Source organism: Doryrhamphus excisus, chromosome 3 (assembly GCF_030265055.1).
Source record: "Doryrhamphus excisus isolate RoL2022-K1 chromosome 3, RoL_Dexc_1.0, whole genome shotgun sequence".
NCBI classification, from domain to species: Eukaryota; Metazoa; Chordata; class Actinopteri; order Syngnathiformes; family Syngnathidae; genus Doryrhamphus; species Doryrhamphus excisus.
This window is the reverse complement of record NC_080468.1, coordinates 14381820-14891987: the sequence shown is the minus strand read 5'-3', so window position 1 is coordinate 14891987 and position 510168 is coordinate 14381820. Positions and strand designations below refer to the sequence as shown.

Genomic DNA, 510168 nt, shown 5'->3' with positions numbered 1-510168 from the left:
GCCGAGGGTGGAGCCTCTGTGGGCGGTGCTTTGACTGGGACAGAGACTTCCTACAAGAAAGGATGAGTAGTGCAAATGCTGAGAAAAAACCTTAAACCTAACCTAAAACCCAAACAAGTAAGCAGATTGCAACCCAGCCCGGTGTAGTTAGCATGCAGGCCTCACAGCTAAGAGACCCGGGTTCGATTCCCCCTTCGGCCATCTCTGTGTGGAGTTTGCATGTTCTCCCCGTGCATGCATGGGTTTTCTCCGGGTACTCCGGTTCCCTCCCACATTCCAAAAACATGCTAGGTTAATTAGCGACCAAATTGTCCATAGGTATGAATGTGAGTGTGAATGGTTGTTTGTCTATATGTGCCCTGTGATTGGCTGGCCACCAGTCCAGGGTGTACCTGATACATGTATGTATCAGGTGCACCTTTTGGGTGTTAAGTTGCTATGTGATGAATTTGGTGCTGTTGGTAGTGATGACATCATAACTGTCACTGTACACTGGTATATTTGCACATTTGGCACCGTGATATTTTAACATAGCTGCACGGTAGACGAGTGGTTAGTGCGCAGACCTCACAGCTAGGAGACCCGAGTTCAATTCCCCCTTCGGCCACCTCTGTGTGGAGTTTGCATGTTCTCCCCGTGCATGTGTGGGAGGTTTCCTCCCACATTCCAAAAACATGCTAGGTTAATTAGCGACTCCAAATTGTCCATAGGTATGAATGTGAGTGTGAATGGTTGTTTGTCTATATGCGCCCTGTGATTGGCTGGCCACCAGTTAGGGGTGTACCCCGCCTCTCGCCCAGAGACAGCGGTAGAAAATGAATGAATAATTATAATATGATTCTTGTTAGATTACAACTTTTATTTCTTAAAATTTTTACTTAATTCAAAGAATATTGCTGAGTTTTCTGTTTTTGTTGTTGTTGTTTTTTCATTTTTCTTGGTAATTATATATTTTTAAAAAATATAATATAATCATAAAATAAAAAGTGTTCAGCATATAAAAATACCTGTACTGCTCCATGTTTCCTTGCCTTTGTGTTCTTCACGTTGTCTTCCTCTGTCTCTCGGTCATCAAGAGCATCATCTCCACTGGCGTATCCCGAAGCCTTCATCAAACATTGGCACAAATTCATTTTCAAAACATAAAACATGGACAAAAAATAATTAGTCTTTTGGTGTCAAATGTCAAGCGTTGCTTTATAATGTACAATAATATAATAATAATAATAAAGCCCTGACTGCTGGTGCTCACTTCATGGTGCCAAGGAAAAAATGAGTCAGCTTATGAATTTCAAATCCATTCCCGAATGCGGCATGAATTTTGAAACTTTATGTATTAAAACCGTCTTCGTCCACATTATTCTGCTCATAAGACTTTAGTACAAGAGCTGATATCTCACCATTTTTGTAGTTTTCTTGATAAACATCAAGTCCTTACATTAACAGCTACTACAGCGCGGTGCTGCCAAAAGGGTACTGCAATGTACTATATACGTGTTGGGTATGTTTCTCACATCAGGATCGTCGTCCTCACACTGTTCCTCAGCTGCCGTGGGATCATCTTTGATGACCAACTGCTGAATGGATCCCTGGAGAAAAAATAGAAAAACACTTTGAAATACGCTGACTTAACAACAAACCTTCCGAAAGAGTCATTCACTACATGCATGTATCATTGATATTCCCGTCATCCAACTGTGTTTCCTAGTTTTCCCACATACCACAAACTTCTCCAGCCCCGTGCTTCCTGCATTTGCTACAAAAATGCCCGAGTTGTGCGAGAAAGCGAGTCTTTCCGGCCTCCGATGGAAGGTCATCCTTTCGGCCTCCCCGCAGTCCATGTAGAGACGCACCTCATTGTTCTCCACCACAACCTAAAACCCGGAATTACCGGAGTGAAGCATGAAGACATGAACATTTCATAAACAGGTCGTTTTTAATCATATTTCTTTTATTACGGTGAATCGTGTCCACTGGTCTGTCATATCCGGCACACTGAAGGCGGCAGCTTTTTGGCTGTGGGATGACTGCTCGCTGTCAGTGTAGTAGAGTAAAATACTCTGGAGGCCTGCTCGGACTGGAGTGAGGGCCAAACCCAACTCCACCACCTTCTGACGGGCATCTGTAATGGCAAAGAGCACACCTCCTCTCGGGCTGGCTGGGCGGATCTAATGCAGGGGAGAAATAAAAGAAAGGCCACAAAAAGATCATAGAAAGAAGATAAACACTACATACCACAAGGGGGCGACATTTCACTTAATGACATGGTGCACTGTGCCTTACTGTAGTACATACTGTATGTACTGTAAGATGAGTATGTTGGGCACAGGGGCATCACTAGGTTTTGAGGACAGGGGGGGCTTAGCCCCCCGGAGATGCACAGGATATGAATGAATGTAGTAGACATTCCAAAAAATCAAAATAATAATCAAAAAAAAAAAAATTAAAAACTTAAAAATTAAAAAAACTTTAAAAAATTAAAAAAAAAAATAAAAAAAATAAAAAAAACTTAAAAAAAACTTTCAAAAATAAAAAAAATTAAAAACATAAAAAAAAAAACAACGAACAAGAACCAGGATATAACTTTCCCACTTTTGGACAGATTTAGTAGAGATACTCAATTGTAATAATAATAATAATCATCATCATTATTATATTATTAGATTATTAATTAGCCTATTATTATTACTATTATCACTCTTCTTCTTCTGATTAGTAGTAGGCTAGTATTAGTATTAGTATTAGCCTGCTTATTTGCTTGCTTATTAGCCTGCTTTTGGCCTATTATATGAAATTTGTCAGGGATTTTTTTTGTAAAAAAAAAAAAACAATTATAATAATTAATTAAAAAAAATTAAATCTATAAAATATTTCAAATTATTTAGGGGGGCCTAAGAACATTTTAGACCTAATGACGCCACTGGTTGGCTATTACTGTGACAATGATTTGTCAGAGATTTTTTTTGTAAATTTTTTTTTTAAAAATCAATAAAAAAAAAAAAAAATCAATACATTTTTTTTAAATCAATAAAAAAATATAAAATTATTTAGGGAGGCTTAAGAACATTTTAGGCCTAATGACGCCACTGGTTGGCTATTACCGTGACAATGATTTGTCAGAGATTTTTTTTGTAATTTTTTTTTTAAATCAATAAAAAAAAAATTTAAAAATAAAAAAAACAATTTTTAATCAATAAAAAATATCAAATTATTTAGGGGAAGCTTAAGAATATTTTAGGTCTAATGACGCCACTGCTTGGCCATTACCGTGACAATGATGGCAAAGTCCACGTAGAACGACCCGGGCACGAAGGTCTTGGTGAGCCTGCCAATGTTGGCTTCGGGCCCAAAGTTATACGCCGGAAAACCCTCAAAGCCAGGAGTGAAGGAGACGGAGGGAGGGAGGGGGACGCCGATTAACTCCGTTAAGTCCAGATGACTTCCGGAACCTCGCGCTGTGAAAGACAGACCATGTAAAACAAGTTGAAAAAAAAAGAATCAATTCATTGTTATTTATTGTGTTAGCTTTCTGGTATCAGTTATTATTTGTTATTATTATTATTCAATTATGTTAATGGGTCGGTTTTGTCCCATGTATTAAATCAGCTATAAAATACACTAAAAACATTAAGTTACCATCAAATTTGCTTCTCATGTCTTGGTTACCTTCTTAGGCTTCCTCATACATGAAAATGTTGGTTTTAATACTTTTGGTGTAGGCATGTAGGCCTTTTTTTGTCACTATACTCCTCCATTTCAATTTCCAAAAATAGTAAAAATGAACCTCAAAAGAATCATATTCATTCATTCATTCATTTTCTACCGCTTTTACCTCACAAGGGTCGCGGGGGTTGCTGGAGCCTATCCCAGCTGTCTTCGGGCGTGAGTCGGGGTACATCCTGGACTGGTCGCCAGCCAATCACAGGGCACATATAGACAAACAACCATTCACACTCACATTCATACCTATGGACAATTTGGAGTCGCTAATTAACCTAGCATGTTTTTGGAATGTGGGAGGAAACCGGAGTACCTGGAGAAAACCCACACATGCACAAGGAGAACATGCAACCTCCATACTAAGATGGCCAAGGGTGGGGAAAGACAAAATAAGAAGCCAAAAAGTTACCACTTCCACACAAAATAGGAGGAGAACTAATTCATTCATTCATTTTCCACCACTTATCCTCACCAGGGTTGCGGGGGGTGCTGGAGCCTATCCCAGCTGTCTTCGGGCGTGAGGCGGGGTACACCCTGGACTGGTCGCCAGCCAATCACAGGGCACATATAGACAAACAACCATTCACACTCACATTCATACCTATGGACAATTTGGAGTCGCTAATTAACCTAGCATGTTTTTTGGAATGTGGGAGGAAACCGGAGTACCCGGTTTAGAAAATCCACGCATGCACGGGGAGAACATGCAAACTACACACAGAAATGGCTGAGGATGGAATTGAACTCGGGTCTCCTAGCTGTGAGGTCTAGGCACCAAATGTGTGCAAATATACCAGTGTACAGTTACAGTTATGATGTTGTCACTACCAACAGCACTAAATTCATCACATAGCAACTTAACACCCAAAAGGTGCACCTGATACAAACATGTATCAGGTAGACCCTGGACTGGTGGCCAGCCAATCACAGGGCACATATAGACAAACAACCATTCACACTCACATTCATACCTATGGACAATTTGGAGTCGCTAATTAACCTAGCATGTTTTTGGAATGTGGGAGGAAACCGGAGTACCCGGAGAAAACCCACGCATGCACGGGGAGAACATGCAAACTCCACACAGAGATGGCCGAGGGTGGGATTGAACTCGGGTCTCCTCGCTGTGAGGTCTGCACGCTAACCACTCGACCGCCGTGCAGCCGAATGTACATTATGTCCCTGAAAAAAAACTTTGTCCACATCCTGTTTAGCAACTCAAGGAGTAACTCAGTTACTTTTTTGGAGAAGTAACTAGTAACTATAACTAATTACTTTTTAAAAGTAATGTGCCTAACACTGCGGATATGACACACACATATTACTCTTTTGAACGCATATTGTTTTAAGAAGCAAAACAGAGACTACGTTCTTCATCAACGAAATCCGATCAGAAGTGGAGGGTGGAATCGAACCCTGGTCTCCTAGCTGTGATGTCTGCGCGCTAACCACTTGTCCACCGTGCCGCCCGCTAGCAATACAGTGGTTATAATTTAAACCAAACCATTTTAAAATTTAAAATTTAATAAAAAAAATTTTTTTTTTGGTTTTATTTTGTTGAAATAGAGTTTTCTGACAAAAATCTTGATTCTTTTTATGCATTAAAATGTAAAACAGGTCGGTGCTGACCCTAACACAAGAGGAGGGTTAAGGCCTGGTTCCTGGTTCTTTGCGGCACGTTAGTATCTAAGAAGTGTACCCCGCCTCTTGCCTGAAGTTAGCTGGGATAGGCTCCAGCATACTAAGAAAATATACGGACATCACTTCCAGACAGGGGATGCCCTCCGTGAAGCCACCTTCACCAACATCCCTGGAGCAACATCCTTAGTATCCTCCTGGAGTTAAGTACGACGCTGTGAATCAATGGTGCACGTCTGAGCAGACACACGCTAACATCATCATTCCTGTCAGCTACTGGTCTTAGTGGTTCATCGACTCCATTAGCGAAAGGACCAGAGGTACTTGTACATCATCCTGATTTTAATTTGACTTGATTCGATCCGGACACTTCTTCGCTTGGCTGCTCTACCTTGCAGGAACCTAATCCTCTGAAAGAGAAATTCACCATGTGTGGCAATTATAGTATTTAGCGCGTACGCGTATGAATGGACGGCCTCACATTCCGTCCAGCGGGCACGACTATGGAGCCTGTCACCCATAGTGACCGGCTCTCACCTCAGCATTCCAGCCGGCGTCACCCCTGCAACCGTATTTACACCTATAGTCACGCAAATGGAGTTGAAGGAAACACGCACCAAAAAAATGTCAAGGTCTCTCATTTATCAGCTTGACCAACTGGAAACATATCTGATTAGAGCAAGGGTCTCAAACATGAGGCCCGCGGGCCAAATGTGGCCCGCAGGACACTAGTTTGAGGCCCCCCGCGCAAGTTTGATATAGATGCTGTATGGTATCATGTACCCAGAAAAAAATATTACATTTGATTAATGTTCATGTTAAAGGTTAAATAACTTAATTAATAGTTAATAGTTATCCTCCCTATCCGTGTGGAAGTGGTAAGTTTTTGGCTATTTAAGTTTAAAAGGAAATAACTTGAAGGCTCCCGTTTAGGTCGCTATAGCTCTCTAGTTTGCGAGTTAGCATGTGTCTCAAGACCCTGCAGTTGTGCAATATGTTGTAAATAAAAAGTATAAATGTGACTATAGTCGTGTGACTGGTGGCCAGCCAATCACAGGGCACATATAGACAAACAACCATTCACACTCACATTCATACCTATGGACAATTTGGAGTCGCGAATTAACCTAGCATGTTTTTGGAATGTGGGAGGAAACCGGAGTATCCGGTTTAGAAAACCCACGCATGCACGGGGAGAACATGCAAACTCCACAAAGAGATGGCCTAGGATGGAATTGAACTCGGGTCTCCTAACTGTGAGGTCTAGGTGCCAAATGTGTAAATGTGCAAATATACCAGTGTACAGTGACAGTTATGATGTCGTCACTACCAAACGGCACTAAATTCATCACATAGCAACTTAACACCCAAAAGGTGCACCTGATACAAACATGTAGCAGGTACACCCTGGACTGGTGGCCAGCCAATCATAGGGCACATATAGACAAACAACCATTCACACTCACATTCATACCTATGGACAATTTGGAGTCGCTAATTAACCTAGCATGTTTTTGGAATGTGGGAGGAAACCGGAATACCCGGAAAAAACTTTGTCCAGGTCCTGTGTTAGCAACTCAAGGAGTAACTAAGTTACTTCTTTGGAGAAGTAACTAGTAACTATAACTAATTACTTTTTTAAAGTAATGTGCCTAACACTGCGGATATGACACACACATATTACTCTTTTGAACGCATATTGTTTTAAGTAGCAAAACAGAGAGTACGTTCTTCATCAATGAAATCCGACCAGAAGTGGACTTCGGAGACCAAGCAGGGGGTAGGTTGCTGTTGCTGGACTGGTGGCCAGCCAATCACAGGGCACATATAGACAAACAACCATTCACACTCACATTCATACCTATGGACAATTTGGAGTCGCTAATTAACCTAGCATGTTTTTGGAATGTGGGAAAAAAACGGAGTACCCGGAGAAAACCCACGCATTCATGGGGAGAACATGCAAACTCCACACAGAGATGGCCGAGGGTGGGATTGAACTAGCTGTGAGGTCTGCGCGCTAACCACTCTACCGCCGTGCAGCCCCATCCCTATTTTTAATAAGTCAATTTTTTTTGATACTTTTCTGGAACTGTGCAGACGGATAAAGTTTCTTAAAATGAAAAGGTCGTAGATTCAGACCTATCGCTTCCTTCACCACTTGCTCTTGCTCCTGTGGCATGCTGGTATGTGACACGGCCGTCTCCTAATGTGCACGCCACTAAGTCTTCGGGGAGCCTGAGATGTGGGAGGAAACCGGAGTACCCGGAAAAAAACTTTGTCCACGTCCTGTGTGAGCAACTCAAGGAGTAACTCAGTTACTTTTTTGGAGAAGTAACTAGTAACTGTAACTAATTACTTTTTTAAAGTAATGTGCCTAACACTGCGGATATGACACACTCATATTACTCTTTTGAACGCATATTGTTTTGAATATTTACTGGCTCATTCATTTATTCATTCATTTTCTATCGCTTATTCTCACGAGGGTCGTGGGAGGTGCTGGAGCCTATCCCAGCTGTCTTGGGGCGAGAGGCGGCCAGCCAATCACAGGGCACATATAGACAAACAACCATTCACACTCACAATCATACCTATGGACAATTTGGAGTCGCTAGTTAACCTAGCATGTTTTTGGAATGTGGGAGGAAGAAAACCCGGAGAAAACATGCAAACTCCACACAGAGATGGCCGAGGGTGGAATTGAACTCGGGTCTCCTAGCTGTGTGGCCTGCACGCTAACCACTCGTACACCGTGCAGCCTAATACCGGTTCATGTGAGTCAGAATTCATAACCAATCTGACATCAGGCTAATTTTGTGACAGTTTTGCCCCCCAAAAGCCCACAAAGTCCACATAATCCTCATCATGTTGGCCACATGAATGCTTGATCAGCTTGGCCAGACTTACAGACCCCGCCCCAGCGTTGCCGCACATAACCTTTTAAACCCACCTTGACCCTGTCATGCCACACAAAAGCTTCCTGCTGTTCGGCCCGCTCTCGCTCCATTTCTCAGGCTCCCCGAAGACTTAGTGGCGTGCACATTAGGAGACGGCCGTGTCACATACCAGCATGCCACAGGAGCAAGAGCAAGTGGTGAAGGAAGCGATAGGTCTGAATCTACGACCTTTTCATTTTAAGAAACTTTATCCGTCTGCACAGTTCCAGAAAAGTATCAAAAAAAATTGACTTATTAAAAATAGGGATGGGGCTGCACGGCGGTAGAGTGGTTAGCGCGCAGACCTCACAGCTAGTTCAATCCCACCCTCGGCCATCTCTGTGTGGAGTTTGCATGTTCTCCCCATGAATGCGTGGGTTTTCTCCGGGTACTCCGTTTTTTTCCCACATTCCAAAAACATGCTAGGTTAATTAGCGACTCCAAATTGTCCATAGGTATGAATGTGAGTGTGAATGGTTGTTTGTCTATATGTGCCCTGTGATTGGCTGGCCACCAGTCCAGGGTGTACCTGATACATGTTTGTATCAGGTGCACCTTTTGGGTGTTAAGTTGCTACGTGATGAATTTAGTGCTGTTGGTAGTGACATCATAACTGTAACTGTACACTGGTATATTTGCACATTTACACATTTGGCACCTAGACCTCACAGCTAGGAGACCCGAGTTCAATTCCACCCTGGGGCATCTCTGTATGGAGTTTGCATGTTCTCCCCGTGCATGCGTGGGTTTTCTCCGGGTATTCCGTTTTTTTCCCACATTCCAAAAAACATGCTAGGTTAATTAGCGACTCCAAATTGTCCATAGGTATGAATGTGAGTGTGAATGGTTGTTTGTCTATATGTGCCCTGTGATTGGCTGGCCACCGGTCCAGGGTGTACCCCGCCTCTCACCCAAAGACAGCTGGGATAGGCTCCAGCACCCCTCCCCTGGTCGGATTTTGTTAATGAAGAACATAGTCTCTGTTTTGCTTCTCAAAACAATATGCGTTCAAAAGAGTAATATGTGTGTGTCATATCCGCAGTGTTGGGCACGTTACTTTAAAAAAGTAATTAGTTATAGTTACTTCTCTGAAAAAGTAACTGAGTGGCCAGCCAATCACAGGGCACATATAGACAAACAACCATTCACACTCACATTCATACCTATGGACAATTTGGAGTCGCTAATTAACCTAGCATGTTTTTGGAATGTGGGAGGAAACCGGAGTACCCGGAGAAAACCCACGCATGCACGGGGAGAACATGCAAACTCCACACAGAGATGGCCGAGGGTGGAATTGAACCCTGGTCTCCTAACTGTGAGGTCCGGGTGCGCGCTAACCACTCGACCACCGTGCCGCCCGAACAAACAACAATCTGACGTTCTTTGTGGTACTTAAACCTGTACATTTGGGACAGATCTCATACCCGACCCGGACCACGGACTCAGACTCAAAGGTGCTGATTCTCACCCCAGCTGCTTCACACTCAACTTCGCTGCTAACCGATCCAGTGAGAGTTGAAGTGGTGACAAAGAAGGGGGGGGGGGGGGGGTCTGGGAGGAGTGGGGGGGATCTAACGAATCAGATATTGACCCACCAAAACAAAAGGGTTCACTCTGTTCATGCTGTTGTTTTACGGGAAACAAACACTCCAAAGTGCTGATAGCAATGCACAGAGTGAACCCTCTTCCCGCCTGTCAACAGAAAAAGCATCAACACTCACCACTTTTCCAATGTTTCAGCGCTTTAAAACGGGATCTGAGGTTATTGATCACATCCGGAGTTACGGAAATGAACGCTGCTGTGCTCGGGGTCTCCGTGGTGGTCTGGTCCTTATTTCCAAACCAGGCCGTCGTCCCGGGTGCGTTTGAGGGACTCATCCAAGTTACAGAAGGAGAAGAAGTGCTGGGGATGCTTTTCGGCCTCGCCCAGATGAAACTCCACCACTGGGCGCGTACGGACGTTGACAGCAGCAGGAAAAAAACAAGAGCGATGCCCGGACTTCCCATTTTCATCCCCTCTTGTGTTGCTACCGAGTGTGACCCCTTCACTGTCCTTTATCCCTCTCCTCTTCTGTTGTTTGACATCCCTCTTTGGTGCCTCTCAACGTCTCCGCCTCTTTCCCCGTCTAATTAGTGACTCCCCCCTCCTATGGTCCTCCACAACACACTCCCTTTCCCTCCACTCGAGCAAAGAGTTTGTTCATGACTCCTCCCTTTTGGATCAAACTCAGTAGTGGTGAGTCGGTCATGAACGAACAGGTCAAAAGAACTAGTTCTTTTTTTGTGAACGGAATGAACAAGGTCACCGCCTTTAAAATACCCGTTCAGTATGTTCAGTTGCTGTTTTTGTTTTTTTTGATTGGCTGGAGAGTCGGTTCACCGTTCCTTTTGCAGGGCGGGACTATCTTATCCTATCGTGGCGCTTCACTCTGTGGGTGGGTGGGTGTGGTTTGCTGACTGAAAGACCGAGGCCGAGAGATTGAGTGACACTCGTTGGTCGTTCATTCATGACCGACAGTTGAGTCGGAACGAACGTGAACATGAGTGAACCGACTGATTCGACACGGCTGACCGGGTCTTTGCACAGAAGGAGATCGCAGTCTAACGACCAATTGACCGAAATGAACGGATCTTTTTACTGAATGAACCGGAATGATTGGTTATATAAACACTCACGAGGGTCGCAGGGGGGTGCTGGAGCCTATCCCAGCTGTCTTCAGGCGAGAGGCGGGGTACACCCTAGACTGGTAGCCAGCCAATCACAGGGCACATATAGACAAACAACCATTCAAACTCACATTCATATCTATGGACAATTTGGAGTCGCTAATTAACCTAGCATGTTTTTTGGAATGTGGGAGGAAACCGGAGTACCCGGAGAAAACCCACGCATGCACGGGGAGAACATGCAAACTCCACACAGAGATGACCGAGGGTGGAATCGAACCCTGGTCTCCTAGCTGTGAGGTCTAGGTGCCAAATGTGTAAATGTGCAAATATACCAGTGTACAGTTACAGTTATGATGTCGTCACTACCAACAGCACTAAATTCATCACATAGCAACTTAACACCCAAAAGGTGCACCTGATACAAACATGTAGCAGGTACACCCTGGACTGGTGGCCAGCCAATCACAGGGCACATATAGACAAACAACCATTCACACTCACATTCATACCTATGGACAATTTGGAGTCGCTAATTAACCTAGCATGTTTTTGGAATGTGGGAGGAAACCGGAGTACCGGAGAAAACCCACGCATGCACGGGGAGAACATGCAAACTCCACACAGAGATGACCGAGTGCGGAATTGAACCCTGGTCTCCTGTTATATAAACATGTTACGTTATTATTACAAGATAATTTTGGAACATTTATGCTGTTGTTGTTTGTTTTTCTTGCTTTTTCATATTTCAGTTCCATTGTATTATCAATGGAATCTGCCAAGGGCCTTCAGAATCAGTAGCGCAGGCCCACGTCTTTTCTCACGTTGTTTCTTTCAGCAATAAAATTGCAGAATCACCTCACAGAGCCAGCAAGCAGGCGTACGGTGACGTCAGCGTTTCTCCATCCTGATTGGTTGATGTCTAAAAAAGCCTACGTCTAACACTCAAAGTTGACACACGTGTCAAATGACGCATTTTTTTCCAGGCGTCTCAATTATTCGTGGATTTTCAGCATTCGCTGGCACCAAACAAACGGAACTAAAACGTAACTCCTTCCACGTGGCAACACGCAGCACATGAAATCCCTCATTCAGAGCAGCTTTGTAACAGAAGGTCCAGGCCAGCAGTACCACGTCTTCCAATGAATCCAAACTAAGTAACAGTAAAACACTTCAACAAAGTCCACTCCAACAAGGTTTGTGCTTTGCTATCCTTGCTGTGATCATGTGGTAACAGGTACATGATGATAGCCACCAAAACAAACATATGTAGCGTTTAGCTAACCCTAACCCTAACCTTTAGCTAGCGGCCTCAGGCATGGGGAGCCAGTGTGTGTTCAAGCTAGTGGCTAGCCGGCTCGTGGCTAGCCGCTGTGGTGTGGCCTGGTATCACTACACCAGAAACACAGTTCTTGGGCATAACATTACGACCTGTTTCTTGGAAATTTATGACTTAATTCTAGTAAATTTACGACTTTTTACTCGTAAAAGCATGACTTTATTCTCATAAATTTCAAACTCTATTCTCGTTAATTTACAACCTTTATACCCGTGACATTTCAACTTTATGCTCATAAATTTATGACTTAATTTGAGTAAATTTATGACTTTTTACTCGTAAAAGCATGACTTTATTTTCATACATTTAGAACTCTATTCTTGTTAATTTACAACCTTTATACCCATAACATTCCAATTTTATTCTCATACATTTCCGACTTAATTTCAGTAAATTTACAACATTTTACTCGTAAAAGTTTTACTTTATTCTAATAAATTTTTAACTCGTCTCGTTAATTTACAAGCTTTATACACGTAACATTCCAACTTATTCTCATAAATTTATGACTTAATTTAAGTAAATTTACGACTTTTTACTCGTAAAAGCTCGACTTTATTTTCATAAATTTTGAACTCCAGTCTCGTTAATTTACAAGCTTTATACCCGTAACATTGCAATTTTATTCTCATAAATTTACAACTTAATTTGATTAAATTTATGACTTTTTTCTCGTAAAAGCATGACTTTCTTCTCATAAATTTAAAACTCTATTCTCCTTAATTTACAACCCATAACATTCCAACTTTATTCTCATAATATTACAACTTAATTTCAGTAAATTTACGACTTTTTACTCATAAAATCGCAACTTTTTTCTAATAAATTTTGAACTCCAGTCTCTTTAATTTTTACTCATAAAATTCAGACTTTATTATCATGAATGTATGATTTTCCTAAAAAGTTTACATTTTTACTTTTAAAATTCAGACTTTATTCACACTTTATTCTCGTTAATTTACTAATTTTCAATTCTTATAATTACACCTTTATTCTCCTAAATGAACAACTTAATTCTAGCGAATTTACGACTTTTTCCTCATGAGCAAAATTGACTTTAATTGTAATTGACTTTCGATGTCCTGTCACTGGGGGACTGATTATGATGTTCCAGACCTGGACTTGAGGAGCTGGACCTCTTCAGCTTTTAATTGCGAGCCCTGTGATGGAAGAATGGTTGGATGCCCTCTAATGGAGCAGATGATTGGTTTAAGGAGGCTCGGGATGTGACTTGATTCCTCCAGGATTAAGCGGAGAAGAAGCAGTGGGGGGCGGGGTGGGAATAATGTCATTGTAGCGTTTTATCTTCCTGCTAGCCATTGATTGATATGATATGATAGTATATGGTACCTTTAGGTGAATGTATGTATGATGTATGATTATGTAGTCACATGGGCTGACTTTTTAAGGGCCTAATTAGGGCATTAATTATTTTTGGAAAGTAACTCATTATTTTTCTGAAGTCACAGTAAGGCATTTCCTCATGAATTCACACCAACTGTCCACGCCTGATGACCCCGTTTGGGGGCCTCTGGATTCCATAGAAAGTCACCCCTTCACCTCCCACTCACTTCCTGTTCTACCTAACAAGCCCTCTAATTGGTTTACCGCCGCCGCCAATCACACGCAGTTATGATATATTTACTCTTAGATGCTAAAATGTGTACACTTGAGTAAAAATGAGTCTATGGAGTTTATCATATAGGGTTAAATGATAAGTTACGTTCTTAGACATTCTGGCGCCCTCCAGTGGTCAGAAAAATAATTAAAATGGACGTTGAGTATATTGTTTGTTGTATTTCTGCTCGCGCTGTCAAAAATAGCGCGTTTAACTCGTTTATTTGCTTAACCTATGAAACATCTCTCTGTTATGACGCTCTTTTATAAATTTATTCTTACCTAAACACATCAATTGCAGTGTAATTCCGTTTCGTCAACGCCAAAATAAAGCTCTTTTAGTCCTCCTCGGATCGACACTTCCTTGTTGTCACGAGACCAAAGCGAGATGCATTCAGGGACATTACAACAACGTCCGTACGATGAGCCACGTTAGAAACAAAAGGAAATATAATCATATTATTTCTTTTCATACATTTAACACTTTTTTTCTCCTAGTATTGTGACATTTTTATTCATAGATTTACGACTTTATAACTTTTTTTTCGTAAATGTACGACTTTATTCTCAATTTTGATTCAATTTTTCCATCTAATCTTAATCTGTCATACTGGATTATTACACCACCACATTGACAATCAATGAAACGTGCATGCAGCTGGTGAAAGCGCGAACAAACATGGGACAGTAAGGTACAAAGGTCAACAGAGAGGACCTGTTCTCAGGTAATGGTACACCTCACACACACACACACACACACACACACACACATACACATATACACACATACAAATCAATGAAGGCAGTGTTGCAACTCTGCTTTTCTCTTGCACTCCTCCCTCTCCCCCTTCCCATCTTCCTCTCTCAGCGTTCCACTCCTCCTACAACATGTTTTCATTTCATATTTCTGCTTGGGACACCGAGAACACTACTAGAATAAATATGGAATATTGCTAGGAACAATCATGTCTTTTTAGCAGCACCAAGATGAAAGACAGATTTTTAAAATCAGAATGTTATGAAAAACCAACCAAATTTTTTTGGCATTTTGGAAAACTAGGTCATAACAGAAAATGTTATAATAAAGTTGTGATATTATGGAATTACGTCACTATATCATAGAATAAAGTCACAATATTATGGAATAAACTCACTATATTATGGAATAAAGTCATGATATTATGGAATAAAGTCACAATATTATGGAATAAGGTCACGATATTAACAAATGACGTCATAATATTATGGAAAAAAGTCACAATATTATGGAATAAGGTCACTATATTCTGGAATGAAGTCATGATATTCTGGAATAAAGCAACAATATTATTGAATATGGTCACGATATTAACAAATGAAGTCATAATATTATGGAATAAGGTCACTATATTCTGGAATAAAGTCATTATATTATGGAATAAAGTCACAATATTATGGAATAAGGTCACTATATTAACAAATGAAGTCATAATATTATGGAATAAAATTGTGATATTATGGAATAAAGTCACAATATTATGGAATAAGGTCACTATATTAACAAATGTAGTCATAATATTATGGAATAGAGTCACTATATTCTGGAATAAAGTCATGATATTATGGAATAAAGTAACAATATTCTGGAATAAAGTCATGATATTATGGGACAAAATCACTATATTATGGAATAAATTCACTATAATATCGAATAAAGCCATAATGTTATAGAATAAAGTCTTTGTATTATGGGAAAAAGTCATAATATTATGGAATAAAATTGTGATATTATGGAATAAAGTCACAATATTATGGAATAAGATCACTATATTAACGAACTAAGTTATATTAAGGAATAAAATTGTGATATTATGGAATAAAGTCACAATATTTTACGGAATAAGGTCACTATATTCTGGAATAAAGTCATGATATTATGGAATAAAGTAACAATATTATGGAATAAAGTCACAATATTATGGAATAAAGTCATGACATTATGGGGGGACATCACAATATTATGGAATAAATTCGCTATAATATGGCATAAAGTCATATTGTTATAGAATAAAGTCACTATATTATGGGAAAAAGTCATAATATTATGGAATAAAGTCATGTTATGTAATAAAGTCATAATATTATGGAATAAAGTCATAATATTATGTAATAAAGTCATGATATTATGTAATAAAGTCATATTATTATGAAATAAAGTCACTATATTATGGAATAAAGTCATAATATAGTAATTCTATATAGAATTTTCCCCAAATTTCCGCCGTCTATATCGCATCATTAAGATGATGCGATATGGGATGCAGGTCAGTAAAATAAAATAGAAACAGTCTGACTTTCCAGAAGATAGTGCTTCCAAAAAGGAAAGGTCTGCTGAGCGAGCTGATGAAGATCCCAGCGTCTTGCTTCAACGTGCCTGCAGCGTACATCCCATAAAGGAATGCATTGTTTGGAGCGAGGAGATCAGAGGTGAACATCTGCAGAGGAGTACTTTCCATGACATCAAGCCTCCTAGACTTTCACTCATCTCAACATCCCGATGCCCTGCCATCCTCTCACCCGACCTTCACCCGCCGCAGAGCACAAAGAGGTCACCCGGCGATGTCTTCCCAGCAAAGTGGGACAATCCGCTTGGTGACAGACATTTACTCTGTGGACTGAAGGACAACCTTCAGGGGAAAAAAAAGGGAAAATATTGTCTCATGTTTGCTGCGTGTGTCACTATCATCTGTCTATCATCAATTCATAACAAATAACTATGAAAATGGCTAAAAATGCTACTATGCTAATGTTACAATGATAGCGATGCTAACATGCTAATGTCAGCATGACAACACCGAGCACGATAGTGCTAAGTCTTCATATGAATGTATACCTATGAAAATGGCTAAAAATGCTACTATGCTAATGTTACCATGATATCAATGCTAATGTGCTAATGTCAGCATGACAACACCTAGCATGATAGTGCTAAGTCTTTATATAAGTGTATACCTATGAAAATGGCTAAGAATGCTACTATGCTAATGTTACAATGATATCAATGCTAATGTGCTAATGTCAGCATGACAACACCTAGCATGATAGTGCTAAGTCTTCATATAAATGTATACCTATGAAAATGGCTAAAAATGCTACTATGCTCATGTTACCATGATAGCAATGCTAACATGCTAATGTCAGCATGACAGCACCTAGCATGATAGTGCTAAGTCTTCATATAAATGTATACCTATGAAAATGGCTAAAAATGCTACTATGCTAATGTTACCAATGCTAACATGCTAATATCAGCACGACAACACCTAGCATGATAATGCCAAGTCTTCATATAAATGTATACCTATGAAAATGGCTGAAAATGCTACTATGCTAATGTTATCAATGATAGCAATGCTAAAGTGCAAAGAATATTTTTGTAGTTGGAGCATAAATACGTTTTTTAAACATGATTAGAGCCCTCTAGATATGACATAACACCCCTATAGTCACTTCATAGCACATGGCTATGTTATTTTATGTTGTATAAAGTGATGTATGATCGCTGGCATAAATGCATCACTATAAGATGAGCAGTTGAAATGCTGATGCGAACACGATGAGGTGACACAGATTCCTTCCCTTGGTTGAAAGACTTTCTTTGTAGCCTTTTGGCCCCAAACCACAGACTTGTGTGCTGACACAATGATGATGATTCATGGCTAGCTTTCCAACTGTTACCATGGAAATGGACACAGAAACAACAACAACAACAACAACAGCAGCTACCTTGAAGACAAACTGCTGGGACTCTTTCCCTTCATGCGTGACGTCATGGAGATAAGATGGAAGCTGCCTAATTTTTGGAAAATTAGCAGAAAATGTTATAATATTATGGGAATTAAATCTAAATATTTTGGGAATAAAGTCATAATTATGAGAAGACAAAATTAAAAATATATATATATTAAAAAACACAGTAGAAATAGTAAAAATAGCTGGCCTGGGAAGGTCTCAGCCTGCCCACATAGCATTAGCATTAGCATTAGCATATGACCCCCACACCATACTTCACACCCTGGTACACGTTTGACTGTCCGTCTACACACGAGCACAAGACATGAGAGGAACGTCTCCCACAGAGACCTCACAGCAGGGGGAGGCACCATCAAAATAAAAGCACAGGTGTGGGAAGCAGATGTTCTACTCAGCAGATGTCCTGTTGGAGTCACCAATCATGGCTACTTTTTTAACTTAGGGTATTTTACTGGAGTGGGATGCTATGCTATGGTATGTATGCTAGGGTATGGTATGGTATATTGTGGTATTGTATGGTATGGTATGATATAGACTGGTATGGTATGGTATGGTATGCTATGGTATGGTATGGTATGCTATGCTATGCTATGCTATGCTATGCTATGCTATGCTATGCTATGCTATGGCATGGCATGGTATGGTATGCTATGGTATGCTATGCTATACTATGCTATGCTATAAAATGGTATGGTATGGTATGATATGATACGGTATGCTATGCCATGCTATGCTATGCTATGCTATGAAATGGTATGTATGTATGGTATGGTATGCTATGCTATGCTATGCTATGAAATGGTATGGTATGATATGGTATGGTATGCTATGCTATACTATGCTATGCTATGGCATGGTATGCTATGCTATGCTATGCTATGGCATGGTATGTATGCTATGCTATGCTATGCTATGCTATGCTATGCTATGAAATGGTATGGTATGGTATGATATGGTACGGTATGCTATGCTATGCTATGCTATGGCATGGCATGGTATGCTATGCTATGCTATGCTATGCTATGGCATGGTATGTATGCTATGCTATGCTATGCTATGCTATGCTATGAAATGGTATGGTATGATATGGTACGGTATGCTATGCTATGCTATGCTATGCTATGCTATGCTATGCTATGCTATGCTATGCTATGCTATGAAATGGTATGGTATGGTATGGTATGCTATGGTACGGTATGCTATGCTATGCTATGAAATGCTATGAAATGGTATGGTACGGTACGGTATGGTATGTCTGTGAACGGGAATCAAACAGCAAAAAGGTGTAATATTGATACACTTTTTGGAAAATAAAACATATCAAAATGCCCCCCCCCACATCCTTTGAGATTTCCAGGAAAGGTCCAGGCACCCACCCACCACCTCTAGAAAGCTCACCATTCATACATCACCGATCACACTTTGACATCGATCCTTGAACGCACCACAACTACAACGAGCCGCCGTGTGTCCCTCTCCTGCGTGTACATGACACGTTGCCATTGACTGCCACATGCAAGCAGTCCACTCTACCTCCTTACACCTCATTCTGGGACGCCGATCAGTTGGCGTTGGGTATAAAAGCATCAAGCAGCAGCAGCAGCGTGGTGGTTTTACCTTCCAGGACCTGTGAAGCAGCACGTTGACAGCACAGGAGAACAAGATGCAAGATGAGAGGCCACCTGTGGAGACAGCAGACCTGATTTAGTACATAGAACATAGAACAGCTTCTATGGAGAGTCCAGTTTCTTTGCACCAGGAAGCATCCGGGGGTCAGAAAGGTTGAAGGTAAAGGATAAAACTTCTTACCTTGCCTGTGGCATTTTCCCTGGAAGCGATTTACAAATCCAGGCGTCAAATCCAAGTTTTTGAGTGCGATGAAATTCTGGCCGAATTTGTGCTCAGCCTCACAGCTCTCTCTCTCTCTCTCTCTCTTGCTCTCTCTCTCTCTCCCTGCAGGACAAAAGCTCTCTCAGTTCCGAAAACCTTCGGGCCCTCGGAGTTGGGAAATTTGATGCCCTTGGAGAGAAACCCCACCCGTAACCCCCTCTGTAGACACCCCCTACCGCTCCACTACGTTTTCTTGCTTTCCAGCGAACATGATGACTTTTAGAGAAGGAGTTTCCTTCCTAGACATCCAGTCACCCACTTTATAGTATTACCGCTTTTATTCTGGTAAATGTAACACTTTATTCTCATCATATTACCACTTTTATTCTGGTAAATGTACCACTTTATTCGCATCATATTATCACTTTTATTCTGGTAAATGTACCACTTTATTGTCATTATATTATCATTTTTATTTGGGTAAATGCATCACTTTATTCTCATAATATTACCACTTTTATTCTGGTAAATGTACCACTTCATTCTTATAATATTACCACTTTTATTCTGGTAAATGTACCACTTTATTCTCATAATATTATCACTTTTATTCTGGTAAATGTACCACTTTATTGTCATCATATTAGCACTTTTATTTGGGTAAATGCACCACTTTATTCTCATGATATTACTACTTTTATTCTGGTAAATTTACCACTTTATTCTCATAATATTACCACTTTTATTCTCATAATATTACCACTTTTATTCTGGTAAATTTACCACTTTATTCTCATAATATTACCACTTTTATTCTGGTAAATGTACCACTTTATTATAATAATGTTGCCACTTTTATTCTAGTAAATTTACCACATTATTTGTATAATATTACCACTTTATTCTCATAATATTACCACTTTTATTCTGGTAAATGTACCACTTTATTCTCATCATATTACCACTTTTATTCTGGTAAATGTACCACTTTATTCTCATAATGTTACCACTTTTATTCTGGTAAATTTACCATATTATTCTTATAATATTACCACTTTTATTCTGGTAAATTTGCCACTTTATTCTCATAATATTACCACTTTTATTTTGGTAAATGTACGACTTTATTCTCATAATATTACCACTTTTATTTTGGTAAATGTATGACTTTATTCTCATAATATTATCACTTTTATTCTGGTAAATGTACCACTTTATTCTCATAATATTATCATTTTTATTCTGGTAAATTTACCACATTATTCTTATAATATTACCACTTTTATTCTGGTAAATTTACAACATTATTCTTATAATATTACCACTTTTATTCTGGTAAATTTGCCACTTTATTCTCATAATATTACAACTTTTTTCCCACAAATTTACAGTATTTTTTCTTGTAAATTTATGACTTTATTTTTGTAATATTGACTTTTTTCTCACAAATTTACAGCATTTTTTTCTTGTGAATTTCTGATTTTATTCTTGTAAATTTATACTTTATACAAGAAAATGTATGACATTTTCTCTTATAAACTTATAACTTTATTCTAGTAATATTATGACTTTATTCTCATAATATTACAAATGTTTTCACATTTTTTTCTTTAATTTTGGGTTGGGAGCAACTGGTTCTGCCATACATAAAAATATGACTATATAAATATGACTAAATATGACTATATATATATCTTGAGTATTTTGACGCGGTGATGCTAAAGAAAAAGCAAAGGCAGACACGCCTAGTTGATGCTCACGTGGGTCCACTCGGCGCTAGACAAAGCCAAAGGGGTCAAGAGGTGGAGCGGGTGAATGCCCGTGTTGTGACGTTAACACCCCGTTATTAGCAGATGCTAAGAACGATAACGACCCGGGAGAAGATGAAATGTGTTTCCTCATCCGTCCGACATTCTTGCTTTGTGTGGACGGCGTTCCTTCTGCAAGCCTCTTTTCTTTCTCCTCTTGGCTTCGTCTCCCAGATGGAGCCGGCAGATAAACGCTTTCCCTCCAGGAAAATACCGTTTAGGTTCCAGGACCACAGAATAGACCGTAGCCACCCGACAGAGCAGCAACTTGCAACTTGCTATGCTAGCATCATGACATCGCTAGCTTTTTCTTGTTGCGTTCGTTACATTGTCATAAATTTACGACTTTCTTCTCATACTATTATGACTTTTATTCTGGTAAATTTACTACTTTTTTTATTTGTACATTTCCCTCCATGTTGTTTTAATGTTATCTTTTTCTCATAATTTTTATCATAAATTTCTCATAAATTTTAACATTTTTTTATTGTGAATGGTATATTTTTTTCTCATAAATGTAAGACTTTTTTCTCGTAAATTTATGATTAATTTAATTTATTCTAAAAAAAGTACAACCTTTTTTTTCCTGCCAATTTACAACTTTGTTCTTGGAAATTTACAAATTTATTAAAAAAAATAAATATGTACAACTTTTTTCTCATTAATTTATGACACTTTTTATGACTATATGACTTTTATTCTGGTAAATTTACTTTTTTACCAGTACATTTCCCTCCATGTTATTTTAATATTATTTTTTTCTCGTAAATCTTTTCAATTTTTTCTCTTGTAAATGTAAATTTTTCTCATAAATGCAAGACTTTATTCTTGTAATATTATTACTTCACAAATTTATGACTTTTTTTCTGTAAATTTACAACTTTAGTCTAAAAAATGTACTACTTTTTTTCTCATAAATTTATGACACTTTTTCTTATGACTTTATGACTTTTATTCTGGTAAATTTATTCTTTTACTTGTACATTTCCCTCCATGTTATTTTAATATTATCTTTTTCTCATAAATTTGCCACATTTTTATCATAAATGAACGATTTTTTTTCTTGTAAATGTACATTTTTTCTCATAAATGCAAGACTTTTTTTATCGTAATATGATTTTTTTCTCACAAATTTATGTATTTTTTTCTTGTAAATTTACAACTTTAGTCTAAAAAATGTACACATTTTTTTCTTGTCAATTTACAACTTTTTTTTCTTGTCAATTTACAACTTTGTTCTTGGACATTTACAAATGTATTAAAAAAAGAAATATGTACAACTTTTTTTCTCATAAATTTATGACTTGACTTTTATTCTGGTAAATTTACTTTTTTACTTGTGTTATTTTTTTCTCATAAATTTGCCACATTTTTCTCGTGAATGAAAAAAACATTTCTTGCTTGTAAATGTACATTTTTTCTCATAAATTTAAGACTTTATTCTCGCATTATTATTGCTTTTTTCTCACAAATTTATGACTTTTTTTCTTGTAATTTTACTACTTTTTTTAAATAATTTTTTTCTCATGAATTTATGACACTTTTTCTCATGAATTGATGACTTGTTTTAATGCACGTACACACGTTCAATTCCAAATGTGAAAATTGTAAATAGTTGGTGTAATATTAGCAAATAAATTGTTATTTAGCTGTAAAACAGCTCCTTTTCTCTATTATTTATGTTGTTGTAGTATGGTATCTTTTAGTCGGGAACTGATATTTTCCTGAAACTTACCTATGTTTTACTGCTGATTACTAAAGAAGGGAAAACGTTTGAAACAAACGTTATTTTTCCAGATAAAAGTCTAATCTTTCCTTTGGTAGGTTCCATATTGATATAGCCATAGAAGTGTGTGCCGAGAAAGATCAGTCCAAATGGTCCACAATGGCCGCCACTGAAGGGGTTGTCTTTTGGAATTCTGGGAAACGTACTTAAACCAAGGTTAGCATGTATTTCCATCTTGCTACAGATACAGTAGATGCTCTTGGAGATGAATTGTGTTTGAAAATAATGTCCACCTCGCTAGTGAGGAGTTGGGCAGCTAATGTTATGACGCCATTAAAGACGCTGTCATTTTGTTGGTGTTTTATGGCACGCTGAGCCAACTCACTGCTGTGCGCCGCCAACAAGACGCCATTCATCAACGGCCAACTTTCCCCAAAGTCTTCTTTGTTCTTTTGGTTAACCGAGAGACAAAGAGGATTTGGGGGGAATAATTGTTTCTTGGAAACTTGAGTGGGGGGGTTGGCTTTGTCCACACGAACACGACATTCATTCATTTTATACCGCTTAGCCTCATGTGCTGGAGCCTATCCCAGCTGTCTTCAGGCGAGAGGCGGGGTACACCCTGGACTGGTGGCCAGCCAATCACAGGGCACATATAGACAAACCATTCACACTCACATTCACATTTTAATATTATCTTTTTCTCATAAATTTGCCACATTTTTTTCGACAAAGAATTTTTTTTTTCTTGTAAATGTTAATTTTTTTCTCATAAATGCAAGACTTTATTCTCGTAATATTATTCCTTTTTTCTCACAAATGTATCACTTTTTTCCTGTAAATTTACAACTTTATTCTAAAAAATTTACAACTTTATTCTAACAAATTTACAATTTTTTTCTTGAAAATTTACGACTTTATTAAAAAAAATTTAATAACTTTTTCCTCATAAATTTATGACACTTTTTCTCATGACTCTATGACTTTATTCTCATGCACGTACACACATTTGGTTCCAAATGTGAAAATTATATTTTTTTTGTAATATTAGCAAAGAAGTTGTTATTTAGCTGTAAAACAGCCCCTTTTCTCTATGATTTATGTTGTTGTAGTATGATATCTTTTAGTTGGGAACTGATATTTTCCTGAAACTTACCTACACCCTGGACTGGTGGCCAGCCAATCACAGGGCACATATAGACAAACAACCATTCACACTCACATTCATACCTATGGACAATTTGGAGTCGCTAATTAACCTAGCATGTTTTTGGAATGTGGGAGGAAACCGGAGTACCCGGAGAAAACCCACGCATGCACGGGGAGAACATGCAAATTCCATCTCTGTGTGGAACCACATTTGGAACCAGTCCATAAGATGATTTCTTCCACCCAAAACAAGTCACATAAAAGGAACAGGAAGGGGAATTAAAAGCTTGCTACTGTAATGATGTCCAAGCGTTATTTCCTGTCTATGTCGCCTTCCTTATTTGGCATTTCCTGCCCTTTGTCTTCATGTGTAAACACATACGGCATTCATGCACGACACCTTCCTAGCAGAAAACACTCCATTTGTTCTAGAATGACCAAGTACTAAGTCATTTCTGTGATTTGACTCCCTTCTCATATGATAACATCATTTATGGAACTTAAAGTAGTACTATATTGAAGAAGTTATGATGTTACGAGAATAAAGTCAAAATATTAAGGGAATAATGTCATAATTACAAAGTAAGAAAGTTGAAATAACTGAAAAAAATGTATTAAAGCAACAGCAGAAATTGTCCATAGGTATGAATGTGAGTGTGAATGGTTGTTTGTCTATATGTGCCCTGTGATTGGCTGGCCACCAGTCCAGGGTGTACCCCGCCTCTTGCTTGAAAACAGCTGGGATAGGCTCCAGCGACGCTCGTGAGGATAAGCGGTAGAAAATGAATGAATGAATATAATATATTCAGGGTTGCAGCAAGGAGACCCGGGTTCGATTCCCCTCTTGTGCATGTCTGTGTGGAGTTCGCATGTTCTCCCCGTGCATGCGTGGGTTTTCTTCCGGGTACTCCGGTTTCCTCCCACATTCCAAAAAAACATGCTAGGTTAATTAGCGACTCCAAATTGTCCATAGGTATGAATGTGAGTGTGAATGGTTGTTTGTCTATATGTGCCCTGTGATTGGCTGGCCACCAGTCCAGGGTGTACCTGATACATGTTTGTATGGCGCACCTTTTGGGTGTTAAGTTGCTATGTGATGAATTTAGTGTTGTTGGTAGTGACGACATCATAACTGTAACTGTACACTGGTATATTTGCACATTTACACATTTGGCACCTAGACCTCACAGCTAGGAGACCCAAGTTCAATTCCACCCTCGGTCATATATATGTAGGAAACCGGAGTACCCGGAGAAAACCCACGCATGCACGGGGAGAACATGCGAACTCCACACAGACATGCCCGAGTGTGGAATTGAACCCTGGTCTCCTAGCTGTGAGGTCTGCGCGCTAACCACTAGACCGCCGTGCCGCCTAGCTGAAATATTACAAAAATTAAATTATTAGACAAAATTTTTTTTTTCCAAAATCAGGGGTGGCCACCCGTTCGGCCACCCCATTGGCCACAGTAACAACGTATTGCAACCCTAATTATGCTACCATTGATTAGCAATAATTAGCTAGCATACGATGGACTCCACATGTGATACTTTTGATGTTTTTAAGTAAATGTTTGTGATTGAAATATTCCCTTTATTATTTTCATAGCGGTTCCATACTGTACATGGAATACTAACTATACAGTCAAGCTGCTGTGTGATGAACAAAGGTTGCTGCCATCATGATTGATGTTGTAAATACTTTCAAAATGAAACGGCAGGAGGTATGACCGATTGGTAAAGACGTAGATGTTAAGAATCCATCAGAAGACGAGAGGAAAATGGATTTCGGAGAGTGAAGGTGATCCAGAAGTTCGGTGAAAAAAATAATCCAGATGATTGACATGATGATTCTTTGTCAGAACGTCAGGAGAAGTCAATCAACTCGAGTCATTAATCACGCTGACATGAAAGGAATCCAAAGCGTCTATAGATATTTCGACTGCAGGATGGGGCGTCTTCACGGTCGATGTCCATGTCCGACATTCCGTCTTTTGGTTCCGAGCCCCCAACTGCCACCGTCCATTCCGGGTTTTCCTTCCAGTGCTGATACCATCCTGGCGTTTTGGGTAATCTTGGGACTAAGAGTAGATGGTGATCACTTCCCGACCTCCTCCACGAACCAACAAGACACGATCTAGTCCTTCCATGAGAACTTCGAGGAACTCCATGTCTTAGAAACACAGCAGTTAAGGAATGAATTTTATCTTGGGTCTGGGTGGTAGAGTCCGTAAGGGAAGCCCAGACTTCCAGGTCTCTTCCAGCTCCACCGGGAGAACACCAAGGGATGAATCCCTCCAGGTCTGCCCCGGGGGCCTGCAACCGGTCGGGCATGACCGGAACATCTCACCTTGGTGGTGTTCCGAAGGTATCCAGCCACCCGATATTTGACCACCAACTTTGTTCTTAACCAAGACCATAAGTTCTGATTCAGTTCTCTATTCGCCAAGACGGTTTGGTACAGTGACCGCATGACTGCGGAAACTGAATCGATTTGCGTGAACTGTGAGAACAAGACCGTGAGACACTTGAACAAGACCTCGCTCCCAACCCGGAAGGGGAACCATGAGAACCATGGCCTCGGATTTGAATCCATACAGGATCAATTCCTTGTAGACCCACCATCTGCGGGGGCAAACTGTACACAGTGTCGGTCGAGGGTGGGTCCCCGGGGCGACCTGGTCTTTGGCAGTGTTTACATGCGTGATTGGTATCCAGCCACCCGATATTTCTGACTCAGTTCTCTATTCGCCAAGACGGTTCTGTACAGCGACCGGATGACTGCGGAAACTGAATCGATTCGCCTGAACTGCGAGAACAAAACCGTGAGACACTTGAACTCCCCCACTTGGGGCAAGACCTCACTCCAATCCGTCCACCCTTTTCTCAGTGAGAACCATGGCCTCGGATTTGGACCCAGCTCACAGAATCCACACAGGATCAACTCCTTCGAGACCCACCACCTGCGGGGGCAAACTGTACGGTGTCGTTCGAGGGTGGGTCCCAGGGGCGACCTGGTCTTCGGCAGTGTTTACATGCGTTATCAACCATTTTCATAGAGCGTACGGTACACGGGAAAAGGATACAGTTCTCAGACCATAAGTCCTGACTCAGTTCTCTATTCGCCAAGACGGTTCTGTACAGCGACCGGATGACTGCGGAAACTGAATCGATTCGCCTGAACTGCGAGAACAAAACCGTGAGACACTTGAACTCCCCCACCTGGGGCAAGACCTCACTCCCAAGTCCACCCTTTTCTCACTGAGAACCATGGCCTCGGATTTGGACCCAGCTCACAGAATCCACACTGGATCAACTCTTTGTAGACCAACCACCAAACTGTACGGTGTCGGTCGAGGGGTGGGTCCCCGGGGCGACCTGGTCTTTGGCAGTGTTTACATGCGTGATCGGGAACACGGGAAAAGGATACAGTTCTCATCCCCTTTCTTGCTCTTGGGTGGACCCGGCATGTTGAGCAACACCAGCTGTGAATCCCGGGAATTCTTCACCACCACTTCGTTTAGTTTGACAGCTGTGTGCATCCGCCGCACGTTGGACTGGTTGCTGAATGAAAGGTCGTGTTAGAGCGGGACGGGGGTCAGGCTGCACGTCAGGGGGAGTTGGAATCTGACCCAGAAAAGTAGACACACGCACTCACCAGGAACTTCATTTTGGGTACAATCACATGACACCGACTTGTGTCATATCAAAGATAGAAAAAATACTGCGCTGATATCTCCTGCTTTAGAATGTGACATGCAGTAAAACAGCATGGGGGGGCGGCGCACCTGTTTTTGAACACCTCACCTCCGTGAACGGACATTACTAAAAAATGAAAACATCATCATCATCCTGTTGGACTAGTCAATATTTAATATTATTTAATAAAATAATATATAATTATAATTAATATATATCAGTTTATATAATACATAATTATTATAATATATATGTATATATATAATATAATAAAATCAAAATATAATATATATTATTAATAAATAATATATTTTTTTATATAATATAAAATAATAAATATATATTATATAAAATAAATATATACGTATATATTTATTTTTTCTTTAATGGACATTACTAAAAAATGAAATCATCATCATCTTGTTGGACTATTCAATCTGTTCATTAAAATGTTTATATATTTTAAAAACAAATCCGATTTCAAGAATAAACTTCCCAACTATTTCAACTTTCTTCTTGGAATTGTATATTTGACACCTTTCCTGTATGTTTATTATAATATATTATTTAATAATATAATATATAATTAATATATATTAGTTTATATAATACATATTTATTCTAATATATGTATATATAATATAATGAAAATATAATATATATTATTAATAAGTAATGTAAGTAATATATTTTTATATAATATATATAATATAAAATAATAAATATATATTATATCATTTTTTTAAATATATGTATATATATTTTTTCATTTTTTTAATGGACATTACTAAAAAATGAAATCATCATCATCCTGTTGGACTATTCAATCAGATTTTTTAATATAATGTATTAATTATATATTTTATAAATATAATTAATATATATCATTTTAATAATTTAAAATTTAATAATTTTAATAATATTATATTATAATATAAATATAAATATAATGTATATTATTAATAAATAATATATATCATTTTATAATATATATGGATAAAAATGTTAAAAAATAAAATAAATATAAATAAATATAAAAATAAATATATATTATATAAAATTATATATATATATTTATATAAATAAATAAATATATATATATATATATATATATATATGTATATACATATATATATATATATATATTTTTTTTTTTTATTTTTTTTTAATATAATATTGGGACTTCATTCTCACATTGTCACTTATTCATCCTGAAATTTGACCAAAAAGCCAAATATTATTGAAATAATGCATAATTTAATACAATACGTGAATTCTTATGAACAGCCTTTAACGCAAATGATTTCATATTCAAACTAGCATCTACGATCCCAACATGATATGATATTATTTCTTTATGATTTCTAGTACCGGATCTCCAAATATGGCAGCATGAGTGCCGTGGTGTGTGCGTGTGTCATATTTCTCAGGCTTTTTTATTTATTTTTTTTAAAAGGATGATTGACACCCACATGCACATGCACATGCACATGCACATGCACACCCAAAGTGAAAGTGAAAGTGAAAAGCACTTACAGACTTTCCCACTCCCTGAAAGAGACAATATATGCAGTGTTAGTGAAGCAATACATATCATATCATATACTAATATATATTATTCATAGGCCTGTCACGATATCACATTTTGTCGGTTGATAATTTTTCTACAAAGTATAGTCCATATTTAATACATTTGTAGACCATTTTTAGAGATGTAAATAGCACATGGGTAGAGTATACTTACGGTTTCATATTAAACATGTCCTTGACTCCCATTCCTTCCCTGTGTTTGTTCCTCTCATGGACCAGTTTGTCTTTGGTCCAGGTCATGTGGACGCGATCCGGGGTGCTGCAGGAGGCTTTGTCTTCCTTGGCCGAGTGGGACGCCGTGTTCCTGTCATGAATCAGCTGAGCCTAGAAGCCAAACAGACACGGCATCAGACGGCATCCGGTCGTAGCGTCGTGGCCTTTTTTTTGGCCTTTTACCTCTCTTTCCCGCTCCGTGCGGGACAGCTGCATTTGCTTCAGCATTTGAGATCTCTGCTCCATCTTCAGAGTCTTCTCATAGGTGAACGCCGAGATGTCACTGTCGTGCTGGGAGTGGGTGGGGGGGATGAAGGTGAGTTCAGTTCAAGTTTAGAAACTGGATGGCTATACCAGGGGTGTCCAAAGTACGCCAAAGTAGGGCCCGGGGATACTTTTTTATTGGCCCACGGCAGAAAACATAAATGAACAAGACAACAACTGCAAAAATGGAAGCCTCAGTACTGATTTTACAAGAATAAAGTTGTAATATAAGCTCATTTTTACGCCGAACAATGTCAGTTATTTTTTTTATTATTTATTAGTTATTTTTAAAGTTATAATATTAAGAGAATAGAGTCATAATATTCCGGGAATAAAGTCATAATTGCAAGAAAGACAAAAGTTAAAATAGTTGGAAATTAATAATAATAAAAAATAATATAATAAATAAAATAATAATATATAATAATAATATATATAATATATTATATATTATATTTTATATATATAATTTATATATAGTATATAATTTACATATTACATATATTATATTTATATATATAATATTTATTTATATATATATATATATATATATATATATATATATATTATTTATTATTTTTATTCATTAGTTATTTTTAAAGTCATAATGTTAAGAGAATAGAGTCATAATATTCCAGAAATAAAGTAATATTTGCAAGAAAGACAAAAGTTTAAATAGTTGGAAATTAATAATAATAAAAAAATAATAAAATAAATAAAAATAATAATGTATAATAATAATATATTTATAATATATGATGTGTTATATTATATATATAATTTATATATTATATGTATATTATATTTATTATATTATAAATATAATATTTATATATATATATAATTATATATTTTTTTATTTTATATTTATTTATTTATTAGTTATTTTTAAAGTCATAATGTTAAGAATAGAGTCATAATATAAAAAAATAATATAATAAATACAAATAATATATAATATATAATATATATATATATTATATATATATATATAATTTATATATTATATATATAATAATATATATAAATAATAATAATAATAAAAAACAGTAATAATTTCATAAGAATAAAGTCAAAATATTCAAGGAAAAATGTCATGTGTTCACAAGAAAAAAGTTGCAATTTTACAAGAATAAACTAGAAATAGTAAATAAAAAAATACCTTATTTTTGTAAAGCAGACATACAGTATTATAAGAAACAATACAATGAATAAAGTATTACTTTACTCAATACCAAAGCTGCATCCTTTCCCCATGTGACCCTGGACACGCCTGGTCTAGACTCGATAAGCACATCATGTACACTTGTACTGTACAGTATTTGCTGCGTTCTGACTGACCATCTCCACCACCTCCACCTCTGCATCCAGACGTAGATGGTACAGGAACATCTGCAGATCTTTCTTCATCTGGATGGAGTTGTCATACATCTGGGCCACCGTGAAGATGCGCATTTTACACTTCCTCCATACCTTCCACACAGAGCGGACATGCTTGTTGAAATTCAATGTAAAACTACTTCCTGCCACTTGACGGCATTGTTGTCAGAAATATATATATATATATATATATATATATATATATATATATATATATATATATATATATATATATATATATATATATATATATATATATACGTCTTATATTACTATTTAGTTATTATGTCTACCATGTTGGCTAATAGGAGTGACTAAAAGTGACATGCCTAGAGGGCTCTAATAATCATTAAAACTACATTTAGAGGGTCATAAACAGCTTTTCTATGTTTTATTATCTCTTATTATGTCTACTACATTGGGTAATAGGAGTGTACAAGTGACTAAAGGGGTGTTATTTTTTTCCAAGAGGGCTTCAATAATGTTAAAAGCATATTTAGAGGGTTCTAAACAGCTTTTCTATGTCATAAATGTCTTATTTTCTCTTATTATGCTTACTATATTGGGTAATTAGAGTGTAAAAGTGACTATAGGGGTGTTATTTTTTCCCGAGAGAGCTCCAATAATGTTAAAAGCATATTAAGAGTGTTGTAAACAGCTTTGCTATGTCATATATGTCTTATTTTCTCTTATTATTTCTACTATATTGGGTAATTAGAGCCTACAAGTGACTATAGGGGTGTTAGATTTTTTCCAAGAGGGCTCCAATAATGTTAGAAAGCATATTTAGTAGGTTGTAAACAGCTTTTCTATGTCATAGCTGTCTTATTTCCTCTTATTATTTCTACTAAATTGGGTAATTAGAGTGTAAAAGTGACTATAGGGGTGTTATTTTTTTCCGAGGGAGCTCCAGTAATGTTAAAAAGCATATTTAGAGGGTTGTAAACAGCTTTTCTATGCCATATATGTCTTATTTTCTCTTATTATGCCTACAATATTGGCTAATTAGAGTGTAAATGTGACTATAGGGGTGTTATTTTCTCCCGAGAGAGCTCCAATAATATTACAAGCATATTTCCAGGGTTGTAAACAGCTTTTTTATGCCATATATGTCTTATTTTCTCTTATTATGTCTATTATATTGGGTAATTGGTGTGTAAAAGTGACTATAGGGGTGTTATTTATTTTCTGAGAGAGCTCCAATAATGTTACAAGCATATTTACAGGGTTGTAAACGGCTTTTCTATGTCATAAATGTCTTATTTTCTCTTATTATGCCTACTATATTGGCTAATTGGAGTGTAAAAGTGACTATAGGGGTGTTATTTTTTCAGAGAGGGCTCCAATAATGTTAAAAGCATACTTAGAGGGTTGTAAACAGCTTTTCTATGTCATAAATGCCTTATTTTCTCTTATTATGTCTACTATATGGGCTAATTAGAGTGTAAAAGTGACTATAGGGGTGTTATTTTTTCCAGAGAGAGCTCAAATAATGTTAAAATCATATTTAGAGGGTTGTAAACAGCTTTTCTATGTCATATATGTCTTATTTTCTCTTATTATGTCTACTATATTGGTTAATTAGAGTGTAAAAGTGACTATAGGGGTGTTATTATTTTCCGAGAGAGCTCCAATAATATTACAAGCATATTTACAGGGTTGCAAACAGCTTTTCTATGCCATATATATCTTATTTTCTCCTATTATGCCTACTATATTGGGTAATTAGAGTGTAAAAGTGACTATAGGGGTGTTATTTTTTTCCGAGAGAGCTCTAATAATATTACAAGCATATTTACAGGGTTGCAAACAGCTTTTTGATGCCATATATATCTTATTTTCTCCTATTATGCCTACTATATTGGGTAATTAGTGTGTAAAAGTGACTATAGGGGTGTTATTTTTTTCCGAGAGAGCTCCAATAATGTTAAAAGCATATTTAGAGGTTTGTAAACAGCTTTTCTATGTCATAAATGTCTTATTTTCTTTTATTATGTCTACTATATTGGCTAAGTAGAATGTAAAAGTGACTATAGGGGTGTTATTTTTTTCCGAGAGGGCTTCAATAATGTTAAAAGCATATTTAGAGTGTTGTAAACAGCTTTTCTATGTCATAAATGTCTTATTCTCTCTTATTATGTCTACTATATTGGGTAATTAGAGTGTAAAAGTGACTATAGGGGTGTTATTTTTTTCCGAGAGGGCTCCAATTATGTTAAAATCATATTTAGACAGTTGTAAACAGATTTTCTATGTCATGCATGTCTTATTTTCTTTTATTATGTCTACTATATTGGGTAATTAGAGTGTAAAAGTGACTATAGGGGTGTTATTTATTTTCTGAGAGCGCTCCAATAATGTTACAAGCATATTTAGAGGTTTGTAAACAGCTTTTCTATGTCATAAATGTCTTATTTTCTCTTATCATGTCTACTACATGGGCTAATTAGAGTGTAAAAGTGACTATAGGGGTGTTATTTCATGTATGGAGGGCTCTAATGTTAAAAAACGAGTTTAGAAAGTGGTAAACAGGTTTTCTACGTCTTATTATGTCTACTATATTGGGTAATAGGAGCGTAAAGGTGACTATAGGGGTGTTATTTCATGTCTAGAGGGCTCTAATAATGTTAATAAGTACATTATTTACATTTTAGTCTTGGGTGAGGGTATTGAAACTGTATTTGTCTTTGGTATTTTCGAGAGCTGCCCACCTTGTGTTGAATGAGTAAAAAGGGCAGCAGCATAAGCAGTCCACCATCATGGACGATCCACCACACATCGATCCTTCCTCCCTCCAGGCGGTCTTGGTTTCCGGGGAAGTGGTCGATGTTCTTTGCAACCAGCAGAGCTTGATGCGCCTCCGTCGTCTCTTTTACCGTCTCTGAGGGTGACGACGCCGTTGAAGCGTTTTTAATTCATCACTCGCTCCTGGGTAGCTTACCTATAAAGTTCCTCCTGGCGGAGGAGTCCCGGGCTTGCTTCCAGCCTGCCGGCCAAGCCATCAGGACCGCATTGTGTTTCATCCCGCCTAGTCCTGCTGACTGGATGAGGAGAGAGAAACCATCTCGCAGGTTGGAGGACACGACAACGTGGGAGAAACCTTTGGTTCGCTCTGCAGTCATGGCAGCTTTCAGGTTCTTCATGGTCAGGTCCGAAGCGGGGGGGAGAGAGGACAACAAATGAGATGGGATTGTATTGGCGAACGGGGGCCATTAAGGACTAAAATACCCAACCTGCTCCCCGGTCTTGGCATCAGCTCCTCGGGTCATGTAGGTTCCCTCCAGGACGGAACAAACGATGGTCAGTCCTTTTCCTGCTTTGAGCTGCGTGGTGAAGGAGAGGAGGCGAGGATGTTTGACGGACAGGTGCGAGTCCAGCTTGCACAACACTAATAGCTGCGGCCTGCAGGGGGAGATAAAACGCCACTTTCATAAATTTTATGTAATATATAATATCTGGTAAAAATTTTATTATATAAACTATAAACTATTTTCCTTTTTACTTGGATCTGGACAACAATACCAAACAACCTCTGAAAATAACCTTAGGGTTAGGGTGAGGGTTAAATTTGGATTAGAATTAGTTAGGATTAGGGGTGAGGTTTAGGATTTAGTATTAGTTAGGGTCAGGAGTGAGTGTTAGGGTCAAAATTAGGATTAGGGTTAGGATTAGCTTTCAAAGGTTTAGGGTTTAAACCTTAGGGTTAACATTAGGGTTTAGATCAGGTTTAGGATTAGCTTTAGAAGGTTTTGGTTGGTTTTAGGATTAGATTTAGGGTTAGGGTGAGGGTTAATGTTGGATTAGAATTAGTCAGGATTAGGGGTGAGGTTTAGGATTAGAGTTAGTTAGGGTCAGGAGTGAGGGTTAGGGTCAAAATTAGGATTAGGGTTAGGTTTGGAGTTAGAGTTAGAGTTAGAGTTAGAGTTAGAGTTAGAGTTAGAGTTAGGATTAGCTTTAGAAGGTGTAGGGTTTAAACCTTAGGTTTAGGGTTAAGGTTAGGGTTGGGATCAGGGTTAGGCTTAGTGGTGGGAGTTAATGTTAAGGCAGAGGTTAGGATTAGAATTAGGGTTATGGTTAAGGTTGGTGTTAGGATTAAATTTAGGGTTAGGGTGAAGGTTAAAGTTGGATTAGAATTGGTTAGGATTAAGGGTGAGGTTAAGGATTAGAGTTAGTTAAGGTCAAGAGTGAGGTTTAGGGTTAAAATTAGGATTAGGGTTAGGTTTAGAGTTAGAGTTAGGATTAGTTTTAGAAGGTGTAGGGTTTAAACCTTAGGTTTAGGGTTAAGGTTAGGGTTAGGATCAGGGTTAGGTTTCGTGGTGGGAGTTAATGTTAAGGCAGAGGTTAGGATTAGAATTAGGGCTATGGTTAAGGTTGGTGTTAGGATTAGATTTAGGGTTAGGGTGAGGGTTAATGTTGGATTAGAATTAGTTAGGATTAGGGGTGAGGTTTAGGATTAGAGTTAGTTAGGGTCAGAAGTGAGGGTCAAAGTTAGGGTTAGGGTTAGGTTTAGAGCTAGAGTTAGGATTATTTTAGGAAGGTTTACGGTTTAAACCCTAGGTTTTTACTGTTAAGGTTAGGGTTAGGATCAGGGTTAGGCTTATTGGTGGGAGTTAGCGTTAAGGCTGTGGTTAGGATTAGAATTAGGGTTAAGGTTTGGGTTGGTTTTAGGATTAGATTTAGGGTTAGGGTGAGGGTTAATGTTGAATTAGAATTAGTTAGGATTAGGGGTCGGGTTTAGGATTAGAGTTAGTTAGGGTCAGGAGTGAGGGTTTGGGTTAAAATTAGGATTAGGGTTAGGTTTAGAGTTAGGATTATTTTAGGAAAGTTTAGGGTTTAAACCTTGGGTTTAGGGTTAAGGTTAGGGTTATAATAAGGGTTAGGCTTAGTGGTGGGAGTTAGGATTAAGGCTGAGGTTAGGATTAGAATTAGTGTTAAGGTTTTGGTTGGTTTTAGGATTAGATTTAGAGTTAGGGTGAGGGTTAATGTTGGATTAGAATTAGTTAGGATTAGGAGTGAGGTTTAGGATTAGAGTTAGTTAGGGTCAGAAGTGAGGGTTAGGGTCAAAGTTAGGATTAGGGTTAGGTTTAGAGTTAGAGTTAGGATTAGCTTTAGAAGGTGTAGGGTTAGGCTTAGTGGTGGGAGTTAGCGTTAAGGCTGTGGTTAGGATTAGAATTAGGGTTAAGGTTTGGGTTGGTTTTAGGATTAGATTCAGGTTTAGGGTGAGGGTTAATGTTTGATTAGAATTAGTTAGGATTAAGGGTGAGGTTTAGGATTAGAGTTAGTTAGGGTCAGGAGTGAGGGTTAGGGTTAAAGTTAGGATTAGCTTTAGAAGGTGTAGGGTTAGGTTTAGTGGTGGGAGTTAGCGTTAAGGCTGAGGTTAGGATTAGAATTAGGGTTAAGGTTAGGGTTGGTGTTAGGATTAGATTTAGGGCTAGGGTGAGGGTTATGTTGGATTAGAATTAGTTAGGATTAGGGGTGAGGGTTAGGATTAGAGTTAGTTAGGGTCAGGAGTAAGGGTTGGGGTTAAAGTTAGGATTAGGATGAGGGTTAGGTTTAGAGTTATGGTTAGAATTATCTTTAGAAGGTTTAGGGTTTAAACCTCAGGTTTAGGGTTAAGGTTAGAATCAGGGTTAGGCTTAGTGGTGGGAGTTAGCGTTAAGGCTGAGGTTAGGATTAGATTTAGGGTTAAGGTTAGGGTTGGTTTTAGGATTTTAAGGCTAGGATAAACTGTACTTGAGCAGCACTTGTGGTCTTGGCCGATGTTCACGATTCGTACAAGGCTAGGATTAGAGTTTAGGGTTAAATTAGATTTAGGATCAGAGTTGGGCTAAGAGTTAGGGTTGAAAGTTTTGTTTTGGAAATGAAAACAATTCCTGACTAACTCTACATTGACTGAAAAACACGCTAACCTCCAAGCAACTCACCTCCAGTTTTTGGTGTGTGGCGGGGCTTCCTCCAGACGGATCAGAGCGTAGCGTGCTGCGTTTAGAGACAGCCCTCGTAAACCATCTCCCCACTCCGTCTGTGCCCTGCGGACAAATGATATATCAGGGCCGCATTTCATACTTTATCAGAGTTTGTGTTGTGACCGCGGAGAAATACACTTACAGAGCATTTAATGAGTTATTCCTTGTAGGGAAGAAGACTTGCAGTAAATACAATAACACCATTGTTTCTGTGTTGAAGTACCACCTACAGCATATATTCTATTTTAAAGAGGAACTATTATGCTTTTTTTTCCACTTTTCTGACCTATAAATGTAGTAATGATGTAGTATTCTTATGTTAAATGATGCCAAAGTTTCAGATAATGATGTTTACACTTTTGGAAGTGAGTCCTAAAAGAAGTTTGGGATTGGTCAAAACGCTCGGTTTCAAAAGGCGTGGTAAAAGTGTTCCTTTGTGATGTCACAGAGGGGAGGATGTCCTTATATGGGCTATAAAGAACTATAAAGCTTTGTGTGCTGGTCATGGTGTGTAGCTGCTCTATAGGAGTCCACAAATCGATACAAAGAGCCCAAAAATTAGCATAATGGGTCCACTTTCAAGATGGAGGAGCCTGGAATAGTTTTAATTGGGAATTGGGAAAGTCGGTCTTTGATTTTGGTGGTCCATCATTTTTATTGGGTTAGGGTTGGAGTTGTTGTTAGGGTTAGAGTTAGGTTTGGTGTTGGGATTAGATTTAGGGTTAGGGTGGGGGTTAATGTTGGATTAGAATTAATTAGGATTAGGGGTGAGGTTAAGGATTAGAGTGAGTTAGGGTCAGGAGTGAGGGTTCAGGTTAAAGTTAGGATTAGGGTTAGGTTTAGAGTTAGGATCATTTTAGGATGGTTTAGGGTTTAAACCTTAGGTTTAGGTTTAAGGTTAGGGTTGGGATCAGGGTCTAGAATAGAACTAGAATAGAACTAGAATAAGTCAAGGTTAGGATCAGGGTGAGGCATAATGGTGGGAGTTAGCCTTAAGGCTGAGGGTTAATGTTGGATTAGAATTAGTTAGGATTAAGGGTGAGGTTAAGGATTAGAGTGAGTTAGGGTCAGGAGTGAGGGTTCGGGTTAAAGTTAGGATTAGGGTTAGGTTTGGAGTTAGGATAATTTTAGGATGGTTTAGGGTTTAAACCTTAGGTTTAGGCTTAAGGTTAGGGTTGGGATCAGGCTTAGGCTTAGTGGTGGGGGTTAATGTTAAGGCTGAGGTTAGGATTAGAATTAGGGTTAGGTTGAGGGTTAATGTTGGATTAGAATTAGTTTGGATTAGGAGTGAGTGTTAGGATTAGGGTTAAGGTTAGGATCAGGGTTAGGCTTAGTGGTGGGAGTTAGCGTTAAGGCTGAGGTTAGGTTTAGAATTAGGGTTAAGGTTAGGGTTGGTTTTAGGATTAGATTTAGGGTTAGGGTGGGGGTAAGGGTTAAAATTAGGGTTAGGATTAAATTCAGAGTTGGGCTAAGGTTAGAGTTAGGGTTGAAATCATTATATTTTTTGCTCCAATCAATCAATCAATCAATCAATCAATATGCTGTCTGGGTTGGGGTTAGTGGTGGACTTACCCTCTGTACTCGATGTACTTGTAGATGCAGCCAGCTATCACCATGGCAACCAGGGCGTAGTACCAGGAGGAGATGAACATCAGAGACAAACACAGGCTCATCCCGAAAAAAGACAGAGTCCTAAAGGAGACATATTTGTCAAGTGTTTGGAGAAGATTCACAGTCATCACATCGATAAAGAATGTCCGCTGCAAAGAAACGTCCCCCACCAGTGGTAGAATTTGAATCGAGGTCTCCAGTTGGGGGTTCGTAGCAAAGTCTGAACAGCACAGGCCAGGTTCACAAAAAGATAGCACATGAGGAAGAACCTGTGGACATGTGACACAAGTAAAAAAAAATGGACATCAGTTCCAGACAGTGGATGACCTCCATCTTCACCCACTTGGAGCAACATTCCCATTAGCATCTTGGCATCAAGCATACCCAGAACTTGCGTTCCAAGATTTCAACTGGTCTCAAAATGTGGAACTATCAACATACATGGACAGAATGGGAGCCACATCATCCAAGGACGCGATGAGAATTCCGATTTCACAGATAGCGACTGTCAGCAGCAGAGCCCAGGTGGGTTCGCCATTGGCTTTTCCATGACCGAAAACCTTAGAAGAACATTCATTAGCTAAAATAACGACATTCCACACAATAAAAAACCTCCCCACCTGTAAAAATGGAATGATCCCATCACGTGCGATGGCCTGCAGAAGTCGAGGGGCGCCGGTGAGGCTCTGAAGGCCCGCCCCACAACAGGAGAAAAACGACCCGATCACAATCACCCACGGCGACGGCCAAGCCAGGATGCCGATTACTGGATTCTTCTTCACCGAGTCCCCAAACCTACGACCGAGGTTGTGTCACATGACTTGTACTTGTGGGAATATCACTGTACTGTATATATACTCTATATATGGGGCTGCACGGTGGTCGAGTGGTTAGCGTGCAGACCTCACAGCTAGGAGACCCGAGTTCAATTCCATATTCTGTGTGGAGTTTGCATGTTCTCCCCGTGCATGCGTGCGTTTTCTCCGCGTACTCCGGTTTCATGCTAGGTTAGCAAACATGCTAAGTTAATTGGCGACTCCAATTGGCCACCAGTCCAGGGTGTACCCCGCCTCTCGCCCGAAAACAGCTGGGATAGGCTCCAGCACCCCCGCGACCCTCATTAGGAAAAGCGGTAGAAAATGAATGAATGAATGAATGTATATATACTCTATATATGGGGCTGCACGGTGATCGAGTGGTCAGCGTGTTGATCTCACAGCTGGGAGACCCGAGTTCAATTCCACATTCTGTGTGGAATTTGCATGTTCTCCCCGTGCATGCATGGGTTTTCTCCGGGTACTCCGGTTTCATGCTAGGTTAGCAAACATGCTAGGTTAATTGGCAACTCCAATTGGCCCAACCAGTCCAGGGTGTACCCCACCTCTCGCCCGAAAACAGCTGGGATAGGCTCCAGCACCTCCCGCGACCCTCGTGAGAATAAGTGGTAGAAAATGAATGAATGACTAAATGAATGAACCAGTAAATATTCAAAACAATATGCGTTCAAAAGAGTAATATGTGTGTGTCATATCCGCAGTGTTGGGCACGTTACTTAAAAAAAAGTAATTAGTTATAGTTACTAGTTACTTTTGCAAAAAAAGTAACTTGAGTTACTAACACAGGACGTGGACAAAGTTTTTTTCGGGGACATAATGTCCATTCGGCTGCACGGCGGTCGAGTGGTTAGCGCGCAGACCACACAGCTAGGAGCCTGGGGTTCAATTCCACCCTCTGTCATCTCTGTGTTAAGTTTGCATGTTCTCCCCGTGCATGCACGGGTTTTCTCCGGGTACTCCGGTTTCTTCCCACATTCCAAAAACATATTGCATTTTCTCCGGGTACTCCGGTTTCATGCTAGGTTAGCAAACATGCTAGGTTAATTAGCGACTCCAAATTGTCCATAAGTATGAATGCGAGTGTGAATGGTTGTTTGTCTGTATGTGCCCTGTGATTGGCTGGCCACCAGTCCAGGGTGTACCTGATACATGTTTGTATCTGGTGCACCTTTTGGGTGTTAAGTTGCTATGTGATGAATTTAGTGCTGTTGGTAGTGACAACATCATAACTGTCACTGTACACTGGTATATTTGCACATTTACACATTTGGCACCTAGACCTCACAGCTAGGAGACCCGAGTTCAATTCCACACTCTGTGTGGAGTTTGCATGTTCTCGCCGTGCATGCGTGGGTTTTCTCCGGGTACTCCGGTTTCATGCTAGGTTAGCAAACATGCTAGGTTAATTGACAACTCCAAATTGTCCATAGGTATGAATGTGAGTGTGAATGGTTGTTTGTCTATATGTGCCCTGTGATTGGCTGGCCACCAGTCCAGAGTGTACCCCGCGACCCTTGATAAGCGGTAGAAAATGAATGAATGTCTATATATGAGAACATGAACATCACCTACTTGTCCCTCAGCACCACACCCTCAATACAAGCTCCAAACAAGAGCACACAGGAAATGTCTGGCCATGGAATGAAGGCAAAAAAATTATGACCATTTTCTTCTGTTCTGGTAACTGTACAACGTGGTTGTAGTCCGGTCTGGATGGCTATACCAGGGGTGTCCAAAGTACGTATGTTAAGTTGCTATGTGATGAATTTAGTGCTGTTTGTAGTGAAAACATCATAACTGTCACTGTACACTGGTATATTTGCATATTTACACATTTGGCACCTAGACCTCACAGCTAGGAGACCAGGGTTCAATTCCACCCTCGGCTATCTCTGTGTGGAGTTTACATGTTCTCCCCGTGCATGCGTGGGTTGATATTGTTGACATTGTTAGGTTGATTGAAAAAGGATACAGAAGAAAGAGGTGGTGAGAATGGCCATGATGGTTCCAAAGGGTATGGATCTTTGGGCATCTCGTAGATCTCCAGACCTGTTGGAGCCAGCCATGATACCTGTAGTGAGTAAAACAACACCCGACTCAGCACAAGTGTGTAATATTTCCCATAATTCCCATGAAGACATGACCTGTGACGGAGGGGAAGTATATTCCCACCAGGAGCGTGAAGTAGGTGCTGATATCATTGAAGACGTAGGGTTTGTAGATATCACTGGATGCGTCTTGAGCCGGCACGGAACGCTGGCTTTTCTTTTCGATTACCGTGCCGGCTGGACCGTAGTCCCCCCACAGGTTATCTGAAAACGCATGGACACCAATGAGGTCCTGTGAAAATGACAATGATGATGATTCCACGACTCCCACCTTTGAGAACTCCACTCAGGAGTCCCGGAATTGCTCTTATCTCCGTCAGGTTGTTCAACGTGAAGTATTCATCACAGCTGGCATTGAGATGTTCGCTGTCGCAGAAAAGCCTCCAGAGTCGAGTGCTCACGGTCTTGTTGTGGACCACCTCGGTCTTGGCACATACTTCGAATTGCTCGTTGGTCAGAGAACGATTCCCCAGAAGACACACGCTGGAATACAAACACGGAAGGACACACCATACACTAGTTAGGCTAACACTACGCGGAAACTTAATACTACAAAATTATACCTTTGAAATATACAAACATGGACTAATACGAGTTAAATTGCCCCCACCCCCAACATTTTCAAGTTTTTATGCCGTATATGTTACAGCAATTCATTCATTGGGGTGCTGCAATGACATCAGCCTCCCTCTCCACGCTGTACTTTGGGCTCCTCTGGCTCATTGCAGTGCCATCCATCTATGTTGCTCGTCCTCCAATGCTCTCGGCAGTAATCATTATGGGTAGATGTTAACTTTTCATTTTAAACTCGTATTGGTACCTTTTGGGTGTTAAGTTGTTGTGTGATGAGTTCACTGTCAAAACCTGTCAAAGAAGAGCTGCCTGGCCCTCACGGACTTTATAGATTTGCAACTTTATTCGAGTAAATTTAGGACTAAATGTACGCTTTTATTCGGCGCACTCACAACAAAATGTCATCTTACTGAGAACAACACTACGCGGAAATTTAATACTGCAAAATTATACCTCTGAAATATACAAACATGTACCAATAGGAGTTTAAATTGCCCCCACCCCAACATTTAAAATTTTTATGCCGTATATGTTACAGCAATGCATTCATTGGGGTGCTGCAATGACATCAGCCTCCCTCTCCACTCTGTACTTTGGGCTCCTCTGGCTCAGAGGCAGCATTGCAGTGCCATCCATCTATGTTGCTTGTCCTCTAATTAATCATTATGGGTAGATATTAACTTTTCATTTTAAACTCATATTGGTACCTTTTGGGTGTTAAGTTTTTGTGTGATGAGTTCAGTGTCAAAACCTGTCAAAGAAGAGCTGCCTGGTCCTCACGGACTTTGCAACTTTAATTGAGTAAATTTAGGACTAAATGTATGGCTTTATTCGGCACACTCACAACAAACTTGTCAACCCACCGGAAATGTCATCTTACTGAGAACAACACTACACGGAAATTTAATACTGCAAAATTATACCTCTAAAATATACAAACATGCACCAATACGAGTTTAAATTGCCCCCACCCCAACATTTAAAATTTTTATGCCGTATATGTTACAGCAATGCATTCATTGGGGTGCTGCAATGACATCAGCCTCCCTCTCCACTCTGTACTTTTGGCTCCTCTGGCTCAGATGCAGTGGCATTAATCGTTATGGGTAGATATTAACTTTTCATTTTAAACTCGTATTGGTACCTTTTGGGTGTTAAGTTGTTGTGTGATGAGTTCAGTGTCAAAACCTGTCAAAGAAGAGCTGCCTGGTCCTCACGGACTTGTGCGTGCCACAATATGTCATTATATGACGTGAATACATGTGGCTTATACGGTACACGAAAATGTACGGCACATATAGGTACTTTTAAAAACATGATTAGAGCCCTTTAGACATGAAATAGCACCCCTATAGTCATTTTTCTTACTGAAACTCTGGTGGTTCAATGACAGTCTTGATGACTCCCGCGTAGGTGGCCATGATGGAGAGCATGACACAGGCCAGGAACACCAGGGCCAGTTTGTTCACATACCTTCATAAAAAAAGAAAGTCAAACAAGCTGATGACCATTTTTTGTACGTAACGTGCATCGCCGTGGATACGTACTTCACCCCGACAAACACAATGAGCGCCATGAGAAGCAGGCAACACGTGCCGTAGACGCGCACGTTGTTTAGCGCCGCCGTGCCTTCACCTTCGACGCTTGTAGCCTCAAACAGCGTCGCCGTTGGAACAATGTAGGTCTGCCGTTGGGAAGACAGCAGAAGAAGAGTCAACGGAACGGTTTCGGGAAACCCTGCAACGTTTGTGTCTTCCGCTGGGATACAAACCAGTAATATCTCGATGGTGCCCAGTATGTACAAGGATCCAGCGAAGGTGGTCCCAAGGTAGAAACAGAGACCCACCGCTCCACCGAACTCTGGTCCAAGTGATCTGGAGATCATGTAGTAGGATCCGCCTGCTTTAGAAGAACTTTATATTGGTTAGATTTCCATAAATTCTACATTCCGAGGTTCTAAGTAGAGATTCAAAATGCAGAACGAGGAAATGGGAGTGATACAGATTTTTGTTGTATAAAGTTCTATAAAATATATATGTATAAATACCTGGGACCACTCCGTTGGTTGCTATGGCGCTCATCGAAATGGCTGTGAGGAGCGTCTGCAAGAAGAGAAAGACCAACTTAGCTTCTCGTCCATCCATACTTTGGATGATATCCCAGTTGACTGGGTTCATTCATTCATTCATTTTCTACCGCTTTTCCTCACGAGGGTCGCGGGGGGTGCTGGAGCCTATCCCAGCTGTCTTTGGGCAAGAGGCGGGGTACACCCTGGACTGGTGGCCAGCCAATCACAGGGCACATATAGACAAACAACCATTCACACTTACATTCATACCTATGGACAATTTGGAGTCGCTAATTAACCTAGCATGTTTTTTTTTTTTTGGAATGTGGGAGGAAACCGGAGTACCCGGCATGCACGGGGAGAACATGCAAACTCCACACAGAGATGGCCGAGGGTGGAATTGAACTCGGGTCTCGGTGCCAAATGTATAAATGTGTAAATATACCAGTGTACAGTTACGGTTATGATGTCGTCAACAACACTAAATTCATCACATAGCAACTTAACACCCAAAAGGTGCACCTGATACAAACATGTATCAGGTACACCCTGGACTGGTGGCCAGCCAATCACAGGGCACATATAGACAAACAACCATTCACACTCACATTCATACCTATGGACAATTTGGAGTCGCTAATTAACCTAGCATGTTTTTGGAATGTGGGAGGAAAACGGAGTACCCGGAGAAAACCCACGCATGCACGGGAAGAACATGCAAACTCCACACAGAGATGGCCAAGGGTGGAATTGAACCCTGGTCTCCTAGCTGTGAGGTCTGCGCGCTAACCACTAGACCGCCGTGCCGCCGTTGACTGGGTGTTAAATGCAATTAGACCCTGGACTAAGAACACTTTGATTAGGTGGGAACTGAGTCTGGGATTATCTGGATCACCAAGGAGTAAACGACCAATTCCCGCAGTTTGGCTCCAAACTGTATTCACATCCCTCCAAATTTATGGAAATCTCCAAAATAGGTCGTTCCCAGCACCCCAAGTTGATAATAATGCTAGGTTATGTACAAACAAAATGGCAAAAGATACAGTATTGGTTCAAAATATGGTATGGTATGCAAAATGAGGCAAGAATGTTGGTTTATCAGAAGGTACCATGTGTCTCCAAGGTTCTCCAAGGTTCTATCTGAAAGCCTGTCTGCACATTCCAATACATTCATATGTCTACAATGTTTGGGTTTTGGATGCAGAAATCTCTCAAAATCGATCAGAAACAACCTTCTTTATAAGATCTTTATAAGCAGCTGGTGGCAAACTTCCTCAAGTCCTTCAAAGCCCTTGGCTACAATACGTCACTGAAGATACACTTTTTGCAGCATATATTATCATATCATCCATATCTATATCAACTATATTCATATCATCCATATTCATATCCGTATTATCCATGTAATCCATATCATTCATATCCATATCATCCATATTCATATCCGTGTTATCTATATATACACATCAATAATGGTATACATATCATTCATATTCATATCTGTATGATCCATATCATACATATATATAGTACATATATCCATATTCGTATCTGTATTATCCACATAATCCATATCCATAATCATATCCATACTATCCATATTTATAGCCATATCATTCATATCCATATCACCCATATTCATATCAGTATTAGCCATATAATCCATAACCATAATCATATACATACATATCATCCATATTCATATCCATATCATTCATATCCATATCATCCATATTCATATCCGTATTATTCATATAAAACCATATCCATAATCATATACATACATATCATCCATATTCATATCCAGATTCATATTCATACCATCCATATTCATATCCATATAATCCATATCCATAATAATATAAATACATATCATCCATATTCTTATCCATATTCATGTTCATATTCATGTTCATATTCATATCCAGATTCATATTCATACCATCCATATCAGTATTATCCATACAATCCATATCCATAATCATATACATAAATATCATCCATATTCATATCCATATTCATTCTCATATTCATATCCAGATTCATATTCATACTATCCATATTCATATCCTTATTATCCATACAATCCATATCCATAATCATATACATACATATCATCCATATTCATATCCATATTCATATGCATATCCATATGCATATCCAGATTCATATTCATACCATCCATATTCATATCCTTATTATCCATACAATCCACATCCATAATCATATACATACATATCATCCATATTCATATCCATATTCATGTTCATATTCATATCCAGATCCATATTCATACTATCCATATTCATATCCTTATTATCCATACAATCCATATCCATAATCATATACATATATATCATCCACATTCATATCCATATTCATATGCATATCCATATGCATATCCATATTCGTATCCATATTCATATTCATATCCATATTCATGTCCATATTCATATCCATATTCATGTTCAGATTCAGATTAATATCCATACCATCCATATTCATATCCGTATTATCCATATAATCCATATCCATAATCATATACATACATCCATATTCATATCCGTATTATCCATAAAATCCGTATCCATAATCATATAGATATCATGCATTTCATATCGGTATTTATCCATATCATCCATATCCATACCATGCTCAACAGGTAAATGACCAGCACCCCTGCTTTTTGTCCATCTTGGTATGATCTTTGCTCCAAAAAATGACTCTTCCCTGACCATTTTTGTTGTTGAGCAAATCCAAGGAAGGAGCCACTGGTGGTGAATCCTACAATGTCCAGTGATGACGCAAAGGCTGCAGGGGGGTTCAAACAGTTACAATAGTAGTCTTTGTTTGTTTACAAATAAGCCATCTTATTATTGTCACATAGGACCTGAGGGCTGTACTGCAAGGTCTGTTGCCTGGACTACAAAGGTGAGGCTGTCTTTGAAAGCCGCTATATCATGCTAGCACCCTCATGAAATTCTCCTATAGATTTTCAGATGCAAATACATGTGGTGACATTTGCTGTCTTTATGAATAAAATGCAATAGGAAATATGAATTTGGCCGAGCGGTTCTTGCCCAGCACTCGGCCCTTTTTATATTCCAATATTTACTGGCGGTATAAGCACTGAGGCTTATCATAAGTCATAATTATCAAATTAAAAACTCAAAATGATGGGATTAAAAGTCATGAATAAAAATTACAACATACAAGTGTCATAATTATGGGACAAAACGTCAAAAATTATGAGATAAAAGTCATGATTATCAGGCATAATGTCATAATTGTGGGTTAAAAAGTCAAAATAATGAGATAAAAAGTTAAAAAAAAAGTCCAAACCATGAGATAAAAAAGTCATAATTATGAGTTAAAAATGGAAATTTTAAGATATGAAAGTCATAATTATGAGATAAAAGTCATGATTATCAGGCATAATGTCATAATTGTCGGTTAAAAAGTCAAAATAATGAGATAACAAGTCAACATTACAAAATAACTATGAGATAAAAAGCACATATGACATAAAAAGTCAGAATTATGAGCTAAATCAAAATTATGAGGTAACAATTCAGAATTATGGGATAAAAAAGTCCAAACCATGAGATAAGAAAGTCATAATTATGAGTTAAAAGTGGAAATTCTAAGATATGAAAGTCATAATTATGAGTTAAAAGTGGAAATTCTAAGATAAGAAAGTCATAATTATGAGTTCAAAGTGGAAATTCTAAGATATGAAAGTCATAATTATGAGTTAAAAGTGGAAATTCTAAGACATGAAAGTCAGAATTACGGCATTAAAAAGTCATAAGGATGAAATAGAAACTCAAAATTATGAGATAAAAATCAGAATTATGGGACAAAAAAGTCCAAACCATGAAATAAAAAAGTCATAATAATGAGTTAAAAGTGGAAATTCTAAGATATGAAAGTCAGAATTACGGGATTAAAAAGTCATAAGGATGAGATAAAAACTCAAAATTATGAAATAAAAATCAGAATTATAGGGTAAAAAAGTCCAAACCATGAAATAAAAAAGTCATAATAATGAGTTAAAAGTGGAAATTCTAAGATATGAAAGTCATAATTATGAGTTAAAAGTGGAAATTCAAAGATATGAAAGTCAGAATTACGGGATTACAAAGTCATAAGGATGAGATAAAAACTCAAAATTATGAGATAAAAGTCAGAATTATGGGATAAAAAAGTCCAAACCATGAAATAAGAAAGTCATAATTATGAGTTAAAAGTGGAAATTCTAAGATATGAAAGTCATAATTATGAGTTAAAAGTGGAAATTCTAAGATTTGAAAGTCAGAATTACGGGATCAAAAAGTCATAAGGATGAGATAAAAACTCAAAATTATGAAATAAAAATCAGAATTATGGGATTAAAAAAAGTCCAAACCACGAGATAAGAAAGTCATAATTATCAGTCCAAAGTGGAAATTCTAAGATATGAAAGTCATAATTCTGAGTTAAAAGTGGAAATTCTAAGATATGAAAGTCATAATTCTGAGTTAAAAGTAGAAATTCTAAGATATGAAAGTCATAATTCTGAGTTAAAAGTGGAAATTCTAAGATATGAAAGTCATAATTATGATTTAAAAGTGGAAATTCCAAGATATGAAAGTCATAATTATGAGTTAAAAGTGGAAATTCTAAGATATGAAAGTCATAATTATGAGTTAAAAGTGGACATTCTAAAATATGAAAATCATAATTCTGAGTTAAAAGTGGAAATTCTAATATATGAAAGTCATAATTATGAGTTAAAAGTGGAAATTCTAAGATATGAAAGTCATAATTCTGAGTTAAAAGTGGAAATTCCAAGATATGAAAGTCATAATTCTGAATTAAAAGTGGAAATTCTCAGATATGAAAGTCATAATTCTGAGATAAAGTCAAAATTGTAACAGAAAAAAGTCATAAATAAAAAATCCAAGCCATGAGATAAAAAGTCATAATATTGAGATAGAAAGTCAGAATTATGAGATAAACGGATCATGGCTCTCGCTGTGGTTGGCTGGAGTCCCAAAGCTTTAGAAATGGCTCATTGATGTTATATGTTTAACTGTGTTTTGTGTTCAATTGTGTTTTTCATTGACAAATATTATTTTTTTTTTGATGAGGTGAAACATTTAATTAAGTGTGACAAGCATGCAAAAATAAACAAAACACTTTCCACACCAGAAGATCTCCAGAAGAACGACAATTACATTGTTATTGAATTCTGTAATAACCTCCAAAATCAATCAAGTGCGCCAATGGCGTGCTCATTAATAACTCGTCGGCCAAATCCAAACAAGAACGAAGATCAAAGCCGAGCATTGACAACATGTATTCTTATCTTCATCTCATCTTTAGGCAGGAGGCATCATCGTTGGTAAACACATCGTCGGCGTGTGTGGTGCAGATTGTTCGCATCGCATCACATGAGCGCTAAGTAAACACTCATCCCTCTGTCTGGCCTCCCGCAGCTACTGACGTCCTCGCTGGAGTGCTGAATAAAGACGATTTTCCGCCTCGGCCCACAAAGGTCATGCATCGATTTCTTTTGGCGAATTGAGTCAAACCACTCCATTTATATTCTTTCATGTTCAGCACGTGTTGTCTGACCGAGCGGTAAATTAACTCACGCAAGCGCAGCACATGGACACGATGGCGAACGAGCCCAGGATGCCAGCCGTTCCCACAATCCAGGTGAGGCGCAGGAAGAGGATGACGCCCAGGATGTTCTGCATGCAGGGCAGGTACACGCCGATGAACGTTCCCATTTGGGGGACCTGGAGAGGCAAGAAGATATAGTCCATTGATGTTTCCTGAATTTGAGTTAGGTTTTTATCATGTAGGGTGGTGGTTATTGGGACCCCAATAACGTCCCCCTCACACTAAAATATTGCATTTTTTTCTTCACATTAATTCATTAATTCCATGGTTGACGACGGCCTACTAGTAGTTCAAAAATATGCATATCCTTTTGCCCAAATTTCACGAAAAACAAAGGCTAAATGAACACAAATGTAAGCCATTATAAGCCATTAGCATGTGAATATAGTATTCTACATTGATATCAGTAATTGTTCAGTGATATCTCACAAGAGACACAATAATAACCAAAAATGCCCTCGGAGAGACCAGACCTCCACCAAAAGCCATTCATGCTAACATTAGCATGCTAACACCAAGCATAATAGTGCTAAATGATTGTATAATATAGTCCACCTAAATAAATGGCTAAAAATGCTATGATGTTAGCATGTTAGCATGTCAAAAACGCTAACATTAGCATTAGCATAACACCTAACATAATTGTGCTAAGTGTGTATATATGTGTTTACCTATGAAAATGTCTAGAAATGCTGTTATGTTAATGTTGGCATGCTAGCAATGCTACCATTTTAAAGTTAACATGATAACACCTAGCATAATAGCACTAACATTAGCATGATAACACCTAACATAATTGCGCTGTATATCTGTTTACCTATGTAAATAGATAGAAATGCTGTTATGCTAATGTTGGCATGCTAGCAATGCTACCATTCTAAAGTTAACATGCTAACACCTAGCATAATAGCACTAAGTGTTTATATATGTGTCTGACTTTGAGAATTGCTAAATACGCTACTATATTAATGTTAGCATGCCAGCAAAGCTAACATGCTAACATTAGCATGATAACACCTAGCATGACTGTGCCAAGTGTGTATATATGTGTTTACATATATATATTTACCTAAGAAAATGGCTAAAAATGCTGTTATACTAATGTTAGCATGCTAGCAATGCTACCATTCTAAAGTTAACATGCTAACATGTAGCATAATAGCACTAACAATACAAACAATACCCAGGTCTGGCATTTTTGTGTGGAGTTTGCATGTTCTCCCCGTAGGTTTCCTCCCACATTCCAAAAACATGCTAGCTTAATTAGCGACTCCAAATTGTCCATAGTTATGAATGTGAGTGTGAATGGTTGTTTGTCTATATGTGCCCTGTGATTGGCTGGCCACCAGTCCAGGGTGTACCCCGCCTCTCACCCGAAGACAACTGGGATAGGCTCCAGCATGGCTGCGACCCTCGTGAGGATAGGCGGCATCGAAAAAAAATGAATGAATGAACAAATATCCCCCCCCAAAAAAATCAAAATATTCCTGCCGCAAGGCATGCTGGGTGGTCATATGGTACTCTTTCTGCCAAGATTTTGCAGTGTTTGCCGCATTGCTGCTTGATTGCAACATATGCTGACATACTCTTGGTATTCGTAGTTGTTATTATTGCTGCAGCTGGACTACCCAGCATGCCTTGCGAGCACTTGGAAATAACCTTTTTAAGCTACATGCTATTGTTTATGAAAGGAGTTGATTTATTAACTAGCAGTGGAAGTCTTGTGTTTTTTTTTCCGTTGCTTTCCGCTAAAAACTGTCAGCTAAGACTGCATTCTATCCGAGTCTGAACATCACAACCCCCCAAAAAAAACATGCACGTTAGCTTAACGGGAGACTCGTAAGTGCCTGGAGGCGTGTCAGCTGGGATGGGCTCCAGCCCAACCGTGACCCGTGAATGGAAGTGGATGGATCCTCCAACCGAAGTCCAAAGTGTACCTACCATTTTTGGAGTGGTAACACTAAAGTTGTTGTGTACTTTCTCCATGGCCTTCAGTTGTCTGTGCTGCAAGGGCCCTGACGTTGACCTCCAAATCTCCCACATCTCCCGTTTTGTGTCCGATCTCCTTTCTCTTTACGTCCTTAGGTCGTTGCATTGCATTGCATTGCGTGTCCTACACCGGAGTCGGGAACCTAAGATCTCAAGACTCTCAAAGGAAGCACAGAGCTATCTTTCAGGAGGCGGGGTTTAGGAAGACAGCATCAGTGCGCCTTAACAAAGCCGCGTTTATTTGATCACAGGCTCTGTTTAAAGATACTTTTTCTAACCTGCAGTGATCTACAACACGGTCAGGTCACGTTCTCGATTTTTTGCTTAGGACTTAAAAAATTTGGGTTTGACTTCAAAACATGAAGATCAGCTTTTATAGTCAAAATAGTAGTTCCTATTAACCTCATAAACTACAAAGATGAGTCAATTAGAAAATAAAATAGATTGCAGTACCATGACAGCAACTCTTCTGATCCCATCTTCAGCCTCCTCGTGTTCTCGGACACCTTGAGTCAGGTTTGTGTAGTTGGCCAGCTTGTTTAGAAGCGACGACACCATGGGGGTACTATCCATCTCTTCCTTCAGAGAGACAGACCACAAAATTGGATATCAGAAATATCTCAGGGCGTTGGCATTGAATGGATGGCAACTGGACATCCTAGAAGATGCTTCACCTCTCATCTGAGCAGGCTTCATCCGTTCTTGCTCACACTCCATTTAGACTACATAGGACAGCTCTAGTCTGCCAGACCACTATTGTCTGCTGGACTAATGGCTAAAAATGTTATGATGCTAGCGTGGTAGCATGTCAGAAATGCTAACATTAGCATGATAACACCTAAAATAATTGTGCTAAGTGTGTATATATGTATGTGTTTACCTATATTAATGTTAGCATGCCAGCAAAGCTAACATGCTAACATTAGCATGATAACACCGAGCATGACTGTGCTAAGTGTGTATATATGTGTTTACCTATGAAAATGGCGAGAAATGCTGTTATGCTAATGTTAGCATGCCAGCAAAGCTAACATGCTAACATTAGCATGATAACACCGAGCATGACTGTGCTAAGTGTGTATATATGTGTTTACCTATGGAAATGGCTCAAAATGCTGTTATGCTAATGTTAGCATGCTAGCAATGCTACCATTGAAAAGTTAACATGCTAACGCTTAGCATAATAGCACTAGATGTTTATATATGTGTGTCTGGCTATGAAAATTGCTAATTATGCTACTATATTAATGTTAGCATGCCAGCAAAGCTAGCATGCTAACATTAGCATGATAACACCGAGCATGACTGTGCTAAGTGTGTATGTATGTGTTTACCTATGAAAATGGCTTGAAATGCTGTTATGCTAATGTTAGCATGCTAGCATTGTAAAGTTAACATGCTAACACCTAGCATAATAGCACTAAATGTTTATATATGTGTTTGGCTATGAAAATTGCTAAATACGCATGCCAGCAAAGCTAACATGCTAACATTAGCATGATAACACCGAGCATGACTGTGCTAAGTGTGTGTATATGTGTTTACCTATGAAAATGGCTCCAAATGCAGTTATGCTAATGTTAGCATGCTAGCAATGCTACCATTGTAAAGTTAACATGCTAATGCTTAGCATAATAGCACTAAATGTTTATATATGTGTGTCTGGCTATGAAAATTGAAACGGTTGAGAAATATGGCAGTAGATAATAATTACTTTGAGCGCTAGTCTGCCAGACCACTATTGTCTGCTGGACTAGAGCTGTCCTATGTAGTCTGAATGGTGTGTGTCCCCCCTAGTCTTTGAGCAAGAACTGATGAAGCCTGCTGGGATGAGAGGCAAAATATCTAAGACAACCTGAGCAGTTAGTTCGGACTTACCTCAAACAGGGCCATGGTCTTGCCATTGGACGGTTCGACATCGTCATCTGAAATGAATGGACGGGACTCCCTCTGACTGTCGTCTCCTGGTGGGAATCACAAGCAAAACATTTGTGTCACAATCAGCACAAGACTGACCTGTCACTCTATTTTTCAGAAATGAAGGCTGTTTGGTTGTAAACAAAACATTGATTAGACATTAGCTTACATGACATTACCTTAAAACTGCATGAAGGTATCAAGGCAGCCATGGCATGTCCCACATAATAGAATAAAGAAAGTTCTCCCCCCCAATCGATGTGGAAGTGGTAAGCTTTTGGCTTCATATGTTTAGAGGAAATTAATTTCAAACTATACGCCAAGAGCTAGTTTATGCAAAATTTGAGGTTAGCTCTCCTTTGGAGATGAGGTGAGAAGCAGTGTCTGTCCTAAATGTATTTTATCTTCACATTTATATTGCTAATGTTAGCATGCTAGCAATGCTATGAAAATACATAAAAATGAAACTATGCTAATATTAATGCTAACATGCTAATGTTAACATTACGCTAACATGTAGCATATAGACTATAAAAATGGCTAAAATGATACTATGCTAATGTTAGCATGCTAGCAATGCTATGAAAATACATAAAAATGAAACTATGCCAATATTAATGCTAACATGCTAATGTTAGCATTATGCTAACATGTAGCATATAGACTATAAAATGGCTAAAATGATACTATGCTAATGTTAGCATGCTAGCAATGCTAACACCGAGCATAAGAGTGGTAAGTGTTTGTATACATAAGTGTCTAACTAAAATGCATACACATTGAACTATGCTAATATTAATGCTAACATTAATGCTTATGTAGCAGAATAGTGTTAAGTGTTTATATATGTATGTGTCTAGGGATAAAAATGGCAAAAATAATATGCTAATGTTAGCAATGCTAACATACTATTGTATTGTAGCATGATAGTGCTAAGTTTTTATATTCGTGTCTACCCATGAAAATAGCTTAAAATGATATAATGCCAATGTTACTATGCTAGCAATGCTAACATACTATTGTATTGTAGCATGATAGTGCTACATTTTTATATTCGTGTCTACCCATGAAAATAGCTTAAAATGATATAATGCCAATGTTACTATGCTAGCAATGCTAACATACTATCGTATTTTAGCATGATAATGCTAAGTTTTTATATTCGTGTCTACCCATGAAAATAGCTTAAAATGATATTATGCCAATGTTGCTATGCTAGCAATGCTAACACCTAGCATGATAGCATACTGGAAAGGCTATATTTCCCGAATGAATTGACAATTTTGACTTTGGAATGTCTGAACCTGTTAAGAAATGTGAAAGTAGTAGTAGGTAATAGCAGTTTTACGGAAAAGTGTGAATTTTGGGGAACATTTGGAATTTTGGATCACCCCCAAAATTGTAGGAGTAGAAGGGGGTAGGGTGGATGCTCCTTAATGCCTCAGGGCACATCCGACTGGTAGGAGGCCTCGGGGAAGACCTCGGATACGTTGGAGAGACTAAGTCACAGGAGGAACTGGACGTAGTGGATAGATGAAAATTTAAGGCTAATTGTTTAGCTCGCTAGCTTGTTTGGAACCGGAACAAATATCTACTATTTCTGTCTCGAGACACATTACGTTAACCCCCCGTTTGTCATTCAGACACCCTGGTGGGCATGACCGTTGGCAGTGGTTACTACATACAGTACTTGATTTGGTACACTATGACACTGGAGACCACTGTCTCCTGATCGGCATTGCCTTGCAGAAACCAACATTAGGTTGCAGATGAGTGTTGTTTTTAGAGAGTATAAAAGCAGCTCATAGAAGAAATAATGACCGGAACCACTCGATGGTATCCTCGTCCAACCTGAGTCGAATCCTCTGTTCTTGGCATTTTCTTACAAAATCGGAATCCCATGCATGGTCTGTAATCACTGAAACTCCTTTGTTTCTATCCTGATAGTGAATCATGTTTATTCCACAAATATAACCGATTGAAGTAAAAAAAAATAAAATTCCAGGGGTAATGACAAAAGAGTATTTGTTGAGCTGTCTGGCCTGATTCTAACAGGACTAGACTACCACTGATAGCACTGATCAGCAGATTCCAATCATTATCACAGCATATTTATTCTCAGTGTGCAGTACTCCAAAGTCAAGCGCCCCAAGGTTAGGGTTAGAGGGTTACGGTTGGTTAGGTGTTAGATCAGAAGCTTAGGGTTCGAGGGTTATGGTTAAGGGTTAGACGCTTTGGGGTTAGGGTTAGAGGGTTATGGTTAAGGGTTAGAAGCTTCGGGTTAGGGTTATAGGGTTATTGTTAAGGGTTAGAAGCTTCAGGGTTAGGGTTAGAGGGTTATGGTTTAGAGGGTTATGGTTAAGGGTTAGAAGCTTAGGGGTTAGGGTTAGAGGGTTATGGGTTAGGGTTAGAGGGTTAGAAGCTAAGGTTTAGAAGCTTTGGGGTTAGAGGGTTATGGTTAAGGGTTAGAAGCTTTGGGGTTAGGGTTAGAGGGTTATGGTTAAGGGTTAGAAGCTTCGGGGTTAGGGTTATAGGGTTATGGTTAAGGGTTAGAAGCTTCGGGGTTAGGGTTAGAGGGTTATGGGTTAGGGTTACAGGGTTAGAAGCTAAGGGTTAGAAGCTTTGGGGGTTAGGGTTAGAGGGTTATGGTTAAGGTTTAGAAGCTTCGGGGTTAGGGTTAGAGGGTTATGGTTAAGGGTTAGAAGCTTCGGGGTTAGGGTTAGAGGGTTATGGTTAAGGGTTAGAAGCTTTGGGATTAGGGTTAGAGCGTTATGGTTAAGGGTTAGAAGCTTCGGGTTTAGGGTTAGAGGGTTATGGTTAAGGGTTAGAAGCTTCAGGGTTAGGGTTAGAGGGTTATGGGTTAGAGGGTTATGGTTAAGGGTTAGAAGCTTTGGGGTTAGGGTTAGAGGGTTATGGTTAAGGGTTAGAAGCTTAGGGGTTAGGGTTATAGGGTTATGGTTAAGGGTTAGAAGCTTCGGGGGTTAGGGTTAGAGGGTTATGGTTAAGGGTTCGAAGTTTAGGGGTTAGGGTTATAGGGTTATGGTTAAGGGTTAGAAGCGGATTCACAGGAGTGGAATATTCCTTTCCCCAGTCCGATTGAGGTATCGCGTGTACCCGCTCAATCAGAAAGTTGTCAGGGTGCGTTCGTAGCTGTGTCTCTCAGGTTTTTGATGAATCACGTGATGTTGTTTACGTTTTACTGCGCATGCCCCATTGATTATTCCGTTTGATTATAGCAGTGCATGTAGACAGGAGATTGGAATATTCCTTTCCATGTATACACTGTTTTCTGGTACGTCATTCGGAAAGATTCCATTCGGAAAGAGGAAAATCTCATGTAAACGTGACTAATGTGACTCTGATTCCATCTGTTTATGGATCATCTGACCATTCATTTGTGTAGAATAGCTATATATTTGATCTGGAGTCGGTGGATTCGTACACTATGATGCAGTAGCCGAGCCTGTATGAAACTTAACACTGGTCCAACGACCCGGTGATGGAAAATACTGGTATGTTATTGTTTAGACAGTACATACTTATGGCATCTTGTCTAATCAGCACCATGGGTGTGGGTTCTTCTGTGCATTCCGTGTTGTGTGAAATGCATCATCAGGTCAAGATGGCTTCAAATGAGCCGTGCACCTGTCATCGCGCATCTGTCTTTGGAACATCTTGTCCTTCATGATTGAGCCAAGCCTTCCAGCAAGTCACATACCGGCTCATCATGCAATATTACGAACGTTGCTATCAATCCAATTCCAAGATATTTCCATGCTCTGTTGAATTAATGAATTTGACTGCCAAGCTCACCAGGATGTGATCAGGGTTTTACAACAAAGTAGCAGAACTCAGAACAGATATTAATGAAGTTCTAGAAGTTCCGGTGGTAGACCAAAAACATTCGCTGGAGGATCCTATTCTTCTCCCTTGATGGTCACAAATTGCTTCCGACTTTACTGACATGACAAGAACATCCCACCTGAAATGTTTTCCACCATCATGATCCTTGAATGGATTAATGGAGTATCAGGTGGTGCAGAGGCGCCAAACGGTACCCGGCTATGTGGAGATATTGTAGGGGGCATCCCTTGTGACTGAAGGCCCTGATCAGGGTTAGGGGTTACGGTTAGGGGGTAGAAGGTTAGGGTTAGAGCTTGGACAGTTACAAGTTAGGGTTACGGTTCGTGTTAGAGGGTTACAGTTAGGGATTAGGGTTAGAGTCTTAGGGTTACAGTTAGGGTTGGAGGGTTACGGTTAGGGATTAGCGTTAGAAGCTCAGGGTTAGGGTTTAGGGGTTAGGGTTAGAGGGTTATGGTTAAGGGTTAGGGTTAGAAGCTTAGGGTTTAGGGTGAGAGGGTTACAGTTAGGCGTTAACCGGTTAGAGGTAGGTTAGAGGCTTAGGGTTGGGGTTAGGGTTATGGTTAAGGGTTAGGGGATGGGGTTAGAGGGTTATGGTTAAGGATTAGAAGCTTAGGGGTTAGGGTTAGAGGGTTATGGTTAAGGGTTAGGGGTTAGGTTTAGCGGGTTATGGTTAAGGGTTAGAAGCTTAGGGATTAGGGTTAAAGGGTTATGGTTAGAGGTTAGGGGTTAGGGTTAGAGGGTTAAGGTTGGTTAGGTGTTAGATCAGAAGCTTAGGGTTAGGGTTAAGGGTTAGAAGCTTAGGGGTTAGGGTTAGAGGGTTAAGGTTGGTTAGGTGTTAGATCAGAAGCTTAGGGTTAGGGTTAAGGGTTAGAAGCTTAGGGGTTAGGGTTAGAGGGTTATGGTTAGGGGTTAGGGTTAAGGGTTAGGGTTAGAAGCTTAGGGGTTAGGGTTAGAGGGTTACGGTTGGTTAGGTGTTAGATCAGAGGCTTAGGGTTAGGGTTAAGGGGTTAGAACCTTAGGGGTTAGGATTAGAGGGTTATGGTTAAGGGTTAGAAGCTTAGGGGTTAAGGTTAGAGGGTTAGGGTTAGAGGGTTATGGTTGGTTAGGTGTTAGATCAGAAGCTTAGGGTTAGGGTTAGAACCTTAGGGGTTAGGATTAGAGGGTTATGGTTAAGAGTTAGAAACTTAGGGTTTGAGGGTTATGGTTAAGGGTTGGGGTTAGAAGCTTAGGGTTAGAGGGTTATGGTTAAGGGTTAGAAGCTTAGGGGTTAGGGTTAGAGGGTTACGGTTGGTTAGGTGTTAGATCAGAAGCTTAGGGTTAGAGGGTTATGGTTAAGGGTTAGAGTTAGAAACTTAGGATCAGGGCTAAGGGTTAGGCTGAGTGATTTAGGAATCCATGTAAGTATAATAAACACACCACAGTCTAGTGAGGCATTGGAAAAAGGCCCCACTATGCCTGCCACAACACGTAGTTGCGTCTTTGTTTTCCGGTGCACTTTTACGCTTCTTTCAAATCATCATGGGAAAGCCTCCAGCACACCCGTGATCACCACATTCCTCTCCTACCTGACTGGGATCCGTCTGAGTTATCGTCTTTATCTTCATCCCTGAAAATGTTGTTGAGGCTGACAGGTTTGCCGCCGCCAACGCCGCCACCGCCGCCACCGCCGCCGCCTGCAGCCGTGCCGCCGCTGCTGCTGTCACCCTCGGCATCCTTCACTGGCACCACAGTGAAGTTGGTGGGCATCTTGACCCCCCGAGCGGCCTGAGGACAGTATGGAGATATGTTGAAGAAACCCGACCGGTTCAGTTCTACAACAAAGCACACATGATCCGGCACACGTATGTTTTCTGTGTCTGTGCACGTGAGGAAGGCCCAAGAGTAGTCTCTCCCTGTTGTTTTCCCTCCCCCCTGCCCCCACAGCATTGCCCCATGTGACCTTCTGTTTAACATATGAACGCAAATGAGTGAAAAGGAGAGAATCCTGCAGCTCCTCCCCCCCCTCTCTCTCTCCCACTCTGTCTGTCATACTTCTCTCCCTCTCACCTTGGCTGGAATGTCAAAAAGTAGAGAAACGACCCACACGGGAAAAAACAAAATTCACCACGACGTGAATTTAAAGACGACAGTAAAAACCAACACTCACATGAAAGAAGACAAATGTGAAACTTTTCTGTCTTTGTTTTTCTTTCCACTTGTCTTCAGGCTGGGAGTGTCCGCCTCGCGTTTCCTACGAGTCAACAAAATGGGTGTTACCTTTCCCACAGTGCATTATGGGTAGGGCTGAGGTGTAGAGTGAGGCCACACGCTTTTGCGTTCATGCAGGAAAAGCAAAGTAAGCAACGGACACAAGAAGAGTGGAGACTGCAGAGGCAGCAGATGTACAATGATTACTATTCAATGATTACAGTGTTGGTCCTGGCTTGTCCTCGTGGAGGAATTTATCTGCAGATGATTACGACGGGAACAAAAAATAAAGTCTGAGCTCATGATAGCCGCACAAATGTTGTGTTCTTTTCTGTGGTTGCTTCCTGCAAAAGGGATCACTGCTGTTATGCAAAGTCCCTCATTTATCACGGGCTTAGGCTCCAAAAATAACCCGCAATAGATGAAAACCGCAAAGTCCGTTTTATTTGTGTGTGAATATTATTATTATTAATAATTATTATTATATTAAATTATTATTAATAATTATTATTAATAATATTCATAATATACTATAATAATAATAACAATAATAGTAATAATAATAATAATAATTATTATTATTATTATTATTATTCACACTAGCATTTTTCATAAATTTCTTATTATGTTGTTTTATGTTGTCTAACTTCTTCATTTTCATTTCTTATTTTTTTTCAAAAATAACCCGCAATAGATGAAAACCGCAAAGTAGTCAGTTTTATTTGTGTGTGAATATTATTATTAATAATAATTAATGATAATTTTATTATTATTATATTAAATTATTATTATACTATTAATATTATTATTATTAATAATAATAATATTCATAATATAATAATATTAAGAATAATAATTATAATTATAATAATTATTATTATTCACACTGGTATTTTTCATAAATGTCTTATTATTCTGTTGTTTTATGTTGTCTAACTTCTTCATTTTCATTTCTTAATTTTTTCAAAAATAACCCGCAATAGATGAAAACCGCAAAGCAGTCAGTTTTTTTATTATTAATAATCATATTCATAATATAATAAAAAATAATATTATATAATTATTATAATCATTATTATTATTATTAATATTATAATGTTATTATATAATAACAATTATTACAATAATAATTATGATAATTATAATAATATGATTATTATTATTATTACTCACACTGGAATTTTTCATACATTTCTCATTATTCTGTTGTTTTATGTTGTCTAATTTCTTCATTTTTCGAATGATTCGAACCATTCAAGTATCAAATCATTCGAGTCAAGTCGATTTTACCCCCCCTCACCTCAAAAAACAAAATTCCACAATTTTTTTACACAATTTTGTCCCTGGTAAAAATAAATTGGCCATTTGTGAAACTTCCACCATTCACAAGTTTCTCATGAAAATATTCCACACACTTTTCCACAATAAAAAATTTCAAACTTTTCCAACCACTCCCACTTTTCCTTTGACCTTAATTACTGTAATTTCATCTGATCTTAATTACTCAAATAATTTCAACATCAAATCGTTCAGCACAATCCAGAAATTTAGGCTACCTATTTTTAGTTTATGCTCTTATTTTGGTAGCGCTTCCTGTTTTGGCCTTTCCTGCCTATAATAGAATAGAATGCTACACCTAGCTCCAATATGTAGCATTACCTTCCAGTAGTGACCTGATGCATCGCGAGCTAGTAGCTAGCCACTGTGGTATGGTAATGTGTTGACTATGCCATTAACATCGTTCTTGGGCATAACAATGTTAATAATAATATTGACAGTTTTGCTCTAGCTTGGTTAATATGCAGTTCACATTTTCAAATGGAGCTTTATTAGCGTTTTTGGAGATTTTTTTCAGAAGGCTAAGTGGAATAGGCGTGTCCATTAGCTGTCTTTTTTTGATATTTTTTTATGTCTTTAGAATGTACAGAAAAGAAAAAGACATGTGCTAAAGTCAAGATTGCGGATGTTGGGCAAAATATTTTTTAAAAAGAGCATTTTTCCTTTAAAAATGACCCAAATAATCAGAAAGTTGAGGTTGCCTAAAGCCTGTTGTTAACCCGACCTGCCATTAGAGGGCGCCCACGCCCCGCAAGCTTACCTGTAATGCCACGCTAGCTTCATTGAAACTAGCTAAACTCACCTGAGCTCTGTAAAAGCAATCCAGTATTCTTATTAAACCTGTTCAGTCGACTTTTTTTTACAACGTCTTCACTACGCAGTGCCACATTTAAGCTACTTCGATGCACATTTTGACTACTTTCCAGTCTCTGAAGACGGACGCCTGTCATTAAAGGGGAGGTGGGGGGTTAAGATCTAGGAAGTAACTTTGCAACTTTTCTCTCCGTTGGACGACGTAGACGACAAGACACAATCCTCCAACTTGTCAAACATACTTGACATTTTTCAGCACCATTACCGACGCCGAAGCGTTTGTCAGTTGCTTTTTCTTTTTTAGAAAGTGTTTTGGACTTGTTTGTGGATTTATCTTTACCGAAAAAGGCAGGTGGAAAAGTTGTTGTGGGCTTTATCCCACCATTTCGTGTCCTGTGTATGTGATTTTTTTTCGGCCAATTGTGTTTCCTTTAAAGAAACTCGCCTTTCTGAAGATGAAATGAAAGTTCTTTCTTAAAGGTGAGGTCCACTTGACTTTATCTTTTTAAATTTTCAGTTTTTAAATAGTTACCTGAGCTGACGTAAAGAAAGTAAGGGTGTGTTTTCTTTAAAGGGTTAATTGTCGCTGAGATATAACCAGACAAAGTAAATAAAATATATATTTGTACACCAGATAACGGTGAAAGTATTTTAACGCGCACCCTGCGTACTTTAGAGGTTAAAATCTGCTTTAATTGAATATTGTGTACTTGTGATACTTAGGGATTGACAACAAATGAGTTTTTACATTGTTGTGAAATAATGGTGGCGGTCAAGTTTGCTTGTCGGATCCTGCTGAGCTTTTCTTCCCTTTTATCAGGATGAGCACTTCTGATGGAGAGGCCCGTGTCGTGCAGATTTCCCCCCGGTTGCCCCAGACTGCGCCCGCTTATTGCCCGCTCCAGATCAGCGCCGGGGACACTGCCAGGGCGGTTATCTCCAATGCAGTGGTCACCCTGGGGCTGGACACCGATCGGGCGTATAGTCTACTGGAGGTGAGGAAGAGCGGCCGTGAGGAGAAGCTGCTACTGGAGGATGCCGACTTCCCACTGGAGCGGGTCCTGATGTGGCCTAAGGGTGCCCAGAAGTGGCACCCCGAGAGAATGGGGTATTACTTCATCCTGGAGGAGGCCACAAATGGTGGTGCCCAAGTGGAAAGCAATAAGGAGGACTATGATGATCTGTGTAACCTCCCCACTGTGACCGAGGACTCCATCTTGGAGGTCTTACGCCAACGCTTCCAGAAGCATAAAATCTACACGTACGCCAGCAACATCCTCCTGGCGCTCAATCCCAACAAGTTCCTACCGTTGTACTACAACCCCAAGTACGTCAAAATGTACGAGAATCAACCGCTGGGCAAGCTCAGTCCGCATATATTCGCTATGGCCGACCTGGCCTACAGAGCCATGCTGACCCGGAAAGCGAACCAGTGCATCGTTATGTCCGGCCAAAGCGGATCCGGGAAAACGGAAAGCGGCAGCTATCTGATCCACTGCCTGACGGCGCTCAGTCAACAAACGTACTCCAGTGGCATGGAGCGCACCGTCCTGGGAGCCAGCCCCGTACTCGAGGTAGGCGGTCAAGTTGTCTTGTGGAATCCCGTCAATTCTGGTTTTGGTTTTGCTTTCACTTTTTTATGTAGCTGATGGAAAGTGACCTCAAGATTCCAGCAGCCTTATAAGGTTGTTCTGCTATTTTGACGTTTTCCGTGTGCAGGATTCTGCCACCAGTAATAGCAAAGAGTAAAAAGTGTGATGATAACCATAGATCAGGAAATTAGTGGAATAAGCAGCATACAGGTGACTGGCTTGTATGAAGTAACAGAAGAAGAATGTGATGCACGCCACAAAGTCACTTATGTGCATTCATTACATGTTCGGAGGGGCTGCACGGTGGATGAGTGGTTAGTGCGCAGGCCTCGCAGCTTGGAGACCCGAGTTCAATTCCACCCTCTGCCTTGTTTGCATGTTCCCCCCGTGCATGCGTGGGTTTTCTCCGAGTACTCCGGTTTCCTCCCACATTCCAAAAACATGCTAGGTTAATTAGCGACTCCAAATTGTCCATAGGTATGAAATGTGAGTGTGAATGGTTTGTCTATATGTGCCCTGTGATTGGCTGGCCACCAGTCTAGGGTCTACCTGATACATGTTTGTATCAGGTGCACCTTTTGGGTGTTAAGTTGCTATGTGATGAATTTAGTGCTGTTGGTAGTGACGACATCATAACTGTCACTGTACACTGGTATATTTGCACATTTACACATTTGGCACCTAGACCTCACAGCTAGGAGACCCGAGTTCAATTCCACCCTCGTCCATCTCTGTGTGGAGTTTGCATGTTCTCCCCGTGCATGCGTGGGTTTTCTCCGGGTACTCCGGTTTCCTCCCACATTCCAAAAACATGCTAAGCTAATTAGCAACTCCAAATTGTCCATAGGTATGAATGTGAGTGTGAATGGTTGTTTGTCTATATGTGCCCTGTGATTGGCTGGCCACCAGTCCAGGGTGTACCCCGCCTCTCACTTGAAGACAGCTGGGATAGACTCCAGCACCCCCTGCGACCCTCATGAGGATAAAATGAATGAATGAATGATTATGAAAACATACCATGGAAGGCTTTGAATGACTTAAAGAATGCTAACATGCTAATGTTAGCATGCTACACCTAGCATTTATATAAGTGCCTAGCTCTGAAAATGCTAAATGTTAGTATAAGTGAATAGTTTGATCTGGGGCTGCATGGTGGATGAGTGGCTAGGAGACCCGAGTTTGAATGTTCTCCCCAGTTTTCTCCGGGTACTCCGGTTTCCTCCCACATTCCGAAAACATGCTAAGTTAATTAGCGACTCCAGATTGTCCATAGGTATGAAATGTGAGTGTGAATGGTTGTTTGTCTATATGTGCCCTGTGATTGGGAGCTTAAATCGTGAAAGTATTCCTCTTTCATGTCAGAATTCCTTCATCACACACTTTGTCGGCCTCTCTCTCTTTTCGTGTCCTCCTCTTTGTTTGGCATAAAGGTGGTTTCCTGAACTTATGGCCAACTATGTAAGTAGTAGCGTTTTCCGGAATACATATTTAAACAATTAGCGGTAGTTTTGAAGCATAGGCGAGTTCACCCGATTAGAACATGATCACATATTAGCCGCACTAATCTATAAGTCACAGGGTTCAATATTAGAGAAGAAAGTAGCGGCTTAGAGACTGGTAATTATAATAGATGGAACATAATGTCTACTACTTTACAAGTTGATAACTACAAGTTTGTTTTTCCTGCACTGATTTGTTTTTGTTTTTTTTTTTACACATGTAGTATGTGCTAACCGCCATCTTGTCTCAGATCCTCTTTTTGGAGGCACGTTTAATCATCACTTCTGCTCCTAAACAGAAAGTACAGATGACAACGACTCCAATCGTTTCCCCTAGTTTCAGATCATGAGGTATAAATATTTGGAAGTGAACCCTGAAAAAAGTTTGGGATGCCAAAAAGAATTTTTTCGAACACGGCTACCTGTCACTTCACAGTGAGCCGGGTTTCCTTATATCGACGTTCCCGGGTACAAGCCGTCCAAGCTCTGAGCGGGAAAATTCAAAGGAAATTCAAGGAAATCTAATTTGAATAGGTGCAGATTATGGAAGATCTAGAAAGCTTTATGTGAAGCTCTATGGAAGTCCACTTGTAAAATGAGCATAGCAGGCCCCCTTTTAAATGTTTCAGATCAACAAACAAATGTAAATATTAGCCAACACAACCAAAGTGCACACAATGCACTTTTTCAATGAAACTTTTATTCTGAAGGGACGAAACAAACCCAAAGCTCCATGTTCCTGTGTGGAAAAAGTGATTGGCTCTAAAAGCTCTTAATAGATCTTATTTCATTCTAGTGAAATCATCTGTCCCAGAGTCAAACTGTGGCTATCATCGACATTTTGAACTGTACAGGAAAATGAAGTACAGATGACAACCCGGCGTTCCCGGGTACAAGCCGTCCAAACTCTGAGTGGGATCAAAGGCGCAAAGGGTGGATAAAATGAAAATTTAGGAAATTCAAGGAAATCCAGTTTGAATAGGTACAGATTATGGAAGATCTAGAAAGCTTTATGTGAAGCTCTATGGGAGTCCACTTGAAAAATGAGCATAGCAGATCCCCTTTAAATGTTTCAGATTAACAAACAAATGTAAATATTAATATACACTTGATGCACTTTTTCAATGAAACTTTTATTATGAAGGGATGAAACAAACCCAAAGCTCCATGTTCCTGTGTGGAAAAAGTGATTGGCTCTAAAGCCCTCAATAGATCTCATTTCAGTCTTGTGGAATCATCTGTTCCAGAGTCAAACTGTGGCTATCATCGACATTTTGAACTGTACAGGAAAATGAAGTACAGATGACAACCCGGCGTTCCCGGGTACAAGCCGTCCAAACTCTGAGCGGGATCAAAGGCGCAAAGGGTGGATAAAATGAAAATTTTGGAAATTCAAGGAAATCCAGTTTGAATAGGTACAGATTATGGAAGATCTAGAAAGCTCTATGGGAGTCCACTTGAAAAAAGAGCATAGCATGTCCCCTTTAAATATTTCAGATCAACAAACAAATGTAAATATTAATATACACTTGATGCACTTTTTCAATGAAACTTTTATTCTGAAGGGATGAAACAAACCCAAAGCTCCATGTTCCTGTGTGGAAAAAGTGATTGGCTCTAAAAGCTCTCAATAGATCTCATTTCAGTCTTGTGAAATCATCTGTTCCAGAGTCAAACTGTGGCTATCATCGACATTTTGAACTGTACAGGAAAATGAAGTACAGATGACAACCCGGCGTTCCCGGGTACAAGCCGTCCAAACTCTGAGTGGGATCAAAGGCGCAAAGGGTGGATAAAATGAAAATTTAGGAAATTCAAGGAAATCCAGTTTGAATAGGTGCAGATTATGAAAGATCTAGAAAGCTTTATGTGAAGCTCTATGGGAGTCCACTTGAAAAATGAGCATAGCATTTCCCCTTTTAAATGTTTCAGATTAACAAACAAATGTAAATATTAATATACACTTGATGCACTTTTTCAATGAAACTTTTATTCTGAAGGGATGAAACAAACCCAAAGCTCCATGTTCCTGTGTGGAAAAAGTGATTGGCTCTAAAAGCTCTTAATAGATCTTATTTCATTCTAGTGAAATCATCTGTTCCAGAGTCAAACTGTGGCTATCATCGACATTTTGAACTGTACAGGAAATGACTTAAATTTGTGGTTGGTTGCGGTGTGGCCGTCATCCAACATCTTTGCCGCTTCTTCTCCACCAACCAACCACATCTTAACCGGGACAATGGTGCCGAGCTGCGTGTTTACAAGCCGATGGAATTCTGCTGCTTTTGTCTCACTGCGAGGATTCCCTTTTCGTTCTGATGACTCAGAGGCCCGCAGCTCACTGAGCTCGTGCACTGAGCCCGTCGCATTGTGTTGCGTTTCGGGAGAGCTGACCTGATCTCCACGGGAGTGGGAATGCATGCGCGTCAAGCAGGGCGTTGTCCCGGAGGTAACACGTGTCACGACAGGCTCGGTCGGGTTTGTCGAGTTCTCACCTTCCGTCGTCATTGCCGTCTGCTGCTTCATTTGAAGGCTACTCTGTGCATACTCGGGGTTGGCAATGGAGTACAGTATGTACTGTATGTATACACCATGTGGATCATTTACCATTGATAAATCATTTACCAGGAAAAAGTCCTGAAATTCCAGCAAATAGATAATGGATCACAAAAGACATCCAAAATGAAACAGTAAAAGTCCAGAGGAGGTTTCCAAACTCTTCCAAAACTTGTATGTTTATATTGTATATTTTGTTATAATTATTTAAATTACAAAATTAATTATAACATTTAATTATAAAATTATTATAATTATACAATTTATAATTTTTATAATTTTTATTAAATTTAAATAATTATAAAATTATTTTATTTTGTTATATAAGTCAATAAAATATTAATAAAATTAAATTACATTAAATGCAATTCTTAGAAAATGTGATAAAATTTTAAATATGTTTATATAATAATGTTATATAATGTTTTTGGATTTTGTTGTTGTCTTTGAATTAGGATGATATAAAAAAAAACATTTTAGAAAAGGAAATTATATTAGGAAAGCAGGAAGTGAACAAATGTAACAGTTACTGATTGTAAAAATACCAGATGGAGGGGTAGGATTTAATAAGCTTTGCTTCTTCCTACTCCTTTTGGACATGTGGAACTGTGAACTGATTATGTGATGCATGTTAAAATCAAATAAAACCATAAAAAAAAATTTAATTACAAAAAAATGAAAAACATTTTTTTATTAAATTAAAAAAAAACTTAAATTATATTAGGAAAGCAGGAAGTGAACAAATGTAACAGTTACTGATTGTAAAAGTACCAGATGGAGGGGTAGGATTTAATAAGCTTTGCTTCTTCCTACTCCTTTTGGACATGTGGAACTGTGAACTGATTATGTGATGCATTCAATTGTAATCTGATGCATGTTCAAATCAAATACTACCATTACCATTACATCATGAGAGTGTCATCTCTCAACTGAATCCTCGTCTCCTTCGCTATAAACGCCACATATTCCACCTTCCTCCCCAACCGGTTTTTAAATTCCCGCCTATCCGTGTGTGGATTCATGATGGTGAGGCTAATGAAGCATAAGGAGGTTGAGTGTGTACCTTCCAGCGTGTGATGGCTTTGGCCTGTTAAGACACGACCCTCAGCAATGCAGCTGCTGGAATGAGGAACAACAGCGGGCCTCCTTTGGGGGTGTGGGGGGGGGGGGGGCGGCTTAACGGTTGGAAAAGGAAGCTGATCTGAAGTCAGCAGAACAGATGCCTGGTCGCGTGTGTGTGTGAGCTAAACATGACGTTCCTACTGCACGCTCCGTACCAGTTACTCAGATATCTACTGACTTCCTGCAGATATCTGCAGCTGTGTGTCGGATTGCTGGCACGTTATGTCTCAAGTCCTTCTGTTCTAAGATGGCAATGTAGAAAACCAATACAGCAGACAAGAACACAAGGGGCATTCACTGACACACAGCCTTTTTGTATGACCGATGCCGACTGTAACCTGTGAGGAAGTGACCTCACAATTTTAATTTCATTTGAACATGCATCAGATTACAATTGAATGCATCACATAATCAGTTCACAGTTCCACATGTCCAAAAGGAGTAGGAAGAAGCAAAGCTTATTAAATCCTACCCCTCCATCTGGTACTTTTACAATCAGTAACTGTTACATTTGTTCACTTCCTGCTTTTCTAATATAGTTTAAGTTTGTTTTTAATTTAATTTAATTACATTTGTTCACTTCCTGCTTTCCTAATATAGGTTAAGATTTTATTTTATTTTTTATTTTATTTTTTATTTTATTTTATATATATAGCACATCATGACTGGTTCAAGACTCTTCATCCTTGTATTTAGCAAACATCAACTGCTTGTATTGTTTCTTGAATTGGCTCATCGTTGTGCATTGTTTGAGGGTCTTACTCAATCCATCCCATAGTTTGATTCCACATACTGAAATGCTATGGCTAGCATAACGTAGTCCTAGCATATAAGCGTTTTATTTAAATGTAGTTCTTCCCTGAGATCATATTTCTCCTCTCTTGTAGAGAAGTATTGGATGACATTTTTAGCTAATTTGTTATTTTTAGCCTTATGCATTATTTTAGCTGTTTGAAGATGAACTATATCAGCAAGTTGAAGTATTTGTTATTTTAGAAATAAGGAGTTAGTATGTTCTCTGTAGGCGGCATTATGAATTATCCTTACTGACTTTTTTTTTTGCAGTACATTTAGCGAGTGAAGATTGCTTTTATAGTTATTAGCCCATATTTTTCCACACAATAAGTAAGATATGGTAGAACCAGAGAGCAATAAAGAGTGTGGAGTGATTTTTCTGATTGAAAACAAATTTTGCTTTGTTCAATATTGAAATATTTTTGGCCACTTTACGTATGTTGTATATTTGTAATATAAGGTTTCCAGCATATTTTTTTACAACGTAAGAACTCAAAGACTCGCACCAGGGGAGGTGGTTTGCACTGAGGTGGTTTGCACTGAGCCTGAATTAGCTGTGACTACCTCAGTTCATAGTCTCTATCGGACATTGAATGGCTAATTATTATGTTGCTAACCAAAACAGCAGCACCCATCGATAGACATTGTACCGTTGGTTTAAAAAATAAAAAAAACGATTTCCTGTGTCTCCAACAGGCTTTTGGCAACGCAAAGACACAAGAGAACGACAACTCCAGTCGCTTCGGGAAATTTATCCAACTCAACTATCTGGAGAGCGGCGTGATTCGAGGGTAAGCGCTTTTGGATACCTGGCGGCAATCAGGCATTCTAAAAACAAATTGCTAATGGTCTTGTCTCTCCAGGGCGGTTATCAAGAAGTACCTGCTTGAAACGTGCCGCCTGGTTGGCCGAGATAAGCGGGAGAGGTAAGCGTCATACATAAATACATACATACATACTACATACGGATGTTTGCTGCAATAACCACACCTTATGATGCCTTACTGTTGGTTAACCATGCACCTGTGACCTCTGACCCCCGCAGGAACTACCATGTCTTCTACTATCTGCTGGTGGGAGCGTCCAAAGACGAGCAGGAGGAGTTCCGTCTGTTACCGCCTCAGGATTATCTCTACCTCAAGCAGGTAGCCTCCGCCCACTAAAATACCTGTGTGACCTTGTGGGTAGATGTTGCAAGGTCAACAGGACGGCATCTCCACGCAACAGCATGGCGTCAGTCACATGACCTTTTAATAGCTTCGATTTCTTGTCTTATCTCACTGATAATCATTGATATCTCATATCACGACATTAGTACTACCACATCACTACTGTCAGGCGAAGGGGGAGGAGACACCTGCTGTGGCCCAGCAAGGTGCACTGTATTCAGGCACACGCTCCGAGAACCCGTAGCACCCATGGCGGTGCATGCCAGTCCCGATCTGGCAGAGACTTTGGTAACAGAACAGCAATAAGGGAATAAACTGCAGCAATAAGGGAATAAACTGCTACCAGTCAAAAGTTTGGAGACATTTTATCATGTTATTGAATGGGAAATTGTCTATAAACTTTTGACTGCAAGTGTATAACCACTTTTTGTACTTTGATAATGATTTGGACTGCATGAAAAAGTAGGGAAAAAAAACTTTGACCACATTATAAGAATATTGCACAACACAGCAGCAACAGAACCAATGTTGTAATCGCGATAAGGGAATAAACTGCTACCAGTCAAAAGTTTGGAGACATTTTATCATGTTATTGAATTGGGAAGTGTCCACAAACCTTTTGACTGCATGTTTATAACCACTTTTTGTACTTTGATAATGATTTGGACTGCATGAGAAGGTAGGAAAAAAAAATTTTTATTTTTATTTTTATTTTTATTTTTATTTTTATTTTTATTTTTATTTTTATTTTTATTTTTATTTTTATTTTTATTTTTATTTTTATTTTTATTTTTATTTTTATTTTTATTTTTATTTTTATTTTTATTTTTATTTTTATTTTTTATATTTATTTTTATTTTTATTTTTATTTTTATTTATTATATTTATTTTTGTACTTTTGTATTTTAAGTACGAGGTGATATGACCATCCAATGACATAATGGGTACCATAGTAACTGTATAGTGATATATATAGCACATTTGGACTTGGATTTGGACTGCATGAGAAGGTAGGAAAAAAAAATACAGCAACAACAGTACCTATGTTGTAATCGCAGTAAGGAGAAAACTGCTACCAATCATCATCATGTTATTGAATGGGAAAGTGTCCACAAACTTATGACTGGTGTGTACAGTGTTGTACATTACATTATGGTTTTTTATTAGCGCTGTTTTTCACACTCGTCTATACAGGAAACCTTCTTCCTGTTTACGTTGTTGCAAAGCAGAAAAACCGAATAGCAACCTTGTTTGTCTGACACTCGCAAAAAGAAACCAAACACGGTTTGTCATAGTATCTCATGTCCTTGTTTCTTCAGGAAGACCTCCACTTGGATGATGAGGTGAAGCTGGGACAAGCATACAAGAGGCTCCATCAAGCCATGGAGATGGTTGGCTTCTTGCCTTCCACCAAGAAACAGTACGTGTGTGAGACAATGTAACTCCTGCAGCTCAAGCTAAAGGTTGAAGGCACACCAAGAAAGCTAGTCAGTATCTTCACAAAAAGGAACTTGGCGCTTCCATTGTGAGGAAAAAGCACCCCACCAGGACGAAGACTCACTCGGTTTCTGCCGTCGATCCTGCCGTGTGCGACATGTCCGAGCTCGTCCGGTCGAGCCGGAGAAAAATGTAGCACATGTTCTTCCAAGTTAGCCGCCTGCTGATGCTGAGTGACCGCATGATGGCCGCTTTAGCTCCATATCTCGCTTATTAGCTTGTTAGCTTGTTTATCTCTCTTGTTAGCTTGTTTCTTTGTGTTTTGCATTCATAAACATGAACTTGAAATGTACACGACATTGTGATTGAAAGTGCGTTTGTGTATGTGTGCAGCATATTTTCCACTCTCTCTGCCATCTTGCTTTTGGGCAATGTCAACTTCACTCTGGGGGAGAACAGCCAAGCTCTGGAGGTTGGACCAGAGGATGTTTTGTCCACGTTGTCGGAGCTTCTCAAGGTATTTGGAAAATGTAGATATAGCCAAAGATGCTCTATTTGGACAGAATCTTACTCTTATCAGTCTGATGCCAGAAAATAATGGTGAATTTTTTCCTTCCAGGTGAAAAAGGAGCAACTTGTAAAGACTCTGACCGAGAGGAGAGTCTCCAGCGACGATGCAACGGTGGTTTCACAATACACGCTAGAAAAGGTACTTAATAAAGCATTCACTTGACTTTGACATATGGAACTGGAGTTGTATGAATATTTCTTGTTTGGAGGCCACGGCTGCACGGGACTCCATGGCAAAGTCTTTATACGCCGCCCTGTTTGACTGGATCGTCCTTCACATCAACCACGCTCTGCTCAACAGGCGTGATATGGAGGAGTCTGCTTGCGTAAGTCACATGATCACATGACTAAGTACTAGTACTAGTATGTCGTCTATGTCATGTAGTATGTTACATTACCTTATGTTAAGTTAGCTTACATTTGTAATATGGTAATGGTAATGGTTTAATTTCATTTGAACATGCATCAGATTACAATTGAATGCATCACATAATCAGTTCACAGTTCCACATGTCCAAAAGGAGTAGGAAGAAGCAAAGCTTATTAAATCCTACCCCTCCGTCTGGTACTTTTACAATCAGTAACTGTTATATTTGTTCACTTCCTGCTTCCCTAATATAATTTACGTTATTTTTATTTATTTTTTTAATTTAATAAAAAAAGTTTTTCATTTTTTTGTAATTATTATTATTATTTTTAATAGTTTTATTTGATTTGAACATGCATCAGATTACAATTGAACGCATCACATAATCAGTTCGCAGTTCCACATGTCCAAAAGGAGTAGGAAGAAGCAAAGCTTATTAAATCCTACCCCTCCGTCTGGTACTTTTGCAATCAGTAACTGTTACATTTGTTCACTTCCTGCTTTCCTAATATAGTTTAAGTTATTATTTTTTATTTATTATTTTTATGTTTTTTATTTTTTATAATTTTTTCATTTTATTTTTTGTTTTTTATTTTATTTTTTGTTATTTTTTATTTATTATATAAATTTAATCATATTTATTTAATAATTTAATAAGCAAATCTTATTAAATCCTACCCTTCCATCTGGTACTTTTACAATCAGTAACTGTTACATTTGTTCACTTCCTGCTTTCCTAATATAGTTTAAGTTATTATTTTTTATTTATTATTTTTATGTTTTTTATTTTTAATAATTTTTTCATTTTATTTTTTGTTTTTATTTTATTTTTTGTTATTTTTTTATTTTATTTATTATATAAATTTAATCATATTTATTTAATAATTTAATAAGCAAATCTTATTAAATCTTCCCCCTCCATCTGGTACTTTTACAATCAGTAACTGTTACATTTGTTCACTTCCTGCTTTCCAAAATACAGTTTAGGGTTGTTTTTTTTGTTTTTTTTTAATTTTTTTTGTAGTAAATTGAACATATAAATTAAACTGCTTTCCTAATATAGTTTAAGATTGTATTTTACTTTATGGGTGGCACGGCGGTTGGGTGGTTAGCGCGCAGACCTCACAGCTAAGTAGTGTGTAAAATAAATTACCCGTAAATGTGACTTATACTCCAGTGTGACTTATGTATGTTTTTTTTTTTTCGACCTAATTATGCATTTTTGGCCTTGAGCGACTTATAGTCGAGAAAATACGGTATGTCGTGTTACGTTACGGAGTCTTGCGTATGTATTTTTCCCAGTGTTTGTCCATCGGCGTCCTGGATCTGTTTGGCCTGGAGAACCTGCAGACAAACGGCTTTGAGCAGCTGTGCATCAACTACAGCAATGAGAAGCTTCACTGCTACACGAACCAGCAGATCTTCCAACTTCAGCAAGTAGGTCTCGATGGCGATGGTGACGCTGATGTTCGACGTGATGAACATGTGACGCAACGTGAGCGTTTTACAGGAAGACTATGCGTCGGAGGGCATCACCTATCACAGCTTTGACTACAGCGACAACAGCCGATGCGTTCAACTGATCAGCGACGGACTCTTCCCCGTGCTGGATGAGCAGAGCACGTAAGTAACGAGCGAATAACCGTGAAACCGAACAAGTGTTTTCCTAATTGTGCGTTTTGTTGGTAGAATCCCTCAATCAACCGACGAGGCGGTGTTGGACAAGCTGAAGCTGCGGCTCAAGGACAACTCGCTCTTTGCGACCTCCATTGACTCCGAGTCGCTGTTTGTCATTCAGCACTTTGCTGGCAGCATTCAATATTGCATCAAGGTAATGCATGTAACATATATGGTTAGCGAACGCCGTGTGGAAGCGAAGCAGCATCATCGTAGTTAGCCAGGTCAATGACCTCACTGGTACTTCCACCAGTTTAGCAAGGTCCATCCATCCATCCATTTTCCTACGCTTATCCGGGTCGGAGTCGCGGGGGGGGAGCAGTCTTAGTAGGGAAACCCAGACTTCCCGATCCCCGGCCACTTCCTCCAGCTCCACCGGGAGGACAGCAAGGCGTTACCAGGCCAGCTGTGAGACATAATCCCTCCAGCGTGTCCTCGGTCTGCCCCGGGGCCTTTTCCCGGCTGGGCATGCCGTATCATTCATGGGCAGTTTCTAGGGTACAGGGCCAATTAATACTGTAGTATGTGATAAGACATCATATGGCGTTTTTATGTCATTGTTAGCCAGGGAACCTTACTCTGTTGACCCGACTGTACTTCATTCATTCATTCATTTTCTACCGCTTTTTCCTCATGAGGGTCGCGGGGGGTGCTGGAGCCTATCCCAGCTGTCTTTGGGCGAGAGGCGGGGTACACCCTGGACTAGTGGCCAGCCAATCACAGGGCACATAGAGACAAACAACCATTCACACTCACATTCATATCTGGAATGATAACGATCACATTCTGGTCACTAGGTGTCAGTAATGATGATGAGACATTACCCAGCATTACCTTACATTACATTACCTTAACTAGCACTGCCGTGCATGCAGAGTCTGACATGAAAGAGTGAAAAAAGCTTTTTTTCACCCATTCTGTGTGGAAGTGGTACATTTTTGGCGTCTTTGTCCTTCTTCCGCACTAAGTTTATGTATTCATTTTCTTCCTTATCCTCACAAGGATCACGGGGGTGCTGGAGCCTATCCCAGCTGTCTTCGGGCGCGAGGCGGGGTACACCCTGTACTGGTGGCCAGCCAATCACAGGGCACATAATATAGACAAACAACCATTCACACTCTCATTCATACCTATGGACAATTTGGAGTCGCTAATTAACCTAGCATGTTTTTGGAATGTGGGAGGAAACCGGAGTACCCGGAGAAAACTGGGGAGAACATGCAAACTCCACAGAGATGCGGAATCCAACTCGGGTCTCCTAGCCACTCGTCCACCATGCAGCCCCAGATCAAACTATTCATTTATACTAACATTTAGCATTTTCAGAGCTAGGCACTTATATAAATGCTAGGTGTAGCATGCTAACATTAGCATGTTAGCATTCTTTAAGTCATTCAAAGCCTTCCATGGGATGTTTTCATAATCATTCATTCATTTTATCCTCACGAGAGTCGCAGGGGGTGCTGGAGTCTATCCCAGCTGTCTTTGGGCGAGAGGCGGGATACACCCTGGACTGGTGGCCAGCCAATCACAGGGCACATATAGACAAACAACCATTCACACTCACATTCATACCTATGGACAATTTGGAGTCGCTAATTAAGCTAGCATGTTTTTGGAATGTGGGAGGAAACCGGAGTACCCGGAGAAAACCCACGCATGCACGGGGAGAACATGCATCAACTCAACAACTCCATCACAGAGATGGCCGAGGGTGGAATTGAACCCGGGTCTCCTAGCTGTGAGGTCTGCGCGCTAACCACTAAAGCACCGTGCAGCCGAATGTACATTATGTCCCCGAAAAAAAACTTTTTTGGAGAAGTAACTATAACTAATTACTTTTTTAAAGTAACTTGCCCAACACTGCGGATATGACACACACATATTACTCTTTTGAACGCATATTGTTTTGAGAAGCAAAACAGAGACTATGTTCTTCATCAACAAAATCCAACCAGGGGAGGGGTGCTGGAGCCTATCCCAGCTGCCTTTGGGCGAGAGGCGGGGTACACCCTGGACTGGTGGCCAGCCAATCACAGGGCACATATAGACAAACAACCATTCACACCGCCGTGCCGCCCCCGACTGTACTTAAACTTCATAAATAAAACTCCAGACAAATGACAATTTGTGGTGTTCCACAGGGTTTCCGACAGAAGAACACGGATCACATGCAGCCGGATGTGGCACGGCTTCTACGGAGCAGCGAGCGATCATTCCTGCATCACCTGGTCACATCCAGTCCGGAGGCTTTATTCCGTTGGGGCGTGCTCCGAGCCACTATCCGCATCCTGGCGGTATTCAAGGGCTTGGGGCGCCAGTACGCCGAGAAGAGTGAGTATTTAGCCGGAAAGTGGAACCTGTATGTATTTGAAAGTGGAGATGGAGGAGTTGTGAAATTTTGTGTTTTGTCACCTCAGTGGGCGCCAGACGCTCGTCACGCAAATCCCTCAAAGACATAAAGCAGAGGCTTTCCAGGTACGACATTGATCATTTGCTAGCAAGGGGTGAAATGTGGTGTTTGTAGAAAAAATTCCATGCACGTGTTCCGACACACTATTTCATCCATGTATGATAGATTTTCAGACACAGGAATCAAAAGGTGGGATTTATAGGAGCAAATTACATTATGCTGTGTGTGGAATGTTGTGGAATGGAATCCACATGCACCTTTTAGGAATGTGTTATGTCCGTGTTTTCACATGCTCACCATGTTCATTCTGATAAAAAAATCGAAATATTTGTCGGCTGTGGCGTTCGCCGTTTTCGTGACAGGCCTACAGAAACGTTTTCAGGTCAAAACAACAACTTTTTTATTCATTTATTTTTTAATTTTTGTATTTTTTTTCAGCCTTTCATGCACACGGAAACGTCATTCCAGGTTCCCTGAAAAAGTTTTTTTGTTTTTTTTTTTTGGAAAGGCTTCCAGCTGTCATGTGACCAGAAGTGAGCTTTAAGTATAAGCCAACATTCATTCATTCATTCATTCATTTTCATTCATTTTAACATGCCAACATTAGCATGTTAGCATTCTTTAAGTCATTCCCTTCCATGGGATGTTTTCATAATCATTCATTCATTCATTTTCTACTGCTTATCCTCACAAGGATCGCTGGAGCCTATCCCAGCTGTCTTCGGGCGAGAGGCGGGGTACACCCTGGACTGGTGGCCAGCCAATCACAGGGCACATATAGACAAACAACCATTCACACTCACATTCATACCTATGGACAATTTGGAGTGGCTAATTAACCTAGCATGTTTTTGGAATGTGGGAGGAAACCGGAATACCCGAAGAAAACTGGGGAGAACATGCAAACTCCACACAGAGATGCGGAATCAAACTCGGGTCTCCTAGCCACTCGTCCACCATGCAGCCCCAGATCAAACTATTCATTTATACTAACATTTAGCATTTTCAGAGCAAGGCACTTATATAAATGCTAGGTGTAGCATGCTAACATTAGCATGTTAGCATTTATTTTTCATAATCATTCATTCATTTTATCCTCAAGAGAGTCGCAGGGGGTGCTGGAGCCTATCCCAGCTGTCTTCGGGTGAGAGGCGGGGTACACCCTGGACTGGTGGCCAGCCAATCACAGGGCACATATAGACAAACAACCATTCACACTCACATTCATACCTATGGACAATTTGGAGTCGCTAATTAACCTAGCATGTTTTTGGAATGTGGGAGGAAACCGGAGTATCCGGAGAAAACCCACGCATGCACGGGGAGAACATGCAAATAAACACAGAGATGGCTGTGGGTGGAATTGAACCTTGGTCTCCTAGCTGTGAGGCGTGCACGCTAACCACTCAACCACTGTGCGATAAGCCAACATTATATCTGAATTCTGAATCGATATTTAGGAAATGGAAATGCCCCAGTAAGCGTACTGTTTTGTTGACGTCCACAGCAACAGCTGGACGCTGGACTTCTCCTTCGATCGCTCTGACGAACATCCCCTTGACATATTTGAGGACATCTTTGCCAATTTCGAAAAGAGGAAGTGAGTGAAACATGAACAAGGGTTGACATTCTTCAGGAAATGTTTTTTTTTGTGATGGAGCCTTGTCATCATGTTTGGGATTTTCTGCAGGAAAACGAGAGCCGGTCGACAGAAGCAAGTCATTCCAAAGGTAAAGTGTTGCACGTTTACTATCTTAACGACTGTAAATACTAAAATCATAGCACATATATGTACCTAAATGGAAAATATCAGTTAAATATCAGTCAAAAAAAGTGTTTAGTGTTAATTTCTTTACGTTCAGAATGATTTTGAACTGTTTTAGCATGTTGCTGGATGGGAAAGTGTCTCTAAACTTTTGACTAGTAGTATGTAACCACTTTTTTAATCTTCCATAATTTAGCATGCATGAGAAAGAAAGTGAGAAACATGGATAGATGTTTTATCTATCCATTATGAAAGTAAAAAGGTGCTTATACGTACACTTCCTGCTATTGTAACATTGGTTCTGTTGCTGCTGAGTTGTGCAACATTGATAATATGGCTGTAGAGACATATTTATTTATTATGCATTCCAAATTAATTGTTTGTAGATTCTTTTCGCCCAACACAGCAGCAACAGAACCAATGTTGTAGCAGCAGTAAGAAGGAAAAACGTGACCGGTCAAAAGTTTAGAGACGCTTTTCCATTCAATAACATGATGAGTAGGAAGAAGCAAAGCTTATTAAATCCTACCCCTCCATCTGGTACTTTTACAATCAGTAACTGTTACATTTGTTCACTTCCTGCTTTCCTAGTATAGTTTATATTTTGGTTTAGTTTTGGTTTAGTTTAGTTTCATTTCGTTTACTTTCGTTTCGTTTACTTTCCTTTAGTTTACTTTTGTTTCGTTTACTTTTGTTTACTTTAGTTTACATTACTTTTGTTTACTTTCATTTACTTTCATTTACTTTTGTTTACTTTGGTTTACTTTGGTTTCGTTTACTTTCATTTACTTTCGTTTAGTTTACTTTCGTTTAGTTTACTTTAGTTTACTTTCGTTTACTTTAATTTATTTTACTTTTGTTTACTTTAGTTTATTTTCGTTTACTTTACTTTCGTTTCATTTACTTTAGTTTACTTTAGGTTAGTTTCGTTTACTTTAGTTTACTTTACTTTTGTTTACTTTCGCTTACTTTCGTTCACTTTCGTTTCGTTTACTTTCGTTTCATTTACATCAGTTTACTTTCGTTTCGTTTACTTTCGTTTCGTTTACTTTAGTTTAGTTTACTTTCGTTTATTTTAGTTTATTTTCGTTTACTTTACTTTTGTTTACTTTAGTTTACTTTCATTTACTTTAGTTTATTTTCGTATACTTTACTTTTGTTTACTTTAGTTTACTTTCATTTACTTTAGTTTACTTTCGTTTCGTCACGTACCGAAGTACGAGGTGATATGACCATCCAATGACATAATGGGTACCATAGTAACTGTCAATATAGTGATATATATTAATTATTTGTCGACTCTTTTCGCCCAACACAGCAGCAACAGAACCAATGTTGTAGCAGCAGTAAGAAGAAAACCATGACCAGTCAAAAGTTTAGAGACACCTTTCCATTCAATAACATGATGAAATGTCTCCAAACTTTTGACTGGTAGCAGTTTTCTGCTCACTGCTGTTGTCACATTGGTTCTGTTGCTGCTGTGTTGTGCAATATACAGTACTTGATAATGTGGATAAAGTTTGTTTTTTTTTTTTACTACTTTCCCATGCGTTCAAAATCATTATGAAAGTACAAAAAGTGTTGATACACTAGTTTGGAAACACGTTCTCATTGGATTTCCTAATGAAATGTCTCCAGTAGCCTGGTAGTGCATCACCACTTAATGCCTTTACTTTCATAATGATGTGGAGTACAAGAGAAAGTGGATAGGAAACATAAAAGCGGAACTCTGACGGTTATTTTGTATTTGTGTACTGTAGAGGATATTGCGGTTAATGAAACTTTGTTGTGTGTTTCCAGACTCTCATGGACCTACGCTCCCTCAGACATGTTGTGGATGTGGTCTCACATGCAACACCTGCTACAGTTTGCGCTCAGTTTCAGGTTGGAATTATTATATGCTTGTTTTGGGTGATGGTATAATAGCAAGAACATCAACGCTCACCAATGTCATCTTGTCACAGGCGTCACTCACACAGTTGATGGACACTTTGGCAAAAGCCGAGCCCTTCTTTATTTTTTGCTTGCGCTCCAACGCTGAAAAGGTACCTGCTCATGTTTACCATTTCATATTGCATGAATCTGTAAGTCCTTTTTATTTTTTCAGAAAGAATTACACTTTGATGATGAGCTGGTGCGCCGGCAAATCCGCTACACCGGCATCCTGCAGATGGTTCTGGTCCAGAAGTCGGGTTACGCTGCCAAGTACACTTTTAAGGTAGGCATCCAAGGTTGACATTGTGGTGATATGTAGTATTGTACACTGGTTTTGTTGGCTGAGACACACAAGCACCAGACCTTTATCGCAGCTTTGAATGATCTCACAACAGGCGCAAATAATCCCCAGCAAGGGGCTACTGCTGTGACCGTAACCCACACCAAGCTAAAACCCTACTTTCAACCCCCACCCGGACCCCAACCCCATTCATTAAGAAGGTCTTAAACAGGTTTATTATGCCTAATATGTCTTATTATTATGGCTACTATATTGGGTAATAGGAGTGTAATAGTTACTTACTATAGGGTTGTTATGTCTTGTCTAGAGGGCTCTAACAATGTTTAAAAGCATATTTAGAAGGTCATAAACATGTTTACTATGTATAATAGGTTTTATTATGTCTACTATGTTGGCTAATAGGAGTGTAACGGTGACTATAGGGGTGTTATTTCATGCCTAGAGGGCTCTAACAATATTTAAAAGCATATTTCGAAGGTCGTAAACATGTTTACTATGTATAATAGGTTTCATTATGTCTACTATATTGGCTAATAGGAATGTAACAGTGACTATAGGGGTGTTATTTCATGTCTCAAGGGCTCTAACAATGTTTAAAAGCATATTTCGAAGGTCGTAAACATGTTTACTATGTATAATAGATTTTATTATGTCTACTATATTGGCTAATAGGAGTTTAATGGTGACTATAGGGGTGTTATTTCATGTCTCGAGGGCTCTAACAATGTTTAAAAGCATATTTCGAAGATTGTAAACATGTTTACTATGTATAATAGGTTTTATTATGTCTACTATATTGGCTAATAGGAGTGTAATGGTGACTATAGGGGTGTTATTTAATGTCTAGAGGGCTCTAACAATGTTTAAAAGCATATTTCGAAGGCCGTAAACATGTTTACTATGTATAACAGGTTTTATTATGTCTACTATATTGGCTAATAGGAGTTTAGCGGTGACTATAGGGGTGTTATTTCATGTCTAGAGGGCTCTAACAATGTTTAAAAGCATATTTGAAAGGTCATAAACATGTTAACTATGTATAATAGGTTTTATTATGTCTACTATATTGGCTAATAGGAGTGTAGCAGTGACTATGGGGGTGTTATTTGATCTCTAATGTCAAAAAGCGTATTTAGAAAGTGATAAAGATAAGATTTGCAGTGCATTAAAAAAAGCTGTGATGTTGTCTCTCTGACAGGAATTTGTTGATAAATTCCGAATGTTGCTTCCCAAAGAGGCAAAGGAATCTCCTGAGCACATCAGCAACCTGCTCACTAGATTGGGCTTGGACCAGGGCACCTACCAAATAGGAAAAAGCAAGGTGAGGATTCCTGCTGTGCGTTGTTGTTGTTTCTGTATTTATTTATCCCCTCCTACTCAGGTGTTCCTTAAAGAACAAGAGAGGCAGCTTCTCCAGGACACCCTCAACAAGGAAGTGATACGTCACATCATCGTCCTCCAGCGCTGGTTCCGGGCTTGTCTGATGAGGATGCACTTCCTGCAGAGGAGAGATGCATCGCTTATTATACAGGTGGAATTTCCAAAGTGCTACACCCATTGCTAATGTCTCAAGCTAATGTCTCACCGTATACTATACTTGAGTACCATCTAGTGGCTAAAATGAGAATTACACCTCATGACACCTAAAAACCACAAGCAATTTTTTGTCTGTGGTGGTCTAAATTTATTAGTGGCGGGCAGCCAGAAATTGATCTATTCAGCTGCCTTTTTATTTCATCATGCAATGCAGAAGTGGCCTGAAATGAATAAACATGAATAGATTCAATATGTTCATGATATGGGGCGACACGGCGGTCTAGTGGTTAGCGCGGAGACCTCACAGCTAGGAGACCAGGGTTCAATTCCACCCTCAGCCATCTCTGTGTGGAGTTTGCATGTTCTCCCCGTGCATGCGTGGGTTTTCTCCGGGTACTCCGGTTTCTTCCCACATTCCAAAAAAACATGCTAGGTTAATTAGCGACTCCAAATTGTCCATAGGTATGAATGTGAGTGTGAATGGTTGTTTGTCTATATGTGCCCTGTGATTGGCTGGCGACCAGTCCAGGGTGTACCCCGCCTCTCGCCCAAAAACAGCTGGGATAGGCTCCAGCACCCCCGCGACCCTCGTGAGGAAAAAGCGGTAGAAAATGATTGAATGAATGAATGTTCATGATATGCTGAAATATAACCATTTATATTCAACTCCATTCAATATATGGGAAGGGATTGATTTCTATATACTATTTTTTATGATTTTATTGTGTTGACTACTTTGTAAGTAGATTGTTGTGTGGGGTATTTCAGAGGAGTTGGCGTGAGTTTTCAGAGAAGCGCAACAAAGCTGCCTCGGTGATCCAAACTGCGTGGCGCACTTCACTGAAGAGGTCGCTGAAACTGAAGGAGATATCCGATGATGAGAACTCTACAAAAGGCCAACCCGGAAGAATCAGGTATGTTTTCCTGATATGACTCAAGGATAATACTTGTACACTATTAAACTCGCCATGTATTATGAGTCTTCACATTTAGGGAAGAAATGATTGATAATGGTCTAACAATGTTTAAAAGCATATTCATAAGGTCATAAACATGTTTACTATGTATAATAGGTTTTATTATAATAATAATAATAATAATACATTTTATTTAAAAGCGCCTTTCAGGACACCCAAGGTCGCTGTACAGAAGATAAGAACACCAATATAAAATACAAGATAAAAGACAACAAACAATAAATAAAAGCATACAAGAAATCGGGATAGGGGGGACCATGTGGAACTGTTAGAGGGAATAGGCAAGTTTGAACAGATGGGTTTTGAGTTGAGATTTGAAAATGGGAAGGGTGGCAGAGTTACGGAGGTCAGGTGGCAATGAGTTCCAGAGTTGGGGAGCAGAGCGGCTGAAAGCTCTGCTCCCCATAGTGCTAAGGCGTGCAGAGGGAACAGTGAGATGGATGGAGGAGGAAGATCTGAGGGAACGGGATGGCTTAAGAGTGTGGATGAGGTCAGAGAGGTAAGGGGGGGCAAGGTTGTGGATGGACTTGAAGGTGTACAGGAGGATTTTGTAGGTGATTCTTTGTGTCACGGGGAGCCAGTGGAGTTGCTGCAGGATGGGGGTGATGTGGTGGAATGAAGGGGTCCTGGTGATGATCCGGGCAGCAGAGTTCTGAACCAGTTGAAGTTTATGGAGGGATTTGTGAGGGAGGCCGAAGAGGAGAGCGTTACAATAGTCAATGCGGGAAGTGACAAGGCTATGGACGAGGATGGCGGTGGTGTGGGGGGTGAGGGAGGGGCGTAGACGATTAATGGAGCGCAGATGAAAGTAAGCAGACCTGGTGACGTTATTGACGTGAGATTGAAAAGATAGAGTGCTGTCGAGGATGACACCCAGACTCTTGACCTGAGGGGAGGGGGAGACTAAGGAGCTGTCAATGGAGAGAGAAAAGGAGTCAACTTTAGATAGGGTGGATTTGGTGCCAATGAGTAGGAATTCAGTTTTATTGCTATTAAGTTTCAGAAAGTTGGAGGTGAACCATGATTTTATTTCAGAGAGACAGGAGGTGAGGGAGGGGGGTGGGAGTGTAGAGTTGGGTTTGGAAGAGAGGTAGAGCTGGGTGTCATCCGCGAAGCAGTGAAAATGAATGTTAAATTTACGGAAGATATGGCCGAGGGGGAGAAGGTAGGTTATGAAAAGAAGGGGCCCCAGGACAGAGCCCTGGGGCACACCTGTGGTGACTGGGGAGGGGTCGGAGGAGAAAGATTTAAGCTGAATGAACTGAGTGCGGTCTGTGAGATAAGAATGGAACCAGTGGAGGGGGGTGTGGGTGATGCCAATTTCTGAGAGTCTACTGAGGAGGATGGAGTGTGAGATGGTGTCAAAGGCCGCACTCAGGTCAAGGAGGATGAGAATGGAAAGTGAACCGGTGTCAGCTGCAGTGAGGAGATCGTTGGTGATTTTAATGAGTGCAGTTTCGGTGCTGTGACGGGGACGGAAGCCGGACTGGAAGGGTTCATAAAGATTGTTAAGGGTGAGATGTGCATGAAGTTGAGAGGAGACTATTTTTTCAAGAATTTTGGAAATGAAAGGCAGGTTGGAGATAGGGCGGAGGTTATTGAAGTTGTTGGGATCTGAACCAGGTTTTTTCAGGATTGGGGTGACGGCAGCGGTTTTGAAGGCTGGGGGGACAGTACCGGTAGACAGTGAAGAGTGGATAATGGCAGAGATGAGAGGAAGCAGAGAGGAGAGGCAGGATTTGACCAGGATTGTGGGGATGGGGTCCAACTGGCATGTGGAGGGCTTTGATTTGTGGATGATGTCAGATATTTCAGAGGCAGTGGGGAGTTGAAAAGAGGAAAAAGGCTGACTGTACAGAAAGGGTTCAGGTGTGGGGAGAGGAGGCGGTTGTGAACAGAGGTGCTGGTGAATGAAGTTAATTTTGTCATTGAAGAATACCATCAGTGAGTTACAGGTGTCAGTTGAGTAAAAGTGGGGGGGTAAAGAGTGGGGAGGCTGGAGGATCTTGTTGAGTAATGAGAAAAGTGTTTTTGTGTTTCCTTTGTTGGATGTGATGAGTCCAGAGTAAAAAGCAGATTTACGGTGTGCAATGGCGTCTTTGTAATGGAGAATGTGGGTATTGAATATGTTTTTGTGTATTGTGAGTCCAGTTTTTTTGTAGAGCCGTTCCAGTTGTCGTCCTTTAGATTTCATTGTCCGGAGTTCAGGGGTGTACCAAGGTGCAGATGATGAGAAAGAAACAGTCCGAGTTTTCAGAGGGGCAATAGAGTTGAGGATGTTGTTTAGACCAGTGTTGTAGAGAGCTGTGAGAGCATCGGGGTTGGAAGGAAAATCCGGGATTGGGATACAGGATATTTCGGAGCAGAGTGTGTCAACATTAATGTCCTTAAGGTTCCTGAAGGAGATGAGACGTGGAGGTTTGATTGAGGAGAGGCAGAGTGTAGTGCTGAATGAGAGGAGGAGGTGGTCCGTTATTGGAAGTTCGTCGGCGGTGCAGTTGGAGGGGGTGAGGCCAGAGCAGCAGAGTAGATCCAGTGTGTGTCCTTTGGTATGTGTCGGGAAGTCGATGTATTGATGGAGTCCAAAACTGTCAAGGCATAATAGAAAGTCTCTGGTGAGTGGGAGAGTTTTATTGTCAATGTGTATGTTGAAATCTCCCAGCAGTATTAAGTTATGTGACAGTTATGTGATATCTACTAGATTGGCTAATAGGAGTGTAACGGTGACTATAGGCGTGTTATTTCATGTCTAGAGGGCTCTAACAATGTTTACAAACATATTCTGCAAGTCGTAAACATGTTTACTATGTATAATAGATTTTATGTCTACTATATTCGCTAATAGGAGTTTAACGGTGACTATAGGGGTGTTATTTCACGTCTAGAAGGCTTTAACAATGTTTAAAAGCATATTCTGCAAGTCGTAAATATGTTTACTATGTATAATAGGTTTTATTATGTCTACTATATTGGCTAATAGGAGTGTAACAGTGACTATAGGGGTGTTATTTCATGTCTAGAGGGCTCTAACAATGTTTAAAATCATATTCTGCAATTTGTAAACATGTTTACTATGTATAATAGATTTTATTATGTCTACTATATTGGCTAATAGGAGTGTAACAGTGACTATAGGGGTGTTATTTCATGTCTAGAGGGCTCTAACAATGTTTAAAAGCATATTTTGCAAGTCGTAAACATGTTTACTATGGATAATAGATTTTATTATGTCTACTATATTTGCTAATAGGAGTGTAACAGTGACTATAGGGGTGTTATTTCATGTCTAGAGGGCTCTAACAATGTTTACAAACATATTCTGCAAGTCATAAACATGTTTACTATGTATAATAGGTTTTATTATGTCTACTATAATGGCTAATAGGAGTTTAGCGGTGACTATAGGGGTGTTACTTCATGTCTAGAGGGCTCTAACAATGTTTAAAAGCATATTTAGGTCATAAACATGTTTACTATGTATAATAGATTTTATTATGTCTACTATAATGGCTAATGGGAGTGTAACTGACTATAGGGGTGTTATTTCATGTCTAGAAGGCTCTAACAATGTTTAAAAGCATATTTAGAAGGTCGTTAACATGTTTACTATGTATAATAGGTTTTATTATGTCTATCATATTGGCTAATAACACTGTAAATGTGACTATAGGGGTGTTATTTCATGTCTAAAAGGCTCTAGCAATGTTTAAAAGCATATTTAGAAGGTCATAAAGATGTTTACTATGTATAATAGGTTTTATTATGTCTACCATATTGGCTAATAGCACTGTAAAGGTGACTATAGGGGTGTTATTTCATCTCTAATGTCAAAAAGCATATTTAGAAAGTGGTGTTTGATACCCTAAGGCCAATTCAAAGCTCAAAACGATCAAAAACAAAACCAAGAATACTTCGATCACTTAGATAACACATTGTTTTAAAACAGAGTATCGAGGAAAGGACTGCGGCGGCAGCACAAAGTGGAGCTCAGCCCCAACAGAAGCGAGCAGACGGATCCGGTCAACGGTCAGTCGGCGCAGGAGGGGGGCAGGAGCCGGGAGAGTCGCGACGGTCGGGGTTGTGCACCAGCCCTCAACCGACCCTTCTCCGTTCCTTTGGACCCCAAAGCGGGCAGCGATGACAGCAGTGCCGGCTCCCCGAAGAGCATCCCCCTTCAGCGCTACAAAGACGGACGTGGCTTTAAGGAGAAGGGCGAGAGGTGGCGGGGCAGGATGAGCGACGAGTCAAGTCCAGAAGTGCACAGGCGGAAAGACTTTCAGTAAGTGTTGGAGTTCTGGCTTTCATTCCCTCCTGGCGCGGGAAGGGGAAGTCCATGTCTGTCTAGAGGGCTCTAACAATGTTTAATATATAATATATGTAATATGTAACATATAATATATGTTTAATATATAATAGGTTTTATTATGTGTACCATATTGGGTAATAGCACTTTAAAGGTGACTATAGGGGTGTTATTTCACTTCTGGAGGGCTCTAACAATGTTTAAAAACATATTCTGCAAGTCGTAAACATGTTTACTATGTATAATAGGTTTTATTATGTCTACTATATTGGCTAATAGGAGTTTAGCGGTGACTATAGGGGTGTTATTTTATGTCTAGAGGGCTCTAACAATGTTTAAAAGCATATTTAGAAGGTCATAAACATGTTTACTATGTATAATAGGTTTTATTATGTCTACCATATTGGCTAATAGCACTTTAAAGGTGACTATAGGGGTGTTATTTCACTTCTAGAGGGCTCTAACAATGTTTAAAAGCATATTCTGCAAGTCGTAAACATGTTTACTATGTATAATAGGTTTTATTATGTCTACTATATTGGCTAATAGGAGTTTAACGGTGACTATAGGGGTGTTATTTCATGTCTAGAGGGCTCTAACAATGTTTAAAAGCAAATTTAGAAGGTCGTAAACATGTTTACTATGTATAATAGATTTTATAATGTCTACTATGTCTACTACCATCCAACGCAGGCGGAAGGGGAAGTCCATGTCTGCTGATGAGCTGTCCAAGGTCAGCTCCTCCGGCTCGGACAGCTCACCGTCTGCCAGTGAGGTAAGAGCTTCTCCAAGCACTCCTCTAAACTTTCCTCCTCAGGCTCCCCACGTACGTCAAACCAGCACCCCAGCGTTGTACTTCATTCATCACCTTTCCCGGCCCCCTCCCCACCCCCCTACACACCAGGTCAGGGTACGCATGCGCAGGAAGCCCAAACGCAAGCGGCGTTTAGCCTACGCCCGTAGCGGTTTGGTGATTAACTTTGCCGGCTCCAAGGAGAGCGAGTACTGGAGCTTTCCGCTGCCGCCCATGAGCCCCCGGGCGCCCACCCTGAAGACGTCAGCCAGTAGCGTGGACGTCCGCGCCTTCAAATCTCAGGTCAAGGTACAGACCCGAGGGGCCACGCTTTGGCCGGCGCTGCTGTGCATGCACGTCTTGCATGTGTGCGGGACAGCGCAAGAAGGAAGCCTGCAAACGTCTCTGAAGCTTCTCATTCATTTATTTCTTCTTTGTTGCTACGTGTTTTTTTTTTCTTCAATTCAAGCGTGCAGACCTCTGCCAAGGCTTAAATGCCTGCAGAATTTCTTTTTTCAGAAGACTAGCTCTATTAAAGTGCAACAGATTGCATGTTTCCTTTGAAGTATTACACTCCAAATAATACAAACAAGTCATGTAGTCATATTAGTGGTCATATTCTGGCTATAATCACCCAAGTTTGGGTCAAACGGTTCTGCATGAGGTGGGCTGGTGATGGGAGATGAGCTTGGCTACCAGCGGGTGGGGGGTACAAAAAAATTTTTTTTGGGTTCCACATTTTTTTTTTCTCTTCTAGATCCCTGCGGAACCGGACGGGTCTCGGTTCAGCCTTCCTGCCAGCAGCGCCAATGATGAGTCCAGCCTGCAGAGATCTAACCAATCACATCTTACCACACCTGAGAAGTAACTAAAAACACTCTAAAACAGGGGTGGGCAAACTTTTTGACTCGCGGGCCGCATTGATTTAACAAAACGGGGGGCAGACTATATATTTTACACGTAACAGTCCACCTGGTATTATTGTATCTGTAAAAGTGTCACGCAATCTGCTATTATTATTTATTATTTTATATTTATATTTAAATATTTTATATTATAACAAAACAAATAACAAAATTGATAAAACCATCAAAAGGTTGGCTCAAGCCATGATGCCAGTTCGTATGTTGAGTTTAAATGAAATACTTTGGAAAGAACGGACGGGCCGTATTCAAACACTTGGCGGGCCGGATGTGGCCCCCGGGCCGTAGTTTGCCCACCCCTGCTCTAAAACATAAAGTGTTTTTTTTTTTGCATGTTTCTGAATGGAGGTTGTATTTTCTGCAGAATTTGGTTTCTTAGTAGATTCCTGCGAAAGCGATCGCCTAAATTAACCACCAGCATTGAGACACCTTCACAGGATAAAGCTAGTATGTATGACTTCAAATGCCTTTTTTTTTTTTGTTTGCTTAAATGAGCATCACAGTGTAATGCTGCCCACTGGTGGTCACTCCGTGCAACTGCACTTTTAACCCGGTCACCCCCCCCCGCTTTCAGTCACCTTGCCCAGGTACACGCCTCAAACCTACCACATGCCCAACCAGCACTCCGCCCGCATCAGTCGCAACCCGACCATCAAAATCAGCCGGGCCACTCGGGTCCAGCAGTGGAACGCCTCCCTGGACCGCGAGATCACCAATCCCAAAGAACTACGCAACCTGGATGAGTTTCTCGGCAACCAGGTGAGAAAATAATAATGGGGGGGCAGACATGATATATGTTAGGATATAACTGAGTGTGTGTCTACATTATTAACTCATTCAATCCCAGACATTATTCACAATCCGACCCCTACAGTAGCGGCCCATGGAATATTGTCTTCTATGGCTACTATAAAAACATGGCACCTACTCCTGAGTTTTCATCTGGAAAAAAATTCTTCCAACTTTTTGCGTTCTATAGTAATCAGAACATGGGTAAGTTTCAGGAAAATATCAGTTCCCAACTAAAAAAAAGCAAAAAACATTTTTTTAGCATCAGGAAAATATCAGTTCCCAACTAAAAAAACAAAACTTTTTTTTAGCATATTAGGAATTACATGTGGTTCAGTTCCTAATGTTATGCTAAAAAAAAAATTGTTTTTTGGAATATTGTCTTCTATGGCTACTATAAAAATATGGAACCTACTCCCGAGTTTTCATCTGGAAAAAAATTACTTCCAACTTTTTGAGTTCTATAGTAATCAGAACATGGGTAAGTTTCAGGAAAATAGCAGTTCCCAACTAAAAAAAAAACAAAACTTTTTTCAGCATAACATTAGGAATTACACGTGGTTCAGTTCCTAATGTTATGCTAAAAAAATGTGTTTTTTGGAATATTGTCTTCTATGGGTACTATAGAAACATGCAATCGACTCCTGAGTTTTCATCTGGAAAACAAATTTCTTCCAATTTTTTACGTTCTATAGTATCAGAACATGGGTACGTTTCAGGAAAATATCAGTTCCCAACTAAAAAAAAAACAACCATTTTTTTTAGCATAACATTAGGAATTACACGTGGTTCAGTTCCTAATGTTGTGCTAAAAAAAATTGTCTTTTGGAATATTGTCTTCTATGGCTACTATAAAAACATGGAACCTACTCCCGAGTTTTCATCTGGAAAAAATTTCTTCCAACTTTTTGCGTTCTATAGTAATCAGAACATGGGTGAATTTCAGGAAAATATCAGTTCCCAACTAAAAAAAAAACATATGCATAATGCATAACATTAGGAATTACATGTGGTTCAGTTTCTAATGTTATGCTAAAAAAATAGTTTTTTGCAATATTGTCTTCTATGGCTGCTATAAAAACATGGCACCTACTGCAGAGTTTTCTTCTGGAAAAAGATTTCTTTCAACTTTTTGAGTTCTATAGTAATCAGAACATGGGTAAGTATCAGGAAAATATCAGTTCCCAACTAAAAAAAACAAAAAAATTTTTTTTTTAACATAACATTACACGTGGTTCAGTTCCTAATGTTATGCTAAAAAAATTTTTTTTAGCTTTTTTAGTTGGGAACTGATATTTTCCTGAAAGTTACCCATGTTCTGATTACTATAGAACTCAAAAAGTTGGAAGAAATGTTTTTTCTTCCTAAGTTGGAAGGAATTTTTCAGATTTTCGGTATGAGTGAGTGAAGTATCGATGAGAAGTTGCCACCGTCCCCGCTATTATAATAATGTCGCCTTTCAGGTGAACGAGTTGCGACTGCGAATAAAAGAGCTGTCGCAAACAGAGGGCATCTTCCTGACCGCCACCATGCAGTTCAGAGAGACCATCAAGGGCATGTTCTCTGTGCAGGTCAGTGCACGCGTGTTGTGCGTCACGGGAGATGTTTGGTATTATTAAAAAAAAAAAACGTGATGACTTCACAGAAGCCTCAGATCGGCTACAAGGACCTGATGAAGGGCTACCATAGCAAGGTCTGCTCCCTGGCCGGCCCCAAGAAGAAGAACGAAGTATCCCTGGTGGTCAACCTGTTCCAGTCCGTGCTGGACGGCTTCATCCGGGGCGAGATGAAGAGGTTGGAGTCGGAGCCGGTCAAGGTCATTGTTGCTCTCACGTCGCTCAGACGGCTTGGAGACGAGAATTAAGACTTGTGGGCGACTCTGCCTTCTTGCAGGCTTCCAAGACGACCAAGAAAAGAAGGAAAAAGGACAAATGTGTAAGCTGAGAACTTTTTCAGGTGGATGGAACGTTATATCAAAGCACAGGGAATCATTGCAGTGGCTTCTCTTCTCAGCCCGACGGTCCGCTGGACCACCGCTTCAGCACCTACCAGGTGAACATCATGCAGTCATGTGACCTGTGTGGCTCCTACATCTGGGGCATGGAGAAAGCCTACATGTGCAGCGGTATGTTTCAGCACCACAGACACTCTCAGATATGCAGCGTTTTTCTGTCCTTGTTAGACCCAGTTTGTGCTGCTCTCTGAAGGGAGTAGTTAACAGCATGGTAAGAGATTTTAGTTTAGATTTTTAGATGGCTTTTCTAATCATCTATTAGCCTTATAAAATGATGAACTTGGATTAGCAGCCATAGCAGGCGATTGATGCAGAGGACTGACAGTTGTTGATAGTAGGCCTCTATGCAAAAATGTAGATTGTTCTTTGAAAATCATCATTTTAGTTTGTGAAATGGAAAAAATTGTTTGTGAAATGCATGAAAAAAAAAATATTTGGAAAACAAAGAAATTTGCAAGTGATCCCAAACTTTTGAGTGGTAGTGTACATCTTAGCGTAAATTTCCGAGAAAAAAAAGAAAATTGGTGAGAAAAAAAAAATTGTAGAATGAATACGTAAATTTACAAGAATAAAGTCAAATGTATAACAAAAAGTCGTAAACGTACGAGAATAATGTAATAAATTTCCTACAAAAAAATTAAAAATTGAAAAAAAAACAAACTAAACTGTATTTTGGAAAGCAGGAAGTGAACAAATGTAACAGTTACTGATTGTAAAAGTACCAGCTGGAGGGGTAGGATTTAATAAGATTTGCTTATTAAATTATTAATTATAAATAAATATTATTCAATTCATATAATAAATAAAATAAATAAAAAGTAAAACAATAAAAAATAAAATAAAAATTATAAAAAATTAAAAAAAATTATAAAAAATGAAAAACATTTTTTTTTAATTCTTAAACTATATTAGGAAAGCAGGAAGTGAACAAATGTAACAGTTACTGATTGCAAAAGTACCAGATGGAGGGGTAGGATTTAATAAGCTTTGCTTCTTCCTACTCCTTTTGGACATGTGGAACTGTGAACTGATTATGTGATGCATTCAATTGTAATCTGATGCATGTTCAAATCAAATAAATCCATTACCATTACAATAATATTGTAATAAATTAACAAGTAATAAAGTAAATTTACGACAAAAAAGTTGTAAATTTACGTCAAAAGTCATAAATTCATGACAAAAAAAGTTGTAAACTTTAAAAAAAAGAATAAAGTCTAAAATGTATTGAAATAATCTGAGATTTTGATAATAACATCATAAATGTACCAGGAAAAATTAGTAATATTACAAGAGTAAAGTGGTAAGTTTATGTAACGGGCATGAGACGGGGGGGGACTTATGTGACCTTTGGCCTTGGACATGCGGAGAGGGATGGAAGGCGGTTTGATGCCAGCGTTTATGTTGCAGCCTGCAAGCTGATATGTCACAAGAAATGCCTGACCAAGATCATCACTGACTGCTCAACACGCTGCGCCCTGCAGGTAAGACACATCACATGACTTAAAACACACACACTCTTAACATGCTTTTTTTTAAATTGTTTTTGTAAAAAAAAAAAGGACGACAGCGTGCCGGGCGCCCTTCATTTCGGGGTGCACGTGTGCGTCCTCACCAGCAAGACCACCCCGGTGCCCAAGGTGGTGGAGCTGCTGCTGCTGCACGTGGAGATGAACGGGCTCTACACCGAGGGCCTCTACCGCAAGTCGGGCTCAGCTTGCCGTGCCCGGGAACTGCATCAGATCATGGAGATGGGTTAGACGCTAATAATAGCTTATAGATGCTAACCATCAGCTTGGTTGCTATTTTCTATCCTCGTCACTTTCAGCTGTCATACTCCGGTGCTAGGTGTTGGCATGATAACATTAGCATGTTAGCATGCTAACATTTAGCATTTTCAGAGGTAATGCTTATATAAATGCAGGGTGTAGCATGCTAACATTAGCATGTTAGCATTCTTTAAGTCATTCAAAGCCTTCCATGGTATGTTTCATAATCCTTCACTCATTCATTCATTTTATCTTCACAAGGGTTGCGGGGGTGCTGGAGCCTATCCCAGCTATCTTGGGGCAAGAGGCGGGGTACACCCTGGACTGGTGGCCAGCCAATCACAGGGCACATATAGACAAACAACCATTCACACTCACATTCATACCTATGGACCATTTGGAGTCGCTAATTAACCTAGCATGTTTTTGGAATGTGGGAGGAAACCGGAGTACCCGGAGAAAACCCACGCATGCACGTGGAGAACATGCAACCTCCATACTAAGATGGCCAAGGGTGCGGAAAGACAAAAAGTTACCACTTCCACACAAAATAGGAGAACTCATTCATTCATTCATTTTCTACCACTTATCCTCACAAGGGTCGCGGGGGTGCTGGAGCCTATCCCAGCTGTCTTCGGGCGAGAGTCGGGGTACACCCTGGACCGGTGGCCAGCCAATCACAGGGCACATATAGACAAACAACCATTCACACTCACATTCATACCTATGGACAATTTGGAGTCGCTAATTAACCTAGCATGTTTTTGGAATGTGGGAGGAAACCGGAGAACATGCAAACTCCACACAGAGATGGCCGAGGGTGGAATTGAACCCTGGTCTCCTAGCTGTGAGGCATGCGCGCTAACCACTCGACCGCCATGCAGCCCGCATAAGGATTGTTAATGATGAAAATCCCCCCCCCCCATAAAGTGCACTTTTCCTTGATTATAGTAGCTTTTGTGTTGTGGCTTTAGACCCCGAGGCGGCCTGTCTGGAGAACTACCACATCCACACCGTGGCAGGCCTGCTGAAACGGTGGCTCAGAGAGCTGCCCGACCCCCTCATGACCTTTTGTCTTTACAAGGACTTCCTGCATGCAGTGGGTGAGTCCATATTCATTCATTTGAATTGCGCTTTGAAATTCATTTATTATTAAAATTTAGCGACTCTTTTGTTTGTTTTATGCAGAGCTTCCAGAAAGGTCAGAGAGGATCAGGGCAGTGTACCAGAAGGTGGATGAGCTTCCTCTAGCCAATTACAACACACTGGAACGGCTTATCTTCCATCTGGTTCGGTACGTTTTCAATTCCCCGCAACACCACGAGACACTTTCCTGACGTGGTTTGATGCGGAACGTGCTAATGTGCGTGTCGCCGTAGGGTGGCAAACGAGGAAGATTACAATAAGATGTCCCCGAGCTCCCTCGCTATCGTTTTCGCCCCGTGTATCCTACGCTCTCCCGACTACGATGACCCCTTTGTGGGGATGAAGGACGTTCCGAGGACGACCACGTGAGTCTTTTCTTTTTACCGAACCCTCGCCGCAGGTATGGACCGGTTTCTGCTTTGTATCGCCCGCATGTAGGTGTGTGGAGATCCTCATCACGGAGCAGTTCAGGCGCTACAAGGAGAAGCTGCAGAACATCCAGGAGTTGGAGTACGCTGAGGCTTTGGCTGTCAATCAACTCAAGCTGAAGAGGCAGAACACGGTAACATACGGTCAAAGAAAACGGATCATTCTAGGAGCATCCATTATGGAAATTTGGGGGGCGGAGTCGAGTAAGCAGGTTTCTGGCTTAGGAGGCGGGACATTATGTTTGTGATAGTGGTTCACTGTAATGTAAACATAGTAACGTAGTTCCCCCTTATTGTGATTCATTCATTCATTCATTTTCTACCGCTTTTTCCTCACGAGGGTTGCTGGGGGGTGCTGGAGCCCATCCCAGCTAGCATTGTTAGCATGCTAATGTTAGCATATTAACATTTTATTTTGCTATTTTAGTTAGCTATTTTATATAGTTAGCTATTTTATATAGTAACACTTACTACGGCCATGCTAGTTGTTGGCATTCTAACATTAGCATGCTAACATTTTCGGAGGTAGACGCCTATTAAGCTATGTTTTCATAATCATTCATTCATTTTATCCTCACAAGAGTCGCAGGGGGTGCTGGAGCCTATCCCAGTTGTCTCTGGGCGAGAGGCGTGGCACACCCTGGACCGGTGGCCAGCCAATCACAGGGCACATATAGACAAACAACCATTCACACTCACATTCATACCTATGGACAATTTGGAGTCGCTAATTAACCTAGCATGTTTATGGAATGTGGGAGGAAACCGGAGTACCACACAGAGTGTGCTAACTCCACACAGAGATGGCCGAGGGTGGAATCGAACCCTGGTCCTCCTAGCTGTGAGGTCTGAGCGCTAACCACTCGACCCTCCTTATTGTGATCTACACCATAAATATCCTTCATTTATTTTAACTACATATTTAGATGTTAGCATTGCTAACATGCTAATGTAAGCATGCTAACAGCAAATAAATGTGGTAAATATGTTTGGTAGCAAATGGTGTCTGTGTTCTTCATGACATGTTTGCTTCTCTGGTCTCTGCAGATTGTGGAAAAACCCTCTGAGCTGAACGTTCCGGACCAGACAGATTCCGACGAGAGGACTCTGATAGAAAGAATAAGGTCCATCAAGCAAGAAAAGTAAGAGAAAAAGCTTTCGACCTATATTGAGGTGTGGCGTTTATGATGTTTTTATAAAGAGTCCACCATCTCCGCAGGCTGGACCTGGCTTGTAGGCTACCCGATTTGGAACAGGAGAACTCTGACAACGAAATCCTGGACTCTTCGTCATCCATGAGCACGGAGAGTCTGGACGAGCGTCTGGGCAGTCTGGACTCGGAAGGTCAGTAAGGAGGTAAGGTGTTCCAACCTTCCTCTGGGTTAGGCTTGAGGTGAACCGCTTCTTCCTCTGCATGGGCACACTCGTGCACGAGCATGACTTTGCATGACCTATATTTGTATGACACGTTGTTCCATGAAGTAAAATAATCAAGTCATGTGACATACGTGTGTGTGTGTGACTACAGCGAAGGTGCCAAGTCGGTACAAACCGACGGAACCGAATGTCGTCCAGCCAGAGAGCTTCGAGGCTAGCCGGGAGGACGCCACGCACCCGTCTGCCGTCAACACAAACACTTTCAGCGGGAGTTTTGACAACCTGGAAATTCCTTACATTGATGATGATGATGATAATGAGGCCAGTTAACGCCTCCATGTGTCACCATTGGCGGCGGCGAGGTGGCTTTTAACCATCTTGTCGGTGCTGCTGTGGAAAAAAAGGACAGTGTATTTAATAGCGGACACACTAATAACAGTACCACTATGTCGCCATGTGACTTTATTAGTATTTCAATACTGTACATACATTTTTTTTTAATTAAGGTACCTGAATGAACTTTAAAAAAACATTGACAGCCACTACGGTACGATTGTGCACAAAAGAGGCTGATTACTGTAGAAAAACACTGTTCTCTCTGCTATGACTGATCCTATTGTTGTTGTTTTTTAGACTGACGTACTTTTCCTTGTTTGGTTACTAAAATGTCGACTATGTGGGTGTTTATGTGCCTCCACCCCATGCATGTACAGGTGCATCTCAATAAATATTAATATGGTTACCAATTATGGGTGTTAGTTTGCTGGTTAGAGTGAAATCTGGTACTTTTACAATACACAGTTTTTCACCATTTTTCAATCAATTGAAGAAGATATGCAATAACTTTTGAGTTTATTGTTTGTAAATCACCATAAAGTGAATTTGAACGTCTTTTGACACGTATTCTTTAGCATATCAAAGACAAAAAAGGGTTTTAACGGCTGTTTGTTAATTTTCGCTAACAAACACGACTTGCTACTATTATGTCATTTCCGCCTTGTCACTTGCCGCCGCGCGCTGTGTGGTAAACTACCAATGCCTGAGCGGCGGACTTCCCGTGAACCAATCAAAAGCCGTTTTTCTGCGGGCAACCAATCGTCAGTCTTTCTTTGTATTGCGAGGGGCGGAGCTGTGTTTGCTTCCGGAAGAAGAGGGCTTGAAGCGAGGTGGAGATGAGAAATCATCATCCGTAGTTGGTTCAGCCTGATGCTACCTGTCGACGAATATTATTAGATGAACAGTCGACATTTGTAATTGTTTTACCTTTGTTAGGCGGCGCCATGACCCTCTGACGCTCAAGAATGGACATAAGTTAACAATGACGGGGGAGAAAAAGAAGAAGAAGCGGCTGAACCGCAGCATTCTTCTGGCCAAGAAAATTATAATAAAAGATGGAGGAAGTGTGAGTTAAATATTTATTTATCTTGGGTAACTTCGTTGAGAAAAATATATGTCGTGCCGTAAAGTCGTTGGGTTTGAGGTGGTTGGGCGTGCTTTTTTTAAGCAGTCCATTTTGTTTTTGTACACTTGCATAATAATGTTACCGCTAGCTTGTCGCTGGATGCAACTAGCTAGGCGGCTAATGGTTTTAGCGGCCTTGCTATGCTAGGTTGGCCATTGGTTTACACGTCATCTCTGCTAAGGTTGTTTTCCTAAATAGTACAACGCTCCACACACACGCCGCTGCGGCTTTCGAAACGCACATTAACCCAACGACCCCCCTTTGTGGTTAATGTTTAGCTTGTGTTTAGCCAACGGTAGCCAAAAGTGAGTGATGGGCAAAGACACAGGCGCCCAGTTTACGTTAGCCGGCTATGGAGCTAGCAAGCACATCGCCGACTTCCATGTTACATATTTTTTAACTGATTTATTATACATACGTATTAACATAAATGGTGTCATTAGTGCTTGTTTTTTTGGGGACCAAAAAAAAGGGTACTAGCCGACATACATACTCGACGAGTAAACTGACTGTGACAATGGAGCTGTTTTGATGTTAGCGCATTAGCTTAGCGTAGTTGCTGTCAAAACAAGTCATGTCCGCGCGAAGCTTTCCGGTAGCAGCTTTGCAACTCCCTAAATTACAGCTGAAGAGACGACGTAAGGTAACCACCAAAGTATTTACACTTTTCACAAGTCAGTTTTTTTTTGCAGGAATCCAACTAACGCTAGCATAACTAACTTATTTACAGTGTAGTTGATGTGGAATGTGCAAAACTTATGTTTCACTTTCACCTGCATGCATCATAATAGGAGTAGTATTGCCTTTAAATTAACCTGCTAGTATCCCATGTCTTAATTGGCTGATCATGTATGGAAGTGTATCCTGTATGCAGGTGTCAGTGGCATGGATATTACGATATGAATGCCATATTTGCAGATGTAATGGAAAATGTGCATAATTGGACACGACTGCAAAAACTTATAACTTAATGTTCTTAAACCTGATTTAATAACCGAACATGGCTTTATTGACTTGTTTGTTTTACTTGTAACACACAATTAAACAGGCAGCGCCAGATCTAACTTCGGAGGCCGGCCGCAAATACGTGAATTATGTACAAACGCCGATATGCAGGCGTAAACAGAAACGGCACATTAGATAAGTACAGCGGAGCCTTGGATAACGTCATTAAACCATACTTGGAAAGGTCGGACTTAAACCAAAACAGACTCTAACCAAAGCAAATTTTTCCCATAACCATGTTTCTACAAATGTCAATGCAAAATGGTGGAGTTTGTTTTTATTTATTGTACGGTTAATTGAATTATTGATTGTGACTGTAGAAAACTTATATAAACGGTTTGTCTTATGTTTGTCTACTGTAAGAAAGATGAACTAAAACTACGAACACTTAAATTCACTGCCAATGAGTTATATGTGTGTCGGGCTTCCAGCGGGGGCCCTCGCTTGCAATTATTGTTATCCCCACCCATGCAACCGACCTCCATTGTACGCCGCACGCCAGTGAAAGGTAGATGAGAATGAGGTTGCTGCATGGTGCGTAATCAGGAGGCTGATGCGGTTTGACTGTGGCAGGCGGGACACAATGGAGGAGTTGTTGGCGCCACATTCTCTGCCTCGCCGCTTTTACTTCCTCATTTATGACAATGTAGTACATTGGACTAATAAGGAGTACGTTTTTAAAAAAAAAAACTTGGTATAAATACAATTGTGTTTAGTGACTTATTGAGCCCATCATACAATAATAATGAGTCAGAATTGTGAAATGAGCATATTTATTATATTTATTGTGTCTGTTGTGTGCAGCCTCAGGGAATCGGTGAGCCCAGTGTTTACCATGCCGTGGTGGTCATCTTCCTGGAGTTTTTTGCGTGGGGTCTGCTCACCACCCCCATGCTCACGGTAAGTTTTCCTCATGCGCTTTTCATTTTTTAAAGCTTGGAGATCAATAAAGTATATCTATCTTAATTATAGTATATGCAGGTGTATGCAAATGTTTCATTTATAGAAAATGTTAATATATCAAACTGGAAAAGCACAAAGACGCCCCCGCCCCATTGTGATTTACACCATAAATATTAGTTCTACATTTATTTTAACTACATATTTATGAAAACGGGCTGCACGGCGGTTGAGTGGTAAGCGCGCAGACCTCGCAGCTAGTAGACCAGGGTTCAATTCCACCCTCGGCCATCTCTGTGTGGAGTTTGCATGTTCTCCCCGTGCATGCGTGGGTTTTCTCCGGTTTCCTCCCACATTCCAAAAACATGCTAGGTTAATTAGCGACTCCAAATTGTCCATAGGTATGAATGTGAGTGTGAATGGTTGTTTGTCTATATGTGCCCTGTGATTGGCTGGCCACCAGTCCAGGGTGTACCCCGCCTCTCGCCCGAAGACAGCTGGGATAGGCTCCAGCACCCCTGTGACCCTCGTGAGGAAAAAGTGGTAGAGAATGAATGAATTTTAAACATACCGTGGATGAGGTTTGAATGACTGAAAGAATGTTAACATGCTAACACCTAGCTTAATAGGAGTGTCTAAAAAATGTTAGCATGCTAATGTTAAAATGCAACACGTAGCATGAAAGCACTAAGTTCATATGTATGAAAATCCTAAACTGCTTTTATGCGCATGCTAGCAATGTTAACGTGCTAATGTTAGCATGCTAACACCTAGCATGGTCGTAGTAAGTGTTACTATATATGTGGCTACCCAAGAAAATAGCAAAAAAAAATATGTTAATATGCAAACATTAGCATGCTAACAATGCTAATGCATCCAGATCACCCCCAGAATGGATAGAGGTATTGAAATCAATAAAATAGTGCCTGCACCTGTTTGTGTTTTGATGCCAATTGCATAGCTTGTGCTCACCCAATAAGCCTCATTTCACCCCTGATATCCCAAAGTGGAATAATCCATCCATTGTGAAGTCTTCCCAAACTAGCATAAGGATGCTAGCATAACACCTGCGTATCGGCAACACGTGAGACCTGCAGACATGTTTGTGCATGCCTTCCAGCGAAAAAGATAGGGCTGCTCTCTCTTCAGTTAGTTGCATCAGAGCTCAGGTATTTGTTCTCCTTGCTGTCCCTTGGAGTGGGGTGGGGGGGGGGGGGGGGGTGGTAGTGTTTTTTCTGTGGACCAATCAGGGCATGGTGCGTGGATGCAAAGGGATGCTTTTTGCTTCATTAGTGTCCAGCAGCAACAGAATCCACTTAGGCAGAGGAGCCTCCGGGGAGCGGAGGGCCTTCTTAGCCACATCCTGTTGCAGCTGACTTTATTCATTTCGTTTTCATTTTCATATTTCATATTTCATCCCCAACTTGACAGACATGATAGGATTTCCAAGAAGAGAAGAGGTGAAGCACATTGAATGACACTAGTGGACCAACCAACATTTACCCTCCATTGATTTTTTTTTCCCCCTCTTGAGTCCATTCCTCTCTCGTTTCCTGCATAGCTAACATGATTGCGTTTTGTGTGTAGCAATGCAACAACACGTGTAGCCTGCTTATGGAATGAAATGGTGTGATTTATGTTTGTTGTACAGGTATTGCACCAGACGTTCCCCCATCATACGTTCCTGATGAATGGCCTCATCCATGGCGTCAAGGTAGGCAACACGCAACATCTTTCTTGTTTTTCAGCTGTACACTCGTCCCGCACGCTGCATCGCCGTTCCAACATAGCGTCAATCCCAGCCCAGCAAGGCACATAGAATATTGTGTATTAGGGATACGGCATAGGAATACGGAACCTACCAACATCAGAAAATAAGTTTGTTGCTACTTTTTTCTGTTCTGTAGTAATCATCGGTAGATCATAGATTTCAGCAAAAAAGAGAGAAAAATAGCTTTTTTAAAAAAGTTTGAGACAAATGTAGTCATATATACTTCATATTACTATGGAACCCATTATGTCATTGTATGGTCATATCACCTCTACTCGTACTTCGGTACGAGGTGCATTATTTAAAAAAACAACAAAAAAAAACCCTTAAACTGTATTATGGAAAGCAGGAAGTGAACAAATAAACAATAAATTTGCAAGTGATCCCAAACTTTTGAGCGGTAGTGTACATCTGAGATAAAGGTGTAAATTTCAGAGGAAAAAAAAGAAAATTGGTGAGAAATAAAAAAAAAAAAAATTGTAGAATGAAGACGTAAATTTACGAGAATCAATAAAGTCATAATCAAGTCAAATGTATAGCAAAAAGTCGTAAACGTATGAGAATAATGTAATACATTTACTACAAAAAAAACCCTAAACTGTATTACAGAAAGCAGGAAGTGAACAAATGTAACAGTTACTGATTGTAAAAGTACCAGATGGAGGGGTAGGATTTAATAAGCTTTGCTTCTTCCTACTCCTTTTGGACATGTGGAACTGTGAACTGATTATGTGATGCATTCAATTGTAATCTGATGCATGTTCAAATCAAATAAAACCATTTAAAAATTGGAGAAAAAAAAATGTAATTACTAAAAAAAAATGAAAAACTATTTTTGTATTAAAAAAAATTGAATAAAAATAAATTATATTAGGAAAGCAGGAAGTGAACAAATATAACAGTTACTGATTGTAAAAGTACCAGATGGAGGGGTAGGATTTAATAAGCTTTGCTTCTTCCTACTCCTTTTGGACATGTGGAACTGTGAACTGATTATGTGATGCATTCAATTGTTATCTGATGCATGTTCAAATGAAATAAAACCATAACCATATATATATATATTTAGCCAAAATATCCAAACAACAATACCACAACACAAGAAATGGTTGTTTTACATGACAATAACAAATATAACACCAACTATATACTATTATTATTATTATTATACAATATACAACATGGGACGCTCCTGCCATTTGTTGATGTTCACATTCTCCATCATTGTCCTGTCCTCCAGGGTCTCCTGTCATTTCTCAGCGCCCCCCTCATCGGAGCCTTGTCGGACGTATGGGGGCGCAAGTCCTTCCTGCTGCTAACGGTCTTCTTCACATGCGCGCCCATTCCGCTGATGAAGATCAGCCCGTGGTGAGTGACGATGCCGTGCCTTTCAGATTTCAGCTCTGCCTTTTGCGGGCCCTCACCTGCGTCCGTGCCCTCCTTCAGGTGGTACTTTGCCGTCATCTCCATGTCGGGCGTGTTCGCCGTCACGTTCTCTGTCATTTTTGCGTACGTGGCCGACATCACGCAGGAGCACGAGAGGAGCACGGCTTACGGTTTGGTAAGGAAGAATTCCCAGTCATTTCCTTGGAGGAAACTATCCAAACAGGTTTGCCCTGATGATAATGAGTCTTGTCACGCCGCCACTCCCTCCCAATTAGGTGTCGGCCACCTTTGCCGCCAGCCTGGTCACCAGCCCGGCCATCGGGGCCTACCTGTCGGAGGCCTACGGCGACACCTTGGTGGTGATCCTGGCTACCGCCATCGCGCTGCTGGACATCTGCTTCATCCTGGTGGCCGTGCCCGAGTCCCTGCCCGAGAAGATGAGGCCGGCGTCGTGGGGAGCGCCCATTTCCTGGGAACAAGCCGATCCTTTCGCCGTGAGTCAGCCCTGTGCTATTAAGATTAAGATATGCCTTAATTCGTCCCTCAGTGGGGAAATTTGAACATGCATCAGATTACAATTGAGTGCATCCCATAATCAGTTCCCAGTTCCACATGTCCAAAAGGAGTAGGAAGAAGCAAAGCTTATTAAATCCTACCCCTCCATCTGGTACTTTTACAATCAGTAACTGTTACATTTGTTCACTTCCTGCTTTGCTAATATAATTTAAGCTATTTTTATTTTATTTTTTAAATTTAATAAAAAAAATAGTTTTTCATTTTTTTTAGTAATTATTTTTTTTTTCAATTTTTTTTAATGGTTTTATTTGATTTGAACACGCAAAAAATTTCAGCTATGCTTGGAGTGTCATCGGCATCGATATAACGGTTGCTAGGACAACCAACTGTACCGATGAAAGCTAGTCATTAGCCGATGAGCACAAAAAACCCTGCATGTGTGCTGGTTCAACACCCGCATTGACCCACGAGAACCCGAACTAGTGTTGGACAGCTTGACCCAGACTATACCAATCAATGCCAGCATGTTGGATCACTCCATCAGACCTGTTGCTGTTAGCCTTTTCTTACCTTTGTTTACACGTTTTGCCTAGCTGTTGCTGTTAAGTCAGTCCATGTGATCAGTATCGGGGGATGGGTGGCATAAAGCTTTGATGGGAGCATCCCTAGCAGGAATGAATTTTTTTTTTTTTTTTTTTGCCTTGCAGTCTCTACGCAAAGTGGGCCAGGACTCCACGGTGCTGCTCATCTGTATCACAGTCTTTCTCTCCTACCTACCCGAGGCGGGCCAGTACTCCAGCTTCTTCCTGTACCTCAGACAGGTAACACCATCAGATACAGCGCACAAGTCACACACCAGGGTGGCGCAGAGCCCCTCCCTCCACCAAATAACAGCACCATCACAATGAAGCTTCCAAAAAAATAAATAATAAAATAAGTATTGACGGCTGTTATTTAGTGCAGCTGCCAGGTCTTTGTCTTAAACTACACAGTTGTGCAGCGTTTTTCTGTCCTTGTTAGACCCAGTTTGTGCTGCTCTCTAAAGGGAGTAGTTAACAGCATGGTAAGAGATTTTAGTTTAGATTTTTAGATGGCTTTTCTAATCATCTATTAGCCTGATAAAATGATGGACTTGGATTAGCAGCCATACCAGGAGATTGATGCAGAGGGCTGACAGTTGTTGATAGTAGGCCTCTATGCAAAAATGTACATCCTTCTTTGAAAATAATTGTAATTGTTTGTGAAATGGATACAAATGTTTGTGAAATTGAAAAAATTGTTTTTGAAATGGGCTGCACGGTGGTCGAGTGGTTAGCGCGCAAACCTCACAGCTAGGAGACCAGGGTTCAATTCCACCCTCGACCATCTCTGTGTGGAGTTTGCATGTTCTCCCCGTGCATGCGTGGGTTTTCTCCGTGTTTTTGCTTGGTGGACGAGTGGCTAGGAGACCCGAGTTTGATTCCGCATCTCTGTGGAGTTTGCATGTTCTCCCCAGTTTTCTCCGGGTTCTCCGGTTTCCTCCCACATTCCAAAAAAAACATGCTAGGTTAATTAGCAACTCCAAATTGTCCATAGGTATGAATGTGAGTGTGAATGGTTGTTTGTCTATATGTGCCCTGTGATTGGCTGGCCACCAATCTCTCGCCCAAAGACAGCTGGGATAGGCTCCAGCACCCCCCGCGACTCTTGTGAGGATAAGCGGTAGAAAATGAATGAATGAATGAATGAATCCTGTTTTATGGTATATCTATAGAAAACATGTCCCAAGTAGCTAGATTGCGCGCAGACCTCACAGCTAGGAGATCAGGGTTCAATTCCACCCTCGGCCATCTCTGTGTGGAGTTTGCATGTTCTCCCCGTGCATGCGTGGGTTTTCTCCGGGTACTCCGGTTTCCTCCCACGTTCCAAAAACATGCTAGGTTAATTAGCGACTCCAAATCGTCCATAGGTATGAATGTGAGTGTGAATGGTTGTTTGTCTATATGTGCCCTGTGATTGGCTGGCCACCAGTCCAGGGTGTACCCCGCCTCTCGCCCAAAGACAGCTGGCATAGGCTCCCTCGTGAGGAAAAAGCGGTAGAAAATGAATGAATGAAAATAAGTATCAGTCATAATAACAAGGGGTGTGCAGCCATTTCCTTGTTATAGTCTTGTTGACGCCGTTGGGCGTGACACCTGTGTGTAAATAATAGCAACTTTAGCCAAGGATGTTGGTTTGAATTCATCAGAAACAATGCCGCAACTCCCTCCGAGTGCTTTTAGTTTATGTCAACATCGTCAGATGAACCAGTTGGACAAGTCACTTTCCCTTTAGTCCGTTTTAGTGCCTGGCGCCTTGGTGCAAAATACTAAATGTCAATGATGGTGTTTATGACCTAAATAGAAGGAAAGACGTGGGACGTGCTCCTGGTGCTCCTGGTGCTCCTGGTGCTCCTGGTGATGCTTCTAGTACCAAACACAACATGTTTACTCAACATCCAAATGTTCTTCAGGTCATCGGCTTTTCATCAGCGACGGTGGCCGCCTTTATCGCTGTGGTGGGGATCCTCTCCATATTGGCTCAGGTACTTACGGCGCTTGTGTCATGTCACATGGTACATTGTACTTATACCACACAACATGGCACATTTACTACATAACAAGGTACTTATACCACATAACGTGGTTATTTTTTTTTTTGCCTCAGACGGTGGTTCTGGGTGTCCTGATGCGTTCCATCGGGAATAAGAACACCATCCTCTTAGGCCTGGGCTTCCAGATCCTCCAGCTGGCCTGGTACGGCTTCGGCTCGCAGCCCTGGTCAGTAACATCCTACTCTTTTTTTTTTTCCTTAGTAGCTCCTTGGTAGTACAAATACTACATGCTGACTTTATTCATGTACTTCTGGGAAGTCCGGATAGTAAAATTCGAAATAGTAAAAGCGAAATCATTCTGTATTCTTCAGAATGTCGTTGTAGTGCAATTTCTCACCGCTAGGGGGCAGCATAGCACAACTTGCCTCTGTTAGCGAATACAAAGGCCAGTTGCCATTGTTTTTTTTTTTTTTATAATGAATTTATTTTGGGGGTAAGAGTATTTTAAAAGTATTTATTTAAGTTTTTTTTTAAACAGATACTTTATTCATCTTTATTTATTGTAATAGAATGATGATTTCCTGTTTGTTACCAAGTCAAGTGACCACTTCACTGACTTTTCTGCTGTGTGTTACAGGATGATGTGGGCCGCCGGAGCCGTGGCGGCCATGTCCAGCATCACATTCCCGGCCATCAGCGCCATTGTGTCCCGCAACGCCGATCCCGACCAACAAGGTGAGCCGTCTCCGCAAAACAAAAAATGTCCACCCACTGTAGACCCAAGACCTGTAACCTTTTGACCCCAACGTGCGGCCGCCCTGCAGGTGTGGTCCAGGGCATGATCACGGGCATCCGAGGTCTCTGTAACGGTTTGGGCCCGGCGCTCTACGGCTTTGTCTTCTACCTTTTCCACGTGGAGCTGACCGACGCGGACGGCTCGGAGAAAGGCGGCAAATCCAACATGTCCAATCCGACAGACGAGGTGAGCGTGGGACGGTTGGCCGCTTAAGTCTGAAAGCAGACTTGTTGGCGCAAGGGCTAGCTGGCATAAAACGTCATATACATAACATACATCTTCAGAGTAACTCATTCGGCTTTTTGACGCCATTTTAACTGACTTCAAGGCACACAGAATATTGTGTTCTATGTTTTGCGTTCTTTCATAATAAACAGTAGAACATAGGGAACAACTTTCAGGGAAATATCAGTTCCCGACTATCAGATTTTTGCCAAATTTCAAGCACAACTTTCACCATATGTTATGCTTTTGTGACAGCTCAAATATCTTAACATGTACAGTGTTACCTCATTTAATCAAAATTAATGATCAAGCTACTATGTTGGACTGAAAATGTTAACTCATTGACTGGCAGCCATTTTGGAGAGGAGAGCTCCATACTGCCAGACTACATAAACATTGAAGCCATGTAAAGAAACTGACTCTCCTCTTCCATCAGAAAAATAGCAGTTTGTTTTTAGCCTTTTTTGGTCTTTATAAATGGCCATTAGAACATGCGGTGATCTCAGCCACACCAAACACCAAAAAAAAAAACCCTGAAAAAATTAGCTTTCTCTGTAGAGAAGCAAATTGAAGCAGAACATTGATTGGCGTCCATATTTTTTTTTTTAGTGACGCCTCAAAATAACTACATATTTACACCATAACACAATTCCGAGTGGCATGGTTGGCCTGGTCTTGTCTTTCCAGTATTGGCGGTTAGCAAACACGGTTAGCTGCTTTGCGCTGGCAGTCCTCATACGCTGTTTAAAAAGCTCTAAAATTGCAGCAAAAGAAAGGTAAACAGTGATGGAGTGACGGAATGCTGTATATGACAGCGTCAGGAACACAAAAAGTTACCACTTCCACACAAAATAGGAGGAGAACTCATTCATTCATTCATTTTCTACCACTTATCCTAACGAGGGTTGCAGGGGGTGCTGGAGCCTATCCCAGCTGTCTTCGGGCGAGAGGCAGGGTACACCCTGGACTGGTGGCCAGCCAATCACAGGGCACATATAGACAAACAACCATTCACACTCACATTCATACCTATGGACAATTTGGAGTCGCTAATTAACCTAGCATGTTTTTTTTGGAATGTGGGAGGAAACCAAAGTACTTGGAGAAAACCCACACATGCACGGGGAGAACATGCAAACTCCACACAGAGATGGCCGAGGGTGGAATTGAACTCGGGTCTTGAAAAGAACTATTTTATTTATAAATATAACACAATGAGCTATTTATAGTTTTCACATTTGTCGCTAATGTGTGCATGCCGGTCTTTGGTATTGAATGAGTTAATGCTATCAAATACTCAACGGGCCCAGGAGAGCATTCAGAGTAACACGTGCACGTGTTGTACGCTTCCCCTTGTCGCCCCCCCTCCAGAGCGCCATCATCCCCGGACCCCCTTTCCTCTTCGGCGCCTGCTCGGTGCTGCTCTCCCTGCTGGTGGCGCTCTTCATCCCCGAGCACACGGGGCCCGGCGCGCGGCCCGGCGCCTACAAGAAGCACAGCAACGGGGCGCAGAGCCACTCCCACAGCCCGCAGGGCAGCGGCGCCGAGGGCAAGCAGCCGCTGCTGGAGGACAGCAGCGTATAACCTCCGCAGCCTGGGGGTGGCGGCGGGGGCACCCCCCCCACCCTCCACCCTAACGATACACTTTCATATAAGACTTGTTTTCGTGCAGCACAAGCAGGACTGTTGAAGAAGAAGAAGGCGTGTCCACTTTCTCTTGTTTGGGCCGTCGCTGGGCCACGCCCCCTCCTGGAAAACTCCTTTTGTGGCGGAAACCCAAAAAGCAGACCACTTATCAGCATTGAGATTTAACCCCCCCCCCTTTTTTTTTTTGCTTTCTCCATCCCACCAATCACAATCAACCGTTGCCTTGGAAGCGATCCGATATGGAAGTAGGAGCGCAGAACGCCACATATCCACGCATATCACGCAACCTGCATGACGGCCTCTGTAGTCTGGCGCCGTCGCTCCCCAATCTCCCCCCCCTCCCCCCGTGTTGTCCTAATGACGGCGTGTCGCCATGGTGATTGATGTTTGCGGCGGAAGAATGAATGAAGTGGATCCTGTGGTGCTAAAAAAAGCTGCGGCTATACGCTACAGTGCTATACTGTCATATCAAGTACAGCTGCACTGGTCGCCCTCCGACCCCCACCTCCGACCCCCCCCCCACACACACACACATCTTGGACGTCTCAAGTGCATTTCAGTGTACACACGGTTAGCCACGTTAGCCAACATCACTGTAAAAACACATCTGTGCCAATGTAGTATTTCTTTTATGTGTTTCCAGTCTTTTTGTCTCCATCTCTTGGTTTGCAGATTGAATGCTGTCTTTTTTTTTATATATATATCTATATATATTTCTATATAAATATGTATAGCCATTTTTTTTTTTTTAATCATCTTTTCTTTTAAAGAACGCCCACGTCCATCCCCTTTCACACACAACAAGCATTTCACTCTCCGCCGGCACCTAAAGTTTTTTTTTTGCTTTCCTTCAGTATCACTTTGTCATGTTGATGACAAACAGGACCAAACCTGTGACAAGCCCCGCCCCGCCCCCCCCCCCCCTCTGGGGTTCCACCCGTGTTTTCTGATGACGATTGCACAGGTCATGGTGGATGTCAAACAAGAAGTGGGGGAGGGCGAGGGGCGGCACCTCTTGTTTAGTTGTTTTCATTAGGACCATATAATTTGTGGCCTGGGACCCCTGACCCCCCGACCCCCCCATTCCTCTTTCTCTCTGTGTGCCTAAAAATTTAGCCAAGAAATGAGAATGGCATGGTTAAGTCAAGGTGGTTATTATGTAAATATGGGAAACTAATGAAGCTATTTATTAAAGGTTTATTGTAAAATTACATTTGCATTTTTATTTATTTTATGTCTATTTTTAGCTAACTTATATTAACTTGGTTTTTTGTGCTAGAATGCACAGAGAAGGGAAAGAAATGTGTTCAAGTTTCACATAAAGATTGCGAAACCCCCCCCCCCCCCAAAAAAGCGCAGTTCCCTTTTACAAACATATTATTTCTACCAAAAGACACATTTTAAAAAAATAAATTGTTGTCATGGAAACAGCACAGCAAGGTATCGGACCCAAATCCAGCCATACGGGGGCCACATCACGTGTATTGCTACCTCGCTCCTGATTGGTTGGTTTCTTCCACTCATGCTGTGTGTGTGTGTGTGTGTTTAATAATGTGATGATGTAAGCAAGAGGAGCAGCAGGTGGTAACCTTGGCTAGCGAGGATAATCATAATAATATTAGCCTGATTCATAATAAGAGTCTTATGTAATCTGCGGGGCCTCCACTCCGGAGCTTGCTCACCTCACCTGAACCCACAACAGGTAAACTGATCCTGAATAAAAAATGATCCTTTAGAATAAATAATTGCTAAAAACAATTAAAAAAAAAAGACGAAAAAATACAGGAAATAAAGAAAAAATATGGATGCATAAATGAAAATAAAAATCCAAATGATTTTCATTCATTCACTTTCTACCGCTTATCCTCGCGGGGGTGCTGGAGCCTATCCCAGCTGTCTTCAGTCGAGAGGAGGCGTACGCCCTGGACTGGTGGTAGCCAGCCAATCACAGGGCACATATAGACAAACAACCATTCACACTCACATTCATACCTATGGACAATTTGGAGTCGCTAATTAACCTAGCATGTTTTTTTTTGGAATGTGGGAGGAAACCGGAGTACCCGGAGAAAAGCCACGCATGCACGGGGAGAACATGCAAACTCCACACAGAGATGGCCGAGGGTGGAATTGAACCCGCGTCTCCTAGCTGTGAGGTCTAGGTGCCAAATGTGTAAATGTGCAAATATACCAGTGTACAGTTACAGTTATGATGTCACTACCAACAACACTAAATTCATCACATAGCAACTTAACACCCTTGACTGGTGGCCAGCCAATCACAGGGCACATATAGACAAACAACCATTCACACTCACATTCATACCTATGGACAATTTAGAGTCGCTAATTAACCTAGCATGTTTTTGGAATGTGGGAGGAAACCGGAGTATCCGGAGAAAACCCACGCATGCACGGGGAGAACATGCAAACTCCACACAGAGATAGCCGAGGGTGGCATTGAACTCGGGTTTCCTAGCTGTGAGGTCTCCGCGCTAACCACTCGACCACCGTGCCGCCAAGTTCAGTCAACATGAAATAAAAATAGCGGAAAAGGTGACATGGACATGGACAAAGGTTAGGGGTCGTCCACATGAGGCTCCGCCTACCCGCAGAGGCATCCATCAAGCGTACTGTACTTTGGCAACGCAGGAAGGGATCTCCATCTCCGCCCCGGGTGGCCCTCACACGCATCGGAAGGGGAAGCGGGCCCGAGCGGAGCCTGCCGTCCTGGAGGAAGAACCCCCGGATGAATCACGCTTGAACCTTATTGTTCTCCCCCTCGGCCGGGAGTGTGTGAACCCGTCAGCGGCGGCGCCGCGTTCCCATGATCCATACGCTAGCCTCACATGACTTCCTGGCACATAGGAGACGCCTCCTCATCTCTGGAGTCTTTCCTCCAAGGACGCCGTTTGGAAAAACATTCTTGGCCTTTGGAGAACCTCGTGTCCACCTTGCTGATGGATCCATCTAACCTCCTCATCACCTTCAAACCTCTAAAAACACACAATATCTCACACTGATTTCCACTTTCCTTTTGTGATGATAACCATAGAGGCAGGACGTGGAATTTGAGTAAAATATGAACACAGAATATAAATGACTGTCTGAAGCAGATTGTAATAAAAAAAATATAAAAAATAAAATATATTTTATGAGGGGCACAGTTTGACCCTGGAACAGACTAACTGACTTAGCATTGGGGACAATTGTATTGAGGTTTTGGGGTTCGACTCTGTGCTTACCAAGATAAGGTTTTAGTAAGTAATTGTAATTAAATAATTGTAATTTAATTTAATTATAAAAAGTATTTATTATTTAATATATATTTCAATATTTAATTATTTTTTATATTTATATTATATTTTATTATATTATAAAATTAGATATTATATTATTTATTATATTATATTATTTGTGTTTTATATTTATATATTATTATATTTATCTTTTTTAATTTATTTTATTTATTATTATTTAATTATTATTAATAATTAATGTAAGTAATTGTATTAATTGTAAAAAATCCCCCCAAAATCTTTATTATTTAATATATATTTTAATATTTAATTAATTGGTATTTATTTTTTTATTTAAAATTATATTATATATTATTATATTATTTATTATATTATTTTATATTTATATATTATTCTTTTATTTTTTATTTATTATTATTTAATTATTATTAATAATTAATTTAAGTAATTGTATTAATTGTAAAAAATCCAAACATGTGATGTGATATCTGTCCTGGCATCAGGAAGGGGGGGGGGGTGGAGTCATGGAGAGGACATCAGCTCATCATGTCTGGGAAGGATCGATGTCTTGTGTATGTGTGTGTGTGTGAGTCACCGGGGTCACCTCCGATCCCGCCTGACGATGTGTTGACGGCGTTTCCGTGTGCGACGTTGTAAAGCATGGGTGACGGGCACGTGTTCTGGCGAGGAAATCACTTCAGGAAAACAAACAAGGAAAAGAACGCATGGACGTCCTGCCGCTGGTCTTTGTTTTTGGACGCGTGGCGTCTAAACATACAACTTCCTGACTGACTTTCATGACCCTCAAAGACAAATCATGTGAGATAATCTGCTCCAAATTAGACACCAGCATTCCACTACGTTTCCTTGTTATTTGGACTTCTCTGTGTACATAATATGCTCTTATTCACCCCCCTGTATGACTATTCTTATAAATAACCTGATTGGGACTGGAAATACGCATTTTAACCTCATTAGAGACCTGCACATATGAATTAACACCCCTATAGTCACTTTTACACTTTGTTTACATCACATTGCTCAAGCCACACAGACACAAAAGTTGTCAGTTTTTCCTGTGAATGTACTTTTTTTTCTTGTAAATTAACAAGTAAATTGATGGCTTTATACTTGGGAAAAAAGTTGCTAATTTCTCATAAAGTCTTTCTCATAAATTGACAGATTTTTTCTCAGAAATGTACCGCTTTATTCTCAATATTACAACTTTTTTCTTCTGTGTTTAAACTCAAAAAGTTGTCAATTTATGAGAAAATAAGTTGTCAATATCAAACATTTTCTCATAAATTGCCAACTTTTTGAGTAAATAAAGTTTGTCAAAGTCAAAGTTTGAGTAATAAAGTCATTATATTACGAGAAAAAAAGCCATCAATTTAGGAGAAAATGTTTGATATTGACAACTTATTTTCTCATAAATTGATGGCTTTTTTCTCGTAATATAATGACTTTATTCTGGTAAATTTACGCAAAAAAAAGTCAGAAATTAATGAGAAAAAAGTAGTTCCTTTACAACTTTTTTTTTCTCATAAATTGACGTTTTTCTCTGAAATGTCAGACTTTATTCTTGTGATATTGCAACTTTGGTAAATTTAGTAAAATCTTTTCTCGCAAATTAATGACTACGCTGTTACACTAAATTTACGCTGAAAAGAAGTCAGAAATTACAATTTTTTTCTCATAAATTTATGAGAAAAAAATTTTAATTTCTGACTTTTTTTCTCATAAATTGCCAACTTTTACAAATTTACAATTTTTGTTGTGAATTCAAGAGTTTGAAAAAATGTTGTCAATTTATGAGAAAGAAATTGTAATTTCTGGCTTTTTTCTCATAAATATATGAGAAAAAAATGGTAATTTCTGACTTTTTTCCTCATAAATTTATGAGAAAAAAGCCAGAAATTACAATTTCTTTCTCATAAATTGATGACATTTTTTCAAACAAAAATTGTACATTTCCATGTGTAGTAAATGTATGATTTTTTTCTTGTCAAGTAACAACTTTATGCTCATAAATTTACCACTTTTGTCAGAAATGTATGACTTTTCTCAAAGACATATTTTATTTTCTTGTAAATTGACATGAAGAAGAAAGTCATAACTTTACAGGAAATAATATAATTTAAAAATGAAAAAAATTATTGTAAATTTTTGAGTTTTTTCTCCTAAATGTATAATTTTTTCTTCTTTTTTTACGACTTTAGTAGATATATGACGTATTTTAAGTGGTACATTTACGCGAAAAAAATTAATGACAATGAAGTTGTCAATTTTTCTGCTTCATTCTGGTACATTTTTGTATGTTTGTATTTGTGTATCAGTGTAATAATAACCCCTCCAATAACAACACGTGATTGATCTAAAACGATCCAAGAAAATCCAGTCCGCGTTTTCCTGGGCGCCCATCTGGGTTCTCTGGCAGGTTTGTTTACTGGCTGGGAAAAAGAGATCCAACGCAGCCTGGGAGACAATCTACCTCTGTCTGTGCAAGAAGAAAAGGATTTTTTCCCCCATTAATGTGTATACTAAATAATAATAGCACATCCGGGACTTTTGTTGTCATTAGAATAAGAAAGCAACAACAGCACATTTAAACGGAGAGAAAGTGCAAAACCAAGAAAATAAAGCAACGTGGTGGTGCTGGAAAATCTCTGGGAAGGAAATCGCAGTACTGTTGTGATCGAGAGGACGAGTTGGAGTTCAGTTTGTATTTTGAATTTCGTATCGGAGCTGCAAAAACTACAAGAAAAGAAGCACTTTGCCATATTTTTTGTTGTTGTTTTTTTTTTGCACACTTGAGGATGATTTGATATCCACGCCAGCAACATGGACTCTTATGTGAATGTTTGCCTGAATTAGAACTAATTCAATTTTGTGAAAAAATGAACTTTGAGTGGGTCACATGCGGTGTTTTTTGATCAGGCGCGAGTGTCCGCGGCGCGAGCTTGTGTACGTGTGGAGGAGTAGGGGGGCGGGGGGACCGGGCTAGCTAGTTTTGACAGCTAGCGACGAGTTAGCCAAAATAACATTTAACCTAGCGCTCCGTGGAAAAGTATCTTTCCAGTGTGGACTTATAAAAACCTTTCGGGTTAACATTACGGTGTAAGTGTGAGAGTGCGACCCGTTTCAAGACGCCCGTAAATCCGCTTGAGAACCGCCGTCGTTCCGCTGCAGTCTAGCTAGCTAGCTAGTTAGCTTTAGCATTAGCCAAAGCTCGCGTTCGAGTGAACACGTTGGACTCGTTCCTCCGCCCATCTTCCGGGATGTCGGTTGTTATATTTTGTTTACTTGCTGGCTCTCGCCGCAAAACCAAAACAATTTCCTGAAGACTACCGCCACCGTACTCCTCCTCCTCCTCCTCCTCCTCCTCCTACCCTTCCAGTGTGTCAACTGTCACCCTCGCCAAGAAGGATTTACTCGGGAGTTGGACCCGGAGCGGCGGCGGATGGTGATTCAGCCCGAGTCAGTGATGTGGCTCCGGACTTTGGCTTTTGTTTTGGCCGCAGCCTGCTGCTTCTTGACCAGCTGTCAGCAAGCCACCGGGGAGAGTAAGTAAACCTTTCATTTAAGCTACTCTTTCGTCAACAAGTCTGCTTTTTTTGGGCTTATTTACTTGCTTTCTCGTCACATTCAATTTGCATTTGAAAAATCTGCACCAAAACTACATCATCATCATAAATATACTCCATCCAAAACGCATGTTTATATTGCCAATGGTAATGGTTGTATTTCATTTGAACATGCATCAGATTACAATTGAATGCATCACATAATCAGTTCACAGTTCCACATGTCCAAAAGGAGTAGGAAGAAGCAAAGCTTATTAAATCCTACCCCTCCATTTGGTACTTTTACAATCAGTAACTGTTATATTTGTTCACTTCCTGCTTTCCTAATATAATTTATTTGTATTCATTTTTTCTAATTCAATACAAAAATAGTTTTTCATTTTTTTAGTAATTAATTTTTTTTTTACATTTTTTTAATGGTTTTATTTGATTTGAACATACATCCGATTACAATTGAATGCATCACATAATCAGTTCACAGTTCCACATGTCCAAAAGGAGTAGGAAGAAGCAAAGCTTACTAAATCCTACCCCTCCATCTGGTACTTTTACAATCCGTAACTGTTACATTTGTTCACTTCCTGCCTTTTTAATATAATTTAAGTTATTTTTATTTAAAAAAAATATTTAATAAAAAATAGTTTTTTTAGTAATTACAATTTTTTTCACATTTTTTTAATGGTTTTATTTGATTTGAACATGCATCGGATTACAATTGAATGCATCGTTGCAATGTTGGGTTACTAAACATGACATGGTAGTGTTTGGTTTTGCTTTATGTTAATGGTAATGGTTTTATTTCATTTGAATATGCATCAGATTACAATTGAATGCATCACATAATCAGTTCACAGTTCCACATGTCCAAAAGGAGTAGGAAGAAGCAAAGCTTATTAAATTTTACCCCTCCATCTGGTACTTTTACAATCAGTAACTGTTACATTTATTCACTTCCTGCTTTCCATAATACAGTTTAAGTTTTTTTTTCATTTTTTTTTTATTTTTTATGAGCATTGTGGATGTACTACAGCTGTTTTACAACTGGTAAAACTCAGACTGGTAAAATTAATTCATTAATTAAGTCAGTGAGTCCATTCAACACAATCAAACACTCAAACACATCAAGGCTTTTTAGGTATAAATAATATAAAATAAAGTGATGGGGAACCCATAGCTCGTTTGATTTGTGTAGCACCAATTCACAACAGAAGTCATGTGACCTTCCACATGGAGCAGGTCTAGAAGCACGCTCCTCCTGCATCAGACTCAAGCCCACATCAGCAAGCACTTGGCGACGGAGGCGAGGAAAAATCCTCAAACACGGGCGGCCCTTGTGTCTGGACCCGCTTGGGTTGTGATGGAGAGGGATAGCCCAAACAACATCACATACAGTAACTACTTGTAATACAGCTTGTAATCTGCAGAATATGTTTTTTTTAATGATATAAGTTGATGTTTACATTTTTACTGGTACAGAATTGCTAAGAATGATGAAAGGTTGAACATTTTGGAAATTTCTCGGTTCATGCACGATGCATAAAAATGAACATGGTGACTGGCGATACTCGCCCTGTTGCGCAAGAAATGAACGGACTAGAGGCGATGTCACCTCCCGTGTGCGCTGCCCATAGATGCTCGCTTGCGAGATTTGGGTAAATTTTCCAGTTGCACGACCTCGTACATGCAAGTCCGGTACATCTTTTTGGAATGAGTCGGCAAGAATCACATTTGCGAGAAAGTTGTTAATTTACAACTTCTCATAAATTGACTTTTTTGGTCAATTTACAAGTTTACAAAATTTTTGAATTTTAAAAATTAAATTAACATCTTTTATTCTTGTAAATTCACGCTCAAAAAGTTGTCAAATTATGATAAAAAGGTTTAAAAAGTCGTCTTTTTACGAGAAAAAAGTTGTAAATTTCCTTTTTATCCTCATAATTGCCGTTTTTTTCTTGAAAATGTATAACTTTTTCCTTGTAAATTTTTGCAAACTTTTTTTTCTTGTGAATTTAGTAAATTTTTGACTTTGTTCTAGTACATTTGAGAGAAAAAAGGGTGAAAAAAGTTTGAGAAAAAAAAAGTTGTCAATTTTTTTACTTTTTATTAAATTTTTTATGACTTTTTTACTTGTAAATAAAAAATATATGTCTTCATCCTCTTCAATGTATGACTTTTTCTTTTAAATGTAAAGTTTTAAATTGACAACTTTTTCTCTTAAGAAGTTTATGAGAAAAAAGTTGTCAATTTCCATTTTTTTCCTCATAATTCTTTTTCTTAAATGTACGACTTTTTCCTTGTAAATTGCCGTTTTTCCTGTGAATTTACGACTAGTTAATTTTTGACTTTGTCCTAGTACATTTAAGAGAAAAAACTATGAAAAAAGTTTGAAAAAATAAAAAAAGTAGTAAATTCTTTACTTTTATTTTTTTTAACGACTTTTTCCTTGTAAATTGACTTTTTTTCTTGTGAATATACAACTAGTTAATTTTTTATTTTGTTCTCGAACATTTAAGAGAAAAAAAGTTTGAGAAAATAAAAAAGTTTTTACTTTTATTATTTTTTTTCAACTTTTTTTACTCGTAAATAAAAAAAAAAGCCTTTTATCCTCGTCAATGTATGACTTGTAAATGCACATGTTTTTATAATTGAACTTTAGTACAATTATGACTTTTTTCTTGTCATTTTATGAGTTAATTTTTTTAAATTTAGGCCAAAAAAGTAATAAATTAATGACAATGAAGTTGTAATTTTTTTAGGAAAAAGGACGATTGATTTTATTCTCATAAATTGACAACATTTTTCCTGGCGAGTTTTGTGAATTTCTTAGACCTGGGCTTGCTAACGTTAGCCCGGGGCTAACCCTTTCTTCTATGAAGGTGATATCGTGACCTTGTCAGCACCCTTCCATAGACTCCGGGCCCAGCTAGCAAAACACGTGTCGCATTATGACTCTCGTTTCGCCTTATCCACCTTGCAAGAAAGGCGTTATGAGGCGTTTGCAGCGGCGGTACGTTCTTGTTGTTTTGTCAGCGCTGATGTATTGACGAGGGCGGGCGGGCGGGCGGTGCTGTGCTGTTGTTGCCTCGTTGTAAGTCACGGCGGCTTGCATGCGTGCACGCAAAGGGACAAAGGTTAGCACTTATCGTGTGTTTTGTGTCTGAGTGCACTGTAAACAAAATGTTTTGTCCCCCCCGCTGCCTCCATGTAAGAAGTCTGAGAATGCAGGAGGAACTAATCGGCTCTTTCGATGGCTCTTTTGTTTGTGTTGCTGCTGGAATGTGACAATAAGCTCCTGACGGATTTGTGTTGGGGCGGTATGAATGAATGAATGAATGAATGAATGAAGTTTGCACAGTCTGATTGAACCAGCCGGTGCTTATTCGTGTTGTGATGACACTTAGGGGTGCCATCAACACGTCTTCTTTATCAGAAAAGTACATTGATATCATTCACCACCATTCGTGCTTGATAAGTGTCCATATACACCAGGGGTCTCAAACATGCGGCCCGCGGGCCAAATGTGGCACGCAGGACACTAGTTTGAGGCCCCCCGCCTTGATATGAAAGTTTAATGTTAGTTTGATATGGATGCTGTATGGTATCATGTACCCGGAAAAATATTACGTTTGATTAATGTTCATGTTAAAGGTTAAATAACTGTTAATAGTTATCCTCCCTATCCGTGTGGAAGTGGTAAGTTTTTGGCTATTTAAGTTTAAAGGAAATAACTTGAAGGCTACCGTTTAGGTCGCTAGCTCTCTAAATTTGCAAGTTAGCATGTGTCTCAAGACCCTGCAGTTGCGCAATATGTTGTAAATAAAAAAAAGTATAAATGTGACTATAGTCGTGTTTTGTCATGTCTACAGGGCTCTAATAATGCTTTGTTCATTTTAATCTGAAAAAATAATTTGTCTACCCACCAACTATATGTGGTTTCTTAAGTTTTTATTATTTGCTGTTTTATTGTTATTATTATATTTATTTATTTATTACTGATTGATTGATTTTCTTTATTCTTGATTTGTTTATTTATTTTTCATCTTATTTTATACAGAAAAAAAATTAAGATATTTGAGAACAGTGGAATGTTTTATCAGAGCTTTTATTGTAGAAAATCAGAACCAAAGCACTGAAAAAGTTTGTATATTTTTTTGTTTTTAATAAATGCGTTTTTTGTTTTATTTTGGAAAACCTGATGCACCCCAGCCTTGTACATCGGAAGCTTTTCACCAGCTTAAAAAACATCCAAAATGAAGGGAATACTGTTTTTCTTTGTTTTCCAGCAGGCTAGGATACTGTCATCTAAACCAGTTGTAAAACAGCTGTAGTACGTACACAATGCTGCTGCTCGAGTCCTTACTAGAAGCAGGAAATATATAAGCATAAAAGTCCAGTACTCGGGTCTCTTCTGCACTGACTTTAAGACTTGTGTGCACATCAGGAGTGAACATTGTTTGTTTTTATAAAATCTGGAACAGTTTTCCAGAAGATGTGTAGCAATCCTCAACTTTGTCAATGTTCGATTCCAGGTTGGAATCACTTATTTTTATGGAATGATTTATCATCAAAATCGGTTTTGGCCGATTTTGCTCATGGATGATCGTTCGGTATCGGAATGGGTAGCATAAAACCCAACTCGTCACGTTTGAATGACGTTCTTCTGTTGCTTATGTTTGTCGTTTTTCTGTGATGTCACCACTTTTTGCCGACTTTTGTAAATTGACTTTTTTTTCTTGTGAATTTACGACTAGTTAATTTTTGACTTTGTCCTAGTACATTTAAGAGAAAAAAAGTGTGAAAAAAGTAGTCAATTTTTTACTTTTATTTCTTTTAAAGACTTTTTTTTTACTCATAAATAAAAAGAAATGTATGCCTTTTATCCTAGGCAATGTATGACTTTTTCTTTTAAATGTAAAGTTTTAAATTGACAACTTTTTCTCTTAAGAAGTTTATGAGAAAAAAGTTGTCAATTTCCATTTTTTCCCCTCATAAATTGACAGCTTTTTTCTTGTGAATTTGCAACTAGTTATTTTTTTATTTTGTTTATTTAAGAGAAAAAAGTGTGAAAAAAAATTGAGAAAAAAAATATATTTTTTTACGACCTTTTTTACTCGTAAATAAAAAAAACTTATGCTTATATCCTCGTCAATGTACAAGGATCATAAACGGGCAGCATAAAACCCAACTCGTCAAATTTGAATGACGTTCTTCTGTTGCTTATGTTTGTCGTTTTTCTGTGATGTCACCACTTTTTGCCGACTTTTGTAAATTGACTTTTTTTCTTGTGAATTTACGACTAGTTAATTTTTGACTTTGTCCTAGTACATTTAAGAGAAAAAAAGTGTGAAAAAAGTAGTCAATTTTTTACTTTTATTTTTTTTAAAGACTTTTTTTTACTCATAAATAAAAAGAAATGTATGCCTTTTATCCTAGGCAATGTATGACTTTTTCTTTTAAATGTAAAGTTTTAAATTGACAACTTTTTCTCTTAAGAAGTTTATGAGAAAAAAGTTGTCAATTTCCATTTTTTTCCCTCATAAATTGACAGCTTTTTTCTTGTGAATTTACAACTAGTTAATTTTTTATTTTGTTTATTTAAGAGAAAAAAAGTGTGAAAAAAGTTTGAGAAAATATATATATATTTTTTTACGACTTTTTTTACTCGTAAATAAAAAAAACGTATGCCTATATCCCCATCAATGTATGACATTTTCTTGTAAATGCACATGTTTCTGTAATTGTACAATTTAGTACAATTATGCCTTTTTTCTTGTTTTTTCAATGTTCGATTCCAGGTTGGAATCACTTATTTTTATGGAATGATTTATCATCACAATCGGTTTTGGCCGATTTTGCTCATGGATGATCGTTCGGTATCGGAACGGGTAGCATAAAACCCAACTCGTCAAATTTGAATGACGTTCTTCTGTTATTTATGTTTGTCGTTTTTCTGTGATGTCACCACTTTTTGCCGTCCTGTGGGATTTTCTCACGCTTTGTAAATGTTTGAGTTTCCGGAAGCCACGGCGTTGCCAAAATCCTCCAGGATATTTTTGCATTCAACTTCCCTGATATTGTGCCCAACACCGGGGGAAACTTGTGCCCTGTGCAGGTTTTGCACCCAGCTCTGACGTTCTTCTAAGGGCTGGAACCAAAAACCAGAGCCACATGGCCGACATCACTCCTGCTCCTCGCTATACACGCCAGGACAAGCTGTTGTCGTCATGTGGGCTGTGGGTGCTGGATTAAAGCGCCGGCGTGGAATCTGGGATGGACTGCTTGTATCGCACTGCCAGTGAAAGTGTCAGTTCTTTGGCAGATATCAGACCCGCCGCCCCCCCAATCCAGCACTCAAAACACCTCATCAGCCACCATAAAGTGGCGGTGCTGCGGCGTTTTGAAAAGTGCAAAAGGTTTGCCAAAGACGTCTGTAGCATCACGCCGGCCGCTTGGGGTGTGTGCCTGACTACAGTGCACCTTGCTGGACCACAGCAGGTGGCTCCTCCCCCTTCTTCTCCTGATATGTGATCGTAGTTATGTCATCATATTTGATCACTTGGTCAAATCCTAATTTGTTGTAGTCCAGGGGTCTCAAACACGCGGCAAATACAATAAAAAAAAACAAACTGTATTATGGAAAGCAGGAAGTGAACAAATGTAACAGTTACTGATTGTAAAAGTACCAAGATGGAGGGGTAGGATTTAATAAGCTTTGCTTCTTCCTACTCCTTTTGGACATGTGGAACTGTGAACTGATTATGTGATGCATTCAATTGTAATCTGATGCATGTTCAAATCAAATAAAACCATTACCATTACCATAAAGCAAACCCAAACACTACCATGTCATGTTTAGTAACGCCTGGGTAAGCCACAATGCCGCTGTCCTTATGTATCTCAGTGATGGCATCACATCAACTCAAGCAAGGGCTTTGGAGACTTAGTTGGGAACTGATATTTTCCTGAAACTTGGCTATGTTCTACTAATGATTACTAAAGAACAAGAAAAGGTAGAAACCATATATATTTTTGTTTTGGTAGGTTTCATGTTTATGTAGTCATAGCAAAACAATAATCGTGTGCCTTGAAAGATCAGTCCAAAAGGAAAGCAGGAAGTGAACAAATGTAACAGTTACTGATTGTAAAAGTACCAGATGGAGGGGTAGGATTTAATAAGCTTTGCTTCTTCCTACTCCTTTCGGACATGTGGAACTGTGAACTGATTATGTGATGCATTCAATTGTAATCTGATGCATGTTCAAATGAAATAAAACCATTTAAAAATAAAATAAAATAATTACAAAAAAAAATGATAATTTTTTTAAATTAAATTTAAAAAATAAAGTTAAAAATAGCTTAAATTATATTAGGAAAGCAGGAAGTGAACAAATGTAACAGTTACTGATTGTAAAGGTACCAGATAGAGGGGTAGGATTTAATAAGCTTTGCTTCTTCCTACTCCTTTTGGACATGTGGAACTGTGAACTGATTATGTGATGCATTCAATTGTAATCTGATGCATGTTCAAATCAAATAAAACCATTAAAAAAATAATTACAAAAAAAATGAAAAACAATTTTTTTTATTAAAAAAAATAAAAATAGCTTAAATTATATTAGTGACGTTGAAAGTGTTTTCCTCAAAGTTACACACGTACCATGTACTCCAAAGTCTGTGTACTGCTGCTGTTGCAGCGCTCCTATTTACAACTTCTCTACAAGCCTTCCTGAAAGTCATTACATCACATGTTGTTAACAGTCGCGTATCATGCTGACTTCTGTGTTTTATTTATTATTTTTTTTTTTTTGTAAGCGGATATGAGATTTGCAAGTAGTTCAGAAGAGCAACAGAAAAGAGTGAAACCTTTTGAAAAGGGAAGTGTCGCAATAGCCGTGGTGTTTGTGTTCCCGCATGCTTATTGAGGCCTCTCGGAGGGCCTCCGGGGCAGCCATATGCACACCCCCAGCCGAAACATGTTGGCCCCACGGTCTGTCCGCCACCCACCTTCATGGAAGGGGCGGGGGGGGGTGAGAATAGCCGCCATGAATGAAGGAACAGCGGAGCTGTGCACATTGTGTGACGGAGCACGTGGACATTTGTCCCATTCTCCGCTGGCCCTTTTTTTTTTTTTTTTTTGCTAATATCTCATTGACCATTCTCAGCACCGCAAAAGCCTTTTTTTCAATGTGGCCTTGCTGATCCCGTCGCCATAGCAACCTTTTCTCAGCCATTTTATCTGCATAATTGACTTTGTTTTGCTTGGTCACGTCATTGCGGCTCAAGATGCATTTTTTTTTCCCCCCTCCCAAGCGACATTTGAAATTTACGACTCTTGGCAAAGGTGCGTCCGGCCCCCCCGCCCCCCGCTTCAGAATTCCTCACTCACTCGTAGGGGGGGGGCTGCCATGTTCTTCTTACACTATCAGTGTGTATTAGATCCTCGATTGGGAACGTGTGGCTAAAAATACTATCCTGGCTGAAAGTCAACCCTGATAGGAGCTTGCACTCCTTGCCCTGCCGTGAATCGCCCCCCCCCCCCTTTTGGTTCACCCGGTTTGGGTCTGATTCAGGTCTCTGATGGTCGGAAGTTTGGTCTACTCGCTGCAGTTTCCAGTCAGTGTGAAAGGAAACTTTTCCATTTTGGAGATTAACTTGTTGACATTTGTGGCTTGAACTGCAACTATGATAATAACAAACTAGCTTAGTCTGAGTCTTAGTCTGATGTTCCTATTGATTGTCGACCCAAATCATTCAACACCTAAGACTCATTAATACCTGTTAATAAACCCCAACGGTGAAGAGCCACATTAACATATGGAAAATGTACTTAACCCTTAGATGCACGAATGACTGGACCTTACACTCTTCCATAAGTGGGTCAAAAATGCGTTTTTATGCCAATTTTGCCATTTTGGTTAGGAATAATCACTTGTATGATATTTAGTATTATATTTAGGACCACACAAGAATGATTTCATGTTAGAAACATCTTCATTTTTCACTTTTTTTACATCTTTGAAAAAGAAAATGACCCCGTACGTTAAAAATGTGATTGGCATGATATCAAAAACATGTTTTTTTTAGGAATACCTGCAATATGAAAAGATAAAAAATTTTCATTATGAAGATATTTCAAGAAAACAACCTGACCGGGTCATTTTTGACCCACTTATGGAAGGTTGGGGTAGTAACACAAGAACAAAAATTTCTGAAAATGTATAAAAGGTAAGTTAAAAATGTGAATGGCATGATATCAAAAAATGTTTTTTGAGGAATACCTGGAATTTGAAATTCTAAAAAAAATTTCATGACGAAGATATTTCAAGAAAACAACCTGACCGGGTCATTTTTGACCCACTTATGGAAGGTTGGGGTAGTAACACAAAAACTAAAATTTCTTAAAATGTATAAAAGGTAAGTTAAAAATGTGAATGGCATGATATCAAAAAATGTTTTTTGAGGAATACCTGGAATATAAAATTATAAAACAAATTCATTACAAAGATATTTCAACAAAACAACCTGACCGGGTCATTTTTGACCCACTTATGGAAGGTTGGGGTAGTAAGACTAAAACAAAAAATTCTTAAAATGTATAAAAGGTAAGTTAAAAATGTGAATGGCATGATATCAAAAACATGTTTTTTGAGGAATATCAGGAATATGAAATGATAAAAAAAAATTTCATGACGAAGATATTTCAAGAAAACAACCTGACCGGGTCATTTTTGAGCCACTTATGGAAGGTTGGGGTAGTAACACAAAAACTAAAATTTCGTAAAATGTATGAAAGATAACTTAAAAATGTGAACGACATGATATCAAAAACATAATTTTTGAGGAATACCTGCAATATGAAATGATAACAATTTTCCATTACAAAGATATTTCTAGAAAACAACCTGACCGGGTCATTTTTGACCCACTTATGGAAGGTTGGGGTAGTAACACAAAAACTAAAAATTCTTAAAATGTATAAAAGGTAAGTTAAAAATGTGAATGGCATGATATAAAAAATATGTTTTTTGAGGAATACCAGGAATATGAAATGATAAAAAATTTTCATTACGAAGATATTTCAAGAAAACAACCAGACCGGGTCATTTTTGACCCACTTATGGAAGGTTGGCGTAGTAACATAAAAACTAAAATTTCTTAAAATGTATAAAAGGTAAGTTAAAAATGTGAATGGCATGATATCAAAAAATGTTTTTTGAGGAATACCTGGAATATAAAATTATTAAAAAAAAATTATTACAAAGATATTTCAAGAAAACAACCTGACCGGGTCATTTTTGACCCACTTATGGAATGTTGGGGTAGTAAGACTAAAACAAAAATTTCTTAAAATGTAAGTTAAAAATGTGAATGGCATGATATCAAAAACATGTTCTTTGAGGAATACCTGCAATATGAAATGATAACAATTTTTCAGAGGTATTAAAGCTTCTTGTTTGTCTACTTAATGATCGCTAACGTGTGCTAGTTGACTAGTAAAGTCATAAAATAAGCTGCTGTCGTAAAAGGAGGTGCATGCCTTAGCTGTTGTACCCCCTGACAAGTTGACCCTCTGCCCCCCTGGCTGGCTGCCGGGTCATTTGGTAAACAAATATAGCCTCTCCCCAGGCGGCGTTCCTCCAAGTGCCTGGAATGTCCCATGTTGCACCTGCATGGGTTATGTCAGGCAAAAGAGGATGAGAGATTAATTTTTACTGACATGTGAAATGGATCACGCCTTGCCTTATCATGTACCATCGGAAAAAAACTGTGTGTTCCTAGATTGACAAAGACGGTTGTAGTACATTTTGCTCTTAGTGGGCGATTGGCCAATCCTTCTTTTTTGGTGCTTACATCAGCATTTCATCACTTTGTTGATGTTATCAACTGCAAGTCCGCCGCCACCAACCCCCCCCCCCCCCCCCCCCCCCCCCCCCCCCAAGCACCTCTGTCTAATCGACAATTGGTCTCGCTCGTGTTCCTGCAAAGATGTTCAACCAATCTTGCTCAAATTTGTCAGTCCCTTAAAGACCAAAACACCTGAACGTGATAGCATGAGGTCATGGTAATTGTTTTATTTCATTTGAACATGCATCAGATGACAATTGAATGCATCACATAATCAGTTCACAGTTCCACATGTCCAAAAGGAGTAGGAAGAAGCAAAGCATATTAAATCCTACCCCTCCATCTGGTACTTTTACAATCAGTAACTGTTACATTTGTTCACTTCCTGCTTTCCTAATATAATTTAAGCTATTTTTATTTTATTTTTTTAATTTAATAAAAATAATTGTTTTCATTTTTTGTAATTATTTTTTTTTGAAATTTTTTTAATGGTCTTAATTGATTTGAACATGCATCAGATGACAATTGAATGCATCACATAATCAGTTCACAGTTCCACATGTCCAAAAGGAGTAGGAAGAAGCAAAGCTTATTAAATTCTACCCCTTCCATCTGGTACTTTTACAATCATTAACTGTTACATTTGTTCACTTCCTGCTTTCCTAATATAATTTAAGCTATTTTTATTTTATTTTTTAAATTTAATTAAAAAATAGTTTTTCATTTTTTTGTAATTATTTTATTTTTTATTTTTTAATGGTTTTATTTGATTTGAACATGCATCAGATGACAATTGAATGCATCACATAATCAGTTCACAGTTCCACATGTCCAAAAGGAGTAGGAAGAAGCAAAGCATATTAAATCCTACCCCTCCATCTGGTACTTTTACAATCAGGAACTGTTACATTTGTTCACTTCCTGCTTTCCTAATATAGTTTAAGTTTGTTTTTAATGTAATTTCTTTACATTTGTTCACTTCCTGCTTTCCTAATTTATTTTATTGTATTTTATTTTATATATATATACATATATATATATATATATATATATATATATATATATATATATATATATATATATATATATATATATATATATATATATATATATATATATATATATATATATATATATATATATATATATATATATAGCACATCATGACTGGTTCAAGACTCTTCATCCTTGTACAGTATTTAGCAAACATCAACTGCTTGTATTGTTTCTTGAATTGGCTCATCGTTGTGCATTGTTTGACTTCCTTACTCAATCCATTCCATAGTTTGATTCCACATAAATTTTTTAGCTAATTGGTTATTTTTAGCCTTATGCATTATTTTAGCTGTTTGAAAATGAACTATATCAGCAAGTTGAAGTATTTGTGATTTTAGAAATAAGGAGTTAGTATGTTCTCTGTAGGCGGCATTATGAATTATCCTTTTTTTTTTGCAGTACATTTAGCGAGTGAAGATTGCTTTTATAGTTATTAGCCCATATTTTCCCACACAATAAGTAAGATATGGTAGAACCAGAGAGCAATAAAGCTTGGTGGCATCCAGTCCGACTCCGACATAGAGTGCCATGTCTGTACAGTAGCATCATCATCATCATCATAAACCCCACCGCAACAAATAACGCTCCTTGCCCCAAACGTGACTGACGGGTTTTTCTGGGATGAATATTTCCAGCGCCTGAGCTCATGCTTGCTGTGAAGTCACAAATCATCTCGGGGTGGGGGGGAGGGGAGGGGGGGGGGGGGATTCAAAACCCAGGATGAGCGCAGCCTCGCTCCACATTTGACAGTGACTGAGGGCCAGAAATGTGGTTGCTAAACAACATGTCAACAAAGGCCCGTCTGCTCCTCATCATGGCTGCATATTTGCGATGAAATATTCCCTTTAATTTACCAAGAGATCTATTATTTTACCCTCCTTTGCCATCCTGTCTGACTTGTTCAACTTTACAGGCCAGACGTCTTACCCAAGGCGTCAGTCCCTTTCAGTTGATGTAATAAATGTAACATTCATAACATGGTCTCCATTGCGACATTAAGCATAGTATTCTTTACAATCAGGGGTCTCAAACTCAATTTACTTGGGGGGCCACTGGAGCTCGGGTCTGGGTGAGACTGGGCCGCATCAGGTTTAAAAAAAAAAATGCATTTATTAAAAACAAAAATTTTTTAAAAACTTCCACTGTTCTCGAATATCTTACTTTTTATTTTTCTACACAAAATAAGATGAAAAATAAATAAACAAATCAAGAATAAAGAAAATCAATCAATCAGTAATAAATAAATATAATAATAATAACAATAAAACAGCAAATAATAAAAACTTAAGAAACCACATATAGCTGGTGGGTAGACAAATTATTTTTTTTCAGATTAAAATGAACAAAGCATTATTAGAGCCCTGTAGACATGACAAAACACGACTATAGTCACATTTATACTCTTTTTTTATTTACAACATATTGCGCAACTGCAGGGTCTTGAGACACATGCTAACTCGCAAACTAGAGAGCTATAGCGACCTAAACGGTAGCCTTCAAGTTATTCCCTTTAAACTTAAATAGCCAAAAACTTACCACTTCCACACGGATAGGGAGGATAACTATTAACAGTTATTTAACATTTAACATGAACATTAATCAAACGTAATCATTTTTTCTGGGTACATGATACCAGACAGCATCCATATCAAACTTGCGCGGGCCCACACTAACATTAAACTTTCATATCAAGGCGGGGGCCTCAAACTAGTGTCCTGCGGGCTGCATGTTTGAGACCCCTTCTCTAATGGGAATAAGTAGCCTTTTCCACTACCTTTAATGAAGTGTCGCCAGACTGCTTGGCTTCGCTCCTCGGCAGAAGCCAGCCCACAGATACTCTGGAGGGTTCAGCAAAAAAACGTACCACTTCCACACAGATAGGGAGGATAACTATTAACAGTTATTTAACCTTTAACATGAACATTAATCAAACGTAATAATTTTTTCTGGGTACATGATACCATACAGCATCCATATCAAACTTGCGCGGGCCCGCACTAACATTAAACTTTCATATCAAGGCGGGGGCCTCAAACTAGTGTCCTGCGGGCCACATTTGGCCCGCGGGCCGCATGTTTGAGACCCCTGCTCTAATGGGAATAAGTAGCCTTTTCCACTACCTTTAATGAAGTGTCGCCAGACTGCTTGGCTTCGCCCCTCGGCAGAAGACAGGCCACAGATACTCTGGAGGGTTCAGCAAAAAAACTTACCACTTCCACACGGATAGGGAGGATAACTATTAACAGTTATTTAACCTTTAACATGAACATTAATCAAACGTAATAATTTTTTCTGGGTACATGATACCATACAGCATCCATATCAAACTTGCGCGGGCCGCACTAACATTAAACTTTCATATCAAGGCCTCAAACTAGTGTCCTGCGGGCCACATTTGGCCCACGGGCCGCATGTTTGAGACCCCTGCTTTACATAATAGCTTAATGGCTTGTCCTCTTCCCTTTCTGTTCCCAGTTTGTCCGAGCAAAGACATCCGCAACAATGTGACCAACCTCAACTCGCTGACAAACTGCACGGTGATCGAAGGCCACCTGAAGATCATCCTCATGTTTGGGACCAAGCCCGAAGACTTCCGAGGCCTCACCTTCCCCAAGCTGACGGTGGTGACCGACTACCTGCTCCTCTTCCGAGTGTACGGCCTGGAGAGCCTCAGCGACCTCTTTCCCAACCTGACGGTCATCCGAGGCAACAACCTCTTCTTCAACTACGCCTTGGTGGTGTTCGAGATGCTGCAGCTGCGAGAGATCGGCCTCCATAGCTTGATGAACATCACCCGGGGAGCCGTGCGGATCGAGAAGAACCCGGACCTCTGCTACCTGTCCACGCTGGACTGGTCCAAGATCCTGGACTCGGTGGAGGACAACTACATCGTGGCCAACAAGAACGATAGGGAGTGCGGAGATGTTTGCCCAGGGGCGTCCGTCGGGAAGACCACCTGCCAGACCACCACCATCAACGGGCACTTCAGTGAACGATGCTGGACGCAGAAGCACTGTCAGAGAAGTAAGTCCTTCACTCATGCAATCATGTCCGTCTTTTACACCTCCTTAATTACACATTCATCACATCCAAATGATCCTACTGGGAACAAGAACAAAAAAAAAAGTTCCTTCTTCAAGAATTCCAAGTCCTGTCACAATAACACATTTTGCTAGTTGATAATTCTTCCACAAATTATTGTCGATAATCGATGTTATATCGAGACCATTTTATTTCGTTGTTGTCATTAGAGGTGTAGTTCACATTTGAACCACTAGATGGTACTCAAGTATATAGCGTACCTGTGTGAGCCACGTTAGCTTGGCACAGACGTTGTCGCTTAAAACGTAATGCCATGTAGCCGTACTGAATGGTTGGATTTCTTTTGCGATGTAGCGAGCAACACTGTCTGTGAGCGTGCACGTTTTCGAAACCTATGCTAAATTTGTCGTCTTTTTTGTGATGTAGCGAGCGACACCGTCTGTGAGAGCGCACCTTTTCTATTTGCCGACCTCAGTACGCGTGGACCGTCGAAAGCTATGCTAAATTTGTCGTCTTTTGCGATGTAGCGAGCGACACTGTTTGTTAGCGCGCACCTTTTCAAAAGCTATGCTAAATTTGTTGTCTTTTGTGATGTAGCGAGCGACACCGTCTGTGAGCGCGCATCTTTTCAAAAGCTATGCTAAATTTGTCGTCTTTTTTGCGATGTAGCGAGCGACACTGTCTGTGAGCGCGCACCTTTTCTATTTGCCGACCTCGGTACGCGCGGACTGTCGAAAGCTATGCTAAATTTGTCGTCTTTTGCGATGTAGCGAGCGACACCGTCTGTGAGCGCGCACCTTTTCTATTTGCCGACCTCAGTACGCGTGGTGGACTGTCGAAAGCTATGCTAAATTTGTCGTCTTTTGCGATGTAGCGAGCGACACCGTCTGTTAGCGCGCACCTTTTCAAAAGCTATGCTAAATTTGTCGTCTTTTGCGATGTAGCGAGCGACACTGTCTGTGAGCGCGCATCTTTTCGAAAGCTATGCTAAATTTGTCGTCTTTTGCGATGTAGCGAGCGACACTGTCTGTTAGCGCGCACCTTTTCAAAAGCTATGCTAAATTTGTCGTCTTTTGCGACGTAGCGAGCGACACTGTCTGTGAGTGCGCATCTTTTCAAAAGCTATGCTAAATTTGTCGTCTTTTTTGCGATGTAGCGAGCGGCACTGTCTGTGAGTGCGCATCTTTTCTATTTGCCGACCTCGGTACGCGCGGACTGTCGAAAGCTATGCTAAATTTGTCGTCTTTTGCGATGTAGCGAGCGACACTGTCTGTTAGCGCGCACCTTTTCAAAAGCTATGCTAAATTTGTCGTCTTTTGCGATGTAGCAAGCGACACTGTCTGTTAGTGCGCACCTTTTTCTATTTGCCGACCTCAGTACGCGTGGACTGTCAAAAGCTATGCTAAATTTGTCGTCTTTTGCGATGTAGCGAGCGACACCGTCTGTGAGCGCGCACCTTTTCTATTTGCCGACCTCAGTACGCGTGGTGGACTGTCGAAAGCTATGCTAAATTTGTCGTCTTTTGCGATGTAGCGAGCGACACCATCTGTTAGCGCGCACCTTTTCAAAAGCTATGCTAAATTTGTCGTCTTTTGCGATGTAGCGAGCGACACTGTCTGTGAGCGCGCATCTTTTCGAAAGCTATGCTAAATTTGTCGTCTTTTGCGATGTAGCGAGCGACACTGTCTGTTAGCGCGCACCTTTTCAAAAGCTATGCTAAATTTGTCGTCTTTTGCGACGTAGCGAGCGACACTGTCTGTGAGTGCGCATCTTTTCAAAAGCTATGCTAAATTTGTCGTCTTTTGCGATGTAGCGAGCGACACTGTCTGTTAGCGCGCACCTTTTCAAAAGCTATGCAAAATTTGTCGTCTTTTGCGATGTAGCAAGCGACACTGTCTGTTAGTGCGCACCTTTTTCTATTTGCCGACCTCAGTACGCGTGGACTGTCAAAAGCTATGCTAAATTTGTCGTCTTTTGCGATGTAGCGAGCGACACCGTCTGTTAGCGCGCACCTTTTCAAAAGCTATGCTAAATTTGTTGTCTTTTGCGATGTAGCGAGCGACACTGTCTGTGAGCGCGCATCTTTTCGAAAGCTATGCTAAATTTGTCGTCTTTTGCGATGTAGCGAGCGACACTGTCTGTTAGCGCGCACCTTTTCAAAAGCTATGCTAAATTTGTCGTCTTTTGCGACGTAGCGAGCGACACTGTCTGTGAGTGCGCATCTTTTCAAAAGCTATGCTAAATTTGTCGTCTTTTTTGCGATGTAGCGAGCGACACTGTCTGTGAGTGCGCATCTTTTCTATTTGCCGACCTCGGTACGCGCGGACTGTCGAAAGCTATGCTAAATTTGTCGTCTTTTGCGATGTAGCGAGCGACACTGTCTGTTAGCGCGCACCTTTTCAAAAGCTATGCTAAATTTGTCGTCTTTTGCGATGTAGCAAGCGACACTGTTAGTGCGCACCTTTTTCTATTTGCCGACCTCAGTACGCGTGGACTGTCAAAAGCTATGCTAAATTTGTCGTCTTTTGCGATGTAGCGAGCGACACCGTCTGTGAGCGCGCACCTTTTCTATTTGCCGACCTCAGTACGTGTGGTGGACTGTCGAAAGCTATGCTAAATTTGTCGTCTTTTGCGATGTAGCGAGCGACACCGTCTGTTAGCGCGCACCTTTTCAAAAGCTATGCTAAATTTGTCGTCTTTTGCGATGTAGCGAGCGACACTGTCTGTGAGCGTGCATCTTTTCGAAAGCTATGCTAAATTTGTCGTCTTTTGCGATGTAGCGAGCGACACTGTCTGTTAGCGCGCACCTTTTCAAAAGCTATGCTAAATTTGTCGTCTTTTGCGACGTAGCGAGCGACACTGTCTGTGAGTGCGCATCTTTTCAAAAGCTATGCTAAATTTGTCGTCTTTTTTGCGATGTAGCGAGCGACACTGTCTGTGAGTGCGCATCTTTTCAAAAGCTATGCTAAATTTGTCGTTTTTTGCGATGTAGCGAGCGACACTGTCTGTGAGAGCGCACCTTTTCTATTTGCCGACCTCAGTACGCGTGGACTGTCGAAAGCTATGCTAACGTTGTCGTCTTTTGCGATGTAGCAAGCGACACCGTCTGTGAGAGCGCACCTTTTCTATTTGCCGACCTCAGTACGCGTGGACTGTCGAAAGCTATGCTAAATTTGTCGTCTTTTGCGATGTAGCGAGCGACACTGTCTGTGAGCGCGCACCTTTTCGAAAGCTATGCTAAATTTGTCGTCTTTTGCAATGTAGCGAGCGACACTGTCTGTGAGCGTGCACCTTTTCGAAAGCTATGCTAAATTTGTCGTCTTTTGCGATGTAGCGAGCGACACTGTCTGTGAGCGCGCACCTTTTCAAAAGCTATGCTAAATTTGTCGTCTTTTGCGATGTAGCGAGCGACACCGTCTGTGAGCGCGCACCTTTTCAAAAGCTATGCTAAATTTGTCGTCTTTTGCGATGTAGCGAGCGACACCGTCTGTTAGCGCGCACCTTTTTCTATTTGTTGACCTCAGTACGCATCGACTGTTGAAAGCTATGCTAACGTTGTCATTTTTCAAATGACCTTTAGCATAGCAGGCACTTTGTCATATTATTGAACAGGGAATAATCTAAGCCAGTTTTGGGCTCAGTGGTGGGAGGAACCAGGAAGTAGCCTGCTGGCAGGAAGGAAGGAACACAAATAGGATATTTTCCGGGATCATGTTTTATCTACCATTGTCTCGGCATACGTGTGCACATGACTATAGGTGGCTGCCTAGTTCATACATGGTCATATAGTAGCAACATGCTTAATGGTGGCCTCGGACCGCTAGTCCTAAATCACCATGTATCATGTTGCTTCATCATATTTTGGACCAGATTAAAGCCAGTCGAGGTCGCCGTGCAAACCAACGAATAATTTATCCTTTACGTCAGCGTTAAATGATGAATCGCAGCTTTGGCTAAAGTTAGCCCAGTGTTGCAATGTTGGCGTGGCATCATGTGCTCAAGTTTGCTAAAGTACTTCTATTTCCGTGCAGCTCCTGACGCTTTTCCCGGTCAGGCTTGTCAGTGTTTCCTCACAACGAAGCCTTTCGCTGGCTTCGCAAGATCACCTACGTCGTCCCGGCTTTGCTTTGCCTTTTGGCAGTAGAATAACAATAACGGCTCACCTTGCAGTGCCAAGCAGTCCAAAGCCCTCAAAAGAATCTTGCACGCGGGTGCCGCTCCAACACCTTCGCCTGCACCCCTTACGCAACAGGGCTTACGCTCCGATATGTTTCTCCACCTGTTTAATGTTTGTGCTGCGCTCCCTCTGAAGGCTGTTTTTTGCACTTTTTCAGCCACATTTGTGTGCATGCTCACATTCTTACCAGTGTTGTTATTCCAGTGTTTTTACTGACTCCCATTATTGTTTGCTCAGCACATATATTTTGTTTTGGAGGCTGTAATCCCCTTCTGGGCAATTTTGGAGCCTCTCTGGACTTGAGTAATTTGTTAAAATTGCAGACTTTGTCTGTGACTTTAATGCTATGAGAATCAGCCAAGCACAGAGCCTCTACTATACACTACTTTGACTAAATTTGAAACACTTATATGCTAGGACTACGTTAAAAAGCCATAGCTTTTCAGTATATGGAATCAAACGATGGAATGGATTGAGTAAGGAAGTCAAACAATGCACAACGATGAGCCAATTCAAGAAACAATACAAGCAGTTTGCTAAATACAAGGATGAAGAGTCTTGAACCAGTCATGATGTGCTATATATATCACTATATTGACACTTACTATGGTACCCATTATGTCATTGGATGCTCATATCACCTCGTACTTTGGTACAATAAACTAAACTAAAATTAAATTAAATACAAACATTAAAAAATGCAAACATTAAAAAATACAAAAAATACAAACATTAAAAAATACAAAAAATACAAACATTAAAAAATACAAAAAAACAAACATTAAAAAATACAAAAATACAAAAATACAAAAATACAAAAAATACAAAAAGTACAAAAATACAAAAAATACAAAAATACAAAAAATACAAACATTAAAAACATTAAACAATTAAAAAAATAGAAACATTAAAAACATTAAAAAATTAAAAAAATACAAAAATACAAACATTAAATTTTTTTTTAAATTTAAACATACAAACATTAAAAACATTAATTTAAAAAAACAAACAAACATTAAAAACATTAAATTTTAAAAAAAAAATACAAACATTAAAAACATTAAATTTATTTTTTTTAAATACAAACATACAAACATTAAAAACATTAACAAATTAAAAAATACAAACATACAAACATTAAAAACATTACAAAATACAAAAATACAAACAAAAATACATAAATAAAATAAAATAGGAAAGCAGGAAGTGAACAAATGTAACAGTTACTGATTGTAAAAGTACCAGATGGAGGGGTAGGATTTAATAAGCTTTGCTTCTTCCTACTCCTTTTGGACATGTGGAACTGTGAACTGATTATGTGATGCATTCAATTGTAATCTGATGCATGTTCAAATGAAATAAAACCATTACCATTACTTTAAAGGTCACCCATTATGGCTTTTAATGATATCTGTTGGTATGAGCACCCAAGCATGAGCACCATGGATAATGCTAGCATTGTACTGCTATTCTTGTTAGCATTTGCGTCTTCCCATCCCACTCCTTTGTGCAGCATCATGGCTAGAAAAAAATAAAACTAGTAAAAACTATTAGAATATGGGACCTTGAACCCATTTGAACTGGAACAGCCTTTGCCACCATCAGGAAATCAATGTACTCGTGACCCGCATGTTAGAGAGCTGCTGATCCAATGATTTCCCACCCGCTTTGTTGCACAGCAGTTGTTTCTGGGAGGCAGACGCCAGCTGCTGCGGTCTCAGGTTCGTAAAGGGAGTCGATGCGAGACGGCCATTTTTTTTCTACCCGTGGACAACTGATTGTTTGAAGGGCGGATCAAGTTGGATTCTGTTGGGATCTCTTTTATTTTGGTTGAGTAAACACTGCCAAAAGGCATCAAGGTTTGATGGCGGCAACAATTGGTTCAGACCAGATGTTGACCCACTTGCACTGGGCTTGGGGTTTGTGGTTTGCGAGCTAATTGTTTTTCACCAGAATACGAAAAAGACGTGTTGAGCTTAAGGTTTGACCGCAACGTGTGAGGCGTTTGTGTACAGTGGAACCTCTAGGGCTCAACCGGTTTGGATTTACAATTACAATTACACTTTAGTATCATTTTAACAATCCTCAATGTCATACAAGGGCAGAAGATGCTGTTGATGCTGAATAAATGCGAACCCTCTTCCTGCTTGGAGGAGAAAGCTGAGGAATACAAATACGCTAAATCAGGGGTCTCAAACTCAAGTTACTTGGGGGCCACTAGAGCTAGGGTCTGGGTGAGACTGGGACGCATCAGGTTTTCCAAAAAATAACCCCCAAAAAACGCATTTATTAAAAACAAATTTTTTTTAAAAAAACAATTTTCTACAAGAAAAGCTCTGATAAAACCTTCCACTGTTCTCAAATATCTTACTTTTTATTTTTCTACACAAAATAAGATGAAAAATAAATAAACAAATCAAGAATAAAGAAAACCAATCAATCAGTAATAAATAAATAAATATAATAATAATAATAATAAAACGGCAAATAATAAAAACTCAAGAAACCACATATAGTTGGTGGGTAGACAAATTATTTTTTTCAGATTAAAATGAACAAAGCATTATTAGAGCCCTGTAGACATGACAAAACACGACTATAGTCACATTTATACTCTTTCTATTTACAACATATTGCGCAACTGCAGGGTCTTGAGACACATGCTAACTCGCAAACTAGAGAGCTAGCGACCTAAACGGTAGCCTTCAAGTTACTTCCTTTAAAATTTAAATAGCCAAAAACTTACCACTTCCACACAGATAGGGAGGATAACTATTAACAGTTATTTAACCTTTAACATGAACATTAATCAAACGTAATCATTTTTTCTGGGTACATGATACCATACAGCATCCATATCAAACTAACATTAAACTTTCATATCAAGGCGGGGGCCTCAAACTAGTGTCCTGCGAGCCACATTTGGCCTGCGGACCGCCGTGCCGCCCAATTTTCCTTCATGTTATAAATAATTGTGTAAAGGGGGAACTAGAAAATATGTCTACTACAGATACAAAGATATTTTAGAAGATGTGAATTTTCATTCAGGCTGCACGGCGGTCGAGTGGTTAGCGCGCAGACCTCACAGCTAGGAGACCAGGGTTCAATCCCACCCTCGGCCATCTCTGTGTGGAGTTTGCATGTTCTCCCCGTGCATGCGTGGGTTTTCTCCGGGTACTCCGGTTTCCTCCCACATTCCAAAAACATGCTAGGTTAATTAGCGACTCCAAATTGTCCATAGGTATGAATGTGAGTGTGAATGGTTGTTTGTCTTTATGTGCCCTGTGATTGGCTGGCCACCAGTCCAGGGTGTATACCTGATACATATTTGTATCAGGTGCACCTTTTGGGTGTTAAGTTGCTATGTGATGAATTTAGTGCTGTTGGTAGTGACGACATCATAACTGTCACTGTACACTGGTATATTTGCACATTTACACATTTGGCACCTAGACCTCACAGCTAGGAGACCAGGGTTCGATTCCACCCTCGGCCATCTCTGTGTGGAGTTTGCATGTTCTCTCCGTGCATGCGTGGGTTTTCTCCGGGTACTCCGGTTTCCTCCCACATTCCAAAAACATGCTAGGTTAATCAGCGACTCCAAATTGTCCATAGGTATGAATGTGAGTGTGAATGGTTGTTTGTCTATATGAGGATTTTTTACGTTTACATTGGGTTCTATGGTTGTCGTCACATTGTTTCTAAGGCTTTGTTGTTGTTGTAGTGTCAACCTGTGTTTATTTTCTCTGCTTATCATCACACGGCTACTTAGTAGTGCGGGATAATAGGTAGCTGAAGCTTAACTGGCTCAACAAAACCAAAGAAACATGACTACACATCCCCCCCAAAGGCTTGACTTGGCTTAGCTCCCACTAACAACCCCGTTTCCCCTCCTTCCTCCTCCTGCTCCGGGTGGGTAATTTTAGCTGCAACCGCAACAGATTGCTCCCCTTCCCTTTTTGACGCTAAATTGTGTGCGTGTGTTGGGTAGAGTGGCAGAGCGAGGTCACGGGAGACGCTGGTTAGCTCGGCATGATTAGATTTTGGTGGGCCTCACGTGCCGTGTCAACAGCTGCAGCCGCGGCAAGCGAGAGATACGACGGCCCCCCCGTGGAGTGTTCTTGTCATCCACTGATGGAAAAGCCTCAGAGGTGCAACATTAGAAGAATTAAAAGCGCTTTTAGTCAGCACTCCTGCTAACACAACATGCAAGTTTACGTGTCTGTAGCGGTCATGCTCATGAGCTGTATTTGTACACGCCTTCCACGGTGTACTTCATGTACACATGCAGAGTACTGCTGAGCATAATAGATGCCATGTATGACATATGTATCATGCTAGCTTAGCCTACTCGCTGAAGGGAAAGGAAATGATCAAACGTACAGCTCAGGGAGTATTTTCAGATGTGTAGCGAAGCCTGCTTTAGTGGGTGGTGGTATAACATGTATGATTTTCCTTCATTCATTCATTTTCATTCATTCATTATCTACTGCTTTTTCTTTACGAGGGTCGCAGGGGGTGCTGGAGTCGATCCAAGCTGTCTTTGGGCGAGAGGCGGGGTACACCCTGGACTGATGGCCAGCCAATCACAGGGCACATATAGACAAACAACCATTCACACTCACGTTCATACCTAGTCGCCAATTAACCTAGCATGTTTTTGGATTGTGGGAGGAAACCGGAGTACCCGGAGAAAACCCACGCATGCAAACGCCACACAGAGATGAGCCGAGGGTGGAATTGAACCCTGGTCTCCTAGCTGTGAGGTCTGCGCGCTAACCCACTTAAATGTTTCACACCATCAAATAAGTCTGTGTCAACACAACTGAATACAAAATGCAGTTTTAAACGAATGAAGTGAGATCTATCAGTGTGGAAGTGGTTATAAAGCCATTTCAAAAATTTTGGGACTCCAGCAAAGCACAGTGAGAGCCATTACCAACAAATGGCCAAAACATGGAACCGTGGCGCACCTTCCCAACCAAAATCACTCCAAGATGAATTGATGATCTATCGGTGTGGAAGTGGTTATAAAGCCATTTCTAAAGTTTTGGGACTCCAGCAAACCACAGTGAGAGCCATTACCAACAAATGGCCAAAACATGGAACCGTGGTGCACCTTCCCAACCAAAATCACCCCAAGATGAATTGATGATCTATCAGTGTGGAAGTGGTTATAACCATTAGACCGCCGTGCCGCCCGATTTTCCTTCATGTTATAAATAATTGTGTAAAGGGGGAACTAGAAAATATGTCTACTACAGATACAAAGATATTTTAGAAGATGTGAATTTTACATCGAGTGTTTAGTGCGAAGACCTCACAGCTAGGAGACCCGAGTTCAATTCCACCCTCGACCATCTCTGTGTGGAGTTTGCATGTTCTCCCCGTGCATGCGTGGGTTTTCTCCGGGTACTCCGGTTTCCTCAAACATTCCAAAAACATGCTAGGTTAATTAGCGACTCCAAATTGTCCATAGGTATGAATGTGAGTGTGAATGGTTGTTTGTCTATATGTGCCCTGTGATTGGCTGGCTACCAGTCCAGGGTGTACCTGATACATGTTTGTATCAGGTGCACCTTTTGGGTGTTAAGTTGCTATGTGATGAATTTAGTGCTGTTGATAGTGACATCATAACTGTCACTGTACACTGGTATATTTGCACATTTCCACATTTGGCACCTAGACTTCACAACTAGGAGACCCGAGTTCAATTCCACCCTCGACCATCTCTGTGTGGAGTTTGCATGTTCTCCCCGTGCATGCGTGGGTTTTCTCCGGGTACTCCGATTTCCTCAAACATTCCGAAAACATGCTAGGTTAATTAGCGGCTCCAAATTGTCCATAGGTATGAATGTGAGTGTGAATGGTTGTTTGTCTATATGCTGCAGGGTCCTTATGACTTTTGAGTCAGTGTTGTTGAAAAGTTAACACAAATGTGTTGTCATTGCCTGGTTATTATTATTATTATTATTATTATTATTCCCACGCTGTCCTAGCAAAGCATCCACATGTCCTATTTGCGCCGCTAATCTTTCTTTGCAATCTTGGTGCCAATTATAAGAAATTAAATGAGCTGATATTCCTTCTCCCCAAAGATGATGAAAAACCATCTTAATTAGCTTTAATTAGAGCTGGGTGAACCATACACGGGAGGCAGCGGGCATTTGCCAGCCCGTGAACGCTTGCATAATTGATATGATCTTCGGAGGGCGGTGCTTAATCATATGTGTCACGTATGTAACCGTCTCCATTCCAGCGTATGTGCAGGACAGCTACAAAGCTTAGAAATCACACACGTGTGTGTGTGTGGCCAGGGGGTGGGGGGGGGGTATTGTTTAGCCGTGCTGCTAGGAGACATAGGAAGAGTAACACGGTGGTGTAACCACGCATGTGAACCAATCACTCACTTTTACCGTTGGACGGGAAAAGTGAGGTCACCTCACCAGGACGGCCCACCTTAAAAAACACAAACAACAAACTCCCATCATCTCCCCATCACGCAAACATGGATGACCTTGCCCCCCCCCCCCCCCCCTTTTTGCTCCCAACTGCCATCTCTGGCGCCACCGGCCTATTCATCCCCCCACCCCACCGCGCTCAAGTTGACGGATGTGGTGTTCCTCGCAATTGTTTCCTGTCTTTGTTGCTGTGTTTCCTCTCTGGGGTCATGAATGGACACGGCAGCAGCGCCGCTAGAGGCAAAAGGGGATATCGATGACACGCTTATCCCTCGCCACTTATCCCGCTCTCACGCTTTTACAAATACGGTGCTTTGCAAAAGGTGGACCACCCCTGACAATTTATGATTTGAGGAGCCCATGTTGGCCATTTTCTTCACAGGAGATTAAACCAGTTTAGAAGTGGCCGCCTTCAGTACCTTTGATTGGATGATTGTATTATATATATATATACTTATTATATTTTAAAGGTCTTATTATTTCTACTATATTAGCTAACAGGAGTGTGACAGTGACTATAGGGGTGTTACTTCATGTCTAGGGGGCTCTAATCTAAAAAGAAACAACCCAAAATGAGCAGGAAAGGGTCCATGTTGGGGTTGGAACGGTTCGAATCTGTTGTATGTAGACATAGTTTTTTCCGTATTCAGGAAAAATAGGAATGTCTGGAAAAGTGGGGATTGCTGCGATGTGGATAATTGCACAAATTATTGAATGGTTTGATGTTTTTGAAGGTCTGGAATCTGTTGAGAAATGTGGAATTACAGGCTGAATGCCTTTGATCTAATTAGATCAAAGGCATCACCATGAGAATGGGCCGCATCAGGTTCCCCCCCCCAAAAAAACGCATTTATTAAAAACAAAAAACAAAAAACTTCGCTTTCGTTTAATTTTCTACAATAAAAGCTCTGATAAAACATTCCACTGTTCTCAAATATCTTACTTTTTATTTTTCTTCACAAAATAGGATGAAAAATAAATAAACATATCAAGAATAAAGAAAATCAATCAATCAGTAATAAATAAATATAATAATAATAATAATAATAAAACAGCAAATAATAAAAACTTAAGAAACCACATATAGTTGGTGGGTAAACAAATAATTTTTTTTCAGATTAAAATGAACAAAGCATTATTAGAGCCCTGTAGACATGACAAAACACGACTATAGTCACATTTATACTCTTTTTATTTACAACATATTGCGCAACTGCAGGGTCTTGAGACACATGCTAACTCGCAAACTAGAGAGCTAGCGACCTAAACGGTAGCCTTCAAGTTATTTCCTTTAAACTTAAATAGCCAAAAACTTACCACTTCCACACGGATAGGGAGGATTACTATTAACAGTTATTTAACCTTTAACATGAACGTTAATCTAACGTAATAATTTTTTTCTGGGTACATGATACCATACAGCATCCATATCAAACTTGCGCGGGCCGCACTAACATTAAACTTTCAGGGGGCCTCAAACTAGTGTCCTGCGGGCCACATTTGGCCCGCGGGCCGCGTATTTGAGACCCCTGCTATAGAACATAATATTCTGCTTGCCTTGAAAGATGGATCAAAAAGGCTGCGACTGAAGGGATTGAATGTTGAAAAAGAGAGAAAGAAAAGACGAGAAATTGCTGAACTGAGTCGGTACATTTAAAGAGCCTCTCGTAGTCTCGGTCTCGCTGTCTGGACGCTGAAGTGTGCTGCCCCCCCCCCCCCCCCCCCCCCCTCTCCCCCACCCCACTCCACTCACTCACCGCGAGTCTTTTGCCTTTGAGCTGACTTAACCGCTTTGGCACTCGGCTGAGGGCTGCACCCAGCGAACTCTGGCCGTGCAAGCTCCTGGAGCCAGTCCTGTGGAATCCCAGACATTCCAGGCATCTACTAAAGCCGGGCCGACAGGCGTTTCTTGCGAGTGCACACGGGGGAGAAGATTCAGTAGGAGTGGAGGAGAATATGTCTGCACTGTTTCGCTCTTCTCTGTCAAGACGATTTTGGAATATCCTGACGCCATTGTACTGTAAATGCAGCAATCGACGCCTCCATTCAACCCAAAGTCTCCTGTAGTCGCCAGGCAAATAAGCACTACGGTCGCCTGAACAGCAACACATTTTATTTGATAATTGTGCTACAAATTATTGTTGATAATCGATATTATCGCTAACACTTTTGAGACCATTTTGTTATGAATTATATGGCATTATTGAATAGATTAGAATAATCCTTTATTGTCATTGTAACAAGTACAACTAAATTGAAAAAGTCAGTTAGTTGACACAATTATGGCAATTGTGTCAACTTTTCCAGCATAATTATTCATCCAGCTGGCATAATTATCGACTTAAAAAATTGATAAAAAAATGATAACAAAAAATTGATTAAAAAATTTTATAAAAAAATATTTAAAAAAATTATTAAAAGAATTATAAAAAAAATTATAAAAAAAATTCTAAAAAAATTCTAAAAAAATTCTAAAAAAATTATTAAAAAAATTATTAAAAAAATTATTTAAAAAAATGTATTAAAAAAAATTATAATTTTTTAAAATAAATTTTTGTTATAAAAAATAAAAAAAATAATATTCATCATTTTATTGATGATTGTGGTTGTCTATATGTGCCCTGAAATCAGCTGGCGACCAATCCAGGGTGTATGCCATCCATCCATTCATCCATTTTCCTCCGCTTATCCGGGTCCGGTTCGCGGGGGCAGCAGTCTCAGTAGGGAACCCCTGACTCCCCGGTCCCCGGCCACCTCCTCCAGGTCCACCAGGAGGACACCAAAGCGTTACCAGGCCAGCTGTGAGACATAATCCCTCCAGTGTGTCTTAGGTCTTCCCCGGGGCGTTTTCCCGGCTGGGCATGCCCGGAACACCTCACCAGGGAGGCGTCCGGGTATGTCCCCAGAACCAGATTTGGCCGCCGAAGACCAGGTTAATCGGCGCTACTTCAACATTGGTTATGTTGCTGATGCGTAGAGTACAATTAATCGGCGCAACTCCAACATTGGTTCTGTAGCTGATGCGTTGTGTACAATTAATCGGCGCCACTCCAACATTGGTTCTGTTCCTGATGTGTTGGGTATAATTAATCGGCACTACTCCAACATTGGTTCTCTAGCTGATGCGTTGTGTAAAATTATTCGGCGCTACTCCAACATTGGTTCTGTAGCTGATGCGTTGTGTACAATTAATCGGCGCTACTCCAACATTGGTTCTCTAGCTGATGCGTTGTGTAAAATTAATCGGCGCCGCTCCAACATTGTTGTGTGCAATTAATCAGCGCTACTCCAACATTGGTTCTGTAACTGATGTGTTGTGTACCAACATTGGTTCTGTTGCTGATCTGTTGTGTACAGTTAATCGGCGCCACTCCAACAATGGTTCTGTAACTGATGTGTTGTGTACCAACATTGGTTCTGTAGCTGATGTGTTGTGTACAATTCATCGGCGCTACGCCAACATTGGTTCTGTTACTGATGTGTTGTTTACAATTAATCAGCGTTACTCCAACATTGGTTCTGTAGCTGATGTGTTGTGTACAATTAATCAGCGCTCCTCCAACATTGGTTCTGTAGCTGATGCGTTGTGTACTCCAACATTGGTTCTGTTGCAGATGTGTTGTGTGCAATTAATCGGCGCTACTCCAACATTGGTTCTGTTACTGATGTGTTGTTTACAATTAATCAGCGCTACTCCAACATTGGTTCTGTTGCTGATGCATTGTGTACAATTAATCGGCACTACTCCAACATTGGTTCTGTAGCTGATGTGTTGCGCAAGGACTAAAAAGTTGTTACATGCAAGCAAGTGTGTTGCCTGCTTCCAGTTAACACCTCATCCCTGTTGTGGTTTTGGGCAATAAACACCCTGGCTGTGATAACAGCCTTTACAGAGTATAAAGTTTTAATTTGTGTTGTTTAGCTTACTAATTGACCTTGTAAACAGGCGTCATGCTTTCTTCATAATCAGTCAGCCGAACACACGGGATTGAACGTTGTTTCTTTCATGATGTTTTCCACTCAACTGCTTTATTTATACCTGAGTGGATGATCTGTTATCAAAACAGGTTGTCCTGTGCAGCCACAGATAGAAAAGTAATTTCAGATTGAGTCCAAAGCGCCCGGAAGGCAAGATTAAAAAGACCCTCTTTATGCGTCATTTGCCCCGGTCGAGCAGGCATACTAATTGCCCATCAATGCATGTGCGTGGTTATCGTTTCTATTCTCGTCCCGAACAACCAGGATATCCTCCTCGCAGGTGATGTTGAGAACAGAACAGTTGGTTGTTGTTGTTGTAGTGTGTTTTTCCTGTTCTCCATCATCCCGGACGTTAATGAAATTGTTTACACCACCTGTTGTCACGTGCTGTTGAGTCACACCACACCACGGGCGGCTACCAGGAAGAAGGAGATAAATACTCTCTGCTCATTGGCCGATGCTTATTGTTGTCACGTTCACATCCGTGTAGATTTGTTTTTCCTGCTTGCCGTGACCTCGAGTGAGCTCCCTTGGCAGATAGTTTTTCCACTTTGCTGTGACGCATGATTGAATACTTAGCTTGTGGTATACGTTAAAGTTTATTTCATCAACTTTTCATACATAAAATACACCAAATACATCCATGTTTAAACTTGATTCATTTCAAGAATTACAATATACAATATGTATACAATATACAATAATTGGTCACGAGTGTGTGCAGGAGCTCAATAACTACCTTCAATGAACCTGCCTGTGAGACAAGGCTGAGGGCCATCTAAACCCAAAATGGCAGCCACACGGCAATAACTGTCGTCTGGCCGGACGCTACTAATAAGCTTGCTCTATTTTTTTTAAAAAAAGGCTTAACAATATCATATGAGGGGCGAAATGGCTTTTTAACCACTTCCACACTGATAGATCATCAATTCATCTTGGGGTGATTTTGGTTGGGAAGGTGCGCCACTGTTCCATGTTTTGGCTATTTGTTGGTAATGGCTCTCACTGTGGTTTGCTGGAGTCCCAAAACTTTAGAAATGGCTTTATAACCACTTCCACACTGATAGATCTCAAGTCATGTCACTTCATTCGTTTGAAACTGCATTTTGTGTTCAGTTGTGTTGACACAGGCTTATTTAATGGTGTGAAACATTTAAGTGGGTTAGCGCGCAGACCTCACAGCTAGGAGACCAGGGTTCAATTCCACCCATCTCTGTGTGGAGTTTGCATGTTCTCCCCGTGCATGTGTGGGTTTTCTCCGGGTACTCCGGTTTCCTCCCACGTTCCAAAAACATGCTAGGTTAATTGGCGACTCCAAATTGTCCATAGGTATGAATGTGAGTGTGAATGGTTGTTTGTCTATATGTGCCCTGTGATTGGCTGGCGACCAGTCCAGGGTGTACCCCGCCTCTCGCCCGAAGACAGCTGGGATAGGCTCCAGCACCCCCCGCAACCCCTCGTGAGGAAAAAGCGGTAGAAAATGAATGAATGAATGTATGACACAGGCGTTGAGCAAAGACGGAGCGTTGCTGCTTCGTCTTCATGAAGTCTTCATAGTGGAATTTCAAACCAAATGATCCGCTTCTCAAGTTTAAAACCGATGCGTGGAGGACAGTCAGCATAAGCACTTTATTTGTCCTCTCCTCTGGGCTAGAAACTAAATACTGCCCTTGTCATAGCAGTGGAATTTTAATTACCATCCAGTACGCCACCACTTCTCCCCTTTTTTTTGTGTGTTTTCTGGAGCCGGCGATACGAGTTTAACGCACAAGGCCTGAATAAGTGCTTGTTTCATGGCAATGAAAAAGAACACCATGACATGATTTAAAGACCGACCGACCGGTGGGGGTTTTAGCGGTAACAGAGGATTCTAGGTGTGCAGGCAGGCTTTTAGACCAGACTTGCTGGCATGTGGAAGCAGAGCTTCGGTGCTACCAGTATTTTCATTCTGAGAAGCCTGCTCATTATTCTGAGATTTGCATGTTTTAAGGAAAGAATAACGTCTCCCCTGCGACAGCCTCCCGCTCCAGCAGATCAGGGATGCCTTGGGTTTTGACCCTGGAAATTGTTTTGACAAGTGCATGACAAAGGAAGACCGTCTCCTTCAGTGTGGTCACTGTTGTTGGAGCACCTGAGTGGTGAATGCTTGGTACCAATCAGCCTGTGGTCGCCAGCCAATCACAGGGCACATATAGACAAACAACCATTCACACTCACATTCATACCTATGGACAATTTGGAGTCGCTAATTAATTAACCTAGCATGTTTTTGGAATGTGGGAGGAAACCGGAGTACCCGGAGAAAACCCACACATGCACGGGGAGAACATGCAAACTCCACACAGAGATGGCCGAGGGTGGAATTGAACCCTGGTCTCCTAGCTGTGAGGTCTGCGCGCTAACCCACTTAAATGTTTCACACCATCAAATAAGTCTGTGTCAACACAACTGAACACAAAATGCAGTTTTAAACGAATGAAGTGATATGAATTGAGATCTATCAGTGTGGAAGTGGTTATAAAGCCATTTCTAAAGTTTTGGGACTCCAGCAAACCACAGTGAGAGCCATTACCACCAAATGGCTAAAACATGGAACAGTGGCGCACCTTCCCAACCAAAATCACCCCAAGATGAATTGATGATCTATCAGTGTGGAAGTGGTTATAAAGCCATTTCTAAAGTTTTGGGACTGCAGCAAACCACAGTGAGAGCCTTTACAGAGATGGCCGAGGGTGGAATTGAACCCTTCTCTCCTAGCAGTGAGGTCTGCGTGCTAACCACTCATCCACCGTGCAGCCCTTTTTTTCACCATATTATAGTAGCTTTTCACCATTGTAATGAATGCTCATGAACAGGTTCCCAGGACACGTAAAACAAACAAAACAATATTTTAACGGTTTCCCATAATGCTTTTCATCTGAACAAAGCATTTCATTGGAGTACAAGGAGCTTAGGCAGATGTCTAAAAGGAAAACTGATAGAGTTGTTTATTTTTTTGTATTTGAAACTCGTATTGTTATATTGTTTGTATATTTCTCTGGTATACATTTTGAGTGTTAAGTTGCTGTGTGATGAATGTAGTGGTTTTTTTTTGTCAGATTGTTTTATTGTTATGACAAAGTGTCACTTTTGCACAACAGCGTGGATGCACGCAGGTGAGAATGAGCCCTTCCAAGCGGGAATTCTGCTCATTCCGATGCCAGCGATCCATGTCAGGTTGTCACGATAGCCGCACCAGGTCACACACTCCCCCAAAGAGATGAATGGCCGGTCTGGAAGTGCTTAAAGCAGATTATCTAATTATGTGGTGCTTACTTACAACTTAAAAGGAAGGCGTCACCTCCACTTAAGTTTATAAAATCCTCTAATGGTTTTTCGGACGTGACGAGACACAGGACACTTACCTGAGGCACGGAACGGAGGTGCTCGCCGCAGTTTGGACACATTAGAAGAGAATTCACAACAACGCTGTCCTACACGGTGAAAACTAAAGGCGCAACTGGAGTGAAAAGACAACCCAGTTTCTTTCTTTTTTTTTTGGGAGGGGGGGTGGTAAGGGGCACGTTTCTACTGATATCAGCCAGAGTGGGACTGAAAGGGTTAAAGCTGGGGGGCCGTCTTCCTTGGAGATGGGGAGAGGCCATTTGAATGGGTAGCCTCTGCAGCCAGCCAGCACATTGGCTCAGGCTGAGGGCGGATCTTCTGCCGCTCCCACGCTCCGGCATGGAGCGCTCCTGCAAGGATCAGGAGTCCTTTGTTGCTTGATGCTTGCAAAAGTTTGAATGACGCCACTTTTTTTGGGGGGGGGGGGGGGGCGTTATATCAAAATGAAGTGTTAGTTGTTGTTTTTTTCTACTGGTTTTTAATTAGTTTTTCTTTGCATGTCGGGTCCGATTTCACCCCCCCTCGAAGGTGCAGAACGGACACGGGAGTCCACAGGACGCTAATGAGGCCAAGCGTATTTAAATCACAGCCCTTGACAAACTCACCGCTGAGAAGGAGGAAGGCGCCTAACGATACTTAATAGTAATTAGTACGTGAACGCCTCCCACGCGTAAACCTAACGATTACGCTCATCATTACCTTGGAGAACCCTTTGTCCTTGCACACTTGTCCTCGCATTTACACTTGGACAGTGACACACACACACACACACACACACACACTTTAGGAGGTGCGTTCCCACCTGTCCATCCTCAGAGGCTAGCGTTGCGTAACAGGCAGACCTGTGTATAAACAGCCACCTTGTTTTTCTGTCTGTTCTTTTAAAGGTCCCCTGTCCTGCACAATGATTTTTTTTAACCATGTTGTAACAACGCGTGTCCCCCGGGGGGCCTGTTTATGAGCGCTAAATGTGAGAAATATATTTCCACCTCAGTTCTTTGCTTCATTTGTCAAAGAGGAGAAAGATTCGTTTGAGTAAGGAAATCAAACAATGCACAACGATGAGCCGATTCACGAAACAATACAAGCAGTTGATAAAAGTTGCTAAATACAAGGATGAAGAGTCTTGAACCAGTCATGATGTGCTATATATATATCACTATATTGACACTTACTATGGTACCCATTATGTCATTGGATGGTCATATCACCTCGTACTTCGGTACGAGGTGCATTATTAAAAAAAAAAAACACAATTTAAAAACTGTATTATGGAAAGCAGTAAGTGAACAAATGTAACAGTTACTGATTGTAAAAGTACCAGATGGAGGGGTAGGATTTAATAAGCTTTGCTTCTTCCTACTCCTTTTGGACATGTGGAACTATGAACTGATTATGTGATGCATTCAATTGTAATCTGATGCATTTTCAAATCAAATAAAACCATTAAAAAAATATAAATTTACAAAAGAAAATGCAAAACAATTTTTTTATTACATTGAAAAAATAAAATAAAAATAACTTAAATTATATTAGGAAAGCAGGAAGTGAACAAATGTAACAGTTACTGATTGTAAAAGTACCAGATGGAGGGGTAGGATTTAATAAACTTTGCTTCTTCCTACTCCTTTTTGACATGTGGAACTGTGAACTGATTATGTGATGCATTCAATTGTAATCTGATGCATGTTCAAATCAAATAAAACCATTAAAAAAATTAAAATTTACAAAAAAATGCAAAACAATTTTTTTATTAAATTAAAAAAATAAAAATAACTTAAATGATAGTAGGAAAGCAGGAAGTGAACAAATATAACAGTTACTGATTGTAAAAGTACCAGATGGAGGGGTAGGATTTAATAAGCTTTGCTTCTTCCGACTCCTTTTGGACATGTGGAACTGTGAACTGATTATGTGATGCATTCAATTGTAATCTGATGCATGTTCAAATCAAATAAAACCATTAAAAAAATTAAAATTTACAAAAAAATGCAAACATTTTTTTTATTAAATTAAAAAAATATAGTAGAACCTCCGAGACTTACTCCAAATGTGTGAAAAAACTCAACTCACCAGCCGTCACATGAGTTTCACTTTACCAAAGTGTCTTGTTTGCAAAACACTCAACAGTCCCGCCGCCTTCCAGCAGAAGCGACGCCACCCGTCACTGTGTTTTTTGTGCTGCTGTTTGAGTACGATAATTCTCAGTAGGTCGCTGCTAGCAGATCATCCCCTCAGCTGCTGACTCGTTCGATGAGGGATTCCACTCGGGCGGATGAGTGCGCCGAACATAAGCACTCTCTGGAGCATTGACACTGTGCATTGCTTCCAGCTTTCTGGGAACCAATCTGGTGCGGAATGAGTCCATCAAACGGTCGGTAGACCACTACAGCTTAGCTAGGGGGCGCTGGGGGTCGACTATGTCCTTCCTCGCTACGTTTTTTGCCGATTATCAACAATCCCCATGTGAGACATGAACACACGCCTTGCCAAAAGTAACGCTACATATTAGAGTTTTTTGTTTTTTTTAGGCTAGGCTTAGCCTTCCTTTCTATGTTGCTATGTACCCAGGAAGGAAGTCTGTAAATATGGTAATGGTTTTATTTCATTTGAACATGCATCAGATTACAATTGAATGCATCACATAATACAGTTCACAGTTCCACATGTCCAAAAAGGTGTAGGAAGAAGCTGTGGGGTATTTGCAGTCTAAATCAGTGGTCTCAAACACGCGGCCCGCGGGCCAAATGTGGCCCGCAGGACACTAGTTTGAGGCCCCCGCCTTGATATGAAAGTTTAATGTTAGTGCGGCCCGCGCAAGTTTGATATGGATGCTGTATGGTATCATGTACCCAGAAAAAATGATTACGTTTGATTAATGTTCATGTTAAAGGTTAAATAACTGTTATTAGTTATCCTCCCTATCCGTGTGGAAGTGGTAAGTTTTTGGCTATTTAAGTTTAAAGGAAATAACTTGAAGGCTACCGTTTAGGTCGCTAGCTCTCTAGTTTGCGAGTTAGCATGTGTCTCAAGACCCTGCAGTTGCGCAATATGTTGTAAATAAAAAGAGTATAAATGTGACTATAGTCGTGTTTTGTCATGTCTACAGGGCTCTAATAATGCTTTGTTCATTTTAATTTAAAAAAAAATAATTTGTTTACCCACCAACTATATGTGGTTTCTTAAGTTTTTATTATTTGCCGTTTTATTGTTATTATTATATTTATTTATTTATTACTGATTGATTGATTTTCTTTATTCTTGATTTGTTTATTTATTTTTCATCTTATTTTGTGTAGAAAAATATATTTTTTTATTTTTTTGCTTTTAATAAATTCGTTTTTTTGGGGGGGATGGCCCAGTCTCACCCAGACCGAAGCTCCAGTGGCCCCCAAGTAAATTGAGTTTGAGACCCCTGGTGTAAATTATGCACATTATTTGGCAACCCAGATGAGATCTGCTGTGATCCACCTGACAGTTGGTGGGAATGTTCCCTTCATAGCACCATGGCCCGTCTTGGACAACCCCTTCCTACTTTGGTGACCCCCCTGTGTCTCTTTACAGTGTGTCCCGTTCAGTGCAAACACCGGGCCTGCACCAAGGACCAGCAGTGCTGTCACGACGAGTGCCTCGGCGGCTGCCTGAAGCCCCGGTCGGCCGCTCACTGCGTAGCCTGCCGGGGCCTCCAGCACGGGGACACCTGCGTGGAGCGCTGCCCCGACAACCACTATACCTTCAAGGGCTGGCGCTGCGTCTCCTTCGCCTTCTGCCAGGAGCTCCACAGCAGGTGCAAGTGGGAGAAGGAGCACAGCAAGAGCCCCGAGTGCTACGAGTACGTCATCCACGACGGCGCCTGCGTCCCCGAGTGTCCCTCCGGCTACACCACTGTCAACTCATCCTCGTAAGTGCATGATTTCATTTCCCGAAAGATAATCACTTCATTCGCTAATGACTCTGCACACACAGCAATATTAGACAGAAGCAGTAATTACATGATTGACAGGTTGGACCCAACAGGAAATGAGAGATTTTAAACAGGAATGAACAGACACGAGAAGGGTACTGATGTGTGACGTCAGCTGCCTAAACTAGACTGTTAGCTGAGCTTTTTAGAGAGTGGTCGACAGCAGCTGCTGAGGTTCACATTGGGAGTGACCAGGATGGATAGGATCAGGAACGAATACATCAGAGGGACATTACATGTTAGAGACCTTGGAGATAAAGTCAGCTGTTAGCTGAGCTGTTTAGAGAGTGGTCGACAGCAGCTGCTGAGGTTCACATTGGGAGTGACCAGGATGGATAGGATCAGGAACGAATACATCAGAGGGACATTACATGTTAGAGACCTTGGAGATAAAGTCAGCTTTTAGCTGTTTAGAGAGTGGTCGACAGCAGCTGCTGAGGTTCATGTTGGGAGTGACCAGGATGGATAGGATCAGGAACGAATTCATCAGAGGGACATTACAGTCGCTAATTAACCTAGCATGTTTTTGGAATGTGGGAGGAAAACCGAAGTACCCAGAGAAAACCCACGCATGCACGGGGAGAACATGCAAACTCCACACAGAGATGGCCGAGGGTGGAATTGAACCCTGGTCTCTTTGCTGTGAGGTCTGCGCGCTAACCCACTTAAATGTTTCACACCATCAAATAAGTCTGTGTCAACACAACTGAACACATTATGCAGTTTTAAACGAATGAAGTGACATGAATTGAGATCTATCAGTGTGGAAGTGGTTATAAAGCCATTTCTAAAGTTTTGGGACTCCAGCAAACCACAGTGAGAGCCATTACCAACAAATGGCCAAAACATGGAACAGTGGCGCACCTTCCCAACCAAAATCACCCCAAGAGGAATTGATGATCTATCAGTGTGGAAGTGGTTATAAAGCCATTTCTAAAGTTTTGGGACTCCAGCAAACCACAGTGAGAGCCATTACCAACAAATGGCCAAAACATGGAACAGTGGCGCACCTTCCCAACCAAAATCACCCCAAGAGGAATTGATGATCTATCAGTGTGGAAGTGGTTATAAAGCCATTTCTAAAGTTTTGGGACTCCAGCAAACCACAGTGAGAGCCATTACCAACAAATGGCCAAAAGATGGAACAGTGGCGCACCTTCCCAACCAAAATCACCCCAAATTAGGTCGCAAAAGACCCCACAATAACATCCAAAGAAGTTCAGTCCTCACTTTGATTGGTCCCACTGGGTTTGTACAGCTAACAGCTTGTACCCAGGCATGCCCATATAAGGAAGTCGGCTCACTTTGACATCACAATGACCTGGTGGTAGAAAAAAAAACTCTCTGAAAGTGAGTGTTCAAAGCCATCCCAAAAACCTCCACACAGCCACTTCCTGTTCAGTGCAAAATAAGACCATTAGCTTGCATGTATGAAAGCTTTATTGCCAGTGTAGGAAATGACCACAGCAGCTCTGTTAGATCAAATATGGTGGAAATAATGATGGAAAACCGCCAGAGGCTCCCAAATCCTTCCTTATCACCTATGCTGTTTTTTTTTTTTTAGTTTTCTTGTTTACATTTATTTTTAGAATGTGCCTGAGGCCACAAACATTAAAGAACAAACTGCAGCCCTCAAACGGGCCCCCGGGCTGCACCCCCTGGTCTATGTACCTAAAAGTGCATGCAATCGCTGTTGACCCGCCCGGAACCTTCCTTCACTCGGTTATGGGCAGCTTTAGTTGAAACTCCCCCTGGTGCTGGATCAACGCTTCCCGTGGCTCTGCGTGCCACAAATGAGAGCGCCCGGAGATAAACAAGGTTGTGCTTGGCGTCCACGCTCAAAGTGCACATGTGGCACCGGCGAGGAAAGAGGTCACCATTGATTGTACGTCAAAGGGAAGATGTTTTTCTCCTTTCTCCTTTGGCTGTGTTGTTCTTCCAGCCCTGCAGTTACGTACAGTAGATTGTTGTTTTAGTTGCTCTAATCTGTTATTAATCTCAAAACACAACACAGCGGCGGCCCACAATGCACTCCTTTGTTTTCTACGCATGACGTCTGGAGGCCTCATGGAGGAGTCACAGTAAAATCGCCCGTTAGCTTCTACACAGAAGAGGAAAGATGCTCAACACAAGCAGCCATACCAAATACTGACCCCAGAGGCGCACCTTCCCAACCAAAATCACCCCAAGATAGGTCACAAAAGGCCCCACAACAACATCCAAAGAAGTGCAGGCCTCATTTTGATTGACCCCAATGAGTTTGTACAGCTAATAGCTTGTACCCAGGCATGCCCATATAAGGAAGTCGGAAAGATGGAAAGAGGAAAGAGGAAAAATGCTCAACAAAAGCAGCCAGACCAAATACTGACCCCAAAATCCCCCAAAATCACCCCAAGATGGGTCACGAAAGGCTCCACAACAACACCCAAAGAAGTGCAGGCCTCATTTTGATTGGTCCCAATGAGTTTGTACAGCTAATAGCTTGTACCCAGGCATGCCCATATAAGGAAGTTGGAAAGAGGAAAGATGCTCAACACAAGCAGCCATACCAAATACTGACCCCAGTGGCGCACCTTCCCAACCAAAATCACCCCAAGATAGGTCACAAAAGGCCCCACAACAACATCCAAAGAAGTGCAGGCCTTATTTTGATTGGTCCCAATGAGTTTGTACAGCTAATAGCTTGTACCCAGGCATGCCCATATAAGGAAGTCGGAAAGATGCTCAACAAAAGCAGCCAGACCAAATACTGACCCCAGTGGGCACCTTCCCAACCAAAATCACCCCAAGATAGGTCACAAAAGACCCCACAATAACATCCAAAGAAGTGCAGGCCTCATTTTGATTGGTCCCAATGAGTTTGTACAGCTAACAGCTTGTACTCAGGCATGCCCATATAAGGAAGTCGGAAAGATGTTCAACAAAAGCAGCCAGACCAAATACTGACCCCAGTGGCGCACCTTCCCAACCAAAATCACCCCAACATAGGTCACAAAAGGCCCCACAACATCATCCAAAGAAGTGCAGGCCTCATTTTGATTGGTCCTAATGAGTTTGTACAGCTAACAGCTTGTACCCAGGCTTGCCCATATAAGGAAGTCGGAAAGATGGAAAGAGAAAAGAGGAAAGATGCTCAACAAAAGCAGCCACACCAAATACTGACCCCGGTGGCGCACCTTCCCAACCAAAATCACCCCAAGATCCAAAGAAGTGCTGGCCTCATTTTGATTGGTCCCAATGAGTTTGTATAGCTAACAGCTTGTACCCAGGCATGCCCATATAAGGAAGTCGGAAAGATGGAAAGAGGAAAGATGCTCAACAAAAGCAGCCAGACCAAATACTGACCCCAGTGGCGCACCTTCCCAACCAAAATCACCCCAAGATAGGTCACAAAAAGCCCCACAACAACATCCAAAGAAGTGCAGGCCTCATTTTGATTGGTCCCAATGAGTTTGTACAGCTAACAGCTTGTACCCAGGCATGCCCATATAAGAAAGTCGGAAAGAGGAAAGATGCTAAACAAAAGCAGCCAGACCAAATACTGACCCCAGTGGCGCACCTTCCCAACCAAAATCACCCCAACATAGGTCACAAAAGACCCCACAACAACATCCAAAGAAGTGCAGGCCTCATTTTGATTGGTCCCAATGAGTTTGTTCAGCTAACAGCTTGTACCCAGGCATGCCCATATCAGGAAGTCGGAAAGATGCTCAACAAAAGCAGCCAGACCAAATACTGACCCCGAGCATAAGCACCCATCACTGGTGTCTAATCCTGGTTTTAATAGCAACAAAAGCTGTCGTGTACTTTGGATTTCAGCCCCCCCCCCCCCCCCCCCGTGTTACGAGTGATGGGATTGTGCAGATGGCTCTTCAGGAAATAATTTCATCTCCGTGCCGGGAGATGGACGTGTTATGAGAGCACGTTACATAAGCCAGGTGCTTCAACAGGGGGGGTTAGTGCGTTAGTGCGGCGACTCCAAAAGATTGAATTAGAATCAAGATGGTGCGTTTGACTCTCTCTCACACGTCTGTCGCACCACGTGAACTTTGGAATCAGACGTCTGGAACGAGACGGAGCGAAATAAAGGGCAGACAAACACATTTAGCCGCGCTGCTAATGGGCTTGATATTTCTCACAGGATGTTGGAGGGCGAGAGCAGAGATGAGAGGCAGATAAAGAGAAATGGCATCACCTTTCCTTCTGTTGTTGGTGCTGGCGGAGTTCGGTTGAATGTGTTTGTATAGCAACAAATCATAACAGTACTTATCTCATGACGCTTTACTCCGACATGAAAACAGAGAACCGAGTGGGGGAGGCCCTTTGTCTCAACCGGTTGGGTTGAGATGGAAGAATAGAGTAGATGGATGGATGGTAGATCAAGCCAAAGGTCTTTATCTTAGTCCAGTGTTCCTAATACATATACACTTTGAATTAATTACTTTAGCAAAACTCTTAAAGCGGACCTATGGTGCTTTTTTTCAATTAAATGTGTTTGGAATGTTGTATTCTGGTGTTAAACCATGCTATTGCACATCTAAAAGGTGTTTCAGATAGTTTTTTCTAACCCCGGTGTAACACCTGTGACATCACAGTGAGCCGTACTTCCTTATATGGGCATTCCCTAATACAAGCTATAGACGAGCCCTGCCCCACGCTGCTGCACTGTGAACATGGAGTGAGGACCAATCACAGTGGAGTAGGCGTAGTCAGACGAATGAAAACAGAGCCTTTGGGAAAGCCAAGGAAATCCAGCTGGAATAGGTGCAGAATTGGAAGATCTAGAAAGCTTTCTGTGTGGGTTATGGTGTGTAGCTGCTCCATAGATCAATACAAAGGGCCCAAAATGAGCATAATAGGTCCACTTTAAATAGAGAATGGGTGTGTGATTCCCGGTTTGAGTCGGGCAGATGTGCTTCGTAACAGAGGAACCTGATAATTAAATACAATTTCTTTTTTGGTTGGGAACGGATAGTTCCTCAAAACCTACATACTGATTATTACAGAACACAACCCACCCCCCCCCCCCCAGAATTCACCCATAGTCAAAACCGTCCGTGCCCCGCTTGCTTGCCGCAGGGGGGAAGGGTGTGGTGAAGGGGACGGGATCGTCCACGCGGGGGTCGGCATGCCTGGCAGGGGGCGCCTTGCCGGGGAGCGGGGGCCTACGCCAGTGTCAGGGGTTGGGTGTCGTCCACCAGCGCAACCTTCAGCCGGTCCACCGAGACAGCCTCCCGTCGGCCGCCCATGTTCAAAACAAAATACTTGTCGCCGTGCTCCAGGACCCTGTATGGTCCGTCATAGGGCGGGCGTAAAGTCCCACGGAAGCGCGTCGTGGCGGGCAAACACAAAACGTGCCGTGCCCAGGGCGGTGGGAACATATGGGTCCACCGTGCCGTGGTGTGATGCAGGGATGGGTTTAAAGGTGTCCACCGCCTCCTGCAGGGTGGACCTCTGTAGGGCGGCGGACCAGAGTGCGGTGGCGTCCGGAATGAAGGTTGCGCTGGTGAATTACCGGGTGAATTATGTCCCGGTAACCTACCACTACACAAGCCCCCCCCCAGAATTCACCCATAGTCAAAACCGTCCGTGCCCCGCTTGCTTGCCGCAGGGGGGAAGGGTGTGGTGAAGGGGACGGGATCGTCCACGCGGGGGTCGGCATGCCTGGCAGGGGGCGCCTTGCCGGGGAGCGGGGGCCTACGCCAGTGTCAGGGGTTGGGTGTCGTCCACCAGCGCAACCTTCAGCCGGTCCACCGAGACAGCCTCCCGTCGGCCGCCCATGTTCAAAACAAAATACTTGTCGCCGTGCTCCAGGACCCTGTATGGTCCGTCATAGGGCGGGCGTAAAGTCCCACGGAAGCGCGTCGTGGCGGGCAAACACAAAACGTGCCGTGCCCAGGGCGGTGGGAACATATGGGTCCACCGTGCCGTGGTGTGATGCAGGGATGGGTTTAAAGGTGTCCACCGCCTCCTGCAGGGTGGACCTCTGTAGGGCGGCGGACCAGAGTGCGGTGGCGTCCGGAATGAAGGTTGCGCTGGTGAATTACCGGGTGAATTATGTCCCGGTAACCTACCACTACACAAGCCCCCCCCCAGAATTCACCCATAGTCAAAACCGTCCGTGCGTGCGGGGACAACCGCACGGCCCCGTCGTGTGCACACTGCTTGCCGCAGGGGAGAAGGGTGTGGTGAAGGGGACGGGATCGTCCACACTGGGGTCTGCATGCCTGGCCCTCGCCTACCCCGGCGAGGGGGCTCCGCCAGTGTCAGGGGTTGGGTGTCGTCCAAAACAAAATACTTGTCGCCGTGCTCCAGGACCCTGTATGGTCCGTTATAGGGCGGGCGTAAAGTCCCACGGGAGTGCGTCGTGGTGGACAAACACAAAACGTGCCGTGCCCAGGGCGGTGGGAACATGTGGGTCCACCGTGCCGTGGTGTGATGCAGGGATGGGTTTAAAGGTGTCCACCGCCTCCAGGGACCAGGGTGCGGTGGCGTCCGGAATGAAGGTTGCGCTGGTGATTTACCGGGTTAATTATGTCCCGGTAACCATGGTTTGTTTCTGTGTTCCCCCAGACTGAACTGTACACCGTGTGCCGGCCTCTGTCCAAAGGTGTGCATGGGCCTAAAGACTGTGGACTCGGTCACGGCGGCTCAGGCCCTGAGAGGCTGCACCATCCTCAACGGCAGTCTGGTCATCAACCTGCGCGGAGGAAGTAAGGAGTCGTTTTTTTTTTCCGCAGCGACTCCAACGAATGATTCGATTCCCTCACATCTCGCGTGTGTTTTGCAACAGACAACATAGCAGCGGAGCTGGAGGCCAGTCTGGGCCAACTGGAGGAGATCACCGGCTACATGACGGTGCGGCGGTCCTATGCCCTCGTATCACTGTCCTTCTTCCGCAAGCTCCGCATCATCCGCGGGGAGGAGACGGAAATCGGGTGAGTCGACCGAATTACCCCGAGTGTCCTCGCCATGTTTGTTATGAGTACAACACGCCCCCCATTACTTGTTGTTGATCAACTTTGCTTCAATATGTTAGATAATTACCAAAAATGACATTGATAGTTTTCAGCTCAGATTGGGTATTGTTTGAATTTGAACGATTCCGGTTCCTAATGATTCTCGATTCTTTTCAGAGGTCAGGTTGTAAAGCAGGGGTCTCAAACTCAATTTACTTGGGGGCCACTGGAGCTAGGGTCTGGGCGAGACTGGGCCGCATCAGGTTTTCCAAACAAAAAAACAAAACAAAAAACGCATTTATTAAAAACAGAAAAATGAATAAACTTAAATATAACTAAAGCTCTGATAAAACATTCATATCTACTTTTAATTTTTCTACACAAAATAAGATGAAAAATAAATAAACAAATCAAGAATAAAGAAAATCAATCAATCAGTAATAAATATAATAATCATAATAATAAAACGGCAAATAATAAAAACTTAAGAAACCACATATAGTTGGTGGGTAGGCAATTTTTTTTTTCAGATTAAAATTAACAAAGCATTATTAGAGCCCTGTAGACATGACAAAACTTATTGCGCAACTGCAGGGTTTTGAGACACATGCTAACTCGCAAACTAGCGAGCTAGCGACCTAAACGGTAGCCTTCAAGTTATTTCCTTTAAACTTAAATAGCCAAAAACTTACCACTTCCACACAGATAGGGAGGATAACCTTTAACAGTTATTTAACCTTTCACATGAACATTAATCAAACGTAATATTTTTTTTCTGGGTACATGATACCATACAGCATCCATATCAAACTAGTGTCCGGGCCGCGTGTTTGAGACCCCTGCTTTAAGGCTTCGGCACACCGATCAATGATGGTGTCCATTCCCCAGCAATTACTCCTTCTACGCCCTGGACAACCAGAACCTGCGGCAGCTGTGGGACTGGTCCAAGCACAAGCTGAGCATTCTGCAGGGCCGCATGTTCTTCCACTACAACTCCAAGCTCTGCATGTCCGAGATACGCAAGATGGAGGAGGTGACCGGCACCAAGGACCACAAGAACGACATTGCGTCCAAAACCAACGGGGACCAGGCCTCGTGTAAGTTGCCACGGCGACACAGCGCAGATGCAAATGCAGTCGTTTCCCTGACCTGGCCTGTGTTTACAGATCTTTTATTAGCATCGCCATTTTGTTTGTTAGCTCTTCATGTCTGCTCTTTGGTGCTCTTCCATGTCAAACAGAGACGTGTTTTTTAGTGGATTGTTCTTTTACATATTTATATTTACTGTATGTACGCTAACGTAAAGAGAAGAGCATATCCACTGCTTTAGACTGGCAGAGTTAGCACACGGGCTAATGCTCCCCAACATGGTGTTTTGATGAAGTCCTCCTCCTCATCTACATCCTTACTGGGATCATCTCCTGGTACTTTTACAATCAGTAACTGTTACATTTGTTCACTTCCTGCCTTTCTAATATAATTTAAGTGATTTTTCTTTTTTTTTATTTAATAAAAAATAGTTTTTCATTTTTTTTAGTAATTAAATTTTTTTTCAATTTTTTAAATGGTTTTATTTGATTTTAACATGCATCAGATTACAATTGAGTGCATCCCATAATCAGTTCACAGTTCCACTTGTTCACATTTAATTTAATTTAATTTAATTTAATTTAATTTAATTTAATTTAATTTAATTTAATTTAATTTAATTTAATTTAATTTAATTTAATTTAATTTAATTTAATTTAATTTAATTTAATTTAATTTAATTTAATTTAATTTAATTTAATTTAATTTAATTTAATTTAATTTAATTTAATTTAATTAAAGTCCTCCTCCTCATCTACATCCTTACTGGGATCATCTCCTGCGTCCGTCTTCCCCTCATGGTCTTCAATTTGTGTTGCCAGGTGAGAACCACGTGCTGAAGTTCACTCAGATCCGCACCATGAGCGATAAGATCATGATCAAGTGGGAGGCCTTCTGGCCCCCGGACTTTCGAGACCTGCTGGGCTTCATGGTGCTGTACAAAGAGGCGTAAGTTCTTCTCCCGTTCCCAAGTAGAATCTAGCAAAAACGTTTTATTATGAATGGAGAACAAAAAAAGCTCCATGGTCCTCCTGTGTGAAAAAGCTAAAAAGTGCTTAGGCTAACGTTAGCGGCAACAAGTGAAATCAAACCTTGGTGATAAACTGCAATGAGTCTCTTCCAGCAGCGCTGTGGAGGAATTGTTGTAATTCAGCCTCCACAGGAATCATGACTTCATTTTTCTTTGGTGGACTTCCTGGTGTGTTTTGGGTCATTGTCCTGCTTCAGAAGCCAAGTTGCTTTCATCTTGAGGTCACCAACAGATGACCTGATGTTCTCATTTTGGTTGGCCAGAAATTCCTGGGAAGGTTCACTGTGGATAATGGCTCTCACTGTGGTTGGTTGGAGTCCCAAAGCTTTAAAAGTGGCTTTATAACCATTTCCACGCTGATAGATCTCATTCATTCATAAGTGCTGGAGCCTATCCCAGCTGTCTTGGGGCAAGAGGCGGGGTACACCCTGGACTGGTGGCCAGCCAATCACAGGGCACATATAGACAAACAACCATTCACACTCACATTCATACCTATGGACAATTTGGAGTCGCTAATTAACCTAGCATGTTTTTGGAATGTGGGAGGAAACCGGAGTACCTGGAGAAAAAAACCACACATGCATGGGGAGAACATGCAAACTTATTGCGCAACTGCAGGGTTTTGAGACACATGCTAACTCGCAAACTAGCGAGCTAGCGACCTAAACGGTAGCCTTCAAGTTATTTCCTTGTAAACTTAAATAGCCAAAAACTTACCACTTCCGCACGGATAGGGAGGATAACTATTAACAGTTATTTAACCTTTAACATGAACATTAATCAAACGTAATAATTTTTTCTGGGTACATGATACCATACAGCATCCATATCAAACTTGCGCGGGCCGTACTAACATTAAAATTTCATATCAAGACGGGGGCCTCAAACTAGTGTCCTGAGGGCCACATTTGGCCCGCCGGCCGTGCGTTTGAGACCACTGGTCAAATTTATGTTATGTTTTCACACAGGACCATGGAGGTTTGGATGTTTTTCTCCCTTCATAATAAATGTTTTCTGAGATATTTTGGGTTTTGAACGTTTGTGAGGCATATTTAGGACCCGAGTTGGATGATTTTTGTGTCTTATCCTGTCCAACAGCCTCATCAAGTGTCATTTTTTTTTTTCTCCTCGAAAGACCCTTTCATAACGTGACGGAGTTTGACGGGCAGGACGCCTGCGGATCCAACAGCTGGGTCATCGCAGATGTGGACCCTCCGCCGCGCTCCACCGAGGGCGACAGGGATCATTTTGAGCCGGGTCACCTCATCCTGCCCCTGAAGCCCTGGACACAGTACGCCATCATGGTGAAGACGCAGCTTTCCGCCTCCGATGAACACCAGGTCAACGGTGCCAAGAGCGACATCATCTACGTGCGCACCAACGCCACCAGTAAGATGAGGTCGTATTTAGACTTTGTTGTGAAAGAAAATCACTCCCACGATTCTTTAGCAATGATAATACATTCCATTTGTTATTAGGCTAGCATCTTTATGAGATGCTGTATGTAAGCTGTATCTTCTTAAAAGACAGTACTATCTATCTTAAAATCACACTTTTCCGTTAATTGGCGACTCCAAATTGTCCATAGGTATGAATGTGAGTGTGAATGGTTGTTTGTCTATATGTGCCCTGTGATTGGCTGGCCACCAGCCCAGGGTGTACCCCGCCTCTCGCCCGAAGACAGCTGGGATAGGCTCCAGCACCCCCGCGACCCTCTTGAGGAAAAGCGGTACAAAATGAATGAATGAATGAATGATTTTGATGAAGGCTGAACGGTGGTGAGTGGTTGGCGTGCATGCCTCACAGCTAGGAGACCCGGGTTCGATTCCCGGGTTCGATTCTACCCTTGGCCATCATGTTCTCCCCGGTTTTCTCCGGGTACTCCGGTTTCCTCCCACATTCCAAAAACATGCTAGGTTAATTAGCGACTCCAAATTGTCCATAGGTATGAATGTGAGTGTGAATGGTTGTTTGTCTATATGTGCCCTGTGATTGGCTGGCCACCAGTCCAGGGTGAACCCCGCCTCTCGCCCGAAGACAGCTGGGATAGGCTCCAGCACCCCCGCGACCCTTGTGAGGAAAAGCGGTAGAAAATGAATGAATGAATAAATTAAATTAAATTAAATTAAATTAAATTAAATTAAATTAAATTAAATTAAATTAAATTAAATTAAATTAAATTAAATTAAATTAAATTATTAATACTTTAATTACTTAAATTGTTGATTATGCAAGACATGCTGTATTTTTAGCAAGAATTTTCCTCCATGTGAGTGTGAATGGTTGTTTGTCTATATGTGCCCTGGGATTGGCTGGCGACCAGTCCAGGGTGTACCCCGCCTCTCGCCCAAAGACAGCTGGGATAGGCTCCAGCACCCCCGCGACCCTTGTGAGGAAAAGCGGTAGAAAATGAATTTAATTTAATTTAATTTAATTTAATTTAATTTAATTTAATTTAATTTAATTTAATTTAATTTAATTTAATTTAATTTAATTTAATTTAATTTAATTTAATTTAAATTTAAATTACTTTAAATTTAAATTACTTTAAATTACTTTAAATTACTTTAAATTACTTTAAATTACTTTAAATTACTTTAAATTACTTTAAATTACTTCAAATTAATACTTTAATTACTTAAATTATTGATTATGCAAGACATGCTGTATTTTTAGCAAGAATTTTCCTCCAGAACCAAATAATCTGCCCTCACCTATGAAAACCCGGAGTAGAAGCGCTGCTCCTGGGCATTGAGAGGAGCCACATGAGGCGGCTCGGGCATCCGGTCAGGATGCCTCAGCGGGGAGGAGTTCCAGGACACATCTATGACGATGGATGCTATCAGTTAGCATGTGTCACTCCCCACACATGTTGACAGATGCACTGACAAGGTGCTTCTCGTAAAAAAATCACCTGAATTGTTCCGCGTACCCTTCATTACTGCTTCTATTATATCTTCTTTTACACGAGACCTGTCATTGGCCGCTGCCAAGAAACAAAGCAAGCTTTTTCATTGGAGCAGCCATGCCAAGAGAAGGGTGGTAATCACCTGCCACCTCCGCCCTCCACGGTCGTTTAAGAGCGGCATGCCTTGCCAGAAGGCCAGCGCCGTCGTAAGGAATAATGCGGTTGGACCGGTGGTTCAAATAGTCCCGACAACACCCCCCCCTGCCACCACCCTTCATCCTAACAGCTGTCAGTACAGAAACATGGCACTGCAGGCTAGCACCTGTCAAAGATCCTCTATTTTATCACCCACTCAGATGTCTGACTTGTATATCTAATCTGTTCATACTGCTATAACATGGAAATTGGTTATGTCCTCCCCCCCCGCCACGATGTTCTGTGCAATATTGTGACACCGGATCCTCTTCTGTCCTCCGCCACAGAACCTTCGGTGCCGCTGGACCCCATTTCCTCATCCAACTCCTCATCCCAGATCATCCTGAAATGGAAGCCCCCCAACGACCCCAACGGCAACATCACTCACTACCTGGTTTTCTGTCAACGCCAGGCGGAGGCCAGCGAGCTCTACAAGTTTGACTACTGTCAGAAAGGTACCGTGCTGATGTTTGTGGCAACACGGCTTTTTCATCCCTGATGTTTATTGTCAAAACTACCTCATTGGCCTTTTGTCTACACTGAAAGTCACACTCTCTTTCGTAGCGTACTTGGGCTGCCATTTTAGTAATGGTAATGGTAATGGTTTTATTTGATTTGAACATGCATCAGATTACAATTGAATGCATCACATAATCAGTTCACAGTTCCACATGTCCAAAAGGAGTAGGAAGAAGCAAAGCTTATTAAATCCTACCCCTCCATCTGGTACTTTTACAATCAGTAACTGTTACATTTGTTCACTTCCTGCCTTTCTAACATAATTTAGGTTATTTTTATTCTATTTTTTTAATTTAATAAAAAATAGTTTTTCATTTTTTTTAATAATTAAATTTAAAAAAAAAATTTTTTAATGGTTTTATTTGATTTGAACATGCATCAGATTACAATTGAGTGCATCCCATAATCAGTGTAATTTAATTTAATTTAATTTAATTTAATTTAATTTAATTTAATTTAATTTAATTTAATTTAATTTAATTTAATTTAATTTAATTTAATTTAATTTAATTTAATTTAATTTAATTTAATTTAATTTAATTTAATTTAATTTAATTTAATTTAATCTAATTTAATTTAATTTAATTTAATTTAATCTAATCCACACAATAAATAAGTGATTTCTGATTGAGAACAAATTTTGCTTTGTTCAATACTGAAATATTTCTGGCCACCTTATGTTGTTATATTTGTAATATAAGGTTATAAGGCTCATATTTTCATGTATTGTGATCCCCACTTTGACTTATACATGGGTATATGCTTCCTTCCTTTGTTCCTTCCTTCCCTTCATCCTATCTTACCTTTCTTCCATCCATTGTACCTACCTTCCTTTCTGTGTTACCTTGATGCATTGCTAGATAGTATCAGCATATGTGAGCAAATACTGCATATGACGATGTGTATATGGGTGCATATGGAATGGACTACCACCAGTGATTTGCATCCCTACTGTGTACTACTGTGTACTAGTATGTACCAGTATATAGTGTGCAGTGTAAACATTGTGAACAAGGTGTGCAGCCCAGGTGATGGGTAAGCAGAAGTGTTGTTATCAGGGTCATCATGGCTGCCATGAAGAACTCGAAGGGACGTGGTGTCTCTTGTAATTCATCAGCAGCAGCACTTGTCACTTCTCCCCCCCCCCGACCCCCGCCTCCCAGGCATGTGTGTGTTTGTTTTTGTAACGGCGTTTGTCTCCTCCATCCGCTCAGGCATGAAGCTGCCATCGCGAGTGCCCACTCAGGTGGACAACGACGAGGAGCAAAAGTGGAACCAAACAGAGGAGCAGGGCCCAGGGACTCGGTGCTGCGCCTGCCCCAAGACGGACAAAGAGCTGAAGAAGGAGAAGGAGGAGTTGGAGTACCGCAAGACGTTTGAGAACTACCTCCACAACGAAGTCTTTGAGATGAAGTAAGACGCAAACACAACATGTCACAACACTTACTTGACAATTATATGTCATACATGTCATATTTTCTATTATTATGTTTACTGCATTGGGTAATAGAAGTATGAGGGTGACTATAGGGGTGCTATTTAATGTCTAGAGGGCTCTACTAATGTTAAAAAGTGCATTTGGAAGGTGGTTGACAGTTATTATATGTCTTACATGTCGTATTTACTTTTATTATGTTTACTGCATTGGGTAATGGAAGTGTGAGGGTGACTATAGGGGTGCTATTTAATGTCTAGAGGGCTCCACTAATGTTAAAAAGTGCATTTGGAAGGTGGTTGACAGTTATTATATGTCTTACATGTCGTATTTACTTTTATTATGTTTACTGCATTGGGTAATAGAAGTGTGAGGGTGACTATAGGGATGCTATTTCATGTCTAGAGGGCTCTACTAATGTTAAAAAGTGTATTTGGAAGGTGGTAAACAGTTTTTATATGTCTTACATGTCGTATTTTCTATTATTATGTTTACTGCATTGGGTAATGGAAGTGTGAGGGTGACTATAGGGGTGCTATTTGATGTCTAGAGGGCTCTACTAATGTTAACACGTGTATTTGGAAGGTGGTAAACAGTTTTTATATGTCTTACATGTCGTATTTTCTATTATTATGTTTACTGCATTGGGTAATAGAAGTGTGAGGGTGACTATAGGGATGCTATTTCATGTCTAGAGGGCTCTACTAATGTTAAAAAGTGTATTTGGAAGGTGGTGAACAGTTTTTATATGTCTTACATGTCGTATTTTCCATTATTATGTTTACTGCAATGGGTATGGAAGTGCGAGGGTGACTATAGGGGTGCTATTTAATGTCTAGAGGGCTCCACTAATGTTAAAAAGTGCATTTGGAAGGTGGTTGACAGTTATTATATGTCTTACATGTCGTATTTACTTTTATTATGTTTACTGCATTGGGTAATAGAAGTGTGACGGTGACTATAGGGGTGCTATTTAATGTCTGGAGGGCTCTACTAATATGTTTTATATGTCTTATATGTCATACTTTTTTTGTACTGCTCACTGACTCTGTACTCTTGCTGCTGTGCAATACAAATTTCCCCACTGAGGGACGAATAAAGGCATATCTTAATCTTAATCTTGACGTTCCTCCTTCTGCACCACAGGCGCTCCAGACAGCGGCGTGCCGTGATGGGCATCGCCAACCAGACGCACCCGTTACCCACCACGGCTTCAGGCAGGCCGGCGGGCACGCACACCCCCGACGATGAGGAGACGTTCGAGAGCACCAAGACGGTGGTCACCGTGCACGCCAAGGAGTCCACCGTCATCTCCAATCTGCGTCACTTCACCAGCTACCAGATCGAAATCCACGCCTGCAACCACCCCAGCGACCCGGCCCGCTGCAGCATGGCGGCCTACGTCAGCGCCCGCACCATGCCCGAAGGTACGCCGTTTAGTAACTGTACTTTTCATTGGGGGGAGGCGAACAGAACAGACAAAGGGACAATAATAATACGATAAATATATCATAATAGTATGCATAACGCCTATGGTGTCCATCTTTTTTTCTGTCTGTCTTTACATTGGCCACTAGGTGTCAGTAATTGTTCATTGATACAAACACAGCAACAGGCACAATCATAATAATCATAATAATCATAATAATCATAATAATCATAATAATCATAATAATCATAATAATCATAATAATCATAATAATAACACAAGCAACTCTTGTGACTGTAACCCAGTCCAGGCTAAAATTCAGCTCTGAACCGCTGACATCACTTCCTGTCTTCCACACATTTACTTGCGACACACATGTGCATGAATGTATTCACATCTTAAATGTCTCATTCAATTATTATGCCTACTATATTGGCTAATTATTATATTATAGGGGTGCTATTTCATGTCTAGAGGGCTCTACTAATGTTAAAAAGTGTATTTGGAAGGTGGTAAACAGTTTTTATATGTCTTACATGTCGTATTTTCTGTTATTATGTTTACTGCATTGGGTAATAGAAGTGTGAGGGTGACTATAGGGGTGCTATTTAATGTCTAAAGGGCTCTACTAATGTTAAAAAGTGTATTTGGAAGGTGGTAAATAGTTTTTATATGTCTTACATGTCGTATTTTCTTATATTATGTTGACTGCATTGGGTAATAGAAGTGTGAGGGTGACCATAGGGGTGCTATTTAATGTCCAGAGGGCTCTAGTCATGTTAAAAGGTGTATTTGGAAGGTGGTAAACAGTTATTATATGTCTTACATGTCGTATTTTCGATTATTATGTTTACTGCATTGGGTAATAGAAGTGTGAGGGTGACTATAGGGGTGCTATTTAATGTCTAGAGGGCTCTGCTAATTTTAAAACGTGTATTTGGAAGGTGGTAAACAGTTTTTATATGTCTTACATTTGTTTTTTTCTATTATTATGTTTACTGCATTGGGTAATAGAAGTGTGAGGGTGACTATAGGGGTGCTATTTAATGTCTAGAGGTCTCTAATGATTAGAAGGTGGTAAACACATTTTCTTTGTCTTATTTTTTCTTATTATGTCTGCTATATTGGGTAACATATGGGTGCATATTGACATTTTAGAAAATAAGCATCCCTTTCCAATTATGGCCGTCTCATGGCGTGTCTTCTGTCATGGCCGCAGACAAAGCAGACGACATCCTGGGCGCCATCACTTACGAGGTGTCCGACATGACCGTACACATGGCGTGGCAGGAGCCCGCCACCCCCAACGGAATGATCATCCTGTACGAGGTCCACTACAAGCGCATCGGAGACAGCGAGGTGAGGAACGCATCGCCAGAGACATGTCCTCAGTCGCTAGACGCTCCGATAAAGAGTCGTATTTTTGTCACGCCTCGTCCTGTCCAGGAACAGCACCACTGCGTTTCCAGGAACATGTACAAAGCCACACGCGGCTGCAAGCTGAGAGTCATGCATTCGGGGAACTACACGGTGAGGATCCGTGCCACCTCACTGGCCGGGAACGGATCCTGGACCGAGCCCACTTACTTCTACGTGCAGGATGCCAGTAAGTGCAAGCAAAGATCGGACTTGGACTTCTTTGTGTGTTGCATGCGTCTCAATGTCTGCTTTCACAGGAGATCCCCTCAACATCGCTAAGATTGTGATCGGGCCGGTCATCTGCCTGGTTCTGTTGCTGTGTGTAGCCATGGCGGGATTCGTGATGTTCAAGAAGAAGTAGGACTTCCTTGGTTTCCGTTATTGTTCCCGTCTCTTTGTAACGATCCTGATTGGTTGCCGCTTTTCCTCCCTTCCAGTCAAACACAAGGGCCGAGCGGTCCCATCTACGCCTCCTCCAACCCAGAGTACCTGAGCGCCAATGACAGTAAGTCATCCGAAGCGTCATAAACGCCACGCTCTCGTGGTTTGACTGATGTGTGTGCCGCGCACAGTGTACGAGGAGGACGAGTGGGAGGTGGCGCGGGAGAAGATCAACATCAAGCGGGAGCTGGGTCAAGGCTCCTTCGGCATGGTGTACGAGGGCATCGCCAGGGACATCATCAAGGGCGAGGGCGACACCCGCGTGGCCGTGAAGACGGTCAACGAGTCGGCGAGCCTGAGAGAGAGGATCGAGTTCCTCAATGAAGCCTCGGTCATGAAAGCCTTCAGTTGTCACCACGTGGTAAGCCACTTTTTATGTGAAATGATGGAGTGTGGGCGGCACGGCGGTCGAGTGGTTAGCGCGTAGACCTCACAGCTAGGAGACCAGGGTTCAATTCCACCCTCTTGAGACACATGCTAACTCGCAAACTAGCAAGCTAGCAACCTAGCAACCTAATCGGTAGCCTTCAAAGTTATTTCCTTTAAACTTAAATAGCCAAAAACTTACCGCTTCCACACGGATAGGGAGGATAACTATTAACTAAAAACAAAAAAAACACATTTATTAAAAACAGAAAAATGAATAAACTTAAATATAACTAAAGCTCTGATAAAACATTCCACTGTTCTCAAATATCTTAATTTTTATTTTTCTGCACAAAATAAGATGAAAAATAAATAAACAAATCAAGAATAAAGAAAATCAATCAGTAATAAATAAATATAATAATAATAATAATAATAAAACGGCAAATAATAAAAACTTACGAAACCACATATAGTTGGTGGGTAGACAAATTATTTTTTCATATTAAAATGAACAAAGCATTATTAGAGCCCTGTAGACATGACAAAACACGACTATAGTCACATTTATACTCTTTTTATTTACAACATGTTGCGCAACTGCAGGGTCTTGAGACACATGCTAACTAGCGAGCTAGCGACCTAAACGGTAGCCTTCAAGTTATTTCCTTTAAACTTAAATAGCCAAAAACTTACCACTTCCACACGGATAGGGAGGATAACTATTAACAGTTATTTAACCTTTAACATGAACATTAATCAAACGTAATAAGTTTTACATTAAACTTTCATATCAAGGCGGGGGCCTCAAACTAGTGTCCTGCGGGCCACATTTGGCCTGCGGGCCGCGTGTTTGAGACCCCTGCTGTAGCGTCTCGGCCTGCCCACAGATGAAGTCGCACCGTGTTTAAAGTGTCATTTTCTGGACTGTTGTTGTTTTATCTTCTGCTTCTTCATTTATTGTTTATTAGGTGCGTCTGCTGGGCGTGGTGTCCAAGGGCCAGCCCACCCTGGTCGTGATGGAGCTGATGACCCACGGAGACCTGAAGAGCTTCCTGCGCTCGCTCCGGCCCGATGCTGAGGTAACGTTCCCTCGCCGGTGTCATCTACTACTGTATGTTGCTAACTCGAACTTGGTGATCTAATGAAGCAAACGTGTCCCTCAGAACAACCCGGGTCGTCCGCCTCCCACGCTGAAGGAGATGATACAAATGGCGGCTGAGATCGCCGACGGCATGGCCTACCTCAATGCCAAGAAGTTTGTGCACAGAGACCTCGCTGCCAGAAACTGCATGGTGGCTCAAGATCTCACCGTCAAAATAGGAGGTGTTTTTTTTTTTTACCTCACACGGCGTGTAAGAAAAATACTCCATTCTAACCGTCTTTTGTCTTCCTGGTAGACTTCGGCATGACCAGAGACATCTACGAGACGGACTACTACAGGAAAGGCGGCAAAGGCCTTCTGCCCGTCAGGTGGATGGCGCCAGAGTCTCTCAAAGATGGCGTCTTCACCGCGCATTCAGACTGCTGGTGGGCAACACGCTTATTTACACCCACACGCTAAAACCTAATCTATGCTAACATCCATCCATCCATGCTGGAGCCTATCCCAGCTGTCTTTGGGCGAGAGGCGGGGTACACCCTGGACTGGTGGCCAGCCAATCACAGGACCTATGCTAACAAATAGATAGAAAAAAAAACTTCTCATATACTACAGCAAAAAAATCATAGCACTATCATGCTAGTAATGCTAACATGCTAACACCTAGCATGATAGTGCTGCGTGTTCATAAGTGTCCAGTCATGAAAAGAGCTGAAGATGCTACTATGCTAATGGTATCACGCTAGTAATGCTAACACCCAGCATGATAGTGCTAAGTGTTCATAAGTGTCCAGTCATGAAAAGAGCTAAAGATGCTACTATGCTAATGGTATCACGCTAGTAATGCTAACACCTAGCATGATAGTGCTAAGTGTTCATAAGTGTCCCGTCATGAAAAGAGCTAAAGATGCTACTATGCTAATGTTAGCATGATAGTAATACTAACGCCTAGCATGATAATGCTTAGTGTCTAGTCATGAAAAGAGCTAAAGATGCTACTATGCTAATGTTAGCATGCTAGTAATGCTAACGCCTAGCATGATAGTGCTAAGTGTCTAGTCATGAAAAGAGCCAAAGATGCTACTATGCTAATGTTATCATGCTAGTAATGAATAACGCCTAACATGATAGTGCTAAGTGTCTAGTCATGAAAAGAGCTAAAGATGCTACTATGCTAATGTTATCATGCTAGTAATGCTAACGCCTAGCATGATAGTGCTAAGTGTCTAGTCATGAAAAGAGCTAAAGATGCTACTATGCTAATGTTATCATGCTAGTAATGCTAACGCCTAGCATGATAGTGCTAAGTGTCTAGTCATGAAAAGAGCTAAAGATGCTACTATGCTAATGTTAGCATGCTAGTAATGCTAACGCCTAGCATGATAGTGCTAAGTGTCTAGTCATGAAAAGAGCTAAAGATGCTACTATGCTAATGTTATCATGCTAGTGATGCTAACACCTAGCATGATAGTGCTAAGTGTCTAGTCATGAAAAGAGCTAAAGATGTGACTATGCTAATGTTAGCATGCTAACATGCTAACACCTAGCATGATAGTGCTAAGTGTCTAGTCATGAAAAGAGCTAAAGATGCTACTATGCTAATGTTAGCATGCCTGTAATGCTAACATGCTAACACCTAGCATGATAGTGCTGAGTGTCTAGTCATGAAAAGAGCTAAAGATGCTACTATGCTAATGTTAGCATGCTAGTAATGCTAACATGCTAACACCTAGCATGGATATGATAGTGCTAACTGTCTAGTCATGAAAAGAGCTAAAGATGCTACTATGCTAATGTTGGCATGCTAGCAATGCTAACATTAGCATGCTAACAACCGGTGCAATAGTGTTGTTTGTTTATTGTTACCAATAATAAACCAGCATCAGGCGAATGAAAGTGTTGTCTCCGCTGCCCCCTGTAGGTCGTTTGGGGTGGTGCTGTGGGAAATCAGCACACTGGCCGAGCAGCCCTACCAGGGCCTGTCCAACGAGCAGGTGCTGAAGTTCGTGATGGATGGGGGCTACCTGGACCGCCCCGACAACTGCGCAGACCGACTGTGAGTACGAACGCACCCTTTGGCGTCTTTTCGGAACGCTGGTCTGAATCCGCGTTGTCGTCTTCCGTCCGTCCGAGCAGACACAACCTGATGCAGATGTGCTGGCAGTACAACCCCAAGATGCGTCCCACCTTCCAGGAAATCATCGAAATGCTCCGCGACGACCTGCACCCGTCCTTCCGGGAGCGCTCCTTCTTCTACAGCGACGAGAACAAACCCCCCGAGAGCGAGGACTTCGACCTGGACATGGAGAACATGGAGAGCATCCCTCTGGACCCGTCGTCCTACTCCCAGCGGGAGCAGTGTCTGGACAGGGACGAGGGCTCCTCGGTGGGGCTGCGCGGGGGCAGCTACGAGGAGCACCACATCCCTTTCGCGCACATGAACGGGGGCAAGAGCAACGGACGGATACTGGCGCTGCCGCGCTCCAGCCCCTCCTAACCGACCTCCCCTAAAAAAAACGCTTACATATGTATACTTGTCTTTTTTTATACTTATCTATATCTAATACACCAACACTTGTATCACTCTCCCTCCATGCGTATCTCAGGATCTCTCCTCATGCCACAAACACACACACACACTACAGTGCGTACCCCTGCCCTCCCCCCCGGGGGAGGGGGGGGCGCCTTTTGTACACAGAAGCTCCTGTCGGAATTATCCATGACGTACTGTACATATTATATATATATAAAATATATATAAAAATATATCTAAATCTCCTATAATGTGGAGAAAAGATTCAACTGTGAAACATACAAGAAGGCTGCTAAACTCCTAGACTCCCCCCTCCCTTGGCAAAGAGAGAAAGACAAAAAGTGTCCTTCCATGTCGTCCATCACCCTCTAAAAAAATACAGACGAGGATACGGAAAAACCTCCATTTTTTTTTTTTTTGTCCGTCTTGAACAAAAAGAACGTTGTTGAAGTGGCTTACTGACCTCCTCACACTCAGCAGTATTCCAACACGGGACAAAACAGGACTTTTTTTTTTTTTATTTATTTCTGCATCTGCTTTCCCATCCGCTTTCTCATTTTACGGGACTTTTTTGACATTTTACAGTACAGCTGAAGGATATTTAAAGTGTTCCTCAGATCGACCAATAAGCTGCTTCCTTCATTGTGTTGGCTTGTAGAAGATAGAGGAGAGAGAGTACTGGCGTGGTAAACGCAGTAACATGTGTAGTAATATACAGTAGAAGACATATTTGTGTACATAGTTGATCTTGTCGTTCTGGAGATATTTCCGCACATTTACAAAAAAAAAAAAAAGGTTTTTACATGTTTTTTTTTAATCCAGATTTCTGAACTCGTGATCAACAAACAGCACTTCTTGGTCTTGTTTTTTTTTTTTTTTTTTTTTTGCTTCTTTGCGATGCCGGGGAAAAGAGTGTGTTGCATCGTTCTAATAAGATCAAATAAAATGTAAATAATGCAGCAAGGTGCATCCGAGCCCAGGCTCCACCTGTGCTTCGTTTTATATTGTCATATGGAAGGACGGGTGTGTCCAAAGTGCCGCCCCGGGGGGGGGGCGTATTCTGACCACAGCTCATTTTTTATTGGCCCTTAGCATAGTTTTAAAAATAAGGTGAATTTTTAGTAGGGCTGTGAAAATTAAGGCCGAGTATTAAGGCCACATTTAAAAAATAACATCTGAGATTTCAAAAATAAAGTGTTTTTTTTATGAGAATAATAATAATTTATGAGAAGAAAAGTTGTGGGAAAAAAGTCCGTAAATGTACAAGTAAATATGAGAATAAAAATAAAATAAAAAAAAGTCTGAAATTTCTGAGAAAAGTTGTAGTATTGTAATATGAGAAAAAAAACTCATATAATAATATTGGAATACTAGAATAAAGTTTTACACTTGAGATAAAAATAAGGCAAATTTTTAGTAGGGCTGTCAAAATTAAGGCCACATTGAAAAAATAACATCTGAGATTTCAAGAATAAAGTGTTTTTTAATGATAATAATAATAATTTATGAGAAGAAAAGTTGTGAAAAAAAAGTCTGTAAATGTACAAGTAAATATGAGAATAAAGTAAAAAGTGCAAGTTGTAAATTTACAAGAAAAAAAGAAAAGTTGTAGTATTGTAATATGAAAAAAACTCATAATAATATTGTAATACTAGAATAAAGTTTTACACTTTAGATAAAAAGTCAGAAATTTATGAGAAAAGTCAGACATTTACGAGAAAAAAATTATATTATCTTTGCTACTATTATCTAAAGTCATACATATATGAGAAAAAAATTGTTGTAAAGTTGTAAATTTTGAAAAAATATAGTCGTAAATTCACAAGAAAAAAAGTTGTTATATTACCAAACGTCAAGTAAGTCCCCCATTTCCATAGTTGTCTCAGGCAATGCCTGTTAAAACGGAGTATTTAAATAATCTGAGATTCCAAGAATAAAATCATACATATATGAGAAAAAAAAATTGTTAAAAAAAGTTGTAAATTTAGAAAAAATATAGTCGTAAATTTACGAGAAAAAAGTCGTATTACCAAAGGTCACATAAGTCCCCCATGTTCGTAGCTGTCTCAGGCAGTGCCTGTTACAACAGAGTATTTAAATATTCAGCTATTCCAAGAATAAAATCATATATATATGAGAAAAAAAATGTTAAAAAAAAGTTGTAAATTTAGAAAAAATATAGTCCTTAATTTACGAGAAAAAAGTCATAATATTACCAAAGGTCACACAAGTCATCCATGTTCATAGCTGTCTCAGGCAGTGCCTGTTACGACGGAGTATAATATAGAAATATATGTATATGTATTACAGAATCACACAGCTGAGATGTGGATATGTGCCCCCCCCATCCCAAAAAAGCACACACGCACACACACTATGGGAACATTTAAACAGGAAGGTTGGAGAGCTGCCTAAAACCGCACTTGGGTTTACTTGCAGTACAATGCTTCCACCTGTTGGACACACGTGGAAATGCAGCCTGTGTTTTTAACCACACATGAGTTGGTGCATCCCTGTTGAACATAACCTGTGTATCGACTACTTTTAATTGGGTTCCTTTTACACCAGCATTGTAATCGTACCACACTTTGAGAGTAGTAAATTGATCTTGTGTTTTTTTGCCGTATGAATACCCTCTGATGGGATGGTTTATTGTAATAAAAAGTCACCTGAAATGCTAAGAAGAAGAGACAAGTCGAAGAAAAGGAGGAAAAGCTGAGCTGAACCGAATGCTCCCCCAACCTCGCCTATGCGGGAGTTACAGAGAAGAGCTATTCCAGAGGAGGCTGTTACTTCTTCCTGAACGCCCTCCCAACTCCTCCCTCCTCATGAGTGCACTTGTTCCTCCTCCTTTAGAGAAACAACTTCTGACTCTGCTTTTTGCCTTTGAAACCTCTTCCTGTGGAAGCGCTGAGCTTTCAACCACCATCAAAGGTGAGAAATTTAACTATTTTGCCCTCCCCCCTCGTTGAAAAGGCGACATGTTGCCAACTAATTCCAAACATTCTATAGCGAAGATCCGAAGCTAACGTGGCTAGCTAGGTTTGTACGCTCACTTTTAAATGATTATGGGCTTGTTTACAAATGACACACGACGGAACCGCATGTATATACAACCTAAGACAAGATAATATCATTCAATGTGAATATAATTTCTGTAAGAAGTTTATATTTGTGTTAGTTGACGCTAGCAAGCTGGCTCAGCGGTAGCAGCCGCAGGTAGCCGTGTCACCTGTCGCGACCTTTGACTCCGCACCTGTTTGTCTTCCCGACCGAAACTGTTGATTTAAAACAGCACGCTGTTGATTGTTTGTCTTCTTATACCATCCCTGTTGAATATATTTTCTTATTATTGAGGAAAAAATTAATATTGTGCTGGTGAAATGATGTTTTATTTACTGTACTTGTCATGCCCTCGTGTCAGTTAGAACGACGTATCACTGTGGGGCGGAGTGATACCAAAAGCCGCCTGCGAGATAAAATAGAGCGTTTAGGAAACATAAACAATGAGGACTACACGCTCTAAAAAGTAATTCAGAGTATCTGTTGACACCATTTTATGATTTAATACATAAATGCAATGTAAAAAATTTAATTAATTGATTTAGATAAACTTTCCAAGTTGCTAACTTTATTTTTTTTAAGTTATGTTCAAATAATAATGTCGGCTATTACATGAACTTAATTTAGCATGTCATATACACTCAAATTTTATTGTTGGTAAGCTTAAAAAATAAAATAAAAATAACAAAATTCAAGTTGCCATGACTTAATAAAATTAGCTTGGTAACATAATATATACACACACACACACACACACACACACACATATATATATATATATATATATATATATATATATATATATATATATATATATATGTATGTATTTATATAGTTACTGCTACTTAAAAAGCTGTGTGCATTGTTATTATAATTAAGTAGACAACAAATTAAACTACTTTGAATAAAATGATTAAGTTGACTTAACGTATTTTTTTTGAGTTACGAACTTAAAAACTTGTCCCTATGAAAACAATTATTCAGTAAGCATTACTTAAAATAAGCCTTGAGTGAAGAGGAAAAGCTAATTTGTGCAACGCAATATTGTTTGTTGGTTCAAAGCAATTTCAAATTAAGTTGTCATAACTAAGAAAGACTAATAGAAACTGTTGCGTTGTTTTTTTTTTTGTTGAGGCTAAACGTTTATTTTTTGAGTGCACGACAGCGTAATTAAATATTCTTGTATGTATAGTTAATTACTTTCACTTGAATTTTCCTTTACAGTGCGCTACTGTAGCTCTCAGTAGCTCATTATAATGCTTTAATAAATCCGCACTGTATCGTTTGCGGTTAATCAATGCTTGTGTGTGTGTGTGTGAATGGAAATAGCCTCAACAGGTGAGCTGACACACTAAACACAGAAATAATCCAACAACCAAAAAACACACAAGGGTCAAAAACTTATGCAAATGAAAAATGCTGCAGTTGCATAAATGCTGCAAGGTCAAAAAACAAATGCCGCAAAAGAACTGCATGGGAGAAATCGCTTGTTGGATTTTAAGGAAAACTCTGGAATTAGCCAAAAGTCTCTCTCCAGAACTCTGCGACACGGCTTTTAACAGGAACCAAAAAAGGGGGAGCACATCACCCCAATTCTGGCCTCCCTGCATTGGTTGCCTGTTCGCTTAAGGATTGATTTTTAAGATTTTATTGTTTGTTTTTAAGGCGTTGAATGTGATGGCCCCCAAATAAAAATTTACTCTCCAGCGTGGTCACTGAGGTCCGAGGGTGAGGTCCAACTTGTGGTGCCCAAGACGAGACTTAAGACCAGGGGACCTTTTCTGGGGAACTCTCTCCCCTCCCAAGTAAAAAAAAAGGCCCCCAACATTGATAGCTTTAAGTTTGGTCTTAAAACCCACTTTTATTCTCTGGCTTTTAACTCGGAGTGAGTCATTATGGTCTTTCTTTTTATTTTAATTGGTTTTATTTTTTATACTTTTATTGCTTTGCTTCTTGTTTTTAATATTTAATATCTATTTTACTTATTTTTTGGTTTAGTTGTGGATTAAATTCAATTTTTACCTTTTTATTTATTTTATTTTATTTTTACTTTTTATTTTACTAGTCTGTGTAGCACATTGGAAACTCTGTTTATAAAATGTGCTATATAAATAAAGTGTATTGGATTTTAAGGAGGTTCTAAGTAGAGTGTCAAAATACCAGAAGAAGAAATGGGAGTGAGAGAAAAAAGCTATTTATTACAAAGAATCATTAACATAAAACAGGCTGTGGAAGAGCAGTCAAAACATCCTCAGGCTCCTGGAACAAAAAAAAGTCAAGTGGTAGACCCCCCCCCCCTCCCTCTCCCAAAATTACCCAATTACTGTAATTAGCAGGAGAGCACCAAACATGTGACATTGAAAGGTGGAAGAAGGTTTCCTTCTCCCTTGATGGTCCAGATGACCTCCAACGTCACTGGCAGGACAAGGAGATCCCACTTGAGATGTTTTCCATCATCGTCATACTTTAGTGGAACAATAGATCTTCAAGTGGTGCAGGGGCGTCAAACAGCAGTGTATGTGTAAGGCCTTCTTCCAGAAGAATAAGATGACTCTTTTGGACTATTCTATGATGATGGATAAATCAACTTAACACACACTGACTGTGGGTAGGGCACACATTGTGGAAGATCTAGAAAGCTTTGTGTGTGTTATGGTGTGTATCTGCTCTATAGGACTCCACAACTATATACAAAGGGCCCTCCCTTTTTTGTATAGAGGCAGGTAGATGATTTGTGACATGTTTGCCCACCATGTGGGGTGACAGGAAGTACAGGTAGCATTGTCCCCCAACATGTCCTTCCTGATGGAGGCGTGAGGAAGGCGTTCCCCAGACCTCATATAATGTACAAAACAAAAAAAACTACACAAGTAATGTAGTTATTGGGTGTACCAATCATTAAATTAATATGCAGCTCACATTATGGAATTTTTTTTCTTTCCTTTTATGACTTGACTTTGATGCTGTGCTGAGTATGCATAACATATAAGTATCAAATATCATACTCTCCCTAGTTGTCTTTATCCTTCCCCCAACACACACACACACACACACACTTAGTGTTTGACGGCCTCCTTTCCAAGCGACCTGGCAGACTTGCTAGTCCTGTTCCGTGTGTCGTGAGGAATGACCTGAATTTCACGCTGAAGGCGTGAATGAATGAATTTGAGGCGTGGCCGTCCGTCCGTCCGCTAGGAAAGCTAATGCTAATGTGTCCACAATTCTTTGTAGGCATCGGACATGATTCGAATCCATTCATGAATCGCACAATAAGCTAGGTCATTTTGCCGACCTCGGTGTATTCCCGTGTGTTGTGTTTCTTCATCGCCCTTCTCCAAACAGGCAGCATGGTTTGGTCCATAGAACAACGGCATGAATGGAGTGAGACATTTTGTTTTGTTGAACAACCTGAAAATGCAGCAAATCCGCTCGTTTACCTTCTACTAGCTTACGTTCTGCTGCACTCTGTATGTATATAAGCGGCCCCGCCTCCACCCGCACAAACAAAGACTATATGACGGGTGTAAGCAGGTGGATCTTTGAAGTGTTTCCCCGCTTTTTACCTCCCAAGGTGTTGCATTATGTCGGCAACCACATCACAGAAGCACGGGTACGCCCTGGGGAACGCCTCTCTGCTAGTTTTTACCATCAAAGACATGCGCTTCATCATGTGGCAGCAGCGCTCATAGGGGGGTGGAGGGGGGGTCACGACGAGGACGTTGGGTTTAGCGCACCCCACCCCGCCCAGGTATGCGTGTCGCTGTCGAGATGTGACGTGTTGATCCTCGTGCTCTGCACAGCGCATCCGCTCTCTCCGTCTCAGCTGTCACGCCGTTCCCACGGCGAGCTTGTTTGCCGGAGAGCTGGTCCGACCTGAGCCCGACCAGTTCCGCCGTTTTTTTGCAGCACTCATTTAGTTTTCACGCGCACACACACAAAGTGTTTGTGACATGACACATGACAAGTGTCTGCTTTGGCAGCTAGCTTGTGTGTCAAGGCAAAGGCCTGTTCAATAACATGTTTTCAAATCACTGCACACCTTTTTGGTTTCACAGGCGAGGCACACGGCTCGGGAGTTCGTTTCTGCGCAATCCTCGACTCCACCAAATTGCCTTAATGGTAGGATGCTTTTTTGACTTTAATTCTGTTAATAACACATTCTTTTGCACACTGATTTGATATCTGAGGCACTGTTTTTTTTTCCCCCTAGCGGCACCCGATGGCACCTTTGGCTGCCTCCTTGGTCCAGGCATGACCGTCACCCCCACCAAAGACAAAGCCGCTTCATCCTCGTACAAGGATACAGGTCTCAGGTGTGTTGGCGAGCCCTGCCGGCTCCGACGTTCATCCATGTTGACATCGATGCTGAAGTATTGATACGTCCCATAACAGCTCTCAAGTCTCACGTCAAAATATGCAAACAGGAGATACATTGTACTTGACCCGTCATTTCCATGACGATGTAGCGCTGATAATGTTATTTATTTATTTATTTATTATTATACCTTTATTTACCCAGGCAAGCAATTTAAGAACAAATTCTTATTTACAAATGCAGCCTGAACAAAGAGCAAAAACACTTTGACGGGAGAGGGGAGTGCTGAAAATAAGAACAACGTTATATAAAATTATAAATAAAATAAAATTACAAATATCAATACAGTAAATATGTACAATACACTACGGTACGAGGTACATTATTTAAAAAAAACAAAAAACAAAACAAAAAAAAACCTTAAACCGTATTATGGAAAGCAGGAAGTGAACAAATGTATTTTTTTTCAATTATTGCTATGACTTATTTCTTTCACATAAACATAAATAAGCCATTAAAAAGCCATAGCATTTCAGTATGTGGAATCAAACTATGGAATGGATTGAGTAAGACCCTCAAAACAATAATTTCATTTAATTTAATTAAAAAAAACTTAAACTATATTAGGAAAGCAGGAAGTGCACAAATGTAACAGTTACTGATTGTAAAAGTACCAGATGGAGGATTGTAGGATTTAATAAGCTTTGCTTCTTCCTACTCCTTTTGGACATGTGGAACTGTGAACTGATTATGTGATGCATTCAATTGTAATCTGATGCATGTTCAAATCAAATACAATTATTACCATTACCATACATACAATACAAAAGCATCAAACAATAACAACATTAAAGCAATGGGATAAGGCAGTTGGCCTAATCAGCAAGTAATGTTGGTAATTAACTGGAACAAAGTTGTAAAATTATGATAATGTAGTAGTAAAACAAGGAAAAAGTTGTAAATTTACGAGAATAAAGTCACAAATTTATGTCAATGTTGGAAATTAATGGGAAAAAAAATTGCACATTTAATTGTACAATTACGAGGACAGTGGTACATTTACCAGAACAAAGTAACTAGTCACTATGGCTGTATCTCCATTAGTGTATATGGTGTATCTCCATCATGTATACCGTATTTTTTGGACTTTTTCTGTATTTTCTGGACTATAAGTCGCTCTGGAGTATAAGTCAAAAAAAATTTTGCGGGTAATTTATTTTCCAAACTTGACCAAAACAGACATTACGTCCTCTTGGAAGGCAAGTTCTAACAATAAAAGAATAGAGAACAGGCTGAATAGGTGTAAGATATGCTAACACAATGGTTATTCAGCTACACAAAAAATAAACAAACAGAAAACATGTCCAGTGTTTATGTAACATAAACAGTTTTTTAATTTATAAGTCACTCTGGAGTATAAGTGGCAGGAACAGCCAACTTATGAAAATAAAAAGTGTGACTTATAGTCCGGAAAATACGGTATTTATTTTCCTCTTGCTAGCAGAGCTGCTCCAGCACGGATGGATGAGGTGGAAGGCGTGCGATCCAAGCTCTCTGCTGAGGATGCCATTTCTTTGTCTTCCTCCCTGGCCGAGCCCATCAACCTGGAAGGTCAGCTCCTCCTCATCTTGACATCATCGCCCCACCCTCCCCTCAAGGGGACCTCTCTTGTTCCTTTTTAGATGCTCACTACACTCTGCTGCGAGGCGAGCTGGACAGCGACGGCCACAACCTGGAGGCGGAGTCCTGGAGCCTTTCCACCGATCCGGACTACCTGAGGACTCTGCAGAGAGAGGCAGTTCAAAGACAGGACGTTATCTACGGTGCGGTGCAACAGTCCCACAGTGCCTCCGGTCACAAATGCTAAACTTGAAATGGCCGTGCATCCATTTAAAGCTCACGTACAGTATTCATAAGAGTTTATTCAACAAGTAGAAATATCAATACCATCAGTATTTGATGTTTGGTTTTATTTTAGGATGTCAGAATCAGAATCAGAATGCCCTTTATTGTCATTTTACATATAGTAGAATAGTTCAAAAAGTTCAAAAATGTATTCGTTTATTTAGATAAAATTTCGGTCCATTTGACCTTCATCAGACATTATTATTTTTATTTTTCTATACACAAAATAAGATTTAAAAAAATAAATAAACAAATTAAAAATAAAGACAATAAATCAATCAATTAGTAATAAATAAGCAAAATAATAATAAAACGGCAAATAAGAAAAACATAAGAAACCACATACAGTTAAGGTAGATAAATTATTTTTTTCAGATTCAAATGTACAGTATTAACAGTTATTTAGCCATTAACATGAACATTAATGAAACTTAATAAGAATTTTACCCAATTAGCAAGTTAGCATCGTACTCAGTTCCATCTGGGAGCAGCGCCGTAACTTTAACAACATGTTTTAATGAGATGCTTTATCTTGATGTGTATTTTCCGTTTTTATTCCAAATCATTTCCTGCATTTATTTGTACCCAGCGTCATAAGCCTTTTAGCTTCATTGCTAATCCGAAGCAAAACAGGGTAGTGTAACATTATGGGCGGGGCAAAATCATGTTAATTGTGTCCGGTGTGCACACAGCTTTAAGCTGTCATTTCAATATTAAACTTTGGTATCAAGGTGGGGGCCTCAAACTAGCGTCTCGGCCCGCGGGCCGCAAGTTTGAGACCCCTGGTCTACATTGTAGAGGACGATTGGTTGCCTTGATTACATGGTTACATCTTGTTCACGGAGATGATGGCAAAGACTGGATTTATTTCCTTTTGTTTATTAAACAAGGCCATGCTCCCCTGAAATGCTAGCTTGGGGTGGTGTTATGTCCGTGGGGGGTGGGGAGGGGGCAGTTTTTCCTGTCGTGACATCACGAAAAGCCGCAACTTCTAAAGGGAGCGTTTGAGCGACTCTTCTCTGATCATTGGTGGTCATAAACAAGCTCTCTGGGAACTTGTTACTGTTAGAAGATGTTTTGCATAACAGGGGATGTTTACTGTGGAAATAGTGGAGATGAGTGACTAAACGAGTGGAGCAATTAGTGCTGAATGTGCCAGGCTTGATGAATGGAGCCACTGACTGGTGTTGCAAAAGCATTAGTGAGTAATGTGACATGAATCCATGCTCGCGTATGATAATTATACACTTATATACACACAGCAGATGAAAGTGAGGGCAATTATAGTTATTATAGTTATGAAAGTCACCATATGCATGATGATAGCTGTGAGGACATTTCAGCACATTTTCCCGTCACGTTATCCGTCTTGACACCCTCAACCTCTCCGTCTTCCAGAGCTCATCCAGACGGAGATGCACCACGTGCGCACTTTAAAGATCCTCCGACACGTCTACATGCACGAGCTAAGGCAGTCTCTGCTCTTGGACGAGGGCAAAATCGACGCGCTCTTCCACGGCGTCGACGCCCTGCTCGCCTTGCACCAGCACTTCCTCGGCTGCCTGAAAATGCGCCAAAGCCAAAGTCAGGAAGAGGGAAGTCCACACGGCTACCAAATCACAGAGCTTGGAGACGCACTCGTCTCTCAGGTAAGTCTGACAATGTCACGGAGTAGCACAAGCACAAGAACATCACCGAAGGGTTTTCGGTCTTGGTAGTTTTCAGGCACCGTGGGTGAAAAAATGAAGGATTGGTACAGCGCCTTTTGCAGCCATCACACCGCCGCCGTCAATCTGTACAAAGAGCTGGTGCAGAACAACAAGAAGCTGCAGGGCCTCATGAAGGTATGTGGTGTCATTTCACAAAGCAACGTGCGCACAGCATCGCCACCCGAAACCCCCAGAGGGCTGTCGCGTATCGCGTGACACGCCGGCGCTCGGATCCAAGAGACACCATATTTCACCTCTGAAACAATCGTCAATTATTGCTATGACTTATTTCTTTCACATACACATAAACAAGCCATTAAAAAGCCGTAGCATTTCAGTATGTGGAATCAAACTATGGAGTGGATTGAGTAAGACCCTCAAACTATTTTATTTTATTTTATTTTATTTTATTTTATTTTATTTTATTTTATTTTATTTTATTTTATTTTATTTTATTTTATTTTATTTTATTTTATTTTATTTTATTTTATTTTATTTTATTTTATTTTATTTTATTTTATTTTATTTTATTTTATTTTATTTTATTTTATTTAAGAACAAATTCTTATTTACAAATGCAGCCTGAACAAAGAGCAAAAGCACTTTGACGGGAGAGGGGAGTGCTGAAAATAAGAACAACGTTATATAAAATTACAAATAAAATAAAATTACAAATATCAATACAGTAAATATGTACAATACACTATGGTACGAGATACATTATTTTTAAAAACAAAAAAAACCCCAAAAAAACCCTTAAACCGTATTATGGAAAGCAGGAAGTGAACAAATGTATTTTTTTCAATTATTGCGATGACTTATCTCTTTCACATAAACATAAACAAGCCATTAAAAAGCCATAGCATTTCAGTATGTGGAATCAAACTATGGAATGGATTGAGTAAGACCCTCAAAACAATAATTTAATTTAATAAAAAAAAACTTGCACTATATTAGAAAAGCAGGAAGTGCACAAATGTAACAGTTACTGATTGTAAAAGTACCAGATGGAGGGGTAGGATTTAATAAGCTTTGCTTCTTCCTACTCCTTTTGGACATGTGGAACTGTGAACTGATTATGTGATGCATTCAATTGTAATCTGATGCATGTTCAAATCAAATTAAAACCATTACCATAAACAACTCAACATATCCTGGTCATAATTAGGGGTCTCTTGTGATACCCTTAATTATAGGGAAGTTATTTTGACCTGAGGTCGTGTTTAATTTTCTATTTAGAATGTCCAGAGGGGCGGTAAATGGCCCACTTGATGTGACCATGAAGTATTTAGTAAGGACAAAAACTACAGCCTCGGACAGAAGATCCTTCGTCCTAACAGTAAAAACAAAATACAAAATGGTGCGCGCTCACAGACGGTGTCGCTACCTACATTGTAAAAGAAATACAACCATACAGTCAACATGCATACGTATGTACACTATACTTGAGTACCATCTGGTGGACAAAATGTGAATTACATCTCATGACAATCATGAAGAAATGTAGCTAATTTGGATTATTGATTGAGTATTTTTGGCACAATTGTGACACTTATGGTGTGTCCCAACAGAAAATTGGTCAGCTGACCCTGGTGAGAAGGTTGGGGATCCCCGAGTGTTTTCTACTGGTGACTCAGCGCATCACAAAATATCCCATCCTGGTGGAGCGAATTATCCAAAACACTGAAGGTAAACCGCAAATTCTACGTCGTATTCTCCTTGGTAAATAGTATACAGGAAGTTCTTCCTGCTCCTTTTCAGCTGACACGGATGAGCATCAGTCTCTGCTCCAGGGTTTAGCGTACATAAAAGACACCATCTCCCAGGTCAACCAGCGAGTCAGGGAATACGAAAAGGCCTCCCGCCTGAGAGAGATCCACGCTCGCTTGGAGCCCAAATCAGTGGGCCGGCTGAAGGACGGCCAAGTGTTCCGCAGGGAGGATCTGATCCAGGACAACAGGACGCTGCTCCACGAAGGCCAAGTCACCTGGAAGTCCTCTGGCAGACACAAAGGTCAGTCACGGCGTTCACAGGTCGGCTTTCCCCGGGCTGCTGAACATCGCCGTGTGTGCTTGCAGACGTCCACGCGGTGCTGCTGTCGGACGTTCTCCTCCTCTTGCAAGACAAAGATCAGAAGTTTGTCTTTGCTGGCGTGGTGAGTTGCCGCCTGAAACGATGGAGCTTTTTTTTTTTTTTCCCATGGAAACAAACCGCTTTGTTTGCTCGTGCAGGATAACAAACCACCCGTGGTCTCCCTTCAAAACCTCATCTTGAGGGAGGTGGCCCATGAAGACAAAGCCATGTTCCTCATCTGCGCGTGCACCTCAGAGATGTACGAGCTCCACGCCGGCTCCCGTGAGGAGCGCGTCAGCTGGATGGCTCTGATACGAGATGCAATAAACCAGTAAGGGAAATTCACTTTCACTTGACATCCTGCCAATCATCTTGATGGACTTATCCTCGGCATGCAGTCTCTCAGAGGAGGACGCACTCCACCAGGAGATCATCACCAGACTACAGGAATATCAAGGTGACTGAGCCATATTTCCATAGTAGTGAATAATAATAGTAAGAATAAAATATGCGTAGATCATTTAAAGGAGCGGGATGAGCAGATCAAGCGATGCCTGTCTGAGAAGCTGCTCATCTACAGCACCCTGTACAAGGACGTGACGGGACACGAGAGCCCCTCCAGGGCACTGCTGCTGCGAGGAGACCCCACTGACCTCCAGCAGGGGGAGACGCTGCTCAAAGGCGCCATCAGCGAAGGTCAGAGCCGAGGCAGGCAGGCACGCAGGAATCATCATTCAGCCATGTTGTCGTGACGGGTTCTTCTTTTGACTTCCTGTCTGCAGTGGAAGACATTCAAAACCTCCTCTTCCAAACCAGAATGACGGACTCGAATGACATCCAGGGTGGTGGTGATGTTGATAAGATGCCGGGTAGGAGAGCTGAGGCTTGGGGGGCGGCTGAGAGCAACCCGCCCGCAAGCCCAATGAAAAGTAAGCCACGTCGTGCACCGAAATCCAGAGATGATATATGCATCAAATCAAATCAACTTTATTAGTAGAGCACTTTTCCTGCAGAGACATTCAACACAAAGTGCTTTACAGAATTAAAAGCAATTACCACAATTAAAAAGAAAAACAGGGTGGCACGGCGGTCGAGTGGTTAGTGCGCAGACCAGGGTTCAATTCCACCCTCGGCCATCTCTGTGTGGAGTTTGCATGTTCTCCCTGTGCATGCGTGGGTTTTCTCCGGGTACTCCGGTTTCCTCCCACATTCCAAAAACATGCTAGGTTAATTAGCGACTCCAAATTGTCCATAGGTATGAATGTGAGTGTGAATGGTTGTTTGTCTGTATGTGCCCTGTGATTGGCTAGCGACCAGTCCAGGGTGTCAGAAGACAGCTGGGATAGGCTCCAGCACCCCCGCGACCCTTGTGAGGATAAGCGGTAGAAAATGAATGAATGAATGAAAAAGAAAAACAATCCCACCCTCCATCTACACACACACACACACACACAATCACACACAATCACACACAGTAGGGAGACATGGCATGGCACTGAGGATCAAGGAAACGCCACATTTGGGGTCGTCCACACTGGGAGGAGCCACAGGCCGTGCCATCGGGGGACCAGCACCCGGGCCCCCCGTCGATGGATGGCACCCCCTCAGCAGACCCGACACAGCCCCCCCAGTGTGGATCCCCCCCCTCAGCAGACCCGATACAGCCCCCCCGAGGAAACACTGGAGTTAAAAGCTAAAGACTAAGAGCATAAAATAGGACTAAAAAGATTTTAAAAAAAGTTGAAAATATGAGTTAAAAGCCTGATTAAAAAGGTGTGTCTTTAATCTTTTTTTTTTAAATATCAACAGTCTCCACAGTCCTGAGGTTCTCTGGCAGGCTGTTCCACAGGTGGGGGCCATAGTGGCTAAATGCCGCCTCACCGTGGGTTTTTGTTCTGGGTTTTGGTATCGTTAAAAGGCCAGTGCCGGAGGACCGCAGGGTCCGCGAGTGTTGATATCGTAAAAGCAGATCCGATAAATAAGAAGGTGCAACGCCGTTAAGACATTTAAAAACCAGTAAGAGAATCTTAATATCTTACATATATCTTACATATAGCCCATATAGTCGCTAATCCACGCTTCTTCTCAGATGGAGATGCGGCCCAGGGGCTCCGCTACGATGAAATGGTGCCGCTCTACTGCTCCCACATGTCTGACGACTCCCAGCTGAAGGACAGGTACCACCCGGAGAGCCTTCCCAAGAGGGCCGACAACGACCACACATGGACGCCTGAGTCTGCTTCTCCTCCCGACCACTTCCAGGCAGAGGTAAGTGACGCACGCTTGGATTCTCCACAGGCTCCTCAGCAGTGCCTAAGAACCCAATGATTATTGATGGTTTTTGGGTATTTGCTGGAGGTCCACGGTGCTCCCGCTTAGACCTGTTTTTCCTCTGCAGGTGTGTGACCGGGTCATACTGCTTGCACAGAGGCTGTATACGTTACAGGTTGGTTCTTCCAGCGTGTGTTGCTTTTTGCCGGAGATGTCACTGTCCTGTTCTCCTCTCCTGTTCAGGCCATCGTGGCTCAGCAGGACAGTCAGATCGAGCTGCAGCACGTCCTGCGGACCCAGAGCAGACCCTCCCGCCCGTCCAGCAGCACGCTCTTGGAGCAGGAGAAGCAGCGCAACGTGGAGAAGCACAAGGAGGAGCTGGCCAACCTCCAGAAGCTGCAGGTGCAGCACAGAGACGCGCAGCAGCGCTGGGAGAAGGAGCGGGAGCGCCACAGTGTCTACATGGAGGCCCTGGAGGCCGACCTGAAGCAGAGGGAGGACGACTGTGGGAAACGGGAGGAGAAGCTCAACGAGGAGAAGGCGGAGCTGGAGAGGCAGAGGGAGAGCTACCAGCAGGATCTGGAGCGCCTCCGGGTGTCCACTAAGGCTGTGGAGAAGGACAAGGAGCGCCTGAGTCAGGAAAAGGAACGTCTGGATGAGAAGTTGAAGAAGTATACGGCGAGCGCCGGACACGCCAACCACGATGACCCCGTGAGTGGAATTGACGGTACCCCGTACTCCGTATTGCTGATGATGGCGTTTCTTCTCGCTCGTCTAGTACATCAACCTGTCCAGCTACCAGTCCTTCAGGGGAAGCGTCGCCAATGGAGGTGGGAGTTCGAGGCCGCACATCCTGCTCGCCACCGCCTGCGACCCCAAGGAGACTCCTCCCAAGGTGCCGCCACGCAAGGAGAGCATCAGCTCCCAGCCGGCGAAGCCTGAGCTGCCCATCCACCTGATCAGCACCACCAACCAGGTCCACAAAGCCAGCGTGGTGCAGCAGATCCCCACCAAGCTGGCCAATCTGGCCAAGGGCAAGGAGAAAGGATTCCGGGTGAAGGCATCGCATCAGAGAGCCCACAGCGCAGGTCTTGTGGGAACGATGGGGGCGGGGTCTTTTGATTCATGTGTTGATGAAATGTTTCCGCACACGTGCAGCCTCCATCGACGTGAGCCAGGTGTTGCCCATCCGAGTGACGGGAAAGGAAGGCGGGAGTCTTCGCGGCCCTCACAGTCACTCTCTCGGCCAGTCAGGTACAAAAACGTATCCCAAGTGGACGGCAAGACATCGCCCGGACGTAAAAGCCACACTTGATCCTTTTTTCCACCCACGCCGTCCGCTAACACCAAGCGCTCACTTCACCCTCTTCTCCCTCTTAGATGACCTGAACCCGGCAGGATACGGCCACAGCGTGAAAACGTCGCCGTCCTTCAGCGCGCACCTCAGAAGCGCCGTCGAAGCGCCGCCGCCTCCTCCACCTCCCTTCCCCAAAGAAGTGCTGCGGGAAAAAGCCACAGAGAAGGTCATATTCCTTTAATTTGCTTCTCAAGGACTACCCCACTGTGAAGTACTGTATGCCCGCCCTTTTTTTACACAAACTACTTATGGATGAGGATGTTGCAACAAAAAAAAAAGGAAGGAGCTATTTTGCACACTGGAGAAAATACCATTTTACGATGTTTCTAAAGCTTTTTAAATATTTGATGTTATTACATTGCCAAAGACTTTTTAAAAGTATTTTTTATTACCGAGGAAAGCAACATTTTTATGACCAGATCTGTCATCATGAAGCTACCATGTAGGACAGGACAGGGCTGGGCAAACCTTTGGTCTCGTGGGCCACATTGGCGAAAGGGCCATCATACTCGCTCACGGTGCAACCAAACCAAAACACAACACATCCACAGTAAGCTCGCACATCACATAAATCAACTACTACTACGACTATGTGGGTGATAAACTACCTAGCACGGAGCCCGCAAGGCATGTTGGGTAGTCCAGCTGCAACAACAATATGACCACTTCTCATATACTCACTTTGCAATCCAGCAAAAATGTTGGCAGAAAGCATATCACAAGCTACCCAGCATGCCTTGCGGCAAGTATATAAAGGTGTTATTTTTTTTTCCCATGGGAATTGTGTGGGGGTATTTCTTTGTAGGTAGATAGGTTGGTTGCTTCGTGGGAATTCACATGCTTCATGAATCCAGCTCACAACAAGCGAGTCATGTTGTCCGGTAGTTTCATGTTAGCTTAAAAAAAATTTTTTTGGAAATGCCTGTTGTGGCCCACAGACTGCAGTTTGCCCACCCCTGGTGTAGACAAGCACTGCATTTGAACTCAATAGAAAACATTGCAATAACGACATGTACCCAAAAAAAAAACCAGTAAGTTCATTAATATATCATTGTATAATAGACATGTTAATACTAATCATGGAGTTCCCTGTCGGGGATGAATAAAGGATGTAACCAAGAACAGTCCAAAAAGGAATACAGCAAAGTCAGTCTTTTATTATGTCCTCCTCAACGGAGGCACTTAAAAGCTCAACAAATGTGATGACAATCAGCCAACCCTCATGTGTTTTTTCAAGTAAAACCAAAGACTCCCAGCATGAGGACTAAAAGGAGTATGTTGCATTATTAAGGTATTTTTCCACACCACTCCTCATCCAAAGTGCCGTGGGCCATCATCTACACTATAGATTATACTTTCATAGCATGCAAAAGCAAATGTAGCATCAAAGAAAACATACGGAGGTTCGGTCCCAATAGCACCATGCCATCCTTTCCATCACGCATCAACGCAGCCTTTGGCTTCCCTTAAATGTGAGGTCAAGACTTGAACGTTTCCCTTTTAATGCCCTCATACTGTTGAAAAGTAATAATAATAATAATAATAAGCCATGAGGTGACAACAGCACTGGAAGTCCTTTTTAGGTCAGCTTTTCCTCTCCCGTGGTCTGCGGCGTCTCCCGAAGCAAACCGGCACCCTGGTCTCCGTTCTGATTGGATTCTTTGCCGGCCGTCGTCTCCGTTTTGCGTTGGGAGGCACCGGGAGGCGCCGCCGCTTGCGTACACTCGATGGGGGCGAGCGCTATGGGAGGCTGCAAGGGACAGAAATGATCACACGTATGTCAGGGACGTCGACAGAGGCGTCACTCCATGGCCAAAGATTTAGAATCCACTTGAAAATCTTTTTATTGCGTTTTTTTTTAACACTTTTGACGTCAACGAACAACACAAAAGCTTTTAAGAGCGGATCGATTCCATACAGGAACAACATTACAAAACATTACAACCAGGCCATAAGTTTTTTTTTTTATATACAAGCCTATATTATAGTACACACCACAAAACATGAATTATGTCCTCTCTGCAGTTGAGTAAATAAAGAGCTCTTGCAAGGGGCCGTAGCCCTCATGCTAACTGAAGGTATCATCGCTACGCCATCCACATCTACCAGAAAGGCCAGAGACCCGCGTCAATACGTTGCTATGACGGCGCTTCTGCCACGTCATGTGTTGTGCTAGTTAACGCTGAATATGGAATATATTGGGCACTTATTTTATACAGTAAACCTCGGATATATCGGAAATTTGCTCACAACGGACAGATTAAAAAAAGAACCAATTTTTCTGTAATGCATTTCCAATAAAAATTCATTGCATATATCGGATTTTTTATAACGGATTTCGCCTATTTCGGACAAAATCTCCAGTCCCGTTCCAATGCATTTCCATTAAATTTCCCTCGCATATATCGGATGGCCGCATCGTGGCGCTCCGATTCGCCGAATCGTGACAGGCCGCTATACGACGTCATTTGCAGCGTTTGCAGCGTTGCCTGCGCGTCCAGGTACATTGGAAACATAGTCAAGGAAGTGCCTTTTTATAACGGATAAAATCCGATTTACGCATATACCGGATATAAATCCGATATATGCGTAAAACGGACATTTTCCGGTATACACATATAACGGATTTCGCTTATATCGGACAAAACCAGTGGGAACAATTGAATCCGATATGTCTGAGGTTTACTGTACCTCGCTTCCTTCTGCTAGCATGCGCACAAGTGCACTGATGGATTCAGCTAAACTGAGAAATAGCATCCATCCAAACATTTGCTAGCAAATGCTTTTTTTCAACTATTTATGGAACCAAGACATAAATCCACTTGCATCTTGGTTATCATAAAAAAAAATGAAATGTAGTTTCTTCAATAATAATTTGGGGGGGTGTACTACTTCATCCAGCTCCTCCTGAGGTCTTCCCAGGCCAGTTTGGGAGGCTTAGTCCCTCCAACGTGTCCTGGGTCTTCCCTAAAGACTCCTACAGGTCAGACATGCCCTGAACACCCTCGCCCGAAGGAGCCACCTCATCTGGCTCCTCCAGTTTCTCCTGGATGACAGTACTTTTATCACCTTATCTCTAAGGGAGAAAACTCATCCTGGTCACTTGTACCCTCCATCTTGTCCTTTTAGTTTGCTACCCAAAGATCATGATTGTAGGTGAGGGTAGAAATGTTAAATTCTCTTCACCACTATGGACCTTAGCACTATGGACCTTCATCCTTTCCTTACTTGTGAACAAAGACCTTGAGAGATTTAAACTCCTCCACTTGGGGAAGGATCATCATCATCCCAGACCTGGAGACCCGGGTGCTGATGGATAGTAGAAATGGTGTTGTCTGACATTTGGATCAAGTGGATTACACACGTGTGGTAGAAATGGGCTTTCCTAACACTAACTGCACCAGGAGGACAATAGCGCTGACATTACGGAATACCTGCAGTGATGCTAACAGACAGCCGAGGCCTCACAAGCACACAATGGAGGACAGCAGAAAACAAACACTTTGATTCTACTTTAAACTAATTTTTTTTGTGTCACTTGGTGTTGCTGCACAGTAGACAGGGGTTCATATCAAACTGGTATTCACCACAATTCCACTTCCTGTCCAGAACTGAGGCAGCTCCCTGCGCCACAGCGCCACCGCCAGGCTGGTGAGCAGAGTGCAAGGCACCAGGTAGAGCAAGGCCGGCTGGCCCTTCTGCATTACGGCCAGCGCCACGAAGGTGATGAGGAGGCCCACGCCGTATGCTGCAGTTGAAGGAGTTGGGGGGAGGTGGGGGTCATGCATTGTGAGGTTGAACGTGTCGGCGTTAATGCGTATAATAATAATAATAACGTACCGATGGTGCAGGCCACAAAGTAGATCCTGGAGGACTGCGTCAAAATGTCAAAGCGGTTACAGTACGCCACCAGCAGTCCTGCAAAAGACGCAACCGAGAGGTGTGAATTATAAAACGATAAAACGACGACCGCGTCTTTCTTAGAGTGGTCGTCATCACCTGGCACCAGGATGTCACCAAAGCCAAGGAGGGAGAAGGGACGATCGCACAGGGCGAGGGGAGACGAGTTCAAACGCGGAACCTTGAGCACCATGGGAAGCTAAGGAAACGGGGCAAAGCGTGCAGACGTCAGCTTCGCTCTCTTCACCGCATCGGTTTCCTGACTTCAAACTCACCTTTTCGTGCGTAGCCGAGTCGGAGGGGCCGGCCGCCACCTCCACCATGATGCTCTCGCCGCTCTGTCAAGATGGAAAAAAGGTCAAGAATCCATCTTTATGGAAACCACTCATTCATTCATTAAGACCGTCTGTCTGAACCCACCTTAGTGAGAAAGGGTGTGATGAATACGAAAAAAACATCGTAGACAAAAAGGACGGTGAGCAGTAAAGTGCAAGCCTGCGAGAAGAGAACACAACGCATCAGTAAACGACCTTGAGAAATGCTTCCGGCGTGTGTGAATGTGCACCTTGAACGTGGGCAGCCTGACGGTCTTCAACATGTAGAGACAGAAGGCGATGCCCAGCGTGTCCTGCAGCACCCACGCCCACCTGCTCAGACGTTACATGATTGACGACTGCCTGAAAAGCAAATCCTGGTCTAACTGAAACGTGATGGACACTCACTGGTCCTCGTTGCGGAACACCGTCCAGGTGATGCTGATGCCCACGCAGATGGCCGACAGCAACAGCGTTCGCACCTGCGGCCGCTTGTGAAGATACGGAAGGTTGTTCTCCGGGATCCTGAAGGAAGGCGTCCATGTTTACAACACGGATGTTTACAGTATGGATTTCTCACGGATACTCACCTGCACTTGCAGAAAGGAAGTCTGCGCACGAAAGGCCACAAGCAGCTGTAGAGGCCCACGGAGGACGCCATGCAGAAGATGGCTATGACCCAAATAGCTGCAACATATTGAGGGGTCGGGGGTTGGCTACCATTCGCATTGCATACGTCGTCATCAAGCATCTCTGCCGCTTACCCAGGCTGTCATAGAAGAAGTAGAGCAGCACCAGCATGCTGCAGCACATCACCACGAACACGCCGATCATGATGGGAGTGACGTCCACCGTCTCCTCGTCCTGCTTGTCCGCACCGTCGTCCCTCTTGTGCTTCATGTAGCGTCTGTTGGAATCAAGAGAAGCGGAAAATGGCAGAAAAAAACTGACAGCGATATGACTGATCCATCCCTGATTGGAACCAGGATAACATCTTCCGGCCACTAGGGGGCATAAGTACACGCTATATGGTGATGTATTAACCCTTAGATGCATGACCCACTCAGGTTGTTTTCTTGAAATATCTAAGTAATGAAAAAAATGTATCATTTCATATTCCAAGTATTCCTCAAAAACATGTTTTTGATATCATACCATTCACATTTTTAACTTACCTTTTATGAATTTTAAGAAATTTTAGTTTTTGTGTTACTACCCCAACCTTCCATAAGTGGGTCAAAAATGACCCGGTCAGGTTGTTTTCTTGAAATATCTTCGTAATGAAAATTTTTTTATCATTTCATATTCCAGGTATTCCTCAAAAAATATGTTTTTTTATATCATGATGTTCACATTTTTAACTTACTTTTTATACATTTTAAGAATTTTTTGTTTTTGTGTTACTACCCCAACCTTCCATAAGTGGGTCAAAAATGACCCGGTCAGGTTGTTTTCTTAAAATATCTTTGTAATGAAAATTTTTTATCATTTTCATATTGCAGGTATTCCTCAAAAAACATGTTTTTGATATCATACCGTTCACATTTTTAACTTACCTTTTATACATTTTAAGAAATTTTAGTTTTTGTGTTACTACCCCAACCTTCCATAAGTGGGTCAAAAATGACCCGGTCAGGTTGTTTTCTTGAAATATCTTTGTAATGAAATTTTTTTATCATTTCATATTGCAGGTATTCCTCAAAAAATATGTTTTCGATATCATGCCATTCACATTTTTAACTTATCTTTCATACATTTTAAGAATTTTTTGTTTTTGTGTTACAACCCCAACCTTCCATAAGTGGGTAAAAAATGACCCGGTCAGGTTGTTTTCTTGAAATATCTTTGTAATGAAATTTTTTCATTATTTTATATACCTGGTATTCCTCAAAAAACATGTTTTGATATCATGCCAATCACATTTTTAACTTGTCTTTATGTAACACAAAATGGATCCTCACATTTTCTATTGTTGTACGGGGTCATTTTCTTTTTCAAAGATGTAAAAAAGTGAAAAATTAAGATATTTCTAACATGAAATCACTCTTGTGTGGTCCTAAATATAATACTAAATATCATACAAGTGATTATTCCTAACCTAAATGGTAAAATTGGCATAAAAACGCATTTTTGACCCACTTATGGAAGAGTGTAGGGTCCAGTCACTCGTGCATCTAAGGGTTAAGTAGCATTATTTTTACATTCATGCATTGGCTTATCTGGTGCACACGCACTTCTTCCTGTCCTTGCTGCCCGCCCAGTGTCCTCCGACGGCAACTGTCCCCACCGCCATCAGGAAGATGATCACCATGTTGTAGTCCAGCACCGGCTCGTTGGGAGCGTACATCGCCACCAGTCTCCCTTTACCGAACGTCTGGTCATCGTCAGAACAACACAGTTTAAGAACATAGTCCCCACATTTCATGGAGGTTACATCCCGGATCCGCCTTTTTTTCAATAGTGGTCTATTCCTGACACCGTATTCTCACCTTGCTTATATCCAGCATGTCAGAGTAGCTGAGCAGTGCCACGGGGATGTCAATCTCCTCGTACTGCGTCTTGTTCCCTGCCGGCGGCGTCTTCAACAGAAAAAGTAAACCGATTTAGAATGAGGCGGCTCCGATTCCGTCATCTTCCCTCGGCGTTAACCTACCAGTCTGTCCTTGCTGACGATGAGGAGGCCCTTGGCGCCGTTCATCTGAGCCAGCCGGACCTTCTCGTAGAAGGTGCAGTTCCCCCTCATCACCATGGGGATGCCGTTGGGGAAGCCCCCTTCTGGGACGTCGGACGACGAGCACAGGACCGATGTGGTCAGGTCGTAGATCTGGAGACGTGACTGCATACAGCACGGGACACGAATCCCTCCATGTGAGCCAAGAACGTTGTTAAATGTGTTGGCAAAAACCAACACATGTACAAGGTTAAATGTTGCTATTCATGTTTGCATTCACATTGACAAGGTTAAACGTGGTGATTAATGTTAGTATTTCCATTTAGAAGTTTAAACCTTGCTATTAATGTTAGTATTCACATTTAGAGGGTTAAATGTTGCTATTAATGTTAGTATTCACATTTAGAAGGTTATAAACGTTGCTATTAATGTTAGTATTTCCATTTAGAATGTTATACATGTTGCTATTAACGTTAGCATTCCCATTTAGAAGGTTATAAACATTGCTATTAATGTTAGCATTTCCATTTAGAAAGTTAAACCTTGCTATTAATGTTAGTATTCACATTTAGAAGGTTAAACGTTGCTATTAATGTTAGTATTTCCATTTAGAAGTTTAAACCTTGCTATTAATGTTAGTATTCACATTTAGAGGGTTAAATGTTGCTATTAATGTTAGTATTCACATTTAGGTTATAAATGTTGCTATTAATGTTAATATTCACATTTAGAAGGTTATAAACGCTGCTATTAATGTTAGTATTCACATTTACAAGGTTAAGCCTTGCTATTAATGTTGGTATTTCCATTTAGAAGGTTCTAAACGTCGCTATTAATGTTAGTATTCATATTTAGAAGGTTAAACGTGGTGATTAATGTTAGTATTCACATTTAGGTTAAACGTGGTGAATGTGTTAGTATTCACATTTAGAAGGTTATAAACCTAGCTCTTAATGTTAGTATTTCCATTTAGAAGGTTATAAACCGTGCTATTAATGTTAGTATTCACATTTAGAAGGCTATAAACGTTGCTATTAATGTTAGTATTTACATTTAGAAGGTTATAAACGCTGCTATTAATGTTAGTATTTCCATTTAGAAGGTTATAAACATTGCTATTAATGTTAGTATTTCCATTTAGAAGGTTATAAACGTTACTATTAATGTTAGTATTTCCATTTAGAAGGTTATAAACGTTACTATTAATGTTAGTATTTCCATTTAGAAGGTTATAAACCTTGCTATTAATGTTAGTATTTCCATTTAGAAGGTTAAACCTTGCTATCGATGCTAGTATTCACATTTAGAAGGTTAAACGTTGCTATTAATGTTAGTATTCACATTTAGAAGGTTAAACGTTGCTATTAATGTTAGTATTCACATTTAGAAGGTTATAAATGTTGCTATTAATGTTAGTATTCACATTTAGGTTATAACCTTGCTATTAATGTTAGTATTCACATTTAGAAGGTTAAACATACTGTAGTTATTCATGTGTTAGAAGGTTACATACAGTACAGTTGTATTAATACTGGCATGAATAGGATCAGTGATTGCCAACAGCAATTTAACATAAGTCTACTGCCTGGTACTCTCTCTAGTTGAGTAAACTTAACCGCCCCAGTACGAGGTCTCGGACTCTTCCCGCCTTCACGGGACGTGTGAGCAGGATCAGTATGAAATCCAGTTGATCTGTTTAATAGCATCTGCTCCCCAAGCTCTCGTGCAAGATGGAAGAGTTGCTCCGTCTTACCGCCTTGTTGAGGTCCTGAGGTAGACGCGCCCACTGCGAGTTGAAGAAGATGCAGTAGTCCTTGCCTTTGCTTTCGCCTGCATCACTGAAGTGGGCCATGCCATACTCTGCAGACACCTGGACGATATATACAACTTCATTACATACCATACACATGAGGAATGTCTAAATGTAAATTGTTGCCTTACACATTGATACATTGATGCTAAGAATAAAATTAATAGTTGGTGCGTGCCGGAACATAACAGTAATGACAATGCTAAGTTTTAATTGACTCCTCACTGTTGTCTGTTTCTAGTATGTACCCTCCGGTTGAGCTAAATAAGCTAATTCCGGTGATTTAAAGCACAACCGTAAACATCACACGTAGAGTCTGTACAAAGCTTACCCCTGTTAGCATGGCACACTTGGACCACCCCCTCCCCCCATCATAAAAACGCCGTTATTTTTCGTTTAATTTGACATTATTAAACTAAAATGCCAATATATGTTCGTCATCACCGTGAATGATGACGTTAGCTTCTCTTAGCTAGGATGTTCCCACCTAGCTAGCTGGCTAAGCTAGCGAAAGGAAAGCTACGCTCACTAATGTTCCAAGCTAATGTGTTAGCATTTAAAGCACCATTTAAGCCAAGCTATAGTGTTCTGGGAGGACTCTTACGATGCTAATGTGTCGTCCATTGACGTCAACTTTGACCTACTACTAACTCGACGCTAGGTTATTTCCCACCACGGTTTAAAAAAAATAAAACAACGGTTTATCATATCATCATCGAGTTCGTGTGAGCGTGTCACCTTGTGGATGACCATAACGGCCAAGATCAATGTCGCGAGGCCGGGGACCGTCATCTTGAAGCCGGCCCTCCTTGTTCTTGTTTCCCCGCAACCACCAAAACCTCGCAGCTCACGCGAACACACCAACATCAGCTGCACTAAAGACACGCCCATTCCATGACGCAACCCGGAAGTGTTTTGCCGTACTTAATAACTTTGTGTCACATATTGTAGTTTTTTGTTGTCAAGTGACTCAATGCTGCATAAATAAATCGTAATCTGGAGTTTTGGCAATTTGTATTTGAAATTGTAATTTGATTTGATAAACCGGTTTGTGACTAAATATATTAGATTCATCTATACATGAAATAACAATCCTATAGTCACCTTTACACTCCTATTTGTTTACACCACATTGCTGACGTCATGAACAGGCAACGGGATCAGGCGAGTCTTTACAAATCAAGAGTAAAAGTTGACGTTTCCTACGTGGGCTTGACAATGAAGAAAATGAGGGAGTTAATGTTGGCAATATAATAAACAAAAAACAATATAATCAAAAATGATTATAGCATAGTTCGTGTCCCTGGTGGTCTAGTGGTTAGGATTCGGCGCTCTCACCGCCGCGGCCCGGGTTCGATTCCCGGTCAGGGAACTATGTTTTTTCCATGTGTTGTGTCCATGAAGTCTCGTTTAGTTAGATGGAAGTGTATCGGCAGTATAAGCTGTCTGTACTGTGCGGACGTTTTTTACGGTATGTCACATATCACGCACGTACATACTTCATCTATGATGTAATCGTTGAAGAAGGAGTACTTCCTTCCCTGTCGTCATCGTCTGACTTCATGGTGACTCATACTTGTTCAGCTGTACGATTAAACAAACTTTACATGTTGTCTAATCAACCAACACTAGCCAAATACTATATATTATAATATTCTATAGTATTTTGAGAGCAACCATAAAGCCCCTTACAGTGCGGACAGGTTAACTCTTTATGACGTCATCCCATATGTTCTCCCTTCTGGCTGGTATTTACCTGCATCAGTTTGGCCGCAGCAACACCGGAACTCATGTTGATAATGCTTTCAGAATAAGACTCATCTTCGCACATGCCAAGCCACATTTGTCAACAACGTTAAACAACAACACCAAATTTATACAATTTAGAATTATTTAAGTAAAGAATTTGTGTCATGATTAGTGAGCGGGAATCACACCACGGAACTCAGTAATTCCAACACTTTGATAAAACTATTATTTTGAAAACTTGTAACGGAAGCTTTGTGAGTGGCAGAGAGGCGAGCTGGACAGTGTTGATGGATTCCACGGGCAGTTACTTTCGAGCGGAATGCGGCTTTCGTAGTTTACAGTAATGTAAGTACCCTGTTGTTAACACTTTATGATAATTATTTCTTATATTCATTACAGCTCGTTTAGATGACTTATTGTTTATTTTACGACGTCGAGAAGAATCGGTGTTTCAACAGCTTGTTAGCTAGTTTTGCCAGCTAAGCTAACTACGTCTCCGGACTAGCTTGTAGTTGTTTCCTTTTTGCTATTAAAAATGTTTGTTTGACTAACATTGCTAAGTTTGTTGTAATTTATATATAAGTAATTTATATAACAGGTCATAATCTAACAATATATCGTTATTCTCTTTTTATTTGACCCTTTCTCAAAGTCAACACAGTTATGATGTGTTTTTTTAATAACTATCATTCGAAACGATGGTAAAAGTATAGTCAAAGTATGAAAGGGTCCTGGTCCACAGTCCTGGTCTTGGCAAAGCAGGCAAGGAGATGATGTCAGTAGGACTGGTATGCAGAGACGCTGACATCAGCCTCAAAAGTGTTGGCCAAATAAGGAGGGAAGAAGGTGCTCGCCAACATGGAGGATTGTTATGCCGAGCTATTGACATTTTCAGCTGACTATGTGTCGTCCATTTGCAGTGTCAAACACACCGGAAGGGCAGCAGCAGGTCATGGCCGGCTTCAGGCAGGAGGATGTTGAGATCTACTACGAGATGGGAGAGGAGCTGGGCAGGTATGTTCCTCTGGATCTTGCTTCTCCTGTCATGGGCCACTATAAGCTAATGTTGTGGGGGATTGTGTTCAACGTAATAAAATAAATAAAAATCATTAATTTTTTACCGCTTATCCTCACAAGGGTGCTGGGGCCTAGTGTAGCTGTCTTCGGGCAAGAGGTGGGGTCGCCAGCCAATCACAGGGCACATATAGACAAACAACCATTCACACTCACATTCATACCTATGGAGAATTTGGAGTCGCTAATTAACCTAGCATGTTTTTGGAATGTGGGAGGAAACCGGAGTACCCGGAGAAAACCCACGCATGCACGGGGAGAACATGCAAACTCCACAGAGATTGCAGTGGGTGGAATTGAACCCTGGACTGCGTGCTAACCAATAAAAGCAGTGAGAGCTAGCTCATCACGGCCGCCGACATCAACAATAAATGTCGTTTTTTGCTAATTTTGAGATGCTTTTCTAAATTGGAACAATGCAGAAGATAAAGAAAGATCACAAGGAGCTAACACAGGAAATAAAGAAAGCTATTTTTGGTGCGTCTATGCATCCCAGCTATAGCCATATCGTACTGAGCAGCCAGGACATTCATATATTCTAGGGTTATAATCACGCTTATCCCTTTTGGTACGCCAGCGGGCAGTTTGCCATCGTGCGGAAGTGCAAGGAGAAAAGCTCGGGCGTGGAGTACGCCGCCAAGTTAATCAAGAAGCGCCGCCTCTCGTCCAGCCGGCGAGGCGTGAGCCGCGAGGAGATCGAACGGGAGGTCAACATCCTGCGGGAGATCCAGCACAGCAACATCATCACGCTGCACGACATCTTCGAAAACAAGACGGACGTCATCCTCATCCTGGAGCTGGTGTCCGGCGGCGAGCTCTTCGACTTCCTGGCCGAGAAGGAGTCTCTGACCGAGGAGGAGGCCACGCAGTTCCTCAAGCAGATCCTGGACGGCGTGCACTACTTACACTCCAAACGCATCGCTCACTTCGACCTCAAGGTTCAATTTCACGGGTCTTTATTGATGGATCGACTTTAGAACGTGAGGTTGAAGATACATTATGATTTGTGTTCCAGCCGGAGAACATCATGCTGCTGGACAAGAACGTTCCCAATCCCAGGATCAAGCTGATTGATTTCGGGATCGCGCATCAGATCAAAGCAGGGAACGAGTTCAAGAACATTTTTGGAACGCCGGAGTTCGTAGGTGAGACCCCGTGCTGTCATCTTGACGTCCATCATCCACAATGTTCCTGACGTTCCGCCTGCTTTGCAGCTCCAGAAATCGTCAACTACGAGCCGCTGGGCCTGGAGGCCGACATGTGGTAAGACGCTAACCTTCAACCTTCTCCAGCACAACTTCCATCTTCTGACCTTTGATGTCTTCTCTGCAGGAGCATTGGCGTCATCACGTACATCCTGTAAGTCCTCTTGCACATACCCCCCCCTCCCCTTTTCCCAAACACACATTGGTCTAACGCCACCCTATGTTGACTTTGCTCCAGGTTGAGCGGCGCCTCGCCGTTTCTGGGCGAAACCAAGCAGGAGACCCTCACCAACATCTCGGCCGTCAACTACGACTTTGACGAGGAGTACTTCAGCAACACCAGCGAGCTGGCCAAGGACTTCATACGACGCCTGCTGGTCAAAGACCCCAAGTAGGGCTTTCGATACGGAAGATGTTCCGACTGCTTCGATATTCCGACTGCTTCAATATTACGACTGACTGACGGATTTTCTCTTGCAGGAAGAGAATGACCATAGAAGACAGCCTGCAACATTCATGGATAAAGGTGCTTCTTTCTCTGTTACGCTTTGTATATGCTGCTAGCTTATCTGGCTCTGTGCTAACATGCTAACATGCTAACATGACCTTCTTACAGTAGCACAAAGAAAATGGCTATGGGGGGGTCCTGAAAACCCTCATATGTGCCATTTATTACCTACCATGCTAGGTGTTATCATGCAAACGTCGGCATGATAACACATCAGAATGCTCAGTTATTGTGTTAATATTACCATGCTAACACTTTTTTATGACACTTTATGCTAGTATGCTAATGTTAGCATGCTAGCAATTTTAGCTATTGTCATGGGTAGACACATAAAAACATTTAGCCTTGATGTGCTAGATGTTAGTATGCTAATGCTAGCAATGTTGACGTTAGCATGCTAGCATTTTTAGCTATTTACACATCAGAATGCTCAGTTATTGTGTTCATATTACCATGCTAACACTTCATGATTTATGACACTTATTAGCATACTAGCATTTTTAGCTATTGTCATGGTTAGACACATAAAAACATTTAGCATTAATGTGCTAGATGTTAGCATGCTAGCATTCTTAGCTATTTACACATCAGAATGCTCAGTTATTGTGTTAATATTACCATGCAAACACTTCATGATTTATGACACTTTATGCTAGTATGCTAATGTTAGCATGCTAGCAATTGTAGCTATTGTCATGGGTAGACACATAAAAACATTTAGCCTTAATGTGCTAGATGTTAGCATGTTAATGCTAGCATTGTTGATGTTAGCATGCTAGCATTTTTAGCTATTTACACATCGCAATGCTCAGTTATTGTGTTAATATTACCATGCTAACACTTCATGATTTATTACACTTTATGCTCGTATGCTAATGTTAACATGCTACCATTTTTAGCTATTGTCATGGGTAGACACATAAAAACATTTAGCCTTAATGTGTTAGATGTTAGCATGCTCATGCTAGCAATGTTGATGTTACCATGCTTGCATTTTTAGCTATTTTCATGGATAGACTATTATATAAACACTTAGCACTATTATACAAGGTGTTAGCATGCTAACGTTAGCATGTGTGGTGCTTGACAGAGGACAATGATATTATATCATATATATATATATATATATATATATATATATATATATATATTATTTGTGTATATTTTAATTGTAATAGTTAAGTTTCCATGCATGTTTAATAACTGATAATAATAACCTTAGTTTTTGTCTGACAAGTAGCCAAAAAGATGTTTGGGAGTGTTTCCATGACGACCCTTGAATCTCCGTCCTTGTCTTTCACCGTCCAGGTCATCAAGAGACGCAACGTGCGCCAGGAGGAGCGAGACCACAAGACCGAGCGGCGGCGCCTGAAGACCACCCGCCTGAAGGAGTACACCATCAAGTCGCACTCCAGCATGCCGCCCAACAACACCTACGTCAACTTCGAGCGCTTCTCCCAGGTCCTGGAGGAGATCGCCTCGGCCGAGGAGGGCCTGAAGGACCTGGAGCGCAACCAGCGCTCGTGTCGCGAAGACGTGGCCGCCCTGCTCTCCATCTACGAGGAGAAGGAGGCCTGGTACAAGGAGGAGAGCCAGAGCATCTCCGGCGACCTGAGCGGCATCCGCCAGGAGCTGCAGCGCACGCAGGCCCAGCGCAAGAAGAGCCAGGAGGACGCCCGGCTGGCCACGCAGTCCGCCAACATCCTCAAGCGCAAGTTCGGACGCCTGGAGAGCCGCTACGAGTCGCTGGCCGAGCAGGTGGCCTCGGAGGTGCGCTGGGTGGAGGAGCTGGTCCGCTCCATATCCGCCGAAAAGGACCGCCTCGGCTCCGGCAGCACGCCGTGAGCTCAGCGACTCTTTCATTCCTCACATGCCTTGGAGTAAGGAGGACAACGTCCTCAACGTCCTCCCGTTAACAGAGGGCTCCTTTGCTGTGCTGTACATTAATTTATTCTTTTTTTTTACGCCGCATTTCACGTACTGTCAATTTTACTCTTCACTTAACGCTGAATTTTTACACCACATTTTCTAACTGTCAGGATATTCTCATGTATTTTTCATAGCGTTTGAGGAAGCCTTCCGTGTCAGACAGGCAAGCTGCGTGTTGATACTGTTACAGAGCTTTCGATATCTCAATCATCACCATCACGTTTTGCACAGTCGCCTTCTCATGGAAACTTGAAATACTCTCACTTTTTATTTTTTTTTAATGTTTTAACATTTGTCATCTTTGCACACCTCCAACATTCCATTGAACTTTGACCTATACTGAACATGTATTCATTGGCACTTGAATGATTTGATTATAGCAACGTTCCAAAATGTATTTTAAATCAATCTCTTAGCTGTAAAGAGCTGTAAAAATGAACGGGTGCAGCTTATTCCAAATAAACAAAGTTTTATCTGTAACTTGTGTTTGTGATTGTGTTATAAAGCAGGTTTTAATGGAAAAGATTGCATATGGAAGACATTGTTTTAAAGTGGCAGACTCATCAGCGCTCTCTGGTGGCAGTTCATCGGAATGTCCTGATATCACTACCACAGCATTTAAATAATACACTGTACTATACTGTATGTAAGGCATTCGTTTAAAATCGCAGTGTCATTAGCGCCCTCCGGTGGTGGTTTATCAGAATGTCCTCCGATATCACCACCACAGCATTTAAATAATACACTACTGTACTGTATGGAAGGCATTCGTTTAAAATTGCAGCGTCATTAGCGCCCTCTGGTGGTGGTTTATCAGAATGTCCTCCGATATAACTACCACGTGCATTTAAATGATACACGTTTATTGCATATGTCAGTCTTCTTTTAAAAATTGCAGTTTCATCAGCGCCCTCCGGTGGTGGTTTATCAGAATTTCCTTTACTATATCACCACCACATGCACACATTTTTAGTGCCGTCTATTACCTGGCTTGCATCCCAGTCTAAAACAGCCCCATTCAGAAGTGGTTTCGGGGTGCCGTTTAATACGTGGTTTATGTTCCCTCAGAATCCCTATATTTATAATGTATTTCACCAATAATAAACAAGAATACTTAAATCAAAAAGTATGTGGAGATAATTGCGGAAATGAATACAATTGGTCTGTCATGATCAGCACAGGGCAGTGAGACGTTTACGTACCGTAGGAACGCAGTTGAAACTACTCTTTTTAAATACCCCTTTCCCTCCCCCGTCTGTCACGACATGTTTTTGTTTTTTACGGCTTTTTTTTTACCTTAATGCAGCTATTACTTCTGAGCCATAGAACTTGAATACACCACATATCCTCAGGGTACCTGTTATGTCCGATTTAAAAAAGTAAACAGAATGCCTGTTATAAGCAGAATTATTATAATTACACGAATAAAAAAATATAAATAAGAATGTAAATGTGTTTTAAATAAAATTAAAAGCATGTATACGTTTCATGGTAACGTAAGATTTGCTGCTCCAAGTTATGCGCCACCCCCAAACATTCCAGCAATGGACTGGTCCATGGCCGGGCCTATGCAGTAGGGAGTTGTTTGGCGGAGCCCTCAAGTTTTTCTTTACTTTGCATTTTATTTTAATTTACACACACAAGAGTCGTTTCTTCGTTGTTTTCTTCGTTTATCACTCGCACCTTCCGCTCTGACATTTCGGCGTCGCTGTGTTCGCGACAACAACAACTAAAACCAGGCTCGCCGAGGTAGGACAGCGGGGACGTAAGGGGAAGCACATCGGCTGACCGCGGCGGGCTGAGCTGATGATGCCGACGTTGCGGGACAGCACCATGTCCCACCCCGGAGAGAATTCACACCAAGTTCGGGTGAAAGCGTACTACAAAGGGTAAGCAAATACCCTCATTTTTGTCACTTTGACTATTAATAAACAAGCACCTGCTAGCGAGCTTTGGAACCAGGCGGCTAACATTAGCTTGACAAGCTAACGGCTAATGCCTGTGTGTGTGTATGCGCGTGCGTGGGAAACTTGACAAGGCAGTCAGACAGGTGAAACTATCCAGACCCAGTGGAAGTAAACAGGATATTTATCTTCTTTTTTTTCTCTTTTTTTGGCCATCTTAATAACTCATCTAGTCGGTAGCAGTTTTAAGGTTTTAATTAATTCACCGAGTTTTCTTTAACGTGAAAGCGGTCAAGTTGAAGTACTGTCGTTTGCTAGCGGTTCTTGCTAGCTGTCAATCAACAGGCCCGGTTTCACCAAGTAGTTGCTAAATGATGCTAGGAACAATAACAATGTTGGTAAATAAGATATTTACCAACATTGTTGCCATTGACTTGGAACACAAACAATGGCTATTAACATAAATGTAATTTTAAGGTACTGATCAGCAGTTTTGGGCATGATAAAGTGTATTACTACAATAAGTACTATGAAATAGAAAGTACTTGTTATAAGGCTGTGTTCATTGTTGGCCTGCTTCCTTGTTTTGTTTGTTTTTTCCGATTTTAAGTGGGGAAATATGGTGTTAGAATAACGGCATGCTGGACTAGCTTCAATAGTTTTTCATCAGTCGTCAAAATGTTGTGTTGCTGCTGGATGTTCACAAAATGAAGTTTGGTTTCAATGGCCATAGAACACCGGCATGAACAGAACAAGCCCTTTTTATCAGTCCTACCGTACTGTCTTGGTGGGTGTAGACGGGGCCGCTAGCGTACACACAGAGTGCAAGATAGTAAAAAATGATATCAGCAGATTGTATGTTGTACTTCTTCAAAGTAAAGTCTCGTTTTCGTTGACCCAAACTCATCTTGCGTCGACGTTTACCTGTAAAACCGCCATGTCTCGATGAGCCTCGGAAAGCTCAGGTGTTGTTTCTTCTTCTGTGGTTTAATGTGTCACAGGGTTCCGTATGCGTGCCTCGTGTACTACGTTCTTTTCAACCACCGGATGCACCTATTGACGTAAAAATGTACCCTATGCTGTCTTTTTTGAGGGGGGCGGGGGAACGGGGGGTACATGCTTTCATGTCGGAGTCACCAATATTTGTCCACACTGATCCCTCTTGCAACGTCTTCTTCCTGTGTTTATGGGTGAGGGTGAATAGATTTAAGGGCATACAGGTTGTGGATGACCACAAGTTCCTACTTCTTCCTACCGGAACAGGACTTGAAAAACGTGTCTCGCCGGTCGGTCCCCGTCCTTTTGGCCACATCCACCTGCTGCTTTGCGCGGGGGGGGGGGCAGCCACTCCTTTCGGCAGGAGGTGACGTCTCACTAAGGCAAGCATCTCCGGCACGCGTGAGGCCGCTGCTCAAGAATTCCAGCTATGTCAGCCGAGAGGAAATGAAGCTAAATGGAGCTTTTGATGAAGACGGGACCGGTGGGGCCTTTCCCTGTGGGAATCTGAAGTCGGGTGCTACCCCACGAGGAGGTGACCTTGGATGAGAAGAAGTCTCTCCATCGGGAACACACACATCACATCCTCCTCAGGAACAACTCTACCCGAAATGACTTGAGAGTACTCCGTGTACATAGGGCTTAAAGTATTCCGGAACCGTCCCGGATCCGGCGTTCCAATATGACCAACGGAAAAAAAAACAAAAAAATCTGTCGGACCCAGACAAACGCAAACTCATTGTAGCCATGCAGCTATTGGCAAGCCCCTCCCCCCTAAAACCGCTACTGTCCAATCCTACGATTATGCTGCGTTCAAGACAACTCGGAGAAAAGTCTATGTTTTTTTTGTGCTGTACTCCAAGAAGCTATTGTATGCTATATGGGTGGAGTCGAACCCGAATAAGGTATTTGGAACGGCGCGAATAATTACTTTTTTTTAACGAGTAATCAATTCAAATGTTTGTATTTGGGAACAATTAAAACATATCAGAAAGCTGCGTTTCTTGCCCGGATCAGCCAATGAGTGACCGGCGTTCAGCAGTCGGGGGCGGAGACAAAGCAGTCTTCCCGCCCCTCACAAGTCGCCATGGCGGAGGAGGCTGAACGTAGTTGCATCCGTATTTTGCTTTGTAAACATACGACCTTTCACCTCAACTGGCTTTCAGATGCTGTTTTAAATTAGTAGTAATAATTATTTTATTATTAATAATATTTTTTTATAATTACAAATGTTATAATTTATAATAATAATAATTTGACCGGGAGATTATTCTGTCGGGCTGCATTTAGTTGCTATTTACTTCTGCAGTTGGGCGTTTTCCTGTTGGCTGTGTTAGCATTAGCTCGCTAACGCTAAGGCTGTTGACAGTGTATTGTTCACATTGGCTTTAAAGGGTTAAGTAAATAAGGCTTGGGAACTTGTGTAGAATTGTATACACTTCTGGGTAGTATGTGGTACGTTTTAGTTAGTGGGGGTGTGGGGGCGGGTCACAATGATATTTTAGTGGTTTTTGGTTGGTTCAGACCGATCGTGTTTGTGTTTTGCTATATATATATATTTTTTTATTATTATTGTTTTTTTTTAATTACATTTTTTGGGGGGAGTGTTCCGGCTCAGGATCTTTTTTTATTTTTTTATTTTTTAGAAATAGTTTAGAATAGTCTGAGGATATGTGTCAGATATGTTGCCGGGCAGGAAAACTGTGATTAGAGCAGATCTACGAACATCCCCCTTACAGTCATTTTTATGACAGTAAAGTCACAATATTAAGAAAAAAATGTTGTCATCTGACAAAAATATTTCAGAAGCAGATTATTGAAATATTAAAGAAAAGATCCGACGTATAAACAAAGCGATAAAGTTGTCATTATTTGGAAAATGAGGTTGTGGCAGAGGTTATGTCACAGGAATATGTCACGGCAGCTGAAATGGAGAAAAAAATGTCAATTTAAGGACAATAATAAGGAAAATAATGTTTTTCTTTTAACTAGTTTGTAACATGAGAAACAACAAAATCAAGTTGCCTTGTTGCAAAAAAAAGTTCCCACTTTTGGAATATTGGCTTGGGAAAAGTTCTAATATGGCAGGAATAAAGTTCAAATCGGATGTTATCATCATATGACTGAAAAAAAATAGCTGTAGTCAAAGAAATCCAAATTATCTAATATACAAGTGTCTTATGCATTTGAATGCATCATCCATTTTCTATGGCAGCACATCTATCCATCTATCCATCTATCCATCTATCCATCTAGCTATTTCTCTCTCTCTCTCTCTCTCTCTCTCTCTCTCTATCTAACCCTCTATCTCTCTCTCTATCTCTCTCTCTACCTCTCTCTATCTATCTATCTCTCTATCTATCTATCTCTCTATCTCTCTTTCTATCTCTCTCTCTATCTCTCTCTCTATCTGTCTCTCTATCTGTCTCTCTATCTGTCTCTCTATCTGTCTCTCTATCTGTCTCTCTATCTGTCTCTCTCTCTCTCTATCTCTCTCTCTATCTCGCTCCCCTCTCTCTCTCTACCTCTCTACCTCCCTCTCTCTCTATCTCTCTATCTATCTCTCTCTCTATCTACCTCTATTTCTCTCTCTCTCTCTCTCTCTCTCTCTCTCTCTCTCTCTCTCTCTCTATCTCTCTCTATCTGTCTCTATCTCTCTCTCTTGCTCCCCTCTCTCTCTCTACCTCTCTACCTCCCTCTCTCTCAATCTCTCTATCTATCTCTCTATCTATCGCTCTCGCTCTCTCTCTATCTCTCTACCTCTCTCTCTCTCTCTCTCTCTATCTATCTCTCTCTCTATCTATTTCTATCTCTCTCTATCGCTCTCTCTCTATCTCTCTATCTTTCTCTCTCTCTCTCTCTCTATGTATCTCTCTCTCTATCTCTCTCTATCTCTCTCTGTAGCTCTCTCTCTATCTCACTCTCCATCTCTCTCTCTCTCTCTCTCTCTCTCCCTCTCTCTCTCTCTCTAGCTAGCTCTAGCTAGCTCTAGCTATCTCTAGCTATCTCTAGCTATCTAAAAAATTACAAAATCCATCCATCCATCCATTTTACCCACATGTCCACTCAGGGCTGTCGAGTGTCGTCACGTCTGCACCTCAGCTCTAGTATTCCGTCGCTTTGTCCGCCAACCTGTGAGCGCCGTCGTCCTCCAAAGCCAGCGTGAGACACCTGAGTGGGTTCCGCTCTGCCGTGAAGCAGCCATGCCGCCTTCGCCGGGGGGCATCCTGACCTGCCCGTCTGCCGTGTTATTTCAGGACGTGTTGACGTTGGGACCTGTGTGAAGGTGCCCGGTGGGTGGGTGGCTGGATGTATGGCAGAGGTGCGGCTATATGTGGCAGCGCTGACAGAAAGATGGATGGTCCAAGGTGCTCACCCAAGCCAAGGGAGCCCCGCTGACCCGTCTTCCCCGCTTCAGCCATCACCGCTGACGAATGGCCTCACTCGTGCGTAGATGGGAGACTGCTGAGTCCGACTCAGGCAGCGGCCATGTCTGGGGGGTTGACATGGGCCCGGGAGCTCTTCCCTAATGTGTGCGTGTGTGTGTGTGTGTGGGGGGGGGGGGGGGGTAGAGAAGAATGCTAGGTGTGTGTGTCGTAATGCCAGCCATCCCTTCGCTCCTTTACCCTCCCATTTGTCTTGTGTCATGTACTTCCTGTCGTGGGAATGTTGGCTCACGATGCCTTCAAGACAAAGGTAACTCTACACATTTGACGCAAGGTGTAGCGCTCCTATCTATGTTGCTATATGTGAAATCAACGCATCAAGGAAGGAAGTGCCGCTCACTGCCAAAGGAAACGTGCACCCTCTCTCTCTTTTTCATTGTTGTAAAGATATATAAACAGATAAAAAAGGCTTTATTAAAACACCTTCAAAAAGCTCCATGAGGGTTTTCTAGCCATGCTGTTAGCATGCAGTAACGGGTACATTCATGATAACATGTGGGTCTATCAATATAACAAATCAATCCATTATTAACATTATTAATTGGATTAATCCTGGATTAACTGACATGCTTTTGTGTTACCTTTGGCTAGTGAGGCATTGTGAGGCTAGCTGGTCTGGCGCCAGTAATGTAGTTATTGGGCATAACAGAGGCGAGAGGTGGGGTCCACCTGCCAGCAATCACAGGGCACATATAGACAAACAACCATTCACACTATGGACCTATGGACAATTTGGAGTCGCTAATTAACCTAGCATGTTTTTGGAATGTGGGAGGAAACCGGAGAAACGGGGAGAACATGCAAACTCCACAGAGTGGAATCGAACTCGGGTCTCCTAGTTGTGTGGCCTGCCCACTAACCACTCGAAAAACTGGCAAATTTGAGCCGTCGTTTCCAAAAAAACGTACAATGTGATGTTTGCAATGACACGTGAACGCCTCGCAGCCTCGTTTTGACAAGTCGCGGCTTCTCAAACTTTTTGCGTGCAGTAACACACATCTATGGTGCGTTCAAGGTTCACCAAAAACAGTGGGAAATCTCAACTCGGTAAGCATAGAGACGTAAAGGTATAAAAGGCGTCCGAGAACTTTGCAAACTCCACACAGAGATAGCCGAGGGTGGAATTGAACCCTGGTCTCCTAGCTGTGAGGTCTGCATGCTAACCACTCGACCGCCGTGCCACCCAACAATAATGTCTAGTTAATATGCAGCTCACATTATGGACATTGTTGACGTTTTTTTTTCCCAGACGGCTTTACAGACGGAATAAGTAACACCCGCAGGCTCTCATCCGCTTAAACCTGACTCACTTTAGAACCTGGCCTGCTGTCTGGACGCTCTCTACGGCCGCGCTCCGTTATCTCTGGCAGCACGTCGCTGCTGTGTTGGTCCTGGAGGAGGGATCACAGCGTGGGAGTGGAGATGCCAGAGGGTTTGTTGCGGCACGCGGCCTTCCATAGGTAGTGATTAAAAGCAGGATGGATGCGGGTGCTGGGTGAGAACGTATCCACAGGTTGGGAGGCGGAGTCAGCATCTGCGACCGATGCAGAAAGCTCCCACGATGCCACCATTAAAAAAAACATTTAGGGATGCAATAACAATGTATATCGTTTGGCATATTAATGATAACGCATGATAGGCTATAGAACCAACACGCCCTGATGTGCATTGATTTATTCATTATTGTGACAGGCCTAGTGTACGAAAACCAGGTCAAAATTTGGGGAAAAATTTGTGGGAAATTGAGTGCGGGCGGTCGAGTGGTTAGCGTGCAGACCTCACAGCTAGGAGACCAGGGTTCAATTCCACCCTCGGCCATCTCTGTGTGGAGTTTGCATGTTCTCCCCGTGCATGCGTGGGTTTTCTCCGGGTACTCCGGTTTCCTCCCACATTCCAAAAACATGCTAGGTTAATTAGCGACTCCAAATACGTATGAATGTGAGTGTGAATGGTTGTTTGTCTATATGTGCCCTGTGATTGGCTGGCCACCAGTCCAGGGTGTACCCCGCCTCTCGCCCGAAGACAGCTTGAATAGGAGTTAGCATTTTTTAAAGTCATTCAAACCCTTGAATGGTATGTTTTCATACTTTTGTATTCGGTATCACTACTTATTCAATGGCACAATAATCCAGTTCTAGATCTGGTCCAGGTTTCAGTTTAAGACCACCTGGGTGCTCTCGCATTGATCCGTCATGATCCCAGATGCTTCAGATAAACAACAAATCATAACACACTGGTACACGTGTGCTTTTTTTGCAGCTGTAGAGGTCCATTTAGCGCACGCTGACCTTATAGAGTCGACCTTGAACCCGTACAGTACACGTGCCTTGTTCATACCAGGTGTCCTTTTCTTTTTTTTATCATCTTCCAATAAAGCTCTCAAGTTAATGACCAAGAGCCTCCATCTTTGTAGCATGCCAGTAAAAGCACCACAAGGTCTTTGTCCTTGCACCCCCCCCCGCCTTCCAAACGACCCCCCCCCCATTCCTTTTCCCGACCCCGCACATTTCAGGCGGCGGAGCACAAACCCGTGTCGCCTGTGCATGACCGTAAAAGCTTATGGCGGCCATCTCCACGGCCCATCTACTCGGCTGTAAACACAGCCGTGGCTGACCTGGGGGGGTGATGAGCGGAGGCGGAGACGTGGCCGTGAAACGAGGGACAGATGATCCTCCTACAGGGTGGACGCTCCTAGTCACCCTCTGCTACCCTTGTTATCCCCTTTTATCACTCTTGTACTGCCTGTGTGTGTGTGTGTGTGTGTGCGCCATGACAGGGATGATGGCTGAAGCTGTGCCTGGGATGTCATTTATCTTTCTCTTCATAGAATACAGTAAAAATAGGCATATTTCACACATAGTGGCAAGTGGTGATTAGTCATGATTAATTAGAAATCTGTGATTAATTTGATTACACTTACGAATCATCAGACAGCCCTAATGTTTAGATCAGGGGTCTCAAACAGGCGGCCCGCGGGCCAATTGTGGCCCGCAGGACACTAGTTTGAGGCCCCTGCCTTGATATGAAAGTTTAATGTTAGTGCGGCCCGCGCTGGACTGGTGGCCAGCCAATCACAGGGCACATATAGACAAACAACCATTCACACTCACATTCATACCTATGGACAATTTGGAGTCGCTAATTAACCTAGCATGTTTTTGGAATGTGGGAGGAAACCGGAGTACCAGGAGAAAACCCACGCATGCACGGGGAGAACATGCAAACTCCACACAGAGATGCCCAAGGGGCGGAGCGGAATCAAACTCGGGTCTCCTAGCTGTGTGGCCTGTCCGCTAACCACGCTATCCGCCGTGCAGCCCAATTATGAATGTATTAATTCATATTTCACACTAACTTGCTTTGTCACCTATAACATGAAGCTAGAATGTAGATCAGACACGCGGCCCGCGTGTCAGATGTGGCCCGCAGGACACTAGTTGAGGCCCCCGCCTTGATATGAAAGTTTAATGTTAGTTTGATATGGATGCTGTATGGTATCATGTACCCAGAAAAAAATGATTACGTTTGATTAATGTTCATGTTAAAGGTTAAATAACTGTTAATAGTTATCCTCCCTATCCATGCGGAAGTGGTAAGTTTTTGGCTATTTAAAGTTTAAAGGAAATAACTTGAAGGCTACCGTTTAGGTCGCTAGCTCTCTAGTTTGCGAGTTAGCATGTGTCTCAAGACCCTGCAGTTGCGCAATATGTTGTAAATAAAAAGAGTATAAATGTGACTATAGTTGTGTTTTGTCATGTCTACAGGGCTCTAATAATGCTTTGTTCATTTTAATCTGAAAAAAATAATTTGTCTACCCACCAACTATATGTGGTTTCTTAAGTTTTTATTATTTGCCGTTTTATTGTTATCATATTTATTTATTTATTACTAATTGATTGATTTTCTTTATTCTTGATTTGTTTATTTATTTTTCATCTTATTTTGTGTAGAAAAATCAAAATTAAGATATTTGGGAACAGTGGAATGTTTTATCAGAACTTTTATTGTAGAAAATCGAAACAAAGGCAAAGTTTATTAATTTTTCTGTTTTTAATAAATGCATTTTTTTTTTTTTGAAAACCTGATGCGGCCCAGTCTCGCCCAGACCCTAGCTCCGGTGGCCCCCAAGTAAATTGAGTTTGAGACCCCTGTTTTAGATGTTTTATCGTTAATTAACATGATTATGAATGAAATAAAAAAAGGGAGTTATTAGGACAAGCAGGCAAATCCGGCTTGCGCAACTAATGATGCTCTTTGTTTTATTTTCCCCCGGCACGTTGCCTTCAGGGACATCATGATCACCCACTTTGAGCCGTCCATCTCCTACGAAGGCCTGTACGGGGAAGTCAAGGACATGTGTTCCATGGACAACGACCAGCTCTTCACCATGAAGTGGATCGACGAAGAAGGTGTGTGTGTGAGCATATCATATGCATATATAAAACACATTAACACACACACACAGGCACCATCTTTTCCACCCAGACGGTCCCTGCTTGTCACCCGTATTTAGTCGGGCGGCGGAGCTAGCTGTCGGATCAGTCCGCTCAGCCCGAAGGTCATCCTGCCCAGACTAATTATCCTCAACCGCATTTAGAATCACCTGACTGTCGCACTCGTCAGAGGAGAGCATGCGGCAGACGGCGTCCTCCTTAAGATGATGATGATGAAAATATGTAATAATATACCTCATTCTAAATGAATGAATTGTACTTTTAGGATATGCTTTTCATATCACACTGCTCAACTCACCTCTGTGTGGGTGGGGGTGAACGGATGAACTCTTCAGCAGTTAGCTTACCATCCTTGTCCACATCAGCCAAATTCCTAGGACAGGGTTAAATAATTTATGATAAATAATTGTATACTTAAAGATCCTCTGATCTACTGCAATAGAGTTATTATAATACCTGTTAACATATAATTGGTAAAAAGTCGCAAGCTCTGAATAAGCCAAAGCCTTTAATGTCTTACGGCTCTTGCGGTACTTGCTAGTTAATTGGCAACTGTAAACATAACATGCCCATACCTCACTACTCATTAGCAATGCGAACTTGGTCGAATATTGCAGAGAGACTGCCGTTAATCGAAGTTAACTGGTTCCAGACCAGAAGCCGATAAGTGAATTTCCTTGAAGTAGGATTCATTGAATATTTTCATAGTTAAGTGTTAATGTCTTTCTAAATATGTTTTCTAACATTCTTAGAGCGCATGCTCCGGGATTAGCTGCAATAGACAACCACCGTTTTAAATGTAGCGAACTAGTTAGCCTCCAATTTCTATACATAAGAAAGAAGACAAAAACTTACCACTTCCACATGAAAAGGGAGGAGGGCTTATTTTCACTATGTCATGTCGGACATGCTATGACTGACTCCACGCAGTGTGAAGGTAATCTAATGTAATGTCATCTCTCATCAATGACGAGAATCAATGTTAGTGCGGCCCGCGCAAGTTTGATATGGATGCTGTATGGTATCGTGTACCCAGAAAAAATTGTTACGTTTGATTAATGTTCATGTTAAAGGTTAAATAACTGTCAATAGTTATCCTCCCTATCCGTGTGGAAGTGGTAAGTTTTTGGCTATTTAAGTTTAAAGGAAATAACTTGAAGGCTACCGTTTAGGTCGCTAGCTCTTTAGTTTGCGAGTTAAATGTGGCCCGCAGGACACTAGTTTGAGGCCCCCGCCTTGATATGAAAGTTTAATGTTAGTGCGGCCCGCGCAAGTTTGATATGGATGCGCTTATGGTATCATGTACCCAGAAAAAATGATTACGTTTGATTAATGTTCATGTTAAAGGTTAAATAACTGTTAATAGTTATCCTCCCTATCCGTGTGGAAGTGGTAAGTTTTTGGCTATTTAAGTTTAAAGGAAATAACTTGAAGGCTACCGTTTAGGTCGCTACCTCTCTAGTTTGGAGTCGCCAATTAACCTAGCATGTTTTTGGAATGTGGGAGGAAACCGGAGTACCCAAAAACCCATGCATGCACAGGGAGAACATGCAAACTCCACACAGGGATGGCCGAGGGTGGAATAGAACCCTGGTCTCCTAGCTGTGAGGTCTGCGCGCTAACCACTCGACCACCATCGCTTTGGGATGCATTGATTTTCAAATTCAAATTCCGTCACCCTTTGACAGCTGTAATAATTTCGGCACATGATTTCCCCTCCTTTTGTTATTGCCGTGTTGATCATGAAGATGAAGCTTGTCGTAAGTTCGGAAGCTTCTCATATGTGTGTTTTACGATAGCGGAAGAAGGGTTTGAAGCATGAGCAGTGAATGAAGAAAAATGACGGCATTGCATCCTCCTGGCAGGCGACCCGTGCACCGTGTCGTCTCAGCTGGAGCTGGAAGAAGCGCTGCGTCTCTACGAGCTCAACAAAGACTCGGAGCTCATTATCCACGGTGAGCCCTTCCAGCTTTCCCTTTTGCGCCATTCCCAGCACAAAAATAGCGGTGGTAGTAGTATCGGAGGTCATGTTTGTTGTTCCAATATATAGAAGTAGAACTTTCAGAAATCGGCTATAAAGGCATGGAAGCCCTCTGGGTCCGATATTCACACCCGTCATCGGACATGGGTGGTGCTGTTGGTGTATAATTAGTAAGGTTATCAAATATATGCATCAGTCAACTTCAACCAAAGACGAGCATGCTCAGTACAACACAACATTCAGGAAGTGCTGTTGTCTAGGGATCGACTGATATGTTTTTTTTGGGGGGGCCGATACAGATTTTTTTCGAAAAATTACCATGATAACAAATATTACAGGTCTCATGTTTAAACAAATATTTATTGAAATGTAAACACTGAACACAGTAGGATTTAGCTTTCTCAAACAATGGAATGGAATGGCCTTTATTGTCATTATACAAGATGTACAACGAGATTGGAGAGCTTCTCCTTTAAGTGCAGTAGTCAAGTTAAAAAAAAAAAAAAGTATATAAAAGTAGAGTAAAAAAGACAATTTAACAAGATATATACAAGATATCCAAAATATACACATGGTATTGCACAGGAGCAGATATATTGCAGATATATTAATTTTAGTGCAATGATAAATGGGTCATAGTGCAAATAATGACTGTAATAATGAATGTGTATTGTATTGGGTTGTTAAATAAATAAATATGATTGAGGTAGTAACAGAGGCAGTGATGGAAATATTGCACATTTTCATAATTATATTAACTATTTATATAACTATATATAACTATAACTATTTAACCATGTGCCGCCGGTGCAATACAAAGCTGCCCCGACGGATGCCTGACTGTAAATCATGCGGCGAAAAAATATATCTGCAAATCCGTGCGTGTAGCGGCCGATACCGATTCAAGGAAAAAACACAAATATCGGCCCGATATATATATCGGTCGATCCTTACTGTTGTCTACTTCACTTTTGATATCCAGTGATATGCAAAGCTTTGGGCACCCCATGACATTTCCCATCATTTTCATTCATAAATCATTGGGTGGTTACAAATCCACAATTTCATTTGAATGTGTGAAGTAGTAGCAGTAGTAGTAATCTGTGTTCCATATACCCAGTGCCGGGTAGATGGAGGTATTCAGATCAACAAAAGGATAGGGGTGCCCGCATTTTCATTAGCTTTTCTTTAGTTTTTTCACCCAACTCTCACAATGGGAGCATGCAGGTGTCCCTAATGAAGCGTCCAGTATGGCTGCTCGTTACGTTACGTTCCCGCTACAAACACAGAGGAGGCGTCATGATGCGCCAACACCTTCAACAGCTACGTTGCTGTCTATTCCCGCGCTTGACAAAGAATAGCGTGCAAGCCAAGCAGAGGTCAGAGAGCGTCGCAGAGCCATATAAAACGTTTGATTGACAGGCGGGGTGCGTACCACCGGGGGCGGGGGGGTAGTGTTGACAGGGCGGTTGATGTTAAGTTTTAATCAAATCAGAGGTGGCGAGGGGGCCGAGAGTGCAGCATATGCCTGCATGGCGGTGGAGGAGGGGACGGGGAAGAGAGGAACGCGACAGTACAGCAGGGGGTCGCCAGGTTCCACTTGCTAATGAGCTTCTCGGCCGCGGCCCACGCCTCGCCTCTGACTCACACTGCCCCTGGTCTTTTTCTCACACACACACACACACACACGCCTCCTCCGTAAGGTCATGTTTGTGTGGCACAGCAACATGGTGAATGTCAGACCCTGGGGGCGACATGCGTTTGCTACAGGTGGTTTTGACTGCCTCCCTGATGAAGAGAAAAAGAGGTGAAATCACGCTTCTTTTCCACTCCCACCAGTGTTCCCATGTGTGCCAGAGAAACCCGGCATGCCGTGTCCTGGTGAAGACAGTAAGTTATTATTATTTTTTTTTGCTTTCTACTTGATTTTGCCCCCAATTTTCAGAAAAGGCACTTTTGAAGAAACTAACCTTACCTCTTTTCCCGCCTGGTAGAGTCCATATATCGGCGAGGAGCACGGCGCTGGAGGAAGCTCTACTACGCCAGCGGCCATGCCTTTCAGGCCAAACGCTTCAACAGGGTGCGACGTGACATTCACTGATGTTAATCTGTGATGGTGGGATGTCAGATCTTATTGTGGGACTGGGACACTCTCCGCTCTTTATGAAATTTTGGACACCTTATTTTACCCTGCCTGGGGCTGTCAATCTATTCAAATATTTAATCGTGATTAATCACATTTTTTGACTGTAGTTAACTCATAATTAATCACAGATTGAATGGAAAAATAATCCCCCAGTTTTTGCATATTCAATGTGAACAGCAGTTTGTCCCATTTTGTTTCACGGTCCTTAAATGCACCACTATACTATGTGGGAATGCATAAAGGTAAGATTTGAGAGTGCTACAGAGTGCTAATGTATGATGTTGAGGAAAAACAACATTGTAAAGTTTTCATTGGGGCGCTAATTTAATGTGAGCAGCGGTTTGTCCCATTTTATTTGACGGTCCTTAAATGCACCTTCTAACTTTGCACAGACTACTATACTATACAATGTGGGAATGCATAAAGGTAAGATTTGAGAGTGCTACAGAGCGCTAATGTATGATGTTGTGTTACTCAGACACAATTGCCATATGGCATTGTGTCTGAGTAACACATTCATTGGGGCGCTGCAATGACATCAACCTCCCTCTGGGTTCTGCTGGTTCCCTCTGGTGGACAGACGCAGCATTGCAGCACCTCCCCCCCCCATGTCCTCTAATGAAATGGTCTGAAACGTGTTGTCATTTTTATTTTGGGCAGAGAGCACATTGTGCCATCTGCACGGATCGAATCTGGGGTCTGGGCCGGCAAGGCTACAAGTGCATCAACTGCAAGCTGCTGGTCCACAAGAAGTGCCATAAACTCGTCACCGTGGAGTGCGGCCGGCCAATGATCCAGGTGAGAATGCGCTGCTCGTTAGCATCCTGGTTTTGATATCGTACTGTTCACACGCGCTCATTGAATTCCTTGTGTCTGTGTGTTGTTTAGGAACCAATCATGCCCGGACAGCCATCCAATCAGTTAGACCACACAGAACAGCCAGGTAGCGCTACCACCTCGTATAATGGACACAATCATACACATCCTATTTGTGCTGTATTCTCGACAAGGTCGGGTTGCAAAATTGCACCATTTTTCTCTAACCAAGCCAAAAGAGGGAATGATTCATTCCCGGCAGGGCCTGCGAACAAAGCGTGTGACTGTCTCTCACCTACTTTCCTCTCCGTGCTATTTTCTTGCCTCCCCCTCGCCTGCTGTCTGTCTCACACTCTTCCCTCGCTCCCTTCTTACGCAGGCCCTCAGAATAAAGACTCCAGAGAGAGCTTGACTTACGACGGCGAGGAGAAAGAGGTGAGGTGTATTATTTATATGTATTTATTTATTTATTTATTTTTAGCCAATGACGGGTGACTCACGCTCTGCCGGGAGGGCTCGTTTTGTTGACAAATGCGTGGCGAATTCTCCAACATATCGGAGCAGTGTCAAAGATGACCACGAGGCGAGACTTTAGGAAAAGTACAGTCAAAAAATCTGACTTCACAAAAAAATGCAGGTGCATTGTGATGACACTAAACCAGGGGTGGGCAAACTTTTTGACTCGCGGGCCGCATTGATATAACAACATTTCCGGGGGGGGGGGGGGGGGGGGGGGCAGACTATATATTTTACACGTAACAGTCCACCTGGTATTATTGTATCTGTAAAATTGTCATGCAATCTGCTATTATTATTTATTATTTTATATTTATATTTAAATATTTTAAAAATAATAAAATATTATAATAATTAAAATAAAATTAAAATAATAATTATTATATTATTATTATGTAAAATATGCAAATATAACAATATTATTATATATAATTCATATAATAATTAGCATTAATATAATAAATATAATAATCATAATAGTTATAATAATATAATAATTATTATTTTAATTTTTATTATTATTATGTGCTTGTGTCTCTTTTTTCAGGAGCACTTTGTAAACAACAGTCCATGTCAAACAACGAAATTGATACAACCATCAAAAGGTTGGCTCAGGCCATGCCAGGTTGTATGTTGAGTTTAAATTAAATACTTGATTTATATACTTGAAAGATTGGGCGGGCCGTATTCAAACACTTGGCGGGCCGGATGTGGCCCCCGGGCCGTAGTTTGCCCACCCCTGCACTAAACCGTCTTATTGTCAACATTTTACCAGTAATGTACAGTAAACCTCGGATATATCGGATTCAATTGTTCCCACTGGTTTTGTCCCATATAAGCGAAATCCGTTATATGCGTATACCGGAAAATGTCCGTTTTACGCATATATCGGATTTATATCCGGTGTATGCGTAAATCGGGTTTTATCCGTTATAAAAAGGCACTTCCTTGACTATGTTTCCAATGTACCTGGATTGGGCAATGAAAAGAGACGTAAGGTAATGAGAATTTAACTTTATTGGACTCTGAGCATAACAAATTGTTAATTAAGCTAGGCCCTGTTACGCCCATCAGGCCTACGTTATTTCCAATAGTGAGGTTAAGATCTCATTCACTGCTGTGCTAGTATTATTGACGTCACTCACTTTTATATTTGTCCTAAATCTGGAGCCAGGAGAAAGACAATAGCCAGTGACATCAACAAGATTAGCATAACGATGCGGCCATCCGATATATGCGAGGGAAATTTAATGGAAATGCATTGGAACGGGACTGGAGATTTTGTCCGAAATAGGCGAAATCCGTTATAAAAAATCTGATATATGCAATGAATGTTTATTGGAAATGCATTACAGAAAAATCAGTTGTTTTTTATCTGTCCGTTGTGAGCGAATTTCCAATATATCCGAGTCTGATATATCCGAGGTTTACTGTATAATAAATAATAATCCCATATCATCATAAAGCAATTGTCCCATTGGTTTGTGGCCATGAGCCCAACATGACAGGTAGAAAGGCTTTCATTGTAATAACTGTAACACCTTTGTACAGGTAGAACTTCTGATACATTATTGGATCTCAGGAGATGGTGCTTTTTGCCGATACAAACGGTAATGTGCCAGACTCTTTCAGAGGCACATAAAGAGGATATGCTCTGTGTGTGTGTGTGTGATGGAGAGAGAGCATTCAGATGCAGGCACCGTTTGCAGCTCGGTACATATTGATTTCCTATGACCGAGCTAATAAAGTAACCTTTTATCATAGCTCTTAACACCAGAAGGCTGATTAATGGCTATAGTTTGGGCCTGGAGAGGCAGGAAACGGGGCGGGGGGGGGGGGGTTGTCGGTTCTGCAGCGTGATAGGGAAGGCGTACACACACGCAGATGCACCCAGATACAAGAGGGGCGAACCAGCCGTGATGCTATCTGTGGATGGACGGTGGGAACGACTTGGCTTGGTTACTGCGAGGGAGGAAGATCGGCGTCGTCTGTAGTGCAAGTTTATTTCTAGAGCACCATCATTCAAAGTGCTTTAAAGATAACTTCATAAAAAATAGAATCCTTCTGAAATCATGAAATAAAATTCCATATATCATTCAATAAAACAAAGAAAAAGCAAAAACATTATAAAAAAGAGTGCAGATCAAATACCTTCAGTCCCAGCTTGGACTTGAACATTGCCAAAGTTGAGGATTGTGGAACAACTTCCCCCGCAGGATAAAAAATAGAATCCTTCTGAAATCATGAAATACAATTCCATATATCATTCAATAAAACAAAGAAAAAGCAAAAACATAATAAAAAAGAAGAGTGCACATCAAATCCCTTCAGTTGCCATATGCACAGTTGAATAGAAGTGTTCCCAGCTTGGACTTGAACATTGCCAAAGTTAAGGATTGTGGAACATCTTTTGGAAGACTTCCCCCACAGGAGACCACTACCTAAGCATTCCCAGAGCTGGAGATGATTTATGTGCCATCTCTAACATGGCAGAGATGTACTTTGGCCATCTAGACCATGAAGAGACAAGCAGAGCTGTTTTAAAGTCTATTCTGTCAGCCACAGGAAGCCAATGCGGAGACCTGAATACTGGACTAATATGCTCCTGTTTTCTGGATCTAGACAGGACTCGAGCAGCAGCGTTATGAATGTACTGCGGTCGGTTTAGATGAGAAGGCCGTTGGGGGACGAAGGCAGGAATTACCGTATTTTCTGGACTATAAGTCACTCCGGAGTATAAGTTGCACAAGGCCGAAAATGCATAATTGGGTAGAAAAAAAACATACATATATGTCGTACTAGAGCAGGGGTCTCAAACACGCGGCCCGCGGGCCAAATGTGGCCCGCAGGACACTAGTTTGAGGCCCCCGCCTTGATATGAAAGTTTAATGTTATTAAAAAAATTATTACGTTTGATTAATGTTCATGTTAAAGGTTAAATAACTGTTAATAGTTATCCTCCCCATCCGTGTGGAAGTGGTAAGTTTTTGGCTATTTAAGTTTAAAGGAAATAACTTTAACAAATTAAAGTTATTTCAAATTATTTTTTCCAGATTAAAATTAACAAAGCATTATTAGAGCCCTGTAGACATGACAAAACACAACTATAGTCACATTTATAGTTTATTTTATTTATTTACAACATATTGCGCAACTGCAGGGTCTTGAGACGCATGCTAACTCGCAAACTAGAGAGCTAGCGACCTTAACGGTAGCACTTCAAGTTATTTCCTTTAAACTTAAATAGCCAAAAACTTACCACTTCCACACGGATAGGGAGGATAACTATTAACAGTTATTTAACCTTTAACATGAACATGAATCAAACGTAATAATTTTTTTCTGGGTACATGATACCATACAGCATCCATATCAAACTAACATTAAACTTTCATATCAAGGCGGGGGCCTCAAACTAGTGTCCTGCGGGCCACATTTGGCCCGCGGGCCGCATGTTTGAGACCCCTGGATTAGACACAATTACCTTGATTTAGGCAATGTTTTTTAAGTGCTAATAATGTATAATTTAAATTTCATGTCTACATTAACAAACTGTTGAGTCATGTCCAATTAAAAGGTGTTGCTTGTAGACTGTATCGAATCGTTCAGTTTTTAAAATATGTCCCCTTTGAGTCATATTGTACCCCATGTATCTAAATGCACACCGAATCGCTAGTCACCAAGAGTACATCCCTAATCATAACTCTACAAGTTGTACTGTATGTACAGATCCAGTCATTACTTCAATTGACAGCCTTGATACACAAAAGTGCTCAGGGAGAGGTCACTGCATGCCAGATTGTCACTTCTTGTCATCTTATTCACCAACATGCCGCCAACCATCTTTCTGTCTTCAGGCGCGGAACAGCCGAGACACAGGCAAGTCGCCTTCCAGCCTGGGCCTGGCCGACTTCGACCTGCTGCGGGTGATCGGGCGCGGCAGCTACGCCAAAGTGCTGTTGGTGCAGCTGAAGAAGACGGAACGCATCTACGCCATGAAGGTGGTTAAAAAGGAGCTGGTCAACGACGACGAGGTGAGCCACGGGAAATATGACATATTTATTACAAATTTTTTTTTGTTAACTTTTGATTAAATAAGGGCGGCGCGGCGGTCGAGTGGTTAGCGCGCAGACCTCGCAGCTAGGAGACCAGGGTTCAATTCCACTGTGGAGTTTGCATGTTCTCCCCGTGCATGCGTGGGTTTTCTCCGGGTACTCCGGTTTCCTCCCACATTCCAAAAACATGCTAGGTTAATTAGCGACTCCAAATTGTCCATAGGTATGAATGTGAGTGTGAATGGTTGTTTGTCTATAGGTGCCCTTTGATTGGCTCGCGACCCGTACAGGGTGTACCCCGCCTCTCGCCCGAAGACAGCTGGGATAGGCTCCAGCACCCCCGTGACCCTCGTGAGGAAAAAGGCTGCTTAGGCTGGCATGTTAGGTGTTAGCATTTTTAAGGCATTTTCAAAGTTGACACTTATATAAACACCACTATTGTGCTAGGTGTTAGCATGCTAACATTCATTCATTCATTCATTTTCTACCGCTTTTCCTCACAAGGGTCGCGAGGGGTGCTGGAGCCTATCCCAGCTGTCTTCGGGCGAGAGGCGGGGTACACCCTGGACTGGTCGCCAGCCAATCACAGATATATATCACATATAGACAAACAACCATTCACACTCACATTCATACCTATGGACAATTTGGAGTCGCTAATTAACCTAGCATGTTTTTGGAATGTGGGAGGAAACCGGAGTACCCGGAGAAAACCCACACATGCACAGGGAGAACATGCAAAACTCCACACAGAGATGGCCGAGGGTGGAATTGAACCCTTGTCCTCCTGGCTGTGTGGTCTGCGCGCTAACCACTTGACCGCCGTGCCGCCCAGTATGCTAACATTAGCAATGTAAATATGTACATAAAATAACCCAATACCAGTCCAGGGTGTACCCCGCCTCTCGCCCGTTCAAAAACATGCTAGGTTAATTAGCGACTCCAAATTGTCCATAGGTATGAAAGTGAGTGTGAATGGTTGTTTGTCTATATGTGCCCTGTGATTGGCTGGCGAGTGGCACGAAGACAGCTGGGATAGGCTCCAGCACTCCCTGCGACCCTTGTGAGGATAAGCGGTAGAAAATGAATGAATGAATAACAATATTGGGGGAACTCTGGAGCTTCATAACGGAACCCATTTTCTATGTACAGCATAGAAAGCAATGGAGAACGCCTGGTGACCTGCACTGTGGTCACCTACAACGTGCAGGTATTTTCCAAAAGTTCGGAAGTGCTACTGTGTGTCATGTTGTGACCAGAGAAGATATTTAAAAGGGAGTGTATGCGGTGTGACAGTTAGCTAATGCCTCCATCTAATTAGACCGAGCGGCGTTAGCAGTCAAGTCGCCGTGCAGCCGTATAATGATTGCAATTAGCACAATGAGCGGGCGCCGTTATTCTTAGCGCAACACACCCGCCCGCACATCCATCTGGGTGATGTCTCGTCGAGCGACAGACCGCTTTGACCCCATCAGCACTTCCAAGCAAGTGTAGATAAAGCATCGTGTCTTCTGAAGAATTGATCGGCGGCGTACACGAGCGGCGGCGTAGCCGGCGGCGAGGCGAGTCGTTAGCCTTGATTAGACGCACTTAGCGTGATTGACAAATTGACAAGCGGCGGCCGATCGATGGCAGAAGTGTTTTGCTGCCCCCACCCCACAAGTCCTCGTCAGTGCCGGTAGCGTAACATCAGCTCCTTTTTTTCACGGCGCTTATTCAGCTCGTTGAAGGCGTATCTCTCACGTGGAAATGTCTTCTTTCTTCTTCCAGGACATTGACTGGGTTCAGACGGAAAAACACGTTTTCGAGCAGGCCTCCAATCACCCCTTCCTGGTGGGCCTGCACTCGTGCTTCCAGACAGAAAGCAGGTGAGCGCAGAACACGGCATTTATCGCGTGCTTTTCTACATTTCTTAAGTCACTTTTGAACGTTCTTAATTTGTCGCGCAAGTGTAAAAAGAAGCTGAGCATAAAAGTACATGAATGCAGACCGCAGGTAGAAGTCTTATATACTATTTACAGCTCTGTACATGTTGATCATTTTGACCATTTGTATTGAATTGTGGTGTCCTATAGAGCAGCTACACACAATAACCAGGACACAAAGCTTCCCGCCAAAACGGTCTGTTTGTCATTTATCGCACAGCCCCATCTCCGGGCCCGTCTCTGGGCATGCACATTCCGCTGTGATTGGTCACATGCCCAAAGCGCCTCCTAACAATGAACCATATAAGGACGTCCGTCTCTCTGTGACATCACAAAGGGAACTGTTTTACCGTGCCTTTTCAAACCTAGCGTTTTGAGCCATCCCAAACTTCTTTTCGGGATCACTTCCAAATGCACAAACCTCGTTATCTGAAACTTTGGCATCGTTTAACGCGATAATACTACATTCTAACTCAGGGATGGGCAAACTACGGCCCGGGGGCCACATCCGGCCCGCCAAGTGTTTGAATACAGCCCACCCAATCTTTCAAAAGTATTTAATTTAAACTCAACATACAACCTGGCATCATGGCCTGAGCCAATCTTTTGATGGTTGTATCAATTTCGTTGTTTGACATGGTCTGTTGTTTACAAAGTGCTCCTGAAAAAAGAGACACAAGCACATAATAATAATAAAAATTAAAATAATAATTATTATATTATTATTATAACTATTATGATTATTATATTTATTATATTAATGCTAATTATTATATGAATTATATATAATAATATTGTTATATTTGCATATTTTACATAATAATAATATAATAATTATTATTTTAATTTTATTTAAATTATTATAATATTTTATTATTTTTAAAATATTTAAATATAAATATAAAATAATAAATAATAATAGCAGATTGCATGACAATTTTACAGATACAATAATACCAGGTGGACCGTTACGTGTAAAATATATAGTCTGCCCCCCCCCCCCGGAAATTTTGTTATATCAATGCGGCCCGCGAGTCAAAAAGTTTGCCCACCCCTGTTCTAACTACATTCATAGGTCAGAAAAGTGTAAAAAGCACAATAGGTCCCCTTTAATGAGTTGAAAATGCCGTGTACACGGAAGCGACATCCCTGAGGATTCATACGTTTCATACGTTTCCTCTAAAAGATGACGTACGGTGCGTGTAGCCCGCGTGGTCAAAACGCCGCTACGGCGTGGGATGTCACAAGTGGATCAGGCATTTTGATGAGTGATAGTTATGGGTAGAGAGGGGGGCGCTGACCTTTTTTTTTTTTTTAGATTGATGGTGTCATAATATGCAAATGAGATGAGTGAATGTCACCCATCACACACTTTGGGTCATACGGCTGATTTTTCTCATTTACAGTATGCTTGTATCTCTAACCATTTTCAAGCTAGGAGTGTTTGAACTTGTCATATTCAAAGTGACTATTTTCTTGAAATTGTTAAGTTGCTGTGTGACGAATGTGGTTTGTTTTTAAAGGTGTCTTTTTGAAAGATGACACACACGCATTTCGTTCTGAAATAAAGGAGGTATCACAACGTAAATTAGAGTTTAGCAGCGGGATTTACAGTACCAGTGATCCAAGCGTAAAAAGAAGTTAACACGAAGTGAGGCGTGGCGTCGCGTCAATCATGCCGGTGCTTGAGAGTTGAGTGATTGGCTGATTTGACTGCATGATTCCTTCCCAGACTCTTCTTTGTCATCGAATACGTCAATGGCGGCGATCTCATGTTCCACATGCAGAGACAGAGGAAGCTTCCAGAGGAACACGCAAGGTAGGGGGGGGTGGCTTTAGCATTTGACGTTAGCAACTTTCTCCATTGGGTGCTCTTGCCGCTTTGCCATGATGGAAGGTCGGACCTCTTTTCTTTTTTTAGGTTCTATTCGGCAGAGATCAGTCTGGCGTTAAACTACCTCCACGAGCGGGGGATCATCTACAGAGATCTGAAACTGGACAACGTGCTGCTGGATTCCGAGGGACATATCAAACTGACAGACTACGGCATGTGCAAGGTGCGGACGCGTTTACCCGTATGTTTTGGATTGGGAATGTAAAAGAAAGCAAAGCTGACCTATTTATTCTCCGCTTTGTGCAGGAGGGTTTGAGACCGGGCGACACAACCAGCACTTTCTGCGGCACCCCCAATTACATCGCTCCTGAAATCCTGCGAGGAGAAGATTACGGTGAGTCAGGGCATCAAAATAAGAGAAACGGCAGTCAAATACCACCATAGAATTCATTATTCCAGCTCCTGAAGCAGCAAAACAGCTCCGGACCATCACACTACCACCACCATATTTCATTCATTTATTCATTTTCTACCGCTTTTTCCTCACGAGGGTCGCGGGGGTGCTGGAGCCTATCCCAGCTGTCTTCGGGCGAGAGGCGGGGTACACCCTGAACTGGTCGCCAGCCAATCACAGGGCACATATAGACAAACAACCATTCACACTCACATTCATACCTATGGACAATTTGGAGTCACCAATTAACCTAGCATGTTTTTTTGGAATGTGGGAAGAAACCGGAGTACCCGGAGAAAACCCACGCATGCACGGGGAGAACATGCAAACTCCACACAGAGATGGCCGAGTGTGGAATTTAACTCGGGTCTCCTAGCTGTGAGGTCTGCGCATTAACCACTCGACCGCCATGCAGCTATGTTAAAATATAACGGTGCCAAATGTGCAAATATACCAGTGTACAGTGACAGTTATGATGTCACTACCAACAGCACTAAATTCATCACATAGCAACTTAACACCCAAAAGGTGCACCTGATGCAAACATGTATCAGGTACACCTTGGACTGGTGGCCAGCCAATCACAGGGCACATATAGACAAACAAACATTCACACTCAGGAAACCGGAGTGCCCGGAGAAAACCCACGCATGCACGGGGAGAACATGCAAACTCCACACAGAGATGGCCGAGGGTGGAATTGAACCCTGGTCTCCTAGCTGTGAGGTCCCCCACCATATTTGACTCTTCTTTTTCTGGCGATGGAATTGGGACACGCACCTTTCAGAAATTTTTGAGTATTTTCCCAAAGGTCATCAAGATTTTTTTTGTCAAAATGGAGACCAGCCTTAATGTTCTTTTTGTTAAGCGTTTTTGTTTTTAGCTTTTTAGCTTTTGCCCAAGGTGTGTGTCTTATGGTGGAAACACGAACACTGACCTCCACTGAGGCAAGTGAGGCCTGCACTGTAGTGACCTCTCTTGGGGTGACTTTGTTCCATGTTTTGGCCAATTGTTTGATAATGGCTCTCACTGTGGTTGGCTGGAGTCCCAAAGCTTTAGAAATGGCTTTATAACGCCGACGATAGATCTCAATTTCATCTCGGTTATGTTTTAACGGCGAGGGGGTGCAAACAAACGCTGTACCACTGTAGCTGTGTTGTTGTTGTTGTGCATGGTGTGTCATTTTGTTCCTACGGGAGAAAGCAGCCATCTTACCTCCGTGTCTTCTCACCTCCTGAGGAGAAGATTACGGTGAGAAGGAACACTGTTTTCCTCAAAGAAGACACCTGGGTCAAATAAGGAATATACGGAATCCACACAAAAAAAAAAAAACACAGCTGAAGCGAATTAGTCTAATCTGAATGCCTTCTGCGTGCACGGACGTGGGCGTCAACTTCTGTTATTCAGAAGTTGAGCAAATGAAAGCACTAAAACATCAGTTCTGCATCAGGAGCGTGCTATCGTAGCGACGTATCATAGCAACAGAGTTTGCTGCCTTTCCCTTGCATCTTCTGTGGTCTCACCAGTATCGCAGGAAAGCACTGAGGTGGATGGACGGACAAATGGACGGGCGGGCTTGGATGCACATTTTCACACAATACAAGTACAACATGTCACATAAATAATAAAGTCCACATATTACAGGAATAAAGCCCACATATTATGGGAATAAAGCCCACATATTTTGGGAATAAAGTCATAATGTTACTACAGGAAAATTGAGCAAGAATATTTCGGAAGAAAGTAGAAATATTTGGGAAAACCAAACCAAACCGAAGGACCGAAGGTCGAAGGCTGATACTGGCACGCGGGGGCATGATACTGGGCCTGATACCAGACAAACCATGTGATGATCTTATTATCACATACTATTTAAACATGAGCTTATTATCACGTACTATTTAATCAAAAAGACCATTTTGTTTCCAGAAAATGTTCAGTTTATTACATGTATTATATCTAAACAGTGTAAACACAATAATTGCAAAAAAAAATTCAACAATAATATTTTATCAACAGTCTTATCTTATAAATGTCTGACAATTATTCATTCATTCATTCATTTTCGACCGCTTTTCCTCACGAGGGTCGCGGGGGCTGCTGGAGCCTATCCCTGCTGTCTTCGGGCGAGAGGCGGGGTACACCCTGGACTGGTCGCCAGCCAATCACAGGGCACATATAGACAAACAACCATTCACACTCACATTCATACCTATGGACAATTTGGAGTCGCTAATTAACCTAGCATGTTTTTGGAATGTGGGAGGAAACCGGAGTACCACGCATGCACAGGGAGAACATGCAAACTCCACACAGAGATGGCCGAGGGTGGAATTGAACCCTGGTCTCCTAGCTGTGAGGTCTGCGCGCTAACCACTTGATCGCCGTGCCGCTGTCTGACAATTAAAGTTCCATTAATCAAGTTGGGGTTTTTTGGTGACTGGAGAAGCACTAGGCACTAAGCACTCGTGCGCTGTTCTCTGATTGGTTGTTTCACGGGCACGATACCAGAGCAGCGCGCTCTGAGTGGACAGCTACGGGGGCTGATACTGGACATGGTTAAACTCTGTATTTTATCAGTATCAATGCTCTGGGCTTTGACACAGTATCATTTTGGCCTTTTCCCGTATCATTCATGGGCGCTTTCTAGGGTACAGGGCCAATGAATACTATCGTATGTGATAATGTACTGTAATACAGTTGCTCCCTATGCATGGCCGGTATTCCCATTGGCCCAATCAATATGTGTCATCAATACATAGTAACTGCCTGTAATGTAAGCTATGTCATCTTCCACTACTTGTGATTTTACTGCATAATAATGATTTTTTTTTTTTAAAAACATGTGTGATCTTTTTGCTCACAGGACTGGTTGCCATAGTGACAGAGGGAGAAAAAGTATGGAAGGGTTAGAAGAAAACTGGAATGATGCGAGGCCTCTCATCTATTGTGTGTGTGTGTGTACGTATTCAGGCTTCAGCGTGGACTGGTGGGCGCTGGGCGTACTGATGTTTGAGATGATGGCGGGCCGCTCTCCTTTCGACATCGTCGGCAGCTCCGACAATCCCGACCAGAACACAGAAGACTACCTCTTCCAAGGTGTGTGTGTGTGTGTGTGTGTGTGTGTACCATCTGTTAGCAAGAAAATGTGTCAGCGCATGTGTTGATTGTTTAAAGCTGCCATAAGATGATTGATGTATTCCAGTACTTGGCACCCATGTTAGTGAAGTCTGAGCGGTGCCACAGTGGAGTATGAGGGGTGTCTTGGTAACATCGGCAAAGCACATCCTGTTGCCGGTAAAGTCAGGCCTTCAAAATAAGAGAAACGGCAGTAAAATACCACCACAGAATTCATTATTCCAGCTCCTGATGCAGCAAAACAGAACCCGGACCATCACACTACCACCACTATATTTGACTCTTCTTTTTCTGTTGAGACACATGCTAACTCGCAAACTAGAGAGCTAGCGACCTAAACGGTAGCCTTCAAGTTATTTCCTTTAAAATTTAAATAGCCAAAAACTTACCACTTCCACACGGATAGGGAGGATAACTATTAACATTTATTTAACCTTTAACATGAACATTAATCAAAACGTAATATTTTTTTCTGGGTACATGATACCATACAGCATCCATATCAAACTAACATTAAACTTTCTTATCAAGGCGGGGGCCTCAAACTAGTGTCCTGCGGGCCACATTTAACTTGCAAACTAGAGAGCTAGCGACCTAAACGGTAGCCTTCAAGTTATTTCTTTTCAACTTAAATAGCCAAAAACGTACCACTTCCACACGGATAGGGAGGATAACTATTAACAGTTATTTAACCTTTAACATGAACATTAATCAAACGTAATCATTTTTTCCGGGTACATGATACCATACAGCATCCATATCAAACTAACATTAAACTTTCATATCAAGGCGGGGGCCTCAAACTTGTTTCCTGCGGGCCACATATGGCCCACGGTCCGCGTGTTTGAGACCAAAATGTTTGAGAACAAATGTATCCGTTGAGTCGTGTCCAGACGGGTCACTCTTGGGGTGACTTTGTTCCATGGTTTGGCCATTTGTTTGATAATGGCTCTCACTGTGGTTGGCTGGAGTCCCAAAGCTTTAGAAATGGCTTCATAACGCCGATAGATCTCTATTTCATCTCGGTTATGTTTTAACGGCGGGGGGGGGGGGCGGCAAACAAACACTGTACCACTGTAGCTGTGTTGTTGTTGTTGTGCATGTCGTGTCATTTTGTTCCTACGGGAGAAAGCAGCCATTTTACCCTCCCGTGTCTTCTCACCTCCTGCAGTCATTTTGGAAAAACAGATCAGAATTCCACGCTCGCTGTCAGTCAAAGCCGCCAGCGTCCTGAAGGGATTCCTCAACAAGGTAAAAAAAAAAAAAAAAGCTGGGAAAGATGGCCGCCGCCTCATCACACTCTTGGCTTCGGTCTCACACCCTGTGATGTAACACACACCCCGTGCCGTGTTGCAGGACCCCAAGGAGCGCCTCGGATGCCACCCGCAGACCGGCTTTGCCGACATCATGGGCCACCCGTTCTTCAGAAACGTGGAATGGGATCTGGTGAGTCTCGTGGGCCTTTTGAGATGAAACCTCGTTTGGGTAGCCATGGCGGACCTTGCAGTGTGTGTGTGTGTGTGTGTGTGTGTGTGTGTGCAGTTGGAGCAAAAGCAAGTGGTGCCGCCGTTCAAGCCCAACATCTCCGGCGAGTTCGGACTGGATAACTTTGACGCCCAGTTCACAAACGAGCCCATCCAGCTGACGCCTGACGACGAGTAAGACCCCTCCCCCTCCTCTCTCCACGTGTATTGATCCAGCCAATGGCGGTGAAGCCCGCCCAGCTTCTCGGCGAGCCAATGACTGAACGTGTGCTCTTTGTCGTACGCAGCGACGTGGTGAAGAAGATCGACCAGTCGGAATTTGAGGGCTTCGAGTACATCAACCCACTCTTGATGTCGGCTGAGGAGTGTGTGTGAAGGGAGGACGCACACACACACATATACACACACACACACACACACACATACACAAATGCACGTCAGTGTCTTCATGCTGCGTGGCGACATCCATTTTTTTTTGTTGTTGTTGCCAAAACACACTTTGGTGTAAAAGCACTCGTCCTTAAGTCTATTTTTGATACCATATCAAAAGTGCACTGATGTCATTGTGTCATGGGGACGGGGGGAGGGGGGGTCATACAAAGTTCTTCCGAGGTTACTTAGCGTACGAAGGCAGCGGCGCTGGGAGTTGAGGGCGGAGCCTGTCGCAGGAAGTGAGCGTCCACTTGTATTAGATTTTGTATCAAAGTATATGAAAAATAATAATAATAATAATAATAATAATAATGCGACACGGCAGTCTAGTGGTTAGCGCGCAGACCTCACAGCTAGGAGACCAGGGTTCAATTCCACCCTCGGCCATCTCTGCGTGGAGTTTGCATGTTCTCCCCCGTGCATGCGTGGGTTTTCTCCGGGTTCTCCGGTTTCCTCCCACATTCCAAAAAAACATGCTAGGTTAATTAGCGACTCCAAATTGTCCATAGGTAAGAATGTGAGTGTGAATGGTTGTTTGTCTATATGTGCCCTGTGATTGGCTGGCCACCAGTCCAGGTTGTACCCCGCCTCTCGCCCATAGACAGCTGGGATAGGCTCCAGCATCCCCCGCGACCCTCGTGAGGAAAAAGCGGTAGAAAATGAATGAATGAATGAATAATAATAATAATAATAATAATACAGGTTAGCCGGGCATTAGCGTAGCGACACTAGCCTTCCTCGGAAACGCTGTATTTGTAATGAAGATAAGCCATTATATATATATATATATATATATATATATATATATATATATATATATATATATATATATATAAACATGCTACGTAGACTTGAACAAGTGGTCTTCGTTCCTGCAGCGTCGCAGGCTTAAACGGTAGCGTGAAGGAAAAGAGAACGTTAGCAAGCTTCACGCATTAGGACCAAAAAAATATATATATATGACCATGACGACGCCGGGTTTGTAACCACGCCTCCTTTTCTACTTCCTCCATTCCATTCTTGGCTGTCAGTCAAAAAAAAAAACGTCAACCTGCTGGATCGCGGCTTTCGTTTTCATTTTCCCGCTAAATGAAAGGACACAAAGCCAACCGAGCACATTCATCGGTCTGTTACTTATTCTTATTCTTAGGACTTTTTTATTTTGGAATGGCCATACTGAGTACTAAATATGACCTTATGGCGTTGACCACCGCCTGGAGGACATTTTATTATTAGTGTGCAAAAGAAAAACTGTCAAATAAACATTTGATTTCTCCTTGTGGTAAAAACAAAGTCATTATTTCTGTCACTTTTTTTTTTTTTTAATAACACGATTTATAGGTATTTTGATGCATCAGTGGACCTCCTGGGAGCAATAACACTGCATTACATTACTTATTTATTCCAAAATATGCCATTCAGATTCTAATTAATTAAAACAAAGTATTATAGCCAGTAATATTTTGGCTGCATTTTCTTGACTAAGCTATAAAAAAAAAATAATAAAAAAGGGGTTCAGTTGTTTTTTATTATTATTTTGCCAAGGTCATGTATTTTTTTAGAATTATTATTGCATTTTCTTGGCCAATATAAGCGAAAGAATTATCCCCCAAAAATGGTGAACTCATTCAATCCAAGACTTTTTCAAAAGACAAGCCCTTGAGTAGCGGCTGTTTGCACTGATTTTTCAGGGAACACAGATTATCTACTATGGTTATATAAACATCGAAGCTGCCAAAAGAAAGTGTAAACTTTCACCAGAAACCTTTTTGCATCCTTTATTAATCAGCAGCAGAACATTCATAAGTTTCAGGAAAATATCTGTTCCTGACTAAAAAAAAAAAAAAAGCAGCTTTTTGTGAAATTATACATTTCAAGCGTAACTTTCACTTTGACAATACTATTTGTTGTTTATTGTGGCAGCTCAAATATATATAATATATATAATATATATATATATATATATATATATAATATATAATATAGGGTTGTTTCCTCCATCCAGCCTTTAAAAATCAACATTTTGGTGCAAAGCTGAGAAAATCATAAGTATTGATTGTAAAAAAAAAAAAAAAAATAAGTAATAACTTTAACAGCCTGTGTCTGCCCATGACAGTGGATAAAAATGCTACTATGCTAATTTTAGCATGCCAGCAAGACTAATGTGCTAGCATTGACATGCTAACACCTAGCATGATCTCGCAATGTGTGATACTGTACATATGTGTCTGACCATGAAAATTGATAAATTGCTAGTATGCTAATGTTAGCATGCTAATATGTAGCATAATAGTGGTCTTTATATATATATGTGTGTGTATGTATATATATATATACATATGTGTGTGTGTGTATATATATATGTGTGTATATAAATATGAGAAAATTGATAAATTGCTAGTATGCTAATGTTAGCATGCTAATATGTAGCATAATAGTGGTCTTTATATATATATATATATGTGTATGAATATATATATATATATATATACATATATGTGTGTATGTATAAATATATATATATGTGTGTGTGTGTGTGTGTGTGTATATATGTATAGCTTATTATTTATAAGCATGTGTGTCTAGCTATGAAACTGGAACCCCCCCCCCCACACACACACACACATCAATGCTGAGGGGTGAAAAAGCTACGGAGGTCACGGAAAATGATGTGCCACAAATAATAAAAAGCATTGATTGGCGTTCTGCAATGGTGGACGGGGAGGGGGAGGGGGGATTAAACATGCCATCGAAGCGTTGTCGGCACTCCCAGGTGAGTCCAATAAATGCTGCATAATTGCCACCATGGCTTGTTTGACATTGTTTCCAAGCACCCCCACGATGAAACCCAACCACCCTGGGGTGTCGCCCCATCACCCTGTGGAAGACGTTCAACTTGTATAATTAGTGATGTAAAATGGAGGGAAAAACATCCCGTTTTAATTGCTATTATCTTGTTGGGTGTTTTATTCCCTCCCCAAAGGGACTCATTAGGCGCTAGAAGACGGCGTCCCCTTTATAAAACACACACTCAAACGCACACTGCAAGTCAAGGTGTTTTACTTGGAGCTCCAAGTGTGCTACTAAAGTGAGTCTAATAATAGTCTAATCATCTTCAGGCATACTTGACATTCGGTGCTGCCGTACTTCACTGGAACACTTTACCACCGGAGCGCTGCGTGCCTTTAAATATGTTGATAGCGGTGACTTGTTTGCTAACGTATGGAAGTCGGGCTATAAAGGACGGAGTGCCCCTTCTCCTCCCGTGTAAACGTGCTTGGTAATAGCGGCTGTCATGTTTAATGTCATGTAGTGTAACAGAATCTAACAATGTCTACATATTGTCTAACATAGTATAATATAATTTCATGTAACGTATAATGTAATGTAGTGTAACAATGTAATGTAACAGTGTAACAAAGTAATGTAACTGTAACGTAATGTGATTTAATGTCATGTGGCGTAACAATGTAATGTAACGGTGTAACATAATGTAATTTAATGTAATGTAGTGTAACAATCTAATGTAACATAGTGTATAGTGTACATAATGTAATGGAATGTAACATGGTGTAACATCATCTAATGTAATGTAGTGTAACAATCTAATGTAATGTAACAGTGTGACAGTGTAACGTGACATAGTGTAATGTAGTGTGACATGTAACAACGTAGAGTAACAGTGTAATTTAAGGTAACGTAACAGTGTAATGTAGTGTAACATAACAGTGTACCATAATAGCGCAATGTAATGTAACTAATGTGACATAATGTAATGTAACGTAACAGTGTACCGTAATAACGCAATGTAATGTAGCATAGTGTAACAATGTAAGGTAGTGTGACAGTGTAATGTAACATGGTGTAACGCGATGTCACGTAGTGTAACGTAACATAACGTAGAGTAACAGGGTAATGTAGTGTAACATAATGTAGTGTAACGTAACAGTGTATCATAATAGTGCAATGTAATGTAATAGTGTAATGTGACATAATGTAACGTAACAGTGTACCATAATAACGCAATGTAATGTAGCATAGTGTAACAGTGTAATATAATGTAGTGTGACAGTGTAATGTAACATAGTGTAACGCGATGTCGCGTAGTGTAACGTAACATAACGTAGAGTAACAGGGTAATGTAGTGTAACATAATGTAGTGTAACGTAACAGTGTATCATAATAGTGCGATGTAATGTAACAGTGTAATGTGACATAATGTAATGTAACGTAACAGTGTACCATAATAACGCAATGTAATGTAGCATAGTGTAACAGTGTAATATAATGTAGTGTGACAGTGTAATGTAACATAGTGTAACGCGATGTCACGTAGTGTAACGTAACATAACGTAGAGTAACAGGGTAATGTAGTGTAACGTAACAGTGTACCATAATAGCGCAATGTAGTGTAACAGTGTAATGTGACATAATGTAATGTAACGTAACAGTGTACCGTAATAACGCAATGTATTGTAGCATAGTATTAACAGTGTAATGTAGTGTAACATCATGTAATATAATGTAACGTAGTGTAACAATGCAATGTAACACATAACATTTATAAGATTGCTGGTATTTATAAGATTACAATAACAACTAAAATGTGCAAAATACATTCTAAAATGGTAAAATATTTTGTATTTTTAAAACACATTATAGTGCTTATAGCTTTTAATACGATTAGAATATAAACAAATAGCATCACGCTTCTCCCTTTTGTGGTGACGTCACACACAATATCATCTCTTTGCTGCTCCAAGTCCTGAACTCTTGCAAGATGACTCCTTAAACTCCTGGGTGCGTTTGACATCTTTCTTTCTGCTCAACGCAGGCCTCCCAATGACTTGATGGAGGCATGGAAGCTGCACGCTAGGTCTGGATGATGCGGTCATCAAGCATCGTTACCTCAAATTACACACAAAGAGGAAGGAGCCGTGACTTATTTCAATACATTGATTTCAAAGTGGGGGTATGAAGACGATAGAACCCCCCCACCCCCTCCAGGGTCCACTTAGCACTGAGTCCAATAACCGTTAGACAGCTAATGGAGAGTCTTATCAACACGCTGCTCGTCCTGACAGTCCCATAACAACACATCGCCTCATTCTTCATTTTTCCTCTTCTCTTTCTCTAATCAACACATCGGCACCGGGTGGCATTATTGCACATAGCAGATGAATTTAGTGGCCCCCGCAGCACTTGGGAGTGATGTTATTACAGGGAAATCAATGTCCCCTCCTGTTGTTGTCGGGGGGGGGGGGGCTGGACGGGGAGGTGTACTCACATCTGCTCTCATAATGCAACTGCTGACCTTGCTGTCACATCAGACGCGGCAAAACAGCCCTGCTGCAGGAAAGGAATTCTACACTCAATGTTTACACTCCATTCCGGACCTTCACCCTTATCTCCATCTGCACCAACGTGTGTCAGACATCTTTTTTTTTTCTAGTGTCTAGTGACTTTCTCACAGGAAATACAATCGCGCCACACTTTTTTCTAGCATTTTTCACATGATACCTATTTTCGCGTCTGCCAAGGAGGTATGTTTTGGCTGGCATTTATCTATCGGTTTGTGTTCCAAATAACTGGAAAAGTTCTGAATGGATTTAGTTGAAATTTTCAGGAATTGTCGTATGGGATATGGAAGAAACTGATTAGATTTTGCGGTCAAAGAATTCTTTCACATTGCCAGATAGGACCATTTTGGCCATTTGTGCATATAACTCCACAAACTAGAAAACGACTCAGAAAATGTAGACCCCCGCCAAGCCGCCATAGTTCGCCCCATATTGTGGATTACACCAAATATCAGTCCTACATTTATTTTATCGTCATATTTACATTGATAGTGGTAGTATGCCAGCAATGCTAACATGCTAATGTTAGCATTCTCACACCTAGCATAACAGTGGTGTTTATGCGTGTCGAGAAAATGAAATGAAAATGGATAAAATGCTACTATGCTAATGTTAGCATGCTAACAGCTAGCATGATAGTGCTAAGTGTCTACCTATGAAAATTTAAAAAAAACAACTAGCATGATATCGCAATGTGTGATATGTGTGTCTGGCCATGATTTTTTTTAAATGCTACTATGCTAATGTTAGCACGCAAACATGTAGCATAACAGTTATTATTAAAGGGTCTAGCTATTAAAATGGCTAAAAATGTTAGTATGCTTATGTTAGCATGCTTACACCCAGAATGAAAATGGATAAAATGCTACTATGCTAATGTTAGCATGCTAACAGCTAGCATGATAGTGCTAAGAGTCCTCTGAAAATTGATTTTAAAAAAAAAAACACCGAGCATGATATCGCAATGTGTGATATATGTCTGCCTAAGACATTTTTTAAATGCTACTATGCTAATGTTAGCTTGCAACAATGTAGCATAATAGTGCTCATTATTAAAGGGTGTAGCTATTAAAATGGATAAAAATGTTAGTATGCTTATGTTAGCATGCTTACACCCAGAATTATATCACTACGTATGATATATATGTACCTGCATGTAAAACTAGAATTATTCTCTATAAAAAAAAATGATTTGTTAGTTTTACCTATAGGGATGTATATACTATATATAGTTTTTGGGGGTGAAATGTGTAAAGGACCTCTCAAGATTTAAATGTGTCCTCTGCTGCCACAAGATTCCATCCAAGTGTGTCCTGTTGGGAATGCAGAGGAAATGCGTCTTTATTAGACACACAGGGACAGGTGGACAGACAGAGAGACAGACAGGCAGACAGCAGAGACACCCCCGCACAGTTTCCGTCAGGCGGATGACGTCTCCGCCTCTTAAGCCCCGATGCGGCGTGACGTCACAGGGCTGTAGTGTAGCACTCCAGCGGCATCTTGTTGACGCTCCGCCAGGCAGGCAGCCAGGCTCCAGTACGGAGAAGACCCCCGGCCAGTCAGGAGGAGGAGGACGACGACAGCGGACGAGGCAAGTGTTAACCCGAATATTATCGTGTATTTATGCATGTTTGTGGACACGATAGACGATTTGACTCGTTTTAAAAACGCAGTGATTTGTTTGACGAACGAAGTCGGGGGGCGGCGAACCTAGCGCGGTGTAGCCGACCATGTCGCTCTCTAGCCGGGGTAGGATGACCCACTGTGGTCGGTACGATACACTTGTTTGTTGTTGGCAAGCGAGACATATTTTCTTTTTATGTAATATTATTATTTTACATTTTCACAGCAACAACGTGTTCTGGGCTGCTGCTTTATAACCCACTTTGCTTGTTTTTTAAGCCCGCATTACGAGTATACCGGGGGTTAAGCTAGCTTAGCTAATATGCTAACAAGCGACCCGGTCGTACTTGTTTTATTTTCACTTTATCACACGTCGTTTGCGTATTTAACGTTGTTTTTTAATTCATTTCCATTATACGTCGCGCGTAATTCACATTCCTTTAACGGTAGCAGTTGCGGCGGTGTGACCGGAGTACGACAGCCTGGTAGTCCGGACCGCGACGGTTGTTTGCGGGGTGAGTGGTGCCTCCTCCCTCCCTCCCACTGACCCAGCAGACTGGGAGTGTAGACAGTGAATGTCATTATCGGCGCTGTCTGCATACCAGTGCAGTTGCGAGGAAGAGGAGGAGGTACAGTTCACAGACTGGACGGGGGGAGGAGGGGGGGGGGGTGTTGGTGGAGCTTTCAAGCTTTCATATGCGGCGTCCTTGCAGCAGCAAAACGGACACCGGGACGTGGGAGTTATCAAGCTCCAGTGTTCTTTGCCGGTTTCGCACCTGCAACGCTCTCCGTGTGACATACATGTTGTGGTCCACTGTGGGGGGCTGCCTTTTTTTCCACATGAAAACAACCCCGCAAACGCTAGCCTCCTGCTGCGGAATCAAGGTCGCTGCTTTTGCGCAGAAGCAGCAACGGCAGTGCGCCAGTCGCGGAGAGGGGGAAAAAAAGCTCAGTGAAAATGTGCAAAGGCATGCACATATCTGCCCACAGCCTCTGCTGCCGGACGTGCGAAATGTACGGTGGCCGATGGGGGCTATTAAAGCTCCCAAACAGCATAAAACAAATGTTGCAATCATGTAAATACTGCTACACTACAAACAAATTCAAAAGGAAAACATTACAATTTTTAATTTGAGTTTCATTGTTTTAATGATGTGATTCAGTTGTTTTTAAAAAGTGTGTCAAATTGAACAAAAATCCAAGTTTTGTTAGGCAACCGGAGGAGCCAGACTATGCTATGCTAACAGTAGCTATTGGACGATATCATTGCCAAGTGTAAAAAAACAAAGAAAAGTGTACTTTTAAGGACTGATATGTGGCTAACTTTCTGTTAGCTTGGCTTCTCGTGCAGCATTTCAGGTGCAGTTGTTTTTTTTACAGCGTTTTTCGTGTTTGCATCATTTGGTTTGGCCCGCGTAGGAATGTTTTCATGGGAAGTTGGTGTTAAGCACATTTGGAAATGAGGCTAAGTGGTGTTTTACCTACATGAAAACATCCACACATCAAGCTGTGATGGGGGGGATCATTTTGGAGGTGTGTGTTGGGAGGGGGGGGGTTCTTCTGTGAAGGCTTGATGGAGCCAGCGTGGGGTAAGCGGCGCTGGGCTGAGAGGCCCGGTATGTTTTTTTTTTTTTTGTGGGGGGGGTTCACATCATTAACACTGTAATGGTCGCTCCAGCACAGGGGCAGGGTGGCTGCTGCTGTGATCCTGGTTGTCTGGTCGACAGGTTTGGCTTGTTGAAATTCTCACTGGAGACCCCCCCCCCCCCCCCCCCCCCGCACCCCATCCTCGGGTTCAATGACAAGGGGCCGGAGGAGCCTTGTTTGTGTGAACTATGTTAATGACCATTTGGTTTAGTGGTTTAGTGGTGCATGCAAACAGCCATTGACCTCTTCAATGCCCCCCCCCCCCCCCATCCCCTCCCTCCCCAATGGAGCAGTAAAACATTTAATTCCTTTATGGGCTGTTTCATGCTCTTTGATAAGTTTGTTTATTCCGCTGTCATTCAGCTTTCTTATTTCCTGTTTTATCAACAGGAAGTGGATCGAAAGAGGGAAAAAGAGCCGCGGAGTTTCACCATGCATGCGCGGGAGCAGCCGAGGATCAGCGTGGTTTAAAAAGATCAACAAGAGGACTCGGGAGTGTTCCACTTAGCCACCCAGCCAGCAGACAGGAACAATAACACAGACATGGCCAGCACCCAAACCAGCTTGAAAAGCTCCTTCAAAGACTTGACCCCCTTCAAGGGTGGCATGAAGCGTCTGTACCGGGAACGGCTGGAGGACGCGCCCATCAAGAAGCGAGTGATGGCCGAGATCAACCTGAAACGCCGCAACCTGGATTCCTTCCACAAGACCGCCAAGGTGAAGCGGGAGCACGTCGAGGAGCCGCACCACGACGCCGACCTGCAAGCGGCGTCCTCGGCTAAAGCCTTGGACCTGAGCCCGGGGCTCAAGCACACGCTGGCCCAGTTCACCCTGAGCAGCCAGAGCTCCCTGGGGGGCCCGGCTGCCTTTTCAGCACGCACCGGCCACGAGCATTCCCACGCTGGCATGCCCCCGCTGCCCTCCCCACCCGTCCTGGGAGGCGGCCCCTTGCTGGTTCCCTGCGACAGCTCCACCGAGCTCACCCACTCGCTCCTCGAGGGCGAGTCCATCTCCTGCTTCGTGGTGGGGGGCGAGAAGCGCCTGTGTTTGCCCCAGGTGCTCAACTCGGTTCTGCGCGACTTCTCGCTGCAGCAGATCAACACCGTGTGCGACGAGCTCTACGTGTACTGCTCCCGCTGCGACGCCGAGCAGCTGCACATCCTCAAGGTGCTCGGCATCCTGCCCTTCAACGCGCCGTCCTGCGGCCTCATCACGCTGACCGACGCGCAGCGGCTGTGCAACGCTCTGCTTCGCCCCGGGGCCGCCCTGCCCGCCGACTTCAGCGGCAAGCTGTCCACGCAGGGCCTGCTGAAAGAGACGGATGCCGGCTTCCAGGTGGAGCACCAGTGCCTGGGGAAGTGCCAGGGCCTCTTCGTGCCCCAGTTCTACACCCAGCCCGAGGCGCCCTGCGTCCAGTGCGTGGAGTGCCACTTGCTCTTTTCGCCGCAGAAGTTCGTCATGCACTCGCACAAGTCGCCCGATAAGAGGACCTGCCACTGGGGCTTTGACTCGGCCAAGTGGCCCTGCTACCTGCAGCTGGCCAGGAAGTACCAGGGCTCGCCCGAGGAGGCCAAGCTCAAGCAGCTGCTGGACGAGGTCAAAGAGAAGTTCCACTACCAGCTCAAGAGGTCGCTCGACAAAGTAAGTCCAACTCCCGACTCGCTCGTTTGCAATGCAATGCAATGCAATGGCGGATCAGTCAGTCATCCCGCTCTAGTCGCCAAGCCCCTTCTTGTGTCACGTCTTGATCCGCTAGACTCGATGACGTCACGCCGGTTGTGTTTTCTTAAACCAGTGTTGACCTAGCCTTGTGTGTTTTATTTGCTGGAGGTCTGAGACACAGGTGGGGACATCTGTCTGGTCAGACCGGTTTAGGCCAGCTGGCCACAGCTGAAGGGGAAGTGCATCATTTGTCCCCACGGGTCACCCGGAGGTCAGTGGGAATGTCACTGAACAAAAGGCCAATATATATAATCAATAATACCGTGCTATACCTCCGTTTTCATTACTCGCTTCTCTTCCAAGGGAAGAATTACAATAAATCCCTTCCGGACATTAAAAAAATATGAGCAAAAATACTTTTTATAACGCATAATTCTAGTTGTACATGTAGGAAAAACAATGCCAAACCATTTTGTAAACAAGGAATGAGAGTACAATGTTTTTTTTTGGGACCTCCACAGAGTACAATGTCTTTTATATGGTAGCCAAACCGACACTGGGGTGCTTGGACCATACCAAAAAAAAGACTGCTTGTCCCAATGTCTTTATGAACCTGCCATGTCTTTTGACTTTGTGGATTTTTTCAAGTCATTCTGGTTCTTTTCATTGCGCAAGGCGGCGCCTGTCAGGAATTAATATCAGGAAGAGCTTGTCACATTAGCCACGTTTACATGGACCTAAATATTCCAATTCCATTTGGGTTATTTGCTCAAACGGAAAGAATGTAACCTTTGTATACACCTCATTCCGAAAAAAAAGTGCCAATACGAATGAATATATAATCGGATTCACAGGGGTGGAATATTCCTTTCCCCAATCCGATTGCAGTATCTTGTATCCGCTCAATCGGAAAGTTGTCAGACTGATAAAACATTGTTCTGAAATATCTTAATTTTTATTTTTCTACACAAAATAAGATGAAAAATAAACAAATCAAGAATAAAGAAAATCAATCAGTAATAAATAAATATAATAATAATAATAATAAAACGGCAAATAATAAAAACTTAAGAAACCACATATAGTCGGTGGGTAGACAAATAATTTTTTTCAGATTAAAATGAACAAAGCATTATTAGAGCCCTGTAGACATGACAAAACACGACTATAGTCACATTTATACTCTTTTTTTTATTTACAACATATTGCGCAACTGCAGGGTCTTGAGACACATGCTAACTCGCAAACTAGAGAGCTTAGCGACCTAAACGGTAGCCTTCAAGTTATTTCCTTTAAACTTAAAAGCCAAAAATGTACCACTTCCACACGGATAGGGAGGATAACTATTAACAGTTATTTAACCTTTAACATGAACATTAATCAAACGTAATAATTGTTTCTGAGTACATGATACCATACAGCATCCATATCAGACTAACATTAACCTTTCATATCAAGGCGGGGGCCTCAAACTTTTGTGGGCCGCGTGTTTGAGACCCCTGATGTATACCATTGCTTTGGGAAAGGTCATTCGGAAAGAGAAAAACTCCTCATGTAAACGTGGCTATTGATTAAATATCTTAATAACACACGTGGACGTGTTGTGGGTTTTGACTTTGTAGATAATTTCGAGTCTTTCTGTTTTGTATCTCGATGAAATATGTGGGTATTTATCATAAACGTTCAGGGAGCGATGTCAAACATGGCTACCTACCCACACGACGTTGTTCGTTTTTGGTTTCACTTTCAGGGGAAAGATTAAGCGCCACATAAAAAGGTGTAGCTGACCCGTCTGCTTTGGTTGTGGTATTTTGTTGTTGTGTGAGACACGGGGCGCTGCCCCCACCGGTGGCTGAACCGTGTAACACATCGCCGTCTCACACCTCAGCAGCATCCCTGGAGCGCCACCGTCTCGCCACTCGTGCCACAGATGTGGCCATGTTCTGTTTTCACGTTCAGGTTTTGCCGATGGTGTGTATGTGTGATGAAAGTGCGCGTTTGACTGAACAGGAAGTGAGGCAGACGGACGTGTCTCTCAACCTGAACATCCTCCAGACTCCAGCCGCCTCCGACATTCGTGGTCGTGGTGACTCATACTTTCCACATCCCAGTGGATGTTAGTCGGAACGCCGGCAAGATACTTTTTTAGGCAGGGAAGCTTTTTGGGTTTTGGTTTGTGTTTCCCCTTCACTTGGCCTGCACTCTGTCACTGTGTACTTTAGTTTATTTTTCAACCAGACCAAACCAAGGAGATCTTTCTAGACGTGATCTTCCCGGTCTGTGGAGTATTGGCTTTTAAGAAAGTGCAGTAAAGAAATAGGAACTAGGCTGTGTAAACACCCCCCACCCACCCCCACGCCCCCTCAGGCACCAGCCTGATCCCTGCTGTGTAAATAAGTCGCTGTCTGGGCAGGCGCAAACCAGTGACACACGTCCTCAAACTTATTTGCTCTGTCACTTTGTGTTGCCCTCATGATGGCGGCTTTGTTTTATGACGCTCGCAAAAACACACTCAGCTCAACCCATACTAGAAAGAAAACAAAAACAGATACAAGCTAAAAGTCTCCTGATGATTTCTTATATACACTAGCTTTTATTATATATTGTCATAAATATTAAAATTTCCCTGATTATTATAAAAATAATAATCATATATGGCAGTTTTGTGTGGGAATTTTGTGAATATTTTAACTTTATTGTCAAACACAAATGCCTTTGCTACAATGATTTAAAATAAAAAATACAATAAAAATATACATTCATTTATATACAGCATTTATAGATTAAAACTATTTTCCTGGTATATAATACTATTAATAAGAATACAAATGAAATAAAATAATACGTAAAAAATAGACACCTATGTATACATGCATTCTGTACATAAAACATTTTTTTATATACACTAACTTTTATTATATATTGTCATGAATATAAAAATTTCCCAGATATAAAAATAATAATCATATATGGTAGTTTTGTGTGGGGAATTTTGTGGTTTTAACTTTATTGTCAAACACAAATGACTTTGCTACAATTATTTAAAATAAAAAATACAATAAAAATATACATTCATTTATATACAGCATTTATAGATTTAAAAATATTTTCCTGATATTTAATAATATTAAGAATACAAATGAAATAAAATAATATGTAAAAGAACGTGTATGTATACATATAGATACCTATGCATTCTGTGCATAGAAAAAACATTATTTCTTATATACACTAACTTTTATTATATTGTCATAAATATAAACATTTCACCAATATTATGAAAATAATAATCATATGGCAGTTTTGTGTGGGAATTTTGTGGGGAATATTTTTATTGTCAAACACAGATGACTTTGCTACAATGATTTAAAATAAAAAGCACAATAAAAATATACATTCATTTGTTCATTTACAGTTCATTTACAGCATTTATAGATTAATTTTTTTTTTCCTGATATATAATACTATTAATAATAATACAAATTAAATAAAATACATAAAAGAATGTGTATTTATACATATAGACACCTATGTATACATGCATTCTGTTGGCCTGTCATGATAGCAAATTGCACCAGTCGATAATTGTGCTGCAAATTATTGTCGATAATCGATTTTATCAGCATTTTTTTTAAATTATATTTTTTGTGAACGATATAAAATAATAAAGCTGGAAAGAATAAAGCTGTACGGTGAGAACAAAGCAGCCAGATAGCCAGCGGCGGTGTGCGAGGCGCTATTGGAAGTGTGCATGAAGCAATGAACGCGCACTATAAACCTTGCAATTCAACCTACCCTGGTGTTAAGTATTAAAGTCAAATTTGGCAGGAGATGTTGAGACTTGCGGGCGACACGGCGGTTCGAGTGGTTAGCGCGCAGACCTCACAGCTAGGAGACCAGTGTTCAATTCCACCCTCGGCCATCTCTGTGTGTGGAGTTTGCATGTTCTCCCCGTGCATGTGTGGGTTTTCTCCGGGTACTCCGGTTTCCTCCCACATTCCAAAAACATGCTAGGTTAATTAGCGACTCCAAATTGTCCATAGGTATGAATGTGAGTGTGAATGGTTGTTTGTCTATATGTGCCCTGTGATTGGCTGGCCACCAGTCCAGGGTGTACCCCGCCTCTCGCCCAAAGACAGCTGGGATAGGCGCCAGCACCCGCCGCGCGACCCTCGTGAGGAAAAGCGGTAGAAAATGAATGAATGAGTCGTAATTATCGTGTTTCTATTGTTGCATTTATCTGTAATGGTGCCAGGCCTAGTAGTAGGGGTGTATGACGAGGTCTGGCATGATGAAAACGTGAAGAGAGCGACAGCAAGGCGCTATTGGATGTGTGCATGAAGCAATGAACGAGCACTATAAACCTTGCAATTCAACCTACCCTGGTGTTAAGTCTACATTTCAGCAAGTTTTATGTCAAATCTGGCAGGAAATATCGGGACTTGACTGCACCCTTAATCATAAGAGTGCTACATTTTCATTACGAATGGTCCATGAAAGATTTAATTTAGAATTTTTTTTTCCACTTTGGATTCACTGACCTACTAGTTGTTTTGCAGCCATCACGGCATAACTGTGTTTTTTTTTTTTGCTGCTCCTTGTTTGGCCGGGTCTTGTTTTTCAGGCTGGCTGAGAGTCAGAAGTGTCAGACAGCGAGAACAGCCCTCCTCTGTCTGGGGGCCGCCTGACAGAGTGGCTGCGGCACAGACGGCAGACAGCTGCAATCTCCCCGTGTGCTATTTGGAACACGGTGACTTCATGACTGCGCACTGACGCAGCTGCACACGGGCTGTCTGCTGCCCCCCCCCCACACACACATCTCCTTGTGCTAATCGTTTGACGCTCGACGTCTATCTACGCCGCTATTTGACTGGCTCATCATCTAACCCAGACATATCAGTTGTCATTCTCTAACTAGTCAATACCCCCGCCCCCCTCCCCAGGCCCCAATCAGCCGACAGGAAGAAAATAAGCAAGCGAATGAGCCGATACGTCGATGGTTACATAAGCAGTAGGGACCGCTGCTGTGGTTCTGCGAGGCCGATGAGAGGGAAAAGCCTCTGGCTATCGATCGGGTCGCCGACCTTGATGGATGTGGCGAGTCGCCGGGGCGACACGGACGCATGAATAGAAGAGGAAGTGGGCCGGGGGAGGAAACGGAGGGGTGGAAAAAAAAAAGAAGAGCCTCAGTCGTGTGTGTGTGTGTGTGTGTTGACGCTGTTACCATTGCGTAACTTTCCATGTTGAGACTTGTGCAACAAATCAAGTTAACCTCGGCACTACCTCCTGCTTTGCGCTCCCCACACAGCCTGCCAGACATGAGTGTGGTCAAAACACAGTCGGGGGGGGTTATGGCGCTGGAGTCCATGAAGTAAAAGCCCCCGGCTCCTCTTTTCGAGATTGAAAATTAACCTCCCGAGAGGGGAGCTGAACCGCCACTCAACCAGCCTGGATCAGCCCCCCTCCGTCGGCCAATCACAGGCCGGCCGACCGGCCCGACCGTGTACGTACTTTTATTTTTTTTTTTACATTTTCCCGAAGAACAATTATCCATTTATGCAGCACACACAGCAGCTTCTTTGATCGCACGTAATCTGCATGTCGTTTGGTGGGGAACGAGCCCACCCTGCCCCGCCCCGCCCCTGCCCTGCCTTGCCCATGAAAACAACAAGCCCGGCCTGTGTCTGCCCCGCTCTTGTAAAGGCCTGGATTGGGGGGCCCTGTAGGGTCGAAACGGGGAACTGAGCCAGAGGGGGCCCCCTCTGGCATGTCACCATCAGGTCAGCACCATGCAGCCCACTGGAGGAGCGCCAGTTGCCCGGATTAGTTTTGCACCAGCTCACAATGAGAGCAGGAAGCGCAACGTTCATTCATCCATTCATTGGCGCCACCGCGGCCATCTTGACTAGAATATCGTCATCTTTTCTTCAGAGTCGGCTATTAATTACAAGTCACAGACACCACTTCCTTCCCGTTCTTCCACTGCGCCAACCTGGACGGATGTCGCTCGGACGCTCGGCTTCTGCTTGATGATTGGACGATCTGTCCGAGGCGCAATCCCTTTTGGGTTGACAGTGAAATAAGCGAATCAGCGGCCGTGTGGTTAGCGCGCAGACCTCACAGCTAGGAGATCAGGGTTCTATTCCACCCTCGGCCATCTCTGTGTGGAGTTTGCATGTTCTCCCCGTGCATGTGTGGGTTTTCTCCGGGTACTCCGGTTTCCTCCCACATTCCAAAAAACATGCTAGGCTAATTAGCGACTCCAAATTGTCCATAGGTATGAATGTGAGTGTGAATGGTTGTTTGTCTATATGTGGTCTGTGATTGGCTGGCCACCAGTCCAGGTTTTACCCCGCCTCTCGCCCGAAGACAGCTGGGATAGGCTCCAGCACCCCCGCGACCCTTGTGGGGTAGAAAATGAATGAATGTGACTCCAAATTGTCCATAGGTATGAATGTGAGTGTGAATGGTTGTTTGTCTATATGTGCCCTGTGATTGGCTGGTGGAAAATGAATGAATGAATGAATGAATGAATCCTCTGAACTGACCTGGAGACTTTAGCCACCCCCAGCGAGCTGCACATCATGGCAGATACTACAATTTACACTCCCCCCTTCCTTAAATGACCAGCAGCTACCACAGTTTGAAGACCACCCTGGCCTTTAGCCACCGCTTCCTCAGCTCGCCCCCCCAAGGGAAGACAATAATGTCAGGATTCCGTCCAGAGAGAGCGGAGCCTCCGGCGCGGTCCCACAGACTAAACAAAAGTGGTGAAGCGCCTCCCAGCCAAGATGTCCCGCAGGTTTTTAAAATAGTCTCCCTGTGCGTGTTCGCCATACCGCCGAGCTTAGAAAAGAAGTGTCGTTTTCGTTGGCGCAGACTTCAAAGACGGCATCCCGAGCTTCTATCCCTGTTTGTCTTGGACTGAACCGGGAATAATGAGGCGCGTCTCGGTATTAATTAATCGATTTGTTGACAAGAACATTAACCGTCCGCTGTCTGGTCTCCCTGGGAGACGGAAGAGCAGGTTGTGTTTCATCAGGAACGAAAGCGTTTGCATTTGAAAGACTCCGTGTGTGTGTGTGTGTGTGTGTGTGTGTGTGTCGACTTCCCCCCTGGGCGGCATCGCTGATTAATGAAGATAGAAATGCAGACACCAGAGACTTTTCCATAGGCGCACGCACACATGTCCACGCAGCACATAGGAACTTCACATCCCCCCCCCCCCACTTCGTCTCCCAGACAGGGAGACGAGCGGAAGGTATCAAAGTCGTCCACAAGACATGAAGCTTTGCCACCACACCCATCAATTATGCATGTTGCAAACGGCAACGAGAATGGAGGGAGAAGGTTTTGCTCCGCTTATTCCTCCATCCATTTTCTATGCCAGTGGTTTTCAACCACTGTGCCGCGGCACACTCGTGTACCTTGAGAAACCCGTCAGGTGTGCCGTGAGGAATTATCCAATATCACTTTTTTTAGAATTAACATTTATTAATCATCATTTGCATAATTATGTCAATAGCCATTATGTCAATAGTATACATGGACCCAAATATTCCAATTGCATTTGGTTTATTTGCTCAAACGGAAAGAATTGAACAGGGGATGGAATATTCCTTTAACCAATCCGATTGAGGTATCTTGTACCCGCTCAAACGGACTGCGTTCTTCTTCGTGGTGTTTTTCTTCTTCTGTTGTTTATTAGCGGTTGGCAAGCAGCTTTTGTATGCATTATGAATCTAATCCCTTCTATACTTTATTCAGTTTTATTAAAAAAGAAAATATATCTATATATAAAACATGTCAACAACAACTACACCTAGCATGATAGTGCTATCATGGTAGGCACTAGTATGCTAATATTATCATTGTGGCATTTTTGTTCCATTTTCATACAGTAGGCAGTGTTAGCATGCTACAGTTAACATATCAGCATTGCTATCATGCTCTTATCTTCATGGGTAGCCACATACACATAGAAGCACTTACCACTATCATGCTAGGTGTTAGCATTGCTAGCATGCTCTATTTTCATGGGTAGACACAAAAAATAGTGTCTACCCACAAAAATTGCAAAAAAAATGCCATGCTATTATTTAATTTTTGTTATTAAAAAAAGAAAATCTATATAAAACATGTCATGAGTTTAATTATAAAATATTAGCAAGATTGAATTTGATCTTTTCCTGTTTAAATTTTATCCCGGGTGCATTTTTTCAGCGCATGCTCAGATATGACGTAAAACACGCAGATCCAGACGTTCTTCACTTTTAAAAATGGAGGCCAGCAATCGGCACTGAACTAAGCAAAGTTTGTTTTTGATTCAAACTAAATTTCAAGACTGGACAGATGAAAAACTGGCAATACGTTAAAAGTTATTCCAACAAGTGAAAGAATAACTCGGGGAAGTTGCTATCACGTGATGTTGATGTTTACGTTTTACTGGGCATGCCCTATTGACTATTCTGGTTGATTTTCACGGCGCATGTAGACAAGAGATTGGAATATTCCTTTCTATGGATACCATTGTTTTTCCCGAAAGGTAATTCGGAAAGCGGAAAAACTGGTCATGTAAAAACGTGGCTACCGTCGAGTGTCTGTGGTGTAAAGACTGGCATAGCAATGTAAGCTAGCTTGTTCCTCCGATAGACTTATTGATGCAAGTGTGAGGTCGTGGTGACATTTTGTAACATTTTTGGTTAGTGGTGTGCCACAAGATTTTTCCAATGTAAAAAAACGTGCCGTGGCTCAAAAAAGGTTGAACTTATCCTCGGTTTTGACCTTGAATGAAAGCTTTGATGGACACTTGCCCTCTTTTGCAGCTTCACCTTTGCTCCATTGGCATCCCTCCTCCTCCTCCTCCTCCTCCTCCTTCTCCTCGGCCTTCCCTTCCGCCGCCTGTAAATCCTTATCTCAGCCGCGACTGTAAAGCTAGCGAAGGCAAAAAACAAGCCACTTCTTTCAGTCGCTGCCTGGAATGCTTGATGTGTTTACGCCGGCGTTGCTTCCACCTGCGGTGAACGCCTGCTCATGGGACTCATCTGTCTCCCTGATGTTTCTCTGGGAGCACGCAACACACATACATGCAAACATAAGTCTTCTTGCTTCATTTCCCTTCGGGGGGTCCGCGACCGGCTCATCTACATTCTGTAAATAGAGCCATCTTTCCCTCCGGATCCTCCTCCGACGCTCCTCTTCTCCATACTCAGAAACATACCATCCTGTAGGTTGTTGACCTCCACGTGTCGTTTATGGACCAATAGTAAACCTTCATATGCTGTGTTGGTGTTCATGTCTTTTGTGCTGGAAGCACGTTAGCATCCTTGTATATTTAGTCAAGTCCCACTCTAGCTTAGTGGTGTATCATGATGTGTATTAGGGGTCTTGCAAGATTAAAACATGACAAGATTTCTTCTTCAGAAAAAAATTATGGAAATACATAAATTAATCACGCAATAAATTAACTCATTTTGACTTGCTTCAACATATTGCCATGGGTTATCTGTGTCTGTTTTCCTCATCACTCGCCTCCAGACAGACAGGAAGAGGGTTCAAATCAGATCAGGGGTCTCAAACATGCGGCCCGCGGGCCAAATGTGGCCCGCAGGACACTAGTTTGAGGCCCCCGCCTTGATATGAAAGTTTAATGTTTAAAGTTTAATGTTGCGGCCCGCGCAAGTTTGATATGGATGCTGTATGGTATCATGTACCCAGAAAAAAATTATTACTTTTGATTAATGTTCATGTTAAAGGTTAAATAACTGTTAATAGTTATCCTCCCTATCCGTGTGGAAGTGGTAAGTTTTTGGCTATTTAAGTTTAAAGGAAATAACTTGAAGGCTACCGTTTAGGTCGCTATAGCTCTCTAGTTTGCGAGTTAGCATGTGTCTCAAGACCCTGCAGTTGCGCAATATGTTGTAAATAAAAAGAGTATAAATGTGACTATAGTCGTGTTTTGTCATGTCTACAGGGCTCTAATAATGCTTTGTTCATTTTAATCTGAAAAAAATAATTTGTCTACCCACCAACTATATGTGGTTTCTTAAGTTTTTATTATTTGCCGTTTTATTATTATTATTATTATTATATTTATTTATTTATTACTGATTGATTGATTTTCTTTATTCTTGATTTGTTTATTTATTTTTCATCTTATTTTGTGTAGAAAAATAAAAAGTAAGATATTTGAGAACAGTGGAATGTTTTATCAGAGCTTTTATTGTAGAAAATTGGAACCAAAGTGAAGTTTTTAAAAAAAAATGTTGTTTTTAATAAATGCGTTTTTTTTGTTTGTTTTTTTTGGAAAACCTGATGCAGCCCAGTCTCACCTTGACCCGAGCTCCAGTGGCCCCCAAGTAAATTGAGTTTGAAACCCCTGATCTAGATGCTTCATAGATCAACGGAGAACAGAGTGAGACCTCTCGGCAGTCATACAAACAATCACATTGTCTCTAGCGGGGGGGAGTGCCGCTTGCATAGGAGCAATGCGCGGTAGCACCAAATGACACAGCCCGCAATGTGAAGGGGCCGGTATCTTGGGGGGGGTTCATCCTTTCATCCCGCCAGTCAAACACAAATAGAAGTGCGCAAAATGGTGTGCATTCTCAGAAAGAAATGCTTCTCTTAAAGTGTCTCAAGAAATGCTGCAGACGTTTAACAGACAGTTTGCATTGCCTGTGAGAAAATACATGTCACAAACGCCAATTCCGCAACGTTACATCGTGGAAGATGACATATTTAAAAAAAAAAATGCTGTATTATAATGATATATATTATTATAAAATGGTAGTTTTTGACTCAGAAGAAGCAACCATTGTCCTCAAAGCACAAACTTTCATCCAAAAATGACGGCTCAACAAAGTTGACGTCAGCCCTTCTAACAGTAAATGTGGCGGTTCCTTTGTTGTGTCACACATTCCACTCATCATGGCCGTCCGAATAATTGGGCTGAATCACAGCCTGTTAGGAGCATCTGTGTCATCCTGTGCAATGGAACATGGAGGCCATGATAAGACCCCCCCCCCCCCCCGTTAGGAAGACCACAAACACTAATAATCCACAGAAGCACAAAGATGAGGACACACTCCACAGTCCACATCCTATCCACACCAATCATTGACAGACGCCCGTCGCCGTACACTTCCTTTTCCGAGCCTGCGTGAGTCACAGCCCCCCCCCAACCCGACCGCCACCACGCAGCCTGTCTGGCACCCATCATCATGACAGAGCACGGGACAAGGATGCATCATCATCATCATCATCCCGCCTGGTCTCGCGCTTTTTTTTTAATTTCATGTTTGATCCTTCGCCCAGGTGTTGCCTTTACTGCTCTGACTCAAACGTAACGACATTCTACCAAATGAGTCACCGCTGACTGCCGGCTTGAAATATTTAAGGTGGCAACCCTCCTTTTTTTGATGGTTTATAAAACAGGAAATAGGCGTCCAATATGTGCTCAAGTGCAGTTTGGCTCACGGTAGCGTCCGATTCCATGATAGTAACGTAAATACTCCAATTAATGCTTCCTACCGGCTGTAGGCAACAGCCTCCATCCATCCATTTTCCTCCGCTTATCTGGGTCCGGGTCGCGGGGGCAGCAGTCTTAGTAGTGAAACCCAGACTTCCCGGTCCCCGGCCACCTCCTCCACCTCCAGTCCTCGGGAGGACACCAAGGCGTTCCCAGGCCAGCTGTTTAAGGGTACGGTGCATTGTGTGTTGGGTGGCGGTCAAGGGCGGTTGCATGGGCGACCCGGTCTTCGGCGGGCCAAATCTGGTAGGCAACAGCCTAACTCTTATCCAGCAAATCCAGCAGCTTCATCTACCTCTGCATGCGCTTTAAAAATCCCTATGTGCGTTACAATAGGTTTGTAACGTAACGGTCGCTAGTTAACACAGGTTTGACATGCTATTGTGTGGCTAGGGGTGTCACATGACAAGATAGGGTCGACTATTTCTACTACGTTACGCTCTTCCACCCACCGAGACACGGAGAATGTTGTCTTCCCGACAGCCAACGTTTACTGAGGCGATTGGTCGGCAATGGGAATATTTTAAAAATGGTGCGCGCTCACAGACGGTGTCGCTAGCTACATTGCAAAAAAAATTATGCAACCATTGAATAAACTTTATGCCTCAAAAGTCTTTATAATATCAATAATTGACGATCATTTGTTATCATTATGGACAGCAAAATTTTGTTATCGAGAAAGATGCTAGTTTTGGTTTTTAGGATGAGGTTTTACTTTGTCACTGATTGGTTTGCAGCAGTGGATTTTGTGCGTGACAGAACGACAGGGCCCGCCTTGGGGTGGGGGTCGGGGGGCGGTGGCGTACAGTAAAGCCACGCTGGCCGAGCAGAGTCGAGAGAGGACGCGGAGGCTTCGAACAAGCCTGCATGTAATATGGATGAGAGCGGCGCTCCCCGTAGAACGCTCCGCTTGGACTTGGAGCCCATACGTTGAATCCTTTTACCCCCCCCCTCCTCCCCCAGGCACTTTAGGCCAGGTATTCCTCTTTGTAGCATGGCTCCGCTTCCATCTTCCGCCAGCTGTCAAGAAAGGCGAGCATTGGCATTCACCGCCGCACTCCTCCTCCTCGCCGCCTCTTGCGTAAACAAACAGCCAATCGATACACAAGCGCTCGGCGGCGAGGACGCCTTTGCATGATGATATTAAAAGCGCCCACTATCGAAGGCGGCGTGGTCCAAAGCCCGAACGTGAGTAATTTATTACACGTACACACAGAGGGCCCCGCCAGTGTCTCCATTTTGTGTGTCACCACCGCCCACCACCCCCCACCCACACTCTCCTCCACACTGCTGCTTTCAGTCTGCTTAGCAACGCTCGTCTCTCTCTTGCTCGTCTCCAGGCGCCGTCTCTTCCTTCCCCTCCTCAGCCCAAATATAAACGCCTACCTCTGAAAATGCTAAAATTGTTTGCATAAATAGGTTAGCATGCTAGAAGCGGTAACATGCTAATGTTAGCATGCTAACACCTAGCATGATGCCGCTATCTGCTCAAGTTCATATCCCTGAAAAAAATGCTAGTATGCGCATGTTAGCATGCTAGAAGCGGTAACATGCTAATGTTAGCATGCTAACACCTAGCATGATAGCGCTATCTGCTCGAGTTCATATTCCTGAAAAAAAAATGCAAGTATGCGCATGTTAGCATGCTAGAAGCGGTAACATGCTAATGTTAGCATGCTAACACCTATAATGCCAGTGTCTACCTGTGAAAATGGATAAAAAACGTTATGCTAGCACCTAGCATGATAGTGGTGTTAATGTGGTCAACCATGAAAATAGCAAAAACAAACGGCAATCTGCTAAGGTTGTATGCTAGTATCCTTCCTGCTCTATTTGCGCCTCCAGACGCTTGCGGTTCTCCAGACGCTGCCGGGCCAGATTGGCCCAGATGAAGCTCCTACGAGAGGAGCACAGTCATTCACAGACAAGACAAGGGGGCCCACTGGCCTCCTTTCTCAGTCGACGTGTGTTCCTCCTGGGAGCGTGAAGTGTGTCTGTCTTGCTCTGCGTCATCCTCCTCTTACACTGTTGATGTTTGATGGCTTGCCTGTTTACGTGTGCGTGTACTACGTGTGTATGTGTGTACGTGTACTGGCCTGGTTGAGTCACACAGGTGAGCCCCCGACAGCTTTGCTAATTAACGCTGCGGGCGACCCGGGGGAAGGAAACTGGAGCAAACGTGCTGCCGCCGCCGCCACAGTCCATCAGATGCACATTAGTTTTTTTTTTTTAAAACATTCTTCACTCACTCCAGGTCTCGGTGAATGTGCATATGCTAGGAAGTATTAGTACACTGTAAAGAGAAAAAATAAACAAAGTTGTAGTACTCTAAGAATAACGAATATATTGTGATATATGATATTGCCTCTTATAGATTTTTTTTGTAATGCTGTATGTCGACTGGCGGCACGGTGGTCGAGTGGTTAGCGCGCAGACCTCACAGCTAGGAGACCAGGGTTCAATTCCACCCTCAGCCATCTCTGTGTGGAGTTTGCATGTTCTCCCCGTGCATGCGTGGGTTTTCTCCGGGTACTCTGGTTCCCTCCCACATTCCAAAAACATGCTAGGTTAATTAGCGACTCCAAATTGTCCATAGGTATGAATGTGAGTGTGAATGGTTGTTTGTCTATATGTGCCCTGTGATTGGCTGGCGACCGAAGACAGCTGGGATAGGCTCCAGCACCCCCACGACCCTCGTGAGGAAAAAGCGGTAGAAAATGAATGAATGAATGTTGGGACTTGCGGGCTCGAGTGGTTAGCGTGCAGACCTCACAGCTAAGAGACCAGGGTTCAATTCCACCCTCGGCCATCTCTGTGTGGAGTTTGCATGTTTTCCCCGTGCATGCGTGGGTTTTCCCCGGGTACTCCGGTTTCCTCCCACATTCCAAAAACATGCTAGGTTAATTAGCGACTCCAAATTGTCCATAGGTATGAATGTGAGTGTGAATGGTTGTTTGTCTATATGTGCCCTGTGATTGGCTGGCGACCGAAGACAGCTGGGATAGACTCCAGCACCCCCCGCAACCCTCGTGAGGAAAAGCGGTAGAAAATGAATGAATGAATGTCGACTAATTCTCCCAATATTGGCCAATAATGATCAAAGAAAGCTTCCTGTTAATAAAAGGACAAACAGGAAGTATTAGGTCATGTCTGCTGCCGGATGATCTTGGCAATGTTTGGCCACAGCCATTAATTATTCAGTTGTTTAATAATAACAATCATCGGATGCCCAAGCTGTGATACATGTCTAGACTACGCCACACGTTGGGTTGCACTTTTGTATCATGAGACATTTAACCCTTTCCTAGATAGCAGCTTCACACCATCCGTCCCCTCGGCCAGGCTGGGAATAACAAGGCTGCGGTGACAGCGTGCATTGTAAAATGGCTGACTGCTGCACAGAGGAACGTGTGTGTGTGTGTGATGTGCATGTGATGGGTGTCTAGACAAGAGTGCCCATGTGGCGCAAAAATGTGCCCGAGGCTTGAAGCCAAAGCTGCTCGGGAATGAACCTACCCTTATCTATTTATATGTGTGTGTGTGTGTGTGTATGTGTGTGTGTGTGTGTGTGTGTGTGTGTGACTGGCTCTTGTGTACTGAAAGATGGAGGAACAAATATTATACACAATATTTGGTTTGGATACAAAGCAAAGACATGGGAGTTCTTGTCCATGGCTGCATTTTTTACTACTCAGTCCGGTATTCCTTATGGTCTGTTATCCGGGTTCTGGTCATGCCTCCACATTTTGGGCCACACATCACAAAATTTACAATAACTAGAAAAGCACTCAGACTCAAAAAAAAAAAAAAAAAAGAAAACACTCGTTAGCATGCTAACACCTTGCATAATAATGATACATCTTCATATAAGTGCCTAACTCTGAAAATGCTAAAATATTTTGTATAAATAGGTTAGCATGCTAACACCTAGCATGATGGCGCTATCTGCTTAAGTTTATATTCCTGAAAAAAATGCTACTATGCCCATGTTAGCATGCTAGAAGTGGTAACATGCTAATGTTAGCATACTAACACCTATAATGACAGTGTCTACCTGTGAAAATGGATAAAAACGTTATGCTAGCACCATAATGGTGTTAATGTGGCCAAACATGAAAATAGCAAAACAAACGGCAGTATGCTAAGGTTGTATGCTAGTATCCTAGCACAATGTACCGGGAAGGCTAACATTAGCATGGCAACACCTAGAATAATAGCACAAAGTGTTCGTATAAGTGCATTCATGAAAATTGGAAGAAAAATTGTCCTATCTTGTAATATTAATTTTTTTTTTTTTTTTTGAAGAAGTCGTCCCATGTCACACGTGCAACTGTTTTTAGTGTTGAAAATATGAGTTGAAATATTGTTGTTGAAATATGAGTGAGCTTGGTCGTGGGCAAGGTAACAATACGCCAACAATGACCCATGTTCATACTTCATATTGCCGGACTACAAGGAAGACATATTGGCAAAGACAGCCGGTGAAATATATATTAAAAAAAAAAAACAATCCTCACATCTCATTTCACAGATTTGCTGTGTTAATGAGCGAACCCCCCGCCCCTTCCCCAAAAAGTCTATTCCTCTAAACGCCCCACTTTATTGCCAGCCTCCCTCGTGGGCTGTTATTGATTTGGCTGCTGAAACAAAGTGCTGCTCCCAGTCCGTGGATAAATGGCTTATTGGATTAAGACCTCTGCTGTGTGTGTATGTGTGATGGTGGGTGGGGGGGGGGGCAAGGTGGTTCATTTATAAAGCACAGAGCAGACAGATGGCAGGTTTATGTATCAGAGCTTCACTACTGATCGGAATGTGTTTCTATTCGCTTCATGTTGTCCACCATGAACATGGAACATGAACATCTCCACGTGTAGGCATAATATTTACTTCACTCTCGAAGATCATAATGCCATATAATTTCCTGTAATATGGCCTCCAAATTGGTGATTATGCCGGCGGTGTGTCTGACTAGTTTGGCAGCGCCCATCGACCTTGGGATGCGGCGTGTGACGCCTAAATGACATATTACATATTGCTCGGCTTTTAGCGGCGTAAAGACGAAACTTGGCCGCCGCCGCTATGGCAGGAAGTGTGTATTTTTCTACAAGTCGCCGTCTGGACACGGCCGCCAGAGCGAAGCATAGCAGGATGTGGTGGAAACAGACAGGGCGTGACCGCATCTCTGCGGCCGACTCTTCCTCTTCTTTTTTTTTTTTAATTTTTTTTATAAAGTTTTTGTCTGGAACAGAGCGCACAAGTAAAAAGGCTAAAAAGGAGCATTGTTGAGTATTGTACTGCCTTACCTGTCAGGTACGAATGGCACGGTTACGCTCTTATGATCTACTGTCTTCTAGCCTTCACATTTGCAATGATACGGTCATGCCCCCCCCATAGATGAAAGGTGAAGCTGAAGGCCTGTGCTGTGTTTTATTGTGTAAGATTTATGTATGTGTGTGTGTGTGTGTGTGTGTGTGTGTGTGTGTGTGTGTGTGTGTGTGTGTTACGAGCCAGTTACTGCTTCATTTCTATACTGCACAGCAACAACACGTGCAAGCTATCCTGGCAATAAACCTTTATCTCAATGAGCTGCTAATCATTCTTTAACTTGAAAAACAAAACATTCCCCTTTCTACATAATGGAAATAATCTGTTCCGAGGTCAAACCGTGACCGTTATAAACAGTCAGTGCCACCCCTTGAAAGTCGCCGTCTTCTTCGACTGACGCAGCTTTCAAGCACCCTGCGATTACCGGTTTTGTTTCATAACACACCTCATACATGGAAGACATCCGTGTTGACAGTTTAGCGATGTTGCTATTTTAAGTGTTTCCCGCATCAATTAATTCACTACCAAACACCTATTTGTTTTTTGTTTACGCAGGCATATTTTGAAGGTGTGTTGCGTGTGTGGAGAATGTGTATGTACGGCTAGCAAGACGAGCTACATGCTTCATATTTTTTTTCCCCTCTGAACTGTAAGACCCACCTTACATTAAAGCCATAAAATACAATGTGTTGAAAATACACACACACACACACAACCACACATGCTAACCCTGCTAGCTTCTATTCACCTTCAGGAATAGGAGACTCAGCCAATTCAACCTGTTTAGCTCTGGAGGGGATTATTCATTCATTCATTTTCTACCGCTTTTCCTCACAAGGGTCGCGGGGGGGTGCTGGAGCCTATCCCAGCACCCCCCCGCGTCTTCGGGGCGAGAGGTGGGGTACACCCTCTGGACTGGTCGCCAGCCAATCACGGGGCACATATAGACAAACAACCATTCACACTCACATTCATACCTATGGACAATTTGGAGTCGCTAATTAACCTAGCATGTTTTCGGAATTATTATCGGATTATTTAGTATTATAATAATTTTACACCACGACTGAGCGGTCCGTTTGTTTACATTTATCATTGATACCAGTATATATAATAATAATAAAACGGCAAATAATAAAAACTTAAACCACATATAGTTGGTGGGTAGACAAATTATTTTTTTTTCAGATTAAAATGAACAAAGCATTATTAGAGCCCTGTAGACATGACAAAACACGACTATAGTCACATTTATACTCTTTTTTATTTACAACATATTGCGCAACTGCAGGGTCTTGAGAGACATGCTAACTCGCAAACTAGAGAGCTAGCGACCTAAACGGTATTTCCTTTAAACTTAAATAGCCAAAAACTTACCACTTCCACACGGATAGGGAGGATAACTATTAAGTTATTTAACCTTTAACATGAACATTAATCAAACGTAATAATTTTTTCTGGGTACATGATACCATACAGCATCCATATCAAACTTGCGCGGGCCGCACTAACATTAACCTTTCATATCAAGGCGGGGGCCTCAAACTAGTGTCCTGTGGGCCACATTTGGCCCGCGGGCCGCGTGTTTGAGACCCCTGATGTAGAGAACGATGAGCGACATGGCATACACACACACACGTACCCTTCCTTTCCGCTTCACCGCTCTTTGGATGTGTGTTCTACATACAGCTTATATATATATATATATACATGATGCATTCAGCAGGGAGTAACCGTGTTTGCACGTGCACATACATGTAGATACACTGAGACCACAGTCATCTGGTGTGTCCACGTGAGGGGGGGGCTTGACCTCGCTTCTTGTTTGCTCTCTGTGCGGCACGGTGTCACAAACGGTACTCATGGATCTGATATAGAGAGAAAGAAAGCAAACCACCAACCCCCCCCCCCAAAAAAAGAGAGACCCTCTTGTATCTGGCGCCTGTGACATTTCTGTGAAATTCATGAATGAAGCGGAGGTGCAATCCAACACTTCCTGTGCAGCTTGGCTGCGAGGAAACACTAAATGCTTCATGTGGGCTTTGCCAGACACTGCTAGTGTAGTACAGCAGTGCCCCCCCACCCCCTTCCCAACCCTTGTCACCTCATATGCCGTTTACCCACGTCTGAAAATACTGGTCTTCACCGTGGGCCACGTTCACACATTCCACAGCCACCCCCACCCCCCCAATATCACACTTCAATTCTCTCTCTCGCTATGTGGCGCTTTTTCAGAAATGAATGAATGAATATGTAGTACTCAGTGCCCCACTAGGGGGCGGGAATGACACAAAACATTAGCTTCCGTAACATTGCCTTAACACTGCATGATGTCATGATGTCAACCATGGCATGTCCCACATCATAGTGAGGAAAATCCAGTGTAGAAGTGGTACGTTTCTGGCTTCTTAAAGGTATGACATATGTGTGTTCTAAACATTATAAGAGGCAGCTGATTAATGCATGTACTGGGACACCTAGATGCCATTTCTGCCTGGAAATGGTAACGGGTACATTCATGATAATCATAATAATAATCATAATCATCATACTTGAACTGTTTTGGGAACTTATTTCTTGGGTGTGTTGATTTTACACCTCGCCTCGAACAAAAACATAGCAGCCATGATTGCCTGTCGCTAGTAGCTAGCCGTTGTGGTGTGGCAAAGTGTCACTACGCCAGCCATGTCGATCTTGGGCGAAACGTTAATAACAATAATATAATTCATTCATTCATTTTCTACCGCTTTTCCTCACGAGTGTCGCGGGGGTGCTGGAGCCTATCCCAGCTGTCTTCAGGCGAGAGGCGGGGTACACCCTGGACTTGTCGCCAGCCAATCACATGCAAACTCCACACAGAGATGGCTGAGGGTGGAATTGAACTCGGGTCTCCTAGCTGTGAGGTCTGCGTGCCAAATGTGTAAATGTGCAAATATACCAGTGTACAGTTACAGTTATGATGTCACTACAAACAGCACTAAATTCATCACATAGCAACTTAACAGCCAAAAGATGCACCTGATACAAACATGTATCAGGTACACCCTGGACTGGTGGCCAGCCAATCACAGGGCACATATAGACAAACAACCATTCACACTCACATTCATACCTATGGACAATTTGGAGTCGCTAATTAACCTAGCATGTTTTTGGAATGTGGGAGGAAACCGGAGTACCCGGTGAAAACCCACGCATGCAAGGGGAGAACATGCAAACTCCACACAGAGATGGCCGAGGGTGGAATTGAACCCTGGTCTCCTAGCTGCGCTAACCACTAGACTGCCGTGCCGCCCACAGTAATATAATACAACAATGTGGCTGTAGTCTGGTTAATATACAGCTCATGTTATCTAAATGTAGCCTTGTTGGGGCTTTTTTTGAGGTGTCTTAAGGATTGACAACCCCCCCCTCCAACTCCCACCCCCGGGTGTTGAGGGTATGTTGCTTGGTTGAATGTTCATCATGTCTGTTTTGCTAGTGGCCAGTGTCGTAGATCCAGTCTGAATTGGTTTGAAATGGCAGTCGCTTAGTTCCTTTTCAACTTTAATCCAAAATGGCAGAACAGCAAAAAACTGCACACAACAAACGAGGATGTCGTTCTGCAACCCAGGAGGTGGTTGCTTGTTGTTGTAGTTGTAGTTGTAGTATTTAACACGGCACTTAGCCCACACGGACGCACAAACAAGCTCTTTGTGCTCCAGTAACGCGTCTGCTGGGGAAGCGTCACGTGCGCTCATGGTCTGGGGAATATGCCCAGGCTGTGGAAAATGGGTCACCGTGAACGTTCACATGGTGGAGTCTGTCTAGGGCAGTATGTTTCATCGAGCTGCCGCCCTGTGTGTGTGTGAGGGTGTGTGTGTTCGGCAGACTGCTGGTGATTAGGAACAACAGGGCAGAGTTCAGCCGAGCCAGTGTGTGGAATGCTAATCCACGTTGTCACAAGGCCAGGTTCAGCCTGATGAAGGGCTGGCTGGGTTTGTGTGGGGCGGGGGGTGGTGGGGGGGCATCCACATGTGCACAAACAAGGCCAGATGAGAGATGTGCTTCATTAGTTAGGCACATTAGGACAATACCGTCTTTGTTAAAGGGGACCGATTGTGCCCATTTTCAGGTTTTTGTGTAGAGCATTCATTCATTTTCTACCGCTTTTCCTCACGAGGGGTGCTGGAGCCTATCCCGACTGTCTTCGGGCGAGAGGCGGAGTACACCCTGGACTGGTGGCCAGCCAATCACAGGGCACATATAGACAAACAACCATTCACACTCACATTCATACCTATGGACAATTTGGAGTCGCTAATTAACCTAGCATGTTTTTGGAATGTGGGAGGAAACCGGAGTACCACGCATGCATAGGGAGAACATGCAAACTCCACACAGAGATAGCCGAGGATGGAATTGAACTTGGGTCTCTTAGCTGTGAGGCCTGCGTGCTATCCACTCGCATGCCGTGCAGCCCTGCTCCATAACATATCAGCATTCATTCATTCATTTTCTACCGCTTTTCCTCACGAGGGTTGCGGGGGGTGCTGGAGCCTATCCCGACTGTCTTCGGGCGAGAGGCGGAGTACACCCTGGACTGGTGGCCAGCCAATCACAGGGCACATATAGACAAACAACCATTCACACTCACATTCATACCTATGGACAATTTGGAGTCGCTAGTTAACCTAGCATGTTTTTGGAATGTGGGAGGAAACCGGAGTACCCGGAGAAAACCCACGCATGTACGGGGAGAACATGCAAACTCCACACAGAGATGGCCGAGGGTGGAATTGAACCCTGGTCTCCGAGCTGTGAGGTCTAGGTGCCAAATGTGTAAATGTGCAAATATGGCTCAAAAAAGGTTGAAAAACACTGACCTACATGATAGCAATGTTAGCATTTACATGCTAGCACCTAGCACAATAGTGCGAAGTGTTTATGTATGTGTCTACTCATAACAATAGCTAAAAATGCTTATATTAATGTTAGCATACTAGCAATGCTTATCATTGAAATGCGTAATAGAAACAGGTAATAATTAGTGGGTGAATTTTGGGAAAATTTTAACTTTTGGATTACTCCCAAAATGTAACCAGTTCTTCCATATCCCATGTCAGACAAGTCCTGAAAGTTTAATCCAAATCCAATTCCCAACACCGTCTTTGTTAAAGGGGACCTGTTGTGTCCATTTTCAGGTCTTTATGTAGAGCCGCTACACACAATAACCTACAGGACTTGCTTCCAAATGCACAAAGCTCATGATCTTGAACCTTTGGCATGCTTTAACACCAGAATACAACATTCTAACTACATTTATAGGTCAGAACAGTGGAAAAGCATCACGGGTCCCTTTTTAATAAGAGACAACGATGGGTAGCGAGGAAGGGAAAAAAGACAGTTGTGTTGAGGTACTCATACTCATCACTATGCCTGCACTGGCCTACAGGAATAATGAGCAGAGGAATGTTTGTGTGTGTGTGATAGTGGGTGGTGGGCGTGCGTGGAAGCTGTCAACTCTCAGGTAAACTAGAATCACCCAAGCAGCCATTAGCCAAGCATGCTCATATACGGTACATGGATATAAGACCTGGCATGTATACATGCTGTATATACACACAAAAGGCAACATCACGGATGTGGCATATGTCAGTCTGGATGCATTTATTTCCATGTGATCTCGTCTCCTAAACTTGGTCTCGGCACTCAAGACAACACCTTGAGTAGCGGCCATTTTAGAGGATTCTGACTGATCTATCAAGGCATACAGAACATGGTGTTCTATGGCTATATCAACATGGAAGCTACCAAAAGCAAGACTCGACTCCCGTGTTTCGACAGAAAAAAAAGTTTGTTTCTACCTTTTTGTGCTCTTTAGTAATCGGCAGTGGAACATAGGTAAGTTTCGGGGGAAATATCTGTTCCCAACTAAAAAAAGGGAGAAAAACAGCTTTTCAAGAATAACTTTGACAACTCAAATATGTAAACAAATGTACCAACATCAACAACACAAAAATGGCTAGTTTTACATTATTTACAAATATAACACCATCAACTATTTACAATTTTCACATTTGGAACCGACTTGTGGGCGGCACGGCGGTCTAGTGGTTAGCGCGCAGACCTCACAGCTAGGAGACTAGGGTTCAATCCCACCCTTGGCCATCTGTGTGTGGAGTTTGCATGTTCTCCCCGTGCATGCGTGGGTTTTCTCCGGGTACTCCGATTTCCTCCCACATTCCAAAAACATGCTAGGTTAATTAGCGACTCCAAATTGTCCATAGGTATGAATGTGAGTGTGAATGGTTGTTTGTCTATATGTGCCCTCTGATTGGCTGGCGACCCTCGTGAGGTAGAAAATGAATGAACCGACTTGTGTGCGCACAAGTCATTTTCATTCATCATGTGATGAATTCATTTATTTATTACCGTCCCAGGCCAAGCGCCCACCAGGCTGAATAAGAAATCTTGTCCCTTTTTGATTGCACGGCAGCAGCGTTTTGTGACACGCCCACTAACAATGGCAACAGAACGACGTTTGTATCCAAGCCTTTCGGCGAAAGTTGCAAAACAAATGTTTGTCGTGTAAACGTACCCTGAATGTACGACATTTTAAACCCGCTTTAACCTTCAAGTGGCCTTTGGGAAAAAAACATGCTAGGGGTCGGCCCTGCTGTCCTTCCAACCTGCACGTGATTGGACGAGCACACACACACACACTGCCATGCGCCTTTTAATGAGCTGTCAGTTGTCTCATCAGCAGAACATCTGCTGTCAAGGGAGGGGTCAAGCAAATGAAAGACCGCCGTATGACCTGTTGTTAATGTCACTTTGACTGGAGGAAAACAACACACACTCACACAAAAAACACACAAACACCAGAGTCAACCTCGATGTGCTGCAGAAGAGAAGCCAGCAGACCCGCTTGGTTTCCACGCACGCACCACTATAGTGGCTTTATGGCTGCCTTTTCCTTCAATCTCACTCCCTCCCCCTAACTGCCTTGGCCCGTCACCTGACTTAAGTCGCTCCATTCCCCCCCCCCATAAGTGCTGCAGTGGGGAGGGGGGCGCAAATCACAAGCATGTGCAAGCAGACGAGCCCCCTCGCTCTACACACACACACACACACACCTGGCTGTGCATATGGCTCCAGGCTGTTACATGTGTAAACACATATTCATTCAGCCATAACACACACACACACACACACACACACACACTAGTGTTACTTCATCATATCCATATTGTCTGCTAAATATCAATAAATGTTGAGCCGAGTTCCACGTGTACATGTCATGCAGCCGTTAAACATTCGGAGGTGTATTTAGCCATACATCCCTCAGGCGTGTGTACAGGCCCGGCGCCAGCCTCACTTTATTTACTCTGACTTAGCTTAAAGATGGACTTGCATAGGCAACACCTGGAAACATGACCGCACTGCATCTAGGGTTGGGCGTTATATCGATACTTTTAAAATATCGATTTTTCTTGTAGGCACGATATATATATATATATAAAAAAACAACAAACAAGCATATGGTTCATATGGATATAGACTGGATTTGATACGGAATTGGGCATGTTGCTCCAAGGACATGAACATCCATAGCTGCGCACTTGCTTTAGGGGTCGCTACGGCAACAAAAACAATAAAGTCATGAGTAAACTAAATTTGAAAACACTTATGCTAGGACTACGTTAAAAAGCCATAGCATTTCAGTATGTGGAATCAAACTATGGAATGGATTGAGTAAGGAACTCAAACAATGCAAAACGATGAGCTAATTCAAGAAACAATACAAGCAGTTGATGTTTGCTAAATACAAGGATGAAGAGTCTTGAACCAGTCATGATGTGCTATATATATCACTATATTGACACTTACTATGGTACCCATTATGTCATTGGATGGTCATATCACCTTGTACAAGGTACATTATTAAAAAAATGGAAAATAAAATTAAACTGTATTATGGAAAGCAGGAAGTGAACAAATGTAACAGTTACTGATTGTAAAAGTACCAGATGGAGGGGTAGGATTTAATAAGCTTTGCTTCTTCCTACTTCTTTTGGACATGTGGAACTGTGAACTGATTATGTGATGCATTCAATTGTAATCTGATGCATGTTCAAATCAAATAAAACCATTAAAAAAATTTTTTTAATGTAATTATAAAAAAAGGAAAAACATTTATTTTATTAAATTAAAAAAATAAAATAAAAATAACTTAAATTATATTAGGAAAGCAGGAAGTGAACAAATGTAAAACAGTTACTGATTGTAAAAGTACCAGACGGAGGGGTACGATTTAATAAGCTTTGCTTCTTCCTACTCCTTTTGGACATGTGGAACTGTGAACTGATTATGTGATGCATTCAATTGTAATCTGATGCATGTTCAAATCAAATAAAACTATTACCATTAAACTATTAAACACTAAAATCGCAGCAGACAATACGTAGCTGCTGTAACTAACTTGTACTGGGACAGAAATTTGACAGAATATGTTTATACAATGAGTTAAAAAAAAAAACGAAAAAAAAAACAAATGTGCATATATCTATGTAGCTGCTAGTTTAGCTTGTTTATGTTGTTGTTAATGTGTCATTAGGAGAGCTAACAATGTCAGCTGTGAGTATGTCTGCCAATCCCTACAGCTGATATCCAAAACGACATGTAAAATGAGAACACATGGAGTAATTGAGGATGAATAATCCGTGTCCCCGGTGCCTTAATCTGCTGAATAAAGCCGTTTGGGGATTAGCCGTTAGCTCTCACGTCAGGTGGCTGCTACCTGCTTGACAGGCTCATTTCCTCGTATTGTTCTCAGCGCCGAGGAATCCCTTCAGTGGAGCCCATCAATGGCTGTCGTCTTGTATTATTCACCGTGTGTACGCGTGTGGATAAATAGATGGCGTCTGAGTCAATTATTGATGCTTTCTACCAGCTCGCCTTCTTCCTCCTCTGAGTCCCGGTCTCTTGTCCCCCTCCCTGCACCCCCCGCACCCCCTCCAGCTAGAGCTGTTTGCACGGCGGAAATACTAGAAAGTCTTGTTCCTCCGGTGTCTTATGTCTTCCAGTTTTGTTTTGTTTTTGAAAATAGTGTCAGCCGGGTCAAAGCACGCCACCCACCCCCCCACACCTCCCCGTCCCAGTCTGTGTCAGACATGCATCAGCTCCTGGCCTCTTGCTCCATGTGATGAGAGAGGCTGCTATTTACTGAGCACTCACAGACTGATAGTCTGACATGATGAATTATAAAGCAGTAGAGCTTCAAAATGCAAAAAGAAGAAATGGGACTGAGAAACAAAATGTTTAGAGTCAGCTAAAAAAAAAAAAAGCCCAAACCCACTGGATGGTCCAAAAGAGTCATCTTATTCATCTGGAAGAAGTCCTTTGTCAAATTATGACAACATCACCACATAGCCGGCTGCCGTTTGACACCCCTGCACGACCCGAAGCTCTGTTCTTCCATTGAAGGATGATGATGGTGAGATGAGAAACCATCTTCTCGACCTGCCAGTGACGTTGCAAGCCATCAGGACCGTTCAATTCTTCCTTTGGAAGAGCTATTTTCTACTCTGATGGTTATGGGACTGCACTCTGCACCACTACCGACCTTCATTTGGGTCTAGGATGGTCCCGTGTCTTGATGCTACTGATTTGAACATGCATCAGATTACAATTGAATGCATCACATAATCAGTTCACAGTTCCACATACTCCAAAAGGAGTAGGAAGAAGCAAAGCTTATTAAATCCTACCCCTCCATTTGGTACTTTTACAATCAGTAACTGTTACATTTGTTCACTTCCTGCTTTCCTAATATAATTTAGTTATTTTCATTTAATTTTTTTAATTTAATAAAAATAATTTTTTCATTATTTTTGTAATTATTATTTTTTTTTAAATGGTTTTATTTGATTTGAACATGCATCAGATTACAATTGAATGCATCACATAATCAGTTCATAGTTCCACATGTCCAAAAGGAGTAGGAAGAAGCAAAGCTTATTAAATCCTACCCCTCCGTCTGGTACTTTTACAATCAGTAACTGTTACATTTGTTCACTTCCTGCTTTCCATAATACAGTTTAAGGTTGTTGTTTTGTTTTTTTTTTTAAATAATGTACCTCGTACCGAAGTACAAGGTGATATGAGCATCCAATGACATAATGTGTACCATAGTAAGTGTCAATATAGTGATATATATATATAGCACATCATGACTGTTTCAAGACTCTTCATCCTTTAGCATCAACTGCTTGTATTGTTTCTTGAATTGGCTCATCGTTGTGCATTGTTTGAGTTCCTTACTCAATCCATTCCGTAGTTTGATTCCACATACTGAAATGCTATGGCTTTTTAACGTAGTCCTAGCATATAAGTGTTTTATTTAAATGTAGTTCTTCCCTGAGATCATATTGGATGACATTTTTAGCTAATTGGTTGTTTTTAGCCTTATGCATTATTTTAGCTGTTTGAAGATGAACTATATCAGCAAGTTGAAGTATTTGTGATTTTAGAAATAAGGAGTTAGTATGTAGTTGATGGGACAGCCAATGGGATCCCTCCGGCTCATTTTTTTGGGCATACCACTGGACTTTTTTTTTTTCGGTGAGCCTCAGGTTGTTTTACTGGCCTGGCTTATGCAGTCAACAATCCCACCTCCTTCAAAGAGAGAAAGCTGTGTTGCCTTTGCCATCAAAACATCAATACCTGACATTAAATCACATTCAGTACACATTTTATGCCAACATATTTTGCCTTTTAAAGGTTGTGCTTTTACATTTAATGATTCTTAGTAATAATTTGATTTTTTTTTCTCTCACTCCCATTTCTTCTTTTGGCATTTTGAAGCTCTACTTAGAACCTCCTTAAAGGAAGAATGCACATTTACGTGGCATTTTCCACCACGTTTGATGAGGAGTGTATATGTATTTGTTGGTAGCGCCATGTTTACCAATGAGTCACAGTGGCAACATCATGGATGGAAGGCTATGTACGTGGAGGCCCGCATCCAATGCCGCTTGTCTTTTATTCGGCGCTTTCTCGCGACGCCGTCGCTGGCGCATCATTTGTGCAGGACCCCTTTTGATTGAAATGTCATTCGCATCTCCGCTTTTCCTACTTTTCTTTCCCACGCTTCCATCAGCATGGCCGCCTGTTTGACCTTGGTGTGTCGCTTTTTTTTTGTTTCAGAAGGCGTCCGACGACGACGAGGAGGAGATTCAGTCGCGCAAACCCTCCACAGACCTCTGCTCCCCTGGCAGCAAGCTGGCCGACGTGGAGCCCACGAGAAAGGTCAGTTGCCGGGCACCCATCTCTTCTCCCCCTTTTCTCCCCTTTCCATCATCACCCCGCCCCGCCGTCACCTCCCATTGCGAGCCGCCCTCCTGTACATGCAGGTCAGCTCTCGGGGTCAGCCTCCCGCCCACGCCAAAGCCGGGCACATACACAACCCCCCGGCCACGCCACGTGCCGACAGTCTCTCTGTCAGGCAGGAAGCTCTTTATCACACACAATAACACAGCTGCACACCCCCCCCCCCCCAAACCCCCCCTGCAGCATGCACACATATGGAGCAGGGAGCTCTTTATCATGATTATCTCGTTCTTCAGACCCCCCCCCCCCCCATCCACATCCACTCCTGCATGTATGCGCCATGTTAGCATCTTTCCCTCCACCCCTCCACCCCCCCCCCCCCCCGCCCCCACCTTAATAATCCTACCTCTGTGGTAATTCTCCTGTTCCAAGCTGTCTTCAAAGAGACTCCCCTCCAAACCGTTCCTTTTTCTCCTCCACAGGATAAAGCGTCTCCACCGGCTGCAGCGTACAACCGCCTTTTCTTGGACATCAAGGAGGAGCCGGGGCCCCCCACCCTGGTTCACCCCAGGTACTGCACCGTTCGCCATCTTTAGGCCTGGAAATAAATCCTCCTTGGTCTCAAGTCAACCTAAGCATAAACAGACCTCAAAGCAGTTTTTTTTTCAACCTAGAGACCGATACTCCTGCAAGCGTTCAATCCTGCCTCAAGGCATGCTGGGTAGCTGGAGATCCTCTCCCAATGTTTGTGCTTAATTGCAAAATGTGGAGGGGGTGATGAAAGAAGTAAACAAGGTGGAGTTAACATTCATTCATTTTGGGTCGCAGGGGGTGCTGGAGCCTATCCCAGCCGTCTTCGGGCGAGAGGCGGGGGGGTACAGCCTGGACTGGTTGCCAGCCAATCACAGGGACATATAGACAAACAACCATTCACACTCACATTCATACCTATGGACAATTTGGAGTCGCTAATTAACCTAGCATGTTTTTGGAATGTCGGAGGAAACCGGAGTACCCGGAGAAAACCCACGCATGCACGGGGAGAACATGCAAACTCCACACAGAGATGGTCGAGGGTGGAATTGAACTCGGGTCTCCTAGCTGTGAGGTCTAGGTGCCAAATGTGTAAATGTGAAAATGTACCAGTCTACAGTTACAGTTATGATGTTGTCACTACCAATAGCACTAAATTCATCACATAGCAACTTAACACCCAATACAAACATGTATCAGGTACACCCTGGACTGGTGGCCAGCCAATCACAGGGCACATATAGACAAACAACCATTCACACTCACATTCATACCTATGGACAATTTGGAGTCGCTAATTAACCTAGCATGTTTGGAATGTGGGAGGAAACCGGAGTACCCGGAGAAAACTGGGGAGAACATGCGAACTCCACAGAGATGCGGAATCAAACTCGGGTCTCCTAGCCACTCGTCCACCATGCAGCCCCAGATCAAACTATTCATTTCTACTAACATTTAGCATTTTCAGAGCTAGGCACTTATATTATACTTATATTAATGCGAGGTGTAGCATGCTAACATTAGCATTCTTTAAGTCATTCAAAGCCTTCCATGGTCCATTCATTTTATCCTCACGAGAGTCGCAGGGGGTGCTGGAGTCTATCCCAGCTGTCTTCGGGCGAGAGGCGGGGTACACCCTGGACTGGTGGCCAGCCAATCACAGGGCACATATAGACAAACAACCATTCACACTCACATTCATACCTATGGACAATTTGGAGTCGCTAATTAACCTGGCCGAGGGTGGAATTGAACCTCGTCTCCTAACTATGAGGTCTGCACGCTAACCACTAGACTGCCGTGCAGCCCGTGAACTTAACATCCAATGTTTTATTCTTCATATTCAGCTCAACTACCCAGCATGCCTTGCGGGTGTTTGTAAATAACAGTTTTAAGTTACGTGTTATGTTTAGCTGAGTTGGTTTATGTTGCGCGTCTGCGATGTGCTTTTGTTTGCGTTGCACCGTGTGCAAGTATGTTTTTGAACTCAAATGTGGCCCTCGAGTGATCACCCCTGATGGAGTTCTTCTGAAAAGACTGACTCGGCAGCACTCAGGTCTGGAATACGGGCCACGTCCATTAGCCAGATCGGCTTTATGCTATTCTGTCGTGAAGCCACTTCCTGTTGTCCTGGAGGGAAGACGTGGAGGCTGGTTTGCTTGTGCACAACCCCACTCAGCTGCCCTACCCAATTCCCTGTGTCAGCCTCTGCTGTTGGTGGGGGGGTGGGTCCACTCCTCTCCGTTCTGTCCCCTCTTCTCTCTCCTTTCCTGTCTCCTCTCTCCTCTGCTCTATGTCCTCTCGCCTTCTCTCTCCTTTCTTCTCTACTCCATCCCGTCTCCTCTGCTCTGTGTCCTCTCCTCTCCTACCTCCTATTCTCTCTCCTCCCTCTTCTTTTCACCTCTCCTTTCTCCTTTCCTGTCTCCTCTCTCCTCTGCTCTATGTCCTCTCGTCTCTGCTCTCTCTTCCGTCCTCTCTACTTTCTTCTCTGCTCCATCCCGTCTCCTCTGCTCTCTGTCCTCTCCTCTCCCACCTCCTATTCTCTCTCTTCCATCCTCTCTCCTTTCCTGTCTCCTCTCTCCTCTCCTCTATGTCCTCTCATCTCTGCTCTCTCTTCCATCCTCTCTTCTTTCTTCTCTGCTCCATCCCGTCTCCTCTGCTCTCTGTCCTCTCCTCTCCTACTTCCTATTCTCCCTCCTTCCTCGTCTTTTCACCTCTCCTCTGTCCTTTCCTGTCTCCTCTCTCCTCTGCTCTATGTCCTCTCGTCTCTGCTCTCTCTTCCGTCCTCTCTCCTTTCTTCTCTGCTGCATCCCTTCTCCTCTGCTCTGTCGTCTCCTCTGCTACCTCCTATTCTCTGTCCCCCCTCTTCTTTTCACCTCGCGTCTCTCCTCTCCTGTCTCCTCTCTCCTCTCCTCTATGTCCTCTCGTCTCTGCTCTCTCTTCCGTCCGCTCTTCTTTCTTTTCTGCTCCATCCTCTCTCTCCTCTCCTCTGCTCTATGTCCTCTCCTCTCCTACCTCCTATTCTCTCTCCTCCCTCGTCTTTTCACCTTTCCTCTCTCCTTTCCTGTCTCCTCTCTCCTCTCCTCTGTGTCCTCTCATCTCTGCTCTCTCTTCCGTCCTCTCTTCTTTCTTTTCTGCTCCATCCTCTCTCCCCTCTCCTCTGCTCTCTGTCCTCTCCTCTCCTACCTCCTATTCTCTCTCCTCCCTCTTCTTTTCATCTCTCCTCTCTACTTTCTTGTCTCTACTCTCCTCTGTCCTCTTTTATCCTCGCCTCTCCATATTTTCTTTCGTCCTGTCCTCCGGCCCTTCATCTCTTCTCCATCCTGTCTCCTCCTGCCTTTCCTATCTCCTCTGTCCTCTGATCTGTGTCCTCCTCTCTGTCCTGGGTGGTGCCTCCATGGCAGCAGGAAGTGGGCTCCAGTGCGTCTCTGCCTCGCTTGTAGCGCCACCTGGACATTTGTGATAAGGCCGAGGTCTGTTTAAGGCGGTGCTGGTGTAAAGAGCAGATAAGAGCTATCCATATTCCTGCGCCGTCTTCTTCTCTTCTCTTGTCTTGGTTTTATTTTTTTTACGCTGCTAACTCCACTGAAAGACTTGGCAAGCCGCTGTTGTTGTACTTAGCAGATTCAGCACCGCCGTGCTTTTATGGCTCATGCAGAATGAATTACGGCGTGCGTGTGTGTGTGTGTGTGTGTGTATATATATGCTGCATAGTCCGTAGCTCATAAGGCTTTATGAGCTTCACAAGTATGTGAAAGGTGACATTGCTGGCGGTGATGAGTAGGCTAAGAAAAACAAAAGACACCCTCTAGTCTAGTCCATCAATCACCACGCTCAGACAGCAACTTAAGAACCAGGAAATAAACGGGATTCATTTCACGCCCGTTAAAACTGTCACCCATTGTGCATGTGTGTGTGTTTGTGTGTGTGTTGTGGGGGTGGGCCGTGTGAGCGTCTAATGGTCTTGTTTGTCTCCCAGCTACTACCTGTACACGTACGATAAGATGGTGGCTCCCAACGTGTCTCTGCGACGGGAGGCAGAGATGAGCCCGGAGATGCTGGGAGCGCTGCTCAAACACCACTACGGCCGCCGGGCGCTGCACCACGACGAGCCCCCCATGGGTCAGTATCACAGTATTAACATCACACGTGTGTTCCTGGTATGTTATGTTCATTTATTCATTCATTTTCTACCACTGGAGCCTATCCCAGCTGTCTTTGGGCGAGAGGCGGGGTACACCCTGGACTGGTCGCCAGCCAATCACAGGGCACATATAGACAAACAACCATTCACACTCACATTCATACCTATGGACAATTTGGAGTCGCTAATTAACCTAGCATGTTTTTTGGAATGTGGGAGGAAAACCGGAGTACCCGGAGAAAACCCATACATGCACGGGGGAGAACATGCAAACTCCACACAGAGATGGCCGAGGGTGGAATTGAACCCTGGTCTCCTAGCTGTGAGGTCTAGGTGCCAAATGTGAAAATGTACCAGTGTACAGTTACAGTTATGATGTTGTCACTACCAACAGCACTAAATTCATCACATAGCAACTTAACACCCAATACAAACATGTATCAGGTAACCACTAGACCGTATGTTATGTTCTTACGTTATATTTTTGGTGTCCGCTTTTGAAGGGTGCGCCGTAAAAAAGGGTGCGCCGTAAACGAGCCTACAGAACACGTCCGTGATTCGTTATTAATACACTAAGTGCGCTCGCTATCAGGCTTCTTACCTCGCACACGTGCAGATGAGATGCTGAAATATTCCTCAGTGTAAATAAATGACACACACACACTCATGCACAGCAGCTAGCACGATCCATTAGCATCTGTAGGACATGAGCGGGAGAGACAAGCGTATTTTGCTTATGGAGGAGACACGTGTTCACTGTAAACAGTAAACGTCCATCTCTCACACACACACACGCACACACACACACATATAGGGTGCCTGCAGCCATGCACGTGCTGACCTTCAGTTCAAGACTCAGGGGGGAACCCTCACTGTTGATGAGCAAACAGGGTGGCAGTGACCTCCTTTTCTCCACTTCCTGTGTGTGTGTGTGTGTGTTCATACCATTATCATGCGTGTGAATGACAGGAATGTTTCATCCTCCCTGGCACCTTCCGTCCCTTCCGTTCTCATCTTTGCATCTCCAACCTCCTCCCCCTGCAGTCTGCTCTCGCTTTTCTTCTTCTCTGCTGCTTCGCCGCATTCCTCTCTGTCTGCACAATTTTGCTATTTCTGTCCTTCCTACTTTGTTGTGATGCATGTGTGTGTGTGTGTGTGTGTGTCGGGTGCTAGCAATGCAGGCTCTCCTGTGCCAGACGTGCTATTTCCTGCTGTGGGAATAAAAATAAGGCGGGCTCTGCCTTCATTAGCAGCCCCCCCGTGTGGTGCATTGATGAATGGCGTCTTTTTTTTTTTTTTTTTTTCTCTCCACTGTCCGAGATTGGAGGTGTTAACTTGTTTCTGTTTGGCGTAGCGTAGGCGAGAGAACGTGCAGCAGCAACTCGGCTGGCACTTCCTGCCGCCGGCACAGCCGCCTCCTCTCCGCTCCTTTTTTTTTTCTAACTTCATCCCTCATCTTTTCCAGACCTTCACGCGTCGCCTCCCCTGGCCGCCGCCGCCGAGGAGGCCAAATCCCAACGTGCCGCCTCCGAGCGGGAATGCCAAACCCAGGCAGTTTCCATGGAGACGAGCAGCCTGAGCGGCAAGATAGCCGCCCACACCCCTCCCCCTCCTGCTCCCCCGCCTCCCGCATCACCGCCTGTGACGGGGGAGGATGCGGGCTGCGGCGGAAGCGTGGCGGCGGCGGTGGTGGAGGACGACAAGGACAGGATCGTGGTGGAGATCATGCAAATGTACAGCAGGCAGCAGGAGAAGCTCAACTCCACCCTGCACAAACAGCTGCAGCTGGAGATGGTGAGCAGCGGCTTTGGAATCAACCTTCAGTAGCGGCCATTTTACACCATTTGGTCAAGGAACTCAGTATTGTGTTATATTTGGCCATAGAAACATGGAACCTACCATAAGAAAGTATGTTTAGTAATCAGCAGTAGAACATAGGTAAGGTTCAGGTAAATATCAGTTCCCAACTAAAAAAAGGGAGGGAATTGGAAGCATAAGTTTCGCTTTACCAACCAACTATACCAACATAAACGTCCAAATAATACATTTACAAATATAACCCGTATGTCTTTCAGGAGCTGGAGGCGCTGCGCGGCGGCGAGGCGGCAAGACTCCGCGAGCTGAGCGCCGAGCAGCGAGAGCTCCGCACCGAGCTGGAGGCCGTGCACAGCGAGCAGGTGCTCCAGCTCGGCCGCGCCCGCCAGGAGCAGCTGGAGCTGGAGGCGCGTCTGGAGCAACTCCGGCAGCAGGCCTGCGCCTGCGAGCCGGCCGCTCAGCGCCAGCAGGAGGCGCACTACACCGCACAGGTACGCAGCGACAACGCGATCCTAAGGAACGCCTACATACATACATCATACATGTTCCTCGGTAACTACTCTAAATGTATGTGCCTTACTTCCTGAGTAAATATGCTACTCATCAGTTCCTCATTAGTTCCTCAGTAACTACTCTACTCATTAGTTGCTCATTAGTTGGCCAGTAACTCCTCATTAGTTCCTCAGTAACTACTCTAAATGTATGTGCCTTACTTCCTGAGTAACTATGCTACTCATTAGTTCCTCAGTAACTACTCTAAATGTATCTGCCTTACTTCCTGAGTGACTATGCTACTCATTAGTTGCTCATTAGTTGGCCAGTAACTACTCATTAGTTCCTCAGTAACTACTCTAAATGCATGTGCCTTACTACCTGAGTGGCTATGCTACGTATTAGTTCCTCAGTAACTACTCTACTAATTAGTTGCTCATTTGTTGACCAGTAACTACTCATTAGTTCCTCAGTAACTACTCTAAATGTATGTACATTACTTCCAGAGTAACTATGCTACTCCTTAGTTAATCAGTAACTACTCTAGATGTATGTGCTTTACTTCCTGAGTGAAGTAAGGCACATACATCATTATGAGCAACTCCGGCAGCAGGCCTGCGCCTGCGAGCCGGCCGCTCAGCGCCAGCAGGAGGCGCACTACACCGCACAGGTACGCAGCGACAACGCGATCCTAAGGAACGCCTACATACATACATCATACATGTTCCTCGGTAACTACTCTAAATGTATGTGCCTTACTTCCTGAGTAACTATGCTACTCATTAGTTGCTAATTTGTTCCTCAGTAACTACTCTACTGATTAGTTGCTCATTAGTTGGCCAGTAACTACTCATTAGTTCCTCAGTAACTACTCTAAATGTATGTGTCTTACTTCCTGAGTAACTATGCCTCTCATTAGTTCCTAATTAGTTCCTCAGTAACCAGTCTACTCATTAGTTGCTCATTAGTTGGCCAGTAACTACTCTAGTTCCTCAGTAACTACTCTAAATGTATGTGCCTTACTTCCTGAGTAACTATGCTACTCATTAGTTCCTAATTAGTTCCTCAGTAACTACTCTACTCATTAGTTGCTCATTAGTTGGCCAGTAACTACTCTAGTTCCTCAGTAACTACTCTAAATGTATGTGCCTTACTTCCTGAGTAACTATGCTACTCATTAGTTCCTAATTAGTTCCTCAGTAACTACTCTACTCATTAGTTGCTCATTAGTTGGCCAGTAACTACTCATTAGTTCCTCAGTAACTACTGTAAATGTATGTGCCTTACTTCCTGAGTAACCATGCTACTTATTAGTTCCTTAGTAACTATTCTTCTCATTAGTTGATCAATAACTACTCATTAGTTCCTCAGTAACTACTCTAAATGTATGTGCCTTACTTCCTGAGTAACCATGCCTCTCATTAGTTCCTAATTAGTTCCTCAGTAACTACTCTAAATGTATGTGCCTTACTACCTAAGTAACTATGCTACTCATTAGTTCCTAATTACTTCCTCAGTAACTACTCTACTGATTAGTTGCTCATTAGTTGACCAGTAACTACTCATTAGTTCCTCATTAGTTGAATTTGGAAGCTGGGCCACACATACTGAACATCATCATCCTTTGTTTTGGGGGGGGGTTCTGTTATGCTCCCCCTCCCACTTGTTTTTGAGCTTGTGGGTCCTCCTGCTACAACCTACATACCTACATACCACTTTTCATCTCATGTGAGAACGTTCCCCACTAAAATCCTGACGTGTTCACCCCCTCTAGTTGTCGGAGCTGCGTCAGAGGCTGGAGCGGGCCGAGGCCGACCGGCAGGAGCTGCAGGAGGACCTGCGGCGGGAGCGGGAGGCGCGAGAGGAGCTGGAGCGCACCATCGGCCAGCTCCGGCAGCAGATGGCTCAGCCCGGCGGCGTGGGAGGCAGCCCCTCCCCTCCTCTCACCCCGTCTACCGGACCCCCGAACGCCCATTCGCCGTCCTCCTCCTCATCCTCCTCCTCCCCTTCCTCCTTCACGGAGGCCCCAGCAGCTGGCCCCAAGTAACTGCCGCCCTCCCTTTCTTCTTCTTCTTGTGCACCTCAACTCTTTATTATTATTATTATTATTATTATGATTATTATTCCTTCATTTGCCCCCTATCCTCTCAACAAACAGTATTTAAAGACTCTTTTTTTTTTTTTTAATATTTTGGCATGACTTTTAATGTATAGGTTCTATAGGTTCTAATGGACACAACCAGTGCTGCTTTTCTTCTTCTGACATCATCTGGAAGGGACAAACACCTTTTCCTCTTTATAAGAAATCTCTGTATATAAAAGACTGCCTCATGAGAACATGCCAATGGTGACGCGAGCACCCCCTCCTCAACGTAGCGTAACCCCCCCCACTCTTCCCCGCCATCTAAAGACCTCCCTCATCCTCCTCAACACTGTGGCATCCTCCCAGACAAGAAACACTGTGCTCCTTTCTCTTAGCCCCTCCGCCCCCTCCGCCCCACCTCTCTATGAGGCATCCAGGAAGGGGACAGGTGGGGCAGCAGTGCCAGGGCGGATGGCCTGGACGCCAGCGGTTGAACGGAGAGGCGAGGATTTTTTTTTTATACCTTGCCAGGCGGAAAGTGCTTTTTATTGCCTCAAAAGACATCCCTAGAATCATGTGTGTGTGTGCGCGTGTGTGTGTGTAAATAATGGTTTAAATGAGGAAAAAAGGGGGGGGTCGTCCTTGGATTTTCAAATGTTTAAGCATCTGTTGAGGGGGAGAGAGAAAAAAAAGTGCAAATTGCTAAGACATTCCACTGTGCTCCATCTCGCTCCTTCCAAAAACGTCAACCGAGGCGCCAAAACTTGTTTCATGGACAAAAAAAAAAAAAAAAAAACTTGAAGAATAACAATAACCATAACAATGATGAAAGAAGATATTTATCATGTTCAGTGAAGATTTCTATGGAGTTATTTTGTAAATACAGTAGGCATTATTAATATATGGACTGCTCTTCTGTGACTAATCTTCTGAAGGTTACATCATTTGGACCAGAAATGGGAAAATTTACTTTTCTTTGCAAATGTGCCGAGTGGACGTCGAGAGGACAAATTTTTAAGCTCCCTCCCGTTCTCTTTTATGAGGGGAGGGTGGAACAAAAAAATATATATATATTTTTTGCATGTTTTGCTGCCCCTCATGTTTGTGTCACATGGTCACAAAAATGGTGAAAAGAATAATGAGCGGCTGCGGCTGACATGCATGATGAACCTCTGCAATTTTTCTATCCTTGTTGGATCTGATGATGATGATGATGACGATGAAAGTGTGTGTGTGTGTGTGTGTTTGTCTACTCCTGACACCACTGAATTTTATTCACGAGTATTTTTTTTGTCTTAATTGAACAGAACAATATCACTTTTCTTTGTCCCCTTTACACCCGCCACTGACACTGCAATGACCATTTCAACACACCAGGGGCCGCTGTTTACGCCGTGAGCGGTGCACCTCGTCACAATACACTAAAGAAAAGTGTGCAGGGCGTCTTTATTTTTGTTTGCATTTTTGCAGTGTTATAACAACTTGGATATGCTTTGTACAGAATTTTTACAGGCGTGCAAACCCCCCCCCCCCCCCCCACCCCCCCGGAATTAAACGGACATATCCACTGCTTTATCCTGGTTGCAGGTGGCATGCCTTGTCCTCTCTTCCTTTATACACTTCTTGTAAGGACATTTTCCTATACATAAATATATATATAAATATATATATTATAAATATATTCATGGCTTTGCTGAAAAACCACCCCCCCCCCTTTACTCCCAGCCAAATGCTGAAACATGAATATGCAGTGTCTGTGTATAGGACCATTGCCAGTAACCATGTGATGAGACTTTTGTTCTTTGCATGAATCGAGACACTGATCTCCTACCTCATGTTGTGATATATATATATATATATATATATCAATAAATATATATATATATATTGAAGAGATGTTTTTTAAATGCAGAGGACACTGCTAACTCTAAAAGTGTCAATCATCATGAATATTTAAGAGTACATGACATACCTGTAAATGCTTTTTGGCTAATACCTCAGTTGTATGTCGTGTTTTCTTTCTTTTTTTTCTTTTCTTTTCCTTCTTTCCCCATATTTCATTTCAGACCTTGTAAATAGAGACCCTGTATAGATGATGAACTTGGATGAAATTCAAGTAAAGTTCTGTAGTGTTAAGCCATCTTCCGCCGTCTGCTGATTGTCTTATTGCTGAACTCCACATGATCACTTATTATTGGGCATACATAGACATGATAGGCAGGTATAAAAGTCATAAATACACCTTTGTTATAGAAGTAACACTTTAAAATGCAAGTATAAAGAGCTTATCTTAGGTCTTAAATAAAACTAAAACAAAGTAAAACAGGATGTTTGCACAGCAATACAGTGTTTGAAGTGTTTGAAACCTTCCTGATTTCTTATTTTCTACACTTAAATGTTTCATATCATCACACTCATTCAAATGATGACAACATAAAATGCAATTTTTTAAAGAAACTTTTTATTATTAAAAGGGAATAAATGTGAAAAAGTGATTCCTCACTCCATTAAAAATAATAATATGTGGATAATGTTATAAAGCCATTTCTAAAGCTTTGGGACTCCAGCCAACCACAGTGAGAGACATTATCTACAAATGGCCAAAACATAGAAAAGAGGTTAATCTTCTCAGGAGTGGCCAGCCAAGCAAAATCACCCCAAGAGAGGTCACAAAAGACCCCCCCCCTTTCACAGTTCCACATGTCCAAAAGGAGTAGGAAGAAGCAAAGCTTATTAAATCCTACCCCTCCATCTGGTACTTTTACAATCAGTAACTGTTACATTTGTTCACTTCCTGCTTTCCTAATATAATTTAAGTTATTTTTATTTTATTTTTTTTTATTTAATAAAAAATATATTTTTTTTTGTAATTTTTTTTGTAATTTTTTGTTGGTTTTATTTGATTTGAACATGAAACAAAACCCAAAGAAGTGCAGGCCTCACTTGCCTCAGTTAAGGTCAGTGAACAAAACAAACATAGCTGGCCTCCATTTTGCTAGAAAACATCTTGATGTTCCCCAAGTGTCTTGGGGAAACTTTTTGGAAGGTGTGTGCTCCATTCCATTTGACATTTGAGAAAAAGGTCAAATATGGTGGTGGTAGTATGATGGTCTGTGGCTGTTTTGCTGTGATCAATGGAAGCATGAATTCTGCACAAATAAGTCATGGATTCTTCCTTGGGCCACGGCCCCAACCCTCCAGACGAGCTCACATAGGAATTGTTGTGTGATGTTTGTGTAACCCTACCAACAGATACACACACACACACACGGCAACGACCTCGTCTTGCATTTCAGGACAGACAAGAAGGTACGTCATTCAGTGTGTGAGTAATGTTGACATCACGGCAGAGTAAATGGGAGGCGAGGAGAAAATGTTTTCGTGCGGTCTTCTGCTAAATTGAAATCTTCTGTGTCAGAGGCGGTGCCAAGAAAGCTGACTGGACTCCATTAGCGAGTGGACGCACTACAAACACCACGTTCCGAGCTCGGCCTGAGGTCCATGTCTTCTCGTTGTGTGCTATTTTGCGATACTTGGCGGGGCATCTAATATTGCATAATCCAAAAATAACTTTTCCTGCCGATAGAACTCATTTAATGGTGAAACGTATCAACTTGTGGAAGGTTAGCCCTCCTATTGTGACGTCCTCAATGTTGAGGATACAAATAGAATTTTAAAAATGCACCAATATTTTTAATTAATCTTGCAGATGCATTCTGTAATAGTATCAATGTGTGTACATAAACACACACACACATTCATACTGTTACAGAATGCATCTGCTATTGTTAAGTCAACTGAGAGTGCAAAGATAAGTAATCAATAGACACTGGAGCGACGTCTAATAGGACAAAGACCCCTCTGGAAGGTCCATGAGTCCATTAACTGTTTGCTCAAAAGAGATAAGACCGTGTTATGCGGGTGTATCTAGTCGTAGTACACAATTTAAACATTGTTACTACATTAATGTTATGTATCTAGCTGTCCAGACACCTGAGGGTGTAATTCACCATCTGACCGCTACATAAATAGTAGCGCTATTTCATTCTGCAAGCGAGCTAAGCGAGTGAGAGCCACTTACATGACGTCACGTCCTCTTCGGGGAAGTCACGCGGTGTTGTGCGAACATGTCACTGGGGTTTCTCCGACGCCGGTACTTGACAGTTCAACTTATACTTGTCAATTAAACTTAAAAAAAAAGCGTTGTCGGAATCTCGGCCACGTCGTTATGAGGCCGCCATAAGCGTATCTACCGCGTTCTAACGCAGTAAGGCTGACTTTCACTTGCTTCGTGATTATTAATGGCGGCTAGCTAGGTCGCTAGCTGCTTTGCTAGCTCTGCTAGGGGGGGAGCTTTAGCTGTTTCACGTAGTTTGGGGGAAACCGACAATTAAAAAAAGTATATTAGTAAATGTTTATTCTCCTGTGAGGCAAATGTGTCCTTTTATGTCGAACTCGAACACTCTTATCGATGAGCCTTTACGATGAACAATTGGACCTATTGTGATGACGTCACTTCGTTGTCATGTGTAGGTTTTTTAAATGCTAGTAATTTAACACCAAAAACATCCTGAAAACATTTTTTTATCCCCCAGATTACTGCAAATATAAAGTGATATGATAAGTGATAAATATAATGTCTGTGCTGAAATGTTAGCGCTTTACTTTCTGTCTCACAGTATGGACAGTTCAGCAGGCTGCTCGTCCTCAGAGGCGGACGGCAGCATGTCCCGACCCACAGCCCGCCCGGGTCAAGCCTCCTCCAAGCACAGGGAGCGCCCGTCCGCCTCACCTAGGCGACGACGGGAGGCCAAGAAGTCGCAGCGGCGGGGGGATGGTCAGGAACAGCTGCTCCGGGAGTTGGAGCAGCACAGGTTGCCGGGCCAACGCGAGCACTCAGAGGCGTCCGGCTCAGTGAGCGACACAGCGGAAAGTTCACCTAAGAGGTTTGCTCTGCAGGCTGCCAGCTGGTCGGTCATGCCACTGGCACAGGTTGGCTGCCCGGGACGTGATTCGATGGCGTCTTAACTCGTCTTCCTCTTCTTCCTTCCACGCACAGGAGAGCTCACTTCCTTCATGGACCGTATCCAGCCACTCACTTTGGACCCAAAGCCTGTATTCTTCCCAACCCCACTTCAGTCATGTGAGCATTTCTTAAGTGGTCTTGTGCTTTAGCGAGCGAGGCGTGAGACAGACGAGGACAGCCTTGCGTGTGTTTTTTGGACGTTGACACAGAAAGTAATTGTGTAACTCCGCCAGATAAGATCTAACAGGAAGGCCATGATTGGTTGTTCCCCTCGGAACAGGACGTCGAGCACAGACGCTCATTGTTAGCTTGTGTCAGTGTTTTCCTCGCCTCGCACGCTCGGTACTTTAGCACAACGATGCCAGTCAGTAGGCGCATCAAGGAGGAGAGGAAAGTAAGGTAAAAAACACTTTTAGATCACATGGTCGTTGTCGTTAATCAGTGAACGCAACAGAGGACGCTTTCCAAATGTTTAGTATCTCCGTTTGTAGCGGTGATCCACATGTGTGTGTGTGTCCCAGGCACATCCAGGATCCAGCCAGCCAGCGCCTCACCTGGAATAAACCTCCAGTCAACGTTCTCGTCATCAGGAAGATCCGAGACGAGAGCCTGGTGGAGCCGTTCAAGGAGCTTTGCAGGTTTCTAGTCGAGGTAGGCAGAAGCTTTTTTGATGACGAATAAGCCGATTGTTTGCATTCACACCAGAGAACGTGATGTGCTTCCAGCGCTCTGAAGCATTTCGCAAAAGGAATCCAGGAAGTAGTCTAGACACCTCGGTGTAATCATCTGCATTCTGCACGCATGCTGTCACATCTTCGCCGCACATGTTTGGCTCGTGCTCACGCTATGCAATCACTAGGAATGTGTGTGTGTGTCACAGGAGAAACAGATGATGGTGTACGTGGAGCGCAGGGTGGCTGACGACGGTACGCTCTCTGAGGACGAGAACTTTGGCTCCATCCGAAATCAGCTGTGCACCTTCAGAGAGGGTGAGAATCAAGCCCAATACCTTACACCCAGCAGACGCTTCCGGTAGTGTCAGGAATCGGAAAACACAAGGTCACAACCCAACTATAATCGTCACATGGCAGTGTGACCATATCTTACTTATTGTGTGGAAATATGGGCTAATAACTATAAAAGCAATCTTCACTCGCTAAATGTACTGCAAAAAAAGGTCAGTAAGGATAATTCATAATGCCGCCTACAGAGAACATACTAACTCCTTATTTCTAAAATCACAAATACTTCAACTTGCTGATATAGTTCATCTTCAAACAGCTAAAATAATGCATAAGGCTAAAAATAACCAATTAGCTAAAAAAATGTCATCCAATACTTCTCTACAAGAGAGGAGAAATATGATCTCAGGGAAGAAGTACATTTAAATAAAACACTTATATGCTAGGACTACGTTAAAAAGCCATAGCATTTCAGTATGTGGAATCAAACTATGGAATGGATTGAGTAAGGAAATCAAACAATGCACAACGATGAGCCAATTCAAGAAACAATACAAGCAGTTGATGTTTGCTAAATACCAGGATGAAGAGTCTTGAACCAGTCATGATGTGCTATATATATATCACTATATTGACACTTACTATGGTAACCATTATGTCATTGTATGGCCATATTAAAGGTGCATTATAAAAAAAAACCTTAAACTGTATTATGGAAAGCAGGAAGTGAACAAATGTAAAACAGTTACTGATTGTAAAAGTACCAGATGGAGGGGTAGGATTTAATAAGCTTTGCTTCTTCCTACTCCTTTTGGACATGTGGAACTGTGAACTGATTATGTGATGCATTCAATTGTAATCTGATGCGTGTTCAAATGAAATAAAACCATTAAAAAATGTGAAAAAAAATTTAATTACTAAAAAAAATGAAAAACTATTTTTTTATTTAATAAAAAAATAGTAATAAATATAAATAAATATAAAAATAACCACAATTATATTAGAAAGGCAGGAAGTGAACAAATGTAACAGTTACTGATTGTAAAAGTACCAGATGGAGGGGTAGGATTTAATAAGCTTTGCTTCTTCCTACTCCTTTTGGACATGTGGAACTGTGAACTGATTATGTGATGCATTCAATTGTAATCTGATGCATGTTCAAATGGAATAAAACCATTCCCATTAACACGCATACTATTAGTGGAGGATCATTCATATTCAAGACCTCTAGACATGAAATAGCATCCCTATAGTCACCCTTACACTCCTATTATTCAACATAGTAGACGTAATCATATCAAATAAGACATAGAAAACCTGTTTATCACTTTCTAAATAGGGTTTTGAACATTAATAGAGCCTTAGTGGACTCAGTGGTTGCTTTGTTTTGGGTACTGACTCCAGGTTACGATGATATCTCTGACTGCATTGATCTGATCATCTGCCTGGGAGGGGATGGAACGCTGCTCTACGCCTCCTCTCTCTTCCAGGTAGCATCCTCACGGGTTAGCATTCTCGCCCTGTGCAACCACGCCAAGTGTGTTTTGCGTGTTTGCAGGCTAGCGTTCCTCCAGTGATGGCGTTCCATCTCGGCTCCCTGGGATTCCTCACGCCCTTCAAGTTTGAGTCGTATAAAACAGAAGTGGACAAAGTGTTTGAAGGTAGTGTGCTGTCTTCACTGGAGATTGCTGTTATTTATTGTGTTAACGTGCTGTGTGATGAGTTTAGCGTTGCATGGAAGAGGACGCCATGAGTCAGACATAAATAATGGCCTCCTGCCATTTTAACTTGTTGTGATTGGCTCCTAACTCGCAACCAGAAAGTATATAAACAAACATATACCAATACAAGTTTAAATGTGGGCTGCACGGCGGTCATGTGGTTAGCGCGCAGACCCTGGTTCAATTCCACCCTCGGCCATCTCTGTGTGGAGTTTGCATGTTCTCCCCGTGCATGCGTGGGTTTTCTCCGGGTACTCCGGTTTCCTCCCACATTCCAAAAAAAAACCATGCTAGGTTAATTAGCGACTCCAAATTGTCCATAGGTATGAATGTGAGTGTGAATGGTTGTTTGTCTATATGTGCCCTGTGATTGGCTGGCCACCAGTCCAGGGTGTACCCCGCCTCTCGCCCCAAGAAGACAGCTGGGATAGGCTCCAGCACCCCCGCGACCCTCGTGAGGATAAGCGGTAGAAAATGAAAGAATGAATGAAGTTTAAATGCGAAAAAACACTCATTTTAGGCGCTGCAGTGACATCAGCCTCCCTCTGGTGGACAGGGACGGGACTGCAACGAGTAACAATGTAACAATGCTTTCCAGGGAATGCAGCCATCACGCTGCGCAGCCGCCTGAAGGTGAAGGTGGTGAAGGAGATGTTGGATCGGACGGCCTCGCAGCAGCCGGAGCACAACGGCGTGCTCCCTCACCGATACACCAGCAGCGAGGCGGGCAAGGTCACCTTGCAGCTCCAGGTGAGCTGACCTTTTTCCACTCGTACGACACCGCACGACCTGCACTTCTCTCAGCGTGCGTACATACGTCATCGGAATCGGCAAAGCATCAGGAGCGTTGCCGCGGCGACAGTCATAATAAAACACGAGGGGCGGGGGGCGGCGGATGCGATGTTGTGGGCTTCTGTTGAGCCAGTTGTCCCGGAGACGGTGGCGTCAACGGAATAGTCAACGCCAAATGGATGTTTAATGGAGTCTGCTGTCTGACACGCACACACACACACACACACACACAGCTGCAGAGACACGCATCCCTCCCACCGACCCAAAAGATGCTGACGGGTTGTTCCGCAGTCAGTCTGACCTCCTCCTCCTCCTCCCGGGGGAGCGTCGCGTGTTTTCACGGCCTTTGCTGACGTGGGCGCACCTGCCAGACGTCGTCAGCGCAGTGACACGCGCGGGGAGGGGGGGGGCGGAGTGATGATTTATTATTTGTATCGACTGGGTGCCGTCTCCAAGCGGAAGACTTCACTCAGTCGCTTGTCGTCGTGATTCAACGTCAACACAGGAAACGGTGCAAGCGCTGAGCTTACTTCCTGTGAAGTAACCGTAACCGTGTGTGCTTGCAGGTGTTGAACGAGGTGGTGGTCGACCGTGGGCCCTCGTCCTACCTGTCTAACGTGGACTTGTACCTGGACGGACGTCTCATCACGTCCGTGCAAGGAGACGGTAAAAGAAGGATGGTGGTAGTGATGCTGACCATGCGCCCTAACACACACGCTCTCTCTCTCACCACGCCAGGCGTGATCGTGTCCACGCCCACTGGCAGCACGGCGTACGCGGCGGCGGCAGGGGCGTCCATGATCCACCCCAACGTGCCAGCCATCATGGTGACCCCCATCTGTCCGCACTCGCTCTCCTTCAGGCCCATCGTGGTCCCCGCCGGGGTGGAGCTCATGGTGGGTGTCGGGGACGTCACCGCATGGGAGTTTACCGTCTTGCTAAATGTCACCAAAGCCTTTTTTTTTTGTCCTAGATCACCTTGTCCCCCGACGCCAGAAACACCGCCTGGGTGTCCTTCGACGGCAGGAAGAGGCAAGAGATCCAGCACGGCGACTGGTATGCTTAGTTTCATTTTTCAAACATCTCCACTAGATGGAGCTGTTGCTCTGCCGATAAAGCTCAATTTCCTTATGAGCCAAGCTACGGCAACATGGTTATTATTCTACTGAACATTGTTACGCTCAAGAACGACATTAGTGGCATAGTCTCGCCACACCGCATCTGCTAGCGACGAGATGTAAGTGGAGTTCATGAACACCTGGAGATAAACACTGGAACAGTTGTCCTAATACTATCAGGAGAAGCAGAGTATAGAGGGGGAGGAGCCACCAGCTGTGGCCCAGCAAGGTGCACTGTATTCGGGCACACGCTCCGAGTGGCTGGGAGCAAGGGACCGCTGTATGGTTACCTCCAAGAATCAATGATGTTATGGCTAAACTTGTTTTTTTTTGGGGGGGGGTCCACGCCAGCATCAAAATCACGACATCATGCTACCCGGTCCCGTCCATCTGCTGCCACGACCTGGTCTACGACTGGTTTGAGAGCCTGGCGCAGTGTCTGCACTGGAACGTGCGCAAGCGACAGGCACGCCTCGCCGAGACCTCTGACTCGTCGGATACGGAAAACTGAACCCCCCCACGTCATGCCAATCCACATGCTTTTACTGAGCCAGACGCCCACTACATTCCAATTCATGTTGCCATGGCGACCTCTTCACGTGTACATAATATGTACATACAGCCTTGCAGGTAGTATTAATGTCATATTTATATATTTGTAAACAATGTTGTCATTGTGCTTAGAATAAAACTAAGAGCCAAAGAGACACCCCCCCCTCCCAAAAAAAGTGCTTTCTACATTTTTATTGCAATAAGATATTTCCAGACATCAAATATTTGTATTGAAATTATACTCTTGAGTATTGCATGAGGAGACGCCCATGTTCAACGACTAGAAGACAAGATGGTACCCCCCTCCCCCTCCCCAACTGGCACAAACGTGTGATGAGCAAGTAGAAGATGGTATCACCGAATACTACAATTGTACAACAGCCAACAACGTGTGACATGGGAGAGAGAGAGAGAGAGAGAGACGCCAGAGAAACAAAACCATAAACCGGACAAATTGAGAGAGAAAAAAAAAAAAGTGGAATAAATTAAGAAGAAAAATTCCTAGAGTGGGATATAAAAACAAAGTATGGGTAATATCTCCTAAGAAGAGGAAATGGAGGGAGGCAGTTGGCAAACACGGTATGCATAATTCTCTTTTTCTAGAGTAATAAAAATCCAAATAGAAATAATTCATACTTTGAAAAAAAATGAGCTAAATGGACGACCCCAAAACTTCCACTGTGCTCGTGCGGGACGCTAGACGTCATTCGTAGCATTTATGGCACCTTGAAATGTTGCGGCGGCTGCTCCGGAGCGCTCAGTTCGCCATCGCAGACCGACCGACCGCAAGCAAGCAAGCAGCCGCTTTTCTGCTCTTGTTTGAAATGACACGATGAGTTTGGTCCCTGTTGTTGCTCCCCTTGGGAAGCGATGGCAGGATGCGAGGCCGTGACGGGGGGGGGGGGGGGGGGGGGCAGGAGACTTCCACCGTTGGTCACAGTCTGTGTCGGACCTCGCGTGGAGACGTGAATCAGGTCAATCGCAGATGAGATCAAGCACAGGGGTGGAGGGGGGGCAGGAAGTCCAGTCTAAGACTTTGCGCTGATGGCGGCAGCGTCTGCTGAGGAGGAAGTTGAGTGGGATCGGGAAGGAGGAAAAAGTGGAGAGTGACACGGGATGTTTATGTTTCAGCAGTCTGAGCTTCACTGTCAATGCTGTCCCCTACTTCCTGCTCCTCTTCTTCTTCCCCCTCCTCCTCTTCTTCCTCCTCCTCCTCTTCTTCTTCTTCTTCCGTGTGCTGGTCCAGTTCCTCCCTGGTGATCATCTCAAAGTCGTTACCGTTGCTGTGCTGCGAGCCTTCGTCTTCCCTGCGGTCGCTATCGGTGTCCGAGTGGCGCTCCGCTCCCTCCTCGCCGCTTTTACGCTCCTCTAGCCCCGCCTCTTTGCCTTCATCGTCTTCATCCTCCTCCTCCTCGTCCTTCTTCTCGCTGTCGGACTTATCGTCGCTGTCTGATTTTTGTGCTGCGTTACCACCGCCGCCGCCGCCGCCGTCCTTGCCGCCTTTCTTGGCGCCGCCCCGCGGGCCTTTATACTCGTGGGTGTAGAGCGGCCGGAAGGAGTCGATGAAGCCCACGTCGGCCGTCAGGTTGGGGAGGAACCAGAAGTGATGGCGGCCGCCCGTCACCAGCCAGATGAACAGGAAGAGGATGCAGCGAGCTGAGGAACGGAAACATGGGTCAGAAACTCACTCACATTTTTACATCGATGCTAACTCTTAGTGTCTTAGGCACCTTCTGTGGAGAAAGTCAGAAGATATGTCTACATTTTTTTTTTTTTAAACAGGATTTTTCTTGTAATATTATCACAAATTACATCACAAACGCGGTCCAATCGGGTTTTATCTTACAGGTTATTTTTGACTGGAATTGGACACAATTTTTTTTTTGTCCCGTCCAGCCATTGGGGTAGATATTGTCTACATTTTTTACATCTAGGTGACCTTGCTCAGAGTCACTTTTTGGGGAGAAAGTAATAAATAGGATTGGGCGATATGGATGTTAACATATCACTATATTTTTGGCAAGTATATGATGTCTATTTACATTTAAGATGAGCTGCATTCAAAACATTGTTAAACGTCAAAGATTAATTAATTAACTAGATTAAATTCCCGCGGAAATTTTGATGGGCTTGCCACCTGTGCTGTGAACCTCGGGCCCGGTGCGCCAACGGCTACCGTGCTAGCACCTAGCAAGACAGCCTCAAGTACCGAAAAGGTCGATGCAGTCCCATAGTGTCGCCACATCATGCCATGTGTCTATTTGCCTTTAGAAATGAGTAAATTAGCTAAAATGCTAACATGCTAACAGTCATCATGCTAGCACCTAGCAAGAGGGCCTCAAGTTTAGAAAGTGCCAAGGTTGTCCTGTAACCTTCCTACATCATGCCATGTGTGTATTTGCCTTTAGAGATGAGTAAATTAGCTAAAATGCTAACAGTCATCATGCTAGCACCTAGCAAGAGGGCCTCAAGTTCAGAAAGTGCCAAGGTTGTCCTATAACCTTCCTACATCATGCCATGTGTCTATTTGCCTTTAGAAATGAGTAAATTAGCTAAAATGCTAACAGTCATCATGCTAGCACCTAGCAAGAGGGCCTCAAGTTCAGAAAGTGCCAAGGTTGTCCTATAACCTTCCTACATCATGCCATGTGTCTATTTGCCTTTAGAAATGAGTAAATTAGCTAAAATGCTAACATGCTAACAGTCATCATGCTAGCACCTAGCAAGAGGGCCTCAAGTTTAGAAAGTGCCAAGGTTGTCCTATAACCTTCCTACATCATGCCATGTGTGTATTTGCCTTTAGACATGAGTAAATTAGCTTGAATGCTAACATGCTAGCAATTAGCATTTAGCCACAGGGAGAGTTGAGAAGTTTATGCAAGCCTTGCATTACTGAGCAAGCCCATAATTAATTAAAACCCAACGTGGTGAAGCTTTCTATGGTGTTTATCACCATTTCAACCAGTTCTAAATTGGTTTATATTTAGGGAAAAAAAGCAATAATGAACGTGTGACCGGTGGCAGTAGAGCTGCAGTAGCACTTTTAGGCCACTAGATGGCAGCAGAAGCAAGGCTCCATATGTTGAAGCTGCTTGTAAAATGTGTGTCATTTGTAAATGTTCTTACCGACAGCGAGGAGCAAAATGCTGGCCACGAAGCATCCGGCGGCGACGCTGAGGTAGTAAACGCCCACGCGCATTTCCGCCGGCCAGAGAGGGAAAAGCGTGGCGGCGATGACGGCAATAACTGGTAAGGAAGACACACGTTAAAGGTCAAGGAAGGACATGAAACAAACGTGTCATGCGAGAGACTGACCCAGGACCAGCCCCATGGCGAAGGTCTTGAAAGGAACGGGGTCGTAGATCCACACGTACACCTGAGGAAGACGCCATCAAAGGTTGCGGAGGTGACAAAGCTAAGTGTGGCTTTGGGCGACAAACGACGTACCTCGTTCCCGTCAAGGAACACCTGATCCTCATGCAGCTCCAGCTTGAACTTCTTCTTCACCTCCTTCTTCTTCTTGGGGCTTCCCGGGCTGTCGTCCTGCAAGCGCACAGACGTGTGATGACATCAGAAGCTCAGAGGAAGTCTCCGACGGCGTCTTCAAACGTACGCTCTTGTCCTTTTTGCTTTCGCCGCCGGTGTCCGCCTCCTTCTTCTTGTTCTTCTCCTTCTTTGCCTTTTTCTCCTCCTCTTTGCCGCTGTCGCCTTTGGGCTTCTTGTCCTTCCTGATGTCCTTCTCCGACTTCTTTTTCATGACTTTGAGAGCACGGTGGAAGAACTGCTTCTTGAGGAGCCTGCGGAGAACGAGACAATGAGCATGGACGTGCTCTCCACGCCGTCTCCATGCTTGGGATCTGACCTGTTGCAGTAGTCCAGCACCGAGTCTCTGCTGGTGAAGAGCGCTTCCTCGCCTTTCTTGGCCTTGGCCCATCTGGAGTCCAGCAGGCAGTCCACCGCCTTGGAGGCTGAGTGACAGCACACAGCGAGCGAGTGAGTGACCACCATCTTTCACTTTTTTTTTTTGGACATGTGTACATGTGGGAGGGTCTGCAGGTCCTCACCGGTGAAGTAGTCCACCCTTTGGCCTATCATGGTGGTGGACTTGGTAGGACAGTTGAAGCGCAGGTACTTGGCCACCGCCTTCTCCTCCTTGGTGGGGTCGCTCACCTCCTGCACACAACATTCAAGCCATTCTCAATAGGCTCGCAACATTCCACTTGTCCACTATCCTGTCCCTGCATGTCCAGAATGTTAGAAATAGTTCCATGCAGGATGCTGCGCACGCGCATTACAGGCATTTTTTACTACTCCAATGCGTCATAAGATGTTTTTTTTGTTGCTTAGGTGAGCTGACCTGTTGCTGTCATTTCCCCATCTTCAAAGTTGGCACCGTGGGAAAAAAAAGACCCACTCAAATTAAAGTCCCAAAGGCTGAACAGTAGAAAGCGCCACATGTTGCCGCACATTATGTAAACACGCCTGCCGAGGGCTGACGCGGCTCTAAGCAGCAAAGGCTGCAATTAAGTGAAAAAACGTCACTAACAAGAGTCTATACCGTTTAAAGCCGTCTTCAAGGCTGATATTTGTATGTCAGACTACATACAAGAAGACTGTGTTTAAAGAAGCTGCCTATCAATTACTGTTATCCCCTCCATGTATGTGTATCACTCCTGTCTGTGTGTACTTCCCCAGTGCGGCAAGCTAGCGTTAGCCGCGTTAGCATCACCGAGCTAGCTTTACATCTCTTTAACAGCGCCGTCAACAAATGTCGGCGGCTTGTCCGTTCTCATTCCCTCGCCACCGCCAACGATTACAAAACCGGAAAAAAGTAAACACAACAAAACAAGTAAAAAAAAAAAAAAACTCCATACCTGGATCCGTTTCTTTTGCCTTCTGCGCTCCGCCATGATCCCTCCAGCTCAGCTTCTCCCAGCGAGTTCGCGCGACAAAGTATCGCGAGACTCCCGACACGGAACACCAAACGTAAATGAATGCGTATCAAATTAGTTACGTAAATAAGTTGATTCAAATTTGAAAAAAAAAAAACTTTATTTCAAACTGTGGTTCACATACACCACGTGGGAGTTCTTAATGTACCACAAACAAGTATAAAATCAGTTAATAACAGTAAATACACGTGTATTGTCTACAGTATATGGAATTCTATTTGTGCCGTAAATAATGTAAGTAGAAATGACTTAAGTCGATGATATATTACTATATTAATAATAATAACTAAATACTATATAAATAACACAATAACCGAATTCAAACCGTGGGAGAATGCTAACATATGGGAGTTCTTTTGTTTTCTTCTTTTTAGTGCCATAAATAAGTAAATCCGTCAACTAAATTTGAAAAAATATGTTTTTTTGTGTGTGCCATAACATAAAAGACAAAATAAATTAACTAACTACATTTTAAAAAATATTGAGTGCTTTTGTGCCATAATATTTAAGACAAAATCATTCAAATAAATAACCACATTTGAAAAAAGACGGGAGTGCCATCAAACCATTAAGTCATTAAAATATGCATTGTAGATTCTTTTATTTAAATATATTTTCAATGCAATTTTTACTTGATTAATTCCAGCAATATAGCATGAAATATTATACACTGTATTATAACAAATAATCACTCGATGCTGCTATTATCACTTAGGTGAGCATCACGCCTTCCAATGTAAAAAAAAAATACATTTTTATTTACAATCCATTCAAACGGTTTAGAAAGGTAACACATTCAAATGCCAAAACATAAATAAATCAATAAATAAATGACTAGATGTTCCTAAATATCAGCCAAAATAGCGCTCCAACAGCTAAGCTAGTAGCTAATAGTGTAATAGCTAGTAGCTAGCAGTGAAATAGCTAATAGCCTGTTTGTGTCATAGCTAATAATGTAATAGCTAATAGTGTAACAGCTAATAGTGTAATAGCTAATAGCTAGTAGTGTAATAGCTAATAATGTAACAGCTAATAGTGTAATAGCTAATAGTATAACAGCTAATAGCTAATAGTGTAATAGCAATTAGTTTAACAGCTAATAGTGTAACAGCTAATAGCTAATAGTGTAATAGCTATTAGTTTAACAGCTAATAGTGTAACAGCTAATAGCTAATATTGTAATAGCTATTAGTGTAACAGCTAATAGCTAATAGTGTGATAGCTATTAGTGTAACAGCTAATAGTGTAACAGCTAATAGCTAATAGTGTAACAGCTAATAGTGTAATAGCTAATAGCTAGTAGTGTAATAGCTAATAATGTAACAGCTAATAGTGTAATAGCTAATAGTATAACAGCTAATAGCTAATAGTGTAATAGCTATTGGTTTAACAGCTAATAGTGTAACAGCTAATAGCTAATAGTGTAATAGCTATTAGTTTAACAGCTAATAGTGTAACAGCTAATAGCTAATATTGTAATAGCTATTAGTGTAACAGCTAATAGCTAAAAGTGTGATAGCTATTAGTGTAACAGCTAATAGTGTAACAGCTAATAGCTAATAGTGTAATAGCTATTAGTGTAACAACTAATAGTGTAACAGCCAATAGTGTAATGCTAATAGCTAGTTGAGTAATAGCTAATAGTGTAAGAGCTAGTAGTATAAAAGATAGTAGTGTAATAGCTAATAGTATAATAGCTAGTAGTGTAATAGCTTTTTATACGCTAATGTCGGTCAACAGGAGCTTATGAAGTGGATGATAATAATTTCCATCGCTAATCGCTAGTATGTATGAGAGTCCAGGATGGTAGAGTCCAGGATGGTAGAGTCCAAGATGGTAGAGTCCAATGTTCACGCTTGGACAGACACCACGGCCTCAGCGCTGGCACAAGGAGGTGAATTGTTGTCTGTCTCCTGGAGGTGTTCACTGGCTTTAAGGATGTCCACATCTCGGGGGCTGGCCATCATCTCCTCGCTGTTGCAGTTGACGGGGGAACCCGTCTCGGACGAGGGGTCGCCCGGCTTGTCGGGGGCGGCCTGCAGGGTGGCGGCCGGGAGCGGCAGGTTCATCATGTAGAGCATGCTGCCCATGCGCCGTGAGACCTGTGTTTTGGAGACAATGCTGTCAATTACTGAGTACACTTGAACATCACACAGTATATTTGATGCTTTTTTATAGAATATTTGAAGTGAGGGTTGCGGCTGTAGTGAACCTGCGAGCGTATCTTGAGTGCGGGCCCCAGCTTGAGGCCCAGCGTGTCCAGCAGGTGTTCCTCGGAGAGCAAGGGCAAGGTCTCGCCATCAATCATGTGGTCCTTAAAGGTCTGCGGGGGTAAACGGGGGTGGTCACATGAGTGTGACCAGGAAGTCGATGCAAACAAAGAGAGTGCGGTGCCCACCTGAGCGTACTCTGAACACGTTGGGATGCTGTTAACGAAGTTGTAAACGTCGTTGACGCTCCACTTCCTCACGTCCGACGACACCTCGTCGCCGTTCAGGAAGAGGTTGGGCGGCCCTGAGGGTCAGTCAAGATATGGGGGGCGTGGCAATAGACAGTCAAGTAAACAAGAACGGCGGCATACCAGGTGGAAGGAAGCCGTTTCCAGTGACGGGGAAGATGTACGGCATTCCCGCTGGGGGGTACATGAACTTCTCCTGGAAAGATCCGCACTGGCCTTCCTTGTCGCTGGCGCCGCTGTTGCTCACATCCTGGCACGCCTCTGTGGCGCCGACGCAGGTCTTACGAAGCCCCGCCTCCCCCTCCTTGTAGTTCTTCCTGCCTCCTGCAGCCATCTCTGAGTCCACTTTGCTCTGATGATGATGATGCACCTTTCCGGTGGCCCCCTCGTCCCCGGTGTCTCCCTTCACATCCACTTCTTTCTCCTCCCCGCCGGACGCAGCCCCCGGGCTTTGCTCCACACTCTTGTCCTCGGCGGGGCCCTTGCCGTTGCCCGCCGGGTGTTCGGCGCTCTTGTGAGCGGCGGGCCTCCTTCCCACCCTGCGGCCCCGCTCTCTGTGCAGCGTCCCCACAGGCGGATATGGGCTAGCCGACATCAGCAGGCTTCCGGAGTGGAGGTCGTCCAGGGCCGGGCGGTGGACGAAGACGTCGTGGCTCTCGGGTATGCGCTGGCGTCCCCTGAAGGCCATGGGGTTAGACGGGTAGGACATTGGGGCCTCCATGCCCATCAGACCCTTCTGGTGGGCGTTCTCCAGCTCCTTCTGGTGCAGGATGGCGTTCATCTCCATTCTGAACACAACAACATTCAGAAAATCATTTGATCAGAGCGCGTATGTAGGGAGCCTGTGGCTCCGCCTCTTTCTCGTTCATGTAGGGAGGAAGTGGCGCCCCCTTTTCCTCCTTAATGCAGTACTGTTTCCCATTCAAAGCATGCAGTAAATGTATAAATTAAGGGTGGACGATCATTATCAGGCCCATTTGAGGATATTATGATATTATGGCGGACGTCGTGGTGAATGTGAGACCGCCGTGGCAGCGGCTGCTCGGAGCGGGTACCCAAGCACTGGGTCTGATGCTGATGATGTACCCACCTGGCCATGTTTTGCTTGTGAAGGAGCTCCTGTCGCCGGGCAACCGTTTCCAGAGGCTCGGAGGGCAGGAAGCCATAACCGCCTGAGGAGAAAACAAGAGAAAACACAATGCACACCTCAAACATCACACACTGAAGCGGTGTCCTCACATTTGATGTGGAAGTGGTAAGAAAAAATAATACAATATTCATCAATTTTTGATGCCGCTTATCCCCACTAGGGTGGTCGGGGTAGGCTGGAGCCTATCCCAGCTGACTTCAGGCGAGAGGCAGGGTACACCCTGGAATGGTCACCAGCCAATCACAGGACACATATAGACAAACAACCATTCACACTCACATTCATACCTATGGACAATTTGGAGTCGCCAATGAACCTAAATATTACAATATGATGAGGAAAATTAATATAATTTTATAATTTTATAATTTTATAATTTTATAATTTTATAATTTTATAATTTTATAATTTTATAATTTTATAATTTTATAATTTTATAATTTTATAATTTTATAATTTTATAATTTTATAATTAGTTTTAGAATTTCAAATAATTAGTTTTAGAATTTCAAATAATTTGTTTTAGAATTTGTAAAAAAATAAATTTTAAATTTTTAAATGTAACATTTTTTTTCATTTAAATTTTTTTAATTTTAACAAAATAAAGTTGCAATTTTTGAAAATTTGGTTAAAAAAAAGATCTATATGAGGATCTAAAGTGTTTTTGTTTACCTGCTCCTGGAAAGGTTCTTCCAGGAAGGACACTAGCATGTGGCGCTAAAGGGGGGCCCAGGTGAGGTCCCATGTGCATCTGCCTGGCTTCAGGAGCCACCATCTCAGCAGGCGGGACCAAGTCCCTGAAGAACCGAGAACAGGAAAAAAGGTTAGCCGACTTGTGTGAAAATAAGGTTTCATTCCCTGGAACTTGGTAAACAAACCTTTCCATGTATCTCGGTTCAAACTGAGCCGGCACCCCCTGTAACCTCTGCTGACCCTGGGCGAGGATCTGCGGCGCCATGGCCATCTGGTTCCTCATCATCATCTCCTGCCTCTGCCTCAGCTCTACCACAGACACGGAATGGTAAGCCATTCAGCAATCCATGCACCCTTCCTTCCGTCCTCACCGCTTGCAGACACGCCATTAACCAGCCGGTACCAGTGCTTCTCGTCCAGAGCTCCCTGCTCGCCCAGCGCCGTCATCTTCCTGAGTTGCTCGCGGGGGGTCATCATTCGCAACCAAGATCCGTCACCACGTTGCTGATTCTTTCACTTCCAAAAAAAAAAACACAAACATCCCATGAAATATCATATAACCTTTGATTTTTCGATGTAAACAATGCTATAACGTCATGAAAGTGAAAATGGCTGCAGTTTCATTAATCTACCACTAGAGGGCAGCAACTTTTGTTTTAGGAAAGTTATGCTCCATCAACATTTAGTCAATGTTTGTGCTTTAAAATGCTATTTATTAATATTATTTGTTTTTACAAAATCACAAAAATTGGAAATGCGTGTTTTTGCAAGTCTTTACAGTCTGTTCAAGGTGGCCGGGCTTCCAAAATATTGTAAAGTTAATAGATATGTTATAATTTATTAAGGAGAAAAAAGACGCGGATTGACCATATCCTGTCATATTGCTTACAACCGCTAGAGGGTGCAGTTTCCTTGTTTATTTATTTACTATGTCATCATTTATATAGGAGAAAACACACGCAGTTTTAATATCCCCTGTGATGCTGCTTACAGCCACTAGGAGGTGCAGTTTCCTTGTTTATTTTTTTACTATGTCATCATTTATATAGGAGAAAACACACGCAGTTTGAATATCCTCTGTGATAATGCTTATAGCCACTGGAGGGCGCAGTTTCCTTGTTTATTTATTTACTATGTCATCATTTATATAGGAGAAAACAAACGCAGTTTGAATATCACCTGTGATGCTGCTTACAACCACTAAGAGGTGCAGTTTCCTGGTTTATGCATTTATTATGCCATTTCTTTTTTTTGTAGAACAAATTAGAAAAATATGACACTTGAATCCTGATAGTAACTTTTAATATTGGGGGAAAAACTTATAAATGCAAAATTTTTTTAATCAATTTGTGTCAATTATTATTTCAATTATTATTAGGATAGCAGAAATCATATTAAAAAATATTATTTTTAATATAATATTAAATTTAATTAAAATTTAACTACATTTTATTTATTAAATATATTAAATAAATAAAAAATATATATTGAATTATTTTTAAAAAGTAATAATTCACTAATCCCATATGTAGTGTAAATATTTACTTATATCTTGTTTATGTACTGCATATTTTCTCTGACCCCCCCCCCCCCAGCCTTGTGTGTTATGACAGTCTCTCAAATTCCCTCTGAAATCCATCTAATCTGGGGTGTCTAATCCCGCCCCGGTAGTCCTGCAACAGTCTGCCAGCTACATCTGCTCCTGACCCTCCTGCTCAACCCCACCCCCACCGGTCGCCCCACCCACCGCCTCCACGTACCTTCCCAGGCCCCTTCCACCCCCAGGATCCTATTAGCTAAGTCGTGGCAATACAGCACTTTAACGGGATGTGTCGGCGCTAATCCGCACGTTTAGAGTTTTACCCCCAGCAAACCTTGCCTGTAAGCATCCTGGACAATACACCCTGACTGCTAAGCCTATTAGCCCCCATTAGCACCCAGGATGTCCTAAAAACACCTCGGGGGGATAAATGTGGTGGACACAATCGCTTTATGTGCTGCTATGCGGCGCCTGCATATACACCTTCAATTATCATCCAAAATAAATGCAAATATGATGAAATATATGGAATATTATGTAAAATCAACAAGTTAATGTGTCATGGTGGGAATGCATGATTAATATTAATTTCCATTCTAATGACTGTTCTATTTTAGAGACAACAAAATGTGAGAAAAAAAAAATAATTCCATACAGAATTCCAAAGCAAAATGTCTTCCTGGAGTTCCTTCCTTTTGTCTGCACTGCAGCTTCCTTCCTCATCCAAGGATTGGACTCCTGGGATTTACCGTTGCCTGCTTAATCCCATTACAAGAATGAATTAAAGAGAAAAATTGCTGACGACTTAGTCGGGAGCCTTGAGGAGGTCATATCAGACATTGTCTCGCCCTCCTTAATCCCCCCCCCCCACCCCCACCTCCACACTAAAGCCTCACATATTCTCAGTTACACTCTTGACAATTCCGTGATACACAACTTGTACGCAATGGGCAACACCGATTTACATGGCATATTTCATATTGTACGTTCAATCCATTTGTCTTTTCTTTTTTTAGTATTGTGGTATTGGTCCGTGGGCGGAGACCAAGCGGGCCGCAGGAAGCTTTTGAGCTTATAAAAATAATGTAAATTCAATAATGTAATGTACATTTTTAGAAATATGGGCCCTTATGTCATTTATAAAATAATATACAGCTACAAACAGTAAGTGGCAAGGTCCTTAAACGCACCATCTAGGTTACAACACTGTATTTTCTTTCACCTCATATTTGCTCCCTAAATGCCGATACTGTGCTGGAATGCATAAAGTTCAAATTTGATAATGTTAGTTAATTCGTTGTTAGTTAATTAGTTAATTGTTAGTTATGTTAGTTAATTCCTGCTAGCACCCATACCACACACATCAAACAGCCAACTATTAATAGTTTCTCTGAAATACAAAGTCCAGGCCGGTGCTGGTGGAAGGTGGTTCTGTAGTCCTTTAGTGCTTTTCATTTGTTGTTACTCCTCTTATTAGTCTTAGTTTTACACAGTATATCATTAATAAGGCACATTAGATTGCAAGCCGGTTCGTGGGTCAAAAAAAGGGTTGGGAACCGCTGTTTTAGAATACTTGATTTGCTTCGCAACACATTTTTAACCATGACATAATCTTCTATACTTTTCTGGGTTTGCTGATTGGCTGGGAAAAATCACATGGTTCCAGTCAAGCATCGTGACTAAAAATGCTGCCTCATACGTTTGGACTAACAATCCATCCTAGCATAATACTATAACGTGTTTATACAAATGCCAAGCTATAAAAATGGTTAAAAATGCTACTATGCTAATGTTAGCATGCAAGCAATGCTAACATGTTTTTGTTAGCACGCTAACATGTCACATTATACTGAAAGGTGTATAGCTATGAAAATGGCTAAAAATACTACTATGCTAATGTTAGCATGTTAACATGTTGCATTATGGTGAAAGGTGTCTAGCTATGAAAATGGCTAAAAATGCTACTATGCTAATGTTAGCATGTTAACATGTCGCATTATGGTGAAAGGTGCCTAACCATGAAAATGGCAAGAAATGCTAACATAAGTATGTAACCATGCTAATGTGTTAATGTTAGCATGCTAACACCTAACATGGTAGTGTTATATTTATACAAGTGTCTATGAAAATGGCTAAATTGCTACTATGCTAATGTTAGCATGCTAACATGTTGCATTATGGTGAAAGGTGTCTAGCTATGAAAATGGCAAGAAATGCTAACAAAAGCATGTAACCATGCTAATGTGTTAATGTTAACATGCTAACACCTAACATGATAGTTGTATCTTTATACAAGCGTCTAGCTATGAAAATGGCTAAAATGCTACTATGCTAATGTTACCATGCTAATATGTCGCATTATAGTGAAAAGTGTCTAGCTATGAAAATGGCAAAAAATGCTCACATAATGTGCTAATGTTAACATGCTAACACCTAACATGATAGTGCTATCTTTATACATGTGTCTACCTATGAAAATGACTAAAGCTACTATGCTATTGTAAGCAAGCTAAGACCAAACATGACAAACATGCTAAATGTTTATATTTAAATGTTTAAGTGTTTACCCATGAAAATAACTAAAAATGGTAGTATGTTAAAATTTGGGGTACGAGTTGCTATTTACTGGCAGGCATAGCCAAGGACAACTATTTGGGGATTGTGTCAATGTGACGCACATGAAGTTGTGACAATACAAGTAAAATAATAAAAAAAAAATCCCAGATAAATATTGCATGTTACAATAAATAACATTTTTTCGGAAGTATTTTAAGTCAAGTTTAGAAGGAAAAAGTGAACGTTATGTTTTGGAAACATGAATAATTTTTCCATAACGATGATAGCAAATTCTGATATATTTTTCTTGAATTTTTTTGCTGATTGGCAGGGAGAAATCCTGGTTTAATTTGTCACAAATATTTCCACATTTTAATTTCAATTACTTGCAATAGCTGCCTATTTTTTGTTGTTTTGATTCCATTTTTGGCTCACAATAAATACAATTTAAGTATCTACTATAAAGTCATAGTTATTTTGGGGGTAAATGAAAGAAGTATAGTATTACTGACAGTAGTTTATTAAATATTAGTCCTACATAATTGGCTGATTAATTACAATTTGAATGAGAACTTTTATTATTATTATTATTTTTTGCGCTAAAACTGAAAGTGATAGAACGGACTCACCTCGAAAGCGTCAGTGAGCCGGTGCGTTCGAGAAGGATTCAAGAAAAAAACGGAAGTTTGACCATCCCAGAGACACGTCTCTCGGACCCGAGCCTCCAGCCTCCAGTCTCGCACCACCGCGCTGTCGGGCTAACTGCTTAACTAAAAAAGAGCTTTTAAATAGCGATTGCTTTCATCTCCATTAGCGGGCCTTATCTGCGGCGGTAAGCCCTCCCTGCCCCTGACATCACTGTGATCTCCCGTCCAACCGCTTGGCTCGGCGCACCTTGGGAAGTGATGTGTAATTACTCCATGAGGTAGCAGCAACAGCAGCAGCGCTGCTCCTAAGCGCGGGGCGCTAAACCTCTTTGGACGTTTACCTCACTAATCCCTTGTTAGCACTTTAGGCCATAGTTAAGACACCTAAACGCTTAGCTTCCTTTTCCACTGGCAAAATAACCGAGACCTCCTCCGTCGACCGGACGCTCCTTAATTCCCCCCTCGAAAAGTCTTGTTTATGTGGTGGGAATCAGCAGCGTGTCTTAGATGGGGCGTTCGTGCTCACTGGGGCGCCCATGTGTTGACGCAAACACGCTTGGTGGTCACTTGCTAGAAATCCGGCTAAATTGGCCGGATCATCGACTCAGACCTCCTAATCTGACAGTTTGTGCTCACCAGCCGCTTACAGCCAGGCTGGACACCCCCCCCCCCTTTGGGGCTGCGTTCACACCGCAGGGTGTGATGACTCGTTTGGATTTCGGGGGTTAAAAGACCATCTTTGCTGCGGATGTTCACATGACCAAATGGCCAAAAGGCAAAACCTTCTCGATGAGGTTTCGGGGGAACCTGTCTCGGGGAAGTAGAGGGTCAAAAACATCCACCCATTAAACAGGCTGCACGGTGTTGGAGTGGTTAGCATGCAGGCCTCACAGCTGATGTGCTTACATTAGCATGCTAACATGTTGCATTATAGTGAAAGGTGTCTAGCTATGAAAATGGAAAGAAATGCTAATATAAGCATGTAACCATGCTAATGTGCTAATGTTAGCACACACAAAGTGCTGTTTTTATACAAATGTCTAGGTATAAAAATGGCGAAAAATGCTACTATGCTAATGTTAGCATGCCAGCAATGCTAACGTGCTTATGTTAGCATGCTAACACATATCGCATTATAGTGAAAGGCGTTTAGCTATGAAAATTGAAAAAAATGCTAATATAAGCATGTAACCATGCTAATGTGCTAATGTTAGCACACACAAAGTGCTGTCTTTATACAAATGTCTAGCTATAAAAATGGCTAAAAATGCTACTATGCTAATGTTAGTATGCCAGCAATGCTTACGTGCTTATGTTAGCATGCTAACACATGTCGCATTATAGTAAAAGGTGTCTAACTATGAAAATTTAAAAAATGCTAATATAAGCATGTAACCATGCTAATGTGCTAATGTTAGCATGCTAACACCTAACATAACAGTGCTATCTTTATACAAGTGTCTAGCTATGAAAATGGCTAAAATACTACTATGCTAATGTTAGCATGCAAACAATGCTAACATGTTTTTGTTAGCATGCTTACACATGTCGCATTATAGTGAAAGGTGTCTAGCTATGAAAATGGGAAAAAATGCTAATATAAGCATATAACCATGCTAATGGGCTAATTTTAGCATGCTAACACCTAACACGATTTATTTTTGTGTGGAGTTTGCATGTTCTCCCCGTACTCCGGTTTCCTCCAAAAAACATGCTAGGTTAATTAGCGACTCCAAATTGTCCATAGGTATGAATGTGAGTGTGAATGGTTGTTTGTCTATATGTGCCCTGTGATTGGCTGGCCACCAGTCCAGGGTGTACCCCGCCTCTCGCCTGAAGTCAGCTGGGATAGGTTCCAGCCTACCCTTGACCACCCTAGCGAGGATAAGCGGCACAGAAAATTGCTGAATATTGTATTATTTTTTCTTACCACTTCCACATCAAATATGAGGACACCGCTTCAGTGTGTGATGTTTGAGGTGTGCATTGTGTTTCTCTTGTCTTCTCCTCAGGCGGCTATGACTTCCTGCCCTCCGAGCCTCTGGAAACGGTTGTGCCCTGTGATTGGCTGGCCACCAGTCCAGGGTGTACCCCGCCTCTTGCCTGAAGACAGCTGGGATAGGCTCCAGCACCCCCGCGACCCTCGTGAGGAAAAGCGGTAGAAAATGAATGAATGTATTCTTTTTTCTTACCACTTCCACATCAAATGTGAGGACACAGCTTCAGTGTGTGATGTTTGAGGTGTGCATTGTGTTTCTCTTGTCTTCTCCTCAGGCGGCTATGACTTCCTGCCCTCCGAGCCTCTGGAAACGGTTGTGCCCTGTGATTGGCTGGCCACCAGTCCAGGGTGTACCCCGCCTCTTGCCTGAAGTCAGCTGGGATAGACTCCAGCCTACCCTGACCACCCTCGTGAGGAAAAGTGGTAGAAAATGAATGAATGAATGAATGAATGAATGAATGTATTATTTTTTTCTTACCACTTCCACATCAAATGTGAGGACACTGCTTCAGTGTGTGTTTCTCTTGTTTTCTCCACAGGCGGCTATGGCTTCCTGCCCTCCGAGCCTCTGGAAACGGTTGTGCCCTGTGATTGGCTGGCCACCATTCCAGGGTGTACCCCGCTTCTGGCCCGAAAACAGCTGGGATAGGCTCCAGCACCCCCTAATGGTTTATCAATGATGGTACCCAAATATATGCATATGACTGTACATTAAAAGCAGTAACATTTACATGACCTTATTTCTTTTCATCCAGGAGCCAAGCAAAGCCAAACATCTGAGCAACCAACAACCCCTAATAAAGGACTTTGGATTTAAGCAACCCAGAGAATTAGGACTTGAAAATCAGTCATCTAAACCAACTAATTTAAGGTCTCTGCTGGGCCGTGTAAGCTTTTTATGAGGGATTTCTGTCCATCTTGTTTGCAGCCAGCATTATAGAGTCACAGTGAGGCGAAGGGATCACGGCAGGTTTAACCTCCACGAGCAGGAGCGGCTATAAATTCACCGATAAGACACAAACAACGGACCCCTGTCCATCTTCTAATTACAGCAACAATCTGGTGTCCGGATCACCCCCCCCCCCCCCTCCCCCGGCATTGACACTGCGGCTTAATCCCGCTGAAGTGCAAGCCCGCCGTAAAGCTTGTTTAGGTCTTGATTACCATCAGAGGCTGCAATGGTCGGATTCTTTAGGATGAATAATCCCCTTGAAATGACACAAATAAGACGACGGTGCATTCAGGAACATCTCTGGTTAAAGGTGAGCTTCACTGTGAGAGATGATGCAAAGCAAACATGGCTGACTAGCTGGGCTAAAAATGCTAGAATAAGCCAAAAGATGATATTTTCACCAAAAATGCAATAAATAATATGCGTCTTATATTCTTTGTTTTCTTTAACTGGCCTGTTCACTGGATTAGACGCCTCTAATCTTCAGGAAACAATGTTGCCGAATGGCTAATTTAATTGATCAAAAAAGTTACTAAATTGTGAAATATAGTTGAATTAAATTGAATTTACAGTATTTATTAAGTATATTACATATCTCACGACCAATGTACGGTACGAGGTACATTATTTAAAAACAAAAAAACAAACAAAAAAAAACAAACTGTATTATGGAAAGCAGGAAGTGAACAAATGTAACAGTTGCTGTACATTAAAAATAAAAAAATTAATTACAAAAAAAATGAAAAACAATTCTTTTTTATTAAATTTAAAAAATAAAATAAAAATAACTTAAATTATATTAGGAAAACAGGAAGTGAACAAATGTAACAGTTACTGATTGTAAAAGTACCAGATGGAGGGGTCGGATTTATTAAGCTTTGCTTCTTCCTACTCCTTTTGGACATGTGGAACTGTGAACTGATTATGTGATGCATTCAATTGTAATCTGATGCATGTTCAAATCAAATAAAACCATTACCAACAAAATTGAATTAAAATGTTAATTGGATACAAACCCAATAATATATTCACTGAAAAAAACTAAACATTACATAAAATAATTCACAAAAATATATATATAAAAGCTATGATACATTTCCAAAATGTTAGTATTTATATTAGTAAAACATTTTTAAAAAGGTATTATCATCTTATTTGATAAAATACTGCAAGTGTGACAAAAATAGTCCAGGTGTTTTTTTTTCTTTTTTTTGCATGTCAGCAGTGACATGACTAGAAAACAACATGGTAGTTTCGTGAGAGTGACAAAACAACATGCGTGTGATCAGGTGCTACATTTCCCACGCCCCCCCCCCCCTCCTCCCAACTTAGCCTTTTTTAGTAAATATGAGGGTCCGCTGATGTATAAAAACCCCCCTTGCCAAAGGAGAGTGTGACTACTGCTACAAGGTGAGTATGAAAACGATGCTACGTTTTTACCTTTTTAGACCAAAACACTAACAGAATCTCTACTGTACAGCTTGGAGAAAAAAGATGGCCGCCATGCAGGTTATTTCCGTGATGCTTCTGTCCGTCCTGGCAGCAAACGCTCAGGTCATCATGCCAGGAAGGTGCCCCAAACCTGCCGTTCAGGAGGACTTTGACACTGCTAGGGTGAGTAGGTCTTAGCTCGTTTTAAGATGGCTAATGTGAGAAGGAATTCACTGCATGTGGATTTGCATGACAGTATCTGGGGAAGTGGTACGAAATCCAGAGGGTGCCTCAGCCCTTCCAAAGGGGGCAGTGTGGTACTGCCACCTACAGCTTGAAGAGCCTTGGAGTTGTTGGTGTCCTCAACAGGGAGCTGCTGTGAGTGTCAAAGACTAAAAAATGCTTACTATGCTAATGTAAGCATGCTAACACCAAACACAGCAGAGCTAAATGTTCAACTCAAATCCAACTCAAACCCCAGTTCTAACCCTAGTCCTAAAACCAGCCCTAATTCCAACTCAAACCTTAGTTCTAACTCTAACCTAGTCCTTACCAAAACCCTAATCATAACACCAACCCCGATGCCTGCTCAAACCCTAGTTCTAGCCCTAACCCAAGTCCTTACCCAAACCCTATACCTAAATCCAACCCCAATTCCAACTCAAACCCCAGTTCTAACCCTAACCCTAGTCCTAAAACCAACCCTAATTCCAACTCAAACACTAGTTCTAACCCTAACCCAAGTTCTTACCCAAGCCCTAGTCCTAAAACCAACCCTAATTCCAACTTAAACCCCAGTTCTAACCCCCACCGTAGTCCTAAAACTACACTTAATTCCAACTCAAACCCCAGACTAACCCTAAAACCAACCCTAATTCCAAATCAAACCCCAGTTCTAACCCTAACCCTAGTACTAAAACCACCCCTAATTCCAACTCAAACCTTAGTTCTAACTCTAACCCTAGTCCTTACCCAAACCCTAGTCCTAACACCAACCCCAATGCCTACTCAAACCCTAGTTCTAACCCTAACCCAAGTCCATACCCAAATCCTAGTCCTAAAACCACCCCTAATTCCAACTCAAACCCTAGTTCTAACCCTAAAACAAGTCCATATCTAACCCTAGTCCTAAAACCACCCCTAATTCAAATTCAAACCCTAGTTCTAACCCCAACCCAAGTCCATAACCAAACCCTAGTCCTAAAACCAACCCTGATTCCAACTCAAACCCTAGTTCTAACCCTAACTCAAGTCCATACCCAAACCCTAGTCCTAAAATCACCCCTAATTCCAACTCAAACCATAGTTCCAACCCTAACCCTAGTCTTTACCCAAACCCTAGTTCGAACACCAACCCCAATTCCTATTCAAACCCTAGTTCTATCCTTAGACATTACCCAAATCCTAGTCCTAAAACAAACACTTTCAATTCCAACTTAAGACCAAACCCTAGTTCTAACCATAGTCCTACTCCTAGACTTAAACATAGTCCTTACTAAAACCTTAGTCCTAACACCAACCCCTAATTCCACCTCAACCCAAACTTTGGTCTAGTCCTAAGCCTAGCCTGAACTTAAACTAGAAGAAAAACAATGCTCCAGGCTTTTCATGGTTTCTGTTTTGTGTCTAAAGAGCTGATGGGCGCATCAACGCAATAAGCGGGTCCGCCACAGCCAAAGACCCCTCGGAACCCGCCAAGCTGCAGGTGTCCTTTTTTGAGGGTGAGGTGAAAATGCGTACCAGGAAGTAAAACACATCATATCGTAGCTTCGGTTGAACATGTCTCTCAATGCCCCCGAATCCTACCCAGACTCCCCCCCTGGGCCTTACTGGGTCCTGGCGACAGACTACGACAACTACGCTCTGGTCTACAGCTGCACGAACCTCGCCGTGGTCCACTTTGACTCCGTTTGGATCCTGAGTAGGAGGCCTGTGTTGGCTGAGGAGACCTTGGAGGAGCTGCACAGCACTTTGACCTCCATCGGTGTCCGAGTGGACAAGATGATCAGAACCAATCAGGACACAGCTTACTGCAAACCCATGAATGACCAACTTGGGGTTTGATGCTTGTGTGTCTTCATGTAAATGTGGTCCAGTGCTACAGAAACTGAGTCGGAGTCAGACAGGAAGTGATGTCAGGGGTTTCAGAGTTGAGTTTTAACTCGCCGTGGCTGCAACAGGAGTGTTTTTCTGTTGTGAGATCATTCAAAGCCCCAATAAAAGTTTGGTGCTTGTGTGTCTAAACATGAATTGGTCACAGTTCCTCCCTCATTTGCTGGTTGCATCTGATCAAATACCCAATTAGCGGGTACCTCATAAGTCAGGGGTCTCAAACTCAATTTATTTGGGGGCCACTGGAGCTCAGGTCTGGGTGAGACTAGGCCGCATCAGGTTTTCAAAAAAAAACCCCAAAAAAACGCATTTATTAAAAACAAAAAAATTAAAAAAAAACTTTGCTTTGGTTCCAATTTTCTACAAGAAAAGCTCTGATAAAACATTCCACTGTTCTCAAATATCTTACTTTTTATTTTTCTACACAAATTAAAATTAAAATTAAAATTAAAATTAAAATTAAAATTAAAATTAAAATTAAAATTAAAATTAAAATTAAAATTAAAATTAAAATTAAAATGTAAATAATAAAGAAAATCAATCAATCAGTAATAAATAAATAAATATAATAATAATAATAAAACGGCAAATAATAAAAACTTAAGAAACCACATATAGTTGGTGGGTAGACAAATTATTTTTTTCAGATTAAAATGAACAAAGCATTATTAGAGCCCTGTAGACATGACAAAACACGACTATAGTCACATTTATACTCTTTTTATTTACAACATATTGCGCAACTGCAGGGTCTTGAGACACATGCTAACTCGCAAACTAGAGCGCTAGCGACCTAAACGGTAGCCTTCAAGTTATTTCCTTTAAACTTAAATAGCCAAAAACTTACCACTTCCACACGGATAGGGAGGATAACTATTAACAGTTATTTAACCTTTAACATGAACATTAATCAAACGTAATAATTTTTTTCTGGGTACATGATACCATACAGCATCCATATCAAACTAACATTAAACTTTCATATCAAGGGGGGGGCCCTCAAACTAGTGTCCTGTGGGCCACATTTGGCCCGCGGGCCGCGTGTTTGAGACCTCTGCTTTAATGGGAATAAGTAGCCTTTTCCACTACCTTTAATTAAGTGTCGCCAGACTGCTTGGCTTCGCCCCTCGGCAGAAGCCAGGCCACAGATACTCTGGAGGGTTCTGCAAAAAAAAACTTACCACTTCCACATGGATAGGGAGGATAACTATTAACAGTTATTTAACCTTTAACATGAACATTAATCAAACGTAATAATTTTTTTTGCGGGACGCACTAACATTAAACTTTCATATCAAGGCAGGGGCCTCAAAGTAGTGTCCTGCGTGCCACCATTGGCCTGCGGGCCGCGTGTTTGAGACCCTTGCTTTAATGGGAATAAGTAGCCTTTTCCACTACCTTTAATTAAGTGTCGCCAGACTGCTTGGCTTTGCCCCTCGGCAGAAGCCAGGCCACAGATACTCTGGAGGGTTCTGCAAAAAAAAAACAACAACTTACCACTTCCACACGGATAGGGAGGATAACTATTAACAGTTATTTAACCTTTAACATGAACATTAATCAAACGTAATACTTTTTTTTGCGGGCCGCACTAACATTAAACTTTCATATCAAGGCGGGGGCCTCAAAGTAGTGTCCTGCGGGCCACATGTTTGAGACCCCTGTCATAAGTCATCAAAAACTCTGTAAAAGTGAGAAAGAGTTGCATCATGGAGGATTAAAACTACATTCCCGGTTGTCTGACGATGGCAAAATCAATTAAAGCTCTTTATGCAAAGTGGATTTGCAGAAATAATCATAATGCTGAGACAGAAAGTCAAGAAGATAAGAAGATAAGAACATGCTGTTTTGCTGCGTGTTAGCAAGATGCTAATTAGGACAGGAGAAGAAGAACAATCGGGTGTTTTATAACGTGTCACCCATGATTCCAATTATGGCTAATCGTTGACTTCAAGTCTGAAATAAAGCAATGGGTTGCACACAGACGTCCATTGATGACGCCATTGAGGCGCCACTGTGGACTCTGGACACTCTGGACCTGGCGCTCTGCAGCATCACGACGTTACCTCTGAGGTAAGAAAAGAATATTTTTTCACTTTAATGATAAAATAACATTCATTTATTCATGTTCATACTCATACTTTTAATTTTTTTGCAATTCCACTCTCGGCCATTTCTGTGCGTGTGGAGTTTGGATGTTCTCCCCGTGCATGCGTGGGTTTTCTGCGGGTACTCCGGTTTCCTTCCACATTCCAAAAACATGCTAGGTTAATTAGCGACTCCAAATTGTCCATAGGTATGAATGTGAGTGTGAATGGTTGTTTGTCTATATGTGCCCTGTGATTGGCTGGCGACCAGTCCAGGGTGTACCCCGTCTCTCGCCCCAAGAAGACAGCTGGGATAGGCTCCAGCACCCCTCCCGCGACTCTGGTCGGATTTTGTTGATGAAGAACATAGTCTCTGTTTTGCTTCTCAAAACAATATGTGTTCAAAAGAGTAATATACAGATTAGCATATTCAGTGATATTCATGTTTTACAGGCACTGAAGGCCAGTCTGAAAATGAAGCCGTCTTTCGCATTGGTGGCGTTCGTCATCCCTCTCATTAGAGCTCAGGTGCCCCACTGGGGGGCGTGTCCAGAACCAAGCGTTCAGGCCTCCTTCGACCTCAAACAGGTGGAGCAGCTTTTTTTTAAAGTTCAAAGTATTGTGGATGAACTAAAACCACCCCTAATTCCAACTCAAACCCTAGTTCTAACCCTAACCCAAGTTCATGCCCAAATCCTAGCCCTAAAACCAACCCTAATTCCAACTCAAATTCTAATTCTAATCCTAACCCTAATTCATACCCAAACCTTAGTCCTAAAACCAACCCTAATTCCAACTCAAATCCTAGTTCTAATCCTAACCCTAATGCATATCCAAACCTTAGTCCTAAAACCAATTCCAACTCAAATCCTAGTTCTAATCCTAACCCTAATTCATACCCAAATCTTAGTCCTAAAACCAACCCTAATTCCAACTCAAACCCTAGTTCTAACCGTAACCCTAGTCTTTACCCAAACCCTAGTCCGAACACCAACCCCAATTCCTATTCAAACCCTAGTTCTATCCTTAGACATTACCCAAATCCTAGTCGTAAACCAAACACTTTCAATTCCAACTCAAGCCCAAACCCTAGTTCTAACCATAGTCCTACTCCTAGCCTTAAACATAGTCCTTACTAAAACCTTAGTCCTAACACCAACCCCTAATTCCACCTCAACCCAAACTTTGGTCTAGTCAGTACATTTCTAGGCGTTAACACGCTAATGTTAGCATGTTGACATTGCTAGCATGCTAACAACTAGCATTTGGTCTTTAGCCTAGCATGAACTTTAAAATTCTTGTTATTTTCTTGGGTTTCGTCGCAGTTCATGGGGAGGTGGTTTGAAATCGGAAGACTGCCGACTCAGTTTGAGAAGGGTCGCTGCATCGAGACGAATTTCACTTTCAGGGCGGACAATTCCATCCGAGTGGTCAGCTCGGAAATACTGTGAGTCCTGTTTGCATCGTTGGTGTAAAAAAAATAAAAAAGGTCATGATTGCAGGGCGGACATTTTTTTTTGCAATTGTCTTGTATAGAAAAGGAGAGCTGAGGAAGATAGAAGGATATGGTGTCATCGAGGATCCGAAGAATCCCGCTAAGCTTGCAATAAGCTACTCTTATGGTGAGACTTATCACGTTCTTATTTAGCTTCCTTACTTTTATTATTTTGTATTCATTTGTCATCCAACAGTGCTGCCATATTCGCCCTACTGGATCCTCTCCACCGATTATGTAAACACGGCCGTCATCTACTCCTGCACTGACGTCCTGAGGCTCTTCCACCTGGACTTTGCCTGGATCTTGAGCCGCACACGCACCCTGCCGGAGTCGGCCATCGACAAAGCCAGGGAGACGTTTGCCAACAACAACATTGACGTGATCCGCATGATGGCCACCAAGCAGGATGCATGTGATAAAAGTGATGACCAGGAATGGAAAAATAAAGCCTGAAAATGAGTGCTATAATTACAAACTGCAGAAATGACAGTGTGTCTCAAATTATATATCTGTGGGGCAAAATTATCTTTAAAAATACTCTTAACACCTTGAATGTATACACTTGTACTGCCATTCTTAATATAGAAATTATATTGTTGTAAAATCACATATTTACAGCATAAAGCTTTGAATTAAAAATATACCAATTAATGTGATGTCCCCATTTTACTTTAATCAAGAGATTTAATGTTTTAATTCAACAAGTATGGAATTTACCGGAAATTGGACAGGAACTATGTATGCTTAGAGTCGAGTGTCCGGTCGGATTTATTTTCACTGAGCACCAACACAAAACAAACTCTCGTGGCTGGTGCAGTTGTGTCTTTCCTTCAAATCTTTGACGACATTTTGCTAAATTACTTAATAAATTATAGCGGTGGCACTTATGACGCCGAACTCGACCGCCATGAAGCCCGCAGTGGATGAGATGTTTCCGGAAGGAGCGGGTCCTTACGTTGATCTGGATGAGGTACATTAGCTTGTTAGCTAGCCAGCGGGCTCATGCATTCAGCTTGGCGTTACTTTATAAACAGCCATCCACTAGCTGGAATATTTTGTCCATAATGAACGACGAAGAGTGTAATAATATAAATTAGATGGCTATTACTACATGTTATGACTCGTAAGAATGATTGTGTTTTAGTTGTCTTGGTCGCCATCTTGTTTGTTTATCGGAGACGGCGTGTGCCACATTCGCTTCCGGAGTATTTCAAAATTAAAGTACATAACATCCAGTCTAGCGATGCACGAAACAGTTGCTAGTTGGTAGTAGTCTATTTCCGGAAGGAGAGGGTCCTTACGTTTATCTGGATGAGCTTGTTAGCTAGCCAGCGGGCTCATGCATTCATTTTGGCGTTGCGTTACTTTATAAACAGTCATCCACTAGCTGGAGTATTTTGTCCATAATGGACGCCGAAGAGTGTAATAATGTAATGTAAATGGTTATTACTACACTTTATGACTCACAAGAAGGGTTGTGTTTTAGTTGTCCCGGTCACCATCTTGTTTGTTTTTCGGGGAATGCGTGTGCCACAATAGTTTCCGGAGTATTTCAAAATTAAAGTCCAGTATATCCTGTATAGCGATGCACGAAACAGTTGCTAGTTGGTAGTAGTCTATTTGTATGTTTTTTAAGTTAAGGTCGGTTGGATATTTTTGTTAAGTAATAGTGTTTGTGGCGCAATATCGTATGTTTGACGTGCGTGACTAAAATACAGTATCGGATGTAGGCTGTTTGCGCTATGCAGGTGTGTCTAACTTGTACATTTATTGTCTGACAGGCTGGGGGAAGTACAGGATTGCTGATGGACCTGGTTGCCACAGAAAAGGCAGTTCATGCAGACGTTTTTAATGGTAAAACCTTTTTTTGAGTAATATGCAAAACTAAATAGACAATTTGTGTCACATTTGGGCTCGGGTGTGTGTGGCCGGGTTAGGAAGAATCAGTTCAAGAATCAACTTGCAAGTGGAAATTTATGCATTGAATCTGCCATGTTTCTTACCAATTAATGGAGTAGCATGCATTTCTACATGAATGAAATCTCTTTGAGTGGTCTCTGCAAGACGTAAATCCTAAATGAGCCTCATGCAAGGCACATCCGGTGTTTGATGTAGCGCACGCCTCGGGACAGAGATCATGCTAGTTTGGAGGAGGCGGAGGAGGATACAAGGAATGTTTTCCGTGGGCTGGTAAAGAGATTCCCTGCTGTGGTGTACCAGCAGCGCTCTCATGGCCTGGAGGTAGAAAGACATCACATGCTCTACGAGAGGCAAACGTCCCCCCCAATGAAAATTTTGGAATGTGATTTTGGCTGGTTAGCCACTCCTGGGAAGGTTCACCGCTGTTCCATGTTTTGGCCATTTGTGAATAATGGCTCTCACTGTGGGGTGGCTGAAGTCCCAAAGTTTTAGAAATGGCTTTATAGCCTTTTCCACGCGGATAGATCTCAGTTAATGTTAGTTATGTTTTAAGGGGATTGGGGGGGGGCATATCACTTTTCCAATCACTTTTTTTTTTCCCTCAATCATAAAAAGTTTCATTGAAAAACATTAGCATTTTGTGTTGTTGTGTTGTCATTGACTAATATTTCCATTTCTTTGATGATCTGAAACATTCAAGTGTGACATGATTGTGTTTTAACACTTAGGCCTTGCAGGAGTTTCAAAACATTGTTTTAACAGTTATGACACACATCGAGAGACTTTGTGTCACCAGACCGGGCTGGAAGCTTTCATTTGGGCTCCAAACATTTTTTCTTTGAGAGATTTCCATGGGAAAATGATGATGATGATACAGTTTTTAAGTGGCACTTTGGGCTTTGTTATTTAGTCCCAACTAGCCTGTTGCCTCATCGGGCTGCAGAAGAAGTTGACACAAGATGTAACTAGAAATGCCATAGGAGAACATTCTTTCACCAAGCGCTATAGTTCCGCCATATTGGTATTTACACGCATGAATATTAGACCTACATTTATTTTATCTACATATTTACATTCCTTGACCATGAAAACATAACAATGGAAGGCTTTAAATGACTTAAAGAATGCTAATGTTAGCATGCTAACATCTAGCATACTAATGCTATGTTTATATTAGTGCATTTTGTTGTTTTATTTCAGTGCTATGTGATTGTGCAATGACTAAAGGAAGTCTGTCTAAGTATGTTAGCATGCTAACATTAATGTGTCAGGTGTTAGCATCCTGATGTTAGCATGTTAACATTGCTGGCATGCATCAGAGTGCTAACACTTGGTAGGTGTTAGCATGCTGATGTTAGCATGCTAGCAATGTTAACATGCTAACAATGTTAACATGCTAACATCAGCATGCTAACACCGACCAAGTGTTAGCATGTTAGCATGTTAACATTGCTAGCATGCTAACATCAGCATGCTAACACCTACCAAGTGTTAGCATGCTGATGTTAGCATTTTAACACCTAGCATGAAAGTGGTAAATATATGCATGTTTATATTCATGAAAATTGTAAAAAAAATATTCATGTTAGCATGCTAAGACATGCTAAGACAACATAATAGTGTCTACCTATGAAAATGTGTAAAAATGCTATTATTCTAATGTTAGCATGCTAGCATTACTAAGATGCCAATGTTATAACATATGAAAAGAACACTTACCACTAGGTATCATGCTAGGTGTTAGCATGCTAGCAATGTCAACATTAGCGTGTTTACACCTAGAAATGTACAGGCTAAATGACCGAAACAAGTGCTTTGGCCATTTTTTCTGACATTGTGTACACAAATACTGAAAATGCTCCTATCTCACATTGTGAAAGAATCCCTTAAAACATTCCCGGATCCAGGCTGTGATCCGAATCACCCCCAAAATCGAATCAGTTGTTTTTCTTGTTCTTTTTCAAGTTATTTTGAACCGAAAGAAAGAGAAACATAAGCAAAGTTAGCGCTCCCCACCGCACATCATGAATGTAAAGAGCAGTAAATCATTGAGACAGTTTTTGGGGGCGGACAGAAGAAGAGCTTGGCTGTGTTGCATTTTGTTCCTGCATGTTCATACGCTTAACGCTGTTGACCTCTGACCTCGTGAAGCGACAAGTGCATTCCAAGATGCTTTTACTCTGAACAGCCAGCATGTGGTGCTAACATAAGTATGCATAATAATACTTTTTATATTCAAGTATTTCATGCATGAGTTTGTGTTTTTGCAGACTTTGAGGAGCTGTTTGATGACGATGACATCCTCTGATCCTCCGAGCGACGAGGATGATGATGATGATGATATTACTCCGACCTCCCACCCCACACATACTGACATTTTTTTCCCTTGTGGAAAAGCAAAGCTGCCATTTTGCCGACGTCTAATGACATACAATTTCCTTTCATAGTCGTCCTGCTTTTTAAACTTCCTCCAAACGGTGCTCCAGATGTCATGAAATTCTTAAGATCCCGAAGATTCTTCCATCCGCGCTTGGAGCCGGTATGGCCGTGGTGTGTCGGGGAGGCCCGTGGCCTGGATTGCAGGTTTGTGAGCGCACAGCAACACCTGTCAGGTGTGTAATTATAGATACCATGTATAAACACGCTGGAGATGACATGTGACCAATGGACACTTTATGGATGTTCATAGCTTGCTGGTGATTTCATATCTGGTGTCTTCACATCATTCCATGCAGGTTTAAATCCCTAAGGGTGTTTCTGAAGACCTACAGAAAAAAAACTCTAGTCATAGATCCATCTCTATGACAGGAACACTCCTGCCAAAGATCCTCTATTTGACAGCAGTGTCTTTCAGGCTGTCTTTAAAGACTTGTCACATAAAACGCTAGTCAAAGATCCTCTATATGACAGGAGCTGGGGCACCAAAAATAGATTAACTGTTATTAACAATATATTTTTTCATCTCAAAATTCCTGGTAGCACTCCACGACAAAGATCATCTCCACGAGAAAAGCACTGTTGTTTATGAGGACCTACTGCAAAAAAAACAAACAAAAAAGCACATGTCAAAGATCCTCTCTTTCACAGCAGCGCTCTACCGTTTTTGCAGAAAAACTAATCGAAGATCCTCTATATGAGAAGAGCACTGCTGTTTGACGGAGATTAAAAAAACCCTCATCAAAAATCCTTTATATAACAAGAGTACTGCTATTTTTAAGAGCCCACCCATCCATTCACCCACCCATCCGTCCACCCACCCAAGCCACCCACCCAGCCAGCCATCCATCCATCCACCCATCCATCCAACCACCCACCCATCCACCCATCTAACCATCCACACATCCACCCACCCATCCATCCACCCATCCACCCATCCATCCACCCATCCATCCACCCATCCAACCAACCACCCATCCACCCACCCACCCACCCATCCATCCATCCATCCATCCATCCATCCATCCATCCATCCATCCATCCAACCACCCACCCACCCATCCATCCATCTACCCATACACCCATCCACCCACCCATCCATAAATAAATAGTGCCAAAGATCCTGTATTTGAACACAGCAATTTACTGTATTTAAGAACCCACTGCAAAAACTGAAGTCAAAGATCTTCTATTTGACAACTGTATGCTACGTGGCATTCCAAGCAGGCCCTCCTGGCTAAACTTTTCATCAGCCATTTTGCTTCATTAGCGTCTCCTCGTTAGGAGGTCTGCTCCCACTACTGACTCCAGCTTGGCGTGGCGGCGCTTGAAGGAAAATAAAAATGCTCTACGCAATCTTTGATGATCAAATATGTGATCGCTAACAGGACACCACTTCACCCGATCACTTCAACTCAGTGATCCCTTCATGAAAATCAATAAAAAAACACAAAAAGCCATCTTGTTAGTGCCCCCCTCCCTACATGTGGGACTCTAATGACAGCCCTCCCCTTGATGGGAGGGACGGAGGCACCAGAACCAACCCCGCCGTCCGTACGGCGTGTCTATTTAGTTTTTAATGATCGAGGGGAGGGGGGCTCCTTAAAAATGTGTCCCTGCCTGCCTGCCTGCCCCATAGAGGTGCAGGGACCCGAGTGCGGAGATCCACAGCACATCAGCACCACTGCCCGGTAAGACTCAGTGCCGTTGTTTGAATCTCACTTTGACATGTTTCAGCTGTCTGATTGTTTCCGAACTCATCATCTCCGTAATCCCTAAAAAGTCTAAAAATAGCCTGTCCCCAATCCTCTCAGTGTTTATCATCAATGGATGCTGATATTTAAAGTATATTTATAGCAACAGGATTAACACCTGGATTTTGCTCCTTTTGCACAGGAAGCACTCGCAGACGTGAACATGGCATCACGTACCATCCTCCACGCCGGACTCCTTCTGGCCATGGTTTTGTTACCAGGTAAAATTCCCTTTTTGTAGGATTTCATGACCAGAAAAGCCCTGTGATTGTACATAGTATCGGTGAGGTTGGGAATATTGATGGGATGGGGGTGAATTTCCGGCTCAGCTATCTCGATCCGGTATAGTAACCGCATTAACCGATCCGCCTGTCGACCTCACGTTCCAACATTCCCTCACTCGTGAATGAGACCATGAGATACTTGAAGTCCTCCACATGGAACAGGACCTCATTCCCAACTCCGGAGGTAGCACTACATCCTTTTCCGACTGAGAACTACGGCCTCGCATTTGGAGGTGCCGAGTCTCATCCCAGAAGCTTCACACTCGGCTGAAAACAGTCCCGGTAGACGCTAAAGGATCAGGAGATCCTAAAGCCCCCAAATAGGGTACTGGATCTGATACTAGGTGAAATTCAGGTACTGGTATTGTGATACCAATCTGGTACCAGTATGTACGTATGTTGTGTACAGTATTTTAAATCATAACTGATTAATTTTAAGGGCTGCATGGTGGTCGAGTGGTTAGCGCATAGACCTCACAGCTAGGAGACCCGAGTTCAATTCCACCCTCGGCCATCTGTGTGTGGGTTTCTATGGTTCTCCGGTTTCCTCCCATATTCCAAAAACATGCTAACATGCTAGCAAAACATGCTAGGTTAATTAGCGACTCCAAATTGTCCATAGGTATGAATGTGAGTGTGAATGGTTGTTTGTCTATATGTGCCCTGTGATTGGCTGGCCACCGGTCCAGGGTGTACCCCGCCTCCTCTCGCCCCGAAGACAGCTGGGATAGGCTCCAGCACCCCCCTTCCGTGACCCTTGTGAGGATAAAAGGTAGAAAATGAATGAATGAATGAACCTACAAAATGTCTGAATGTGCGTTCGCCACACTAATTAACTTTTCGTTCAGAAAAAAATATGGATGATAAATAAATGGGTGGCACAGCGGTCGAGTGGTTAGCGCGCAGACCTCACAGCTAGGAGACCAGGGTTCAATTCCACCCTCGGCCATCTCTGTGTGGAGTTTGCATGTTCTCCCCGTGCATGCGTGGGTTTTCTCCGGGTACTCCGGTTTCCTCCCACATTCCAAAAACATGCTAGGTTAATTAGCGACTCCAAATTGTCCATAGGTATGAATGTGAGTGTGAATGGTTGTTTGTCAATATTGTGCCCTGTGATTGGCTGGCCACCATAATTTTGCCGGCCTCGATATATTGCCATGTGCGTGTGTGTCTGTTTTCCCCGTCAAAAATTGACATTTTGACATAATTGACATAAATGATTGTAGACTTTGATTGACATGACAAAGATCCTATGCATCTGGTCACATGGGTCGTAAGACCGGTTGTGACCTCGGATTGAGCCAATCTACGGAACCACCAATGGTAAAGATACCAACAGTGTCCTAACAGAGTACTACCAGAGTACCTTGAAGGTAGAAAGTGAAAGTCCATTGACATATATACTTATACACACATATATATACATATATACACATATACTTTGACACCCAACGCTGATGATGAAGTCGGCGCCGCAATCAGCTGATGAGACTATTTTTGTTTCGGTGGCGCTAGTCTTGTTCCACACCAGGAAATGTTCCACACCAGGATGCACACAAACAAGCCTGTGATTTCTTTTGCTTTTACAGCAAAGCGGTAATTAGTTGGTGGGGGGGGGGCACGCTTTGTAGTTTTTACAGGTCAAGGAAGCCCCCAGTACTTTCATAAACATACAGCTACAATATTGCAATCTGGAAAAAAAAAAGCTGCTTAAAAGCACAACTCAGGGCGAGGCAGGGTTAATTTGCAGGATGCCGCCTGGGTCGGGGCGCCAGAGTCCCGGCACCTGCCGTGTTCCGACCCCCGGGGGGGGCTTTTTATTTGAAGGGGCTCAGCGTTTTCGTCTTTTCCTGACGTTGATGGCAAGCGCAACATCTGGTCCTTGTCAGTGAATGTTCCTGTTGCCGCTAATATGGCTCCTGTTTGGCTTTTACAGAATTCCTGGGGGCCGTCCCGCTCCAGCAACACAAGGAGGCGGAAGGTGAGGACCCGGGATGCCACAATGGGGATTTTTTTTTTTGGAAAAAAAAAGATGAAAAAACTTTCAAATGTAGAGTATATTTTAAAAATTGTTGTAATTTGACAAATATTAATACACAAAACGTAATGTATGTATTTACAATCAATACATTAAAAAGTCTATTTAAAAAATATACAATAAAAATATTTAAAAATAATAAAAACAGTAAAAAAAGGAAAATTAGACAATTAATTCAAATAAAACTAAAAAAAACTTTCAAATGTACAGTATATTCTAAAAATTGTAATTTGACAAATATTAATACACAAAACTTAATGTATGTATTTACAATCAATACATTAAAAGTCTATTTAAAAATATACAATAAAAATATTTAAAAATAATAAAAACAGTAAAAAAAGGAAAATTAGATAATTAATTCAAATAAAACTAAAAAAAACTTTCAAATGTACAGTATATTCTAAAAATTGTAATTTGACAAATATTAATACACAAAACTTAATGTATGTATTTACAATCAATACATTAAAAGTCTATTTAAAAATATACAATAAAAATATTTTAAAATAATAAAAGCAGTAAAAAAAGAAAATTAGATAATTCAAATAAAACTAAAAAAACTTTCAAATGTACAGTATTTTAAAAATTGTTGTAATTTGACAAATCTTAAAACACAAAACTTATTTTATGTATTTACAATCAATACATTAAAAAGTCTATTTAAAAATATACAATAAAAATATTTAAAAATAATAAAAACAGTAAAAAAAGGAAAATTAGATAATTAATTCAAATAAAACAAAAAAAAACTTTCAAATGTACAGTATATTCTAAAAATTGTAGTTTGGCAAATATTAATACACAAAACTTATTTTATGTATCTACAATCAATACATTAAAGTCTATTTAAAAATATACAATAAAAATATTTTAAAATAATAAAAGCAGTAAAAAAAGAAAATTAGATAATTAATTCAAATAAAACAAAAAAACTTTCAAATGTACAGTATGTTTAAAAAAATGTTGTAATTGACAAATATTAATACACAAAACTTAATTTATGTATTTACAATCAATACATTAAAAAGTCTATTTAAAAATATACAATAAAAATATTTAAAAATAAAAAACGTTTCATTAAATATATATTTTTTTTAATCTATTAAAAAGTACAACTACAAAATAATGAAATTATTAAATTGGAAAAATCTGTACAGTCAATAAATCAATCAAATCTAAATCTCTAAACCTCTAAAACAAAATACAAGTAAAGCAATTTTTTAAAATCAGAAAAAAGTAAGTAAAAAGTAAATGAAACAGATTATTAAAATTAAAAATACAAGTAAAATAATTAAATGTCACAAATCTGTGTGAAAAATCCAAGTGAATTAAATAATTACATTTTGTAAAATTGAATTAAATAAACACAATTAAATCAAATACATTAGATTTTTTACTACAAGATGAAAGGGACTGATTGCAACAGTTACAAGGCGGCTCTAGGGGGCGCTAACTGCAAGCATTACATCCCACCCTCCTTCCTTCCTGCCCTCAGCAGCATTAGTTATGTTTGTTGTCAGCGAATGATAACCATTTGGCTAGGTTTGGCTACTAGCGTTAGCCATCATTGAGACTAGCAGGACGTGTTGATCAGGATGTGTTGGTGTGTGCAGGCTCCGACAATGTGAAGGCCCAGGTGATGTCCAACCTGAAGAAGCTGGTGCGCCACAGGAGGAACGTGCCCGTCATGGCCGTGCCTCAGTTCAAACGCCTTCCTGACTTCTGGGGCTGGTACAAGTACTTCATGGACTCCCACAACCAGGAGGGCGTGAGTCCAATTTTAGTCTGCTAGTAAATGCTGATAGTCGCAGAAATTGCGACACACTCTGGAAACTCATCGATTGGAACTTGAAGGCTCTCAGAGCATCTACTTTTCTACTCTTAACTTTTATTTTGAGGGGAATCTGGTCTGGGAAATTAACAAACATGGATGACATCAGGGATGGGAAATGTCCGTCCCGCAGTCCATATGTGGCCCATTGTGCTGTTTCTAACATTTACAATATACTCATCCTTCGAAATAAGCTTTTTAACATTATTAGAGCACTCTAGACATGAAATAACACCCCTATAGTCACAATTAACCAATATAGTAGATATAATCAAAGAAAATAAGACATTTAAGACATAAAAACACAGTTTACCACCTCCTAAATACACTTTTAAACATTATTAGAGCCCTCTGGTCATGTAATAACACCCCTATAGTCACCATTAACCAATATAGTAGACATAATAAAAGAAAATAAGACATTTAAGACATAGAAAGCCAGTTTACCACCTCCTAAATACACTTTTAAACATTATTAGAGCCCTCTAGTCATGAAATAACACCTTATAGTCACCTTTACAATCCAATTACCCAATAAAGTAGACATAATAAGAGAAAATAAGACATATGAGACATAGAAAAACCTTATTAGAGCCCTCTAGACATGTAATAACACCCCCTACAGTCACCTTTACACTCCAATTACCCAATAAAGTAGACATAATAAGACATATGAGACATAAAAAACCTTATTAGAGCGCTCTAGACATGAAATAACACCCCTATAGTCACCATTAACCAATATAGTAGATATAATCAAACAAAATAAGACATTTAAGACATAGAAAACCAGTTTACTACCTCCTAAATACACTTTTATACATTATTAGAGCCCTCTAGTCATGAAATAACACCCCTATAGTCACCTTTACACTCAAATTACCCAATAAAGTAGACATAATAAGAGAAAATAAGACATATGAGACATAAAAAACCTTATTAAAGCCCTGTAAACATGGAATTATTAGAGAAATGTAATATTACCCAATATAGTAGACATAATAAGACAAAATAAGACATATGAGACATAAAAAAACCTTGTTAAAGCCCTGTAGACATGTAATTATTCGAGAAATTTAAGCATGAACTAACACCCCTATAGTCACACTCCAATTACCCAATATAGTAGACATAATAAGACAAAATAAGACAGATGAGACATAAAAAAAACCTTATTAAAACCCGTATTAAAGCCCTGTAGACATGTAATTATTAGAGAAATTTAAGCATGAAATAACACCCCTATAGTCACACTCCTATTACCCAATATAGTAGACATAATAGGAGAAAATAAGACATCTGAGACATAAATAAGACATTCCATAGACTCAGTATTGTATTTATTTTGCTGTTTTTTTCCCCCTGCCTTATTTTTTACTTCCACTGGAGGGCGCACTGCCAACACAACTTTGCAGTCATTTGCTCTTTTATGGCTGGCTTCACTTACCAATATTTAAAACATGCATATTTATTTTATATGCTTAATTGTACATATATGACAAAATCAAATTACATAATAAAACATTATTATTATTATCAATAATAATATTAATTATTATTAATATTTCAAAAATCATCACTTTTAGGTTGAGGATTTGGACCGTCTCTACATGGCGTACCTGCAAAACAAGCACAGGTCAGAGGAGGGCCCCACCTTCAACCACTACCTCAAACACCTGAGCGAAATCTACAAGGCCTGCGCCGACTCCGACGACCCAGAATGCATTGCAGAGTCCACCAGCAAGCCCAAAGCTGCTGTGGTGATGCCCGCCCCCATCAAGTCTGCCGCCGTCAGAATGTGCAACCCCTACATCGACCCCTACTGCCTCTTCCCTCTGGCACCCAAGGCCGCCGCGCCCGAGCCGGCTCCGGCCAAAGCGCCCGCCCCGATACTGCCCATGCCGATGAAAAGCCCCAGCGGGTTCTACTACTACGCCCCCGTTCTCGAGTCTTTCCTGAGCCACGAGCAGAAATCTGAGCTGCTGAGGATCTGCAACCATGATGACGTCGAGTGTCTCCAGTACCACTTAAGGGCGGCGTACGGCTACCGCCCTGCGACCGGACCCGCTCCTTCTTACAGTGCCCTCGGATGTGACCCCAACGACCCTAACTGCATGCCGTTAATGATGCAGAAATCCCCCGCTGGTTTCTACCACCACCTCTACCCCGGCTGTGACCCCGCAGTGGACCCCCTCTGTGTGGGCAACGTAGCCGCCCAAAGTGCCAACTCTGGGGCGCCACAAGAGCAGCACTGCAACCCCCTCTTTGATGCAGGCTGCAACCCCCTGACCGCCACGAAGCTGTCCAGCCTCACTAAGCCCGTGATGGAGTACGCCCCCAAGGGCCAGCCCGCACACGTCGCCGCTCCCCTGGCTTGCGACCCCCGCTACGATCCGTACTGCATACTAGCGGCTGCCGCCGCCCTACGCAAGACCCAGGCGCACCAGGTCTGAATTTGACGCCCTGCTTGTTTTTGACTAATAACCATTTTTACTTCTTCTTCGTTGGTTTGTGAAATTTTTAGAATGATTTTATTGTTGCTTTGCTGTTTTTAACGTTTCTGCTTTTGAACAAAAACCACCAATCAATCAATCAATCAATCAACCAGGTCCGCTCCAAGCTGGGCATCCGCGGCAAGACCAAGGAGGGCTATGACTGCTATGTGCACTATGACAAAGACTGCACGCCGTTGGAGTCTCACGCCAACGCCAACGCCGACACCCAGCCCCTCTGCCACCCGTATGACCCCACCTGTGCCAAATTCACCGCACCCCCAGCCATGCGAGCCCAGACATCCGGCACGGGTGGCATTATCTTCCCGGACCCCGACTGCGACCCTGAGTTTGACTACAACTGTCGCCTGCGTCGCGCCGGTACCGTTGAGAAAGCGGTACACGAGCCCGCTAAGAAGTCCACGAAATCCGGAATCCGTTTTGAGGACTTCCTGCGAGGCGTCATGAGCCAGCATAAATCCATGTAGAAAACCAGAATCCTAGAATACTCCCCCCGCCACCTGAAGCTACTTTTTGGACTAGCTGTTATTGTTAGCAGCAGTGCAGGTAAACCATGTGACAGTTCTTGAGTGAATGTGTTTGTTTTTGTTGTGTGGACACGCAAACAGTCAAAGTGTATTTAATGTCGTTTTCCGCCTCCCATCGCTTCTTTTATGTAGATTGGTTGACGTTCTTAAAGAAATAAACATTTGAAAAATAACAAAAGAAGTTACTCATTTCTCTCAAGTGCCACATGTTGGCGACCATGTACCCCTTTAAGGCTGACGGCCAACGGGGAAGAAAAAAGAAATGGAGCCTATCCCAGCTGACATGTATAGACACACAACCATTCACACCAGTCTCCAATGTGGGGGGGTGGGTGACCACCATGCGGCCCCTGTGTCACCACGAGCATGAAAAATAGTACAATGGTTGGATATTTTGCTCCAGGCTAAAGCAATCAATCCCAGCATGTCTGATGGCTCACCTATCAAAGTCTTTGGCCGTTGGGCTTTTCTGCCATCTTTAATTCTTCCCTTGGCATTGGCTGTCACTCTTGCTAACTAGCTAGCTAGCTCACTGGATAACTCCTGCTAGCTTGGCTAGCTAGCTAGCTAGCTAGAGTAAGTAATCCGCCATTATTTACCGCACTTCTGGTTAATCTTCCGAAAAAGAAGCAATGATGTTAGTTCAAGGCTACAAGTGGCTATCACGTCCACAGCATACTGTACATGCTAACATGCTGGAGCCTATCCCAGCTGTCTTCGGGCGAGAGGCGGGGGTACACACTGGACTGGTGTTTTTTAAAAGTTGTTATTCATTCATTTATTCATTCATTTTCTACCGTTTATCCTCACGAGGGTCGCAGGGGGTGCTGGAGCCTATCCCAGCTTTCTTTGGGTGAGAGGTGGGGGTACACCCTGGACTGGTGTTTTTTTTAAATGTTGTTATTCATTCATTCATTCATTCATTCATTTTCTACCACTTATCCTCACAAAGGTCGCGGGGGTGCTGGAGCCTATCCCAGCTGTCTTTGGGCGAGAGGCGGGGTACACCCTGGACTGGTGTTTTTTTAAAATGTTGTTATTCATTCATTTATTCATTCATTCATTTTCTACCACTTATCCTCACAAGGGTCGTGGGTGTGCTGGAGCCTATCCCAGCTGTCTTTGGGCGAGAGGTGGGTTACACCCTGGACTGATGTGTTTTTATAGGTTGTTATTCATTTATTTATTCATTCATTCATTTTCTACCGCTTATCCTCACAAGAGTCGCGGGAGTGCTGGAGCCTATCCCAGCTGTCTTTGGGCGAGAGGCGGGGTACACCCTGGACTGGTGTTTTTTTTTAAAGGTTGTTATTAATTAATTCATTGTCTACCGCTTATCCTCACGAGGGTCGCGGGGGTGCTGGAGCCTATCCCAGCTGTCTTCGGGCGAGAGGCGGGGGTACACCCTGGACTGGTGTTTTTTTTAAAGGTTGTTATTAATTAATTCATTCATTTTCTACCGCTTATCCTCACGAGGGTCGCGGGGGTGCTGGAGCCTATCCCAGCTGTCTTAGGGCGAGAGGCGGGGTACACCCTGGACTGGTGTTTTTTTTAAAGGTTGTTATTAATTAATTCATTAATTTTCTACCGCTTATCCTCACGAGGGTCGCGGGGGTGCTGGAGCCTATCCCAGCTGTCTTAGGGCGAGAGGCGGGGTACACCCTGGACTGATGTTTTTTAAAAGGCTGTTATTCATTTATTCATTCATTCATTCATTTTCTACCGCTTATCCTCACCAGTGTTGCATGGGGTGCTGGAGCCTATCCCAGCTGTCTTTGGGCGAGAGGTGGGGTACACCCTGGACTGGTTACCAGCCAATCACAGGGCACATATAGACAAACAACCATTCACAAATGTTGTTATTTTGTATAAAAATAATAAACGATTGAACAATTTATATTCATATTACTCCAAAATATACATTTCCTTAAATTCCGGTTAGTCAGGGTTAATGGAATCAAGTCCAATTCCATGGAAAAACATGGAAGCCACTTACCAAACCATGAACCTCTTTCATGTACGCATGGTCGTTCCGAATGAAATTTCATTGAAGGTCATCTTCCGGGGGGAGCAGAGATCAAACTGTGTGATGAGACACAAGAAAAGAGTAAATGTTTGGGATCAATTTCACGGCTCGGTGAAGAACAATTATGAAACATTATGATATGGAGATAAGCTCGTCACAGCAGAACCATGGCCGTCATGGCCGCCTGTCTTACTTGCAACACAACTGACTAGCATCTAATTAGCATCATAAATACAAAGATAGACGTATGCACAGTACTAGCAATCCTACTACTCTACTAGCTTGCTAGGTAACTAGTCAGATCCACAACTAGTAAGAAAAATAATCGTTTTAAATGACAACAACAGTAATTTTCATTTAGTTTAGTTCTAAATGAAGTTATTTTTGTGATATATTTTACCTGACATATTCAAAGTGTAGTTAGATGAAAAGTTCAAGAACGATCCAATGATAGAGAGCTTGCTACTAGCTTGCTAGCTAACTAGTCAGATCCCTAACTAGTAAGAAAAAAATCATTTTAAATGACGACAACAGTAATTTTCATTTAGTTTAGTTCTGAATGAAGTTATTTTTGTAATATATATTTTATTTGACATATTCAAAGTGTAGGTAGATGAAAAGTTCAAGAACGATCCAATGATAGAGAGCTTGCTACTAGCTTGCTAGCTAACTAGTCAGATCCATAACTAGTAAGAAAAATAATCGTTTTAAATGACAACAACAGTAATTTTCATTTAGTTTATTTCTGAATGAAGTAATTTTTACTTATATTTTTTTACTGAAATATTTCTGGCCACCTTATGTTGTATATTTGTAATATGAAGCTCATATTTTCATCTATTGTGATCCCCAGAAATTTATTTTCTTAGTTATATGTTTGTTATTGTTATCGAAAAACATGGCAGCATGAATTTGTAGGCCGCGGCAAAAATATTCCACCGCTATCATCTCACGTCCAGTTTTTATTGCTTCTATATTTCACTCGCCGCGTTGTATAAAAGACCAGCTTGTCTTTATTATTCATGAACTCGGGTGGAAGTTTTATCTTCCCAAGCAAACAAGTCTGCGGCTTACAGTCAGTAAAGGGTTTTTACGATACGTGCGCGCTTTTGTTTTCTTTTACGCAGCCAAATCATAGACACGACAAGATTTAGAACTCAGCGGGGCGTAGCGAGTTTTTGGCTTGAGCAGATGCGAAAGCGGGGCAAATGAATGTCTGAGCTGCAGCGGCACGGGTGTTGTTGTGCGGCCGCCACATGCTGATGCCAGGGTCGGCTGTTGTAGCCGAGAACACACGGATAACAACTCTGTGCTCACATTGCTTGATTCATACCAGGGGTCTCAAACTTGCGGCCCACGGGCCAAATGCCGTCCGCGCGACGCTAGTTTGAGGCCCCCACCTTAATACCAAAGTTTAACGTTGAAATGACAGCTTAAAGCTGTGTGCACACTGGACACAATTAACATGATTTTGCCCCGCCCATACTGTTACCCTACCCTGTTACCCCACCCTGTTTTGCTTTGGATTAGCAATGAAGCTAAAGGCTTATGACGCTGGGTACAAATAAATGCAGGAAATGATTTGGAATGAAACGGAAAATACACGTCAAGATAAAGCATCTCATTAAACATGTTGTTAAAGTTACGACGCTGCTCCCAGATGGAACTATGCTAACGATGCTAACTTGCTAATTGGGTAAAATTATGAAGTTTCATTAATGTTCATGTCCCCCAGGTAAATTGAGTTTGAGACCCCTGATTTACACCATCTGATGCCATGATGCCGTTTTACGGTACAACACAACACGGTCCGTAATCCCACAGCTAGCCTACCAACATATGCTACATTGACTGTTGCTTTTACAGAACGCACGATGGTTCTGGTGGGGACGGTATCACCTCTAGAGTCCCTCAGGCGGTCCAGAGGAACCTGCAAATATTTGTGCCTATGTTAGCGAAGTTTATGCTAAGCTAAGTTGTAGCATATGTACAGATGGCTCCTTCTACCAGCAATATGAAGTACTGGAGGTGCGGGTATTCATTCATTCATATTCTACCGCTTATCCTCAGGTTTGCAATGGGTGCTGGAGCCTATCCCAGCTGTCTGGTGGCCAGCCAATCACAGAGCACATATAGACAAACAACCATTCACACTCGCATTCATACCTATGGACAATTAGGAGTGGCTAATTAACCTAGCATGTTTTTGGACTGTGGGAGGAAACCGGAGTACCTGGAGAAAACGGCATGGTGGTGGAGTGGTTAGCGCGCAGGTCTCACACTTAGGAGACCAGGGTTCAATTCCACCCTCGGCCATCTCTGTGTGGAGTTTGCATGTTCTCCCCGTGCATGCGTGGGTTTTCTCCGGGTACTCCGGTTTCCTCCCACATTCCAAAAACATGAGAATGAATGAATGAATGAATTTTACAAGAATAACATATTCTAACTAATATAACTAATAATAACTAATATTATTAGGAAAAATAATGTAATTTTTTTTTATTAAAATTTGTAATAGAAACAAAATGATTAAAGTTGGACTTTTTGGAAAATTAAGTAATGGAAAAAGTTCTATTGTTACAAGAATAAAGTCCAAATATTGTGGCAATAAAGTCATAATTATGAGACAAAAATGTACAAGAATAAATAAAATAAAATAAAATAGACTTGTCTTTGTTTCATTTTGACCATCCAGTGTTTAATGTCTCTTTTAGGCTTCTTTGACAGTTCAAATATGAAATATTATACGCTTCTTGCGTGGATGGTTGGCGTTACGTCAACAAACGATGTTCACACTTTGATAAATGCTCACTTCAGGTTTGGAAATATTGAATTCTTTTGTTTTCTCCTCTTCCTCCACGCTAGATACGTTAGATCCACGTTAGATTTGTAGTATTTGACATCCGTAAAGGAGCTGCAGTGCTTGCTGGGAAGATGCTCGCCGCGATAAATGTTCAGCTAAGCTGCCAGTGAGTTATGGCCCTGAGATCAGGTGGTAAATACGCCTTATTTCCCAAAAGAAAACCACTAATAGGACGCACAAATCGAAAAGCTAGAAAGGGTTTGTTGTTTAGCGTTAATAAAAAATGGATGCCGCCGTATGTAACACGAAGGAACGTATTTTGTGGGTTCAGTTGTGGGTCAGTTTTGTCGTGTCGCATATTAACTTGCTGTGTCATGCTAAATTATCCATGTGACTTTCATGTCTCTGCTTTTATGACTAAAGATATTCGGTTCCGTGCGTGGCTGGTGACGGCAAACATAACGTTTCACTAAAACTGCATTTTCAGTTCCGTTCAATAAATAATGAGCGCCAGCCGCAGGCGTTGTATTTCCCCCTCATAAACTCCGATAAAAGACTTAGGTATGGATGGGCGTGATCAATGGTGGCACCATTCATTAACAGGATGCCATCGCCGCTGCTTAACACCGAGCCTCCGACACAAAGTTTCTGTCATCGATCTGCGGCGGAACCTTCAAGAAAACGTCAGACTCGCAACCTGAGACCTTCAGGTTAACCCTTCATCTTTAAATCCATCGTCTCCGATACGCCTGAGTTACATTTTTGCTCGTGACCTGAACCCACCATCACCGCTCACTGACAAGCACGACCCAAATTGGGGATCTATCTATCCATCCATCCATCCATCCATCCATCATATCTAGCTATCCATCCATCCATCATATATATCTATCATCCATTCATCCATCATATCTATCTAGCTATCCATCCATCATCCATCCATCCATCCATCCATGCATCCATCCATCATATCTATCCATCCATCCATCCATGCATCCATCCATCCATCATATCTATCTAGCTATCCATCCATCCATCCATCCATCCATCCATCCATCCATGCATCCATCCATCCATCCATCAATGCATCCATCCATTCATCCATCCATCCATCCATCCATGCATCCATGCATCCATCCATCCACCATATCTAGCTATCCATCCATCCATCTATCCATCCATCCATCCATCCATCCATGCACCCATCCATCCAACATATCTATCTAGCTATCTATCCATCCATCAATCCATCCATCCATCCATCCATCATATCTATCTAGCTATCCATCCATCCATGCATCCATCCATCCATCCATCCATCCATCCATCATATCTATCTAGCTATCCATCCATCCATCCATCCATCCATCCATCCATCCATCCATCCATCCATCCATCCATCCATCCATCCATCCATCCATCCATCATATCTATCTAGCTATCCATCCACCCACCCATCCATCCATCCATCCATCCATCCATCCATCTACCCATCCATCCATCCATCCATCCATCCATGATGTGATTTTAGGACACTGTTTTCAGTGTCTGTGGCTTTAATGCTAATGAGCTGTTGTTGTCTACGCCCACTATTGGACAATTGGAAACAAGACAATAACAAAGACTGTCCAGCCTGTTGATACGGTATGTATTTACTTACGCAGGCCATCACTTCATTATCAGCGTGGTAGGTAACACGTAAAACACGTAACACACGTAACACACACGGCCAAGGAATCCATGACTATGTGCTTGAATTAGAATCGGAAGTAGAAATATTCATTCCAATGTTCCACATGGATTGAATACTTTGGGACAGCTGTACTCCGACAGGACCTAATGATTTCAAGACACCGACACTCAATGTGCTGCACAGGAGGGAAGCTAATTGCTGCTAAGCCCCCCCTCACCCCCCCAACACACACACACACACACACACTCTCATTACCATTCAGGCAGCTCAATGTGGACATAATGATATTCCTCTGCTCTCTGGAGGTGCATGGCGTCGAGGCCTCACTGAGCAACAGTCAGCACAAAAACGTCCATGCTGACTCAAGCAGGCACAAACTCCCACGGGGCCCCAAAGGAAGGGGGGGTAGTGGGGGCTGGGGGGGATCTCTTTGGCAGACATGCTGTGAGGAGTTGTTTTAGTAACAAGTCAGCTAAAGTTGCTGCAATGCCAACTGAATAGAGTACAGTCATTTAACGTTTCTTCATCATTTCTTCCTCCATTTTCGATGCTGCTTATCCTCACCAGGGTCGCGGGGGGGATGCTGGAGCCTATCCCAGCTGTCTGTCTTCAAGCGAGAGGCGGGGTACACCCTGGACTGGTGGCCAGCCAATCACAGGGCACATATAGACAAACAACCATTCACACTCACATTCATACCTTTGGACAATTTGGAGTCGCTAATTAACCTAGCATGTTTTTGGAATGTGGGAGGAAACCGGAGTACCCGGAGAGAACATGCAAACTCCACACAAAGATGCCCGAGGGTGGAATCGAACTTCTAGCTGTGAGACCTGTGCGTTAAAATATTATAAACTTAAAATATTAAAGAAAAAAATCTATATTTTTATAAGAATACCTTGTAATTATTTTAGTTTTTAAATAATCATATGTGAAAATTTTTTAGTAATTTTTGGAAAATTATATTGTAAAAAAATCTGCAAATAAATTCAAATAAATAAATATTAATAACAAATAAATATTACAAGAAGAAAATTGTCAAAAAAGAGAAAGAAATATTTGGAACGTTAAACCTAGCATGTTTTTGGAATGTGGGAGGAAACCGGAGTACTCGGAGAAAACATGCAAACTCCACACAAAGATGCCCGAGGGTGGAATCGAACTTGGGTATTCTAGCTGTGAGACCTGTGCGCTAACCACTCGGGGACCGTGCAACCTTAGAAAAAAAAATATATACATATTTTAGTAAAGTATAGACTTAAAATATTAAAGAAAAAAAATCAATATTTTTATAAGAATACACTGTAATTATTTTAGTTTTGAAATAATTATATATGAAACAAATTTTTTAATTTTTGTAAAATTATATTGTAGAAAAATCTGCAAATAAAGTCATATTACAAAAGGAAAATTGGCAAAAAATAGAAAGAAACATTTGGAACATTAAACCTAGCATGTTTTTGGAATGTGGGAGGAAACCGGAGTACCCGGAGAAAACCCACGCATGCACGGGGAGAACATGCAAACTCCACACAGAGATGACCGAGGGTGGGATTGAACTCGGGTCTGTGCACTAACCACTCAACCACCGTGCAGCCCTGGAATGACTTCAATGTTGACAAATACTATTCTATGGTTCCTATAAACTATCATCATTGGGAAGATTTGGGATGTAAAAGAAGAATTCCTTAAACGGGCCACTCATGTCTTCATGCAAGGTGATTCTGTTGTGATGTTCCCAACAAAACAAAAACAAAGATTGTTTCTGCGAGACCACATCAGATGATTCATGCACCCTTCAGCATGGCTTTTGAAATTCACAACACATTTGGCGAAGGTCAAACGTTGGCTGCGGCAGAGAAAGGGAACAGAAGCCAGCGAGGGCGACTTGCGCTTTGTTTGTGTGGAAAAAAAAACCAAACCCTCATCTTGTTTGTATTCTTCATTTCTCCTGCAGCCAGCCTGCGAGTGAAGAAGTAAAGACTCTCAGTGTGCGTTGCTTCGCCTCCACTCACAGCTGGATGGCTCCGGTGTGAACCACTGAGGTACATACTAATCATAAAGTCGGGCAAAGTTTCCACAGTAGCCAGCACTAATAATATAACACATTTTTTTTGGAAATTAAAGTATGATTAAAATGTAAAATATTTCTGTCCATTAATTAATTTAATTATAATCTGAAAATGGCGGCACGGTGTACGAGTGGTTTGCGTGCATACCTCACAGCTAGGAGACCAGGGTTCAATTCCAAACTCCAAATTGTCCATAGGTATGAATGTGAGTGTGAATGGTTGTTTGTCTATATGTGCCCTGTGATTGGCTGGCCACCAGTCCAGACAGCTGGGATAGGCTCCAGCACCCCCGCGACCCTCATGAAGAAAAGCGGCAGAAAATGAATGAATGAATAATCTGAAAATGGTGGCACTTCGGTCGAGTGGTTAGCGCGCAGACCTCACGGCTAGGAGACCAGGGTTCAATTCCACCCTCGGCCATCTCTGTGTGGAGTTTGCATGTTCAGGTACTCCGGTTTCCTCCCACATTCCAAAAAAAATGCTAGGTTAATTAGCGACTCCAAATTGTCCATAGGTATGAATGTGAGTGTGAATGGTTGTTTGTCTATATGTGCCCTGTGATTGGCTGGCCACCAGTCCAGGGTGTACCTGATACATGTTTGTATCAGGTGCACCTTTTGGGTGTTAAGTTGCTATGTGATGAATTTAGTGCTGGTGGTAGTGATGACATCATAACTAACTGTACACTGATATATTTGCACATTTGGCACCTAGACCTCACATCTAAGCGACCAGAGTTCAATTCCACCCTCGGTCATCTCTGTGTGGAGTTTGCATGTTCTCCCCGTGCATGCGTGGGTTTTCTCCGGGTACTCCGGTTTCCTCCCACATTCCAAAAAAAACATGCTAGGTTAATTAGCAACTCCAAATTGTCCATAGGTATGAATGTGAGTGTGAATGGTTGTTTGTCTATATGTGCCCTGTGATTGGCTGGCGACCAGTCCAGGTTGTACCCCGCCTCTTGCCCCAAGACAGCTGGGATAGGCTCCAGCATCCCCGCGACCCTCGTGAGGAGAAGTGGTAGAAAATGAATGAATGAATGAATAATCACTAATTAATTAGTGATTATTTCACTCTGGCCAATGACTAGTCTCTCTCTACTCCAGTGAAGAACTTTATTTTTTTCTGCAGAAGTCTTTCTCTCACGGACTTCATGTACTTTTAATGTCTTCTGTTTGCAAAGCAGAGCTTGACCAGCGTGCCGCCGGAAGGCATGCACAGTCAAACAGATGTTTGGCAGATGTCAAGAGCACAACGTGAGCGCAGGAACTCGTTTTGTTTTACGGGCTGCTGAAGACATGCCTCTCAGCACTCGCCAGTCGACAAGCTGTGTGTGTGTCAAACAAAGTGCCTTTGCGCGTCATTTGGAGAGCAACCTTTGCACAGTAGCCTCTGTCTAACTTTTATTTGGGCCAAACTTCATTTGAAATAAAAAGTTTCAAAAAGATTTTCTATTGTTGACTGCTTGTAAGGCTCTTTGAGGCTCTTTTGTGATTAAAAGCTATGTAAATAAACCTGACTTGACTTACTATCAGTGGCGTCAAGTATAGCAGGCCTATTTTAGGGGGACTTTTTCTGACAAATTTCATGTTTCATATTTCATTTCAGCTTCAGCCCCCCTAAAATGTTCTTAAGCCCCCCTAAATATAGATATATAATATAGATTTTTTTAATATATTTTTTTACAAAAAAATCTGACAAATTTCACATTCCATATTTCATTATTCATATTTCATTATTCATATTTCATATTTCATATTTCACATTTCACATTTCACATTTCATATTTCATATTTCATATTTCATATTTCATTTCTGTTGGCTTCAGCCCCCCTAAAATGTTCTTATGCCCCCCTAAATAATTTGATATTTTTTATTGAGTTTTTTTTCTTTTTTATAGATTTTATTTTTTCACAAAAAAAATCTCTGACAAATTTCATATTTCATTTCCTTTCTGTTGGCTTCAGTTCCCCTAAAATGTTCTAAAGCCCCCCGAAATAATTTGATATTTTTTATAGATTTTTTTTTCTTTTTTATAGATTTTATTTTTTTACAAAAAAAATCTCTGACAAATTTCATATTTCATTTCCTTTCTGTTGGCTTCCACCCCCCTAAAATGTTCTTAAGCCTCCCCTAAATAATTTGATATATTTTATAGATTTTTTTTCTATTTTATAGATTAGATTTTTTTACAAAACAATCTCTGACAAATTTAATATTTCATTTCATATCTGTTGGCTTCAGCCCCCCTAAAATGTTCTTAAGCCCCCCTAAATAATTTGATATTTTTTATAGATTTTCTTTCTTTTTTATAGATTTTTTACAAAAAAAAATCTCAAATCAAATTTCATATAATAGGTCAAAAGCAGGCTAATAAGCAAGCCAATAAGCAGGCTAATACTAGCCTACTAGTAGTAGTAGTAATCAAAATAATAATAATAATGATAATAATAATAATAGGCTAATTAATTAATAATTAATAATTGATCACTGTCCACTGGACAGAATGGTTGCAGAGCTTACACATTTACTGTAAATTTAATGGTGACCTAAAACAATTGAGTATCTCTCCTAAATCTGGGAAAACTTGGGAAAGTTAAATCCCGGTTCTTGTTTGTTTTTTTGGATTTTTTGGATTTTTTTCAATTCATTCATATTCATTGATTCATATTCTAAGCCCACCCCCTGTCCTCAGAACCTAGTGACGCCCCTGCTGGGAACGTTAATGGTTATTCCTGATTGTTGCTTTAAAAATAATTCAAAAAGCACTACCCAAGCTAGTATTGATTTGGAATCATTTTTCCAATGTAAAAAAAAAAGTAAAAAAAAAAAGTAAAAGTAAAATTCATGAGCAAGGACTGAGAAAATGTGCCAGGAGTCATGCAAAGTCAGTCACCCACTTTGCCTTTTGACAGGCATAGATTTGCATACATTACTGATATTCCGCACATTCACTTCAAAATAACGCAGCAGTAACATTCTGCATAATCAGACGCAAAACACTCGCCACCGTTTCGCTGTAAACTATCTCTTTAGGAGGATGTCATGAGTGACACTCGTTGATTTTATGTCAGTGCCCCGTGACAGACTCCAGCTTCTTCTTCTTCTTCATTTTGACAGTAACAAGGTCTCAGCAGGGCAGCCCCCCCACCCCCACCCTCCAGTTCCAGGCAGGACCATTAATGCCTGCTCCAACTGGCTCGCAAAGTCGTCATGTCGCTTTCTTTTTTCTTCTTCCTGCGTCTCTCCTTGATCGTGACACGTGCACAAACAGACACGGCTTTGTTGTGCCACGTGGCCATTAAATAACTCGCCTGCTGATTGCTGACTGAACACACACACACACAAACAGGGCGCTGCTTTGCTGTGTGATAATCAGTTGCAGCATCAAGGAAAAAGGAAAACACTCCACAGCACAATTCATGTCATCAACACTCACACTCATAGTACTTTATATAGGATGCTCAAATACTTCATAGCTAAAAAAAACAACAACCAAAAATAGAAATAAAAAGTATAAAAAAAGTAGTGAGTCATGAGTTGATGTGCCATTCCTATTCTTGAGGTGAAAATAGCTTTGGGCATGCTAGTAGCTAGTGGGAATGTTGCTCCAGGTGCTAAAAAAAAATGGAGCGCATCCACTGTCCGTTTTTGTAAATCCATCCCTAAATGTTGTGTGTTGGATTCAGACGATGGGAAGATGCAGGATGCTACAAAAGAGTCGGATTATAGTAGTTATACTACTTATAGTAGTAGTAGAAAAAAGTAGTTATTAACACACACACCTCACACAACATCTCCACTACTGCCGTTGGACGCCCCTGCACGACATGAAGATTTGTTGTTCCATTAGAAGGATGATAATGGTGGAAAACATCTTTGTCATGCCAATAATCAATCAACAAAGCTTTCTCCCGGCTGCACGGTGGTTGAGTGGTTAGCGCACAGACCTCACAGCTAGGAGACCAGGGTTCAATTCCACCCTGTGTGCATGCGTGGGTTTTCTCCGGGTACTCCGGTTTCCTCCCACATTCCGAAAACATGCTAGGTTAATTAGCGACTCCAAATTGTCCATAGGTATGAATGTGAGTGTGAATGGTTGTTTGTCTATATGTGCCCTGTGATTGGCTGGCCACCAGTCAGACAGCTGGGATAGGCTCCAGCACCTCCCGTGACCCTCGTGAGGAAAAGCGGTAGAAAATGAATGAATGAATGAATGGCACCTTGAAAAAATGCGTCATCATCCTGGGGGGTCACGGTCCTGCAGATCCACTTCAATAATTCAAACCCCTGACGTGCAGACTGCAGGTCTGGGACTTGTTTGTCGCGCAGTTCCTCATCATCATCGCCATCACCATCGCTAGCATCGGCCCCCCCGATGGGTAATGAACTTAAATGACCTGACAGGAACAAAAAGAGAGACAACGTTTTTCGTAGGGAGAAGATTCGTCTTTACGTGTGAATTCCACCTTCGTTTAAGGGCGGCTGCGTTTGCATGCATTATAAATTAAGGCCGGGAGTCTTCGGTAAATACACGGCAGTCAGACAAAGACACATTCTGACAACGTGTGCACGTTGTAAATCCTGCTCAATAACCATCACCAGGGCATCAAACTCCTCCATCGCTGGAATGAATCAACAGCCTCACGTTTGATGAATGCATATTAGGTGGTGGGGGGGGGGGGACGCAAGGCGGTAAAAGTAAAATACAAGTCAAAGAGAAACATATTGGGATGATATAGTACAGATATAGTACAGATATAGCACAGATATAGTACCGATATAGTACAGATATAGCACAGATATAGTACCGATATAGTACAGATATAGTACAGATATAGCACAGATATAGCACAGATATAGTACAGATATAGTACAGATATAGTACAGATATAGTACAGATATAGCACAGATATAGCACAGATATAGTACAGATATAGTACAGATATAGCACAGATATAGTACAGATTATAGTACAGATACAGCACAGATATAGCAGTTATAGTACAGATATAGTACCGATATAGTACAGATATAGTACAGTTATAGTACAGATATAGTACAGATATAGTACAGATATAGCACAGATATAGCACAGATATAGTACAGATATAGTACAGACATAGTACAGCTATAGTACAGACATAGTACAGATATAGTACAGATATAGCACAGATATAGTACAGATATAGTACAGATATAGTACAGATATAGCACAGATATAGCACAGATATAGCACAGATATAGCACAGATATAGTACAGATATAGTACAGATATCGTACAGATATAGTACAGATATAGTACAGATATAGTACATATATAGTACATATATAGTACATATATAGTACACATTGACACTGAATGGAGCAGGAAGGTATCGGCTGGTCTACAGTTCCCCAAAGTCCTGGAAGGCATCACGCGGGAAGTAGATTTGCAATTCAGAGTACTCCATGCTGGAATAATAGACTCCTGTCATTGACGAGTCCCCGGGGAAAAAAATCCTTCTTCACGTGTGCGTATCGATCGTAACGACCTGAAGGGCCAATGTGATTTGCATTCAAGGAACAAATGGAAGTACGCATCTTTTCCAAACAACACCCTGGGGGAGGTCAGCTAGGACATAAAGGGTGAATGATTATGTTTATACACCAGTTCATTCATGTGGCGTACATACGTTTATTCATACATGCATTTAGTATACATCCATTTATTAATCCATCCATCTGTCCATCCATTTAGTATCCATTCATTTATTCATCCATACATCCATCCATCTCTCTATCTAACTATCATCATTTCACTCATTTAGCATCTACACATCCATCAATTCCCCCATTTAGCATCCATCCATCCATCTATCATCCATTTAGTATCCGTTCATTTATTCATCCGTACATTCGTACATCCATCCATCTATCCGTCTATCCGTCTGTCCGTCTGTCCGTCTGTCCGTCTGTCCGTCTGTCCGTCTGTCCGTCTGTCCGTCTGTCCGTCTGTCTGTCTGTCTGTCTGTCATCATTTCACTCATTCAGCATCTACCCATCCATCAATTCACCCATTTAGCATTCATCCATCCAACCATCCATTCATCCATCTCCCCATCCATTAATTCCCCCATTTAGCATCCATCCATCTACCCATCCATCAATTCCTCCATTTAGCATCCATCCATCCATCTACCCATTCATCAATTCACCCATTTAGCATCCATCCATCTACCCATCCATCAATTCCCCCATTTAGCATCCATCCATCCATCTACCCATCTATCAAGTCACCCATTTAGCATCCATCCATCCATCTACCCATCCATCAATTCCTCCATTTAGTATCCATCCATCCATCCATCTGCCCATCCATCAATTCACCCATTTAGTATCCATCCATCCATCTACCCATCCATCAATTCACCCATTTAGTATCCATCCATCCATCCATCCATCCATCAATTCACCCATTTAACATCCATCCATCCATCATCCATCCATCTATCTACCCATCCATCAATTCACCCATTTAGCATCCATCCATCCATTCACCCATCTACCCATCCACCAATTTACCCATTTAGCATCCGTCCATCCATCTACCCATCCATCAATTCACCCATTTAGCATCCATCCATCCATCTACCCATCCATCAATTCACCAATTTAGCATCCGTCCATCCATCTACCCATCCATCAATTCACCCATTTAGCATCCATCCATCCATCATCCATCCATCTATCTACCCATCCATCAATTCACCCATTTAGCATCCATCCATCCATTCACCCATCTACCCATCCATCAATTTACCCATTTAGTATCTATCTATCCATCCATCCATCCATCTATCTACCCATCCATCAATTCACCCATTTAGCATCCATCCATCCATTCACCCATCTACCCATCCATCAATTTACCCATTTAGTATCTATCTATCCATCCATCCATCCATCCATCTACCCATCCATCAATTCACCCATTTAGTATCCAACCATCCATCAACCCATCATCCATCCATCCATTTACTCATCCATCAATTCACCCATTTAGCATCCATCCATCCATCCATCCATCCATCCATTCATCTACCCATCCATCAATTCATCCATTTATTCATCCATCAGTCTATTAATTATCCATCCTTTCAGCCACCCTACAACCCCTCCATCCATCAATGTGCCCCCCCCCCCCCCGCCAAGGTTTACAAACGGCGCCACCATGTGGTGTGTCTACCAAAAAAGATATGCTACGAACAATCTACTTTGTGCTCCAGTCATGTTTGGTCAATGACATTGCATCACTGCCACCTACAGGACCGGAGTGGAACATCATTGTTTGGAAGCTTGAAGAGTGTTTTTTGCTAGTGTGTGTGTGTGTTGATTTTTTGAGGGTGAGTCGTGCACCTGCCAGCGTGCACGCGGGTGATGAAGCGTGACCTTTTAATGCGCTTACCTGTTGACATTTGCAAGATTCGGTGGCGCGTTCCTCGGAGAAACTAAGACCCGTGACATTCTTGAGGCTGAGCTGCGGTGGTTTGTCAAGATAAAGCTGCATCAACAACTTCATTAGCTTAGATTGACTGCCTTGGCTGCCCCCCCCCGACAAACATGAACCCGGCTACGGTTTTGCTTTGTGACAAAGTGTTCCGCCTGCTGTCTTTGTGTGACATTAAGGGATCATTGTTGAGCTGAACGCTCGCTATTCTGCTCATGTTCCACTCGTGACTTTGCCAAGTACTTCCCAAAGACAATAAATAGTAGTAATAATCTAAACAAACATGTCTTGCTATCAAGTTTCATGAAGGTTTAGGATTAGAAACATTTTTCCATGCACTCATTTTCTATACATTAGAGCCCTGTAGACATGAACTAACACCCCTATAGTCACCGTTACACTCCTATCATCCAACATATTAGGCATAGGAACAGAAAATCAGACATAATTTAGACTGGTAGGGCGGCACGGCGTTCGAGTGGTTAGCATGCAGACCTCACAGCTGGGAGACCAGGGTTCAATTCCACAATTGGCCATCTCTGTGTGGAGTTTGCATGTTCTCCACGTGCATGCGTGGGTTTTCTCCGGGTACTCCGGTTTCCTCCCACATTCCAAAAACATGCTAGGTTAATTAGCGACTCCAAATTGTCCATAGGTATGAATGTGAGTGTGAATGGTTGTTTGTCTATATGTGCCCTGTGATTGGTCGCAAGGGTTTTCTATGGGATTTCTATGAGGTCCAGACTGGCTAGACTAGGCTAAATGGTGTTCGAGTGGTTAGCATGGAGGCCTCACAGCTCGGAAACACAAGTTCGATTCCATTGTCCCGTGCATGCGTGGGTTTTCTCCGGGTACTAACGTCACTAACGTTAGTTATCATTAATAATGTGCGTATGGGGCTGCACAGCGGACGAGTGGTTAGCACACAGGCCTCACAGATAGGAGACCAGAGTTCAATTCCACCCTCGGGCATCTTTGTGTGGAGTTTGCATGTTCACTCCAGGTACTCCAGTTTCCTCCCACATTCCAAAAACATGCTAGGTTAATTAGCAACTCCAAATTGTCCATAGGTATGAATGTGAGTGTGAATGGTTGTTTGTCTATATGTGCCCTGTGATTGGCTGGACACCAGTCCAGGGTGTACCCCGCCTCTCGCCTGAAGACTCCCTCCCGCGACTCTGGTCGGATTTTGTTGATGAAGAACATAGTCTCTGTTTTGCTTCTCAAAACAATATGCGTTCAAAAGAGTAATTCACAGGGTTAGGCACATTACTTTAAAAAAGTCATTAGTTATAGTTACTAGTTACTTCTTACTACCCTCGTGAGGAAAAGCGGTTAAAAAATGAATGAATATTAAGTCAACAACAGCTAATATAATATCAGATATTTAGCATACACACACATGCATGTGTTTATCCAACCAACATACCCAAGGAGAATAACAAACACCCCTGGTAAATGAACGCTATAATACCGTATGTGTGATAGAGTAGCTGGCTAGCCAACCAATCGCTATGTGATGCATTATGGGAGTGTGTAAAAGCAACAAGGCAAGCAACAGCTACTTATGCTGTAAATGTTGCTAAAGAATTACAGGGTGCCCGGTACAGACTCATGACTCAACCTAAGACTGAATAAAATCTCATGCAGCGTTATGATGTCTGGCCTGTAGATGCGTATCAGTGAAGGTTAGCGGAGTGCCAGATATGGCGGAGTCAGATCTCAGGATGGCGTGCAGTGAATTAGCATGTGTGTGTGTGTTGTGTGAAGGATCGGTAGAGATGAATGAATATTGTGCTGGATACGCTTAGACTTTAGATTGTGTCCAAAGGGCATTTCTGATATGATACGGGGGAAAAAATCCACCTCAGCATTTTCTTTCTTTAACTCCGCTTGGGTGCAAGTGGCCGTGGCAGAGCGTTCATAAATCCCTGAATTAGATTTTGTGTACTGAGTATATTGTGTATTTTGTGTATTGTACGCCTCAGGAACTGTTACTTCTAGCTCACTGTCCCACTATGGCACCTTCTGCATGGCTAATTGTCCCTCATGACAAACTAATGACTCAACACATGTTTGAATTAAGCCCTGGAAGGATAGCGGGCCCTCAGCTTTCCCTGGAGCAAGGCATATTATTGCACCCCAGGATGCTGGAAAGATGCCCACAACTTCAGTTTGTCTCTCATGTACAGCAAAGTACTTTACATGTGCTGTAAATAGGATAACTAGCTAGCTAGCATTGCAAAAATAAAGCGACAAAGCATAAACCGATGTGATTGGTTATCCGCTTTGACAAGCTAGAAATGCCCCGGCCTCCTGAATGGATAAGAATCAGCCATAAATCCTTAGATGAATGGATTGGAGAGACATGCACCACGTATCGCAAGACTAGCAACCGCTTGACAGTCCATCTCTTAAACAACGCCAGAGTCTGGGCTGCCGGCCAAAGGATTGTTACGCATGCACCGTAGCTTAGCATGACTGAGATGAGATATGAGATACTTTACGTAGATAGCTAGCTGGGGGATACTAGCTAAGATACTGTACGTAGATAGCTAGCCAGGAGGTTACTAGCTAAGATACTGTATGTAGATAGCTAGCTAGGAGGTTACTAGCTAAGATACTGTACGTAGATAGCTAGCTAGGAGGTTACTAGCTAAGATACTGTACATAGATAGCTAGCGAGGATATTACTAGCTAAGATACTTTACGTTGATAGCTAGCTAGGAGGTTACAAGCTAAGATACTGTACGTAGATAGCTAGCTAGGAGGTTACTAGCTAAGATACTGTATGCAGATAGCTAGCTAGGAGGTTACTAGCTAAGATACTGTACGTAGATAGCTAGCTAGGAGGTTACTAGCTAAGATACTGTATGTAGATAGCTAGCTAGGCGGTTACTAGCTAAGATATTGTATGTAAATAGCTAGCTAGGAGGTTACTAGCTAAGATACTGTACGTAGATAGCTAGCAAGGAGGTTGCTTGCTAAGATACTGCAGGTAAATAGCTAGCTAAGATGTTGCTCGCTAAGTAGACAACAAGCTAGCTAGCTTGGTAGCTACAATGAATAGCTATCTATAAAGAATAAACAAAATAAGCAGGAAGTCGGCTGGACTACGATGAACTGGTCCAGACTGGCCCACTACTGTGCCGAGTGTTCCCATTATGAAGAACCTCCAGCGGCAGATGAACACGGACTCTTGGCCAATAAAGTGAGGATGTCCGGGCCGGTTGAGTGACAGCTGTGGACAGCCAATCAGGAGAAACAGGCTTCAACTTAAGCGTCCATTTTTCCGCTTGGTCCTAGTGCTTGCATTGTCTCCATGTCACTTTCATAAATGAATACATGCTGCTTTTAAGGCCTTTCTTAAAACAAATGTGGACTAACCGACATGAACTTGTATCAAAGACAAGGTGAACTGTGAAAAAGAAAAAAAAAAGAAGTAAGAATGACTTTATTGCATGGTTTTACAAGAAGCTGGAATGTCACACAGATGATGCAAGTACCTCTACTAGAAGCTGTAAGAGTGATAAATAATGGAGTGTCAGTGCACCACAGCCAGCAACTCACAAGAACACCGCCAAGTCCCTCGCTACATTTCTATCAAGTACAATCAAACCAAGTTTTTCATAACACTTACCATAACTTTGTGGTGAGGATCTGGATAAAGGTATTGAAATTGATTATTACTGGCACCATTGGATAAATAATTGTTCAAATATTAAAGGTAAATATGCTTTTAATGAATTATTTTGCATTTATTTATTTTTATTTTTATTTTTTATATTGTGAGAAACAAACAAAACTATGTATAAGGTATAAATGTATGTAAATGTATTGAACTGGATTATTACTGGCACGATTAAATAAATAATTGTCTAAATATTAAAAGTAAATACGTTTTTTAAAATTGTAAATAATGTAATTTTTAATGAATTATTTTGCATTTATTTATTTTTTATTATTATTTTTAATATTGTGAGAAATAAACAAAACTATGTAAAGTTGTAATTTTTGGTTGCGGACAAAGTTACAATATTAGGGAAATAAAGTAAGGAAGGAGAAGAAGGAATTTGAAAGAGTTGCAAAGAAAGTGAATAAATAAAACGGAAAAAATAACATTGTGGTGAGGATCTGGATAAAGGTATTGAACTGGATTATTACTGGCACGATTAAATAAATAATTGTTTAAATATTAAAGGTACATACGTTTTTAAAAATTGTAAATAATGTAATTTTTAATGAATGATTTCACATTTATTTTTTTATTTTTATTGTTATTTTTTTAATATTGTGAGAAACAAACAAAACTATATAAAATTTGAAAGAGTTGCAAAGAAAATGAATAAATAAAACGGAAAAAATTACAGTTGACAGTTACTATGGTACCCATTATGTCATAGTATGGTCATAGTACCTCGTACTTTGGTACGATGTACATTATTTAAAAAAATAAAATAAATAAAAATTATATATATATATATTAAACCTTAAACTGTATTATGGAAAGCAGGAAGTGAACAAATGTAACAGTTACTGATTGTAAAAGTACCAGATGGAGGGGTAGGATTTAATAAGCTTTGCTTCTGTGTAATACTTGCTTTTATAGTCAGTCTAGTTACTCCAGACCCCATTCACTGTACAATATCTGATCAACCTCCATGTGCAATATTAAGGGCTCTATATGCAATATACTAAGCTCTATGTGAAGTATTTCCATAATGCCTCATATTAACTCTCTAACAAGATCTCAGTGTAAAGACTGGTCATATATCTCATCTCGTTTCATATTATCTACATACTGTATTGTATATAACTCTGGGAAAAACTGTTGATTTTGTTAATACTTGGGTTGTTTATATTGTTTATTTTTCTATATTGTGTATTTTGTACTGCTTAACTGACTCTGTACTCTTGCTGCTGTGCAATACAAATTTCCCCACTGAGGGACGAATAAAGGCATATCTTAATCTTAATATCTTAATCTTCTTCCTACTCCTTTTAGACGTGTGGAACTGTGAACTGATTATGTGATGCATTCAATTGTAATCTGATGCATGTTCAAATCAAATAAAACCATTACCATTACCATTACAAAAATGGCTGTCATTTTCCGAACATAAAAAGAGAAAAAAAATCCCATTCGAACAAGACAACAGGTTGCAGTTTAACAAGAATAAACTCGTTGCTCGAGCTGTTTTAAAGTAGAAATTTCTTTAGACAAATCTGAGACGGAATAACTTCCCACCTGTACGATCCCCAAGCTCCTGGCCTTCAGCTCCTCATTGCTTGTCAACGGCCAACAAGGCTCATTAGAAACTCACTTGATTAATGCCTAAGTAGTTTTTAATGAGAGAGCACCTAGAGGTATAAATTGATGTATTGATTAGGTGTGGAGACCCTCTGCCTCAATGTGATGCTGCCTTAAGGTACAGCGCTAATTAGCTAAGGGGGAAGAAATTCAGCACAGAGGAAGCATCACAGCCAATGTAAGCATTGGAATCTTCTGCTTGCGCTTTAAAACGCTGGCGTGTCGCACTCTCGACGACCACCGTCGTACCAACATTACTTGTTCGCAGAGAGAGCTATGCATTTCTTTTCATTGAAGACGTAAATAAAACATAAAAAAATAAATGTGTTCCCTTGGGAACCTTATTGGTGAGTCTAGGTGTCAATTACTGACAGCTAGTGGCCAATGCAGAGTACTACATTCACAATTCCAATGCTTCTTCTGCCTTGTGTTTGTATTTTAAGTCATTTTGTTTATTCATACTTGAAATACATAATTTAGGCCAAGAATAAGTGCAATTTGCTTAAATATGCATTTTTTTCATTACTTATTTTTTACTTATTACTATTTTTTTTACTATTAACAGGTTGGATTCAACCACAAAATAACAATCATTCACAATAGAGTGAGGCAGCAATGGTCACACCGCGTTGTAGCAAGAGTACAGCATTACTATAAACAATAATTAAGAAATACATTTAAGAAAAATATAAAAAATATTACAAAAATAATCTTAATCATGAGCATGACCATGTTGTCAAAGAGGGCTACGCTTCCCTTTCCACTTTCTCATGCACTTGAAATCATTATTGAAGTTAAAGAATGTAATGAATTTTTGCACTGCATACTGAATATTAATTATATATTAAATATTACAGTCGTCCCTCTGTAGGGGTGAATTGGTTCCATATCTGACAGCAATATGGGATTCAATGTTACTAAATGGGACGTTTTGGTCGCTACAGGACAGAAAACCTGTTTATGACTTTATAAATATGCTTTTAAACATTATTAGAGCCATGTAGACAACAAATAACCATCTTTACACTCTTATCATTCTTTGTTTACAGCACATTGAATGACTCTTATGACGCAGGGAAGCTAGCGAGCTAACAAGCTAGCGAGCTAGCAAGCTATGAACATGTAAGTTTATGTCTCTATGTTTTGTGTCATTACTGCCACAAAGACCCCAATATCTTTTGTATTCCAATATGTTTTGACTAATAATAGACCAAAGTCAACCAATAAACAGCCATTATTAATTCATTCATTCATTTTCTGAAGATATACGATAGATATAGATATAGCTAGAAACATCAGCATATAAATAACCTCTCGGCTAATTGTCAGGTGTACCTAATGAAGTGTCCAGAGTGTGTTTTTGTACTAACCTTATTTACATAAATATATGTAATTGTGGACGTTTGGGCAGCATTTCATCCATTCGATAAATAAATATAAACAATTACAGTAAAAAAAAAACAATAGAAAACACAGCGTGTACGTCACGGATGCACGTGCACAATTGGCAAAGTGTAGCCCATCGTGAGTCACGTGACAGCGGCACCGGCTGAGGCTGAGCAGAAAGCGGTGTGACTGAAGAGACGACAAGACAAGATCGGCTCCTTCCTCATCGTCTCGTCGCCGCGTTTTGTTTTTTTTCCCCCATTAAATAGCTTTTAGTCTTTTTACTCGGTGAGTACCTTTCATCTGACACTTTTTCTCTTTTCTTGTTGCTGTTGTTGATCCGGTTGTGTGCATGGCGCTTCTAAAGAGAGAGAGAGAAGCCAAGCTGGGATGCTGAGTGCTCGTCTTGTGGAATCCTTTTTTTTTTTGGAGCCATCTTCCGGTTCTTGTCTTGATCGCGGCTTCTTTCTTTGCGTTCTTTTTCAGTTTTGTGCATAAAAAAAACAACAACACTTTTTGATTTTGCAGCGCCTGAGAATGGGACTTTGCTGGAGTTCGTGTAAATGAAAGGTGAACTTTTATTTTATATTTATAAACTTTATTTATCTGTGTTTAATATGTATGTTCATGTTTATTTGACATTCCGCTCATGCGGAAGTTGCTATGCGGGTCCACATTTTGGAATATTTGGAGTACCTGCCAACTGAGGAGGGCACAGCTGCGCTTCTCCTACACAGATACACACACACACACACACACACACATTGTGTGGTGTTGTGTATTGATAAGTGACAGTCAGACATGAATGAGTTGCTGGGCAAGAGGGGGGGGAGAGGAGATGATGGAGGAGGAAGCTGATGGGGGCTCGGCGGGGTGGAGTCCAAATCCTGCAGTTGGTCATTATGCAAACGATGCTGATGGGTTTGATGAATTGCTTGACCTTGGCCGTGGCGGCCACAACTAATGCAAGTAGAATGGCAAACATCGGCAAGGCCGAGCTGATACCAGATCATCTTTTCTTCTTTAGTCAAAATGTACGCCACAGTCTTGCCGTGGGTTGCGTACATTTTCCGGTTATTGTGGAACATGTGTGTGGAACATGTTATTAATGCATAATCGCAGCTTAGTAGCTTGCTAATACATGGAAACAGGAAGCGGAAATCAGGTAGCTATGATGTCATTAGTGTTTGGACTCTTTGCTAGTTATAACATAATTTTACGGTTTTGAACAGCAATTGTAAATGCATATTACTGAATGGAACGGGGGGAGGGGTACTGTCATGCAATCACAACTGTTGTACATGTGATAAATGGTGTCAGAAGTGGGATGGCGTTAGCCCTGTTAGAAGTGGGAACGGGTGACATGTAAGGAATAGAACGGGGGGGGGTACTGTCATGCAATCACAACTGTTGTACATGTGATAAATGGTGTCAGAAGTGGGATGGCGTTAGCCCTGTTAGATGTGGGAAGGGGTGACGTGTAAGGAATGGAACGGGGAGAGGGGTACTGTCATGCAATCACAACTGTTGTATATGTGATAAATGGTGTCAGAAGTGGGATGGCGTTAGCCCTGTTAGAAGTGGGAACAGGTGACGTGTAAGGAATGGAACGGGCGGGGGGGTATTGTCATGCAATCACAACTGTTGTACATGTGATAAATGGTGTCAGAAGTGGGATGATGTTCGCCCTGTTAGAAGTGGGAAGGGGTGACGTGTAAGGAATGGAACGGGGGGTACTGTCATGCAATCACAACTGTTGTACATGTGATAAATGGTGTCAGAAGTGGGATGGTGTTAGCCCTGTTAGAAGTGGGAACGGGTGACGTGTAAGAAATGGAACGGGGGGTACTGTCATGCAATCATAACTGTTGTACATGTGATAAATGGCGTCAAAAGTGGGGTAGCGTTAGCCCTGTTAGAAGTGGGAACAGGTGACGTGTAAGGAATGGAACGGGGGTACTGTCATGCAATCACAACTGTTGTACATGTGATAAATGGTGTCAGAAGTGGGATGGCGTTAGCCCATGTTAGAAGTGGGAACGGGTGACGTGTAAGGAATGGAACAGGGGGGTACTGTCATGCAATCACAACTGTTGTACATGTGATAAATGGTGTCAGAAGGGGGGTGGCGTTATCCCTGTTAGAAGTGGGGGGGTGACGTGTAAGGAATGGAACGGGGGGTACTGTCATGCAATCACAACTGTTGTACATGTGATAAATGGTGTCAGAAGTGGGATGGTGTTAGCCCTGTTAGAAGTGGGAAGGGGTGACGTGTAAGGAATGGAACAGAGGGGTACTGTCATGCAATCACAACTGTTGTACATGTGATAAATGGTGACAGAAGTGGGATGACGTTAGCCCTGTTAGAAGTGGGAACGGGTGATGTGTAAGGAATGGAGGTCTGCACGCTAACCACACGACCGCCGTGTCGCTGGTACAGATATGCAAAGGAAAAAAGGCACTGTTGGCCAAGCGCTTCCCTAAATGGTCTTAAAAGATTTCCAGCAGAGGGCATTTGATATCTTTTTTGGCCCGCAGACTTTGCACGCCATCGGCCGGGTGTGACAGGCTGCGCATGAAATGTGCTACAAAGCAAACAATGATTATCTCCAGCCAGGGATGAAACCCTGCAATAGCCGGTCGAGGCACACAAGCACTGAATCACCATGAGCCACAATGAGCCAATCCGGTTAATCCCTGAAAGCTGGCCTTAAAAAATTGTTTTTCTGTCTCAATAGAGGCCTGCACTTCCAGAAAAGAAACGCTTGCCCAATTGGAAGGACCCCCAGAGGAGGTAGAGTAGCGTATGCGGTCACTACAGTTGTGTATGTGATACAGCGACAATGCCATCCCTTAAATGCCATCCCTTAATCAAATGTGGTTGAGGGTACTTTTGTATGACAACTGGTGTCAGAAGTGGGATGTTTAGCTTTGGTGACCCCACGATTTGAGGAATTGAATGCGGTACTTGTTCGTATGTAATATAGATCCACCTCTAGAATGGGGAGATAGTGTGAATTCATGTAGTCACAACTGGTGTCAGAAGTGTGATGTTTAGCTGGAACGGGGGAGTACTGTCATGCAACCACAACTGTTGGTGTCAAAAGTGGGATGGCGTTAGCCCTGTTGGAAGTGGGAACGAGTGATGTGTAAGGAATGGAACCGGGGGGTGGGGGTACTGTCATGCAATCACAACTGTTGTACATGTGATAAATGGTGTCAGAAGTGGGATGGCGTTAGCCCTGTTAGAAGTGGTAACGGCTGACGTATAAGGAATGGAACGCGGGGGGGGGTACTGTCATGCAATCACAACTGTTGTACATGTGACAAATGGTGTCAGAAGTACATGTGACAAATGGTGTCAGAAGTGGGATGGCATTAGCCCTGTTGGAAGTGGGAACGGATGACGTATAAGGAATGGAACGGGGGGTACTGTCATGCAATCACAACTGTTGTACATGTGATAAATGGTGTCAGAAGTGGGATGACATTAACCGTGTTAGAAGTGGGAACAGGTGAAGTATAAGGAATGGAACGGGAGGTACTGTCATGCAATCACAACTGTTGTACATGTGATAAATGGTGTCAGAAGTGGGATGGCGTTAGCCCATGTTAGAAGTGGGAACGGGTGACGTGTAAGGAATGGAACAGGGGGGTACTGTCATGCAATCACAACTGTTGTACATGTGATACATGGTGTCAGAAGTGGGATGGCGTTAGCCCTGTTAGAAGTGGGAACGGATGACGTGTAAGGAATGGAATGGGGGTACTGTCATGCAATCACAATTGTTGTACATGTGATAAATGGTGTCAGAAGTGGGATGCTTTGTCTTTGCAAGGAACCTTGAGCGGATTGGTGTGTGGTGTATTTTGTTAACTGACTTTCCTGACCACTGACCATCCATCTTTGGGCAGGAAATCGAAAAAAAAAACACTTTTGATCTGCCTCGGCTTCCAAATTGAAAGGTCAAAATAGAGATTAGTAGCTTCTCCCGGGTCTCTTTTTTTTGTTCTTCCGCCTGCGTATGGAAGATAAGAAGAAGAGGACACAGACGAGGAGAAGACTTACTTCCAGGATGGAAAAAGATTTGAGCCGTGAGAATGCGTCAAGGTTTACAAGCGGATCGCTGGTGTATGATGTTACATTATGCATGTTCCAATGCCCAGTGTTGCCTATTAGAGCTCCTCCTCTCCGGCAAGGGCTTCTTCCACGCTGACAGTCCACGTCCAGCGCATCTTTTCATCAACAACCATCTCAGCGTGTGTGAGTGCACCTCGCGCCGTTTGCGAGGCGTGCCGTCAGCCCCGCGGCGTCTATATCTCTGTACCGCGGCCAGCGCCTTTCATTCCCTGCTTTCAGGGGAGATGCCGTTTGATTTCAGCACCGTGGACAGACGCCAAGACTTGATTACGCCGACAGCTGGAACGAGTCCTTTTCTTGCCTCAACGTCTGGAGTGTCTTTTCTCACTAACCCCTGGCCCCCTCACCGTCGCACACGTCTGATGCTATTTCAAGCCCGGTGACCCCCATTCAGTGGGGCTAAAAAAGAGCCTTCATGCCCAGATAAGAAACAAAATGAAAATGCGTTTGCACAATGGCTTCTTGTGTACCCGTAGAATGACTTTTTCTAATCTGACACGGGGAAAGATTTAGCTTTGCGTTTGTAGGTGGATGTGTGTTGCTCATTCGGTGTAATGAGATGAAGGTGCAGCTGCGGTAGAAGCCGTTACAAAAACACACACCAGTAGTAGTAATCTTTAAGTAAGGAAATACGCCCTATTATGAAAAATGCTCTTACTTCCGCCTTTTTTGTAGTAATTAATTCATTCTTTTTGTACCGCTTATCCTCACGAGGGTCGCAGTGGGTGCTGGAGCCTATCCCAGCTGTCTTCAGTTGAGAGGCGGGGTACACCCTGGACTGGTGGTCAGCCAATCACAGGGCACATATAGACAAACAACCATTCACACTCACATTCATACCTATGGACAATTTGGAGTCGCTAATTAACCTAGCATGTTTTTTTTGGAATGTGGGAGGAAACCGGAGTACCCGGAGAAAACCAACGCATGCACGGGGAGAACATGCAAACTCCACACAGAGATGGCCGAGGGAGGAATTAAACTCGGGTCTTGTAGCTGTGAGACCTGCCCGCTAACCACACGTGGGCCATGCAGCCTTAGAAAAAAAAAATATATATTTTAGTAGAGTATAGACTTAAAATATTAAAGAAAAAAAATCAATATTTTTATAAGAATACATTGTAATTATTTTATTTTTTAAATAATCATATGTGAAACAAATTTTGTAATTTTTGGAAAATTATATTGTAGAAAAATCTGCAAATAAAGTCATATTACAAGAAGAAAATTGGCAAAGATGATTTAAGGGGAAATAAATATTTGGACTGTTTAAATTAAATTATAAAAATTATAAATAATTTAATTTAATTTAATTTAATTTAATTTAATTTAATTTAATTTAATACTAAAACTATAGCAGGAAGTGAACAAATGTAACAGTTACTGATTGTAAAAGTACCAGATGGAGGGGTAGGATTTAATAAGCTTTGCTTCTTCCTACTCCTTTTGGACATGTGGAACTGTGAACTGATTATGTGATGCATTCAATTGTAATCTGATGCATGTTCAAATGAAATTAAACCATTACCATTACCAAAATGATGACGGGCAAACGGGCCTGAATTGACACCAGATGTTATTTCATATGAAATGTACGGAACATGAATGGACTTAGTCATCTGCTGCCCGCTCTCCATTTCAGTTGCCGATAGTTCCTTCAATTGAATTCTAATCAACTCAGATCAGAGCTCCACTTTTCACCTTTCCCAACCCCCAAACCGTGATACACGTGCCCTCGCGCTCCGACGTCATCACAAACGCTGGCGTGTTTGCTAGTGAGCTAATTACTCACAGCTCTAGTGACCCAGTTAGTGAAGCCCGCTTAGAGGAGAGGCTATATTTGGCAGCAAAACGAGGAGAATTAAGGAAATGGAGAAATCGCTCCATGCCAAGAAATATGGGGAGGCATGGCATATGTTCCAATCCCCTGAAGGAGGAGGGTGGGGGGGGGGCATGGAGTCACCTGCAGGTGGGGCTTTATTCTTTTTCTTTCTTTCTTTTTTTTGCATATTGGGATGACGAATGAGATGAATCCATGTGTCTTCTTGCAAAGAGAAGAAAGGATAATTCCATTCATTCAGGTCATTGTATCATCACAGCAACCGGACTGTTCAGGTTGTGTTTGAAGACGTCCCAGCAGGCTTCATCACAGACCAGGTGGGACGCCAAGTCAGACTAGATAGGATAGCTCTCGTCATCACCGCCAGCTGTGATTGATTCAATGCCCTGAGAAATGATGATGCAATTTATACCAAATCCAAATAGACGCTGAGGAAAAGACTGACTAGGATTTTAAAGGAAAACTTTCAAGGAAAAGTGCACTTTTTTGAGAGGAATTTTTTTTATTTTTTTGTGAATTCTAAAGGTATAAAAACAGATAAATAGCTGCAGCTAAGAATGCATGTAATTGCAAGCATCTATAGTTAAATACACACGGGAGTGAGTAAAAATCCTGTAAAAATCCCTCAACAGTGCAAGCCAGCACCTGACCAACTTCCTGGCAAAACATGCAAGGTTGTCCAGAGGGTGGCGCAGGGGCCATTTGTGGGATGTGGCTTATTGCAGAAATAAAATAAACAAAAAAGCAAAAAGTCATGGATAGATTTAAATATAAGATATAAGAAACTCCACACAGAGATGGCTGAGGGTGGAATTGAACCCTGGTCTCGTAGCTGTGAGACCTGCCCGCTAACCACTCGGGGGCCATGCAGCCTTAGAAAATTATATATATATATTTTTTTTAGTAGAGTATAGGCTTAAAATATTAAAGAAAATAAATCAATATTTTTATAAGAATACATTGTAATTATTTTAGTTTTTAAATAATCATATGTGAAACAAATTTTGTAATTTTTGGAAAATTATATTGTAGAAAAATCTGCAAATAAAGTCATATTACAAGAAGAAACTTGTCAAAGATGATTTAAGGGGAAAGAAATATTTGGAACATTAAACCTAGCATGTTTTTGGAATGTGGGAGGAAACCGGAGTACCCGGAGAAAACATGCAAACTCCCCACAGAGATAGCTGAGGGTGGAATTGAACTCGGGTCTCGTAGCTGTGAGACCTGCGCGCTAACCATTCAGGGGCCGGGCAGCCTTAGAAAAAAAACTGGTGGCCAGCCAATCACAGGGCACATATAGACAAACAACCATTCACACTCACATTCATACCTATGGACAATTTGGAGTTGCTAATTAACCTAGCATGTTTTTGGAATGTGGGAGGAGATGGTCGAGGGTGGAATTGAACCCGGGTCTCCTAGCTGTGAGACCTAGGTGCCGAATGTGTAAATGTGCAAATATACCAGTGTACAGTTACAGTTATGATGTTGTCACTACTAACAGCACTAAATTCATCACATAGCAACTTAACACCCAAAAGGTGCACCTGATACAAACATGTATCAGGTACACCCTGGACTGGTGGCCAGCCAATCACAGGGCACATATAGACAAACAACCATTCACACTCACATTCATACCTATGGACAATTTGGAGTCGCTAATTAACCTAGCATGTTTTTGGAATGTGGGAGGAAACCGCAGTACCCGGATAAAACCCACGCATACACAGGGAGAACATGCAAACTCCACACAGAGATGGCCGAGCGTGGGATTGAACTCGGGTTTCCTAGCTGTGAGACCTGCGTGCTAACCACTAGTCCACCGTGCAGCCCAAATCCAGACATATTTTTTTGTGTATATTTCCTCCTGGAAGTTTGTTGCTGGTTATCTTTCCTGGTTACTTCCCCGGCAAACGGAACGCGACACTGTAGATGAGCTTGGTGACGGGTAATGAAAGACAAAAATTCCGAGATAATCATCCCGGTTATGATTGCAACGTTCCAGATTGTGTAGTTGGGGGGTGTTGCGGAGATAATGCCCCCGCCCTGCCTGCTCCCTATATATCTTTTATCTCTCGCCTGTCGTCTCCCGGGCGAGGCTATAGGTTGCTTCCAATCAGATTACGGCCGCTGCTGTTCATTTTTAGTGCCCCCCCCCCTTACCCCCCTTACCGTGTCGCCACGCCTCGAAGCGCTACCATAAATTTAAGCGGGAAGTGAGAGATGAGGCTGATTGAAATTGTGATGTAGTCACTTTAGGGAGGTCGGATCATGGGCGTCGCTGGCAAGGGGTGGCTTTGGTGGCCAAACAGAAGACGGTAGTTCATTAAAGGGATGAGAAACATGTAAATGATGGATGGAGGGAACATAAAAAGGAAGGAGTAATAATTTATAAGCTAATATCAACCTCCATCTACCGCTATTCTTTGATGGTAGCGAGCGTCTTTGCAAATCATTCTCACCGCCTCCCTCTGCTTTCAATCTCATCCACGACTCCTTCCCTCCCGTCACGTTCTTTCCTCGTGGCCCTTGAGGTGCAGCTCAGGTACAGTCACGTCGGCGGCGGCGAAACCGTCACGGTAAACACCCACTTATTAGCGTGAATTCCAGGTTTTAATTAAGCTGCAGCCAATAAATTTAGAGGGAAAATCATATTTGTCCATAAAGTCGACGTCATAAAATGGCACATTTCATAACAAGCTTGTCAACCCATTGGAAATTGCATAAGGTCATTATAATATTACGCTAAACTCATCACACAGCAACTTAACACTTAAAATGTACACCTAATAAATTCATTCATTCATTTTCTACTGCTTTTTCCTCACGAGGGTCGCGGGGGCGAAAGGCGAGAGGCGGGGTACACCCTGGACTGGTGGCCAGCCAATCACAGAGCACATATAGACAAACAACCATTCACACTCACATTCATACCTATGGACAATTTGGAGTCGCTAATTAACCTAGCATGTTTTTGGAATGTGGGAGGAAACCGAAGTACCCGGAGTAAACCCACGCATGCACGGGGAGAACATGCAAACTCCACACAGAGATAGCAGAGGGTGGAATTGAACCCTGGTCTCTACTGCTTTTTCCTCACGAGGGTCGCGGGGGTGCTGGAGCCTATCCCAGCTGTCTTCGGGCGAGAGGCGGGGTACACCCTGGACTGGTGGCCATCCAATCACAGGGCACATATAGACAAACAACCATTTGGAGTCGCTAATTAACCTAGCATGTTTTTGGAATGTGGGAGGAAACCAGAGTACACATATAGACAAACAACCATTCACACTCACATTCATACCTATGGACAATATGGAGTCGCTAATTAACCTAGCATGTTTTTGGAATGTGGGAGGAAACCGGAGTACCCGGAGAAAACCCACGCATGCACGGGGAGAACATGCAAACTCCACACAGAGATGGCCGAGGGTGGAATTGAACCCTGGTCTCCTAGCTGTGAGGTCTGTGTGCTAACCACTCGACCCACCTAATAAATACACAAACAATTATATATATGAGTTTAAAATATACAAACAATATATATTTTAAAGGCCCTGTGATTGGCTGGCGACCAGTCCATGCTAACCAGTAGTATTGGTACATGTTTGTCTATTTCTTTGGTACAGCTTGTGAGTGTTAAGTTGCTGTGTGATGAGTTTAGAGTTTTTTTTAAGATACCATGATATCGAGTGGCACTCTATGTCAATGATTAGTAGTAATGGTTTTATTTTATTTGAACATGCGTCAGATTACAATTGAATGCATCACATAATCAGTTCACAGTTCCACATGTCCAAAAGGAGTAGGAAGAAGCAAAGCTTATTAAATCCTACCCCTCCATCTGGTACGTTTACAATCGGTAACTGTTACATTTGTTCACTTCCTGCTTTCCATAATATAGTTTAAGTTTTTTTTTTTTTTTTTTTCTTAATAATGTTCCTCGTACCGAAGTACTACCGAAGTAGTTGTGAAGTCACGAGATTAGAACCATCAATTCGGCACCCAGCGGTATAAACCGCAGGTTCAATATTCAATAATAAAGTAGCGGAATTGACAATATATATTATTATTGTATCCCTACAACAAGTGGCAGCATTCTGCCGCGTTGGAAAAGTGGGAGATCAGATTCCAACAGGAGCAAAACGGCCCGGCGAGGATGCATATTCATTAAGCCCTTAATTACGCCCACCTCCGCTGCCGGTGCATTAGCCCACTCACTTGCAGATTTAGCAAGGGAGCTGACATTGAATGCATCATGGCGTGAGGGTCTTCTTGGAAGGCCAGCTTCATGTGGAACAAATGAGCATTCCCTGTGGCGTACAGGAATCCCGGAATTTATGGCACTCAATTGGTTCCACACCGGCGGCTCGGTGGACGAGCAGACCTCACAGCTAGGAGACCCGGGTTTGATTCCACCCTTGGCCATCATGTTCTCCCCTGTTTTCCCCGGGTACTCCGGTTTCCTCCCACATTCCAAAAACATGCTAGGTTAATTAGCAACTCCAAATTGTCCATAGGTATGAATGTGAGTGTGAATGGTTGTTTGTCTATATGTGCCGTGTGATTGGCTGGCCACCAGTCTGGTATCAGGTTTGTATCAGGTACACCTTTTGGGTGTTAAGTTGCTATGTGATGAATTTAGTGCTGTTGGAAGTGACGACATCCTAACTGTCACTGTACACTGATATATGTGCACATTTACACATTTGGCATCTAGACCTCACAGCTAGGAGACCAGGGTTCAATTCCACCCTCGGCCATTTCTGTGTGGAGTTTGCATGTTCTCCCCGTGCATGCGTGGGTTTTCTCCGGGTACTCCGGTTTCCTCCCACATTTCAAAAAACATGCTAGGTTAATTAACGACTCCAAATTGTCCATAGGTATGAATGTGAGTGTGAATGGTTGTTTGTCTATATGTGCCCTGTGATTGGCTGGCCACCAGTCCAGGGTGTGCCTGATACACGTTTGTATCAGGTGCACCTTTTGGGTGTTAAGTTGCTATGTGATGAATTTAATGCTGTTGGAAGTGACGACATGATAACTGTCACTGTACACTGATATATGTGCAGATTCACACATTTGGCATCTAGACCTCACAGCTAGGAGACCAGGGTTCAATTCCACCCTTGGCCATCTCTGTGTGGAGTTTGCATGTTCTCCCCCCGTGCATGCGTGGGTTTTCTTCGGGTACTCCGGTTTCCTCCCACATTCCAAAAACATGCTAGGTTAATTAGCGACTCCAAATTGTCCATAGGTATGAATGTGAGTGTGAATGGTTGTTTGTCTATATGTGCCCTGTGATTGGCTGGCCACCAGTCCAGGGTGTACCCCACCTCTCATCTTATGTTTTGTAGGTAATTCCTTTCATTATTTGGTTCTATACACTCAGGGATTACGCCCAGCTGTCCATTCCGTTGTTTAATTTGGATTTAATATCTGTTGATCCCTTTTATTCCCCATCCGTTTGCATAAGGTCATGAATGATATACTCTTTGGGCGTAAAGCACAAGGTGGGATTTTAACGGCTACATTTCCAGCTTTTATGTCATTTGCCGCAGCATTTGCATACATCCTGACATTTTATGATGCGTCGATGCATAAAAGCAGAACCGCAGCGCAGCGCCGTAGCTTTTAAATGAAGACTGTAAAAAAAAAAATGTAATTAGATTTGAGTCCACACTTAGTCCCTAATGTGTTTGGCTGCCATTCAAAGTCATTAGGAAAAATGTCTGATGGTGGGAAGGTAGAGCCCCGTCGCTGCGGGGTGATGATAGCAACGGGTTGTAAAGACGTCCGCACTGATGATGGCGGCGCAGGTTTGAGGAACAATGCTAAGTGTCATCATCTCACCCTTAAAGGGTCCCTGACATGATTCATCAACAATAGCCATGTTTACATGAGGAGTTTTTCCTTTTCGAAAGACTTTTCCGAAAACAATGCTATACATGGAAAGGAATATTCCAATCTCTTGTCTACATGCGCCGCTATAATCAACCAGAATAGTCAATAGGGCATGCCCAGTAAAACGTAAACATCAACATCACGTGATACCGACTTCCCCGAGTTTTTCTTTCACTTGTTGGAATAACTCCGTATTGCCAGTTTTTCGTTCGTCCAGGCTTGGAATTTAGTTTAGATCAGGGGTCTCAAATTCGCGGCCCGCGGGCCAAATGTGGCCCGCAGGACACTCTTTTGAGGCCCCCCCTTGATATGAAAGTTTACAACAAAAAATGCTACTATGGTAATATTAGCAGTCAAGCAACGTGCAAACTCCACACAGAGATGGCCGAGGGTGGAATTGAATCCTGGTCTCCTAGCTGTGAGGTCTGTGCGCTAACCACTCAACCCATAAATGTCGTTAAGAATGTTGTATTATCATGTTAATCCATCCCAAAGTTTCAGATAACGAGGTTTTCGCATTTGGAAGTGAGCCCTGAAAGAAGTTCGGGATGGCTCAAAATGCTTGCTTTCAAAAGGCGTGGCATAACTGCCCCTTTGTGATGTCACAGAGGGGTGGATTTCCTTATATAGGCGTGTCTGTAACACAGATAAACTCTCTGCCCTGTCCCAAGCTGTGCTTCCTCCATTCTTTCTCAATGGGCCAGTATGCAGCTGGACTAGCCCACAAACTTAAAAAATGGCCCCCGGGCCACATTTTGGATAGCCCTGGTCTACAAGTATGATGTTAAATGTGTCAGTCCTGATGTTGTTTACCCTCAGAAGAAGTGTTTTGTTTATTGTACATGTTAGTTGTGTGTTTCATGGTCATATTGGGTGGTGCTGATGTAAATGTACAGCGTGTATGAGATAGCTAACATACTAAATCAGCGGCCCGGGGGGGGGGGGGGGGGGGGGTACGGTGGTCCAACCCACATGACTTCACTTCCTTCTTCCTGGAGGACATAAGTTGGCAACACAAGTTGGGTATTTTCATGTGAAATGAAGATTGATGGGCGGCACGGCGGTCTAGTGGTTAGCGCGCAGACCTCACAGCTAGGAGACCAGGGTTCAATTCCACCCTCGGCCATCTCTTTGTGGAGTTTGCATGTTCTCCCCGTGCATGCGTGGGTTTTCTCCGGGTACTCCGATTTCCTCCAACATTCCAAAAAAAACATGCTAGGTTAATTAGCGACTCCAAATTGTCCATAGGTATGAATGTGAGTGTGAATGGTTGTTTGTCTATATGTGCCCTGTGATTGGCTGGCCACCAGTCCAGGGTGTACCCCGCCTCTCGCCCAAAGACAGCTGGGATAGGCTCCAGCACCCCCACGACCCTCGTGAGGAAAAGCGGTAGAAAATGAATGAAGATTAACGAGTCTGAATCTGTGTCCCCATCAGGCCCTGCTGCAGGTCTAGGATGACCGGGAAGAGCCAGACCAGCAACGTGACCAACAAGAATGACCCACGCTCGCTCAACTCCCGCGTCTTCATCGGCAACCTCAACACGGCGCTGGTGACCAAGGCCGACATTGAGGCCATTTTCGCCAAGTACGGCAAGATAGCGGGCTGCTCCGTGCACAAGGGCTATGCCTTCGTCCAATACGCCAGCGAAAGGAACGCCAGGGCGGCCGTGGCCGGGGAGAACGCCAGAGTCATCGCGGGACAATCACTAGGTAACGTCTCAACGTCTCTAAGATGATTACGTATTATGATTTACAGCATAAATATTAGTCCTACACTTATTTTATATACATATTTATATTCCTTGACCATGAAAACATACCATGGAAGGCTTTGAATGACTTAAAGAATTCCAGCATGCTAATGTCAACCTGGCATGATACCTTTGTATTAATGCCTACCTCTGAAAATGCTCATGTTAACATGCTAATGTTGAGTATAATAATGCTAAGTGTCTACTGAGTTCATATGACCATCGCAAAATGTTATGTCATGTAATCATGCTAGCAAAGCTAACATGCTAAAGTTAGCATGCTAACACCTAAAATGGGCTAAACACCTAAAAAGTGTTAGGGTCTGATATTAGTATACTAGCACTGCTAACATGCTAACATTAGCATGCTACCAACTAGCATAATAGTATCTACCCATGAAAACAGTAAAAAAATGCTACTATGCTGATATTAGCAATGTTAACAAGGTATAATGACATAATAATAAGTTCCCAGTGGTCCCAGTAAGATGTGTTTATGAGTACCAGAAGCCTGGGTTAGCATTGTGCTCTAAGATGACCCTTTGACTTAGCAACAGCTGAGGCATATAGATGTCATATTGATTCTGTTAGCATTTCTTTCTTCTGTTGACTCAGCATTTGTTTGGATTTCTGCCTTTCTTATCGCATGAAAACAGCGGTCCTGCACTGCCCTCTAGTGGTTGATATGCATACTGTAGAAAACACAATGAAATGGAAGTCATTTTACTAGAATAGAGTCAAAATATTAAGAGAAAAAAGTGGTAATCCGACAAGAAAAAGTCATAATTTTATGTGTTGAGATATTAAAGAAAGATATTTTAAAAGTTTTAATATTATGAAAAACACACAAAACAAATACATGCATAATATTAGGACAATATGGGACTCTTATGGGAATAATGTCCAAATTATGAGAAGAAAGGTCAAATCCATCCATCCAGCCATTTTTTTATGCCGCTGAAGAATGGCGACAAAATTGGAAAAATGAAAGCAGACGTAATTCACAGTTATACAAGCATAAAGTTAATATTATGAGGAAAAAATTGCTAGAATTTTACTAGAGTTTAAATATATTAAAAAAATACTAATTTTAAAGTTCTAATATATGAGAAATAAACATAACCCAAAAGACAATTAGGCCGCTGAAAAAGTGAAACTAGTATAGATAAAGTCATAACACATGGATTGCATTGACTGCATGCTACCTGTGTGGCCACTAGATGGCAGTGAGAGAATATGAGAGCATCTCCACTCACCTTGTGCATGAATCCTACATCCAGGATTTTGTGTATGTATCATGTATACATGCATGTTTTACACTAATCCTCACGAGGGTCGTGGGGGGGGGTGCTGGAGCCTATCCCAGCTGTCTTCAGGCGAGAGGCGGGGTACACCCTGGACTGGTGGCCAGCCAATCACAGGGCACATATAGACAAACAACCATTCACACTCACATTCATACCTATGGATAATTTGGAGTCGCTAATTAACCTAGCATGGTTTTTTTGGAATGTGGGAGGAAACCGGAGTACCCGGAGAAAACCCACGCATGCACGAGGAGAACATGCAAACTTCACACAGAGATTGCCGAGGGTGGAATTGAACTCGGGTCTCCTAGCTGTGAGGTCTGAGCACTAACCACTCGAGCGCTGTGCAGCCCTGTATTATTCATATTACGGGAAAATATACGTGCATGTGGTGAAATTGTATTACATATAACTGCTCATTATATTCTTTAATCTCATTTATCACTGATTTTGAAGTAATTAATCATGATTAATCACCAACTAAGTGTAAAATACACCAATTTTGACTGTGTTTTCTTATATTAATTATTATCCGTACAACCAACTTTTGTCTTTTGTATCTTTGGCTGGTATCAGGTTTGGGCATTGTTTTGGAATATCGGACTTGCAGACTCATATGTGCGTCATGCGCCACATGTGCACCCGTTTTGCTGGGCCCGGGGGCGGGGCAAATGAAAGCCAAATAATAAAACTCATGATTTTATAACATACACATACACATGCCGGCAACGGGCGGCACGGCGGTCGAGTGGTTAGCGCGCAGACCTCACAGTTAGGAGACCAGGGTTCAATTCCACCCTTGGCCATCTCTGTGTGGAGTTTGCATGTTCTCCCCGTGGATGCGGGGGTTTTCTCCGGGTACTCCGGTTTTCCTCCCACATTCCAAAAACATGCTGGGTTAATTAGCGACTCCAAATTGTCCATAGGTATGAATGTGAGTGTGAATGGTTGTTTGTCTATATGTGCCCTGTGATTGGCTGGCTACCAGTCTAGGGTGTACCCCGCCTCTCGTCCGAAGACAGCTGGGATAGGCTCCAGCACCCCCAGCGACCCTTGTGAGGAAAAAGCGGTAGAAAATGAATGAAATGAACATGCCAGCAACAGCTGATGAGCTTCAGCACCATGGAGAGCGACAAGTGTCATTTTGAAGTCTGTCAAATGGACCAAGACAGCAACAAAAACATCAGGCAAGATGGTTACCAGTAATAGGGGCCTACTTTCTCCAGCTCCCATGCGGTGTGGTCAGGGATTGGGCCCGGGTGTACCACCCTCTCAGCACCCCTCTGTGCGTGCACCCCACATATGTAATAAGGACGCCATACTAAGGATGTCCAATTCCAGTTGTAACTCATTCATTCATTTTCTACTGCTTTTTCCTCACGAGGGTCGCAGGGGGTGCTGGAGCCTATCCCAGCTGTGTTTGGGCGAGAGGCGGGGTACACCCTGGACTGGTGGCCAGCCAATCACAGGGCACATATAGACAAACAACCATTCACACTCACATTCATACCTATGGACAATTTAGAGTCGCTAATTAACCTAACATGTTTTTTTTTGGAATGTGGGAGGAAACCGGAGTACCCGGAGAAAACCCACGCATGCACGGGGAGAACATGCAAACTCCACACAGAGATGGCCGAGGGTGGAATTGAACCCTGGTCTCCTAGCTGTTAGGTCTAGATGCCAAATGTGTAAATGTGCAAATATACCAGTGTACAGTTACAGTTATGATGTCGTCACTTCCAACAGCACTAAATTCATCACATAGCAACTTAACACCCAAAAGGTGCACCTGATACAAACGTGTATCAGGCACACCCTGGACTGGTGGCCAGCCAATCACAGGGCACATATATCACAGGGCAAACAACCATTCACACTCACATTCATACCTATGGACAATTTGGAGTCGCTAATTAACCTAGCATGTTTTTGGAATGTGGGAGGAAACCGGAGTACCCGGAGAAAACCCACGGGGAGAACACAGAGATGGCCGAGGGTGGAATTGAACCCTGGTCTCCTAGCTGTGAGGTCTGCGCGCTAACCACTAGACCGCCGTGCCGCCCCCAGTTGTAACTGAGGCTTTAAAAAAAAGTATCGAAAAGTCTGCGTCCATGCTAACTTTAAATATGCTTCTTCTTCGGCGTGATGTACCGCGAGAAACAGGAGCTCAGAACACGCAGAGAAAACGAAGTGGATAAAGCAACAGCCGGTCGTTAGGTTGAGTTTTTCTGTGCCGCATTGCAAATGTTTCATTTTGATGGAAGGAGAAGAAGAGAATTCAGCCTCTTGTAATTCATGGCCGTCTAATCTGTGTAGCAAGTGGGCAGGGCAAGGGGGAGCTCAGCGGGGGCATTTGAGGCAAAAGTGCCCCCCCTGAGATGGCTCGACTAATGGTACGGTCTGAAGCGGCTGGGCTGGGAGTCTGCAAACACACTGGCTGTCTGTTTTTTGGGAGAGAGAGAGAGAAGCGTAGAGGCGAGGAGACGAGGAGGTTAAGCCGAGCGTTTTTTCTTCACGGACATGTACAAAGGCAGGCGTCGCGTTCAGAGATGTGAGTACATTGACGGCGCTTTTTCTCACGATAGAAGTTCATGATGGGAATGATGTCATCGATGGGGTTGGCAACTTTATCATGTTAAGGAGATGCCATCATAATAATATTTAGCTGCCTCTGACTTGCTGCCTTTGTTGCATAACGTGTTATTTTAGCGTACATCAACTTCTCCTATAAGAGCTGTGGCTGATGTCCTTTTGTAATATTTTTAATTAACTCCACAATATTTATATATTTATGCACAACCATGCAATAAACTGTGCAATAAACCTGTGGCTTCATCAACATCCTATAAGAATGATCCGGTCCATCGGCCACCGATCCATACTGACCAATTTTCTAAATGTCACTTTACACAAACGATATCAATACATGTCAGTGTGTTTGATCACTCCCTTATCAAATTTATTATTATCATTATTATTATTATAAATTTATTTAATAATGGCTTGTATGCCAAGCGCCCTTGGAATTGGCTAATGGCAGCTTATCCTCACGAGGGTCACAGGGGGTGCTGGAGCCTATCCCAGCTGTCTTCAAGGGTGAGAAGCGGGGTACACCCTGGACGGGTCGCCAGTCAATCACATATAGACAAACAACCATTCACACTCACATTCATAATGGTGCCCATTATGTCACTGTATGGTCATATCACCTCGTACTTCGGTACGTGACAAAAATAAAATTAACGTACTTTGGTATGTGACAAAAATAAAAGTAAAAAAAAAATTAAAAAAAACTTAAACTATATTAGGAAAGCAGGAAGTGAACAAATGTAACAGTTACTGATTGTAAAAGTACCAGATGGAGGGGTAGGATTTAATAAGCTTTGCTTCTTCCTACTCCTTTTGGACATGTGGAACTGGGAACTGATTATGTGATACATTCAATTGTAATCTGATGCATGTTCAAATCAAATAAAACCATTTAAAAAAATTGAAAAAAAAATTTAATTACTAAAAAAAAATGACAAACTATTTTTGTATTAAATTAAAAAAATAGAATAAAAATAAATTATATTAGGAAAGCAGGAAGTGAACAAATATAACAGTTACTGATTGTAAAAGTACCAGATGGAGAAAAAAAAAAAAGTACCAGATGGAGGGGTAGGATTTAATAAGCTTTGCTTCTTCCTACTCCTTTTGGACATGTGGAACTGGGAACTGATTAATTAATTGTAATCTGATGCATGTTCAAATGAAATTAAACCATTACCATTACCATTCATTGCTATGGACAATTTGGAGTGGCTAATTAACCTAGCATGTTTTTGGAATGTGTGAGGAAACCGGAGTACCTGGAGAAAACCCACGCATGCACTGGGAAAACATGCAAACAGAGATGGCCGAGGGTGGAATTGAACCCTGGTCTCCTAGCTGTGAGGTCTGCACGCTAACCACTTGACCGCCGTGCAGCCCCGGCTCATACCACTCATCATAAATACATTGAAATATCTACAGGTCATCCATGTGATTGATATCGGTATCATGGATGATCGGTATCGGCATCATAAAACCCTGATCAGAGAATCCCTAATAAACTTGAATGGTCCCCCCCCCCCCCCCCATCATTTGTGTGGCATCCCCTGAAGAATGGCCCATGTGACCCATAGGTAGCACCGCCGCTCATCTCCATCATCGACGTTTATGCAAATGAGAGCATTCTTCCTCGCATCCAATAAAGATAATGACTTGAATAGCTGGGGTCCTGGGACGGGGACGCCAAAGTAAAGGCTAAAGAGCCAAGCAGAAGAAGTCCATTAAGGGAAGACAAGGTGTCACACCTCCCCTTTCCAAACATAAAGACTCCTTCTCCTCAGTCACGATGTAAAACCCTGGAGCTGAATCACTAGATGATGATGAGATCATAGGATAGTTGCCTCATTAGAACATTAGCATATTTTCCAGACAATAAGTCAAACAAAGCGCCACGATGAAGATAAAACATTTAATGGTTTTTTGATGGAGACATCAAATGAGCCAGAGTTTTGGTGTGGCCGCTGAGTGTCGCCAAAAAACCCCACTCATGCTGGTATGCTCATGTTAGCATGCTAACACCTAACATAATAGTGTCTACTTAAGAAAATGGCTAAAAACGCTGCATGCTAAAGTTAGTATGCTAACAATCAGCAAGTGTTTATATGAAAGTCTATTTATGAAAAAATTATATTATGCTAATATTAGCATGATAACAACACTAACATGCTCACGTTAACAATACAACATGAAAATGGGTAAAAATGTTGCTATGGTAATGTTATTATGCTAGCAATGCTAATATGCTAATGTGAGCATGGTAACACCGAACATGATAGTGCAAAGAGTTTTTATATGAAAATGGGTAAAAATGTTACTACCGTAATGTTAGCATGCTAGCAACGCTAATATGCTAATATTAGCATGATAACACCAAGCATGATAGTGCAAAGAGTTTTGATATGAAAATGGGTAAAAATGTTACTACGGTAATGTTAGCATGCTTGCAATTCCAATATGCTAATATTAGCATGCTAACACCGACCATGATAGTGCAAAAAGTTTTTATATGAAAATGGGTAAAAATGTTACGACGGTAATGTTATCATACTAGCAATGTTAACATGCTAATGTTAGCATGATAACACCAAGCATGATAGTGCAAAGATTTTATAAATGAAAATGGGTAAAAATGTTACTACGGTAATGTTAACATGCTTGCAATTCCAATATGCTAATATTAGCATGCTAACACCAAACATAATAGTATGAAAATAGCAAAAAAATGCTATTATACTAACATTAGCATGCAAGCAATGCTAACAAGCTAAGGTTAACATGCTAACACCTAGCATTATAGTGCAAAGTGTTTATGTAAGTGTCTACAAGGGCTAAAAATACTATTATGCTAATATTAATGTTACATGTTAATGTTGTTAACATGCTAACAATAACATGCTGACACCGAACATGATAGTGCAAAGAGTTTATAAATGAAAATGGGTAAAAATGTTACTACAGTAATTTTAGCATGCTTGCAATTCCAGTATGCTAATGTTAGCATGCTAACACCAAACATAATAGTATGAAAATAGGAAAAAAATGCTAGTATACTAACATTAGCATGCTAACAAGCTAAGTATAGCATGCTAACACCTAGCACGATAGTGCAAAGTGTTTATGTAAGTGTCTACAAGGGCTAAAAATACTATTGTGCTAATATTAATGTTACATTTTAATGTTGTTAACATGCTAACATTAACATGGGTAAAATTGGGTTAAAATATTACTGGTAATGTTCCCATGCTAACAATGGCAATATGCTAATGTAGTAAACCAAGCATGTTAGTAAGGAAATAACAAAAAGAAAATATATTGCACTAATGTTAGCATGTGGGCGGCACGGCGGTCGGGTGGTTAGCGCGCAGACCTCACAGCTAGGAGACCAGGGTTCAATTCCACTCTCGGCCATCACTGTGTGGAGTTTGCATGTTCTCCCGCCGTGCATGCGTGGGTTTTCTCCGGGTACTCCGGTTTCCTCCCACATTCCAAAAAAAACATGCTAGGTTAATTAGCGACTCCAAATTGTCCATAGGTATGAATGTGAGTGTGAATGGTTGTTTGTCTATATGTGCCCTGTGATTGGCTGGCCACCAGTCCAGGGTGTACCCCGCCTATTGCCCGAAGACAGCTGGGATAGGCTCCAGCAAGACCCTCGTGAGGATAAACGGTAGACCGTAGCTGTAATATCGCTGGAAGTCTAACATATCAAACCTGAAAGTGGACTGGTCTGCAATGTCTGATTCCCATGTAGCGCATAGGTGAATGTGTACAAATTGTATCTTCTTTATGTGCTTATGCATACATTTCCAATGACTCTCTCAGCTTTGTCGTCTTGTGATTTCTGAGCCATTAGACAAAACACTCGCAGGTGTGATAAAAAGAAAAAAGTGGAAGCTTTCTGCGCCCTTGAGGCAAGATCAGAGCGCATTGAAGTCTCGCCTTTCAGATATACAGGGCGAAAGGTAGATTGAACCTGGGAGCGCTGTCATGCGGGATGCGTCATTTTATTCACACGGGCGTCTGCTTGATCTCTTCATCAAATGCGTCGCTCACCTGCTTCGAGGACGCCTGTCACAGCTGAGATGGACTTTGTTCTGATCTATGCGCGCCTGCCAAAAGATTAGCATCGGGGATTAGCTGGGGGGGAAATGTAGTCGTGTAATACATCACGGCGCCCTGGGAACGCTGTGTGCAATCACACCACGTACACCTGCACAATCTCATGCAGTAAATGGAGCAAAGTGGCAAACTTACAATCATATTAGAATAGGACATTAAACATGATTAGAGCCCTCTAGACATGAAATAACAGCCCTATAGTCACTTTTACACTCCCATTAACCAATATAGTGGACAAATTCAAAGAACATACGACATTTAAGACATAGAATACCTGTTTACTGCCTTCTAAATACAGTTTTTAACATGATTAGAGCCCTCTAGACATGAAATAACAGCCCTATAGTCACCTTTACATTCCTATTACCCAATATAGTAGACAAAATTAAGGAAAAAAAGACATTTAAGACATAGAATACCTGTTTACCGCCTTCTAAATACAGTTTTTAACGTGATTAGAGCCCTCTAGACATGAAATAACAGCCCTATAGTCACTTTTACACTCCTATTATCAAATATAGTGGACAAATTCAAAGAATATATGACATTTAAGACACAGAATACCTGTTTATTGCCTTCTAAATACAGTTTTTAACATGATTAGAGCCCTCTAGACATGAAATAACAGCCCTATAGTCACTTTTACACTCCTATTAACCAATATAGTGGACAAACTCAAAGAATATACAACATCTAAGACGTAGAATACCTGTTTACCGCCTTCTAAATACCGTTTTTAACATGATTAGAGCCCTCTAGACATGAAATAACAGCCCTATGGTCACTTTTACACTCCTATTAACCAATATTGTGGACAAATTCAAAGAATATACGACATTTAAGACGTAGAATACCTGTTTACCGCCTTCTAAATACAGTTTTTAACATGATTAGAGCCCTCTAGACATAAATTAGCAGCCCTATAGTCACTTTTACATTCTTATTACCCAATATAGTAGACAAATTCAAAGAAATAAAGACATTTAGGACATAATAAAACCCGTTTACAAACTTCTAAATACAGTTTTTAACATGATTAGAGCCCTCTAGACATGAAATAACAGCCCTATAGTCACCTTTACATTCCTACTACCCAATATAGTTGACAAAATCAAAGAAATAAAGACATTTAGGACATAGAAAGCCTGTTTACAAACTTCTAAATCAAGTTTTTTTACATGATTAGAGCCCTCTAGACATGAAATAACACCCCTATAGTCACTTTTACACTCCTATTAACCAATATAGTGGACAAATTCATAGAATATACGACATTTAAGACATAGAATACCTGTTTACCGCCTTCTAAATACGGTTTTTAACATGATTAGAGCCCTCTAGACATGAAATAACAGCCCTATAGTCACTTTTACACTCCTATTAACCAATATAGTGGACAAATTCAAACTGCAAAATAACAAGCGAAGGAAGCACGACAGAAAAAAAATACCTTTCTGCGTTTTTTAGTAATCAGCAGTAGAAGTTACAGGAAAATATGAAAGCTCCACTTTGGTTGCTTGGCAACGCAGTCTCCCTCCTCAACTTTTAATGGATGTTCACAAAGTCTGTGTTTGTGTAAGTGGGGCATAATGGCAGTCATGAATCAGAGGTGTGAGGTGTTTCATTGTCCGGCCCTTTAATGGCCGACAGGGAGCACGGTTGGTTGTGGGAAGCATCCCTCTTGTCTTCCCGTGGCCTAATTACCGCCATACAGTTGCTGTCCCTGCCCACCTGAGAGCCACTGATACTCTTCCTCTTTCCCTCGTCCTCCTCCGCTTCCTGCGGGCGAAAGCCAGCAACCTGTCTTTTATACGCGCCTCATTCCTGCTGACGGAATGGCGTCTGTGTGGAAATGTTTGGATTATACCCTTTTATTTGACTGATATTAGTTCATCATGGGACAACATGCATGCTACATATGTTACTGCTAAGACATCCTGGCGTTTTAAATAAGTCCTCCACATGCTCATCACCTGACTCAAATCACCAAATTTACTAAAAAATATTGATTATTTTTCCTGATGAATGCCAAATAAGCCTCCCTTTAATCTATCTATCTATCTATCTATCTATCTATCTATCTATCTATCTATCTATCTATCTATCTATCTATCTATCTATCTATCTATCTATCTATCTATCTATCTATCTATCTATCTATCTATCTATCTATCTATCTATCTATCTATCTATCTATCTATCTATCTATCTATCTATCTATCTATCCATCCATCCATCCATCCATCCATCCATCCATCCATCCATCCATCCATCCATCCATCCATCCATCCATCCATCCATCCATCCATCCATCCATCACTCTCTCTCCATCCATCCATCCATCCATCCATCCATCCATCCATCCATCCATCTATCTATCTATCTATCTATCTATCTATCCATCCATCCATCCATCCATCCATCCATCCATCCATCCATCACTCTCTCTCCATCCATCCATCCATCCATCCATCCATCTATCTATCTATCTATCTATCTATCTATCTATCTATCTATCTATCTATCCATCCATCCATCCATCCATCCATCCATCCATCCATCCATCCATCCATCCATCCATCCATCCATCTATCTATCTATCCAACTCTCCATCTGTCCATCTCTCTCTCTCTATCTATCTATCTATCTATCTATCTATCTATCTATCTATCTATCTATCTATCTATCTATCTATCTATCTATCTATCTATCTATCTATCTATCTATCTATCTATCTATCTATCTATCTATCTATCTATCTATCTATCTATCTATCTATCTATCTATCTATCTATCTATCTATCTATCTATCTATCTATCATCTATCTATCTATCTATCTATCTATCTATCTATCTATCTATCTCTCCATCTCTCTCGCTCTCTCTATCTCTATCTATCTATCTCTCTGTCTCTCTTTGGGACACAAATGGCCTCCAGGCTAATGTGAATGCTCCTACTCAGCTACCCTGTGGCTGTAGGCAACCTCTCAATGTAGTACAAAATATACAGTAGCTGCATATGAGGTATTATAAGTAGTCATCTAGCTCTACATACGCTTTAAAATGAGCCACACCGGGTCAGGTGACGTTGGCGGCAAACGAAAGCCGACTCATCTGTTTGCTCGGTCGCGAGCAAACAGATGACCTTGAGCGCCGCACTGGAGCCGTCAATCATGGCGCGGTAAAGGCGATTAATGTTGGATATGCGTGTTTGTTTGTGGCGGGAGGGATGTCAGACACGTTGTCATCTCGCTTTCTCTTCCCAGATGTCAACATGGCGGGCGAGCCCAAGCCATACAGGCCCAAGATGGCCACCAAGAGGCCGCTGGCGTCCCTCTACAGGTTGGACTTTGGATTTGTTTCATTCATTCATTTTCTACTGCTTATCCTCACGAGGGTCGCGGGGGATGCTGGAGCCTACCCCAGCTGTCTTTGGGCGAGACAGGGCACATATAGACAAACAACCATTCACACTCACATTCATACCTATGGACAATTTGGAGTCGCTAATTAACCTACCATGTTTTTGGAATGTTGGAGTAAACCGGAGTACCCGGAGAAAACCCACGCATGCACGGGGGAGAACATGCAAACTCCACACAGAGATGGCCGAGGGTGGAATTGAACCCAGGTTTCCTAGCTGCTAACCGCTCGACCGTCGTGTAGCCCCACTTTGATGCATCATCTCTGCTTAAATATGCAACTATTGGCTTCCTAATGAGTGGAAAGTCCATTTGTTGTCTGAAAGCTCCCGCATTTGGAAATGAGAAGAACATCCAGCAGCAACACAACATTTTGTCATCAGTGAAATGATCACAGCAAAGAAGAGACGTGGAGTTAGGCGTCCATCTGTCTCTCTTTCTCTGCACTTGATTCGTGCATTGTTGTCTGAAAGCTCCCTCTTTTGGAAATGAGATGAACATCCAGCAGCAACACAACATTTTGGCATGACTATTATGTGGATGAAAAAGCTATGGATGAAGCAAGTCCAGCATTAGCTTAGAGGTGTCATGTAGAATTCTTGAATCATGTTAGGGCTATGCTGTTTTGTTAGCTAGCTAATAGGATGCTAACACGGAAGGTTGTTTTCAGATATAAGATACATGCGTTCTTGTTTGTATACTATTGGTTAGCTAACAAGATGGCAACCAGATAGATATTGATGTGTGATTAATTGTGATTAATTATGAATTAACTGTGACTAATGGTCGTGAAATATGAGGGAATATGGGGAAATGGTTTGGGTGGGGGTGGGACCTTCTTAAGGAATGACTGACGCCACGTTTCCATGAGAGCAGGAGCATTCCTGACAAGTCAGCCATCTTTATTATTATACATATATATAAATATATATATTATAATATATTATGATATGTTTGTTGTCACAGCGGCTACGAGTTTGACTACGACTACTACAGAGATGACTTCTACAGCAGGTATTTCTTCTTTTATCACATATTCTCTTTTTCTAGCATCTAGCCGATATTTCGAAGCAATAAGGCTAATAGCTTGATTAGCATTGTAGTCCTAATGACTGGCTTTTTATTCCTCCGCTTGGGGTTTGCTAACGATGCTTTCATCTTCCTGCATGAACCTCAAATGGTCCCCCGGCTGCTCGTTTGTAGCGGCCGTGCCCACGCTTTTGTCTTCTTCTTGGACTTTTTCATCCTTGTCCATTCTTTCTTCTTCAGACTCCTGGAGTACCACGGCCGCGTGGTGCCGCCCACCCGGGCCGTGATCCCCATCAAGCGCTCCCGGGTGCTGGTGCCGTCCGCACGCAGAGCCAAGTCCTCCTTCCCCGCCAGGGCCTGCTCTTCCTCCTCTTCTACTTCCTCCTCCTCATCTCGAGCGCTAATTGTCGGCTCGTCTCTCACCGCCTCCAAACGTACGTTTTTTTTTAGCACACATTGTTACACTCCAGCGTCATCTGCTGGACGATGGGGTCACTGCATCGCACGGCTCTGCTGCAAGTAGACCTTAACAAATTGAATGCTAGCTCTTCTTCCGAATTACATATGTATATAGCGACTTTTACATTATAGATAGCATTTTAAAACTACTACTATCAACTCTTAAACACGATTAGAGTCCTTTAGACCTGAAATAACACCCCTATAGTCACTTTTACACTCCTATTAACCAATATAGTGGACAACTTCAAAGAATGTACGACATTTAAGACGTAGAATACCTGTTTACTGCCTTCTAAATAAAGTTTTTAACATGATTAGAGCACTCTAGTTATGAAATAACAGCCCTATAGTCACCTTTACATTCCTATTACCCAATATAGTAGACGAATTCAAAGAACATATGACATTTAAGACATAGAATACCTGTTTATCGCCTTCTAAATACAGTTTTTAACATGATTAGAGCCCTCCAGACATGAAATAACAGCCCTATAGTCACCTTTACATTCCTATTACCCAATATAGTTGACAAAATCTAAGAAATAAAGACATTTAGGACATAGAAAACCTGTTTACCGCCTTCTAAATACAGTTTTTTACATGATTAGAGCCCTCTAGACATGAAATAACAGCCCTATAGTCACCTTTACATTCCTATTACTCAATATAGTAGACAAATTCAAATAACATACGACATTTAATACATAGAATACCTGTTTACCGCCCTCTAAATACAGTTTTTAACATGATTAGAGCCCTCTAGACATGAAATAACAGCCCTATAGTCACCTTTACATTCATATTAATTAATATAGTGGACAAAATCTGAGAAATAAAGACATTTAGGACATAGAAAACCTGTTTACAAACTTCTATATATACATTTTCACATTTTATGAATTGGTTTCTCTTGTCCGTCATCCTGTCCATCTTTTTTATGTCCGCTCACAGTGAAAGCAGAGCAGCTACTCACCATCAAAAAAGACCTGGCGCAGATCAAGACCAAGATCGACTCCCTGCTGGGGAGGCTGGACAAGCTGGAGAGGCAACATCGCTGCGATGCTGGTACAACGCAGACACAAAAGGATTGATTCCCTCACAATTCAGTGTGTACTGTAGTACTTTTCCAGGAAATGACCTCTCTTTATATTCAACTCTTGAAGTGTCTCGGAGCCAGCCAATCAGGTGACACCAGTCTCAGAAAGAAAAGACAGAATAAAATACAGAATTAATCCAAAAGTAACACATTTACGAGAATAAAGTTGTTAATTTATGAGAAAAAAATTACATGTATAAAGTTGTACATTTATGTCATGAGAATAGAAGTCAATGATTAAAAAAATCTCTTAAGTTAACTTAATTTTTGTAATTAAATTCAGAAATGTTGTGAAAAAAAGCCTTCAATTTACAGGAATAAAATTGTTAATTTACGAGAATAAAGTTGTTAATTTATGAGAAAAAAAAATTATCCAAAAGTAATACATTTACAAGAATAAAGTTGTTAATTTACGATTAAAAAAAAAAATTAATCTAAAAGTAATACATTCACGAGAATAAAGTTGTTAATTTATGAGAATTTTTTTTATCCAAAAGTAATACACTTATGAGAATAAAGTTGTTAATTTACGATAAAAAAAATTAATTTAAAAATAATACATTTATGAGAATAAAGTTGTTAATTTACGATAAAAAAGATTTAATCTAAAAGTAATACATTAACGAGAATAAAGTTGTTAATTTATGAGAAAAAAATTTAATCCAAAAGTAATACATTTACGAGAATAAAGTTGTTAATTTACGATTAAAAAAATTAATCTAAAAGTAATACATTTACGAGAATAAAGTTGTTAATTTATGAGAAAAAAATTAAATCCAAAAGTAATACATTTACGAGAATAAAGTTGTTAATTTACGATTAAAAAAATTAATCTAAAAGTAATACATTTACGAGAATAAAGTTGTTAATTTACGATTAAAAAAATTAATCTAAAAGTAATACATTTACGAGAATAAAGTTGTTAATTTATGATAAAAAAAATGTAATCTAAAAGTAATACATTTACGAGAATAAAGTTGTTATTTCATGAGACAAAAAAATTAATCCAAAAGTAATACAATAAATATTATTATTATTACTATTATTGTTATTACTATTATTGTTATTATTATTATTATTGTTATTATTATTATTATTATTACTACTATTATTATTATGGTTACTATTATTATTATTATTATCAATTACTTATTACTTATTATTATTTTTTTTTATTATTTTTATTCTCAATTTTAATTTTTGTGTATGGTAGGTGTATGGCCCCGGGTGGGGCGCCTGGTAAGCTCATACGGGAGGGGGGGTCTCGTTTGTGCAGCTTGGGCTCTGGGTGGGGAGGTGCGGTGCTGGGGTGGGGCATTACCTGCTTCCCTCCCTTCGGTGGAGGGATGGCTGGGTTGTGGTGGATGTGGGGCGGGCGGGTGGGGGGCTGGCTGTGGGTGCGTGGGTAGCGGGGCGGATAGCGGTGGGGGTGGTGCTCTGCGCGGCGTGGGCCGGGATTAGCGGGGGGCTTGCTTGGGGGGTGGGGTGGTGGGCTCTGGGTCGTGGGGGGGCCTCGACCAAGGGTTGGGGGGTGGGGCTGGCCGGTGGCTCACGGGCGGCCCCTGCTATTTGCCGGTGTCTGGTTGGCCCCTTCTGTCTCCGGTCTGGTGGCGGTCTTCCCGCCTCCGGGGTGTCCTACTTGGCGGGTCCGTGGGTGGATGGGAGATGTGGTGGAGACGGGTCGGCGCTGTGGTGGAGGGTGGGACTGGGGGGGGCATTCACTTTTTGCGGCTGTTGGGGTATCGTCTGCCTGGTGGGCTCTGCTGCCTGGTGTGTGTGTCTCTGTCCCGCCCTGGCACTCTTGGCTCACGAGCCCGGGGGGTGGGGTTGGGCTCTTCCCCATGCGGGTCCCGGTTCTCCTGCGGTCTCTGTGGTGTCACTCCCTGGGCTGCCATGGTGACGGATGTGTTGCCGGGGCGCGGTTCCTGCTGTTCTGGTGGTTGTAGGAGCAGCCTCGGGGCGTGTGGTTTGTCCGCGGCTCCTGGTGGTCCGGGGGTGGCATAGCTGGCTCAATCTCTGGTGGGGCCCTCCGGGGGGGAGCTGGCAGGCCGGACTGGCCGCCACGATGGGCTGGGTGGGGCCCGTGGTTGGTCCTGTGGCCCAGGGCTTGCTCCGGGCGGCTGGTTTGCCTGGCTCGGTTGGCCGGTAGTGCGGGGTGGGCGTGTGTGGGGCCCCGATCCTCCCTGCTGCACTGCACCACCTCACATACATGTAGGACTTTGGGGGGTGGCCTGCAACTGGTTTTGCCGGGGGCGAAGGGTTTCCTTGCGGATGCCCTTTTGTCCTCGGCATTCCTCTGGCTGGTCACCCTTCAATTTTAACCGCACCTTAGACACTCAGTTCTGGGGGGGGTCTGGGCAGGCAGGGGACCCACCATTGCTCAGCTTCCTCCCACACACACACACACACATACACATACACCACACACATAGGTCAGCCCTATGGGACAGGCCTATTTTTAATTGCACAATACCATCTTCACACACACAGGTGTAGCGGGCTGGACCGGAGAGCCTACTGCCTACCCCCGCGATTGGCCCGCTGGCTGCTGGGGCTTGGCGGCTCGCTCGGGGTGCCCTGGGCTGCAGGATATTTTGGTCTGGTCTGCCTGGCCTTCCTGGGGGTCCCGCTGGAACCAGCTGACGCCGGGGCTTGCCCTGGTGTCATGGTTGGCGCTACCTCCCTGGATCTGTCCTGGGTCGCGGGCGCCAACGTGCCCTTGGGGGGGCGTTCACCGGCCTCCAGGCAGTGGGGTCCGCGCTGCTGGTGGCCTGAAGTCTACGGTGGTGGCTTGGGGTTGTTGCGCTGTGGTGGCTGCTGCGGGGACCGGGCTGTGTGTTGGGAGGGGACCTGATCCTGCTCGTGGGTACGGGGGCCGGGGTGGCGTGTGGGGATGGGGAGCATGCTCCTCGGGGTGGGGCCTGCTGGGGGGGCGGTGCTCTTTCGGGCGTTTGGGTGTCTGCTGCCACTGGTCCTATGCTCTGCCGCATCGCTGTCCCTGTCTTTGCCCATCCCCAGTCTTGCCTTAGGGCTCGTCGGGGATGGTTCTCCGGTACGTGGGCGGAGCGCTGCTGGTTCTGGGGGCGGGGGGGGGCTGGCCCTCCCGGTGGATGGTGGGGTCCTTCGGGGGCCTTGCGCTGGTCTTAACTCCTCGGCTCTGGTGCGTGGCCTCCCCGTGACTTGGAGCTATGGCTCTCCCTCACGGGGGTGAGCTGCCCGGTGGATGTCGGCCGGCGCAGTGGAGCGACTCACCACTCGCCTGCTCGCCCCCTCCGCTTGCTCATGTGCGGGCCTCCTCCCCTCGCCCGCTCCTTTGTCTGCCACACTGCAGTAGCCCTGATGCCGTGGTCGAGGGGAGTCTGGGGGTGCTATGCCTTGGCGGTCCGTACCTCCCTGGGCTCGGGGCCTGGTTGTGGGTCTGGGACCCCTGGGTCCCCCACCCTGTGATGCCCCGGACGCCCCACCCGGGGACGTCCACAGCATGTGTGTGTATTGAGTGGATGGGGTGTGCATGTGTCTGAGTTTATTTTATGTATTTATTGTTTTAAATACTTAGATAATTAATGATTAGTTTTATTATAATTATATATATATGTATATATATATGTATATGTGTGGATGTGTATGTGGGTATATGGCCATGTGGATATACGGGGGGGGGGGGGGGGGGGCTCTGCGGGGGTCTGGCGTAGGGTGTTCCATCTCAACCGCCCGGTCCTCCATGGGGCAGTGTGCCCGGGCCTCTTCTGTCCTGGCCGGGGCGGTCCTATGTCGGTGGTCGGGCCTGGGGTTACCTGGGGCGGGCCGGGTTCTGCTTCCTGGGGGTGTGTGGGGGGCGGGAGGCGGTGCCTCCGGCCGTGGACGGGCTCCCTTCCGGCCGGCAGGGGCGCCCCTGTGCCCACGGGTGTGTGGCCTTCGATGCCCTTCTGCCCTAGTAGGGTATGGTCTCCCGCTGGTCTCGGGGGTGCGGCTCTCCTCCGGCCTGCTGGCGCCCTGTTGCCGGTTGGGATTGCTCCTCCATGGCCTCTTGCTGGTCTCTTCGGGGAGTTGCTTCGGGGGCGGGTCTTGGGGAGTCGGCCCTGGCTTTGCCCACACCCACGGGGCCGGAGGATCTCTGGCGGTGGGGGCTTGACCTGGCTGCGCGGGGCGGGGTTTGCTGGGTGGTAGAAGGCAGTCTCTCTCCTTTTGTCATTCTTAGTGACAATTACACATTCACACACTCGCATTCACATACACAACACACCTCCATATGGGCACTCACAGCACATGGGTGCTTCTCTATACAATCTACTCTCTTATCCCTGATGTTTATATAGTATTGGTATGCTATTATTACAGTAATAATGATGTCAAGCAATGAGATTTTAATTACTGTAACTGTATGGTTGCAATTGTGTTTACTATCATGGGTCATGTCCTCATTGTTACTATTGCTATTGGTAAGTTGGACTGTTTCATTCCACTGATATCATCGCCAGTGTGACCCTTAGCCATCATTGACATTTAACTGTTCTGTTTGTCACTGTTGTTGTTTTGGGAATTCTTGTTGCTGCTGTTTTTGTCTCTCCCTCTACTGCCCCCCCCCGACCCCACCTTTCTCTTCTCTCTTCTTCTTTTCTGTTCTTCTTCTTGCTCCGGTCCGGTCGTCCCAAATGGCATAACAAAGACATCAAATAACGGCAAATAAAATTTCATGGTACAGGGAAGTTGTAGCCAACACCTTTCCTGACACAGAGCAAATCTGTCTAGCATGTAAGGGCATTTAGATCAACAATACTATCTGCCCCAATGGCTGGACGGGACAAAAAAAAAAAAACAAAAAAACAAAACAAAAGTAATACATTTACGAGAATAAAGTTGTTAATTTATGAGAAAAAAATTTGAATCCAAAAGTAATACATTTACGAGAATAAAGTTGTTAATTTATGAGAAAAAAATTGTAATCCAAAAGTAATACATTTACGGGAATAAAGTTGTTAATTTATGAGAAAAAAATTTTAATCCAAAAGTAATACATTTACGAGAATAAAATTGTTAATTTATGAGAAAAAAAAATAAAAAAAAATTAAATGTATAAAGTTGGACGAATTGTTGTATGAACGATTAAAATTTTTTTTTTTAAATCTTAAATTAACTTTATTTTTGTAATTAAAGTCATAAATGCTGTGAAAAAAGCCTTAAATTTACAGGAATAAAATTGTTAATTTACAAGAATAAAGTTGTAAATAAATTAAAAAAAAGGTATTACTTTACCAGAATAATATCAGACATTTCTAAGAATAAAGTCATTAAAGTGGTCATATTTCAGGAATAAAGTCATAAATCACTTCCGTATATTCCTGACCCCGCCCCCTTCATATGCGCAAGGTCAAAGGTCACATAAGTCCCCTCCAGATGATGAGACGAACGCCTGTTTTGCTATAAGTTGCGTCCCGACTGTGTCCAGCAGACATGCAGAGGAAACACGATGAGGCGTACGAGTGTCACCGTGGCGACCAAGCAGACCACTCCGCCAGAGAGGACCAGGCGGAAACGGCCGAGGCGGAGGCGATGACGGACGGCGGGGAGGATTACCTGGAAGACGAGGGCGCGGGCGACGCGGTGAGGCGGGTGAAGTGGAACCGATGAAAAGGTTTAGGAAATAGCGTAGCTTTATTATCTGTCTTTGTTCCTGCAGATGGAGAACCACATATCAGATATCGACAACTGAGAGCGAGGTCAGTCAAATACATCCAAATATGTAAATATATTAATTATACATTGTTATTACTATTATGTCTGACATTCATGCAGTCATATTTGATCAGGTTATTTCTTTTCTTGTCATTTTTCTTACCAAATAAATAGTGATTCATGAGTAATATTATCATATATACCATAATAAGTTTTTTTAAAGCTACATATGTATAAATAATAAATAATAAATAATAAATAATAAATAATAAATAATAAATAATAAATAATAAATAATAAATAATAAATAATAAATAATAAATAATAAATAATAAATAATAAATAATAAATAATAAATAATAAATAATAAATTCATTCATTAATAAAATAATCAATAAAAATTCATTCATTTATTTATTTTCTAATAAATAATAAATAATAAATAATAAATAATAAATAATAAATAATAAATAATAAATTATAAATTATAAATTATAAATTATAAATTATAAATTATAAATTATAAATTATAAATTATAAATTATAAATTATAAATTATAAATTATAAATTCATTCATTCATTTTCTACCGCTTTTCCTCACGAGGGTCACGGGGAGTGCTGGAGCCTATCCCAGCTGTCTTGGGTCGAGAGGCGGGATAATAAATAATAAATAATAAATAATAAATAATAAATAATAAATAATAAATAATAAATAATAAATAATAAATAATAAATAATAAATAATAAATAATAAATAATAAATAATAAATAATAAATAATAAATAATAAATTTATTCATTTATTTTCTACCACTTTTTCTGTGAATGCAGTATGCAGTATAACTTCTCGCATACTCAAAAATCGCATACTGCCAGTGTAGACACACTGTATACTTTAGTATGAGTATGAGTTAGTATGAGTAGTAGGTAATTATGCGGTTTCGAACACGGCCTAAGTGAATAAGTATACTTGAGTGAATATAGATAGGTCAGAGGTCAGTTTCATGTCTTGATGTTTTATTCGTCCTTGCGTTGGCTTAGTATTGCAGTACTTGAGTCTGGTGTGTTTCTCATCCTTTTTCCAGGTAAAAAAAAAATGGAAGCCTGCAGTGTGCCTCGGCCATCTTTGAAGGAAAGCAACAAAGAAGCGACTCCTTTATGTCTTTGCCTCATTCAACAGCAAAAAAAAAAAAGAAGGCAATTAGTTTGTCACTCAAACTGATGCTTTGGAATGTTTTCAAGTGCACGGAGCTGTGGATCGACGCTCAATGATACAACATACAGTACATGCTACACGGTACACGGTACACAGTACACAGTGTGCAGTAGTGTGTGCTGCAGCCTCCATGGTGTGTATTGTAAGTGGCAACCATGGCCGACCCCCTCCTTTGTTGTACGTTGATGAATGTAAGACAACATATTTCATTCTTATGTGCTTAGGAGGAAAAAGTCCTACATTTGCTAGGAAAAAACTGCGTAACTATGAGAATAATGTAAGAAAAAAAGTCAAAATATTACAAAAATAAATGTACTATAAACACAATGACTTTTCTCATAAATCTACAACCTTTTTTCTTGGAAATTTATTTTCCTACATTTTTTATTTTATTTTACTCCATTCTCGTACATCTATGTATACCTTTTTTCCCTAAATGTACAACCTTTTTTTTTGTAAATGTACAACTTTATTCATTTACATTTTTTACATTTACCAGAATAAAGTTGTATATGTACAAGGAAAAAAACTTCCACCTTCATGAGAATAAATATTACATGATGGCGTGTAATATGGGGACTTTTTCCACGGAAATTCACGACATTATTGTCGTACATTTCAGACTTTTTTTCTTGTAAATTTCTAAATTATTTATCCTAAATTCACGACTTGATTCTTCTACACAATTTAAAAAAAAAATGAGATTAAAGTCAGGCGTTTTGAGAAAAAAGGTCATCAATTGACAAGAATAAATTTGTACATTTAGGAGAAAAAACGTTGTAAATTCACGAGAATAAAGTTGTTCACGTACAAAACAAAGTTGTCCACTTATAAGAAAAAGTCAAACAAAGTCGTAGATTTCTATATCACAAGATAACATGTAATATTTTGTCTTTTTCTACATTTATTTACAACATTTTTCTCCCAAATGTACGTCTCTTTCTTGTATATTTTCACATTTATTATCAGATTTTTTTTTTGTAAATGTACGACTTTATGTTCATAAATGTACTACTTTTTTTCTTGTAAATTTCCAAATTATTTCTCGTAAATTCACGACTTGATTCTTGTGCACAATTTTTTTTTTTTTACGAGATTAAAGTCAGAAGTTTCAGAAAAAAAAATTAACAAGAATAAAGTTGTACATTTAGGAGAAAAACAAGTTGTAAATTCACAAGAATAAAGTTGTTCTTGTACAATACAAAGTTGTACACTTACAAGAAAAAGTCAAACAAAGTCGTAGATTTCTATATCACAGAATAACATGTAATATTTTTTCTTTTTCCATGTTTATTTACAACATTTTTCTCCTAAATGTATGCTTTTTTTCTTGTATATTTTCACATTTATTATCAGATTTTTTTTTGTAAATGTACGACTTTATTTTCATAAATAGAAGCAAGTATTAGGGCCACATTGACAACAAAATAATGTGAGCTTTCCAGAAGTCATACATTTCTAAACAACAAAAAAATAATAATGTAATGAGTTTATGAGGAAAAAATTTGCAATTTGATGAGAATAAAGTCGTACATTTAGCACATAAAAGCTTTAAATTTACGAGAATTAAGTTGTCAAGTTACAAAAAAAACTAAATTAATAAGTCACAAATATCCACATGCCTTTTTCCATGTACGTTTACAACAATTGTTTCCTAAATGTACGCCTTTTTTTTCTTGTAATTTCTTGTAATTTTTCTTGTAATTTCCACATTTATTCTATACATTTACAAAGTGGTATATTTACGTGAGAAAAATGGTCATTTGACAGGAATGAAGTGACAAAAGTGGTAAATGTAGGAGAATAAAGTGTTGAAAACAATGAATGTAAGAGGAACAAAATGTATTTCATGATGATGTGCTTTGTGGTTTTGTCTCCTTCCACACGCATACTTTGTACTTTGTGTTGCTGAAAGATATGTGATATTTTCTATTTTGTATTTGTGGCTTTATTTTGTTATTTTTTGGGAATAAATGTGTTCCCCATGAAAAGATACTGCAGTTGTTCAAAGATTCTTTGATCTCGCAAAGCGCAGCCTGACAAAAAAATGTACAGTTATAATTTTATTCTCGTAAATGTACAAAGTCAAACAAAATCTTAATATTCTGAGAAAATAATTTTACATTTACGAGAAAAACAGTTGTAAATACACAACAAAAATAAGTATACAATAAAGTTGTAAATGTACGAGAAATTTGCGAGACAAAAGTCATACATCATACAAGAAAAAAAAACATACATTTACCAGAAAAAAGTCTTAAATTTACCAAATAGAGAAAACAAACTTGGAGAATTGCAGGAAGAAATTTGTAAATTTATGTGAATAAAGTTTATGAGAAAACATTGACATTTAGGAAAACAGTTTACGATAATTTACCATAATTTCCAAGAAAATAAGTTAATTAACTCGAAATTACAAAACGCAAGAAAACAAAACAATAATTTATAATAATTATTATAATTAAGTTTAAATATGATCTCTTTCTTTTCATGCATGTACAAAAGGAACCACGTGATGTACCGTAATTTAACTGAATGAAATAAAGCATAGCGTACCATACGAAACCAAAGTAAACAGGAGTTGACCTTAGTGGGCGGGGCTGGTGACCCATCCAGGAAGTGCCTCACTGTGACGTCACGTAAGTAGGAAGTGCAAATGTCAGAAGCGGCTAGTTCAACGCTGAACAAGCTCGACAAAACATCCAACTTGGAGACGACTGTCAGGGGATTAAAACGTTAAATTCCCGATGTTACAGACCATATAATTGGTTGTTTAGACCCTTCGTCTGAGTTCTCGACCGTATTGTGAATCTTGTTTTTTCAACTTTCCCCCCCAAAACCGCCTGCTGTTAAAGCGGCTGCTAGCTTGAAGTTTGCTGCAGTTTGTCTTTGTCTCGGAATCACAGTCAGTTCATGTTATGGGAGAAAAGGAAATAAGTCTCATTGACAAGAATATTTCAAGGTAAGTCTTGAATTCCAATGTTGGGAAACTACTTTTAAGAAAGTAATAAGTCACAGTATAGGAATTACTTCTTCATAGATAGTAATTAATTACCAGGGAGAGTAATAATTGCGTTACTTTGGAATTTAGCAATGTTGTGACACGAGCCACCGAGATTAGGCGGAGGGTTGAGCTCGTGACGTGCGATTGTCGCGTTTCGCCTGACGTCACGTCGCTATAAACGCTATTACTAAAAAAACACAATTGGTGCTAAAGTCAAAGTTAAATCATTGTTGGAACTGGGAAATATGAAATGTAGACAATTGGAACAATGGCCAAGACATGGAAGTGCTAGCTAAGCTAGCTAGCTTTTCCAATACACAAACATACTATGTGATGATTTGATGGTTGAAACCCAGCCATTCTCTACCAGAACGCTAGGGGGCAGTGTATTTTTTTTATTGTTGACTAGCTATTTTGCTTCCTGTGTAGTTCTGCTTAACCTTCCTCTTGTGTTAGATTTCTGGTATCATTTCTTATGTTAACGGGTCGGTTTTGACCCATGTATTAAATCAGCTATAAAATACACTAAAAACAATAAGTTACCATCAAATTTGCTTCTCGGAAAAAAAAGTTGTAAATTCACAAGAATAATGATGTTGTTCACGTACAAAACAAAGTTGTACACTTACAAGAAAAAGTAAAACAAAGTCATAGAATTCTATATCACAGGATAACATGTAATATTTTGTTTATTTTTACGTTCATTTAGAAAAAAATTCTCCTAAATGTATGCTTTTTTTTTGGTATATTTTTACATTTATTATCAGATTTGTTTTTGTAGATGTACGACTTTATGTTCATAAATGTACTACTTTTTTTTCTTGTAAATTAACAAATTATTTCTCAGAAATTCACGACTTGATTCTTGTACACAATTTTTTTTTTAATGAGATTAAAGTCAGGAGTTTCGAAAAAAACAAAAACAAAAACAAAACAATAAGTTACCATCAAATTTGCTTCTCATGTCTTGGTTACCTTCTTAGGCTTTCTCATCCATGAAAATGTTGGTTTTAATACTTTTGATGTGGGCATGTAGGTCTTTTTTTGTCACTATACTCCTCGATTTCAATTTCCAAAAATGGTAAAAATGAACCTCAAAAGAATCATATTAATAAATTGAATTATTTTGTTACCTGGCTATTGCTGAGAGCTATAGAACATGTCTCTCAAATCAAATTTAGCATTAATCACTAAAGAAACATCTATGGTGTTGGAGTGAATTTTGACCCATATATATTAATGTCAAGAAAAGGTAGAAAAAGTTATTGTTTTCAGCAACAGAACTTTAGTATAAAATGAAATCAAAAAAGCAGAACAGGTCCAGATCTTGGTTCACTGTACTTCTTGCCATTTTTTCCATGATCCAAATTGTAAATGTGAAATCTGGACCTTGTTTTTCTGCTGGTATACTGGAAAAGCGGTCAAAATGAGAATCCACTGAAGCTTACATGATGAGAAGAGGAGTGGCTGTCATTGTGTTGGCTAATTGTACACTTATGATTTCAGTTTTGGCTCAAAATATTGCTTTATAGTCATATTATTATAACCGGGTCGAAACCGACCCTAACAATACAGTGGTCATAATTTCAACCAGACCATTTTAAAATGTAGTAAAAATTATTTTTTTGATTTTATTTTGTTGAAATAGACTTTTCTGACAAAGTCAAAAAGCCTTGATGCAATAAACAAATGTTATGTGATTCTTTTTATGCATTAAAATTAAAAAAACACAAGAGGAGGGTTAATAAAGCGGCACATTTAGCATCATTGTAACACTTAAAATAGTCATTCTTTAGATTACACATGACTGGAAAATTATGATTATTATTGTTAACGCTGTTACTCCCAACTAGCTGTTTGTTTGACGAATGGGGATTCAATCTCCTGGATGAAAAGATTGCGTTTTTGACAAAGTGGTCTCATCTTGTTTTGTAGTTTACTTACGGTTCCCTTGCATCCCTCTGCAACGTCCCTCATCCTGCACTGCAACAAGATCCCGAGGATCGAGGGCCTGACCTCGGCATGGCACCTGAGACACTTGGACCTTTCCTCCAACTGCATCTCCAAGATGGAGGGTCTCAGCGCTCTCACATCCCTGCGGACTTTGAATTTATCCTGCAACACAATAAGCAGGGCCGAGGGTGAGCCGCCTTGTTGCGTTGTCCAGTAAGTCTGTGTTTTAACAGCTTTTCCTCGTCATCGCAGGACTGGACGGACTTGTCAGTTTAACCCGCTTGGATTTATCCTTCAATCAGATTAATGACCTTGCCGGTGAGTTGAATAGAAGCTTTTAAAGGAGCAATGTGACACATTGGGTAGTGTCGGCTCATACTGTACGTGTTCACCAGGTTTGTTGCATCTTCACGGCCCGGGAAGCAAGCTGAAGTACCTCAGTCTCCACAGCAACCACCTGGGCAGCATCGACCACCTCCTGCAGTGCCTGCTGGGATTGCAAGGTCTAAGAGAGCTCCTTTTGAGCCGAGACGGCAAAGATAACCCGCTGTGTCGGTCAGCAGGTGAGGCGCTGACTGTCATTACGAATAAGATGATTCATGCCTGCTGCTGTACGTCCACAACAGTGGAAACCCCACACACACGCTCAACAGGGGCCCAGGAAGCACCCAAAAATGGCATAAAATGGCGGTGTTTGAGAGAGCTGATTTTTGACAAAATGTCATTTTTTTCTGTTTTTTTCAACTTTCTTCTCATGCACTTTTCTGGTCGAAAAAAAGAGTGGAAACATCACACTCAAAAGGGGCCTAAGAAGCATCCGAAAATGGCAGAAAATGCCAGTGTTTTAGGGCGCTGATTTTTGACAAAAAAACAGGGGTTAGTATGTTGTTTTTGGGTTTTTTTTTTTTCAACTTTCTTCTCATGCACTTTTCTGGTCAAAAAAAGAGTGAAAACATCACACACACTCAAAAGGGGCCTAAGAAGCATCCAAAAATGGCAGAAAATGCCAGTGTTTGAGGGCGCTGATTTTGGACAAATGTATGTCGTTTTTTTCTGTTTTTTTCAACTTGCTTCTAATGTACTTTTATGGTAAAAAAAACAGGGGAAACCTCACATACACTCAACAGGGGCCCCAGAAGCACCCAAAAACATCATAAAATGCCATTGTTTGAGGGCGCGGATTTTTGACAAAAAATGTCAAAATTACAAAAAATGTCATTTTTTTTCCAGTTTTTTTTCAACTTTTTTTTTAAACTTTCCAACTTTCTTCTCATGCACTTTTCTGGTCAAAAAAAGAGTGGAAACATCACACACACTCAAAAGGGGCCTAAGAAGCATCCAAAAACGGCAGAAAATGCCAATGTTTGAGGGTGCTGATTTTTGACCAAAAAAAGTAAAGGGTTAGTATGTCATTTTTGTTTTTTGTTTTTTTTTCAACTTTCTTCTCATGCACTTTTCTGGTCGAAAAAAAGAGTGGAAACATCACACACACTCAAAAGGGGCCTAAGAAGCATCCAAAAATGGCAGAAAATGCCAGTCTTTGAGGGCGCTCATTTTTGCCAAAAAAACGTAGGGAGTTATTATGTCGTTTTTTTCAGTTTTTTTTTTTTCAACTTGCTTCTAATGTACTTTTATGGTCGAAAAAATAGAGTGGAAACATCACACACACTCAAAAGGGGCAGAGAAAGCATCCAAAAATGGCAGAAAATGCCAGTGTTTGAGGGCGCTGATTTTTGACAAAAAAACCTAAGGGGTTGTTAGTATGTCGTTTTTTTCTGTTTTTTTTTTCAACTTGCTTCTCATGCACTTTTCTGGTCGAAAAAAAGAGTGGAAACATCACACACACTCAAAAGGGGCCTAAGAAGCATCCAAAAATGGCAGAAAATGCCAGTGTAAGAGGGCGCTGATTTTTTCCAAAAAACGTATGTCGTTTTTTTCTGTTTTTTTCAACTTGCTTTTCTCAACGTGTGGAATAGTCGGAATCGCCAAATTGGACAAGAAAAACGGAATTTACTGTCCTAAAAACATTAACACCACATCTTCAAACTGGTCCTTGTTTTTGATGATGCAAGTCATCTTTTGATGCTTTTGGCTTGTTTTTGTGCAGGATATCGGGAGATGATCATGCAGTCGCTGCCTCAAGTGTTGGCTCTGGATGGCCTGGACTGGCAGGGGAATCTATGCCCCTCACAGGCTGACAGTCTGTGTGACATTCCCGGGCTGGAGAACTACATGGACCTCCTCTTCTCGTCAGATGCGGTGATTTCAACGACCTCTACTTGTGCAGATGATGTTTTTTTTTTATTTTAAATTAATTTGTTCCTCTGTAGGATGCTCCTCTGGCCACACCGGGCATCAGTGCAGCTCTGGAGGTTCCAGCGGCTCCGCTCCATAGGCAGCTCGGCCAGCACGTCCGCATCGTCGCTAATGATGGAGCACTTAACGAAGAACGGGTGAAGAAACTGGAGCAGCAGGTGTCCCGCCTCATTCTGCAGGTGCTCCGTTTCAAACACGACTTCTCCATTCAGACCTAAGTAACCAAATGTGGTACTTTGCTCTATTAAGGCTACAAGATATTTTTTATGATACTGTATACAAAATAATAGATCCAATTAGCCATTTATTTCTTACTAAAAATGATGGAAAAAATGATATCTCTCTGTTCTGTGCCTTCTAAAGATATCAAAACGGATCAAAAGAGGCAGCTCAGAATGCACATAGAGACATGCGTGTTCATGTCTTACATAAGGATTGTGGATGATGGACAAAATTCCAAAAAATATACTTTTCCTTTCAGGACAGACAAGTATTAGTCATGATAAGGAAAACTACATGTGGTGAAATTGTATTCTAACTGAATCATTCATTCATTCATTCATTTTCTACCACTTTTTCCTCACGAGGGTTGCGGGGGGTGCTGGAGCCTATCCCAGCTGTCTTCGGGCGAGAGGCGGGATACGCCCTGGACTGGTCACCAGCCAATCACGGGGCACATATAGACAAACAACCATTCACACTCACATTCATACCTATGGAAAATTTGGAATTGCTAATTAACCTAGCATGTTTTTGGAATGTGGGAGGAAACCGGAGTACCCGGAGAAAACCCACGCATGCACAGGGAGAACATGCAAACTCCACACAGAGATGGCCGAGGGTGGAATTGAACCCTGGTCTCCTAGCTGTGAGGTTAACTGAATCATTATATTTTTTAATCTGATAAATCACAATTTTTAAAGCAAATTGTTTCTTTCGGCTTTTTTCTAGTTAAGGAGTCACCACAGCGGATCTTTTTGATCCGCGTACTGATTTTTGGCTTGAGCCCTTTAAATTCCGGATGCCGTTCCTGATGAATACCGATGATGCTTACTAGCGGAGATTCGTTTTTAAAGCAAATCATCATGATTAATCACCAATATGTCTGAAGTATTTTCTTAGCAGAAAGGTAAATGACAGGATGATGGGTATTTCTGTGTGTGAACAGCTACAAGTGAACTTTTTCTATTTTCTAGGATTTCCCAACATACTTGATTACAAGCAAATTGTATGCATATATGGTTAAAAATATTAATGACTTGAATGTAATTACCATATTTTCCAGACTATAAGTAGTACTTTGTTTTCATGGTATGGCTGGTCCTACGAATTGTACTTGTAAAGTATGATACAGCATGTTAGTTTTCACAGAATAATGCTTTTCAAAAGGCTTAATATCCACTGTGATTATTTGCATTTATTATGATTATATTTCGGGGGCGGCACGGCGGTTGAGTGGTTAGCGCGCAGACCTCACAGCTAGGAGACCAGGGTTCAATTCCAATGTTCTCCCCGTGCATGCGTTGATTTTCTCCGGGTACTCCGGTTTCCTCCCACATTCCAAAAACATGCTAGGTTAATTAGCGACTCCAAATTGTCCATAGGTATGAATGTGAGTGTGAATGGTTGTTTGTCTATATGTGCCCTGTGATTGGCTGGCGACCAGTCCAGGGTGTACCCCGCCTCTGGCCCAAAACAGCTGGGATAGGCTCCAGCGACCCTCGTGAGGAAAATGAATGAATTATTATATTTCCTTATTTAACTCAGGCTTCTACAAGGCACAAGTCAGATCTCCCAAGCAAAAAACTACGGAAAGCCGGGAAGGACGCGGACCACACGTCGGAGAGCGATTGCGACAGTGCCAAGGAAAACTGCGGTCGCCGCACTGGGATCCCCAAATATCGTAAAAGCGCAACGACAAGGAGATCAGACAGGTGATTTGTTTTTTTGGAGGCGATTAATGATCTTTTCCCCCCTGTCTGGTGGGGATTTATTTCTGCATATTTCCAACTCATTTAGCCCAGTTCACTCAATATCATCAGGTAGAGGAATTAATTTCCTTCCGAGACAAGAGAGGACGTCCTCCTGTGAGTAACGATCGTGTCACTTGGGTCAGCTCCCTCATCTTACTTCATCAAAGAGCAAATAACTACTCAATTCCAAGTTAGATTACCTGACCAAGGACGAGTCACCTGCTTTTTGGACTTTTTGGGGGCAAAACAACGTCAAGGTTGCTTACCTGCTGCTGGTGTCTTTGCAGCGATCAGGAGAATCTCAAGCAGAAGAGTTCAAAGTCCGCTGTCGGGCCCAGAAGGTCCCTTTCCACGAGCAAAGCGGGCACGGTGGCGACAAGGAGGGTGCCGCCAAGAGCTTCAAGCGACGTGAAATCCAAGTTCAGTGAGGAGGAAACCTACAGGGTACACAGTGGTGGAGATGAAAGATGAATGGTGGCATGGAAACCTGCTTTTTCTTCTTTTTGACTCTCATTTCATCTGCTGTTTACTCAGGCTATAGTGGAGGAGCGCGACCAGGAGAGGGAGAGGCGCTGGAAGGCAGAGCAGGCTGTCGTCAAGCTCACAGAGGAACTGAAGTGCCTGAAGACCAAAGCCGGTGAAGAGAAAGACCTGCAGAGTTTGGCCATGCACACCACAGACAGGTATACCCTGCACACGCCCATGTACACTCCTCCCTTTGCCACCCCACTTTCATGGCTCCAATCTATCACACTATGACACTATCTATCACTCATCACCTCAGCCAATCACAGGGCACATATAGACAAACAACCATTCACACTCACATTCATACCTATGGACAATTTGGAGCCGCTAATTAACCTAGCATGTTTTTGGAATGTGAAAACCCACGCATGCACGGGGAGAACATGCAAACTCCACACAGAGATGGCTGAGGGTGGAATTGAACTCGGGTCTCCTAGCTGTGAGGCCTGCGCACTAACCACTCAACCGCCGTGCAGCCTAAAAATATAATCATATTAATTTTCTACCGCTTTTCCTCACGAGGGTCGCGGGGGGTGCTGGAGCCTATCCCAGCTGTCTTCGGGCGAGAGGCGGGGTACACCCTGGACTGGTGGCCAGCCAATCACAGGGCACATATAGACAAACAACCATTCACACCCACATTCATACCTATGGACCATTTGGAGTCGCTAATTAACCGAGCATGTTTTTGAGGAAACTTGAGTACCCGGAGAAAACCCACACATGCACAGAGATGGCCAAGGGTGGAATTGAACCCGGGTCTCCTAGCTGTGAGGTCTGCGCGCTAACCACACGACCGCCGTGCAGCGTATTACCAATTATTAGTCCAAAATATCAATATCAAACGCATCCTACTCCTACAAGTCACTTCTATATGGAGTTATTATTCATTCATTCATTCATTTTCTACCGCTTTTCCTCACGAGGGTTGCAGGGGGTGCTGGAGCCTATCCCAGCTGTCTTCGGGCGAGAGGCGGGGTACACCCTGGACTGGTGGCCAGCCAATCACAGGGCACATATAGACAAACAACCATTCACACTCACATTCATACCTATGGACAATTTGGAGTCGCTAATTAACCTAGCATGTTTTTGGAATGGTGGAGGAAACCGGAGTACCCGGAGAAACCAATTATGCCCCGCCTCTTCCAGACACCATAATCACCCCTGATGAAATATTCAATTCTCTGTAGTCCTACCAGCTGATGCCATCTGGCTGGGAGATCAATCTGCATTATGATGGCAATTAGATGCATATGTCACTGCAGAAGGTCGCCATGCATGAACATACCTCGTCTTCATCCAGGCTGAAAGACTTGTTGCTGAAGGAGCGATCGGGACGCTGTGAGCTCCAGACACGTGTGGAGGAGCTGCAGGGCAGGTGCGGGTCTCTGACGCAGCAGCTGCAACAGGCCCGCGGCGGCGAGGAGCAGCAAAAGAATTCACTGCGCAGACTGGAGGAGAAGATCTCCCAGGGAGAGGCATGGCGAGCTCAAGAGGTGAGACATTTTGGACCTGGGCTTCCAACTAGATGAGCGCTGAGGTTCATGCGGTCGTTTGTTGCCTTCTCATGGTGTTCCAGCAACACATGGTTCACATTCGCTGCCCTCTTCCCGTCCCTCCTTTCAGATGAAGCGCCACCAGGAGCTGGAGAACAAGGTGGCGGCCCTGAAGCAGGAGTTAAACATCCAGAGAGCCAATGTGTGCCAGCACAGGGAAAAAGTGCAGCAGCTGCAGGAACTGCTGGCAAACAGAGAACAAGAGCACAGGTACTCCTCGGGGGGTTCCTTTTCTTTGTCATCTTTGTGTTTGTGTGGATATGTGGCCAACAAGTTCTGAAGAGTATCCACAAAAGGACAGTAAAAGCAACTATAGGGCTGTTATTTTATATCTTGAGTGCTCTAATGATGTTACAACCATATTTAGGAGTCAGTAAATATGTTTTCTTCATTAGGAAAAGAGGAATCTTACTTCATGCAAATTCACTCATCACAGTCGGACCTGGAACCAATTAAACAAGGGACTACTGTATGTCTATATTTTTATATTATATATATTATATATATATATAGGGCGGCACGGCGGTCGAGTGGTTAGTGCGCAGGCCTCACAGCTAGGAGACCAGGGTTCAATTCTACCCTCGGCCATCTCTGTGTGGAGTTTGCATGTTCTCCCCGTGCATGCGTGGGTTTTCTCCGGGTACTCCGGTTTCCTCCCACATTCCAAAAACATGCTAGGTTAATTAGCGACTCCAAATTGTCCATAGGTATGAATGTGAGTGTGAATGGTTGTTTGTCTATATGTGCCCTGCGATTGGCTGGCCACCAGTCCAGGGTGTACCCCGCCTCTCGCCCCAAGACTGCTGGGATAGGCTCCAGCACCCCTCGCGACCCTTATGAGGAAGAAGCGGTAGAAAATGAATGAATATTATATATATATGTATATATTATTACTATATATTGCATTATTGTTTTATTATTATACAGCATATCCATCTTTTATGCTGCTTAATCCTCACTAGGGTCCTGGGGGTATGCTGGAGCCAATCCCAGCTGACTTTGGGTAGAGTGGCAGGGTCGACCCTGAACTGGTCACCAGCCAATCACAGGGTATACTGCATATAATAAATGATATGATTTCAATATAAGTTGGGCTTCCCAACTCTACTCAGCCGAGTCTCCTGTTGTAGTCAGGTGTGTGGTCTACGAAATCAAATAGCAAATGCCCCCCCACCCCCCCACACACACACCAGGGTCTTGAATAATCACCGATGTGGCTGTAGTTTTAGCACGCATTACAGGATATGTCAGTCATGTTGATGTTCTGTCCACAGGAAGCAGCTGGAGATGCGGCTCCAGCCGGGCGGGGCCGACTTCCTCGCAGCGGTGGCGAAAGAAGTGGCGTCCCAGATCCAAACGCACAATCAGAGGGAGTCGCAGCTGAAGGAGACGCTGGAGGAAGGCAAGCTCGCGTACGCAGCCCTGGAGAATGAATTCCGCATGGCGCTGACCATCGAGGCTGCGCGCTTCACTGAGGTCTGCCATACACATCACCCCCCTCTCCCACGCCATACTGTCATCCTGGATGACTCATCCAGCGTTCTTGCAGGTGAAGAAGGCGTGTGATCAAACGAGCGCAGAGCTCTCGGAGCTCAGAGTGACGCTGGCTGACTCGCAGCTGAAGGAGAAGAAATCTGCCTCCCTGGTGCAGGATCTCACAGCCATGGTCAAAGAGCAGAAGAGCCGCATTTCAGAGCTCGTCAAAACCAAGAGGGACACCGTAACGGAGCTGAAGGTAGCGAACAGAACTCTCTCTCAGGCCAGTACGGAGGTGCTAATGCATGCTTTTATTTCGCTTAGATCAGTGATTTTCAACCTTTTTTGAGCCACGGCACGTTTTTTTTTACATTGGAAAAATCTTGTAGCACACACCACTAACCAAAAATGTTACAAAATGTCACCACGACCTCACACGTGCATCAATAAGTCTATCGGAGGAACAAGCTAGGTGTTGCCACACGACCAATATTACATTGCTATGCCAGTCTTTACACCACAGACACTCGACAGTAGCCACGTTTTTACATGACCAGTTTTTCTCTTTCCGAATGACCTTTCGGGAAAAACAATGGTATCCATAGAAAGGAATATTCCAATCTCTTGTCTACATGAGCCGTGAAAATCAACCAGAATAGTCAATAGGGCATGCCCAGTAAAAACGTAAACATCAACATCACGTGATACCGGCTTCCCCAAGTTATTCTTTCACTTGTTGGAATAACTTTTAACGTATTGCCAGTTTTTCGTCTGTCCAGTCTTGAAATTTAGTTTGAATCAAAAACAAACTTTGCTTAGTCCAGGGCGGCACGGCGGTCGAGTGGTTAGCGCGCAGACCTCACAGCTAGGAGACCAGGGTTCAATTCTACCCTTTCAATTCAACCACCGCTGACCCTGCGGTCCTCCGGCACTGGCCTTTTAACAATACCAAAACCCAGAACAAAAACCCACGGTGAGGCAGCATTTAGCCACTATGGCCCCCACCTGTGGAACAGCCTGTCGGAGAACCTCAGGACTGTGGAGACTGTTGCTATTTTTAAAAAAAGATTAAAGACACACCTTTTTAATCAGGCTTTTAACTAATATTTTAAACTTTTTTTTTATCTTTTTAGTCCTATTTTATGCTCTTAGTCTTTAGCTTTTAACTCCAGTATTTCCTCAAGGGTGGGTCATCCACACTGGGGGCTGTGTCGGGGTCTGCTGAGGGGGGTGTCATCCTTGGGTCCCTTCGACCCGGCCGGATGGGGGTTACTCCCTTTGATGTGGGGGTCCGCCCGTCTGTCGGAGTCGGGGGGGGGGAGCGTTTGCTGGTCCCCCGATGGCACGGCCTGTGGCTCCTCCCAGTGTGGACGACCCCAAATGTGGCGTTTCCTTGATCCTCAGTGTCTGTGTCTAGTATGGAGGGTGGGAGGGAGGGGCTTTCTTAGTAATTGTTTTTCCTTTTAATTGTGGTAATTGTTTTTAATTCTGTTTTTAACACTTTGCGTTGCATGTCTTTGCAGGAAAAGTGCTCTACAAATAAAGTTGATTTGATGTTCGAACGGGTAATGGCTTTTTTTTTTATGTCTTTCTGACAGAGGCACGCTCACGCTCTGGAAGCTGAGCTGGATCAGGACCGCCACCTGGGCCTTCAGGTGGAGATGCTGAAGAAAGAGAAGGCTCGGCTGTCGTCTCAGCTCACGGCACAGGAGTCTGTCATGGAAGGCCTCAGGGCAGAGAGAAAGCTTTGGGGGCAAGAGCTCGCTCAGCAAGGTGGGAGGACGCCACGATTATCTGTGAGGGACGCCCATTGGGGCCCGGCACACATTTAGTTTGTACTGCCTGTCTTGTCCTGTCCATTTAGCAGGCGTGCATGGAGATGGAGTGTAAACATGTGCAATACAATACAATACAATTACTGAGTCTTTCCAACATGTTTACCAGGAGCATCCCTAGCTCAGGACCGTGGACGCCTAGAGGCCAGGGTAGAGGCGCTGGGCGCCGAGCTGGAGGCGCAGAAGAAGCAGACTGAGAGGGACAGTGACGCCCTCAGAATCAAAGGCAAAATCATGGAGGATCAAACGGAAACCATCCGCAAGCTCAAAGAGGTACAGGAAGTGAAGCTAATATGAGTGCAAAACCTGGTCAACGGGCCATCATTGCGTGCTGTCCAGACCCTGCAGGAGCGTGAGGAGCTGATCCGAAATCTGCGCGAGGAGGAAGCCCAGGCCAAGAAGACATTGCAGCTGCAGCTCCAAGAGGAAGCGTCTCGGTTTTCGGATATGAGAGAACGCGTGGAGCACCTCAGCCTACGCAAGGAGGAGCTGATGCAGCAGTTGGACGACAAGGAGGTAGAGATGGAGGAGGTGCAACGAGTTCACAGGTAAATTTTTGCAGCCAAGGTAGACAGACACACGCATTAGGCTGTTTTGTTCAGCAGGAGTGTTCTCCTCTCTTGGTTTTATTTAGCGAGGCCAGTCAAAAGTGGCAGGAGAAGGCTGACCTCCTGACTCAGCTGGAGAGCCAAGTGAAGCGCATGAAGGACAACTTTGACGTCAAGGAGCGCTCGCTCCTGGAAGAGAGAGACAAAGTGACGGAAGCGCACAGGTCCGTTGGCAAGCGGGGTTGCGGATGGGTCTGGTGACCGTCATGTTTCACGATCGCGTCATCCTACAGAGCCGCGACGGAGAAGCTACGCTGCATGGACGACGCCTTTCACCTGCAGCTGGAGTCTCTGCAGGCCGCCCATCAAGCCGAGCTGCTTCAGCTGGCCAATGACAAGCACAGCCGGGTAGAAGCAGCCAATCAGAAGGTAACCTTCTGTGTTAGAAGTGGGGCACTTCCACCCTTTGTTAGGAGCGACTAAGTTATGTTGTGCAATTGACAATTAAAAAGGAGACAAGAGAAAGAATATACAGTAAACCTCGGATATATCGGACTCGGATATATCAGAAATTCGCTCACAACGGACAGATAAAAAAGAACCGATTTTTCTGTAATGCATTTCCAATAAAAATTCATTGCATATATCGGATTTTTTATAACGGATTTCGCCTATTTCGGACAAAATCTCCAGTCCCGTTCCAATGCATTTCCATTAAATTTCCCTCGCATATATCGGATGGCCGCATCGTGGCGCTCCGATTCGCCGAATCGTGACAGGCCGCTATACGACGTCATTTGCAGCGTTTGCAGCGTTGCCTGCGCGTCCAGGTACATTGGAAACATAGTCAAGGAAGTGCCTTTTTATAACGGATAAAATCCGATTTACGCATATACCGGATATAAATCCGATATATGCGTAAAACTGACATTTTCCGGTATACGCATATAACGGATTTCGCTTATATCGGACAAAACCAGTGGGAACAATTGAATCCGATATATCCGAGGTTTACTGTAAATCGATATATCCATTATTCCACCCTCAGCCATCTCTGTGTGGAGTTTGCATGTTCTCCCCGTGCATGCGAGTACTCCGGTTTCCTCCCACATTCCAAAAACATGCTAGGTTAATTAGCGACTCCAAATTGTCCATAGGTATGAATGTGAGTGTGAATGGTTGTTTGTCTATATGTGCCCTGTGATTGGCTGGCCACCAGTCCAGAGTGTACCCCGCCTCTCGCCCAAAGACAGCTGGGATAGGCTCCAGCACCCCCCGCAACCCTCGTAAGGAAAAGCGGTAGAAAATGAATGGATGAATGAATATCCATTATAGGGTTTGACTGCTTTTGTGTTTGTGTTGTTTACCTCAGGTGTTTGAAGTGGAGGAGGAGATGCGTCAACTGCTGCTGGAGACGGAAACCAACAAGAGAATCACAGAGGAGAAAATGAAACGTCTTACTAGCGCACTCAAAGACTTCAGCTCATGAATTCAATTTCACACATGGCCATATTTGGAGTAAATGTTTCCGGTGTAGCTGAAATTTTAAAATGTATATTTTTTCAATAAGGCAGTTCATAAAGTAAATTATATTGCATTAATTATCATTTTGAATGTTCATCAATTCATTTTCTACCGCTTTTCCTCACAAGGGTCACGGGGGGTGCTGGAGCCTATCCCAGCTGTCTTTGGACGAGAGGCGGGGAAGACCCTGGACTGGTCACCAGCCAATCACAGGGCACATATAGACAAACAACCATTCACACTCACATTCATACCTATAGACAATTTGGAGTCACCGATTAACCTAGCATGTTTTTGAAATGTGGGAGGAAACCTCATGCACGTGGAGAACATGCAAACTTCACACAAAGATGGCCGAGGGTGGAATTGAACCCTGATCTCCTAGCTGTGAGGTCTGCGCGCTAACCACTCGTCCGCTCATTTTGAATGTGTCATTTCTCTTGGCAGTAGAAAAAACACTTTATTACTTTAAAAAAATGAGAACAAGTGGTACAGATACCACAGTTGAAGATTGTTGTCTATATCTTTTAAAAGTTTATGATTATTTTGATTATCTACCTGATTGATTGTATACCTGATTATTTTGTTATTTTTGTTAGCCATATTGATGTCTCTTTACACGGGGTCTCTCAGGCGGAAAATGCAGGGGTTTTGATTAAGGAGGGGCATGGTGACAGGGAGGGCACGTGCGTGCAGCTGTTACCATGGCAACTGCAAGCTAACGTAAAGTCGGTTCATTGGGAAGAAGAAGGTCCAAACAGGTAGACCATCTTTTTTTCCCCCCAGGAGTAAAAGTGAAATGTTCGAGAGGTGAAGTTTTGACGCCTGGCGGCTCGTTCGGATACTTCCTATCATTGACGCCGAAATGGAGTTGGACAGGACGGGAACGGGACGCTCGACGACACCGAGTCGCCACGAGAAAAGCTTGGGGCTCCTCACCATGAAGTTTGTCACTTTGCTACAAGACGCCAGTGATGGCGTTCTGGACCTGAAAGTGGTCAGTGTGAGCGAAGGAGGAAGATGTGTTTTGAGTCATGGTGGTGGGTTTTATGGAGGCGCTGGACAGCTGACATGAACAAAGGGCGACCTCTCTTGTCAGGTGTAGCTTTTCTGTGTTCATGTGGTATAGCTCGCCGGCGCCGCCATTACTCTTGAGGTTAAAAGTTTTAAGGGGAACAACGACTAGCGACCAAAAGTGTATCTTTCTATTGCACATTTAAACCCCAAAATGTTAATTATTACAAACAAAACTTGTATTTGCTTTGTAGTAAGGGGTGCTCTTGCTTTTTTGCTGTTTTAGAGTACCTTCAGGTTGACGTTCCGCCATCTTTGCTGTATTAATACATCTGTGTCATGCATGCTAGTTGTACAAATACGTCAAAAACAAAAAAATTATCAGCCACCTGAAACACCAATTAATTGTTTTGAAAAGTGGAGAAAGTTTGCCAGATTGACCTCCGTGACGTCACACCGGCTGCTCTGAGCGCATGCCCGAATACAGTGCACCTTGCTGGGCCACGCCAGGTGGCTCCTCCCGCTCTGTTCCATGGTTCTCCTGATAGTAGTGATGTGGTAGTAGTAATGTTATGATATGTTATGATCTTTGATTTTGTCTTTCAACGGACAGGCTGCAGACAGTTTGGCCGTGAAGCAGAAGCGGCGCATATACGACATCACCAACGTCCTGGAAGGCGTGGGCTTGATTGAGAAGAAGAACAAAAATGTCATCCGCTGGAGGTTTGGTGAAGAACAAGGTGAAAATGTAAGGTTAGGAGTTTGCTACATGTGGGTGCTACATGTGCATTCAAGGGGGGAGAACAATGCCAGTCAGACCCAGCACGATGCGGACCAGGTGAGGTTTCTGAAAGCTCAGATCTCTGAGCTGGAAGCCCAAGAGAAAGAGCTGGACATCCAGAGGACGTGGCTGGAGGAGACCACCAAGCGCTTGAAACACGACCCCATCACCAGCAAATATCCTTCAAGGTGAAAGGTTCTTAGGCCACATCTGTGTGCTAGTGTCTTCAAGCAGGCTTTTCTTTTATTCTTTCATTCATTCATTCATTTTCTACCGCTTTTCCTCACGAGGGTCACAGGGGGTGCTGGAGCCTATCCCAGCTGTCTTTGGGCGAGAGGCGGGGTACACCCTTGGACTGGTGGCCAGCCAATCACAGGGCACATATAGACAAACAACCGTTCACACTCACATTCATACCTATGGACAATTTGGAGTCGCCAATTAACCTAGCATGTTTTTGGAGTACCCGGAGAAAACCCACGCATACACAGGGAGAACATGTAAACTCCACACAGAGATGGCCGAGTGTGGAATTGAACCCTGGTCTCCTTGCTGTTTGGTCTGCGTGCTAACCACTCGATCGCCATGCCGCCCGCTTTTCTTTTATTATTTCAAATTTTCCACTGCTCCCCAAGTCTTCCTGGTTCATTGAGGCCCTTCTGATCCTCTGAAAGCCGGGCGGCAGAGAAGAAAGGTGCCGAGGAGTGGATTAGAAATAGAATGGCTGTCGTCAACCAGGCTAATCTCAAATTGCTTGTTTTTCCACTTTGTCTCGGGTGTCCCCCCTGGCTTGTAATCCTCTTTGCTTAACACGCTCCCCACTTATAAATTTGTGACGCATGAGGACATTTGCAACGCGTTCAGCGGCGACACCGTTCTAGCTGTGGTGGCGCCATCTGGGACTCAGCTGGAGGTGCCGCTGCAAAAGGTCAGTCGCTGCGGCAGCGCTAATGTAGGCTTTTTGACTCATTCAGGATTTTTTTTGCTTCTTTTTGTGGCAGACGGGGCAGAGGAACTACCAGGTCAACCTGCGCAGCAATGCCGCGCCCATCAAGGTCTTGCTCATCAACAGGGACTCTGACCGCACTGCGCCGGTGGTCTTCACCGTACCCCCCACCGACGAGCTCCGCCCCGTGCTGATCCCGCCTACGTTCGACTCCTGCAGCCGGGACACCCTGGGCTCAGACCACCAGATGGCGCTGGCGGATGACCAGGAAGTGCTGACGCCCTCACCCTCCCCTCCAGATGCACACCTAGGTAAGGGGGGGGGGACATAAAGTGAGAGAGCATGCATACACCCTGGACTGGTCGCCAGCCAATCACAGGGCACATATAGACAAACAACCATTCACACTCACATTCATACCTATGGACAATTTGGAGTCGCTAATTAACCTAGCATGTTTTTGGAATGTGGGAGGAAACCGGGGTACCCGGGGAGGACATGCAGAGGGTGGAATCGAACTCGGGTCTTCTAGCTGTGTGGCCTTGTGCGCTAACCACTCGACCACCATACAGCCTGGGTAATTCATTCATTCATTTTCTATAGCTTATCCTCACGAGGGTCGCGGGGGTGCCTATCCCAGCTGCCTTCGGGCGAGAGGCGGGGTACACTCTGGACTGGTCGCCAGCCAATCACAGGGCACATATATACAAACAACCATTCACACTCACATTCATACCTTTGGACAATTTGGAGTCGCTAATTAACCTAGCATATTTTTGGAATGTGGGAGGAAACCGGAGTACTCGGAGAAAACCCACGCATGCACGAGGAGAACATGCAAACTCCACACAGAGATGGCCGAGGGTGGAATTGAACCCTGGTCTCCTAGCTGTGAGGTCTAGATGCCAAATGTGTAAATGTGCAAATATACCAGTGTACAGTGACAGTTATGATGTCGTCACTACCAACAGCACTAAATTCATCACATAGCAACTTAACACCCAAAAGGTGCACCTGATACAAACGTGTATCAGGTACACCCTGGACTGGTGGCCAGCCAATGACAGGGCACATATAGACAAACAACCATTCACACTCACATTCATACCTATGGACAATTTGGAGTCGCTAATTAACCTAGCATGTTTTTGGAATGTGGGAGGAAACCGGAGTACCCGGAAGAAAACCCACGCATGCACGGGGAGAACAAGCAAACTCCACACAGATGGCCGAGGGTGGAATTGAACCCTGGTCTCTTAGCTGTGAGGTCTAACCACTCGCCCACTGTGCCGCCCCAGTTCCAAATGTGAAAAGCGTAAATGGTTAATTTGTAATTTGTAAAACAACAACAACCTATTTGCATCAAAGTGAATTTTTTTTTTCCTCGTTTTAGTGAGGAGCTGATATTTCCCTGAAAGCTTCCATCCTCTATTTATTATTCTTGTCACGCCGCTTCTGCAGGGTGTCTCCATCGGCCGGCGTCGGTGTTGGAGATGGAGCAGATGGACCTGGCTGGCCCGGAGTTCCAGTCTGTTGTGGACGTGAGCAGCCTGCTGAGACACACCACCATGGGGGAGCCCCTGAAGGTGGACCGAGACGGTAGGTGATGGAGGAGCAGCCCGCTTCATACACAAGTATACTCTTATTTTTTCTCCCATAGAAGCTGTAGGCCTCTTGGATGAGCTGATGTCCGCTGATGGTAAGCACCTTGAAACACTGTGACACGGCTGGTGTGTGTGTGTGTGTATGACGGGTGTTTTCACGCAGGCATGGACTACAGCTTCCACCTGGATGATAACAGGGCTGTGTGTGACCTCTTTGACGTGCAGAGCCTCAACTACTGAGCTCAGGACCTCGCCTTTGTTTTCCCGCCGTGAAAGATAAAGTATACTCCCCTGTTTGCCTTTCCTCACGCACACTTCACGTTGTCCACTTGGACCCACTCAGCACACACGTGGACTTTTTTTTATTTAGGACATTTCTAAAGTCAGTGCGTCTTGGTTCGGATGGTTTCCATGGTGACAAACCTGCATCAAAAGTTAATTGCGGGCTCGACACTGCCTTGTTTTTTGCTTTTTTTTCCACTTAAAAAAAAAAAAAAGTCATTTCAAAGAAACTGATGTTTATGTTCTCGTTTGTGGACTGGAGAAGGTCCCACCCGCCTTCATTGTCACTGAAGCTCTCGCCTCAAGTGGCCGTCACCAGACTTTTGTTACACCTGCTTGTTTGCACTTTCTCAATAAATGGGTGCAGTCTCATATCACTCCCCTTCCTCTCCATACCACAAAGACAGTAAATAACTTTCTTACATTTATATATACAGTAAACCTCGGATATATCGGACTCGGATATATCGGAAATTCGCTCACAACGGGCGGATAAAAAAAGAACCAATTTTTCTGTAATGCATTTCCAATAAAAATTCATTGCATATATCGGATTTTTTATAACAGATTTCGCCTATTTCGGACAAAATCTCCAGTCCCGTTCTAATGCATTTCCATTAAATTTCCCTCGCATATATATCGGATGGCCGCATCGTGACGCTCCGATTCGCCGAATCGTGATAGGCCGCTATACGACGTCATTTGCAGCGTTTGCAGCGTTGCCTGCGCGTCCAGGTACATTGGAAACATAGTCAAGGAAGTGCCTTTTTATAACAGATAAAATCCGATTTACGCATATACCGGATATAAATCCGATATATGCGTAAAACGGACATTTTCCGGTAACGGATTTTGCTTATATCGGACAAAACCAGTGGGAACAATTGAATCCGATATATCCGAGGTTTACTGTATATAAATGTACTATTTGTCATGTACATTAATAACTTTGAGGATGTGTTTTTTTACGAATACTACTTAGTCCTGGTACTTTTGGTGAAATGAAGGTTAAAATGTAGTGGTGGTGGCAGGTCTAAGACTAGATCAATGGATCAATCAATCAATATAATTAAAGAAAAAAAGCATGGCCAAGGGTGCTTGTTGCATAGTTTAATCATCAGTGCAATCATCACTGGGGCTGCATGGGTGCAATCTTCGTTCCTGCTTTTGCGATGAAGGGGCTTTGGGTTACTCCTCTGGCTGGCTAAAGAGACGGAGAGCAAACACGTCTTGAGCGAAAGACAAATTTACAAAGCACGGCAGGTTGAGTAAGAATGAGAATGTACTTTTACTAAAAGGCTGCACGCTCCTGGTCGCAGGTAGCAGTAATTGAAGTATCGACGTGCGGGTCGTCCCTTCTAAGGAAAACACAAGCAGTATTCACCATCGTCATATTGCATGCTCGCAGAGATAAAGCGCTTCTTACCCGTGGAGGAGACATCCATGCGTCGTCCGTTATCAAAGTGGCGGCGGCTTCCAAAGAAGCCAACGCCGTGATGACGAGCAGGACCAGTAGAACGTTCTTATACATGGCTGGTGGAGCTCGGGCCTCACGGCTCTTATATACGGTTCTCCGGCAAGACCACTTCCTCACATCAGTAATATTTCACATTACTGGACTTTCCCAAGACCATCAAACCTCAAACATGCACGTCATTGTCTTTTCCTATTGCAACTTTCTTCCGTAATATGACTTTATTCCCATATTGTTCAAACTTTATTTAGGCTTCCTTACTACGCATGTCTAGAAAAGTATGGAATTTGATTTTATTACATTTGCACATCTGGAAAAGGATGGCAAAATCTCAAAGTGCACTACATAGCATCTTACATGACATTCTTCATTGTACGTACGTCTACCTAGAAGTTATCCCTCGTTCATGGCGATTTTTAACCTTATTAGAGACCTTTAGACATGATTTAACACCCCTATATTCACCTTTACACAACTATTACCTAATATAGTAGACATGAGAGAAAATGCTGTTTACCACCTTCTAAAGACACTTTTTTAATTAAATTAAACACATTTAAATTACATTACAAAAACATTAAACACCCCTACTACCCAATACAGTAGATGGAATAAGAGAAATAAGACATATAGACGTTAGCATTGACAGGCTACTTGGTGGCTCATGAATGTCAAATTCCTGACCCCTAGTGGCCAGTGTAGTAGAATACTACTGCAGTGGTGGCGTAAGCAGTTGCATGGCAAACAAGCAGTTAGCACGTAGGCCTCACAGCTAGGAGACCCGAGTTCAATTCCACCCTGGGCCATCTCTGTGTGGAGTTAGCATGTTCTCCCCGTGCATGAGTGGGTTTTCTCCAGGTACTCCGGTTTCCTCCCACATTCCAAAAAAACATGCTAGGTTAATTAGCGACTCCAAATTGTCCATAGGTATGAATGTGAGTGTGAATGGTTGTTTGTCTATACGTGCCCTGTGATTGGCCAGGTGTACCCCGCCTCTCGCACGAAGACAGCTGGGATAGGCTGTAGCACCCCCCCCACGACACTTGTGAGAATAAGCATTAGAAAATGAATGAATGAAGTTTTAATGCGGAAAAAAAACACTCATTTGGGCGCTGCAGTGACATCAGCCTCCTTCTATTTTCTCCCTCTATATTTCCAAGTGAAGCTTAGTCCCAAGTTGTTGTTTTCCTCTGCGGTTGCGTACTCCATTTGAACCACACCTTGTACTTAAACGCCTTTTATGTGGCGGAATGAAAGGAATTGCATCAAGGGTGGGTGGCGTTTACTGAAAGAGGAAGTGGCACAATTGGCTGTGACACCAGGAAGTAAACAAGTCACTTGGTCACTAGGTGATGCAACGTTGGCTTCCTCTTTTGCTCGTCTGATGTACAGTATTCATTATGGCTGCACTCATTTGCTTTGCTTCCAGTACTCCATAAAACATAGCAAGTACTGTAATACACCCTGTCTATACATATAATACTAGTGTGTATATATACTGTATAGAATATGTTCTACATTGTTTTAAATGTTCTACATTGCTCCTTTTTCTCCCAGCACTAGTCCTGCCCAGTGAACTCGGGCATTCCATAAGTGATGCCAAGAGTACTATCACTCGGTAGTATCACTGTACTGTACTGTATTGTACTGTACCACACAGACACACAGGATGTTTACTGTCATTCTAGCCAACATTTCTTTTCCACCAGAGAGAAACACTTTACATGACATGGTACACAGCATACACAACTTTACCCTCAACAACACTACTACTACTACTACTACTACTACTACTAGCGGTAGAAGTGATGGTAGCAGTGGTGCTGGTAGTAGTGGTACTAGAAATGCTAGTAGTAATGGTGGCACTAATAGTAGAAGTGGTAGTACTAGTAGAGGTATAATAGTAGAAATGCTAGCATTAATGGTGGTACTAATAGAAGTGATTGTGCTTGTAGTGGTTTAGCAGTAGTGGTAGTAGTCGTAGAGGTACTACTACTAGTAGTGGTGGTGGTACTACTACTAGTAATAGTAATGGGTGGTTAGTACTAATAAAGGTGGTACTAATAGTAGTGGTGGTGGTAGTAGTAGAGGTACTACTACGAGTAGTGGTACTAGGAATAGTTAGTACTAATAGAGGTGGTACTAATAGTGGTTTTAGCAGTAGTGGTAGTAGTAGAGGTACTAATAGTAGAAGTAGTAGCAGTAGAGGTACTAATAGTAGAAGTAGTAGCAGTAGAGGTACTACTACTAGTAGTATTGGTAATAGTAATGGTGGTGGTTAGTACTAATAGTAGTGGTAGTAGTAGGGGTACTACTACGAGTAATGGTACTACTACTAGTAGTAGTGGTTAGTACTAATAGAGGTGGTACTAATAGTAGTGGTTTTAGCAGTAGTGGTAGTAGTAGATGTACTAATAGTAGAAGTAGTAGCAGTAGTGGCACTACTACTAGTAGTAGAGGTACTACTACTAGTAGTGGTGGTGGTTGTTAGTACTAATAGTAGTGGTACTAGTAGTAGTGGTATTAGCAATAGTAGTAACGGTAGTGGTACTAGCAATAGTAGTAGTAATAGTGGTGGTGGTAGTAGTAGTGGTACTAATAGTCGTGGTTGGTAAAAATACGCAAAGAAAGGTGAATGGATAAGAAATCCAAGGTGATGATGATGATGGTGTAGTAGAAGAAGTAGTAGAATGATAAAAAAATGTGATACAGGTAGTTGGGTACATACAGTACGTATTTTCAATCATAACAATCTGATGATATTAGTGGCACAGATTGACAACCAGTCAGGTGATCATGCCTTTAGTAGTGAGAGCCAAGAAGTCATGTACTCTATGCATTTATGTAGTATGTACTTTTACATGTACCTGTACAGTCATCACAGTTCCACATCACTCAATCACACTTATCACTTTAGTTCATGTCTGGAGGGCCGATGCCTACAATGTTGGGTAATATGAGTGTAAAGGTGAATATAGGGGTGTTATTTTATGTCTGGAAGGCTCTAATCATATTAAAAAGCATACTTAGAAGGTGGTAAACTGCTTTTCTGTGTCTTGTTGTCTCTTATGATGCGTACTATGTTGGGTAATAGGAGTGTAAAGGTGACTATAGGGGTGTTATTTCATGTCTGGAGGGCTCTAATCATATTAAAAAGCATACTTAGAAGGTGGTAAACAGCTTTTCTGTGTCTTATTGTCTCTTATGATATGTACTATGTTGGGTAATATGAGTGTAAAGGTGAATATAGGGGTGTTATTTTATGTCTGGATGGCTCTAATCATATTAAAAAGCATACTTAGATGGTGGTAAACAGCTTTTCTGTGTCTTATTGTCTTTTATGATGTGTACTATGTTGGGTAATATGAGTGTAAAGGTGACTACAGGGGTGCTATTTCATGTCTTGAGGTCCCTTTTGTGTAGCTAATAGAAATGCAGTATGAGTGAGTGTAAATATCTGTCATGGTTTATGTATGCAGCCACCGTAGCCCACAGGAGTGGATTGGAGGAGGAGGAGGTGGCGGCGGCGGTGGTGGTGGTGGCGGCCGCGGCTGCTGCGGCATAGTAGGAGGAGGCGGCGGCTGCTGCTGCGGCATGGTAGGAGGAGGAGGCGGCGGGGGGTCCTCCATTACCTATAAGAGAGCCAAAGAGAGATCAGGTTGAGGAAAGATTGATTGATTTCTTTGAAACCTTGTGAAAGCAAAAGACTCCAACCCCAAAGGCCCCTACTGCACATGCTCCAGGTCTCCAGATGCAGTTGGAGTTGGGCCTTCTTCGCCACATTGGCGGCCTTTTCGCCTCCTGTACGACACATCACACATTATTGTCTCTCTGTACTTTCCACCTTCTTTTCTATTGCACCCTAAACACAACTTGACTAGTTAGGACCCTTCCATCGACCCCATGTTGACTCCTTTCCAGCATTCATGCTAATACCATAAGCTACAGTAGTCCATATCCACATCAATAATCCATAACATTGATAATTCACAGCACTAAATGACCAATATAACAAAAAAAAACAATAGGAAGTGATATCATAGAAGGATGTGGTCTTACCTGGGGAGGGGAAGGGGGATACGGCGGCCTCCACGCGGTGCGAGCGTCGGCCGACCGCAAGGCCAACAGCAGCAACGCCAGCTGCACGCACAACACGGCCGTCAGCACCCGAGTGTCCATGTTCGAATCTGGGGGCCCGTCGTCACGGCGCCTGCTTATAAAGCTTGTTTACATCCGTCTCCCAGACATGCTAAATGGGGTCTTCCTTTCACGTCCCTAAAGACACCACGCCTGTTTACATAACTTCCTTGGAATCTTCAAACGCCAATCTTCAAATCTTATTTTACATACTCTATCGGAATGTTATGTAAGACTTACCAGATGATTCCACAAGAAAGGCTTGGGTGTCCAAAGTGCGGCCCGGGCAACTTAACAAGTAAAACAAAAAGGAAGCAAAAATTTAAAAATCTGCAGTAATTTAAGAATAAAGTGAAAAATATTAAGAGAAAAAGGTTTTCATCTGAGGAGAAAGTCATAATTTAATAAGAGTAACGTTTTTAAATTTTAGTAGCATAAAAGGCTACTAAGTCCTAACAACCAAAACAACCAATAAAGTTGGAATTCTTGAAAAAGTTTGAACTTTGCGTTAATAAAATCAAAGTATTATGGAAATAAAGTCTAAATTATGAAAATATTACATGAAAAAATGTAAACAATTTGATATGTTTTTTAAAACAGCAGCAGAAAGGGAAAAAAAGCAATAATTTCACCAGAAGTAAAAAATAAAAAATTTGAAAAATGTCACCATTTTATGAGAATAACCTTGTAATAATATATGGTAAAATAACATTAATTGCATAAAGTTGAAATATTTTTTAAAATGTATTTTTTTTAAAAAAAAAGGTGCAATTATTATTCACATTGAGGGAAAAAAGTTGTAAGTTCAAAGTCGTAATTTTTCAAAAATAAAGTTGAACATTTGCGAAAAATGTACATATACAAGGAAAAAAATAGGAAAAAAGTAGTACATTTACTGAGAAAATGTGATATATTTACAAGAAAAAAATATCTTTATATCTACAAGCATAAAGTTGTAAACTGATGAGGAAAAAAAATAAATTTGCATTTCAGAAATGTTGCAAAAAAAAGCTTTAAACAAATTGTGTCACGCTAAAAGAAAAAAAAATTACAAGGAAAAAAATATATACATTTACAAGGAAATGTTATATTTATGTGAAAGAAGTTGTACATTTAGGAGAAAACGTTTTACACTTACATTGAAAAAAAACGTAAATTTACAAGAAAAAAAAACCTATAGGAAAAGTAGGAAATTTAGCAGAAAAAAATGTAACACTTGTTGTTTCTATGGACTCCTCTGTTTAAAGGGTTAATTTGTTAATTCTGAGACGTATTTGGAAAGAAAACTATTCTTTCTTAATGAGCAACATTTTAAAGCCATCAGGTTCCCCACGTGAAAGTAGCAGTAGAGACAAGATTGGCTTCTGGAGCTGCACAGAAGAAAAGCCAGAGATGAAATCTTGTATAAATAGTCTTGCCCCGGGAGCATCTTTATTCCTTCAGTTGTCAGAGCAAAACCACAAGAGAAATGCGTGGTCACTACACGGTGACATCAGGCCTGGAAGCATGGTGGTCGTCATTCTAGGCAGTGATTGATCAGTAACATTTCTTAGTACACAACACAATCAGGCAGATGACAGGACAACATTTGTCTTAGCATTTTCAAACAGGGCCATGACGTTCATGTTAGGGTTTGAGGACCTTTTTGGCTAAGAGAGACATTTTAAAATGTACTTTATTTCCATGTCATATGTTCTAACACCCAATATGGCAAGGCCTAGGGTTAGGGTCAGGGCCTGGGGTTGAGTTAGGGCCAGGTCCTAGGGTTAGGGCCAGGGTTAGAGCCAGGGCCTAAGGATCGTGTCAATGCCAGGGTTAGGACCAGGGCCTAAGGTTAAGGCCAGGTCCAGGGTTAGGGTCTAGGGTTCGTGCCAGGGCCTGGGGCTTGAGGTTGGAGTGTAGGATTTATGCCAGGACCTTGGGTTTAGGCCAGGGTTAGAGCCAGGGCCTAAGCATAGTGTCATGGCCAGGGCTTAAGGTTAAGGCCAGGTTCAGGGTTAGGGTTTGTGCCAGGACCTTAGGTGTGAGCAAAGGCCTGGGGCTTGAGGTTGGAGTCTAGGGTTCATGCCAGGACCTTGAGTTTAGGCCAGGGTTAGGGCCAGGGACTGGGGTTGAGTTAGGGCCAGGGTTAGAGCCAGGGCCGAAGGATAGTGTCATGGCCAGGGCCTAAGGTTAAGGTTAGGTTCAGGGTTAGAGTCTAGGGTTTGTGCCAGGACCTTGGTTGTGAGCCTGTGCCTGGGGCTTAAGGTTGGAGTCTAGGGTTCATGCCAGGACCTTGGGTTTAGGTCAGGGTTAGGGCCAGGGCCTAAGGATAGTGTCATGGCCAGTGCTTAAGGTTAAGGCCAGGTTCAGGGTTAGGGTCTAGGGTTCGTGCCAGGACCTTGGGTGTGAGCTGGGGCTTGAGGTTGGAGTCTAGGGTTCATGCCAGGACCTTCGGTTTAGGCCAGGGTTAGGGCCAGGGCCTGTGGTTGAGTTAGAGCCAGGGCCTAAGGCTAAGGCCAGGTTCAGGGTTGGGGTCTAGGGTTCGTGCCAGGACCTTGGGTGTGGGCCAGGGCCTGGGGCTTGAGGTTGGAGTCTAGGGTTCATGCCAGAGTTAGAGCCAGGGCCTAAGGATAGTGTCATGGCCAGGGCCTAAGGTTAAGGCCAGGTTCAGGGTTAGGGTTCGTGCCAGGGCCTTGGGTGTGAGCCAGGGCCTGGGGCTTGAGGTTGGAGTCTAGGGTTCATGCCAGGACCTTGGGTTTAGGCCAGAGTTAGAGCCAGGGCCTAAGGATAGTGTCATGGCCAGGGCCTAAGGTTAAGGCCAGGTTCAGGGTTAGGGTCTAAGGTTCATGCCAGGACCTTGGGTTTAGGGCAGGGCCTGGGGTTGAGTTAGGTCCAGGGTTAGGGTCTAGGGTTCATACCAGGAACTTGGGTTTAGGCCAGGTCCAGGGTTATAGAGCCAGGGCCTAACACTAACCCCTTTTTTTTAAAAAAAAAAAATGAAATGGTGAAAGTCAACATTTAGTGAAAGTTGCATTTGTGGGCAAAACCACAAGAGTACAGTTGCGTTATGGAAGAATATGTCTTGCATAAGTACATGGTGGACTTGGGCATGAATCCAACACTTGCAAAAAACCTAGCAGCTTTCTTGAACGTGAAGCCTAGAGTACATTTATTCCTTATGATGGGTGTAACCAGTGCACACTGCACCGAGTACACACTAAAGTACAACTGTGATGTACATGATGAGGTGTTGTGTGGAGAAAACACATGTTCCTTCAAACACAAATACGACTTTCAACTTGTGTTTTTCATCATCTGCTATTTTCACTTTGCATTCTCATCTTCTACCACCAGGTGGCCCCATTCCATACAAACCCTTCTGTTAATAAGCCATGTACACAATGCCCCATTTATTCAGGAAAATCTGTTTAGCTTAGACTTTGAACCTTCTAGCGGGGACTAAGATCAGTATTGCATCCTGTTCTTGACATCTTACCGTACAGTAGAACCTCAGTTAGCATCCTTCACGCCATCCCAAACGTACTAATCAGAAATAATGCCAAGCCATCCTTTCCAAATATGTTATATAACACTAAACTCTTTTTATATGTTTACATTTCAACTGTTTACATGCAGACATTTCAAAAACAAAAATGGCATATGAAAGGGATATGCTGCCACTCGCCACTTTTGTGTGTCTCAAAAGCAGAGACTTGTAGCATGACTTAGCTAACATTAGCGTCAACCCAATAGGATGCTAACAAGTATGTTTCTGTGATGAAGAAGACAGTTGGACTCAGGCAGTGGAAGACAGGCGCCGTATTGTATGCTAACCGGAGAGTGTACGCAAACCGAGGCAAAAAATGTAAACCAAAACACACATGCACGGGGTTGTACGCTAACTGAGGTTCCAGTGTCCTGTACGCCAGTTAACAAGTAATGTTCTCTCGTCAGGAAATAAGCCATGCCACCACAGCGGAACGGATGGATTGAGGCTTGCAGGATGAGAGGTCTTGGTTCGATTTCCACTTTTGTGGTCATCTGCCTTGGTTGGTTGGTTGCACCCAAAAGACGTTAAAACCTCCTCACACATTCATGACCGCAGTCATACTCTAGGCGTCTACACGACTGGTAGATGGAAGCTTCAAGGACCAAAGCAGGACGAGGTTACTTGGGGGAGGGGGGGCGGAGCCTATAGTAGACCGTCTCCAATATGGAGGCTTGGTGATGCTTGCTGGATGTCAATCGTTTCTTGTAAAAGTCATTGACCGTGAAAGGGGACGAACGTTGGTGGATTCGTCCGCCAACACGTCTCCCACTCGTCCCCACGCACGTAACAGTTTTTCTTGGGAGTCGTGAGGGTTGGTGAGGACAAACCAGGAGGGTTACCATATGTGGGATTCACAGTGAGTCATTTTAATCACGCCCACTCCGCCACCGAGTCGCCGGTAGTTCATTCCTCCGTACAACCTGCAAACACATCAAAAAGTCAAAATACAAGAATGGTGCACATAGCATTTCATCTTTTCAATGAGAAAACATTTATGGGCCTGCAAAGCAGCCCATCCTATCATTCTTTACTTGTTATTACGGGCCTGCAAAGTGCTGCAGCTCATCCCATTATTCCTCACACTTGTCCATTGTTCCTTAGTTATTATGGGCCTGCAAAGCACAGCAGCCCATCCCATTATTCCTCTCACTTGTCCATTGTTCCTTAGTTGTTATTACGGGCCTGCAAAGCACAGCAGCCCATCCCATTATTCCTCTCACTTGTCCATTGTTCCTTAGTTGTTACTATGGGCCTGCAAAGTACCGCTGCCCGTCCTGTTATTGTTCATAAATGTTATTATGGCCCACATAGTTGTTATGGGCCAAAGCGCAGCAGCCCAACTTATTCCTCCTAGTTGTGTTATAGGTCAGCAGCCCGTCCTATTATACTTCATACTTGTTATGGGCCTGCAAAGCACAGCAACCTATCCCATTATTCCTCTCACTTGTCCATTGTTCCTTAGTTATTATGGGCCTGCAAAGCGCAGCAGCCCATCCCATTATTCCTCTCACTTGTCCATTGTTCCTTAGTTGTTACTATGGGCCTGCAAAGTACCGCTGCCCATCCTGTTATTGTTCATACATGTTATTATGGGCCACATAGTTGTTATGGGCCAAAGCGCAGTAGCCCAACTTATTCCTCAGTTATGTGTTATAGGTCAGCAGCCCGTCCTATTATACTTCATACTTGTTATGGGCCTGCAAAGCGCAGCAGCCCATCCCATTATTCCTCACACTTGTCCATTGTTCCTTAGTTATTATGGGCCTGCAAAGCACAGCAGCCCATCCCATTATTCATCTCGCTTGTCCATTGTTCCTTAGTTATTATGGGCCTGCAAAGCACAGTAGCCCATCCTATTATTCCTCTCCATTGTTCCTTAGTTGTTATTATGGGCCTGCAAAGCACCGCTGCCCGTCCTGTTATTGTTCATACATGTTATTATGGGCCAGGAAAGTGACAGTAGCTAAACTTATTCCTTACATCCCATTATTGACAGCTGCCCGTCCCATTAGTCCTCATAATTGGGAGTAACACATAACTATGAGGAATACGTTGTTATGGGCCAAAGCGCAGCAGCCCAATGTATTCCTCATAGTTCTGTATTATAGGTCAGCAGCCCGTCCTATTATACTTCATACTTGTTATGGGCCTGCAAAGCGCAGCAGCCCACTGTATTATTCTTCATAGTTGTTATTGGCCAGCACACCAGCTTGATGATGGGCCTGCAAAGCACAGCAGCTCACCCTATTGTTCGTCAGCAGCCCATCCTTGAGGAACCCTTAAGGCCACTCTGTGCACATAACATGCTAGCCGCATGCTCCCACAGGCATTGTAGAGTCCAGCAGGACCACCTGGACTTTTTACTACTCGGACATTTGAGTGTAAGAAGAGAGGCACCTACCTCCAAGTGTTGGCATCAGGATCGTAAACCTCTATCGTTTTCAAATACGTCGTCCCATCAAATCCTCCCACGGCCATCAACTGACCATTCACGACCGCCAAGCCCACCTGCGGGTGCATATCAAGTACGCATGTGAACACCACGTGACCACGGCAACGTGAAGTTTGAACTGAAACCCCGGGCATACCCCGCTCCGTCTGGACGTCATGGCGACTACGGGAGACCACTGATTGGTCCTGGGGTTGTAACGCTCCGCACTGCTCAGCTCCGTGGTGTCGTCTCGGCCTCCGACCGAGTAGATCATGTCCTGGTAGACGGCACAGCCCAGGTGTTTCCGCCGGGTTCCCATGGGCGACACCGTGTGCCAGCGGTTCTCCTGAGGATTGTAGCGCTCCACTGGAGGACAAACAAGTCCATCATCTCTGGAAAGGTCTGCACAAAGGTGAAGTTCATGTACCTGTATTCAGCGGCGACGTTCCGTCGGAGCCTCCGACAGCGTACAGGAAGCCTCCGAGCACAGCCACAGCCACGCCCAGTCGCCTGGTGCTCATGGACGCCACGCGAGTCCACTTGTTCTCCTTGGGGTCGTACCTGCACGCCATTCATTTTCATTCAAGGGCATTTAAATGCGTGACCGGGAAGTGCTAGAAAAGGGTACCTTTCCACTATGTTCAGACAGGAAACGCCATCTTGTCCTCCCACGGCGTACAAATAACCGCCAAGAACGGCCACGCCTACGCTTGTACGACACGTGCTGGTCGGCGCCACGTCGCTGCTCCACTGGTTTGTCTTTGGATCGTATCTACAAACAAAAGATATCTCATTCGCTGGTACACTTAAGATGTCAAAATGCATATCTAAATCTTGCTAGCAGTTGAATTGTATTGCTAACAGTGTAAAATTCATATTATGGCAATTTAGCAACGAGTCTTAACGTTTTGAAATGTTTGTCTGCAGTGTCGTCATGACAACAGGATAGATTCCTGCTCACCTTTCGACAGAGTTGAGGTAGGAGGAGCCGTCGTGGCCCCCCACGGCGTAAAGCAAGTCGTCCAGGACGCTGACGCCGACTCCGCAGCGGCGTTTGCTCATGGACGCCACCATGCGCCACTCGTTGGTCTGAGGATCGTAGCGTTCCACGCTGGATATGGCGTCCCCGCTGCACCAGCCCCCCACTGAGAGATGAAAGATGGTGATGACGGCGGGCCAGGAACAGCGCATTAACATCTGCTGGGGGGGTTTGTCTTTTGTTTGACTGACCCGCAAAGAGAACTTCTCCGCATCGGATGGGTTTCCTAGGACGGGTTCTTGGGCCCTGCATCAGGGGTCTCTCCTGTGGCAGCAGCAAGTAGTTCTTGGCCTCGTCAACCAGGTCTCTAACGAGACAAAAAGGGGCAGCGTTAGGAGCACAGATACTCACCAACATGGATTCCCACCTCAGTAGTTGCAAACCTGCCAAGCTGATTGGAGGAATGTGATGACTACTATCCCCACAAGAACAATTAATTAATTAATTAATATTAATTAATAAGCTGGAGGGAAATTATAACGCAAAAAGCACACCCAGCATAGCCTAGTATAATAGCTATGACAATATAGTATGGCTTGTTTGTCTATATGTGCCCTGTGATTGGTTGGCGACCAGTCCAGGGTGTACCCCGCCTTACGCCCGAAGACAGCTGGGATAGGCTCCAGCACCCCCCGCGACCCTCGTGAGGAAAAAGCGGTAGAAAATGAATGAATGAATATAGTATGGCAGGTGTGTTTTACCTGCACTCCTCATCACTCTTGATAAGAGGGTCCGACCCCACGGTGCCCACTAGGAACTTGGGGCTGAGGAGGGGTAGTCTGACATGTTGGAGAACCTACATTGAGAAATATTCCAGTGTGGTTTACATGCCTACTTAGGGGGCAATTTCCATCATCGAACCTCTTCAGTGCTTGTACCAACCTGGGGTAGCTGTGGTCTGCGTTCCTGGATGCTGTATTTCACCCACGCCATCACCGCGTTAAAAACCTGCTCTTCGCTCCTCACGTTGAGTTCATCGCTAGAAATGATGTCAATCAACTGGTTGGCAGGTAACAGCATGAACTCCTCGCTTTCCATGACCTGAGATGTGGACGCAGAAAAAATGACTGACAGCTCTACCTTTTATTTCATCATTTCATCAAGAACATTGTCTTACCTCCTGAAAGTTGTGTTGGGTGAATTTATCCGCGATGCGGAGCAGCTCGCGGCAGGAGTGGGTGTCAGCGAAGGCCCTGATGCCCAGACAGTTGGAAGGGTCGAGCTGCCTCTTCAGGAACTCGCAGCAGGCCTCCTGGATCTCAGCAAGCTGGAGCAGACAAGCCGCGGGCAGCAGCGTCTGGACATTGCCTTCCTCTACGGTCACCTACCGGTGAGACGGTACGCTGTTGGACTTTCTTCTATCCAAACTTATACCACAGCAGCAGACATCCCAGTACCAAGAGTCAAATGCAAACTGGATGTGTGATATCATGCTAGGTGTTAGCATTGCTAGCATGCTCTATTTTTATGGGTAGACACATATATAAAAAGTGCTAAGTGTACATGTGTCTACCCACGAAAATTGCAAAAAATGCCATGCTAATATTAGCATGCCAGCAACGCTAACATGCTAACTGTAGCAAGTAAACACCTAGCATGATAGTGCATCATGGTACATGGTGCATCATGGTAGGCACTAGTATGCTAATATTATCACTGTGGCTTTTTTTGTCCATTTTCATACAGTAGGTAGACAATACTATGCTATGTGTTAGCATGCTACAGTTAACATATTAGCTTTGCTAGCATGCTCTATTTTCATGGGTAGACACAAAAAATAGTGCTAAGTGTCAACCCACGAAAATTGCAAAAAATGCCATGCTAATATTAGCATGCCAGCAATGCTAACTGTAGCAAGCAAACGCCTAGCATGATAGTACTATCATGGTAGGTACTAGTATGCTAATATTAGCACCGTGGCGTTTTTGTCCATTTTCATACAGTAGGTAGACAATACTATGCTATGTGTTAGCATGCTACAGTTAACATATTAGCATTGCTATCATGCTCTATCTTCATGGGTAGCCACATATATAAACACTTACCACTATCATGCGAGGTGTTTGCTTGCTACAGTTAGCATGTTAGCATTGCTGGCATGCTAATATTAGCATGGCATGCTTGCAATTTTCGTGGGTAGACACTTTGCACTATTTTTTGTGTCTACCCATGAAAAAAGAGCATTCTAGCAATGCTCACTGTAGCAAGCAAACACCTAGCATGATAGTGCTATCATGGTAGGCACTAGTATGCTAATATTAGCATTGTGGCATTTTTGTCCATTTTCATACAGTAGGTAGACAATACTATGCTATGTGTTAGCATGCTACAGTTAACATATTAGCATTGCTATCCTGCTCTATCTTCATGGGTAGCCACATATATAAATACTTACCACTATCATGCTAGGTGTTAGCATTGCTAGCATGCTCTATTTTCATGGGTAGACAAAAAAAGTGCTAAGTGTCTACCCACGAAAATTGCAAAAAATGCCATGCTAACTGTAGCAAGTAAACACCTAGCATGATAGTGCTATCATGGTAGGCACTAGTATGTTAATATTAGCATTGTGGCATTTTTGTCCATTTTCATACAGTAGGTAGACAATTCTATGCTATGTGTTAGCATGCTACAGTTAACATATTAGCATTGCTATCATGCTCTATTTTCATAGATAGACACATATATAAACACCATTATCATTTTAGGTGTTAGCATGTTAACATGAGCATACTGGCATTTTTTTTTTACCATTTTCATGATTAAGAACTTAAGCAAACACTTAATGCTATGATGCTAGGTGTTAGCATGTTAACATAATTATACTTTTTTTTTTTACATTTCCAGAGGTTGGTACTTATACAAACACTTACCTGTATTAGTTTAGGTGTTTAATAATTATAGTAATAGTAATAGTAGCAATTATAGTATGCTAAGTGTTCGCATGCTAAAAGTCGCATTTTAGCATTCCTTACCTTAGAGATGTTAATTAAACCATTTTTTTTGTTCAGTAGCAAAACAATATTCAAGTAATTCTCTAAAACGTGTTTTGAACAGAAACAGCGTTACCTGTGACGTGTAGGCAAAGTCGATCAACAGCTCCATCGCTCTCTCGTCAATGTCTCGAATAACCACTTCAGTTTGTCGGCTTTCTGCAAGCTCCCCAGTAAACATCGCCCTGGAAAGAAGCGGGAAAAACCATTCAATAAACTGATGCACATTTGACTGAAGCAATGTCTCCACCCGGCGTGGCCTTCATATACCTGAAGTATGGACTGCAGGCGGACAGGATGACACGGTGAGCATAGATTTTCTTAGTGCCCACCACCAGCACCACGTCACACAGCTCACGGTGCTTCCTCAGCAGGTTGATCACTTCCAGCGTCTGCCGAGGGTGTTTGTCTGACACGTATGGCATGCGCGCAGGCTGGGGTACCCCTTCAGGGAGCTTATTGGGGTCGCCCAGAGTACAGCGGCTAGTGATGTCCATTCCTGTGGCGTCTTGGCGTGCGCTGGTGGCCCTTGAAGCAAACCATACACACTACCAGGTGAGTGATCATCACCCTTTATTCATCACTGTTTACGAAGGAAACAACCCAAAAACGTCCATGCTAAGAAGACACAGGTGGTCATTAATAAAATGAGATGCATATTTTTATTTATATAAAAAAATTATAAAGAAAATATAAAATGTGATTTATTTTTTATATAAATAAATATGTGTTAATATTTCCAATTTTTTTTCTTTCTATTTTTTGGGATAAAATACTTTAAAAAGTGATATTTTTCTTTAGATAAAAGTAAAAACAAAATGAGATTTATAATTGTATCTAAAAAGTGTTGTTTAATGAGATGCATATTTTTATTTCTATAAAAAAATATAAAGAAAATCTAAAGTGTCATTTATTTTTTATATAAATAAATACATGTTAATATTTCCAATTTCTTTGGGATAATTTTTTTTTTTAATTTAAAAAAAAGTGATATTTTGCTTTCGATAAAAGTAAAAACAAAATGAGATTTATAATTGTATCTAAAAAGTGTTGTTTAATGAGATGCATATTTTTATTTCTATAAAAAAATTTGAAAGAAAATCTAAAATGTGATTTATTTTTTATATAAATAAATACGTGTTAATATTTCCAATTTTTAATTTCAATTGTTTTGGGGATAAAATAATTTTTTTTTTATTTAAAAAAAAGTGATATTTTTCTTTAGATAAAAGTAAAAACAAAATGAGATTTATAATTGTATCTAAAAAGTGTTGTTTAATGAGATGCATATTTTTATTTCTATAAAAAAATATAAAGAAAATCTAAAATGTGATTTATTTTTATATAAATAAATACGTGTTAATATTTCAAATTTTTTCTTTCAAATTTTTTTGGGATAAAATAATTTTTTTTATTTAAAAAAAGTGATATTTTTCTTTAGATGAAAGTAAAAACAAAATGAGATTTATAATTGTATCAAAAAAGTGTTGTTTAATGAGATGCATATTTTTATTTCTATAAAAAAAATATTAAGAAAATCCAAAATGTGATTTATTTTTTATATAAATAAATGCGTGTTAATATTTCCAATTTTTTCTTTCACATTTTTTTTTTATTTAAAAAAAGTGATATTTTTCTTTAGATAAAAGTAAAAACAAAATGAGATTTATAATTTTATCTAAAAGGTGTTGTTTACTGAAACAACAACACAAATTAAAAAATACACATCACATTTATTTCTAAAAAAATTTTTAATTAAATGTGATGTATAAAATTTGATCTGTATTTTTGTATTTAAGAAAATGACACTTTTATGGATGAAAAATATCTAAGACGTTACTTTTATTCGTCTTTTTTTTGGAAGCGGCAATGATGTCATACCGACCTGCGCATCAGCTTTGGGTCCATGCAATGTAGAACAGTGTTTGGTAGCACGCCTCCAAGTGAATCTAGACAGAAAACGAAACCGATATCAGATCATCATTATTTCTTCCTCTTCACCAAACCAGTTAGAGCAGGAAGAGGCGGGCTTTAATGCCAGAATAAAATTGGATTGATTGGTTGCATTTAGTTTGCAATGCAGTGAGTGACACCGTCTGTGAGCATGCACCATTTTGTATTGTTTTGTTTATATTTACATTACTGACTTATACCGTATTGTCGGGATGACGGCTCTGCTGCCCGAGGCACCGCCATCGAGAGTTCATGAAAAATAGTCTCCAAATTATTTGGACAATAATGTTTATGGGTTAACGTAACGCTATCATGGCTACCTACATGATGGTTAAAAACGTTTTTTTTTTAAGTGAACTTTTCCTTGAAGATATGAATAGACATGTGGTGTGGAGTTATTTTGAGGGGTGCAGTAAACCGACACGGTTACACAAAGCTGTACACGGACTACTTTATACAGTATGAAAGTCGTTTCCTGTCAGTTGCTACGAGTAGTTTCAGCAAATAGACGCATCCCATTTTAGCATACATAACATGTCTGCTCTATTTGATGTCAAATCAAAAGCACTATGACGGAAATGGTGTGCTTGTCGGAAACCACCTTGCATGTCGAGTGGCCCGAGTGACACACAGGCTAGTAAGGTCCCCACGTCGACTCCTATTTCATCCAAAGCAACTCCACTCCACGACAAAGACTCATTTAGTGCGTTTTACAATGGTTAAAAAAGGTCACGGCCACGTGCACTAGCAAATTAAAACAGCGTGATGTCACGAGAACGGCTATGATTGAAACATAACACAACATCCTAAGCTAACTTGAACAGAAGCCGAGACTAAATCTCCGTGAAAATGCCGAGTGCTCACAGTGGAAATGATATAATTGTATACGAATTGTATTTTTTACCTTATATTTCCATCTCCAAATCCGAGGCGCAAACCGCAACCATGACAAATGTTTACAAGTTAATGGTTGGATACGCAGCTTTTCTTCACGGGTGTTTTCTGCGCATGTCAGATGCCATGTATAGCTTCCGGATAGGCGCTTTCAAAATAAGGGAATGGCATTACGTCATCAGGTCACCTTTTTTTTCCCTTTTATCGGAGAAAAGTATTTAAAAACACGGTAGGATAATTTTTCAAATATGTTCATTAAAAAAATCAAATGAATATGAAATAATATTTTGCAGATGACTATGGCCTATTTGTCAAAAATATGCATATTCAATTATATTTTCCGTACTTTTGGCCTTTAAGTCGTATAATTGGCTTAATGTACTAACATACAAGTATACGTGTGTAGTTATGTATTATATGTCTTATTTTGTCTTATGACTATTATATTAAAATATATTAATATATATTAAAAATCTTATTTAGGAAAACAAGTTTTGTATGGCTTACATTTCCTGTTTTCTCTTAGGTATATATATTGTGTAATAGGATTGTAAAGGTGACTATAGGGGTGTTCATTCATACCTGGAGGTCTCTAATGATAAAAAAAAATGTTTATAAGGTTGTAAACAAGTTTCCTATGCTCCAACTACATCAATATTTTGATGTATAATTTAGCATTTAATAGTATATATATATATATATATATATATATATATATATATATATATATATATATATATATATATATATATATATATATATAGTATTTTCAATGCAGTGAATTGTATTTTGCTATGATTTCTGAATCCCCAACATTGTGTTGCATTGATATTGTGTCAAAATACTACATGATGTAAGCTTGTTTCCTTTGTCAGCTCATGATGCCCATTTGGCAAAGTTTAGCTACTAACGTTAGCGGTCACTGTACTTTCACACATGAAAATCAAAAGAGCCAGCGTTGTACAGCAGCATCCTTTATCAATTCATTTGGGAGACGAGTTCATCCCGTCTTCCAGCATCGCCGTGGGACATTTAGCATTATTGACATATTCTGTGGTTATGCATCCTGTCACCACTCAGTAACTAATGTAGCATTTGCAGCGCCATGCTACTCTTACACACCAATATCAATGGAAAACTTCAAATTAAATATGACATTTCTTCAACAAAACACAAAAATTCATATGATCAGTATAAATTCAATAAATTTAGAGCATATTTTCCTTAGTAAATATTAATACTATCATTTTCCAGCTGATGAATGTAAGTGCATGAGACACGTTAGGAAGCGTGATTTAGTCGGCAGTCATCTTCTCGGTCATCTTCTTCCCAGCCATGGACCTCCTCCTAAGCGTTATGGCCGATTGGCAGCGGCGTCAGTGGATGGGAAACGAGGGGTTGCAGCAACAGCGGGTCTGCCGCTTGTACTGAAAAAGGCATATAGCATTAATATGCGTCTCTTTTTTCTGTGCCTTCGAAAGACATAAAAACAGTTAAGAATTTACGCAATAGCACACAGCTAGAACATACTAACTCCTTATTTATAAAATCACAAATACTTCAACTTGCTGATATAGTTCATCTTCAAACAGCTAAAATAATGCATAAGGCTAAAAATAACCAATTAGCTAAAAATGTCATCCAATACTTCTCTACAAGAGAGGAGAAATATGATCTCAGGGAAGAACTACATTTAAATAAAACACTTATATGCTAGGACTACGTTAAAAAGCCATAGCATTTCAGTATGTGGAATCAAACTATGGAATGGATTGAGTAAGACCCTCAAACAATGCACAACAACGAGCCAAAGAAACAATACAAGCAGTTGATGTTTGCTAAATACAAGGATGAAAAATTAAAAAAACAAGAATAAAATAACATTAAATTAAATTAAATTAAATTAAATTAAATTAAATTTAATTTAATTTAATGAAAGCAGGAAGTGAACAAATGTAACAGTTACTGATTGTAAAAGTACCAGATGGAGGGACATGTGGAACTGTGAACTGATTATGTGATGCATTCAATTGTAACCTGATGCATGTTCAAATGAAATTAAACCATCACCATTGTGAACTGCTTTGGGTGCCTTGAAAGGTGCTATATTTATTCTGACCTGAATACATCAACAGCCATGCAATCTCCGACTCAAATCCTCATTGTCACCTGATGACCGGTAAGATGCATTCACGGACACCCCGACCATCACAACAACGTCTCTATTACACGTGTATGTGTGGTCTGAATAGGCAAAGACAAAAGAAACTTAAGTGGATATTTTTATCTCTCGCTGACATAATTACAATCTGCTGCATTGAAGTGTCATGGGAAATCCCAGGTTCAACTCAAAGGACGTGCAACGCAACACTTCATGGTTTCTTTCAATAAAGTAGAGTCAAAAGTTGCATATTTCACACAGTTAAAAATGGTGATTAATCATGAATTAATTTGGAAAGTGTGATTAATCTGATTACAAGCAGTTCTTGGCAAGACATGCGTGAGTAGCTTACCGTCCATGTAGGTGAGTGTGGTGAGGAGTGGTACATCCGGGGTGACGTATGTCGCGTATTGCAGGTCATCCAGCGCCGCCGTCATCTGGCCAGCGGGAAGTGACATCAGCGCAGTTGAGCTGGAAGAATTCGGGCCGACATGTTTCTTCTGACGAGCTCGGCAGTTCTGAAACCAAACCTGCAGAAAATGGAAGAGGTGGGCTGTTCAAGGACGTGATGATTACTGTGTACAAAACATTTTTGGTCTTTTTTTTCATTTGCCAAACATTTCAACTTCTTTACAAAACAGGAAGCTGGTGTCCATGTGGTGTCTCGCCGCCACATGGTGTCTCTGGGAACAATCACGTCTTCAATGAAGGTAAGCTTGAATGTTTAACTTCCTTTCTAAGCATTTGGAGTTCCTTACTGCATGTAAAAGTGAACATTATTGGCTTTCTGGTAGGAAAGAATAGAACTGACATGATTTATGCTCTAAAGCAGGGGTCTCAAACTCACGGCCCGCTAGTTTGAGGCCCCTGCCTTGATATGAAAGTTTAATTTGTTTAATTTTTTTGATTTGCTTATTTATTTTTCCATCTTATTTTGTGTTGAAAAATAAAAAATAACATGAAACATTTAATAATAAATAAAAATGAACATTAAACATTTATTTAATAATTTAATAAATAAAAATTAATTTGTTCATTTGTTTCATTTGTTTTTTGATTTGCTTATTTATTTTTCCATCTTATTTTGTGTCAAAATAAAAATTAACATTAAACATTTATTTAATAATTTAATAATAAATAAAAATTAATTTTTTCATTTGTTTTTTGATTTGCTTATTTATTTTTCCAACTTATTTTGTGTCGAAAAATAAAAATTAACATTAAACATTTATTTAATAATAAATAAAAATTTAAATAATTAAATTTAAATTTTATAATTTAAAGTTTTATCAGAGCTTTTGCAAAGAACCAAAGCACTGAAAAAGTGGAGGGTATAGCATTGAAGACTATTAACTGTCTATATATATATATATATATATATATATATATATATATATTTTTTTTTTTTTTTTTTTTTTTTTTTTAACCTGATGCGGCCCAACCTCACCCACCCAGTGCCCCCCCGGTAAATTGAGTTTGAGACCCCTGCTCTAAAGTGATTGGCTTAGCATTGTACCTTCCAGAATGACCTGAGCAGGCCAGCTAGCTCTCACCCAGCATGTACAACACTGCCCTCTGCAGTCCACAGGCTGAACATCAGCCTGGAAGCACACCAAATTCATCCCAACTGGAAGTAAGCAGCACACAGGACAGGAAGGGTGGAGACGCCGTGACCCACCTGGATGACCCTGCGACTTAGACCCGTGCGCTCCGACAGCCTTTGGAGAGTCTGAGCATCCGGATTGTTGTCCTTGGCAAACTGGGTCTGCATCACCTGAACACATCACGTTGATACACGGGAGCCATCATCATCATCATCATCATTAACACTTCCACTAATACATTAGCACCTTCATCCTTCATCCTTCTCCCATCCACAACCCCCACACATACTGTACTAGTAGTACACATACTCACCATTTCTACTAGTACTGCTACATACTCATTACTGTCATCATAATGTAGTAGTAGTAATGCTACAATAGCAATTGTAATGTAGTCAGTGATAGTAGTAGTCATAGTAATAGCAGAAGTAGTACACAGTGATAGTTGTATTACTAATCGTAGTAGTAATAGTTGTAGGAGTAGCAATAGTAACAATCATAGTAGTAAAAGCAATAGTATTAATAGCAGTCATAGTACAGTCCATACTACATAGTACATAGTAACAGTCAGGAGTAAACGCAATAGTAATAGGAGTAACAGTCGTAGTTAAAGTAGTAATAGTAGCCATAGTGGTACATAGGAGTAGTAGTTGTGGTATATAGTATAAGTAATACAAATAAGTAATACATAGTAGAAACAGTCATAGTAAAAGTAGAATTAGTCAGTCGTATGTAGGATTAGTTACAGTGGTACATAGTAGCAGTAGTCGTAAACTATGCAGTAGTGCATAGGCGTACTAGTAGTAGTCAGTCAGTAGTAGTAATGTGGTCACAGTAGTACTTAGTATTAGTAGTAGTAAGAGTCAGTAATAAAAGGTACTAATAGTAGTCCATAGTAACAGTCAGTCAGTAGTAATGTAGTCACAGTGGTAGTAGTAGTAGTAGCAGCACAGTCATAGCAGTAAAAGTAGTAATAGTTGTGCATAGTAGTAGTAGTAGTAGTAGTAGTAGTAGTAGTAGTAGTAGTAGTATCCACACGTGTGTGTGTGCAGGAGGGATGGTGGTTTGAAGAGACCAAGGTGAGCTGAGATGATCAAAGTATGCATACTTTGATATTACAATGCATGATTAAGTACTGCATGGATATTTGCGTACTAGTGCAGCAGTGAGTATAACTGGTAACAGTAAGATGGCTAAGATTCTACACATGCAGTAACCACGATGTATTCAAGGACGGTGGGATAAAGTAGAAGTACCTGAAGCTGGTCGACAGTGAAGCTGGTCCTGGCCCTCTTAGCTGGTCTGGACACAGTACTGGAACCGTCCTTATCCATCTCCTCCTCATCCAGTTTGGATTGCTCTTTAGAGAAGATCCAGAAGGTAAGACCCTGGTAAGACCCTGGAAGCTCACCGTCTTTTGTGGGTGTACCGCCCACCGTTTTCTTTGGAACGTTTGATGGTCTCCATCATGGTCTCATAATGGGGCCTGCAGAAGACTCTCTTCTCCAGCAGTCCACACTCCTCGCCAGTGGACAGCTGACGCTTGCAGGTGGCGCAGGAGAAACAGGCCAGGTGGAAGGTGCTGCCTTTCGCCCGTCGCACCCAGTCACTGGAGTGGATGTTACGGCCACAGCGAGCACAGCGAGTGCCGTACTTCCTAACGTGGGGTACAGAAACAGGTTAGTAGTCCCCCACTGGATGGCGGAACAATCCTGGTCCCCGAATAGAGCCTTGTTGAACCCCGGGATGCTCTAGCATGGTTACATTCTTACTAGTCCAACACAAGACACATACAGTAGTACTGCCAGGGTTGGCAGTACTATACCTTACCTAGATGCTCACACAAGGCTGATTTTGGGTCCCGTATTCTCCACAGAGACAGTACAGTACTCCCTCCTTTTCAATGTGCCAGAGATACAACAGTACTCCCCTTTATATTATCCAGAGATACAGTACTCTCTCCTATATGTTCTCCACAGAGACAGTACAGTACACCCTCCTTTAATGCGCCACAGATACAACAGTACTCCCCTTTATATTCTCCAGAGACAGTACAGTACCCCCTCCTTTTGAATGCGCCACAGATACAACAGTACTCCCTTTATATTATCCAGAGATACAATACTCCCTCTTATGTATTCTCCACAGATACAGTACAGTACTCCCTCTTTTTCAATGCGCCACAGATACAACAGTACTCCCCTTTATATTATCCAGAGATACAGTACTCTCTCCTATATATTTTCCACAGAGGCAGTACAGTACTCCCTCCTTTTCAATGCACCACAGATACAACAGTACTCCCCTTTATATTATCCAGAGATACAGTACTCTCTCCTATATGTTCTCCACAGAGGCAGTACAGTACTCCCTCCTTTTCAATGCGCCACAGATACAACAGTACTCCCCTTTATATTATCCAGAGATACAGTACAGTACTCCCTCCTTTTCAATGTGCCACAGATACAACAGTACTCCCCTTTATATTATCCAGAGGTATAGTACTCTCTCCTATATATTTTCCACAGAGACAATACAGTGCTCCCTCCTTTTCAATGCACCACAGATACAACAGTACTCCCCTTTATATTATCCAGAGATACAGTACTCTCTCCTATATGTTCTCCACAGAGGCAGTACAGTACTCCCTCCTTTTCAATGCACCACATATACAACAGTACTCCCCTTTATATTATCCAGAGATAAAGTACAGTACTCCCTTCTTTTCAATGCGCCACAGATACAACAGTACTCCCCTTTGTATTATCCAGAGATACAGTACTCTCGCCTATATATTTTCCACAGAGAAATTACAGTACTCCCTCCTTTTCAATGCGCCACAGATACAACAGTACTCCCCTTTGTATTATCCAGAGATACAGTACTCCCTCCTATATATTCTCCACAGATACAGTACAGGAAGTGAGAGGGTGTAGGAGGTTAGCATTGTAGGGCCATTTTAACTCATGCATGTGTTCCATACATACATATACTACTACTACTAATAATAATAATACATTTACTTTATTAAGTAAGTTTTCACAAAAAGCTGGTGTTCTGGTTATTTTAGTTAGGAACTGATATTTCCCTGAAACTTAGCTATGTTCTACTGCTGATTACTACAGAACGGAAGAAGGTAGCGTCTAACTTTCTGTCGGGAGGTTCCATGTTGATATGGCCATAGAAGACAATATTCAGTCCAAAATGGCCGCTACGGAAGAGGCCGGGATTGAGAGGGTTCACAGACGGGGTGCAGGTTTACCTGAAGTAGTCCAGTTTGCAGAAAACCTGTTTGTCTTTGATGTAGCAGCTCACGTGGCGCCCGAGGGATGTTTGGCACACGCAGCAGGACAGGCAGCGCACGTGCCAGCACAGGTTGCTCACCTGGAGGGACAACAACTTGACATAGTATTCTACACACGGTAATAGGACTGTAAAGGTGACTATAGGGGTGCTATTTAATGTCTAGAAGGCTCTAATGTGAAAAAGCATAATTAGAAGGTTGTAAAAAGGTTTTCTTTGCTTAATATGTCTTATTTTCGCTGATTATGTTTACAATATTGGGTAATAGGACTGTAAAGGTGACTATAGGGGTGCTATTTAATGTCTAGAAGGCTCTAAAGTTAAAAAGCATATTTAGAAGGTGGTTAAAAAAGGTTTTCTATGCTTAATATGTCTTATTTTCGCTGATTATGTTTACAATATTGGGTAATAGTAGCGTAAAGGTGACTATAGGGGTGCTATTTAATGTCTAGAAGGCTCTAATGTTAAAAAGCATATTTAGAAGGTGGTTAAAAAGGTTTTCTATGCTTAATGTGTCTTATTTTCTCTGATTATGTTTACATATTGGGTAATAGGAGCGTAAAATGTGACTATAGGGGTGCTATTTAATGTGTAGAAGGCTCTAATGTTAAAAAGCATATTTGGAAGGTGGTTAAAAAAGGTTTTCTATGCTTAATATGTCTTATTTTCTCTGATTATGTTTACAATATTGGGTAATAGGAGCGTAAAGGTGACTATAGGGGTGTTAATTTCATGACTAGGACTCTAATAATGTTACCAGATAGATATTTAGAAAGTTGAAAACAAGAAAAATAAAAATAAAAAAATGAAAAAAAGCAGTCATTGTATAAGAATGAAAACTAAATATTGACAAAGTCTTAATATTAAGAACGGAAATAGCATAAAGTTTAAATATTGAAGACAAACATACAAAAAAGTAGTACTATAAGAATTTTGCATTTCTCCATGGCTTTATATTTTGTGAAGGTCAAAGTGCATCTTTCCATATCTCATCATGCAGGCCTGACTGGAATACGTTCAACCAGTTGGAGATCAACATCTCATCTCATCTCATCTTACCTTGAGAAGGTATCTGTCCAAGATTTCCTGGCCGCAAGAGCTGCAGAAGATCTTCCCCGCCTGGGAGGATCTCGTGGGGATGGAGGAGAGGGAGCAAGGAGAATAGGAGTCCTCAAAAATATCATCCGAGCCTGAAGAAGCCTGTCAGAACAACCCGGACAAGTAAGTATGGAAGCCAATGAACCTCCAAATGATGCATAGAAACCACACCCAGTGTCATGTGACCAAGGCTCCTGGCACCACTTCCTACTCTCTAATTTATCGTCCCAACATTTCCTCTTCTCAACATTACCACTTTTTACTGTATTTTAATCTTCTGATTATATTTTTTATGTTAAAAAATACGATTTTCCTATGTCGACTTTTTAGATCACAATTTCGATTTTCAATCTCATATTTATAACTCATAATTCTGATATTTTAACCTCATGACTTTCAATCTCATTATTTCAATTTTTGTCATGATTGTGACTAATACTTCTCATATTAATTTGTTTTAATCTCATAATTCAGTAACATGATAATTGACATTTTAATCTCAGAATTGACTCATAATTTTGACTTTTTACATTTTACATAATTTTTTTAATCAACTTTTATTTTAAATGAATCTCACAATTGACATTTAACTCATAATTTCGATTTTTCGGTTTAATTAATGACTCATTCAGAATTTTTCAAAAATTATAATCATAATTTATATTTTTTATCTTATAATGATGACTTTTTATGTCATAATTTAGATTTTTTTATCCAATAATTTCTACATTTTATCTCACAATTATTAGTCATGATGATTTATTGCATAATTTTTTGGTAGATTTTGTGACTTTTTAATGTCATAAATATGACTTTTTAGCTCATATCATAATTATGATTTTTAATCTCACTATTATGACTCGTAATATAAATTAAATTAATTTGGATCTTTTTATCTCGTAATTTTGACTGTTCATCACATAATTATGACTCCTTAGTCTCTTCCGATTTATTTTTAAAATGTCAGACAGTATATTACTTTTTATCTCGCAATTTCTATTTTGTTAACCTCACAACTATAACTATGAGTTTTGATTTATGACTTTTAATCTCGTAATTTTAACTGCTTATCTCATAACTACGACTTGTTAAGATAATTTCGATGTTTTAATGCCATGATTTGGATTTGTTTTTAATCTGATAATTATGATTTACCACTGGGAGATTTTGTCATTCAGTGGCGGGAACTTGCTTCCGTGTTTAGGCACTATTCCATTTATGAAAAACAGAATAACTTCTTACTTGTAGTGTCATTTGTAGTAATGTTTTATGAAAAGCTTATAATATATACATGTATATTTATATTTAGGCCTTTTTGTTGTCGAGTCACGAGGCGGCGCTTTGAAGAGGAGGACCTCACGAGAGGTCATTTTATTTTAGCGGGGTTTTTTTAATAACAAAGCACACATTGAATTGACACGTCGCGTGTGTGATTAATAAGTGATTGAAAATGGAAAACAACCTACGGTGTCCACCAGAGAATATCCGTATTGGAGTTGACTAGCAAGAATGTCCGCCGGTAGCCGTCGTGCCTCCGACATTATCAACCAGTCAATCAATCAATCAATCACATTCAAATGGAAAAAAGGAAGGAAGGGAAGAGCGAAGAAGGAAGTAAGGAAGGGACCTTCCTTTTTCTTCTACGTTCCTATTTGCCATGACGACCGCTTAGAATCGCACCAACTTCCACGCAACTTCCATTTGGAAGAAGCTCACAGCTGCAAGCAATTCCATGGGGTTAATTAGCATCACACCTGCACGTGACTCAGACGCTCACGCGGGCCCTCTTTTTCGCGGCATATAATGGAAGATCAGCTTTTAAAAATAACTTAAATTTAAATCAACAACTAAAGAAATATTTATAAAAGAAATGTATAAAATGAGCTATAAAATTAAAAATAACAATTTAAATCAACAACTAGAGAAATATTTTTTTTATTATAAAATGAGCTATAAAATAATTTTACAAAGAACTATACTTTACTATACTAAACTATACTAATTTTTTTAAAAATAACTATTAAAACGTACAAAATAAATATACAAATAACTATTAAAAATCACAATAAAAATAATCTATAAAAACGAAATATTCAAAATATTTTTAAATATAAAAACTAGAAATTTAAAATTAGCTATACAATTTTAAAATAATTATAGTATTTAAACATGAAAAATAAACACTAAATACGAGCTCATAAAAATGACAATGTTTGTTTGTTTTTTACAGCAAAATTTTGAATGACTGATTGATTTGAATGATTAAAATAAAAATGTCAAAACACTGAAAAATATATATATATTAAAAAAGCAATAAAAAAGACTTTAGTAATAACTGTCAACTATAAAAACTATAAAAAATAACAATTATAAATAAGCAGTTGAAAATAATAATTTAAAATAAATGAACCATTAAAAAATACCTTTTAAAAGTAACAAAAAACCAAAAAAAGAGCTAAAAAACACTGAACAATATATATATATCAAATGAGCTATTAAAAAAATGACTTCAGTTATAACTATCAACTATAAAAACTATAAAAAAAAATAACAATTGTCAATAAGCAGTTGAAAATAATAATTTTAAATAAATGAGCGATTGAAAAAATACCTTTTAAAAGTAACAAAAAAACAAAAAAAGCTGAAAAACACTGAACAATATATATATCAAATGAGCTATAAAAAATGACTTCAGTAAAAACTATCAACTATAAAAACTATAAAAAAAATAACAATTATAAATAAGCAGTTAAAAATAATAATTGAAAATAAATTAGCGATTAAAAAACACCTTTTAAAAGTAACAAAAAAACAAAAAAAGAGCTGAAAAACACTGAACAATATCAAATGAGCTATAAAAAATGACTTCAGTAAAAACTTTCAACTATAAAAACTTTAAAAAAATAACAAATAGAAATAAGCAGTTGAAAATAAGAATTTAAAATAAATGAGCGATTAAAAAATACCTTTTAAAAGTAACAAAAAACAAAAAAAGAGCTGGTAAAAATAACAACATAACATAAGAATTACAAAAAACGATCATCAAATCTGCAACTGGACACAAAGCAAGGGAGCTCCTCCTTTACATGTTGTACTTCTAAACCGCCGTTAGAAGTACTTCTAAACTGCAGTTAGAAGTACAACTGCAGATTTTACATGACTTCAGGATTCCATAAAAGAGTCAAGATACAAGATCATCCACATTTTCCCTTCCTTGATAACGTCTGTCGCCCGTTTATCCAAGTCACGCAACAACATATCAACACATCAAATGTGTCCATATCTCAACTCACCGTGCTGCTGGAGACAACCTTCAACATTTTCCATGCAGGAACATGAGGCAACTCCACCGGCTTCACTTCCACCTCATTTGAAAAGCTCAGCGCACCTCCCACTCTGACCCCTCGTGCTGGAGAAAAGGGTGGTGGGATGGGTGGGCGAGGCCTCTTGCAGTGCACCATTGCTGCTGATAGTAAGACATTATGCTGGATGGGGTATGCTGGAGCCTATCCCAGCTGTCTTTGGGGCGAGAGGCGGGGTACACCCTGGACTGGTGGCCAGCCAATCACAGGGCACATATAGACAAACAACCATTCACACTCACATTCATACCTATGGACAATTTGGAGTCGCTAATTAACCTAGCATGCAAAAAGTCAAATCATAGACCCTAAGGGATCCTAGGAGGCGGTTGCATCCATCCATCCAACCACCCACCTATCCATCCATCCATTTTCTATCCATGCATCCATCCATCCATCATCCACAAATCCACCCATCCATCCATTCACCAATCTATCCATCCATAATCCATGCATCCATGCATCCATCCACCCACTCACCCATCCATCCATCCATCCATCCATCAATGGATCCTTCCATCCATCCACGCACCCATTTATCTCTATCCACCCACCCACCCATCCATCCATCTAACCAACTCCATCCAACCCCTTCCATCCACCCATCCTTCTTTGGGCCCACACATCCATGGATCCACCCACCCATCCACCCACCCATCCATCCATCCAATCGACTACATCCAACCCCTTCATCCACCCATCCTTCTTTGGGCCCACACATCCATGGATCCATCCACTCATCCACTCACCCATCCATCAATCCATCCATCCATCCATCCATCCATCCATCCATCAATGGATCCTTCCATCCATCCACGCACCCATTTATCTCTATCCACCCACCCACCCATCCATCCATCTAACCAACTCCATCCAACCCCTTCCATCCACACATCCTTCTTTGGGCCCACACATCCATGGATCCATCCACTCATCCACTCACCCATCCATCCATCCATCCATCCATCCAACCAACTCCATCCAACCAACTCCATCCAACCCCTTCCATCCACCCATCCTTCTTTGGGCCCAGACATCCATGGATCCATCCACTCATCCACCCACCCATCCATCCATCCATCCTTCCCTCCCTCACTGGTGATCAAGACCCAGACATATTTACACTCATCCATCCAGGCCAACCTACTCTTTTCAGAGAACCACAACCTCGGATGTGAAGGTACTGAGTCTCATTCCAGAACCTTCACACTTAGATGCAAACCGCCCCACTAAACACTGAAGGTCACAGCTCGATGAGACCATCAGGACCACATGGTCTGCAAATAGCAGAGACCAGATCGTATGGTTCCCAAACTGGACACTCTCTTTCACACACACACACACACACACACACACACACACACACACACACACACACACACACACACACACACACACACACACACACACACACACACACACACACACACACACACACACACACCATATGCCATGCCCAAGTCCCCCAACATGTACTACTGTAAAGCAAAACAAGTGAATGTTTGTGAGATGCTGGGATGTTTTTGCTAGCGAGGGGAAGCCAAACCCACCCTTGCTGACATTTTATTCATGATACCAGTTTAGCACCACGATCCCTTTGATAAAATAACATTCATTCCACTTCAATAATAAAAACAACCTGATTTCCTTTCCCATTAATTTTCATTTTAATTCTATCATTATTAGTTTTTAGCATGATTTTAGCATCCTCTGTCATTACAAACAGGAGACGTTGGACACCGCTCTTGTCTAGAACTCTCAGACATACTTAACTGGTTATTATGGCTTTTTTCTTAAGAGCTTTTAATCTGAAAATTATGTGACAACCCTCTAACTCTAACCATAATCCTTAATCCTAACCTTCTAACTCTAACCCTAATCCTAACCTCAATCCTAACCCTCTATTTCTAACCCTAATCTTAATCCTAACTTTCTAACTCTAACCCTAATCCTAACCTCAATCTCTAACCCCAAACTTAATCCTAACTTTCTAACCCTAATCCTAACCCTCTATCTCTAACCCCAACCTTAACCCTAACTTTTTAACTCTAACCCTAATCCTAACCTCAATCCTAACCCTCTTAAGTTTACCTTAACCCTCTATCTCGAACCTGAACTCAAGCCCAACCGTAACCCTAGTCCTCTAACTCTAACCCTAATCCTAACCTCAATCCTAACCCTCTATCTCTATCTTTAACCCTAACCTTAACCCTCTAACGCTAACCCTAATCTTAACCTCAATCCTAACCCTCTATCTCTAACACTAACCTTAATCCTAACTCTCTAACTCTAACCCTAATCCTTAATCCTAACCCTCTATCTCAAACACTAACCTTAATCCTAACTCTAACCCTAATCCTTAATCCTAACCCTCTATCTCTAACACTAACCTTAATCCTAACTCTAACCCTAATCCTTAATCCTAACCCTCTATCTCTAACCCCAATCCTAACCCTCTAACTCTAACTCTAGCCTCATCCTAACTCTAGTCTGTAGACTGTAACCCTAACCAGAACCCTAACCTTCTATCTCGAACCTGAGCCCAAGCCCAACCGTAACCCGAGTCCTCTGACTTTAAACCTAAATACTAACCTTAACCCTAGCCTTAGCCTTAGCCTTAGCCTTAACCTTAACCTTAACCTTAACCTTAACCTTAACCTTAACCTTAACCTTAACCTTAACCTTAACCTTAACCTTAACCTTAACCTTAACCTTAACCTTAACCTGAAACAGAACTTGAAACCGAAACCGAAACTGAACCCAAACCTGAACCCGAATCCAAACCTGAACCTGAACCCGAACCCTAACCTAACCCTCTAACTTTAACTCTAACCCTAGCGCAAACCTAACCCTCTAACCCTAACTCTAGCCCAATTCTAACCCTCTTACTTGAACCTGAGCCCAAGCCTAACCCTACAACTCCAACCCTAACCATGTACCTCTAACCCTAACTTCATCCATCCATCTTCTATACGGCCTATCCTCACCAGGGTCACGGGTCTATGCTGGAGCCTAGCCTTATCTCTAACAGCAGAATAAGCCTTTAAGAGTGCAGCAGTTGAACTGTCGTTAGCTTTAGACCGGGATGACAGATCAAAGAAGTCCAAGCGTGGACTAAAGTAACTAAAGTAACACAAGCGGAGAGAAAAAAGCTTTGAGCCGACTTTTGTTGTTAGGAAGTTTTCATCGTGTGGTCTATCGCTGCACGCACAGCAGGACGCCGATGTTTAGCCAACGTTTAGCCGACGTTATCACAAGCATGCCTATAAATGGCTTTCAAAGGTAATGTAGGAATATTTATGGATGCCTTTTTTTTTCTCCCTTTATGTCGCCTTCCTCCTTCCTGCATTTCTTCTCGCTCCGACTCGCTCCCTCCTCTTTTCCAACCCGCTTACAACTTGGCCCAAATCGCTCTTCCATCTCTCTCCCACTTTTCTCCGACATGTCGGGAAGCTTCCTGCCCTTTGTGAAATCCACCTCGGTCACATCTTGTTTTCCTCCTTCTATCCTGTTTTAATTGAGTCCCCCCCACCCCCCCCACCCCACCCCCATTCCGATACAGCAGAGTCACGCTATTGGAGGAAGCGCACAAACAGTGGCTGTGGAGTGACAGGTTATTCTGGGCAATGTGTGGAGGTAAACATGGAGGGGTAATGGAGGTAGATGTCGGTGTCGCACTGCGCGGGCGGGCGGACGGACGGGCGGGCGGCACTCTAACAATAGGCCGGCAGCTTCTGACGTGGTTAAGACTCATTGTCTACTTCAAACATTCACTTTTTCTACCATGATGCCAAAACGCCAAATTTTGTTACTAAGCATGTAACATGGGTTATATGTAGGGCTGTCAAAAGATTAATCACTGTTTTTCAAATTAATTATTCATGATTAATTACAATTATGTGAGAAATCAGTTGAAAACAACTATGTGAGAAATAGGCTGCACGAGTGGTTAGCGTGCATGCCTCACAGCTAGGAGACCCAAGTTCAATTCCTGTGCATGTGTGGGTTTTCTCCGGGTACTCCGGTTTCCTCCCACATTCCAAAAACATGCTAGGTTAATTAGCGACTCCAAATTGTCCATAGGTATGAATGTGAGTGTGAATGGTTGTTTGTCTATATGTGCCCTGTGATTGGCTGGCCACCAGTCCAGTCTACCTTGCCTCTCGCCTGAAGACAGCTGGGATAGGCTCCAGCACCCCCTTATGAGGATAAGCGGTAGAAAATGAATGAATGAATGATTAATCACAACTATGTGAGAAATCAGTTGAAAACAATTATGTGAGAAATAGGCTGCACGGTGGTCAAGTGGTAAGCACGCAGGCCTCACAGCCCGGAGACGCGTGTTCAATTCCACCCTCGGCCATCTCCCCGTGCATGTGTGGGTTTTCTCCGGGTACTCCGGTTTCCTCCCACATTCCAAAAAAAACATGCTAGGTTAATTAGCGACTCCAAATTGTCCATCGGTATGAATGTGAGTGTGAATGGTTGTTTTTCTATATGTGCCCTGTGATTGGCTGGCCACCAGTCCAGGGTGTACCCCGCCTCTTGCCTGAAGACAGCTGGGATAGGCTCCAGCACCCCCGCGACCCTCTTGAGGAAAAGCGGTCGAAAATGAATGAATGAATGATTAATCACAACTATGCGAGAAATAGACTGCATGGTGGACGAGTGGTTAGCGCGCAGGCCTGACAGCTAGGAGACCCAAGTTCAATTCCACCCTCGGCCATCATGTTTGAAAGTGTATTTAGAAGGTGGTAAACAGGTTTCCTCTGTCTTATTTTCTGTTATTATATCTACTATATTGGGTGATAGAAGTGTAACTGTGAGTATAGGGGTGTTATTTCATGTCAAGAGGGCTCTAATCATGGTTGAAAGTGTATTTAGAAGGTGGTAAACAGGTTTTCTCTGTCTTATTTTTTGTTATTATATTTACTACTATAGGGCGGCACGGCGGTCGAGTGGTTAGCATGCAGGCCTCACAGCTAGGAGACCAGGGTTCAATTCCACCCTCGGCCATCTCTGTGTGAACTCATGTTCTCCCCGTGCATGTGTGGGTTATCTCCGGGTACTCCGGTTTCCTCCCACATTCCAAAAACATGCTAGGTTAATTGGCGACTCCAAATTGTCCATAGGTATGAATGTGAGTGTGAATGGTTGTTTGTCTATATGTGCCCTGTGATTGGCTGGCCACCAGTCCAGGGTGTACACCCCACCTCTCGCCCGAAGACAGCTGGGATAGACTCCAGCACCCACCGCTTTTGGGTTTTTTGGGGGTGAGGATGCAAGTGCACGCTAAAAGATGTCTTCCTTGTTAGAGCTGTTTTTATTAACTACATAGGGTAGTAGGAGTGTAACGGTGACTATAGGGGTGTTATTTCATTTCTAGAGGTCTCTAATCATGTTAAAAAAAACACATTTAGAAGGTGGTAAACGTGTTTTCTTGGATTTATACGTCTTATTTTCTCTTATTATGTCAACTATATAGGGTAGTAGGCATAGGCTGGCCACCAGTCCAGGGTGTACCCCGCCTCTCGACTGAAGACAGCTGGGATAGGCTCCAGCACCCTTCGTGACCCTTGTGAGGATAAGACCTTTGTGACTGAAAGGACCAGATATCAGGTACAAGCGGCCGATCGGCGGACTATGTTTCTCAACTGGCCTGGGAAGTCCTCTGGATCTGCCGTAATGAGCTGAATGAAATAGGCGAGGAGAGGGAAACTTGGGCTTCCCGGCTGCCCCCCCCCCCCCCCCCAGGACCTGATCTTAGATAAGCGGAGGGATAGGAAGTGATCTAGTGACTTCTTTACTCAATATCTTCCATAGCTTGATTCCACATGCTGATATGCTAACGGTTTCTAGTGTTGTTCTTGATTGAAAATATGATTAATTCTATTCATCAAAGATATGGATTCATGATCTTTTATATCTGTGTGTGAGATATAGTTGACAATGATTGTTAGTTTTACAAAAATATGCTCTTTACGAACTGTCAGGGGGAGGAAAAGTAATTTCCTGTGACTGTGTGCCCTTTCAAAATAAGCACCTCTCCAGTCATCGCTAATGAGTTCTTTCTGCTGCCTTTGTTTTGAGTCTTAAGTGTGCGGTGGCGGACGCGTTCACTCAACACCTGCTCCTTTTAGGAGGAAGTTTTACATTTGTCGTGTCCGTGCATGTCACGGGGGCGGTGGGCGGTACCATCCATCTGTCTATCCTCCTTCCATCCATTCATCCATCCATCCTTCCATCCATCTTCTTCCACTTCTTGTTGTTTCTGTGAAATTCGCATCTGTATCATGCCCCCCTGTACCTCTAAAGTGCTGCAGATGGCCATCATCAATACATCACTGGAATCAATGTTCCATACTGTCCAGCAGAGGGCGGTAGTTATCCGTACTATTTCATTATTTTTAAACATGGTGCTGTTGGCGCACACAAGTGTATAATGCAACAAAACACAATCGTCAATAAGGTCCAATTTTTGCTCTTTCAGCTAACTCTATTGCAAGGGTGTCCAAAATGCGGCCCACGGGCTATATGTGGCTTGCAGCTGTTTTTTATTTGCTCTGCGACACATTGTAAATAAATAATTTAACAAGAAAGCATCAAAAATGAAAAAAATCAGTAGATGCTATTTTTTTCAAGTTGTAATATTATGGGAAACATTAGAAAATTGGGTTGCAGAAAAAGTTATACCATTAAAAGAATATAGCCAAACTATTATGTGGAATGAAGTCATAATTACAAGAAGAAAACCTACAAAAAGTAATTAGAAATGAAAAAAAAACAGCAGTAATTTTACGAGAATAAAGTAAAAATATTAAAAGAAAAAAATTGTTTTGTAATTTAAAAAAAGTTACAATTTTTACATGAATAAAATCATAATATTATGAGGGAAAACATCATTTTAGAGAGTTTACAAAAATGTAAATAAAAAAGTTGTAATGTTATGAGAGAGAAACAAGCTACTATGCCAATGTTAGCATGCTCTTATATAGCATAATAGTGATGAGTGTTTATATATGTGTTTACCCATGAAAATAGCTGAAAATGCTACTATGCTAATGTTAGTATGCTTGCATATATCATAATAGTGATGAGTGTTTATATACGTATGTGCCTGCCCATGAAAATAGCTGAAAATGCTGCTATGCCAATGTTAGCATGCTCACATATAGTTTAATACTGATGAGTGTTTATATACGTGTTTACCCATGAAAATAGCTGAAAATGCTACTATGCTAATGTTAGCATGCTCACATATAGTATAATAGTACTGAGTGTTTATATACGTGCCTACCCATGAAAATAGCTGAAAATGCTACCATGCTAATGTTAACATGTTAACACATAACATAATCGTGCTAAGTATTCATATGTGTCTACCCATGAAAATAGCTGAAAATGTTACTATGCCAAAGTTAACATGCTAACACAACATAATAGTGCGAAGAGTTTATATGTGTCTACCCATGAAAATAGCTAAAAATGTTGCTATGATAATGTTAGCATGCTCAAATATAGTATAATAGTATTACAGTAATATATAGTATATTAATGTTTATATGGGTGTGTACCCATGAAAATAGCTGAAAATGCTACTAGGCTAATGTTAACATGCTAACACAACATAATAGTGCAAAGGGTTCATATGTGTCTACCCATGAAAATAGCTGAAAATGCTACTATGCTAAAGTTAAAATGCTAACACAACATAATAGTGCGAAGGGTTCATATGTGTCTACCCATGAAAATAGCTAAAAAAATTTGCTATGCTAATGTTAGCATGCTCAAATATAGTATAATAGTATTATAGTAATATATAGTATAATAATGTTTATATGCGCGTGTACCCATGAAAATAGCTGAAAATGCTACTAGGCTAATGTTAACATGCTAACACAACATAATAGTGTGAGGTGTTCATACGTGTCTACCCATGAAAATAGCTGAAAATGCTACTATGCTAATGTTAACATGCTAACACAACATAATAGTGCGAAGGGTTCATATGTGTCTACCCATGAAAATAGCTAAAAATGCTGCTAGGCTAATATTAGCATGCTAGCAATGGTAATATGCTAACGTTAGCATGCTAACACCTAGAATAATGGCGCAATGTAAAGCTTAATGGAATTTTTTTTCATTTTCATTCAGATTTTAACCAATTTTAAACCCATTCAGAACATTTCAAGTTATTTTAAACACAAACAAACAGATAAAAGCAGACAAAAACCTCTGGTAAATGTCAAAGTAGCAAAGTCGCATCCAACACTGCCTTTAGTAAATACAATCACCATTGATTCAATTACCAGTGACTGCATTGATGATGCCGCAAAACTCTTGAGAAGCGACGCCTGACATGACCTTGCGTCGACCTCTGTCTATTTTTAATATCATACCATGTCTTCTTTTCACTCTACCAACCCCCACCCCTCTTTTTTAACCCAGACACCCCCTGCACAGCCTCAGCCTAAATCCCCCCTAAAAACTTCAACACTCTCCCATCTAAATCTCCTTTCATTCAACCCCCCCCACCCCCCTCCTTGATGGTCCCACAGCCAACATCTCTGACTGTCCTCCAATCAAAAGCCCTGCAGGATAACTTTATTTATTAACACAGACCATATTGATTTCATTTCGTTTTAATAAGTGGGATATATTTCCCTTTGTTATTGTTTTCTCAAAGTGTTGACTTTGTGGGTAATATGTGCCACATCTGATTAATGTGTCAATCTCTACGCTAAGCTCCAGCACTGCGGGGGTGCACCCCCTATTTAGGTCATCATCATCATCATCACACATGAGGTCCACTGGTCCACACATCTGCTGTTGTGTGGCCTCATTCGTATATATGTGACATGATGCACACACACGCATGCTATGCTAAGCTAAATAGGCCTGTGCATCAAAATGTCTTAGAGCTGGACTAATACACCCCACAAAGTGCTAGGAGTGGCTGTCTGTTATGTCCCTGCAGTGATCCCGTAGCCCGAGTGAGTGACTATTTGGGTGTTATTTCTTGTCTACAGGGCTGAAATCATGTTAAAACCCAAATTTATAACTTCATAAACATGTTTTATATGCTCTAGCTCAGGGGTGCTCATTAAGTCGATCGCGAGCTACCGGTCAATCGCGGAGGTGGTACTGGTCGATCGCTGGTCGATCGCGGCGTGACATTAAAAAAATATCATCCCAGCATTAATGCCGTCACTTGATTGATATACAGGGCAGCCATTCAGATGACAACAGAATGTTGCCCTTCGGGTGACCAATCAAATCAAACAACGTCTCTAAGTGCAGCAGAACTTACGATGTCAGCCTATCATCCATCCCCGTTACTTGATTGACATACAGAACAACCAATCAGATGACAACTGAATTTTGACCTTTAGGTCACCGCTCATGCGTAAACAACGATGCAAAGTGCTAAGCTAGTCGGCGAATTGCGAGATTTTAAAGCCCTCGCTAAAGTTTATGGTCACTAAAATGAGTGAAGGAGCTGGACCAAGTAAAAAGGCAAAAACTGGACCAAGTAAAAAGGCAAAAAACATATCACTTCCATACGGATATGGAATATTATACGGATATTATGATACGGATATTATCCATGACTGATAAACATTTGGAAGTGTGCTTGAGGCTGGCTATCAGCAGCTACTGTCCGGACTATGCATCCCTGGCTGGTTCAATTCAGTGCAAGTCATCAAAGTAAACTCAGGTAATTACAAAAAAAATTAATAGTTAATTATGTGTGTTTTGCAATATTGGCTCATTTGGTTATGTAAGGTACATCAACATACATTGTACGTACAAATAATCCTCAATACATTTGAAAATAAATAGATGTTTTGCATTTTTGTAGTGGGTAGATCATTTTGACTCGGTCATTTTAAAAGTAGCTCGCATGCTGAAAAAGTGTGAGCACCCCTGCTCTAGCTACTAAAATATTCAATATATGACTGAGAATCACAGGGCCATACATAAAATAAACTGGAGAAGCTAACTAACTAGCATGGTGATGCTAGGAGCGGCTGTTTGTTATGTCCCTGCAGTAATCCCGTAGCCTGAGTGAGTGACTATTTGGGTGTTATTTCATGTGTACACGGCTGATATCATGTTAAAAACCACAATATAGAACTTCATAAACATGTTTTATATGCTCTAGCTACTAAAATATTCAATATATGACTTTGAGTCACAGGCCATACAAAAAGTAAACTGGAGAAGCTAACTAACTAGCATGGTGATGCTAGGAGCGGCTGTTTGTTATGTCCCTGCAGTGATCCTGTAGCCTGAGTAAGTGACTATTTGGGTGTTATTTCTTGTCTACAGGGCTGAAATTATGTTAAAACCTCAATTTATAACTTCATAAACATGTTTTATATGCTCTAGCTACTAAAATATTGAATATATGACTGAGAGTCACAGGGCCATACAAAAGTAAACTCGAGAAGCTAACTAACTAGCATGCTAGCTTGTGATTCTAGAAGCGGCTGTCTGTTATGTCCCTGCAGAGTTCCCGTAGCCTGAGTGAGTGAATATTTGGGTGTTATTTCATGTCTACAAAGATTAAATCATGTTAAAACCCCATTTTAGAACTTCATAAACATGTTTTATATGCTCTAGCTACTAAAATATTGAATATATGACTGAGAGTCACAGGGCCATACAAAAAGTAAACTGGAGAAGCTAACTAATTAGCGTGGTAGCTTGTGATGCTAGGAGCGGCTGTCTGTTATGTCCCTGCAGTATTCCCGTAGCCTGAGTGAGTGAATATTTGTGTGTTATTTCATGTTTACAGGGCTGAAATGATGTTAAAAACCCAATTTATATCATCATAAACATGTTTTATATGCTTTAGCTACTAACATATTGAATATATGACCGAGAGTCACGAGGCCACACAGGTGGTGCCCCGACACGTGAAGGCAGCCTGGGGCAATTTCGCACACGAGAAGGAACCGTTCTCATTCGCGCCTGAGAATCGTTTGCCTCGCAGAGCCGTTCAAAAGACTCGACTCGTTTGTCAACGGCACATCTCTCGTAGAGAGAGATATTTTAATCCCACGCCGACTGACAAACCGCACACATACACATACACACAGTCAACGAGAAAACGAGACACCTGCACCGTGAGTGTTTTTTTTCTTCTTCTTCTTTATTTGTATTCATTGTTCCAATCTACGGGCGGCGTTGTGAGTCTTAGCTTTATACCGCCGCGCGCTGCGCCATCTTTTTTTTTTTTTTTAAGTGAGTGATGCAATTCGTGTGATATTTATTGCACAGCTAGCTTATATAAACATATACAATTAGCAATATGGAATTGTGTTGTTCGCAATGACAGAGCGTGGTGGGCGTGTAGCGGGATGGAAGGGGGGGGGGGGGGGGGGGTTGTTGTCTGTCTCCTGCAGAGATGCGTGGATTCGTGCCTCTTTGTTACACTGATGCCGCAATCCACGCTCATCCCCAAAATGCTGACATAAACAAATGATTTATGTGCTATTTAACATCTCAGTAGTAGATTATTGATTATGTCTTTGTCTGTCACGTGATGCATTATTGTAGTCCAGGTAGGCCTGGTTACATAAAGCGTCATTTTCTTTTTAAATGGAGGCTATTAAACGGTCCCAGGATCCATAATAAACCAAAAGCTATTGTTATACAATGACACCCCATAATATACACACATACACACACACTAGGGTACTCGGCCTGTGTATTGTCCAATCCAGATGTGTCTCTTCCTGTCCTGATGTTTGATTCCGGATGCACGCTTTGTGTCAAATGACTGTTTATGTTGATATTGTACACTTTATGTACATTCAGGCTTGTCAGTGACAGGAAATGTGCGGCCTGTGGTGTGACAACGTTATTTTCAGGATGAGCACATGGATTGAATGGGATATTAAGCCCCCCCCCCCCCCCCCCCCCACCCCCCCCCACCCCCTCCGCCTCGGGAAAAAGGTTGTTTCACGCCGCATATAGATGTACGGCTATAATCTGCTATTACCCACTCACACGCAGGAAGTGAGATTTACAGTGGCCTTCAATTGGTAAAAAGAAAGATGTGTCATTTTTATTCATTCATTCATTCATTTTCTACCGTTAATCATCACAAGGGTCGTGGGGGGGGGGTGCTGGAGCCTATCCCAGCTGTCTTCGGGCGAGAGGCAAGGGGTACACCCTGGACTGGTGGCCAGCCAATCACAGGGCACATATAGACAAACAACCATTCACACTCACATTCATACCTATGGACAATTTGGAGTCGCTAATTAACCTAGCATGTTTTTGGAATGTGGGAGGAAACCCACGCATGCACGGGAAGAACATGCAAACTCCACACAGAGATGGCCGAGGGTGGAATCGAACCCTGGTCTCCTAGCTGTGAGGTCTACGCGCTAACCACTCGATCGCTGTGCAGCCCGAATTCGGAAGTTCATTCATTCATTCATTCATTAATTCATTCATTCATTCATTTTTTACCGCTTATCATCACAAGGGTCGTGGGGGGGATGCTGGAGCCTATCCCAGCTGTCTTCGGGCGAGACGCAGGGGTACACCCTGGACTGGTGGCCAGCCAATCACAAGGCACATATAGACAAACAACCATTCACACTCACAATCATACCTATGGACAATTTGGAGTCGCCAATTAACCTTGCATGTTTTTAGTCGAGAACTGAAATTTTCTTGAAACTTTCCTATGTTAGACTGCTGATATTCTTATATTTGGATGTAAAACAACCCATTTTTGTGTTATTTATGTTGGTACATTTGTTTAGATATTTGAGCACAAAAGCAAACAAATTAACCGACAAACATTGAGTCATGATTAATCGATTTTAGAAACTTTTATTAATCGAAATTAGGTCAGGCGATACTTTTTATCTCGTGGTATAGCGGTATAGAAGTAGAACGGATAAACAGATGAATGGATAAACCGACCACGTTGAGTCATGATTAATCGATTTTAGAAACTTTTAGTAATCGAAATTAGGTCAGGTGATATTTTTTCTCTCGCGGAATACCGGTATAGATTCTTCCAATGCTAAGAAAATGACTTACACTGTCTCATCCCTTCGTGAACAAGACAGAAACAGAACAGGACAAGGAAACTACTACTACTACTACTACATGGGACAAGGTAACTACTGTAGCGTTACCTTCAATTTAGTGGTCAAAGAGGGGTTTTAATTGAGTAAAAACGGGCCCAAACTGCTTTTTTTATACTCTAAGGGTTGCCGACCCCTGTCTTAGATGGACCAAATCAATATGACGCAAACACAAACTTAAATTAGTGAACATAAATGTCCATTGTTGTTTTCCAAAGTCAGTCTGTCGGAACGCTGTGTTACCGACCATATTGAGTCATGATTAATCGATTTTAGAAACTTTTATGAAAAGAACTTAGGTCAGGATATTTTTTCTCTCGCGGAATACCGGTATAGATTCTTCCAATGCTAATAAAATGACTTATACTTTCTCATCCCTTCGGGAACAAGACAGAAACAGAACAGGACAAGGAAACTACTACTACTACTACTACAAGGGACAAGGTAACTACTGTAGCGTTATCTTCAATTTAGCGGTCAAAGAGGGGTTTTAATTTAGTAGAAACTGGCCCAAACTGCTTTTTTTTATACTCTAAGGGTTGCCGACCCTTGTCCTAGACGGACCAAATCAATATGATGCAAAAACAAACAGTTTTTGAACATAAATGTCCATTGTTGTTTTCCAAAGTCAGTCTGTCGGAACGCTGCGTCACTCAAAAGATAATAACTTTATAATATCAAGCACTTGTTATAGGTGGCTGAATTAGCATTTAGCATCCAAATGAGGCACCAACAGCTTTGTCGTTTTTTTGGTCGAGTTGTCAATATGATAGTCCACAAAATTGGAGATATAGCGACGTACACTCTGTCTATTGAGCTGATGATGTATAATTTCTCCTATGGGGATTGGTGAGATTACATTCAATCCCTCCCAGATTACCAATCCAGCGGACCGGAAGGCAGGCTTGGGGGTCATCGGGTCTGGGACAGCCCCCTATTTTATTCCCATCTTCCATGGAGCCATACAGCGTCACGCATTAGGTTGTGTGGTGAGCTAATGAAAGTACATTTAAGGCTTTCTAACAGGCTGCTGTGTCTGTTTTAGTAGGTTGATTCTACAGGAAACGCCCCCCCCCCCACCCCCTCCCCCCCTTCATTCAGTGCGGCAGTGAGAGGCAATAAAACACGGACGCGATGCAACAGCCGTATTGTCCCAAAAAGACAATGACTAAAACCAGAGCTTACATAACACAGTGTAATACAACATGATGACGCTGCCTAACATTTACACCTCTATGAGCTATTTATAGCCTTCAATTAGTATTACATGCCGTTTTTTTAAGGACGCTATAGCCTATGAGCTCACATCCAAACAAATCCTCAAGATGCGGCGACATGGCTCGTAAAGACTGACTGTTGTAAGTAAACGCATCGACCAGGTCCAGCCGCAACAGTACTCCCCCTATCCTCTCACCCACCATCACATGCCCGCGACAGGAAGTCATCAAGCCAAACAGAGTTGTGATTTTCTCATAGAGCTGACGCCATGTGCCTAACCCTGACAAAAAGCCAACAAATCACAGGTGTCCAAAATACGGCCCTGAGGTCATCTGTGACCCATGCTCATTCTTGATTAGCCCGAGAAAACCGAAATGTTGACATCAACAATCAGAAAGGTCGGTGACCACTGGTGATTAATGTTTATACTCCAAAGTTGAATGTTTCTGAGGAAGTATAATTCTGAATTTGACCAGTTTTGTCATTGTTTTGGTTCTGTTCATATTGGTAATGGTTTTATTTGATTTGAACATGCATCAGATTAGAATTGAATGCATCACATAATCAGTTCACAGTTCCACATGTCCAAAAGGAGTAGGAAGAAGCAAAGCTTATTAAATCCTACCCCTCCATCTGGTACTTTTACAATCAGTAACTGTTACATTTGTTCACTTCCTGCCTTTCTAATATAATTTAAGTTTTTTTTAATTATTTTGTATTTATTTTATTATTATTTTCATATGTTATTTTTATGTTATTTTTATATGTTATTTTTAATTATTACATTATTACATTATTACATTATTACATTATTACATTATTACATTATTACATTATTACATTATTACATTATTACATTATTACATTATTTTTACTTTTTTGTCACATACCGAAGTAGTGTAATGTAAAAGTATATGTTATTATTATAGTTTATTATTATATAGTTATTTTTAATTTCACAATTATTAAATTATTAAATTATTAAATTATTAAATTATTAAATTATTAAATTATTAAATTATTAAATTATTAAATTATTAAATTATTAAATTATTAAATTATTAAATTATTAAATTATTAAATTATTATGTTATTAATTATTTTTACTTTTTGTCACATACCAAAGTAATGTAATGTAAGAATATATGTTGTTTTTATATGTTATTTTTAATTTTTAATTTCACAATTATAAAAAATTATAAAATTATAAAATTATAAAATTATAAAATTATAAAATTATAAAATTATAAAATTATAAAATTATAAAATTATAAAATTATAAAATTATAAAATTATAAAATTATTACATTATTACATTATTAAATTATTAAATTATAAAATTATAAAATTATTAAATTATAAAATTATAAAATTATAAAATTATTTTTACTTTTTTGCCACGTACCGAAGTACAAGGTCATACAATGACATAATGATTGAGAAGTCTTATTGTTGTGCTTGATCTTAAAGTCCTCATCATACAAATACACGAGTAAATCTTAAGCATCTGCATCTTTATGAGGCACTGACAGCTTTCCTGAGTGCGTGTGCATGATGTGTTCATGTGTATGGAGTGACAATGTACTGTACTGTCACAAGTCATCTACACTTATGCTCATTAGACGCACTGCACTGTGTGTGTGTGTGTGTGTGTGTGTGGTGCCGTGTGTGTGTCAGAGCTTGTGCCTGTCAAGCGAGCGACACTGAGGAGGTGCTGAGTCACCCTGGTGCTTTTCCGAGCAGCCATCCATGTTTTTTCATGATCAGTGCAGAAGCTAAATGTTTTTTTGCACACAAGTTGACTGTTGTAAGTCACGGTCATCCGAGGTCGGGTGGAGGATGCAATATTAATAACGTATTTTTAGGGGTAGAAAAATGACCATGGCAGAATCCAGCATGGTTATGTTTGGAAAGGAAGATTATTTATTATTTATTATTTATTATTTATTATTTATTATTTATTATTTATTATTTATTATTTATTATTTATTATTTATTATTTATTATTTATTATTTATTATTTATTATTTATTATTTATTATTTATTATTTATTATTTATTATTTATTATTATGCTAGGTTAATTGGCGACTCCAAATTGTCCATAGGTATGAATGTGAGTGTGAATGGTTGTTTGTCTATATCTGCCCTGTGATTGGCTGGCCACCAGTCCAGGGTGTACCCAAAGACAGCTGGGATAGGCTCCAGCACTGAATGAATGAATGAATTAATTATTTTTATTTTTATTATTATTATTAATATTATTAATTAGTAATAATATTTATTATTTATTATTTATCCTCAAAATATCTTCGACCTTGGTACCATCATTAACTCATTCAATACCAAAGACGTATTGATATGTTTTTATAAGTCCAAAGGCCCGATCCCATCAACATATTTATTTTATGTTTTTTTAATGCAAGAGGCAAAAAAGGTGATCACATTTTGTGATGATATATTGCAAATATATTTTTTATTTATTTTATTATTATTATTATTTTATTTTATTATATTTATTTGATGTAAAACAAGCCATTTTGTGTTGTTTATATTGTTATAGTTGTTTAGATATAAACATATTAACATCAAAGTCAAAATTATACTTGAATTTTTTTTCTTTTTTTTTTTTTAGTCAGGAACTGATATTTTCCTGAAACTTACTTTTAATGCTTTTAAGAAAAAAAGCAAAAAAAAATTTCCTGATGAAAGACAGAAGTCTACTGTTTCTTTTGATAGGTTCAATGTTTATATAGCCATAGAACACAATATTCTGTGATCCTTGAACGATCGGTCAAAATGGCTGACGGGGTTGTGTTTTGTTGTTGGTTATTTATGGTTGTTTTTTCAGAAGGCCTTATAGGCGGGATAGGTATGTCGCATTCCATGCATCTTTCGCTACCTCTTTTTACCTGTTTGTATATCTTTAGAACGCACAGACAAGAGAAGAGATGTCTTGTTCAACTTCTCTTGTGAATTGAATGTGTTAATGTGACTTATGTTCGCATATACGCATAAACGCATATAAAGCAGTGATGTAAATGTACTAATATAATCCCCTGAAAGCAGGAAGGAGTTACTCCTCAGGGCCACTAACCTCTCCATTCATTGCTGTTACATCACCAGCTCAGACCCGGGATGTTGTACAATGACTCATCACTGACCTGTGGCTTGCCTGTTTGCTTTCTGGGGCAGCCAAACCTCATGCTTTCTACTCTGATACTGACTAAAGCCTGGACTGGGAATGGACTTCATGTTTACGTTGAGCTTATCATGAGGTCAATATGCCGTCAGTATAGATCACAAGTGAGGCATTTTGTCGGCAAAGTAAATGGTGCGCGCTCACAGACGGTGTCGCTCACTCTCAAGAAATGCAACCATTCAATACGGTTATATGACATACATTTTGCACCATATTGTCGTGAAACATTAAAGGGAACCTATTATGCTTATTTGTGGCCCTTTGTATTGAGTTATGGACTCCTAACCAGCACAGAAAGCGTTCTAGTTCTTCCAGAATCTGCACCTATTCAGCTGTATTTATTTGGTCTCTCAATGTTAAGTAGCTTTAGCATTTTAGCGTTTAGGTTTTCTACAGCAACATGTAATGTGTTTCGGGTAGAAAACTTGGGTAGAGCCACTAATCGTGGTGGGAAAAGGCTATTAGCAGCCCCGTTTCCTGTACGCTATAATGCTACACAGACAGGCGCTTTTTCTCCATAACTTACACAAAATAAATACAGTTAGGATACTGATAAACTGTTACTGTTACTTACTTGTCTTTTATTATGTTTACTATATTGGGTGATAGGAGTGTAAAAGGTGACCATAGGGGTGTTATGCCATGTCTAGAGGGCTCTAATCATGTTTGAAAGTGTATTTAGAAGGTGGTAAACAGATTTTCTAGGCCTTATTTTCTGTTATTATATCTACTATATTGGGTGATAGAAGTGTAACTGTGACTATAGGGGTGTTATGCCATGTCTCGAGGGCTCTAATCATGTTTAAAAGTGTATTTAGAAGGTGGTAAACAGTTTTTCTCGGTCTTACTTTCTGTTATTATATCTACTATATTGGGTAATAGAAGTGTAACTGACTATAGGGGTGTTATGCCATGTCTAAAGGGCTCTAATCATGTTTGAAAGTGTATTTAGAAGGTGCTAAACACGTTTTTTTGGTCTTATTTTCTGTTATTATATCTACTATATTGGGTGATAGAAGTGTAACTGTGACTATAGGGGTGTTATGCCATGTCTAGAGGGCTCTAATCATGTTTGAAAGTGTATTTAGAAGGTGGTAAACAGGTTTTCTAGCTCTTATTTTCCGTTATTATATCTACTATATTGGGTAATAGAAGTGTAAATGTGACTATAGGAGTGTTATGCTATGTCTAGAGGGCTCTAATCATGTTTGAAAGTGTATTTAGAAGGTGGTAAACAGGTTTTCTCAGTCTTATTTTCTGTTATTATGTCTACTATATTGGGTAATAGGAGTGTAACCGTGACTATAGGGGTGTTAAGCCATGTCTAGAGGGCTCTAATCATGTTTGAAAGTGTATTTAGGAGGTGGTAAACAGGTTTTCTCGGTCTTATTTTTTGTTATTATATTTACTATATTGAGTGATAAAAGTGTAACTGTGACTATAGGGGTGTTATTTCATGTCTAGAGGGCTCTAATGATGTTTGAAAGTGTATTTAGAAGGTGGTAAACAGGTTTCCTCTGTCTTATTTTCTGCTATTATGTCTACTATATTGGGTAATAGAAGTGTAAATGTGACTATAGGGGTGTTATTTCATGTCTAGAGGGCTCAAATCATGTTTGAAAGTGTATTTAGAACGTGATGGATATTTTCTGTCCCGCAAAGCTAGCAAGCTGCTTGCGTTGGGTCGACATGTGTGTTCGTCGAGGTGTATGTGCGCGCTTGCGTGAGCGCTGGCGGTGTTTTGGAAGATGAGATGATTATGTAGCTCGGGTTCAGAGAGGGAGACGAGGCGGATGCCGGGAGCAAGGGATTGTGGGTACAGGGATGACTTTTAATCTCTCAGAGCTCAACAGCTGTCTCACAACTCCTCATCATCTCTCTCTCTCTTTTTTTTTGCTCACAAAAGCATTTCGCTTGCCACCGGTTACATCATAATACCAACAAATGATGTATATATTTTTTTAAAAACATAATCACTGCACCAATTATTAGTGTTTTTTTATTTTTTAAATGATTCAATAAATATTATTTAATGAAATAATATTACGAGAGATGCACTGGTAGAGTTCCCTCCCATATTTTGATTTATTTTTATAGACGATACGAAAAGAGTTCATAGTTCAGGCCGGTGAATATTTCGGATTATGAAAATGCTCCAACAGAGAGATGAATTTTGGACGCTAATACACTCAGGGTGTGATGGAGATTAGGTGCGACTGCCGGAATATCGAAATGGTTTCTTCACTGCTAGCGTTAGGAGAGCAAAGCAAAGCTGGTGAAAATCGGTGTCCTTTCCCCGGGGACAACGGCCTACAGTTCCCCGCATACTGGCTGCTCGCCATTTTGTGTGTATGTGTGTGTATGTGTGCGTGCGTTTGTTTTTGGTAACACAATAAGGACTTGTTGTGCTGGGAGCATCGGCACAGCAGGAGAGAAAAACAGACATGAGTGGTTTTTGATGCATAAGTGGATTCTTGGCTCCCATGGAATAAACAGTATTTACAGTGGAGTCTTGGTTAGCATACGCTCCAGTTCACGCTGCACACATACGTTTATTGGTTAGCGTACAATATGTCGTGTTATGAATGTATTTACGCTACCGCTTAAAAGTTTGGGAAATTGAATGAATGAATGAATGATTAATCACAACTATTCGAGAAATAGGCTGCATGACTGTATTGGGTAATAGGAGTGTAGAGGTGACTATAGGGGTGTTATTTCATTTTTAGAGGTCTCTAATCATGTTAAAAACACATTTAGAAGGTGGTAAACAGGGTTTTCTTGCACTTATATGTCTTATTTTCTCTTATTATGTCAACTGTATTGGGTAATAGGAGTGTAATGGTGACTATAGGGGTGTTATTTCATTTCTAGAGTGCTCTAATCATATTTGAAAGTGCATTTAGAAGGTGGTAAACAGGGTTTTCTTGCACTTATATGTCTTATTTTCTCTTATTATGTCAACTGTATTGGATAATAGGAGTGTAATGGTGACTATAGGGGTGTTATTTCATTTCTAGAGGTCTCTAATCATGTTAAAAAACACATTTAGAAGGTGGTAAACATGTTTTTTTGGACTTATATGTCTTATTTTCTCATATTATGTCAACTGTATTGGGTAATAGGAGTGTAGAGTTGACTATAGGGGTGTTATTTCATTTCTAGAGGTCTCTAATCATGTTAAAAAAAACACATGTAGAAGGTGGTAAACAGGGTTTTATTGCACTTATATGTCTTATTTTCTCTTATTATGTCAACTGTATTGGGTAATAGGAGTGTAATGTGACTATAGGGGTGTTATTTCATTTCTAGAGTTCTCTAATCATGTTAAAAACACATTTAGAAGGTGGTAAACACGTTTTTTTGGACTTATATGTCTTATTTTCTCTTATTATGTCAACTGTATTGGGTAATAGGAGTGTAGAGGTGACTATAGGGGTGTTATTTCATTTCTAGAGGTCTCTAATCACGTTAAAAACACATTTAGAAGGTGGTAAACATGTTTTTTTGGACATATATGTCTTATTTTCTCTTTTTATGTCAACTGTATTGGGTAATATGAGTATAGAGGTGACTATAGGGGTGTTATTTCATTTCTAGAGGTCTCTAATCATGTTAAAAACACATTTAGAAGGTGGTAAACATGTTTTTTTGGACTTATATGTCTTATTTTGTCTTATTATGTCAACTGTATTGGGTAATAAGAGTGTAATGTGACTATAGGGGTGTTATTTCATTTCTAGAGTTCTCTAATCATGTTAAAAACACATTTAGAAGGTGGTAAACACGTTTTTTTGGACTTATATGTCTTATTTTCTCTTATTATGTCAACTGTATTGGGTAATAGGAGTGTAGAGGTGACTATAGGGGTGTTATTTCATTTCTAGAGGTCTCTAGTCACGTTAAAAACACATTTAGAAGGTGGTAAACATGTTTTTTTGGACATATATGTCTTATTTTCTATTTTTATGTCAACTGTATTGGGTAATATGAGTATAGAGGTGACTATAGGGGTGTTATTTCATTTCTAGAGGTCTCTAATCATGTTAAAAACACATTTAGAAGGTGGTAAACATGTTTTTTTGGACTTATATGTCTTATTTTGTCTTATTATGTCAACTGTATGGGGTACTAGCGAATAACAAAGGGTCTACATGTTTTATGAAGATGAATTGAAGACCATCTGTCCTTTTCATTTCTCCAGTTAGAAGACCATGGACCTGAGCTTGAGAGACGCTCTGGGTGGGGGCGGCGGTGCCGTCCCGGGCGGGGCCCCTGCCGATGCTTTGCTGAAGAGGGACTTCATGAGTGCGTTGGAGAAAGAGAGCTACGACGACAAGGTGGGAGAGAAGATGTCCAAAAGTGACTACCGACCTTTACTGGACGGGAAGGACACCAAGAGCGGTGAGTCGCCACGGAAACCGGATGTTTGCACAAGCTGTTGATGTTTTTAACCATCGATGGCGGGCCTGGCGCTCCGTACCGGGGGGTGTCCAAACGTTTTCTTGAATATCGTAATAGAAGTACTTCCAAATTCAATATGTTAGATTTTGGTGTATCAGCTTGGCCGTCAAGCATGAATGATTGACTAGCGGAATTCAACATCAGCATCCTCGCATACATGCCGTCCGAGTGAGGTCCTTACACACACACACACACACACACAGTGTCCTCGGCTGTCAGAAGGAATAAGTAAGATGGCTGTGTGAGTGTGCTGAGTTGAGCAGATACGCTGAAAGGTGATTGAAGCTTTTGTGCCACATCGTACCTGGAAGTCATGTTAGACTTGCTTTCTGTTTGTTTTGCTACGGAGCGTACCATGCTCGTGTAGTGAGGGGGTCTGCCGCCGAGCATATGAGGCAAACGGGCGAAGAAGTCCGTTTTGACACAGCAATGTTTTGCTTTGAATAAAACTATATTGGGTAATAACGGTGTAAAGTTGACTATAGGGGTGTTCTTATATGTCTGAAGGTCACTAATCATGTTAAAAACATATTTAGACGATGGTGAACAGCTTTTCTATGTCTTATATGTCTTATTTTATCTTACTGTGTCTACTATGTAGGGTAGTAGGAGTGTAAAGGTGACTGTAGGGGTGTTATGCCATGTCTAGAGGTCTCTAATCATGTTAAAAACACATTTTGAAGGTGGTGAAAGTTTTTTCTTTGATTTATATGTCTTATTTTTCTTATTATGTCAACTATATAGACTAGTAGGGGTGTAAAGGTGACTATAGGGGTGCCATTTCATTTCTAGAGTCTGAGAAAACATGTTTTCTCGGACTTATATGTCTTATTTTCTTTTATTTTGTGAACACATTTAGAAGGTGGTAAACAGGGTTTCATGGACTAATATTTCTTATTTTCTCTTATGATGTCAACTGTATTTGGTAATAGGAGTGTAAAGGTGACTATAGGGGTGTTATACCATGTCTAGAGGTCTCTAATCATGTTAAAAACAAATTTAGAAGGTGGCAAACGTGTTTTCTTGGACTTATATGTCTTATTTTCTCTTATTATGTCAACTGTATTGGGTAATAGGAGTATAAAGGTGACTATAGGGGTGTTATTTCATTTCTAGAGGTCTCTAATCATGTTAAAACACATTTAGACAGGGTTTCTTGGACTTATATGTTTTATTTTCTCTTATTATGTCAACTTTATAGGGTAGCAGGAGTGAAAAGGTGACTATAGGGGTGTTATACCATGTCTAAAGGTCTCTAATCATGTTAAAAACAAATTTAGAAGGTGGTAAACGTGTTTTCTTGGATTTATATGTCTTATTTTCTCTCATTATGTCAACTTTATCGGGTAGCAGGAGTGAAAAGGTGACTATATGGGTGTTATGCCATGTCTAGAGGTCTCTAATCATGTTAAAAACAGATTTAGAAGGTGGTAAACAGGGTTTCATGGACTTATATGTCTTATTATCTCTTATTATGTCAACTGTATTGGGTAATAGGAGTGTAAAGGTGACTATAGGGGTGTTATGCCATGTCTAAAGATCTCTAATCATGTTAAAAACAAATTTAGAAGGTGGCAAACGTGTTTTCTTGGATTTATATGTCTTATTTTCTCTTATTATGTCAACTACATAGGCTAGTAGGAGTGTAAATGTGACTATAGGGGTTCTATTTCATTTCTAGAGGTCTCTAATCATGTTAAAAACAAATTTAGAAGGTGGTAAATATGTTTTCTTGGATTTATATGTCTTATTTTCTCTTATTATGTCAACTATATAGGGTAGCAGGAGTGAAAAGGTGACCATAGGGGTGTTATACCATGTGTAAAGGTCTCTAATCATGTTAAAAACACATTTAGAAGGTGGTAAAAGTTTTTTCTTGAACGTATATGTTTTATTTTCTTTTATTATGTCAACTACATAGGGTAGTATGAGTGTAATTGTGACTATAGGGGTGTTATTTCATTTCTAAAGGTCTCTAATCATGTTAAAAACAGATTTAGAAGGTGGTAAACATGGTTTCTTGGACTTATATGTCTTATTTTCTCTTATTATGTCAACTGTATTGGGTAATAGGAGTGTAAAGGTGACTATTGGGGTGCTATTTCATTTCTAGAGGTCTCTAATCATGTTAAAAACACATTTAGAAGGTGGTAAACATGTTTTCTTGGACTTATATGTCTTATTTTCTTTTATTATGTGAACTATATAGGGTAGTAGGAGTGTAACGGTGACTATAGGGGTGTTATTTCATTTGTAGAGGTCTCTATCATGTTAAAAAGCATATTTGGAAAGCTTGCAAACAGGTATTTTTATGGTCTAACGACAAAAGTTTTCTATGAAACCAATTAACCACCGTAAACAAGGCACGACTGCAACGACGCCAGCCAAGGTTCCTCGGCATAAATGATGATGAGCTGGTGCGTGAAGGCAGCACAGCTGGACATCAGTCGTGCCTCTGAGGACTGCAGTCAGTGTCAAGCCTCAAGGTCAAACTCTTTTTTTTTAAAACCAAACTGTACTTCTGCATCAGTAAACTGAAAGCTCTCTCCGCCAGTGGGGTGGGGGTGGGGGGGTGGGTGGTTAAGTGATGTGCTTTCAAGTTGCCATCAAGTCCTGCAGGATTTCATAAGAGGCTAAACTGACCTTAAGATCAAACAAGTAACTCAGGTTCAGCTGGTTGTGTAGACCAGGACTACTATGGGATGTAGATGCCCCCACATAGTGCTACTAATTACCATGTTGACCCTATTGACCCGTGTCGGTGGCCATTATGCATCTCATACGATCATGATGCTATCTTTTACCATTCAAGTGTCCACACACACACATGTGATGATTCTCCAAGATACTGTGGCCAAAAGCGAGTGTGGCTCAAGGAAGCACAGATGCTGTCGTGCTCTGACGGTGTAACCATGGTGATAAAGCCGACAGCGACATGTTTTGCCCGCTTGCATCATTGTCAAACACGCCCAGATACTCCTAAGACGAGAGAGACAGTAATAGAGAGAGAGACTTCCTGGCTGGTGGAGCCACTTAAGTGAAACGTTAGAGTGATTATGTTTTTGCGAGTGTTTGTCTGTTTGTGTTCAAAATAACTTATAAAGTCCTGAATGGATTTGGATGAAATTTTCAGGACATGGAATAACTGATTCAATTTTGCGGGTGATCCGGATCACCGTCTGGATCCAGGAATGTTTTAAAGGATTCGTTAACATTGCAACATTTTCACAGTGTTACACACAATGTTAACACCTAGCATGATATTGCTACATTAAGTGTTAATATAAGTGTCTACCCATAAAAATGCTACTATGCTAACATTAACATGCCAGCAATGCTAACATGCTAATGTTAACATAGTAGCATGCTAACATTAGCGAGGTCAAATTTTTATTTTTATTATGCTAGGTGTTAGCATTTTCAAGAATGCTAACTTAGGGATTATCATGCTAATGTTAACATGCTAATGTAATTATACTAATATTTTTATAATTTTGCGCTATATGCTAGATGTTAGCATGCTAACATTAGCAAGGTCTAATTTTTAGTCATTTTCATAAAAGGACTCTTATGCTAGGTGTTAGCATTTTCAAGAATGTTAACTTAGTGATTATCATGCTAATGTTAACATGCTAACGTAATTATACTAATATTTTTATAATTTTGCGCTGTATGCTAGATGTTAGCATGCTAACATTAGCAAAGTCTAATTTTTAGTCATTTTCATAAAAAGACTGTTATGGTAGGTGTTAGCATTTCTAAGAATGTTAACTTAGGGATTATCATGCTAATGTTAACATGCTAACATAATTATACTAATATTTTTATAATTTTGCGCTATATGCTAGATGTTAGCATGTTAACATGAGCATGGTCTAATTTTTAGTCATTTTCATAAAAAGACTATTATGCTAGGTGTTAGCATTTTGAAGAATGTTAACTTAGTGATTATCATGCTAATGTTAACATGCTAACGTAATTATACTAATATTTTTATAATTTTGTGCTATACGCTAGATGTTAGCATGCTAACATTAGCAAGGTCTAATTTTTGGTCATTCTCATAAAAAGACTGTTATGGTAGGTGTTAGCATTTTCAAGAATGGTAACTTAGTGATTATCATGCTAATGTTAACATGCTAACGTAATTATACTAATATTTTTTATAATTTTGCGCTGTATGCTAGATGTTAGCATGCTAACATTAGCATGGTCTAGTTTTTAGTCATTTTCATAAAAAGACTATTATGCTAGGTGTTAGTATTTTCAAGAATGTTAACTTAGTGATTATCATGCTAATGTTAACATGCTAACATAATTATACTAACATTTTTATAATTTTGCTATTTTATAATGATGCTAACATTAGCATCTTAGCATTCTTCAAGTCTTCCGAAAATGGCAAATTTGTTTTGTTTGTGTCTTAATATTGTGACTTTAAAATAGCATGTGTTTTTCTAATATTTCAACACATAATATTACAAGCTTATTCATGTAAAACTGCCCTTTTTTCATAATATTTTACTTTATTGTTCAGTTTGTGACTATGTGGGCTGATAAAAAAAAGCAAACGGCTCCCCGGGCCGCACTTTGGATACACCTGGATTGGCCTAAATCTGCTTTTGATGGGGGTGTATTCTATCTGTTGAAATGACGTGAAGTGTTATCCTTCATGATGATGACGTGTGTTTTTATTCCTTCAGGGTCTGGGATGATGTCATCCGTGATGCAAACGGACGGACGTCAAAACCCACCCGGCCAGCCGGCCTTCACCTCCGATTACCTGTCGGGTGAGTCTGGGAATGAGTATGAAAGTGACTATAGGGGTGTTATGTCATGTCTAGAGGGCTCTAATCATGTTAAAAAGTGTATTTACAAGGTTGTAAACAGGTTTTCTATGTTGTATTTTCTGTTATCTCTAGTATATTGGGTAATAGGAGTGTAAAGGTGACTATGGGGTGATACCTTTTGTTATGTGTCTTGCTTTGCTAGGTCCGATGGTGGGAGGAATGACGGACCAGTGGGGACAGAACAAGACCAAGGACAGCAGCATGCCTGACTCGTTTCTAGGTTCTCTTCTATTTTTGTTTTATCTATTATCTGAAACTTTGGCACGGTATTACACCAGAATACAACATCTATAGGTGTAATGCACATTTGACCCACTAGGTGGCACTCAAGTATCAACCACATTAGCTTGGCAAACTCATACTTCTACATGACAGTTTATCCACATGTTTATGAATGAATTCAGCATCTGCTTTCTCCGTCAGCAGGATTCCCTCCATCCGGACTGAGCGGGACTACGGGTTCGGGCATGCCGCCATTCCAAAGTGGTGTAAACGCCACTCTTGGCCAGTCTGGGATGGGCAAAGCTCTGGACTCTCAGAAGGGTTTGGGTCTGATTGGATCTGATCCCCAAAGCATCAGTAATCCCGGTGGGAACAACCCCTTCAAAACCAGTGAACCCTTTTCTTCTGGTGGTACTGGGATCCACACTTTGGAGCACAGTCCAGGTAAGAGAACGGGCTTGGTTGCATGCGTTATTGCTGGGGTGTGAAACATATATGAAACCTTTCCTAGATGAACGTTCTTCTTCATTCTTCTTCTACCAACGGCAGAGCGAGAGTGTGGCTGATGACATGACCACAAGTTTACTCCTATCTTTAGATTCCCCGCACCTTTTCATTTATTCATTGGAGTTACACAACTCACTGCTTCCTGTACTTTCCTGTTAGAGGGCGCTAGTTATCTCTACAAATAAAATACCACAACATGGCATGATGGTGGGCCACTGGAAGTACCCTTGGCCATAATACCCAACCCCCAGCCCTTTGACTACGCTGAGGGTAAAAAAAAACACCACAGTAATCCCTTCTGGCATGTTTTTGTCGTTTTTGTAGCACGGAAAACCCGTTTACCACCTTCTAAATACACTTTTTAACATTATTAGAGCCCTCTAGACATGGCACAACACCCCTATAGTCACAGTTACACTTCTATCACCCAATATAGTAGATATAATAACAGAAAATAAGACCTAGAAAACCTGTTTACCACCTTCTAAATACACTTTCAAACATAAGTAGAGCCCTCTAGACATGGCATAACACCCCTATAGTCACAGTTACACTTCTATTACCCCATATAGTAGATATAATAACAGAAAATAAGACCTAGAAAACCTGTTTACCACTTTCTAAATACACTTTCAAACATGATTAGAGCCCTCTAGACATGAAATAACACCCCTATAGTCACAGTTACACTTCTATCACCCAATATAGTAGATATAATAACAGAAAATAAGACCTAGAAAACCTGTTTACCACCTTCTAAATACACTTTCAAACATAAGTAGAGCCCTCTAGACATGGCATAACACCCCTATAGTCACAGTTACACTTCTATTACCCCATATAGTAGATATAATAACAGAAAATAAGACACAGAAAACCTGTTTACCGCCTTTTAAATGCACTTTCAAACATGATTAGAGCCCTCTAGACATGGCATAACACCCCTATAGTCACAGTTACACTTCTATCACTCAATATAGTAGATATAATAACAGAAAATAAGACATAGAAAACCTGTTTACCGCCTTTTAAATACACTTTCAAACATGATTAGAGCCCTCTAGACATGAAATAACACCCCTATAGTCACAGTTACACTTCTATCACTCAATATAGTAGATATAATAACAGAAAATAAGACATAGAAAACCTGTTTACCGCCTTTTAAATACACTTTCAAACATGATTAGAGCCCTCTAGACATGAAATAACACCCCTATAGTCACAGTTACACTTCTATCACCCAATATAGTAGATATAATAACAGAAATTAAGACCTACAAAACCTGTTTACCACCTTTTAAATACACTTTCAAACATGATTAGAGCCCTCTAGACATGGCATAACACCCCTATAGTCACCTTTACACTCCTGTCACCCATCAGAGTAGACATAATGGGAGTAAATGAGACATAAGTAAGACTTGTGCTGTAAAAGTCTTCCCTAGGGTCATGGTTCCCAAGCAGTGGTACGTGCACCTCTGGCTGTACATGAGCAAAGTACAGGGGGTTACATGGGAAGATTAAATTATCGTAAATTACGGTCTAAGCACGTGGATGCGTCCTTGGCCGTGAAGATGCTGTTCCAGTTAGAATCATCACGTCATGCCGCCATGTTTGCCCTTCATGCATGTCAGGTGCTGTGCCACCATGAAGACGTGCATCCGCTAAACACCCTATCACCTTGTAGCGCTGGACTTGGTGGGAGGGGCATGTTGCTCAGAGACAACAGCCATCAATGGATTCTATCTGTATGTGTTATGCTCCTCATCCTGTCAGAGGGCTTTGGTGTATAGAAATGAAAAGAGATATTGGATATGCTATGCTATGAATCGCATGTGTTTTGTTGTTTATGTTTCATGTGTTTGTATGTTGATGTATGTGGCAATGCGAGCATGCGTTTCTCAGTGTGTATGCACCATGCACGCCCTGCATTGTTGCGGACTTTATGTCTCCACCATCCCAACCTCAATCCAGCAATCCATCAGTAAGCAGTCCAGTCAGTAAATACCTAATAGCAGCTCCTAAAATTATACAACTTTATGATTGAAATGAGTAAAATATCTTTATTTCCTATGTGTTATGTTTACATTAATAACATTTCTACACTAATTCCCCAAATTATTAGGAAATTGGTCCCTTGCAACTCTGCTCTTTAAATGTAATATTTTGTTTTCAAAGTACACCAGTATCATGGCTGAATACGAGCTATTATCGGTCCAAAAATACACATGTTGAAGCCAATTTTATATTCCTAAATATTTTATGGTATAATAGCCACTGCAGGAAGTACTATATTGGGTAATAGGAGTGTAAAGGTGACTATAGGGGTGCTATATAATAACAGGGTTTCTTGTATTTATATGTCTTATTTTCTGTTATTATGTCAACTATACTCGGTAGTTGGAGTGTAAAGTTGACTATAGGGGTGCTATAGGGGTCAAGATGGCTCTAATCATCATAGAAGGTGTGTTTAGAATTTGGTAAACAGGTGTTGTATGTCTTATATGTCTTATTTTCTGTTATTATGTCAACTATACTGGGGAGTTGGAGTGTAAAGTTGACTATAGGGGTGTTATTTCATGTCTAGTGGTCTCTAAAAGTGCATCGATAAGGTGGTAAACGTGTTTTCTATGTCTTATATTTGTTATTATGTATACAATATTAGGTAATAAGATTGTAAAGTGACTATAGGGGTGTTATATCATGTCTAGTGGGCTCTAAAAGTGCATCTAGAAGGTGGAAAACATGTTTTGTATGTCTTATATTTGTTATTATTTCTACAATATTGAGTAATAGCATTGTAAAGTGACTCTAGGGGTGTTATTTCATGTCTAGTGGGCTCTAAAGGGCATCTAGAAGGTGGAAAACATGTTTTCTATGTCTTATGTCTGTTATTATGTATACAATATTAGGTAATAGGATTGTAAAGTGACTATAGGGGTGTTATTTCATGTCTAGTGGGCTCTAAAGTTTATCTAGAAGGTGGTAAACATGTTTTCTATGTCTCATATAGTTGTTGTTATGTCTACAATATTAGGTAATAGGATTGTAAAGTGACTATAGGGGTGTTATTTCATGTCTAATGGGCTCTAAGGTGCACCTAGAAGGTGGAAAACATGTTTTCTATGTCTTATATTTGTTATGATGTATACAATATTAGGTAATAGGATTGTAAAGTGACTATAGGGGTGTTATTTCATGTCTAGTGGGCTCTTAAGTGCATCTATAAGGTGGTAAACATGTTTTCTATGTCTTATATTTGTTATTATGTATACAATATTGGGCAATAGGATTGTAAAGTGACTATAGGGGTGTTATTTCATGTCTAGTGGGCTCTAAAGTTTATCTTGAAGGTGGCAAACATGTTTTCTATGTCTTATATTTGTTGTTATGTCTACAATATTAGGTAATAGGATTTAAAGTGACTATAGGGGTGTTATTTCATGTCTAGTGGGCTCTAAAAGTGCATCTATAAGGTGGTAAACATGTTTTCTATGTCTTATATTTGTTATTGTGTATACAATATTGGGCAATAGGATTGTAAAGTGACTATAGGGGTGTTATTTCATGTCTAGTGGGCTCTAAAAATGCATCTAGAAGGTGGCAAACATGTTTTCTATGTCTTACATGTGTTATTATGTCTACAATATTGGGTAATAGGATTGTAAAGTGACTATAGGAGTGTTATATCATGTCTAGTGGGCTCTAACAGTGCATCTAGAAGGTGGCAAACATGTTTTCTATGTCTTATATTTGTTATTATGTATACAATATTTGGTAATAGGATTGTAAAGTGACTATAGGGGTGTTATTTCATATCTAGTGGGCTCTAAAGTACATCTAGAAGGTGAAAAACATGTTTTCTATGTCTTATATTTGTTATTATGTCTACAATATTGGGCAATAGGATTGTAAAGTGACTATAGGGGTGTTATTTCATGTCTAGTGGGCTCTAAAAATGCATCTAGAAGGTGGCAAACATGTTTTCTATGTGTTATATTTGTTATTATGTGTATTCGGTAATGGATGGGTAACTGACTATAGGGGTGTTATGCCATGTCTAGAGGGCTCTAATTATGTTTGAAAGTGTATTTAGAAGGTGATAAACAGGTTTTCTAGCTCTTATTTTCTGTTATTATATCTACTATATTGGGTGATAGAAGTGTAACTGTGAGTATAGGGGTGTTATGCCATGTCTAGAGGGCTCTAAAAGTGCATCTAGAAGGTGGCAAACATGTTTTTTATGTCTTATATGTGTTATTATGTCTATAATTTTAAGTAATAGGATTGTAAAATGACTATAGGGGTGTTATATCATGTCTAGAGTGAAAAAGTGAATTTACCAGTTCGTAAACAAGCTCTAACTGCGTCAGTATTTAATTTATAGATGAGGAATCGTAATTAGCAGAAATTGACTGATCACTGTCGGGTGTGGAACCAATTACCCACCATGATGGAGGGATTACTGTACAGTAGAACCTCAGATATTGAACTTGATGTGACATTATGGAGCAGGAAAGAATTCCATAGTTGATATTTTCGGCATGATAACAGTGGAGGGAGCCGTGGAGTGACGGTTACCTCCGAAAGTAGACGCTCCGTCACTCCTATTTTACGAAAATGACGTTTCGGAAGAAGGCTTAATAAAAAAAAAATCAATTCACGTTCAGGTAGCTAATTTTTTAAGTATGCAAGTGGTTCCTCCTCTTATGAAAACTTCCCCCCTCGGCAGCTCCCATCCTCTCTCCCAGCGGCTCAGTGGATGACAGCAGCCCCGCCTCCTCCACGTCCGAACACCTCAGCCCCGAGCGTTCGGGGCCTGGCGGCTGCGAGGCTGGAAAGCAACAGCAGAGGCACAAGAAGAAGAAGAGGAAGGACCGTGACGAGGCGTACGGTTTCTCGAGTAGCCAGAAGAATGACGACCAGCACGGGGCGGCGTGGGTGGAGGAGGATGAGGAGGAGGACAACTGGGAGTGGGAGATCAGAGAGAGCGGAGCCGGGGGTCGGGTCAGAGGCAGGAAGGCGAAAAGCCGGGCGAGGCTACCGGAGGAGTGGGGCGCGCCCCAGCAGGCGGCGGCGAATTCCGGACCCTCAGAGTTCCCTTCTATGGATCCGCCCACAAGTTTCACCAATCATTCCCGTCACATTCCCAATTCCCAAAATAGCAAACCTCAGCCCATTCTTGACTCACCTGCCGGCAAGAGCGGCGTTCCTTTAGCGCTGATGATGGGGGACAACCTGAGTCCGATCTCCCAGACGTTCTCCTTTCTCGATTCGGTCCTCCAGACCCCACCGGGTTCCACTCCTGACTCGCAGAACCCCGCCCCGATCGCTACCACTCCCTGTCTCGCATCTGCGGAAACCCAGCGTCCCAAAACGGTCCTCAACGCCAACGCTAAGCCGTTCGTCCCCGGCGGTGGCGCCGCGGTTACTGACGCTGACGCTTCTAGGCCTCCGTCGTCAGACGCTTCGGCCACGCCCTCTTTCCCCACCGCCGCACCGGCAGCCCCTCCCTCTGTTCTTGCACACCCCAAGAAGCAGGAGTCCGCCTCGCCACTGCTCCCCCCACTGGAAGGTTGGTGAACTGCAGGATAACACCAGGCTAGTTCATACTTGGATAGCGGGAAGCTAACGTCTGCCTGTTTTTTTTTTTTTTTTGCATGTTTTATTTTTTTGATTGACGACTAGACTCCCCTTGGTGCTTGCTCTAAGTTTCTACAGTACTCATCAAAATATTAAGATTGGCAAGAACGTACATTTTGCACTGTTGGACTGATCTTTCAAGGCACACACATTATTATTAATAGTGTTCTATTGCTATATCAACATGGAAGCTACCAAAAGAAACATTAGACTCCCGTCTTGCTACCTTTTTGCATTCTTTCATTCATTCATTCATTTTCTAGGGTGCTGGAGCCTATCCCAGCTGTCTTCGGGCGAGAGGCGAGGGTACACCCTGGACTGGTCGCCAGCCAATCACAGGGCACATATAGACAAACAACCATTCACACTCACATTCATACCTATGGACAATTTGGAGTCGCTAATTAACCTAGCATGTTTTTTTTTGGAATGTGGGAGGAAAACCGGAGTACCCGGAGAAAACCCACGCAAGCACGGGGAGAACATGCAAACTCCACACAGAGATGGCCGAGGGTGGAATTGAACCCTGGTCTCCTCGCTGTGAAGTCTGCGTGCTAACCACACGACCGCCGTGCCGCCTTTTTGCGTTCTTTAGTAATCAGTAATTTAGTAACAAGCAGTAGAACATAGGTAAGTTTCAGGAAAATATCAGCTCCCAACTAAAGAAAAAGAGAAAAGCAGCTTTTTTGTGAAATTATATTATTGGACAGAACTCTGCACCTTTATTTGGTGGTAAACATGTTTTCCATGTCTTATATTTGTTATTATGTATACAATATTGGGCAATAGGATTGTAAAGGGACTATAGGGCTGTTATTTCATGTCTAGTGGGCTCTAAAAGTGCATCTATAAGATGGTAAACATGTTTTCTATGTCTTATATTTGTTATTATGTATACAATATTGGGCAATAGGATTGTAAAGGGACTATAGGGGTGTTATTTCATGTCTAGTGGTCTCTAAAAGTGCATCTATAAGGTGGTAAACATGTTTTCCATGTCTTATATTTGTTATTATGTATACAATATTGGGCAACAGGATTGTAAAGTGACTATAGGGGTGTTATTTCATGTCTAGTGGTCTCTAAAAGTGCATCTATAAGGTGGTAAACATGTTTTCTATGTCTTATATTTGTTATTATGTATTCAATATTGGGCAATAGGATTGTAAAGTGACTATAGGGGTGTTATTTCATGTTCCTGTGTCTTCACAGACAGCCAATGGGAGCATTTTTGGGTTCTACTGCTTAACGTTTTAGTTCCATGAGCCTTATTTTGAGAAGTGTGAAACCTTCAAGGTCTGCATAGAATCTTCTTAAGGTCCAACAGTGCAAAATGTACATTCTTTTAATGTTGGAACAGTGAGTTCAATTCCTTTATTTTTACACAAGACCACAAACATGAATAGTGTTAGCATCTTCTGGTTGAACTTTAGCTGCTCAGATCTTCTATGAAGCGTGGACAGGCTGCACGTTGTCCATGTGTCACTTTCTGCTGATGCTTTGGTCGGTCTATGGCGTGTTGTCTTCTACTAGACATGCAAGATGGTTGTAGTGCTTTTGAGCAATGTTTGTGCAATAAGTAGTTCTGCTTCATTTTCCATCTTCTCTCACGTTCCCGATTGATTGTTTGCCATTCGTAGACAGCTCCCTGGTTTTGTTGTTGTTTTCACCTCTAAATACGGTCGGCACAGGCATATTATTCATATCAACTTCACTCCTTGCTTTTTTTTATTTTCTATACATTTTTCATTATAATATTATTTTTTATATTTAAAAAAAGATTATATTAATAAAATAATATTTTAATATAATATTTTTAAATATATTTTCAATATTACTTGAAAATTATCTCATAATATTCTATATTTTCCTCAACTTAATTTTCCAGAAATGTCTCATATGTGACTTTTTAAAATAACAATATTTGGTTTTGTTGTTGTTTTCACCTCTAAATGCGGACGGCACAGGCATATTATTCATATCAACTTCACTCTTTGCTTTTTTTTATTTTCCAAATATTTTTATTATAATATTATTTTTTATATAATTTTTAAAAAAATATTATATTAATATAATAATATTTTATAATAATATTTTGTTAATATATTTTCAATATTATTTGAAAATCATCTCACAATATTCTATATTTTCCTCAACTTAATTTTCCAGAAATGTCTCATATGTGACTTTTTAAAATGACAATATTTCCTCCTCATAATATTAAGAGTTTATCGTCTGAAAATTTTGCCTTTTTTCGGGTTAGAATACGACTTACAGTACATCTTCATATTTTGACTTAATTCTCGTAAAATTGCAGTTGTTTGCATTTCTGCTGTTCCTCGTATTTACAACTTTATTCTTTATTATCGGAACATAATAACTTTTCATATGTCAAGAAAGCCCGTGTGTGAGTGTGAATGGTTGTTTGTCTATATGTGCCCTGTGATTGGCTGTCGAACAGTCCAGGGTGTACCCCGCCTCTCCCCCGCTTGAAGACAGCTGGGATAGGCTCCAGCCCTTCCCCGCTAATGAAGAAAACCCGTCAAATGTGGTTATTTTAAGGTTATTTTGATAACCATGTTTGTCTACCATAACATCAGCTGTTCCTCGGTACTGTCAATCTATGGCTCATCTTTCGGAATTTTTTTTTTCCTCGGTTGGTACCAGGAAAGGAGCTGAACGGAGCGATGAGTACTGAAACACCACCAACCGTCTTCTCCTGGATTCTCTTGCATTCACTCTTCTAATGCTTCCTACCTGATGACTCATCACACAGCAACTTAACACTCAGATGTTACATTTGTTAAAAATATAAACATATACCAATGCCTTTTTTATATGAAAGAAAACATTTCATTGGAGGAAAGTACTGTGGCACTGTGGAGGACCTGGATCTAAAAGTAAAAAGACGGAAGCTGACGTCACTGCAGCACACCATTAAATGTTGAGGGTTTTTTTTAAGTCATATTGGTACATGTCGGTATATTTCTATACAGTATACACCTTTTGGGTATTAAGTTGCTGTGTGATGAATTTAGTGCTGTTATGTTGTTATACTGGGTATATTTACAGACTTCCCAACGGGTTGACAAGCTTGTTGTGAGTGCCACTGATAGCTCCTGATAGAAAGAGCTACCGTTTACTCACTGTATAAGCCGCAGTGTTCAAAATTTCAAGTAAAGTAGCGGCTTGTACACCGGAATTTCTGGTAGTTTTCTCACATTGAAGAAATTGGAGGCAAAATAAACGCCTTACTAGTCAGGTTCATCACATTTACAATACTTTGTATGCCTACATGAATATTTATTCTTAACATTGTGTTTCTGTCCCTCCCTTCCCCTTGTCTCTCTCTTACTATGCTGCCAATGATGTAGCACCAGGTAAGTCACATTTCTATATATATATATCTATATATATCACATGTATTACGCACTTTACTTTTTGGAAAAAACATTAATAGAACATCTTGTACAATAATCATGTCACATATTGTGTAATATAGCACTCCTACTGGGGGTCCCAAAACCCCCAAAATCAACCAAACAGCTCCATTTCTCGAATAAGTGGACAAATGGAGTATATGGGGGGGCGGCACGGCGGTCTAGTGGTTAGCGCGCAGACCTCACAGCTAGGAGGGTTCAATTCCACCCTCGGGCATCTCTGTGTGGAGTTTGCATGTTCTCCCCGTGCATGCGTGGGTTTTCTCCGGGTACTCCGGTTTCCTCCCACATTCCAAAAACATGCTAGGTTAATTGGCGACTCCAAATTGTCCATAGGTATGAATGTGAGTGTGAATGGTTGTTTGTCTATATGTGCCCTGTGATTGGCTGGCGACCAGTCCAGGGTGTACCCCGCCTCTCGCCCGAAGACAGCTGGGATAGGCTCCAGCACCCCCCGCGACCCTCGTGAGGAAAAAGCGGTAGAAAATGAATGAATGAATGAATGAATGAATGAAGTATATGGGGATCTTGATGCGTGTCACTAGGTGGCAGTAATGACACAAAACATTGCTGAGACGTTACCTTAAAGTAACTTAAACCTACCTTAAAGGGCCCCTGACATGATTCATCAAAATATTCAAAGAATAATTGAAAGATAAGCAACTTTAGAGTCATTGACATTTTCTGTGGTCATTTGAAGGCACCAATCCATGACTTAAAGCTTAAGTCAACATTCTAAAAGTTCTTTATTTCATCTCCAAATATTTATTCCTCCTCCAAAACTATTGACTCATGGCTAAAATATTGGCTATGATTGCTATCAACATTATCTGCCTTGTACATCACTATGTTGTGTACCTTTATGGCATCGCCTCTGGAAATTAGCTAGCTAGCTCGTCATGGCTAGCCCCATCAACTATAAATGTAACATAAGTCCAAATAATATATAACATATTTAAACAAAGTTAATGAATCATATCAGGGAGCCCAAGCAGGAAATGTTGCATCTGTGTTTTTAACTCTTTGGCGTCATCGTGAGGCTGCAAGCTGAACTGCAGCTCCTATTCATGATGGTAGCTGTAGTCCATGGCAGACACCTTTGGTGTTGTTTGCAGGAGGAAAATGCTGACGTGTGCCCGCCAAACTCATAAACGTTGGAGGTTACTGCTCCGGGAAGTCTGGATGATGTAGTAGAGTGTACTTCTACTTTTTACTTTTACTTTCCTGTATCATGTGCTAGTACAAGGAGGTGACGAGAGAGTCTTAGGATGTGGAAAACATGTAGATGTTTTCACCATCAGATGTGATGGGTCACACCAGGGAATAATAATAATAATAATAATAATAATAATAATAATAATAATAATAATAATAATAATAATAATAATAATAATGTCTACTTCAAGAACTTGTTTATTTATTACAATTCTGAAGTCTAAAATAAAAATATATAATATTGCGTAGACAGAAAGACCATCAGCATCAGACCATCAGGTTTATTGACAATCAGCAAATGCTTAATATTTTGGCTTGTATTATTTATTATTTATTATTTATTATTTATTATTTATTATTTATTATTTATTATTTATTATTTATTATTTATTATTTATTGTTTATTATTTATTATTTATTATTTATTATTTATTATTTATTATTTATTATTTATTATTTATTATTCAAGTCTATGCTCTTAAAATCTTCATAATATTATTAATTTAAATACAATTCTGAAGTCTAAAATAAAAATATATAATATTGCGTAGACAGAAAGACCATCAACATCAGACCATCAGGTTTATTGACCATTAATAACCATAATATTTTGCCTTGTTTTGTTTATTTTTCTATTATTTATTATTATTTATTTTGTTATTATTTTTTGAATTTTGAATTTATTATTTTGTTTATTTTTATTTTTATTTTTATTTTTATTTTTATTTTTATTTTTATTTTTATTTTTATTTTTATTTTTATTTTTATTTTTATTTTTATTTTTATTTTTATTTTTATTTTTATTTTTATTTTTATTTTTTTAAATTCAAGTCTATGCTCTTAAAATCTTCATAATATTATTAATTTAAATACAATTCTGAAGTCTAAAATAAAAATATATAATATTGCATAGACAGAAAGACCACTTTGATGCATTTGGTCCCTTTAAGAAGACTTCCTGTCTGTCTGGAGGAAATCAGACACGCGTGCACATGTCAGCATCATTGATTGTGCGCCATCCGTACTCGGATACATACTGTACGTGTTTACGTTCCTGAACGTCTCACATGTCCGCCGTGTCTCCTTGGTTTGGTTGACATCATGTCTTCCTGTGTCCGCCCACATCCTCTGCATGTCCGCCACAACGTAATCATCAGCGCATCTGCACTGCAGGGGTGGGGCGGGCAATTGAGGGTGTTGGTGAGGAAAGGGGAGGCGTTGCCAGGGAGACGTGGGAGGCAGTTGCCATAGTAACTAAGCCATGCAATCGGCAAGTGAGGGGATGGAGGACTATAGAGAAGGAGCGGACCGGGGTTTGACATTCAGTGAGGCTGAAGATTAAAAATAGAAGCGCTGTGACAAGATCCCCGGCCCTCTGCCCCCCCCCCCCCCAGCACCACCCACCCCCACCCTTCCTTTCTCCTCGCCCAGCAGCGCCGGCTGGCATGCTGTCAGGTGTAGGATCCTCCCTCCCGTCTCCTTTTGGCTTCCATTTCTACAGCTGCTCAGGAATATGTGACCTTCAAACATTTGCAATGACCTCTGTGATTCCATCGGCGGAGAAAGACGCACAAATCTAATTTGGAGATAATAATATTTGTCCATATCAATATTTAATATCATCTATCTTCATAATGTTTTTTTTTATATTTGCCTCCATTTCAAGAAGAGAGGATTCCTACCTGGCAACCGTTAGGGTTAGCCTTTGGGGGTTAGATCAGGGGTTTAGGATTAAGGCGGTTAGGTTAGTTGGTTAAATTTAGGTTTTCCGGGTTGGGTTAGGATTAGGACTAGGAGGTTAGGGTTAGGGCTGAGGGTTAGGGTTAGTCTTTGGGGGTTGGGATTAGGGTTAGATCAGGGGGTTAGGATTAGGTGGTTAGGTTTAGGAGGTTTTCCGGGTCGGGTTAGGATTAGGGCTAGGAGGTTAGGAATTGGGTTCGGTGGTTAGGATTAGGAGGTTAGGGGTCAGGTTAGGTGGTTCAGGTTAGGAGGTGAGGTGGTTGGGGTTAGGTGGTTAGGTTTAGGGTAAGGAGGTTAGTGGTTGGGTTAGGGAATTAAGATTAGGGTTGAGGTTGGATTGCTCTGGGGGTTAGGGTGTTAGGATTAGGGCTGAGGGTTAGGGTTAGTCTTTGGGGGTTGGGATTAGGGTTAGATCAGGGGGTTAGGATTAGGTGGTTAGGTTTAAGGTTAGGAGGTTAGAGTTAGGTGGTTAGATTTAGGTTTAGGAGGTTTTCTGGGTCGGGTTAGGATTAGGGCTGAGGGTTAGGGTTAGTCTTTGGGGGTTGTGATTAGTGTTAGATCAGGGGGTTAGGATGAGGTGGTTAGGTTTAAGGCTAGGGTTAGGTGGTTAGATTTAGGAGGTTTTCCGGGTCAGGTTAGGATTAGGGCTAGGAGGTTAGGAATTGGGTGGTTAGGATTAGGATTAGGAGGTTAGTGGTCAGGTTAGGTGGTTCAGGTTAGGAGGTGAGGTGGTTGGGGTTAGGTGGATAGGATTAGGGTAAGGAGGTTAGTGGTTGGGTTAGGGAATTAAGATTAGGGTTGAGGTTGGATTGCTCTGGGGGTTAGGGTGTTAGGATTAGGGCTGAGGGTTTGGGTTAGTCTTTGGGGGTTGGAATTAGGGTTAGATCAGGGGATTAGGATTAGGTGGTTAGGTTTAAGCTTAGGTGGTTAGATTTAGGTTTAGGGGGTTTTCCAGGTCGGGTTAGGATTAGGGCTAGGAGGTTAGGAATTGGGTTCGGTGGTTAGGGGTCAGATTAGGTGGTTCGGGTTAGGAGGTGAGGTGGTTGGGGTTATGGGATTAATATTAGGGTTGAGGTTAGATTGCGCTGGGGGTTAGGGTGTTCGGATTAGGGCTGAGGGTTTGGGTTAGTCTTAGTCTTCCTTGGGCATCTGGCAACTTGAGAGGCTCCCAATTGTCTGGAAAAAAATAACCCCCCCCCCTCGCCCGTTAAAACATACTGTAACTGAAATGAATTGAGAAAAGGTTATAAAGCCATTTCTAAATTTAGGACTCCAGCCGACCATTGTGAGAGCCATTATCCACAAATGTCCAAAAAACGGTGGTGAACCTACCAAAATGACCCCAAGAGAGGTCACAAAAGACACCACATCATCCAAAAAAAAAGTGCCGGCCATAAGACATCAGGAAGGAAAGCTTAAATGTTGGTTTAGTAGTGGTTACATAGGTTCATTCCTACTCCTAGTGTAAATGGCTGTCTGTGTTATTGACTGGCGACCAGTCAACAGCGTGTTGCCTGAAGGGTAGTAGGGACAGGCTCCGCCTTCTTGTGACCCTGAACAGCAGAAAGCAGCATGGAAAAACGGATGGATGGATGAGACATGGTAGCAACGTTAAATGTGACTGACTGAGAGTCTGTCCGGGTTGTACCCAGCCTGCCCCCCCCACATCAGATTACAATTGAATGCATCACATAATCAGTTCACAGTTCCACATTCCTCCATCTGGTACTTTTACAATCAGTAACTGTTACATTTGTTCACTTCCTGCTTTCCTAATATAATTTAAGTAATTTTTATTTTATTTTTTTTAATTTAATAAAAAAATTGTTTTTCATTTTTTTGTAATTTATTTTTTTTTAAATTTTTTAATGGTTTTATTTGATTTGAACATGCATCAAATTACAATTGAATGCATCACATAATCAGTTCCCAGTTCCACATGTCCAAAAGGAGTAGGAAGAAGCAAAGCTTATTAAATCCTACCCCTCCATCTGGTACTTTTACAATCAGTAACTGTTACATTTGTTCACTTCCTGCTTTCCTAATGTAGTTTAAGTTTTTATTTATTTATTTATTTATTTTTTTAAAACTTTGGTCACGTACTGAGTCCGTCCGGGTTGTACCCAGCCTGCACCCCCCCCCCCCCACATCAGATTACAATTGAATGCATCACATAATCAGTTCACAGTTCCATCTGGTACTTTTACAATCAGTAACTGTTACATTTGTTCACTTCCTGCTTTCCTAATATGATTTAAGTTATTTTTATTTTTTTTTTTATTTTAATTGATATGACCATACAATGACATAATGGGTACCATAATAATCTTTGAAATACAATGAAAGCTTACCTGTTTTCATAATAAATTACACATGACTTACAGGCACATAGACTCCAAGAAAGCACCCCCTGTAAGAAAAAATCATCTGGTATCATTCTCTTATTTAATTTGCGTCCCTAACTGCGTCACACAAGCCTCAACGCGGTGAATGACCAAGCAGCCAATCAGGCTCATATATCGGGTCAACGCCGGGGCTGCCGTCTGCCAGCTGAGCCGCTGTGACAGCCATTGATGTACGTCTCGTGTTGGATGTAAGAAAAAATCCAGCCAATCCGATGAAGGAATATTCCTGCTTGTCATGTGACTGTGTGATGTCAAGGAGAGAGAGAGAGAGAGAGAGAGAGAGAGAGCAAGGTGTAATTTAGCCCGCACAGCTGATGTGTGCAGCGCTCAGACCGAAAACAGAGACGACGCGGTCGCCATGCGTATTTCCGTCGCATGCACGCATGCACTTTGTGCACACATAAACAACTCCAAGGCATCACTTTAAGGACTGGATGTATTTCTTTCTTTAAGTGCCTTTGAGCAAAGGACATTTCTCCCTCCAGGAAAGGAGCTCAATGACCGTTTTTGGATACCAAAACAACCGAGATAAAACGGAATAAACGGAGTTAAAAAAAAAAAAAGCAAAAAAGACGACGGGAAAATGTCCTTCCTGTCTGGCTCACAGTGGCAGCAGCCTAGCGTTATCGTCGCTAGCAACGGGTGCAGACAACCTTCCAGTGGGCAGCAACCTGCAAATGCCCCCTCATCCTCCGCCTCGTTTGACCCAGCCAAGGTGGCCCCCGGTGGGGCGTTTGCTGCCATCCCGGAAACGGTGTTCAAAGTGACTTTATCTGAAGGTGAGCCGAGATCAGGGTGTGGAAGAACATCCCCAGGAACCCTGGGTCTAAAGCCGCCCATTCTGATGGTACACGATGACGAGTCGACGGGTGGCAACCAATCGGAAAAAACGACGGGGATTTCGCTGGGGAGCGCGGGTCAAAGTCCCAACAGCCCACTTTCTTCCCACTCATCCACGTCGTCTCCTTCCATTTCACCCGGGAAACCATTTCCGAACTCAACACAGGAACTGAAGCCTGCGTCAACAACCGGCGTGGACCCGAATCTTCAGCAACTGAAACCAAACTCCGCTTTTCCGAGCAGAGTTCAACATTCCCAAGTGGTTCCTCCGAAGCAGGACACAACATTTAAGGACGATCTTTACCATTCCGTTAAGGGAAGTCCCACTTCGGAGATCAGAGAAAGCCTGATTGAAGATACAAGACCCGAGTCACCTTCCGGAAGGCAAAATCGGAATGTTGTTGCTCCTACAGTCGGAAATCTAACAGGAAGTAAAATGGCAGTACCTCTTTTGGATGACAGATTGTCGGAAAATGGAAATTCGAAACGGAAAAATGTTCCACCTGGCAATGGCATCACAGACAGTAAGGATCAAATGTCACAGGATTCCGATGGAAAAGTGGGATTAAGCGTGAATGTAAACCAGGAGAGAAGAAATATCCAAGCCAACGAACTTCCGCCGCGAAGTTTAGTCAGACGGGCGATGTCGGACTGCTCTCACCTGTCTGTCCCCACATTAAACGCCGTGATGTACCCCAACAGTTTGGGAATCTCGTCCAGGAGGATGCCTAACCTGGAAACGGCATGTCCGACCAGGGTGCCCTACCCACACGGCGCCATCCGACGCTCGCTCACAGTCACGGATGGCACAGAAGCCTCCGCCGCCATGGCCTCCATGTTATCGTCTCCGTTAATGCCGTCATCCCCGCCGCCTAGGAGGCATCCTGGCGTCTGTGAAACCAACCTTTTAATTTCCGTTCCAACCCCAGCAGGTATGGAGGGCTACCAATGGGGAAGACATCTTTCTTTGTAGTTCATTGTCCCGGCGACCTCGGTTGCTAAATGTCCACTGAAAAATGTTCCTTAGTAACTACTCTACTCACTAATTTATTAGTTCCTCAGTAACTACTCTAAATGTATGACTTTGTCATTAGTTCCTCAGTAACTTCTCTACTCGCCAGTTTATTAGTTCCTCAGTAACTATTCTAAATGTATGACTTTGTCATTAGTTCCTCAGTAACTACTCTAAATGTATGACTTTGTCATTAGTTCCTCAGTAACTTCTCTACTCGCCAGTTTATTAGTTCCTCAGTAACTATTCTAAATGTATGACTTTGTCATTAGTTCCTCAGTAACTACTCTAAATGTATGACTTTGTCATTAGTTCCTCAGTAACTACTCTACTCGCCAGTTTATTAGTTCCTCAATGACTACTCTAAATGTATGACTTAGTCATTAGTTCCTCAGTAACTACTCTAAATGTAAGACTTTGACATTAGTTCCTCAGTAACTACTCTACTCGCCAGTTTATTAGTTCCTCAATGACTACTCTAAATGTATGACTTAGTCATTAGTTCCTCAGTAACTACTCTAAATGTATGACTTTGTCATTAGTTCTGCAGTAACTACTCTAAATGTATATGACTTAGTCATTAGTTCCTCAGTAACTACTCCACCCACTAGTTTATTAGTTCCTCAGTAGCTACTCTAAATGAGTATAACTTAGTCATTAGTAACTCAGTAACTACTCTACTCAATACTGTATTATTTCCTCAGTAACTACTCTAAATGTATATGACTTAGTCATTAGTTACTCAGTAACTACCCTAAATGTATATGCTAAATTTTGCTAATTCCAAACCTTGAAGAAGACCAGGCCTTTGAAGAGCTTTTTTCTTCTCTGATGGAATTGTTGAGGGAGGAATGATCTGCTCAGTCATTCGATGGAGTCGTGCAGTGATAGTAATCTGCCAATGAAACTGCTCCTCCGCTGGGAAGTGATGCAAAGTTAAGGCAGCCAAAAGTGTGAGGAAAGGCACGGAGTAATGAAAATAATCATAACAAATCATAACATAATTCCACTAGGGCTGCTAAGGATCAGCACTCATGACCAATTAAATTCTGCGACATACTCCACAGGCTGTTTGGCACATTGAGTAAGAATATGAAGTTAATCTTTGGCGTTCCCTTGCAGCCCGTTACAATACCAACACTGTATATAAACACTTGGTCTTTTTGCTCAGAAATGTAAGGCCTTCACATTAGCTTTGAGCGAGCAATCATCAGGGAAAGGCTGGGACATTGATTAGACATTCACTGCACTCACGGAAATATAGAGCAGCTATTTTGAGCCGTGTTAGCACACACACACACACACATACACACACACACACACACACCGTTGTGTAGGTGAAGAGCTTCTAATGACGTGATGTTGAAGATTTTAAAGGCACAGTGTCCTGCGTGTGTAACATCATTAGCTAACAAGTGTCACCGGGAATCAGAAGGTCATTAAACAGACGCCGTGCTGCCTTCAGGGCCCACCTAAGCGGCAGTCACCTATGACTACTGGATGTTTTTTTCTTGTGAGCGGTGTAATATAAATGACTACTAATATGATTTGTGTGGGGGCGGCACGGCGGTCGAGTGGTTAGCGCACAGACCTCACAGCTAGCAAACCAGGGTTCAATTCCACTCTCGGCCATCTCTGTGTGGAGTTTGCATGTTCTCCCCTGTGCATGTGTGGGTTTCCTCCCACATTCCAAAAAAAGATGCTAGTTTAATTAGCGACTCCAAATTGTCCATAGGTATGAATGTGAGTGTGAATGGTTGTTTGTCTATATGTGCCCTGTGATTGGCTGGCCACCAGTCCAGGGTGTACCTGATACATGTTTGCATTGGGTGTTAAGTTGCTATGTGATGAATTTAGTGCTGTTGGTAGTGACAACATCATAACTGTAACACTGGTACGTATATTTGCACATTTGGCACCTAGACCTCACAGCTAGGAGACCCGAGTTCAATTCCACCCTCGGCCATCTCTGTGTGGAGTTTGCATGTTCACCCCGTGCATGCGTGGGTTTTTTTCCGGGTACTCCGGTTTCCTCCCACATTCCAAAAACATGCTAGGTTAATTAGCGACTCCAAATTGTCCATAGGTATGAATGTGAGTGTGAATGGTTGTTTGTCTATATGTGCCCTGTGATTGGCTGGCCACCAGTCCAGGGTGTACCCCGCCTCTCGCCCGAAGACAGCTGGGATAGGCTCCAGCACCCCCGCGACCCTCGTGAGGAAAAAGCGGTAGAAAATGAATTAATTTAAATGTCAAGCTACACGGCGATCGAGTGGTTAGCGCACAGACCTCACAGCTAGGAGACCCGGGTTCAATTCCACCCTCTGGTTTTGTTGCAACTGAACCCATAGTTGTGAGTATGAGGTCAAAAATGTCGAAATTCAATCTGACTGAATGTTAATGATCAATATTAAATATGAAATATTAATGAAAATCTTAAAAATAAACTTCATCTAAAAGCGACATTCAGCACCAAGCTGAAGGTTTGATTTCCTAGTCTGCATGGAAAAGCAGTTTCATGCATTGCAGGTTCTAACAATAAAGCTGCCCTGACAGCAGGAAGTGGTGACGGCGTGGCGCGGGCTTCATCAGCGACGTAAATAGAATGATGACACACTCCGGCCTGCCAATCAATTCGACAAGAGAGTAGCAATTTTGTAGCAAGAACAGAAGCAGAGGCTTTGTTGCAGGGAAGTGAAATATGGGATTCTTCTATTTCCCACTGGGGCTCAAACGTAACGTTTTTTCTGTCAAACGCTTGGCTCTCGTCCAATCACAGCAGAGTTTGGGAATCGTCAACCTGTAATGTTGGTAAATGTCATCCACTTACATCCGCTACATCCGACCGGAAGCAAACTAGCAGGGATTTCAGGCTGTTTCAGGCGGGACTCGAACCTCCCACATGTATGTAGATGGACGTTTGAGGAAAGATCACAGAGCAAAAATGAGCACCGAGGGTGATTGAAGGAGAATTAACGCTGAGTGGAAGCAGATGTCCTCTCGCGGCTATGTAACGTCTGATAGGTTCCCATCACCCAAACGCCCGCCTCCCAAAGCCTTCTTGGTGTCTCGCCATCTTCTCTCTCCGTTTCCGTCAGGCATTTGGGAACGACATGGAATATTCATTTTAATACGTATGGACGTAAACATTTAAGGTACACAAAAATACGGTACCTAATCACTACTCATTAGTTCCTCAGTAACTACTCTACTCACTAGTTTATTAGTTCCTCAGTAACTACTCACTAGTTTATTAGTTCCTCAGTAACTACTCTAAATGTATGACTTGGTCATTAGTTCCTCAGTAACTACTCTACCCATTAGTTTATTAATTCCTCAGTAACTACTCCAAATTCATGACATAGTCATTAGTTCCTCAGTAACTACTCTACTCACTAGTTTATTAGTTCCTCAGTAACTACTCTAAATGTATGACTTAGTCATAAGTTCCTCAGTAACTACTCTACTCACTAGTTTATTAGTTCCTCAGTAACTACTCTAAATGTATGACTTTGTCATTAGTTCCTCAGCAACTACTCTACTTACTAGTTTATTAGTTCCTCAGTAACTACTCTAAATGTATGACTTAGTCATTAGTTCCTCAGTAACTACTCTAAATGTATGCCTTCGTCATTCGTTCCTCAGTAACTATTCTACCCACTAGTTTATTAGTTCCTCAGTAACTACTCTAAATTTATGACTTAGTCATTAGTTCCTCAGTAACTACTCTACCCACTAGTTTATTAGTTCCTCAGTAACTACTCTAAATGTATGCCTTAATCATAAGTTCCTCAGTAACTACTCCAAATGTATGACTTTGTCATTAGTTCCTCAGTAACCACTCTACTCACTAGTTTATTAGTTCCTCAGTAACTACTCCAAATTTATGACATAGTCATTAGTTCCTCAGTAACTACTCACTAGTTTATTAGTTCCTCAGTAACTACTCTAAATGTATGACTTAGTCCTAAGTTCCTCAGTAACTACTCTACTCACTAGTTTATTAGTTCCTCAGTAACTACTCTAAATGTATGACTTTGTCATTAGTTCCTCAGCAACTACTCTACTTACTAGTTTATTAGTTCCTCATTAACTACTCTAAATTTATGACTTAGTCATAAGTTCCTCAGTAACTACTCTAAATGTATGACTTGGTCATTAGTTCCTCAGTAACTACTCTACCCACTAGTTTATTAATTCTTCAGTAACTACTCTAAATTTATGACTTAGTCATTAGTTCCTCAGTAACTACTCTACCCACTAGTTTATTAGTTCCTCAGTAACTACTCTAAATGCATTCCTTAATCATAAGTTCCTCAGTAACTACTCCAAATGTATGACTTTGTCATTAGTTCCTCAGTAACCACTCTACTCACTAGTTTATTAGTTCCTCAGTAACTACTCAAAATTTATGACTTAATCATAAGTTCCTCAGTAACTACTCTACTCACTAGTTTATTTTGTTCCTCAGTAACTACTCTAAATTTATGACTTAGTCATTAGTTCCTCAGTAACTACTCTACTCACTAGTTTATTAGTTCCTCAGTAACTACTCTATATTTATGACTTAGTCATAAGTTCGTCAGTAACTACTCTAAATGTATGACTTTGTCATTAGTTCCTCAGTAACTACTCAACTCACTAGTTTATTAGTTCCTCAGTAACTGCTCTAAACTTGTGACTTAGTCGTTAGTTCCTCAGTAACTACTCTACTCACTAGTCTGTTAGTTTCTCAGTAACTACTCTAAATGTATGAGTTAGTCATTATTATCATATGCTGAAGTCAATCACAGGATAAATGAAGGTTTTGCAGGAATCCAGGAATCATATCCCAGGAATCATATCCGTATTCCTTCATGCTTTTTCTACTCCCGTCTGAAAGTCAGGATTGCAAGGATTTGGGTAAACAGGCCGATACTAACTTTGCTTTTCTTCTTTGGCAGTGAAGGCAGACAAGGACAAGCAGGAGAAGACAGATCTCTTCCCCGGAAAGGCGCAGAAAATGGATGCATTTGACAAGAAAGAGGTAGCGGAGCAGCAGAAGAAGGACAACGGCCCGGACAAGAACCTCAAATCTGAGAAGATCCTGAAAGACGAAGACAAGCCCGACAAGGTGAATGCAGAGAAAAACAACAACAACAAGGCCAGCGAGAAGGCGGAGAAGACAGATAAGCCAGAGAAGACCAACAAAGACGATAAGAAGGAGGAGGAGAAGAAGCCGGTTGAAAAAAAAGACGACAAAGGAGGAAAAGGGCTGGCGAAGAGTCCAACGGGCAACGGCGGCCCAGACAGTAAGAACAAGGTGGGTCTCACTCTCATTTCCTTTAGCGAGTAAGCTAATGGTTGTATTGACGGTAGTCATTCAGAAACGCTGATGGGCCAAATATCCGTCTATGGAGGTTCCTTGGGAAAAGGCATCGAAACGGTTGTCTGTGGGCTGTGTTCAGGTGACCCGGTTCTACTTTGACCCCGATGAACTCGATAAAGCAGGCGCTCTTCTTTGTTCTTCCGCTTTTCTCATGCTTATTGGTGCTGGAGCATGATGACGAGTGACTTTATCATTTCTTTTTTATATAGTATATATATATATTTTTTTATAAAATAATATAATATAATATAATATAATATAATATAATATAATATATCACTTTATCATTTCTTTTTTTTATATTTGTTATAAAATATAAAAAAATAAAAAATATATATATTTTATATATAATATAATATAATATAAAAATATAAAAAAATATATCACTTTATAATTTCTTTTTTTTTAATATTTATTATATAATATAATATATATATTTATATATTTTATATATAATATAATATAAAAATATAAAACATATATCACTTTATCATTTCTTTTTTTAATATTTATTATAAAATATAAATAAAATATATAAAATATAATATAAAAATATAAAAAATATATCACTTTATCATTTCTTTTTTAATATTTATTATAAAATATAAAAAATATATGTTTTCTATATAATATAATATAGAAATATAAAAAAAATATATCACTTTATCATTTCTTTTTTTAATATTTATTATAACATATAAAAATATATATTTCATATATAATATAATATAAAATATAAAAAATATATCACTTTATCATTTCTTTTTTTAATATTTATTATAAAATATAAAAATATAGATATTTTGTATATAATATAATATAAAAATATAAAAAATATATCACTTTATCATTTCTTTTTTAATATTTATTATAAAATAAATATATTATATATATTCTATATAATATAATATAATATAATATAGTATAATATAAAAAATATATCACTTTATCATTTCTAACTTGTTTTATGATTGTGATAATTGTTGCTTCCTCCATTGATGCTTCTTGTTTTCTTTTGTTTTTTTCTCTGCCCCCCCCCCCCCATTTGATTTTTACAAATTTCGTTATGTCCATATTTTATTTTCTCCCCCCTCCTTGTGGTTCCTTTAAATTTGACCATTAGCCCGAGGTGGCTGCCGCCAAAACAAACACATCCAAATCCCGCCCATCCACCCTGTCTACCAATGGTGAGGCCGCCTCGGCCAAACGTCCCTCCCCAACCGCCACCCCTGCTAATAAAAAAAGCCCCCAACCCAAGGCGAGGCCCCCAATTGCACCCGGATCTGCAAAGGTGAGTAGGCGACGTGACGCATGACGCATGCTCCATTATGGAATCTAAATATAGATTTGTTTTCTTTGTGGCTGAACTTATTTTGGACTCTATTTTAAAACCCTTTTTTTTTTGCTTCAGCTAATTTTGTCTCCTGCTTTGCACATGACCGACCTTTCCAAACACAAAGAGACAAAAAAATAGCTTTTTTGTACCCAGACAAACACACACACACACACACACAAACATTTCTCTTTCTGGTGTTCTAATTTCCAGACTCCAGAAAGTGGAGCAGCGGAGAAACGCGCAGCAGTGCCAAAGGCCACCCCCAATTCCGCCCCCAACAAGAACACTTCGTCTGCATCTCCTGCTAACAAAACTGCTGGTAAACGCATGCTCATTCCTGGTATCTTTATCCAGGTTCTCACCAAATGCAATCCTATTTATTAGACATGCTGAGTATCCTTTCTGACTGATAGCAGATATTAGCAGCATTTTTACTGTATAAAACCTATAAATAAATAAACCGTTTTTATTATTAGAGCCCTCTCGACATAAAATAACACCCCTATAGTCACCTTTACACTCCTATTACCCAATATAGTAGACATAATAAGAGGCATTTTAGACATAAATAAGGTAAAATAATCATATTAATGGTTATTACTGTAGTGCACCCCCTTGTGGCTGTTGTCTCATAAGTGTAACGCTACTGACACCTGGTGGTCGGTGTAGAGTACTACTCTACTGCCACAGAGAGCCCTCCATTATTAGATATTGTACTACACTTTGAATACTCTATATTTGGATTTTCCTTCATTTTGCCATTTTAATGCTTGAATATTCTTCATTCAGGACATGAATAATAATCTTTACTAATACTAGACCATATTTAACCACAAAAGAGTGATTTATTAATTTAAATATTTTGTAAAAAATGTGATAGAGTGAAAGCCTAATGTAGCAAAGAAAGGAAGGAAATTAAATGGCACCCCCTAGTGGGAAAAAATAATTTACATTTTTTTAATATTAACATTTCACTCTCCAAATGTGATAGTCTCAAGCTCAAATAGATGGAAACCGAGATTTGAATGGGCAAATTCAATAGCACCCTCTGCTGGTGAAAAATGGTTTTACATTCTCCATTACTGTAACTGTACTGGGTAGATCCAAGTCCCCATTGAAGGATAAGTTGAAAATTAATGGATAATTTAAATGTCAGGCTGCACGGCGGTCGAGTGGTTAGCGTGCAGACCTCACAGCGAGGAGACCCGGGTTAAATTCCACCCTCGACCATCTCTGTATGGAGTTTTCATGTTCTCCCCGTGCATGCGTGGGTTTTCTCCGGGTACTCCGCTTTCCTCCCACATTCCAAAAACATGCTAGGTTAATTAGCGACTCCAAATTGTCCATAGGTATGAATGTGAGTGTGAATGGTTGTTTGTCCACTGGTTCGATCCTCATCCTCCATTTAAGGCTGCTTCTGCGGTCCTTTGACATACCGTTCCATTCCATGCAACCTGTCGCTTGGCTGGTGTGCGTATGGAAAACGGTCAACCGACTACAACCCACCCTGAGGTCCTTGCAGTTGTTAGAAAATGACTCAGAATGCATTGTACGTGCACGTGCTACGTGAACGCACCGCTGCAGGCAACGCGTTGACGGCCACCGTACGTTCGCTGTTACGCTTAGCTGCTTTAATACGACAGCAACACTTTGTCTCGCCACTAAGCCGGCAAGCTAAATGAGTCAGACTCTCGCTTTGTGCTTTTTAGTTCCCTTAGAGAATATGATTCATGTAGCATAAGCTGCATTATTTTCACATGAGTAAAAACAATACACATACTGTATGTGTGTTTTTTCCTCCTAACAGCGAATAAAAACAACACGACTGAGAACAAACCAGGAGAAGCCAAGAAACCCAAAGCCACAGGTGAATAACCTCATGCAGGCCATCCTCGGAATATAAAATTCTTACCACTTCCACATGAGACAGGAGGATCATTATTTCACTCTATCATGTGGGACACACCAATGCTACATATCACTTTTATTTCAGTGTGTTTTCACTCACTAAACTAACTAACAGGCCATTCCGTGTTCCTACGAGTCTTGCAAATAGATTCATACGTTGGAGACGTGTCGTCTTGTGTCTGTAGCTCGTCCACGTCCAGCCTCCACCGCTTCTCCCACGACTCCAGCTAACACTGCCAATGGTGACGCCGCTCCCTCCCACCGCCGTCGGGTCATCACCAAGCCTCCCGTCCCCAAGCAAAGCGCCCTGGAAAAGAAACCGCCGGTGCCCCGTGCTCCACGGAACATCAGGCCCATCAACGCTCCGACACCGGACCTGAAGAATGTCCGCTCCAAGATCGGGTCCACCGATAACATGAAGTACCAACCTGGTGGAGGAAAGGTAGGACCTCAGTGATTATTTTGCTGAAAAATGTCCCTTTTATAAAAACGTGTAAGACTTTGATGTACGTTGACGTTAAGTACGGTATCAATAGCATTTAACATAAAAATAATTAAAAACAGTAAAACAATAAGCTTAAACCTGTGTGCAATTGACACAACCATGAATTTGGCCCAATGCTAAAGTGCTAGGTGCTTTAATATGAATGCATTGCAACCAATGATGGGAATAATGGCGTTGCTAACGCCGTTACTTTTTTTCAGTAACGGGTAATCTAACTAATTACTTTAACTGTCAACATAACGCCGTTATCATTTTGGACACCCCGTTACTGCACGTTACTGAAGTCGCCTAAAATTATATCACCAACTTCATAACCAATCTGCAGCGCTGTGAGAGTTTTACAGAGTGACAATGGAGGTGGTGAGATAACCACATAAGCAATGAGGATTGGCTAAGATCGCTTTTTTTAGCCAATCTGAAACTTGGGTGGGCGGGTGTTTAGAGCACATAAGGAATGAAGATTGGCTAAGGTTTAGTAAGATCGCGTTTTCAGCCAATTTGGATGGGCGGGTGTTTAGAGCACATAAGCAATGAGGATTGGCTAAGGTTTAGTAAGATTGCGTTTTTAGCCAATCAGAGAACTTGAGTGGGCGAGTGTTTAGAACACATAAGCAATGAGAATTGACTAAGGTTTAGTAAGATTCCGTTTTCAGCCAATCAGAGAACTTGGGTGGGCGGGTGTTTAGAGCACGTCCAAAGTGCCGGGTAGTAGATACTACGATACAGCATAGCAAGAGATGAGTGAGGAGTTAGGAGGACCTTAGTGAGAAGACAGCGTTTGCCAAATGGAAGTACAGACACAACTTTAACCTCGTTGATGTCAAAGGTAAAATATACATTATGTCCACGACTTGTGTGAGCAACTTAAAGCCACAGAAACACCTGTTGACTGCAATAAATGCAAACCTCTGTAATGGTACCCGTCTTTGCTGCTTTGCTGGGGGGGTAGTTACTTTTTTACTGGTAACTCGTTACTACTAGTTACTTTGGTAGTGGAGTAACTCAGTTAGTAAGTCAGTTACTTTTTTTGAGAAGTAACTATAACTAATTACTTTTTTAAAGTAACGTGACCAACACTGACCATTCACACAATAACAATAACAATGTTGCTGTAGCTTGGTTGACATGCAACTCACATGTGAATGAAGCCTTGTTGGCCCTTTTAGGAGGTTTTTTTAGGAGGCCCATTAGATTGTGCATGATGGACAACAAAAAAGTGCACTTTTATGTTGAAGTCGGAAGCGAAAATTCTTACATAAAAGCTGGAGTTAATTACCAATGTTTTGTTTGAATAGAAGGCAGTTGCATATCGATCTTGTTTTGTTCCATTTATCACCTTCACTCTTCACTCCACTCTGGTACTCCCATCCTTCCTGCAAGTGGTACTTTTACACCAGCAAACCTCCAATCATCAATTTAATTTATCATTGTGCACTTGCTTACCTTGCTTTGGGGTCTCTTCACTGCTTTGGGAACAATTCAGCTTGCTCTCTAACTCAATTATTGTTATTGTGTGTATTTTTGACTTACAGTATGTGTCCAATGCGTTATATTGAGTTAATAAATACTGTTTTTTCAACCGTGCCTTTAATTCCCTAAAAAATTGAGAACGAGCTTTATAATCTGGTTCCAAAATCTGTAAAAATGTTGTTTTACTTCAGGAAGTGCTCCGCTTCATTGAGTGTTGGACCATTTTGTGCTATCACAGGGATGAAATACTACACTTGCAGCGATAAACCAATCAGAGAACAGTACGTAATACGTATGTATCACTGGTTCCGGACCCGACCGCGATAAGTGGATTTCCAGCAAGTAGTATTTAATATGAATAATAGATGCAATATTTTGGTTTTTAGAGCATAGAAAACATGTTTATGACTTTCCAAATATGGGTTTAAACATTATTAGAGCCCTGTGGATGGGAAGTAACACCCCTAGAGTCACTTTTACACTCATTATTTGTCTACATCACATATTTTTGTTGTGGTGTATCCTGGTTTAGGAATAAACTTGTGTGTATTGACGTCAGAAAAGTGACCTTGGTTGTAGTATTAGAACAGAATACTGTACACCCACCCCCCCGCAGTCATCTTTTCCACCTTCCACAGCCATCCACCTGCTCTGTGACCCTTTGTGTTGTGGCGTGTGGTTGGTGGGTCAGAGGTTGTATTGACCACGGGGTGGTTGTCTCCCCAGGTTTCTTCCACACAGAACAACAAGACTTCAGATCCCTCCAACCCTTCCACCAAGGCCAGAGTGAGTCCCCGCCATCCACATGTTGACTTGTAAACACCACGACCACCTCCCTCGTCCCCTTCACATCCACCACTTGCACCACTGGGTCACACATAGAATTTTTGGTACGGCGGCGCCTCGGTTCCCGTCATGGGTCCGCTCCAGAAGGTCCGACTTTAACTAAAACTGACTGTGTCAGGCACATTTCAATGCAATAAACAATCACAGCAACAGCTATTTAATGTAAGCGTCTGAACCAGCATGTATATTTTTGTATTAATATCTAATGTTAGATCAAGGTCGTCACGCATAATGGGAACTTTTTTATTTTTATCTTTATTTTTAGAGAATATAACATCAAAGGTTCTCCCATTTTTGGACATTTTTGACAGAGCAGGAATGCAGGTGAATCACAAGCATGACGCCTGGATTAGCCTGCTGCTGTTTTTAAGGTCATTGTCACTTCATTTTTTTCTCCTATTCATGACACAGAAACATATTACATGTGTCCCGTGAGGTGATCCACGTGGTGACACGCATTGCGGTCTCTGATGAGCAGTCCAGTGTGCCCTGCACTTTTAAAGGCAATGATAGGCCATCATTTGATTGGTTAAAATTACACTCAGCTGTGTTAATCACGCCTTCTCTCCTCGCTCTTTGCCACTTGCGCTGGTAGAGGGAAGGAGGTGTGGGTGCGCCAGACTGCGCCGTGTGCTGGCCACACCTATTGCGTGTTTGAGGCTAATCATGTCGATAGTGAAGGTAAAAGTAACCTTAAATGTTCTTTTATCCCATGCATTTGGGATTGTAAACGGTTTTCGTGTTTACATTTTTGGCTTTCTGGAACAGATGAATGGGATTGACATGACTTGAGTCGGACCTTCTGGAGGAAACGAATGACGCCAAACAAAGTTCCACCGCACAATTTAAAGCTAAGACCACAAGTGTTTTTCAGTTAATAGATAAATAAACAGGACTAAGAGGTTAAGGCAGCAGTATTGTCGGCCCCATCGCTATGCTATGATTGGCGGCAATATTTAGTCTTTATGAAGGGCCTTAACTCAAGATACTGTAAATACACAACGTGCATGGAAGGAAATACAGAAAATTAATACCTCAAAGTCAACTGAAGGTTGCAATGGAAGCGATCTAATGAGGAAAACGACTCAACGGTTCACTTGTCACCGTCTGGTCTGAAACTAATTAACCTCCATAAACAAGAGATTACCTTATAGCTAATATTTCAGAATTTTTATTTATTTATAGTTACAATTACATGGCAATTTTTTCAAATACTTTTCTATCATGATTTCATTTTTATGTTTTTTTTGCACCATTGAAGTGTGTGTGTGTGTTTGCCGCTTACTCTGTGTCATGCAATGCTGTCTCCGCGCTATACCTGCGTTAGTGTTATCATTCCCATTATCATCCCGGAGAACGATGAAAACAGAGAAAAAGATATGAACAGTCACCCCCCCCCCCCCGCTCAATTGTTATTATCTCTCCCTCGCTATATTGCAGATTTAGTTAGTTTAGTGAGTGAAAACACACTGAAATATAAGTGATATGTAGCATTGGTGTGTACCACATGATAGAGTGAAAAAAAGTATCCTCCTGTCTCATGTGGAAGTGGTAAGATTTTTATATTGCGGGCTTGCTAGCTATCAGTCAAAAGTAGTCCCTGCAGCATAAGAGTTGCAATGTGAATAATTGGAATTTAAAGGTGACCACAGGGGTGTTATTTCATATTTCTAGGGTTTAAATAATGGTACAAAAAGCATATATATTTACAAAGTCATAAACAGGTTTTGTATGCGCTAATTTAAAAAATATTCATATGTTAACATGGAATTCGATATAGAGGAAATTAATTTAATGCAGTCGGGTGTGGAACCAGTTAGCCGCCATAAAGGGTGGTTGACTGTACGTATAATAAGTACCCAAACTTGTATTTAAAGGGAAGTATGATGAGATAGTGGGGCTAGTTGCGCAATGGATAACGTGTCTGACTACGGATCAAAAGATTCCAGGTTCGACTCCTGGCTAGCTAGCCATAATTCTTTATAGACCATGAAACAACATTTTTTGAAATATGAGTTTCTGGTGTTATTTCAAGCTAAACAGCCGTGATCGTATAGTGGTTAGTACTCTGTGTTGTGGCCGCAGCAACCCTGGTTCGAATCCGGGTCACGGCATAGGGAAACCGCCGAAAACATAGTTTTTAATATTGTCTGAAAAGAATTCTCGCCAACTCAACCCGTTTGGGAAGTACGGAAAAAGTGTAGGGCTAGTGGCGCAATTGATAACGCGTCTGACTACGGATCAGAAGATTCTAGGTTTGACTCCTGGCTAGCTCGCCATAATTCTTTATAGACCATGAAACAACATTTTTGGAAATATGAGTTTCTGGTGTTGAAGTTAAGCAGCCGTGATCGTATAGTGGTTAGTACTCTGCGTTGTGGCCGCAGCAACCCCGGTTCGAGTCCGGGTTACGGCATAGGGAAAACTCTGAAAACAGAGTTTTTAATGGTGTCTGAAAAGAATTCTTTCCAACTCAACCCGTGTGGGAACAACAGCAAAAATGTAGGGCTAGTGGCGCAATGGATAACGCGTCTGACTACGGATCAGAAGATTCTAGGTTCGACTCCTGGCTAGCTCGCCATAGTTCTTTATAGACCATGAAACAACATGTTTGGAAATATGAGTTTCTGGTGTTGTTTCAATCTCCGCAGCCGTGATCGTATAGTGGTTAGTACTCTGCGTTGTGGGCGCAGCAACCCCGGTTTGAATCCGGGTCTCTGAAAAGTTAGCTTTTAATGTTGGCTGAAAATAATTCTCACCAACTCAACCTGTGTGGGAAGAATGGAAAAAACGTAGGGCTAGTGGCGCAATGGATAACGTGTCTAACTACGGATCAGAAGATTCTAGGTTCAACTCCTGGCTAGCTCGCCAAAATTCTTTATAGACCATGAAACAACATTTTTAGAAATATGAGTTTCTGGTGTTACAGTAAACCTCGGATATATCGGATTCAATTGTTCCCACTGGTTTTGTCCGATATAAGCGAAATCCGTTATATGCGTATACTGGAAAATGTCTGTTGTACGCATATATCGGATTTATATCCGGTATATGCGTAAATCGGATTTTATCCGTTATAAAAAGGCACTTCCTTGACAATTTTTCCAATGTACCTGGACGCGCAGGCAACGTTGCAAACGCTGCAAATGACATCGTATAGCGGCCTATCACGATTCGGCGAATCGGAGCGCCACGATGCGGCCATCCGATATATGCGAGGGAAATTTAATGGAAATGCATTGGAACGGGACTGGAGATTTTGTCAGAAATAGGCGAAATCCGTTATAAAAAATCCGATATATGCAATGAATTTTTATTGGAAATGCATTACAGAAAAATTGGTTCTTTTTTATCTGTCCGTTGTGAGCGAATTTCCGATATATCCGAGTCCGATATATCCGAGGTTTACTGTATTTCAAACTCAGCAGCCGTGATCGTATAGTGGTTAGTACTCTGCGCCACTAGCCCTACACTTTTGCCATACCTATGATTTCAGAGGTTTCCCTATGCCGTGACCCGGATTCGAACCGGGGTTGATGCGGCCACAACGTAGAGTACTAACCACTATACGATCACGGCTGCTGATTTTGAAAAAAACACCAGAAACTCATATTTCCAAAAATGTTGTTTCATGGTCTATAAAGAATTACGGCTAGCTAGCCAGGAGTCGAACCTGGAATCTTCTGATCCGTAGTCAGATGCGTTATCCATTGCGCCACTAGCCCTACTATTTCATCAAACTTCCCAATCGGGTTGAGTTTATCAGAATTCTTTTCAGACAACATTAAAAGCTAACTTTCCAGAGGCTTCCCTATGCCGTGACCCGGATTCGAACCGGGGTTTCTGCGGCCACAACGCAGAGTACTAACCGCTATACGATCACGGCTTTGTAGCTTTGAACAACACCAGAAACTCACATTCCGAAAATGTTGTTTCATGGTCTATAAAGATTTATGGCGAGCTAGCCAGGAGTCGAACCTAGAATCTTCTGATCCGTAGTCAGACGCGTTATCCACGGCATAGGAAACCTCGGAAAAGGTAGCTTTTAACGTTGGCTGGAAAGAATTCTCGCCAACTCAACCCGTGTGGGAAGAACGAAAAAAATGTAGGACTAGTGGCGCAATGGATTACGCGTCTGACTACGGATCAGAAGATTCCAGGTTTGACTCCTGGCTAACTCGCAATAATTCTTTATAGACCATGAAACAACATTTTTTTTAAATATGAGTTGCTGGTGTTTTTTCAAAATCAGCAGCCGTGATCATATAGTGGTTATTACTCTGCGTTGTGGCTACAGCAACCCTGGTTCGAATCCGGGTCAGGGCATAGGGAAACCTCAGAAAACAACGTTTTTAACATTGTCTGAGAAGAATTCCGATAAACTCAACCCATGTGGGAAGAACGGAAAACACGTAGGGCTAGTGGCGCAATAGATAACGCGTCTGACTATGGATCAGAAGATTCTAGGTTCGACTCCTGGCTAGCTAGCAGTAATTCTTCATAGACCATGAAACAACATATTTTGAAATATGAGTCTCTGGTGTTTTTTCAAAATCAGCAGCCGTGATCGTATAGTGGTTAGTACTCTGCGTTGTGGCCTCAGCAACCCCGGTTCGAATCCGGGTCACGGCATAGGGAAACCTCTGAAACGTTAGCTTTTAATGTTGTCTGGAAATAATTCTCGCCAACTCGACCCGATTGGGAAGTAGAGTAGTAGTGTAGGGCTAGTGGCGCAATGGATAACGCGTCTGACTACGGATCAGAAGAGTCTATGGAAATGTGAGTTTCTGGTGTTCTTTCAAGCTTAACAGCCGTGATGGTATAGTGGTTAGTACTCTGCGTTGTGGTCGCAGCATCCCCGGTTCGAATCCGGGTCACGGCATAGGGAAATTTCAGAAAACATAGTTTTTAATGTTGCCTGAAAAGAATTCTGATAAACTCAACCCAATTGGGAAGTATGAAGAAATAATAGGGCTATTGGCACAATGGATAACGTGTCTAACTACGGATCAGAAGATTCCAGGTTCGACTCCTGGCTAGCTCGCCATAATTCTTTATAGACCATGTAACAACATTTTTGGAAATATGAGTTTCTGGTGTTATTTCAAGCTAAACAGCCGTGATCGTATAGTGGTTAGTACTCTGCGTTGTGGCCTCAGCAACCCCGGTTCGAATCCGGGTCATGGCATAGGGAAACCACAGAGAACATACTAGGTTTTAATGTTGTCTGAAAAGAATTCCGATAAACTCAACCCGATTGGGAAGTGTGATGAAAAAGTAGGGCTAGTGGCGCAATGGATAACGTGTCTGACTACGGCTCAGAAGCTTCTAGGTTCGACTCCTGGCTAGCTAGCAATAATTCTTTATAGACCATGAAACAACATTTCTAGAAATATGAGTTTCTGGTGTTATTTCAAGCTAAACAGCCGTGATCGTATAGTGGTTAGTACTCTGCGTTGTGGCCGCAGCAACCCCGGTTCGAGTCCGGGTCACGACCTAGGGTCACCTCAAAAAACATAATTTTTAATGTTGTCTGAAAGAAATTCTGACAAACTCAACCCGATTGGGAAGTGTGACGAAGTAGTAGGGCTAGTGGCGCAATGGATAACGCGTCTGACTACGGATCAGAAGATTCTAGGTTCGACTCCTGGCTAGCTCGCCATAATTCTTTATAGACCATGAAACAACATTTTTGGAAATATGAGTTTCTGGTGTTATTTCAAGCAAAACAGCCGTAATCGTGTATTGGTTAGTACTCTGCATTGTGGCAGCAGCAATCCCTGTTCGTATTCGGGTCACGGCATGGGGAAGCCCCTGAAAAGTTAGCTTTTAATGCTGGCTGAAAAGACTTCTGATAAACTCAACCCGATTAGGAAGTTTGACCTAATAGTAGGGCTAGTGGCGCAATGGATAACGCGTCTGACTACGGATCAGAAGATTCCAGGTTCGACTCCTGGCTAGCTTGCCATAGATTTTTATTGACCATGAAACAACATTTTTGGAAAAATATGAGTTTCTGGTGTTACTGCAAGCTAACAGCCGTGATCGTATAGTGGTTAGTACTCTGCGTTGTGGCCGCAGCAACCCCGGTTCGAGTCCGGGTCACGACATAGGGTCACCTCAAAAACATAATTTTTAATGTTGTCTGAAAGAAATTCTGATAAACTCAACCCGATTGGGAAGTGTGAAGAAGTAGTAGGGCTAGTGGCGCAATGTATAACGCGTCTGACTACGGATCAGAAGATTCTAGGTTCGATTCCTGGCTAGCTCGCCATAATTCTTTATAGACCATGAAACAACATGTTTGGAAATATGAGTTTCTGGTGTTACTTCAAGCTGAACAGCTGTGATCGTACAGTGGTTAGTACACTGCGTTGTGGCCGCAGCAACCCAGGTTCGAATCCGGTCACAGTATAGGGAAACCTTGGAAAAGTTAGCTTTTAACGTTGTGCGGAAAGAATTCTCGCCAACTCAATCTGTGTGGGAAGAATGGAAAACACGTAGGGCTAGTGGTGCAATGGATAACGCGTCTGACTACGGATCAGAAGATTCTAGGTTCGACTCTTGGCTAGCTCGCCATAATTCTTTATAGACCATGAAACAACATGTTTTGAAATATGAGTTTCTGGTGTTATTTCCAACTCAGCAGCCGTTATCGTATAGTGGTTAGTACTCTGCGTTGTGGCCGCAGCAACCCTGGTTCGAATCCGGGTCACGGCATAGGGAAAACTCAGAAAACGTAGTTTTTAATGTTGTCTGAAAAGAATTCTGATAAACTCAACACGATTAGGAAGTTTGATGAAATTGTAGGGCTAGAGGCGCAATGGATAACGCGTCTGACTATGGATCAGACGATTTTAGGTTCGACTCCTGGCTAGCTCGCCATAATTCTTTATAGACCATGGAACAACATTTTTTGAAATATGAGTTTCTGGTGTTTTTCCAAGCTGAAAAGCCGTGATCGTATAGTGGTTAGTACTCTGCGTTGTGACCGCAGCAACCCTGGTTCGAATCCGGGTCATGGCACAGTGAAACTTGAGGAAGAGGCTGGATTACTGCTATTCCGTGCTGGTTTTTGAGGTTCTTTTCATGTGAACAAACTCTACGGGTGCTTACATTTTTCTTTTTCAGGTTGCAAGACAAACTTCCACACTTCATACGTCTTTGTGCTTCATCCGTACGGCCAACGTGTGTCATTCATACATTTTTCTGACGTCAACGTTGGGCAAAATGTCCATATTTTCATACGTCGATATTTCCTCAGTCCTTCATGCGTGATTCCTTCATGTTCTCCACAAACAAAACTAAATAATGGTACGACCCATCTTCATCATCATCCTGACAGGTGTTGCATAATCCTGACTATTACCGAGTGGCATGCGTCGACTATGTTGTCTGTGCAGTACTGTGTCGCATGCGCCGCCCGGCCTGTCCGCTAGCTTGACTTTAATGCTGTCAGTGGAAGCGCTCTGTTATTAGGACCTCATCTCCTTCATACCTCAACGTCCATCTTTGTAGCCTCCTGCATCAGGTCCGCATTTCAAAGCAGGTCCTGAATGAACTTAAAGACTCCTTGACATCATTCATTAACTTTGCATCGCTTGGAAACATGTTCTACATTGTTCTACTTTTGAAACGGTACAGTTGCAAAAATGAGATTTGTAGCTCTCGCTGTTCAGTCCCGTTTTTCCGGAAGTGACGGCCATTACTCAGATACACAAACATGGCGGTGTACGAGATAGAGGATGTTTTTAGAAGAGATAGAAGATTCTAGGTTCAACTCCTGGCTAGCTCGCCATATTTCTTTATAGAGCATGAAACAACATTTTTGGTAAAAAGAGTTTCTGGTGTTATTTCAAGCTAAGCCGCCGTGATCGTATAGTGGTTAGTACTCTGTGTTGTGGCCGCAGAAACCCTGGTTCCAAACCGGGTCACGGCATAGGTAAACCTCCGAGAAGGTAGTTTTTAATGTTGTCTGAAAAGAATTGTGATAAACTCAACTTGATTGCGAAGTATGATGAAATAGCAGGGCTAGTGGCGCAATGGATAACGCGTCTGACTACGGATCAGAAGATTCTAGGTTCGACTCCTGGCTAGCTTGCCATAATTATTTATGGATCATGAAACAACATTTTTGGTAATATAAGTTTCTGGTGTTCTTTCAAGCAAATCAGCCGTGATCGTATAGTGGTTAGTACTCTGTGTTGTGGCCGCAGAAACCCCGGTTCAAATCCGGGTCACGGCATAGGGAAACCTCCGAAAAGTCAGCTTTTAATGTTGTCTGAAAAGAATTCTGATAAACTCAACCCGATTGGGAAGGATGCTGTATTGTAGGGCTAGTGGCGCAATGGATAACGTGTCTGACTACGGATCAGAAGATTCCAGGTTCGACTCCTGGCTAGCTCGCCATAATTCTTTAAAGACCATTAAACAAAATTTTTTGAAATATGAGTTTCTGGTGTTACTTCGAGCTAAACAGCCGTGATCGTATAGTGGTTAGTACTCTGCGTTGTGGCCGCAGCAACCCCGGTTCGAATCTGGGTCACGGCATAGGGAAGCCTCCCAAAAGTTGGCTTTTAATGTTGTCTGGAAAGAATTCTCGCCAACTCAAACCGATTGGAAAGTACTTTAAAAGTGTGGGGCTTATGGCGCAATGGATAACGCGTCTGACTATGGATCAGAAGATTCCAGGTTCGACTCCTGGCTAGCTCGCCATTATTCTTTATAGACGATGAAACAACATTTTTTGTAATATGAGTTTCTGGTATTATTTCTGGTATTAAGCCAAACAGCCGTGATCGTATAGTGGCTAGTACTTTTTGTTGTGGCCGCAGCAACCCCGGTTCAAATCCGGGCCTTGGCATAGGGAAACCTCAGAAAACAAACATGGAAAATTGTGAACATCCAGCAGCAACACGATGTTTTGGCATGACTACTATTTGCATGAAAAATGGCCTCACTTCCGCAAATGAGACTGAACTGCGAGAGCTAGCTCGTCAACTATAAATGTCATTTTTGCTAATTTATCGTTTGTTTTGAAAAACGGAACGATGTAGAACATAATTCCAAACAATGTATAACCCAAGCAAGATTGATGAACGATATCATGGTTTCATATTTAATGACAGAACTTCCATGTGTACAGTTTGTAAAGTTTTGCTGCCAACTTGAAGCCGCCAGCTGATCTGCTCTTTCTCTCTCCGTCTCTATTCTTTCTTTCTGAACATCTCTATCTGATATCTATCCTTCTCTCGCTTGCCTGTGTGTCCCCCCCCAACCCCCACCCCCGCCCCCACCTGTCTTTAGGTTCAGATAGTGCACAAAAAGTTGGACTTCAGCCATGTCACGTCTCGCTGTGGCTCCAAGGACAATATCAAACATGTCCCTGGAGGTGGCAATGTAAGTAAAACTGCTGTTGATGGGCGTCGCCCGATTGGGCTTCCGACGCAGATCACCTGATTTTTTGCCAAATCCAAATGTATGGAATGAGGAAATGAGGAAAAGCCTACAGTGATCCCTTGCCATGGCTTCACTCTAATACACAATATATTAATTTACTACTCTTTTGAGTGGTTGAATGTGGCCTATTATTAATTTTAAAAATGCATATTTAAGCAAATGTATTTTCTGCCTAAATGAAGCATTTCAAGCATAAACATACTATATAAGGCATTTAGAAAACGCAGTCATGACATTGTGATATATATAGTATTGTACACTGGTCACTAGGTGTCAGTAATGTTACTGTCGTGTTGGCTGAGACACACAAGCACCAGCCATGACGGCCAGAACAACAGGACTGTATTTCAGTTTTGAATTTTTAGAGAAAATTAGAGAAAATAAGACATATAAGACATAGAAAACTAGGTTTTTCGAGGTTTGACTCCTAGCTAGCTCGCCATAATTCTTTACAGCCCATGAAACAACATGTTTGGAAATATGGATTTCTGGTGTTATTGAAAGCTCAACAGCCGTGATCGTATAGTGGTTAGTACTCTGCGTTGTGGCCGCAGCAACCCCGGTTCAAATCCGGGTCACGGCATAGGGAAACCTCCGATATGATTCATTTTAATGTTGTCTAGAAAGAATTCTCGCCAACTCAACCCGATTGGGAAGTACAGCAAAAACATAGGGCTAGTTGTGCAATGGATAACGCGTCTGACTACGGATCAGAAGATTCTAGGTTCGACTCCTGGCTAGCTCACCATAATTCTTTATAGACCATGAAACAACATTTTTCGACATGTGAGTTTCTGGTGTTATTTCAAGCTAAGCAGCCGTGATCGTATAGTGGTTAGTACTCTGCGTTGTGGCCGCAGCAACCCCGGTTCGAATCCGGGTCATGGCATAGGGAAACCTCACAAGCGTTGGCTTTTAATGTTGTCCGGAAAGAATTCTCGCCAACTCGACACGATTGGGAAGTAGGGTAAAGCTATAGGGCTAGTGGCGCAATGGATAACGCATCTGACTACGGATCAGAAGATTCTAGGTTCGACTCCTGGCTAGCTCGCCATAATTCTTTATCCACCATGAAACAACATTTTTCGACATATGAGTTTCTGGTGTTACTTCAAGCTAAACAGCCGTGATCGTATAGTGGTTAGTACTCTGCGTTGTGGCCGCAGCAACCCCGGTTCGAATCCGGGTCACGGCATAGGGAAGCCTCCGAAAAGTTGGCTTTTAATGTTGTCTGAAAAGAATTCTCGCCAACTCAACCCGATTGAAAAGTACTTTAAAAGTGTAGGGCTAGTGGCGCAATGGATAAAGCATCTGACTACGGCTCAGAAGATTCAATGTTCGACTCCTGGCTAGCTCGCCATAATTCTTTATAGACCATGAAACAACATGTTTGGAAATATGAGTTTCTGGTGTTATTTCAAGTTAAGAAATGACCTTGCAATGGAAAATTAGACAACTCAGAAGGCAATTTTCTTCTGTTTTATCTTGAGGCTCATTCGCAAGTAGTAGCCATGATCGATTAGAATCCGGGTCACGGTATAGTGAAACTCCAAGAAGGTACTTTTTAATGTTGCATTGAAAAGAATTCTCGCCAACTCAACCCGTTTAGGAAGTATCAAAAGCTGCTAGGGCTAGTGGCGCAATGGATAACACGTCTGACTACGGATCAGAAGATTCTAGGTTCGACTCCTGGCTAGCTCAGCATAATTCTTTATAGACCATGAAACAACATTTTTCGACATATGAGTTTCTGGTGTTATTACAAGCTAAGCAGCCGTGATCGTATAGTGGTTAGTACTCTGTGTTGTGGCCGCAGCAACCCCGGTTCGAATCCGGGTTACGGCATAGAGATACCTCGCAAAGTTCACTTTAAATGTTGTCTGGAAAGACTTCTCGCCAACTCAACCCGATTGGGAAGTACATTGAAAGTGTAGGGCTAGTGGCGCAATGGATAACGCGTCTGACTACGGATCAGAAGATTCTAGGTTCGACTCCTGGCTAACTCGTCATAATTCTTTATAGACCATGAAACAACATTTTTGGAAATATGTGTTTCTGGTGTTATTTCAAGCTAAACAGCCGTGATCGTATAGTGGTTAGTACTCTGCGTTGTGGCCGCAGCAACCCCGGTTCGAATCCGGGTCACGACATAGGGAAGCCTCTGGAAAGTTAGCTTTTAATGTTGTCTGAAAATAATTCTGATAAACTCAACCAGATTGGGAAGTGTAGTGACATAGTAGGGCTAGTGGCGCAATGGATAACGCGTCTGACTACGGATCAGAAGATTCTAGGTTCGACTCCTGGCTAGCTCGCCATAATTCTTTATAGACCATGAAACAACATGTTTCCAAATATGAGTTTCTGGTGTTATTTCAAGCTAACCAGCCGTGATCGTATAGTGGTTAGTACTCCGCGTTGTGGCTGCAGCAACCCCGGTTCGAATCCGGGTCACGGCATAGAGAAACCTTGCAAAGTTCACTTTTAATGTTGTCTGGAAAGACTTCTCGCCAACTCAACCCGATTGGGAAGTACAGTAAAAGTGTAGGGCTAGTTGCGCAATGGATAAAGCGTCTGACTACGGATCAGAAGATTCTAGGTTCGACTCCTGGCTAGCTCGCCATAATTCCTTATAGACCATGAGACAACATTTTTGGAAATATGTTCGTTAGTTTTTAATGTTTTCTGAAAATAATTCTCAGTGATAGTCGCAAAAAGGTTTTCTATGTCTTAGTTGTCTTATTTTCTCTTATTACGTCAACTAATATTGGGTAATAGGAGTGTAAAGGTGACTTATGCGGTGTTCTAAACTAATCTAAATTACGCCATGAACAAGGGATTACTGTACTTGCTTTTGGAAAGAAATCTAAAAGCACGTGACTGGGCTGTTTTTACACAAAACAAAGACTTCTTCAGTCTTATTCATGACCTGGTTGTCCTTTTACTGTCCTATGTTGAATTCCCTTCCCACTCTAAAAGGTTTGTTTTGTGTTTGGCTGTGCTGGGCGATGAATGTGCCAAGCGGAACATTCATCGTCTTTGGAGTTAACACCAATGCATGCGTCTGAAAGCACGACCTCACGCTCCTGCTGACACTTAGTGTTTCTCTACAACTCCTTTCAACAGGATGGTAATGAATGGCAGCAAACATCATCATTTTATTATGATGCTTTGTTATCATTTGGAATTTTTGTTTCTCGTGGAAATTACTGCATTTCATATTGCCGACGCTGCTATAAATGATCTGTTGAAACGATCTATTGTCAAATGTCAAAACTATGACATAAAAAGGCAAAATTATTAGAAATAAAACATAATTATGACATAATAAAGTCAAAATTATGAGACAAAAAGTCCTAATTATGAGATAAAAAGACGGAATTATGAGATAAAAAGTTGAAATTCAGATCAAACATCAAAACTGAGATAAAAAAAAATAGAATTATGAGATAAAAGGTTGAAATTATGAAATAAAATTTTGAAATTATGACATTCAAAAAATCAAAAAAAATTAAATTTTGATCAAAGTCCAAATTATGAAATAACAAGTCAAAATTATGGGATAAAAAAAATTAAAAATAGAGATAAAAATGTGAAATTTACATAAGAAGTCACAATTCTGGCGTAAAACATTTAAATTGAGATGAAACTTAATCCGTGATCATTGCTCACAAAGCCCTGGCATGAAAACTCTAAATATTATTCTAATATTTCTAGAATGATCATCCAAAAATATGGATTTACTTACCGAAACTGACAGATGGACTGCAACAATAACACTGACTAATATTGTCTTATGAGGAGTATGATAGTATGCTTTACTAAGAGATGAAGAGATGAAGACCATAGACAACTGTTGTTGTTTTGCAAGATATTAATATTCTAAGATTCGTAAGAATTCGAAAGATTACCTTTTATGAGTCTTGCTAGCATGTCAGAACAAGTCAGGTAGGAATTAGCATCGCATTAGCCGCCATGAGCACTAGTCTGGCGACAATGGAGAATATTAGCAGGAGAAATGTAGATGTCCTCACTGCTACCTTGCTACGCTTTTCCACGGGTTCTTGACTTTTTAGGGATTTCCATCTGTGGGGCAGCATGGAAACATTCCCACAAAGTCCAAGTCCAAAGGCCAATGGTGTTTTTAGGACATGTCAACAAACTGACTCCTTCTCCTCCAGTGTTCCAGCAGATGACATGGATGATATCCTACTCTTCTGCAGAGGAGCAGTGGCAGTATCGCATCTTCACACATGCTGCGTGTGCTCCTCAGGTGCAGATCCTCAACAAGAAGGTGGACGTCAGCAAGGTCACGTCCAAGTGTGGCTCCAAGGACAACATCAAGCACAAGCCAGGTGCTTTCATTCACCGTCTACCTACTAGCTTTAAATGGTCCTTGACATGATCCATCAACTTGGTTTCATCCAAATGGCAGTTATTTTAAAATGTCGTGTTGCTGCTGGATGTTCACAGTATCCCAGTCATACTGGAAGTTTTTTTTCTTTTCCAAAAGAGGTTAAGACCACAATGGAGGAAGGAGACACACATGGATGCCCACCTCAGGTTCCGTTCTTTGCAGTGATCATTTCACTGATGATGCCATTATCGCCGAGGATATGTTCCCAATCCACGTAGTAGCCAACTTCTTTTGTTGTTTATTAGCGGTTAGCAAGTAGCTGATGAACTATAAGTACTGAGTATACAACACCCTCTACTGGTAGCAGTAGTAAATACAGTTACACACATACAACAGAGCATTAATAGCCCCCTCTAATACACCATAAGGATGTAGAACACAATGTATGTGAAACGCTATATAATATATTTAAGCAACCATGTCAAACTCAAGGTCTGGGGGCCAGATTCGGTCGGCCAGATCGTTTTTTGTTGCCTATGAAAATTTTGGGGTTTTTTTGGGGGGGGCGGGGAGTTCTTATGTCACCATTTCAGCCGAACGTCTTTGCCAGGCAGAGGTAACGACTAACGTTTTGCACCCCAATAAATGCTGAAGCCTGCTACTTTAACCGCAGGGGGCGGCGATGTCAAGATCGAGTCTCATAAGCTGAACATCAAGGCAAAGTCTAAGATCGGATCGCTGGACAATGTGGGACACGGCGACGGACAGACCAATGGACACAAGGTAGACGTCAGTGCACTTCCCAGTCAGGCCACTAGATGGGGTAGTAGCATTCCGACTCAGTGTACCTGTACTTCTCTATTTGGCGACAGGAGGAGAAGGCGGATGAGAAGGCGCCCGCACACCAGAACAGCACTCCCAGCGCGGCGCCGGGAGGGGTTGCCATGACAACAACAGCACCGGGAGGGGTCACCGCCAAGGAGAACGGGGTTAAAGAGGCCACGTCTACTCCTTTTGGGGGCGACGGACTGAGGGACCCCCTTGGTATGGACAGGCGCATTGCTGAGAAGAGTGAGTATGAAGTTCTCTTATTCTGCTGGTGCAAATCCCACTTCTTGCGTATGCTCTGCAGGGGTTCTATATTCTATATATATATTATATTTTCTATATATATTTTAATATTTGACTTTAGGCTCGTAAAATTATAGCAATTTTTTTCCATTTCTGCTGCTGTTTTTTTTTACCAACTATTACAACATCCTCCTTGTAAATTGTCTTTTGATAATTATGACTTTATTACCATAATATGATAACTTTAAATTCCAACTTTATTCATTGTTTT

The 510168-nt window shown here is 41.6% G+C and overlaps 23 protein-coding genes, 2 long non-coding RNA genes and 26 other non-coding genes across 82 annotated transcripts in view; 41 read left to right on the top strand and 10 right to left on the bottom strand.

Moving 5' to 3' along the window:
- The window catches only part of col15a1b (collagen, type XV, alpha 1b), a 43834-nt gene extending 24201 nt beyond the window's left edge, over nucleotides 1–19633 (bottom strand). For 4 of the 7 annotated variants that reach the window (XM_058068254.1, XM_058068255.1, XM_058068256.1 and 1 more), the window contains exons 1-7: nucleotides 10022–10892; nucleotides 3268–3455; nucleotides 1959–2168; nucleotides 1722–1874; nucleotides 1515–1589; nucleotides 1008–1106; nucleotides 1–50 (exon numbers count right to left, since the gene is read on the bottom strand). The exon at nucleotides 1–50 is cut by the window's left edge and continues 62 nt beyond it. In XM_058068254.1, the coding sequence (XP_057924237.1) occupies nucleotides 1–50; nucleotides 1008–1106; nucleotides 1515–1589; nucleotides 1722–1874; nucleotides 1959–2168; nucleotides 3268–3455; nucleotides 10022–10313 (1067 nt within the window). In that variant the 5' untranslated portion in view covers nucleotides 10314–10892. Of the gene's footprint in view, nucleotides 51–1007; nucleotides 1107–1514; nucleotides 1590–1721; nucleotides 1875–1958; nucleotides 2169–3267; nucleotides 3456–10021; nucleotides 10893–14205; nucleotides 14342–19332; nucleotides 19398–19524 lie in introns of those variants that run through there. The other 3 variants (XM_058068258.1, XM_058068260.1, XM_058068261.1) reach the window with 3 other exon arrangements.
- Nucleotides 19634–25549: 5916 nt separating this feature from the next.
- On the bottom strand, nucleotides 25550–62450 carry LOC131125297 (solute carrier family 12 member 7-like). 4 transcript variants are annotated; one of them, XM_058066712.1, is made up of 28 exons: nucleotides 62303–62449; nucleotides 60122–60205; nucleotides 59541–59739; nucleotides 54073–54158; nucleotides 52648–52773; nucleotides 50175–50321; nucleotides 44515–44569; nucleotides 44239–44369; nucleotides 44015–44151; nucleotides 43836–43940; nucleotides 42166–42377; nucleotides 41931–42098; nucleotides 41759–41857; nucleotides 41359–41416; nucleotides 39571–39745; nucleotides 39392–39510; nucleotides 39121–39219; nucleotides 38912–39031; nucleotides 37298–37402; nucleotides 34607–34775; nucleotides 34315–34510; nucleotides 34085–34254; nucleotides 31335–31466; nucleotides 29913–30020; nucleotides 29671–29840; nucleotides 29463–29477; nucleotides 27658–27791; nucleotides 25550–26400 (listed from the first exon to the last, which is right to left on the bottom strand). In XM_058066712.1, exons 3-28 carry the CDS (start codon nucleotides 59719–59721, stop codon nucleotides 26309–26311), a joined length of 3309 nt encoding a protein of 1102 aa, XP_057922695.1. In that variant the 5' UTR covers nucleotides 59722–59739; nucleotides 60122–60205; nucleotides 62303–62449; the 3' UTR covers nucleotides 25550–26308. The 4 variants fall into 4 exon arrangements, with proteins under 4 accessions (XP_057922695.1, XP_057922696.1, XP_057922698.1 ...); XM_058066713.1 differs by lacking the exon at nucleotides 29463–29477 and having other exon boundaries at nucleotides 25551–26400; XM_058066714.1 differs by lacking the exons at nucleotides 25550–26400; nucleotides 27658–27791 and adding an exon at nucleotides 27794–27854 and having other exon boundaries at nucleotides 62303–62450.
- myo9b (myosin IXb) lies at nucleotides 61831–98324 on the top strand. Its single transcript, XM_058066711.1, has 41 exons — nucleotides 61831–62793; nucleotides 63134–63887; nucleotides 70574–70668; nucleotides 70741–70803; nucleotides 70923–71022; nucleotides 72366–72466; nucleotides 72877–73000; nucleotides 73103–73192; nucleotides 73263–73379; nucleotides 74723–74857; nucleotides 74931–75043; nucleotides 75110–75251; nucleotides 77242–77431; nucleotides 77518–77575; nucleotides 79018–79110; nucleotides 79201–79240; nucleotides 81076–81159; nucleotides 81240–81320; nucleotides 81383–81493; nucleotides 82710–82832; nucleotides 82893–83042; nucleotides 83816–83961; nucleotides 87971–88303; nucleotides 89021–89102; nucleotides 89232–89429; nucleotides 89878–89984; nucleotides 90408–90490; nucleotides 90618–90802; nucleotides 92296–92403; nucleotides 92478–92648; nucleotides 92726–92767; nucleotides 92846–92957; nucleotides 94257–94330; nucleotides 94409–94601; nucleotides 95590–95718; nucleotides 95804–95909; nucleotides 95995–96126; nucleotides 96200–96323; nucleotides 97237–97331; nucleotides 97409–97533; nucleotides 97718–98324. The coding sequence occupies exons 2-41, from the start codon at nucleotides 63135–63137 to the stop codon at nucleotides 97894–97896; spliced, it is 5487 nt and encodes a 1828-aa protein (XP_057922694.1). The 5' UTR covers nucleotides 61831–62793; nucleotide 63134; the 3' UTR covers nucleotides 97897–98324.
- Nucleotides 98325–98705: 381 nt separating this feature from the next.
- mfsd14a2 (major facilitator superfamily domain containing 14A2) lies at nucleotides 98706–111795 on the top strand. The gene is made up of 12 exons (XM_058068659.1): nucleotides 98706–98968; nucleotides 100838–100933; nucleotides 102585–102647; nucleotides 103945–104072; nucleotides 104151–104265; nucleotides 104366–104584; nucleotides 105314–105427; nucleotides 107098–107169; nucleotides 107292–107404; nucleotides 107816–107913; nucleotides 108003–108160; nucleotides 109571–111795. Exons 1-12 carry the CDS (start codon nucleotides 98885–98887, stop codon nucleotides 109781–109783), a joined length of 1473 nt encoding a protein of 490 aa, XP_057924642.1. The 5' UTR covers nucleotides 98706–98884; the 3' UTR covers nucleotides 109784–111795.
- A 3735-nt stretch (nucleotides 111796–115530) lies between these two features.
- On the top strand, nucleotides 115531–176000 carry insra (insulin receptor a). Its single transcript, XM_058069135.1, has 21 exons — nucleotides 115531–116669; nucleotides 131067–131615; nucleotides 153198–153534; nucleotides 160171–160310; nucleotides 160391–160535; nucleotides 161445–161653; nucleotides 162467–162593; nucleotides 163814–164067; nucleotides 166069–166236; nucleotides 167515–167713; nucleotides 168882–169162; nucleotides 170384–170523; nucleotides 170611–170770; nucleotides 170841–170940; nucleotides 171021–171088; nucleotides 171156–171385; nucleotides 172362–172472; nucleotides 172557–172716; nucleotides 172791–172920; nucleotides 174414–174548; nucleotides 174629–176000. The coding sequence occupies exons 1-21, from the start codon at nucleotides 116567–116569 to the stop codon at nucleotides 174987–174989; spliced, it is 4107 nt and encodes a 1368-aa protein (XP_057925118.1). The 5' UTR covers nucleotides 115531–116566; the 3' UTR covers nucleotides 174990–176000.
- Nucleotides 176001–176153: 153 nt separating this feature from the next.
- On the top strand, nucleotides 176154–192840 carry arhgef18a (rho/rac guanine nucleotide exchange factor (GEF) 18a). 2 transcript variants are annotated; one of them, XM_058069136.1, is made up of 20 exons: nucleotides 176154–177959; nucleotides 182144–182207; nucleotides 182299–182401; nucleotides 183908–184014; nucleotides 184086–184226; nucleotides 185707–185957; nucleotides 186027–186152; nucleotides 187589–187706; nucleotides 187779–188030; nucleotides 188096–188172; nucleotides 188249–188421; nucleotides 188489–188547; nucleotides 188607–188786; nucleotides 188873–189019; nucleotides 190180–190358; nucleotides 190489–190536; nucleotides 190605–191072; nucleotides 191140–191449; nucleotides 191520–191615; nucleotides 191742–192840. In XM_058069136.1, exons 3-20 carry the CDS (start codon nucleotides 182340–182342, stop codon nucleotides 191897–191899), a joined length of 2952 nt encoding a protein of 983 aa, XP_057925119.1. In that variant the 5' UTR covers nucleotides 176154–177959; nucleotides 182144–182207; nucleotides 182299–182339; the 3' UTR covers nucleotides 191900–192840. The 2 variants fall into 2 exon arrangements, with proteins under 2 accessions (XP_057925119.1, XP_057925120.1); XM_058069137.1 differs by having other exon boundaries at nucleotides 191520–191659; nucleotides 191742–191884.
- A 15-nt stretch (nucleotides 192841–192855) lies between these two features.
- On the bottom strand, nucleotides 192856–201317 carry sppl2 (signal peptide peptidase-like 2). 2 transcript variants are annotated; one of them, XM_058069142.1, is made up of 15 exons: nucleotides 201152–201317; nucleotides 200357–200473; nucleotides 198586–198768; nucleotides 198422–198511; nucleotides 198167–198306; nucleotides 196697–196839; nucleotides 196523–196619; nucleotides 196341–196457; nucleotides 196184–196265; nucleotides 196039–196113; nucleotides 195894–195956; nucleotides 195718–195817; nucleotides 195559–195636; nucleotides 195306–195466; nucleotides 192856–193468 (listed from the first exon to the last, which is right to left on the bottom strand). In XM_058069142.1, exons 1-15 carry the CDS (start codon nucleotides 201302–201304, stop codon nucleotides 193298–193300), a joined length of 1770 nt encoding a protein of 589 aa, XP_057925125.1. In that variant the 5' UTR covers nucleotides 201305–201317; the 3' UTR covers nucleotides 192856–193297. The 2 variants fall into 2 exon arrangements, with proteins under 2 accessions (XP_057925125.1, XP_057925126.1); XM_058069143.1 differs by lacking the exon at nucleotides 201152–201317 and adding an exon at nucleotides 201018–201138.
- Nucleotides 201318–201713: 396 nt separating this feature from the next.
- trnae-cuc (transfer RNA glutamic acid (anticodon CUC)) lies at nucleotides 201714–201785 on the top strand. Its single transcript has one exon. It is a non-coding gene; the product is annotated as a tRNA-Glu (tRNA).
- Nucleotides 201786–202563: 778 nt separating this feature from the next.
- dapk3 (death-associated protein kinase 3) lies at nucleotides 202564–207358 on the top strand. The gene is made up of 9 exons (XM_058069148.1): nucleotides 202564–203008; nucleotides 203083–203176; nucleotides 203814–204174; nucleotides 204252–204381; nucleotides 204451–204499; nucleotides 204569–204595; nucleotides 204680–204832; nucleotides 204922–204967; nucleotides 206258–207358. Exons 1-9 carry the CDS (start codon nucleotides 202933–202935, stop codon nucleotides 206792–206794), a joined length of 1473 nt encoding a protein of 490 aa, XP_057925131.1. The 5' UTR covers nucleotides 202564–202932; the 3' UTR covers nucleotides 206795–207358.
- Nucleotides 207359–208423: 1065 nt separating this feature from the next.
- On the top strand, nucleotides 208424–238363 carry prkci (protein kinase C, iota). Its single transcript, XM_058069144.1, has 18 exons — nucleotides 208424–208767; nucleotides 217512–217633; nucleotides 219544–219633; nucleotides 221499–221549; nucleotides 221654–221739; nucleotides 222466–222603; nucleotides 222694–222748; nucleotides 223001–223056; nucleotides 226995–227171; nucleotides 228963–229060; nucleotides 230850–230936; nucleotides 231039–231174; nucleotides 231258–231345; nucleotides 234379–234504; nucleotides 235715–235794; nucleotides 235900–235989; nucleotides 236086–236201; nucleotides 236315–238363. Exons 1-18 carry the CDS (start codon nucleotides 208685–208687, stop codon nucleotides 236400–236402), a joined length of 1767 nt encoding a protein of 588 aa, XP_057925127.1. The 5' UTR covers nucleotides 208424–208684; the 3' UTR covers nucleotides 236403–238363.
- Nucleotides 238364–245479: 7116 nt separating this feature from the next.
- Nucleotides 245480–285626, top strand: skila (SKI-like proto-oncogene a). 2 transcript variants are annotated; one of them, XM_058069141.1, is made up of 7 exons: nucleotides 245480–246730; nucleotides 274800–274898; nucleotides 275402–275490; nucleotides 278932–279074; nucleotides 280562–280890; nucleotides 281172–281402; nucleotides 283178–285626. In XM_058069141.1, exons 1-7 carry the CDS (start codon nucleotides 245633–245635, stop codon nucleotides 283448–283450), a joined length of 2262 nt encoding a protein of 753 aa, XP_057925124.1. In that variant the 5' UTR covers nucleotides 245480–245632; the 3' UTR covers nucleotides 283451–285626. The 2 variants fall into 2 exon arrangements, with proteins under 2 accessions (XP_057925124.1, XP_057925123.1); XM_058069140.1 differs by having other exon boundaries at nucleotides 274797–274898.
- A 1902-nt stretch (nucleotides 285627–287528) lies between these two features.
- On the top strand, nucleotides 287529–294536 carry nadkb (NAD kinase b). Of its 4 annotated transcripts, none has more exons than XM_058069149.1 (12): nucleotides 287529–287639; nucleotides 288166–288432; nucleotides 288546–288629; nucleotides 289034–289163; nucleotides 289393–289501; nucleotides 290879–290964; nucleotides 291033–291135; nucleotides 291794–291945; nucleotides 292554–292653; nucleotides 292726–292883; nucleotides 292961–293043; nucleotides 293457–294535. In XM_058069149.1, exons 1-12 carry the CDS (start codon nucleotides 287614–287616, stop codon nucleotides 293614–293616), a joined length of 1458 nt encoding a protein of 485 aa, XP_057925132.1. In that variant the 5' UTR covers nucleotides 287529–287613; the 3' UTR covers nucleotides 293617–294535. The 4 variants fall into 4 exon arrangements, with proteins under 4 accessions (XP_057925132.1, XP_057925135.1, XP_057925134.1 ...); XM_058069152.1 differs by having other exon boundaries at nucleotides 287582–287753; nucleotides 293457–294534; XM_058069151.1 differs by lacking the exon at nucleotides 287529–287639 and adding an exon at nucleotides 287857–288015.
- Nucleotides 293836–298637, bottom strand: sec62 (SEC62 homolog, preprotein translocation factor). The gene is made up of 8 exons (XM_058069154.1): nucleotides 298532–298637; nucleotides 297722–297830; nucleotides 297520–297625; nucleotides 297271–297454; nucleotides 297105–297200; nucleotides 296973–297033; nucleotides 296784–296903; nucleotides 293836–295313 (listed from the first exon to the last, which is right to left on the bottom strand). Exons 1-8 carry the CDS (start codon nucleotides 298565–298567, stop codon nucleotides 294778–294780), a joined length of 1248 nt encoding a protein of 415 aa, XP_057925137.1. The 5' UTR covers nucleotides 298568–298637; the 3' UTR covers nucleotides 293836–294777.
- LOC131126529 (uncharacterized) lies at nucleotides 297276–311791 on the top strand. 4 transcript variants are annotated; one of them, XR_009129180.1, is made up of 7 exons: nucleotides 297276–297650; nucleotides 302904–303040; nucleotides 303124–303238; nucleotides 309666–309828; nucleotides 309928–310075; nucleotides 310192–310334; nucleotides 310408–311791. It is a non-coding gene; the product is annotated as an uncharacterized LOC131126529 (long non-coding RNA). The 4 variants fall into 4 exon arrangements; XR_009129179.1 differs by lacking the exon at nucleotides 297276–297650 and adding an exon at nucleotides 300162–302322; XR_009129181.1 differs by lacking the exons at nucleotides 297276–297650; nucleotides 302904–303040 and having other exon boundaries at nucleotides 303061–303238; nucleotides 309928–310062.
- On the bottom strand, nucleotides 298769–307908 carry samd7 (sterile alpha motif domain containing 7). Its single transcript, XM_058069145.1, has 9 exons — nucleotides 307636–307908; nucleotides 303282–303426; nucleotides 303096–303219; nucleotides 302890–303014; nucleotides 302158–302239; nucleotides 301191–301855; nucleotides 301008–301123; nucleotides 300822–300932; nucleotides 298769–300711 (listed from the first exon to the last, which is right to left on the bottom strand). Exons 2-9 carry the CDS (start codon nucleotides 303385–303387, stop codon nucleotides 300460–300462), a joined length of 1581 nt encoding a protein of 526 aa, XP_057925128.1. The 5' UTR covers nucleotides 303388–303426; nucleotides 307636–307908; the 3' UTR covers nucleotides 298769–300459.
- Nucleotides 311792–311943: 152 nt separating the features above from the next.
- apoda.2 (apolipoprotein Da, duplicate 2) lies at nucleotides 311944–314220 on the top strand. The gene is made up of 5 exons (XM_058069163.1): nucleotides 311944–312014; nucleotides 312085–312218; nucleotides 312292–312413; nucleotides 313668–313756; nucleotides 313846–314220. Exons 2-5 carry the CDS (start codon nucleotides 312099–312101, stop codon nucleotides 314097–314099), a joined length of 585 nt encoding a protein of 194 aa, XP_057925146.1. The 5' UTR covers nucleotides 311944–312014; nucleotides 312085–312098; the 3' UTR covers nucleotides 314100–314220.
- Nucleotides 314221–316145: 1925 nt separating this feature from the next.
- On the top strand, nucleotides 316146–318364 carry apoda.1 (apolipoprotein Da, duplicate 1). The gene is made up of 5 exons (XM_058069164.1): nucleotides 316146–316220; nucleotides 316688–316822; nucleotides 317560–317681; nucleotides 317771–317856; nucleotides 317926–318364. Exons 2-5 carry the CDS (start codon nucleotides 316709–316711, stop codon nucleotides 318183–318185), a joined length of 582 nt encoding a protein of 193 aa, XP_057925147.1. The 5' UTR covers nucleotides 316146–316220; nucleotides 316688–316708; the 3' UTR covers nucleotides 318186–318364.
- Nucleotides 318365–318522: 158 nt separating this feature from the next.
- LOC131126527 (COP9 signalosome complex subunit 9-like) lies at nucleotides 318523–322068 on the top strand. Its single transcript, XM_058069165.1, has 3 exons — nucleotides 318523–318702; nucleotides 319514–319586; nucleotides 321923–322068. The coding sequence occupies exons 1-3, from the start codon at nucleotides 318619–318621 to the stop codon at nucleotides 321958–321960; spliced, it is 195 nt and encodes a 64-aa protein (XP_057925148.1). The 5' UTR covers nucleotides 318523–318618; the 3' UTR covers nucleotides 321961–322068.
- A 34-nt stretch (nucleotides 322069–322102) lies between these two features.
- Nucleotides 322103–331404, top strand: and2 (actinodin2). Of its 2 annotated transcripts, none has more exons than XM_058069146.1 (6): nucleotides 322103–322235; nucleotides 323985–324063; nucleotides 326063–326107; nucleotides 327781–327935; nucleotides 329585–330445; nucleotides 330607–331224. In XM_058069146.1, the coding sequence occupies exons 1-6, from the start codon at nucleotides 322194–322196 to the stop codon at nucleotides 330976–330978; spliced, it is 1554 nt and encodes a 517-aa protein (XP_057925129.1). In that variant the 5' UTR covers nucleotides 322103–322193; the 3' UTR covers nucleotides 330979–331224. The 2 variants fall into 2 exon arrangements, with proteins under 2 accessions (XP_057925129.1, XP_057925130.1); XM_058069147.1 differs by lacking the exon at nucleotides 322103–322235 and adding an exon at nucleotides 323644–323779 and having other exon boundaries at nucleotides 330607–331404.
- A 22597-nt stretch (nucleotides 331405–354001) lies between these two features.
- On the top strand, nucleotides 354002–390341 carry LOC131126524 (RNA-binding Raly-like protein). 6 transcript variants are annotated; one of them, XM_058069159.1, is made up of 10 exons: nucleotides 354002–354106; nucleotides 354347–354388; nucleotides 367147–367421; nucleotides 378750–378825; nucleotides 379872–379919; nucleotides 380175–380368; nucleotides 381348–381461; nucleotides 386939–387093; nucleotides 387170–387209; nucleotides 388251–390341. In XM_058069159.1, exons 3-9 carry the CDS (start codon nucleotides 367166–367168, stop codon nucleotides 387200–387202), a joined length of 876 nt encoding a protein of 291 aa, XP_057925142.1. In that variant the 5' UTR covers nucleotides 354002–354106; nucleotides 354347–354388; nucleotides 367147–367165; the 3' UTR covers nucleotides 387203–387209; nucleotides 388251–390341. The 6 variants fall into 6 exon arrangements, with proteins under 6 accessions (XP_057925142.1, XP_057925140.1, XP_057925145.1 ...); XM_058069158.1 differs by having other exon boundaries at nucleotides 354028–354106; nucleotides 354305–354388; XM_058069157.1 differs by lacking the exon at nucleotides 354347–354388 and having other exon boundaries at nucleotides 354008–354106.
- A 684-nt stretch (nucleotides 390342–391025) lies between these two features.
- Nucleotides 391026–405266, top strand: lrrcc1 (leucine rich repeat and coiled-coil centrosomal protein 1). Its single transcript, XM_058069139.1, has 19 exons — nucleotides 391026–391343; nucleotides 393321–393526; nucleotides 393591–393656; nucleotides 393734–393901; nucleotides 395446–395597; nucleotides 395669–395833; nucleotides 397422–397588; nucleotides 397915–398071; nucleotides 398162–398310; nucleotides 399462–399654; nucleotides 399785–399924; nucleotides 400989–401190; nucleotides 401264–401449; nucleotides 402789–402963; nucleotides 403135–403298; nucleotides 403365–403573; nucleotides 403660–403797; nucleotides 403867–404002; nucleotides 404946–405266. The coding sequence occupies exons 1-19, from the start codon at nucleotides 391300–391302 to the stop codon at nucleotides 405060–405062; spliced, it is 2934 nt and encodes a 977-aa protein (XP_057925122.1). The 5' UTR covers nucleotides 391026–391299; the 3' UTR covers nucleotides 405063–405266.
- A 517-nt stretch (nucleotides 405267–405783) lies between these two features.
- e2f5 (E2F transcription factor 5) lies at nucleotides 405784–410096 on the top strand. Its single transcript, XM_058069155.1, has 8 exons — nucleotides 405784–406094; nucleotides 406725–406834; nucleotides 406907–407068; nucleotides 407715–407820; nucleotides 407894–408149; nucleotides 409300–409437; nucleotides 409499–409537; nucleotides 409606–410096. The coding sequence occupies exons 1-8, from the start codon at nucleotides 405963–405965 to the stop codon at nucleotides 409680–409682; spliced, it is 1020 nt and encodes a 339-aa protein (XP_057925138.1). The 5' UTR covers nucleotides 405784–405962; the 3' UTR covers nucleotides 409683–410096.
- Nucleotides 410097–410821: 725 nt separating this feature from the next.
- Nucleotides 410822–415424, bottom strand: LOC131126528 (uncharacterized). Its single transcript, XR_009129177.1, has 5 exons — nucleotides 415258–415424; nucleotides 414913–414999; nucleotides 411151–414830; nucleotides 411011–411082; nucleotides 410822–410928 (listed from the first exon to the last, which is right to left on the bottom strand). It is a non-coding gene; the product is annotated as an uncharacterized LOC131126528 (long non-coding RNA).
- Nucleotides 415425–418308: 2884 nt separating this feature from the next.
- Nucleotides 418309–428314, bottom strand: klhl20 (kelch-like family member 20). The gene is made up of 14 exons (XM_058066068.1): nucleotides 428188–428314; nucleotides 427216–427279; nucleotides 425601–425858; nucleotides 425407–425515; nucleotides 423455–423661; nucleotides 423220–423378; nucleotides 423039–423133; nucleotides 422529–422644; nucleotides 422260–422443; nucleotides 421927–422070; nucleotides 421726–421859; nucleotides 421456–421664; nucleotides 421269–421375; nucleotides 418309–419787 (listed from the first exon to the last, which is right to left on the bottom strand). Exons 2-14 carry the CDS (start codon nucleotides 427236–427238, stop codon nucleotides 419703–419705), a joined length of 1830 nt encoding a protein of 609 aa, XP_057922051.1. The 5' UTR covers nucleotides 427239–427279; nucleotides 428188–428314; the 3' UTR covers nucleotides 418309–419702.
- Nucleotides 428315–429054: 740 nt separating this feature from the next.
- Nucleotides 429055–439704, bottom strand: LOC131125004 (LIM/homeobox protein Lhx8-like). 3 transcript variants are annotated; one of them, XM_058066070.1, is made up of 8 exons: nucleotides 439637–439704; nucleotides 436305–436445; nucleotides 435205–435326; nucleotides 433379–433599; nucleotides 433199–433302; nucleotides 432017–432112; nucleotides 430691–430868; nucleotides 429055–429604 (listed from the first exon to the last, which is right to left on the bottom strand). In XM_058066070.1, the coding sequence occupies exons 1-8, from the start codon at nucleotides 439661–439663 to the stop codon at nucleotides 429525–429527; spliced, it is 969 nt and encodes a 322-aa protein (XP_057922053.1). In that variant the 5' UTR covers nucleotides 439664–439704; the 3' UTR covers nucleotides 429055–429524. The 3 variants fall into 3 exon arrangements, with proteins under 3 accessions (XP_057922053.1, XP_057922054.1, XP_057922052.1); XM_058066071.1 differs by lacking the exon at nucleotides 439637–439704 and adding an exon at nucleotides 437586–437681 and having other exon boundaries at nucleotides 429056–429604; XM_058066069.1 differs by lacking the exon at nucleotides 439637–439704 and adding an exon at nucleotides 437810–438042 and having other exon boundaries at nucleotides 429066–429604.
- An 11008-nt stretch (nucleotides 439705–450712) lies between these two features.
- The window catches only part of LOC131125001 (microtubule-associated protein 4-like), a 67108-nt gene continuing 7652 nt past the window's right edge, over nucleotides 450713–510168 (top strand). Inside the window, exons 1-15 of one of the 6 annotated variants that reach the window (XM_058066067.1) lie at nucleotides 450713–450837; nucleotides 461444–461643; nucleotides 466407–466493; nucleotides 466696–466773; nucleotides 466980–467219; nucleotides 488524–488882; nucleotides 490072–490239; nucleotides 490495–490603; nucleotides 492092–492151; nucleotides 492378–492634; nucleotides 494894–494953; nucleotides 504320–504412; nucleotides 508743–508824; nucleotides 509500–509609; nucleotides 509699–509897. In XM_058066067.1, coding sequence (XP_057922050.1) covers nucleotides 461454–461643; nucleotides 466407–466493; nucleotides 466696–466773; nucleotides 466980–467219; nucleotides 488524–488882; nucleotides 490072–490239; nucleotides 490495–490603; nucleotides 492092–492151; nucleotides 492378–492634; nucleotides 494894–494953; nucleotides 504320–504412; nucleotides 508743–508824; nucleotides 509500–509609; nucleotides 509699–509897 — 2092 coding nt within the window. In that variant the 5' untranslated portion in view covers nucleotides 450713–450837; nucleotides 461444–461453. Of the gene's footprint in view, nucleotides 450838–461443; nucleotides 461644–466406; nucleotides 466494–466695; nucleotides 466774–466979; nucleotides 467220–482048; nucleotides 483501–488523; nucleotides 488883–490071; nucleotides 490240–490494; nucleotides 490604–492091; nucleotides 492152–492377; nucleotides 492635–494893; nucleotides 494954–504319; nucleotides 504413–508742; nucleotides 508825–509499; nucleotides 509610–509698; nucleotides 509898–510168 lie in introns of those variants that run through there. The other 5 variants (XM_058066062.1, XM_058066065.1, XM_058066063.1 and 2 more) reach the window with 5 other exon arrangements.
- trnah-gug (transfer RNA histidin (anticodon GUG)) lies at nucleotides 497056–497127 on the top strand. Its single transcript has one exon. It is a non-coding gene; the product is annotated as a tRNA-His (tRNA).
- Nucleotides 497217–497289, top strand: trnar-acg (transfer RNA arginine (anticodon ACG)). Its single transcript has one exon. It is a non-coding gene; the product is annotated as a tRNA-Arg (tRNA).
- Nucleotides 497358–497429, top strand: trnah-gug (transfer RNA histidin (anticodon GUG)). Its single transcript has one exon. It is a non-coding gene; the product is annotated as a tRNA-His (tRNA).
- trnar-acg (transfer RNA arginine (anticodon ACG)) lies at nucleotides 497519–497591 on the top strand. The gene has a single exon. It is a non-coding gene; the product is annotated as a tRNA-Arg (tRNA).
- On the bottom strand, nucleotides 498663–498738 carry trnar-acg (transfer RNA arginine (anticodon ACG)). Its single transcript has one exon. It is a non-coding gene; the product is annotated as a tRNA-Arg (tRNA).
- Nucleotides 498828–498899, bottom strand: trnah-gug (transfer RNA histidin (anticodon GUG)). The gene has a single exon. It is a non-coding gene; the product is annotated as a tRNA-His (tRNA).
- On the top strand, nucleotides 499824–499895 carry trnah-gug (transfer RNA histidin (anticodon GUG)). Its single transcript has one exon. It is a non-coding gene; the product is annotated as a tRNA-His (tRNA).
- On the top strand, nucleotides 500600–500672 carry trnar-acg (transfer RNA arginine (anticodon ACG)). The gene has a single exon. It is a non-coding gene; the product is annotated as a tRNA-Arg (tRNA).
- Nucleotides 500906–500978, top strand: trnar-acg (transfer RNA arginine (anticodon ACG)). Its single transcript has one exon. It is a non-coding gene; the product is annotated as a tRNA-Arg (tRNA).
- On the top strand, nucleotides 501052–501123 carry trnah-gug (transfer RNA histidin (anticodon GUG)). The gene has a single exon. It is a non-coding gene; the product is annotated as a tRNA-His (tRNA).
- On the top strand, nucleotides 501212–501284 carry trnar-acg (transfer RNA arginine (anticodon ACG)). Its single transcript has one exon. It is a non-coding gene; the product is annotated as a tRNA-Arg (tRNA).
- On the top strand, nucleotides 501968–502039 carry trnah-gug (transfer RNA histidin (anticodon GUG)). The gene has a single exon. It is a non-coding gene; the product is annotated as a tRNA-His (tRNA).
- trnar-acg (transfer RNA arginine (anticodon ACG)) lies at nucleotides 503042–503114 on the top strand. Its single transcript has one exon. It is a non-coding gene; the product is annotated as a tRNA-Arg (tRNA).
- On the top strand, nucleotides 503187–503258 carry trnah-gug (transfer RNA histidin (anticodon GUG)). Its single transcript has one exon. It is a non-coding gene; the product is annotated as a tRNA-His (tRNA).
- On the top strand, nucleotides 503347–503419 carry trnar-acg (transfer RNA arginine (anticodon ACG)). Its single transcript has one exon. It is a non-coding gene; the product is annotated as a tRNA-Arg (tRNA).
- trnah-aug (transfer RNA histidin (anticodon AUG)) lies at nucleotides 503653–503725 on the top strand. The gene has a single exon. It is a non-coding gene; the product is annotated as a tRNA-His (tRNA).
- trnah-gug (transfer RNA histidin (anticodon GUG)) lies at nucleotides 504984–505055 on the top strand. Its single transcript has one exon. It is a non-coding gene; the product is annotated as a tRNA-His (tRNA).
- trnah-gug (transfer RNA histidin (anticodon GUG)) lies at nucleotides 505290–505361 on the top strand. Its single transcript has one exon. It is a non-coding gene; the product is annotated as a tRNA-His (tRNA).
- On the top strand, nucleotides 505451–505523 carry trnar-acg (transfer RNA arginine (anticodon ACG)). Its single transcript has one exon. It is a non-coding gene; the product is annotated as a tRNA-Arg (tRNA).
- On the top strand, nucleotides 505596–505667 carry trnah-gug (transfer RNA histidin (anticodon GUG)). The gene has a single exon. It is a non-coding gene; the product is annotated as a tRNA-His (tRNA).
- trnar-acg (transfer RNA arginine (anticodon ACG)) lies at nucleotides 506101–506173 on the top strand. The gene has a single exon. It is a non-coding gene; the product is annotated as a tRNA-Arg (tRNA).
- trnah-gug (transfer RNA histidin (anticodon GUG)) lies at nucleotides 506246–506317 on the top strand. The gene has a single exon. It is a non-coding gene; the product is annotated as a tRNA-His (tRNA).
- Nucleotides 506406–506478, top strand: trnar-acg (transfer RNA arginine (anticodon ACG)). The gene has a single exon. It is a non-coding gene; the product is annotated as a tRNA-Arg (tRNA).
- trnah-gug (transfer RNA histidin (anticodon GUG)) lies at nucleotides 506551–506622 on the top strand. Its single transcript has one exon. It is a non-coding gene; the product is annotated as a tRNA-His (tRNA).
- Nucleotides 506712–506784, top strand: trnar-acg (transfer RNA arginine (anticodon ACG)). The gene has a single exon. It is a non-coding gene; the product is annotated as a tRNA-Arg (tRNA).

Bases quoted from the DNA above. Each gene is read 5' to 3' on its own strand.
- apoda.1 (XM_058069164.1), top strand. From the start codon at position 316,709: ATGAAGCCGTCTTTCGCATTGGTGGCGTTCGTCATCCCTCTCATTAGA. The intron at 317,682-317,770 runs GTGAGTCCTGTT...TGTCTTGTATAG, and splicing joins GTGGTCAGCTCGGAAATACT to AAAAGGAGAGCTGAGGAAGA. The intron at 317,857-317,925 runs GTGAGACTTATC...GTCATCCAACAG, and splicing joins TGCAATAAGCTACTCTTATG to TGCTGCCATATTCGCCCTAC.
- samd7 (XM_058069145.1), bottom strand. From the start codon at position 303,387: ATGATGACCCCCCGCGAGCAACTCAGGAAGATGACGGCGCTGGGCGAG. The intron at 303,220-303,281 runs GTGAGGACGGAA...TGTCTGTGGTAG, and splicing joins TAATGGCGTGTCTGCAAGCG to AGCTGAGGCAGAGGCAGGAG. The intron at 300,933-301,007 runs GTGGGCACCGCA...TTACCCCCGCAG, and splicing joins CGTGTTCAGAGTACGCTCAG to ACCTTTAAGGACCACATGAT.
- apoda.2 (XM_058069163.1), top strand. From the start codon at position 312,099: ATGGCCGCCATGCAGGTTATTTCCGTGATGCTTCTGTCCGTCCTGGCA. The intron at 312,414-313,667 runs GTGAGTGTCAAA...TTGTGTCTAAAG, and splicing joins GTCCTCAACAGGGAGCTGCT to AGCTGATGGGCGCATCAACG. The intron at 313,757-313,845 runs GTGAGGTGAAAA...AATCCTACCCAG, and splicing joins GCAGGTGTCCTTTTTTGAGG to ACTCCCCCCCTGGGCCTTAC.
- skila (XM_058069140.1), top strand. From the start codon at position 245,633: ATGGCCAGCACCCAAACCAGCTTGAAAAGCTCCTTCAAAGACTTGACC. The intron at 279,075-280,561 runs GTCAGTATCACA...CATCTTTTCCAG, and splicing joins CCACGACGAGCCCCCCATGG to ACCTTCACGCGTCGCCTCCC. The intron at 280,891-281,171 runs GTGAGCAGCGGC...TATGTCTTTCAG, and splicing joins AACAGCTGCAGCTGGAGATG to GAGCTGGAGGCGCTGCGCGG.
- LOC131125004 (XM_058066069.1), bottom strand. From the start codon at position 437,884: ATGTCGGAGGCACGACGGCTACCGGCGGACATTCTTGCTAGTCAACTC. The intron at 436,446-437,809 runs GTAGGTTGTTTT...TTGTTCTGACAG, and splicing joins GATATTCTCTGGTGGACACC to GCTTCTTCAGGCTCGGATGA. The intron at 430,869-432,016 runs GTGGGTCACGGC...CATTTTCTGCAG, and splicing joins TAAGTCGCAGGGTCATCCAG to GTTTGGTTTCAGAACTGCCG.
- sec62 (XM_058069154.1), bottom strand. From the start codon at position 298,567: ATGGCGGAGCGCAGAAGGCAAAAGAAACGGATCCAG. The intron at 297,201-297,270 runs GTACGTTTGAAG...GTGCGCTTGCAG, and splicing joins AAAGCAAAAAGGACAAGAGC to GACGACAGCCCGGGAAGCCC. The intron at 295,314-296,783 runs GTAAGAACATTT...TCCGTTCCTCAG, and splicing joins CATTTTGCTCCTCGCTGTCG to CTCGCTGCATCCTCTTCCTG.
- LOC131126527 (XM_058069165.1), top strand. From the start codon at position 318,619: ATGACGCCGAACTCGACCGCCATGAAGCCCGCAGTGGATGAGATGTTT. The intron at 318,703-319,513 runs GTACATTAGCTT...ATTGTCTGACAG, and splicing joins CTTACGTTGATCTGGATGAG to GCTGGGGGAAGTACAGGATT. The intron at 319,587-321,922 runs GTAAAACCTTTT...GTGTTTTTGCAG, and splicing joins TCATGCAGACGTTTTTAATG to ACTTTGAGGAGCTGTTTGAT.
- insra (XM_058069135.1), top strand. From the start codon at position 116,567: ATGGTGATTCAGCCCGAGTCAGTGATGTGGCTCCGGACTTTGGCTTTT. The intron at 160,536-161,444 runs GTGAGTCGACCG...TCCATTCCCCAG, and splicing joins GGGGAGGAGACGGAAATCGG to CAATTACTCCTTCTACGCCC. The intron at 171,089-171,155 runs GTAAGTCATCCG...TGCCGCGCACAG, and splicing joins GTACCTGAGCGCCAATGACA to TGTACGAGGAGGACGAGTGG.
- dapk3 (XM_058069148.1), top strand. From the start codon at position 202,933: ATGATGTCAGTAGGACTGGTATGCAGAGACGCTGACATCAGCCTCAAA. The intron at 203,177-203,813 runs GTATGTTCCTCT...TTGGTACGCCAG, and splicing joins ATGGGAGAGGAGCTGGGCAG to CGGGCAGTTTGCCATCGTGC. The intron at 204,596-204,679 runs GTAAGTCCTCTT...ACTTTGCTCCAG, and splicing joins GGCGTCATCACGTACATCCT to GTTGAGCGGCGCCTCGCCGT.
- lrrcc1 (XM_058069139.1), top strand. From the start codon at position 391,300: ATGGGAGAAAAGGAAATAAGTCTCATTGACAAGAATATTTCAAG. The intron at 395,598-395,668 runs GTGATTTCAACG...GTTCCTCTGTAG, and splicing joins TCCTCTTCTCGTCAGATGCG to GATGCTCCTCTGGCCACACC. The intron at 399,655-399,784 runs GTGAGACATTTT...CCCTCCTTTCAG, and splicing joins AGGCATGGCGAGCTCAAGAG to ATGAAGCGCCACCAGGAGCT.
- mfsd14a2 (XM_058068659.1), top strand. From the start codon at position 98,885: ATGACGGGGGAGAAAAAGAAGAAGAAGCGGCTGAACCGCAGCATTCTT. The intron at 104,585-105,313 runs GTGAGTCAGCCC...TTTGCCTTGCAG, and splicing joins AACAAGCCGATCCTTTCGCC to TCTCTACGCAAAGTGGGCCA. The intron at 107,170-107,291 runs GTACTTACGGCG...TTTTTGCCTCAG, and splicing joins TCCTCTCCATATTGGCTCAG to ACGGTGGTTCTGGGTGTCCT.
- and2 (XM_058069146.1), top strand. From the start codon at position 322,194: ATGGCCGTGGTGTGTCGGGGAGGCCCGTGGCCTGGATTGCAG. The intron at 322,236-323,984 runs GTTTGTGAGCGC...CCTTTTGCACAG, and splicing joins GCCCGTGGCCTGGATTGCAG to GAAGCACTCGCAGACGTGAA. The intron at 326,108-327,780 runs GTGAGGACCCGG...TGGTGTGTGCAG, and splicing joins GCAACACAAGGAGGCGGAAG to GCTCCGACAATGTGAAGGCC.
- klhl20 (XM_058066068.1), bottom strand. From the start codon at position 427,238: ATGGACCCAAAGCTGATGCGCAG. The intron at 423,379-423,454 runs GTAAGACAATGT...TCCACATCTCAG, and splicing joins CCCAACACAACTTTCAGGAG to GTCATGGAAAGCGAGGAGTT. The intron at 421,376-421,455 runs GTATGCCCGGGG...ATGCACCCGCAG, and splicing joins TGACGTCCAGACGGAGCGGG to GTGGGCTTGGCGGTCGTGAA.
- LOC131125297 (XM_058066712.1), bottom strand. From the start codon at position 59,721: ATGCCCACCAACTTCACTGTGGTGCCAGTGAAGGATGCCGAGGGTGAC. The intron at 41,417-41,758 runs GTATCCTTTTTC...TTCCATGGCCAG, and splicing joins TCTCACCACCTCTTTCTTCT to ACATTTCCTGTGTGCTCTTG. The intron at 39,746-41,358 runs GTAGGTGATGTT...CCTCGGTCGTAG, and splicing joins GGTGTGGTGCTGAGGGACAA to GTTTGGGGACTCGGTGAAGA.
- myo9b (XM_058066711.1), top strand. From the start codon at position 63,135: ATGAGCACTTCTGATGGAGAGGCCCGTGTCGTGCAGATTTCCCCCCGG. The intron at 77,576-79,017 runs GTACGACATTGA...TGACGTCCACAG, and splicing joins ATAAAGCAGAGGCTTTCCAG to CAACAGCTGGACGCTGGACT. The intron at 89,103-89,231 runs GTAAGAGCTTCT...CCTACACACCAG, and splicing joins GCTCACCGTCTGCCAGTGAG to GTCAGGGTACGCATGCGCAG.
- sppl2 (XM_058069142.1), bottom strand. From the start codon at position 201,304: ATGGGCGTGTCTTTAGTGCAGCTGATGTTGGTGTGTTCGCGTGAGCTG. The intron at 196,840-198,166 runs GTGCGTGTGCAC...TGATTCCAACAG, and splicing joins GGCAGCAAGGACAGGAAGAA to ACGCTACATGAAGCACAAGA. The intron at 195,467-195,558 runs GTACGTTATTAT...CTTCAACTGCAG, and splicing joins CTTTGTGGCCTGCACCATCG to CATACGGCGTGGGCCTCCTC.
- prkci (XM_058069144.1), top strand. From the start codon at position 208,685: ATGATGCCGACGTTGCGGGACAGCACCATGTCCCACCCCGGAGAGAAT. The intron at 217,634-219,543 runs GTGTGTGTGTGA...TCCTCCTGGCAG, and splicing joins GAAGTGGATCGACGAAGAAG to GCGACCCGTGCACCGTGTCG. The intron at 221,740-222,465 runs GTGCGACGTGAC...TATTTTGGGCAG, and splicing joins AGGCCAAACGCTTCAACAGG to AGAGCACATTGTGCCATCTG.
- LOC131126524 (XM_058069159.1), top strand. From the start codon at position 367,166: ATGACCGGGAAGAGCCAGACCAGCAACGTGACCAACAAGAATGACCCA. The intron at 378,826-379,871 runs GTTGGACTTTGG...TTGTTGTCACAG, and splicing joins CCGCTGGCGTCCCTCTACAG to CGGCTACGAGTTTGACTACG. The intron at 387,094-387,169 runs GTGAGGCGGGTG...TTGTTCCTGCAG, and splicing joins ACGAGGGCGCGGGCGACGCG to ATGGAGAACCACATATCAGA.
- e2f5 (XM_058069155.1), top strand. From the start codon at position 405,963: ATGGAGTTGGACAGGACGGGAACGGGACGCTCGACGACACCGAGTCGC. The intron at 406,835-406,906 runs GTTTGGTGAAGA...TGTGCATTCAAG, and splicing joins AAAAATGTCATCCGCTGGAG to GGGGGAGAACAATGCCAGTC. The intron at 409,538-409,605 runs GTAAGCACCTTG...GTTTTCACGCAG, and splicing joins TGAGCTGATGTCCGCTGATG to GCATGGACTACAGCTTCCAC.
- nadkb (XM_058069149.1), top strand. From the start codon at position 287,614: ATGTCACTGGGGTTTCTCCGACGCCG. The intron at 287,640-288,165 runs GTACTTGACAGT...TCTGTCTCACAG, and splicing joins CTGGGGTTTCTCCGACGCCG to TATGGACAGTTCAGCAGGCT. The intron at 290,965-291,032 runs GTAGCATCCTCA...GCGTGTTTGCAG, and splicing joins ACGCCTCCTCTCTCTTCCAG to GCTAGCGTTCCTCCAGTGAT.
- arhgef18a (XM_058069136.1), top strand. From the start codon at position 182,340: ATGACCGTCACCCCCACCAAAGACAAAGCCGCTTCATCCTCGTACAAG. The intron at 188,787-188,872 runs GTCAGAGCCGAG...TCCTGTCTGCAG, and splicing joins CAAAGGCGCCATCAGCGAAG to TGGAAGACATTCAAAACCTC. The intron at 190,537-190,604 runs GTTGGTTCTTCC...TCTCCTGTTCAG, and splicing joins AGAGGCTGTATACGTTACAG to GCCATCGTGGCTCAGCAGGA.